A 483,112-nucleotide genomic window follows, 5' to 3' on the forward strand; every position below is an offset into this window, starting at 1 on the left:
AAAAAATCACCGGGCCCCCCCTCAACATTTTTCACAATTATTCTATTTAAATGGCAATGTTTAAATATTTCTAGACTTATTTAAACATTGCAGCTAAGTTCTGTCACTGTTTTAGAAATGCAAACAAATACAGGATTTCCAAACATACGATTCTGGTGAGGGAGGCCTTACTAATGTGTAATAGTATTCACAGTGTGATTATTCGAAATGGTATTGGGGTTTTGGAGAAAATTTGGAGTCCCATCCTTCTTGACGCCTTCTCCCTGCCAGGATTTAAATGACAAAGGATGTTAATGATGGCCCATTACAGACAAGCTTATTGCCGCTCATATTTTTTTGGTTGAAAACAAAGCATAATGTTTCTTCTGGCCAGAGACTGGCGCCCCCCCTGGGATCACTTGAGGCCCCCCTAGGGGGGCCCGCCCCCCAGTTTGAAGACCTCTGATCTAAAGTATCCAATGTGAGATGGAGTAAAACAGAATTGATTGGAGGGTTGTTTTGTTTCTAACGGGTAAAATAATTCAATAGCCTTTCTAGTGTGCTCTGTATTAAACTAAGTATATTTATTTTTGTCTTACTATGTCTTGAAGAACCAAGCAAATGTCATATTTGTGATGACCTCGAAACCCGAACTTTAATTTCACCATTTTTTGGAGGTATTTAAAATGGTTGTATGTATGTAAAACATTGATGAAGTTCCTTTGTTGTAATTGATAATAAATTGCTCTCAAGCAAAGACAAATGTGTATATCTGTTCCAATTCCTCTCAAGCAAAGAAAAATGTGTATATCCGTTTTCTCGAAACTAATTGGTGTAAAACTCATGTTGTAATAGTTTATCATGACATAACAAGAGGTGCAGTTACATAGCTCGTGCTGTAGCTTGCCTGTCATGTTTACTCTGCTTTCGAATGAGAGGACCATTAACCTGGAATGTCCCTTAACACCTTTTAAAAAAAAAAATTATTTACGGAGGGGACAAATTTCACCATCTTCCTTATGCTTTTGCTTTATTACATTCCCTGCCTCCAAGCACCTGTGTACCCTTACCTTAGCACCATTTTCTTTAACTTTAAATGGCTAGTTGACCTAATGGGATTTTTTTTTTAAATTTAAATATGAGTGAAAATGGTATTTAATTATATTTTGGGCACCCGGTTTTATGGTATGTATCTTTTTAACATTTCCGTCTGCATTTATGCATATTTCTTTTTTAGCCGTCTCATATGTATTTATCCATATGTATTTTGTGTTTTTGGAGAATAAATGAAGTCATAAAATGGTACATTTCCGCATATATTTAATTGATAAACATGCACTCCTACTTTGATGACTCATTTCTTTTAGTAAATTAAGCATCCAAATATAAAACCACACTACACCCACAGGTACATATATAAATTATATACACATGTATGCTAACATACTCCCATGCTGTCTATCTGCACTGTTTTTGGCCTGGAATTCATGAAGGACAGCATTGAGAGTCACTCACAAGAAACACAATTTTCTGTATTTTCCATTTTTAATACAAATACTGACCGGAAGCACATTTGTTTTTATCTGTAAAAATCAGTGAAAACAGAAAACTGGGAGCCTTAATTATATGAAAAATTACAATATATAATTTTTGGGGTTTCACTGGAATGGAGTTAGATGTGTTTGTCTTTAGTCAGTTTGGGTACCTATAAAATGTCTTACTATACCATTTTGTTTTTAATGATAAATTGTATTTAAATCTCAAAACGTCATGGTCCAGAAGACAGTCACCTAACATGGAACGTTAGGTTTGAATACAAATGACCACCTACTCCTTCTTTGCATATCAAATAAGGAAAGTGTTACTTACCTAGAACAGCAAATTTGCAGCTTATGGCACTGCAAGTTGTTTTTCTTTGAAGAAGAGTTTTGCTTTTTAGGAGATGTGTAGTACTTCCCTCAGAGCCCACAATGCACTAGGACACAGACACTCTCTTAGATTGAGGTTTTTCCTTATGGAAAAATAGTAGATTTAGAGACTGAATGCAGTGATGTTTATTTGGACTGGCAGAAGAATTTAGAAAGGTAGTGTTTACTGTGCTAGTTAGATGCCGTACTGTGAGCTTGAAAGCAGGGAAGTGGGAGACCTAATGTAAATTTACTGCATTTCCAGGTCCGAACCACTGCCTTGAAACCTCGCTCATCTCTGCCACAGATCTGCACGGCTCTGGACAGAGGAGACACGGCAGCTCTCATCCTCTTGGACTTCTTTGCATCATTTTACAGTTTCCCACGCCATCTTCATCCAATGCCTACACTACATCATAATCTAAGGACTGCACTTCGATAGATCTGTTCCTTCCTGATTGAAAGGACGCCTGCGACCATATCTGCGCCGTTCCGGAAGTATCATCCCTGAGTCTGGCCCTCTTCAATGCATATATGATCCCTCTAGCCAGCATTATATGATCTCACAACACCAACATCCTCTCCCTCGCCAACGACACACAACTCATTCTCTCCCTCACAGACAAGACACCCGGTACACGGATCTAGTTCATTGCCTGCATGATTGAATTCGCCCAGTGAATAAAGATCAGCTGTCTAAAGCTGAACACCAAAAGGGAAGAGCACATCACCATGGGACTCCACCTGATAGGCAGAAGAGTTAAGACCGACACTTACCCCCACCACCCGCCCCAAGAACCTCTTGATCATCATTGATAGCAAACTCAACAAGTCAGTGCCGCCACCATCTCATATTTCCAGACCCTGAAGATGCTGCGGAAGATTTTTAAATGGCTCCCAATTAGCATCAGGAATACGTTCAGACACACCCTGGTCACAAACAAGATGGACTTCGGGGACACCCTCTATGCCTGGATCAACAAAAAGTAACCAGAAGACTGCAGACCATTCAGAACGTAGCTGCCAGAATCGCTCTCAACCTCACATGCAGCACTCCGATTACACTACATTTCCAGGAGCTCCACTGGCTACCCATTCACAAACTAACACACTTCAAACTCTTCACCCACACTTTCATAGGACTACGTAACACTGGCCCAGCATATCTCAACAATTGCATCTGCTTTCACAAACCTTCCAGATACCTCCTCTCGTCCGGACTCCTACTTGTACAAATTCCACGCATACGGAAATCCAGATTCATCGGTCAAGCCTTCCTCTGCATCACTCTTAAAGTGTTCAACAACCTGCCGCTAGACTTAAGATCCTCCTCACTTGAATTCCTCAAGAAGTTAAAAACGTGGTATTCCGAGTATTCTTATTAGGCCCTAGTTGTGTCTAGACTCACACCAGCTCAGTGCCAGGATACCCTTTCGGTTGATACCGCGCTCTACAAATCTGCATAACTTGTAATTTATCTTGTTGCCTATGGTACATTCCTCCTCCTCCTCCCCCCCCCCCCCCCCCCCTTTCCTCCCCTGCCCTTGGTTTCTCCCGCCGGGAGAATGTGGACACCTGTGTTAGATGTGGAGAGCCAAATAAACAGGACTTCTACTTACTGCTGGTTCCTGTCATTTTTACTTCTTAACACTGGCGACACTACACTGCAAATGGGGGCAGTTTTGGCCATCTCCACTCTCTGTGCTCTCTCCAAGTACAAGAATAATTTATAGAAGAATTGTGAAAAACAAGTCAGGAGCTCACCTGAAATCTGATGCTTGTGCCACTACTTGATCACAAGACGAACACAGATTGTGGAGGAAGTGAGTGGGTTGAAGGTGATTTCAGTGGTATTCATGGGAGTTGGACAAGAATTCATCTTTGTAGGACATTAAAGTGGTGAAGGACCGGACGAGCTTGAGCGCTCGGTTCTCTCCTGGAAAGCTTCTTTGAGGAGAAGATTCATGGACAGGCGAGTGAAATATCCTTGACGCCAAGGTACAGGCAATCAAGCTGTGTGAGCTGCTGTGAGCTGACACCTGTGCTGGACATCGAGTTGGGTGCATGCCTGCTTGACGTGGCAGAGTTCCTTTGATAACATTGAGGAGCATTCAGACAGTATTTTCGTTAAGATCGTGGGGGGAACAGCATCTCTTCTTCGCGTTAAATGTAAAGGAGGTGAACGTCGTTCGTTTGAGGAGTGATTGAGTGTCGCTCTGTGTAAGGCGGCACATATCCCTCGTTCCCTCACTCACCAGTGTTTTCTGAGGGAAGCCGGCAGTCCGGTGAGTGCCGCTCATGGAGGAGTGATCGAGTGTTTCTTTGTAGAAGACGGCGCTTATCCTTCGTTTCTTCACTCACCAGCGTTCTGAGTGAAGCTAGCGTATTCCTTATATTCTTCACACCAGTGTCTGGTGAGCGCCGGTCGTGGAGGAGTGATCGTGTGTTCCTCTGTGGAAGGCGGCGAATATCCTTCGGTTCTTCACTCACCCAGCAGTCCCCTTGCCTTTCCCTTGGTGCAGTGTTCTGTCCGCCCCATTTGGTCAACGTTTCCGGGGCGTGAGGATCCGAGACACTGCTCTCCTGAGCGTGCACTTTTTTGCTGTCAGAGTGTGTGCGCTCCATAGGCCTGCCTGCGTGTCAATTTCCTGCTGTATCGAGCGTGCTCTTTCCAGTCCGAGCGCCGAAGATACAGCTGATCTGCTGGCGTGTCACTTTCTGAGGTACTTTCAGTCAATTTCTTCTAGTCGGAACGCTGAACGTTACAGCTGCCTGCCTGCGTGTCAGTCCTGAGGTAAAGTGTCATAGGAGTTCAGCCATGCCAGCCTCTTAACTCTAGCTGCTCTGTAAGATGGGGGTGGGGGGGGCATCTTGCTTCGTTTCTCTGCTGGCATCCTCAGTTTCCATTCATGCAGAACTATTTTTGCTGGTTCTTGTTGCAAATCTTACCTCTATAGCCACACTGTCTCCATTTTTTCAAACTTGAGGGTTGTTTTCCCTTACCTCTTACGCAAATATAATATCTTTCCTTAGATTTAGGGCAGTCTGTGCACCCTATCTCCTCTATTGTATAATTATAACAGTTCCTGGCAACACATTTACCCACTATGATGGCTGCAGCCAGCATGAGCCAACCCCCATCTTTTTTAAACAAGGTGGGAGAGCCGGAGATAAGCTGGAAAGAGTGGGTCAAATTGTTTGAGTCATATCTCATTGCCATAGGGGAGAGCGTTTCACTTCCATGCATAAGCAGCACATCCTTCTTCATAATTTGGGGGTGTATGGGCGCAAAATATACGAGACATTGCCCGAACCTGTTGGCGAGGGAGGTGAAGCAGTTGAAGGTATAGATATTTTTGAGAGCACCATGATCAAACTGGAGACAGAATAAACGTGGTTCTGGAACGACACACATTTTTTGGCAGAGCACAAGGGAAACAGGAATCTGTGACCAACTATATTGCAGCGTTAGGAGGTCTCACCCAATTGTGCGAGTTTGGAAACCTCACAGATTCACTTATAAGGGACCAGTTGGTGCGATGTACTAACAATGTGCGCATCCAAGAAAAACTGTTGGCAAAGAACCCGAATTTAAGAGAGGCCGTTGCCATAGCTAAGTCAGTGGAACATACCGCGAAGTGTATTAAGGAAATGAAGAGCTCAACTGATGTAGTGGCCAATATTTAGGGAGAGGTAGAGAACAGTGAAGTTTTAAAAGTAAAAAGCAAAGAAAAAGTTATCAATAAAAATCGTAGTGGTGAGAGAAACCTAAGGTCTACAGATGTGGCAGTAGCAACCATCTTGCTAATAACTTTCATTGCCCTGCTAAGAGTGTTACTTGTAAAAAATGTAACCTTAGGGGACATTTTGCCAGGGTGAGCAGAGGTGAACACCAAGACAATGAGGGTGGGGGTGTAGAAGGAGCTGGATACAGAGAAGTAAAATGTGTACTGCCTATGGGATGTAAGTATGTATTGCAGGTTAAAGATTGTTCTGGTAGGGTCAACATTATTTATCCTGAATGTGATGTTTCTTTGAATGATACTACTGTAACTATGTTTGCAGATTCATGTTCTCCTTTTACGTTGTTGAACAAGAATGATTTTGAGTGCCTTGATAAATTAAGTAGGAACACATTACTGGAAGCAGACATCTCACCCACAGGCTATAACAAGGAGCCCATACCTCTGTTGGGAATTAAGGAAATGCGCATTGAATTCAAAGACCGGAATACTTATGGGAAGGTATACATTGTGGAGTCGGGGTCCAACCGGTTAGGCTGGCAACAACAGAAGGCATCATCCTGGATCCCAACAAGGAAGAACAACTTCTACTAACTGCAGAAAACTGGGAAGGAGGTGGCATTTGCGCATTAATTATGTGCATCTTCTGGAAGCGCAGCAGACGAGCGCAGCGGGCGCGCCGTTGGCGTGCCAAAGGAAGGCCCGTCTGCGCCCTCTGCGGCCGGCCGGGCCTAGGGGCTCCCCACCATGCCCAACTTGTACAATACTCTTCTGTGCAGCTCTGCAACCTCCAAGGCCTGTGGCCTTTGGCTGATTCTGCGATTTTGCACATCGCTAGACTGGGATTGACAGCTCCTTGTCCACTCCCTTATCTCCCGTCCTTACCCCCCCTTCCTTCCCCCCTCCCTGGTTCATCTTCCGATGTCCCTGCTCCTCCCTTGCCAGCTACCCTATCCGTTTACTATCTTAATACTAGGTCAGCAGTAAAGCACTGTCACAAACTTTTCATCTTATTGGACTCGCACAAGCCGGATCTCCTATTTCTCACGGAGACCTGGTTTTGTGACAACTCCCTTCCTTCTCTGTTAGCTGCCCTTCCTGCCTCATATTATGCTCTGCGCGCCGACCGACCCTCCGGCAAGTCTGGCGGCGCTCTGATTGCCCGTATAGAATTCTCCTTTCAGCCTCTAACTTTTTCCCCTATTGGTTCATCAGACTTTTTAGTTTTCCGTTCACCGTCTTTCAGAGTCCCACTCACCTGCTTGCTTATGTATCGGCCCCCTCAACCTTCTCAACATTTTCTCTCCGAATTCCAAGATTCGGTGGCCACTTTAGCAGTCAACAACTCCTCCATCTTCGTATTAGGAGATTTTAATTTTTGGCCCTCAGACCCCGCAGAATTCTCGACTTCTAAAGAATTCTCGGATACTCTTCGTTCCCTCAATTTTGACTCCCACGTTCATTCCCCCACTCACATTCAGGGCCACATCCTTGATCAGATTTGGTGCCTTAATTGTCCAATAGCCTCCTTGTCCATCTCCCCCTGCACTTGGTCCGATCACTTCTTGATTTCCTTTTCCCTTCACCTTAGTCCAGTCACCAAGACCCCCCTCTCAAAAACATCTGGGCGCGCTCTTGGAACCAGGTGGATGTGGCCTCTCTGTCTGCCACACTCTCTGCATCTAGTCCTGATCTACACGGTCTGTCGTCCTCCGCACAAGCTGATTCTATTAATTCCTGGCTCCTGACAGGCTGCGATTCGGTCGCTCCCCTCAGGCGGGTGTCCTCCAGGCGTGTGAACGACACGAACCGTTGGTTCAATGAGGAATTGAAGGCCATAAAACTAACTGTGCGCCATGCTGAGCGGGCCTGGAGGCGAGATTACTGCCCCAACCTTAAAACCCAGTATGTCATCCTCCTTTCCCAGTACAAAAAATCTATTTTGGGTGCTAAGACTGCTTATTTCTCCTCAAAAATCCTGGCTGCCGAAAATCAGCCTAGAGAAATTTTTTCCATATTACACAATCTCGCCTTCTCCGATAGAGCTACCCTCAAACCCTCCCCTTCCCAGGACCTATGCGACTCCCTCAACACTTATTTTCTGGACAAAATTTCTAACATTAAAGCCAATATCCCTCCCCCCCCCTCTTTCCTTTGTTGACCCCCAGTGTCCGTCAGTCGGGGCACGTCTTGATTCGTTCCCCCTCTTGACAGAAGAGTCTTTCCTCTCCCTTTTTTATATGGTTAAATCAGGTTCCCCTTTAGACCTCTGTCCTGCCCACATCCTCAAGTACATCTACTCTGTTTGTGTGCAGCCCCCTCTCAAATTTCTCAATAGTTCACTGTCCCAGGGCATTGTTATTCAACCACTTAAATCGGCCATCATCGTCCCTATCCTCAAAAAACCTGGCGCGGACCCCTCCGCTCTTGTCAACTACCGCCCCATTTCATTGTTGCCCTTACTGGGGAAGGTATTGGAGCGCCATGTGACCAGAGCGATCAGTACCTTTGTGGAGGAGAACGGCATTTTAGCCCCCCGTCAGGCTGGTTTTCGCCCCGCACACTCTACGGAGTCCGTGGTGCTATCGGTCCTCGACAACCTCAGGGAGGGCATGGACACTAACCATCCCCAGGCCCTGGTCCTCCTCGACCTCTCCGCCGCCTTCGACACGGTTGACTATTCCATCTTACTTTCCCGTGTCAGGGCGGCGGGGGTTGGAGGCTCGGCCTTGGTCTGGCTGTCCTCCTTCTTGAGGGACTGCACCCAGGCAGTGCGCCTGGGTGACTTTTCGGCGGACTTCCGGAACGTACAATGCGGGGTTCCTCAGGGCTCCTCCCTTTCCCCTCTTCTATTTAACTTGTACATTGCCCCTCTTATTTTTGCCCTTCAGCAAATGGAGGTCTCCGTCTACAATTATGCGGACGACCTTCAGCTTATTTTTAATTTGTCCCCTTCCCCTGAGTCCATGGTTAAGTTCCAGTCTGTTATGATTTTTATCTGGGACTGGATGAATTACAACCACCTGAAGTTAAACCCAGACAAAACTGAGCTGGTTTTGACAGGTGGTTGCTCCAGTCCCTGGACTTCTCTTTTTTGGCCCCCCCTCCCTGGGTCCCCCACCTTCTCCATCTTCCTCTGTGAAAACTCTTGGGATTAAGTTGAATGACCACCTCACTCTGCACTCCCAGGTTAGTTTAGTGGTGTCCTCTTCCTTTCTTTCACTCCGCACCATTCGTAAAGTTTCCCGTTTCTTTTCTTTTTCTGCCTTAAAACTCATAGTCCTGGCGATGGTTATCTCTCGCCTCGATTATGGCAACGCACTATATTGTGGCATGCCCGCTTACAGTCTGCGGCGATTACAGTTGGTTCGAAACCAGGCTACCCGCCTGGTTTACAATCTGGCTAAGTTCCACCATGTCACCCCTCTCCTCAAGTCCTTGCACTGGCTCCCTATCCGAGAACGAGCTCAGTTCAAGATGGGCTGTATTACTTTTCAGGCTCGGATTGGCGCAGCCCCTGCTTTCATTTCTTCGGAAATTAAAGTCTACGCCCCCGTTAGGGAGCTGTGCTCATCCTCCCAACATTTGTTGGTAGTTCCCCGCTTTAGGCGTAAAAAGTGGGGGGCACGAAATTTTCCACACTTGCCCCCGCTTTTTGGAATTCTCTCCCCGCCCACCTCAGATCTTCTACTCAATACTCACTCTTCCGAAAGGCGCTAAAAACTTTTCTCTTCGCACAAGCCTTCCCACTGTAACTGTCTTGTTCTGCCTCCCCCCTGATGATCTTGTTCTCTGGGTTCTGTGCACTACAGCGCCATGAAACCGCCAGGTGAACGTGCGCTCTATAAATGCTTTAAACTCAAACTCATTTGTGACGAATTCCCAGGGTTGTTTAGGGAAGAGCTGGGCCTTTTACCAACATAGGATAAAACTCAAGTCAAACGCCAAACCGGTAGTACACAAACTACGCCCTGAACAACAACAAATGAGAGAGCCATTGGAGAAAGAGCTTAAACTGTGCAACATGGGAAGCATACAGCCTGTGTAATGCTCTGAATGGTTGGCGCCGGTGGTGATCGCAGCCAAGGCCAGTGGAGAAGGCATCCGTCTATGTGTTGATTTGAGGAGCCTCAGCGAGAGTATATTGATAGAGAGACACCCCCTGCCCAACATAAATGAGATGCTCAGCACCATGTCACAAGCGAAAAACTTTAGCGTCATCAACCTGTCAATGTCATACCACCAAGTGGACCTACACCCAGAATCTAGACCACTCACCGCATTCATAACCCCACATGGTGTGTACATGTTCAAAAGGATGCATTTCGGACTAGCCTCCGCTGCAGTGGTTTTCCAAAAGATCATGCAGCAAGTTTTGATGGGGTAAACAGCTCTATGTGTTTTCAAGACGATATCTTGGTGTATGGTTGCAACGTAGAGGACCATGACAACGCCCTAAGGCTTGTTTTCAAGAGGCTCATGGACGCAGGGTTGACAGTTCAGAAGTTTAAGTGCAAAATAAGGGTGATGTCCGTCGACTACCTAGGACATTCAATTTCTGAAGAAGCATTCAGACCTAAAAGCAACCTTCTCGGCACGGTGAGAGATGCACCTTACCCAAAAAACAAGGAGGAGCTTAAGTCCTTCTTAGGATTGATGGAGTATTTGGCCAAGTACATTAAAAACTTTTCATCCAAATGTGAACCAGTGCGAGAACTATTAAAGAGAAACAAGGAGTTCGAATGGAATGAGCAACATAAGAGTGTGGTGGATACTCTCAAAGAGGCGATCTTAAGCTCACCAGCGTTAGGGGTATTTGATCCTCATAAGAAGACCATCCTCACCACAGATGCATCCAACAAGGGTTTATGGGCCACCCTGTCCCAAAGAAATGGGAAGGAAGAAACGATAAATGCATTTGCATCCCGTTGCCTTACAAATGCAGAAAAGAATTACTCCGTAAATGAAAAGGAGGCCCTGGCATGTTTCTGGGCAGTGAAGCATTTTAAATTCTTCCTGTGGGGGCTGAACTTCACCATTCGTATGGACCACAAGCCTCTCACTTTCATTTTCACTGTGAAGGGTATGGAAAATTGTACTCCTCGCATTGGGAAATGGATCCTGGGTCTAGAGAACTTTAATTTCAAGGTGGAGTACGTATCTGGCAAAGATAACAAAATTGCAGACTTCTTATCCAGAACAGCCTTAGAAGTGGAACAACCTGAGGAAGTGCTTGACAGCCCCATCATGGTTGTAAACAACCCCGCCATCACCGAAGAAGAATGGAAGAAGTACATGGAAGAAGACAAGGATGTGAACAGGCTGAAAGCTGTGTTGAAAGAGGGGTGGCCTGGCAAATGCAGTGATCTGGAGGCAGAACTTAAGGACTTCTGGGAAGTCAGGAACAAATTGAGCATCATGAAGGACAGAATATATTGTCAGAAAAAAGTTGTACCACCGGTAGGCCTCAGAAGAAGAATAAAGGATCTGGCACACAAAGGGCACTTAGGACGTAACATAACCAAGAACTTAGTCCGAGCCAAATTTTTGGTTCCCCAGGATGGATGCAATGGCAGAATAGCTAGTGAAAGACTGCGTTAGCTGTGCCGGAAGTGATAAATCAAAGTCTTTACGCAAGGCCCCTCTGTCCCCTGTTGCTGTGCCCCTTAAACCATGGAGTAAGTTAGCAATGGACATAATTGGACCCATGAAAATCATGGGTGTCCAAAAGAGATTCATGTTGTTCCTAGTGGACTACACCTCCCATTGGATCAATCAGAAATTTGTACATCTGGTAAACACCAATACAGTCCTGGAATTCCTCAAAGATTTATTTTCAAAGGAGGGCATACCCTCATTCCTGGTCACCGACAACGGTGTGCAATTTACGTCTCAACCTATGAAGGAGTTCTTGGAGAACTTGAACATAAAGCATGAGTTGACGGCCCTATATTGTATAAAAGCCAATAGCCTAGTTGAAAGGACAAATAGAATAATCAAAGAGCACATCCAACTCGCCATTTCCAACGGCCACGACATGGAGACATCCCTATGGGACTGCTTGTGGGCATACCACGTCACGCCCAACCTAGTAACAGGGGTCTCCCCATTCGTCTCGATTAGGGGTAGAGAACCATGCACCAAAGTTAACCCTGGTTGGCTGGGTGGAGGTAGGGTTGTGAACACTAACCCTCAGGAGGTGGGGAGGAAGGTTGACATACACCAAGCTAAGTACAAGTAATGGTACGACAAAGGGAATAGGGTCAAAGCTCCTATCTGTAGAGTAGGTGATGTGGTGCAGGTCAAGAGGAGTGTGAAAGAACCCCACAGCCTAAGCAAATTCTACCCTCATTGTCACATTGTAAAGGCATTCAACAATTTTGTTCGACTTGACCTTGGGCAATGGTGGAGTTGTGACAAAGTTGTTAAGTCCCAAATATTTCTGTGAAATGTATCATACTTTGCTGCTGTTCATCATATAGGAAGGGAGGTGTGTTGTAATTTATCTTGTTGCCTATGGTACGTTCCTCCCCCCCCCCCCCTCTTTCCTCCCCTTGGTTTCTCCCACCGGGAGCTCAGACTAGAATGTTGACACCTGTGTTTGATGTGGAGAGTGGAAGGCCAAATAAACAGGACTTCTACTTACTGCTGGTTCCTGTCATTTTTACTTCTTAACAATAACATTACAATCGATTGTTACAGACAAGTAAGGTTTTCAGTTTGCAGGCGTATGCAGCTGTAAATCACTTGCTGTGCATAGATTGAAAAGCAGTATCCATCTCCCTAAAGCGTGCCTTTCGAGCAGCAGTTGAAAACATTTAGAAGAGTTTTAATTACAGTTGTCGAACTTAAACTTCTTGGCAGGCATGAATGTTCACATAGTAATGCTTCGTGAATATGTGGGTGGTAGACCATCTAGCAGCTTTACAGAGGTCTGCAAGTGGAATGCTTAGGAAGGCCATAGTGGCTACTTTTTTATGACTGACCTGTGGCATAGTGTAAGAAATGTGGTTACTGGTTGAGGGGGGTGAAACCATTCTCAAACAGCAATCACAAACATTGTCGGGGTGAAGTCACAAGCAAATCCTAAATTAACCTGTGCTCAACCCTCGGTTAGCTTGGCACAGAACAGTTAGGCTTACCTCGGAGGCAATGTGTAAAGTATTTGTTACTATTTAAAATGTTGCACATCGTGAAAATAACACCACAAAAATCCCACACCAATGTAGAAAAAAAGAGTACATTTTAATGAATAAAACATGACCATAACCACAAAAATCAAATTGGTAGAACCATGATCTTTAAAACTCTTAGGGTAAAATAGCGCCAAAAAGCGCAAAGTGCCAAACGCAGCTATCTGGTCATGTGAGACCAGGAGGAAGTCACAAGTTCAGGCCAACCTAGATGGATCTTTTGAAAAGTTACCCTCTCAGTCCAGCACCAAGAGTCCTGTTCGCGGTGGATGGGGCCACTAGGAGCAGGGAAGTGTCGTAGATGGTTGTTGGTGTAGCACAGAGGGCAGGCCGGGTGGTTGTTGCTGTAGCTCGAAGATCCTGATGTCGCCGACAGTTGGACCAGTGCTTTGTGATGTCGCTCCACACGAGCAGTCGATGCTCTAGCGTGAAGAGTGGGGCTGACCAAACTTCACGTTCTGCACCACCGGGCCTGTTTGTGGTCACAAAGAGCCCAAAAACTTCAATTCAGCCTCACTGAGGCCACTCCAATGGTCCAGGACCTGAGAGGCACCACTTGGGGGTCAGAAGCTTGCTCCAGCTGTATCAGAGTGCTGGTGCAGGCGGTTGGAGAGCCTGTCATGTTCCCAATGCACGGAACAGGCCAGCAGAATAGCATTTGGAGTGACTCTGGGTGTCCTGGGTTCAAGAGGTGAGGTGCAGATCCAGTTCTTATCACCCAGGAAAAATGGCAGAAGGCAGTTGGTCAGCACAGCAAGGCAGTAGTCCAACTGAGCAGCAGTCCAGCAGCGTAACTGTCCTTCAGCAGCACAGCAGTCCTTCCTGGTAGAGCATCCAGAGTTCCAGAAGTATACTGAAGGGTTGGTGTCGGATGTCCAATATTTATACCCAGTTGAGCCTCTGAAGTGGGGGAGAAGCATCTAGAGGTTCCCCTTTGAAATCCCCAGGCATCATGCCTTTCCTGCCTCCAGACTAACTATAAAAGGTAAGCAGCCCTTTGTTTTGAGTCAGAACACAGCTTATTCAAGTATGAGTGGGACTGTGACCAGCTCCTCCCTCCCATCCAGCCAGTGATGCCCATCCAGGCACACCTATGCTTCATATTATGTATGAATGTCTAGGAGGAGTACATAAAAGCTTAACTTTGAACGACGCTGAGTCATGTGACCCAGGTACAAACAAAAGACACTAAATGGCTAAGGCAGGAAAACTTTCATTGACATTTTCAAAATTGTAATTTAAAATTTGACTTCACCATAAGTTAGGATTTCAAATTATCATTCCAAAGACACCAAACATGAAGGGATATTAATACGGTAACTCCAGTTTCAGGAGAGGTAGGCCTTGCAGCAGTGAAAAACTAATTTATGAATTTTTCACTACCAGAAAATGTAAAACTAAATAGTGCATGTCCTACCTTTAGAATACACTCCACCATGCCCTCTGAGTTGCCCAGAGCCTACCTTTGGGGTGACTTGTATGTATAAAAATAAATGATTTGGGCCTGGCAAAAGGTTTATTATGCCAGGTCGACATGGCCGTACAAAACTGGAAAACACAAGACTGCAATGGCAGACCTGTGACCTGTTTAAAAGGCTACTTAAGTGAGCGGCGCAATCAGTTCTACAGGCCCACTAGTACCATTTAATCTACAGTCCCAGGGTACATGTAGTACCACTTTACTAGGGACTTATAAGAACATGAATTCTGGCAATTGGGTATAAGCTAATGTTTAATGTTTTAAGTAGAGAGCACTAGATCACTGGTTAGCTTGGGTAAAGGGCGTAGAGTCCTAAAGCCAGCAATAACAAATTAAGCAAAGAGTGTAGGGTAAAGGCAAGAGGTCTTGGGGGTGACCCTGCAGAGAGGGCCAGCACCAACACAGGCACAGAGAGTAGTGTATGTCTGGCTTGGGCATTGGACAGTTGGAAGCATTTGATGATCCACCTGGCATGGTCTGCTTTAGAAACTGGTTTTCCGCGGTCAAATGCTACAAAGAACTACTTGGTTTTTCTAAAGGATTTGATGCCGTCACTGTAGTACATGAGGACTCTTTTAACATCAAAAGTGTGTAAAGCCCATTTAGAAACCGACTGTGTAAGGTAAAGTAAGCTGGTAAATCAACCGTTCAATTGATGAGGAAAGGGAAGTTGACTTTTGGTAGAAACCCAGAGTCTGTTCTAAGGACAACCTGAGCTTTGCCTCGATTGTTAAGGCTTGCAGTTCACACACCCTGCAGAGGGAAAGGATGGCAATGCAGAGGGCCAGTTTCCAGAAAATTAACTACAAAGAAAGAGTGTAATGCTTCAGATGGAGTCCCCATAAGACAGGAAAAGAAAATGTTAAGGTCCCATGAAGGGATTGGTGGTGTTTGATGTGGGATTACTCCTTTTGAAACCTTCGATAGTCTTTAACAATAGGAATTGTGAAGATGGACTGGTGTTCTCTGTTAGGCAGGTAAATCGCTACAGCGTTTAGGTGTACCCTTATATAAAAATATGCTTGTCCTTAATCATGTTTGAAGAGGTTTTGAAATGGCAGTATTTATAAGCATTCATACTGATAGAGGGAACGTAGTTCCTTTTGAGGGTCTTGAGCAAGGTGAGGGAGGCAGCAAAACTATTACTACGGGGGTAGTCCAACCAATGTAATAAGAGGGAGGGGAATTCCTCCCTTTGGAACTAGACACCTCACACACACACACACACACACCCAGCCAGCTAGGTGTCATGCTTCATCATTGGGTTTGCTCCTCGTCGGGTCGGCGCTGCAATACCTGACGGGCACCCAATGCGGGGCTCTTTGGCAGAGATCTTTTGTTCCATGCCGTATGGTGTCGTGGGGGTGAGGGGCCTAATAGGAGTAGATGTGGTGAATACGTGAGTGCAGTGATTAAAGCAGGTAAGGGAGTCCAATAAGAGACCTTTATTCTGGTAGGTTCCCTGCCTGATTAAAATAAAGATAGAGTGGCAAATATGTGACTGTGATAAATCAGGATATTTACGCTCTACTCGTAATTATACAGGTCAACATGTTTCTTGCCTCGCTCGTCAGGAGGATCGAATGGCAATTCTTTAGGACCAAATAAAATGCATCTACACATCGTGGCGAGGTGGGAACACCTACCTCCCAAATAATTAAACTGCGGGAAAAGTGCCCACAGAGGTGGAGGACGACCTGTGGAAGAGAGATAATTCATACTCAAAAACAAATTTGTCTATATCTGTGTAGACATAGTAACAGTAACAGCTCTCTCAACACTAAAATTATTTAATATTAATAATAATGACCCTTGATATGAGCAATCGTGCTTCACATTGTCGCACAACTCAAGTGCTGATGTTTACTGAAAGGCTTACAATAAACTCATGGTAAAAAGTCTAAAACCAGGACTCGCAATAGTCATAAAGATAGTGGCAAATTGACTCACCTACTATTGCAACAAGCATTTGCAATGCAATAGGTTTCGAATTTACGCAAGTTTGAGCTATTGACATTGCAAATGGCAATGCCTATTATACTTTTTTTCGTTTTAAAAACATAAATAAAAGGCATTGTCATTTACAATGCCAATAGCTTTAACTTGTGTAACTGCGAGACCTATTGCATTGCAAATGCTTGTTTAGGACTGTTGCCCTGGCTGCAGCCTTGAAGTGTGCAGACATAACAGGATAGATTAAGAACTGTGCTGTCCACCACCACCTCTTTCTGCGCCCCTGAATTCCACCCTCAGCTCCTCCCCTGCTGGAGAATTAACGAACGTGAGTGCCCTGTGGTTTTGTATTTTTCTTCCAAGGCTATCAAGTCTGTAACTGTTGCACAGGACCAAGGCGCTGGATGGTCTCAAGTTGCATAAACTTAAACAAGTTGCCGACATAATGTATATAAAATGGAAGAATGACAGCTCGTGATTTAAGGTATTCCTGAGGGCTGTAAACTGCAGAGTATGTGAAGCCAATGGCCCCTGACGATAACAGTAAATTACCTTGTAATCCAGGCGGGGACATATACAACTCGGACCGAGGGCTTTATTTCTTTCCACAGGCCTGGCCTTGTGTAAATACACTTTATGAGGAAATGTGAAACACATTGAGGGTTGCTCTGTTTCTCGTCCATCGTGCTCGTTGTCAGGCCGTGTCCCTTTGTTAGACGGATGGGCGCGTGCTTCAATCAGGCGGATTCCTTCGGTTTACAAGGGGAAAGTTTGTTTGTGTGCGTGAGTGTGTGCGCGCGCGCGAGCGTGCACAGACGTGAGTGTGTGTGTGCGTGTATATTGTTGTTCTTTTTAATGTCCATGACTTCTGGTGTGAAACAAAAAGTGAACACCATCCATTTAAAAGATATGCCAGCTAGACACACAAGCATTTGCAATGCAATAGGTCTCTCATTTACGCGAGTTTGAGCTATTGACATTGCAAATGACAATGCCTTTTATTTTTTAACATAAATAAAAGGCATTGTCATTTACAATGCCAATATCTTAAACTCGTGTAAATGCGAGACCTATTTCATTAAAAATGCTTGTTACATCCTGCTCCGAGACCATTCCTGTATGCCCGTTGTCTTTGTAAATAATGGAAAGAAGGTATTGGAACACGCGCTTAGGATCACATGTCATGATAAGTGGGGGAGCTGGGATTCTCTGTGTTTGTAAGTAATTAAAAGTGAAACATACCAATGTCACTGGAAGGCGTACAGAAGTAGAGCAGCTGCAACCCTTACATGCCGTGCATTTATTAATATGTGCTGGAAGGCTTAAGTGGGTGGCCGCCATGAACAAGCTGTGGTTGTTTGTAGCTACACTAATCGTGGAGCAGGCGCTGTGCGTCTGAAGTAAGGCGGAAACAAATTGTGAAAACAAGCCCGGCGGAGCGTGGTGCCCGCGTGCTTGGGGGCGGGGGAGCGGACCCTTTGAAGTGCTCCCAAAAGGCGGATTGCATGGCGGCACGATGCGCGTGGTTGTGCGCGTGCTAGCCATGCAGTCCACTTTTTGGGAGCACTTTTCAAACCCGCTGCCGAGACCTAAAAATCATGCCTCAGCAGTTGCCGGCGAGTCTTAGAACACCTATCATGTAGTGTCCTATGGGGACAGAATGGTTGAAGGAATCTCCAATTAGTTGCAAACACATACAGAGTCAGGTAAAACCCTGTAGTAAAAGACTGACTGTTGGTAGGTGGCGGGGAGGGCAGTGTATTAGAAGTAGCGCATATCATCCCTCGGAGAGTTAGACAAGGGCCCCCAACTGAGTCGAAACAACGGAGAGCCACCACAACACCCGTCAGCTCATCGCTAGGAACCATCACTATGTAGGGTCCAAACCTAGAGGGTGCGGGAGGATCGTGTTCACGGCTCACTCCGTGGATGGCCAACTCATGGGAAAAGCACTTGCCTGCTACCAGTATTTATAAGCAAACATTTACATGTAATTATTGAAGATTTAACGTATAACTAAGAGATTAGGAAGAAAGCACAAATACAGCAAAGCAATGAGTAATGCTTTATTTTCGTTGGGTATCTCATAGTGCACAGTCGGCACGTTTTTCCTCTCCCCACACGACCCACCCCCATGGTGTGCTCCGCCCATGATCTTTTTCAAGCCTGCAATTGGTACACAGTAATGCACGCGGTAGCTTAGTTTCATATCACTTTGTATAAGAAGAGTCACTTTAACCATGAGCACACATGTGATTTCCACTCTGTGGAGAACAGCAAACGTGAGTTTTTGTAGGATAAATCCCTTTTTTGGAGGGGCGGGGGGGGGGGGGGCTGTAGGATGCATCTCCATTTACATGGTCACTATTGTTACTTTTATTCCTACCATTGCTTGTACAACCCAGGTTTGCTGTGCTCCACCACAGAAGCCTAAAATTCTGTTGGATAAATCGTGTCTCCCCTAGGTTAGAAGCAGTGAGACAAATGTGCTTTACTAGTAACAGCGCTGCAGTCATAACCCAAAAGCAGAGATCGCCACGCCCAGGATTAGGATTTTGAAAAGACTGTGAAAAGGTGGGTAGAATATCTTGTGTAATACCTGTAATTCCTTACTGTTTGCTCAGCCAATGCAAGTACATAAGATGCACAATATGAATTTCAATATATTCTGTCTGGCGAAAAGACCAGCTCCGAGTAAAAATAGTCCGGGCTTCATTTTTCGAGTCGACACGTTTTGGCTCCATGATCTTGCTGCATCATTGATGTACACAATATTTCTTAACCCCACACCAATTTATATTAGAGCAAAATAATGTACTGGGCTTCAGATCTCTTCAGTTATGGCTGAAGCTCACCTTTCGAAGACCAATGTGTAGAAATGTGACTCTTTCAAAGCGTAAATGACTGACTGCAGGCATCGCAAGAGCGTGATACCCGAAGCGATAGTCACACTGCTGTATATTATGCAAGGATGGTACAATCATTCTTATTTAGTTATAGGTGATTATTCGTGATTTGAAGTACAGTATCATTCATTCTTACCTTGACATCTCGTGTCATCCTGGATTGTTTGGGAGGTTGGTTAGTACTTTCAGGTGTAAAATAAAAAGCCATGAATTCATTGTGCTCCTCCTGAATTTGTAGTTTCTCTCAATGGCATATGACTTTGCCAGAAACGAATTCCATAAGTTGGCTTCAAGGACCGAGAAGGATGAACCTCTGTCATGTTGTGTGTCAGGGCTTTTGTAGGATAATTCATGTTCTGTACAAGACGGGTCTGATTGTTTGTAAACATGACCACTTCATTTTAGAGATGGTGTGTAATAGGCATAGGACCTTTAAAGCATGTTTAGCCTCTTTGCTCCTACTGCGTTCCTACTATCTTAACAGTGCCGCAGTTGGATACATGTCGATGGGCACACAAGAAAGAATGCTTCTGGGGAGAGCACAAAAAGCATTTTTTTCCTTCAAAAATCCAAGTCATGATTTGAGGGAAACACTTCCTTGCATACATTTCATGAAAAATATTTTCGGAGGACGATGATAGATCTCCTTTATATATATGATGTGCGCTCCTCTTACTAAACCAATAGGCCACTTTCTATATTTCGACTCCAGGTTAAAGGCTGTGTGCGGCGTGGTGTTGTCTGCCTGCAAGCTGGCAGCCACCCCACCGCAGCCATGTGCGACAGGCGTTGGCTGCCTGCGGGGGATTGGATGCGGGGCCTGGCCACAGGTAGCCATGCACTGCTTGCAGTTTGCTTTACATATGGTAATAAAATATTACTTTATGTTAAACCCTAGAAAGTCACTGAAAAAAACAAAGGTTAAAGTGATTTTATAATTAGGTATTGTAATGATATATTACTTTACATTGTAAAAGAAACCTTAGAAATTCAATGAAAAATCATAGGTTAAAGTAACATTATAGTGAATATGTCAGTTACATTGTGTTTTAAACAACAAAAAACCACTGACATTCACCAGTTATAGTTACCTCCAGTGCCTATAACTCATGTTCTAAAGTATTTATAACTGGCGCCCTCGGCATGCACTGCTAATTACCCCACATATTACATCATTAATGACATGATTTATGACATCACTGATAATATCACTGCCTTATCTGAAATTACATAATTGATGCCAACACTGTACATGACAGGGGAGCGATTTATAGCTACTGGAGGTAAAAATAACTAGAGAATTTCAGGGTTTTTTTTTGTTTAAAACATATTGTCACTGAAGTGTGCACCTGAAAATTTTACTTTAACCTTATTTGTTTGCAGTGGATATATATATATTAGTTTTTTTTTTTAAACAAGATGTGTAGCTGCGAATTTTATGCCACCACCCAGGAAAACATACCAAACCTGGACATTGTTTTTTAACACAAAACACCCTGGAGAGTCTAGGGTGGTGTGACTTGTGTGGGTCTTACTTTGGTTAAAATCACTAATTTCCTCATATTTCTGTGAGGGGATACTGTGGAATCTGCATGGAGGCACAAATTCACTACTCCCCTGCGCTGCCCCATGTCTCTCAATAAAAACGACCCGCCTGCAATAGGAAAGGACCCAAAATGCAACCTAGACAGATCAAAGTTGTTCACTAAAAACCAATCCTTTTATTGCATTGTGGGTAACTGTGGATTTTGGGTCCCAGCTCAGCAGACACCCCAGGAAACCTATCAAACTTGGACATTTTTGAAAACTAGACATCCAGGGTGGTGTGAGAGTAGGTCACAGACGCATAAGAGGGTGCACTTGTGTACGCAGGAGACACCCCAAGAAGAGGAGCGTGTGGGGTTTGAGGGACGGAAATTTTAAAATGGCACCCATGTCTAGTGTTGCCAGTGCCACCTGGCCGACACAAAGGTAAACACAATCACCAAAAGCAAGCTTTTAGTCTCTAGCTGTACATACTTCAAACTGAAAATATTAATAAGAAGCACTTTTAAATCTGTCCTAGAGCTGAATTAATCAACCTTGACAAATAATGAAAGTAAAGAAAGACAGAAAAGTAATGTTGCGAATTAATACATACCAGTGCTTCGTTTGTAAAATAATAAGTGCCGGGGCCCTCGTCAGAAGGCCACCACAGTTTGCACTACACATTGCCACTGTACTTACACAGCTACTAACCACTACACTGCTATAAGTGTGACAATTCAGACTGTTCAAGGCCAGCAAAGCTTTAAGAATGTTTTGGGTGGCAGGAATTAGTTGTTTTTAATGTATATTGAATTTACAAACAACTGTTTTACGGCTCATCTTTAAATTACACAAACAGCGCCACCATGTGGCATCTGTCATAAGTGTAGGTTCCTGCAATTAAGTGCTGGTGCCGAGCACGGGAAACCACCGGCTCAAATTAAGCACCGATACATACAATTTTATTTACAGTCCTATTTAGTAACACATCTAGGCCTTTACAGACTCTTAAAACAACAAATGGCCGGTATGTTTCTCTTGGAAAGGTGGCAACCCTGCCCATGACACCTTTGACTTGTTTGTGTGTAATTCCTCTGCGTGTAAACTCCGATCAGTATTGCTGCGGTCTGTTAATGCAGCCTGAAATGTAACAGTGCAACGATTGTCTGGACCCCGTTGTTTGACTAACATCATGTATCAAATGTTTTGTTTGCTAAAAAAATCAAAAATAAATGTTAACATCTAGTTTAATCCCAATCTGTCATGGGGTTGGTGTGTATACCATGCAACCACATTAAACAGGTAAAGAGTGTGCCACCCAAGTCTGAAAAAAGGCTAGCAGGGAGGAAACCAGCAGAGGGTGAAATAAAACATGCGCTGCACCCCATCAAAACGCACAAACCATTTTACGAAAGTGTGTATAATGGGAAGCTTTTGTGTTCCATTTTAGCTACCACGTACTTTTAAAGTGACGATAGTGAAACGTGCACTGTATCCTTCACACAGTAGTCTACACTGTTCTGCTTCCACAACACTGCTCTGTCTGAATGAGGATCTAAATTCAGATTGTTGCTTCTTTAGGTTGAGCCTGGGTAGCGCATGCGCTGTCTGGGAGGCATGCTGTATTTGAGTATGGACTTGTAGCCCCGCCCACTCTCCGTCTATATTTGTCAATGGCTTGTGCCATTGTCCTTCTTAAATACTGGCATCTGATTTGTTAATAGGCTTGTTAGTCCCTCCTTAGTACCGCCTTGTCTTCATTTGTAACCTGCCATGAGGACTGGCCCTTTTACGTCTGTTGTTACACGGTATGTCTTATTTAGTCTGTAAGCACTATTTTCCTTAATGAGTTTCTCCTTCATGCACACTTTCAAAGCAGCCCAGGACAATGGCGGCCCCTTCTTTGAGATGAAATAGGTTTTGCATTACCAAGAGTTTGAGCTATTGGCATTGTAAAAGACAATGCCTTTTATGTATGTGTTAATTATCAAAACAGATACATAAAAGGCATTGTCATTTACAATGCCAATAGCTCAAACTATTGCAAAAGCTTGTTTCATAGCTGGTCTCTGGTATCTTGACGCAGATAAGAACTGTAATCATTGTTAACACTGTAAATCTGCAGTGGCTCCTCGCCCCTCAGGGGCGGTAGGACTGGTACCTGAGGCATTGGTCTGGGAAAGGCTCCACCTAGGAGGTATCTGTGTATGATTTTGCATAACGGAAGTGGAACAGGAAGCCAGCTCTGATTGGCTCTTGTTACCCTCTGAGGTAACCAGAAAGATCTAGACCACACACCCTATTAATGATGCTCCCTCACAGGAGTTCAGTAGTGATTTATGCCAGCAGGTTGGCCTCCTGAGTACATTTTCTGCCACTAGTGGCAGACACATTGGAGGGGAGAGGGCTCTTACAGTGCTGCAGAGTTCAGAGCTGCCCTCTGAGGTATTCACCAGAGAAGCTGTGCTTCTCTGCCCACCTTGTGTGTCGATTCATGCTGTAGGACAGAAGCCTGATTGTTGCCTAAGGAAGACAGGGCCTCCCTAGGACTGTGGGTGGGATTTCAGCCGAAACTCCCAGAGCATGCAGGCTGTGTTAGTCAGCACATACTTTTTAATAAACATTTTTATTAGATTTTGAAAAAACAATACAAACGGGCACAGGCATGTGTCCTCGATGGAAAAAACATAGCAGGTGAGAATATTCCAGGCAACAGTCATCACTTTTTACCACAGTAATACAATAATCACAAATATAAATTGGAAAGGCGATAAGACAGTAGCATCAGTATGTGGTAACCAAACATTAGACATATACAACTGGGGACCCAGACTCGTCCTCTGAGTCATCAAGTGAAAGTACTCAATCCACCCTCCCCAGACCTTATGCAATTTACAAGGGCACCCTCTAGTCTTATAAGTGACCTTCTCAGCAGCCATATATAGGTCAATTCCATTCCTCCATTTCAACATTGTTGGCGACTCAGGGACCCCCACTATTTTACCACATCCATCTTGGCGACTATGAGACCCAAGTTACAGAAGAGTAGCTTCACCCGGGGATGCCCAAAAGAACATAGTTAGGATCTTCGGGGAGTGTTTCCCTCATCACACCACTCAACTCATGCAGCACCTTTCCCCGGTATGCCTGTATAACTGGGCAAGTCCACAAGGCATGGAAAAAGTCTCCTCTCAGCCCTCGACATCTCGAACACTCGGGGCATACAGTCCTCCCAATTCTATGAAGCTGTGAGCGATCAAAGTATACACAGGGCACAATTTTAAATTGAATAAGTTGCAATTGAGATGTTAATGCTACTTCTCTCGGGTGCATTAGGGCTGCCTCCCAATCAAGATCATCCAAATCTCCCAGTTCTGTTTCCCTTCTAGCCCTCCGTGTCTTTAGACCATTGAGTACATTATTGTTGATTGTCTTCTAGACCCCGGAGATGGCTTCTTCCGTCAGTTTGCCCATCAGGAGCCTAGCCTCGAAGGGAGCGGGTTCTGGCACATCTAAATCTATACCTTCGGGGGGGCGTGGCCAAGATGGCGGTGTAGGAGGACGCAACCTCGGCGAGCTCCTCCGGCCCAGGCCCCTGAGCACCTTATTCACTGCTGATCTCCCCCCATCGTCGCTGGCCGGCGACGGCGGGTGCAGTGGAGAACTAGCGGACCTGGCTGGGAGGAACATCGGTGCGCCAGACGGCATCGTTGGTGGACAGTGGAAGCCTAGCCGCGACCTTCGAAGGCAGCGGCCCGACCGGAAGTGCCGTTGGGTCCGCCCTGCGCGTATACTCGAGCCTGAGGCGCCGCGCGGAAGCCGCCGGCGCAGCCTGGAGGGGAGGCGCTGATTGGGGCGCGGAGCGAAAGCGAACGAGGTGGCGAGAAGTTGGGGCCCCGCCAAGAAGAACGGCCGCCTACAGCCGTGGGTGGGACTGGGGCGGTGCCGAGGACCTCAGGGGGCGCTGACGTCCCACCCGTTGACGCCAAACAGGAGGTGGGGTGTGCCAGGTGGTGCAACTCGGGCCTAGTGGGGTCTCAGAAGCCATTGAAGCGGCTGACCGCGGTGGCAGCGGTGACTTGTCGGCTCCCTGGTTGTGGGCGAGTTGGGGCCCGCTCGGGGAGCTACTTGCGAGGCAGCGTGCAACGGACTGTGGATGCCATTTGGTCTGGATGCTACGCCCCACCGGCCTAGCACTGCGGTGGAGCAGGCAGGAGCTGACGCTCGAGGGGCACGAGGAGGTGGAGACCGGGTGTTGGACTGCGCCACAGGAGTGGACGGACGGCCTACCCAGCTGGGGCGGTCACCTAGCGGGTAGCTAGGCAGTGTAGTGTATGCTACTGTCGCTGGTGGGGATTGCGCACTTCCATTCGGCGCCCAAGATGGCCGGCCACAAGGGGAACAGGAAGGGTGATCGCACCCTACCGTAAATGTTGAACAGGAGCACTGCACGGCAAGACTGCGGACAACCCTCCCCGAGCCGGGCTAGCAGTTCACAGGGGGCGAACGGAGGGGAGCCGCCAGTTACCAGGTCATTCCTTGAGTCGCTTTTTAGCTCCCTACGAGAGGACTTCCAAACTCTCAAGCAGGAAGTGGCGGGGGAGGTGCGGGAGGTCCGGAGAGAGGTGGATGGCCTCGGAGAGAGGGTCTCATCTGTGGAAGAAGCGGGACATGCCCGGGACGAGGAGCTCGCCCAGCTCCAGCAGGAGGTGGTCAGGCTCCGGGACCAGCAGATTGATCTACAATCCCATGCGGAAGACCTTGAAAACCGTTCCCGGAGGAACAACATCAGGGTCCGGGGCGTCCCGCTCGGAGACGAGGGGGAGGATGCGGCCTCCTACCTGCAGGATCTGTTCCGGGAAGTCCTGGGTGAGCCGACAGACTTTACTCTCAGGATCGATAGGGCACACAGAGTGGGCCCATGACGCAGAGCCCCGGCGCCTCCACCCGATCTCCTGGCCTACCTGCCGGACTATCCCCTGAAGGAACGGATTCTAAGGGTGGCTCGCACTAAGCCCTCCTTAAAGGTGTGAGGGGGCATAGTAGGATATGTGTGGAAAGGCACATAGGGTAGCCCTCTTTCAGGATCTCTCAGTGGTCACCCTACAGAAACGCAAGTCCTTTAAAATTGTGACTGACTTCTTGCGGGAGCATGACATTCAATATTCTTGGGGCCACCCTTTTCGTATTATCTTCCGCTGGAACGGAATACTGCATCAGCTGCGCTCCCTTCAGGACACATGTACTGTATTTGGCATCACGGCGACTGAAGAAGATGCCCCCACTCCACGTCATCGCCGGATTACCAGGGAGGGCTGGCAGTCGGTCCCTGGCCGCAGGTCTTCGACTTCATCAGTGCGACCGGACTCGCCTACTATCTGGGCTGACATGGATAATGCCGTGCGTGAGGTCGCTAGAGAAACGGCGACAAGAGAGGTTGCTTTGACCGCCTAGGACTTCTCCGGGGGGAGATCGACATCGCTTCTTCTTTTCTGAGCTACAGGTTTGGGGGCCTGGGGGGGGGGGGGGAGCTGGGGTGGTGTAGTGGCTGGACGTCCACTTTCGAGACTTTCCCATAGACTTGCCTTTTTGGGCCGGCCTTGGACAATGGTTTCCTTGACTCCTTTTTTGGGGGGACGGGGACAGTGTTTTGGGGTTGGAAGGGGTTGTTTTGGGGTGTTGGGGTACCGGGAAGGGTCGCGGGAGTTGGGTGGGGGGGAAGGAGTTGTCCAGTGCGCTGTGCTAGGGTTGGTTGCTTTGCCTGAGTTTTTCCACTTTGTCCTGCTCGGTGACGATGGGGGGGGCGCATGGGGAGGTGGAGTGTGGGGTTGGCGGGGGTGTGATGGAAGACCTGGTCACATTGGGGCTGGCGGTTGGTGCTAGGCTGCGCCGCGCAGGAGGGAGCGGCTTTGTATACTGTTTTTGGGAGACTGTCTTGCGGTTAGAGTTGGGGGGAGAGTGCCCGACTACTATGATCACCACGCAGGACACTTGTGCCTTTCCACACATATCCTACTATGCCCCCTCACACCTTTAAGATCGTGACCTTGAATGTCAGGGGTCTGAACAATCCCGTTAAGCGGCGAGCGGTGCTTTCCCTGTTAGAAAACACCCATGCGGACATATGCCTCCTTCAGGAAACCCACCTGTTACCACAGGACACACATAGGCTACGCTCTTGTAAATTTCCGACGCAGTTCTTCTCTTCCGTTACTACCAAGACGGCCGGGGTGGGGATCCTAGTGGCTCGACATTTCAGGGGGGAGCACATCCACAAATTTGCAGAAATTAAGGGGAGGATGTTGGCACATAGGTTTCGGGTGGGGGGCATTACGTTCACGATAGGCTCCCTTTATAGTCACAATGATAAACAGGAGCGGTTCTTGCAGTCCGCGGTGGAAGAGATCCCGGCCTCGCCGGATAGACATGTTATCCTCGGGGGCGACCTTAACATGGTCTTTGATTCGGTTGTTGACAGGTCGGCGCAGCGCTCCCCGCAGGTCGGGGAATTCTCGGCTGGTTGTAAGGCCAGACTTGCGGAGGTGGACCTCCAGGACCTCTGGCGTCATACGCACCCCGTAGACAGGGATTACTCCTACTACTCCCACGCGCACAAGACGTACGTGAGGCTTGATCACCTCCTGGTCACCTCACCGGTGCAGGCCCTGGCGTTTGGCGTGGACATAGGGGTTATTTCCTTGTCGGATCATGCCCCTGTTGCGGCCTCCTTTTGCGTGCCACCGTCTGCTGGTCCGGCGAGGGTCTGGCGCCTCCGGGATACTCTGCTTCATAGGAAGACGGTGACGGACCGTATTGAGCAGATAGTGATTATCTGGCACACAATGATAACGCAGACACCACCAGAGCCACTCAGTGGGCGGCTCTGAAGGCGGTCCTCCGGGGAGAGTTCTTGTCAATCTCCGCGGCCGAAAATAGGGAGCGCAAGATAAAGAGGGATGAGCTTACTGACAAAGTCCGGGAACTGGAGTTGATCCACCGCAGAACTGGGGCTCCGAGGATTTGGCGGCAGCTTAAGAAAGCAAGGAAAGTTCTTGCCGCCTTAGATGTGGACCGGGCGGAATATGCGGCCCTCCGACTGCGCCACGCTTGTTATACTGGGGGGGGATCGCTGTGGCAAACTTTTGGCCAATAGACTCCGGGCCACTAGGCAGAGCCAGTTGGTCAAGGAACTCTCTGACCCCACGGGCGGTGCAGTAACAGACGATGCCTGCATCTCGGCCGCGTTCCGAGGGTTCTACGGAAACCTCTACGCGGGTGACCCGCCGGATGTACCGGCTATAACCTCCTACCTGGACTCAGTCACTCTGCCCTCCTTGGACCCCCTAGAGGCGGACCATCTGGACAGGGCCATTAGCATAGAGGAAGTAGTGACAGCCATTGCCAGACTTAAGCACGGCAAAGCTCCAGGCCCCGATGGCTACTCGGCCCTCTTCTATAAGACGTTCTGCGGGTCGTTAGCCCCAATCCTCACTCGCCTCTTCAACTCTTTCGCGGAACCTGGGGCCATCTCGCCTGACCTCCTGCGGGCTTCTGTCACGGTCATCCCCAAACCGGGGAAAGACCCTAAACACTGTGGATCTTATAGGCCGATATCTCTCCTGAATGTCGACCTGAAACTCTATACTGGGATTTTGGCACGCCGCCTGGCGCTCCATCTGCCCGGCCTTGTCGACCCGGATCAGGCGGGTTTCGTTCCGGGGCGGCAGACGGTGGATAATACAAAACGGGTGGTCCACCTGCTGGAAAAGGCCTCCCGGATTCCGGGTGAGAGAATGATGCTTGCGGTTGACGCAGAAAAGGCGTTTGATCGCGTGCATTGGCCCTTCTTGGAACAAGTGTTGGTGAAGGAGGGTATTGGAGAACGGTTTCGCACGATGATACTCAACTGCTATAAGGAGCCCTCCGCGGTGGTCCGGGTTAACGGCCACACCTCTGCGGCCTACCCCATCGAGAGAGGCACCAGGCAGGGCTGTCCACTTTCGCCCTTGCTCTTTGCCCTCTACATGGAGCCGCTCGCTCAAAGGGTGCGGACGCGGCCGGCGGTGGAGGGGATACGGATGGGGGGCTTTACCCATGCGGTCAGTCTCTACGCTGATGATGTCATCTTCACATTGGCTATACCCCGGACATCACTTCCGGCCTGTATGGAAGAGCTGGCAGCGTTCGGCACGGTATCGGGCTTTAAAGTAAATATGGGGAAGTCGGTGGCTTTGGATATCTCCATGGCGCCTGATACTAAGGCATATTTGCAGAACAGGTTCCCGCTACTTTGGTCCTCAGAGGCGATACCATATTTAGGGATTCAGATTGCCCCTACGTTGCCAGCCATGGTCTCAGCCAACTACTTGGCCTTGGGTGCCAAGATCAAGGACGAGCTAGGTCGCTGGAATCGCGGCACTCTTGCCTGGTTGGGTAGGATTGCGTCCGTCAAGATGACGATTTAGCCACAAGTGCTCTACTTATTCAGGGCCCTGCCGCTGCTGCCGCCGAAGGGGTGGATACAGCAGTTGCAGTCGGACGTAGCCCTTTTCATTTGGCAGGGGAAAAAGCCCAGGTTACGCAGGGCCCTCTCCCATTTGTCTCCTGACGCTGGAGGCCTAGGTATCCCCGACTTCCGTAGATACTTTTAGGCGACGCAATTGCGGTACTTGGTCGAATGGTGCAGGTGGGAGTCGGATAAGCATTGGCTTTTCCAGGACCAAACGGTGGCGGGGCGGCCTCTGCAGGAGATACCGTTCCTGCACCGGTCCCACCGGCCTAAGAATCTCTATGCCTCGTTCATTACTAGGGTACCCTTGCGGGTCTGGGATGCGACCTCCCTTAGATATGACCTTACCACATTTCCTTCGCCGCTTTCGCCGCTAGTGGATAATCCTGCCTTCACCCCTGGGATGGAGAAGGGGGCCTTCACCCATTGGCGGCAGGCAGGATGCAGAGCATTATGTCACCTGTATGGCCCTGAGGGTGTTATCCCGTTCACACAATTTCGGCTGGAATTCTCACTCCCCGAAACGGAGAGACACCGTTATATGCAGGTTCGGCATTGGGCCCTCCAGCCACAGGTGAGGGATGTGGCGGATAGGAGGCTCTCACCGTGTGAGAGATGGCTGTTGACCCGCACATCGGACTCGAAGTTAATCTCGGACCTGTATAAGTTTTTGCAACTACCTTCCACACACTTCCACAATCCGGGGAGGGTTCGATGGGAACGGGAGCTTGGGAGGACACTGAGCCCCAAGGACTGGGACCACATATCTTATAGGGCGCGCCACTCAGCATATCATATGGGCCTCACTGATACTTTTACTAAAGTGTCCACTTACTGGTATTATACGCCTGAGCGGATCCATGAGTTCGACCATAGTAAGACAGACACATGCTGGCGGGGGTGCGGACAACGGGGTACACTCACGCACATTCTCTGGGACTGTCCTCTCTTAACTGGCTACTGGAAGGAAGTACTGGATGGAATCGATTCTCATTTCGGCATAGAGCTCCCGCGCTTCCCGGCATATACCCTGCTAGGACTCCCAAACGATCTAATGTATCCCCTTAAGTCCAGAAGAGGCAGGCAGATCGCCATTGCACTCGGCTCTGCCGTTCAGTATTTCTTGATATATTGGCGTACTGACACAGTACCCACGATTACGGGCTGGCTCCACAGACTTTGGCACGTGCTGGGTATGGAGAAATTGTCTTTGGTGGTGGCTGGGGATGTAACGCAATTTAATGAGCTGTGGCAACCATTCCACTCTCTGCTGCTCACAGAGTTCCGGGAGCTCACCTGCCCGAGGTACCTTCGCCTCCTGCGGCTTACGAGCCCGCTAGCGCCAGATCAGTGAGAGGGATGAGAGCCTCCTCCCCAATTATCTATAGCTATGGGAGATGGGCGGTATGCAAGGAGCGCACTGGACTGGGGGTGGGGTGGGGGGGGGGTGGGAGTTGGGTGGGGCATTGGGACGTTGGGGTGGCGGGGGACGTTGGTACCAAAATGTTGTGTCATGCCGGACTTCCGCTCCTTTTCATTTGCCTATCTTATACTGCTGTATAGGTGTCTGGATGTGTCACGCTGAATAAAATACTTTAAACATAAATCTATACCTTCCGCCCGCCATGTGTGCCTGAGCTGCATGTATCGGAAGTGCTGCGTATCGTGTTGCTTATATTCTCTATGGAGAGAATGAAAGGAGATAAAGTCTCCTTCCTCAATGAGGTCGCGCAGTTTCCAGGGTGACTCTGTAGGCCCATCCAATAAACCTATTTGTTCTAGCCCAGTAGTCAAATACTACCCAGGTCACAGGAAGCAACCAACTCGCCTCCTTCCACCCATTGAGGTAGTGCTGAAAGGGCCACCGGTGGAACTGGATTTGCTCCAGCGCATAAGTGGGGTGATCCCCTGGGGCATGGCTCCAGTCATTAAGTACGAGGACACCCAGTAGCAGGCTTGAACATCTGGGAGAGAAATACCTCCATTGTATCAATTCCTTTCTAGTGCCCTAGGAGCTATCCTGGGGCAACAGTCATTCCACAGCAACTTCCTGAGCTCCTCGTCAATCCTCATGAAAAGCTCCTCCGGGTAGCATGATATGTGTTCTGGAGGACATATAGGAATTTTGGGAGCGTGACCATCTTGAACACGGCTGCTCTTCCCAGTATTGTTAGGGGGAGTGTTAGACCTGGCACCATTGGCGTGAGTCTCCCTTCCATTTTTTCGCTGTGCCTCCTCTGTTTTTTCTGGTGATAGATGCTCTGGGCGCTGCGCCACTGCCATTCAGTGCCGCAGCGCGGATGCTCCCTGTGTAAAGATGACATATGAATTGATGTATCCCTGATTGGCTTATTTGGTCTACCTGTTAGTCCCTAGTAATGTGGCCTGTGTGTGCCCAGGGCTGGTAAACCACATGCTGCTGGTGGGCCTGCAGCGCTAGTTTGCGCCACCCACTGAAACAGCTTGTAAAGTGTGTCTCAGACCTGCCACTGCAGGGTCTGTGTGCAGTCCAGCACTGCCATCTTGGCTGTGAAGTGCACCCACTTCCCAGACCCTGAATCTTCCCTTGGCATCATGCAAGCCACCCCTATGGTAGGGTGCATTGTATGTGTAAGGTAGGACTTGCTCTGATGTGTGTAGCATGTCCTCGTAGTGAATTACACCCAATTTCGCTTTTCACTTCTGTAAGGCTACCTGTTCTCCATAGGCCAGAATGGGAGGTTTGGCCATTACATTCTATAGTCCTAACTGACCCATAGAACATGGTAGAAAAATGAACTTAATATGCCTGAGCTCAGAATATTAAAATACATCTTTTAGTGAAGTTTATTTTTATATCCTGTGTTTGAAAATACCACTTTTAGAAAGCAGGTATTTTCTTGCCTAAGCCTTCCAGTGTGCTCTGCTGTTATGTGTATTGGCTGTCTGGTTTTGGAGGGACAGGGCAGGCTGAGTCAGACCTGGGTTGAATAGAGAGATCTGCATTGGAGTATGGGGAGGGGTAGCTCCTGGACCTGAATATGGCTGTGCCTGGCAAGGTGAATGCTGGCTCCACCTCCCACTGTGCGTCTGATGGCAGACCCCCTCTTTCTGAAAGGCAGGATGCAGCCTGGTAAACCAAGTGCTCCAGGGCTGGGCAGAACTGGTTCTGGCTGGGTTCAGTGACTTGTAGCTTCTGAGAACAAAGACTTTTGGGGTATAAATATCTGTGCTGAAACCCCTACAAATGGTTTTGCCCCTGGATCTCAAGACCAACCTCTGTCCGTGGGACTGAAGGAAAACTGCAGGAGAGGACTGTCCTTGTGCTGGGTGCTGTTCCCTGGATTGGCCTGCAGTAGTTGTCATTGGACTGGAAAGAAGAGGGCTTTCTCTTTATTTGGTCTTGTGATAAGCCTATATATAAAGATAAATATTTTTTGATAACCACCTGTGTTGTGTCCCTTTGTAGTGTTCCTCACTGTATTACTGTGTATAGTCATAGATGCTTAACACACTGCCTCTGAGATTAGCCTAACTACTCGTGCTACGTTACCACAGGGTGGAGCAGGGGTTCTCAAAGGGGTGCAGCCCTTCACTCTGACTTAGAAAGAAGGGTCCCTGCTTGGACAGTGGCCATCCACTGCCAACCAGAGACCCCCATTTCTAACAGGGAGTTTCCTCCAGCGCCCTGCATCTGCCTGGAAGGTTGCCTGTATGGTAAGAAGATTCTGTTACCCAAATATTGGAAACCCTCTGAACCGCGCTGAAAGGTCTAGATGCCGGCCGGTTGGAAATATAACATATTTGTCCCCATTAATCTTATAGTCTGAGTGGGCACCATGGTTATCAAATGTCTGAAATGTCATGGGGATCGACTTCTCTGGACAAGTAAGGTACAAGAAGATATTATCTGCGTTTAAGAGATTTTCCCCACATCAATTGGTGACCCAATGGCTCAAAATCCTGAAATATTTGGATGTGCCTGATCTAGGCAAGCCAGTGGTTCCAGTACTAGAGCAAATGATAAGGGCGCTAGTCCCCCTCCGCACAGGAAAGTCTGCAGCGAGAACCCCATTCACGCAGACGTCAGCCACAGGGGCTTGATACAAGAGACTTACCCATTTCAAAAATTGGGGACCAAATGTCCGCAGGGTCTGCATCATGAAGGGCCAAGGAACAGCATCAAATGCTTTATCTGCCTCCAATAAGAGACAAGCATTTGCAATGCAATAGGTCTCGCATTTACACGAGACCTATTGCATTGCAAATGGTAAGCATCACGATAACGGGGGGCAGAAGGCATGGACAACGGGAGGGAGGGCAGGGTGGAGAAGGCACGGACAACGGGAGGGCGGGGGGGGAGAAGGCACGGACAACGGGAGGGCGGGGGGTGGGAGAAGGCACGGACAACGGGAGGGCGGGGGGGAGAAGGCACGGTCAACGGGAGGGTGGGGGGAGTAAATAAGGCACCAAAGCACGGTTTGCCTGCAGTAGGAGAACCTCATTAAAGAAAATAGTGCTCACAGTCTAAATTACACGTACCATGTAACAACCGAGGGAAAGGGGCCAGTCGCCATGGGAGCTGACAAATGAAGAGGAGGCTGTACTAAGGAGGGATTAACAAGCCAATAGACGAATCAGAAGCAGAACAGACAATGACACACGCCAATGGCAAATATGGGCGGAGAGAGGGCAGAGCTTCTATTCATCTACTCCTCTACAATAAGTCTCACAGAGCAGCGCATGCGCACTGGCTCTAGGCTCGACCTAAAAAGGGAAAAATGCGCCCACAAATCTTTCCGTGAAGCATCTAGTTCCATTACTTTCTAAGACATATTTAGTTACATCTGTTATAATCCCACATCCAATGACGTCCCTTACCAGGACATGTCAAATAAAATCTCTTAATGCCTCACATCAAAGGTTCAATCTTACCAAGGTAATAGCAATCGTATATGTTTCCATGACACATCCAAACAAGTTTCTTCACAAGAATATTCAATCGAATTTCTCTCGAAAATGCATCCATTTACATCTCTTTTCAAGCCACAATCTATTGCAACCGTGCACAAGAGGCATCAAATTCTCTCAGATATTTTTCTAACACAGAAACTGCCAGATTCCGTCCTAAGAAACAATCGATCACATACCCTCACATAGGCATTTTATTTTTAAATCGTCCTTAAATATAAACTCTTCTCAAAACAAACCCAGTGACATCTCATCTTCAAACCTGTGCCACTCATACCCTGACTAAAAATGCAAACACATTCCTTTGCAATGCACTTTTCACTCACACAACTCCCGAAAAGTAAACTATAACCATTCCCAACACCTCCAAAAGCTCAATACATATCTAGAGATGTTATTAATCAAGAGAGCTCTGCAGAACACAACCTGCTCAAGATGTATACTTTCATACCGCTTAACAAGATGCATTCAGTCACAACCATTTCTCAAACAATACAATCCCAACCTGTCCAAGACCCAGTGATAACCACTCCCAACACCTATTGTTGCATCTCTTCCCTATTCCACAATCAATCACAAAGCTTAGCCAGGAAACAGCTAACTGTAGACCGTTTAAGTACACCATCATATCCCTTCGAAACACAAATCACTGCCCCTTCTCTTACAAAATAACTCTCAATCACATTCCACATAATAAAACCAAATCAATAACTTCCTCAATACAACCAATCACCTGCCTCTCCAACACACAACTAAACGTATCTCTCCTCCAAACAATCAATGAACTCTCTCTTTAACCAACAACCGCTCCTTTCCCTAGAATACAGCCAACGGGCTCCTCCAAAACACAGAGCCCAAAACCTACACGTTTCACTTCCCTTTCTCTTTACATTATGCAACTAATAATATCCTTCTCAGGGCACAAGTCCTAAAAAAAGAAGTGGGGGGACGTTGACGTCACAACAGGAAGTGACGTCACGAAAGGTGGCTTGCACCATCAGACTCATTGCCTTCCCTCGCCCACCCCTTAGATGCGATTGCATCAGAGAAGCCAGCGCGTGAGCAGCGTTCTGAATGAGCTCCGATCTCGCCCCAGAGAGGCCAAAGCGTGAATGTGTGGCTCCATTTGCTCCAGTTATCGAGCTCCCAGTAAAATAAGTGGGGGGACGCCGTCCACCCGCGTGGTACCCCGACTCGAGCCCTGATCCTTCTCCTTCATGTAAATATTTACTTCCCTCCCCAAACCTACATCCAAGCGTATCCCTGTCCAGGAAACACCCAATTGCATCCCTCCCCATAAATACTCCTGACTAGAGGACTCTTCTAGTATGGTGCATACCCTGTAGCGTTGGCGATCTGCTCCAGTTGGTGCTGTGCATGGAGGGGCTGCCGGCCCGCTCCATCATAAGACTGGTCACTGTCCGCGGGGGGTCTGTAAGGCACTGTCCCAAACGGCTGGGGCTCCTGGAAATGAAGACAGTACTATTTTTAAAGAGGCAGGCAGGGGCATGTTGCAGGAGCCTTAATACAACATAATATAGCGAATGAGTATACTCAGGCAGCAGATCCATCCCCCACGGTTACCCAGATTTACTAAATGCGCTGAGTTAAATAAAAAGGTCTGGTCAATGTGGAGCAGCTGATGTTTTTCAGTCAGGTGAATATGTATGTCTGCATAATCTCATTTTTAATAGGTCATATATTAAATTAAGTGAATACTATTGATTCTAAAAGGATACCAAAAAACATTTCGGTATCTGGGCCCTGTGGGGCTGCTCGGGACTGTAGCTCGTTTGTCTAAGATTCAGTGGGGGTGAGGTCAAAGGAACCCTGCTTTCACCATAGATCTCTCCCTTCTCTCTGGAGACCACATGATTAATGTTTAACTGGAAAGTGTGATCAGAATTAATGTATACCTGGAGGTAGAGAGAAACTGCACGGTGCATGAAAACTGTAAATGAAAATATATTCTTCTAAACAACTTAGTATCATCATAACAAACCAACATATGTGTGTGTTCATTTGTGACTTTTCCATACAGATATCGAAATTTAACATTTTAACCCTCTCAAAAGCGTTTTGTTATTCTGATTCCCACAAAAGGTTGGTCTTTCCTCCGTAAAATACATAAATCCTCAGTCCAGTCCGCAAAAATTAGTATTCTATCAATCTCATAATAGACCTGAGCTGGTCTTTATTCTCTGGAATTGCTCCATTGACTATTTGTTTGCAAAGTCATCCTTTTTTGCTGACTGGTACTGGTGGTAACAGACCCTGACTGTCCCTGGGCTCAGCCTAACCAGGCCCAGGGCCAGTGCTATGCTGAAAAGACACATAGAATAAAGTGAAAACACCTACACACACTAGGGTACACTATGGGTTACGGTACCCCGATGATTGGCAGGACCTCCCCTATAAGGCCCTTGCACGTAATAGGGCAAGGGGATTACAGCTACCTTAAGTATATAATAGGGCATGGCAGTTTAGAGTCCAGCAGCCCTTTCTGCACTTGCATGTGTGCACTGCTGAGAGCCTGAGGTCATTTTAAAAGGAGCCCTGTGTTGCAGAACTGTTTTTAAATGTAAATTGTGCCACACTCGACTTTGGTGTTAAGGGGCTCTTAAAATTTGATAAACTCAATTTTTGGGCATATTAGTGATGCCCAGAGTCTCCCCCGGGTGTCCCAGGGGTGGGGTTGGGGTCACATATTTATAAGGAGAACCCTTATAAAAGATGGTTTATATGCCCTGGGGATAGAGAAATTGCACATTTCACTCCACTCATTGTGGTAAAGAGCTTCCCTAAATCGACTTTTGTGCTAGGAGCACTGTGGAGTGAGGATCTGCATTATATTTGTATTTTTAGGACCCCTAATGTCTCCCCTAGGTGTCCCAGGGGTGGGGTGTCATGTAGCTATAAGCAGGATTCCTATAAAAGTAGTTTTATATGCTCTGGTGTTGGAGGAGTTGGAAATTTCGGGGCATATGTACAAGGAAGTGACGGAGCGTGGTGATAGCCTTCTTGCCTTAACTCCGCGCTCCGCCTCTTCTGAAACGCAGGGCTGCACCGCATTTACAACAATATGGTGCAGCCCTGCGTTTTCCCCCGCACTGGTGCTAAATGTAGCTGCCTACCGCCAATGCAGACTTTAACAATTCCACTATGCTTGAAATACTTGACTCTACAGCTCCCCTCCAAAAAAAAAAACTTTTTCACCAAAATCTCCAAACCATGGTTCAATGAGAACCTGAACTCTGATCGGCACAAGCTAATATCAGCTGAACGAATATGGAAATAGGAACCCTCCATTAAACACCTAAATCACCTTAGTGCGCTGAAGAATACATACAACAGGAAAATCTTAAAGGCTAAGGCGGACTTCTTTAGAACCCAGCTGAACCAAGCCATTAATTGTTCCCAAAAATTATTTGAAATAGTCAAACAACAATCGTGCAACACTCCTAACACTACGGATCTAAGCGAATCGGCTACCCCTAATTGCGACGAGCTTGCCAATTTCTTCCTAGAAAAGACAAAAACCATTGAATACGACATTCAATCTAAGAATGCCCTTCCACAAGCTACTGCTCATGAGTCTACATTTTACTCACAGATCAAGAACCAATTTAGTATACCGATGGAAATTCCAAAAATCAATGCCTCTTGGCACACCTTCACGCCCATCCCTGAATACGAAATCTATAACACTCTTCTAGCAATTAACCCCTCCAATCACTTCACTGATCCCTTACCTCCTTCATTATTCAAAATGATAAAAACTTCTATACTACCCTTATGGTCAAAGATTTTAAACGCCTCTCTTAGACAAGGCACCATACCTGACTGTCTCAAAGTAGGGCAGGTAACACCCATACTAAAGAAAGTCAACTCCCTCTCCCCAGATCTCAACAACTACCGTCCTATATCCAACATCCCCACTCTGGCAAAACTGCTGGAAAAATCTGTACAAATTCAATTATGCAAACACTTTGAGAACTACAACCTCCTAGACTAACACCAATCTGGCTTCCGTTAAGGTCACAGCACTGAATCAGCACTCACCTACATAATGGACGACATATTAACCCCTTCTATGCTCATGGCGGAATGGTTCCGTCATGAGCACAAGTTCTAGTGTGCTCATGACGGAACTATTCCGTCATGAGCAGATGCTCAGGAAATCCCTCTGCTGCAGACAGCAGAGGGATTTCCCTTCTTTTTTTGCCTTGGGAGGTGGGGAAGAGCTTCCCCAACCTCCCCAGGCCTATTTATGTATTTCATTGAAATGACGATCGCGCGCATGGCGCTCTATCGTCATTTCAATGAAATCAAAACTGAAACTGAAACTTAGTTTCAGTTTCTCAGTTTCGGTGCTTGTGGAGCTATCTCAGCCCCCCCGAGCACAGAAAAAGATGGGGGAGGTATCGTTGGAAAGGGGAGAATCCCCCCTTTCCAATGGTACCCTTCCCTAGTGGATCCCTGTTTGGGGATCACCCCAGGAGGGTGATCCCCAAGCAGGGATCCACCCACTAGCACCAGGGAGGGGGGATCAGCCCCTTGGGCAAGGGCCTGTGCGCCCCCATTTTCTTTTGGGCATAACAGTCTTTCTGCCCCCCCTGAGGGACAGATGGGGGCAGTAGCCCCCAATCTGTACCCCCGGGGGAAAGCCCACTAGACAACAGGGATTTTTTTTTTATTGACGTTGGAGTGGGGGCTGCCGAAAAAGGCCTTAGTAATGTCCAACCCCCCACCCCCACATAAATGTCAGTCTTTCTGCCCCTCCTGGGGGGGTGGGGGGGCAGAAAGCCCACTAAAAACCAGGGATCTTTTTTTTATTGACGTCGGGGTGCGGGCTGCCCCCCAGAGAAAGGTCAGTCTTTCTGTCCCCCAGGGGTCAGACGGGGCAGTAGCCCCCATTCTGCCCCCCGCGGGGGCAGAAAGCCGACTAGACACCACGGATTTCTTATTGTTTTATAATGTAGGTGTGGGGGCTGCCCAGAATGGGCATGATAATGCCCCCACCCCAAAAACAATTACCAGAGTCTTTCTGCCCTTCCCCGGAGGCATATTGGGGCAACAGCCCCTTATCTGCCCCCCTTAACCCATCCACGCGAGTGAGGTATCATTTTTATAGGGAGACCTGGGTGAAGGCTGGGTGGGAGGAAATTTGTGGATCCACGCAGATTCCAGAACTTTGCCACACAGATATTTGAGAAAAAAGTGTTTTTCAGCGAAATTTGAGGTTTACAGGGGACTCTGGGTAGGAAAATGTTGGGGGACCCATGCAAGCTATACCTCGCTGAACTCCCCCGGGTGTCTAGTTTCCAGAAATGTGTGGGTTTGGTAGGTTTCCCTAGATGGCTGCCGAGCCCTGGCCCAAAAACTCATGGGACCCCCCTTGCAAAACCAGGTTGGTTTGTTATAGGTAATTTTAATGTCGCCTCAATAGGTTTTGGACCCTTGCCTGTCGCTGGTACTTGACCCACTACGCAAGGAAGGTACCATTTTTCTCGAAACACTTAGGGGAATGTGGAGTGGGTGCAATGTTGTGGATCCACACAGATTCCAGAACTTTCCACCACAGAAATGTGAGGAAAATTTGTTTTTTTTTTACATGTTTTAGGTTTGTAAGGGATTCTGGGTAACAGAACCTAGTGAGAGGCAGTCAAGTCACCCCATCCTGGATTCCCCTGGGTGTCTAGCTTTCAAAAATGTATAGGTTTGCTAAGTTTCCCTAGGTGCCGGCAGAGCTAGGGTTAAAAAACTATAGCTAGGTATTTTGCAAAAAAAAGGTTAATTTTTCACTGGGAAAATGTGGTGTGTCCACGTTGCGTTTTGTGCCGTTTCCTGTCGCAGGCACTAGGCCTACCCACACAAGTGAGGTACCATTTGTTTCGGAAGACTTTGAGGAATGCGGGGGTTGGTGGAAGTTTGTGGATCCACACAGATTCCAGAACTTTCCACCACAGAAATGTGAGGAAAATGTGTTTTTGTTTTTACAATTTTTTTAGGTTTGCAATGGATTGTGGGTAACAGAACCTGGTGAGAGCCAGTCCAGTCATCCCATCCTGGATTGCCCTGGGTGTCTAGTTTTAAAAAATGTATAGGTTTTCTAGGTTTCTCTAGGTGCCGGCAAAGCTAGGGTTAAAAAACTACAGCTAGGCACTTTGCAAAAAAAGGTAATTTTTCATTGTGAAAATGTGGTGTGTCCACGTTGTGTTTTGTGCCGTTTCCTGTCGTGGGCACTAGGCCTACCCACACAAGTGAGGTACCATTTTTATCGGGAGACTTAGGGTAACACAGAATTGTACAGCAACTGTTATTACCTATTGACTTTCCATGCATTTCTGCCTTCCAAATGAAAGACAATGTGCAAAAAATAAGTCAGTTTGAAAAATGACCTATAATTCTCATGCTAGTATGGGTATTCCCAATTTCGGAAATGTCCAAATAGCTACTGTTTCTAAAGTATATTTTGTTCCCATTTCAGAAATACATAGGTGCCTTTCATACCGATTTTTTCATGTATACATTTTGCCAGAATAATTGCTATATACCCGGTACATCATAAAAAACCATTGCAAGTCGCTGCTCAGTTATTGCCTTTGGGTTCGTCGGGTTCTTGGTGAACCTACAAGTCCTATATATCCCCACAACCAGAAAGGTCGAGCAGATGTAACGGTATATTGCTTTGAAACAGATGTCACAATTAGAAGAAGTTACAGGTGAAAACGTTGACACAAATTGCTGTTTTTTTCAATTAATTTTCAATTTTTCCTATATTTAACAGTTAGTTTCTATAAAGAAACCTTGAAGGATCTACACAAATGACCCCTTGCTGAATTCAAAATATTGTCTACTTTTCTAAAATGTATTGCTTTCCAGGATCCATTATTGCTTTCCTATCCATTTGTACCATTAACTGGATAGAGGTTGTAAGCACAAAAAATAGCAAAAATGGGCTATGTCCCAGAAAAATGCCAAAACTGTGTAAAATATTTTGGTTTTCTGACAAAAGTCTGCTTGTCCCTGAAAGCTGGGAAGATGGTGATTTCAGCACCACAACCCCTTTTTTGATACCATTTGCAGGGGAAAAAACAGACGCTTTCATCTGGAGCCCTTTTTTACAATGTTTCCCAAAAAAAAAATATGTAGCTGTATTTTGGCTAATTTCTGGGTCCCCTCCAGGGGAATCCACAAACCCTGAAAACCTTTCGAATCCACATAATGTTGGAAAAAAAGGACGCAAAGGGGTTAAAAGTGTTAGACCACAACGAATCACCTCTTTTGATACTTCTTGATTTATCCTCTGCTTTCGGCACGGTTAAGCATGACAACTTACTGTCCCTACTGGAACGAAGGATGGGCCTATATGGCCCGTGCTACAATGGTTTACCTCCTTCCCAAACGACAGAACCCAAAGAATCAAGATGAAGCAATCACTTTCTCAACCCTCCATGGTACCCCTCCAAGGGGCTCCACAGGGCTCAGCACTATCACCCATTCTTTTTAATCTAATCATGGAACCCCTGGCAAACGCGCTGAACTCTGCGAACATTCGATATCACCTGTATGCAGATGACACACAACTGTATATGAAATTCTCCTCCCCAGAAGACTTCATCTCCCTCAACGCTATTCTACATAATACTCAAAGTTGGCTCACTAGCAACCACCTCATGCTTAACACCAAAAAATCGGAATTCCTCCTCATCTTTCCGCTCCAATCACACACCCAAGATAGACCTGTGGCTGAAGCATCTAACATCCTTTGACTGTGCTCCCCACAACATCGACTCTGCGAAATCCTTGGGCATAACCTTAGACAAACACTTAAATATTCAGACGTATATCAGTAATGCCACCAAGGGAGCTAATCAGATAAGTATCCTAAGGAAACTTAAATCCTTCCTCCCACAGGCCGACTTAAAAATGGCGGTACAAGCCCTAGTGTTACCAAGATTGGATTATAGAAGCACCACTCTTTTCGGACTTCCCAAATACAAGCTGGCCCCGCTGAGGGCATCTCTTAACGCTGCGTCCAGGCTGGTCTCTTGAACAAAAAGAAATAACCACATTTCTGGGACCTTGAAAGATCTGAACTGGCTACCCTACGAGGCAAGAATACATCTAGAGATCGCCTGCATGACCCATAAAGCCCTGTGTAGCAAAACCCCCAGTTACTTAGCACAAAAGCTAGAGCGGTCGGGAGGTTGCAGACATTCGCGAAGAGCGAGTTCACTACTACTGAAACCACAATCCTTCCACAAAAAGAGAACGGGTTGCAGAGCATTCTCGGGGATCGCTCCGAAGATTTGGAACTCCTTACCTGCAGATGTACGCAAGTAAAAATGCTTTTAATGAACAAATGCACATTCTAAGACTTTAATTCATACGTGACTGTTAGCCACATATGTTATCCTATATACCACTGTCTACCTCTTTTGTGTTGACTGTTGAATATTGAATGTATGTATATTACCCCAATCATCTAATGTTTCCAAACGGTGTAATGTAATGGGCTCTGATACCCTCTAGGGTCATGTTCGCGCTATATAAAACTTTATAAATAAATAAATGCAGGCACCCTTGTACTTTAGTGTAAGGGTGCTTACGTTGTGGGGGATGATTGTTTATGTACAGGAAGCAATCTTAAATGGCAATTTCTAACTTCTATGTGTGCTGCTTTGTGCAGCACACAGAAGTTGCAACTCATTATTCTTAAAATTAATGTTTATGCCCAATGAAAGGACACCTTCCTGCACATAAACAATCATGCATGGCGTTTTGTGTGAAAGGGGGCCTTATTTACAAGGCAGCTTTCAGCCACGTTAAGTGGCTTAATGCTACCTTGCAAATAAGGCAAAGCCCCCAGCACCACCACATCAAAAAAATGATGTTATGGTGGCTATAGGGGCTTGTAAATATTCCTCTTAATTTCCTCCTTTGTGGATCCCCAGCCACAAAGGTCAACATGGCAATAGTTTATGAATCCATAACTACTGCAAGGGACAACCGAAAAATATTATTCAAGGACTTAGGAGAATGGTATTGAAAAATCCAACAATATGCTGTTGTTGAATTCATCCTAAAAGGTAAGGAAAAGAAGTTATAAGACTTTCCTCTCAGTAAACCAAAATTCGGCCTCCCGGTGGTCAGCTCTGGTTGGTCAGAGTTAAGTGGATTAGCCAGGCTGCTTTGATGAAGTGATAGGTGGCACCAAGGGAGAAAAGGCTATCTCTTGTAAGAGGACCCTGCTCCACAGAAATGCCAGATCAGTGGGAAGGGGGCGTACAGCATCAGCTTCAAAGGTAGCAGGGGACAGGCAGAGACAGCCAGGTACATCTACCCCTTTCCACTCTGAACCCAGCCAGATGGTAGGCTTAAGGAAGGAATTTGCAGATGTAGGAAGGAGGGGAGCTATGGAAATGAGCCATCCTGGAGGTTGGTTTAGCTAGCTCTTGCCTCTCTGCTGAGACTTCAGCCATATTGAAATTTGGAGAATGGTGCTTTCTGGGAGACCATTGTTCCACACTTTGGAGGAAATGATAATGCTTTGGGGTGTTGGCCTGCACCTCATTGGACATGAGTTCCCTCCTGCTTGACCCCAGAGAACACTGAATAAGTATCTGAGAGGGGCAGAGCCTCTCAGCTATGCTGTTTGAAACTGAGAGAAGAAGGAGCGCCAAGCTGGAAACTTAATTTGCACCATCAGGCCCTGCATTCTGACTGACTGCACACACACAAGGAGATGATGGACGGCGCACTGAAACTTTTCAGACACTCACCCCCAGTCACAGATCTGGGTTGAATCCATCATGGTTCTTTAGCTCACTTCCCCACCCCAGTTCAAACTCAGCCATTTGCAAATCAGTCTTGGCCCTGTTCCTCATGGGAACAGTCCAGTCCAGGATGCTAAGGTACGGGGTCTGCCACTAATCCCAGAGATCTTTGATATATAATCATCTAGCTTCAGTAGAAGGGACGGGGTTTAGGATATTCTGTCTTATAACATTACAGGGCTTTTTATGATATATGGTTTATTGGCCATGCTAACAGTATTTTTAGTATGCATTTACTTTCTAATGGTGGCAGAAATACTGCATTTTAGGACACAATACTCTGAATAAATATTCTAAATTTCCTTCTTTTCTCTTGTTTATTTTGCTGTGGACGAGTACGAATGATAGAGTAAATGGGTGGTTCCTCTTACCGCGATCACTGAGAAGGTCGAGGGTGTTGTGTTCTGGGAGGCGAATTCACTTGTTCCTCTGGTAAGGTTAGGAAAGCAAGTGAGGCACTATAGCTAGTTGGATTCGGGTTCATGGGTACTGAGGTGGTATGGTGGCTCAGTCCCTACACGCCGATGTTCTATGATCCCAAGCATAGTTTTGTTTCTGAGCAGAAACCCTGCAACACTAAAAGCTATTTTCTTTTTGGAAGATTCTGGATGTCCTATGAGGGAAACTACAGTACAGATTACAACATTAATTCTGCTATCTTGGGTTTGGGACCAGTTAGAAAATTATTCAACCTCTATTTTCAAAATGTATCAAAAATCCAATTTTCTAGTAAAGTTAAATGTTTAATAAATATTTAGGAAAAGTAAATTTTTTAATAAAGTTACCTTTTCGCTACTTAAAGCTCTTTGAGGGTAATTTGTTTTAACTTACTAGCGGCTACCCAGCCAGTGATTGACCTTAACAAAGTGTGAAACAAAGGCCTGGATGTAGTGGTTTGTTTTTCTGTGCCTTGCAAGAAGACCGGTTAGGGTGGACACAGGAACTGTATTAACTTGTAAAGGGTCTGCCCTTTCACAAGTAAATGTAAGGTGAGACCTGGGGAAGGTGGACTTTGTTCCCTCAGGCAGGCTGGCTCCAAACCCAGTTGGGGAGGTGTGGAGGGAATTACCCCCAGAACCAGTTTGAGTGAGCACAAAAGAAGGGGCTACACATTTACCCGGGTACACCTCTGGCAGGCACACAGGCACTACAAATGGGAGAAAGGGTTTCCCCTTCTTGGAATTTAGGAGTAAGTTGCATTGGGGGATTGTTTGCAGTAGGGTAAACAGGAACTGTTGAAAAGGGTAGCCCCCCACCCCCAGAAATAGAACACCATCATTGATTAGAAAGGAGCCAGGAATACTCCTGCCCACTAGCTAGTGCCAACCATATATGTGGTACCCCAAAGGACCCTCCTCAGAACTCTCTCTGGACCCGAACAGAGGAGGCCTGTACCTCCTGCTTGAATCCTGTGAGGAGGCCTGAAGGACTGGATCTGCTCTCACTTGTACCCAGGACAAAGAAGTGGAATGCAAAGGTCAATTGGCTGACCTCCTCTGTATCTACAGAAACACAGCATGCTGCAAGAGGCCTTTTTCCTGATTTACTCACCTGACCAGTTGCAACCGGACTTCGACTGAACACTCCTGGTGGAGTCTGGTTGAGTAAGTGCTTAGCCGTATATGCTGTCCCTGAGGTCCTGGGACCCTTGGCTGTGTCTAACTTGACTTCTACTCCAATCTCTGAAAAGTTATGGGACTTTGAAAAACTGTGACTTCTAGCGACTGAGGACTGGGACCAACTACCTGAGCCCATCCAGACAAGACGAGTCTTCGCTGGGATAAAGAAACAGTGTTCTCCTGCTTGGAGCTTCTCTGCAGCAGCAAACCAGGCCCTCAGCAACAAGGTATCCGGCCTTGTGGAACTCATCATCAGCTGCAGTCTTCATTCTTGCCCCGCAGGAGGATTCTGAGCTCTGAAAGAGTCCAAGTCCTAAAGTAAAATCTTTGACCAGGACGAACCTGTTTAAAAGTACCAGAGCCAAGCTCCATCGTGGTTGGACAGTAATCACACCTAGGTCCCAGTTACTCACAAACAGTGATTTCTGATTGGCAGTTTACGTTTTCTTGATGCTTTTCTTAGAAATTTTTAACATTTCATATCTCTGATTCCCCTTATTAGATTTTTGTAATTTTATTTATTACATTTTCTTTAACTTTTATAAATTGGAGTGGGATTTTAATGTGTTGTCTCTAACTTTTTTATTGTTTTGGTACTTCTAAATTATTGACACATTTTCTGTAAGTTAAGCCAGTCTGTTGTGTGCCATGGTCACCAGGGGTTGAGCTCTGGTTTAAATTGCTACAACCTTTGCCAGCACCTAACAGGTTAGTGCCTTTATTACTTGTGGTGGGCTAGCATCCCTCTCAGTGCATAAGTCTTGTTCTCAAAATACTTAAAAAGTAATATGCCATCAATACCGCCACCCTTTTCACAAACTAGCTTCACCTTCCAAAAATATATTTCTAAGATCATCCTCTTAAACACATGTATTCAACAACTTTCAATGCAAATGAAAACATTAAAATAATTTTTAGGCAACTATGTTACGTCCTTTCTTTAGGTTTAAATATTTTTATTGGTTTCAATAATTAAGTGAACAATACACAAAAAAAACTCACCTAAATCCACCGGCCAGTGAGGAACTGCAGTTAAGGAGGAGAGGAACTAGAAAGGGATAGGCAAAGAGTAAAGGATACTTAGGGTAAGGGGAGGATAGATTATCTATTTAGTTGTGATGTGGACTTCAAGGGATGGACAAATTGTGCCGCCTACACATATAGTGATAATGGATGAAATGTCAGTGCCAGGGTGATTCAGTCGCTGAGTTGATCAGTGGGCATGAGGTGTAGAATGGGTAGATAGACATGGGATGTCAACTCTAGAAACTCTCGTGACAGGAACTGTAGCCAAGGTCCCCACGTCTTATCAGATTGGGGCAATTTGTGCACTATTGAAGCCATTAGCTTTTCCATACTTAGGAGATCCCAGATTTTATAACGCCAATATATGTGAGTGGGTATTTTGGTAGTACCCCAGTGGGACAGCAAACCTTGCTTGGCAGTGCATAAGGCTAGAGTGATGGCTCGCCCCGCGTTGATTTCAAGGGATATGTCAGTGCATTTGGGAGGCCCAGTAGTATGTATCTTGAGAATTTGGAAAGATGAGTTTTGTACATTTGGTAAGTGGAGTTGAGGACTCCATCCCTCCAGCAGTGTGCGTCCCCATCCCGTTTCCACTGATCTGTTCGTGCAGCAGTATAATACCAGTAATGAGCTATTTTGAGGAGCGTTTCTGTAGTAATGGACATGGAATCTTAAAGGGTGGGGATTCCAACTATCATAGGTCATCTTGGAATGACTACATGTAAGGTTTCTAAGGTGACAGTTGGAGCAGGAGACCTGGAGGGTGAGGCTGCTTTCCGTGGTTGGTGCCTAATTGGAATAAAGATCTTCTTCCACCCTGGACAGGACTTGTGGATTATTACCCGATCGTAATACTGGCGATGTGTGCCTGAGCGGAGACAGGCATCCTTTGGCACCAACCTCTCCTGAACCCATTGCACATACCGAACTTACCGTGCTGGGTAAGACTAGTTTATTGGCTTTTACAGACGATTTACCCCCACAATTCTGGCACTTCTGCGGTTTACCCCCGGACTTGTCAGTGGCTACTGTGATTTTTTTGGACTACTGTGTGTTACCTTATAATGGTAGCTGTAGCTCTTGCATGGCAGCAGGAACGGCTCTAGAATTGGAAACATGGGACCTCTGAGGTGCGTGTCCGTCACAAACAGGAGTAACTATTGTGTAGCAGTAGAAGTGGCTCGAGACTCGCAGATGTGGAATATCTGTGTCACATTTCTGTTCTATACAGGAGAAATTGTCTGCAAATAGTGGACACGAGCGACGTACATCACGCTGAGGAACCAAGCTCAATTTCTTCTAAAGAGCTTCACAAAACGATGCATTGGCAGCCATATTGAAGGACTGGGCTCTTTCCCATTGTCTATAAGGAGAATGTGCTGCATTGGCAGCGCTTTGACGAAGGTGATCATATTGTCTGGACATTTCGGTTGGTCAGTTAATACTTCTCCAGCATTGAACTCTAACATTGTGGCATTATTGGTGTTCCAAGTTCTTAAGGAAGGGTTCTACAATGATTGCCACACCTAATTGTACCTACTCACTGTAAATTGGCACCGTATGGATGTATGGTAATAGGCACACTTGGAGGCAGAGTGCCTTACATAGTGTCTTATTATACAAGTGTTGTTCCTTGTGTGGTGATTGTCACACCTGGGAATTGTGTGTCTCTTACATTGCATTGGGACCCTTGTCAACACCATGAAAGGCACAACAATATCTTTGTGCCTTCTTGGTGTGTGTCTTCCAGGCGCCTGTAGGCATACCAGATTACAGTCCTTATTCTGTGAGGCATATTTACTGTGCACAGTGTTGGACTTATACTCTGGAAATTTCCATATATTAAACTGTTGTCATCATGACCTCGACAAACATCCCTTGTCCCCCAGTTTTCTTGTCGGATAGGGGTGAGCAGACTATTCCATGGAAAAGGGTGAAGAGCCTTTTCAATTCATATTTGTTTGCTATTGGAGGGACGAAGTTCTCTGCGGCAAGGAATCAAGCTGTGTTGCTCCACTATTTGGGGGTGGAGGGTGGGAATGTTTATGACAGTTTAGAAACCATTACCGTTGGCAATGCAGAGGGAGATGCAGACGATGTATTTGATATGTCAGTCCTAATGTTGGAGAAGCCTTTTGAGGCGATGATCAATGTAGTGTTGGAGTGCTATCAGGGGCGGTGCGTCCATTAGGGCGCTGGGGCGTTGCCCCACCAGCCGCCTGCGCCCGCAGCTCCCTCGGCGTCTCTGAACTTAAGTAAACTCTCAGTTTACTTAAGTTCAGGGACGCCGAGGGAGAACTGACAATGCATGTCAGTCAGGCTCAGCATGACGTCGGACTCATTCTCGGAGGATGTGAGTGAAATGGTGCCTACCATAAAACCTGATCCGAGTGTAGTGGATGTTGGTTCTTTCAAGATGCCAGAGTATCAAATCAAATTGGATTATAGAGATGTGTTGGCAGATTCAGGTTCACCATATACAATGGTGGGTGATAAGAATTGAGACTGGGAATTTGGTGGTGAAGCGGTAAGCCTGTTTCCGTCAGATATTAACCCTGTGAGTTATGGGGGGTCCAAGATTGATTTGTAGGGTTATGGTGTTATAAGGATCTCCTTTGTGGATAAAGAAACTGTTGGTAAGGTTTATATTGCAAAACATGGGAACAATTTGTTGGAGCGGCAACACCAGCGTGACATGGGAATAACGCTTAAACCCAATGCTGCACATCTGGTTATGTCGGTGTCGCTGGAACAGGGCAATAAAGACATTGTTTTGAAGTTTCCCGAAGTGTTTAATACTAAGTTGGGCCTCCTTAAGAACTTCAAATACAAGATCATTTTGACGGAAAACGCAGTTCCATGTGTTCCTGAAGTGAGGAAGGTCCCTAATGCTTGAGCCTTTGAAACTTGAAATTGACAGATTGATGAAAGATGAGATAACTGAGGAGATTGAATCTTCTGAGTGGCTTGCTCCGGTTGTTTTGGTGCCTAAGGATGGAGGGAAACACATTTGTATGTGTGTTGATCTTCACGATCTTAACAAACATATATGGTTTGATCGCCAGCCGCTTCCAAATATTTCTGAGGCTCAGGCCATGCTTTTGGCGTGGTGGATCTTCCATCTGCCTATCATCTGGAAAAATTACACGAGGAGTCTAGGCACTTAACCTCCTTTGTAACACCTCTGGGAGCTTATCATTTCGTGAGGATGCCTTTTGGCTTGGCGTCCGCATGTTTCCAGAGGATTATGAAGAAGGTGCAGGAGGAAGTCAAAAATACACTCTTCTTCCAGGATGATATCCTGATTTACGGGAAGGATTTGAGGAACATTATGGAATCTTAATGGAAGTGTTAAGGAGGTTGGCTGGAGTGGGTTTGACGTTGAAAAAAGAAAACCGAGGACCTGACCACCTATACCTGCAAGGTGAAGTCTGTCAAGAAGTAGACCATGAGAGACTGTGTTAAAGGCGGCGCTTAGGTCAAGAATGATTAAGTCCGCTGTTTGACCATCGTCAGCAAATTGGCGTAATGAATCTGAAGCTAGGAGTAACGCTGATTCTGTGCTAAATAAGGGTCTGAAACCACACTGTGTCTCATGGAGGAGATCGTGTTCCTCTGCACACTGCCTTATTTGTTGGTTGACAAATTTCCCCGCTACTTGTGGGAAGTAAGGAAGTAGTGTGATAGGTCTTAAGTTCTCAGGCTGCAAAAGGTCTAGGGTAGGCTTTTTGAGCAGAAGAATAACCATGGCGTGCTTCCACTCTTTCGGGACTAAGCCAGAACAGAATGACAGGTTAAGCAGTTCCGTTAGTACTGAAGCAATATAGCTGGGGATTGGGTTGAAAAAAACAGCCTGGGTACGCTAAAAAAAAGTGGCCCACATTTGCATACTACCTTTCCGCAAAACACTGTTTCGGCAAAGTTTTATAAACACCTGAAAACAAGTGAGGACACTTCTGCTCAGGCCCCCTGCCCCTGCTCAGTATGCACACATTAGCCGGCCCAGCAAGAGCAAGGGAGTGACACCTCTGCCCGTTGATAAAAGGGAGGTAATGGACGCCCATCTGCCTCCAGAAAGGACACTCAGGGCCCCACTGGGCCGCTGGTGACATCTAAACACACCAGACACAGCCCAAATCGCCCCCCATCTCCCTCAGGCTGCCAAAAAAGCAACCCATAGCTGGAACTTCGTTACCAGCCCCATGGCCATTGCCCGACCTGCCCGCCTTACCAATTCGACCCTGCATCTGAACTGCTCACCAAGGCAACGTTCTGGAGAACCTGAGAATAAGTTACATCCTTTCTTTAGATTGGAAAAACATGGACTTGTATTCATTTTCAGACACATTCGATGTGCTTTCACTAATTAAGACACGTTTATCGGTTTTTCAAGAGATTAGATGTACTTATATTATTTTTCTAGCAATTTTGCGTACTAGTATTCCTTTTAAGATTAAGTGGAAGCACCCTTGTGCTATTCATCAGTGAAATTTTTAGCACTGGCGTTCCTCTTCGGTACAATGTTAACTTCATCACTATTCGGTGTGTGTAGTAAGCGCTATAAAAACTTTCATTTAAGAGGATGCGTGGAAGGAGTGGTCACGAACTTACAACCCAATTTGGAAAGCTGTTACGTATTATCCAAAACATGTCTGCAGATAGAGACAGAGGGGCTCCCACCTGCATTCCTTCCACTCGGGGAATACCCAACAAAGCCCTACGTCCGACCACATCTCGTCCACAACAGCCCAATGCAGCTGAAGACCAACTCAGCATCAGAAAACTGTGCAAGAAGGCATTCTGAACCCACCAATCAACGCCGAGCTGGAGGAGACGCCTCTTCTATGACTGGTTGAAGTGGCGGTGTAGGCGTGGCCAGTTAGCCGGGGCGCGAGCGCATGGCCCGGAACCTTCGTCCTTCACTGAGAGAGATCGCGGAAGAGCAGCAGCGGGTAAGAGACTTGCAGGGTCGGATGGGGTGCGCAGCGCGTGACGGTTCAAACGTACCTTTGCACAGGCTCCGCCCACTGTAGGCGGTGTGCGCGCATGCGCGAGCCTCGTGGTCCTCCTATCAAAGTGCTGTTTGGTGCTCAGCTCGGAAAAGGCTAGAGGGTTGCGCGATCTCCCCGAGAGGGCACAGGATGTAGTGCCTCACTTGGTAGCACCGTTGGGGGACAAATGGTAATTACGGGGGCACAAGTCCTATAAAAAGAAGTGAGGGGGGAACTTGCCAACTTAGACAATATGCAAGTGACATCATGACGTCCTGGCATAGCACATGACGCCACGACGCGTGACATTCCACGTGGCATCACAGTAAGTGACCTCACTGGAAGTATCAAAACAAGAAGTGACATCAGATACCAAGATCTCACACGTATGTTTATCAGGTGTATAATGAGTAAATTTAAGTGCATTATGAAATTTAACATGAGATTTGGAGTTGGGGTTGTGCCAGAAAAGTTGCGCAATCCTGACGCAAAAACTGGGCCTCAACTAATACATTTTTTTAACAATGCCACAAAGAAATTGGCAACAAGGAAAAGCATGGTGGTAGATCTGTTCTGCTTAATTGGTTAGAAAGTCTGCATTTTTTAATATTTTATGGGGTTAAGGCATCTTCTGCAGAGGTGCCCTGTAAATATCAGGGAATAATAATGCTGAGATAACTCTGGAGGTTAACGCATTTGTTGGAGAGATCTGTGTTTTGTGTAGTCCCAAATTTGAATCAAAGTATAGAAGATTAAGTTGTCTCCTGCATAACATAATCATCCACTGTTCTTGGTGGGAGGGGGGGTCAGAGGGGGGACGGGCGTTTGGGGATTGTTGAACCCTATTTTGTTGCTACCTTCGGGTTTGTTATTCATGATACCGCAACACGCATTGGGGGCATCTTATACAAAGTTGTGAGCATAATCACTTAATTATGCAATAGTGCTCTGATATGTGTATGATATAACATTTGGCAACTGAAAATGCAATAAAATATGTTTTCAAAAAAGTTGTCTCCTGCAAAGCACATGTAAAATGCAGATCACAGATTTGTATTTTATGTAGATAGGTAAGTGGATTACTGCTTTGAACACAGATCTTTTTGTTACTTACAATTCACAAATTGTAATCCTTCTAGTAGACCACAGCGAGCTATGAAGGGCATTTGACTCCTACATCTTGTAACCCGGACTGTCTCATGTAACACATCTTGTACATTGATTTGCACACTTGCGTGATTTATTTTGAATGGATAAAGCGCTCTAACATTCTACATTGGGATGAGTAGCGCTATAAAAGAAATAAAATAGTACTAAATTATTATTTGTGTAAATACTGGGACAGACAAACCCATCTGACATTCTTACAGTGCATGCACTTATGTACAGGGACTAAACAAAGTAAAAACCATGCATCTCTCAAGTACCTGTGAAGAGATAACAAGCTGTGTGCTTTTGTTTCCTCTCCATTGCATTTGCATGAAAGTGTGAGGTTCCCAGGCTGCCTCCAGTCTGATACTCGATTAAAAGGAGACCTGATGGCCCCTTAACTTCTGCCTTTATCTTTAGCACAGCTGGAGGTGAACACCCCCCCTGCCTGCACGTTGCTGCAGGGAATGGAAAGCAGACAAAGTGCAGGAGAAGCTGAACGTGTACCGGTGCCCGGAAAATGACATTGCGACAAGTTCAACATATTTCTGTGGGGCCCAACAGCTTGGGAGGGTGGACGGCGTCCACCCAGTGAAAACAGTGGGTGGACGCCATGTACCCGCGTGTACCCCCGACTCGTGCCCTGGCAATTACAATGGGAAACTTTACTGCTCCAACCCACATGTTAGGAAGGTGGGATTAAGAACCGGTGGAGGCAGGTGAGGCTCCGTAAATGACTCTGGCTGTGGTTTACCAACAGAACATATACGATACTCATTTAAGTGCTAGCAAAACAACAGACACGTAGGAAAAAGCAACACTGAGGCCAGCCCTGTTTATGACAGCACACAACAGGTCAAGATTTATCTCCCTCTGAGGTGCCTGCTGCATACGTTTGTGTAATGTAACTGGTGCTCATGTAAAGCGCTCCAATATCTTCGGGTCGAGTTCGCGCTATATACATCTACAAAAAAAATGGCAGCCAGGTTGACTGGACTTGGCCCATCACCATGTCATACGAGTGGATCCACTAGGGTGGGATGACAAGCGTAGCCCGTGGGATGATCTTCCTTGTTTGCTTTTGCCTGTTGGTTCGTGGAATAGACCCAGAAATTGGTGCACATATAAGAACCATGAATAAGCCCAGTGCTTAATTTGTAAAAAATAACCGACAGAGCCCTCTTCAGGGGGCCACTCTGCTTGCACCGCCCATTGCCGTTGTCAGTTCTTCCAATCACAGTAACAAAACTACTAACCATCACACTTGTACAAGTGTGACAATTCTGACTATTCCAGGCCCCAAAATCTATGAGAATGATTTTGGTGGCAGGTACAAGTCATATTTAATGTAAATTGAATTAATAAACAACTGTTATTGTTTGCTTTGAAAACTTGACCAGCATCTGCTTTTCCTGCTTCTCCTGCCTGGGAGCATCCCCAGCAGCGGACCTAGTGCTGAGAGGGAGAGCTCGCGGGAGTCTTGGCAGGCGCCATCGGCCACGCTGAAGTGAGGGACACGCCCCCCTCGAGGCCACACCCCCTCCCTGCCTTGTAATAATGTGCATGCACCGGAAGCGTAGCGGACGAGCGCAGCGGGCGCGACGAATGCGCGCCGAAGGCTCGCATAAGGCAAGCTCGTCTGCGCTCGTCCGCCCCGAGTCAGGGCCTAGGGCCAGTCCCCCTGCATCCCAGTCCTCAGACCCTATACACTACAGTGCTGAAACCCTCCATAGTCTCAGGACACCCACCAGCAACTGTAGTCGACACAGCTATCAAGCTGACACTCTGCCGCCTACCTGTCCCAAATGCCATAACTCCCTCAAACCCAAAATAATTATTGAACCGCTACACGACTTCCGCATGTTCTTACTGAACTGCCGCTCTCTCCCCAAACATACGGTTGAAATTGCGCTTTTAATAGAGGAACACACACCAGACATACTGTTCCTAACAGAAACCTGGTTATCCCCTGACGCCGATCCAGCGGTCATAGAAGCCCTCCCACCAGGCTTCCAAATCTCCCGCCAAGACCGGCCTAAAGGGAGAGGAGGATGCTTGGCGATAATTCATAAAGAACAACTTCACTGCCGAGTGGTTTCCGAAACCATCACGGACTGTGAAAGTCTTACTTTTAACATTGAATTATCACCTAACAGTTGCCTTTCTGGCACTCTTATCTATCGCCCTCCCGGCCCCCCGAAGCAGTTCCACGTCAGTCTACCTTCAAGCGTGGCTGAACGTCTCAATACCACATCCAACTTCATCCTGCTAGGTGACTTTAATTTTCATTTCGAGTCATCTTCAGACCACATAGCCGTGACCTTAGCAGAGGATCTAGCAGCTCTGCAACTTTCCCAACGGGTCACTTCTCCCACCCACGTGAAGGGCCATTTGCTGGACCCGGTTTTCAGCAACTGCCCTGGTCTTCTAACCAGTCCACCTATTCCCCTGCCCTGGACGGATCATTTCTTGATCCCCATCAACTGGACTGCGTTTAAAACCCCTGAACCAACACCTACCACGAGACTCACGAGAGCCTGGTCCCACCTAGCAGTTGATAATTGGACTAGCAAACTTGCTGAGAATCCACCTATGATTAATGACAACCCCGGCCTAGCTAACCAGGCATATGTCAACTGGATCACTCAATCTCTTGACGTTGTTCTTCCCAAAAAGAAAATCACGCTCAAACGTTCCCACAAAACTGCCCCGTGGTATACGGAGACTCTTAGAGACAAGAAACGACTCTGCAGGAAATCGGAAAGACGTTGGCGATCTGATTACTCTATAGACAATTAAACCCTTTCTCGAGAAGCCATCAGTGAATATAAAACGCTGATAAAAGCGGCTCAGGCCTCATACTTCTCCGAGAAAATTTTGCTTGCTAAATCCAAACCCAAGGAAATTTTCCAAATTATTAAAAAACTAACTAAACAGCCCCCTAGCCTGCAGGCGGACAAGTCCACCACCCACTGCAATAATGTCGCCGAATTTTTGCATCAGAAAATAAGCTCTATCTACTCTGCCTTTCCCCCGAAAAACCCTACTCCCTCAGCCCCCCCTCTCCATCTCGCGGCCCCCCCCTCCAGTCAACATCTACCCACGCTGACTCACTTCCTCCCTTTGGATCTCGCTACTCTTGAACCCTTAGCACGGAAAGTAAAATCCGGATCCCCTGATGACCCTGCCCCACCAGACATAATAATGGCAGCCTCGCAGACCACCCTGCCTATTATTAGGGAGGTTTTAAATGCCTCCATCTCTTCTGGCACGGTCCCGACCGTATGGAAGCAGGCTATGGTCAGAGCCTTATTGAAAAAGCCTAATTTGGACTCTACCAACCTGAGCAACTACCGCCCCATATCCCTGCTCCCATGGGCAAGCAAGATCCTGGAGAAATATATAAATCAACAACTAATAAACTTCCTGGAAGATCACCACCTACTGGACCCCACCCAGACGGGCTTTAGACCAAAACATGGGACCGAGACCGCCCTCCTCATGGTTACCGAGGAAGCCAGAAAAATCCTGGATCAAGGAGGATCAGTGGCAGTGATTCTCCTTGATCTGAGCGCGGCCTTTGACACGGTCAGCCATGACACTCTGCTGTACCGCATGTCCCAGGCCGGGATTAAGGATAAAGCCTGGTCTTGGTTCCAGGCCTTCTTAGAGGACAGATCCTTCCGTGTGTTCGAAGGCGAGTCTGTGTCCACCAGCAGACCTTTGAATTGCGGAGTCCCCCAGGGCTCTTCTCTAAGCCCTGCACTTTTTAACCTGTACATGAGGCCACTGGCTGATGTCGTCCGCCCATTTGGGATTAAGACAATCTCCTATGCGGACGACACGCAGCTGGTGGTCTCCCTGACGCAGGAAGCCAATCCACCTGCTCGGGCCGGGCTTAGAGAGTGCCTGGAGGAAGTGAAGACCTGGATGTCCCTATCGTCCTTAAAATTGAATGGGGACAAAACTGAGCTTATGCTCCTAGGCCCCTCGGACCTCAGCCTCCCCGCTTCCCTGTGGCCGCCTAGTTTGGGTTCCCCCCCTACTCCCAAAAACAGTATCAAGAGTCTCGGAGTCTGGCTGGACAGATCTCTGTCCTTTAATGTACAAGCCACAAAACTCTCAGCCACATGCTTTGGCATCATGAGGATGCTAAAGAAAATTCTCCCTCTCCTCCCCCTGGAAGCCTAACAAGCAGCCGTACAAGGTCTAATTCAGTCACGCCTTGATTTTAATAACGCACTCTATCTTGGTGCTCCTGAATCCACTCTGAGAAGGCTTCAGACAGTCCAGAACTGCGCAGCACGCATTTTACTCGACCTCCCCCGCAGACAGTCAGTGAGGGCCGGACTGGTAACCCTTCACTGGCTACCGGTGCGCCAGAGAGTTATGTTTAAAGCTATGTGCATAGCACACCAGGCCTTCTGGAACACTGGCCCCAGGATTACGCAGGACCTAATTACCCACTACATGCCCAACAGAAGCCTACGCTCTAGTCAGACTTTGCTTGCAATGGCTCCCAGAATTAAAAGATCCAGATCCGGAGGTAGGGCATTTTCTTATAATGCTGCCAAGGCCTGGAACGCCCTCCCGTTGCATCTCAGAGCCAACCCCAATCTCACGGCCTTCCGCAAACAGCTGAAAACCTTTTTATTTCATCCAGTCTAATTAACCCCCATTCTCTCCCCTCCTGGGCCACTGTGCGGATCCATGGTATTCCCAGCGCTTGGACGCCTCCGGGCAGCAATTCGCGCTCTACAAATGCACATCCAATCCAATCCAATCTCCAAAGTAGATAAACAGTGCCACCATGTGGCAGACTGTCATAAGTGCCGGCGCCGAGCACCAGAAACCACAAGCTCAAATTAAGCACCGGATAAGCCACTCATTTGTTCATTTTGAATAGCGCCCACCAACCAAAGCTACGCGCTCAGAGCGCCCTCCCTCAAACCCGGAAAGCCACCCAAGCACTAAAAACAAGAGACTGAGGTCTAAGTGGCATCAACAGTGATGCTGCTTCATCTTAGAAAGAATTGAAACCGGCATACCCTACTCTCCCTTGTAATCATAGCCGAGACACGCACCTTGTGAAGTATATGCAAATATGCCATTACAAGCCACATGAGCGTAGTTCCGCCTCAAAGTATTTAAGACATAGACTGCTGTTGTGTGTGAAGCCAATGGTAAAATGTCCAATAACTTTTTAAAAGTTCGACGCAATGCGCATGTGCCGACAAATAACATCACTTGAAGCCGTAAAGACAGACTACAGTCAAATTCCACTCCCAGTTTCTAGCCACCTTGAAGGACTGAGGGGGGGAGGGGGGGGGGGGGAGTGATTCGAGAACCTATTCTCCTTCTTCTGACCCAAAATGATTATGTAAGTTTTAATAAAGATGCCCGGCAGCAGCTCTCTCTCATCCACTCAAAGACCCTGGATACTGTAGAAAGTGCCTGTGTGCATGCTAGCTGACTGCGAAGAGAGTAATAGAGCCAAAGGGCTCCATCAGTGCAGCTAACAGGGCCTCCTGGAAGTCAAATATCAGTACCATGTGTTCCAGAATGCAAGGAAACCTGCACTGGATGAGCCACTCACTCATAGACCTGGGACATTGGAGAGCTGTTGCACAGCCTGCTGCAGACCTGACTGCTAGCCTGTGCTGCTCGCCAGTGCTGTCACTGCTAGCCTGTGCTGCTCTCCAGTGCTGTCACTGCTAGCCTGTGCTGCTCGCCAGTGCGGTCACTGCTAGCCTGTGCTGCTCGCCAGTGCTGTCACTGCTAGCCTGTGCTGCTCGCCAGTGCTGTCACTGCTAGCCTGTGCTGCTCGCCAGTGCTGTCACTGCTAGTCTGTGCTGCTCGCCAGTGCTGTCACTGCTAGCCTGTGCTGCTCGCCAGTGCGGTCACTGCTAGCCTGTGCTGCTCGCCAGTGCTGTCACTGCTAGCCTGTGCTGCTCGCCAGTGCTGTCACTGCTAGCCTGTGCTGCTCGACAGTGCTGTCACTGCTAGCCTGTGCTGCTCGCCAGTGCTGTCACTGCTAGTCTGTGCTGCTCGCCAGTGCTGTCACTGGTAGCCTGTGCTGCTCGCCAGTGCTGTCACTGCTAGCCAGTGCTGTCACTGCTAGTCTGTGCTGCTCGCCAGTGCTGTCACTGCTAGTCTGTGCTGCTCGCCAGTGCTGTCACTGCTAGCCTGTGCTGCTCGCCAGTGCTGTCACCTGTGGCGCTTCACATTGCTTTCCTTTTACACGCAGTGTGTATTTTCAGAGCAGAACTTTCATCCTGTGTACCTTGCAGCTGTTCACACTATGTGCAATGCCCCCCCTGCAGCTGTGCATGCCTATGTCCCCTGGGTCCTAGTGCAGTCTACTTTGTGGAACTTCACTTCACAAAGTGACCCTTTACTCTTTCCATTCTTCCGTCAAATGACTCAGAAGAAGGTAGGATGTATGCCCCTGCAAACCGTATTAGACCATCAAAGACTACAATGTGATAACAAGTATATTTTGTAAAGTTGTGCAGTTTGTTTTCTGTATAGGAAGGCTTTGGTCATTTCCTATGTCATGCTGAATTACTGTAAAAGCAGAAAGTGTACATTTACAAATGACCCATTAGAACATGTAATCAGTCATTTAAAACTCTTACATTGCACGTGTTTCTAAATATGGTGTTTAGAGAGCGCTCAACTTTCCCAGGTCCGTGTGTGAGCAGTTTGTTAACCTCCCACCGCAAAAATAAAAAGTACTATGGGGTCCTACATGGTTCAATTCTGTTGCATTCTCTTTTTAATATGCATATGCAGCCAGTGGCTAAAATACTTCATGGAGAAGAAGCTACATGTTATTTGAGTGCTAACATACCTAGGTGGAGTTTGGCCTATCTAAACATCAGGCTGAGGGAAATGGATCCTGCTGGAATCCCTGCCTGGCCTTCGAGAGTGCAAACCCATGTCTTGAGTTCCTCGTAGCAAGGTGTAGTACCTCCACCAGCACTAAAATCATGCTTGCGTTCTAAGGCTTTACTGTGATATGATATTAGACCGAGAGTAGGGGTCAGTGGTCAGAAGTGCACACCCTGGTCACCTTCACTTTTAAGAGAGTGACTACTGTCAACTCACCAGACTGTAGATTGCAAACAGTGGTGGCTGTGAAATGATTATAGTGGCAAGGCGAACCTCACCTGCCTGAGAGAGTAGCCTACCTGCCTCACCTGTGTTTAAGTTGTTCTGCGTGTCCATCCTCTAACCCATCTGTGGGGGATGTGGATGTTGCAAGCTTCGATTTTAACTTGCGTGTGTAGAGGATGCATGTGGACAGTGTCTGCAAGTGGCTATGGCCACACTGGTTTGCCTTTCTTATTTGGCTTTACTTTAGTGGTACCTACGATGGATCATTTATGGGAGAGCCCAGACAGCTGTTGTGAATTTCAGGTTGCCCCCTCAGAACATTCCATGGATCCTGTGTAGTGGTTCAGGCAGAGGAGTGTTAACGAAGGAGACCGAGGACTCTTTGAAGGCAGGAAGTTCCCCCTGTCTTCTTTTATTTAAACACTGTCCCCTGGAAGAGGTTACCCACAACAGGATAACAAGTATTGAAGTGGGACAGCATCCATTGTCTTTGTGCTAGAGTTTTGGGTTGCCTTACTGCTAACATTTGTCACAGACACTATGGCTGGGTCTGTCTGTGCAGAAATAACAAAAGTGGAGAGCTGTCCAGGACCAGTCTCAGAACTGCCAGAGTGCCCGCACACTGTCTGCGACCTGGACATAAGGATGGGGCAGAGACTTCCAATAGACGTTCCAAGGTTTCCTGGCCAGATGACAGGAACATCCCTCAAAGCGCTAGGGTGGGGTATCCACTGCCAACTCCCCTTGCTAGGTTAGTGACCAGTAACTTGGGGAAAATCAAGAAGTCTGCCAGGAAAGGCTTTGAAGACCTGTTTTGTGCACGATATCTGACTGATTGCTCAGGAGTTGCCCGGAAGCGCCCTGGCAAAAAGTATACAAAAAAAGTGATGGATGGAATGCTTGAATTAATCTCAGCAACTGGTATTACTCAGGCCCGAATCCCAGTCCATCGTTAGGTTGCTCACCGTGCCACATCAGTTTGGACCTAGCCATATGCAATCCAGTCTTTTTTAATGTTTTTATTAGCATTTTTCATTAATTGGTACATATTACTGCATACTGCAAAAGATAGATACAGCACGATTCTGTGATTAGTCATATACTGATTGATTTCATCTATATGCTCTTTTTCACAGTCTCCCCCCACAATCATTTCAACGTAGTTCTGTAGAGTATTGAAAGCGTCATTATGCCCCCGGTCTATACAATTAGTCGCTGACATCTGAGCTGACATCTGACCCTGACTCAACTATAGGCGGATCACAAATGTTACTCCTGAAAGCATTCCACTTTACCCACACCCGGGTCCATTTCTTAGGGCACCCCTATGTACATATACCACTCTCATGCAAGCCAGTCTTGACCCTGCTTCAATGGGAACAGTCCAGCCCGAGCTGCCAGGCAGGGTCCTGAGTTGCTTTGTTCCGGTTCATGGAGGACCAGTATCAGCATTCAATCATCACTTTTTTTGTATACTTTAGTGTGTCACCCTAAGTAGAACGGGTATACCCAGATGTGGGTCTCGTGCACACACTGTTACTGGACCCAAGCTACACCTGGCTGATCAGACCTAAATCAGAACTAGGGCAAAACCCAGTCCTAGGTTGCTTGTGTTCCGGTTTATGCACTTAGGTGTACATTTATATAGCGCAGCTTATCACCCGTGAGGGTATCCAGGTGCTGTCCATAGGCATGGGGAGATTGGGTGATTTGCCCAGAAATACAGCATGTTGCGCTGACACAGAGACTCGAACCCGGATCCCCAGCTCCCGAGTTGGCAGCTCTGGCTGATGCACCACATCCTCTCAGCACCTGGCCTGGCAGTTTGGGCTGGGCTGTTCCCATTAGAGCAGAGTCAAGACTGGTTTGCATATAACAGGGTCCAAACATGCTAGCTCCTGCATCCCACAAATGAAAACTATAAAAAGTTGCTTTCATTTATTAATTCTAAATGTTAGATGCTCTAATTCATTCAGAGCTAGAATACAAGAACACCAAAGAAGCTCCAGCCAATTGTTTACACGGGCTTCAGTTTGTGAAAAACAGGACAGCCAGGTTGAAATTAAGATATCTTTTAAAGATGTAACTTTTTAATAGACGGTCGTACCATTGTTTAATGCTTTTTTTTATTCTCGGTTCTTGTTGATTATGAAAATATCCTCAATTCCAAGAACTTTGCAATTACAAGCTGAACAAATAAAATAAAATAACTCTGGCTGCTGAATGTATAATGGAATACATGAGACTACGAGTACCAGAATGCAAAGGGAAAACCTTGACTGGACGAACTACTGATAACCCTGTGAAACTTGGGAAGCTCTGTGTTTACTTTTAACTTTTTTGAAAAGTGAATTTGTTAGTCACTTATTCCCTTTAATAAATTGGGTTAATCCCGTCACCTTTTTCATCCAAACTTTCTTTTTAGAGTGTGTGTAGTGCTTATCAGCCCTGTGTGGGGCGCAGAAGGGCTGATCCACGTGTATGACACGAACGAGCGAAGCCTTCCTGCTCGGGTGAAGGATGCGGTGATTGTCCCCACAATGCCCCTGGAATGGAGCCGCTGTCGTTGCCTGTGACGTGCACTGATGGCTGTCCATCCTACTGTCGTCTGCTAACTTGGTATATGTTAACAAGGATCCCATGCCCCGCCTGGCATGTTTAGTCAGTCCTAGGTTTGTAATCAGCAGCGAACAAACATTGACAAAGCCAATAGGCCTCGCCTTCGAGACTGTTGGCTCTGCCATTCCCTTTTGTTCATATTGTACAGCAAGGGCATGGCTGAGTTTGGCAATGATTTGTGGCCATGCTGTGTAGCAGTGTGACTGTTGTGCTGCATGGCTGGAAGTAATAATTCAAACAAACCTATGAAGCAATCAGGGCATTAGCCCTGGCTGCGTCACAGCGCTTTCGTAAATTAGTTTTAGGCACACTACAAAGCATCCATACTGCTGTACAGCATGACTACAAAACCAATGTAGAGCACCAACGCCGGTAGATCTCATGGGCGAGGCCGACTGCCTTTGCCAAGGCTTGTTCTAGTTTGCACCAGGTCATGCAGCAGCACCCTTCCTGTTTTCGTCGGTTTTCACGGATAGCTGGGCTGGGAGGCGTTATTGTACAGCTAGAAATGCTGTGTTACACTCGCCTGTATTCATTTTTGCTGTGCTCCTGTCTGCCGATGAAAGGCGTGCTGTGTAGCCAATGGCGTGTTAAAGACATACCTGGAGGTAGCTCAGCTGGTTTACGCAGGTTGCAAGTTCAAATTCCATCCTTCTGTTATGGGCTACTGGTTCCTAGCGTGCTTTAAAAACACCAGACCTAGAAGAATAAACGCATAGGCCGCTCCCCCTTGGCAGTGTTCAAATACGTCCCCGCACGAGTTAATAATCCCTGCGCGGCGGCTTTGTTTCTGCTCTTAGCTGACAGGAGCAGTGACTTCTCGGGAGCGCTGCAGGTGAACCAGCCTGGAGGCACCGGGGCGGGGTCCGCGTCATCGCACGGGGTTGGGATTTATTAAAGGGAGGCCCGAAGGAAATGGTGTCAGTGTCAGAAGTGATTTCAGAAAGCTGTAGGAACAGGTTTGTTTTCTTCCAGCCTCTGTCCCACTGGGGTGCTCGAGGTGTCTTGGCAAGGCCAGCCCGCTGCTCTGCACCTTTCCAAGGCGAGTTTTCGGTTTGTGAATTGTGAGTATAATTTAAGCTGTTTGTGTAGAGGAGGGTTCACACTGCTGTTGCCATGCTGTACCTGTACTGCTGCTAGGGAAGCTTTCACTGCTGCTACAGTGCTATACCTGTACTGTGGGTGCCGAAGCTTGCATAGCTGCTGCCATGCTGTACCTGTACTGTGGGTACCGAAGCTTGCACAGCTGCTGCCATGCTGCACCTATACTGTGGGTCCCGAAGCTTGCACAGCTGCTGCCATGCTGTACCTGTACTGTGGGTACCGAAGCTTGCACAGCTGCTACCGTGCTGTACCTGTACTGCTGCTAGGGAAGGTTTCACTGAGCTGCAGTGCTGTACCTGTACTGTGGGTGCCGAAGCTTGCACAGCTGCTGCCATGCTGTACCTGTACTGTGGGTACCGAAGCTTGCACAGCTGCTGCCGTGCTGTACCTGTACTGCTGCTAGGGAAGCTTTCACTGCTGCTACAGTGCTATACCTGTACTGTGGGTGCCGAAACTTGCATAGCTGCTGCCATGCTGTAGCTGTACTGTGGGTACCGAAGCTTGCACAGCTGCTGCCATGCTGTACCTGTACTGTGGGTACCGAAGCTTGCACAGCTGCTGCCATGCTGTACCTGTACTGTGGGTACCGAAGCTTGTACAGGTGCTGCCATGCTGTACCTGTACTGCTGCTAGGGAAGCTTTCACTGCTGGTGCAGTGCTGTACCTGTACTGTGGGTGCCGAAGCTTGCATAGCTGCTGCCATGCTGTACCTGTACTGCGGGTACCGAAGCTTGCACAGCTGCTGCCATGCTGTACCTGTACTGCTGCTAGGGTAGCTTTCACTGCTGCTGCAGTGCTGTACCTGTACTGTGGGTGCCGAAGCTTGCACAGCTGCTGCCATGCTGTACTTGTACCGTGGGTACTGATGCTTGCACAGCTGCTGCCATGCTGTACCTGTACTGTGTGTACCAAAGCTTTCACAGCTGCTGCCATGCTGTACCTGTACTGTGGGTACCGAAGCTTGCACAGCTGCTGCCATGCTGTACCTGTACTGTGGGTACCGAAGCTTGCACAGCTGCTGCCATGCTGTACCTGTACTGCTGCTAGGGTAGCTGTTACTGCTGCTGCCGCCGTGTTGTACCTGTGCTGTGGGTACCAAAGCTTGCACAGCTGCTGCCATGCTGTACCTGTACCATGGGTACTGATGCTTGCGCAGCTGCTGCCATGCTGTACCTGTATCGTGGGTACTGAAGCTCGCCCAGGTGATGCCATGCTGTACCAGTACTCTGGGTAGGGAGGCTTGCACTGCTGCTGCCATGGTGTGCCTATACTGTGGGTACTGAAGCTTGCACTGCTGCTGCCATGCGCTACCAGTACTCTGGGTAGGGAAGCTTGCTCTGCTGCTGCGGTGCTGTACCTGTACTGTGGGTATCGAAGCTTGCACAGCTACTTCCATGCTGTACCTGAACTGCTGCTAGGGTAGCTTTCGCTGCTGCTGCAGTGCTGTACCTGTACTGTGGGTGCTGAAGCTTGCACAGCTGCTGCCATGCTGTAGCTGTACTGTAGGTACCAAAGCTTGCACTGCTGCTGCCATGCTTTACCTGTACTGTGGGTACCGAAGCTTGCACAGCTGCTGCCATGCTGTACCTGTACTGTGGGTGCCGAAGCTTGCACAGCTGCTGCCATGCTTTACCTGTACTGCTGCTAGGGTAGCTGTTACTGCTGCTGCCGCCGTGTTGTACCTGTGCTGTGGGTACCAAAGCTTGCACAGCTGCTGCCATGCTGTACCTGTACCATGGGTACTGATGCTTGCGCAGCTGCTGCCATGCTGTACCTGTATCGTGGGTACTGAAGCTCGCCCAGGTGATGCCATGCTGTACCAGTACTCTGGGTAGGGAGGCTTGCACTGCTGCTGCCATGGTGTGCCTATACTGTGGATACTGAAGCTTGCACTGCTGCTGCCATGCGCTACCAGTACTCTGGGTAGGGAAGCTTGCTCTGCTGCTGCGGTGCTGTACCTGTACTGTGGGTATCGAAGCTTGCACAGCTGCTTCCATGCTGTACCTGAACTGCTGCTAGGGTAGCTTTCACTGCTGCTGCAGTGCTGTACCTGTACTGTGGGTGCTGAAGCTTGCACAGCTGCTGCCATGCTGTAGCTGTACTGTAGGTACCAAAGCTTGCACTGCTGCTGCCATGCTGTACCTGTACTGTGGGTACCGAAGCTTGCACAGCCACTGTCATGCTGTACCTGTACTGTGGGTATCGAAGCTTGCACAGCTGCTGCCATGCTGTACCTGTACTGCTGCTAGGGTAGCTTTTACTGCTGCTGCCGCCGTGTTGTAGCTGTGCTGTGGGTACCGAAGCTTGCACAGCTGCTGCCATGCTGTACCTGTACCGTGGGTACTGATGCTTGCGTAGCTGCTATCGTTCTGTACCTGTACTGTGGGTACTGAAGCTTGCACAGCTGCTGCAGTGCTGTCCTGGTACTGTGGGTACTGATGCTTGCACTGCTGTTGCCATGCTGTACCTGTACTGCTGCTAGGGAAGCTTTTACTGCTGCTGCCGTGTTGTACCTGTACTGTGGGTACCAAAGCTTGCACAGCTGCTGCCATGCTGTACTTGTACCGTGGGTACTGATGCTTGCGCAGCTGCTGCCATGCTGTACCTGTACTGTGGGTACTGAAGCTTGCCCAGGTGATGCCATGCTGTACCTGTGCTGTGGGTACTGATGCTTGTGCAGCTGCTATCGTTATGTACCTGTACTGTGGGTACTGAAGCTTGCACAGCTGCTACAGTGCTTTACTGGTACTGTGGGTACTGATGCTTGCACTGCTGTTGCCATGCTGTGCCTGTGCTGTGGGTACCAAAGCTTGCACTGCTGCTGCCGTGCTGTACCAGTACTGTGAATTGGGGAGCTTGCACTGCTGCTGCCATGCTGTACCCGTACTCTGGGTAGGGAAGCTTGTACAGCTGCTGCCGTGCTGTACCTGTACTGTGGGTACTGAAGCTTGCGCTGCTGCTGCCGTGCTGTACCAGTAATGTGAATAGGGGAGCTTGCACTGCTGCTGCCATGCTGTACCTGTACTGTGTCTAGGGAAGCTTGCACTGCTGCTGCCATGCTGTACCTGTACTGTGGGTACCGAAGCTTGCACTGCTGCTGCCATGATGTACCTGTACTGTGTCTGGGTAAGTATGCACTGCTGCTGCCATGCTGTACCTGTACTGTGGGTACTGAAGCTTGCACTTCTGCTGCCGTGCTGTACTAGTACAGTGAATAGGGGAGCTTGCACTGCTGCTGCCATGCTGTACATGTACTGTGTCTAGGAAAGTTTGCACTGCTGCTTCCATGCTGTGCCTATACTGTGGGTACCGAAGCTTGCACTGCTGCTGCCATGCTGTACATGTACTGTGTCTAGGGAAGCTTGCACTGCTTCTGCCATGCTGTACATGTACAGTGTATAGGGAAGCTTGCACTGCTGCTTCCATGCTGTACCTGTACAGTGTCGAGGGAAGCTTGCACTGCTGCTGCCATGCTGTACCTGTGCAGTGTCTAGGGAAGCTTGCACTGCTGCTGTCATGCTGTACCTGTACTGTCTATGGAAGCTTGCACAGCTGCTGCCATGCTGTACCTGTACAGTGTCTAGGGAAGCTTGCACTGCTGCTGCCATGCTGTACCTGTACAATGTCTAGGGAAGCTTGCGCTGCTGCTGCCATGCTGTACCTGTACTGTGGGTACTGAAACTTGCGCTGCTGCTGCCGTGCTGTACCAGTACTGTGAACAGGGGAGCTTGCACTGCTGCTGCCATGCTGTACCTGTACTGTGTCTAGGGAAGCTTGCACTGCTGCTGCCATTCTGTACCTGTACTGTGGGTACCGAAGCTTGCACTGCTGCTGCCATGCTGTACCTGTACTGTGTCTAGGGAAGTTTGCACTGCTGCTGCTATGCTGTACCTGTACTGTGGGTACTGAAGCTTGCACTTCTGCTGCCGTGCTGTACTAGTACAGTGAATAGGGGAACTATTCAGCGCTTTGCATCGCGCACTCTACTCAAGTGGTTTTAATGCGCCTGTAAGAACCTTTTTTAACGTATCTCCCTGGTTTTCTATTTAAGTTGTGTTGCTTAATTTTTCCCCTGTTTTTAACCTAACAGGCCTCGTACTCGCACTCTAATTTGGTTATTCCACCGCTCTTTTAGCGGGTCCTTGCCCATTTCTTGTTACGTGGGGGACATATTGGATTGGGGAGTAGGATGCCGGGCGGCGCCATCTTTGTCTACGCTCTAGTGTTCACTAGGATGCTAGTGGTGCATTTAAGGCGATCATGCAGACGCGCAGCGGGCACGCGCAGCGGGTTCGCCGGATTTCCGCCGGAGTTACGCCTGAGTTCAGCCCGTCTGCGCCCGTCCGCACTCGACCGAGCTCAGGTCAGGAGACTACCACTTTCCGCCATTCTTATTCTGGCAGTGTTCTTCGCCACTTAGATAGTGGTGGGACGAAACTAGATATCACTACTATGGGGAGGATTGGGGATATGAATTTATTGAGAACCCCCAGCGGGAGATCGGGGACTACTGCACGTACGCTAAAACTAACGTGTCTAAACACTAGGTCGCTCCATAAACACCACCTAGCGATCTTCACACTGTTGCAGGATGAGGACATTGACGTCCTAACCCTTACCGAGACATGGTTGGGTGACGACTCCTTACCTGATATTATAGCGGCCCTCCCCTCTGGATATGATGTGGTCTGGCAAAATCGAGCCCATAATGCTAGGGGGGGAGGGGTAGCAATTTTGTATAAAAAACACCTGAAGATTGTTAAAATAGCGGCTGAATCGCTGGATATATCTGATGTTCTGGGTGTGAAGATCACGTTGGACAACTCATGTCTTGCAATCTTTACTGTTTACCGTCCGCCAAACTCAACGGCAGTGTTCAACGACTTATTTGCCTCTTTGATATCTGATCTTTGTACCCGGTACCAAAAGATCGTGATAACCGGAGACTTTAATATGCACTGGGATAAAAGTCATGATGACTCGATATCTTGTCATCTGGAGAGCATTATGTCATCTCTTGGAATGAGACAGCTGGTAAATGCCCCCACGCATATTAAAGGGAATATCTTAGATCTTATCTGGAGCTCAGATCCTGAGGTAGTTGTCATTGATATTCTTCCATGTATTTGGTCCGACCATTATTTGGTAAACTGTGAGATCCCCATTACAGGATATCCAGCTCAAAAGCCTTCAAAAACGAAAGCAGTCCATCAGTGGAAAGGAGTCGATTTACAATCCTTGTCCACTACCCTTCCTGGGTATGTTCAATCATTGATACCTAGTGAGGATCTAGATCTAGACTATAAATACCTAACACGAACCTTGAGTCTGGCAATGGATGAAATAGCACCTGTGAAAACCCATAAAGTTAAAAGAGCAGGTAAAGGGGCTCCATGGTTCACCGCGGCCTTGAGGGATCATAAAAAGGAGCTTCGTTCTCTGGAAAGGAATTGGAGGAGAACAAAGGATGGCACGGATAGGGAACGATATAAAATATGTCTTAATAGATATAAAAAGCTGATTATGGCTACAAAAGTAGCCTTTTATGAAGCTCGCATTAGTCAGGCTGAAAATATCCAGAAGGAAACATTTAACATCTTGACGGAGCTGAGGAAAAAACCTGAAACGTCGGAAACCACAATAAATGTGGACACGTTTCAACGCTTCTTCCTGGAGAAGGTGGAGACCATTCTCTTAGAGATTAAGAATGGCACGTTGTATGGCCCACCTCCGCTACAGGAGCCTCTTTTTCCTCTGGAAATTTCTCTTTCAAGGTTCCCTGTGATAGATCATCAAAGCTTTGGAAAGCTTATGAATAGAACCAAGTCCGGTTCTCCGGCGGACCCATGCCCTCCGAAGGTTTTTCGTTTGGCGTGCTCCTTGTTAGGAGATTATATTATTCCTCTCCTTAACAGTTCACTGGAGACCGGCTTTCTACCATCCAGCTTTAAGGAAGCTCGTATTAGACCTCTTTTGAAGAAGCCGGGAGCCGACGCGACCATTCTGAAAAATTATAGACCGATTTCTCAGTTGCCTTTTTTGGCTAAGGTTTTGGAGCAACATGTTCTGAAGTCTCTTTCCGGTTTCCTGGAGTCACACCACATACTCCAGGAGCGTCAGGCAGGCTTCCGTGCACATCACAGCACTGAGCTGGTGATGCTTGCAGTGCTGGATGAGCTTAGAGGTATGGCTGACAGTAAGAAGCCAAGCGCCCTGATACTGTTAGATCTATCAGCGGCGTTCGACACTGTCAGCCATTCCCTACTACTGGATAGACTAGCCCGTTTTGGGATAAAAGACCTGGCCCTTAAATGGCTGCAGTCTTTTTTAAACGGTAGGACACAGAGAATCCAGTTTGGGGATTGTATATCGGAGGTCGGAGTGTTAGAGTGCAGCGTCCCGCAGGGCTCCGCTCTCTCTCCGCTATTATTTAATCTCTATCTGCAACCTCTGATTAACTCTTTAGCCAAAATGGGTTGTCATGTATTTAATTACGCTGATGACACCCAGTTACTTTTGAGTATCGATAATACGATGTCAGCTCAATCCAATGCCCAAGATATCCTCAGACATACGGTCAGTTGGATGACGGTAAATTTGCTGAAAATAAATCCAGACAAGACCGAGATACTGGTGGTTTCAACTACAGCTTCACCTTGGGGTGACCTTTATTGGCCCCAGGACTTGGGCCCCACACCGATCCCAAGCAAGCAAGTAAAAACTCTTGGGATAAAGATTGACAACGAGTTGTCAATGGCCAATCAGATCTCTGCGGTTGTAGGGACTTGCACCGGCATGATTAGACAACTGCGCAAGCTTGTCCCTTTTTTTTCCTTCTCCATGCTACGTACAGTTGTTTCTGCCACAATATTATCTAGGCTGGACTATGGAAACGTCCTGTACCTAGGCCTACCAAAGTCTTTGACTAAGAGATTGCAGGTTGTGTTAAATGATGCTGCACGACTGATTCTCAGACTCCCTAGAAGAGCCCAGGCTTCTCCCCTACTGCACAAATTACATTGGCTCCCCATTGTGCAGAGAGTGGAGTTTAAGAGCCTCTGTACGGCCCACAAGGCGATCTATGGACAGGCCCCTGTTTACATCAAGGAACGTTTAGAGCTTTATCAGCCTAAACGAGCGCTTAGATCGGGGAATGCCCAGCTGCTAGCCTGCCCGCGATACAGGTTGTCAACAAAAGGAGGTAGATCTTTCTCAGTGCTGGTCCCACAACTTTGGAATAGATTACCGGAATCACTCCGGAGAGAGGGTAACCTTCTATGCTTTAGGAAGCAGCTGAAGACGCTCCTCTTCAAAGAGGCTTTTTGCCACTTAAAATAGCTTCGCGTAGGGCATCTCCTCTTCTCGCGTCCAGGGCCTGATCTATAGTTGTTAGTCATTGGTTCAAAGCGCCTAGAGACCTGCAGGTGAGTTGGCGCTATATAAGCCTAATATAACATAACATATCTTGCACTGCCGCTGCCATGCTGTACATGTACTGTGTCTAGGGAAGCTTGCACTGCTGCTGCCTTGCTGTGCCTATACTGTGGGTACCGAAGCTTGCACAGCTGCTGCCATGCTGTACACGTACTGTGTCTAGGGAAGCTTGCACTGCTGCTGCCATGCTGTACCTATACTATGGGTACCGAAGCTTGCACTGCTGCTGCCATGCTGTACATGTACTGTGTCTAGGGAAGCTTGCACTGCTGCTGCCATGCTGTACCTGTACGGTGGGTACCAAAGCTTGCACTGCTGCTGCCGCTCTGTACCTGTACTGTGGGTACCAAAGCTTGTACTGCTGCTGCCATGCTGTACCTGTACGGTGGGTACATAAGCTTGCACTGCTGATGCCGTGCTGTACTTGTAGTGTGGGCAGGGAAGCTTGCACTGCTTATGCCGTGCTGTACTTGTAGTGTGACCAGGTATTGACAGGTTGAGAACCTGTATGCAACTGAGCACTGTTCACAAAGTGTCCTTCCTGACACTGGTTTGTATGAAACTTTTGTTTTTAATTTTCAACGTTAAATCATAGTTTACTTTGCACTTTTGTACGTGGTTATTAGGTATAACAGTTTTCAAACATATGACAGTTTATCCCAATACAAATTAATGTCATTTGTACAAGAATAGCGTGGTTACTCTCAATTATAACTTTGATACAATCAATTATGCATTTGTTACCAAATCATGTGTATTAGACATGTTGCATTAACATAAGAGTTTATACACAGCAGAAAAATTTAATAAATGCCCAATGCATTTCGGAACCAGCCGGTTCCTTCGTCAGGGGCCAATCTGAAAAATAAAGCGAACCATATTTCTAGTTAGGATCATGTGTTGAAGGCTCGGTCTCAATAACTCTGATACTGGACAGACGTATTTTACAACAAGTTACCTGTTTGGCTGTGTAATTGGATGTTCACTGGATGTGAAAAGCGTATGTGTCTTGAGTGAGTTCATCAACTGTGTAGCTGTAGAGAAAATGACAGTACCATATTTAAACTGATAACGAGTTGAATAAACACAACTCTACGTGCATGCTGTGTAGAATAACACGCAAGTGAATTTGCCTATATACGAGTTTTGTTCGTACCTTAATGGCGATATTCGGCTGAGAAACTGTTGGAAAAATAAATAATGATGCCGCGTGTGAGTTTACAAGCAAAATATAGCGTGCATATCATTCAGATTTGTACGCACAAGGACATTGCCATTAGATTTTAGAACTGGTGTCTTACCTTCGTGGATACGATGGTAGACTGCATGTAAAAAAGAGAGAGAAAAGAGAAGATCGAATATAATGAGTACGTAAGCGGGGACGTTAACACGCTGCAACAATAGTCTAAAGGTTCCGAAAATGCATCGTGGAAGTCTCACCTGAGAATGTTTCATGAAAGGAATAACAATCGTCTCGGGATTGCCAGTGAACACGTTGAGAACGCCTGGGTGACAAGCATTTATATAGGTGGAGTTTAATCAGAGACTAACACCGGAAGACGCCGGTACTGACAACGGACTCGATGTGCTCAGGTGAAATCTGAGAGGCGGATGTTCTATACGTTTGTGCGGGGGCCATGTTGGAACGGAGACATAACGTGGTGAAAGAAACAACAATGTGGGAGAAATCGTGAGAAACGCAGAATATATCAAAACTAAAATCAGTCGGCAAAGTAATGCAAGATACAAATGGAGAAGTCCATTAAGGTGGAAAGAGGCGCGTGAAGTATATATGCAATGTTTTCCTCAAAACCGAAGGGGTAGATCTTACGGACTCATGATCTCATGACACAAATCTAAACAAGGGAATAATCTACGATGGAGATTACACGCGGGTAATGAGGTGCGCATCGAACTGCGTTTTAGGAAAATATGATCAATGTCTACAGCTACTACGTGGTGTTTGAAATGTTCTGTGGGGTAATCTGACACAAAATCAAAGATTATGGTTGCAAAGTTTAAAAACGGATATAGTGAATAAAATGTTCAATCTTAGGGAATGTTAATTGGTGCAAGGGATGTTTTTGCAGTCAAAGAAAACATGACATATCCATCCGGTCGTTAAGACCGGTCGGGGCCAGAGTGTGCAGATTTTTAATCCAGAAGACTTCCCTTTGGAGAAGTCTAAGGTGGTTATTGGTGCCTTGTTGTAGCTCCACATGTTCAATGATCTGGAATCTTAATTGAGATATGGAGTGATTAGCTTCAAGCCAGTGGGTTGCCAGAGGAGAGTTTTTGCTTTGAGTTCTAATGCGACTTTTGTGTTCCGTTAGACGTATTTTCATTTTGCGTTCAGTTTTTCCAATATATAACTTGCCACAGGGGCATTTGATCCCGTAAATGATGTTGGAAGTATTGCAATCACTTGTGTGTCGTAGTACAATGTCCTTACCAGTAGTGGGATGTTTTAGAACGTTACCTGTAATGATGTTATTGCAGTGTTGGCAGTTGTGGCATTTCATGGTACCTTTCTGAATTCGAGCAGGTTGAGATTGAGGCTTAGTGGATGATAGTATTTCACGGAGGTTTTGACCTCTAGTGTATGCATGCATAGGTGGTTCACTGAAGATGTTGTTAAATTCAGCTTCATTTGCTAATAGTTCCCAACGCTTATTAATGATCTTCTTAATGGTTGTGGAGCAGGTAGAGTATCTGGATATAAAGACCAACTTCTTTTTGTTGTCACGATTTGATGGTGTCAGTACGTCTTCCCGTGTTTTGGTAAATGCTCGTTGTGCACAAGAGTCAATGATGGTTGAAGGATACCCACGCTCATGGTATTTTACTTTTTGTTCATCAATCTTCATCATGCTATCGCCCGTGTTAGAGCAGATCCGTTTAATACGGATGAACTGTGAGTAAGGTAAGTTGTGAATGAGGTTGCTGGGATGAAAACTTGAGAAATGTAGGGCATTGTTGCGGTCAGTGGGTTTAGTGTAGATCGTAGTTGTGAGCCCTGGACCATCAAGGTTTTTGTTGATAGTAACATCAAGAAATTGGATGGTTTGAGTTTCAATCCTGTACGTGAATTGTATCCTCGGATTATGAGAATTCAAAGTCAATATCATGTCTTCCAAGCGTTGTTGGGAATTAGTCCATACCAAAAAGATGTCATCAATGTATCGGTTGTAGGTGTAAATATTTGTCCAGCATTGTGGTGTATCCATGATGTGTTCTTGTTCAAACATTGCCATGAAAATATTAGCATAGGAAGGAGCTCCTGGAAAGCCCATAGAAGTTCCCGACAGTTGGGCATAAAATTGATCATTCCATTTGAAATAACTGTGGTGAAGACAAAAGTGTAATAGTTGCAAGATGAACACCTTCTCTGTGGTAATGTCTTCACGTTGGAGTAAGGCCCATTCTACTGCCTCCAAACCCAAAGAGTGGGGGATAGAGGTGTAGAGAGCCACCACATCAATGGTACACAGTAGCCAAGTAGGTTGAATGTTGAGTTGAATTTGCTGTAGTTTTTTAAGAAACTCTGTCGTGTCCTTGGTGTATGACCACCAGTTTTGTACAAATCTCTGTAAATGATAGTCCAAGTATTTACCTACGGCATCAAAAATAGAACCGCATCCAGAGACGATGGGTCTGAAGGGAGGCTGATGTAGATTTTTGTGTATCTTCGGTAACATGTAAAGATGTGGTCTACGGGGATTTGGTGTGGTAAGGTACTGTTTTGTGTGTTCATCGATCCATCCAAGATCGTAGGCTTTTTGCAATATTCCTTGCAAGATGATTTCCAGTTGAGATGTAGGGTCAGTTTGTAGGAGTAAGTATGTGGATTCATCATTCACGTGAATGTTAACCTGTGTTGAGTAAAATTCAGTATCCATAATGACTATTGCTCCCCCTTTGTCCGCGGGCTGAATGATGATGTCTGGATTTTTAGCAAGAGTTCTCAACGTGATCCTTTCATTGTTAGTTAAGTTCCAGTGTGTTTTGGGACGTAATCTTAGGTTATTGATGTCTTTCTTAATGAGAATCTCGAAAGTATCCAACATCTTGTGTGACACAGGCGCTTGAAACGTGCTTCGTGGTTTGAATTGCGTGACCTGGTCGGTAGATGGAATTAAGTCAGAGATTACTACATTCGAGAAGTAGTGGCGTAGACGTAGTGTTCGCATGAATTTGTATAATGCGACGTCAATGTCCAGTTGGTTAGCATGCGAGGTAGGAACAAAGGACAAGCCTTTGTTTAGGACAGCTTTTTGGTGAGGTGTGATGTTGACAGAAGAGATGTTTATAATCAGGGAATGTTCTTCCCGCTGCGTAGCGATTTGCCTCCCCTTTCCTCGCCTGATCTTATGGCTGCGCTTTGAGTTTCTGGTTGTAATACTGGCGGTGTTCCCTGGTCCGGGACCTGGGACAAAAAAGACACAGTGTTGGTTCTAACTGCTTGTTCCGTAGTGTCCTTGGTTGAAGGTGCTAAGTTAGATGAGGTCGCGGACTGTACAGGTACTCTGGACGTAGAGATGTCTTTGTCAGAGACCAGGCTTTCCTCGGATGAATGGGTTGTTTGCTTGCGAGGTTCAAATCTCTTTCGTGCGTATATTTCGGCCCAGGTGTAAACCTCATTTAACTTGTAGTCAATGGTGTCTCTTTTGTACTTCCTGAGTTTGCCTTCTTGTAGTTCTCGGCTGTATTTGTCTAATTTGATGTTGAGTCCTTCTAGATTTATTTTCCAGGTGTCTTGTTCTAACCTGTTTTGGAGTTCATTTTTCAATGTATAGATTTCTTGTTCCAGGTCTTTTATGGTTTTAGAAAGTTCCTCAATGATTAGCAAGATTAAATCCAAAGAGCACTTATTCAGGATTGAGAACCATTTGTCCATGAAAGTGGGATTTAGATGAAAACGGAATAGCATTGGTCTGATGGAGAGCCTTAATCCTCTGGGAATCCGTTTGGCCTTATGATATTGTACGAGCGTGGAAGCGTGAAGTTGTTGGTTTAACTGACGTCTGGTTAGATATTCGAGTTGTTTGAGTTGTTGCGAGATCGAGCCACTGTGTGTGTCCATGTTTCTTACTTCCTGTATTAAAGAATAAATTTCCGATGCTTGATCTGTAGTGTAGACCAACGTAGTGGCTCTGTTTTCTGTGATGTTCGTGATTGAGTCGAACGACATTTTCAGATTAAATTGGGTGCTTTCTCCTCGATGGACAAATAGGTCTGGTGAAACAGTTTTTGTGTGGGGAGAGCACTCCTTAGTTGTGAACAGATAAACGGTAATTATCAATCGTAAGAAGACAGTGGTGCACCACTGTCTTCTTACGATTGATAATTACCGTTTATCTGTTCACAACTAAGGAGTGCTCTCCCCACACAAAAACTGTTTCACCAGTACTTGTAGTGTGGGCAGGGAAGCTTGCCTTGCTGCTGCGGTGCTGTACCTGTACTGTGTCTAGGGAAGCTTGCACTGCTGATGCCGTGCTGTACCTGTACTGTGGGTACTGAAGCTTGTGCTGCTGCTGCCGTGCTGTACCAGTAATGTGAATAGAGGAGCTTGCACTGCTGCTGCCATGCTGTACCTGTACTGTGTCTAGGGACGCTTGCACTGCTGCTGCCATGCTGTACCTGTACTGTGGGTACCGAAGCTTGCACTGCTGCTGCCATGCTGTACCTGTACTGTGTCTGGGGAAGTTTGCACTACTGCTGCCATGCTGTACCTGTACGGTGGGTACTGAAGCTTTCACTTCTGCTGCCGTGCTGTACTAGTACAGTGAATAGGGGAGCTTGCACTGCTGCTGCCATGCTGTACATGTACTGTGTCTAGGGAAGCTTGTACTGCTGCTGCCATGCTGTTTATACTGTGGGTACCGAAGCTTGCACTGCTGCTGCCATGCTGTACATGTACTGTGTCTAGGGAAGCTTGCACTGCTTCTGCCATGCTGTACATGTACAGTGTATAGGGAAGCTTGCCCTGCTGCTTCCATGCTGTACCTGTACAGTGTCGAGGGAAGCTTGCACTGCTGCTGCCATGCTGTACCTGTGCAGTGTCTAGGGAAGCTTGCACTGCTGCTGTCATGCTGTACCTGTACTGTCTATGGAAGCTTGCACTGCTGCTGCCATGCTGTACCTATACTGTGGGTACCGAATCTTGCACTGCTGCTGCCATGCTGTACATGTACAGTGTATAGGGAAGCTTGCACTGCTGCTTCCATGCTGTACCTGTACAGTGTCTAGGGAAGCTTGCACTGCTGCTGCCATGCTGTACCTGTGCAGTGTCTAGGGAAGCTTGCATTGCTGCTGCCATGCTGTACCTGTGCTGTGTCTAGGGAAGCTTGCACTGCTGCTGCCATGCTGTACCTGTACAGTGTCTAGGGAAGCTTGCACTGCTGCTGCCATGCTGTACCTGTACAGTGTCTAGGGAAGCTTGCACTGTTGCTGCCATGCTGTACATGTACGGTGGGTACCAAAGCTTGCACTGCTGCTGCCGTGCTGTACCTGTACTGTGGGTACATAAGCTTGCGCTGCTGATGCCGTGCTGTACTTGTTGTGTGGGCAGGGATGCTTGCACTGCTTATGCCGTGCTGTACTTGTAGTGTGGGCAGGGAAGCTTGCCTTGCTGCTGCGGTGCTGTACCTGTAGTGTGGGTGCTGAAGCTTGCACTGCTGCTGCTATTCTGTACCTGTAGTGTGGGTGCTGTAGCTTGCACTGCTGCTGCCATGCTGTACCTGTACTGTGAATACATAAGCTTGGACTGCTGCTGCTGTGCTGTACTTGTAGTGTGGGCAGGGAAGCTTGCACTGCTGCTGCCATGCTGTACCTGTACTGTGGGTACCAAAGCTTGCACTGCTGCTGCGGTGCTGTACCTGTACTCTGGGTAGGGAAGCTTGCACTGCTCCTGCCATGCTGTACCTGCATTCTGGGTAGGGAAGCTTGCACTGCTGCTGCCATGCTCTATCAGTACTCTGGGTAGGGGAGCTTGCACTGCTGCTGCCATGCTCTACCAGTACTCTGGGTAGGGAGGCTTGTACTGCTGCTACTATGGTGAGCCTATACTGTGGGTACTGAAGCTTGCACTGCTGCTGCCATGCTGTACGAGTACTCTGGGCAGGGAGGCTTTCACTGCTGCTGCAATGGTATGCCTATACTGTTGGTACTGAAGCTTGCACTGATGGTGCCATGCTTTACCAATACTTTGAGTAGAGGAGCTTGCACTGCTGCTGCCACGCTGTTCCTGTACTCTGGGTACCAAAGCTTGCACTGCTGCTGCCATGCTGTACCAGTACCGGTCCTAGGAAGCTTGTTTCCGGTCCAGGGATGGCATGGCTTGGCAGTTCGGGCTGGACTGTTCCCATGAGGCACAGGGTCAGACTGATTTGCATATGGCCATGTCTGAACTGGGGTGACAGAGTGGGCTAAAGAACGGTGATGGATCAAACCCAGATCTGTTGACTGGGTGTGAGTGTTTGATTGGTTCTGATGCTCCGTCCATCACCACCCCCTTTTGTACCGCTTTGTTAGCCCTAAGTTGGCAGGGTATGCTCAGACGTGAGTCCCTTGCTCACTTTGCCACTGGATTCAAGCAAGCCTGGCTGAAGACGGCTGAAATGCCAGAAACCGGTCCTAGGAAGCTTGTTTCCGGTCCAGGGATGGCATGGCTTGGCAGTTCGGGCTGGACTGTTCCCATGAGGCACAGGGTCAGACTGATTTGCATATGGCCATGTCTGAACTGGGGTGACAGAGTGGGCTAAAGAACGGTGATGGATCAAACCCAGATCTGTTGACTGGGTGTGAGTGTTTGATTGGTTCTGATGCTCCGTCCATCACCACCCCCTTTTGTACCGCTTTGTTAGCCCTAAGTTGGCAGGGTATGCTCAGACGTGAGTCCCTTGCTCACTTTGCCACTGGATTCAAGCAAGCCTGGCTGAAGACGGCTGAAATGCCAGAAACCGGTCCTAGGAAGCTTGTTTCCGGTCCAGGGATGGCATGGCTTGGCAGTTCGGGCTGGACTGTTCCCATGAGGCACAGGGTCAGACTGATTTGCATATGGCCATGTCTGAACTGGGGTGACAGAGTGGGCTAAAGAACGGTGATGGATCAAACCCAGATCTGTTGACTGGGTGTGAGTGTTTGATTGGTTCTGATGCTCCGTCCATCACCACCCCCTTTTGTACCAGTACTTTGAGCAGGGGAGCTTGCACTGCTGCTGCCACGCTGTACCTGTACTGTGGGTACCAAAGCTTGCACTGCTGCTGCCGTACTGTACCCGTACTCTCGGGTAGGGAAGCTTGCACTGCTGCTGCCGTGCTGTACCTGTACTGTGGGTACTGAAGCTTGCACTGCTGCTGCCATGCTGTGCCTGTACTGTGGGTACCAAAGCTTGCACTGCTGCTGCGGTGCTGTACCAGTACTGTGGGTGCTGAAGCTTGCTCTGTTGCTGCCACGCTTTACCTGTAGTGTGGGTGCTGAAGCTTGCACTGTTGCTGCCACGCTGTACCTGTACTTTGGGTACCGATGCTTGCATTTAAGTGTGAATTTGCAAACCAGCTTACCAGCACTTCGCCGTCCGAGCCGTTGGAGTGTGAAGTGTGAAGTGCTTCACTTCAGTTTCACACATCATTTATACATTTACTCTAATACAGCAAGCAGAGGATTGTGCACATGAAGCTATACAAAAGACTAGATAGCAGCTAATGAGCAGACGCCTCTCTATTCTCCTTGGAGAACTTGAGAAAACCTTGATACAGTGGGGTACGGTAGAAAGCTGCCTGATTCTGCAGTTTTTGGTTGTCTGTGCCAACCTCAAAATTAGGCTATGTTTATGTGGTCAGTGTGGACAGGCATCGGCCCAGCAATCCTGAGCGATTTGTGCGCCCATTATTCACCTCCATGAACGCTGCGCTCGGCGAACTTGCTTCTTGCAAGAATTCCACGCATACGAAGGTCCAGATCTGGCGGTCGCTCCTTCAGGCGACTGTCCCCTGCCTTATGGAATTCTCTCCCTCTACACATCCGCAGCAATTCTGACCACCAGGCCTTCAGAAGGCTTGTGAAGACCTGGCTCTTCTCTCAATGCTAACTCCTCGCCTGCTCCCCACTCCGTCCTGCTTCAGCGCTGGAACACCTCATTGCTGAGGCAGCCATGCGCTCTACAAGTATTCTAATCTAATCTAATCAGTCTGGCTAAATGTCAGGTACATATCATGACAATTGAGAATGGCAGTACTTTTAAAATGTATGTTAATGTCAATACTGCAAAGGCTTTGGTAGTACTTTAAGCACGGCCGGATTTAGGACGATGTGGCCGGTGCCACCGCACCGGGTGCTGAGTCAGGGTTTTGAAATATCTTATGGGTTTAATAGCACCTGCTGCAGAGTTCTTTGTGCGTTCAGCAATATTCAGGCAACAATAATAATGTCAAGATGACTCATGATTAATGCAAGTGCTGGAGGAAGATCAGAGTTTTATCTAGTGGCAGTTTTAACTCATCACAGAGTGTTCCAGAGGTATAACATGCTTGCTGCAGGTTATGTGTACCAGGCTGATCACAGAGTTGTGTTTTGTAGATGGCTCAGTGGGTTACTGCTTTTTTCAGAGTGAGCCTTTTGTTGCTTGTATTTCATAAGTTTCACTCATTATGCTGCAAGAAAAGGCAAATTATGCTGCATAATGCGACACATTTTTCAATAGTATTACTTAATTTCTTTGTATTTATTTCTCTAATTAACACTGCAGCACGAGGATGTATGCAAATTGCAAGGTATGGGTTGGAACATTGTTTTTCCCCAGTCTTAGGCTGTCCTAATGTTGCTGGGTAATTCGTTTGGGTGGAAATAAATTCTTGTTGGTGTGGTCAGTCCCAGCCGCTGCATTTCGTTTCAGATCCTGAGTTTGTGGTTCTCCAGATCAAGAGCCCTTGAAATGTACTGCCGGCCAGTATAGATGGCGTGTGGCTCCTGCACCTTGTGCTACTCTTTGTCTTGTGTAGCATTTCCGGTGCACTGATTTGCACACGTGTGATTTATTGTCTCCAGTAGCGGCTGGCAGGGAATGAGGGTGGAGGGGCGGGGAAAATGGGGGGAAAGAGGAAGGGTAGCAGGGAGGGGACATAAAAAAAATACCACTTACCTCTTCCGCCGGCCGTCTCGCCTCGCTTCACCGGAGTCCGGGAACCAGGAAGCACCCAGGCGAGGAGCCTTGTGCAGCATTGTGATTGGTCTGAGCGCCGTGGATCGACGCTCAGATGAGGACTGGGGGTCTGGGAATATTTCCCACCTGGCTGTGTACTGCAGCGTGGTGGGGAAAATGCTATGTGCGCATGACTGTTTGGCCGGGCCCATGCAGCCGGACAAGCAGTCATGTGCACTTAATGTGCACAAACCACTCCTCCACCCGTGCCTCCAGTCAACGCCCGCCCTAACCCAGCCCCAAACCTGTGAAAAATAAAATGATATTATCATTGTATTTTTCCTGCTCAAAGAGCAGTGGGGCGACGCTCTTTCGCCTTAGCGGAGGAACCTCCCCTGATTGTCTCTGTATACGATTGTCTCTGTATAATCTGTGTGTGATGTGGGCTGCTCTTTTACCCTACATTGGTATGAGCGGGGCTGTAAGGCGAATTAAATATATGTGAGAGAGGGACGGGGGCACTATTTGAGGGTGGGGAAGTGTTTAGAGAGGGAGTTTGTTAGAGGCGCCACCGGGAACTTTAGCACAGAGTGCCAATGGCGGTAACTGGCTTTAAGCACATATAAAAGTGGTTTCAGACTACTTTATATATTGGCATCTGAAGGACAGTCCTATGCTAGTTCAGTAGACACTTTTTCTTGACTGCATGAATTTGGTTCTTGCGTTTCGAAATTTGAAAACAATGGTCTAGAATGTGGCCCGAGCTGAAATAAATTCAAGTATTCCTTCCATCGCCTAGTATTTTTGTAGTTGCCACCCTAAGTGAGATAGGTATGACCAGACATGGGTCTCTTGCTCATTGTGCCTTAGGGCTCAAGCTAAACCTAACAGATGATACCCAAGTAGCTCAAAACCAGTTTGGGGTTTCTTGTGTTCCCACCTGGAAGGGACGTGGTCTGGCAGGACAGAACTGTTCCTACTGGAGCAGACAGAGAATTATCTGCATAAAGCAGGCCTCTGTCTAGAATACCACAGTGGGTGAAAAGCGATGGCCTTAATGCTGCGCTGAGCAATTGACAGTGGTTGGGATTCACTCAAGCATTCCTTCTATCACCGTAGGTGCCATAAGTACGGCAGGTATGCCCAGACACGGGTACTGTGCTCTTTGTTCTGTAGGTCGCAAGCTACACCTCACTGAGGAATTCTAAGTAGGCCGAAACCTGTCTAGGGTTGCTTGTGTTCCCATCTGAAGGAGACCTGGCCTGGCATTTCGGGCTGGAGTGTTCCTATTAGAGCAGTTCCAAGACTGTTTTGCATAAGACAGATCTCTGTCTAGAATGGCACAGAAGGCAAAAAACGATGGTGTTGAATGCGGCTCCAATTGATCGCCAGTGGCTGGAATTAATTCAAGCATTCCCTCCATCCCCTTGTTGTTTTTGCAATGTGCCTATTTGAAGCAAAGCATTCAGTTGCCCCTTTACCTAAATTGCTTTATTGCTTCTGTCTGATGAAAGTGTTCATTGCAGGCTAAATGTGCTAACATCTTACGCTGGACTATGAAGTTATGGATACTGGAAGTAATGGCATGGTTGATGTGGTAAATTAATTTTTTGTGGAATTAACAAATGTTATTCCTGTTATGTATATCGTATTAGTAGCTAGTTCCTTTTCCAGGATTGTTACCATCAATATTAGAAGGGAGACTTTTACATGTTTGTGCTCCATCGTACTGCTTTTGATACCTCCAATTTTAGTTTTCTTAGTGTATTGTTATTTAAATTAATTTAGGAAAATAAATATGCATTTTGAAATGGTTGAATATTGTTTTGGAGAATACATTTTCAGGTTTGACAATTTTCAGGCTTTTCAGTGGCCTGAAGAGACTTACCAGTTTTCTGGGTGGAGATGGGGTGGCACAATCTTGACCCAAAGGTATGAGAGTGCTCAATTTCATTACACAAGGACACTGTTAGACTTCTTTTGGCGTGTTTCCTCTGTCTTTTTGCTTTCTGACCTCCCGGTTTTGACTCTGTTTTTGCTGGCTTAGTGTCTCCCTGCACTTTCTCACTGCTGTTCAGTGTTAAAGTGCAAGTGCTCCTGTTGTAAATTATGTTATGGATTGGTGTTTCCATGATTGGCATATTTGATTTACTGGTGAGGCCCTAGTAAAGTGCACTGAGAGTGCCAGGGCTGGTAAATCAAATGCTACTAGTGGGCTTGCAGCACTGGTTGTGCCACCCACAGAAGTAACCCTGAAAAGGTAACTCAGACCTGCCACCCCAGAGTCTGTGCGCAGTTGGTAACTGCCATGTCGACTTGGCAAGTGCACCCACTTGCAAGGCCCCAACCTTCCCTTTTTCTACATGTTAGTCACCCCTAAGGTAGGCCCAAGGTACCCCTGTGGGCAGGGTGCTGTGTATGTTAGAGGTAGGACATGCACTGATGTGTGTGACATGTCCTGGAGATGAATTATAGTGTATTTCGTTTTTCACCATTGCAAGGCTGCCTGTTCCCATAGGGTAGATGGGGAGTTTGATTATACCATCTTATAAACATAACCAGCCCGGGGAACAAGGTAGAAAAATAAAGTTTAGAATGTCTGGACTCAGAATGTTAAAATGCATCTTTTAGTGAAGATGTTTTTTACATTCTGTGTTGGAAAATACCACTTTTAGAAAGTAGGTATTTTCTTGCCTAGCCATCCTGTGTGCCTCTGCTGGGGTTGTGGATTGACTGTCTGGCTTTGGGATCACAGGGGCTGGAGAGGGGCAGTGGCTCCAGAGAGCCTGATGGGTCAGGGCTGGGCTGAATAGATCTGTGCTGCATTTCGAGTAGAGGGAGGAGATTTCCTTGCACATGAATGGGCCTGGTCTACCTTGCACAATTCTGTCTCCACCCCCTGTCAGGAAGCTGCACCAATGAGGACAAAACTGGTTTAGGCTGGGTACAGACACTCTCTGCCTTCAGAAACAAAGGATCTGGTGGTATAAATATTTGGGCCCAGACCCCAGAACTTTAGAACTCTTTTGAACCAAGAAAATTGCCAAGAAGAAGAGCTGGAGAAGCTGTGAAGAGGAACTACCACTTTGCTGTGTGCTTTGCTGTGTTGGCCTGCAGTGGCTGCTTCTGTCTTGGGCAGTGAAATGACTGGACTTGAACTTTCTGCAATCTCTTTTTGTGAGTTTCTCCAAGGGCTTGCTTGAGGTAGAGCTTGCCCTCTGTTCAAGAAGTCTCAGGAACAGCAAAGACTTCAAGTTCTTCTGCCCTCAGCACTGGGGACGGTGTGTTTTGTGCTACAACAGAAGAAAAAGCAACCTGACACCATCTACGACGCGGCTGCCGACTCTGTGTCCTGAAGGCACCGCAGAGGGCTCCGCCGCAATGCCGCACCGCAACCCTGGTCTCACCGACTATGCCTGCTGATGCCGCCACTGAGCCACTGCTTGCACCGCGACCTGTGGGCAACGCACTCTGCACCGTCTCGCTTCACATCGTTGCCTTGGTATCCCTGATGCCGCCGATTCACGGCGATCTCGACGCCGCTGCTTGCACCGTGGTTCGAGGGCACCACTCGTAAAGTTACATGACGCACTGTCCTCATCCCGCACTGCAGCCTTGGCCTACCGACATATGCGCCATCGACTCCAGTTCATCAGCCGACGCCAGCGCTTCAGCAATGATGAGGCTGCTGCTTGCAACATGACCTGCCAGCACCGCGACGAGCACCGCAGCACCCGACACCTGCCGATGCCAGCACTCCTGACTTCAACCGCCCGACAACTCCTGCACCGACCTCCGGAACCGACGCCTGCGGACACCGTGCTTTCGGAGCTCAACGAGAGGTCACCAACGCCCTGCATCTTTAAAGGTACTGTTTTGCGGGTCTTCTCCACACCGTAGCTGGCCCGCGATGCCACGGTCAGCTGGAACTGTTTGGAATATGTTGTTTATGACACCGTGATAGCCCCAGATGGAGCAATCGACTTTAAGGAACTGTATTTCAAGTTTATTTTGATAACTGAAGATTTCTAAGTACAGTATTGTAGATTTTTATCGTTTTTGGTCTTGTCTTAAGTATATAAAAATATTGGATATTTTTCTAAACTGCTGTGGTGTCCTTTTGTAGTGCTTACACAGTGTTACTTTTGGTTATGTGCAAATGCTTTACACACTGCCTCTAAGATAAGCTTGACTGCTCGTGCCAAGCTACCAAGGGGGTGAGCAGGGGTTATTTTAGGAGTGTAGCTCCCTTATCCTGACTACAAGGAAGGGTCCCTACTTGGACAAAGGTGCAAGCCCTTGCCAATTGGAGACCCCCATCTCTTACAGACACTCTCATTTTTGTTAGGCACGGGGAGATTAAGTGATTTGCCCAGAATCACAGGATGTTGAGCGTCATTGTTGAGACTCAAACCAGGTTCCCCAGATTCGAGATCGATCGCCCTAGCCATTAGTCTTCATCCACTGTTCTACAGTGTTTTGTATTTATGCAGCATCCTTAGATTGAGAGAGTTGGGCTGGACATATGCTAGATGCACACGGAATGAGTTAGGTTTGAAGACAGTGAGAGACATGCATGGGCCCTCAGCACTTTCGAAGCAGTAAAGGAAGCATGTGATGTAGTGTCCGGACACCTTATGGCCAGGGCCACTGGAATTATGCGGCAGGAGAGGGACAATTTATGCAGCAGAATTGAGTAAATTATGCAGCACGAAAAGGCAAATTATGCGGCATAATGCCGAACATTTCTCAATAGCATTACTGCATTATTTTGTACTTTTTTCACTTGTTTAGACTGTCTGGACATTGGGTGCACCTCGTTCGTACCAGTTTAATATCCAAATATAGCAAAAAGCAACAGAACGGTGACCAGTCAGCCTTTGCAAAAGGACTTCCACTACGCGACAACACGGGCCACTGAGTTTTTAGTAACTTTTGAACCATATGGGCAAGAAACACATTTCTTTTTTTAGTTAAAATCTGCATATTATGCAGCAGATGATGGATTATGTGGCAGATGCAACAAATCTATAATTATACTAAAATCGTAGTGGCCGCACAATTGCATAATTCCAGTGTTCCTGCTTATGACTAACAGGCAGCAGGGCCAGCTTTAGGGCAGTGCGACTGGTACGGCCACTCTGGGTGCTGACCTGTGGAGGGGGCGCTGTGACCTCATGGGGCGCTGTGCTTAGCAATATCTTATGATAGGAGAGATGAGGGGCACTTTTGTGAGAGAATCCAAGGAGGCGGTCAAGGGACGCGGGGTGCAAAAAGTGATTGTCGCATAGGGCGACACCAGTGCTAAAGCCAGCCCTGATGGGCAGTGTAAGGGCAGCAAGACTGGCATGGCGAGGGGTGAATGAGTCACCTAACTGCCACGTTACATATCATTCTGACACGTGGGATTGGTAGACTTGCGATAAGTGCATTATAAAGTGCAGTATCGTCTGCATTTCACACAGATGTCACCATGCTAAGGACTAAAAGGGAGGAGAAACTGGATGAACTGGACTAGTATTTTGGCATATACAAAGAAGACATTTGGAAACCTGCACTTTTAATTCATACAAGCTAACTATCTACACCAGTGACTGGAGCTGTGCGGAAAAATCTAATACATAATATGCTGACTACAAAGCAGTGGAACTCAGATCTTATACAAGCTGGAAAATATAAACATATGGATTTAGTAATAGATACATATACTATACAGGCTCAAGAATACTTAGGATAGAATATACTTAGTTACATAAAATGGAAATACTTAAGGTTTAGACAATTTTACATACCGATTGGGGAGTTTGAAGGGAAATGGGACCAGGCACTTAAAGGTATACAAGTATGTCGGCTTTGTGGAACTTGTAAGGAAACTCTTGAATATTTAATATGGATCTGCCCTAAACTGCTGCCCATACGGAGGACTTATTTACGCCTCTTGTTTAATAATGCTAAAATAAGAACAACTGCATAGGCCGTACAATACTGTTTCAGGCTCAAAGAGAACAGTGCAATAATAAGGACGGTACTGTTTTTAAGAGCATGCCTATAAAGCATTAATCATTTAGACGGTTTTCTTATATATATCATAAAAACATTATGTCCGGTAGTGCGGGGCTTCAAAATTGCGGCAGTCCTGCGCGGGTACCGGAAACCCACAAAATACGAATCCAACTTTCCGTCTCTGGAAAAGACAACGCAGGACACCCCAGGATGCTTAGTTCCTTTTATTGCAGAATCGAAAGCTTCCTACCGACGCGTTTCACCAGTTACGGCTTGGTCGCGGTAAAGCAAGTATTATTTTACTTCCGCTTACATACTATCTATAATTGACATAGAAAGTGGACCATGTTGCTTAGCCATCTTGTAATGTAATGATAAATTTACGAATATTTTATAAAATACTGCATGAGACATTTTGTCAAAACTAATACAGATACCCAATAAATATATAGATATCAAAGAAAACACAAACAACACTATAATGAAATCTAATAAAATGCATAGTGCAATGTTAATGGCAGATCACTGTCATTATATCAGAACACATTGGTGATGTTCATAGTATATGTATATACATTGCTGCTGATTTGGCACATACAATAATGTCCATCAATTAATATCGCCAAATTGTAATGTATACATTGCCATATATTGATCTATACGAGTTGTCCCCCTATCAGAGTCTAGCCCCAGTGGGCTCATTAACCACCTGGTGACAAAGTGAAGGTTCCAAAACAAGTCCCGCCCAAGTGGGCAACTGAGTATCTTGATTGAGAAAACTCACGGCTCTTTGACAATTGTCTCCCCAACAGTCTATCTACATCTTTGCGCCTGACCGTCAGTGAAACCGATGTCTTCAGTCTATACATGGTCCTATTTACAACGAAGAAAAAAAGAAAACAATAATCCTATTTAAACAAACAATAATCCAAGTTAAAATCATTCTCTATACAGATAAGATATTCTTATATCTTTGTTCATCATTTTGAAAGAATACCTTTTTATCTGCACCTTATACAATTTTTACCCCCCTCAGATAGTTCAGGTTTGAATTTAACCTATGTGCACAGCTAATTCTTCACTGGAGTTTAAACCAACAGGGTATAATATACAGTGTTTCGAAATCTATACTGTACTTCGATTCCAAAACTCTTAGTTGGTGTTCTCTGTCGCCTCCCCTCTCCTGGGGTTTTACCGCATCTAAAATTACAAATGATAAAATGTTCTCATTCTGGCCATGGCAAGCTCGAAAGTGGCGAGCCACCGGATATTGCTCATTATTATGGCGAATTGCTCTTTTGTGCTCTAGCACTCTCTTTCTTGCCTTATGTATAGTACTGCCTATATACAGTTTCTTACATGGGCATATCAGGCAGTATACACAATATTCAGTATTGCAATCAAAGATCCCCCTGATTACAAAATCTCTATTGCTGTTTGGAAGTTGTATTTTATTGCAATTACTGCTACCTATACAGGCTTTGCAGCGCATACAACATGCAAATCCATACTCTGACGTGGGTTATTGGAAGTTATAGATGTTACAACATTCCGGCTTAATTCATCTTTCAAGGATCTCCCTTTTCTGAAAGTTTTCTGCGGAGTCTCAAAATGGCATCAGTTTTCAGAATGTGCCAATTCTGATTCAATATCTTCCTAACTTTATATGCTTTGTTGGAATAGGTAGTTATGAATCTAATTGGATTTACTCCCCCTTGATGTTCTTTGGGTTTAGGAATAAGTAGTTCTGATTTTACTAGTTTCTCCACTTTTTCACAGGCTACTTTATTGTATTAATCATTTGATTACAATAAAAAAAATGCAAGCATTTAGGAGATGAAATGATTTCCATAATTAAAACTTCCTATAAAAGGTCATACACATTTCATAATACCGTATATATATATATTTATATATACAGTATTATGAAATGTGTATGACCTTACCCTAATACAATAAAGTATTTTACTACTACTACACCAGTCCTACTCATCACCGGAAATAAGAAAGATGTCCCCTAGTGGCAAAGGGTAATTTTCCATGTTATCACACAGCGCAAGTGAACATTTATCATATGGTACGGGCATGTACCCCAGTATTAATCAAAGGTAGTTACACACATAATATAATTAACCAGCAGGCGCCTAGAAAATACGCCATTAGCGTGCTTACTTTGATACATACACCACACCAAGAAATAAACAACATGCAGATGTACTTACTCGGCACTTGTATTAGCCAATCACAGAATCGCAATAAACTGGAAATTGCAGGTAGCGCCACCAATTAAAAACCTGGCCTGGCCACTTACCAGGCCATAAGCCATTAGTGGCAAATGCAGAGAGTGTTACTAGTCACTGTCCTAGCAAAATGTTGGGATTTGAAATTGAAATTGAAACATTGCACAGCAAGCAAATATGGTTTGAGCCTTCCACCAATGCGGAGATATCGCTATCGAACAAAGGCTGTGAAGTCGCATTCGCCATTAAGAGCAGAGAGCGCGGAATCTGTTTTACGATTCATTCTCTTCTGACATTAATAATGACAGTACACAGTGTGTGGGAAAATAATTTGTAGCGTTCTCAAAACCGAGAAGCAAAATATGTGAAAGAATGTCAAAAATATAATAACTGCTGTGCCTGCGGGATAGTTTAAGAAAATCCAGCTTAGTGTTTAGAGGTGATTGACTTGCGACATTTACGATGTTGAAAGCAAAGAATAAGTGAGGCCTAAGGCAAGGGGTGACGAGAAGCAAACAGCAAAAATGGCAAAAGAGTAAAAAAAAAACTCATAGTGGAGTGATTTTTTCATCAAGATGCTGGAAGAAGCTCCAATTTAGTGTTCTGAGTTTGGTATTAGATTTTACACCAACCCTACTGTAGCATAATAATTAATTTCATAGCGTTGCACAGCAACCATTTTTAGGAGGCTGGCTGGGTCTTTAGCTGATGTGTAATTGTTGGGTAATGGCCCTTTTTGAAGTGCCATCCCAAACGTTTTGCCTTCTTCCTTCTATTTTTTCTGACCTTTTTGTTGGCCTTTGGACTCTGAGCACTTCACCACTGCTAACCATTGGTAAAGTTCTCCCCTAAATATAGCAACGTTGATATATACTCAACATATTCAGTTTACTTGTAATACCCTTGTAAAGTGGTATACGATATACCCAGGACCTGTAAATTAAATGCTTCTAGTGTGCCTGCAGCTCTGATTGTGCCACCTGTATAAGTAGCCTTTCAAAACGGTCTCAGGCCTGCCACAGCAAGGCCTATGTGTGTAGTTTACTACCACTTCGACTTAGCATTTAAAACCACTTGCCAAGCCTTAAATCCCCTTTTATTATACATAAGTCACCCCTAGGGTAAGCGCTAGCTACCCCTAAGTGACAAACACCCAAATTTGTTATTCAATACTATGAGGCCTACTTCTCTCATAGGTTAGTATTGGGAATTCCTTAATATACTTTTAAGCTGTAATTCCTGATTAGAAAGTAGAAGCTGCCTCGTGTTTTATATCATTGGGATGGTCATGATAAATCCTCTTTACTGATAAAGTTGGATTTAACACTACTGTAGGAAAGTAGGATCTGATTTTATGGTTACCCCTACATTTTGCCTGGTGCTATGCTGTTTCTGACTAGTCTGACTGGGACCCTGATAATCAGGAACCCAGTCTCTGTGCTTTCTCCCCTAAATTGGTTATGGTGAGTACTTAGGGGCATCCCAGATTGGCTGCTGGTGTACCATTATAAGCCCCTAGTATATGGTACTGAGGTAACCAGGGCTGCAGCATGTATTATGCCACCCATGGGGGATAACTCAAACTGTAACTACAGGCCAGCTATTGCAGCCTGTGTAAGCTGGTGCTAGCATCACTTACAACAGATATAGTTCTCCCTATATATGAGGTCACTGCACTTAACAGACCCCCCAGGATTTCGCGATTTCGCGATTTGCAAAAAAATCGCGAAATCGGCACTTTTGTAAAAATGCCGCGATTTTTACAAAAGTGCCCGCGAAATCCTGGCATCCTGGCGGCATCCCACCCCCATCCAGCAGCAGACAGCAGATCACGCGCCTCTCTTCCTCTTCTATTGTTCTATTGGGCCAGTGGCTCTTGCCACGGGTCCAATAGACCAATAGAAGGGGGTTAAGGGGGGGTCCTCACAGCAGGCAGTGCTGACGACTCGATGACGACGCGACTCACCTGGTCTGGAGCGGCGCTGCTGGTCTGGATCGTCATTGTATCGTTGTCTGGCTGGTGGTGGATCGTCGGATCGTCGTCGTCGTCGTCGTCGTCTCGAGAGGCCCAGAGGCCCAGGTAAGCTGCTGGGAGGCGTCTCTCGCCCTTAACATTTGCTTCCACAGGCAATAAAAGTGAAGGATCGACCCGTGCTGGCCGCCGCAGCAGAAGGGCTGTAGATTGTATATAGTTATACGTTGCACTCTGATTCAGGGCCGGCTTTAGGGTGCTGGCTTCCTGGGGGCTCCGTCAATTAAAGTTTACTAGGCTTTTGAAGCACTTGCCGCAGCGTTTCTTTCCGCGAGCAATGGCCAGGCCTCACATAAATGTCAAGATAACTCCTGTGATTAATTATCTTCCTGGATAGAGATCAGCATTTTGTGTAGTTCAGGGTTTGACTTGGGTGAAGTTAGTGCAGAGGGTTCTGTGCCTGCTGCAAAGAACGTGTACCAAGTAGATTACAGAATGCGTAGGATGTAAACAGATCAGCAGGTTACTGCTTTCAAAAGCGACATCCTTTTGTTACTTGCAATTTATAACTTAAAGTCCTAATATAGAACAGCGAGCTATTACCTTTCATCCCAGAACTGCATACACACCGCAAAGTATACATTATTAGAACATTGATTGATCCACTTATTTTAACTTTACAAATATCTTTAAAATATCTGTGTGTATATAAACATGGACCTGACCCATTAAGGCTACCTGACCAGCATGTAAACCCCCCACTTTTAATCAGCATCACCACAAAAGGCCCTAAGCCATGCCCATTTCTTATAGCCATTTACAAAAACATAAGGCCTACCAACAGGTCTGGCTCGCTACCCACCTTTCGCTGAAGAGGCCCTATATCCTCTTGGCCTAGCCCTAAATGTCACTTTACCCTGCCCCGTCTTAAACCACAACCAATCAAACCCTGTTTTAATCTGGCACCCAGGGCCGGCTCTAGGGCGGTGCGAGCGGTGCTACCGCACCGGGTGCTGGCTTCCTGGGGGCACCATACTTGCAAGTTTATTATGTTTTTAAAGCACCTGCTGCCGGGTTCCTTTTCTCCGGCAATTACCAGGCCTCACAAAAATGTAAAGTTAACTCTTGTGATTAATGTTCTTCGTGGAGAGAGATTAAAGTTTTGTATAGTTAATGTTTTGACTTATGTGACGGTAGTGCAGAGTGTTAATATGCCTGCTGCAGAAACGTGTACCATGTAGATTACAGAGTGCATATAATGTAAATAGATCAGCAGGTTTTCTGCTTTTAAAAGAGATGTCCTTTTGTTCTTTGCAATTGATAACTTAAAGTCCTAATATAGAACAACGAGGTATTAACTTTCATCAAAGAGCTGCATACACACTGCAAAGCAAACATTAGAGCATAGATTAATGTTGCAAAAAGGGTTTCTTTGGGTAGAAATCGATTCTTTTTATTAAACAAAACTCCCAACTATGCTGTTTATGTCCTATTTTTAGTCTTGAAGACAAACAAAGTCTCTACATTGTAAATAAACCAAATATACATAGCTTCATGGTGTTAAATAACTCAAAAAACAAAGAGATCTGTGTTTGTTGTAGGATAAACTGCCAAAGAAAACGCCGCTAAATTGCCGCTAAATTCCCATATTTGTGCCGCTAAATTTCCATATTTGTGCCGCTAAATTTGCTAATCCATGCCGCTATATCCTGGGGGGTCTGACTTAAGATCTATAAGTCACCCCTAAGGCAGGCCTTTCAATCCTGAAGGCAGGGTGCTCGGTTTTAAGTGTGAGGGTGCCCCTGCATGAGCAACCTTCGGAGTCCTTTCTCCTGGGTTGTAAGTGCATCAGCCATTACGATATATAGAGTGGCCATGCGTCATTACGCGATGGCTAACTCTAAACTGGCATGTAATGAACCCCGTCATGTTTGGTATCAAACATGTTGGGAATCATACCCCCACACTGTAAATGGTGTGGGAGGTATGATTCCATGCACTGTAAAGCTCCTCCGGGAGGCCCTCAGTGCTCCTGGTACCAGTCTTTTAGACCCAGACAGCACAACATGGTTGCTGCTGACTAGAGACACGATTCTGCCCGCCTGCTGCTGAGCCAAGCTCGAGCAGGGGAAGGCAGACCAATAGGTATCCTGTCACAGGGAGATGTGACTACCTCCCAGACAGAGTTTAGTGTATTGGGATTGCATTGCCAGCTCCACTCAGTGTGCTTGAAGGGCAAATGTGGTGCCTTTCTTGCATAGTCCAGTTCAAACCAGCTCATGGAGCCGTTGGCTCCCCCTCTGGCATGAAACTGGGCAAAGGACATGGGAGTTTCATCCCCATTGTCTGACCCCTCCCCGGGGAGGGAACCCTGAATCGTCCCAACCCTTTCCTTAGGGTACTTAAGGGATTACCTGTAGGTGGGTCCCTAGATTCGTCGTGGGACAAGATTCATATCAAAACACCACTTCTTTGACCATCTGGGCACTCTGGACTTCGCTTGACCTTGCTCTGGTCACTTGAGAATGCAACTGGGAAGACTCCTGCTGCTCCGGGTCTCGTCGTCCTGCAAGTCTGCCGCAACATCTGTGCCCGTGCTCCATACTGGAACCTTCCAAGGCCTGTGGACATCCAAGACACCTGAAGGAATCTCCCTTGAAGTGAAGGAGTCACTTCCCTGCATCTACAGGCATCTCAATGAAGCTGACCGGTCTGCTGATCCTGAGCTCCCACGGACTCCGAAAGGCTCAGCAACACAGGTGGTAGTTCTTCACATCCCTCGAGGCCTGCCCTGTCCTCTCACCAAGTTTGAGGCCAGTATCCCTCATCAGATCCGCAGGTACCGGACCCCTGTGCACTGCATCGACTTGCCATTGCAAAGGCTTGTTGGCTTCCTTCCTCCAAGATCTTCGGGCTCCAAGTAGCCCTAACGTCAAGCATCTCCTGTGATCAAGATCTTCGTCCTCACCACATCACTTGCACTGTGGGCTTGCATATTTGGTGAGCTGCTCGAGGTCCTCTTGTGACTTCATTGCCTCCGGCCTGTGGGTCCTCTTTAGGGTCTTCTTTGACTTCAGCAGGCTCCCCTGAATGCTCGCGGCCTGCTCTGACTCCCCTGCTTGTGGCGAGTCACTTGGACCTTGCTGGCTCCAACACTCACTCTTTCGCTTTCCACGTTGGTTGCAATTGCCAAGGCTTGTTGGTGCTCCCGACGGACACCGACCCCTCAACTCTCGACATGGGACAGCTCGTACCTGCCTCCTGGTTACCCTCAGCATCGCCTGGTCCGCACAGCTGCAGCTCCAAGGTCACCGGCAGCTCTTCTGCAACACCCGACATCGGTGGACATTCGTCTTCAATTCCTCCTGGTCACTCCTTAGTGGCATAGACTCTGTCCCCTCTGCTTGCAGGTACTTCTCATCTTGAATCTACCTTTGGGTTCCACCGGACATTTTCACCTTCTCCAGCAGTGGCATCTTCCTGAAGTCCTCCATTGAGTTTGACCGTGGTTTCCGATGCCACTTCACACCTATGTACCCGGATTCCCTGGTGTAGGTATCCTGGTTCCTAAGGTATCCACGGGTGAGGTGGCTCTCCAACCTTCTGTCTTTCACAGGATTTCTTCAGGGTCCACTGGGAAGGGTCCTTCTTCTTTAAAATTGCAACCGCGGCTTACCCATTGACATGTATTAAGCCCGCGGTCATGTTCCCACTCTGCACACGGCTTCCCTGGGGTACCTGGTTACTTACTTCGGGTGGTTCCTTGGGTCCCCGCACTTGTACGCCTTCTGGGTATAGTCTTGACTTGAGTTGCGTTTTGCAACCCACTATTTTAGTATATGGTTTGGTCCCCCCTTGCGACTACTTTGTATTTGTGCTACTTACCCGTTTTATTTGCAAAGTATTGTGGGCATTCTGTATATCTCCGATTGGGAGATATTTGTATGTGTTAGTGAGTGTCTTATAATAAATACATATTTTTAGAAATACACTGTGTGGTTCTTTTTCACTTAATCCATACCAATAAGATTATGCTTTGGTCAAACTAGCTGCTTTACACTCCTTCGGGACTAAGCCTAAAAGCTGCTCTCCACAGCTACCACTTAGAGAGATTTCTAAGGTTGTCTAAGACCACTAAAATCACCATAAGGGTTGTTTGGATTAGCGCAGGGTTCCCACTTACATAAGTGTGCACTATATACTAAGCCAACTTCTCACCTCACTGTTTTAGAAAAGCCTCTTTAAGAAAGTGGTCATGTCTTTGCTCTTACTGCTCTGTGTGCCTGCGCTCGTCTCCAATACACATCTGGCGTGGGTGACAGCTAGACTTTGTGCATTCCCTCTAGACACCCACAAACACAGGAAGTGTAGGTGTGACAGAGAACTCATCTACATTCATCTGCATTCTGGTAGCTCTTCCTGGGCAGAAAGGCGGGGAGGGAGCTGACACTCACACCTGAATAGACAGTGTCCTGCTTCCCACACAAAGGGCTGATTACCCCCTACTGAATCCATGGCCGGGAAGAAAGGGCCTGTGTGCATTTCAAAGACCCTTCTTTGAAGTCACCCCCACTTCAAAGGCACAGCTGGGTATAAGTACTGGGACTCTGACCCTACCAATACACTACACTACTGGACCTGTGAAGGACTCTGCCAGGAGTAAAGACTGCTCTGCTACAAGGATTTCTTCTCTGCTTGACTGCTGCTCTGGAAGAACAGCTTTTCTGCTTTACTGTGCTGCCCTGCTGCCTGCTGATATCTGCCCTGCTGAAGACATGTACTAGACCCTTCTCATTTGAACCCAGTGACTCCAAAGGCTTGCTGGCTTGTCCCCTGTTCTGAAGTCACAGGGCCATCAAAGACTTCCCACAACTCTGCAACCGCACCTGGACTCTGCCATCTGTGAGTCCTGCCTTGCCACACTGTGCAAATCCAGTTATTGGCCCTTGAAAGGGAGCTTCTGCTCGGCAGAATCATCAAAATCGACTCAGTGATGAGATTGCATTGATCAGAACCAATGTATTGCCCTTCGACGTAGGAGCCAACCAACGACATCGCTTCAACAGACTTGCACGACTCGACCACGATGGACAGCGTGGCTCGACGACGACGCAGCGCCTGCATTGCAAAGGGTTTAATTGACGCTGCCTTAATCGTCATGGATCGGAACCGACACATCGAGCCCCCAAAGCTGACACTTCTTCCACCTAAGGTACTGTTTCAGCAGAAACTGTGCAAGTCCTGTAGCCGTCCTGCCCTCCATTGCGGTTGGCCTGAACTTTGTATTTACCCAGGTCCAGCAAGACCTCAAGTAACTCCTAAGCGCTATTTGCTTCTAAGCACTACATTTTGATTTAATCTTTCAAAATTCTTAACCCTGAGTCTACTTATTGGATTTTTGTCTTTTTGGTCTTTTTTTTACTAATTAAAATGTCATCTATTTTCCTAACCCTGTGTGGAATATTGTTGTGGGGTTTTCAGTGTGGTACTGTGTGTGAGTAATGGCTTATGGCCTGGGAAGTGGCCAGGCCAGGTTTTTAATTGGCGGCGCTACCTGCAATTTCACAGCGCAAGTGAATATTTATCATATGGTACGGGGATATACCCCAGTATTAATCAAAGGTAGTTACACAAATAACCTAATTAACCAGCAGGCGCCTAGAAAATACGCCATTAGCGTGCTTACTTTGATACATACACCACACCAAGAAATAAACAACATGCAGATGTACTTACTCTGCACTTGTATTAGCCAATCACAGAATCGCAATAAACTGGAAATTGCAGGTAGCGCCACCAATTAAAAACCTGGCCTGGCCACTTACCAGGCCATAAGCCATTAGTGGCAAATGCAGAGAGTGTTACTAGTCACTGTCCTAGCAAAATGTTGGGATTTGAAATTGAAATTGAAACATTGCACAGCAAGCAAATATGGTTTGAGCCTTCCACCAATGCGGAGATATCGCTATCCAACAAAGGCTGTGAAGTCGCATTCGCCATTAAGAGCAGAGAGCGCAGAATCTGTTTTACGATTCATTCTCTTCTGACATTAATAATGACAGTAAACAGTGTGTGGGAAAATAATTTGTAGTGTTCTCAAAACCGAGAAGCAAAATATGAGAAAGAATGTCAAAAATATAATAACTGCTGTGCCTGCGGGATAGTTTAAGAAAATCCAGCTTAGTGTTTAGAGGTGATTGACTTGCGACATTTACGATGTTGAAAGCAAAGAATAAGCGAGGCCTAAGGCAAGGGGTGACGAGAAGCGAACAACAAAAATGGCAAAAGAGTAAAAAAAAAACTCCTAGTGGAGTGATTTTTTCATCAAGATGCTAGAAGAAGCTCTAATTTAGTGTTCCGAGTTTGGTATAAGATTTTACACCAACCCTACTGTAGCATAATAATTAATTTCATAGCGTTGCACAGCAACCATTTTTAGGAGGCTGGCTGGGTCTTTAGCTGATGTGTAATTGTTGGGTAATGGCCCTTTTTGAAGTGCCATCCCAAACGTTTTGCCTTCTTCCTTCTATTTTTTCTGACCTTTTTGTTGGCCTTTGGACTCTGAGCACTTCACCACTGCTAACCATTGGTAAAGTTCTCCCCTAAATATAGCAACGTTGATATATACTCAACATATTCAGTTTACTTGTAATACCCTTGTAAAGTGATATACGATATACCCAGGACCTGTAAATTAAATGCTTCTAGTGTGCCTGCAGCTCTGATTGTGCCACCTGTATAAGTAGCCTTTCAAAACGGTCTCAGGCCTGCCACAGCAAGGCCTATGTGTGTAGTTTACTACCACTTCGACTTAGCATTTAAAACCACTTGCCAAGCCTTAAATCCCCTTTTATTATACATAAGTCACCCCTAGGGTACGCGCTAGCTACCCCTAAGTGACAAACACCCAAATTTGTTATTCAATACTATGAGGCCTACTTCTCTCATAGGTTAGTATTGGGAATTCCTTAATATACTTTTAAGCTGTAATTCCTGATTAGAAAGTAGAAGCTGCCTCGTGTTTTATATCATTGGGATGGTCATGATAAATCCTCTTTACTGATAAAGTTGGATTTAACACTACTGTAGGAAAGTAGGATCTGATTTTATGGTTACCCCTACATTTTGCCTGGTGCTATGCTGTTTCTGACTAGTCTGACTGGGACCCTGATAATCAGGAACCCAGTCTCTGTGCTTTCTCCCCTAAATTGGTTATGGTGAGTACTTAGGGGCATCCCAGATTGGCTGCTGGTGTACCATTATAAGCCCCTAGTATATGGTACTGAGGTAACCAGGGATGCAGCATGTATTATGCCACCCATGGGGGATCACTCAAACTGTAACTACAGGCCAGCTATTGCAGCCTGTGTAAGCTGGTGCTAGCATCACTTACAACAGATATAGTTTTCCCTATATATGAGGTCACTGCACTTAAGATCTATAAGTCACCCCTAAGGCAGGCCTTTCAATCCTGAAGGCAGGGTGCTCGGTTTTAAGTGTGAGGGTGCCCCTGCATGAGCAACCTTCGGAGTCCTTTCTCCTGGGTTGTAAGTGCATCAGCCATTACGATATATAGAGTGGCCATGCGTCATTACGCGATGGCTAACTCTAAACTGGCATGTAATGAACCCCGTCATGTTTGGTATCAAACATGTTGGGAATCATACCCCCACACTGTAAATGGTGTGGGAGGTATGATTCCATGCACTGTAAAGCTCCTCCGGGAGGCCCTCAGTGCTCCTGGTACCAGTCTTTTAGACCCAGACAGCACAACATGGTTGCTGCTGACTAGAGACACGATTCTGCCCGCCTGCTGCTGAGCCAAGCTCGAGCAGGGGAAGGCAGACCAATAGGTATCCTGTCACAGGGAGATGTGACTACCTCCCAGACAGAGTTTAGTGTATTGGGATTGCATTGCCAGCTCCACTCAGTCTGCTTGAAGGGCAAATTTGGTGCCTTTCTTGCATAGTCCAGTTCAAACCAGCTCATGGAGCCGTTGGCTCCCCCTCTGGCATGAAACTGGGCAAAGGACATGGGAGTTTCATCCCCATTGTCTGACCCCTCCCCGGGGAGGGAACCCTGAATCGTCCCAACACTTTCCTTAGGGTACTTAAGGGATTACCTGTAGGTGGGTCCCTAGATTCGTCGTGGGACAAGATTCATATCAAGACACCACTTCTTTGACCATCTGGGCACTCTGGACTTCGCTTGACCTTGCTCTGGTCACTTGAGACTGCAACTGGGAAGACTCCTGCTGCTCCGGGTCTCGTCGTCCTGCAAGTCTGCCGCAACATCTGTGCCCGTGCTCCATACTGGAACCTTCCAAGACCTGTGGACATCCAAGACACCTGAAGGAATCTCCCTTGAAGTGAAGGAGTCACTTCCCTGCATTTACAGGCATCTCAATGAAGCTGACCGGTCTGCTGATCCTGAGCTCCCACGGACTCCGAAAGGCTCAGCAACACAGGTGGTAGTTCTTCACATCCCTCGAGGCCTGCCCTGTCCTCTCACCAAGTTTGAGGCCAGTATCCCTCATCAGATCCGCAGGTACCGGACCCCTGTGCACTGCATCGACTTGCCATTGCAAAGGCTTGTTGGCTTCCTTCCTCCAAGATCTTCGGGCTCCAAGTAGCCCCAACGTCAAGCATCTCCTGTGATCAAGATCTTCGTCCTCACCACATCACTTGCACTGTGGGCTTGCATATTTGGTGAGCTGCTCGAGGTCCTCTTGTGACTTCATTGCCTCCGGCCTGTGGGTCCTCTTTAGGGTCTTCTTTGACTTCAGCAGGCTCCCCTGAATGCTCGCGGCCTGCTCTGACTCCCCTGCTTGTGGCGAGTCACTTGGACCTTGCTGGCTCCAACACTCACTTTTTCGCTTTCCACGTTGGTTGCAATTGCCAAGGCTTGTTGGTGCTCCCGACGGACACCGACCCCTCAACTCTCGACATCCGACATGGGACAGCTCGTACCTGCCTCCTGGTTACCCTCAGCATCGCCTGCTCCACACAGCTGCAGCTCCAAGGTCACCGTCAGCTCTTCTGCAACACCCGACATCGGTGGACATTCGTCTTCCATTCCTCCTGGTCACTCCTTAGTGGCATAGACTCGGTCCCCTCTGCTTGCAGGTACTTCTCATCTTGAATCTACCTTTGGGTTCCACCGGACATTTTCACCTTCTCCAGCAGCGGCATCTTCCTGAAGTCCTCCATTGAGTTTGACCGTGGTTTCCGATGCCACTTCACACCTATGTACCCGGATTCCCTGGTGTAGGTATCCTGGTTCCTAAGGTATCCACGGGTGAGGTGGCTCTCCAACCTTCTGTCTTTCACAGGAATTCTTCAGGGTCCACTGGGAAGGGTCCTTCTTCTTTAAAATTGCAACCGCGGCTTACCCATTGATATGTATTAAGCCCGCGGTCATGTTCCCACTCTGCACACGGCTTCCCTGGGGTACCTGGTTACTTACTTCGGGTGGTTCCTTGGGTCCCCGCACTTGTACGCCTTCTGGGTATAGTCTTGACTTGAGTTGCGTTTTGCAACCCACTATTTTAGTATATGGTTTGGTCCCCCCTTGCGACTACTTTGTATTTGTGCTACTTACCCGTTTTATTTGCAAAGTATTGTGGGCATTCTGTATATCTCCGATTGGGAGATATTTGTATGTGTTAGTGAGTGTCTTATAATAAATACATATTTTTAGAAATACACTGTGTGGTTCTTTTTCACTTAATCCATACCAATAAGATTATGCTCTGGTCAAACTAGCTGCTTTACACTCCTTCGGGACTAAGCCTAAAAGCTGCTCTCCACAGCTACCACTTAGAGAGATTTCTAAGGTTGTCTAAGACCACTAAAATCACCATAAGGGTTGTCTGGATTAGCGCAGGGTTCCCACTTACATAAGTGTGCACTATATACTAAGCCAACTTCTCACCTCACTGTTTTAGAAAAGCCTCTTTAAGAAAGTGGACATGTCTTTGCTCTTACTGCTCTGTATGCCTGCGCTCGTCTCCAATACACATCTGGCGTGGGTGACAGCTAGACTTTGTGCATTCCCTCTAGACACCCACAAACACAGGAAGTGTAGGTGTGACAGAGAACTCATCTACATTCATCTGCATTCTGGTAGCTCTTCCTGGGCAGAAAGGCGGGGAGGGAGCTGACACTCACACCTGAATAGACAGTGTCCTGCTTCCCACACAAAGGGCTGATTACCCCCTACTGAATCCATGGCCGGGAAGAAAGGGCCTGTGTGCATTTCAAAGACCCTTCTTTGAAGTCACCCCCACTTCAAAGGCACAGCTGGGTATAAGTACTGGGACTCTGACCCTACCAATACACTACACTACTGGACCTGTGAAGGACTCTGCCAGGAGTAAAGACTGCTCTGCTACAAGGATTTCTTCTCTGCTTGACTGCTGCTCTGGAAGAACAGCTTTTCTGCTTTACTGTGCTGCCCTGCTGCCTGCTGATATCTGCCCTGCTGAAGACATGTACTAGACCCTTCTCATTTGAACCCAGTGACTCCAAAGGCTTGCTGGCTTGTCCCCTGTTCTGAAGTCTCAGAGCCATCAAAGACTTCCCACAACTCTGCAACTGGACTCTGCCATCTGTGAGTCCTGCCTTGCCACACTGTGCAAATCCAGTTATTGGCCCTTGAAAGTGAGCTTCTGCTCGGCAGAATCATCAAAATCGACTCAGTGATGAGATTGCATTGATCAGAACCAATGTATTGCCCTTCGACGTAGGAGCCAACCAACGACATCGCTTCAACAGACTTGCACGACTCGACCACGATGGACAGCGTGGCTCGACGACGACGCAGCGCCTGCATTGCAAAGGGTTTAATTGACGCTGCCTTAATCGTCATAGATCGGAACCGACACATCGAGCCCCCAAAGCTGACACTTCTTCCACCTAAGGTACTGTTTCAGCAGAAACTGTGCAAGTCCTGTAGCCGTCCTGCCCTCCATCGCGGTTGGCCTGAACTTTGTATTTACCCAGGTCCAGCAGGACCTCAAGTAACTCCTAAGCGCTATTTGCTTCTAAGCACTACATTTTGATTTAATCTTTCAAAATTCTTAACCCTGAGTCTACTTATTGGATTTTTGTCTTTTTTGTCTTTTTTTTACTAATTAAAATGTCATCTATTTTCCTAACCCTGTGTGGAATATTTTTGTGGTGTTTTCAGTGTGGTACTGTGTGTGAGTAATGGCTTATGGCCTGGGAAGTGGCCAGGCCAGGTTTTTAATTGGTGGCGCTACCTGCAATTTCACAGCGCAAGTGAACATTTATCATATGGTACGGGGATATACCCCAGTATTAATCAAAGGTAGTTACACAAATAACCTAATTAACCAGCAGGCGCCTAGAAAATACGCCATTAGCGTGCTTACTTTGATACATACACCACACCAAGAAATAAACAACATGCAGATGTACTTACTCGGCACTTGTATTAGCCAATCACAGAATCGCAATAAACTGGAAATTGCAGGTAGCGCCACCAATTAAAAACCTGGCCTGGCCACTTACCAGGCCATAAGCCATTAGTGGCAAATGCAGAGAGTGTTACTAGTCACTGTCCTAGCAAAATGTTGGGATTTGTAATTGAAATTGAAACATTGCACAGCAAGCAAATATGGTTTGAGCCTTCCACCAATGCGGAGATATCGCTATCGAACAAAGGCTGTGAAGTCGCATTCGCCATTAAGAGCAGAGAGCGCGGAATCTGTTTTACGATTCATTCTCTTATGACATTAATAATGACAGTAAACAGTGTGTGGGAAAATAATTTGTAGCGTTCTCAAAACCGAGAAGCAAAATATGAGAAAGAATGTCAAAAATATAATAACTGCTGTGCCTGCGGGATAGTTTAAGAAAATCCAGCTTAGTGTTTAGAGGTGATTGACTTGCGACATTTACGATGTTGAAAGCAAAGAATAAGCGAGGCCTAAGGCAAGGGGTGACGAGAAGCAAACAGCAAAAATGGCAAAAGAGTAAAAAAAAAACTCATAGTGGAGTGATTTTTTCATCAAGATGCTAGAAGAAGCTCCAATTTAGTGTTCCGAGTTTGGTATAAGATTTTACACCAACCCTACTGTAGCATAATAATTAATTTCATAGCGTTGCACAGCAACCATTTTTAGGAGGCGGGCTGGGTCTTTAGCTGATGTGTACTTGTTGGGTAGTGGCCCTTTTTGAAGTGCCATCCCAAACGTTTTGCCTTCTTCCTTCTATTTTTTCTGACCTTTTTGTTGGCCTTTGGACTCTGAGCACTTCACCACTGCTAACCATTGGTAAAGTTCTCCCCTAAATATAGCAACATTGATATATACTCAACGTATTCAGTTTACTTATAATACCCTTGTAAAGTGGTATACGATATACCCAGGACCTGTAAATTAAATGCTTCTAGTGTGCCTGCAGCTCTGATTGTGCCACCTGTATAAGTAGCCTTTCAAAACGGTCTCAGGCCTGCCACAGCAAGGCCTATGTGTGTAGTTTACTACCACTTCGACTTAGCATTTAAAACCACTTGCCAAGCCTTAAATCCCCTTTTATTATATATAAGTCACCCCTAGGGAAAGCCCTAGCTACCCCTAAGTTACAAACACCCAAATTTGTTATTCAATACTATGAGGCCTACTTCTCTCATAGGTTAGTATTGGGAATTCCTCAATATACTTTTAAGCTGTAATTCCTGATTAGAAAGTAGTAGCTGCATCGTGTTTTATATCATTGGGATGGTCATGATAAATCCTCTTTACTGATAAAGTTGGATTTAACACTACTGTAGGAAAGTAGGATCTGATTTTAAGGTTACCCCTACATTTTGCCTGCTGCTATGCTGTTTCTGACTAGTCTGACTGGGACCCTGATAATCAGGAACCCAGTCTCTGTGCTTTCTCCCCTAAATTGGTTATGGTGAGTACTTAGGTGCATCCCAGATTGGCTGCTGGTGTACCATTATAAGCCCCTAGTATATGGTACTGAGGTAACCAGGACTGCAGCATGTATTATGCCACCCATGGGGGATCACTCAAACTGTAACTACAGGCCAGCTATTGCAGCCTGTGTAAGCTGGTGCTAGCATCACTTACAACAGATATAGTTTTCTGTATATATGAGGTCACTGCACTTAAGATCTATAAGTCACCCCTAAGGCAGGCCTTTCAATCCTGAAGGCAGGGTGCTCGGTTTTAAGTGTGAGGGTGCCCCTGCATGAGCAACCTTCGGAGTCCTTTCTCCTGGGTTGTAAGTGCATCAGCCATTACGATATATAGAGTGGCCATGCGTCATTACGCGATGGCTAACTCTAAACTGGCATGTAATGAACCCCGTCATGTTTGGTATCAAACATGTTGGGAATCATACCCCCACACTGTAAATGGTGTGGGAGGTATGATTCCATGCACTGTAAAGCTCCTCCGGGAGGCCCTCAGTGCTCCTGGTACCAGTCTTTTAGACCCAGACAGCACAACATGGTTGCTGCTGACTAGAGACACGATTCTGCCCTCCTGCTGCTGAGCCAAGCTCGAGCAGGGGAAGACAGACCAATAGGTATCCTGTCACAGGGAGATGTGACTACCTCCCAGACAGAGTTTAGTTTATTGGGATTGCATTGCCAGCGCCACTCAGTCTGCTTGAAGGGCAAATTTGGTGCCTTTCTTGCATAGTCCAGTTCAAACCAGCTCATGGAGCCGTTGGCTCCCCCTCTGGCATGAAACTGGGCAAAGGACATGAGAGTTTCCTCCCCATTGTCTGCCCCCTCCCCGGGGAGGGAACCCTGAATCGTCCCAACCCTTTCGTTAGGGTACTTAAGGGATTACCTGTACGTGGGTCCCTAGATTCGTCGTGGGACAAGATTCATATCAAGACACCACTTCTTTGACCATCTGGGCACTCTGGACTTCGCTTGACCTTGCTCTGGTCACTTGAGACTGCAACTGGGAAGACTCCTGCTGCTCCGGGTCTCGTCGTCCTGCAAGTCTGCCGCAACATCTGTGCCCGTGCTCCATACTGGAACCTTCCAAGGCCTGTGGACTTCCAAGACACCTGAAGGAATCTCCCTTGAAGTGAAGGAGTCACTTCCCTGCATCTACAGGCATCTCAATGAAGCTGACCGGTCTGCTGATCCTGAGCTCCCACGGACTCCGAAAGGCTCAGCAACACAGGTGGTAGTTCTTCACATCCCTCGAGGCCTGCCCTGTCCTCTGACCAAGTTTGAGGCCAGTATCCCTCATCAGATCCGCAGGTACCGAACCCCTGTGCACTGCATCGACTTGCCATTGCAAAGGCTTGTTGGCTTCCTTCCTCCAAGATCTTCGGGCTCCAAGTAGCCCCAACGTCAGGCATCTCCTGTGATCAAGATCTTCGTCCTCACCACATTACTTGCACTGTGGGCTTGCATATTTGGTGAGCTGCTAGAGGTCCTCTTGTGACTTCATTGCCTCCGGCCTGTGGGTCCTCTTTAGAGTCTTCTTTTACTTCAGCAGGCTCCCCTGAATGCTCGCGGCCTGCTCTGACTCCCCTACTTGTGGCGAGTCACTTGGACCTTGCTGGCTCCAACACTCACTTTTTCGCTTTCCACGTTGGTTGCAATTGCCAAGGCTTGTTGGTGCTCCCGACGGACACCGACCCCTCAACTCTCGACATCCGACATGGGACAGCTCGTACCTGGCTCCTGGTTACCCTCAGCATCGCCTGGTCCGCACAGCTGCAGCTCCAAGGTCACCGTCAGCTCTTCTGCAACACCCGACATCGGTGGACATTCGTCTTCCATTCCTCCTGGTCACTCCTTAGTGGCATATACTCTGTCCCCTCTGCTTGCAGGTACTTCTCATCTTGAATCTACCTTTGGGTTCCACCGGACATTTTCACCTTCTCCAGCAGCGGCATCTTCCTGAAGTCCTCCATTGAGTTTGACCGTGGTTTCCGATGCCACTTCACACCTATGTACCCGGATTCCCTGGTGTAGGTATCCTGGTTCCTAAGGTATCCACGGGTGAGGTGGCTCTCCAACCTTCTGTCTTTCACAGGATTTCTTCAGGGTCCACTGGGAAGGGTCCTTCTTCTTTAAAATTGCAACCGCGGCTTACCCATTGACCTGTATTAAGCCCGCGGTCATGTTCCCACTCTGCACACGGCTTCCCTGGGGTACCTGGTTACTTACTTCGGGTGGTTCCTTGGGTCCCCGCACTTGCACGCCTTCTGGGTATAGTCTTGACTTGAGTTGCGTGTTGCATCCCACTATTTTAGTATATGGTTTGGTCCCCCCTTGCGACTACTTTGTATTTGTGCTACTTACCCGTTTTATTTGCAAAGTATTGTGGGCATTCTGTATATCTCCGATTGGGAGATATTTGTATGTGTTAGTGAGTGTCTTATAATAAATCCATATTTTTAGAAATACACTGTGTGGTTCTTTTTCACTTAATCCATACCAATAAGATTATGCTCTGGTCAAACTAGCTGCTTTACACTCCTTCGGGACTAAGCCTAAAAACTGCTCTCCACAGCTACCACTTAGAGAGATTTCTAAGGTTGTCTAAGACCACTAAAATCACCATAAGGGTTGTCTGGATTAGCGCAGGGTTCCCACTTACATAAGTGTGAACTATATACTAAGCCAACTTCTCACCTCACTGTTTTAGAAAAGCCTCTTTAAGAAAGTGGACATGTCTTTGCTCTTACTGCTCTGTGTGCCTGCGCTTGTCTCCAATACACATCTGGCGTGGGTGACAGCTAGACTTTGTGCATTCCCTCTAGACACCCACAAACACAGGAAGTGTAGGTGTGACAGAGAACTCATCTACATTCATCTGCATTCTGGTAGCTCTTCCTGGGCAGAAAGGCGGGGAGGGAGCTGACACTCACACCTGAATAGACAGTGTCCTGCTTCCCACACAAAGGGCTGATTACCCCCTACTGAATCCAGGGCCGGGAAGAAAGGGCCTGTGTGCATTTTGAAGACCCTTCTTTGAAGTCACCCCCACTTCAAAGGCACAGCTGGGTATAAGTACTGGGACTCTGACCCTACCAATACACTACACTACTGGACCTGTGAAGGACTCTGCCAGGAGTAAAGACTGCTCTGCTACAAGGATTTCTTCTCTGCTTGACTGCTGCTCTGGAAGAACAGCTTTTCTGCTTTACTGTGCTGCCCTGCTGCCTGCTGATATCTGCCCTGCTGAAGACATGTACTAGACCCTTCTCATTTGAACCCAGTGACTCCAAAGGCTTGCTGGCTTGTCCCCTGTTCTGAAGTCTCAGGGCCATCAAAGACTTCCCACAACTCTGCAACTGGACTCTGCCATCTGTGAGTCCTGCCTTGCCACACTGTGCAAATCCAGTTATTGGCCCTTGAAAGTGAGCTTCTGCTTGGCAGAATCATCAAAATCGACTCAGTGATGAGATTGCATTGATCAGAACCAATGTATTGCCCTTCGACGTAGGAGCCAACCAACGACATCGCTTCAACAGACTTGCACGACTCGACCATGATGGACAGCGTGGCTCGACGACGACGCAGCGCCTGCATTGCAAAGGGTTTAATTGACGCTGCCTTTATCGTCATGGATCGGAACCGACACATCGAGCCCCCAAAGCCGACACTTCTTCCACCTAAGGTACTGTTTCAGCAGAAACTGTGCAAGTCCTGTAGCCGTCCTGCCCTCCATCGCGGTTGGCCTGAACTTTGTATTTACCCAGGTCCAGCAAGACCTCAAGTAACTCCTAAGCGCTATTTGCTTCTAAGCACTACATTTTGATTTAATCTTTCAAAATTCTTAACCCTGAGTCTACTTATTGGATTTTTGTCTTTTTGGTCTTTTTTTTACTAATTAAAATGTCATCTATTTTCCTAACCCTGTGTGGAATATTTTTGTGGTGTTTTCAGTGTGGTACTGTGTGTGAGTAATGGCTTATGGCCTGGGAAGTGGCCAGGCCAGGTTTTTAATTGGTGGCGCTACCTGCAATTTCACAGCGCAAGTGAACATTTATCATATGGTACGGGGATATACCCCAGTATTAATCAAAGGTAGTTACACAAATAACCTAATTAACCAGCAGGCGCCTAGAAAATACGCCATTAGCGTGCTTACTTTGATACATACACCACACCAAGAAATAAACAACATGCAGATGTACTTACTCGGCACTTGTATTAGCCAATCACAGAATCGCAATAAACTGGAAATTGCAGGTAGCGCCACCAATTAAAAACCTGGCCTGGCCACTTACCAGGCCATAAGCCATTAGTGGCAAATGCAGAGAGTGTTACTAGTCACTGTCCTAGCAAAATGTTGGGATTTGAAATTGAAATTGAAACATTGCACAAGAAGCAAATATGGTTTGAGCCTTCCACCAATGCGGAGATATCGCTATCGAACAAAGGCTGTGAAGTCGCAATCGCCATTAAGAGCAGAGAGCGCGGAATCTGTTTTACGATTCATTCTCTTCTGACATTAATAATGACAGTAAACAGTGTGTGGGAAAATAATTTGTAGCGTTCTCAAAACCGAGAAGCAAAATATGAGAAAGAATGTCAAAAATATAATAACTGCTGTGCCTGCGGGATAGTTTAAGAAAATCCAGCTTAGTGTTTAGAGGGGATTGACTTGCGACATTTACGATGTTGAAAACAAAGAATAAGCGAGGCCTAAGGCAAGGGGTGACGAGAAGCGAACAGCAAAAATGGCAAAAGAGTAAAAAAAAAACTCATAGTGGAGTGATTTTTTCATCAAGATGCTGGAAGAAGCTCCAATTTAGTGTTCCGAGTTTGGTATAAGATTTTACACCAACCCTACTGTAGCATAATAATTAATTTCATAGCGTTGCACAGCAACCATTTTTAGGAGGCGGGCTGGGTCTTTAGCTGATGTGTAATTGTTGGGTAATGGCCCTTTTTGAAGTGCCATCCCAAACGTTTTGCCTTCTTCCTTCTATTTTTTCTGACCTTTTTGTTGGCCTTTGGACTCTGAGCACTTCACCACTGCTAACCATTGGTAAAGTTCTCCCCTAAACATAGCAACGTTGATATATACTCAACATATTCAGTTTACTTGTAATACCCTTGTAAAGTGGTATACGATATACCCAGGACCTGTAAATTAAATGCTTCTAGTGTGCCTGCAGCTCTGATTGTGCCACCTGTATAAGTAGCCTTTCAAAACGGTCTCAGGCCTGCCACAGCAAGGCCTATGTGTGTAGTTTACTACCACTTCGACTTAGCATTTAAAACCACTTGCCAAGCCTTAAATCCCCTTTTATTATACATAAGTCACCCCTAGGGTAAGCGCTAGCTACCCCTAAGTGACAAACACCCAAATTTGTTATTCAATACAATGAGGCCTACTTCTCTCATAGGTTAGTATTGGGAATTCCTTAATATACTTTTAAGCTGTAATTCCTGATTAGAAAGTAGAAGCTGCCTCGTGTTTTATATCATTGGGATGGTCATGATAAATCCTCTTTACTGATAAAGTTGGATTTAACACTACTGTAGGAAAGTTGGATCTGATTTTATGGTTACCCCCTACATTTTGCCTGGTGCTATGCTGTTTCTGACTAGTCTGACTGGGACCCTGATAATCAGGAACCCAGTCTCTGTGCTTTCTCCCCTAAATTGGTTATGGTGAGTACTTAGGGGCATCCCAGATTGGCTGCTGGTGTACCATTATAAGCCCCTAGTATATGGTACTGAGGTAACCAGGGCTGCAGCATGTATTATGCCACCCATGGGGGATCACTCAAACTGTAACTACAGGCCAGCTATTGCAGCCTGTGTAAGCTGGTGCTAGCATCACTTACAACAGATATAGTTTTCCCTATATATGAGGTCACTGCACTTAAGATCTATAAGTCACCCCTAAGGCAGGCCTTTCAATCCTGAAGGCAGGGTGCTCGGTTTTAAGTGTGAGGGTGCCCCTGCATGAGCAACCTTCGGAGTCCTTTCTCCTGGGTTGTAAGTGCATCAGCCATTACGATATATAGAGTGGCCATGCGTCATTACGGGATGGCTAACTCTAAACTGGCATGTAATGAACCCTGTCATGTTTGGTATCAAACATGTTGGGAATCATACCCCCACACTGTAAATGGTGTGGGAGGTATGATTCCTTGCACTGTAAAGCTCCTCTGGGAGGCCCTCAGTGCTCCTGGTACCAGTCTTTTAGACCCAGACAGCACAACATGGTTGCTGCTGACTAGAGACACAATTCTGCCCTCCTGCTGCTGAGCCAAGCTCGAGCAGGGGAAGGCAGACCAATAGGTATCCTGTCACAGGGAGATGTGACTACCTCCCAGACAGAGTTTAGTGTATTGGGATTGCATTGCCAGCGCCACTCAGTCTGCTTGAAGGGCAAATTTGGTGCCTTTCTTGCATAGTCCATTTGCAACCAGCTCATGGAGCCGTTGGCTCCCCCTCTGGCATGAAACTGGAAAAGGACATGGGAGTTTCCTTCCCATTGTCTGACCCCTCCCCGGGGAGGGAACCCTGAATCGTCCCAACCCTTTCCTTAGGGTACTTAAGGGATTACCTGTAGGTGGGTCCCTAGATTCGTTGTGGGACAAGATTCATATCAAGACACCACTTCTTTGACCATCTGGGCTCTCTGGACTTCGCTTGACCTTGCTCTGGTCACTTGAGACTGCAACTGGGAAGACTCCTGCTGCTCCCGGTCTCGTCGTCCTGCAAGTCTGCCGCAACATCTGTGCCCGTGCTCCATACTGGAACCTTCCAAGGCCTGTGGACATCCAAGACACCTGAAGGAATCTCTTTCCATCAAAAAGAGGACACTGTTCCAGGGCAGGGTCCAAAAGGTAACCCATGTGCCTTGTAAAAAGAAGAAAGAATCATAAAAAGACGTCCTAAGTAGGATAGGCCTATAAGACAGGGGAAAGAGCATGTTTTGCCTCTTGTTGCCCTCACACCCCCCGAAAGATGTCATGCTTCATCATCGGGCATGTGCTCCTCGTTGGGCCGGCGCTGCAATTCCCAACGGGTCCCCCGAAGGGTCACTTTGTCGGAGATCTTTTGAGGCATGCCGGATGGTGCATGAGGGTGTGTGGGGTGGGTCCTATCTAAGGGTAACAAAAAATGCGTACATAGTGAGTTAAAACTGACAAGGGGTAACCTACAAGAGGTTGTAATGATCTGAAGACCCTCTTGGCAGTATAAAAACTCTATATAAGAGTATCATCCCAAGTGGCACAATATGCCTAAGTATCATGAAAACGGCCAACATGTTTCGCGCCTTTGTTGCTGCTATGGTCATTGGCGCTTCTTCAGGACCAGGATATAGAAAAAATCTAGTGAAGAGCACGTGAATACAAGGAATAAAAAATAAATACCCAGAATGCATGTCAGGGCGGGCCATTATGCTGCTCCTGATCAATACCTAGGACAAGAAAGGAAATAAACAATCAAAAGAAAGTACATAGGACGAGTATTAGACTAACTTAATACAACGTAGTGTGCCACAATCGTGTGCACAACATACCTATGTTAGAGAGAAAGAGGAAAAAGAGCGAGACCAGGTAAAGAATAGGAAACTCCCTCATTAAACTTAGCCCAAAGAGGCAAATCGTGGCGGATCTACTCATCATGGACATCATCTTGCAGAAAGGGTGTAATACATCCCTGTTTATAAAAATGCTGCACAACCATATATGAGAGACCCCTGTACATTCTGTAAATCAGAAAGAACAAAGTCCATCATATTAAATGTTAAGGTGGACTTCCATCGTGATATTCTTACCTCCCGTGAATACGAGAGTGGCTCCAGTGGCTATCAGCGTTAGACGCCCGCACCTTTATCGGGTTAGCAGAAAAGCACAGACATTACAAAGGTGAACAAAATTTAAACACTGGAAGCAGTCATCACATACGCAGGAGAAAGGAGAGAGGTTCCGAGACCTACTCCCCATAATCTATGAAATACTCACTCCTAAAGGAGGTACCAGTGCCCTTCCACCTTCCGCGTCCACCCGCCAGCCAGGACTGTAATGAAGGCAGCAGGACGGGGGCTTAAAATACTCGTACTCATAGGTGCCTAGGGCAATTCTCCTTCCGGGGCGTGTCATACGATCCAATCCAACAGCGCATGCGTGCAAAATGAAGCTACAAACACGCATGCGCAAACGGGGACAACTAATCCCCTACGCATGGGCGTCCCGTATGGAGTCTAAAGTAACTGGTACTCTGTAGAGTGAAACCAAACCCCTGTCCAAATAGGCATCCACCAATTAAAATCAGGATGACGTGTTCTATTTAAAGACGAGATCGCTGATCTACATCGAGAAACCCCTCTATTACCAGCTACCTCTCAACTGGTACTCTGTAGAGTGAAACCAAACCCCTGTCCAAATAGGCATCCACCAATTAAAATCAGGATGACGTGTTCTATTTAAAGACGAGATCGCTGATCTACATCGAGAAACCCCTCTATTACCAGCTACCTCTCAACTTGTAATAACAAGCAACAAAAGCAAAACACATGTGTCACATTAATCAGAATCAAGGTATTATTCCTATATCACACATATATATATAAAGCTATGTTCAGTTGTGATTAAAGGGGGGGTAATAAAGAACAGAGAAACGGGGGGCCGTCACCACTTAAACCCCAAGCACAGGAGAGGGAGAGGAAAGGGGGTAAATAACCCTAATACATATTCTTAAAAACATCCCATGGTGGACAGGTATAGGTCTCGTGAAAGAAAGGAAAATGGAAATAAGTAGGGATAGAAAATACTATAGGTCCCTTGGCTAAGCCGCCGTGCTACTACTCTATCAAAAACAGAAGAAGGGGGACCAGAGAGCCAATTAATGGTCCAGTGTCCATGCTCCCAAAATTACATTCCATCAAAAAGAGGACACTGTTCCAGGGCAGGGTCCAAAAGGTAACCCATGTGCCTTGTAAAAAGAAGAAAGAATCATAAAAAGACGTCCTAAGTAGGATAGGCCTATAAGGCAGGGGAAAGAGCATGTTTTGCCTCTTGTTGCCCTCACACACCCCGAAAGATGTCATGCTTCATCATCGGGCATGTGCTCCTCGTTGGGCCGGCGCTGCAATTCCCAACGGGTCCCCCGAAGGGTCACTTTGTCGGAGATCTTTTGAGGCATGCCGGATGGTGCATGAGGGTGTGTGGGGTGGGTCCCAAGTGGCACAATATGCCTAAGTATCATGAAAACGGCCAACATGTTTCGTGCCTCTGTTGCCGCTATGGTCATTGGCGCTTCTTCGGGACCAGGATATAGAAAAAATCTAGTGAAGTGCACGTGAATACAAGGAATAAAAAATAAATACCCAGAATGTATGTCAGGGCGGGCCATTATGCTGCTCCTGATCAATACCTAGGACAAGAAAGGAAATAAACAATCAAAAGAAAGTACATAGGACGAGTATTAGACTAACTTAATACAACGTAGTGTGCCACAATCGTGTGCACAACATACCTATGTTAGAGAGAAAGAGGAAAAAGAGCGAGACCAGGTAAAGAATAGGAAACTCCCTCATTAAACTTAGCCCAAAGAGGCAAATCGTGGCGGATCTACTCATCATGGACATCATCTTGCAGAAAGGGTGTAATACATCCCTGTTTATAAAAATGCTGCACAACCATATATGAGAAACCCCTGTACATTCTGTAAATCAGAAATACTCACTCCTAAAGGAGGTACCAGTGCCCTTCCACCTTCCGCCGGCCCAACGAGGAGCACATGCCCGATGATGAAGCATGACATCTTTCGGGTTGTGTGAGGGCAACAAGAGGCAAAACATGCTCTTTCCCCTGCCTTATAGGCCTATCCTACTTAGGACGTCTTTTTATAATTCTTTCTTCTTTTTACAAGGCACATGGGTTACCTTTTGGACCCTGCCCTGGAACAGTGTCCTCTTTTTGATGGAATGTAATTTTGGGAGCATGGACACTGGACCATTAATTGGCTCTCTGGTCCCCCTTCTTCTGTTTTTGATAGGGACCTGAAGGAATCTCCCTTGAAGTGAAGGAGTCACTTCCCTGCATCTACAGGCATCTCAATGAAGCTGACCGGTCTGCTGATTCTGAGCTCCCACGGACTCCGAAAGGCTCAGCAACACAGGTGGTAGTTCTTCACATCCCTCGAGGCCTGCCCTGTCCTCTCACCAAGTTTGAGGCCAGTATCCCTCATCAGATCCGCAGGTACCGAACCCCTGTGCACTGCATCGACTTGCCATTGCAAAGGCTTGTTGGCTTCCTTCCTCCAAGATCTTCGGGCTCCAAGTAGCCCCAACATCAAGCATCTCCTGTGATCAAGATCTTCGTCCTCACCACATCACTTGCACTGTGGGCTTGCATATTTGGTGAGCTGCTCGAGGTCCTCTTGTGACTTCATTGCCTCCGGCCTGTGGGTCCTCTTTAGGGTCTTCTTTGACGTCAGCAGGCTCCCCTGAATGCTCGCGGCCTGCTCTGACTCCCCTGCTTGTGGCGAGTCACTTGGACCTTGCTGGCTCCAACACTCACTTTTTCGCTTCCCACGTTGTTTGCAATTGCCAAGGCTTGTTGGTGCTCCCGACGGACACCGACCCCTCAACTCTCGACATCTGACATGGGACAGCTCGTACCTGGCTCCTGGTTGCCCACAGCATCGCCTGGTCCGCACAGCTGCAGCTCCAAAGTCACCGTCAGCTCTTCTGCAACACCCGACATCGGTGGACATTCGTCTTCCATTCCTCCTGGTCACTCCTTAGTGGCATAGACTCTGTCCCCTCTGCTTGCAGGTACTTCTCATCTTGAATCTACCTTTGGGTTCCACCGGACATTTTCACCTTCTCCTGCAGCGGCATCTTCCTGAAGTCCTCCATTGAGTTTGACCGTGGTTTCCGATGCCACTTCACACCTATGTACCCGGATTCCCTGGTGTAGGTATCCTGGTTCCTAGGGTATCCACGGGTGAGGTGGCTCTCCAACCTTCTGTCTTTCACAGAATTTCTTCAGGGTCCACTGGGAAGGGTCCTTCTTCTTTAAAATTGCAACCGCGGCTTACCCATTGACATGTATTAAGCCCGCGGTCATGTTCTCACTCTGCACACGGCTTCCCTGGGGTACCTGGTTACTTACTTCGGGTGGTTCCATGGGTCCCCGCACTTGTACGCCTTCTGGGTATAGTCTTGACTTGAGTTGCGTTTCGCATCCCACTATTTTAGTATATGGTTTGGTCCCCCCTTGCGACTACTTTGTATTTGTGCTACTTACCCGTTTTATTTGCAAAGTATTGTGGGCATTCTGTATATCTCCGATTGGGAGATATTTGTATGTGTTAGTGAGTGTCTTATAATAAATACATATTTTTAGAAATACACTGTGTGGTTCTTTTTCACTTAATCCATACCAATAAGATTATGCTCTGGTCAAACTAGCTGCTTTACACTCCTTCGGGACTAAGCCTAAAAGCTGCTCTCCACAGCTACCACTTAGAGAGATTTCTAAGGTTGTCTAAGATCACTAAAATCACCATAAGGGTTGTCTGGATTAGCGCAAGGTGCCCACTTACATAAGTGTGCACTATATACTAAGCCAACTTCTCACCTCACTGTTTTAGAAAAGCCTCTTTAAGAAAGTGGACATGTCTTTGCTCTTACTGCTCTGTGTGCCTGCGCTCGTCTCCAATACACATCTGGTGTGGGTGACAGCTAGACTTTGTGCATTCCCTCTAGACACCCACAAACACAGGACGTGTAGGTGTGACAGAGAACTCATCTACATTCATCTGCATTCTGGTAGCTCTTCCGGGGCAGAAAGGCGGGGAGGGAGCTGACACTCACACCTGAATAGACAGTGTCCTGCTTCCCACACAAAGGGCTGATTACCCCCTACTGAATCCAGGGCCGGGAAGAAAGGGCCTGTGTGCACTTCAAAGACCCTTCTTTGTAGTCACCCCCACTTCAAAGGCACAGCTGGGTATAAGTACCGGGACTCCGACCCTACCAATACACTACACTACTTGACCTGTGAAGGACTCTGCCAGGAGTAAAGACTGCTCTGCTACAAGGATTTCTTCTCTGCTTGACTGCTGCTCTGGAAGAACAGCTTTTCTGCTTTACTGTGCTGCCCTGCTGCCTGCTGATATCTGCCCTGCTGAAGACATGTACTAGACCCTTCTCATTAGAACCCAGTGACTCCAAAGGCTTGCTGGCTTGTCCCCTGTTCTGAAGTCTCAGGGTCATCAAAGACTTCCCACAACTCTGCAACCGCACGTGGACTCTGCCATCTGTGAGTCCTGCCTTGCCACACTGTGCAAATCCAGTTATTGGCCCTTGAAAGTGAGCTTCTGCTCGGCAGAATCATCAAAATCGACTCAGTGATGAGATTGTTTTGATCAGAACCAATGTATTGCCCTTCGACGTAGGAGCCAACCAATGACATCGCTGCAACAGACTCGCACGACTCGACCACGATGGACAGCGTGGCTCGACGACGACGCAGCGCCTGCATTGCAAAGGGTTTAATTGACGGTGCCTTTATCGTCATGGATCGGAACCGACACATCGAGCCCCCAAAGCCGACACTTCTTCCACCTAAGGTACTGTTTCAGCAGAAACTGTGCAAGTCCTGTAGCGTGCTGCCCTCCATCGCGGTTGGCCTGAACTTTGTATTTACCCAGGTCCAGCATGACCTCAAGTAACTCCTAAGCGCTATTTGCTTCTAAGCACTACATTTTGATTTAATCTTTCAAAATTCTTAACCCTGAGTCTACTTATTGGATTTTTGTATTTTTGGTCTGATTTTTTACTAATTAAAATGTCATCTATTTTCCTAACCCTGTGTGGAATATTTTTGTGGTGTTTTCAGTGTGGTACTGTGTTTGAGTGTGGCACAAATACTTTACATATTGCATCTTTTGGTGGTTTATGTTTGAAAAGGGTGCAGACTGTAGGAGAGTAGGATCTGTTTCTTATGGTTACCCCCACTTTTTGCTAATGTATCACTGTTTTCGACTTAGTATGACTGGAATCCGGCTATCCAGGACCCCAGTCTTGCTGCTTTCTCCTCTAAATTGATTGCATGTACTTTAAGTACACTCCAGATTGGATTCTGGGGTACTCGTATAGGACCCTAGTATATGGTATACTATGTGCCCAGGGCATAGGCACCCCAGAGGCCTCTCAGGGGCTGCAGCATGTATTATGCCACCCCTGAGAGACCATTCAAACTGACATCACAGGTCTGCTACTGCAGCCTGTGTAAGGTGGTGATGCACCCCTTACTTAGATATAGGTACACTATATCTATTCTAAATTACTGCACATATAAACCTATCAGTCACCCCTATGGCAGGCCTTATCAATCCTGAAGGCAGGTTGCTGGGTTTTATTTGAGAGGGTGCCCCTGCATCAGCAGAGCCCCTCTGCTGCCTTCGGAACTTATTTTTCGGGGTTTGTTTGTGATGCAGCCAACCATATATATTTAATTGCATTATAACCTTGCGGTAAATGCTACCTTTAAAACGGCTGCTTAGAAACATGTCGTGTTTGGTGTCAAACACCTTGGAATCATACCTCCATACCAGTAACTGGTGTGGGAGGTATGATTTCTCCCTTGTAGAACCACTACTGTGGGTCACCGGTCTACCCGGTACCAGCTTTCTCAACCTGGGCATCACAGAATGGATGCTGCCAGCCACAGACACAAGTCTGCCCTCCTGCTGCTGAGCCAAGCTTGAGCAGGGGAAGGCTTGACAATAGGTTTCCTTTCACAGCGAGGTGGGACCACCTCCCAGACAGGCTTTAGTGTATTGGGGCTGGGTGGGTGCACTCTGAGAGTGCTTTGAAGTCTGCACTGGGGGCACATTTGGTGTCTGTGCATAGTCCAGCTCAAACCGGTTGCAGGAGCCATTTGCTCCTGCTCTGGCACAAAACTGGACAAAGGACATGGGTGTAACCACCCCTCTGTCCTGACCCTCCCATAGGTGGGTCCCCAGAGTTTGTCCCACCCCTTCCTTGGGTATAAAGTCGGAACCCCTGACTACAGGACTTTAGATTTTACATGGACTAAAATCTGCTACAGAAACCAAGTACTTTGACGATCTACACTACCCTGGATGACTGAAGAATCTCCCTTGGAGTAAAGAGTTACTCCCCTGCAAGGCAGGCAGCTTTAACACATCTGACCGGTTTGCATCTCCCGAGCTCCTGAGGACTCCGAAGATTTCTGCAACACAGGAGGTGGGTTCCCGAGGTCTCTAAGGTCGATCTGCGCTCTCAGTAATTCTGAGCCCAGTATCCCTCATGGGAACCGTGCAACCCGAACCCCTGTGCACCGCGTACTTTTGCAGCAGCATATGCTTTTTGGCGACCCCTGAGGCTGTGCTTTGGGCTACGTGTAGTCCTGACCCCGAGCAGTATTTGCAGTGAAGATTTCCGGCCTATACTCCATGAGTTCCGTGGGCTGGTATTTTGTGATTCAGCTCGAGGTCCCTTCGCTATCCCAGGTCCGTTGGCCTGTGGGTCCCTGTGAAGGTAACTTTGACTTTCCATGGACCTTCCTGGGGTCTCAGATGTGCCCTGACTCTCCATAGCTTGGAGAGTCCCCAAGACCTTGCTGGTCCTCACCAAAGCTGATTTCCTCTGCCCGAGTGGGTTGCAGTTGCCAAGGCTTGTTGGTGTTCGACCCAGACACTGACCCCCAGCACTCGACATCCTTCGGGGGACAGCTCACCTCCGCACTTTGGTCGTCGCAGACGTCTCCTGGTCCCCGTGGCTGCAGAGTCAAGCATCGCGTCATCTCACCTGAAGCACACGAAATCGGTGGGCATTCATTTATCGTGCCCCTGGTCCCCCTGAAGTGACCCAGACTCTTTCCCCTCTGCTTTCAGGTTCTGCTCACCTCGGTTCCAGCGTTACAACAAACAAATGATGGACGGAATGCTGACAATGCAGACATTCTCCCCCAGTCAAGAGATCTGGGTTAAATCCATCGTTCTTTTGCCCACTACGCCACCCCAGTTTAGACATGGCCATATGCAAATCAGTCTTGACCCTGTGCCTCATGGGAACAGTCCAGCCCGAAGTGCCAAGCCATGTCTTCCCTGGACCGGAATCAAGCATTCTAGGACCGGTTTCTGGCTATCAGCCGTCATCAGCCAGGATAGCTTGACTCCAGTGGCGTAGTGAGCACGGGTCCCACGTCTGGGAATACCCATCCCACTTAGGGCGAAAAGCGTTACAACAATGCTTGTTTCCAGTCCAGGGAGGACCTGGCTTGGCAGTTCGGTCTGGACTGTTCCCATGAGGCACAGGGTCAAGACTGATCTGCATATGGCTGGGTTCAAACTGGAACGGCATGGTGAGCAAAAAAACGATGGATTTAGGCCCAGATCTCTGTACTGGGGTGAATGTATGACATTGTTCTACATTCTGTCCATCAATTGTTGTTTTTGCATTTGTCACCCCGAGTGGAAAGGGTATGCCCAGACGTGGGTCCCTTGCTCTCCATGCCACTGAAAATCAAGCAAGCCTGGCTGAAGACGGCTGAAATGCCAGAAACCGGTCCTAGGATGCTTGTTTCCAGTCCAGGGAGGACCTGGCTTGGCAGTTCGGTCTGGACTGTTCCCATGAGGCACAGGGTCAAGACTGATTTGCATATGGCTGGGTTCAAACTGGAACGGCATGGTGAGCAAAAAAACGATGGATTTAGGCCCAGATCTCTGTACTGGGGTGAATGTATGACATTGTTCTACATTCTGTCCATCAATTGTTGTTTTTGCATTTGTCACCCCGAGTGGAAAGGGTATGCCCAGACGTGGGTCCCTTGCTCTCCATGCCACTGAAAATCAAGCAAGCCTGGCTGAAGACGGCTGAAATGCCAGAAACCGGTCCTAGGATGCTTGTTTCCAGTCCAGGGAGGACCTGGCTTGGCAGTTCGGTCTGGACTGTTCCCATGAGGCACAGGGTCAAGACTGATTTGCATATGGCTGGGTTCAAACTGGAACGGCATGGTGAGCAAAAAAACGATGGATTTAGGCCCAGATCTCTGTACTGGGGTGAATGTATGACATTGTTCTACATTCTGTCCATCAATTGTTGTTTTTGCATTTGTCACCCCGAGTGGAAAGGGTATGCCCAGACGTGGGTCCCTTGCTCTCCATGCCACTGAAAATCAAGCAAGCCTGGCTGAAGACGGCTGAAATGCCAGAAACCGGTCCTAGGATGCTTGTATCCAGTCCAGGGAGGACCTGGCTTGGCAGTTCGGTCTGGACTGTTCCCATGAGGCACAGGGTCAAGACTGATTTGCATATGGCTGGGTTCAAACTGGAACGGCATGGTGAGCAAAAAAACGATGGATTTAGGCCCAGATCTCTGTACTGGGGTGAATGTATGACATTGTTCTACATTCTGTCCATCAATTGTTGTTTTTGCATTTGTCACCCCGAGTGGAAAGGGTATGCCCAGACGTGGGTCCCTTGCTCTCCATGCCACTGAAAATCAAGCAAGCCTGGCTGAAGACGGCTGAAATGCCAGAAACCGGTCCTAGGATACTTGTTTCCAGTCCAGGGAGGACCTGGCTTGGCAGTTCGGTCTGGACTGTTCCCATGAGGCACAGGGTCAAGACTGATTTGCATATGGCTGGGTTCAAACTGGAACGGCATGGTGAGCAAAAAAACGATGGATTTAGGCCCAGATCTCTGTACTGGGGTGAATGTATGACATTGTTCTACATTCTGTCCATCAATTGTTGTTTTTGCATTTGTCACCTCGGTTCCAGGCCTGGATCCCACCGGACACTTCATCTTCCCGGCAGCAGCACTTTTCCGTATCACGCCATTGAAAACGAAGGTTTCCGGCATCACTTGACCCCTATGCACCCGTGTCATCTGGGATAGGTAACACGAGTATCTTGGCACTTTCAAGGGTGCTGGCCTTGCTTCTATGTTCAACAGGGTTTGCTGAAAGTCCTCTCCGAAGTGTCCTTAATCTTTAAAATTCCAACCGCGTCTTTCCCATAGGATTGTACGGAGTTCGTGCCTGTGTTCACTCACTGCACCCGTCCTCCGTAGGTCCCCTGTGTTACTACTTTGGGTGGTTCCTTGGGGTCCCAGCGATTCTACGTGCTCTAGGCACTGTGTCTTGTTAAGTCGTGGTTGTTATACCACTTTCTTAGTATATGGTTTGGTCTCCCCCTGGAGCCCGCTGTGTATTGTGCTATTTACTGTCGTTCTAGTGATTTAATATTTTGTGCTTTGTGCTCTAATCTCCTAAAGAGGTTAGTAGAGAGTGTTTAGCAATCAATACATATATTTTATATATCTCTTGTGTGGTTCTCCTTTCATTTGGTCATTCAGGAGGTTCTGATCTGGTAAGACAAGCTGCTTTACATTCCTTCGAGATTTAGCCTGAAGGCTGCTCTCCATAGCTACCACTAGGATAGCTTTCAATAAAGGTTGTCTTTAACCTAATCATCAATAAGGGTCGTTTGGATTGATGCAAGGTGCCCACTTTAATTAGTGTAAGCATATACCAGGCCAACTTCTCACATTGGTGTGCAGCGGTAGGGATTCAAGCTTGCTATTGTTTTACCAGATAAATCTCATTGAGTGATTGACTGAAAACCACTAAAGGTATTAGGTACATATAAATCAAGACTAGAATAAGTAAGTTCTACTGAACTTGGAGTTGGGTAGCCAAGGTTCTAGCACACCCTTTCTCCAACTCAAGAGAGTTTAGCTCCCACTAGGTTAGGTAGGTGCCTACACCACATAACTCTAGTATGTCTTCTAGGCCAGAAGCCAGTGGCTCCTTGCCAACTAAGTATGACCATCTCTCATTACAGGAATTGAGAAATATGTGCACATCTAGGAAACTGAAGACAGGGAAACATGCAAGCACCCAACGTCTCATAGAGACTTTGCTTTTAGATTACCTCATCAGACCCCAGGATCCGATGAGGCAGGCAAGTTGGGTGGGGCAACAGATGAGGACAGACCAGGAAGTGAAAACTTGTATGACCTGGACTCAAATGCTTACCAGGAGGATCAAGATGATTCTACCCTGGACAATCCAATTCTTCCTTCAGGTGGGGAGAAGGCCCCAGCGGCCCTCTCTTTACTCCACCAGGGAGAGTTAACAGTATACCAAGAAGATCAAGATCTCCTTCTCAGGAATCTAATCATTCTGGTACTTCTGTAGGGATCTCCGCTTCTCATAAAAGGGACTCCTCTTGGTGAGATGTACCAAGTGACCAATGCAAGCAATGTCAGGACAGACCATTCCTTGGCAGTTGTTAATTTTACCTGGGTAGGGGTAACTGGCCCTAAGAAGGTTGTGGTGAGTGCAGACCTCCCTGTTGAATGCTTATTGTGCCATGATTGGGAAACTTCAGCGTGGGCTGAGGTGGAACTCAGGACACATGCAGAAATGTTGGGCATCCCTGCAGATGTGTTTGCTACGACTAGGTCACAGGCAAAAATGCCTTTCACTGAACAGGCCCTGGATCCTGGAATAATGGACCAGGCGCCTTCCAAGAGAAGGAGCAGAAGGGGTAAGGCATTGTCTTCCCCCCTGCCTCAGAATGCAGATCAGTCTCTTGAGGGAGCTGATCTTAGTCCTGAAGAAAGAACTGTCCCAGAGGAGCTTGAACCTGATCAGGTTGAGTTTTTGGGGACAGGGGGCTCTTCTAGGGCAGATCGGAGCCAGGAGCAGCTGAGCTGCCCCTCTCTTGAACTCCTCAGACAGCAAGCTGCTGCTGAGGCTGCTGGGAGTGCCAGTGGGTCCCATAGGATCAACTGGGATGATAAACTCCTTTACTCAGAGAATAGAGACCCCAAGCCTGGTGCTACCAGGAGGTTGGTTATACCTCTGAAGCTTAGGGGCTTCCTATTGACACTGGCACATGATATCCCATGTATCCTTGTGTAATGCAACTGGTGCTATGTAAAGCGCTCTGATACCTGATTCGGGTCAAGTTCGCGCTATATAAAACTCTGTTAAAAAAAAGAAAAGAAAAGCAGGTTACCTAGGCCAAAACAAGACTTGGGAGAGGCTTGTCCCTCACTTTCATTGGCCACACATGTCAGAGAACACACAGGACTGTTGTTGCTCCTGTATCACCTGTCAAGCCAGTGGTAAGGCAGGTGGTACTACAAAGGCCCCACTGATACCACTACCTGTGGTGGAGGTTCCCTTTGAGAGGGTTGGGATTGACATTGTTGGTCCCATGGATCCTCAAACTGCATCTGGGCACAGATTCATACTAGTGGTGGTGGACCATGCCACTAGGTATCCAGAGGCAATTCCCCTTAGAACTACCACAGCTCCCGTTGTGGCTAGAGCCCTCCTGGGAATCTTTTCCAGGGTGGGTTTTCCTAAGGAGGTAGTATCAGACAGAGATGCAAACTTCATGTCTAGTTACTGGACTGCTATGTGGAAGGAGTGTGGAGTAAATTACAAATTTACCACCCCGTATCCCCCACAATGCAATGGGTTAGTTGAAAGGTTCAACAAAACCCTCAAGAGCATGATTACATGTCTCCCTGAAAAGCTCAGGCGTAGATGGGACATACTTTTGCCCTGCCTTCTCTTTGCCTACAGAGAGGTTCCTCAGAGGGGGTTGAGTTACAGCCCTTTGGAACTTCTGTTTGGACATCCAGTTAGGGATCCTTTATGTCTAGTGAAGGAGGGATGGGAGTTACCTCTCAAACCCCCTAAACAGAATATTGTGGACTATGTACTTGGTCTCCGCCCCCGGATGGCTGAGTACATGAAGAAGGCACCAAAAACCTTGAGGGTAGCCAGGAATTGCAAAAGGCCTGGCATGACCAAAAGGCTGTGTAGTGAGGATATGGGATTCACTGCGTACATTGCTAAGTTAGCATAAGTTAGTATTGGTAGCCATGATGCCGCTTTTGCACTCGTTTCTACATGATTTTGTTTTCTCGAATCCTCTGCTTGTGCCTGCTCACATGGGAGCTGTCTGCCTTTCACGTTTCTTGCTGAACTCTGTGGTCATCGTCTGCACAGCGTGTTCAAGGTAAAAAAAACAATGTGCTCTGTTAATCTGCCTTGCTCAGTCCCACACATGTTAGACATAATACAATCACAGCTGTATTACTGAAAATCAAGTGCTTTTAATATGACTTGGAAGGCATGTTAGACACTCGCAGAAAACCTTTCCGAGGAGAAGAGCTGTGTTTGTCCGGAGATGTAAATCTTTGCATCTAAACCTGGAGGTATGGGGTCCTCCTGACAAAGCCCAGAGGTCTTCTATAAGTATTATAAACTAGTTCCTAGCACGGGGAGGGTGGCAATGCTCATTAGCCCTTTTTTCCACTAGCTTTATAAAATGATCTCCCGGTTCATATTTTATGGAATTGTAACAATGCTCACTTTATTGAGTTTATGAATTTTGCTGCTAGTATTGGCTTGTGTACTGCATTATAGAGCACGTTAGTTAAAATAAACATTTTAAAGTATATTGTGTCTCTGGTTACTTATGTTGTAGACAAGTATAAGTGAGTTGGTGAAAGAGTGTTCTTGCTCCCGCGATTACTGAGAGAGTCTTGAGTTACGTGTTCTAGGATATCTAATCATTGGTAGCTTCGCTGTAGTATGGAGAACGAATGAGACATTATAGCTAGTCGGTTTGGGGTTCCGTGCACTAAGGTGGGCGGTTGGTACACCACTGTACACCGCGGTCCTGGTTTCTTGCACGTAGTTCTGTATATGTGCAGATTTCCTGCAACAGCTGTGCTGACAGTTTACCACCCAGGACAGAAAGTATGGGTGTTGGAGCCTGTGGCCCCAGCAGCCCTCCAAGACAAGTGGAGTGGCCCTCATACAATCATTGAGCAAAAGTAAGAGGTTACCTACCTGGTGGAACTTGGAACTCCCAGGAGCCCCCATAGGGTGCTCCATGTGAACAGACTCAAACCATATGTTGACAGGGCAGACATGGGCTTGCTCATGGCTACTGATGAGGGACAGGAAGAAGAGAGTGATCCACTCCCTGACCTGCTCTCACAGAACCCTGATGATGGTTCAGTTGATGGTGTAGCATTGGCAGGCAACCTCACTGACCAGCAGCAAACTGATTGCAGGAGAGTTCTGAATCAGTTTAGACATATGTTCTCACTGACTCCAAGTCAGACTACCTGGTGCACTCATGAAGTGGACACAGGTGACAGTCTGCCCATTAAAAATAAGATTTACAGGCAACCTGACCATGTCAGGGACTGCATCAGGACTGAAGTCCAGAAAATGTTGGATTTGGGAGTAATTGAACCCTTAGATAGCTCTTGGGCTAGTCCAGTAGTCGTGGTACCAAAACCCCACACCCAGAATGGCAAGAGAGAGATGAAGTTCTGTGTTGACTACAGGGGTCTCAATGCAGTCACTAGGACCGATGCCCATCCAATACCCAGGGCAGATGAGCTTATAGATACTTTGGACTCAGCCAAGTTTCTGAGCACATTTGACCTGACAGCTGGCTACTGGCAAATTAGATTAACTGAGGATGCAAAGCCAAAAACAGCATTCTCAACTCCTAGTGTGCACTACCAATTTGTGGTGATGCCCTTTGGTTTGAAGAATGCACCTGCCACTTTTCAAAGGTTGGTGAATAAAGTCCTTACAGAGCTGGAAGCCTATAGTGCAGCTTATCTAGATGATATTGCTGTCTTTAGCTCCACCTGGCAGGATCACCTGGTCCACCTGAGAAATGTTTTGGAGGCCCTGCAGAAAGCAGGCCTCACTATCAAGGCCACCAAGTACCAGATAGGGCAGAGTCCGGTTGTATACCTACGTCACCTTGTGGGTGGAGGTTAGGTTCGACCATTGCAGAGCAAAATCCAGACCATCGTGGACTGGGTTGCTTCAACCACCCAGACTCAGGTCAGAGCTTTCTTGGGCCTGATTTTGTACTATAGGAGGTTTGTCAAAGGATATGGATCCATAGTGACCCCTTTGAATGACTTAACTTCCAAGAAAATGCCTAAGAAAGTTCAGTGGACAGTTAGCTGTCAAAAGGCATTTGATGACCTGAAGCAGGCCATGTGCACTGCTCCCATTCTACAAAGTCCTAACTATGCCAAACATTTAACTGTTCAAACTGATGCATCTGAGTTGGTGGTAGGGGCTGTGTTAGCACAACTGAATGATGAGGGTCAGGATCAGCCAGTAGCTTCTATTAGCAGAAGGCTGGCCCCCAGAGAGAAACGTTGGTCAGCTATTGAGAGGGAAGCCTTTGCTGTGGTTTGGGCTCTGAAGAAGCTGAGGCCATACTTGTTTGGCACTCACTTCATTGTTCAGACAGACCATACGCCCCTTTTATGGCTAAAACAGATGAAGGGTGAAACACCCAAACATTGGAGGTGGTCCATTTCCCTACAGGGAATGGACTATGCAGTGGAACATAGACCTGGGCGTAACCATGCCAATGCAGATGGACTCTCCAAATATTTCCACTTAGAACATGATGACTCAACTGGTCAAGGTTAGTTTAATGTCCCTGCGTTTGGGTGTGTGTGTGTGTGTGTGTGTGTGTGTGTGTGTGTGTGTGTGTGTAGGAGAGTAGGATCTGCTTCTTATGGTTACCCCCACTTTTTGCTAATGTATCACTGTTTTCAACGTTTTCTGACTGGGATCCTGCTATCCAGGACCTGCTATCCAGGACCCCAGTCTTGCTACTTTCTCCTCTAAATTGATTGCATGTACTTTAGGTACACTCCAGATTGGATTCTGGGGTACCCTTATAGATGGTATACTATGTACCCAGGGCATAGGCAACCCAGAGGCCTCTCAGGGGCTGCAACATGTATTATGCCACCCCCGAGAGACCATGCAAACTGACACCACAAGTCTGCTACTGCAGCCTATTTAAGGTGGTGCTATATCTATTCTAAATCACTGCACTTATATAAGCCTATCAGTCACCCCTATGGCAGGCCTTATCAATCCTGAAGGCAGGGTGCTGGGTTTTATTTGAGAGGGTGCACCTGCATGAGCAGAGCCCCTCTGCAACCTTCGGAACCTATTTTCCGGGGTTGTTTGTGATGCAGCCAACCATATATATTTGAGTGCATTATAACCTCGCGGTAAATTATAACTTTAAAACGGCTGCTTAGAAACATGTTGTGTTTGGTATCAAACACCTTGGAATCATACCTCCACACCAGTAACTGGTGTGGGAGGTATGATTCCTCCCTTGTAGAACCACTACTGTGGGTCACCGGTCTGCCTGGTACCAGCTTTCTCGACCTGGCCAGGGGCGTAACACAGGCCCCCGCAGCCCCCGCGGTGTGGGAGGGCCCCAGTGCTCCAGGGGCCCCTCCGCAGCCGTCAGCCTCTCTTTCTTCTCGCTCCTCCTCATTTCGTGAAAAAACCTAGGCTTCAAGAAACAGATATTACCTTCTCTTTCCTCCTTTCGTTTATTTGCTCCCTTGTGAAATGGATCTAAAAAAGAAAAACTGTTTTGCTGGAAACTGTGTCTTTTACTGTCATTTTTCAATTTCTACGTGCAGCCTCGGGGTGGCGAGAAATAAAACATTCCGAATATGAAAAATAAGCAACTAACTAAGGAAAGCAAGACAGAGTGGTTGCAAGGTGGCCACATTGATTTTTTCACACTTAAACACATTAGCGCCACTTTATAGTGTTTGCCAGAGAAGCGCTACTTTTGTTTTCTCCTCTCTTTGAACAACATTGTTTTCCCTGGGTGGGAAAGTGCACCTTTCCTGGAGGTACTGAAATACCTGCTTGATGTGTGAATTGGAAAAAAATGTGTGCAGCGGCCGTGTGTTCACAAATGTGGTCTTTTCAAAGCAGACTGCCTGTGTTTTGTAAGGATATAAAAAATGGACACTGAAACGGGTCCTTTCCGGGCCCTTTAGTCATTGCCTTAACGTTTTAGGCAAAAGCAATCACTAATTTCTGAATAATTAGTGTAAAAGGAAAATGGTAACCATGTTGTTCCTGCTTACATTTCACATGCTTGACTTAATCTTGCATTCCCTATGAGTGTTTGCTTTTTCTAGGATGTTATTTTTTTTAGGCAGCATATTGCTCTTGTCTATTGCGTAATTTTAATTGAGTCACATCCAGGTGTTTATAGCGGGTCAGTGCAGTGCCAGTTTATATCAGTGGGGCAGTATGGTGTTCAGTGGGGGAGAGGATGTGGCGCTATGGCTAGAGCTACTGAATTTGGAACTGGGAAACCAGGTTCAGCCTTTATGACCAGTCTCCCAGACCGCTCTCCTGAGGGAGCACATTCCCATGCTAGACCTTAGAAGGCTTCGCAAGACCTTAGAAGCCCTGGTATCTTAGCACCAGCAGGTGAACCCTAGCGGTGACAAATGCGGGTTAACCTTCTAGGCCCGTCCACCATGATCCAAGAAGTTCACCTCCAGTCTTGGGGGCAGGCCTATGAAGCAGCACACCCTAGAGTGACAGTGACTCTGTCACTGAGGTCACAGGACCCTGGAGCAGGGTGGCTCTAGGGCAGTGCGACTGCACCGGGCACTAACTTCGGGTGGGGGCGTCGTGTTTATAAGTATAATATGGTTTTTAAAGCACTTGCTGCCTCCTTCCTGGCCTCCAACAATTTTCGGCTTCAATAAAAATGTCATGATAACTCCAGTGATTAATGTTCTTAGTAGAGAGAGATGGTGTTTTGTCTAGTGGAAGTTTTGTCTCATAAAAAGGAAGTGCAGAGGGTTAATGTGCCTGCTGCTAAGAACATGTACCATGCAGATCACAAAGTGCACATAATGTAAATAGGTCAGTCAGAGAGACCCTATTGTTACTTGGAGTTAATAAGTTAAAATCCTAACATAGAACCGTGAGCTATTAACTGTCATGTAAGAGCTGCATGCAAACTGCAAGGTATAAATTAGAGCGTTATGGGTTTTTCCCCAGTCTATGATTTTCCTAATGTTGCAAAAAAGGGTTCATTTGGCTAGAAATCAATTCTGATTATTAAAGAGAACGCCCAACCATGGAATTACATTATGAATTCTGAGTTTGTGTTTCTCCAGACCAATCACTATTAAACTATGCTGCCTACTAGTATGGTTGTCATGTGACTCCTACACCTTGTAGTCCTTAGTCTTATGCAACATTTCCTATACAGTGATTTACACACGTATGAATGATTGTCTCTGTGTAATATGTATGATGAAAGTGCTCTGACCCCCTACACTGGTATTAGTGGTGCTGTACATTTTCTGATACTTTGTTATTTTGACATTTTTACACATGCTAACAGTCTCTGCAAAGATTTTTCCTTATTAGTATCAGTGGAACATACAACTGCAGCAGTGAGAAAGGTGATCAGTCAACCTTTGCAAAGGGCCCTCCACTTCACAGCAGCACAAGTCACATTTTTTGTAACCTTTGATCTGTTTGAGCTATAAACAATTTATTAGTTAAATCGTCAGATTATGCAGCAGCTGATGTATTATGTGGCAAATATGGCAGAGCCATAATTATGTGCAAAACATTTGCAAACTAGGATATTTTGCCATTCATGTTTGAACTGCTCTTGTGGAAAAAGGGAGGAGAAGTGCTGATGACAAAAACTCCATGTCTGGGAGAGAAATGGCTTGTGATTCCACTTTTAAGGATATTTGGGACATTCTGTGATTGGAAACATATCCCACTTTGTGAATGTATTTTAATGTCAAAAACTCTTATTAAACCTTAAATAAACATGTGTATCTATTGGTTAAATTAAATAACATAATAAGCTGTAACCGTTAGTGAAATGGGAAACAAATACTAAAAATTGGGATATTTTGCTCTTTCTGCCACACCTCTGACTCCGCCCACTGACCCAATCTAAGAGTTACTCCCGCCCTCTGATTCTCCACCCACAGTTCCTCTACTCCCCCCCCGCCCCCACTTCGACCACCGCTTCCATTGTATTTCCTATTACGGGAGGGGCCGCTATCTCATTCTTGTAAAATGGAGTGCGCGGGGATCTGCTCATTTCTGGAATGGTACAAACTCATTAACATAGCGCCAGGGGCCACACAGACGAGAGAACCCTTTATAGGCTCAGGCAGTGGCGCAACTAGAGAGAGACACATTTCGGGGGGGGGCTACCATCAATTTCGGGGGAGGGGGCCACCATCAATTTCGGGGGGGGGGGGGCTAATTCTTCCAGTGATAGCCAGAGTGGAGATGCAGGGGCTCTAAGAAGGGGTGAAAGAACAACAAAGCCTCGTTAGCAAGTAAATGGTCTTTTAAAGACTTGTGAAGTACTCGGGTGAGGCTGTGTGTGTGCCCGGGAAGCCGTCTCAACCCAGACTGACACACACGACGGGGGGGGGGGGGGGGGTGAGATTTGAAGCCCTTACAGCCCAATGGGGGTTGCACACCTGGGCTCAGGTGCATGTTTTCATTGTGTGTAGGGGTCAATGCAGGAGAGGGAGTTTTGGGAAGATGAAAGTGAAGGGTGGAGCTGCGGTTGAGTGGGGGATGGTGCCATTGGGGGCTATGGTGACTGAGGCAGATGGATAGCAGCAATATTTAGATGTAGGGGACACCCATCTGATACCGCTGTAACTGGGAGGTCAGTCACACTGTGAGACATAAGCACTGCCCATGAGGTGGAACATTGTTTTACTCCTTGCGGAGGTGGGCTGCATAGAAGGGAGGTGAGATCTTACAAAGCGTTTGTAGCACAAATTGTGGAAACACGTTTTGCACTTTAATTTCCAGCCTCTGGGATTCCTCTCTTCACCTTCACCCCACCCTTCCTTCTCCCAGTCCCACTGGCAACCATTAACCTATTCAGAGTCGTCACTAGCTTGGGCAGAAAGCACACTGGGTGCATTCAGCTGCGGCACATTCCACACTCCATTCCATTCATTTTAGGCCTTGCTACCGAGAGTCCTTGCTGATAGCTAAGGTTCACGTCACCGATAAACAAAAATCCACAGAGTGGGCTTTGGGTCAGCTGCCTCCAGCCACTGAATTGTTTGGGTCGGCCCCCTTCAGCATTGCTTACTTAAAGAGTATTTCCAATTTGTATAAAGCCATATGTGTATTGCGCTGCTTTACATTTTAGAGTGATGATTGGAAAAGTCTATCTCCACCATCTCATGTGTACAGTTAATGTAACTTCTTATAACCATATTTTCTCTCTGTATTCGATGACTTTGCACCTCAAAATGGTACCACCCTCCTGCTGACTTTGTGCCTAGAGTAATTTTGCACCTAAATGTTTTTTTGCCCCAAAACAATTTTTTGTCTTAATTTTATTTTTCCACCCGAAAGCGTCTCATCAGACCCAGCTCTTTTTTCATCCAAATCTGATTTTGCAACTAAATTCAATTTTGTTGAAATGTGTTTTTGCTTCTAAAAGGGATTTGTACTCCTAAATGTGTTTCCACACGCCTGCGAAATTTGCACTCCATGTATTTTTGCACCCATAAGATTTAGATCCAGAAGGTGATAGTGCACCCTGCGTCATTTACACAGAGAGTGAATTTACTCATAAATGTGATGCTGCACATTTGTGTTTATAAACGGTTTGCAAACCTATGCTATTGTTGCACCAATGGTGCTTTTTCATGTGAATGAGCTGCCATCCTATCACGTTCATGCACACCAATTACCCTCATGTGACAACTTTCTACGGCAGTTTCTGTCTTTTTTTAGCGATTTTGCAACTTCATATTACACTATTGCCACACTGCTATGATATCCAGATCGTGCGACCCAAAAACTGGGACATTTTGCAAAAATAGAGGAAGGACTACAAATTTACAACAATAAAGTGGCAAAGAATGACAGTCCTCATCCCCATAGACACACATAAGAGGCACTAGGAAAATAAATAAAATGTAATTTTTAAAACCAGCATCATACCTGTTAATTAAATTGCTTACTCATAACAGCTGCTCACTAGCCATGCTTTGGAATACCTAAAAAAGAGCCTCACACTGTTTCCAGTTTACCCTCTCAAAAAACCAGGACATGAGGCACTTTTACCGCAATCTGCCTGGACAACTGTTGAAAAACCGGGACCATCCGGGTAAATCCGGGACGCCTGGTCACCCTAGTGTCACACTACTCCTGTTTATGTTGTATCAAATGTGATTTTGCACCTCATTGAATGGGCGTAACATAGGCCCCACAGCTCCTGCGGTGAGGGGGAGCCCCCAAGCTCCAGAGGGCCCCCTCAGCACAGCACCCAGAGCTCCTGATTGAGTCGGAGGGGGCCCCTCCACATACCTTGCAGGGGGGCCCCCTCAAGTTTCGTTACGCCACTGGACCTGGACATCACAAAATGGATGCTGCCAGCCACAGACATGAGTCTGCCCTTCTGCTGCTGAGTCAAGCTCGAGCAGGGGAAGGCTTGACAATAGGTTTCCTGTCACAGGGAGGTGTGACCACCTCCCAGACAGGCTTTAGTGTATTGGGGCTGGGTGGGTGCACTCTGAGAGTGCTTTGAAGTCTGCACTGGGGGCACATTTGGTGTCCCTGTGCATAGCCCAGCTCAAACCGGTTGCAGGAGCCATTTGCTCCTGCTCTGGCGCGAAACTGGACAAAGGACATGGGTGTAACCATCCCTCTGTCCTGACCCTCCCATAGGTGGGTCCTCAGAGTTTGTCCCACCCCTTCCTTTTTTTTTTTTTTTTTTTAAATAACGTTTTTTATTATATAGCACACAAAATCTGCAGGTACAGTCCTTACAAAGGATATGACGGTTGTACACAGTCCATCAGTGAACTTTACACACAGTAATATAACAATTTTGCTATCAACAGTAGTGTTACACCTCATCATCTGAGTCACGATCCAGTACAGGAGGGGTACATATATTCCCTCTATAGGCATTCGATTTGCCCCACACTCTTCCCCATTTCTTTGGGCACCCTCTGTCTGCCAGACCACCCGGAGTTGTATGAGGGGGTCCGTTTGATTATTAATCATTTTCCTGTAGGTAAGTGAAGTTGCTTTCTTGTCTAAGTAGTAAGTTAACAGTCGGTCCTCTAAAGGGGATGATTCAGGGAGTATCTCCGCTGCCGGAAGGGCTGCGTCTATCGCATGTTTAATCTGCATATATCGAAACTGTTCACCGGGAGCCATTTCGTAGTGTTCCTGCAGGTTCACAAAGCTGATGACGTTTCCATCTTTCCAGAAATCTCCCAGCCGGGAGATCCCTATCAAGTCCCATTTTTGGAACCCCTTGCTCTTTCCCAGGGTGCCCAGTCTGCCTGTGTCCCACAGTGGAGTGTGTTACGTTAGCCTGTCCGCCCATGCCAGGTGCCGTGTTACCGCAGGCCAAACATGAATCATGTGTGCCGTCGGTCCCATGAAGCCAGGCGCTTTCCGTTTGTTATAGACTGCCCTAATAACTCCCCCCGTCCCCAGAGCCACTCTGTCCAGGCGGTATGCAGGGTCAGTGTCGGGTGTGTGAATCCACTGATTGATAACTGTCAGCTGTGAAGGCCAGTAGTATGCCCGGATGTCGGGTATAGCAATCCCCCCCATCGTAACAGCTTCTATTCAATTTACACGCAGCCACTCTTTCCGGTTTGCTATCCTAAAGGAGAGTAGTAACCTCTGAGTTTATAGCTCTAAAGTAAGAATCGGGAACTCGGCAGGGCATGGTGTGCAGGGCATATAAGAATCTGGGTAAGGCCATCATTTTAAAAAGTGCTGCTCTGCCCAGTAGGGTGAGCAGCAACGCTCTCCAGTGCTTAATATCTCGCTTCAGCCTTTGTAACGGTGCTTGCAGATTAAGTGCTAGGAATTCATCTGGGTCGGACGTTACATAGATCCCGAGGTATTTAAAACTATCTGTTACTATCTGGACCGTATAACCCCTAGGCAGTCTTGGAGGTAACCCACATAGAATATATAGTACGGAATTGTCCCAATTGATTGTGTACCCCGACACCGACCCGAACACCTCACAGATGTTAAGTAATGCGTGAAGGGACCGCGTGGGAGAGGCTATGTATATAAGGACGTCATCGGCGTAGAGGGAGATACGATCTTCCCATCCCTCCGTCCATTTTGACCCCAGATTACTGGGTCCCACCTAATCCAGACAGCCAACGGCTTCAGGACCAGTGCGAACAGAAATGGCAACAGCGGGCAACCTTGACACGTCCCTCGCCCCAGAGCGATCTCCCGTGATATGTATCCATTGGCAACTATATGCGCGATAGGATTAGCATACAGTAGGCGTATCCAGGAAAAGAATTTCGGTCCAAACCCCAAGTGTTGGAGGACGCAAACAGAAAACGCCCATTCTACCGAGTCAAAGGCCAGTTTTGCGTCAAGCGATAGGACCGTTGCGTCCTCCCGTATCGTATGTTTTCGTCCCAGGACGCTATGTAGGCGCCTGAGATTCAAAGCAGTATTCCTGCCAGGCATGAATCCAGATTGGTCCGGGTGGATCAGTTTAGTGAGATGAGGTGTCAATCTGAGGGCCAACGTTTTGGCCAGAATCTTGGCTCTGCGTTAATCAATGAGATTGGTCGGTACGATGCGCACTCCACAGTAGGTTTGCCAGGTTTATGGATGGCCACTATGATAGCCAACCGTTGATCTCTAGGGAGCTCGCCTTGGGCCCGGCTTGCCTCATACATTTTTGGTTTAATATCTGTTTATTGAGCAACACCAAATAGAAAACAATATTTGTCGCACAGCTCAAAAGGAAGGGGTAAGGAGGAACTATATGATAATCAGAAAAAGCGTATCCCATAGAGAAAAATACAGATATTGAATATGGAGACCAATAAAGGCTATTTGGATGGGCAGCAGTACCCCTGAAGTCGGGCTAAGGCAGCAGTCCTGGACAGAAAAGAAATGTACCGGGGAGATAAGTCCCTTGTACAGACCCATGGGGGGGGGGGGGTAAATGGAGCCCACAATTAACAGAACAGCATACAAGGGATAAACAGTCCCAGAGGAGTCCTTGTTATTCAGCGGGGAGCAAACCAAGACAAAGCAGCAACCATGGGAAACAAAACAGGGCTCCCACCCAATCTGGAAGCACATATCACTGTGCGACAGCACTCAGCGATTTTATAGCAATCAACATGTGAAGTTATACAAAAAGAGAGGAGAGAGAAAAAAAAGAAAAATTTCCAGAAGAAAGGACAAAGAAAGAAGAAGAATCAAGGGATAGAGGAAGCACTAATGAACAAGAAAGGGAGAGAGGAGGAGGAGTGGATGCGCCAGGGCAAAGCGTAGGGGAATGCCAGCAGCAAATTCCAGGTTGGAGCGCCGGAGAACTCCAGACTCAATGCGGGCATCCTGCGGGCGGCGTCATCTACTCCAGGAAGTCCGGTTGCCCACCTCTAGAGTAAGGCTCCACAGGACTATCAAACAATTGCAAGGCCCTCAATCTAGGAGGCATTAGGCGTGAATGTTCCATTTTAGTAAGGTGATGCACTAGGGGGCGCCAGATGTGGTCAAAGCGGGTGTCAGCATGGGCAAGACGGGCTGTAAGCAACTCAAGGGTAAGGACATCCCATAGGCGGAGGCACCATGCAGCAATGGGCAGGGGATGGGGGCGCTTCCAGCAGGAGGCAATGGTCTGACGCGCTGCTCCCAGTAAGTGTAGGATAAAATGCCAGTGGGCCGAGGTCATGGCTCGCAACGTACTGGGCCAAATGCCTAATAGCACAAGGGATGGGGCAGAAGGGACTGGGAAACCTACAACGTCTTTAATATGGCTGAGCACCTCCTTCCAGAACATCATGAGTTCTGAGGAAGACCACCAGATATGCAGAAAATCCCCCCGAGCAGCCTGACACCTCCAACAGAGCGGGGAGGAGTTTGGGAACATCTGGTGAAGAGGAACCAGGGTATAGTACCACCCGGTCATCAATTTATAGGCAGATTCAAGATGCAGCATACTACAATATGTCTCAGGAATGTCCTTCCATTAGCGATTCCAGTCTTCCGGAGAGACCGAGTTGTTAAATCAGCGACCCAGCGAGTCTGGTAGCCATGCCTCGGTAAATACCCAGAATGCTGAAGAACCGAGTAAGTCTTAGAGATGAGGCCTTTAGATCCGTCAAAGCGACGAACCAGGGTTTTAAAGGGGGTAAGACGCTGAGTTACCTCCTGGGAGTATTCGGGGGCGGAGAGACAATGACGTACTTGGTAGTACTGTAGACGTTCCTTGTCTGACAGGCGAAAAAACTGTTTACACTGGTCAAACGACTGAAGGGTGGAGCCATGAAAGAAATCCTGGAGGACTCGGCGACCCTCTACAGTCCAGGCTTCGAAAGCGCGAGGCTGGAGCGCAGGGGGAAAGGCTGGATTGTGTGTAAATGGCGTATTAGGAGAGGGGAAAGTCATGAGCCACGAGAGAGCGCCAATCCATCCCACACCTCCAAGACCGTTCTCGTCGGTGTCGCCAAGTAAGCACTTCGTGGGCGTGCAGAACGTGGGAGCCAAGCGAGATCCCAGAGTGGTCTACAAGCCACCGCCTTGTCCATGTGACACCAGTGTTTTTCAATTTCAGGGACAATCCATTCTGAAATAAAGCGGAGGTGGCAGGACCAATAATATTGCATCCGATTAGGACACGCCAGTCCCCCCACGATCTGGGAAGCAAGAGTATCTTGTGAGAGAAGCGGGCGCAATTTCCCCCATATGAATTTGGTAAATTCACACTGCAAGGCCTGGATATCCACGCGCGGGATGGAGTTGGGGAGTGACTGAAATAAATAGAGGATTTTAGGGAGAAGGGACATCCTAACAGCTGAAGGCGGCCCAACCAGGCCAAGGGAAGCCCCTCCCATCGTCGCATCTCGTCTCAGAGTTGCGAAAACAAGACCAATTCGAGGTGGTCCAGGACGCAAGTGTAGGGGTTAAGTCAAGGCCCAAGTACCATATGGACTCATCAGTCCACTGCACAGGGAGAAGGCATCGAAGGCGCTGGATTTCCAGCACTGGAAGTGTAAGGTTGAGGGCGTGGGATTTCTCCAGATTAATACGGTAGCCCGAAGCCGCTTCAAAGGAGGCTAAGAGGGTAGCCACCGCAGGCAAGGAGGACGATGGAGAGGAGAAGTATAGCAACAGTTCATCAGCGAAGAGGGATGCCTTTTGTTCAGTAGCGCCCATACGGATGCCCTGGATATCATGATGGCAGCGGATGGCGATGGCCAGGGGTTCGACCACAAGCACAAAAAGAAGGGGGGTAAGCAGGCACCTGTGCCGCGTGGCCTGATGAATAGATATAGGGGTAGTGGTAGAGCCATTAAAGCGTGTACGGGTGGTGGGTTTAGCATAGGGGGCCATCAATTTGGATGTAAAGCCTGGTCCCAAGCCAATCTTCAGAAGGAGCGCCCGCAAGAAGCCCCAGTACACGCGATCGAACGCTTTCTCGGCATCGAGGCAGACCAAGCAGGCGGGGATAGCTCTAATGCGCGCTTTTTCCACTAGGTGGGCAAAACGTTGGATGTTATCAGCTCCCTGACGGTGCTGAATAAAGCCCACTTGATCGGGGTCAATAAGTCCCGAGAGATAAAGTTCCAGTCTGTTCACTAGGATTTTTGTAAAAAGTTTAGCATCAGTGTTTAACAGAGCAATGGGGCGAAAGGAAGCCGCCAGAGTCGGGGCTTTCCCAGTCTTAGGGTTCAGGACAATCTCAGCCTCATCCATCGTAGGTGTAAGCCCCGTAGTAGCCGTAAAGCCATTAAAAGGATGGCAGGTGTTCCCATAGCTGAGGATAGAAAACTCGATAAAAAGAAAGCGGAAGGCCGTCAGGTCCTGGCGTCTTGCCCGTCGGGAGTTGCTTCAAGACTTTAGCAAGCTTCTCATAGGAGATAGGTTCGTCAAGCAACCCTTTAAAATAAGGGTCAATCGGGTCCCAGGGGCAGGCGTCCAGAAACATCTCAATCGCCTCCGGGGAGCAAGGAGCCTGAGCGTAAAGCTCCTTATGGAAGGCCATGAGAGTATTGCCCTTGTCTGTCTCCGAGGTGGCCCAAGAGCCATCAGGGCCTCTGAGCCTGTGAATTTGAGCGCGAGCAGTCTGGGCTCGTAAACGCCGAGCCAGGCACGCCTTGTCACCCTCGACATAGAATTTCTGTTGAAGGTTGACAAGCAGTCGTTCAACCTTGTTAGTGCGTTGAAGGTGGAGTTGGCCACGCAGGGCCGTTAGACGACGTTTATTAGCAAGGGATGGAGAGGCATGATCTACTCGTTCCAGATTTTTAATATCGCGAGATTGGGCATCTTCGGCCAAACGGGCCTCGCGGGTCCACGCAATAGATATAGAGGTGATAAACCCACGAATAGTAGCCTTAAAGGCATCCCATCGAACATCCTCAGGCGTATCGTTGAGGGTGTTAGTCGCAAAGAAAGATTTGATCTCCTTGCGAATATCCGCCACGTCAACCGGGTCGCAGAGGGTTTGAAGAGGCATTCGCCATTGCGGTAGGGGATCGTGTCGAAGTGCGGGGAGTTGTAGCATAAGCAAGACATTCGCATGATCAGAAATAGGGCTGTCTGAGATGACTGCCGTGCAGAGATCCAGCACCAGGGGGAGCGAAAGAAAAAAGTGATCGATCCGCGAATATGAACGGTGGACGTGGGAATAGAAGAAATAATCTCTGGAGTCCGGGTGTAGGTACCTCCATGCGTCGACCAAGCCGAGGTCCGTAATGGCATTTTTCAAGTGCGCCGACATTGCCCCCGAAACCTGAAGCGCCTGAGCTGTACGAACCCATTCGGGGTCCCAAACTAGATTAAAGACGCCTCCAAGAACAATAGGAGTAGAGACTGCACACAGTCACATCCCCAATTGCTTCCGCAAATAGGCGTCCTGCTTCTGATTGAGGGCATAGATATTAACAAAAGTACAGGAGCTACGGCCCCAAACCATATCAACCTTTAAGTATCTCCCCTCGTCATCAGCATTGCATTGGGAGGAGGTCGCTCGCCAGCCGGACTTAAAGAAAAGTGCCACCCCTCCAGTCGTGGTTTGAGAACTTGCCCAATATTGGGTAGGGTATTTGCGATGAGACATGAGGTGGGTGTCAGAGGAAAGCAGATGGGTCTCCTGAAGAAAAATCACATCAGGGTCATGTTGGGATAAATAGCGCCACACTTGGCGGCGTTTGGACGGTGAGTTGAGGCCCTTGACGTTAAGGGAAAGGAAAGTGACAGTATGGGTCATCGTGTAGAAGAGAGGGCGTAGCGCACTGAGAGACAGCTACCAGCAGGAAGAGGCAGCATTGGGAGCCAACTCGGGGGAAACTTGGGCACGTGGCAGGATCCTTAGCAGGCAGGGAAAGGCAGCTCTGAGAGCTGGCTAGGAGGAGGCATAGAAAAGGAGGAAAGATGGAGCCCACTCCCAAAAGGGCCAAACGCCCCGCCAAGTCCACATAGGTGACAGGATGACAGAGAGGCAGGGGTAGTCGCAGCACCCACTGTGCGAGCAAGGGAATAAGGACCCAACCATTCCGGTTCACCAGCCGACCAGAACCACCCACCAACCAAACCTGATGATTTTTTTTTTTTGAAACATGTTTTTTTATTGCAGCATTGTAAGCAAAACAACCATCGGGGCAACCGGCACCCACGTACAATCTCCGATCACACCCAACGGTTGAGCAATGCACACAGCCATTTAGCCCACATCCCGGGGGCCGGGCGGCATATTTAGACAATTAAGCAATTAACACAACTATCGCCTCCTAGCGATGCCCGGTCAATGCCCCATGAGAGCCTCTGCTTTCTGTCCAATCAGATTCTCTCCCCAAGTCCAACTCGATATAACACTACCCTCCTACCTCAGGAACTCCCGCCAACCAAACCTGATGATGCCGACAAAAGAGCAAGCCCGACGCATCCGACAAGGACAGAGGGAGAGGAGGGGAAGGAAAGAGCCAACGAAAGAAAAAAAAGGCAAGACAAAGAGAACAAATAGGCCAACGGGGCCTCAATATTGCAGAGTCTAGACAGGGCAATCCGGAATCCCGAAGGCGGATCATCCCAGAGAAGTCACTCCCTGATGGGACTCCAACAAGGGAGGGTGGTGGACACACATGAGGCCCAGAGCCTCCGTCGGCAGCATCCCGTGCAGTTCTGAGAGGAAGGCACACTGAGGCTCAGTCTCTGAGTCCCAGTGAAGGGGCCCTACTCGAATGGGCCAGGTCAAAGGCAAAGCCAAGAGCATCCTAGCGTCAGAAAGGATTAATTCGTAAGGGAAGGAGAAGCGCTCAAGGACCGCACCTGGTTAATTGCTTCCTGTTTAGCCTGTGCAGAGTCAAGTTCCCTGGATAGCGTCGAGAACGAGGTGGCAGCACAGTGGGCCACTCCAGACGTAGGGAGCACCCAGGGCGAGTACCGGAGGGTGGAGGAACATCGCCATCAGGGTCAAGAGGAAGATGAAGAAGGCGCTGCGCCTCCTGCAAGGAGCGGACATTCCGACGTCGGCCCTCCCAAGAAAAGAGTAAGGCGAAGGGGTGGCCCCATTGGTATTTGAGTCCAAGGTCTCTCAGCTTATCGGTCGCGGGTTTGAAGCTCTTCCTGCGGCGGTGAGTAGAAGGTGCGAGGTCCTGAAAGATCTGGACTGAGAGGCCATTGTACATGAACGTTTACACTCCCGGCACTTTGCGGAGGATGGCTTCCTTGTCGGCGTAGAAGTGGACCCGCGTAATGATGTCGAGTATCAAGTGAGGGCGATTGCGAGGGGCAGGCAACCGGTGGGCCCTGTCGAGCATAGGCAGAGAGGTGCCCTCTCCCTCTCGGATGGCATGAAGAAGATCTGCAGTGTACATGGGGATATCCGACCCTTCCATTCCCAATGGCACGCCTCTAATGCGGAGGTTGTTCCACCTACTACGGTTCTCCAGGTCTTCCTGCTTTAGCTGAAGGGTGATATTCTGGTCCTCGAGCTCAGCTACCTTTTTCCATAGGCCATCAATGTCCTCTGTCCGAGTGTCCATTGTGCGCTCAAGGCCGTCCACCCTATCCCCAAGGTCAGACACCTCTCTGCGCATGTCCTGTAACCCAGTCTTGAAGTCCTGACGAAGGGATCCAATCTCAGTCTTAATCTCTTGTAGCAATGCCAACAAATGTGCCTGAGTAATAGGCACTCCAGAGGCCGACACCCCAGACGGCGGCAGGGAAGAGGCAGGGTCATCTTGCATGCTGGGGCGATTTGGACCATAGGGAGGTCACCGGGTTTTCCCGGGAGGCCACAGCATCTGGTTCCTTAGCCCCTCTATGCTTGAGAGGCATGGCTGTGATATGCAGGGGCGGTGCGGAGGCTGCCTTGGGGGGCCACCCACCACCGGAACGAAGAGTGCGTAGGCAATGCCCCGCGGAAGGGCAAGCAGGTCAGAGGGAATGCGAACAATTCAAGTTCCAATGTGTCAGGCGCTAGCAGGGGCCCCCAGCTCCCAATCATGCAGGTTTGAGTCCAGGAAGTCCAGACAGGGGCAACGGCGCTGCAGGGGCAACCACCAAAGAGCACCAGTCCAGGGCACCCCCCTATAGCAGGCTGTGGACCTCAGAAAGGCGACAGGGCCAAATAGGGCGAGGCGGGCCAAGCAAGACGCACCTGCGAGCTGGGAGGATGGAGACAGACCAACTCTGGGTCCGAGGCTGTCCCGCTCTAGGCTCCAGGTGTCTCCAGTAGTTATAGGCAGCCACGCAGGGTCATAGCGGGGCCCCAGGTGCCCACAGAGTCAGGGCAGCCAGAGAATGCGAGGAGCGCCACAGGGGGGGGCCCCAGGAGGCCGATCCGCGTGGCTAAGGGCTGGGCAGCAGCAGGAGCGCCAACCGCAGATTCAGGGCCGCAAGGGCCGCACAGGGAGGCAAAATGGCGGTGGGGCCGGGAGGCACCCCGGGGCCCATCGTGGCACTTGCACCTGCAGCAGCACCACCCCCGCCCTGGTACCTCTAGCCTCCTCGTGACTCTGCTGTATCCGCTGTCAGGAAAAGCAGCCCACAGGATCCACGGGGCTCAGCAGGCCTCAGGAGGCTCCCCGGTCTCCACTCGCACTCGGCAGCAATCCGCAGCAGCGACGGCCACCAGCGGATCTAGAGGCGATGTTCGGGCTTCACAGCGGCTCCGTCACCCCCAGGTGCCGCACCTCAGTGCCTCCGAGGAGGGTGATCGCCGCCTTGCAAGGCTCCCCCACAGCAAGCGGGGAAAATAGCGGCGAGTGCCGGCTGGGCCTCCGGCGGTTGAAGATGGCCGGTATCAGGGCCCCCTGGTTGCGGTCAGAGCAGAGAGTAGTTGCAGCAGAGAGCCCCAGGGCTCATAGGGGTCACCAGCGCTGGAGGAGGACAGCAGAGACCGAGTAACGGGCAAAAGCGGGAAGCGCCGGAGTGGAGACTCGATGGAAGATGTCTCACTCCATGCGCACCCAAGCCACGCCCCACCGCATACATTTTTAACATATAGGGGGCCACCTTATCCGCCGCATGTTTATATAATTTTATTGAGATGCCATTGGGGCCGCTGGCTTTATCCGATTGTATCTTGTAAATGGCCACCTTGAGCTCATCCACTGTAATATCCGCATCAAGCCCTTCGGCCTCCTCTGGCGTAAGCACCGGCATACGTATGTCTCTAAGGAATTCAAGCACTTCCTACACTGTGGTTGTGTTTGTGGATGTGTACACCCCGTTCATAGTGTGCTGCCAGTGCAGTCACTATCTCCTATGGGTCTGATGTTATTTCACCGTTCTTCGACCTGAGCTGCACTATCGATCTATTCGCTCGCTCCCTCCCATCTAACCAGGCAAGAAGTTTGCCGGCTTTTCCCCCTGATTCGTAGACCCTATGCTGAACTGTCGTTATGCGGGTTTTGGCATCTGCCCAAAGGTATTCTCCATATTCCTGTTTTACGCGCAACCCATGTGCTTTGGTGTCTGAGGGATCCCTAGCATGTTAAGACTCCAAATGATGCACCTCCTGTTCTAAGGCTTCTATCTCCTTTTTCTTATCTTTTTTATGACCTCCACGTACAACTGGTTTGTACGCCTCCCACAAAATTAGCGGAGAAGAGACCGAGGCCTCATTTTCTTGGAAGTAATGCATTGTTGTAGTTAGTTAACATTTCTTAATCTTAGGATTAAGTAGGAATCCCTGGTATATGGGGTATATACGACGCTGAGTGGGGTCGTGTGATCGAAACTCAGCCAGCACCGGGGAGTGATCAGAGATCCCCCTGGGCAGATGTGAGACCGCCCCAAACCTTCCCATATTGTCTGTTGCTGTGAGAATGTAGTCAATGTGTGAAAGGCTGTTGTGAGCCACTGAGTGAAAAGTATATTGCCTCTTGTGTGGATTTTGAAACCGCCAAATATCCAGTAAACCATGTGCTTCTAGGAATTCAGCCAGGGGTGATCGGAGACGCTGTTGAGGTCAGGCGGGTGTACGGTCCACTGCATCATTTATCGTCATATTAAAGTCGCCCCCTAATGTTAAGTCCCCCTCCGGCAGCGTAAGTAGGAACTTTCCCAAGGCCTGAAGGGCCGATGAGTGAAGGGCGGGTGGGATATAGACAGTCACTAGATTAAGTAAACGACCTTCCCATTGAATCGAAGTCGCGGCAAATCGGCCCTGGTCATCTTTAAAAGTGCGGTGAACAATGAGAGGAAATTGCTTTCAAACTAGGATTCCCACCCCTCGGGACCCTGAAGTAAATTCCAAATGTACTAGAAGCTGGAACCCCCATCAATCCAGTGCTTTACATGTGGACCCTATGTGGTTCCCACAACAGTGTGACTGCTGGGGCCTTGCGTTTCAGATATCGCAGCACTAACCCTCGCTTTATCTTGTCCCACAGACCATTGATATTCCACGAGAGCAGCGACAGAGTTGGTGTTGAAGTGCGTTGTGTCTTTGGGTCAGGCAAGGTAATACAGAGTGTGGGTCTCTGTCGCAGACCGGATATCTGAGGTCAAGTGTAAATATGCTCCCGTAGTGACTATGTCTTAGTGTTTGCAGATCTTCAACCGTCATAACACTAGTAACAAAAGAAACTTCATAACCCAAACGTGCGATATCCCTTGGAGAATATCCTACTCCCCAGTCCCCGTCCGCACGAATCAGCGATGTGAGCATACAAGCACATCTCCCAACCCTGTTGGGACAAAGCAATTGTTCTGAAGCCACAACAACCCAAGAAAACAAAAAACAACCCACCAACACCAGTAACAACAACCCCCCCCACATCCCCAACAGCAGAGCGCCTGTCGTCCCAATAACTAGAAACCAAATTTAGGGTTGCCTTGTACCGCCACCCAGCAGCATCCTCCCTCCAGGCCCGCAGCTCTGCCCTACCAGTATTGAGGGTTAATACTACACTTGGAAGTCCATAGTCCACCTGGCCCTAGGCCAGTCCATTGTGCTGAATAGCAGAGAGGAGCACATTGTGACAATGAAAGAAACCCCCGTACCCTGAGGAATGGCAAGAAGATAATAACAGACCAGTAAAGTATATGAAGTCTTTTCACTTCCCAGCACGCGCAGGGGCTCGCGGAGCGGGAGCTTCTGGATCTTGATGCAGATCACATCCTCTCTCCACGCCAATTCGAGGAGTCCTTGGAACGTTGGCCGGCAGTCCTCCGGTCCGTCTCCTCCCGCCGGCGATGCACTCGGGAAGGGCCCTCATCCAGCCACAGCTGGGCCTCCTCTGGTGTCATGAAGAACCAAGACTTGTCGCCGTCCACAACCTTGAGCTTGGCGGGGGAAAAAATCATGTACTTGAGTCCCCTGTCTCTAAGAGCTCGTTTCACCCCTTCAAAGGAACGTCTCCCTCGCTGCACCTTCAAAGTAAAGTCCGGGGAAAATTGGATCGTCACATTCTCATAGGGAAGGTCGCAACTGACCCTGGCTGCTTGTAAAATTGCGTCTCGATCACAAAAATTCAGAATACGCACAATGATTGTCTGATAGGGTGCCCCAGGTTTCGGTTTGGGGATCGGGGCTCTGTGCGCCCTCTCCACGGAGAACAACGGTGACCGTCTCTTGGGCTTGAGGTGATGCAGGACAAGGTCTTCAAGGAAGAGGCCCACGCTGGGGCCCTCCACCCCTTCAGGCACCCCCACCACCCGAATGTTGTTGCGGCGTGCCCTCCCTTCCTGATCGTCTAGGTGCAACACCTTTGCCTTGTGTTGGTGGACCAATTTTTGAACCCCCTCCTCCAATTTACGCGTCGTGGACTGCAGCTCCCCTATGCGTTCCTCCATCGCTGTGACTCTGTCAGACGTTTTCCGCATGTCGGTTCTTATGAGGTTCATCTCGATTGTGACCTTGTCAATTTTAGTTTCTAGATTTGTCCCCACTGCCAGTATCGCCGCCATGATTGAGCGAAGCGACAGTTCTTCTCTGTTCAAGTCTTCGTCCCGCGCCCTCTCCTCCGAGGGCAACTGACGCGGAACCGCATATTTATCCATTTCATTAACCTGGACAGAGTCTGTGGCCCCTTTCATTTTCGTCATGGTTTGACTCATCTCCGGGTACAGTTGTCGGGAGGTGTTCGGAAATCCCCACCACACACCATCCAGCGCCCACTCCCATCCGATGGGCCTCAATCTCCCAGCACTGTGGGACGACTCGGCTCAGAACAGATATGGTGCAGGCCGTCCCCCAGAAAGTGAGTTGTGGCTTCACAGGCCGCGTCAGTCGGGGCAGCGTGCAAGGAGGGGGCATCTAGGTATGCAGCCGTTCTGCTCCGGTGCTCCACGGCAGGTCTGTGCTCACCGATCGATGTCTCTCTGCTGCTCCCCAGCACTCATCCACAGCGACCCTTAGAGGTCTCTGCCCAGGGGCCCAAGTCCAGGCCGTGCTGTAGTGACTGCTGGCAGACCTCCGTTAGGGCGGCCGCCCCTCACGTTCCAGCCTCAGCGGCGTCGTGGAGACAGGCAGGTGTCCACAGCGGCGGTCAGCAATATGGTCTCCTGCAGCGGCCAAACTTTTCTCCCTCCCGCCTCCGGAGTGATCACAGACTCACGATTGTGGCTCCGAGGGAAAAAAAGAGGGGGTCCTCCCTTGGAGTAATGGAGTTACTCCCCTGCAAGGCAGGCACCTTTAACGCATCCGACCGGTTTGCATCTCCTGAGCTCCTGAGATTTCTGCAACACAGGAGGTGGGTTCCTGAGGTCTCTGAGGTCGATCTGCGCTCTCAGCAATTCTGAGCCCAGTATCCCTCGTGGGGACCGTGCTACCCGAACCCCTGTGCACCGTGTACTTTTGCAGCAGCATATGCTTTTTGGCGACCCCTGAGGCTGTGCTTTGGGCTACGTGTATTCCTGACCCTGAGCAGTATTTGCACCAAAGATTTCCGGCCTACACTCCACGAGTGTTCCGTGGGCTGGTATTTTGTGATTCAGCTCGAGGTCCCTTCACGATCCCTGGTCCTTTGGCCTGTGGGTCCCTGTGAAGGTAACTTTGACTTTCCGTGGGCTTCCTGGTTGCTCCAGATGGGCCCTGACTCTCCATAGCTTGGAGAGTCCCCAAGAACTTGCTGGTCCTCACCAAAGCTGATTTCCTCTGCCCACGTGGGTTGCAGTTGCCAAGGTTTGTTGGTAGTCGAGTTGGACACTGACCCCCCCAGCACTCGACATCCTTTGTGGGACAGCTCACCTCCGGACTTTGGTCGTCGCAGACGTCTCCTGGTCCCCGTGGCTGCAGAGTCCAGCATCGCGCCATATCACCTTAAGCACCCGACATCGGTGGGCATTTGTCTATCGTGCCCCTGGTCACCCTGAAGTGACCCAGACTCTCTCCCCTCTGCTTTCAGGTACTTCTCACCTCTGAGCCAGGCCTGGATCCCACCGGACTCTTTTGATCTTCCCGGCAGCAGCACTTTTCCGCATCACACCATTGAAAATGACAAAGGTTTCCGACATCACTTGACCCCTATGCACCCGGCTCCTCTAGGATAGGTAACATGAGTATCTTGGTACTTTCAAGGGTGCTGAGCTCGCGCCTGTGTTCACTCACTGCACCTGTCCTCCGTAGGTCCCCTGTGTTACTACTTTGGGTGGTTCCTTGGGGTCCCAGCGATTCTACGTGCTCTAGGCACTGTGTCTAGTTAAGTCGTGGTTGTTATACCACTTTCTTTTTTTTCTTTTTTTTTTTTTTTTTAAAACCTTTATTCATATAATTCAGATACACTGCTATTTAGCCGACAACCCGGAGGTTCGGCAGCTCCTCAATCGACACGTGCAGTCATCTACAGCTATCATACAGGGTAAAAACAAAGGTTTCAATTTTTAAAAATGAACACAACAAGCAAGGCAATATACATCATAAGTTCGCGTCAGCTCCCAGCGAGGGGGCGGCCCCATTTCCAACATCAGTTCGAGCCACCGATTGAGAGGAGGAGGGAGAGGCAGAGGCGCTAACATTCTAGCAGCGGTGCATCAGAAATACCCAAGTCGGACGCGAGACTAGGGGGAAAGTTGCTCCTCTAGTGGTTCAGTGGCAGGAGGCAAACATATGTACCCCCTATACTGGTTCCAACCTCCCCATACCTTATGCCATTTCTTGGGCCTCCCCCGCGCACTATACACCGTTTTCTCTCGGAACATGCACCAGTCCATGTTGTCCTTCCAAGCATCCAGGGTGGGAGGGCTAGGGGATCCCCACAATCTTGCAATATCTCGCTTAGCCACCATATTACCTAGGGTCACCCATTGAGTCTGCGCCGCGTCGTAGTCTGTAGGACCCCACACATTCAAGAGACAGCGCCGCGCCTCTGGGTGCAATACAATTCCCGTGACCTCCTGCATAACCGCGTGAATCCGCTTCCATAGTTCCGCAATCACACCACACTCCCATATAATGTGCAGAAAGGTGCCCACCATCCCGCAGCCCCTCTTACACAGCCCGTCCTCGGAAAAACCCATATGGACCAATCGGGGCCCAGTGACATAGACTCTGTGGAGTATCTTAAGCTGGACAAGCCGCAACCTGGCGGGGATTGCGACCTCCTTAGGAGAGGAGACCGCGTACTGCCAATCCTCATCGTCCAGCTCAAGGCCGTCTCTAGTCCACTGGTCCCGCACCCCCAGGAGGAGATCGGTCCGAACGTTCACAAGTTTTTTGTAAATTAGGGAGATTGTGCTCTCCGGCATATGGCCGTCCAGGATCCGGTCCTCCAATGGAGAGGACTCAGGCACCTTTTCCCCCTGAACGAGGACCGACTGCAGCACATGGCGCACCTGCGCATACCGAAAGTATTCCGTGCCCTCAAGCGCATATTCCGACCGCAGCTCATCGAACGACTTAATCCGCCCCTTGGTCAGCATGTCCCCCACCCTGGAGATGCCAATCAGATCCCATTTGTCGAATCCCTTAGAGTGCCAGAGGTTCCCCAACATGTCCGAGTCGTACAACGGAGTGGCGAGGGTGAGCCTATCCTTCCATCCCAGGGAGTTCGTGACTGTCTTCCACACGTGCACCGCCACCCCGGTCGGCCCTGTGAGGGACCCAGCCGGTGGCTTCGAATAAAGTGCTCTATGATAGCCACCACCCCGCAGCAGCCACCGGTCCATAGCAAAGCCGGGGCCGAGCGCCGGACCGTAGACTCCATGATTGATCGCGCTCAGTTGGGAGGCCCAATAGTATCTACGGATGTCGGGAAGCGCGATACCCCCGTCGTACCAAGGGAGAGTTAATTTTGCTATCGCTATACGCGGGCGGCCGTCCCACAGCAGCGAACGCTGCAGACTCTCAACCTCCCGAAAGTAGCTGGCCGGAACCAGCTCCTGGGTGTTCTGCAGGACATAGAGAAAACGGGGAAGAGACATCATTTTGAATAGCACCGCACGGCCAAGGAGGGAAAGCGGCAGCCGCCGCCAGCCCGCCACGTCCCGCCGCAGGCGCGCCAACGGAGGGAGCAGGTTCCTCTCATACCGCACCGTTGGGTCGGCAGAGATATAAATCCCAAGATACAGGAAACCCTCCCGGGCAATCTGGATCGGGCAATTCCGCGGGGGAACCGGGACGTCCCCACACAGGGCATACAGATATGACTTACCCCAATTAATGGTTAGCCCCGAGTTCCTCCCGAAGGAAGTCAATATGTCGCAAACAACTATAAGGGACTTCCGGGGTGAAGTAAGATAGAGCAGAATATCGTCGGCATAGAGGGAAATGCGGTCTTCGTGCTCAGGGGACCATCGAATCCCCCTCACGTCTGGGTGCCATCGTATCCAGGCTGCCAGCGGCTCAAGGGCGAGAGCGAACAACAGCGGCGATAGAGGACAACCCTGCCTGGTACCCCTCCCCAGATCGAAGGGACGGGACGCCCTACCGTTAACTGCGACTTTGGCGAGAGGTCCTTCGTATAGTAGCCTTACCCAGCCCACAAATCCGGGCCCGAAACCGAATTTCGCAAGCGCAGCCCACAGGTACGCCCACTCCACCGTGTCAAATGCCATTGTGGCGTCGAGCGCAGCCACCATGGCCGGCTCCCGCATCGTCCCCACCCTTGCGATCACTCCATGGATGCGCCGAAGATTCAACGCGGTATTACGATGCGGGATGAAGCCAGATTGGTCAGGGTGGATCAGATCCCCGACCACCCTGACCAGCCGGTTTGCGAGGATTTTGGCAAGGATCTTCGGCTCAGCATTAAGGAGCGAGATCGGCCTGTATGAGCTGCACCGGTTCCTGGGCTTGCCATCTTTATGGATGACCACGATCGTTGCCAGACACTGGTCAAGTGGGAGGCAGCCCGTCTCCCGCGCCTCCACAAACATAGCCCGCAAATACGGAGCGATCTTGTCCGGTCGGAGTTTGTAAAGCTCAATTGGCAGGCCATTCGGACCCGAGGCCTTGCCCGGGCGCAAAGAGCGGATAGCCCCCGCAATCTCGTCGACTGTGATGTCGCCATCAAGATCGTCTCTGTCTATGTCGGAGAGGCAAGGCAGGGCAAGATCGCGCAGGAGCTCACATGAATCCTCCACTGGCCTGTCAGACACGGAGGTATAGACCGTGTGGAAGTACTCCGCAAAGCACTGGACTATGCCGTCCGGCTCCGTGACCATGACGCCATCCTCCATCACAAGGTCCGGCACAACACGATTGGCCCGCTCCTTTTTATCTAGCCACGCGATCAATTTCCCGGCCTTGTCCCCGACGTCGTACAGACGGCCCCGCTGTTCCCTACTCAGGGCTTTGGCCGCATCCGTCACGAGGGCCCTGTACTCCGATTGTTTAAGGCTCAACTTGTGCAGCGCCTCCGACGTGACCTCCCCTTCCAGAGCCAACTCTAGATCCGCGATCTCCGCCTCAAGCTGGGCGACCTCCGCGTCTCTACGACGCTTGGCCGCTGTTATCAAGGAGAGGGCCTCACCCCTAATCACTGTTTTGAACGCTTCCCACAAGGACACCGCCGAGGTGACCGAACCAAGGTTTTCTTGAAAGTAACGGTCGACCGCCTTCAGTACCGCACTACGAGTCGCAGGGTCCCTGAAGTACCACGGGTTAATTGGGGCCACCCTACCACCCACTCCTCTGCCAACATCCATACAGATCCACACCGGGGAATGGTCAGAAATACCTCGTGCCATGTGCCTGGCCTCAGAGACCAATGAGGCGTGTGCCGCTAGGGTAAGGACATAGTCAATTCTGGAGAGACTGCCATGCGCCCCTGAGTGGAAAGTATATTGTCGTTGTGTGGGATGCAACAGTCGCCAACAATCAGCCAGCCCAAGGTTATCTATAAAATCAGGAAGCCACTTCTGAGCCCCCCCCGAACTCCTCTGCGGGTGTCTGTCGAGCAGGCCAGAGCCGACCGCATTGAAGTCGCCACCCACCACCAGCATTCCTTCTGGGAGATCCAACAATGTCCTCTCTAAGTCCGCTAGTGTAGAGGGCTGCAATGCAGGGGGGACGTAAACCGACACCAGGACCAGGGTCCTGCCCTCCCACCGCCCCGCTACTGCCGCAAAGCGCCCCCTATCGTCAACGGTAATGGAGTCAACCTCGAATGGCAGAGAGGACCTGACTAGTATTCCCGCCCCTCTAGAACCCGAGGAAAACCCAGAATGTGCAACAAATTTATAGCCTTTACGATTGAGTGCATAGCACGTGTTACCAATCAAGTGCGTCTCTTGCAATAAGACAATATCAGGGGTACATCTCTTCAGAAATTGCAGGACAATCCCACGCTTTATACGATCCCCCAAGCCATTTACATTCCAACTGAGTATTTTTAGGCCCCTACCCCCCATCCCAACATGTAAGGAGACCACCACCCCCCGCGTGGAACCAGACCCGAGTCACAGAAGCTTGCATCTTTACGCCTTGCATAACAAAAAACAACAACAACCCCAACAACAACCCACATCCACCCCCCACCCTGCACCCCTGCGTAAGCTCTAAAGTGCCCCCCAACTTGCAGTGTGCCTGTCGCCCCTTAAAACTACTAATCTACGAAAAGAACCCCAGAGGAGGAAAAGGCTCCCATACTGCCCCCGCTACCCCCCGGATTATCCACCTCCCGGAGAAACCGGAGTCCTAGTACTTAAGTCCTGGCTCAGTGTTCATCCCCACCACCATCTGCGCCACCGGAGCGTTCCACACCAGACTGTCCTTGGGGCAATGTGTCCAGCCAGTCTCCGACCATGTCAGGAGATTCAAAAAAGAAAGTCCGCTCTTCGAACACCACCCGCAGCCTGGCCGGGAAGAGCATGGCATATTTTAGTCCCATCTCACGTAATCTTCTCTTGACCGCCAGGAAGCCTTGCCGTTGCTTCTGCACCATCTGGGTAAAGTCTGGATAGAAACTTACAGTGGTGTTCTGGAATGGCAGCGGGCCGGCCACCCGCGATGCTTGCAGAATGGCATCTCGGTCCCTGAAGTTAAAAATCCTGGCGACAATCGGCCTCGGAGGGGCCCACACCTTGGGCCTCCCGCCAGGGACTCTGTGGGCCCGTTCGACAGCAAAGAACCTACTGAGGCCTTTGGGCGCCAGATGGTTCACCACCAGGTCCTCCACGAACAGGTCCACCGACTGCTCCTCCGAATTTTCCGGGACCCCAATGATGCGCACGTTATTGCGCCTTGCACGGCCTTCGAACTCTTCCAACCGTCGGGCGAAGTGATCATTTGCCGTCCGCAGGGTACGGACTTCCTGCTGAAGGCCGGAGACGTCGCCCAGGAGGCCGGCAGTCTTGAGGTCCAAGGACTGAACCCGCTCATTAGTTTTCCCCAGGTCTGCCCGAACCAGATTGACGTCAATCGATATGGCATCCACTTTTTGTGCCAGGGTCTCAAATTGTTGTCCAATCGAGGACTTCATCCCTTCGATGGCCCCCATAATATCTTGCAGGGTCGGTTCTGTGGGGGGAGGTGTCGCGTCCTTCGAGGCGTCCAGTATCGGGCCCGATCCGCCCGGAGACCCCTTCTGGTGGGCATACCGGTCCATGTTGTTAGTCTGGGTGTAACTGCCCCGCCTGGTACTCTTGGGCTTCTGTTTGTCGACGTCCGATTTGGTCGACATCGCAATCTGCCTTGTAGACACTCTCCTTGCCCATACAGAGTAATCAACCATGCGACCAGTGGCTGGCACTACGCACGCCCCGTCCCGGGCGCTGTGGAGACTGGAAGGCGAAAGTGAAAGTGAAAGTGGAAACACCTCCCCTCCGCCGACCCGTCCACAGCCCGGCCGCTGTTGTTCAATTAGTGCACGGGCACCGTGCCAACGCAAGGCCCGGGCACCGTGCGGGGAGTAGGCCACAAACTTCCAGTCAGTAGATCTTCGGTCTCCGGTGGACGATTTCGATCCGGACAGCGACTCTCGCCTCAGCAACAGCTCCCCTCCAATATTCCGGGCATCAAAAGCAGGATAATAGACAGGATAGCTGCCGGAGGGAGCGAGGGTCTCGGGAGCTCTAGGCTCACGCGGCCATCTTGATCACGCGCTAAGCTCCTCCTCCCTATACCACTTTCTTAGTATATGGTTCGGTCTCCCCCTGGAGCCCGCTTTGTATTGTGCTATTTACTGTCATTCTAGTGATTTAATATTGTGTGCTTTGTGCTCTAATCTCATAAAGAGCTTAGTAGCGAATGTTTAGTAATAAATACATATATTTTATATATACCTCGTGTGGTTCTCCTTTCAATTGGTCATTCAGGAGGTTCTGATCTGGTAAGACAAGCTGCTTTACATTCCTTCCTTTGAGACTTAGCCTGAAGGCTGCTCTCCATAGCTACCACTAGGATAGCTTTCAATAAAGGTGGTATTTAACCTAATCATCAATAAGGGTCGTTTGGACTGGTGCAAGGTGCCCACTTTAATTAGTGGACAGCATATACCAGGCCAACTTCTCACACAGACTCTGACCACCAGAAACCTCAGTTCTAACAATAATGCAGAAGAATTTGGCAAAAGTGACATCTTCTAACTACCCGCATTTCTTACTGACAGCGACAGCAGAGAATGTGTGGGTCCCTCAGGCGTAGAGTGCTGGGAACCAAGCAGTAAATATGCCAAACAAAAAGCAAAATATGTATTTACTACGGGCGGCAGCTAAGCCTACAGGAGGATTATAGCCAAGCCTGTTACTAAATGTGGTCGGGCCACATTCTTCTGCAGGAAATGGCACCGCAACAAAGGTCACTCTTGACGCTGCTTTCTGAGGTTCAGGACAGTGTGTTTTGCATTTCTGCCTCAGAATGAAAAGGATTTACCTAAAGTCCATTCTCATTCTACATGTCTATTTTGGCAAAGCAGTCCATAAAAATGCCGTCACTGTGACCTGATTTCCAATGCAGTTGTACATCTGCATGATAAAGGTTCCTGTTGTGCTGTCTTGTTTATGTTACACCGTGTAACACATCTCTAACCAGCGGATAGAAGCCTACAGAAGCATTCAAGTGCTTTAAGTTTCATGGGATCGCTGGAGGAGAGACCATTTTTAGAAACCTGACCTCGTGATAGGAACCTATGACTCTCTCTGCGTTCCTCAGTGGAACTGTGTTTGGATTGGAACCTGAGAAGCTATCTGGGTGCTTCAGTGGCGCTGAGTTTGGATGGGAACCCAAGAGGCTCTAGGGGGCCTCAATGGTGCTGATTTTGGATGGAAACCTGAGAAACTGTCGGTGCCTCAGTGGTGCTGTGTTTGGACAGGAACCGGAGAAGCTCTTTAGGGGTGGCCTCAGTGTTGCTGAGTTCGGAGTGGAACCTGAGAAGCTGTCTGGTTGCCTCAGTGGTGCTGAGTTTTGAATGGAACAGGAGGGTGCCTCAGTGGTGCTGAGTTTGGATGCGGACAGGGGAAGCTTTAGGGTGCCTCAGTGGTGCTAAGTTAGGATGGGAACCTGAGAAGCTGTAGGGTCCCACAGAAGTGCTGAGCTTAGATGGGAACCTGAGAAGCTGTATGGTCCCACAGAAGTGCTGAGCTTAGATGGGATCATAAGCCGCTGTAACGTTCTTCTGTGGTGCTGATTTTGCTTGAGCTCCTAAGAGCTGTAGGTTTGTCTCAGTGGTGCAGAGTTTGGAAGGGAGCCTAAGAAGCTCTCTGGGTGCCTCTGTGGTGCTGGGTTTTGATGAGAACAGGAAAAGGTGTCAGGGTGCCTCAGTGGTGCCATGTTTTGATTGGAACCAGAGACGCTGTCTGGGTGCCTCAGTGGTGCAGAGTTTGTTTGGGAACCTAAGAAGCTGTGTGGGTCCCTCAGTGGTGTTGAGATTGGATGGGAACAGTAGGGTGCCTCAGTGGTACTGAGTTTGGATGGGATCATAAGCCGCTGTAACGTTCTTCTGTGGTGCAGAGTCTGGATGGGAACCTAAGAAGCTGTGTGGGTGCCTCAGTTGTGCAGAGTTTGGATGGGAACAATAGGGTGCCTCAGTGGTACTGAGTTTGGATGCGGACAGAGCTTTAGGGGGCCTCAGTAACGCTGAGTTTGAATGGGAACCTAAGAGCTGTAGGGTGCCTCTGTGGTGCTAAGTTTGGATGGGAACCCGAGAAGCTCTAGGGTGCCTAAGTGGTGCGGAGTTTGGAAGGGAGCCTGAGAAGCAGTCTGGCTGCCTGAGTGGTACTGAGTTTGGATGGAAACTAGAGAAGCTGTCCAAGTGCCTCAATGGTGCTGAGTTTGGATAGGAACCTAAGAGCTGTAGGGTGACTCAGTGGTGCTGCGTTTGGATGGGATCCTGAGAATCTGTCAGGGTGCCTCCGTGGTACTGAGTTTGGATGCAAAAAGGAGAAGTAGTAGGGTGCCTCATCAGTGCTGAGTTTGGATGGGAACCTAAGAGCTGTAGGGTGCCTCAGTCGTGCAAAACCCTCTGAACATTCATTTCAACCGTGACCATATACTGCAACCTTCTATGTCAGGCACGCCACGCAAACCACACTGTTTTTGCTGACGTGAAGGTTCATGGTATATTCCTGGTAGGTCGGGAAGGATGCTTTTCGGGACTGCCACTCTCTTTTGTTGTCCCTCCACACCCCATCAGGATCTTTTTTTGTTTGTTTAATCCTTGCCCGTTTCATGACATTTGGGCAATATAGACACATCTTGGCCTGCTGGTACAGAAGATGCATAGGTTTGGTACATTTCCATGGTCACACTTCATGCTAAATACAGAGCATTATTTCTAGCAGACACATCAGCCAATGCCTTTCCTTTAGCTACTTCATTCATCCTGAAACGGACTCGTGTGAAATACATTTCAAAGTAGCCATTTTTACAGGTAACTAAAGTGCATGAAGCAAATTATTAACATCAATCTCATTAGGTCTCACCTGACCCAGCGCATGCGCTGGTCTGGCGAGACTTATTGAGAGGGCTCCAGAAAGTGCTACCAGGTCAGCATAGAGCTACAGTGCATGTGCGCGGGCTCGTGCGCCGCGCTTTACCGCGATTACTTTCACTTTTGCGGCCGCATGGCCGCTTTGCTTAGGCAATAGGTCTCGCTTTTGGGACCTTATAAGTATTTAGTTATGCAACTGTTGCATAGCTAAACACTTATAAGGTTCCAAACGCGAGACCTATTGGCTATGCCAATGCTTGTTTTTAATATGGGGTTCCATAGAGGCGAGGATGCCACGCTGCATTCAACTCCATCTGGAATCATGCTTAACAGCCAAAGGCATCTCTTGAGTCAGTAAATAATGTAAGAGTCTTTTGTGAGGCTAGTATACAAGCTGTAGTCAATAAAATCAGTTCTATGACCTGTGCAGTTGTGGCGCCCTTGCGGTTGTGATGTACATACAGCATAACCAGTCACTAAAGTACCTTGATGATTGGAAGATATGAACAATCCACATAGTTGGGTATTGGTGCCTCAGAGGGGTAACATATTGAACTTATCAGATGGGCTGTGGTTATGATATAGTCCTGAGGCCCGTCTTCCTTGGTTGGCGAGAGAAAACTAGATTCAGGGTAGGGCACCATGCTAGAGTGATATGAGCAGCAGGCAGTGAAAGTATTTCATGAAGGGACAATCTTGTCAGGGGTAAGTGCAGCATTTTCGAAGTGAGTAATAAACAGCATGAGGAACTGCAACTATAAGCGTTGACTCAAGGACGATATACTTCGATGCTTCTACTAGTTGGGTTTCAGCAGCCTGAACTGCAAGCATGGAGGAGGGCGGCTGCTACTGAATCTAGCACTGCTGCATAGTAAGCTACTGGTCTCTTTTTATCTCCACGATTCTGCACCAATGCACCACATAATATAGTCTGGCAGTCCCAAGCTGGTGTGGGCGACACATATCGCTTGAGCTCAGTGAAGGCTAGCCCCTCCTCCCTAGTCCAGTGGAAGTGTTTGGGGGAATCTTTCTTAATATAACCTTGAAGCAGTTTTACCAGCGAGGCGTATTTTTGAAACCACTGACAATGGTAACCGGTTCCCTGAAAAATGGTTCATCTGTGAGATAGGTGATGGATCTTCTCTGTCTCATGCAGAAATTTCATCACCTAACTGAGGCGAGGGAGACAAAACTGTATTTTTTTCACAAAGCTGTATGCCCATTCTTAGGCAACTCTGTAATCAATCCTGCACTGGGCTCTATGTTGTTTAAAGACCATTGGTCTAAATAAACATTCCTTTTGACTTGACAATCCTGCACTGTTTGGTTTCAAGGATTTGGAAGCGAATAACAATTCATCACCATGTTGAACCAGTGTAGATCCTCCAGGGAAGAACAGCGTATCCAAGTCTTTCTTCAGAGCCTGCACGAAAATGAAGGGCGACCCTTTTACCCATAAGGACGTCATCCCCCATGCCATTTGCACCAGAAAATTGAGAATGCAAAGAGAAAACTGCTCTCTTCATGTGAAACATTAGAGGACAAAAGCAGAACACACATCTACAACAGTAACCCTTGTGGCATCAACTGGATTGCATTATGAAATAGTTGCCAGCTAGATACAACAGGAAACTTTGGCCCTAAGATCGTCCTCAAATCTGTATGCTTCCTGAGCCTGGTCCACAGGCTGCGATATACCCGGGTACCTCTGGAATCCATCCCTAAGCCTTCTCAAATAATCTTCAGATGATCCACCCTTCATGTCTTGATCAAGCCTTATCAACCTAGCAGGTGTCTCAGATCTGCAGAAGCTGGGTCACGGCAGTCCCAAGGGTGAAAAGAGCACGTATGGGCAGTCACTCTTTTACCCTCCTGACCTCCAAACTTTGGAATACCCTTCCGCTAGATCTGAGGGAAGAAAGTTCAATACTGATTTTTTGGGGAAAAACTTAAGACCTGTTTTATGTTAGACAAATTTAATTAGCTCTTCTTTGTTTCGGCCCCTATGGTTGATTTCCTACTGCGGGGACACACCACATAGAGTAACCAGGCACTCTACAAATTTCTTTAATAATGCTTATTATTATATCAATGGTATGTCCTTTGGCACAGCACTCTTCATGGTATTTGCTCTGATAGTCAGATAGATGTGTTAATAGCCGAGTGCTAGAAGCTGTATTCTTTGGTCACGAAACCTTGGATAGTAAACTAGGGAATTATTCATTCTAAGACTGATATGAGACTGTGTCCACTGGCACTGGTATCGAGGCGTGTGTTATTGGCACAGTCAACTGAAGGAATTATTTCACTAATCTGTAATTCTAGGACATTGTTTACTTTCACAGTATTCTAAGAAGCATTTATCCATGCATTGTTTCATGCCACAAACTTCTTAGAGGTACTATTCTATTGCACAATATCTGATAAAGCATTGTTTCACTCGATGGCATTCTGAGGGGTATAACTCTAGAGTGCAGTAACATTATTTCACACCACAATTTTCTTTGGGATGTTATTCTACATGACACTGTCGGGTAAAGCATTGCTTCATGCAGTGATCATCTTGGTATTATGCTGTGGCACACTGCCCTACAAAGCATTGCTTCACTCCACAACCTTCTCGATATTACTCTTTGGCACACTGCCCTACAACGCATTGATTCACTCCACAACACTCTTGGGTCTTACTCTATGGTACACTGCCCTACAAAGCATTGTTTCACTCCACAACATTCTTGGGTCTTACTCTATGGTACACTGCCCTACAAAGTATTGTTTCACGCCACAACATTATTGGGTATCACTCTATGGTACACTGCCCTACAAAGCATTGATTAATGCCACAACATTATCGGGTATCACTCTATGGTACACTGCCCTACAAAGCATTGTTTCACTCCACAACATTCTTGGGTATTACTCTATGGTACACTGCCCTACAAAGCATTGTTTCACTCCACAACGTTCTCGATATTACTCTTTGGCACACTGCCCTACAAAGCATTGATTCATGCCACTACATTCTTGGGTATTACTCTATGGTATACTGACCTACAAAGCATTGTTTCACTCCACAACATTCTCGATATTACTCTTTGGCCCACTGCCCTACAAAGCATTGTTTCACTCTACAGCATTCTCGATATTACTCTGTGGCACACTGCCCTACAAAGCATTGTTTCACGCCACAACATTCTCGATATTACTCTGTGGCACACTGCCCTACAAAGCATTGTTTCACGCCACAGCATTCTCGATATTACTCTGTGGCACACTGCCCTACAAAGCATTGTTTCACGCCACAACATTCTCGATATTACTCTGTGGCACACTGCCCTACAAAGCATTGTTTCACTCCACAACATTCTCGATATTACTCTTTGGCACACTGCCCTACAAAGCATTGATTCATGCCACTACATTCTTGGGTATTACTCTATGGTACACTGCCCTACAAAGCATTGTTTCACTCCACAACATTCTCGATATTACTCTTTGGCACACTGCCCTACAAAGCATTGTTTCACTCTACAGCATTCTCGATATTACTCTGTGGTACACTGCTCTACAAAGCATTGTTTAACGCCACAACATTCTCGATATTACTCTGTGGCACACTGCCCTACAAAGCATTGTTTCACGCCACAGCATTCTCGATATTACTCTGTGGCACACTGCCCTACAAAGCATTGTTTCACGCCACAACATTCTCGATATTACTCTGTGGCACACTGCCCTACAAAGCATTGTTTCACTCCTCAACATTCTTGGGGTATTACTCTATGGTACACTGCCCTACAAAGCATTGTTTCACTACACAACATTCTCAATACTACTCTTTGGCACACTGCCCTACAAAGCATTGTTTTACGCCACAACATTCTCGATATTACTCTGTGGCACACTGCCCTACAAAGCATTGTTTCACTCCATAACATTCTCGATATTACTCTGTGGCACACTGCCCTACAAAGCATTGTTTCACGCCACAACATTCTCGATATTACTCTGTGGCACACTGCCCTACAAAGTATTGTTTCACGCCACAACATTCTCGATATTACTCTGTGGCACACTGCCCTACAAAGCATTGTTTCATGCCACCACATTCTCGGGTATTACGCTATGGTACACTGCTATGTAAAGCATTGTTTCACTCCACAACATTCTTGGGTATTACTGCATGGCACACTGCCCCACAAAGCATTGTTTCACTCCACAACATTCTCGATATTACTCTGTGGTACATTGCCCTACAAAGCATTGTTTCACTCCATAACATTCTCGATATTACTCTGTGGCACACTGCCCTACAAAGCATTGTTTCACGCCACAACATTCTCGATATTACTCTGTGGCACACTGCCCTACAAAGTATTGTTTCACGCCACAACATTCTCGATATTACTCTGTGGCACACTGCCCTACAAAGCATTGATTCATGCCACTACATTCTTGGGTATTACTCTATGGTATACTGACCTACAAAGCATTGTTTCACTCCACAACATTCTCGATATTACTCTTTGGCACACTGCCCTACAAAGCATTGTTTCACTCTACAGCATTCTCGATATTACTCTGTGGCACACTGCCCTACAAAGCATTGTTTCACGCCACAGCATTCTCGATATTACTCTGTGGCACACTGCCCTACAAAGCATTGTTTCACGCCACAGCATTCTCGATATTACTCTGTGGCACACTGCCCTACAAAGCATTGTTTCACGCCACAACATTCTCGATATTACTCTGTGGCACACTGCCCTACAAAGCATTGTTTCACTCCTCAACATTCTTGGGGTATTACTCTATGGTACACTGCCCTACAAAGCATTGTTTCACTACACAACATTCTCAATACTACTCTTTGGCACACTGCCCTACAAAGCATTGTTTTACGCCACAACATTCTCGATATTACTCTGTGGCACACTGCCCTACAAAGCATTGTTTCACTGCTATGTAAAGCATTGTTTCACTCCACAACATTCTTGGGTATTACTGCATGGCACACTGCCCCACAAAGCATTGTTTCACTCCATAACATTCTCGATATTACTCTGTGGCACACTGCCCTACAAAGCATTGTTTCACGCCACAACATTCTCGATATTACTCTGTGGCACACTGCCCTACAAAGTATTGTTTCACGCCACAACATTCTCGATATTACTCTGTGGCACACTGCCCTACAAAGCATTGTTTCATGCCACCACATTCTCGGGTATTACGCTATGGTACACTGCTATGTAAAGCATTGTTTCACTCCACAACATTCTTGGGTATTACTGCATGGCACACTGCCCCACAAAGCATTGTTTCACTCCACAACATTCTCGATATTACTCTGTGGTACATTGCCCTACAAAGCATTGTTTCACTCCACAACATTCTCGATATTACTCTGTGGCACACTGCACTACAAAGCATTGTTTCATGCCACCACATTCTCAGGTATTACGCTATGGTACACTGCTATATAAAGCATTGTTTCACTCCACAACATTCTTGGGTATTACTGCATGGCACACTGCCCTACAAAGCATTGTTTCACTCCACAACATTCTCGATATTACTCTGTGGTACATTGCCCTACAAAGCATTGTTTCACTCCACAACATTCTTGGGTTTTTTACGCTATGGTACACTGCCCTACAAAGCATTGTTTCATGCCACAACATTTTCAGGTATTGCTCTTTGGTGCACTGCCCTACAAAGCATTGTTTCACTCCACAACATTCTCGATATTACTCTGTGGCACACTGCCCTACAAAGCATTATTTCACTCCACAACATTTTTGGGTATTACTCTTTGTCACACTGCCCTACAAAGCATTGTTTCATGCCACAACATTCTCGATATTACTCTGTGGCACACTGCCCTACAAAGCATTGTTTCATGCCACAACATTCTCGATATTACTCTGTGGCACACTGCCCTACAAAGCATTGTTTCACGCCACAGCATTCTCGATATTACTCTATGGTACACTGCCCTACAAAGCATTGTTTCACTCCACAACATTATTGGGTATTACTCTATGGTACACTGCCCTACAAAGAACTGATTCATGCCACAGTAATCTTGGGTATTACTCAAAGGAACACTGTTCTACAAAGCATTGTTTCATGTCTCAGCATTCTTAGGTATTATTATATGCTATAGTTTTAATTTAGGAATGTATGCATCTCCAGGGCACATATATTTCCTCAAGCTTGTCTACTATATTCCTGAGCACTAGTTTTCATTCTCTTATATTGATGGCATTATTTCTTATACAATAATAGGATAGCTGGGCAATGTTTTCAGTTGCACATCATAGCAGTGTATCCCGCTGTAGAGGGCTATAACCGTTTTTAAAAGCCCTATTCACGTTTAGTCAGGGATAGGGCTTTTAACAACTGGATTACCCCGAGGTAGAATGTGCGATAATGCTATTAGAACATTCCACCCAGTAATGGTAGAATACTCTAAAACAGAGGAGAAGCAGAAAATTAAGTTTTCGAATGTTGAAGCAGTGGGTCTGTGAGAATAATTGGGCTGTTGGCTGACGGCAGTATGAGCCCTGTTCAATCTTTGTGAGGGTGAACCTCCAACAGTCACTAAAGTAACCTGTGCTTAAACCTCTGGTAGCTTGGTACAAAAACTGCTAGGCTTAACATAGAGGCAATGTTTAAAGTATTTATGCAGCACACAAACAGCAATAATGTTAAAACACAAGACAATAAAAATCCCACACCAATTTAGGAAAATAGAGTGAAATGTAATAAATGATTTGACACCAAAACCACAAAAATCCAATCAGTAGAACCTGAGAAATGCAATTTCTAGTTTTTAAGGTAAATTTAGCGCCTAAAACCACAAAGCAGCAACTGTGGTTACCTGATCGCGCTGGACTGGGGCAAAGTTACAATTTCAGGCCGACCGCGATGGAGTGTGGCCCTGGTGTCAATCTGGTGGTTCTGGGTTCAAGGAGCAGGTCCAATTTTCCTTTCTCAGTCAGCAGGGCAGTTCCTCTTGTAGCAGGGCAGCAGGTCAGCAGAACAGTCCCTCTTCTGAGTCCTCCCCAGGTCCAGAAGAGATCTGAAGACTGAGTCTGAGGGTCCTACTTTAACCCTGGTGCTAGCTTTGAAATGGGAGAAGCTTCTGGCGTCCACCCCCAATGTGTTTAGAATTGCATGACTCCCTGTCCTGGTCCCAGTCTGTCTACAGTCACAAGAGGGCGGTGTGAAGCTCTTTGTGTGTGTCTTTGAAGTGCAAGTGTGACAGATGACAGCTCCGTCCCCTCATTAACTTAGGATGGACTATCCTGCCAACATCCAGGCCCTCTATTGTGATACACGAAGGCCAACTGCCATCTACCCTAAGCTTAATAGGAAACTGGTGCTGACTGGAAAGTCACACACTATCTTATCTAGCATGGTCTCTCAACCGCTGTGAATGAATGAATTTTAATTTATTTGCATAAGTTAATTAAAACCATTGCATTACAATAAAAACATTAAAGGAAAAAGACAACACAATTCATAGAAGTTAAAAACTCTGGTAAGGTGCGATAGTTGAGTCCTAACGTTTGACTCGGTGCTTCTTCACATGTTTGCTGTTGGCCGTTGTCCTTTGTTCGTTCCCCTGTGAAAGTAACAGCCGTCTGGCTCCTCAAGTCTCCAGGACTTATTTTGTTACCATTCCGCACGCTGATACTCTTTCTCTTATAGAGTGCTTGTGCTTTTCGACTGTGTTGGAGAGTGTTCTTTCACAGTCCTGTGTTTTTTAACATAGTCCAGTATCAGCGTTTGGACCTTACGAGGGCTGGGGTGGGGGCAGTTCCGGGGTACATAGCACCCCTGATAGAGTGTACAAATCTTCCGCAGCGGGCCAGGATGTGAGGTTCTTTTTGAGCGAAACATACTGCAGAGGCCTCATGGCAGGTGGTTACTTTTTCTCTCAGGCATAGTTCTCTGAGAAGGATCCTCCTCTCTGTGGCTAAGGTCGGGCAACAGCATAGGAGGTGTAGCCATGATTCACATTTGTAGTCACACAGTCGACATGCTCCTTCAGTGTTCTGGTTTGCCCAGGCCCTGCCGAAATCCGATTTCCGCATGTTGGATTAAGTTTGAGCAGGCGCATTTTCTTCCTCAAGTTCTTCCATGTGAGGTTAATGCTCCGTTCCGGCAAAAGTTTGTTTGTGTATTTTGGGAGTTGTTGGAATCGCTTTGGGAGACCCCTATGGCCCTGAAGAAATGCTCCCAACTCTCTGATCATCAGATCCTAGTTTAATAGGAGAGGACTCCCTGGATGATCCTGTAGTTGAGAATTTATGTCGTCAAGCCATTTAGCCACCAGGAGCCAGTGGTAAGGTTGCCACTTGATTCGCTTTACCACTTTCATTGGTTCATCTTCTATGGGATAGCCTAGCTCCTGGCCTTTGTCAGCTATCTGGTGGTTTAAATTCAGATTTATTGCCAGCGGGTTGTGATCGCTTTCTGTGTGGTTTATGATGTTGAAACTCTGAAGATGATTAATTAAGCCACTGGACATGAAGATGTAATCGATTGTGGAGATTTTCTTAAACGTGGGGCGGGCATCCGTAGGGGACCGATCTGCCGATTTTAGACCAAATATGGTAAGTAGATTGTTAAATTGGTCGTGTTTGCTATTCCTCTGTCTGTCATTGTGACGGTGTCCCAGGAATTTGGTGTTGAAGTCGCCTACCAATACAATTTCATGTGTGGAATGAGATTTGATGATTGTTTTGATGGTCGAACACAGGGTCCCTATGGCGCGTGCTTTTGATAATTTGCGGGGGTTCAGGTAGCAATTTATGTTGATCAGAGAGAAAGTCTTCTGGCTGGTTTTTAGGCCTTCGGTGGCTAAGGCTTGGACGTTCTTGTGGGTCTGGCTGGGTAAGGAGATCAAAACTATGAGAGATTGTTTTAAGAAGATCGAAAGGCCCCCTGATGGCCTTCCAAATAGACTTGTTTGTGTTGCTGATTGAAAAATTTCATAAAACCCGTAGATTGTCGTGGGGATCAGTAACCAGGTTTCCTGGAGGCATATGATGTCTTTGCTGTTTAAAAGTCGCACCCTTGTTTGGAACGAAGGGGAAAGATTCACCCAACTCTCCCAGATTCAATCACAGGATTGCAGAAATATTCATATAGCCTTAAGCACCAGAATTATTAAAAGATGGTAAAATGTATAGACATCAACAACAGTTTTAATTTGCTGGTTTTATTTTTGTCCACCTGGCACTTTCTTATGTTTTTAAATGTGCCTACTTGTGAGCCTCAGGTATCAGATGGTTAGAACAAGAAAATGCCAACATTCAAAAGTTTCGTTTTTAGAATTGTGACTTAAAATCTGACTTTACCATCAAAGAGGGGTTGAAACTACAATCCATCAGAGTGTGAACATGCTAGTTCTACCTGTTCTCAATCAAAGGTTATCACTTATTAATTGTAATAAGTTAACCCAATGTTATCCTATGGGAGAGGTAGGCCTCGCAACAGGTAAAAACACATTTGGGAGTTTTTCACTGCTGGGACCTGTAAAACTTAAAAGTACATGTCCACCTTTTTAGAATACTACACCTTGCCCTGTGGGCTGTTTAGGGCCTAGTCTAGGGGTGATTTGTATGTATTAAAAAGGAAAAGTTAGGCCTGGTCTAAATGGCAGTTTAAACTGCACACACAGGCTGCAATTGCAGGCCTAAGATATGTTTTCAAAGGCTACTACTTAAGTGGGTATCACAATAAGTGCTGCAGGCCCCACAAGTAGCATTTAATTTACAGGCCCTGGTACATGTAGTACCATTTTGGTAGGGGCTTACAAGCAATTTAAATAAGCCAATTGAGGATAAACCAATGTTATCATGTTTAACGGAGAGAGCACAAGCACATTAACACTGATTAGGAGAGGTCAAGTGCGCAGAGTCCTAAAAGCCAACAAAAACGGGTTCAGAAGGTAGGAAGGTGAAGATAAAAAGTTTGGGGGACTGCCACCCAAGGGTGTCACGTCTAATAGTCTGTAGCAGCCATTCTTGGCACTGGGCCACTTTCGTGTCTTCAATTGAGCTTTCAGCATCCCAAAGTTCTAATATTCAATCAACATGAACTCTTAGTTAGTGATGTTTACTTCTCGTTGGCACAACGCGTCTGATGGCAGTTCTGTGAAATGGGCGCTATTCACTGAATGCGCATAATTGTCACTGCAGCACATTGTGTCAGAAGGGCACTAGTCCTCTGTTGGAAGGCGGACCCCGAGGAGTCGGTGAGACCACCAAGGGGGGGGGGGGCCCTCTCACTGCACGAAGTAGCCGAGCGCTGCCGAGAAGTCTCCTGCGAGATCCTTCTCCTATCACGTACTAGCACAGTAACACCACCACACCGGACTCAAGGAGGTTGTCTCAAGACAAGCAATTCTTTATCATCAATAAAAGGTTACGAGTTCAATATTTACACGAAGGGATCGAGGGATCCACCAAAAGTCTCAATGTCTCTTTGGAAGGGTAGGGGTAGCGGGACAGTCTTTGGCAGGAATGTGGTACGAGGGTACCTGGGGCCCAGTTCTTATCCTCAAGCTGGAGGACCTCCGATCTCGGAGGGGTCGAGCCGCGACGGCGTCAGCAGGGCTCTGGCGTACAGTTCGTGGAGAGCCGCGATTCAATCAGCAGGGCTCTCAAGATGGTTTCTGCTTAGCTCGAGCCGCGACGTCGTCAGCAGGGCTCCGAGGGAGGTTTCAGCGGGGTTGGGCCGCGACAGCGTCTGCAGGGCTCCGATGTTCCAGGTGGTTCAGAAAGGGTTCACAAGAGGGAGCCGCGACGCAGTCAGCAGGGCTCGTGATGGTTCCGGCAAGAGTTCTTCTCCGTAGGGTCAGCCGCGATTCGATCAGCAGGGCTCTCGACTCCGGGATACAACTGCCGAGCTGTGGTGGGGTCGCCCCAGATATAGGTCTGGAGCCCTTTGATGTCCGGACCTATGCGCCCGAGGGGGCGGAGTGGCCGGGTGGAGGTGGCCAGACGCCCAGCAGGAGAGGCGCCAGGCCCATGGGAGTTGCAGGGTGATCACACCTCGAGAGGGGAGGACAGTTGGGGGTCCCATCGATACTGTCCTCCGCCGGGGGCGATGAATGGTTCCTGCGGCACCCCCTGGCCAGTTCGTGGTGCCTCGATGTCGGGGCTTCGCTGGGGTCGAGGCCGGGTTGAGCGGGGTCGCGCCGGCTGGGGCACGGTGTGACGTGGATGCCAACAAGATGGCGGAGCCACGAGGAGTATGCGACCACGTGCAGCTCCGGGTGAAGGGCCTTGGTGCAGTCCAGACGGGTGGCCCGTGACGGCCGGGGCGGGGAACGGCCACAATCCAGGGGGTCAAGGACCACGCCACGAGGCCGGGTCCAACATCCTCCAATGGCTCAAACATTAGTTATAGGTGACCCTACTGATATCACTGGGCCCGGCGTGCTTTTAAAGAAGTATTGATGGACAGAATGCAGAACAATGTCATACATTCACTCCAGCACAGAGATCTGGGCCTAAATCCATCGTTTTTTTGCTCACCATGCCATACCAGTTTGACCCAGCTATATGCAAATCAGTCTTGACCCTGAGCCCATGGGAACAGTCCAGCCCGAACTGCCAAGCCAGGTCCTCCCTGGACTGGAAACAAGCATCCTGGGACCGGCTTCGGGGTTTCACTCCTCTTCAGCCAGAATAGCTTGATTCCAGTGGCATAGAGAGCATGGGACTCGCGTCTGAGCATACCCGTCCCACTCTGGGTGACAAATGCAAAAAGAAGTATTGTTGGACAGAATACAGAACAATGTCATACATTCACCCCAGTACAGAGATCTGGGCCTAAATCCATCGTTTTTTTGCTCACCGTGCCATTCCAGTGTGGACCCAGCCATATGCAAATCAGGCTTGACCCTGAGCCCATGGGAACAGTCCAGCCCGAACTGCCAAGCCAGGTCCTCCCTGGACTGGAAACAAGCATCCTGGGACCGGCTTTGGGGTTTCACTCCTCTTCAGCCAGGATAGCTTGATTCCAGTGGCATAGAGAGCATGGGACTCACGTCTGAGCATACCCGTCCAACTCTGGGTGACAAATGCAAAAAGAAGAATTGTTGGACAGAATGCAGAACAATGTCATACATTCACCCCAGTACAGAGATCTGGGCCTAAATCCATCGTTTTTTGCTCACCACGCCATTCCGGTTTGGACCCTGCGGCGTGCTTTTAAAGGCACATCATGGAGCGAGGTGTGCACACTGCATGCCTGAGGTGTATTTGTAAGCCGGGGGTGTAGATTCCCCGCTACCAGGCATGCTAGTGCCTTGAAGTCGGTGTACCCGTGTGCGTTTGTGACGTCATAATCACTGTTCCTACGTAACAGGCTCCTATGTGCTGCTCAGATTAGGAATGTCCAAAGTAGACCAAGGAGGCGGTGCCAGATTTATAGGATATGCACGTGAGGAAAATGAGCACAAAACTAGCCTAAGTGGAGCAAATTTTTTTGTCGGTTATCCTAAAAGTCTGTCCTGGATCCAGCATAGCTGGATTTACAGTCGGCCCTGCTCCTTAAGACTGAGCTACGACTCTTGTCACGTTATTCCAAACCGCCAAAAAGACTATAGTACCCCCAGGGGCACCCCGCTGTCCCCCCTCCCCCATAGTAGGTTACCCAAATGACACACACAAGACAGTTGGTGTTGGGTAACAATGCTGCAGGTTTATTACATAATTCCAGAATATGTAATGGGTGGGTTATCTTACGGGCGATCCAAGGGCAGGCAACCAACTGGGTCGCCTGCCCGCCTGATGAGCCGGGCAGCGCGGGAGCGATGCCCGCCGTTGCTGCCATCCAGGTGATTCTTTCTACGATCACGTGCCGTTGGTAACTTCTACTCACGCCCCCCCTCTCGGGGCGGAGCATCGCTTAGCAAGCCCCCGGTTGTTCAGGCCCACAACCGCCCGCAGGATTAGCGGGGCGCCGACGCGGCTTCCGGGACCTCCCCTGAGGCTCCTCGGTTTTGGCTCAGGCACCCCCTATGGTGCCGCGCAGAGGTACACTTTGTACCGGCCTGCTTCCAGATCGCCATGTAACTCCGCCTGCAACGAAAAAGGAAACATTACAACGCTCAGAAACCCCCCCCCACCCAACGCCTACGCCGGGTAAGCGGTAGGGAGGGAAATGGCGAGGTGGGCGACAAAGAGGTCGCCAGGAGGGTGGGGGAAGGCTAAATAGCCTCCCCCTCACACCAGGGCCAGGAAGTGACACGCATTGCGCGTCACTTCCGGCCAGCCCGAGGAGGGGGGCTCCGGTCGGCGGGGGCCGCGGTCAGCGGCATAGCACCCCCAGGGGCACCCCGCTGTCCCCCCTCCCCCATAGTAGGTTACCCAAATGACACACACAAGACAGTTGGTGTTGAGTAACAATGCTGCAGGTTTATTACATAATTCCAGAATATGTAATGGGTGGGTTATCTTACGGGCGATCCAAGGGCAGGCAACCAACTTGGTCGCCTGCCCGCCTGATGAGCCGGGCAGCGCGGGAGCGATGCCCGCCGTTGCTGCCATCCAGGTGATTCTTTCTACGATCACGTGCCGTTGGTAACTTCTACTCATGCCCCCCCTCTCGGGGCGGAGCGTCGCTTAGCAAGCCCCCGGTTGTTCAGGCCCACAACCGCCCGCAGGACTAGCGGGGCGCCGACACGGCTTCCGGGACCTCCCCAAGGCTCCTCGGTTTTGGCTCAGGCACCCCCTATGGTGCCGCGCAGAGGTACCCTTTGTACCGGCCTGCTTCCAGATCGCCCTGTAACTGCGCCACAGCCCTGGAGGCGGCTCACCGTCGCAACCAGGGCCCCCCACCAACCCGCTATAGTCTTACCTGCAACCTCTCCTATCTAGGGCTTCCTGCAACTAGCTGGAAGGGAACCATCCTAGTAGAAAGAAGAGTTTGAAATTCTGCCACCTCATGACAGTGTGACAGCGCTAGCGGGACTCAAACCCTGTGAGATCCCTTATATCCACAGGCCCAAGACTTACCAGTGAGCTATAGCTCCTGGTGTTGTAGATGGCCCCATCTATGTCCCCAAATCCCGAGACGCCATCCCAATCGGATAGGGTCTGCTGAAATAAAGGACCCGTTGGGCCTGCGAAGATGAGCCAAGAACTATTCGCCCCCCTGCGGGAAGGTTACACCTCTTCACAATTCTGGGCCTGCCCTCTTTGGCTATTAAGGCGAGAAGGGTTTTACTTAACCTTTGGCCAGTCCCCTCTGATTGGTAAACCTGGAGCACAGGAGTGCTCCTAGCTGCCCGCGCGTGACCATGGGCAAGGGGCGACTCTTGCCCCTGCCCACCATCCCTTATTCCTTATGGGAGTTATGCCCCTACAGATCCCTCAGTGATGAAACCCCCTAGGCATACCAGCTTCGGGAATCTGTCTGGCTTAAGCATTGCGCTAGGCATACCAGCTTCGGGAATCTGTCTGGCTTAAGCATTGCGCGCAGTGATTTTGGCCCTAGTGAGGCGCTATGTGGTGACCACTTATTCTTTTGCGCTATGTCAGTGCGTCCCCGTATTCAATGCGATTGGGCCACTGAGCTACACCCATATCTACACCCATCTAGTGGCTTAATCCAGGCTTCCCTTAGCATTAGATAATAACTACCATTCTATCTCGGTTGCGTTGCCCTTCCCGACTAGGCACCCACCTGGGTGGCTAGGTTACAGTTAGATATGTGTGATTTCCCCCATATCTGTGCCACTATGAGTGACAGGTGAAGGCGGCCTACATAAGCATGTTGGCGGGGCAGAGTTGCGGGCATAAGCATACCTCTTTTAGACTGTCGGCAGCGACCCGTGTTTAACTGTTACTAACATGGCAATGACCGTTCTACGTTAGGACTGTCCCCACTCTGGTCCGCCCTGCCCAAGGACTGATGCACTTGGGAGCGCGAGGCCGTAAGCAATGGGGGTGGGTGTCAAGACAACAACAACAATGACAAACGACCCAAGCCCCCTTTCAGCAAAAGGTTGGGGTCGAGGGACACGTGATGCAATCTGTCAGTATGGTTCGAATCCTCTCGATGGCTCCAACAGTTAACCCCTAATTGGGACGCACCTCCCCTTGGCATGTGTGGGGGCATCCGCGAAGTCTGAATCCTATCGTGGCTGCTCAACACATGCAGTAAAATGTGCTGAAAACAATCTTGTGGGACTGCTGTTACTAGACATGCTCATCTATGCATTAATGTTAGTCAACCGTGCCGCATGTGGCAACGAAAATTAATTCCATCCTATCTCCTCCCTATACCACTACTTTCAGGCTTAGTGCTGGTACAGCATCGCCACAGTACCAACCGGTGGCGTACCATTTGCAACATGGGCAATCCTGAAACTAGTGTCTGTCATGTGTACTAGGAGCGACACCTTCTAGATTCGACATTCAGTCCGCAAAGCATGCGGACTCGACCCGAAGGTATTAGAGAGCTGTACATGAGAACTGCCTTTACATTGCATACTCAGGCACAGGGGGAGATTAAGTGATTCGCCCAAAATCACAGGACACGACCTCGAGGCTCGAACCCTGGTTTCTTGCGCCAGAGTAGACGGGTGCACATGAGTACCGTATTTATAATACATATGCAGGCACGGGAAGATAAGAGTTTTCCCCAGGATCACAGGACGCGACCTCGAGGTCCTAACCCTGGTTTCCTGCACTAAAGTCGGCGACTGCACATGGTCAGTATTTTCATTTCCTATCCATGCACGGGGAGATTAAGCGATTTTCTCAAAATCACAGGACGCTACCCCGAGGCTCTACCCTGGTTACCAGCACCAAAGCCGCGCTTGCTAGGCAAAGATGTGGCGGTGGCGCGAATATATAATGAATATAGATTTGTTATTTTCTTGGCGCACAATCGGCCGGGATATTTCGCATAAGCACCAGTTCAATTCCTCCCACATAATTATCTCCCAGCCGCCAAGCATCCTCGGGCTCTGCCTGCACATGCCACTCGAGGAGACATGCAGGCGTGCCGCCCCGGGCCTCGAGTCGGCTGAGCGAGGGGGGGGGGGTGAGGGCAAAATAAATAAGGACGAGGCTTAACACATGTGCTTGCTTACTTAGTTTAGAGTGGTGGGCCTCCTGACCTGTATGTCGCTGTTCCTTCCGACCTCCGGATAGAACCAGTAACATGCCTACGCGCTTTTCCCACTACCCCATTAGGCCCAAACCATAAGGGGCCGGCCGCCTTGCATAATGCTGTTTCTGACATTGCATCCAGCCATATGAAAAACGTAACGTCGGACCTACGTCAATTAGCACTATTGGATTGTCAATGGTTGTATGTTGCATGAGCTGAAAAGGCAAAAACTATGCATGCGTTCGAGGCATGTAGGCTGCTGAATTCATATCTGTGCATAGATCGCCGCCTAGTGTTGGGTCCGGATGATTGCACATTGTTGTCCTGGAAGAGTCTTCGAAGTATCACGAGATAGGTGGCTTCTCCCCTGGACTACAGTGCGCATGGGCATCCCCTCCATCCTTAGATTGTTTTTTTCCGCCATTGGGTTCGGATGTCCTAATCTTAGCTCTTTGAGTATTTAGGCCTTTACATTCGTCGGTATTGTTTTCGTTTGAGCCAAGTATATTTGTCGAGGGCGTTCTCGAGTAGATCATCAACGATGGAACCAAAGACATCGAATAGCCCCTTTAAGCGTTGCCCTCTTTGCAACGCTAAGTATGCTCGCTTCGACGTGCACCCGGTGTGCAACAAGTGCCTCTCTCCAAACCACGACGAAGCCACCTGTATGGCGTGTTCCAGGTTTCGATCGAAGAAGACCCTTCGCATTCGTCGAGCAGCTCGGCTCGAGGCGCAGAAAGCGACGCCAAACCCGGACAACATCTTCGGGACAGAAGATGAGGAGGTCGTGGACCTTGAAGTTCGGGGGGAGCTCTCGGATCCGGCTTCGGAGCGAGAATCCGACTATGATGCCGAAGACGAGCGTATAGTAGACGAACAGGAAGATGGTGTCGTCGAAGAGGTAGGAGACGACGAGGAGGCCCTTGGGGCCGAGGAAGATGGCTCAGAAGATGAGCTAGGCCCACATGTCGGTACAGGGCCCAGAGAGGCACTCGATAAGGCTCAGGTCGAGGGATCGCCACAAGGCCTTACCTAAGATCATTCCTCTCGTTCTACAGCCCCGCATAAAGGCCCGGCTACGAACTACCCTAAAGAGCCATCGGTATCGAAAGCGCCATCATTCGATCAAACGAAATCGAAACTGAAGGCACAGGCACCTACCTCGAAACCGAAAGTGAAAGAGTCTCTCATCGGCAACAAGGCCTCGAAGCCCTCGGAGCCGAACAAACAAAAGAAGGCCGTAGACGCACTGAGACTTCATGGGGACGTCGAGCCGAAGGCGGCCCCAACAACCAAGGTCAAGGTTGCCGACCCGAAAAAATCGGCGCCGAGGATCGTCGACACAAAAATACAGAGCGCCTCGCGACGGCCGACCCATCCCGGTCCTCGTGTCGAGAACACGGCGTCTGGTTCGGGGTTAGATGCCACGTCCAAAAGGGTATCGATGGAACGTGTCGACTCAACAACACCGTCTCCCTTCCTAAAGAAGAAGGTGTCGGAGTCGTTACTCCGCATCCACGACACGGCTTCCATGCTCGGCGCAAAAGCACCCCCGCAGCCGAAGACAGTCAGCACAGTTCACATCGCGTCGACGCACATAAAATTCGGACTACCACCGGCGGTACGACCGAAGATGTTCGACGCAAAGAAGGGTCTCGAGCCGCAAAAAGGGGTCGACCCGAAGAAACCTGTCGAAGCACCAACAGGAATGCCAATGGGACAGAGAGCTGTCGAAGTACCTCAGGAAGATGAGGAGCCAAGGCAGTTTATCGATGCGGAGACTGGTAGACTGTCAATATATAAAAGAAAGATACTGCCAGAGAAATCAATGGAGCCATACAAAATTCCATTGAAAAAGAAGAGGACCACTTCACCAGTTCTAGTAGAACATTTTCAATATTATGACCAGGAGCCTCAGTCATTCTCACCCACACAATTTGAGGTGGATGCAGGGGATGCTGGTGATGTTGAGGACACTTATCCTGTGGACACTGACCCTGAAGATCAAAACCAACCTTGGGTGGACGATATTGGTACAGGGGACCCACATACTGCTCCAGACACACAGGCATATGTGGTAAAATCATCTCCTACTGAGGATACTGCTGCTTTCAATGCCTTGATTGAGAGAGCAGCTAAAAATCATGATGTAAAGCTCCACACTGATCCTATTGAGGATGATTTTCTGATGGATACCTTCTCTACCTCAGAAAGATCTGTTAAGACTCTGCCCATGCTGAAGGGGGTCCTAAAACCGGCTAATGACATTTTTAAGGAGACCACAAGGGCGAGAGTACTAAACCCTAGGATTGACAAAAAATATAGGCCAGCTCCTGTGGACCCTACCTACATAAGAGGCCAGTTGCCTTTGGTGGTGTCCAATGCTCGGAAGAGAGCCAATTCACAGACAACGGGTGATGCTCCTCCCCCTGACAAGGAGTCTAAGGTCTTGGAAACTTCAGGAAAAAGAGTTGCTGCACAGGCAGCTAACATCTGGAGAATTGCCAAAACTCAGGCACTTCTGGCTCGATACGACAGGGCGCATTATGATACCCTAGAGACACTGCTACAGCACCTCCCAGATCAGTTTAAGGAAGGAGCAGAGTCGCTTATTACAGAAGGGAAGCTCATAAGCAACGCTTCCATTAAGTGCGCTCTTGACGTAGCGGACACTGCAGCTAGGGCTATTAACACCAGCGTCATGCTAAGAAGGCATGCTTGGTTGAGAATCTCAGGATTCAAACCAGAGATACAGACAACGATACTCAATCAACCTGTCAACCCTGACTCCCTTTTTGGCCCCGAAGTTGACACCACCCTAGAAAAGATCAAAAAAGATACAGAGACTGCAAAGTCTATGGGGGCTCTGCAATCACAGCAGTTTAGGAGTGGGTCTTTTCGTCGCTCTACCAACAGAGGACCATCTAGAGGCCAGAACTCCCAACAGTCGCATTACACTAAACAAGGTACACAGACCACCTATAATAAGAATAACAGAGGTGGATACCGTGGAAACAACGTCATGGGCAGAGGCCGAGGAAACAACAGCTCCAGGTCCTCCGCCACCAACAAACAGTTACGCCTTGTCACTGCCCCCCGACCACGTAACACCTGTCGGGGGGAGACTCCAGGAGTTCCTGCCGGTCTGGAAGTCCATCACTACAGACAGGTGGGTGAGAGACATTGTCCAGTACGGTTATTGTCTGGAGCTCACATCCACTCCACCAAACATACCACCAAGACACCGTCCTATGTCCGCAGAGCACTTGCACTTATTCCACCAGGAAGTTCTCAGTATGCTCCAAAAAGGAGCCATAGAACTCGTGCCAGCAGAAGAACAGGGATCAGGAGTGTACTCACTGTATTTTCTGATCCCCAAAAAGGACGGGTCTCTCAGACCCATACTGGATTTAAGACCTCTAAACCGTTACATTCTGTCAGCATTTTCACATGCTCACCTTGCAACAGGTGCTGCCGTTGCTCAAACAGGAAGACTTTCTCGCGACATTAGACCTCAAGGATGCGTATTTCCATATACCCATACACCCATCACACAGAAAATATCTCAGGTTCACTGTTCTCAACCAACATTACCAGTTCAAAGTCCTCCCTTTCGGAGTAACAACGGCACCCAGAGTGTTCACCAAGTGCCTGGCAACAGTGGCGGCGCACTTAAGGAGACAGCACATACATGTCTATCCTTATCTGGACGAATGGCTTATCCAGGGAAGGTCGGCCCAGCAGTGTGCCAACCACGTAACCCACACCATTCACCTTCTTCACAGTCTTGGCTTCTCCCTGAATTATCCAAAGTCCCACCTTCAACCCACCCACGTACAGCAGTACCTAGGCGCGACCATAGACCCACCCACGTACAGCAGTACCTAGGCGCGACCATAGACACAGCATGCAGTTGCTCATAACAAAGTTCAAACCTCAACACTCACTACCGGCACGAGTGTTTATGCAGTTGATAGGCATGATGGCCTCCTGCATCTTCATAGTCCCGCACGCGAGGTTACATATGCGCACGCTTCAGGAGTGCTTGGCACGTCAGTGGAATCAGGCTCACGGACAATTGAAGGACCTAGTGTTGGTGAGCGGTCGGGCATACAACTCTCTGCATTGGTGGAATCCACAAAACATTTGCAAGGGCCGACCGTTCCGAGAGCCTGTCCCACAAACCGTACTGACGGCGGACGCATCGCTCCAGGGATGGGGAGCTCATGTACTCAATTACACAGTGCAGGGACTATGGACGACACAGCAAAGGAGGATGCACATCAACCTTCTGGAACTCATGGCAATCTTCCTTGCAATGAAGGCATTCAAAGTACACTTGTGCAACAAAGTCGTGTTGATCCGGACGGACAACATGACCGCCATGTACTGCATACAAAAACAGGGAGGGACACACTCCCCACAGTTGTCTCATCTGGCTCAGAGCATGTGGAAGTGGGCCATTCAGAGGAACATCTTCCTCATGGCGGAACACCTCCCGGGCAAGGACAACCAGATGGCGGATCTGCTCAGCAGACACAGCCACCAAATACACGAGTGGGAGATACATCCATCAGTACTCCAACCGTACTTCCAACGGTGGGGTCATCCAGAGATAGACCTATTCGCCACAAGGGAAAACGCAAAATGCCAAAGCTTTGCCGCCAGGTTCCCACATCCACAGTCGCAGGGCAATGCAATATGGATAAACTGGTCAGGCAGATTTGCGTACGCTTTTCCCCCAGCACCATTAATACCGCTGGTGGCACGCAAACTGAGGCAACACTCAATGATGCTCATCCTGGTTGCTCCAACGTGGGCACGCCAACCATGGTACACCACGTTTCTGGAACTCTCCGTGGTACCGCATCAACGACTACGGCTAACACCCACGCTTTTAACGCAGAGCCATGGCGAGATTCAGCACCCAGATCCGCAACAGCTGAACCTGGCGATCTGGCTCCTGAGATCTTAGAATTTGGCTACCTAAACTTGCCTCCAGAATGTATGAATATCATCAAGGAGGCACGGAGACCCACTACCAGAGCCTGCTACGCGGCTAAGTGGAAAAGATTTGTCATTTATTGTAAAAATAATGACATCAATCCGCTGGATGCATCAACGCAAAACATTATCTGTTATCTATTACACTTATACCGATGCAATCTAGCATACAATTCCATCCGTATACATTTAACCGCACTGGCAGCTTACCTTCAGAACAGGCAGCACCTCTCACTGTTCAAAGTGCCTGACATCAGAGCTTTCTTGGAGGGACTCAAACGTGTGATTCCTCCAAGACACCCTCCTTCACCAGTCTGGAACCTGAATGTGGTCCTCACCAGACTGATGGGACCACCTTTTGAACCTCTACACTCTTGTGAGATTCAATTTCTAACATGGAAAGTAGCTTTCCTAGTTGCCATTACTTCCCTAAGAAGAGTTAGTGAACTTGAGGCACTAACCATTCAAGAGCCATTTATACAGGTTCATGCTAACAGGGTCGTACTACGCACCAACCCTACTTTCATGCCCAAGGTAATTTCGCAGTTCCATACGAACCAATCCATAGAACTACCAGTGTTTTATCCTAATCCTGAGAATGTAGCAGAGAGAATGCTCCACACACTTGATATCAAAAGAGCTCTCCTGTACTATATTGACAGAACACAAAATTTCAGGAAAACAAAACAACTGTTTGTTGCCTTTTCTCCACAGTACAAAGGCAACCCCATTTCCAAAGCAGGAATAGCTAGGTGGATCGTTAAGTGTATACAGATTTGCTATGAAAAAGCTAAGCGCACACTAACAATTCCTCCAAAAGCCCACTCCACACGGAAGTTAGGGGCCTCCATGGCTTTCCTGGGAAATATTCCTTTAGAGGAGATATGTAGAGCAGCCACATGGTCCACTATACATACATTTACCAAGCACTACTGTGTAGATGTACACTCAAGGCAGCAGGCAGCTGTAGGACAGGCTGTTCTCAAAACTCTTTTTCAGACTGCTGCAGCTGGCACGGGAAGCCGCCGCTAAATGGAGGGACTGCTATATAATCTATGCACAGATATGAATTCAGCAGCCCACATGCCTCGAACCGAATATGCTACTTACCAGTATGCATCTGTCCTTGGCATGTAGGGCTGCTGACATTCATATCGCCCACCCTCCTCCCCGGCGCCTGTAGCAGCTGTAGCATTCAGTAATTACTAGTTAGCATGGTCATCATTCACTGTATTACACTCCATCTATGCCACAATGGCGAAAAACAATCTAAGGATGGAGGGGATGCCCATGCGCACTGTAGTCCAGGGGAGGAGCCACCTATCTCGTGATACTTCGAAGACTCTTCCAGGACAACAATGTGCAATCATCCGGACCCAACACTAGGCGGCGATCTATGCACAGATATGAATGTCAGCAGCCCTACATGCCAAGAACAGATGCATACTGGTAAGTAGCATATTCGACACACTCACCGAATGCAGTTCCTGAGGTGGGGGGGATCGGGATGCAGGTTACAAAGCGTCACGTGTGGTCAGTACCGGACTGCGCGACCATTGCTGTAAATAGCACTTCTATATCGCGCGAACTCGACCCGAAGGTATAGCAGCGCTGTGCATGAGCACCATATTTACACACATATTCAGGCACGGGAGTGAGATCATGAGCCGCCAGGTCCGCGACCCTCGGGAACCCGTGTGTGCACACCGGCGATGCCTTCTTGAGACACCGGTTGAGGGGGGAAGAAGCATCTGTCCATAGCGCAACTGTGCGCCAAAGTAACTGAGCACCGGACACGAGCACCGTACCACATTAACCAGTTCAGGTGCGGGAGATGTAGGTATGCCCGGGATCACGTAATGAGCGCGCATGCATTGGAGCGCCGGACACGAGCAACGTGTCACACATTCATGCGCATGGAATGCCGAAATTCCTTTAAACCGTAATGCGCGCAAAAGTATTAGAGCGCCGGACACGAGCACCGACCAAATAACCCATTCAGGTGCAAGGGGTGCCGTAATGCCCAGAATCACATAATGCGCGCGAATGTGGGCACAAGCAAATTCCTGTATCATGTGTCTGCATTATAGGAAGCCAGCCAATACATGTTGCATAATTATCTAGTGTGAACTCGACCCGAAGGTATTGGAGCAAAATCTTGTGAACAATGCCCCCGCCCCCCAGTGCCCACGATGGTCGCACTCGCTCAACCAGTAACCCTGTGCTACAGGTAGCCAGCGGTGATGCCCGACAAGGATTACACGCCTAGCCCTAAATAGCTGGACACTTATCACCTACCCCTAGCATTGCCCGCCGGGGGCCTTGTCCGCTAACCGTGGCGGCTCTATCGCATGGCAGCATGGCCCGGGCTCACGTCACCACGCCGGCCTGGCAGCCCAGCCCATTGGTTACTATACAAGGCGATGGCTGCATGTCGCCGTCATGCATGTGTCGCTAGGGAACTACCTGGTTGCGATCCGACCCCACCGGTCTATTCAAGCACTATGCCCCGCGGGACGTCGGCCCCATGGCGGTCCTGCCCCCCCCCCGCGATCGCGCACCACACTTCCGGTGCCGCTACACAGCAAGTCATGAGCGGTAAAGCCCCCCCTCCCCCCCATCAAGGCACACCGGCACCCAGACGGTAACGGGGGGTGTGAGCAAGCAGTCCGTCATCACCATGACCCCCCCACACAGGGTAATCGGGCGGTGGGCTCTCCCTACCCAGCTGCCCTCGCAAACACTGCTAGCGTGCGTCTGGCCACGATACGGGGGGGGGGGTTAAAACCCGGGGCCTCGCACCATGCCCCGTCTAGCTGCAAAAGCCCCGGCGAGATTCGGACCACCGGCCCCTGGGTTACCCGCCCATTGCGAATCGAGCAGCATCGATTTAAATTATGTGTGCCTCTACAAACGGAAACGCTTGGAGGGGGTTGAGTCTTGCCCCCCTGGACTGTCCGAGCACGCGGGTGGGTGATACACCCAGAAAATAGCATGCGCAGGGTGTCGCGGCTCGGTGATCAAACCGCGAGGCTCAGCCCACTCACCGGGAACGTCGCACCATGCTGGTCGACCGGGGGGCATTAGATAGAGATGCCGTGTGGCGGGAGGCCTGCCTAGTTGCGGCCACAGATCAAGAGTGAGGCTGACCGCAGGGGGACCCAAGACTAACAACTCATTTAGCCTATGTAGGATCGAAGCCGATCGGGAGCTGCTTCTAGGCCCCCCTCACTCAGACCCCTGGCCGATCCAACGCTGCACCCGGCCGACGGCCCTAGCCACCCAGCTGGCCGGACTAAGGCACCAGAGGCGGAGGAAAACCACCGCTGGGACAGGGATACAACTGGATGGCCTGCGACTGCGATCAGGGGTGAAGGGGGGCGGGGGGGACTCACCTCGCAACCAATGACCGACGATGAGTCCAACGACCAGCGACCGACGATGGGTCAAACGAACGACGGCGTATCACGGCGTATACAAACGGCATCGGGAGGGTGGGCTCCCGCTACCTTTCGCGCACCCTCCGATGCTTTACCAATCGGGCTATGGCCCTTTCAACACTGATCGGTGCCCCTATTCGGCAGCGTTGCCGGCAGACTCTATTAAATCGCCTCCCTCGCCCTAATCTTGCGCCCCCCTCCGCCCGTGGCCATCCGCGCCACAGGGCCTTGTCGACCTGGTACTGCCCAGGGACAGGGCCGGGGCGGAGTGGGTGCAGCAAGACTCACCGCATCTGGAGACGACGACGACTGATCATGTGGCGAGGTGGGCGACAAAGAGGTCGCCAGGAGGGTGGGGGAAGGCTAAATAGCCTCCCCCTCACATCAGGGCCAGGAAGTGACACGCATTGGCCACCCAGCCTCCCAGCCTCCCTCCCGGCTCACTACTTATGACGCCCCCTCAGCGACCGCGCAGCGGACGCGCGCAGCGGGAGCGCCGACTGAGCGCCGAAGGTGCGCCAAAGGTAAGCACGTCTGCGCCCGTCCGCGCCTGGACCGCGCCCAGCGCCAGACCCCCTGGCCCCCGCGCCCACCAGCCCCCCCGCAGGACCTACGATGCCGCCACACTCATCGCACTCAACACCGCCCGAACCCCAGGGTGCCACCAAGCATCCCCGCGACACACCCATGGACCCTTCGCCTGCATATCCTGCAAATTCTCCTGCCTCCGCACCGGCACCGCACCCACCAAGACGGACAACAGCAACCACCTGAAGTGCATCCTGCTCAACGCCCGCTCCGTCCACAGACACGCCGTGGAACTCTGGGACCTCCTCGACACCGCATCTCCTGACGTTGCCTTCCTCACGGAAACCTGGATGAACGCCTCCTCAGCCCCCGACATCGCCATCCCGGACGGCTACAAGATCATCAGGAAAGATCGCGTCAACCAGACCGGAGGAGGCATCGCCATCGTCCACAAAAGCACCATTCGCATCTCGACTGACTCCACCGACACTCTCAACGCCGCCGAACACCTGCATTTCCAGATCCACCTCAACCCCAAGACCACCCTCAGAGGCACCCTCATCTACAGACCCCCGGGACCACGCACACAATTCAGCGAAGACATCGCCGACTTCATCAGCCCGCACGCCCTCCCCTCCGCCGACTACATCCTCCTCGGGGACCTCAACTTCCACCTGGAGAACAACAACGACCGCAACACCACCAGCCTGCTGGACAACCTGGCCAACCTCGGGCTGAAGCAACTGGTCAACACCCCCACCCACTACGCCGGCCACACGCTCGACCCCGTCTTCTCATCCAGCAAGCACGTCACCTTCAGCCACTCCACCGGACTTCACTGGACTGACCACAGCTGACCACAGCTTCAAAAAGAACACGGTCCACCACCACCCGAAGCGGGTTCCCCACAGGAACTGGAGCAAGATCACCGTCGCCCAGCTCGCCACCTCCCTCAGCCAGAACCCACCTGTCAGGACAACGGACCCTAACACAGCAGCCCTCAACCTCACTCAGTGGCTGACCTCCTGTGCCGACGACCTCGCCCCACTAAAGCACCCACTCACCAGGCACAGAAGCAAGAAGGCCCCCTGGTTCACCGACGAACTCAAGAACTCCAAGAAGGCCTGCCGCACCCTCGAGAAGGCCTGGCTCCTCGACAAGACCGCCGACAACATGACTGCCCTCAAACTCGCTACCCGCAGACACCACCAGCTCATCCGCACCACCAAGAAGAAATCTCTGAAGGAACGACTGGACAAGAACGCCCATGACAGCAAGGAGCTCTTCAACATCGTCAAGGAGTTCTCTAACCCCAGCACCGGCAACAACGACATCACTCCCTCACAGGAGCTCTGCGACTCCCTCGCCTCGAACTTCCACTGCAAGATCGCCAACATCCACAACAGCTTCGGCGTTTCACCCCCGCACCCATCGGTCGAACCTACGCACCCCGCCGCCATCCTCCAGACATGGACCAAGGTGACCCCCGAAGACACAACAGGCATGATGAACACCATCAACTCCGGATCGCCGACAGACCCGTGCCCCCACCATGTCTTCAACAAGGCCGCCTCTACCATCGCACCCCACCTCCGAGACATCATCAACACCTCCTTCGACACAGCCACCTTCCCGGAAAGCTGGAAGCACGCCGAGCTCAGCGCTCTGCTGAAGAAACCAACAGCGGACCCGACCGACCTCAAGAACTTCCGCCCCATCTCGCTCCTTCCCTTCCCCGCCAAAGTCATCGAGAAGGTAGTCAACAAGCAACTGGCCGCCTTCCTCGAGTCGAACGGATCCCTCGACCCATCACAGTCCGGATTCAGAGCCAACCACAGCACCGAGACCGCCCTCATCGCAGCCACCGACGACATCCGAGCCCTGCTGGACAACGGTGAAACAGCGGCACTCATCCTCCTAGACCTCTCCGCAGCATTTGACACTGTCTGCCACCGCACCCTAGTCCAACGCCTCAACGACACCGGCATCCAAGGGACGGCCCTGGAATGGATCACCTCATACCTCTCCGGCAGAACACAGAGAGTACGCCTCCCTCCTTTCCTCTCTGAGGCCACCGGAGTCATCTGCGGCGTCCCGCAAGGATCATCGCTCAGCCCCACTCTCTTCAACATCTACATGAAACCCCTCACTGCCATCGCACGCCAACACAACCTCAACATCATCTCCTACGCCGATGACACCCAGCTGATTCTCTCCCTCACCAGAGACCCCGACACCGCCAAAACCAGCCTACACGAAGGGATGAAAGACGTCGCCAAATGGATGGACATCAGCCGCCTGAAATTGAACACGGACAAGACAGAAGTCCTCATCCTGGGACCATCGCCCTCTGCATGGGACGACTCCTGGTGGCCCCCGGCCCTAGGCACCGCACCCAAGCCTACGGACCACGCACGCAACTTGGGCGTCATCCTGGACTCCTCCCTATCTATGACCAGACAAGTCAACGCCGTATCCTAAGCCTGCTTCCACAACCTTCGCATGCTCCGTAAGATCTTCCGCTGGATCCCGACCGAGACCAGGAAGACGGTCACCCAGGCCCTCGTCACCAGCAGACTAGACTACGGAAACACCCTCTACGCCGGTACAACAGCCAAGCTTCAGAAAAGACTTCAACGTATCCAGAACGCCTCCGCCCGACTCATCCTGGACGTCCCCCGACGCAGCCACATCTCGAGCCATCTGAGGGACCTGCACTGGCTCCCCGTCAACAAGAGGATCACGTTCAGACTCCTCACCCACGCACACAAATCCCTCCACGACCTTGGTCCAAGATACCTCAACGACCGCCTGACCTTCTACACGCCCACCCGCCAGCTACGATCCGCAAACCTCGCCCTCGCCGTCGTCCCTCGCATCCAGAGAACCACCGCCGGAGGAAGATCCTTCTCCTACCTGGCGGCTCAGACATGGAACTCCCTGCCCATCCACCTGCGACTGACCCCGGACCACCTCGCCTTCAGGAGACAGCTCAAGACCTGGCTGTTCGAGCAGTAGCAGACCCCCTCCCTCATGCGCCTTGAGACCCTTCCGGGTGAGTAGTGCGCAATACAAATTTCTTAATTGATTGATTGATTGCATTGCGCGTCACTTCCGGCCAGCCCGAGGAGGGGGGCTCCGGTCGGCGTCCCCGCCCCCCCCCCCCCCCTGTGGGAGGGGGTGGGGAGGGGGCCGCGGTCAGCGGCATTTACCTAATACACATATGTTGTGATGACTTTCCTATACGTCACGCTGGATGCAGACAAGACTGTTCCACTGCAGGATTGTAATCACTGCAATGTCCTGTTTCCTGCTCGTGTACCTACCTCCTTTTATCGTTCTATTTTCTGCAAGCTTTCATATACCTAACGCTGTTTATATCCTGTGCACGAAGCGCGTGTGCACAGGGAGAAGACTGCACTACATAAACTGAGCAGACTCCGCTAACCTTCTCGGAGGGCGGTACCATTCAAGCCTCAGGGGCTCGTAGGACGGTACTATTCAAGCCACAGGGGGTGCGTCAACCTGGTGAGCTGGCAGATGGGCTTTAATATGGACTTCTACAGCGGGCCATCAGGGCAGCGCATGTGGCAATAATTACTCATGCCAGCCAGGTCTGGTAGGCGAGCAACAGCGTGGGCGAGGAGTAGATGTATTGGAATGTTCTAGATTCTTATTATAGTCGCAGCAGCATTATATTGCATTACATCAAACATAAGTACAGCGCATCCTCAAATATTTAAACGTGCTTTCATATGTTACAATAAAGAAAAAGGATGGTTTTTGAAATAAAATATTTGCCTAGGATCACACAGTTTGGTCAAGCAGGGACGCTGGTACTGATCAATCTGGAGTCACATACATCAGAAGATAAGGATCTCCACTATTATCAGTAAATATCTCTATGAAAATAAGCTTTGTGGCTTCGCCCTTCTGCCCCTGGGCAGCCTTGCTTTCACTAAGGGTGCCTTGTTCTCGTCTTGCCCCTTGGCGAGGTGGACACACCTGTGGTAGATTTGTTTATTCACTCCTGTGAGACATGGAAGGCGGCTTATCAGCTCACTGCTTACAGAGCCTCGCAGGGCACCAGACCAGAGTTTGGAACTGAAGAGCATGTCCTCATCATCTCAGTGTACCTGCCTCCTACTAAGAGGCGGCAGGGCTCTCCCATTGTGCCCTTGCTGAGCAGTGCAGGCACCATCTTTGAAAATCAAAGAAGTGCAGGCACTGGTTACCTGACAATTGTAAGCACTGCCTCAGGCCAGGAACCCTGGTGGTCAATTCTCTGCTCTGATGAGGACCAGTGAGGAGGACCAGGCAGGGACCTCTTGCATCGCGATGTGCCAACAATGCGCGCTGTGGTAGCATCCCATGGCAATGGAACGATTTTAAGCGGCCAGCAGGTTAGGGTCAGGTGTTGGGCTACCAGGAGCTGGCGGATATCTTTTCTTAATCATCGACATTCCTACTAAGCTAAAGTGATGAGATGGAACACAGCACACAGGAGCTGGGCTTCAAAGCGCTGTGGAGTGCCACAAATGCCACCACACGATTGTATTCTTTTTGTTTTGGACAGACAGCTTGCAGGCTGTTTTAGCACTGTGTCTCATGTTTTATTGAATTTTATTTGTAAAGTGTCACATTGTCCCCACTTTTTGGAGCAGCCTTAAATCTATTGTACATAGATATCTTCCTTACCTGCGCTGTAAAAATACATGCATTTTGCAAGGAAATCATTTTCCCTGGTTGTGTTTTCTTGTGTTGTTGTTGATCAGTTCTTCATTTGACCGTTAATTCATTTTGGTCTTGTATGGAATTGATTTCTGACAGGATTTTTGTTGTTTATACTAACTGTTACCCAGAATCCTGAGGTTTACTGGTTCACCCCATTAGAAAGTAATGGACCACACAATCATACTCAGACCTCACTGATCATATGCTTGAATAAATGCGCAGTCATCCTGTCCCTGATAGCTCTTACAGACCTGGCAGATGCAACCTATGCTGTGTATTGATTGACACCCTTCTGAGCTGCAGCATGTCGTTGGCATGCTCTCACACTCCACGCGACATGCGCCCTTTGCCTTTGCTCAGCATCTCTGCTTACTCTCCTGCAGGTTCTAGGTTCTGAAGATGGCCGACCCAGGAAAGTTCCAGTTCGCCATTGACCGGGGCGGCACCTTCACAGACGTGTTTTCGAGGTGTCCTGGGGGTAAAGTGCGAGTAATGAAGCTGTTGTCGGAGGATCCTGCCAACTACAGAGATGCCCCCACAGAGGGAATCCGGCGCATCCTGGAGGAGGTGTGTGTCTGCAAAGGGTGTACTTATTTTGAATTTCAATTTCAGTAAATGTAGTTTTGAGTGGGCATTTCATGGCCCTGTAGCTATGTGTGTACTTATGCTGTGGTTTGCATATGTGTGCTGGTGTTAAGACAATAAGTTGTAGGATTGGTGCATGTATGTGGGTAGATCTGCACGTCCAACACACAGAAAACTATGGTTACCCCACCCGCTAACTTACTCAGGATACAGTACACATCACTAGTTGGTTGACTGTTCGTTATACCCTACTTCCCTACCCCGGGTCATAGTCTACCGGGGCCTTTAGTGGCATAAACCAGATGCCATGGCCACCAATGTAATCAATAAAGGGCTCAGAAGTTGATGCCCACTTTCAATCTTTTTTTTTTTTTTACAGAGTTTTATGTAGCACAAACTTGACCCGAATCAGGTATCCGAGCGCTTTACATAGCACCAGTTGCATTACATGAGGACACATTCATGTTTGTTAGGCACAGAGAGATAAAGTGATTTGCCCAGAATCACAGGATGTTCAGCATCATTGCTGAGACTCCAACCCAGTTCGCCAGATTCGAGGTCGACCGCCCTAGCCGTTAAGCCAACTCCTCTCTCAATCAGCACCTGTTAAGGAACCACTAAATACCACGGATGCCTACTAAATTGAAGAGAGACCCACAAAGTGCCAGGGGTAGCCACATGTATGTCATGAACACCACATGCCAGTGATGGCCACCAACATTTAGGAATAGCAAAAACACCAGGTTTGGCTATAAGACAGGGGAGGAGTATTGTATTCCAGGGTCAGGATCATATTCCAGGATTGCGTACCTCATGCCATGGGTAGCTATTAGATGCAAAGGATGACTGCCAGTGTGAACCAAGGCTACCATATGTTAATGATGCTCACCATACATATGCGTAGATAGAATTGCCACATGTGCACACACAAACGCACTGGACCCCAGTCCAACTGCACCATTTGCACTAATGAAAGCTATGTCCCGCGCAGACCCAGAGGTGAAAGAATCTGTACCCTTATACTACACATTGAACCTTCCGGGTGCCTTACAGAGGAACCCATTACTGGGTGCTACAGCTCCTTGATTAATGTCAAACTCAGGAACTGTGCATTCATGTTTATGTTGTAAGGCAGCTATGGGCAGGTTCTGTTGCTTTTTATGCATCTGCAAAATCCTTTCAGTCTGTGACAGTTGACCTAGATGTAGAAGGAAAGTTATTAAAGTACAGTTGATGTTTGTTAATTGAGTTGATTCTCCCTAGGAGTGTGGAATACCCTTCCCAAGGGACCATGCCATTGACACATCAAGAATTGACTGGATCCGAATGGGTACGACAGTGGCCACCAATGCCCTGCTGGAACGGAAGGGGGAGCGGATCGCCCTGGTCATTACCAAAGGATTTAAAGACCTGCTGCACATCGGCAACCAGTCACGGCCGAAGATCTTTGACCTCGTAAGTGGACACTGGCATGATGTTTGACCCCTCTGCAATATCGCATATCAGCCCGCTAGAGGTTTTTGGAAGTGTCAGCGGATCATGCTACTTGCTGCTGCTCTAAAATGCTGGGGTTATGGAGTAACAACAGTAAAACACAGTGGGCTTTCTTGAGTGTTATTAGGTAGCCCTTTGAACTTTGTATTAGGTAGCCTTCTAAACCTCTGTAGTCTCATTTGAATTTCTAGCTCATCTCGTGTCATTGCTTCTCAGTCTCATCTCATAGCAATCACATCTCATGTAATCTCAATCTCATCTCATCAAATCTCACTTTCATCTCAGCTAAATCTCATCTAAGTCTCAATATCATGTCAATGATCGTCTCATCTAAGTCACCTCTCAACCTCAATTTCATCTCATCTATTTTACCTCCATCCCATCCCATCTCAGTCTCTACTCAATCTAAATCTCAATCTCATCTCATCACTCCCATCTCAATCTTATTTCAATCTCATCTCATGTCATACATCCTAATGTTGGAGCACTGCTGCCAGTTCTCCCCAGCTAAGGGGTCTATAAGCTATGGGCATATGGGCATGAAGGCCAGAGAGAGCTAGGGTGACTTCCACTTCTGCCTCCCCACCAGGGCCCTTCTCTGTACCTTTGCATTCTCCAGAACAGGCTTGAGACACAAGGACAGAGTGTGAGATGCACAATTGGTCACCTTTCATGAGGCCCAACACCCAAGCGCTGAGGTGAAAATCTCAGTGTTTGCAATCAGGGGGTGTAACATAGGCCCCTAGAGCATTTGCAGAGTATGGGTCCCCGTTTGGCCTCAGATCTTTGTAAATCTGGGAGATGGACAGAGTGGGTGACATTTTAGGGGACCCTCATCAAATTTTCTGAAGTCAAACAAATAATGTGATTCTTTTTGCAAATGTCTGAAGATTCTGGCCTTACATTTTATTATTTATCCTCCAGCCAGTGCCAAGAGGCCCTTCAACTGTTCCTAGGACGTAGAAAAACTGATTTACATGACATAAACATTGTTGAACAAATTATCAGTAGGTATCATGAGCTGAACACATATGCTGGATGAGGAAGCAGACTGGCCAGTGGCCTCTCAACTAAAGGTGTGCACCGTAGTAAGCCCCCACCAAAGGCTGAAAGGGAGTTGGGTCTTCCAGAGTAGCAGCAGATTGAGAGGTATTTAGGCCTGACCTGGAAACCTCAACAGTATTTCCTTCCTTCTTACAAGTGTCCCTAGAAAAGCAACACAGATCTAAGCAATCTCCTATGCATTTCCCCTCCTTGGACGGACTGTCAAGTGTACTCAGCCAATTCCTGAAGGGAACGTGCAATGCAATTAATGTACATTTTGATTGCCCCAGAGAGCATCTACTCCACTCCTGGAGTGCCAGGGTGATTCTACCCATATCACCGCGCCTTAGGGAATCAATGGTAGGTGAGTACCTGTCCATTCTTTGCAACTTGTGCAGTTGCACTGTTGTGAAGTGAGGCCCATCTGAGGTGTACCCAAGGCTCGCGCGGTATAATGCTCAGTATGTCTCACGTGCTCCCACGGATTGCTCCTTGAGGCTTGTGTTGTGATCTTGCTCCTTGTATCACAAGCTGTGTATCTTTCCTTTCAAACATATATTTACATCTTATTGTGGAATGCTGGTTAGGCATTGGTCCTGTTGTCCTGGGGCTTCTTGGAAGTTCCAGGCAGTGGCAGTCTCCTCTGGCTATAAGTGGGAGCACCACGCATGGAGAACTGTATCTTCAATAAAAAAAATTACTACAGATTTGTGTGAGAAGACCCTGTGGTTACGACATAATATTGATAACGAGGAGCCAGCCAAGTGGCATGTACCGCTCCATGTGTAGGTGTGGACCGATGTGTGTTACCAACGTCGTGTGTGCTCATCAAGATATAGATAAGTGGCGCTTTGATTTGCGGACACTGAACATCAAGCTAAGTGTCAGGGCAGGTGGCCACCGAAGGGCATTGATAGCCGAGGGCAGACACAGTCACTCTGAGTTTGCGTGCTATCTTAAGCAACCAGCGAAGGACAGAAGCAGCCGCTCTGTGTTCAACTCATATATATGCAGTGACAGCCGCTGTGTGCATGGCACACGTTGATTTATTGAAGTGTGTGTAAAATATATGATTAAACAGTGAAAGCCTCTCTCAACACCGGCCCATGATCCTAACGTGATCGACCTCTTAAGGCCATGGTGAGCGCGAGCAGTGGGTCACACGCTAAAGGCAAGGGCAGTGGCAGCTCCTCTAAGCACGTGCCACTCCCGCGTGGCCGGTCTAGGTCGTGGTGAACGCAAACAGCAAGTCACACGCGTGAAATAGCACAGCTTGGCAAACTCAAGAAAGGAACCAACAAGAGTTCAGAGCCGAGAAGAGTTCAGCGCGTCAGTGAACTCACCGCTTTAGGTGATATTGTTCCCCCAAATACCATGAACCGTTCGAAGAGCATACTCCCGTTGACGCTCTTCAATATGGTTTGCCGACACTCTTCTATACAGTGAAGGCTTGAGGAAATACCTTAGGGACGGTCAAGCCTCGAGCTACGCCAACCTTAAAACAAGCATTTGCAATGCATCGGTCTCGCCTTTGGGACCTTGTATGTATTTTGCCATGCAGCACATGAGCCTGGGTGCTGAAACATCTACTGTTCTTTAACATGGAGGGAAAGTAAGCACCAAACTGCGTGACACGCCAGGTATGGGAACACATGGAGAGAAACATTGCCTTCCAGCGGGAAATGTCCAAATCTCTGTTTTTAATATAAAAGCAGGTCCTTCGGTGGTCATATCACTGAAAATACAAGATTTGAAAAACATATTATTGTCTACGGGTGCTTGTGGAAGACAATTAATATGGACTGGAAACTAGAGATTGCTAAAGTGATTCTGGTATTTTACTGACCTCTGCTAAAGTATATATTAAAGTATATACAACATATCTCAAATGCTAGACCTAAAAATGTTTTTTATTTGCTGGAGTTGCCTGAACTTTTTGATTTACTGACAGCGAGGGGCCCACACTACCTTCCTATGGTTTTAAAGCCTCAACACAGATTTTTAAGGCGTTTTACAATAAATACTGTGCACTTCATGTTTGCGTCCCTAACTGTGGTACTTGGTTTGAAAATGTAGTTGAATGCCCCAGCACAATTCTGATTCTAATGCACAGAGCACTTTGCACTTTGCAACGCGAGGCGAGACCTAAAAAGTGAACAACGTAAGCGATATGGCATTCCGCTGCTACTACTGGGGTCTTGAAGTAATGGTTAACTTCTCTCTGAAAGTGTTCAGGGGCACATATTTATAGATATGAAAAACGTGAATTGTCAGGATCTGAATCTAGAGTTGGGATGGGAGGTGAAAAGGAACACGCATTGGCAGAGCCAACGGATCGTTGAAAAGACTGAGGAAGCCAAATAGTAGAGCTTTCTGGCTCTGTCCGTTTTTTGCTATCTTGTACATATCATGTACATAGAATTGTGCAGACCGGTGCAGCATGGCGAAAAGTGAAAAAAAGCGATATGATACGACCAGTGTTGAGTACACTATAACACTTTTTTTTTAACTTTCATCCATGTTGCACAGCAGATGCGCTGCTGTAAAACAGCTCTAAAAACAAATATTGACAAAGCCAACAGATCTCAAATAGCTGAGTGCTAACTTTGCATATGCTTGTTTTACTGGTGATGGAAGCTGAAGCGGGTGTGCATGTTCTGATGAGGGGACTGCTTTCCTCGCAGACTCACACAGCAAGGGCTTGGGGACTTTAAACACATTAACCCGGACATGGCAAAGAAAGTCCATCATTATATAATGTTGAGCTGTGACACTCGCACCACAGCGACTAAGCAAGTTGTACCTGTGCTGGGGAAGGGGTCTCATTGTGCAGAGCCTACCTAACGTATGTAAATGTTGTTATTGAGGTAGTCTTCAGCTGCCTCACATGATTCTTAGCTTTTAGGCGTTTAATACGACCTGTAGCACCCGTAACCAGCACTGTGAAGCTTGCATCTCAGAGAGAGTTAATGTGCCCTGCACCACAGATACCAATTGCCCCTTTGTTAGCGAGCATGTACCTGGACAAGAGTCAGTCTGAACATCAGAGAGTGAGTCTGAATCCTGCACCGGAGGTGCAGCCTGTCCATCGGGAGAAGGATTCTGCACCTTAGAGACATAGCATGCGCCCTGCACATTAGAGAGGGATTCTACACCCAGAACTTCAGTGAAGAAGATTACAACTCAGAGAAGGAGCCTGTGGCCTGCATTTGAAGGAACGATGTGGCACTTGCACATCACACAGGAAGCATGGGTCCTGTGCCCGCAAATATTTTGAGGAACGTGTCACACACAATATAGATGCAGAGTGTGCCCTAAGAGACAGGTCGCACTTTAGAGAGAGAAAACAAGTGCCCTGCAGTTCCGTAAGGAAGACCTGTATCCTGCAGCCCAGAGACACCAGCATTTCAGAGAGGCAAAAGAGGGAGCCTGTGGCTTGCACCTCTGAGAGAGAACATGAGCTTTGCTCCTAAAAGATAACCTGTAGCTCAAAGAGGAATCATACATCCTAGAGAGAAAAGACAGGCTTTTGACGCTAAAACACAACTTGCACCTCAAGCGAGAAAGAAACTGGCAGTGGCTCTGTACCGGAAGGAGAGAGATAGAGTTTGTGTGAGAGAGAGGAAAGACAAAAAGAGTGCATGGGAGAAAACAGTGTGTGCGAGAGAGAGACTTTCCTCTGCATAGCTTTGGGACAGGTTGCAGCTTGGCGAGGGAAGGTGGTCAGTAAGCAAGAGTCTGTTTGTTGTTTTACAAGGGTACTTAAAACAGCCCTGCGCAGGCCTGTCTCGATGCAACTGCCAGCACACTTTTTTCCTTAACTTAAATGCTTGTTATTTGTTTATTTATTTATTTGTTTTTATTGAGATCACAAATAGCGCGGCAGGGACACGCCTACTGTCCGTGTTAAACCCAACATATTAAATCTTTTGAAATATGCTATAAATGTGACCAATTAGTGTGTTTTCTTTTAATTTACCCTCAAGAAATTCAGCCTATATTTAAAGACGTTGTTAGCGTCTTTACGACTTTAGCAACTGTGTTACAGAGTAAGCATAGGTTGGTTGGTACACAGGGGGGAGGGGTCAATATAGGCTGAAAGACAGTCAGATACTGAGTGACCAGAATTGGCGGCCGAGAAATTCGTCTTCAACCTTGCATATTGTATCTGGAAGCAAGCGATGGAAAACAGCGTCATGGACATAGAAAGGGGACTATTTATTAACTAATGAATAAACAAGAGATTGCAAGTATCCCGGCAGTATCGAAAGTGAAAGCGCGTGCACAGCGCACTGAATATAAACAAAGCACGTTGCACTTTTGACGTGCACGCGTACTATGTAAGGCACTACTTTAAAAATAAGCAATAGCAATGCAATAGAAATCTCATTTACGCGAGTCCTATTGCATTTTAAAAGGGAGTGTGGGTGGGCAAAAAGGCACGAACGGGAGTGCGGGGGGGTTTTTCGGAAAAATCGAGGACTGCCGGAGGGGATGGGGGGGAGGCACGGGAACCAAATAGTGTTGACAGTAAAGGGGCCAGTAGCCATGGAAGGACACAAATGATGACATGGCCGTCAGGAGGAGGGACTAACAAGCCTAAAACCAATGGGAAGGCTGCATTTAGGACCTAAGCCAATACAAAAGATGGGCGGAGAGTGGGCGGGGCTTCCACGGAGCTTCCACGCTATAGTATATACTGCATGCCTTGCAAACCGAGCAGCTAGCTAGACCTAAACACAGTGTACCAAGGCAATAGTTATCAAGTCTTGATCTTCTGGCTTATTCCAAGCTAGTAATTCTAGGCAAGGTTTTAATAAATAAAGGAACTTACCTCAACCACAACTCAACCACCTTTCATAGCGCAACCTGGAGTCCCGTCTAAAGAGTAGAAGGAATGGGTTGACATCTTTTATAATTATTTGGAAGCTCTATATGGACAAGATTTCAGGGCAAGTCGTAAAAAAGCCATCCTGTTAAGTACTCTAGGGAAGGAAGGGTAGCATGTTTTTAAATACCTGGCGCTGAATAATGACGGACAACCCATAGAGGATGTGTACTGTGAGGCCAGGAAAAGATTGGAGTTCAGATTTGCAAAGGGAGCCAATGTTGTGATGAGAAGATATACATTTTATACTCGGAGAATAGGGCTCTCAGTCAAGTGCAAATTTGGAATGACAGAAAAGAAGATTAGGGACCACCTTATTGTACAATGCAGGAGCAGAATAATTCAGAAACGACTATGGGCTGCCAAGGACCCATCTCTAAAAGAAGCTATAGATATTGCTAAGATTGTGGAACAATCCAGTATGGTATGAAGGAGATGGAGCAAAGAGATAACAAGGGGGCAGTGAGGAGGCGGCGGTGTACAGAGTGGATTAGGAAGCGGTGACAACTTCCAAGTGGAGTGCCACGGGGGAAAGAGTGCCCCTGGAAACAGAAATGTTCACAGGATTTGCAATATATGTGGCCAGGATGTGTAAGGAGAGCAATAAAGGCAAGATGCATTGTTCATGGAAGGAACACCTACTGAAGAAAGTAATACCAGACCTGACAGAGTATTGTGTCTACGGGTAAGGAAGGTTGAGGAGCAAAGGAAGACTGGACCCAAGGCCGAATTTACCATCAGGGAGAGAAAGGTGGAACTGATGGTGGATTCTGGCTCATTGTATGTACTATCATTCCTAAAAGTATGTTCCTTCCAGAATGGCCTTGTGTGCGGTTGTTACTGAAGGGTATCAGGGTGAGCAGATAGACATCATAGGGTATAGGTATACGGACGTGGAGTTTAAGAATAGGAACGTCAACGGCAAGGTTTATACAGCTGAGTCGGGACCCCCTATTTTAGGGTGGTATCGCCAACTTGATCTTCATATTAGGATAAACCTGCATGCACCTGTCCAGGTAATGCTAGTGGAGGACTCGACAGTGAGTGACATACTAGAGAGCGCAAAAGAAGTGTTCAGAGAAGAAATGGGGCAGTTGAAGGGGTATGTGCATGAAATAAAGCTTAAACAAGATGCCATACTGGTGTAGCATAAGGTCAGGAGGGTCCCGATCATAGTGAGGGAGGAAGTAAGGAAAATGTTAGATAAGATGTTGAGCAAAGGCATTACCGAACCTGTAGAAACGTCTGCTTGCATCTCTCCGGTAGTCAGCACGGAGGAGGCAAATGGTAAACTGCATTATTGTTTGGACCTTTAGAGTCTAAATATAGTTACAGACAATTTCTCTGCCGAATATCAATGAGCTCCTTTTATTGCTGCAAGGGAGGAAATATGTTTCTAAATGTAACCTAAAGCATGCATACCATCAGATTCAGCTTCATGAGTCATTGAAACCCTTGACAGCCTTCATAACACTGGAAGACACTGATCAGTACACGAGCATGCCGTGCAGGCTGTCCTCAGCCGCGAGCGTCTCTCAGAGAATGGTAAATATGGCGTTAAGAGTTTGAAAAATGTCATCTTTTTCCAAGATGACATATTGGTGTATGGGGACGGTGTGGCGCGCCCTGACCGGGCTTTGAAGGGGGCGCTAGGCAGACTCTCGGACTCCGGTCTGACATTGCGCAAAGAGAAGTGTGCATTCCTGGAAACGGAGATTGAATACTTAGGACGCACCTCATCTTTGCATGGGGTTAGACCTAAGAAAGATGGGCTTGCAGCAATGAAATGAACACCCATGCCTCAGGACAAGGACCAATGGCGGTCATTCCTGGGATTGATCGAATACTTTCAAAGTTTGGCCAGACTTTTGCTACCAAGACCGAATGTTTAAAGTGTTGATGAGGAAAGGAACCAACAACTTGTGGGGCAGAGAGCAACAAACCTTTTTGAAAACCTTAAACCAGAGGTCTGCAGTGCAGGAGTTATTGTTCCCTTTGACACTAAGAAAAGGCCAACCATCACAATGGATGCTAGTGCCGCAGGCATCGGCGCTGTGATTTCCCGAAAACATGGCCCAACGGAGAAAACGATTGCGCGTGCTTCACTTTCACCCACCACTGTTACATTTCACTGCTCTGTGCTTGTGTACTAGAGTGATGCGGAGTTGTTGTGGTGAGGTAATGCTGAAGTGGTGCTGCGTTGGTGCTGAAGTGTGCTGAGGTGGTGCTGAAGTGTGCTGAGGTGGGGTTGTGCTGAGGTGGCGCGTTGGTGCTGAGGTGGTGCTGTGCTGTGCTGGTGTAGGAGAAGGTGAGGGGTTGTGTGCGCTTTTAACTAGTGACGGAGAGGGCCAGGGGAGGAAGCTTACACTACTTTGCAGATTGCTGTATATTAATGCTTTGGAAAATGTTCGATGGGCTGGGGAGAGGTCACTTTGCCTTAGACCTGCACATCATCAAATACACTCATTGTGTGCACTTGTAACAATCTATAGGCAAAGGTGAGGGAAGGAAGCTTGCAGTACAATACGATTGTTGGGGATCCAGAGTTTAAATATGTTAGCTGAGTTGGGGAGAGGTCACCCTTCAGTAGTAATCTGCAGTGGAATTGATAGGGAGAGCTCACCCCTCAGTAGTAGTCTGGCGTGGAATTAACAAAACCTGTGGGTATTTATGTGTGAAATATTTACATCCACACAGTAAAGTGGTGTTCTGGTGCTAAGTATGAACACTGGAAAGCTTGCAACCTTGCACGCTCCAAACTGCAAAGTCTTAAATTGTAAAGTCTGAAAGTGCACAATGGGTTAGGGCGCTGTTTAGCTACCTTGAATGTAACACCCAAGCGATCCCTAAAAGAAATAAAACTTGAGGTGGGCTGGGGAGAGGCCACTATAAGTAAAACATCCTTGATGAAAATGTTAGCGATGCTCTGGAACATGAAAGCAATGCCTACATTAATACCCATGAATGCAAAACCTCTCCAAACTGTGCAGCTCTGGGTGCACAAAGCAGGGGTGGACAGTATAATTAAAATACTTTCGGAGGCCAGAACGCTCCGAAGTGGATAGGTTGATTACTTAGAAAAAGGGAGCAATTTAGGGTGCATTTACAAATGGTTACTTAAAAAAAACCCACGTACAATGGACTGGGGAAAGGTCAGCTTGCAGAGGAGCTCTAACCCTAAACAATGTGTATTGTCTCTGCTTCTAACTTTTTATAGGAGAGGGCCATAGAGGAAGCTTGAACTCCTTTGTAGATTGCTGCATATTAAAGCTTTAGATATGTTAGATGGGCTGGGGAGAGGTCACCTTGCTTTCGACCTGTACGTGGTGTGTGCCTCTGACGATCTGTAGGAGAAGGTGAGGGAAGGAAGCTTGCAATACGATTGGTTCGTGGGTGATCCACGCTTTAAACATGTTAACTGAGTTGGGGACAGGTAACAATGCAGTAGTAGAAATAACACTAACTGTGTTTATTCTTTAGTTACATATTTACTACCATAGAATATTTGTATTTATTATAAGACACCGCAGGGTAATAGTTCCCAAGTGACCACACACCGAACTGCAGTGAGAAAACAAAACTGTGAGCTGATAATAACTGAATAGCAGCGCCTCTGGTGGTAAGTTTAGACACTGTAGCGCTCCTTTGTAGATTAATGTTTATGAAGGTGTGATGGAAAAAGGCACCTAGAAATAAAACGTAAGCCTAATAAAAAAAATATAACAAGTGTGCAGTTGGAAGAAAAAATGCGAAACCCTTGATAACATCAAAACTTTAGTTATATAATAAACAAAATTAGTAATAAGGAAATGTTTGCAAATAACCACAACTGTTTATTAATGTAAAAACATCTGAAAATGCCATGGTGCCTTTACGCTAGCTGTAACAGAAAAGCTGCTCACAATACACTCTTACCTTACTTTCAAATAAACAAAGAGCCTGGGTTGGTGTGAGCCTTTTAATTGCACTTCTCCTCAAAGCAGACACCAAGAGTACAAGTGACCTGAGAGTAAAGATTGTTAACTTTATTACAGTGACGTGCTGAATAGAGAGTAAATACTGTACCTTTAATAGCTGGATGTGAAATTCCCAATAAAATTGTAGTCATTAAGCTGAGAAACCATTTATAGGGAAGAGAAAAACTACTCAGCCCTACAATCATAAATACATTTAAAATGCACACCAAGCACGATAGAATAAACTGTGAGGAAATGTTAGGGGCGGTTTGTGTTCATAAACACAAGGGAAACGCAGCATCCAAAGAGGCATAACTAAAGATGCCCCGGTTGAAAATATTAGCAATGAGACCGGGAGGCATCAAAGCACGCAGTTGTGCGCATTATAAGTAAAAGTTCCTCGGAGTTAAAAAGAACCGGAGTGATTGTAACTGGCCAGGTTTGTTTGTAAAAGGGGAGTAATTTGCTAACATTTATATCATTGCTTTGGATAACCAAGCCGACTGGAAGCCAGAGACAGCATTGCAACTGTGCGTCTAGTCTCCACAGGTCTGTCTCCATTTAGTCGCACCATTCCAAAGCCAACAAAGTTTGAACCCTCCATAGTAAAGTGCGTTTAACATAACTACGAGGCTGGCTGACATAGAATGTTTGAATGCAAACTCCTACTCCATCACTAATGGGCCATTAGCATTTACAAAAAGTTTGGTTTGATGAGATGATTTCAGAACAAACTGTGGGGAAAGCTCGGAAGGCTATTTGTCAACACAAAAAAGACGCTGCGTCCAAAGAGGCATAAGTCAACATAGAAAACATAGAATAAAGATACCGAGTGGACTAAGTTTAAGCGCATTTTTTAATTTTAACCTTTGAAAAACAACACTTAAGCTTGGCTTGGAGAAAGGTAACCTTGCAGCCCTGCTTTAACCCTTTAACAACGCGTATTGTGTATATGTTTAACTACTAGGGAGGGGGTGGGGGAGTGATTAATGTGGGGGCCACGCTGTATAGCTAGCTGGGATACAAACGGGAGTGCACCTAAAAATAATAAAACATGTGAAGTTGTCTGGGGAGAGGTCTGTATAATTAAAACATCTTCGAAGGAAAATGTTAAAACCGCTCCGCAAAACACTTGGTAAGAGCTCGATTTTATTATTTATATTGCTACAAAAGACCATTACATGCTAGTACTAAAACAGAAAACACACTGGTGCACATTATATTAACAAACAAAGACGCACTGTAAAATGTAAAGGCGACCACCTTTAAACCAAAAAAGCATACTTGTGCGCATTATATTTGCAAACAGAAGCAGACTGCAAAATGTAAACACAGCGTCAGCAAGTCTTAGCCATTACCAAAACGAACAAAAGAACACTTGTGCGCATTACATGTATACCAAAGGCTCACTGCAAATGTGCAAAGGCAGCCTTCTTTAACAAACCATCACCGAGAGAAAAAAGTAGTGCGCACAAATCCACATTAGTTAAAGAACGTGGAAAACTACCAGTAGCTGGGGCAGTCGCAGGGAGGATAAAAAAACAACAAAAGGTGGGAGGAATTAGGCATGCTAACCAAACAGAAGCATGCATTTCTGAAAGGCAGGAATGTGAACCACTTAAGAAAAAGGAAGGGCTTTAAACCACAGTAAACATTACAACAGGCATCGCAGAGTAGCGCATGCGCGCTGCCCCTAGGCTCGACCTAAAAGGGGGACAGTCAAAGCCCTATTATGGTGCTAGTGTTCTCTAATGGTCAGGTCGACTTGTTTTAGCCCTTCGTTGGCCCCAACGGAGTCCGAGGCTTTCTTCATTACCAGGTTGTACCCTATTTGACCCTACTATACTTCCCTACATATATTATCCATGTGTTCAAATTCTACGCATATGATACCAGATTGCTACTCTGTTCAATCTGAGTCCTTCTCTTCTAGGAAGTTACTCCTAGGAGTGAACATATAAGCATATAGAATGAAAACAAATGTGTCAGTTACCAACAATACATATAACATGGTCATACACTTATACAGTGACATAGGTGACATGAGTCTTTATGTGAATAAAGTTTGCATGCAAAATTACTTCAATTTGCCACTGTAGTTGCATCATATAAAAGCGTGTGAGTATCGCACACATTATTATAAATACTGAGCATGTGCAGGCCCAACATCTGAATCATATTCCACTCGTTACATACAAAAAACACTCGCAGTTTTAGCTCAGTCAGGCACATGCAACACTCATACAGTTTAAAATATCCTTACCCTAATTTTGGGGATTGTTCGCATCATGGAGGAGCGGAGAGGGAGTCTTATAGTCTACAATAGTGCGGGTAATAAAACAAATATGCATACATGCCTAAAAATCACACATGCATACATGGTTAAGAAATCCATAGTTAGTGGGAGGGGTAGTCACGTAGTTGGAAGAGAAAGGGTCAGTATCCGCACTCGCTGCATCTCCTACGGTGTATTTTCAAGCCTCCTCCCGACGTTATCACAATTGCGGCGGGTCAACGTTCGAAAGGGGAAACACGGCGTCCAGTTGGGTATGTCTGTCCGAGCCCACCTGCAAAATGTAGTCCAGGGCAGCCGTACAAGCTCACAACGATACTCCGAGGGCCATTAGTCAGTGGTACAATATTTCCGTGGCCGGTCAAAAAGTGTGTGCAAATTGTTACCACCATCACTGTGTGCCCAACAACCGGAGCACCCTGCAGCGTGCAGCTTGGTTTTTTAATCATGTCTGAGAATCCATATATATAAAAAAAGAAGCGATTGCCATAGCTTGAAGGGTATCCAGTTTCTCCACATCCCCATGCTCTATTTTTCTTACTCCCAAAACTCTTCTAAAAGCTAAATCAGTCATGCCAATGTGTATATCAGTAGGGGTGCAATGGAGTGATGGAGCGCAATATAAACAAAATGTTACTCCTTTACTATGTCTAAGATTCTTAATCACAACAACTCATTCTTTCATAACACCAACACACGTTTATGCATTCAATAAGTTTCACACAAATCTGTACACAGGTGAAAAGCGTCGGACATGGGGGATACTTTATTATCTATCAGGATTGATTTGTTTTACATTATATACATATTATACATTTTTCATAAACGTCTTCAGAATCCTGACCTTAACATCAAGGCACTCCACCACGTGGTCGATGGACCAATTAGTTGGACTGGTTGATGGTGAATTAGAACCTGCTAAAACACAATTAAAGCCTAGGAGTCATTTATTTAATTCTTGTAATTCATTAAAAGAACCACAAACTCATTTCCTATTAGTTCAATTTTTGTTTATCAACTAATAAATTCCTTCATGTTGCATTCATTCTCTACAGCTTATAATATAAATCTAGTTTTATTTCAAGAGAAAGCAAACATTTAGTAATAAGCATGAATTCAGGAAAATACAGTCAATTAATTACCAGTTTGCCGAAAATGACGAATTCTGATCAAACAGAGAGTTATCCGCATTCCCAGGTACAAATTCCCAGAACAGGCTGCCTGACCCACGGCAAAGGATCAAACTGTCAGATGAAATATAGAATGCACGGCAAGTTTCTTCCCGTATGCAAAATAAACCCAAGGCAAACCAATAAATTGCAAACAGCTCACACAAACTAACACCATGAACGATCAGAAGCTATTGACGACCCCAATAGTGGATGAGGGCATTATATACCCTTTCTCCCTCTTACTTCATACTAACATGAAACATTTGGTGACAGAAGAAAATGTTCTGATTGGGCAGTTTGGGGTTATCTGTCGGTTAATAAAAGTTTCCCAGGGCAAGACTGGTTCTTCATGATGACTTGGCATAGGAAGGCACACATTTATTAAGTTTCATTTTCTTGCTTCCAGGCAAAAGCAGCGAATGTAACGCTTCCAAGGTAAAAGTTGCATTACACGGGTTCTTTATTGTCCTTTCCGCTGTTCCCACCAACTCATCTGTTGGCAGACGAACAAGTCACTAACCTTGACAGGGAACATGGTGTCAAAGCTTGGGTCATCTGGTGATCTCCAGAGCCTTCCGGACATGCGCAGAAAGTATCGCGCTCACATGGTGGCATATGCTTTTATAGGACTCCATCTTGGGTACTGCGGCCTAGTAGGCCCGAATGCCAACTTAAGCAAAAACAAACATAATAGTAATTAAGATATAGAAATGAAGATTATAATGTTTAAACCCACACTAATTTCATTATAAATTAGTATTTACCTAGCTGTAGCAACATTTAAAGCAATAATACTTATCACTTAATAACCCTTTATGCACAAATGATCACAAAGCAACATACATCATGCAATTTTACTATTTCACCACAATCTAAGGTTAGTTTGAGTACTATAGTTAACTAATTAATTGTTCTGCCATGCAATTAGCATTTTAGTCCCTCATGTATCTCGTGTTTATCAAGGTGCAAATTTGATAAATGAGTTTTCACTGCAAACAGGTTATTGGGATTAAAGTTAGAATGATTACGTAATTAATTTCACGCAAATTAGAGGAGGTATACAAAATTTTATTTTACCTTCTCCATCAGGAGCAAGCATATTAATATTATTATCATTAATAACCCACTGGCATCTGCACTTCCACATTGCTCATTGGTATAGATATAGGGGGTAGAATATTTTGCCACGTATTATATTGAACATTATAAGTACTTTAGGGGGAACTGGACCACGAGTAGAACTTGGCCAGAATTCAGGGCATCTTTCTACAAGGATCATGTAATCAAGCTGACCCATTCCGATATTCATTATTAGGTGGGGTAATCTGCACTCGTGGTACTCGCTCAGTGTAAAGGGGACTTATATTTGTAGCCATGGAATATCAGCGTTCAGGCCATCTAAATGTATCTTCAACGGGTACACCCACCGCTGTTCCCTCTCAAGTAATATCCTGCTTATGGTAGTCCCTGGTTTATGTCCTAACACTTCCAGTATGACACACTGCAGTTCAGTCTCCATATGATGTTTATTAAGGTAATGTTTCGTTAGGCAAGTAGATGTCTTTCTACATCAAATGGTGCTCTGATGTTCATTCATTCTTAATCAAATCTTACGAGTTGTCATGTCAATGTACTTCTTATCACACTGGCAGGTGATCATATAAACCACATTTTCAGTGTTGCAGTTAGTATGATGTCCAGGAACGGTCAGTCCCGATGTTCACTTCTTTTTTGTTGTTTCGTAAAAGGACATGCCCAACAACAGGGGGCAAGTCCCAGAGTGTTCTTGGGGTCTTCTGTATGATCATCTAATTAGGAATGGATGTGTGTATCAGCCTGTTCCTCAGGCTCATTCTTCTTTTTCAAAGAAAATATTGGCAAGTTCCAGTCGACACCTGCTCTTTTAAGTATTGTCCAATTCTTGGAGATTATCCACTTCACTGCATTGGATTCTGGTGTGAATGTTGTGACACAAGTTATTCTTTTCTCTACCTCTCATGGGTAGGTTTCCAGTATGGCCTCTGTTATTACGACAGGCTAGTTGTTTTGCTTTGTTAACTGCCCTAGATGGGTATCTGTGTGCCTTCAATTACTTGGTCAGCCTGTCTGCTTGTTCATCATAGGTAGCAGTATCCGAGCAATTGCGTCTAATCCACAAAAAGTGTTGTCCCCGAAAAACTCCCATGCCCACGGAACCAGCACCTGTGGGGTTCAATGTGGTTAATATGTATGTGGAATAAGGCATTTGCGCACTGCCTTTGTATAACCCCCAGGCTAACGGTATGGTTGAGAGGGTAAATCGCATGATTAAAGGTGCTTTGGAATTAGCTTTAGCAAGTAAGCTAGATATTGAGGAGGTAGTCTCTGATTTGCTGTGGGCGTATCGCACCACAGAGAATGCAGCCACCAAACATATTCTCTTTTATGATATAAGAGGGAGAACACCTGGGTAAAGGAATTTGATGGAAGGAAAAGGCCTGACAACGAGTGATGATTATTCCCGGTGAATGGGTCAAAGTGCGTTCTGGTCACATTAAGAGGGATATGAGTAAGTTTCGAAGGCACCTTTCAAGTTAAAGAGGTAGCATGTAGTCTTAGTCGATGGCGAGAAGTGGAGCCTCCGTAGAGTGGCAAAGTATTGTCCTTGTGAAAGTGAGGTTGTTAAACAAAGGGAAGAGGAAGGTGTTGATGATGAGGATGAGTGCAGTGGGTACATGTTGGTGCAACATCACCAGCTGGTGGGTGGTGTGAGATCAAGTGACAGTGATTGGGCCCAGACGTGGCAATTTGGATGCTGGTGATGTAATAGGAAATTCAAAGTTTTTAGAGACCCTCAAGACTCTGGAGACCCCTGACTTATTTAACAGAATATGTAAATGGATTGTGGTCATGGTTTTATGACATTGTTTATCTCTCAGTATGTTTAAGGTATTCTCACCTTTTCATTTCAAAAGCAACTACAATGTGATTGCTTGTAAGTGTTAGAAACTTTCACCTTATTTTTATCTTTTTGTCTTTAGGTTTCAAAAAAGAAATATTGTTGTGCAAACTTTGTAACCTACTTTTACATTATCCTTTAGCTTGTGGTGTGAAAGAAGGGAGATATGTCGTAACCTTGCTCCTTGTTATCACAAGCTCTGTACCTTTCATTTCGCACACGTATTTACCACCTAGTGTGGAATGTTAGTTAAGCATTGGTTCTTTTGTCATGGGGCATTCTTTTAAGTTCCAAGCAGAGGCAGTTATAGCTGGCTGGAAGTGGAAGCATCACACATGGAGGACTGTATCTTCAATGAAGAACTTTACTACAGCTCTGAGTGGAGGACCATGCATCATAACAGCTTGCCTAGGAGTCAGAGTGACGAAGACTAGGGTGGATGGATGCTCCACCCTCCCGCCTTGGATTCATAATTGCTATCTGGGGATTCATTGATTTTGTTTTATGTGCCTCATAATGACCAGGAAAAAATCATGCAATTACACAGTCCAACTTAAATAGGGTTAGCGGTGTAGGGTACTTTACTGACGGCCCCTGCTCTGTCAAGCTGTCAGAAGAAGTTTTCAGTCGACTGAGCCAATGAGGCTCGTGTGATGGAAAACTTATCTGCCCAACTTTAAATGAAGCAGGCGGATTGAGAATTTGGTGGATAGCGTGCTCCATCGCATTTGCGACGGAGAACCCTGTCTGCCAAACACGAAATCAGGCCCCAAGTCTGTAAGAGATGGACCCCCACAAATAGTTCATTAATTTTGATAGTCTTCAGGTTTCAGTCTGTACTGTTTTATTCCATCAGACTTTAAATGTATCATCTGTTTTTCTGGTGATTATTTGTCAAATCCAAAGTGCTGCCAGCCAATCAGATTCAGCTCGGACAGGTCATTGGTAACAAAGGTATAAGTTATTACAACTCTTAAGCTGTTAGCACTTACATTTTGGGAGGAAGAAAGTCTGATTTGTGGGTGACTATGGAATTCTTTACCAGAGGACTCTATGTTTTTTGGTGGTATCACAAACCTGTGGAAGTATCTGATATTTTTTTTAAAACAGGTAGCTGTAAGGTCTGAATAATGATCTCTGAGGTCTGTGAAAGCACTAAACGTCCTGAAAATGTGCTGCAATAATATGTCCTAGTTTGTAGAAAGAGGTATGCATGTGGCAGCCCAACATAGTACTATATCATACAAGAGAAAATGTGGAAACCAGCAACACTTAATGACAAACTCCTTAGCATTGTGTCTTATCTGACCTCATGGCGTCACTACTGGGGATGTATCCTTAATCCAGACTACGTAATTTCGCAAGAAGAGTCTCCATGCAGACTCCCTTCCCTCCCTGCAAGATATGTGTTTGTCAAAAACCACTGTGGACCAGATTTACAAAAACGTCATGGAACACAGCGCAGCAGCCAAAAATGCTGCGCTGCATTGTGTGACAGGGAGGGAGAACGGAGAGCGCCATATCTACGAAGTACTATACGTAGACACACTTTAAAGCTTTTCCTACTTTGCATGGGCTCTGCACAGTGCAGCACACATGCAAAGTCAGAATAGAAAAGAGAAATTAAAACATTTCTCCTCTTAATGCCTTCTTTTAAATGGCGTTAACTCTTGGCGCTAAACCCTGTCAACTATTGTTTGTAGATATGGTTTTGCGTCAAAAGGCATGGGTGGTAGCAATGGAATGCCCATGTACCACCCATGTCATTCTCCCTTAGAGCTAAGTAGCACAAAGCAATGCTTTGCGCTTCTTCTAGGGTACTTTCCAGCCCAAAACAAGTTTTGCACTGGAAAGTAAATTAAGAAAAAAACATTTTGTGCTGGTTATGGTCACTTTTGTGGCGCTAACTCAGTGCAAAATGTTAGTCAATCTAGGTACCTTGTGTTACACTGCGCTGACCCCACCCTTCAGATAGGATCCCTCTACAGTCCTTCGGGCCTGTGACGGGAAAATAGTCCAGCTGATGCAGAAGTGTTAGCTGTAGGAAGCCTCGGTGGGTGTACTTGTGGCCTGCAATGACCTCCTAGGTTGTGGCAATTTCAGGGGCATTCTAGGAAGTGATCCCACAACTGGGGCCAGTAGGGGAAAGTGGTGTTCCTTAATGCCTTTTGGTATCAGCGTACTTTCCAAAAGGTGGTGAGCAAGTTACTTGATTGCAAAGGTGCTGATTCAAAGTTTGGGGGCAGTTTTGACCCCCATGCTTTCAGGAGTTTGCGCAGGGATCAAAATTTTGAGTTTTGCCGTAACAACTGCTCCCTGATAATTTTCCTCTGATAAATTTTGGCAGGTCACACCAATATATCAGGGGAGAAATGTGAGCAAACCTTCAATACACGCAGAAATAGGAGCAACAAAGACCTCCTACCTTATATAATTTCCCCGTTTCCCCCATCTCACCCCCACCTTGCCAACAAACTTCAATTAATCAATCATAGCATTTATAATCATAGCATTTATAAAGCGCACTACTTACCCGTGAGGGTCTCAAGGCGCTGGGGGGTGAGGAATGCCGCTACTGCTCGAAAAGTCAGGCATTGAGGAGTCTTCTGAAGGTCAGCAGGTCTTGGGTCTGCCGTAGGTGGGTGTTCCAGGTCTTGGCGGCGAGGTGGGAGAATGATCTGCCGCCGGAGGTTGCTATTCGGATGTGGGGGACTGTGGCGAGGTCGGCGGAGCGGAGCTGGCGGGTGTAGAAGCTGAGTCGTCTGTTGAGGTACTCTAGTCCGGTTTTGTGGAGTGCCTTGTGTGCGTGGGTGAGGAGCTTGAAGGTTATCCTCTTGTTGACGAGGAGCCAGTGCAGGTCTCTCAGGTGGGGAGGGATGTCAAGGATCAGGCGTGCAGAGGCGTTCTGGATGCGTTGAAGCCGTTTCAGGAGTTTGGCCGAGGCTCCTGTGTAGAGGGCGTTTCCGTAGTCCAACCTGCTGCTGACGAGGGCCTGGGGGACCGTTCTTCTCGTTTCGGTGGGGATCCACTTGTAGATCCTGCGGAGCATGCGGAGGGTGTTGAAGCAGGAGGAAGAGACGGCGTTGACCTGCTTCGTCATGGAGAGGGTGGAGTCGAGGATGACCCCTAGGTTGCGTGCATGGTCGGTGGGTGTTGGAGCGGTTCCCAATGCGGTCGGCCACCAGGAGTCGTCCCAGGCCGAGGGGGTAGATCCGAGGATGAGAACCTCCGTCTTGTCTGAGTTCAGCTTCAGCCGGCTGTTCCTCATCCATTTGGCGACGGCCTTCATTCCTTCGTGGAGGTTGGTTTTGGCGGTGTGGGGGTCCTTGGTGAGGGAGAGGATCAGCTGGGTGTCATCGGCGTAAGAGATGATGTTGAGGTCGTGCAGTCGGGCGACGTGGGCGAGAGGTGCCATGTAGATGTTAAATAGCGTTAGGTTGAGGGATGAGCCCTGGGGAATGCCGCAGATGATCTCGGTGGCTTCGGAGCAGAAGGGGGGGAGGCGGACGCTCTGTGTGCCAGAGAAGAAGGAGGTGGTCCAGTCCAGGGCCTTCTCTTGGATCCCGGCGTCGTGGAGACGTGTGAGTAGTGTGCGGTCGCAGACTGTTTCGAAGGCGGCTGACAGGTCCAGGAGGATGAGGGCCGCGGTTTCTCTGTTGTCTAGCAGAGTCCTGATGTCATCGGTGGCGGCAATAAGGGTGGTTTTGGTGCTGTGGTTGTTGCGGAACCCGGACTGGGACGGGTCCAGGATGCTGTTTTCCTCGAGGTAGCGGGTCAGTTGTTTGTTGGAATCATCGGTATCTGATGCACCCCTTAAATACCTCAAACCTGGGATTTGATGTTTACTGGGTGCGGTAAGACCCCCAGGGTGTCCCCACACTGATAACTGTGCTTCCATAGTTACAATTTGCAGGTTTCGGATCCTGGGGCATGCGCTTTTGGACATGTTCTTTTACTCTACCACCCTGAGAAATAAATTACTCTGCGCCCTATGGAATTATGGAAGTATTTTGGGAACTTTCTTCACTTAGACTACATAAGTAGCAAAAATAGTGCAAAATCAGTTTTCGGCTTATTTCTTTTTCAAACAAAAAATATTTGCGTTTCAAGTTGTTACATATCTGGGATTCTTCCAATGTTTATTCGAAGGAATGATCATAAAACAATTCATAACAAAAAGTACATGATAAAAAAAGGAAAAAAAACGGTATGTACAAATATACAAAATTATACAACAGACTTCAATAAAAGTGCAACATTTTATAATATATGTTAAAAAGTAACAAACTACAAGTTCTACAGAACTCAGCTGCTAGGTTACTGCTAGGCCTTCCCAAACATCAGTCTGTTTCTCTTGCCATAAAAGATCTTCACTAGCTGACTTTTAATAAAAGGATAACATTCAAATCCCTCTGACTTACTACAAGGCCCTGCATGATTCGGGGCCAGTTTTTCTGAGGAAAGCCATTTCATGGTACGTAGCCAATAGAAATCTTAGATCAATGGAAACCTTCAAAATAAACACCTATAGATACAAAATATCTAAATGGGGTGGAAGCAGTTTTGTAGCTGGAGCAACCAAACAGTGGAATCTCCTTCCTATTCACATTAGATCAGCTCCCTCCCTTCTAAAGTTCAGGAAGTCCCTTAAAACCTGGCTCTTTAACTAGTAGTTTCTTCTCTTACATTTTCTCATTACTCTGACTAGCGCCAAGACACCCTCGGGTATATGTGCGCGCTCCAATTTTTTTTAACATCACATAACACGTCATATTTTAATTCTTTTATAAATCTCTGCTACAGATAGTGCATCATATGTGTAAATAATCAGTAAAATTTCGTGCAAACTCCCAAACTTTTTGTCTTTATTTTAGCAGTGTTCTTACAACATGTTTAGTTTTCGTTCTGTTGCAGATATCTTTATGAAATACAGACTGGTGGAAATCTCCTTCTGTGCAGAAAAAACTGGTGAAACAATGGATTTGCCCGCGTTTTTACACTGGTGAAATGTTTAAATGTGATGGCTCATATGCTCTCACTTTAGCAGTCAATATAATCTAGTTTGTGTCAAGTGACTGTGAAAGTTTCTCTGCCCACCAAATTGTGAAAGAGGGGCTTCCACCCAGACCCCACCCCAGGTGAGCCTCTTAGGCTGTGAGTGGCTGGGAGAGGGGCTTCCAAGCAGACCCCACCCCCAGGCGAGCCTCTTAGGCTGTGGGTGGCTGGGAGAGGGGCTTCCAAGCAGACCCCACGCCCAGGGGAGCCTCTGAGGCTGTGAGTGGCTGGGAGAGGGGCTTCCAGACCCACCCCACCCCCAGGGGAGCCTCCTTGGCTGCGGTTGGGTGGCTGGGAGAGGGGCTTCCAGACCCACCCCACCCTCAGGGGAGCCTCTTTGGCTGTGGGTGGCTGGGAGAGGGGCTTCCAAGCAGACCCCACCCCATGGGAGCCTCTTGGGCTGTGGGTGGGTGGGAGAGGGGCTTCCAAACAGACCCCACCCCCAGGCGAGCCTCTTTGGCTGTGGGTGGGTGGCAGAAGGGCTTCCAAGAAGACCCCACCCCCAGGGGAGCCTCTTGGGCTGTGGGTGGGTGGCAGAAGGGCTTCCAAGCAGACCCCACCCCCAGGCGAGCCTCTTTGGCTGTGGGTGGGTGGCAAAGGGGTTTCCAAACAGATACCACCCCCAGGGGAGCCTCTTGGGCTGTGGGTGGGTGGCAGAAGGGCTTCCAAGCAGACCCCACCCCCAGGCGAGCCTCTTTGGCTGTGGGTGGGTGTCAAAGGGGTTTCCAAATAGATCCCACCCCCAGGGGATCCTCTTAGGCTGTGGGTGGGTGGCAGAGGGGCTTCCAGACCCACCCCACCCCAGGGGAGCCTCTTTGGCTGTGGGTGGGTGACAGAGGGGCTTCTACCCAGACCCCACCCCCAGGGGAGCCTCTTTGGCTGTGGGTGGGTGACAGAGGGGCTTCCAAACAGACCCCACCCTCAGGGGAGCCTCTTTGGCTGTGGGTGGCTGGGAGAGGGGCTTCCAAGCAGACCCCACCCCATGGGAGCCTCTTGGGCTGTGGGTGGCTGGGAGGGAGAGGGGATTCCAAACAGACCCCACCCCAGGGGAGCCTCTTTGGCTGTGGGTGGGTGACAGAGGGGCTTCCACCCAGACCCCACCCCAGGGGAGCCTCTTTGGCTGTGGGTGGGTGACAGAGGGGCTTCCACCCAGACCCCATCCCCAGGGGAGCCTCTTTGGCTGTGGGTGGGTGACAGAGGGGCTTCCAAGCAGACCCCACCCCCAGGGGAGACTCTTAGGCTGTGGGTGGCTGGGAGGGAGAGGGGATTCCAAACAGACCCCACCCCCAGGCGAGCCTCTTAGGCCGTGGGTGGGTGGGTGGGGAGTGTGAAGTTGATAATTCTGTGGTTCCCACTGGACTGAGGAATGTGAAGGCTCGGCTGATGCTGCATTGTTCCAAGAGCCTTTGATCCTTGGATGAAGCTTTAACTGGTCACGCGGCCTCTTTTGGAATGTGCCGAGGGCGGGGGCTGGACACGGGTCACCAGGCCTCAGGGAGGACAGAAACTCAGGACTGGTGTGAAACCATCCTAAGGGTTTTGTAGGGCCTGGGCAAGACGTACTTTAGGGCCACCTAATTATTATTGTCAGCAATTTTAGACCCCTTTTAGTTTGTCTTTTTGTGCGTCAATGTACATCCATTGTCATGCACCAGCAATACTTAACGTAGAATTCAATGTCCTTTCAGCCTGTTCTCCAATTGTAGGAAGGGGTCGGTGACCTGGAAGTGTAATGAACTGATGCACAATATTAAAGTGGGAGCTGTGCACACAGCACGCGAGGGTGTAGCTTTATTTGCCATCACAATAACACACATATCCCCTTGCACAAGGGACATTCTGGCTGCAACAATAAAAAGTAAAGGACTACTCTAAGTATTTTCATCCCGTGATATCTGAAAATATTCGCCTTAATTCTCTTTCCCTACCGTGTCCCTTTTCTGCTCTTAGTATGTATGCACTTGTCTGGCCAGGCAGAGACCTCTGCCTCCGCTGAGCAAGAGAAATAGAGGCAGGAGAAAAAGAATGATGTAGCGAGAGAGGGCAGGTAGAAGAAGAAGGGAGGCATAGAGCTTTGTAGACCTGACTCTAGAAGGCGATAGTAGGCAGCGGTGTACACTAATGGTTCGTGGTAGAAAGACGAGTGGGTACAAAAAGGTGTGTTAGAGAGTGGCAGAGGGAAAGGGAGGTAGGTGTAGAGATGCAGAGAGAGCCAGAGGGGGTGTGTGGAGAGGAGCACGGTGCGAAGAGGTACAGAAAGACAGATGAGGAAATGAGACTAGTGAGGCAGAGAGAAAAAGAGAGACAAAGAGTAGAAAGAAAAGAGGTGAAGTAGAGAGACACACGTAAGACAGAAAGAGAGCGGAGGCTTAAGTTACACAGGTGTGAGGTAAAAAGAGAGGTGGAGACAGATGTATCTTAAAGAGAGTTTAAAGAGCAAGGTTCAAACGGAGAAGTGTGGGGAAATTGATCAGTTGAATTAGGAAAGGAAGTGTAGAGGAGGGGTTACTAATAGAGAAAGAGGTAGAGAAAGTGAGCCAGCAAGAAGGAGTAAGGCAGTGAGAAAGGTGAGGTAGAGCGCTCAGATAACGAATTACCAGGGAGTGAGCTAGATTACAAGATTAGGTCATAAAATAGAGTGAGAGAGAAAGGTGCTAGAGAGGTTGGCTAGAGTGATGAGGTAGACAGAGGTGAGGTGTAGAGAGATGGACATAGAGTTTGGGAGGTGAGGGACAGAGAAGGATGAGGCTGAGAGCTGGTTAAGTGGATGGAGGAGATGTTCAGGGAGGTCAGAGCAGCAGCGAGGTGAGTGAGAAGGACATAAATGAAGTAGAAAGAGATGGGATAGAGAAACAGAGACAAGCTGAGAGGCAGAGGGAAAGAGGAGTGAGGTAGGAAAGGTGAGTTGAAATAATGAGGAGAGATGAGACAGAAGTATTCCAGCAGCTGCTTGTGAGCGCAGGGGATACGGTTGGCTTGGTCGGGCATGCGCACAAGGCTTCTGCGAAGAAGTCTGAATCTTTTCTATGCACCCCATGACTTCTGACTATCCTGATCACTGTACGGGGGGGGACTGGAAGATGGCGGCCATGAGCAATTACCCGCTGTGTTCTTGCCTTGAAACGCCTCGGACACTTGTAGCTATGTATCCCCAATGTCATGTGTCACACTGTATTTGACAACTCACCCATCACTGGAACCTTTGGGAGGAAGAGCCTAAAGCTTCTGTCAATATAATGAGACATGACTATGACTGTGGTTACCAGGAGATGAGCATCAACTTCCTTCGTACATTGGGAAACCATGCTTGTTAACTCTTTATCTTCTAGCTGTTCATCGCAGAAGGCCTTACTTAGAGTTTTGGTGAATGCCAAAAACCGGTAGATGTCCCATCAGCTTCATTTTGAGTGTATACGGATTCTGTGCACACTAAATAGGGAAGACGGGACATCCACTTCTTTTAGCGGATGTCTAGCATCCACTAAACTTTAGATAAGACCCGTAATTATAAAAGAAGATGGCCTAGTGCCAACTAGGGCTGGCACAAGAGAAGGGCAGAGGTGATTTTATGCCCCAGGCCCTGCACTAATTCAGGTCTCCACATTCACACTAAAAATCAATTTATAGACTTTAAATCCAGCCTTTCTTTTGACTAATGATAAGGCAACTAAACCCAACTATACCACTGGATGGCACCAGGGGCTGGTGCTTGCATGTATAGTGTTTCCCTGGAGGATCCTTTTTTATGACCCAGACTCTGTTTGAGAGTCCAGCTGCCAACCCAAGAAGGGAAACATCCTTTACTCCGCTTGCAGAAACACGCGCTGCCTTTTCTTCTCAGTCACTACCCCGACTGCGATGTTACCATGCGCTCCTTTACCTACCAAGTCGTTACAACGACTTGCTTTAGGGGGCATGTTGTAGGACTGCTGTTTGATTTTAAGTTCAATACCTTCTCTACTGATACACTGACTGGAGATGGAATAGTAATTTATACTATTCCAAAGTCCAGCTACCCCCGAAGGCAAGTCATTGCAATGAGTTGCCTGGTAAAGGAATGCGTGGTAATGCCGCCGTCGGGGTAGTGACTGTGGAGTAAAGACATGCGTGGGAAATGCATGCGGAGTTATGGCATACATCCACATGAGAAGGACATTGTCCCTTCGTAAATGCTGGCCCCTTGGGAGAGTCCCATCCTTTGCCTCTAATACTTAATTTTTTACTAAAGTACTAAATGAAGTACTAAAGTAAGACAATGCCGATTCGAATTAAAAAACACAAATCACAGTACTGGTGGCCAAGATGGCGGAGTGAGCGGAGGACACTTAGGATATCGGCATAGCTATTGCTTTCCGAGCCTACTACTCCGAGTTGTATACGTCCGACTCCTCGGTTGCGTTGGATCGGCACACCTATGTAAACACCGCAGCAGTCACTCCCCTCCCTGTTAATGAAGCCGAGGGCTTTGACACGCCTATCTGTATTGAGGAAGGCGCCCAGCCCAGATGGGTTCAGCGCGGCCTCCTACTAGACCTTTTGCCCAGAGTTAGCGCCCATACTCACTCGCTTTTTTAACTCCTTTGCCGATATGGGCATGCTCACAGAAACGATGCTTGAAGCTTCGATCACAGTGATTCCAAAGCCTGGCAAAGACCCTAAGCTCTGCAGCTCATATCGCCCGATCTCCCTGCTGAATATAGATGCGAAAGTATTTGCTAGCATATTAGCCAAGCGCCTAAATCCCCTGATGCCTAGACTGGTGGATCCGGACCAGTCTGGGTTTATCCTCGGTTGACAGTGTGGGGACAATACCAAACGCCTTTGTCATCTGATTGATAAGGTTCAGTTTTCCGGTAAGAGGCTTTGTTGTTGGCAGTCGACGCAGAAAAGGCCTTTGACAGGGTACACTGGCCTTACTTGTTCTCAATCTCTTGAATGATTCGGTCTGGGCACCCGCTTTCAGAATTGGGTTGGGAGCATTTAAAGATCCCCCAGTGCGTCGGTCAAGGTGAACGGAACCAGACTCGTGATTCCCCTATCGGTTGGGGCACCAGGCAGGGATGTCCTCTATCCCCGCTGCTTTTTGCCTTATACATGGAGCCTATCGCTCAGCGACTCCCGGACAACCCTAATGCCAAGGGCATTCCCTTTGGGGCGGACCAGCACCTGATCAGTCACTATACCGACAACGTTATTTTCTCTATTACCTACCATGAGACCTCGTTACCGGCTATTATGACAGACGTACACACATTTGGGCAGATCTCAGGATTCCGGGTCACTATGTCGGAGTCACAAATATTGAACTTGACTTCTACCCCACAGACGGTGGGCTCTCTGTGCAATCAGCTTGATTTCGAATGGGTCACCATATCTCGGTCTGGTACTTGGTAGGAGTTTTTGTAAAGACTGCCGAAGCCAAATATTCCATGCTGATTGCATTCGTACGCAAGGACCTGACACACTGGCAGCAGTTCCCGCCGTCCTGGTTTGGTAGGCTTGCATCTGTGAAGATGAACATCCTTCCCAGAGCTGTATACATCTTCCAGACTCTCCCGTTGCAACCTCACCCTGGGTCTGCTCCCTAAACTCCGACGGGAGATCGATCGTTTCATCTGGGGGAACGTGAAACCCAGGTTGCAGAAACATCACTTGTAACGCCCGAAACGGGACGGTGGCCTTGCGATACCCAAGATGACCCACTACTATCAAGCTGCATTGCTTCGTTACTTGGTGGAATGGAATCGCCCGTATATGGAGAAAAATTGTGTCTTTATGGACCAGACGGTTGTGGGAAGGCATAAATGGTGGAAAGTATGGATGACTAAGCCCTCCCGAGCATGGGGGCTTCTTCCACGGTGACTCGCCCGACTCTTCAGGTCTGGGATAAGGTGGCAATCACTGCGAGCCTCACCACGTTCCTCTCACCTCTGACCCCTCTATTCTCGAACCTGGATTTTCCCCCAGGTATGGCTAAGGGTGTTGACACTAGTTGGGTAAAGGGTGGATGTAAGCGGCTGGGATGTCTCTTTGATCATAACAGCCATATCCCATTCACACAACTTGAGGAAGACTACGATTTATCTGAGGTAGACCGCTTTCTCCACTCGCAAATGTTGCATTGGGCGCTTGGCGCGTCCGTCCGTCCCCAGGCGGGCAGACCTATGTCTCCCTTCGAAAAATGGCTGTTCCTTAAGAAAGATGATAAAAAAACTCATCTCCGAAATGAATTCATTTTTATTCATGAACTTGCACAAAGACAGATCTTCCAGCCAGAAGCGGTGGGAGGAGGAGCCTGGCCGATCATTGTGGGACAAGGAATGGGAGGACATTTTTTATAGAACTTACCACACAGCACACTCTACTAGTCACACTGAGACGTCCTATAAAATCGCTTCATATTGGTATTATACTCCCTCCCGGGTAATGAAGTGAAACTCTCAATGCAACAACCAGTGCTGACGGGGCTGTGGCAATCCTGGCACAATACTCCACCTACTATGGAACTGCCAAAAGCTTTCTAGATACAGGGAGCGACTTTTGGATGAGATTGACCGGGCTTTTGACACTACCATTCCCAGATTTCCCTTGCACTTAACGCCGCCCATCGAGGTCTTTGGTCGTGCTGGAAATCTGACAGAATCCCAGATCACATGCAGTGGCTTCACCAACTGTGGTCTCTACTTGGCATGGAAAGATTGTCAATGGCAACTTTGGAGGACAAGTCTGATTATACTAAGATTTGGGCCCCCTTTATATCTTTCCTCTCCTGTGAGTTTAGAGAACTGACTTACCCTAAATAGCTACGCATTTTGAGATTGATCCCAGACTCTCAGGTAGAGAGTGACGCCAACGACACTGCTTTGCGGCCACCATAGCCCTGCTTTTTATCAGTGGGCAATATTTCTAGGTTCTTGGCTCGTTAGGAAGGGGCTGGGGTGGGGAGGGTGAGGGCTTGTCCTTTCTTAGGGTTTCTTTTGTTGGTTTCAGTTTTTGTAATGGCAAGATATAAGGCTCCGCAGCTATCCCTTGACGTGAGTAGCAATTGGAGGACTTAAGAAATGTATAATGACTTTCTCTTCTATTGCATGTATGCAGGCTGTTGTTCAGCCCCCTAGTTCCTCTGTTGGCACGGCGGGCCCAAGATGGTTTGTAGGCGGCTTGCTGTGTAACCTCTATTTAGTACTGTGCTCTCAATTGTTTCTTGCACTGTCTTTTCTGTTAACGCTGATCGCGGCCGGCCGGTGGGGGGATTGCTGTGTATAACTATTATTAAGCGTTCTGCTAATAAAAATTAATTTAATCCTAAAAAAACAAATCACAGAGACAACCACATAAACCCCAGAAGGATTCTGGGTAATACTATAATCTAAAGAAGACAAAATGGCTCCCTGAAGATCACTATTAATAGTGATATCCATTGGGTAGGAGGAATCCCTCATAGGTCTGCCTATAATCATTATACAGAAGAAGACAAATTGTTCTGGTTTTGAACATCATAAAATTTTTTTGGTATCTGCTGCATTTAGGAATCGAAAATAGTGCAGATGGGACATTCCAAAGTGAAATCATGATAACAGAATACATCAGTGAGTCAATTTACTGCAGTCCCAACATGGAAAGCTTAACAGACTTTTCAAGTAATCTAATTTGGGGAAAGTAGTGGTGTTTCAACCCTAAATGGAATGAATCCCCATCTCAGGTCAGAAGCTGTCTGCCTGTAGCCTATATCAAGGAAACAGAAAGTAGGGGGCATCAGTGCCAAAACCTGTTAGTAATGCAAAGTGAGTGTTTTTGGTGCTCACAACAAGCCGGGAGTTGGAAGCCTCCTCTGTGGAGTATTTACAATATTATGTGATGAAGGGGCCAATAGCTTATCTCCCAGCGAAGATCATTTCAAATTGCTTGTGTACATAAGCAAATCAGTAAAGCAGATCAGAATGAGACAAATATACGTAAATGCGAATTCACCTAAACTTGATTATAGCCTCACCACATCAATTCTATTGTAATTAATCCCAATCGGATTATCTGCAGTGAAGGGAATAATTAATGAGGATGCATAGACATATGGTTCATGCTATAACGTCTGTGAATGTGAAACAGGCACTTATACAGTCTTCAATGAATACATCGTAGCATGCAATTATCAGCAGTACATTGGGGTGTACAACGGCCCGGCGACTAAAGCGCAGAGAGCAGTTTTGTTTTGTTTGCATTTCCATATCAGCCTGAAGTGCATCAACAATAGCCACCAAAGCGGGAGACTAGAAAAGAGAGGTCATATCCTTATGAGTGCCATCTTGGATTGGCCAAAGGATCAGAGCATCCACCCTTATCTCCATAATCTCATATGGTTTGAACAGGGGAGACGACCAGTCAAATTGTAACAAACAACAAACAAAGCTATCCTATATTTTGGGAAACCACCAGAAAGTACATGTTAGTATGTGCTAAGGTGAATCACAAAAATAAAAAAAGGTGAATTAAAATTGTGGTTATATATGCATGATTTGTTTCACAAAAATGGATCACAAATGGGGCAATTTAATACAAATGACAGACCCTTACAAATCGAACCAGGCCAAAAGGATTTTGCATATTTCTCAAATTGAAAAGCAATAACGATCATATGAATAAAGCCTGTAATCAGGGAATAACTGGGAATCTCACCCTAAAAGCATGATCTGTGTGATAAATTAGTTCACCTTATCTTGTAAATGATACACATGTCTATATACATATTCATACTCAAAATAGATCAGGATGTATGATACAAATACATCAATCAATATACAAATGTACTGGTACATTCATGATCTCTTGCTATCTGATGTCTTCAACTCTATGCTCATGGTGAAATGTTTGGCAAGAGGTGCATTCATGATTCCAAATCAAATACGGCTTTGGTGTTGAAAAGTGCGTTGTTTAGTCATGTGCATTGTTTGTCCGATACATAGATGTGGGCAGGGCCAGGTGATTGCATATATCACATTTTTCTAGTTGCAATTTGGTAAAGTAATCAAGTCAACTTACAATTCTGTAAAATGAAAACTTTTGTGTAATTACATGGCTGACAGTTCCCGCGGTTATAGTGTCCTACACTTGGCACCACACCCTCACAGTAAGTTCATTAAATTCATGCAGGGGGTTTCTATATGTGCAACCACAACATAATCACAAATATCTCTACTTTGTTTTTGTGCAAATAGTGCATAAAATGGTTCAACTCCTTCCTTCCATAATTGCAAATTTGAACAAAAGATCTCCTGTATTTTATTGCTTAATGTGGAAGTAGTACACTAAGAAATGATTCTGTCAGAAGTGGGATATCTATGTCTTGGTTGGAGAAGTGTATCATGTGGGCAAAGCAAAGCTTTTTCATACCCTGGCACCCTAGTCATTTATGAGATCCCTTCCCAATCAATTTAATAGTTAAAATATTTGTCCCATTGAAGAAATCTGATTTAGACTTGCAGTTTTGTGATTCTTAAAAACTGACCATACAGAAGATTACCCTGTAGGGCACATGGATGGTGGCTATCGTATTGCAACATGGGGTTTCTCTCCATCGGTTTTCTAAAAAGTGTGGTGTATAGTTTGTCAGATTCATGTTTGATCAAAAGATCCACATACCTAATCTCCACCTGATGAGAATGGGATGTAAACCTGAAACCAGGACTCCAACTATTGAGCTGTATCGGAAATTCTTTTAGGTTCATATACCAGTGATACTCAAAGTACGGCCCTGGGGCCACTTGTGGCCCTCTCTACCTTTACATGCAGCCCCCCTGGTGAACAGCAGAACAAGCTGCTGTTTAGTTGCACTATTCAGAAATAAATGTTAAATAAACGGGCAAGCATTTATTAACCTTCAAATAAATGCCTTCCCGTCTATTTAACATTTTTTTTAGCCCTCCTTACATAAGCCCAGCCAGACCTCCTACCGCCACCGTGCTGGTATCCATGCGTGGCCCTAGACCACACCACAGACTGTACTTCGTGGCTACTGGGCAAATGTTTTTGAGTACCCAGGTTATATACCAACACATGCCTTACCATTAACACATCACCAATATATCTGTTTGACCTAGAAATCAGTAAGCATTTAGCTACAGAACCAGAATTTCTTTACAGGAAATTCAGGCAGAATGCATAGACAAATATCACAAATAACAAACATGAAAACAAGTGCTCAGTGTGTAACGTTAACCTGATCCCAGTGATATCAAAGATATGGAGCCTACTATGTAATCAGAAAGAACACGACGGCGGACTTAACATAAAAAATTGCAGTGTTCATTTGAAAATAATCATAAAATTCAAATTATACTCCCTGCATTAATCACAATGAAGTTAATCTTCGTTGCTGTTTAGATCAATGGTGTTTCGACCCAGGTAAGGAGTAGCAGGCCATTATCAGGAAGAATTAATAGTTTGCTGATCACAGGACATGTCTATGAAATTTACAGTGTAATCCAGTGTCATCAATAGGAGGCAGGTACGGAGATCTGAAGGAACTAAAGTTATATAACAGATATCAAAAAGTTAAACTGAATATGAGGCACATATGTTTTTAATAAAGACATAAGAATATCAGGGTACAAAACTCAAGGGGTAGAGGGGTTTTGCAAACAAATCTCCTGAGCACAATGTGCCATTTGTGCTGTGAATCATAATGTCAGGTCACAAAGATCCAGGATAGTGTGAAGGATGGGAGTAAATCTCCCCTCTGCATGCACTGGGATTAAGCCCGGAGATCCATGACTTCTAAAGGGGTTCCTGTTGAGCCGTATCAGGAATTCTTAAAGGTCCTGTACTAACCTGTTCCATATCATCAACACATCATCAATATATTTAGGCCACATATAAATGTTGTGCAGAAATTGATACTATTGTGGAAGGTATTTCTTTCAAAATCACCAGCATATATATTTGCTATGCTCTCGGAGCTTGCTTTGCTCTAGATCTAGCAAATACAGGGAAATCTATCTCCCCAAGAACATCACGGCTGAGCAAGCCCACAATCAGAGATGTCAATCTGCCTGAGAATAGTAAATATCTCCTCTTGAATTAAGCACTTTTCCCGATGTTTGTAGAGACTGGAGTTAGAGTAGAAAATCTCACCCCTTCTATTTGTGCATTTTCCCCCAACTTTATTTGAATAGGAATTAGAATAGTAATAGTAAAACTCACTATTTCCAGTTTTTGTAAGATTGGAGATAAAATAGTCAAATCCAGCCCCCTTCATATTTATGCATTTTCCACAAGACTGGAGTTAGAATAGTATATTTGATTTCTTTATTATTATCAAATTTTTCACAATGTTTGTTGGTCTTGAGTTACTTTAGTGAATCTCCCTTGCATCAAACTATGTGTTTTTAATGTTTGTAGGATTGTAATTAATTAACAAGTTACATTTTCACATTTTCTTTTACTTTCTTTTGTGTTATTTTGAGTTTATAATTATTTTATATATGTTTGTTATTTACTCATTTAGAAACTATTTTCATATTTATTAAATTAACATATACATTATTTAAAATGTGAATACCTAATTTATGATTTGAAACATATGACAGACTTTTGGTTTGTTCTTGAGACACTAGCTCACTCTATACACACGCACACACATAATACACACACACACACACATGCGCACACACACAAGCACACGCACACACAAAACACAATTAAATATTTTCATATTGGTGCTTTTATTTCAGATAAATGAATACACTTCAATGTAGAAATTTTTAATATTTTTACAATCATGTAAATGTATTCAAAACTACTTGATGAAATTTATATTGATAATATAAACTTGTATTAAAATTATTACTCTTATTTTTTTAATGAAATAACTTTTTTTAATTTGAAACATTTTATTTTTTTAATTTACAAAAAATTAAAATTGTTTATATTTATATAATTACACTGTTATTTGAAGTTTAAGCAGCATTCATTGTATTTTTACGTTATTTGTGTAATATTTTTGTATACTATATTCTTGAACTAGATTTTTTGGTAGCAGAAACTATTATATGTACTATATTTTTTATTATATATATTTTTGTGGTCAAAATGTTTGTCATTTACATTGTAGGTATGTTAAGCCAATGTTTTGACTATACATATTTGTACATCCACCTATTTGCACCTCAGTATTTTTATGGTCGATATTGTAACATTCATCCGATTCAGTCAACGACCAACTGAGAATTGCAGATAATGCACCAATATTTTCTTGACTCTCATGCTGATCATTCCAAGCATTCCATCCAGTCAGCTTTCACATTTTTTTTAATTTCAATAAAAGGTTTATTGAAAAGATTAATAGGATCATAAAAACAATACTTCGTATAGACAATCATTTATCAATGCATAAATACAAGAAAGAGCGGTAAAGAATGATAATGATATACAATAACCGCTGAAGTAATAAAAAGATAACATAGAAACTGATATGAATACGGTCAAAGGTTCACAAGAATCGCAAATAACAGTACATGTCAAAAATACACAATTTAAAAGATATTATGGGAAATGATAAGTTAAGCAGGGTGATATACAAACAATTGGAAGTCAAGGAGGCTTCGTAACTTCTTGTAGTGAGGGCGCAAGGTAAGAAGTTTTCTTCACGATATCATTTAGAAATTGTGTGAGGGGGCACCAAAGGTGTAATCGTTTTGTTGCAAGAGAGATAGGATGAACGTGTGCTGTATCCAGGCAATGATTGTGACACACAGCTTACCAGCAAGCTAAATAAGACAATTTAGAGGAATCTTTCCAATTTTTTTTATATCTGCTGAAAAGCTATAGCTAGTAACAAATCAATAAGTTGTAGCTGGGATTATCCTCTTTTCCATTCCGGAGTTAAGCTGCCTAAGAAAATGTTCGTAAGGGAGAGGGGAGCTGTGGTGTGAAAAATAGTGTTAATTTGATGCCAAACTTGATCCCAAAATTTAAAAACGTGTGTACAAGTGAATAGCATGTGTTTGAGATCAGCGTCATCCTGGGAGCACGTCCAGCAGGTATTGGGATATGTGCTATGTATATTATTTAGGTAGGCAGGGGTAAGAAACAATCGATTATAAATAAAAAAAGTGTTTGTGTTGTGCTGGCCGCTCTGGAGGATTTCCTGAGTTTCGTCCAAATTCTGTTCCATAGAGAACTAGGCCAATCCGTTCCCAGATCAGATTCCCATGAGAGTTCCACTTTGGTTTTGTCCCGATTCTCAGGAGGTGTCATTATACGGGAGTAGACAGTGGAAGTTTTGGGGTTTATGAGCAAGAGATTATGCCATGGGAAAATGGGTTGGGAGGGCAAGGAAGGCGACGTTTTGAGTTTAGGGTATGCATCGAGTATTGCCTTCTGCAAGACGAAAAATGTAGGTTTAAAGGAAAAAGGCAGATGATAAAGAGTTTGTAATTGTGTAAATTGAATGGGTGAGCCTTGATCGAAAAATTGATGAACCCAGAGCAGACCTTTGTTTCTCCAGACCTTCCTATAGGTTTCCTGTTAAGAAGGATTTGTTTACTATGCCAAATTGTGGAATTGAGAAAAGTGTCTGAGCCATGTAGAGCTAAATGGGGTGCAATGGATAATAATTTACAGGATTGCTTAATTATCGGAGTAGAGAGTTTTTGTGGCTTGCAGGTAAAGGAGAGATATTCCTGAAATGAGAAGGAAGTTAAGAAGGAGGTCTCAAGATCCACCCAGAGAGACTTATCTTCAGGCTGGTTAGTGATAATTGTCTTAACTGAAAGGCTTTGTGATAATTGGAAAAGTGGGAGAAATTGACACCCTCCTCAGATTTTGGTCTTGTTAATTTCTGTATTGCCATTCTTGATTTTTTAGCATTCCATAAAAAGGAAATTAAAATGGAATTCATTTTTTGAAAAAATTTAGATGGAATGGATAGTGGTATGTTAGAAAGGATATACGAAACTATAGGAGTTAACATAATTTTAATTGTGTCAAGACAACCCCACCAAGAGAGAGGAAGGGGATGCCATCTTGCAGTCAGTGTTTTAAGTTTGGCAGAACATTTGTGCATATTTAGAGAGATGGATTTCTTTATAGAGGGAGAGAACCAAATTCCAAGATATTTTATATGTTTAGAGTTCCAAGTGAAATTAGAGATCTTAAAATCATCTTTGAAGGTGTATTTGGTTAAGGGTAGTATCTCATATTTTCCTCTGTTCAGTTAATAGCCAGACACCGGTACGTAGGCTTCCACCTCTCCCAAGAAAGCTGTGAGTGAAGATTGTGGTTGGGAAAGAAAAACTAAAATGTCGTCAGCGTATGCTGCCAATGTAATTTGTTGAGGGTCCGGCACAAAATCTGTGATTAAGTGATTCTGGCGAATTCTTGACAAAAAGGGTTCCAAGGCCAAATTAAAAAGAAATGGGGACAAGGGACAGCCTTGACGAACTCCTCGTTTAAGATTGAAGTAGGGGGAAGTGAGACAGTTGGTAGATATTGCAGCTTTGGGTTCAGAGTAAAGTAGGGCAGTTAAAGAAGTGATTCTCGGTCCAAACCTGAACCATTTGAGAGCGTGGAAGATGAATGGCCAATATACTCTGTCAAAGGCTTTTTCCGCATCTAACGCAATTGCTGCCAAAGAACCTGGATAGTGTGATGATTTGGATAAAATGTCAAAGAATAAGCGTGTGTTGTCAGTGATGTTGCGTCTTTTGACGAAACCTAATTGTTCTTTGCCAAGCAACAAGGGAAGATGTGGTTCTAATCTTAGTGCTAAAGCTTTCGATAAAATTTTATAATCTACATTGACTAAGGATATAGGTCTATAGTTCTTACATAAACGTAGGTCCTTATCAGCCTTCGGTATTAGACAGATCAAGTCTTCGGAAAAGGAGCCAGTGTAATTACCGGAGGTGATGAAGGAAGAAATAAGAGTGTGTAAGTGTGGGAGTAGTAGATGAGTGAAGTGTAGATAAAATTCCACTGTGAAGCCGTCAGGGCCAGGGGCCTTGTCTTTTTTAAGGGTTTTTAAAGCGTTTAACAATTCTGTTTGCGTAAGGTCAGCTTCCAAAGGAGCTAGATCCAATTGGGGATTAGTATGCTTTTGAATTGTGGAGAAATATTGGGAAAGGTCTGTATCTGAGGGTGTGTTTTCTGGTATGTAGAGGGTTTTATAAAAGTGTACGAATTCTTGGGAGTATTTCAGAGTCTTTGAGTTTTGGTGTTTGGTCGTCATCTATAATGGAATCAATACAGAGTTTTTGTTGTTTAATCTGTAGGTAATTGGATAGAAGTTTGCCCGATATATTTTGGCCACCATTGTACTTCGCGGAGGATTTTAGTAAGTATAGGGAGGCCTGTTCAGTAGTGAATTCATTAAAGGCAATCTTTGCATTGATGAGATCTTTAAGGGATTCCTTTGATTTGGAGGTATGAAAGGAGTGTTCAAGTTGTGTAATCTTAGCAAGAAGTGTGTTATGTAGTATTCGAGAAGCTTTATGTTTATTTGACACAAATCTAATGATGACATCTCGGGCAGTGGCCTTAAAGGCATCCCATACTGTATGAAAGGAGACATCATTAGTTAGATTAATGGAAAAAAATTATTGAGAGCAAGAGACAAATGACGAATTAAAACTTGGGTCGAGGTGTAAGGAATTGTTGAAGCGCCATTTTTTTGGTGATATGGATTGGTTCAAAATGTCCAGCTCAATCGAGATAGGTGCATGATCTAAAATGAGAATAGGGCCTATGTCAGCAGAACGTAGGGATTGGGAGATGTATCGTGAAATAAAAATATGGTCAAATCGAGATTGTGTTTGATGTGGAGGGTAGAAAAAGGAGTGTTCTCTTGTGGATGGGTTACGGAGGCGCCATGAGTCCAATAGATTTCTCTGTTGAATAGTTTGTGTAAAAGCTTTATGTGACGCGTTCGGGTTAAAGGGGGATTTAGAATTTCTATCAATAAACGGGTCCATCACTTGATTGCAGTCACCTGCGAGAATGAAGTTTTCTGACGGGGAATTTGAGCAATAACTGAGAAATACGAGACCAGAACATGGCGTCACCGTTGGTAGGGGCGTAAATGTTAAGCAAGGACAAGGAGGTCTTTCCCAGCAGGAGGTTAGTGAAAACCCATCTACCCTCTGTGTCGGATTCCTGAAACAAGCTTGGCATTCAATGCTTTGTGGCAGAGAGTTATAACCCCATTCCTTTTACCATCTCCTGGCGAGAAAAAGACTTCACCAACCCAATTTCTTTTGAGTTTTAGTGATTCGCTTTCAGTAAGATGTGTTTCTTGTAGTAACGCAATGTTAGCGTCTAGTTTGGAACGGTGGGATAAGACTCTCTGCCATTTAATGGGGTAATTCAAGCCTCTGACGTTCCATGTGACAATTTTCAAAAACGTGTTAAGTAGAAGTAATAAAAACATAAGTGAACCAGTAAAATTCTGTACATTGTGAACATTAATACTTGCGAAAAATTCAACAGCAATAGCTATATAAAACATTGGAAAAAACCTTATATTAGGTGCGAAGATATAGAAAGTCAAAACCAATTGAGAGAAGTGAAAAGGGTAGGGCAGATAAAGAAAAAGGAATGGAAGAAAAGAAACATGAAGGAGTGATGCATAAGAATGAAATAGATGATAGAATAGCACACAAGGAAAGGGAGTGAGAAAGAATACAAGAAAGGAAATGAGTACTGTGAAAATTAGTAAAGGTAAATAGGACATACCTACAAGGAGTTCAAAACAATGAAGCGGTGGGTGGATGAGACCACATGGAACGATGGCACATCCAGACTCCATGAGGTGAGGCAAGGTAGACATCAGGATGAAGACAAACATATAGGACAGACTTGATGGATACACTGAGATGGATCCTGTGAAGAGAAAAAGAACGATTAGTACTATCAAACATATTACGATAAAACGCACTATAAAGCATGGATTTCAAAGTAACGGCCTGGAATCAAAAGGTTGATTAAGACAAGCAGACCAAAATATTTTTTTAGAAATTAACTTAGGTATCCTCAAAAGAAATGATACAATAGTTTAGGAAACTACATAATGTTAGATAACATAAGCAAGATCACTTAAAGCGTGCATTAGATGTGTCCATCCGATCTGGGCTTTGCGCATTAAGGAAACTTCGCAGTTTAGTTGAGTCCTCGTAAGTCGTGGTATTATTGTTGAGGGTAACCTTGAACAGGCAGGGGTGGAATAATCCAAACCTAGCTCCAATAGATCGCAGTTCTGGTCTCATAGTAAGAAATTCTCTGCATCGATCTGCCGTTAATTTAGCGTAGTCCTGCGAAAAGAAAAGTTGGTTGCCTGAGAATGGTATCCGTTTCATGAGCTTGGCTGCCTGCAAAACTTTGAGGAGATCTGTGTATTCCAAAAAGTATAGTATGCAGCCTCTTGGTTTCTTCGTACTCGAGGATGATGAATGCATCAGGCCCAATCGATGAGCCCTTTGAATGTTAAGGATGGTGCCCTCAAGCAAGTTGAGGATTGATGGCAGGAATGTTTGAAAGAAAGAAATGGGGTCAGGCCCCTCTGAACCTTCTGCCAGATCATTTATGTGGAGGTTGTTTCTCCTATTTCTGTTCTCAAGACTTTCAACTTTTTTTTGGAAGACTGTGACTTGGGTTTGAAGAGCCACTGTTTTGGCAGTGGAAAAGTTTATCGTCTCGACTTAATGCTCAACTTTGGTGACTCTTTCTTCTAGTTTCTCCCATCCGTCTGTAAGAACTTGGATTTTAGAGTTAGTTTCACAACAAATGGTCTCAGGGCGCGAATCTCCTCCAAAAGAAGATCCATAGACACTGATGAGGATTGCTTCGGTGGATAAGGAGGGTCTTTTTTCAACCGCTGTTTTTTTAGCTTTGTTACCTGCCGCTGAACCATTAGCGACAGTTGGAGCTGCCATTTTAGGGGATGAACTCAGGGTTAGTTCCATTTGGGCGGGATGGGCTCGAGATTTGGAGTGTACCAGAAGTGTGCGCCTTGAAGCAGCTTGTAGAGAAAAAACTTTTTTCAATATGCCCATAGAAGGAAGTAAAGTCGATAGCAATGTTGATAAAAGCACAACAAATCACTTCAATTGAAAGTATGCAGGCTGAGAAGTGGCGCAGTAGTAATAATGAAGTATCATAAAGTGGAACGACAGTAGTGGCTACAAGCGTGTATGGAAACCCAAAGCATAATGAAATATCAGGTAGAGTTGTTAAAACAAACAAAATGATAATGCCAGTGTCCTGGGATAAGAAGAAAGCAAAGAGAGTTTGAAGAGACGCATGAGGTGAGGAGAAATAGGACTTTGCTAATACCTTAACCAAGGTGGTGAGCGGTACAAAGAAGGGCCTTAAAATATGCCGAAAACATAATGCGCTGCATTATTTTTCCGCACTTTCTTATGACGTGAGGTAAGAAATATGGAACAGTTCGTGAACACGGTCTACGTAGACGATTCCCTTCAGTTCGCGTGAAGCGCTAAGATGGCGGACGTCCAAGCGGCCGTAACAAGGATAACAATTAAAAGGTTCAGAAACGCCTGATAAGAGTTGGTAAGAGTTGAAGCTCGTTTCACCTGATAGAGAACAGGTTCCGACGACCCCAGAATTACCAATTTCTGTGATTTGAACCTCAAAACATTACACCAAGATATAGAAACAAGTTCAGATAGAAAAAATACACACATTTTCAAATATGTTATTTAATTCAAATTAAAAAAACAATATGTACAAATCAGAATTTTGATTTTAATGGGAATGTAGGAGCTTTCGAAAAATGTTATTTCGAAAAGACAAAGCAATATGGTAGACTCCAGCAGATCCCTTTTCGGGCAAGCCTACTACACAGCACATGTGCTGTTTGTGGTGATGCATGTTGTGATTAACCAAGAACATAGAGGGGCTTGGAGCCCGGCCATTGAATACCATTTTTTGGCTTTCCTTGTTACTCTTGTTTGCCTGGTTCTGATTTATGTCCCAGCTTCCCAATCTTGAATTGGTCCCTCCCATTCAGCATTGTCTCTTTACAGTCTCTTTGATTGGGGGCCATCGCTGCTTCCACTGCTTGCTTTTGAAGCACTACTTCTTTCTTTTATGTGATGCACACCAACAGTGTGTGTTTATGTCTTGTTTCCTTTGTGCATGTCTCTCATTCTGCACTTCGTGTTACTCTGTTGCTTGACTGCTTCCCCTCTTGTGGTCAGCCGTGTGCTTCTCCACATTGCATCCTCCCACCAACCTCACTCCCTCTGTGTGGCTCTCCTCCAATCCCATGCTTTTGCTTCCCTTCATGGGTTGCCTCTGCATTCCTTCCCACACTTCCCTGTGTTGGTTCACCATTTCCACAACCTCCCTTGTTACCTCCGCTAACCCCCACCATACCCCATGCTGCTTCACCATTCGCTCACACCAAGCCCGTGTTGCTTCTCTGTTGCCCCACCCTCCCAGTGTTGCTTCAGTTCCCCCTGCCTGGCCACCCACTTTAAAAAAAATCTTTTTGCACATGTTATTTTATTTTTCCACGTTCAATCGGTAACTAAAAATGTAACAAAACATCACCTGTGTCAAAGTCTTTTTTTGAAAAAACTTTAGCCATGTTGCACAGCATCACGGATGCTGTGCAGCGTGGCTAAGAACCATCTATAAAGTCAATATGTCTGAAAGACGAGACCTATTGGCAGGGAATATCAATGCTTTATTTGAGGCACTAATTGTTCATTCTATATTCTATTTAGTGTACTTGGCTACTCCCACAAATCAAGTTAAAGATGCCAACTCAATTTTTAGCCTTCAATTCCAAATTCATTTATATATACAGATTGCTTTAAAAGTTATAGTTTTGCATTCTGCTTTTGTATGTATATATACTTTTAATTTTGTAAACAGTTGCGGACCCCCCTGAGTAAGCTTTGTAGGCACCAAGGGTCTGCTTACCACGTGTCAAGAACCACAGCGGGTGAAGAAGCAGGGCTACAACAGGAGTGTAACAAATTGGACAGATTCATTTATTTTATCAAGAATTTTTGTGGCACACTCATGTCACCGGCTGGGCAATTTCAAGCTCGAAGGAAAGCTGGAGAATGGTTAGATGAGAGCGCCATTTAGAAAATTCAGCAGCCTAGGGTCCATACTATGCAAACCCGGAGAGACAACCATTTTACTTTGAGTTGCATGTTATGTGTATTGATCTTAATAAGACAATGACCTCTTTCCCTTTGAGCAGTGGGCAGAAAACATCTAAGGTCATGCGTATTTCACTGGAAGAGTCACCCAGTTGTTTATGGTCCTGGTCTTGCAGTGAAAATTCAAATTTGTTTCAGCACAGACCCCCAGTGTGGGTGGGCACATTCGAGGGAAGGCGGCCAGCAAAGGGTGCTTGATGTCTTATACCTGATGACACCTAATACAGATGTTTACATCATCCAGTCTGCTCTAGAAGTTTCTCCTTCATTGATGCAGAGCATAAGACACATTTGTGTCTTTCTGGTGGTTTGGTTTTATTTCTTTGACTTCATTTCTGGTGTAAGTGAGATAGAGGGTGTCATTGTTTCTTTTCTCAAAAATGTGGTGTTAATTTAGAGAAGTTGTCCAAGAATCCTGGTATCCAACTCTTACACTAATTAAGGAGGTTAATTAAGGAGTTCAGTAGATTTTCTGGATGCGCATGATGTGCGGTGGCAGCTTAAACGGGGTCCAGCTGGTCTGCTCTGACCATTTTAGGCAATCTAGTAAGGATCCCAGAAGACTGGGAAATAATGCAAGCTGAAGACCAGACATTGAAAAAGGTAGCTGCATCCCCCGATCATGTTGACAGAAAGGGGGAGCAATGGAAACTAAATATTAATCAGCAAAAACTTTCTCTGACCCGGTTCCTATACCCCATAGAAGACAATGTACATAATTTGTTATCGAGTCATGGTTTGCAAAGGAAGCCAGTGGTGGGTTCCATGGCCCGATATGCGCTATACCATCAACAACAGATGTCGGGGTTCCGAATGCTTACGTCTTGCAATACTTTAATTGAATGACCCAGGTTCTACCAGACCTGGATAGGTTGTTTTTTTGTTATGTATACATTCTTATTATTGTTCTTCCGGCTGTGTCTAAGCACCCCTCGTCTGGTAGATTTTGAAGTTGTATGCTTATAAGAGTGCATGTACAATATATAAGGTAAGTGAGGCACTGTGGAAGAAAGTGGATTTCCCAACCTGTTGCGGTGTTCTCAAGCTAGTAAAGTAGGACCAAAGTCAGGACGAATTTCTCAACAAAGTAATGGTAAGGACTCATCACGATCTCAGAAAGCTTACCGTAGAACATTCCATAAACGTAAGAGAAAGTATTTTTTTAATTTGCTCTTCCATCTCATGAAATGTGCTATCAGGTGTGTCATTTTATTTGAGGGGTGGGATGTTAATGGTAAGTACAGTTTGAGAATGCCCGCCCTCATGCTTTTTCACTTACATCTCTTCCAGGAGATCGTCATGCCCAGAGTTCTCTATGAGGAGGTGATTGAGGTGGATGAGCGGGTGACCCTTCACCGCGATGGCTGCCAACTCCAAAAGAAGGACTCCATCAAAACGTTTCTAGGTGAGCCCATGTTTTGGCTGGGGCTGAAAGGTAGTCCCTGGCATCCTGTTGACTTGTTCATAATCACATTCATGATACTAAACTATTTATGTTATGTTAGTAGAATTATAAGAGCGCTCGATTGCCCAGAGGCGTCTTGGCGCTAGCTTTGACACTATCAAGAAGAACCGAGAAAGGGGGAATGAAGCTCATTCTGCATTAAACAACAAGGTTTTCAAAGCCACCCTAAACATCAGTAGATTGGGCATGGCTCTAATTTTCATGGGAAGAGAGCTCCAAGCCTTTGCTACTCCAATTACAAAACTTATTTCAGCCCCAGAAGATCTTTTAAACTTGGAGACTGACGTACATTTGACTGTTGCGGACCACAGTGTTCTACCTGGGGCATACCAGCTGAAACTATTTTTCAGAAAAACTGGACCTTGGTTGAGTAGTGCTTTATAGGGGGTACATATAGCCTTGAAAGTAATTCTCACTCTTACTTGCAGCCAGTTTAATCTCCTGATAGATTTAGACACTGACTGATATTTTGGGATCTTTGACAATAGTCGTGCTATGGCCTTTTCAGCCTGGTTAGTAAGTACTGATGCAGATGTAGATACAGTCCATTACAGTAGACTATTTTAGTAAGTACTAGCGAGCTGTGTACCGTACTTCGGAGATCTGAAGGGATAAAAGGTAGGGTCATTTGTATGGTCCTTAAGGTATGAAAGGAAGACGATGTCACTGCATTGACTTGATCCGTAAAAATGAGTTATTGTCTTTCTCATTCTGGGAAGATTGGGCTTGAAGAGTCTTAGGGACTGCATGATAAGCTAGTTTAACATTAGAGGCGCGCAAAGTTACGTCTGCACCCACAAATCCCAGCCCTTGATTTAGTGACTTCTAAGGTCTAAGAGGGTACTTAAATTGTCCAGTCGGCCAAATCTACCTCAGTTGTTAGTGTGGGATGAGGTGGGAACATGTTCCCATGCAACTGCCATGGCAGGTGGAATTTATGTTATACTATATAGTTGTTTTATTGAAAACATGAAATTAACAAGTCAAAAAATGCAAACAGAAAAATAATTATGGCTGACAATAAATCTAAAACCTCTGTCATACTATATACATCTGTGGAAGATGAATGAATACCAGAACTACTAGCCTAAACCTAAGAGAGGCAGTGTTCAAACAAAACATTTTCAGTTCTTTCCCAAAAACAGAAAATGGTGGCCCAAGGTTTAGGAGTAGCGTAAAAAGAATTCCGGAGCTGCGAGTGAAAGCGCTTGACTGGCAGTACAGGGAGAATATCAAGTCGAGTTATGGCTAGTGAGGCAGGGTCCTTAGTCTTCAGTTGAGGAATGAAGGAGGGGTCACTTTATACGATCATTCAGTGCAACTAAGGCATGAGTCTGTCTGCTTCGGGTGAGGGCCAGCCATTAAATCAGGGGTCTTTTCTCTTGTGTTGATTGACAGCCTTCGAAATGTGGGTTTTACCTCCTCCTGTTCAGAGGCGTCCTTTGTGCTAGTGAAAAAGACTCTTTTCTTTTGAAGACTGACCAGGACTAGTCTTAATCCTGGGTCTTTCCCCTTTTGTTGAGTCATAGCAGGTGTGGCATTGAAGGTGAATTTTCTCCTTTTCTCTTGATTGAAAACCAGAGATAGATGAATCCCTTTTCTTCTTTTGAGTGACTTCCAGCGAGCCATTGAAGAATGTGTCTCTCCTATTATGTTTATTGACAGTCTCTGATGTAGAGGCCTCTCCTCTTCTGTTGAAGGATTGCCAGTGAGGCAGGGAAGAAAGGGTCTCCCCTTGTTTTGAGTGATAGATGTGTCTCTTGTCTTCTGGAGTGAGTGAAAGACACTGATAGGACTTCTTTGCTCCTTAATGGCAGGTGACTAGGATATTTCGCTGCTGTGAATAGCCAGCAGGGCATTGCTTCTTACTTTCTCAGTGTTTGCCAATGACTATCAAAAGCAAATTGTTCATCATGAGTGACATCTGCTGATTAGTGTCTCTCGTTGGTACTATTTTATGCTGAGTTGCAGTCCAAAAGAGCTGGTTAAAAATTAAAAGGCACAGTAAATATGTCACTTACTCCTATTGTGAGAACGTCGGATGATGTTCATAAACAACCCTGATTTTGTTCGTTGTCTTCTTTGTGAAATGATCTAATGCTGTTTTCAATATTATGTTTGTACAAATATATAACTGTATCTTCTTTAGGGTTTTAACCACATACAATGCTTCTTTTTTTTACTGTTACATTTTATTTTGAACTCTTTTTTTTTTATGACATATATATCACTTCCCTCCCTTCCCCTCTTTTTCTTTTTTATTCTTTTTTTTTTATTCTAGGATATAATGTTTATTGTAACCAGTATGCTTTTTTATCTCTTGCTGTATATATTACGATTACTTGTGTTCTTTTAATGGTTTTTTGATTGCATATTGTAATATCTTTTAGGTTTCAATAAACTCAAACTTAAAAAGGCACAGTAAGTGTTGTTTGTCCTGTGTCTATACGATTGCTTTTATTCCACTTGTTTTCCTACCCAGGTTCAACAGGGGAGTCCATTGAGCTGTGTCAACCGATAGATCTCACTCAGCTGAAGGCGGACCTCGAAGGGGTGTTGGCCAAAGGGATTCGCAGCCTGGCCGTAGTTCTCATGCACTCCTACACGTGAGTCACACTCTCTTCCCCCTCTTGGACTGAATAGGAATCTTATACTGAAATGGAAATGTTGTTTGGTACTCATTAAAAGCCTATTTGCATGTATAAGTCAAACTTACATAGGCAGATTCCTTTGCGGTAAGGCCCTGCGTATCGAGTCATGGACTTTGACTGTACAAATCATTGTTATTACATATGATAGTTAATTGAAACATAGGAATCCTACAGCAGGGTAAGCAAGTTAAAAATGTACTTAGTTTCATATGCCTGCTTTCAAGTTAAATGTGGGTTGGCATTTCACAACCTGAAAAATGGAAGAAAATACACATTCAAGTACTTTTAGTGTGATGAGCATGCATGTCCATGATAGCTTCATTTTGTGTGCACAATTTAAATGTTGTTGTTATTTACAATGCCAACCAAGTTCTTTTAAATTCATTCATTCTTATACAACACCCGGCTATCTGTCTCTATTACGTTTACCCACTGACATTTGTTTTCATGTGATCAATCATTGTAAAAAGAGGCGCTGCTTTGAAAACATGTCATCAAGTCATCTGCCATTTAGAAACATTGAAATGCCTTTCTGCATTCTCCATTTCTCTTCCTACTTGCACCTGAATGCTCTCAAGTGTGATGTTATTATTAGCCATGCATTGATATGGGTCGCAAAGCTATTTCAAGAAAAGTGCTTTCTGAAGAAATGCATTTTTTTCTAATAGTACCAGTGGGCCACCAATTAAAACATAGATATTTATTAAAATGTGAAGCTGTTTCTGAGCCATGATACGTCTCTACTAGCAAATCTCAAAGCGTATCTGCAGATGAGCCGTCCAAGTTTCTTCTTGATTTATATTTTATGTAATAGTTTGCCGTGAATGGCGCATGCACCTCTGCATCAAATTTAAATGCATATATGTTTAATATCAAGCCATTGAGGATCAGTAGTGCCTTCTTATTTTCTTGCTGCAAGAAATTGTACTACAAGGTTTTTTAAAACTCTTAGAGAGAGGCATGAGTCTGAATGACTGGTTGCAGTGAGTTCCAGGGGCGGGCAAAAAGACTAGAGCATGGACGCAGCGCAGAGTGGTTTGGGAGTTAGATCAGAAGGTTCGGGATGGCAGATTTAAAGTTTGGGTGGCAGTATTGTTAGGGGATATGCCATGGACCACCTTGAATACGAGTGTCAGTGACTTTAACAAAGCCAAGCCTTTTAGTGACAAAAGGTTGATTTGGGAGCATATCTGGAGAGGTTGTATAAAGTTATAGTGGGAAAGTTAGGAACCTTATAAAATTCTGGCAAAGAATATTGATGGAGGGTTATTTTGGGCTGTTGCAGTATTCCAGTTTCCTAAGAGCTAACAAATAGATCTGTGCTTTGGCTATGTAGATTGGGAAAAAGTGTGTATTTTGTTAAATTTTTTGTACTTGATATGCTGATGTGGCAGCATTATTAATGAAAGATTTCATTCAGATCGATAGGCTGAATAGGAAATTATGACTTCTAGCAGAAGTTGAAACTCCAGCTACCATGGGCTCTACATAGAGCTGCTTTGAACTCTGGTCACCAACAAAAGCACTGAAATTCTCGGATACACTAATGGCTCACAACTCTCCCTAAAAATGTCCTTCTCCCACGACATCCACCATCACTGGTACTACCTGCACCTCAACCAGGGATGGGTGTCCAACAACCACCTGAAACTCCACCCCACCAAGACCAAGTTTCTTCTCTTCAACAACATCCATAATCATCAACTAGTCCAAATCTGGACATAAAGCTGCAGAGAATCAACCACCAATGCCAAGTAACTCAGATTCAACCTGGAAAGACATTGCCAAAAAGACAAGACAGCCTGGCAGGCAACAGTTCTCTCCATTAAAGGAAATGAAAGGCTGCTGTCTAAGCCTTCATCCTGCAGCAAGCCTTTTGAAAAGCCAGAGAACATTATCCCCACCCTGATGGAAATCCAATGGCTCCCTTAACTGGTCTCACCACCTTCAAGACCAACTCCATTGTCTACATAGCCATCATCATCAAGACACTTGCCAATCTGGTTGACAGCTGATCATACGTTTGGCCCTGTACGGTGCTTTGCTGCTTCAAGCTAGTTTCATGCATACATACATATCTACAAGTGGATTTGGCTAGGTGAAAGGAAAGGTGCAGATGAAGAAGAAAGTTAAAGGATCTCAGATTTGGAAGGGTTTAATAAGAGAGACCATAAAGCCATCCAGTGATGAATGACAATGAAACAATCAGAAATACATCAATAGAGGAGAACAGAGAATATTTGAAAGCAAAAGATACCTATATGATTAACAAAAAGATGATTATTAAAGCCAAAAGAGGAGATTGTCAGCAATAAAGTTAGTGTAGAGATGTAGAGAGACATAAGGAGTGGACCTAGAGCTGAGCCACTAGCTGTTAGTGATTTGGGTGGAAATAACTTGGAGTCCAAGCAAGTGGAAAGGAACAGCCAAAGAGGCAAGAAGAAACCCATTTTGGCCTTAAGTAGGCGATACATAGGGTGTTGAGGGAGGTTTGCAATACAGTGTGATCTTGTCAAAACTAGAGGGACCCCACATACCAAGGGGACAGGGTAGCACTTAACAGTAAATTTGACAGAATTCCCCTTAGGATGAATGTCTAAACCGACTTCAGATCTCCAACAATCCAAACTACATTTCGGATGCCTTTTTCGCCATAAACGGGTACCGCACGAGATTGTGAAAAATACACAAAGTTTTAATCATGCAATTCTGACTAATACAAAAATATTTATTTCTTCTATATATGTTAAATCCTAAAATCCCATAAAAACAAGTACATCGCACGAAGTGAAACAATATTCAAAACAACATTTCCCTCAAAAACAAAAGACAAGTGAGAACAATTAAGACACAACAATTTGTCTATTTTACTTCTGCAAATCTGCTTCTAGTATCAACAGGGATCCATGATTCACACAATTCTTCTTGTAGGGTTTCCTAGTGTATGGCAGATTCTGCATATGTATACGTCGATGCGTTTCAATGAAAATATTAATATTGATAACAACCACCTTCTTCAGGACAGCGCAAATGATTCGATCTCCCACAAGTTTTATTTAAAAATCATCTATAAAAACAATATGGACTGTTTAATATAAATCCCGTACATAAATAATAAAAACATTCAAGCACAAAACCTCTTCTTTAAACCAAGTGTATCACCGAACCCCAGTGGTACTTGTATAGGTTCACCCTCACAACAAGCTAATCCATCAACAACTACTCGTCATTCAGGATAACACGCAATGGACCAATCCAGGCCCCACATCAATGGGCCACTGCGAGATAACACGATGAATGGGTGAAGAGTGCCCTTTATGGATATCTTAGATGTGCTGGTGAATTTATATGAATACATGAGAGTATAGTATTTAAACTTTATGGTGTGGGACATGGATTGGTTCATTGGTTGGATTTACGGTTTTCCTTAATATTGCCGAACAAGGGAGTGCTTTAAGAGCTAATTCCTTTCCAGAACTAATTCCATTCCTGGCTTCACAGCTAAGCCCTTGAACACTTGTTCCAGAGCTTAGCTGTGAAGCCAGGAATGGAAAGGACCAGCAACCCATGCAGGCCTCGATAATGTGGGAGACATGACACAAGCAAGCCGTTGACCTCCTAGTAGCAAGAGATTTGAAAAGTGATCACTTTTTCAAGGATACTAGCAGGATAGGGAGGAGGGAAAAAAGGACAGTAATTCCTGAGGTTTTTGGGGAAAAATGGAAATTCCTCAAAGAGGAGGAACCAACTGAGCTTGCTTCAAGCTATCTGGAACAGTAGCTGATGTTTTGGAGATATTGCAAAAGTCCATGAGGACAGGACCCAGCACTGTGTGGACTAGGACTGTTATGCTAGGAGGTTAAGGGTCAAAAGAGGACCCTGAGTTGGTAGCTCTTAGAAGGGTAAGCACCTCCTCATTAGAGAGAGTTGAACTCTGACAATGAAATGTCACAAGAAGATTGTACCTCGTCAAGAGTAGCAAACACAGAGTCCAAGGTTGGCTGGGTGGAGAAGAAAATTTGCCTAGATAAAAGAGATTTTACAGGAAGAGAAGGAAATGAGGTCATGTCACAATTCCTCTGAGGGTGAGACAGAAGTGCTGCACACCTAAGGCAAGAGGAACTCTTTCACAAAAGAAAATATTGGCATTACAGGGATTTACAGTGGCGCTTACTGATTTTGAGTTCATCAGAATATCAAGGAGCAGAGGGTGATGGGCTCTTGAATTTTTAAGGGGATCTCTGCATCAAGGGTAACTGTGATACAGTAGTCAAAGGACTCAATGGGAAAGTAATGCAAGCGTAGGTAGGGAGAGCTGAGTTTCGAAGGGTGCAAGATAAATTGTTAGCTGTCACTTTGGTCTGATGAGATGAGGCAAAGGTTTAGAGTCAGAAGGGATTTCATGTGCAGGAATGGGAGTGGGAGATGGCCAGCTAAATGGTCAGAGCAAATTAATGGAAATGGAGTGTGACGACCTTGTCAATACTGGTGAAGATAGGGCTCAGCATGTGACCAGCTGCACGGGTGGGTGCCTTTAAATCAATGAGAGGTTGACCCCAGCAGGCGCCTCAATCGATTAGGAAGCCATATATGTTTTGGGGGTGCAGGTTAAGGTGTCCCAGGATAATAAAGTTAGAAGATTTTAAAATAAAAGGGGCAGAAATTCAGAAAGGGCACTAGAGAATTGAGCTTTGGGTTCCATTGACCAATTAGTAAGAGGGCTTTAATAACTGATAGTAGAGGTAAAGGTATGTTAAATGAACATAACCTATGCTAAAAGCTAGTAGTGTCCATTACAGAAAAATTTAAAATGGATCCATAGGAAATGACCGTTCCACACCACTTTTATCTTGACGGTCAAGATGCAGAATGGAATAATTAGGGGGAATAGCAGCAGTGAGATCAGTGGCAGAGCCTTGTGCAGCCAGGCCTCCATGGGGAAGATGGTGCCCAGCTAATAGGTAGAGATAAAATCAAATATATCCATTTGTTTTTTTTTAGAGACCTAACCTTGATTAGATAGCAGTTAGGTGCAGTCACAGTTGCAGGGTCAAATGGTCGTCGCAACCTATCAGAGGAGTATGGTAAGGCAACAGAGGCGCGAGGTAGGCATTTAGAGTTGGAGGCTAGCATAGAGAATCGCCAGGATGTACAAGATAAAAACCATTGTATGCAGGCAAATGGCAGGGGGCAGTTCAAGTACAACTTAGCTGTGGGTCTAAGGGCATACAGGTCCATGGAAGGAAGTGTAGATCACAGGAGTAGTAGAGCAAGGGCCTGGGTCCTTGGTACTAAGCGTGGTTGGGACGTGGATGGGTAAAGACTTGCTTGCCTTCGGCGCAGATGAGAACCCTGTAAGCTAGAGAAAGAGATTTGAAAGTTTGTGGGGGGGTGGGGGGTGTTTGAAGCACATGAAGTTTTTCAGATTTGAGGTTAAGTTAAGCTATCTAGGAGGAGATGTGGTAGAGTCAGAGAGAAGAGCAGAGTGAGCGTGTGGGATTCATGGTGAGGAAGGAGGGAAAGGGGGGTCAGTAGGGGCAGATGCAAAGGGTTCTCTAATGGAGGGGATTTTACTGGCTTGCCTCATGTTACTTAGAAATAAGGTCATGCAGCCTGAGTAAGTAATTGAAGGGGTTTTCCTATATTGTACACATTATGAACTGACTGTCATGAAGGTGGTTGTATGAATGAGGGTGCCCTTTTGCAAGCAGAGTTCCCCAAGTGTTTCTCAGTCGAGACCAGTCGCTCCTCTTTCCTCTGCTGAGCCATGTCCTACCTCCTACGCTCAACCTGTTTCTCTACCCTCTCTGACAGATGGTCCAAACATGAGCTCCAGATTGGGGAGCTGGCTCGGACAATGGGCTTCCATCATGTGTCGCTATCCTCAGAGGTGATGCCCATGATCCGTATTGTGCCCCGAGGTTACACGGCCTGCGCGGACGCCTACCTCACCCCTTGCATCCGTAGATATCTCGATGGATTCTGTACTGGATTTAAGGATCAGCTACAGGTGAGGTGTCTCTCTATGCTGTACCAGAGTATATGGATGAATTAATTATTTTGCTGGACCTTTAGTTCTATCTCTTTTTTGAAATGTGATATCACTGATAAGTGACCATGCAGATATGCATAGACTAGTGTAATTAAACACACAGTTACAAAGATGCAAACAAAGAGAGAAAGGTCACATGCACAGCATCCTCACAGAAGGTCTCTCTGTTTATTCTAATATTCACTGGTTGCCACTGCAGTATCTCTCTGTGGTATTTTACAGCACATGTCCCTCCTGGTGAAGGATCCGCAGATCGAAGGATCTGACCACATACCCCCTGCTCTAAAACCACTGCTCTAGCTTCCATAAAGCCCATGGTGATCATGTACCTATGGAAACAAGATGCTTATAACACCCACTTAGACCCATGCACTCCTTATCGATCCACAGACCTGATTTTAGAAGGTGCATTCCGGGGTGAGAGACGTCAAACAGTATGGCAATTACTTGTTGAATTACCTGATTGTGGAACTCACAGGATGGCTCAAGCTGCCATAATTCAAGACAAATCTAAAAACATGGTTCTTCAGAGGAAGACCCTCTTGAACTGGTCATAATGGAAGTGAGCCATCTCCCCCTGGAGGGCCAGGGACACACCGAACATCCAATGCCGGCCACTCTAACCTGTGTTAGACATTGAAGCCCCCAGCCAACTATCCCTGAGAATTTCTTCTCTACCAGTTTTTGCGAAGTTGGATTTAAACACTATCATTAATTGATATATTGCACAAGAGTGTGGTAGAACCATCAGGGAGTGTGTACTCCTGCTCCCTAACATCAAGACAACCTCCACCCGGCAAAGGGTGGAAACGACCATAGAACTGATTAAATTAAGGAAAGCTGAAGAAGAAGTTACAGGTTATGTATCCTTCCAGTTACTGAGGCTGAAGAAGGTTTTGACTCAGTCACACACTGACTTGAGTGAACTCAGGACCAAAAAGTTCCATTGAAACAAAAGACTGCCTGGTCTCTGGGAAAGAGTGATTAATGGTGCTGTGAGAAAAGCAAAGCATCAAATGCTTGATCACATGATAAGCTGACAGATTTAACTAATTTTCATAACTATTTAGGGTTCTATAAATCCTTGGTTAATAAAGAAAGAAGTATCATCATCACAAACTGATGATGAGAAAATTGTCAATGAATTAAGCAATATAGAACCTATAAAGCCTAAGTTTGTATACTTCCTGTATTTTTTCTTTTCTTTAAAAAAATAATATTTATTGACATTTTATTCAAACATATGGACCTTTATATATACCGTGTACATTTAAATAATCACAGCAACTTTCCAATCGTAATATATCCTTGAACATCCTCTACATCAATATTTTCTACTGTATTTCGTTGCCTGGTCCCCTTTGTCAACTGTATCAACCCAGAATTATTCCCTAGTTAACTTATTCCCCCCTCCCTACCCACCCAGCTCAGCACCGCCGACGTTTCGTCATCTCTTACATAGGATCCTGGTGTAACTCATGATATGTCAACTGTCCATTATCTGAGTTCTGATTCATAGTTTCTTCTCTCACTTTTGGAATGTTATTACTATTGGGTATTCGTATTATGTGTTGTTAATGCTGTATGCATGTCTTTAATATCAGCGAGCATTGCCATCCAGGCACTTCTATCGTCTTCCAGTTTCTTACTTAATTATTCACAACGTTTAGGAAATATGTGTTGGAATTAAAATCATGCATACAACACGCTACACAAAACAAATCACGGCAGCCAACACAAAAGAACACTGATCACAACACAGACGGATACCAATCACAATATCGAACACACCTCCACACAGAAGAAAAAACACACCACACCACCAAACAGAACTCCAGCACAGCACCAAGCACACAACACAACAACAAAGGTACAACACAAAGAGAAGCTGTGATTCAGAGAATGTTTCCTAGTTTGTATCCCTTGTGACAATCATGAAGGCCATGGGACAACAGTGGTGTGCATTTGTTGTACATGCTGTACACTACTTCGTTTCTCATCCACTTCGAGACTTCACTTTCTCATGATAATGCTTTCACCGACATCACTGACCTTCAAATGGAACAGACGGACTCAGAAAGTCCCTTTTCTTTCAATAAATATCAATACACATTCGTAGATTGTAAGTAAGTAAATAAGTACGTTTTTATTGTTTGGTCAATTAAAACCTTAACAATATAATGGACATATAAAAATAAAAAAAACATTAAAAGAGGAGTCAACTTTACATCAATAAGAAACTCATAAAATATCATTGTTAAAAATTATTTGCCAATTTATTGTCCAATTTTTCACTGCCAGAGTTCCAGCCCTGTTAACAAACTTTTTTTTTATTTTTTCAGTCGTTACCACCTTCGATGTCGCTTTTTTTATAGTCAATTTTATCGGCCTGGTCAAAAACTTTAGGGAATTTGATCAATTTACAGTTCAATTATGGGTCCGATGGATATAGACACGCAATTATTGCGGCTCTACAGGTCCTGATGCCTCTAACGTTACAAATTTGTCTGAATAAGGTGGCTCGTGCATTGTAGAGTTTGTTGCATATGCAGATTACATGAATAAAGTCTTCTTTGTGATAGCCGCAGAGTCTACATGATTTTGGGCCTATGTGCACCCAGATCGGCTGATCCGCTGTTGATGGTAATTTTCCGAAGCGTATTGCCATTAATTGTTTTTTCAAATTAATTGAGAATGTCATGTTCAAGTAAGGGGCTGGTGCAAGTGACTTGTAATTATTAATCACCGTCCAAGCGTGCGACCTTAACCTGAAGATATTTTTATCGACTTTTAATGAATGAATTTTTGCTGCTTTTTTTATTGCTTGTTTGAAGGACTGATAGGGTAGGTTTTGTTCCATAAGTCATTTGTACAGGTTATTGACAAAGATTTGTATAGGTATTGATTATAAGGTGATTTTCTGTCATCTTCTACTTCGGTCCAAAGGGCTTTATTAATTGGTGATGTGGCCGCATTCTGTTTTAACCGATACCAAAGCTTTACTGTGGTATACATTCATCTTATAAAGTCATTTGTTAGGCCGAATTCAAGACGAACCTGTGCCGGAGAAGCTGATCGTTGTAGCTGAAAAACTTTTTTATAGGTAGAAACTATTAGTTGGTTTAAAAGCTCCGAATCTTTGCCATGAAAAGCGGCACTGGCTTATGTTATCGTAGGAAGGATTTTCGCCGCCATCACCGCTAGCAGTGGTTTATATGAAGGACCATTCAACTTTTTTGCCAGTTGACTGAAGGCGAATGTGAGAGCGCTGGTTCTCTGAGTCATGTACTTTTTTGCTCTATGTGATTTTGTAAATTGTCTATATAAAATCCCAGGTATTTATAATTTTTTACTTCCTCTAATTTGTTGCCATTGAGCCAGATGTTCTGCATGCTTCTCCGGTGACTGCCAATCACCATTGTTTAAAATTTTTTTTTTTATTAACAATTGTTTTGGTTTTTGATGTATTTATTTCTAGATTGTTCTCTGAGATGTAATCTGACATTTCATTTAAAACTCTTTGAAGACCGATCTTTGTTAGACTCATTAACACCACATTGTCAACGTACGAGAGGTGTGTGAGTGCTAGCTTACCAAGTTTCAGCAAATGAGAATTAGTGCAGTCTAGCCTCTGTGCAAGATCGGACATGAACAAATTAAAAAGATGTGGGGCCAATACGCAACCTTGTTTGAGGTCTTTAGTCGTAATCAGCTTTCTTGATAATCTGGTGCCGTCTCCTTTCTTAATTCTTATCCATGTATTGGAGTAGAATTGCAGTATTCCATGTAGTAATCTTTCAGGTATGTTCCAGGCTCGCAGTTTTTTCCAAAGGAGGCGATGGTCTACACTGTCGAATGCTGCCTTTAGGTCTATGAAGCAGAGGTAAAGTTGTTGTTTCCTCTGCTTGCATTTGTTTGCTATTAGCTAAGATGTTCGATATCGTCCCTATTCCTTGCCTGAAACCTGTCTGATTAACTGGAATAAGATTGAGGTTATCTGACCATTCCTTCAGGTCTTCCAAAATGACTGTGGCGTGGTATTTGGCTTCAACATCCAGGAGGGCGATTAGCCTGTAATTCAATGGATTAGTTCTATTTCCTCCTTTAAAAATGGGTGTCAGTATCGAGCCTTGCCAATTCGGTGCAATACAGTTTAGGAGCTCTATTTCTTTGTATAACTTGAATAAATGCTTGCTCCGGAAAGATGGATCATTCTTAAAAATGGCTTGTGGAATTCCATTAGGTCCTGGAGCGCCGTCTCCTCTACCTTTCTTAATTATGCGTATTACTCCATCAGCTAGCACGGAGGACTGGCTTGTCTTTACATTTGGGGAACTGGTGCCATTTGTCCTCTACGTTTTGGTTTTTGCCTCCGTTGGCTTAGCTCCGGAGACCTTTTTTCTCTTGTATGACGCGTGCTGACCTCTCCTGAGTTGTTTGTGTCACTGACCCATTGTATGATAATTTCAGATGTATTTTTGTCCCAGGGTGTTCACTTCTAGCATGTCATGAGTTACGATTTCTGTAAACTTTGTGGTTAGAGATTTTGCCCACTCATGTTCTTGAATATTTGAGGATGACGTGTTCACCGGCCTATATAATTTATTTATGATTTCCCAAAATGTGTTCAAGTTGGTTTTCTTAGCACTGCAAAGCAATTCAGCCCAAAATTTGTCATTGCCAGTTCTTAATTCTTCCCATAGCATTTTTTCCTCAGCTGACGTACATTGTCCCAGGCTACTTGGTCATGGGAAGTTGTTTTTAGCCTCCTAATAGCTTTTTTGAGTTCGCATTTCATGGCTCTCAGCCCAACTGTTGATTTTTGATTAATTTAATTTTTGTTTTTGGGATTTTTAGTCTGATGTTGTCTGCTCAGCATTAATGTTTTGAGATCCGAGGTGAATTTTATCCAGGCTTGGATTTTGTTTGGGGCCTCAAGTTCGCTAGCCGTTATCATCATCTTTAATTTAGTCTGGAGTGTATCTATTGTTTCATTTGACCATTTTAGGTCAAATGTATGGATGCCTCCTTCTATTATCATGTTTGCTTGATGTTTTGCGATTTTTAGCCTGAAATGTATGTGCTGGTAGGAATGGTCACTCCTGGTTGTATACTCTATGGAGAAATGAGAGAGAAATGGCATCAGTGCTACTGAGATGGCTGTATAATCCAGTCTTGATCGTGTCTTTCCTCCGTGGAATGTGTGTTTTGGTGGGAAATCATCTGTTGTTCTACCGTTTATTACTCTCAGACCAAGAAATTTTAGGGCATTTACCAGTCGTTGACCTTCGGCGTCCGGTGTAGATCTCTTTAGCTGATATTCCTGTGGAATATTCCAGTATATATTGTCGGCTACTAACTTCTCATCTTCATCCGGGGTATATATTAAGTTAGAATTAAAATCCCCTGTCAGTATCATGTCCCATGAGGGGTATGAACTCCTTATATCTGTAATTATGGTGATCAACTGAGCATTGTGGACTGTTTTTTTCCTTGCTAGCGGATGTGCATATGTATTGATCAACAGGACAGTTTTTGTTCTGCCGACGGTCCCAGAGGTAAGCTTTATCAATTGGATATTTGGACCTGAAGAGACTATCTGTTCCGTTTCAATATTTAGTGCTGTGGATATATATACTGCCAGTCCCCCTTTTTGGCCGTCCATAAATGTTGGTTTTTGTTGCAGGGACTGTGTAGTGTATGTAATTTGCCAGGGGAAAATCTTCCAGTGCCCATGTCTCCTGAAGCGCTATTATATCACAGTTTTCCCTGTTATTAGGTTGACAGCCATTTTCTAGCCATTTTTTTGACCCTGCAATGTTCCATGAGAGCAGCTGTACGTTTCCCTAGTCTTGCTTGACTGATGTCTTTTCCAATGATCAGTGGCCCTTATCTGAGCTTAGCGCTCCTGTCAGCCAGCTCCATCTGTCCTGGACTGGATCATTTTCAATTGTCTGATCGTTCTGCAGTTCTCTCCTCAGCAAGGTTGGAAGGTTGCTGCCTTTAGCTCCATTAAGGACTCTATATTTGTGCTGGTTGTTTTCTATTTGACTTTGTCCATAACTCTTGTTGTGGTTAGAATTTACAGTCAAAGGGCCAGGATAGCGTGGTATAGTTAGCCTTGCCAGTTTAATTCCCCAAGCTTCGAATTGCAGATTGGAATTCATGATGTGCTGGGCGTCGTCTTCTTCTGACTGCCATGTATTCAGCGTTTGTAGTATATTTTTTTTATTTCAATTTAAATTCTACTGCCAATAAGTTCGACGAGTTCAAATATTTTAAAGCTGGAATGTTAGCTGTTATTAATTTCAATATGTTACCCCTATTCAGCGTGTCTTGTGGCCCTTTTGAGTCATATTCCGGAATTAAAAGTATTTGCTGTTTCGGAAGTTGATGCCATTGCTCTATTTGTAACATTGTATCCTCATTCTTGTTGTCGGCTGTAATTTGTTTCTTTTCATCTTCTATTTGGACTCTTAGGTTTACATATTGGGTCATATTTCCCATTCTGGTGTTTTGAGCTGGGGTTTCTAATGGTGCCATGTTCTCTTGATTGATCTCTTTGTTATGGTTAATTGCTAATTCCTGCCCTGAGTTTCCTTGGTTGTTCTCACGTCTATGTACCAATTGAGGTTTCGGTCAAGTTTTCTCCCTTGGGCTAACTTCTCCATCACCGAGATCATGGGCCGTAGGATTTTCCGTTATCGGTCCTACAGAGGTGCTAATTCTATAATTGAGAGCCCCTGGGTTTAAGTTCTCTATTTTTTCGTATTCCATTTTAGGCTCTCGCCATCCAGCCTCAAGAGTTTCTGTGGATCCGTGTCCATTTTTGGGGCCTCTTTGTCTATTTGTGGCCTTATTGCCAGTGCTTTTTCGAGCGAGGGCATTGTTATCCGGTGGTTTTGCTCTCTGCTTTTTCTAACTGTTTGTGGATCTTCCGGTCTTCATCGTTGGGGTCAATGCCTTGCCTACTTTTATTCTGTGGCTGTGCCCTGCTAACTTCCTTTATCTGTGTCAGTTGCTTGTTTCCTGTTTTGTTCCTGGCTGCTATGTATTTTTTCTCCTGTCCATATGTTTTGTCTCCTTTTCTTTTTATAGTCTCCTGAGTTGCCCCACGGTCTATACCTGATATTGGGTTTGTGTCTGCTCCTCTTCCTGGTGTCTGTTTAGCTTCTGCTGTTTTGTCCTTGTCTGCCTTTTCAAACCTTTTAATGCTACTCGACTCTTCTGTTCTTGTTGTGAGACTAGCCTGGCCTGTTGCTAGCCTTATTCGTCCTGGCCGAGCAGAAAATTGGATATACCTTGGTGTTCTGCTGTTTCGTTAATGAAGCCATTTTGTTTCTTGCTTTCCTGGCACGTTTTTTTGTTTCCGTGACAACTTTGGTACTTTGTGATTTTTATCCAGGTTTGTTACTTCATCGCTTTCCGATGTCTGGTCTTGAATTTCGGCTTTTCGATGAGCCGGACTTGGTTGAACTTGCATATCTTCTGATTTAAGTTCAGTTTTGGTTTGTTTGAGCTCTTCTTTTGATGGAGGCTTACAGAGTTGCAAGGTATTAACTATATACTTTTTTTTAACTTCAGCTTTATTGTCTATCGCTTCCATATTTGATTTATTGAATGATATTATCTGTTCTAATAGTATTGGTAAAAGACTAAATTTGTCAATAATTGGGCTGCAAGCACACTGGACTGAGTATTTGGATTGAACTCTTGAAATAAGGTTATTCATGTTGTCCAGTTTTGTGTTAATTCCTGCTGTTAGACCTGTCAGCCCTTTGGGTGGTCCCTCCTCATCATTATTTATTTTGTCCCCCTTTTGCCTCAAACCCTGTTGCGAAGCAGCTTACCTGGCTGAAGGACGCTCCGCTGCGCACTCTGCATCACCCGGGGGCCCGAGGACGCTGAGATCTTCATCTGGGCCGCCATTGACCGCGCTGGACGCCGCGTAGGGGACTACAGCCCCCAGAGTCCCTAGCGGCATTTCCCGCTTCCGCTTCCCTGCGCGCCCTGAGGCGCTTAAAACTGTCAGGCTCCCTCGGTGGAGCGGGGGACATTGCGAAGCAGCTTACCTGGCTGAAGGACGCTCCGCTGCGCACTCTGCATCACCCGGGGGCCCGAGGACGCTGAGATCTTCATCTGGGCCGCCATTGACCGCGCTGGACGCCGCGTAGGGGACTACAGCCCCCAGAATCCCTAGCGGCATTTCCCGCTTCCGCTTCCCTGCGCGCCCTGAGGCGCTTAAAACTGTCAGGCTCCCTCGGTGGAGCGGGGGACATTGCGAAGCAGCTTACCTGGCTGAAGGACGCTCCGCTGCGCACTCTGCATCACCCGGGGGCCCGAGGACGCTGAGATCTTCATCTGGGCCGCCATTGACCGCGCTGGACGCCGCGTAGGGGACTACAGCCCCCAGAGTCCCTAGCGGCATTTCCCGCTTCCGCTTCCCTGCGCGCCCTGAGGCGCTTAAAACTGTCAGGCTCCCTCGGTGGAGCGGGGGACATTGCGAAGCAGCTTACCTGGCTGAAGGACGCTCCGCTGCGCACTCTGCATCACCCGGGGGCCCGAGGACGCTGAGATCTTCATCTGGGCCGCCATTGACCGCGCTGGACGCCGCGTAGGGGACTACAGCCCCCAGAGTCCCTAGCGGCATTTCCCGCTTCCGCTTCCCTGCGCGCCCTGAGGCGCTTAAAACTGTCAGGCTCCCTCCGCGTCGCGGGACGCGCGCGGGCGGCGCCGGGCTAAGCCCGGGCAAAGGGCGGGCCCTCTGTGGCCCTCAGAGGCCTGAGGAGACTGGACTGGGCCAGGGACGCTGGTTCTGTATATAGGAGTCACACGAAGCAGTGGGGGTGATATGAGTATTCTGCTAGCTGTAGCCAAGGTATTTTAAAATTTTAAATTTATGTGAATTATTAACGGACTGAACGTTAGATCAATTCAGTAAGCTTTTGACGGGGGTGTGACGATTTATACTTCACAATATGTCTAAATCTAAACCCTCTATGGGGCCACGTACAATGGATAATTACTTGGTCCAGAAGGTCAATAAGATTAATTCGGAAAGACGACAGTCGCTGGGGAAAAGTAGTACTCCGCATCTAGAGAACCCTGTAGGAGGTCTATCATCCCCATCATAAAGGGAATGATAGTGCTATCTTGGTAACACCCCAAACGAGCACGCGTTCAATTAGCAATACTCCGCCTGCTATAGATAACATAAATGGGTGGAAGGAAAATAACGTTAAGGGCGCTGTTAATCTCCCACCTGAGTGTGCCCCTTATGTGGTGGTACTTACTAATGTGCCACCGCTAGATAACAGGGGTTTTCAAGAAACCCATGATTCCCTAAAAAACAAATGCCTGTCGTGGCTAAATAGACAATGTGGTTTCCCATTGAACTTTTCTGATAATATTTTGACAACCAGGAGAGCCAACTGGATTGGGAGCGATAGGAAAAGATTAAAGGGGGACTGTGTAATTATTAACTTTAAATACCCACAGCATGTTACTACAGTCCTCCTAAGAGCGGCATCCCTCCCATTCTCAGATGGCAATGTATGTGCCCGAGCACTAGGATACTTTTATAATCACCTTAATGATAATCGGAGGGACAATACTAGAAGTTCTACTTATCCGCACACTTGCAAACCTTATATTGATATTCCTACACAGAATAGATTTCTTGCACTTAGTACTCTGGACTCTAACGATTGACGCACAAAAGAGACGGGGATATGTACAGGAAGGAAAGAAGGTCCCAATTTGGAGGACTGTAGAGAGGAGTGTACATCTGTAATATCTGTAATAACAACTTTGGTCACTGAACTTTTTTGTCTAATCAGAATGAGGCTGAGATCACACAAGAGGGTAGTATGAATACAGGTGAACTGGGTCAAACTTATGAGGCTGGCACAACGGAGGGAAACGCCCGAGGTCCCACTAGTGGGATTACCACCAGAACAGGTATATGCTCCAGGTTGGTGTGCTGGAACGTAGCTGGTTTGAAATCCAAAAGCAGAGACCCGGGTTGGAATTCCTTCATTAATAGGTATGATATCCTATGTTTTCAGGAAACCTGGTGCAAAGATAATATTGATTTTGAGGGGTTTGTTTCATATAACCTACCAGCATATGGAGAGGGTCCCGGAAGAGCTAAGGGGGGTCTACTCACCCTTGTATCGGTCCACCGCCAGATGATTGTGATAAAGTATGTGCCGGTAGGTGATCTAATACAGATGATTTGGATCCGAGAAGGCAAAAGCCGTAACATCCTTCTGATCAATTATTATAACAACATTTTTGATAGCACCAGGGGCAGAATTGTAACCGAATTGGCCAATGCTATTGAGAACCTAAGTTTGAATTCCAACGAAGTATTTGATATTATCTGGTGTGGGGATTTCAATGTCTCATTATGTGAATTATTATCCACAAAGGCGTGTGGGGTTACAAATAATGCTGGATGGGAGGTCCCACACTTTGGGCATGATATGTATGGGGAAAATCTGAATACATTAATGGGGTGCCTTGACCTGGAAATTTTGGATTGTTGCAGGGATAGTAATGGTTCACCTATCCCCACATTTAGGAATTGGCGTGCCAATTCTGTAATTGATCATGTGTTGGTATCCTCCAGTATTGTTGACTGTTTTGCCCCACTGGAAATGGAGATAATGGGCACTAGTGACCACAATTGTATTATTGTGCCCATGACTTTGTGGGAAGGGAATGATAGAGAGACAGGGACTATGGTTGGAAATATTGAAGCACACCGGGTTAATGGGGTAAGGTTGAGGTGGATAGGTGCAAAAGCATCTGAATTAACTGAATCTATTATTATGAAGAATTTAGCAGACATTGTCTTTATTTTAGAAAATAGATTAGATCATGAGCGGGTCTTATCTAGTTTTAAGGAAATCAACAATGCCATTAACGCTAAGTTTACAAGTGGTAGTAGGGGTAGTAAAAAACCTGGTTTGGTCTGGTTTGACAAAACCTGTTCCACTGCCCTGACCAATCTTAAACAGGCCCTAGCAATAAGACCAAGGGAGAAAAAACTAGTAACTACTCTGAGGCTAGAATATAAAAGTGCTATTAAAGCAAGGAAGAAGGTTCTACAGCTTCAGGCATGGGACTCTCTTAACCAGGCGGCAGAACTTTCTAATTCTGTATTATTTTGGGCAACAGTCAACTCCCCATTCCTTAAGGAGACAAATATGCCTGAGTTAACATCAAATGTCTCCTGCGAAGGCTGGATTACCCACTTCTCAAGTATTTTTGATTCAGATAAAAACAGTAACGTCGGGTCAGATAGCTGGCCGATTATACGACTCGATATTACTGTGGAAGAAGTGGAAATGGGGATTAGGGCAAGCAAGGGAGGGAAGGCCCAAGGTCCAGATGGGGTCCCTAGTGATGTATATAAGGATGCCCCAGAAATATGGGGTCCACTGTTGGCTGTTGTTTTTAACGCCGCGGTTTGTACAGACCCTCCGTTAACATGGGAGGAGTCTATAATTGTACCAATATATAAGAAAGGATCCAGGTCAGATGCAAAAAACTACAGACCAGTTTCATTATTGGATGCTTCGGTAAAAGTTATGAGTAGGATTATGCTAGTTAGACTGGAAGAATGGGTAGAACAGGATTGTATTTTGTCAGATAGCCAATATGGTTTTAGGAAAGGTAGGGGTACACTCGATCAATGCATTAATTTAGAATTATTGATCGGGAAATATAGCGAAGCCAAATCTGGCCATATTTATATGTGCTTTGCAGATTCAAGCAGCGCTTTCGACATGGTCGATCACTCTATTTTGTGGTCAACCTTGTTGGAAATAGGGGCGCCAAAGGGCATAATTTATTTTCTTGCCAGGATGTATGAGAGATTAAAAACATGTGTACGTTTTGGTAGGAAGGGCGAATGTACCCGGAACTTTAGCGTTAAACGAGGTATAAGGCAGGGTTGTGTTTTAGCACCGCTTTTATTTATTTTATTTATAAATAACATTGATGCAATTTTAAAAGAAGTACCCGCAGATGCTCCCATGATTAACGGTGTCCCAGTACCGGTGTTATTATACGCCGACGATGCTGTATTGTTATCAAGAACCCCGATAGGGTTACAACGATTAATGGATAGTTTTGCTTCTTTTATTAATGATAAAAAATTAGTTATCAATAAAAGCAAAACATATACAATGATCTGTGGCCCAAAGAAATGTAAACATATAGCAAAAGGGTTTTTTATTGACAAGTTAAAAGTACAGCAGGTGGACAAATTCTGTTATTTAGGTATAACTTTCTCTGAAGATAAAAAGTGGACACACGAATTTAATAACATACGCAATAAAATGGCTAGAAATGCACATGGAATTTTTAGATTTGCCCAGAAAATTGGGGATCGTAGGACCAGAGATATGACAAAAATTTATCAGGCTAGATGTGTTTCGATTGCATTATATGGGGCAGGAATTTGGGGTTACAGTGGCGTACATGAATTGCAACTGGAACAGAATTCTTTCCTTAAAAAAGTTTTGTGTTTACCCACTTCGGCCTCTAATGCATTATGTCACCAAGAATTAAATGTGAACTATCTATCCGATCTTTTGTCACTTAGACCTCTGATGGTTTGGCGGTCTATTTGGCTGAATGAAGAAAAATCCTTTACTAGGGCTATTATCCAGGATTGTATGCGACTAGATAAAGCTACAGCAATACCCTGGATTAAATACATTATTATGTGTTTTTCGGATATTTTTAACCTGAATATTGTAACTGATCCGAATGCTGTTATATTGATCCCTAAGATCGAGTTAAAAAGGGTTTTTCTAGCCTTTGCTGAGAGGAAAAGAACAGTTATTGCTGGTACTTTGTCCACTGTTATGTTTTATAACAGATACTTGTCCATGGATGGATTTCCTGTCTATTTAACTCTTGTCACCAGGCCGACACATAAATTTGTGCTGACCAGATTGAGATTTGGAACAGTGCATCATCTGGTGGCACAACCTGTAATGAGGAAATACCCCGTAGGTCCTTGTAGTTGTGACGGGATTTCTAAGCAGAGCACAATGCACTTTATATTATTTTGCAAGCTCTACTCTAACTTCCGTATTATCCTGCTAAAACCCATGTTTGTTAAATATGGTACACGTACGGTTGAGCAAGCTATGAAACTGATTTTTAATTTACAATCTGCTGACATTTGTTTTTATACTGCTACTTTTTTAAACAAATGCATCAATTTGAGGAAAAGCATGTGTTTTTAGATGTAGTCATGTAATTTTAAAGGTGTAAATTATTGTTTTTTAACTAATAATACTGTTTTATGATGTGTGATTATGTCTGCTATAAGTTGTTCATACTTTGTATTTGTGACTGTGATTGTGTATGCTCTTATGGTCATTAATTTGTACCGAATAAAGCTGAATTGAATTGAATTGACTGAGTATTTGGATTGAACTCTTGAAATAAGGTTATTCATGTTGTCCAGTTTTGTGTTAATTCCTGCTGTTAGACCTGTCAGCCCTTTGGGTGGTCCCTCCTCATCATTATTTATTTTGTCCCCCTTTTGCCTCAAACCCTGTTAGAATTTTTCCTTTTTGGGAACCACCAGACTTTTTAGTATTGATGCAGATTCAGGGAGCCATTTTATCTACCCCTGGAACTTCTGTCTGAGGGCCTGGAGCACAAAATGGTGGCCACCCATTGTCACCTGTGACATCACTGGAACCTACTAGAACCTTCTGCAACATTCTGGAACCCTGTGACAGTTGGAGGCGGTTTAGAATGTTGGGAAGCTAACTCAGAGTTGACAGTTGGAGTTGGCAGTTGGCACCTGACTGGTGAAGAGAGAGCAGCAGAAACCTGAAGGAGGAAGGAGTGAGGCAGCAGGGGTGGAAACTTGTGCCTGGAGTGGGGTCCATAAACCCACCCTTGATACTAGTCCCTACTGACTGAGCCCAGCCTGGAGCCCTCTGTGGGAGAAAGCAAGAAAAACCATCTTAAGGACCTGGACAGCAGGAACAGGCCTTAAAAGTAAAGAACAGCAAGTTCCTGACCTGGTTACTGGTAACTTCCTGAAGTCCGACGTCGAGAAGCCTGGAGACCTGGAGCCCGAGGTGGAGAAGCGGCGCTGACTGGAAAGCAGACGTCGTACCCGGAGCCGCCAGAGGTCGAGAGAGGGCGCCGACGGAGGTCGTGGAGAGTACCAGAGGTCGAGGAGGAAGTCACCCAAGGTCGAGTGTGCGGCGTCGACGGGGGAGTGAAGTCCGCCCTCCGGAGTCGCCGGAGACCGAGGTGGAGCGTGCCGGAGGTCGGGAGTGGAGATCGCACTCCGGAGTCGCCGGAACCTGAAGAGAGTCGTGCCGGAGGTCGGGAGTGGAGGTCGCACTCCGGAGTCGCCGGAACCTGAGGAAAGGAGCACCGGAGGTCGGGAGTGGAGATCGCACTCCGGAGCCGCCGGAAGTCGACATCGAGCCAAGGCCGGCCGACGTCATCGAACCGGCGCCGCCCGAAGTCGACATCGAGCCAAGACTGCCCGACGTCATCGAACCGGAGGCCGACATCGAGCCGAGGCCGCCGACATCGAACCGGAACCGCCTACCGGCGTCGTCAAGAACTGTCATTGCGCCGAGGCCGCCGACATCGAACCGGAACCGCCTCACGGCGTCGACACGACTCCAGCGGCGTCGGAGCTTCATAAAAAGGGCAGTAAGTGGAATAGAGGGCGCCTAAGGCCCTGTGGAGCCCTAAGAGACCATCCTAGGGGCTAGAGAGGTGCTGGAACCAGCTTGGTTGTGCCAGGGGTGAGCTGAGACTAATACAGAGGGGTTGTGTAGTGTGGGAGAGCCAGATCTCTAGATTCCCCCTTGATCTACCTCAGTTTAGGCCTCAGCCTTGTCCAAGCCAGGGAGTATACCCCTCAGGCCATCCAAATCTCTACAAGCTGGGATTGGGTCAAATCATCCCATAGTACCTCAGGAATGTGAACTGATTTTCAAGTGTCACTGTTGGCTTTTATTATTTATTGAGAGCACTGTATTTATTGTATTCATTCTATTTATTGCCTCACAGTATTTATTGTCGCACAATATTTATTGTCTATCAGTATTTATTGCCTCATAATATTTAATTGCCTGTTATGTAATGCACTCATATTTATGCCTTGATTATTTATGATCTACCTAATTTATTGAATCGTTGAAATATTATTTATTTGACGTACCCTTCCACAGGAAAAGCCTTGTCTACTGTGATTGTATTATTATTTATTTAATCAGCAACTAAGAGAAAAGAAGATAAAGAGATATATTTTCAGTATACTTTTTAAGGTGTAGTGTCGTTTTTGGAACGGATGAACGCATGGTTATTGTGAGGGTGTGACGTATGCTTAACATGGTGCCTTCCTTCCCGCTCGAGCCAAGCTACCACAGCGTGTCTGGGAGAACACCACCACCCTTCCGGTGTGGGAGTGTGTTTTTCTAACACCTGCAATTTGTAGTACTATGATATTCATTAAGTCAATTTGAATGTCCATTTTGTCTGTTTGCATATTGAATGCCTTTGTTGTTGTCTGTAACGTTTGTAATAAAGATTTGAAAAGCTCTAAAAGGCTACTTTGATCACTCAGTGTCTCTCCTTGTAGAAGCTGTGTTTTTGTTTCTTGATTGAACATTTGATTTTGATTAAATGAATAGCTAGTATCATGAGTCAACCTAAAGGCGTTATTCTTGTTGTTTGTTTGAGTGGTTTTTAAGCCTTGTAGGTCCGTATTATCTTGTATATTTTCATTGTGCATTTCCCCCGTCAGGGTGCTTGGTTCGATGACGGACATTTGAATAGAGTCTTTGGTTGATACAGACCTAGGAGCAATCTGCCATGGGTCAATCAGACCTTTGAGGTCATCTTGGTCCTCCTGATGGACCTGTGCTGCTAATTTTAGCCTTGATTTCGTCTCGTTGTTTTTTGCAAACTTAGGGGTGGAGGACGTCAAGTTTTCCTGAGGTATTTTAAAGTTTCTTGTAGGGGAGTCGGGTTTTTTCCCATGTCCGAGCTCTTTTAGGCCGTACTGTTGTGGGCCAACTGATTTGTTCATGTGGTCTGTTCTTCCTTCCTTGTTGTCTTTTATGTTGTCTGAACTGTTTGTCCTTTCGTCTAAGAACAGTTCCATGCTTAGGAGCGTTTTCTCCTTGTTTATCTTATCAGTGCTGACTTCCTTATCCACCTCTTCTGGATCGGCCGCATTGGTACCTGACTTATCCATATCCTGGTTCAGTTTTTGCATGCTCCATGGATTGGTTGAATTGATTATGTCTTGTATGGCATCGTTTTGTATATTTTTTGGGGGGGATTGAAACTGAGGTAGCTTTCTGAGGAGCTAATGGTGTCATGAGGCCTGGTAGCTCAGCTGATGTAGAGTAAATGACTGAACCGGGATCTTTGAGGAGTGAGAATCTAGCACTCAAAGCTGACTTTCTTTTAACATCTTCCTCTATATTTCTGAACATTGTGATTATTGGGGATATTTATGGGCTTTTTTGCTTAAAATCCAAACCTTCAGTTTTGGTTAGTTGTTTTGCGAGCTTTTTTTTAAACTTTGCTTTTCACTCTTGGCCTTCTGGGTTGGAGTCTGTCTGAGTCTGCCTGAGCTCATTTCTCTCCGCGCAATTATATCCTCTTTGTGGTTTCTAGTGGTTTTGTGGTTCAATGCGGTTCAGTGCGGCTATGCTGTTTAGCGTTTATCTTCACCAGCCCCCTTTCCCCGCTTTCCCCCGCTTTTCTCTGCTCTTTTCCGTGCCCCCCCCCATGCGAAGCGCAGTTCTCTCTTAGTGAGACCTACCGAATCCCCTTCTTGCAGGAAGCTCGATGAAATAAAATCCAGAAATCCTGAGCAAAAGCTTGTTTGTGCCTTTACCTTTGCCTTTAACTTTGCTTTTGCTGCTTTTGCTTTAGCGGCTAGAACTCCCAGCTGCTATGGAGAGAGCCGTGGTTACTCAAGCGGCTCCTGCCACTGTTGCCGCCGCCACTCCCTCTCAGCTTTCTCAGCAAGGTCTAAAGCCAGCCACAGCAGCGACGGCAGGTGGCAAGGACCACAAGCACGGGCGCCACGGGCACCGCCGCCACCACCACCGCCGTAGATTGAGAAAGAGCTCTTGAAAATAGTTAAGCAAATCTGTCTCTTTATCCATTATGGCCCAAGAGAAAAAAATGTACTTTTAAAGACTCTCTAGATCATGCCTGACTCCTTTATTAGTGGTTTCTGGACAATCGCCTTCGCTTAGTTAGTGGATAGTCACATGTCCTTTGGACATTAGTTGTTTAATCTTGTTGCTTACTGTATGGTGAGCTTCGGGAACTATCATTTTGAATCCATTCACACACACACACACACCTGCACACCCACACACACCCAAGCACACACACACCTACACGCACACTCAAACATACACACACACACATACACAGACACCTACACCCCCCCATAGACACACAAACACACAGTACCTTGGACGTTGCTTTGGACAAGCATTTAAATAATTCTGTGCCTTGTAATAACCCATGTGTTTTGTTCCCTTATCTCTACTGTAGGGTGTGCGGGTGCTATTCATGCGGTCTGATGGTGGGCTGACGCCCATGGAGAACTTCAGCGGCTCCCGTGCGGTACTCTCTGGTCCGGCAGGGGGTGTGGTGGGATATGCCGTCACCACGTACTGCCCGGAGGATGGGAAGCCTGTGATTGGGTTTGATATGGGAGGTGAGATACCAAGATCTAGCTCACTGCAATAAATGAGGGCTCACTGCTTTGGTCGAGGGAGCTCTGATGGCTACGGGAATGCCCAACACTTACTCTACTGCCTTTGAGATGTAATTTATGTATTTATTTGTGGGTTTACTTTGCGAGAACCAGGCCAATGGGCCATCACAGCACTTTAAATAGCAGTACGTAAACCGAAGAAACTTGAGATCCAAGTTTTACCAAAATAAATAGAGAAACAATCAATCTTATGTAAATAGCTGAACCCCAACAAAATGCAAGGGCAAATTAAGCCCTAATGACATATATTCTGTTTACAGATGATTTTTTTAATATATCGCCTTGATAGTTTAGAAATAAAACAAGTGTTTACAAACCAACAGTCGAGTTTGCAATGCATTGATCACATGATCTCAAAAGTAATGTGTGCGTGACACCGAAAAGGAAAAGGACTCTATGCATGTTAAATTGTGAAGTAGAAAATTACTGTAGGAACAAGATTATCCATGCACATCACCAACAACATAAGGTAAAGTCAATAGCAGAGTGTAAAAATCAGCTATACGCTGCAGCTCTAGATTATCCATGCACATCACCAACAACATAAGGTAAAGTCAATAGCAGATTGTAAACATCAGCGATACGCTGCGGCTCTAGATTATCCATGCACATCACCAACTACATAAGGTAAAGTTAATAGCAGAGTGTAAACATTAGCACTATGCTGCTGCTCTAGATTATGCATGCAAATCACCAACTACATAAGGTAAAGTCAGTAGCAGAGTGTAAACATCAGCGCTATGCTGAGGCTCTAGATTATCCATGCACATCACCAGCAACATAGGGTAAAGTCAATAGCAGAGTGTAAACATCAGCGATACGCTGCGGCTCTAAATTATCCATGCACATCACCAACAACATAAGGTAAAGTCAATAGCAGAGTGTAAACATCAGCGATACGCTGCGGCTCTAGATTATCCATGTACATCACCAACAACATAAGGTAAAGTCAATAGCTGAGAGTAAACATCAGTGTTGTGCTGTGGCTCTAGATTATCCATGCACATCACCAACTACATACGGTAAAGTCAATAGCAGAGTGTAAACATAGGCAATATCCTTCCCTCTGTATTGTGCATGCACATCACCAACTACATAAGGTATAGTCAGTAGCATGGTGTAAACATCAGTGATATGCTGCTGAGGATCTAGATTATCCATGCATATCACCAGCAACATAAGGTAAAGTCAATAGCAGAGTGTAAACATCAGCGATACGGTGCGGCTCTAGATTATCCATGCACACTAAGGTAAAGTCATTAGCAGAGTGTAAACATCAGTGATATGCTGAGGCTCTAGATTATCCATGCACATCACCAACAACATACGGTAAAGTCAATAGCAGAGTGTAAACATCAGCGATACGCTGCGGCTCTAGATTATCCATGCACATCACCAGCAACATAAGGTAAAGTCAATAGCAGAGTGTTAACATTAGCACTATGCTGCTGCTCTAGATTATGCATGCAAATCACCAACTACATAAGGTAAAGTCATTAGCAGAGTGTAAACATCAGCGATATGCTGAGGCTCTAGATTACCCATGCACATCACCAGCAAGATAAGGTAAAGTCAATAGCAGAGTGTAAACATAGGCAATATGCTACGGCTCTGTATTGGTCTCTCTAACACTTGCAAAAAACACTGTTGATGCTAAAAATGATAAAAAAAAGAGTCTTTACCTGGCGTATTCTGAACTAAGAACCTGGAATGCAGTCTTAGTCTGTGAAATCAGAATATTATGGAGTGGTGATCCGTAACCTAAACAATAAGGATTGAGATTCTGATTATGGGATTTTGTGGACTGAAAGTCGGTACCAAGGTTCACATAGATAGTGTGCCTAGCACCCGGTTTTCATGGGCGTTGAGCTGTGTGTGTCTTGCATGCATCATTGTGAATAGGCATACAGTACTAGACACCGTCCCGCATTACGGTCACCCTTGCTAGATAAACCTATTCATTTGCTATCGGTGAAGGTGACAGCACGGGTTTAGAAAACCATTTCCTCCCTGGTACCTATTGTTTTTAAAAATAATATGTGAATGTATATGTAAAGGGCTGTCACCTACATGCATTCTTGCACTAGAACTGCAAATAATAAACAACATAGAAGGAAGGAGAACATGGAATGGAAGGAAAGAGAACCTCAACAGAATAAGAAGGTTTTTGAGAGGGTGACAGATGTAGATGAAGGTCATTTCAAAGTTTGGTCCTTAAAGTAACATCATCAACACTAGGCCTTACAGAAGCGCTGGATTGAAAGCAGTGAGCATGATCTAGATCCAAGAGATGTTAGAGCGGTACGGCGAGAGGAGCATAGGGTCTTCCTAATAGTAGGCACAGTGGCCCCGGCAGAGGCCCTGGGTATGTTGTTTAACTGTTCGCCAGTGCATGGGCCGGCAGGCACCAGATACCCGATCAAACTGCTGTAGACTGCCGCTTGGCAATCTGAAAATCTGGAAGGCCGACATTGAGGGCATTACGATACTCCAGTCGCGATAGGATGGCAGAACTAATCACTGGCACCCACTTGTCACAAGGGAGAAAAGGCAGGATTTTTCTGAGAGTTTTGAGAGACAGAAAACAGAATCTCCAGGTTGTATGGATTTGAGTATTGAAATCCGGGTCATAGTCAAATAAAGATCCAGGGTGTTTTGCCATCGCAACAGGCCGGAGAGTGAACCCAAAGAGGAGCACCAAAGTGTCTCAGACCAGACTTGCTGGCTGCCACTAAAAATCTGAATTTCCGTTTTGTCTCCACTGAGCCTCAGAAATTTGCTGCAATCAGATCTGGCATGGCTTTCATGCAGTCTCTAAGGGCCAGGGAGTCTGGGGTTGTTGAGTTACTAAATTTGAAAAGGATCCGCATGTCATCTGCCTAGGACCACACATGAAGTCCAAAAGCTCCTGATCAGCTCAAGTATCCAGTGAGCCTGTGGACTCTCTGTTTGATCTTGCCTCTCCTTAGAAATGGCAAGTTTTCACCGTTCTTTACCACCAAGTAAAACCTGGTTGGAGGGGGCAGTGAAAACTGAAACGTGACCCTCACGCTTGGGAGAAAATATACCATGGCGAGGGTTTTGTTTAAATATTTATTTGCTGATTTCTTTTTAAAAATAAACAAATCAAGTTTGCCGTACGGCTCTGTCATGTCAATGGAGCCATCCGTCAAACTTTAAGGGGCATATTTACAAGCCCCTATTGCCATGGGAACACCACTTTTTTCGACGTTCCTGTGGCGATAGGGGCTTCGCCATATTTGCAAGGCAGCGTTAAGCCACTTAATGTGGCTTAACGCTGCCTTGCAAATAAGGCCCCCTTTCAAGCTGTACTTAGCTTGAAAGGAGGAGGGCAATGGGTGCTGCGCTGGGCGTTCCACCGCAGCACCCATTGATTCTGCCGCTGCCTCCTGGGAAAACCTGGTCTTAACCTGGTGAAGCGAGGAGAAATGTTTCATTTCTCCTCGTTTTTGCTGTTTTCATGTGTGCTGCGTTGTGCAGACCACATGAAAACAGCAAAAAGCCAATGATTGTTTACATACAGGAAGGTCCCCCTTCCTGCACATAAATAGTCAGTTTTTGAAAATGCCATTCAGCATCTTCTATGTGTGCTGCATTAAGCAGCACACATAGAAGTTACAAATTGGCATTTAAAGATTGTTTATGTGCAGAAAGGGGGACCTTCCCGTACATAAACAATCTTCCCCTGCTCGCAGGCAGCCTTGAACTATGGTGCAAGGGTGCCTGCGTTGGCGCTAGGCTGCTAAATTTAGCGCCAGCGCAGGGGGAAACTCAGGACTGCACCATAGTTTTGTAAATGTGGTGCAGTCCAGTGTTTCTGAAGTGGCGGAGTGAGGCGTTAAGCCAGGAAGGCTAACGCCTCACCCCGCTACTTCCCTTGTAAATATGCCCCTAAGTGCATTGGCAGAAACTGCCATAATGGAGGTTCCTGCTAATGCAAGAGATGCCCACAGGACCAAAGGACATTCCTACACTTACTGGGTGCCCTGATGGAGCAAATCCCATCTGCCAATATCTGAATCAAGCCTTAAATGCTTCTACTTTCTTTCCATTCACAGACACAGAAAATAATACATTTTTGTTGAACAGAAAGACTGTTTTTAAGTCATTATAGTCTAATGACAAATAGAAGTGAATTTTAAGTTAAAGACTTTTTTAAAGATTCTTTGAAAAGATATGAGAAGCATTGATAGGAAAAAGTGGGAATGGAATCCAGTGGATCATGTTTTTGATCACACCTCTTCACTCGCCTAAATCAGGTACATCGACAGATGTCAGCCGCTATGCTGGTGAGTACGAGCATGTCTTCGAAGCCACAACTGCTGGAATCAGCATCCAGGCACCACAGCTGGATGTGAACACTGTTGCAGCAGGAGGAGGGTCCATGCTCTTCTTCAGGTAGGTGTTCGTTTTATGTAGACCACCCAAAGAAATGTGTATCTGATCATAGAGAAGTGTGCACTAGAACTGTCCGTAATTTCAGAGAATAGAGTCTGTAGCATCCACTTCCACCACTGTGCTTGTGATCACAGGGACCTTGTAGTGATAGAAGGTTCCAAAACCATCATAGCAGTCACATTCACTTGTGAGTTCACAAGTATGGTGACCTGCACAATAGAAGAGTGCTCAACCATTGGAAATTTCAGTCTTTAACATCAACCATCAAAATGTGGCCAGGAGGAATACATATAGAAGGTCTGCGAATTCAACTCATACCATCCATCATCATAATCTGAATATATGGGGCAGAGAGGTGTACACAGGTAGAAGCATCTAGAACGGTCCGAGAATCGGCCATTAAAAGTAATATTTCTGTCCATTTCCTAAAATAGCAAACACAAGGAGATGATGGACGGAGCGCTGAAACTTTTCAGACACTCACCCCAGTCACAGATCTGGGTTGAATCCATCATCATTCTTTAGCTCACTCCGCCACCCCAGTTCAGACACAGCTATATGCAAATCAGTCTTGACCCTGTGCCTCATGGGAACAGTCCAGCCCAAACTGCCAAGCCAGGTCTTCCCTGAACCGGAAACAAGCATCCTGGGACCGGTTTTGGGGTAACACCCCTCATGAGCCAGGCTAGCTTGAATCCAGTGTCAAAGTGAGCAAGGGAACCACGTCTGGGCATACCCTGTCACCCCTAGTGGGACGGGTATGCCCAGTTGTGGGTCACGTGCTCTCCATGTCACTAAAGACAAGCTATCCTAGCTGAAGAGGGGTGAAACCCCGAAACCGGTCCTAGGATGCTTGTTTCCAGTCCAGGGAGGACCTGGCTTGGCAGTTCGGGCTGGACTGTTCCCATTGGGCACAGGGTCAAGACTGATTTGCATATGGCTGGGTTCAAACTGGAATGGCATGGTGAACAAATAAATGATGGATTTAGGCCCAGATCTCTGTACTGGGGTGAATGTATGACATTGTTCTACATTCTGTCCATCAATTGTTGTTTTTGAATTTCCTAACATAGCCACTTATGTACAGAAAAGGGTTATATAAAGCGCCCGCACTGTATAAATGTTAGGATGTTTACAATCTCAACAGCACACACTTCCATCGTACCAGAACTCTAGGATGAGAGAAGGCTCAGTGTTGGGTAGGAGAGGCCCAATAGAAGCCCTTTTCTTATTCCCACTGACCCAGAATAAGTGAGCTTTTAAATGTCATTTGAATGCAGTCAGATCATATAGGACATATGGCTCACTCAAAGACGGGACAGTACTGGGAGCTAACAATCACCGAAGAACATATTTTAAATCTAACTATGTATTTTACCCTGGACATCAAAGAAGGTCTCCAAAGGCAGTTGGGATAGATTTGTCCCAACAAGGTTTTGGGTGATAAATGAGGCCAAATGATTACTTTTAGAGCGCATTACAAGTATCTTGGCAAAAATTGATAGGTTTTAAAATATATTTCTGGACCGTTGTTTCCCTCCCGCAGTAAATAATATATGCGGTGCTCTCCTAGGTTTTCTTTCAGGGGCATATATAAAGGGGGATCCCTGAACCCAATGCAGTTTGAAATCAGCCCCCAAGAAACCCAACCTGCTGTGGGTTTCCTTTTGACCAGTCCAACCTTGGTAAGCTCTAACAAGCATTGGTAAATGTCAGAAACATCTCTTGTGGTGGTCTGTGGAGAGCGCTCTTTTGTTATGTGAATTAGTTACATATCGCACAAACCTAAACCCGATACCCTTTCTTTTCTTTTTTGAAGTTCTGTTAAAAATTTTATTGTAGCTGATTTGAAGCCACATCGGGGATGGATTGCCTACATTGTATCAATTTCATTGGAATTTGAAACTGTTACATCAAGTTTTTAGGGAAACAGTATCCATTTCAGTAGGTCTGAGGTTAATTTGAGGATCAGCAAGATTCTCAACCAATCCGAGAACCGATTAAGAATTTGTAGGGATTCAAACTGTCTACATCGACACCTGCTTTTTCAATGTTATGTGAAATAGGTGCCCGCCTTTTCCTTGCTTTGTGTTGTTTTAACTCCGCTTCCCTTTCCTTGTTCCAACCAGAGAGTCAAGAAACCTTAATATGAGGGGGTCAGATGTAGGCTCTTTCCGCTCAACCCTTGTATCTTTACTACAGGTAGCATTGTCTGTCCTGGGTAAGGCCGAAACGACTCCGGAGTGAATGCTGACATGCGTGTTGTGAGCCAGAATCTATCTCTGGGCAGAGGTAATTCAAGGAGTATAGACTTTCTGTGTTGGTGGTAAGTACTTTTTGTCTTTTCCTTTACAGATCTGGTTTATTTGTGGTTGGTCCGGAGTCGGCTGGTGCTCATCCTGGCCCGACCTGCTACAGAAAGGGTAAGGACACACTTATTCTTCATGTATTTATATGAGTGCCAGTGTTTGTAAAGCTGAACGCTGGACTGGGGCAGGAGCCCCGAGTTACAATTCAGAACCACTCACAATGAAACAGGTTCAAGAGGAGAACATTGTGAACAGATTGCAGGGCCAAAGGGCCGTGCCGGGAGTTCTGTGATGGAGGATTTTCAAATAATTGTTAGATCAAGGAATAATGTAGGGAGAAGCAATAAACAAATTACTATAAATGCTTCAAAAAGTGTAGTTCTCCAGGATGAACCAGGCATATTGGGTGGTGCATGAATTGAGTGAGAGATCTGATTACGGTGCTGTTTGTTGATCACCAGGCAGAGTGGAGGGTCTGTGCAGTACTTTGTAAGAAAAAACCTTCAAGACTATCCTGTGTCTTCTGTACGCATTTACGTCATTTGGCGGCAAGATCGTGCAGGTGTGTCCTGGTGGGAAGCTATCTTTCCTCCTCATTACGCAAGCCAATGTCTCCATCTAAAGTGCCCCCTTTATGAGCTGGACTAGACCTCTTGAAATGGCAGCAGTGTCTTACACACGTCTCCCTTCACTTGGACGGGACACGATATCACTATATAGCGTACAAACTATAATATGTGGACATTGGGTTTCAGCAAGTATTTGTTATTTGGACCAGGTAAAGTGTTCTGATTTGTTTTGATCCAATTAAAATCTTTGTTTCCATCACACACCTGAATTACAAAAAAATGTCCTTTTCTAACCACCGAAATATATTTTAAAATATTTGCACAGTTCAAGCTATTTAAATATTGTGTCTTTGAAAAAACTGACAAAACTGACACCCTACGGCTTCCTCAGTGTCTGAGCATTTTATGTGTCCCAAATCTGAAACAAGATGCTTGGAGCTAACCACCACACCCTGATCACCGGGCCGTGATTGGTCCCTCTTAAGAAGCAGCATCCCAGACTCACTTGCTCTTTTATTGACCCTAAAGTGTATAATGGCCATCACAGGTCCCCATGCGCCTCCTATGCATTGGTACAGGCAATTTTGGAACCCTTTAGACTGTGTTGAGACCACTCTGGCTGACCTAGGACCATTCCATGGTTCATGATACAAGTGAGCAAGGATTTGGGGGAAGGTTTTCTAGCAGTATACACATGCACTTACACGGGCTTCACAATATTGAATAACAACATATTGTCAAGGGATGTAAACAAGAGTTTAGGAATAGTAAATCTGTACTATCCTTATGTATGCGTAAGTTAACGACAATACTTGCAGTCAATAAGTGCTGGTCGATAAAGTGCCGGTTGATATTGTTGACATTGTTTTTTGAAATGTAACCATAGGGAGGCCATTAGAAGTGGGTGCACCTCTTTCCCTGCTCCCCGAGGATGCTGGAACCCTGTTTCTAAGGTGGATTTGAATGCAAGAGAAGCAAACCAGCGTGGAATACATTACTACTGAAACATAATGTATTTTTTGCAGTATGCAGGAAAACAAACAAACAATATTTACATTAGAAAATCTATTCACAAACAATTCATGTCAAAATTTACAGAAAATGAAGGCCTAAGATGAATCCATATGTATAAGGTTATTTCTTTAGTTATAAGTTCACAATGTGGTGGTGGCAAGATACATAAAGTTGTGCAGTGAACAAAAGGAGTGTAAACAAATATGTCCAATAAACACACTGAATCACAACAGTGATACACTGACACAGTGGTATCCAAGTAATCCTTTATATACAATATGTGTTCAGTTTGTCAACATTGAGACCACAAAGCAAAATAGGCGGACACTTCCTTGTGGCAAACAATTTGTCAGGCAGGGGTAGGAGGCTTTCAAATTCTAGAGAATCAGGCAGGAGCAGTATTGGACTAGTCAAGGTACGATATTGTATTAGAACGGAAACAAATGCAGGAGTAAGAGCTTGCAAGGCCACAGTGCTGCACCCGTTCATGCCAATGCCACAACTAGGCTTAGCACCAGTTGTCATGGTTCGTGGGTAGGGGGAGGGTGCGGCGGTGGGTTGCAGGTGGGGGGTTTGTGCAGGAGCATAAATCATTAAAAAAAAAAAAAAGACTTTCCTTTGGAGAAGTGTGGAGAGGTGTGGCTCACTGGTTAGAGGCGGCAGACCCGTAAGCAGAGAATCGGCCAGGGACCAGGGTTCAATTCCCGACGCGGCAGGGTCGTGGACCAGGATCAAAACGGACTCGATATTTCTCGCCTCGGTACCTACTCTAACCATGAACACACTCGGCAACTCTGGGCATTAAGCTTGCCTCATCTCTACAACGGCCCCCCACAGACGCCAGGGATGCCTGGTTTCACCTTGGAGATACCCAGAAAGGGACCATCTCACAGGGATAGCCAGGACGGGTTCCCCAGCGGTCTACAGCGCCGGGACGCCCCGTTGCTGGGGCAGCTGTGCGCTTTACAAGTCTACAACATTTACATTTACATTTACATTCAGGCCGGGTCCCACGTCTTCTCTGCTCCTGTTCTCCTGCCTCCGACTCTGGCAGGAACAGGAAGCTGCAGCTAGGCTCCCTCCCCTAAGCCAATCACAACGCTACAATGCAGAGTTGTGATTGGTCTGTGCGCCGTGAGACGGCGCTCAGCCAGGGGCTGGAGGGGCAGGCATGTTCTCCATGCAGGCTGTGATGCTGCGTGCATGGAGAAGTGGAAAGTGCGCATGACTGGTTTGGGCAGGCCGAGAGGGCCGACCAAAGGGTCACTGCGCACTAAGGAGTGGGCAAACCACTCCTCCTCTGCTCCAGAGGAGCCTCGCCCACTGCAAGAAAGCAGTGGGGCGATACTCCTCCGCCATAGCAGAGGAGCCGCCACTGCTTAGAACACAACCGGCTGCGACGATACATCGCACCTTGAGTTCTCCAATATTGCTCCAGTCCAATACTAATTGTATGAAGGACTAGTCACGATGATCCCCACCCCATAAAATGTTTGAAACCTTTGGGATCTAAAATTCATGCCTCTAAAAATATAAAACTGTTACCAGACCTGCAGGTCTAGTGACTTCAATAATCTACTTGACCGAACTGTAATGTACTTGACCCGTGCACTGGTCTCAAATTGTACAATCCTAGGCAACTAGTTTATTCAAATAAGTCGCCTTTTTCTTCAATATTCCATATCAGCGCACATTCAGATATGCGAGTTCAACATGTCTGCTGTACAAAGGCTCTTCTTTTTGAATTTAATAGACAAAACGTTTGGGCCACGTATAATTAAACTATAGCCCTCATGAAGGGCACGCATGACCCCTAACTTGCCTATTAGTTCACTAACAGCATTGTCATCACATGGAGGGCTGGAATATTTTTCAGTTCATGTTTAAAACTGTAACTTTAAAAAAAATATTACTAAAACATGACGTGGTAGCGCACTGTAATTTACAGGCAGCACATTTCCATTAAAATGGCCACAAAAGTTCTACTGACATGCAGTCTTACTGATGAAACTATATAGCGTACAAACTGTAATGTGTGGACATTGGGTGTCAGCAGATATTTGTAATTTGCACATCACCAATTAAAATGTTCTGATTTGTTTTGATCCAATTAAAATCTGTTTCCATTCATACATCTGAATTACACAAAAAGTCCTTTCCTAACTATTTAAATATATATTTGAACAGTTCATTCACAAGCTATTTAAATGTTGTGTCTTTGAAAAATACTGACACCCTACAGCCTTCCATTTCACACTCCTGTACCTCAGCACGATTGTTTGATAGTTCACTTTACTTTTCTTTATCTAACTGAAGCGTTTGAGGATTTTGTAAACATCAGTCTCCAGTTAAAATAAGCAGCAATTTATAGATTTAGAAGACATAAACTGACATTCAACATCTATCTTTGAACGTTTAGCAAATGTGACAAGATAAAACCGAGATTTAAAGACATCTTTATTGTTCATTCGCTTTCTGAATAAATAGAAAACTTGCTCTTTCCCAGCTCCAGCTCTCTCACCAGACAGGGCCAATTGGCCCTAACAGTATCTCGCCCTGATGAAATCTCCCTCACCATAGTATGTGTGTGAGTAGATTTCTTGAGGCCTGAATAAGCTTCCCATTTATTTTTCTAGTTTTGACAGGTTAACTCCAAAAAATGTTCCTCTGGGAGCGTGAGCAGCACATTGTGACCACCCTCTATAGGGTTAGATTGTGATATCTCACCTCTACAGTTTTTCATTTTAGGGGGTCCTCTTACTGTCACGGATGCCAATCTCTGCCTTGGCCGCCTGCTGCCAGAATTCTTCCCAAAGATCTTTGGCCCCTCGGAAGACCAGCCACTGTCCAAGGAAGATACCATGAAGGCCTTCAGCCAGCTCACAGAGAAGGTGAACTCTTTCCTAGATGGACAAGAACAAGACACCCCTAGCCCGGCTCACAGGCACAAGCTGACAGCAGAGGAAGTGGCAATGGGCTTTATTCGGGTGGCCAACGAGGCGATGTGCCGCCCTATCAGGTCCCTAACTCAGGTAAGGAGCTGTAGCTGGCATATTTCTGGCAGCTCTTGGGTTGCTTTCTCTTAGATACTTGAAGCTATAGTTTAGTGGTTGGCTATAGAACTAGAAACTCCTGATGTAAACATGAACAAAACTGTGTAGATTTAGGATCACAAGGCAAAGTATTTCCACTTTTGAAGCAGTGTTTGCCGTAAGCATGGTGAAGTCACAGGACCGTGTTGAAGCCACAGCAGATCTGTCACTCCACTATCTTCAAACTCTAAGAAGAACAGACCCACTTCTTACCTTCAAGTATAAACCCTAGATAGGCTCTCGTTGTCACCTGTGTGACTGTACCGCAGGGAAGGTACCCTGACCCAGCATCACTAAGGCCTATGATGGTGGGGCTTGTGGACAGATGAGGTACCGCCCATCTTTCCCAGGATTCCCTATCTAAGCATAAAGAGGGGGGTAAGAGGAGCAGTCTTTCCATAAACATCTTACCTGCCCTGCTAAGTCTTCTGTTCCCGCAAGCAAAGGTGGGTCTCAGACCCTGAAAGTGATCAGGTTTAGAACCTGAACACAATAAGATTCATGAGGTTACAACTGGCTTACCCGGATGAAACACACACTGGACAAGCATCATGCCACCATGCACAGATAACAGCACCTGAAGGAACCTACCAGCTGTGGTTAACTGACTTTTATGCATGACTCTGACACGGTCAACATCCCTAGTTGCTGTCCCCCTACATACGACAAATCTACCACACAGTACGTCCTAGCAACCAGCTTATGTCTCAGGTAAAAATAGAGCCAGTAAAACATAAGACTGCTAAAATGAGTGAAAGACAAAAGGGTCCGCCTTCATTTACGAACATGACAGCTCCATCGTCCTACTCAGTCGTCCTTTTCTTCCACCTAGTGACACCAGGAGGGTCTGTCATTCAGCTCTCTTTATCAGGCATCCCTTGAGCACATGGAGAGATTATTCTCTCTATGCGGGCCCTTCACTGGCATGTTAGTCCTGTACATCGAATATACGTTATGGCAGTGTTGGGCAGGGAAAGCAAAACACAGCTAGGGAGAGAACTGGAAGTAAAAAGGGGCTCCCCTTTAAAAAAGCAAAGGGAAGCAGGGACATCACCTGTAAAAAAGAAAACACACACAGGATGTGCAAAGAGCAAGACCTCCCTCAAAAATTAAAAACACAAAGAGCTTGGGAAACAGGGTGGTTGGGGGGAACCTTCTTACTGCATAGCAAAGTAGGAGGGAAAAGCTGGCCCAGAAAGATGATCGAGGGCTGTGGGAGCAGCACTGTGGGCATGAGCCGTAAAGCCAATCCTGCCCCTACTCCACTTCTCCCAGATGAGGTTGCTGGAAGATCTGCAGAAAGGGACTGGAGTTTCCAGTTTATCCCGATGCCAGGTATGTCAGACTCCTAAATTCTCGGATCCTCTAAAAATTTCTGGGTTGTCAAGCAAGTCTGACTTCCGAAGGGGGCTAGGGTACTAAGGAAGACTTCTTTTGCTCTACCCTTTCCAATATAAAACACATAACATAGGTTCATAAACCTCCACAAAGAAACACACTTGTAAATTTGTTTCTCCCAGTAATGCAGGCTGGCCACTTCCTTTTCTGCATCAACTTTTAAGTATTGATTGCCCAGTAATCGTCATGACATATTAAATAGCTACAAGTATAAGAAATATCCATTTGAAACAAACATTTAATTTTTAGGACGTCAGGAAAAGCTTTGTATTTATTAGCAAGTCAATTTTTTTTTTTTTTAAAATGCAGTAAATGTTATACGTAAAATATACATCGTTCTGAAGCCCTTGGGTCCATCAGTACTTTAGAAAACCTTTAGATAAAAATAAATTATTAAATGACTATGTATGAGGTACACTTAAATTCTATGAATTTCAGTAGAGATTAGAGAGCCCAGCAGAGCAGAGAGTGCAGGGCCAGATTTGACAGTCTTGTGAAGGTTTCTGTCGGGGGCCTTGTTTGTTCTGCAGGCCCACTCTGATTTTGTCTTCTGAAGTATGGCTTTTGGCTACATTTTGTTTTCTTGTAATGAAGTGACACATTGACTCTTGTCTCCTTCAGGCTAAAGGCCATGACACTTCCCAGCACATTCTGGCCTGCTTCGGCGGAGCGGGAGGGCAGCACGCATGCGCAATAGCTCGCTCCTTGGGCATGAAGGCTGTCTTCATTCACAAGTATGTATCACTTGAAGGTTCATGGCAGACTAAGGGGCTGATTCACAGAGGCATTTAGGAGTGCGTAAAGTAGTACTTTTGTAGTACTCTTTTACATACACCTACATGCCTTGGTGAATTGGCCCCAAAACCTCTAAAATGGAAATAAAATGTGAATATTCAGCCAATAGCCATATGCAGTCAGTGCATTCATAGGTATGTGGTTTTTTCGATCCCAATTTGAAAGGCTTGTACAGTCCTCCTGTAGTACTCTTTCCCACACTCTGAAATGCTTTTGTGACCCGGTCTCAAGGTGTCTTTCTTAATTATGTTGCCTGTGAGTCTCAGTGACAAAAATCTGAGACATATGCTATAAAGGTACATCTACAGATAGCATAGACTTTGGTTCATTTGGGAATTCATTATGATAGTTAACAACTGTCCCTCTCAGAATTTCTTGGCAAAGAGCAGGAATAAACATGAAAGTCTACACAAATCGAAGTTTTGCTTGCGTAGTTAATTTCCCCTACATTTACCCCTGCGGAGTATGTAATGCAGAAATTTGGATCGATTACGCTTTATGTTTTTGTGTCCGTTTAACACAAGTTTTTCTATGTGGGGCAATCCTTTGCTCCGCAGAATATGTAGGGGTGTTCCTTGCACTTATTTCTGCCTTCATTGGTACCCAAGTGTGGGTGGTTGTTCATAGGCGCTGGATGAAGGGGTTCCGGAGCTACTGCTGCACCCCCAAAATAACCCTGCAGGAGTCCAGAGGGTGAAAGAGAAAAAAATGTCTTTACATTTGGTTGTTATTTATCTTGTCAGAGAGGTCAAATGTCAGGCAATATCTTCTGCAAAATTGCTGCTTATTCTTTTAACATAGAGATTGATATTTACTTTTCTTTCTCTTGTTGTAGAGTGAGAGGATTTTGGGAAGTGGACTCAATCACATTCTTATTGGTGGGAATTGAAAGCTGTAGGATGTTAATTATCTTTCTAACACGCAGCAAAAATTAAATACCTGACCTGCAAATTGACTGTACTAATAATTAAAAGACCATCTCCCAGGGGGACCTGATATCCTTTGTGGCTTGATCGTGTCAGCATAAGTTCCTGATAAATTCCACAGCTGCACCTGGCAATATGCCCTGTCCGAAAGCCAACCATCCCTCTGAGGCCTGGGGCGCCTCCCCCAATGCCTTGCAAACTGATGGACATGCAGGATGGCCGTCAGCTTACGCACCTCTGTCGGGGCATCCTTTAGCTAGCCAAGAATGGCTAGCCTCGCGGAGCGCTCAGAAGCAAGCCCCATAATTTCCCTGATATCATCAAGGATCATGTCCTAGAAGCGCCGCACTCCTGGACAATCCCAGGCCAAGTACAGAAAGCCGGCACTCGGCGCCGTGCAGCGCACGCAGCTCGCATCCTAATCAGACCCAGTACAGCCCATGCAGGTATTTAAAACGGACTAAGCACAGCCTGTAATTCGGGGAAAAGGCTCTAGGTTGACTAAAGCAATATTCCCACTGTCCTTGTCCCACGCCTGCTGAGCCCTGGGTATCCACACTGGTGCATTTGTCTGCTCTTCTGCATACAGTCTCGCGACTAGCTTGTGCGGCGAGTGCCTAATGAGAGTCGTCTCCAAAACCTGAAACGTGGGAGGTCCCAACCTTGAAGGTATCATGGACTTCGCACAGGGCGGCCCATAGCTGATAGTAAGTGAATTTATCTAACATTGTGACTGCAGGTCCCTGAAGAGCCTGTTGGGGGATAACAAAGGTTCCATCTGGGTAAACTGCCCCACAGGTCATCAGCTGTAGTCGACAGCGCCTGCATGTGCTAGCGTCCATAGCGATAGGGAGTGAAGGGTGGCCTATGATCGACAATGATGCTGCAAACTAATAGTGCAGTCACAGCATCTGCTGTAATTCATTCCACGCCCAAACTGTGCACGCCACTGGGTCTATCCGGGTGCCCGGTCTCCTAGATGGGAGATATGAAGCCATTTACAATGGGCAAGGGACAGCGTGGGCATGTTCAGGCGCTGTGTGTGGTTAAAATTGTGTAGGAAAAAGACAATAGTAAGCAAATTGCCCTTCCGGACTAAAATAAATCCATGTCTGCGGCTCCCAGCCGCCGTTACGCGAAGGGGAGTGTCAATGTTTCCCATGCTACCCACACCAGTGTTATGAGGTGAGATCTGAGCCGCCTGTGAAAATAAGCCAGAAGTGAAAGGGGCAGGTTAATAAACAGGTACAAAAAATTAGGAAAAAACCACAATTTTCACAATGCCAGTCTCCCCTTCAACAACAGCAGGATCTTCATCCATCCCTCCTCCTGCTCTCCTAGCCTGGCCATCAATCTGCCATATTGGCTCTCCAAAGCTCATTCAGGTCCCAGCTAAGCCAGATCCCCAAATATTTAACTGGTTCCCACAACCATTGCAAGGGGAATTCAGAAACAAACTCCTGGGTCGCTGTCGCAAGAGGGAATATGATAGCCTTGCCCCAGTTGATATTGACCCCTGTGATGTCCCCAAATCTGGTGAACTCTCTGATAAGTGGGTCCAAGTTGGCCTGTAGGTCCCTGACATACAGGGTAACATCATCCGTTTACATAGGTGATAGGATTCTGCACAGGATGAATGCCAGTCAGCTGTGAGCGTGGTGCTGCCTTCGGCGTGCTGAGAAGGGCTCCTTCGCAATCATGAATAGTATGGGTGATAAGGAGCAACCCTTTTGGGTGTCCAGAGATAACGCAAATGGATGAGTAATGGACCCATTGACCCACAGTTTAGCAACTGACTGGGCATACTATAGTTCAATCAATCAAATGAACTTGTCTCCCACCCCAGGACACACAAGACCCCTAAACAGATAGGGCTTTAGAGTGAATCGAATACAGTGGTGGTATCTAAACGCACCGCAGCAGCGCCAAGGCTATAGTCAAATGTATGCAAGAGGGCCACAAAGGTGTGCAGGTTATGGGCTGCAGAATGGCCCGGTACAAACCCGGACTGGTCAGGGTGTGCCATGCTCGTCAGGAGCGGCAGGAACCACAAGGCTGTCAATTTCACTATGATTTTATTATTCGTGTTTATCATGGATACGGGCCTGTACAAATTACAGCGCGGGGGTCTCCGGACGGATGGGGGAGCACGCCGAACACCAGTGACTCTTCAAACATTTTTAGTAGGTGTGGAATCAGCAGCGGGGCGTACTCTTTATAGTAAGCGGCCTTAAGGCCATCCAGTCCGGGGGCCTTGTCTTCAGGCTGATCATGAAACCACCGTGTCCCTCCTCAAGCCCAAGCAGCTGCATTGAGGCCAAGTAGTTATCAAGGTCAGGGTGAGGCGAGGGCTGCATGGAAGTGTATTGGTCGAAGTAGAAGGCGATCATCATGCGCTGTATAGCCTTCATCCCGCCATGGACAGTTTTCTGCTCATCTACCAGTTCAACGATATAATCGCTAGCCCAGGGCTTGCACCGCAAATTAGTGAGGGACTTGCCTGCCCTCTCGCCCTCTCCGTAACACCACGCTCGGGCTTCCCTTCCCAAATAGTGTATTTCTCTATGTGCAGCTTCTTCATTATCTGTGAGTTTTCTGTGTATGGACACTAAGGTGGTTTCACTGCAAGTGTTAATGTACAGGAGTTCTAAAGTCCTAAGCATGCCCGCCTGCTTTACTATGCAAACCCCTCGTATCTCCCCTTAAAGGCCTCCCATACTGTAGATGGAGATGAGACAGTCTATGCGTCATGCTCAAAGTATTCATTGATAGCTGTTCGCACCTCACTATTGAACACCTGATCGGGCAGGGTGCCAGCTGGTAAATGCTAAGAGAATGCACGTGTGACCTACTCCGGGGGAGGGGTGGCATTTCTAATACAACTGGGGCATGACCGGACAGTGTCCCCTGGAGATGCAGGACCCTGGAGGTCCAAACATCTCCAGTCACCAGCCAATAGTCCATTCTCAACCACCTGTTGTGTGTGGACGCTCTACAAGTACCCTCAACGCAGTCTGCATGGTTAGACCGCCGTAGATCAGTGAGGTCATTGTCCGTAATAATAACTTGCTGTTGTGCAGCAGCATTCGGGTGTGAGCAACGTGAGTCACTAGATCTGTACTTGCATGCGTCCAAAACAACATTGAAATCTCCATCCCAGATAACTACCCAACGTCCCCGCCAACCTCCAGACCTCTGCAAAAAACATGAGGGACATCAATATTGAGGCTGTACACTGAAAATATTGGTTCGAGGCATGTGTGCTGTAGATACACATGCTTTGTATTCTCCTGCCATCTAGTGTTGAGTCTGGATGTTTGCAAGTTGTTTTTCTTCAAAGAAGGTTTTCCAGTCACGAGGTAAGGTGACTCTTCCTTTCGGTGATAGTGCGCATGGGCCTCGACTCCATTGTTAGATTGTTTTTTTCCGCCATCGGGTTCGGACGTGTATTGCAGCGCTATGGTTCAAAACCGTTCTTCGGGTTCCCTTCGGTGCGCAATCCACTCTACCCTCTACAGTATTGTTTCGTACGCGTTTCTCACTACTCCGCTTATCGATTCGGTCAACAAAATCTCCAATTTAGATTGGAAAGTTTTGTGGGCGGCCTTTGGGCCTAACCTTGACAGTCCAGCTTTTTGTCGCTGCAACGGACTCCGTTCAAATTCTGTCCTCTGTGCCACGCCAAGTACCCGTGCACTGACTCGCATCAGGTGTGTAACTTGTGCTTGTCTCCAGAGCACAGAAAAGAAAAACTCTCCACGATCGTCGGGCTCGATGTCAAGAGATGCAGCGCCAACACCTCGACGACACGCCGTATATCTTCGGTGAAGACTTCGAGCAAGAAAAGCCCTCAGCTGCTGAGGAAGAACAGGCCTTTTCCATGTCGGACTCCGATACAGAGTTGAAAATAGACGTCGACGATGTGCCGCCAGGGACAGGGTGATGTGAGTACAGAAGACCCCTTGCCCCGTCCACCCACCCCAAAAAAATCTAAGGCTTCGGCACCACCTCTGGCTTCTGGCCAAGGCTGGCACCAAGACGATGTTTCTGACGCTCCGCCACCCGGCTCGGCTCCGAAACATGTCGTCAAGCCTTCCGGCTCTGGCCTCGAGTCGGCCGAGACTACCTCGGAGCCGAAACCTTCCAGTTCCAAGCACAAAGTCGGTTCGGAGCCCAAACCCTCTACGCTGTAAAAGAAACAGCCTTCGGAGCCAAAACTTACATGCCGAAAGGCCATTCCATCTCGACCCCGAAACCGTTGGTGCCGAAAACCAAAGATGTCCCTTCAGCACCTTCGGATCCGAAAATAGATATTGCACCATCTAAATCGGAAACCAAACAAAAAAAACTATACATTAATCCTGATACCGGACATATTCACGCCAAGCTGCCTTCTAAGCCAAAGCTTCCTGATGACGACAGTCATTGCAAAATCCCTTTGAAGAAGAAAAATGTTGGTATCAGCCCTTTTCATCCACCACCGCTATCTCCTCCACCTCCACCCTCCTCTCCACTATTAGATCCTGTGCACATCACACCTCACGACTCTCCACTATCTCACCATGAGGGAGACGATATTGATGAGGGAGACACACACTTACCAGGTGATCAATGGACGAATTATACAATTGACTCTCCATTGGCTATTGATCCAGACCTTTACCCTGGCAAGCCATCTCCACCTGATGACAATGTATCCTATCAGGAACTTATTGCCAGGGCAGCGCAACACCATGGAGTGGTACTCCACAAAGAATCCTTCGAAGAGGATTTTTTATTTAAGACACTAGGATCCACACACTGGTCGAGCCAAACACTCCCTATGCTCAAAGGAATGATGAGGCACTCAGATGAAATTTTTAAAGACCGTGTACGTGCACGAATCATGACTCCTGGAGTCGACAAAAAATACAAACCTTCCCCAACAGATCCGGTATTTATTAAAGGCCAGTTAACACTTGACTCCTTCGTAGGATCCAATGCTCGCAAGCGAGCTAACTTCCAAACCTCGGGGACGCTCCTCCCCCAGATAAGGTATCAAAACACATTGACGGTTCTGGCAAACACATAGCTGTTCAAGCTGGCAATCACTGGCGTATTGCCAATACGCTGCGACTTCTAGCCAGATACGACAGGGCGCACTGGGACGAAATGGCGCAATTGCTACAATATCTCCCAGATGAGCATAAAGCTAGAGCCCAAGAATTGGTCCAAGAAGGAAAATTAATGTTCGAGGCATATGAGCTGCAGATCACACACTAAGGATAAGATCGCCATCTGGTGTTGGGCTCGGATGATTGCAGGTTGTTGTTGTCTTCGGAAGAAGTCTTTGGTCACGAGATTGGTGACTCCTCCTCTGGACAACAGTGCGCATGGGCATCCACTCCATCCTCAGATTGTTTTTTTCCGCCATTGGGTTCGGATTAACTTTTTTCCGCTCCAGCAGAAAACTTATAGCAATCACTACAACTCTCAAAATTTAAAAACTCGACGTCGAAAACCATATCGGAACGACTCCGGACGCGGCTGATGGAAAGGACACCTTTTAAAAAATGCCCCCAATGTGGAGCAAAGTTCCCTCATAGCGATCACCACGAGGTCTGTAATTTGTGCCTTTCACCAGACCACAACGAATCCAGCTGTCCAGCCTGCGCCGCATTCCGTTCGAAGAAAACTATACGGGATCGAAGAGCTCGACGCCATATCATGGCCAAGCCGGTTCCGGAACCAGAAGACATCTTTGCACAGGATGTCCCTGACGATGACTCTGAAGATCTCCAGATTGTGTCCGAGGCCGATGATTCAGATCCGGGGCAGCCTGTGAGTACCAGCCCCCCTACCCCAACACCACCCAAAAAGACATTGGTCAAGACTCTGCCAGCTGGGCCCAGTCGCGATCCAAAAACATCTTCTGAAGCCCCGCCCTCGGGCCCGGCTCCAGAGAAAAGTGAGCCTGCAGGTGGCTCGGGCTCGAGCAAACCTCATGTCATCGTGCCTATAATACCTTCGGCACCAAAGCAGGCTCCGAGACTGAAATCTCCATTGGCCCCGAAACGTCACTCGGCACCGACAGCTCCACCGGCACCGAAACGTTCTTCGGCGCCGAGGTCTCCACCGACACCAAAAGGCTCGTCGGCACCGAAAGGCTCGTCGGCACCGAAAGGCTCATCGGCACCGAAAGGTCCTTCGGCACCGAAAGGTTCTTCGGCACGACAAATACACCGGAACCGAAAAGTTCTTCGGCACCCAAAACATCCTCGGTGCCAAAACAAGTCCATAAAGAACCAAAAAAGTCGTCGCCAAAGCCGCCTTCGGACAGTGAGGAACTCTTTCAGCCTGATCCAAAGCAAAAACGGGATTTACATAAATCCGAAAACTGGACATGTCACAGCGGTGCTCTACAAGAAAAGGAAGCTGGACACAACACCTCCTCCAGCACCTCCAAAGAAGAAGGACTGTGCCACTTCACCCATACGTCCTTCCTCTCCTACATTACCTCCTATTCCATCCCCCCACCGCCTTCACCTCTACCATCTCCTTCTCACACACCACCTCCACAGGATGATGATGATTTAGGGGGAGGGGGAGACCCAGATTTCTTTAATGATCCCACTGATCCTACTGATCCCTTTACACTCCCAGACACAGCACCAGTAGATGACTGAACTTACCCTATGCCTGATATGCCTGACCCCGCTCCATACCCCTCAAAACCCTCCCCTCCTGATGACCATTTAGGGTTCGGTCAGCTTATAAACAGAGCAGCATCGTTTCATGGTGTCACAATGCACACCGACACTCCTGAGGAGGATTTTCTACTCGACACTTTTGAGCAGTCCCAGAAAACAGTCCACATTCTACCCATGATTAAGGGAGTGATAAAGCATGCCAATGAGGTTTTTAAAGACCCTGTCAGGGCCAGGGTTCTCAACCCCAGAATAGAAAAAAAATATAGACCGGCGCCACAAGATCCTGCGTACATCAAGGCGCAACTCCCCCTAGACTCACTAGTCGTATCAAATGCCAGAAAACGGGCGAACTCCCAAACAACCGGAGACACGCCACCCCCAGACAAAGAGTCTAAACTCCTGGAGGCTTCCGGCAAAAGGGTTGCCGCTCAAGCGGCTAACCACTGGCGTATCGCAAATACACAAGCCCTATTGGCTCGTTATGATAGAGCCCATTATGATCAACTAGAGGATCTCTTGCAACACCTGCCTGAACCTTTCAAAACACAGGCCACTGACCTCATCCAAGAGGGCAAACTAATATCCAATGCCTCCATTAAATGTGCATTAGACGCAGCGGACACCGCCTCTAGGGCAGTCAACACAAGCGTATTGCTTAGACGCCACACATGGCTGCGCATTTCCGGCTTCAAGCCGGAAGTTCAAACCACCGTTCTTGAACCCTTTAATCAGGAGCAACTATTCGGCCCTGCAGTAGACACTGCGCTAGAAAAAATTAAGAAAGATAATGAGACTGCCAAATCTATGGGAGCATTGCAGTCTACTCAACCCAGAGGCTCCTTTCGTCGCTCCTTTTATAGAGGAGCTTCCAAAAATGTGGGAACAGACAACTCTTCCACCTTCAAAGCATCAGGTCAAACATCCCCTAACAGAGGATATTTTAGTGGAGGTTATCGGGGAAACAATACTAAAGGCCGAGGACGGGGCAACAACAACAACACCCGCACCTCTACAGCCACCAAACAGTGACTTGCCACCACTCCCCCCAGACCATTCCACTCCGGTCGGGGGCAGACTTCAACAGTCCCTACCTGTCTGGAATACCATCACTACAGACAGGTGGGTAAGACAAATTATCCAATCTGGCTACTGCCTCGAACTCATAAACCCACCCCCAAACATACCACCCAGGCACCGTCCCATGACGTCTCACCACCTCACACTCCTCAAACAAGAAATACAGTCTTTGCTTCAAAAACACGCAATAGAACCTGTTCCACTACAACATCAGGGCACAGGAGTATATTCCCTATACTTCCTCATTCCCAAAAAGGACAAAACCTTAAGACCCATACTGGACCTCAGACTACTAAACCAGTACATACAATCGGATCATTTCCACATGATCACTCTCCAACAGGTCCTTCCATTACTTCAACAAGGAGACTTCCTTGCCACATTAGACTTCAAGGACGCATATTTTCACATCCCTATGCATCCCGCTCACAGGAAGTATCTACGATTCGTGGTAGACAGTCAGCACTATCAGTTTACAGTTCTCCCATTCGGAGTAACAACTGCACCCAGGGTGTTCACCAAATGCTTGGCAGTTGTGGCAGCATATCTCAGGAGACAAGAAATCCATGTCTTCCCCTATCTGGACGATTGGCTCATAAAAGCCAATACTCTAGACAAATGCGTTTGCCACACCCACTGCACTATTCAAACCCTACACAACTTGGGATTTACCATCAACTATCCCAAATCTCAACTACAACCCTCCCAAGTACAACAATACCTGGGAGCCACCATAGACACAGCCAAAGCCGTAGCTTATCCCAGCATAGCCAGGATAACCAACATACAAAGTCGCATCAAAACATTTCAAACACAACACTCTCTCCCCGCAAGAGTGTTCATGCAACTCTAGGCATGATGGCGTCATGCATCTCCATAGTACCCTACGCACGCCTTCAAATGCGTCCCTTACAGGAATGTCTAGCACAACAGTGGAATCAGGCCCACAGACAACTTACCGATCTGGTGTTGGTGGACAGCCGCTCACTTCGCTCACTGAAATGGTGGAACACCATCAACCTGTCCAAAGGGCGGCCGTTCTTGGAGCCCCTTTCACAAGTTGTGCTGACCACCGATGCATCTCTCACGGGGTGGGGAGCCCACCTCCTTCAACACACCACTCAGGGAAGGTGGACCACTCAACAAAAACAGCTCCACATCAATCACCTAGAACTTCTTGCGGTGTTCCTAGCACTGAAATCCTTCCAAGTGCATCTACAGAACAAAACTGTCCTCATCCGCACGGACAACATGACCACAATGTATTACATACAGAAACAAGGAGGGACACATTCTCTACAACTGTCCCAACTGGCGCAACAAATTTGGAGATGGGCAATTCCCCGAAACATCTACCTGCTAGCAGAACACCTCCCAGGGGTTCAGAACCAGGTGGCCGACCTCTTAAGTCGCCACACACAGCAGATACACGAATGGGAACTACACCCCAAAGTCTTACTCCCATTGTTCCAAAAGTGGGGACAACCAGACATAGACCTGTTCGCCACACAAGAAAACGCAAAATGCCCAACCTTCGCCGCCAGGTTCCCACACCCACGGTCAAAGGGCAATGCAATATGGATGAACTGGTCAGGCAGATTTGCGTACGCTTTTCCGCCTCTCCCACTCATTCCATTTGTGGTACACAAACTGAAACAACAGTCGCTGACACTCATCCTAGTGGCTCCCACTTGGGCACGTCAACCCTGGTTCACCACACTTTTGGAACTATCGCTAGTTCCACATCAAAAACTGCATCTCTCCCCGGATCTCTTAACCCAGAACCATGGAGAAATCAGACACCCAGATCCTCAAACACTGAACTTGGCAATCTGGCTCCTGAAGTCTTAGAGTTCGGGTACCTCAACCTTCCTCCAGACTGTATGAATATCATTAAAGAAGCCAGGAGACCTACTACTAGGGCATGATATGCTGCAAAATGGAAACGATTTGCCATTTACTGCGCTAACAATGAGATACAACCACTGGATGCTTCCATCCAAAACATCATTTGCTATTTATTACACTTGCAAAGATGCAATTTAGCGTATTCCTCTATACGTCTACATCTAGCGGCATTAGCAGCCTATTTGCAAAATAGACAACACCTGTCCCTCTTTAAGGTACCAGCCATTAAAGCATTTATGGAGGGTCTTAAAAGAATTATTCCTCCAAGGTTGCCACCTTCCCCGGTGTGGAACCTTAATATTGTTCTAACAAGGCTCATGGGTCCCCCATTTGAACCAATGCACAAATGCGAACTGCAGTTCCTAACATGGAAAGTGGCTTTCCTCATCACAATCACATCCCTGGGAAGAGTAAGTGAAATACAAGCCTTAACTCTCGAAGAACCCTTCCTACAACTACATCGGAACAAAGTGGTTCTTAGGACGAATCCAAAATTCCTCCCTAAAGTCATTTCCCCTTTCCATCTAAACCAGTCAGTGGAACTGCCAGTCTTCTTCCCTAATCCAGACTCAGTAGCCGAGAGGGCACTTCATACCTTAGATGTTAAAAGAGCCTTGCTGTATTACATCGACAGAACCAAACCTTTTCGGAAAACCAAGCAACTGTTTGTTGCTTTCGCTCCACCACATAAAGGCAACCCCATTTCCAAATCGGGTATCGCCAGATGGATAGTCAAATGTATCCAAATATGTTACCAAAAAGCTAAACGTACTCTTACCGTTCCCCCTAGGGCGCACTCCACGCGTAAAATAGGGGCCTCTATGGCATTCTTAGGGAACATCCCCTTAGAAGACATTTGCAAAGCAGCCACATGGTCTACTACACACACCTTCACTAAGCATTACTGTGTTGATGTGCAATCCAAACAACAAGCTTCAGTAGGCCAAGCTGTCCTAAAAACTCTATTCCAAACTGCTGCAACTGATACATGTGACCACCGCTAGGGGAGACACTGCTATATAGTCTATCCTTAGTGTGTGATCTGCAGCTCATATGCCTCGAACGGAATATGCTACTTACCAGTATGCATCTGTTCTTGGCATGTAGAGCTGCAGAGCCACCCACGCCCACCCGCCTCACCGGGACCTGTATCCGTTCCAGCTTTGTCTTAATTAGACACTACACATGGACATCCTTTCTCTTTACTTCTTACACACTCCATCATTTCCCATCATGGCGAAAAACAATCTGAGGATGGAGTGGATGCCCATGCGCACTGTTGTCCAGAGGAGGAGTCACCAATCTCGTGACCAAAGACTTCTTCCGAAGACAACAACAACCTGCAATCATCCGAGCCCAACACCAGATGGCGATCTTATCCTTAGTGTGTGGCTCTGCAGCTCTACATGCCAAGAACAGATGCATAATGGTAAGTAGCATATTCCTTCCAACTCTTCCATAAGGTGTGCTCTAGGTGCGGCTGACAGCGCAGCTAGAGAGGTCAACACTAGCGTCCTACTCAGAAGCCATGCTTGGTTGAGGATCTCCGGTTTTAAGGCCGAAGTCCAACAATTGATTTTAAAAACACCTTTGGGCAAAGAACATCTTTTTGGCCCTGATGTAGATCAAGCGCTTGAAAAAACGAAAAAGGACACTGAGGTAGCAAAGTCCATGGGAGCACTTCAGTCCCCTTCAAATAGGGGCTCCTTTTGGCGCTCCTTTTACTGGGGAAGGTCCAAGTCGACACCCTCAGACCAAAACACTTCCTCATAGAAGGGTCACAACCAATCTTCTTCCTCAAGAGGCTTTTTTAGAGGAGGGTATAGAGGAAACAACTCTAAGGGCCGGTGTAAGGGCACCACACCCCGTAATAAACAGTGACTTCCCCACGCTTCCCTCCAAATATTCCACACCTGTCGGGGGAAGACTTCAACAATTTCTCCCCATTTGGCAATCTATAACAACCGACAAATGGGTGCTTGGAATTATCCAACATGGTTATTGCCTGAAGCTTACCGCCAATCCTCCAAATATTCCACCTCGCTCTCACAAATTGCCTATTCCTCTGAAATCCCACTCTACATGGAAGAAGGGAGACTCTATGGCCTTCCTTGGGAAACATTTCCATAGCTGACATGTGTAAGGCAGCTAAATGGTCTACACTACACACCTTCACAAAACACTACTGTGTGGATGTGCTGTGTGTGGATGTGCTGGCCAGCCAACAAGCCAACGTTGATCAGGCAGTACTCGGTACAGTGTTTCAATTCTGTTCAACACCCTCAGACTAACCACTGCGTTTTTGGGGAGGACTGCTTTACAGTCTATGCAGAGCATATGTATTTACAGCCATACATGCCTCAGACAGAAAATGTTACTTACCATGTAAGCATCGGTTTGAGGCATGTAGTGCTGTAGATTCACATTCGCCCACCCTCATCCCCGGAGACCTATACATCGCATCACTCCACCTTCATCCTCACCCTCTGTGCGGGAAAACAATCAAACAATGGAGTCGATGTCCATGCACATTACCAAAAAGAGGAGGAGTCACAATACCTCTTGACACAAAAGACTTCTTTGAAGAAAAACAACTTGCACACATCCAAGCCCAACACTAGATGGCAGGAGTATGCAGAGCAAGTGAATCTACGAGACAGATGCGTACAGGGGAAGTAAAATTTTCTTTTTTAATGTGAACCATATCTGGCCTGAAACTTAAAAAACTAGTGGATTTTTTTTTTTTTAAACAGGATATTTCCAGGTAAATGAAATAAAACACGTTCTGCCTCAAATGCACTTGAATTAGCCAACAATAAAGCCAGTTGGCAGAGGCTTGTACAGCTCTTTGATATGTCTTGCACTGATAGCTCGATTAAATAAATGTCTTAGTTAAATTATCTTTTAAATATTAGACATACACCCTTTTCAACCTAAAATTGTTAAGTCATACATGTCTTTTTGGGCATAGTTGTGAGTTAAGGCTAAAAATAACTCATTGCCTTCTCTGTGAGTTTGCTCGCTCAATCTGCACCCTTCTGATGAGGTCAAACAAGGCAAAACTGGTCTGGGGCTGATCGTTTACAAATTCATAGGGATCCTGGCCTGTAGTCTTTGCTAGATTGTTCCTATTGGAGCAGGACCAGCGCTGATTACATGAAACTGTGTGGCATGGTGGGCAATATAAATGATGGACTGAATTGTGGCCCATAGTGGCTGAGATTAATTCAAACTATTTCTCATCATTTTTTTGTTTGCTCCATTGTGATTCCCTAAGTATAACAGCTATACCCAGACACGGTCTCTGGCTCATTGAGCCGTACGACTCTAGCTGACCTGGCATTTCGGGCTCGGCTTATTGGAGCAGGACTAATGCTGATTTGCATATGGCTGGTTCTTGACAACCGTGGCATGGTGGGTAAAAGACAATGGACTGGATTGCATACTGGAGTAATTACCAGTGCCTGAGATGAATTCAAGCAATCCCCCTATCACTATTCTGTTTCCCTCAGTACTTTTGCGTGAAGTGGGCTGGGCATGGAACCAAAGTCACAGTTTTTAAAAAGCTGCATAATTTGATGTATATTAGAATACTAAGGGCCGTATGTATGAACACATTTTCCCATAGACACAGAATGAGTAAAATGCTTTGATACATCTGGCCCTTAAGCTTTATACCACAACAGGAAAATAAAAGTAATCAGTGTACACAGACCCAGAACCCTTTACTTTTAAGGCAGTCCACAGGGGAAAGAGGGTAAGGTTGCTGACGGTGCTCTCACTTTTGGCGCATACAGGTATGGTGGGATCCTCTCCGCATTTGGCATGGCATTAGCAGATGTGGTGCATGAGGCGCAGGAGCCCTGCTCTATGGCGTACAGCAAGGAATCGTACATGCTGCTCGATGAACGGATTGCTGCGCTGGGGCGCGAGTGCGTCGAAGAGCTGGAGGCACAAGGATTTCAGAGGTATGCACCCCTGCCCTTGGACTCAATCATGGTGCATCATTTGGGAAGTCACACATTGCACTCTTTAGGTGAGAGTGTAGAAGCTTGTGGCATAATCTACTCTAGGGGGAGTTGTTTAAATCTGTGAGAGGTAATATTGACTAAATGTCTTGAGTTAAGGAAGCAACTGAAGGATGTTAGCATTTAGCATTTTCCTCTTATCCTCTATTGGATTTTTAGTAGAGTAGTGTGGTCTATGGTGCTGAACGCTGGTAACAGGTCGAGTAACTCCGAAAGGCAGGCGGGTCCTTCATAAGAGACATGGAGGTACATGGAGGATGCTCTTTCAGTACTACTACATGTGGGGTCAGATCCTGATTGAAAGTATTAAGCAGGTTATTATTTGAGATGCGTTAATAATTTGGTAGATGTTACTTTCTTAATAAATGTCATCAGGAAGGGATGTTCCCATCCTGGTCACAGGTTCTGGGAGTTGCTTGGATCAATTATTTCCTTGTCTGGAGAGGGATGATTAGTCTTTAGAGCGAGGGGAAATTTGCTTTCTAGGATAAGAGGCTGTGGTGAAGGCGAGGGAGATGACTACTTCTTGGGTTAGGGAGTACATTTGCCTCTCTGGTGTCCTGCTGTTTTTAATGCCTGCACCTCTCTGCCCAGGTCTCAGATTGACACTGAAGCCTTCCTGCACCTGCGTTATGAACGCACAGACTGCGCCCTCATGTGCTCCTCCAAGGGGTACCCGGCATCGCAGGACTCCTGCCGGTCCGGCGACTTCAAGGCTGCGTTCACCGCCAGGTGAGTCACCCAGAGGAACCTGCATTCTCGTTTAATTGTTTCCATTGGAATTCTCAGTTACTGTGCGGAATTTTTTCTGTCGTTTTCGAATAAACCTTTTGTACAATTTCATTAATAATGTACACTTCTTGAGAAATACAGTAAAATAAAAGAAATAGGATAACAGAAAAACAGGATTATATGTTTTTTACCATGTAAATTGTTTTGTAGGCCACATTTGCTTTACATAGCAATACATAATACATTTATTTTTTTGCCACAATAATATTTTACAAATAGGCTGCACATGTTATTAGGTTCTTCTTTTGGGATTCAGTCTGAAGATTTCGTACAAGGTCAAACAACATTGTGCCCTGTTTTTCTGTGCTCGGCAAAGCAACATCTCCTACCGTTTACTCACAACACAATGAGCAGCTGCTGTTTTCCAACACAGCACTTCTTATCATATAAACCGATATGTGCCCTTTGCAAAACAGAGAGGAGGAGTCTAGTGGAGGGAAAGGCCTTGGAATGGGCACACCAGCCTTGCACAACTGACATGCAGACCACCTAACTACACATGCCAGGTATGGGGTCCGTCCGGTTCTAATTCCACAGGTTACTGATATATACCTATGCTCACATGGTAGGCTCAGTCAGATATATCATTTACCATGGAAGGGCTTTTAATAGTATACAGTTTACTTGTAATGCTAATTACTCTGATCAGTTGCAGCACAGTTGCTTCATAATAGAGCATGATAGTTACAATAAATATTGTAAACTTCCTCATGTCTTCCTTTTGTTTATTATGGACATGCATGAGGGAGAAAGCGAAAGGTGGTGATCGGTTTCCACGGGTCCCCTGGGAACCAGAGAGTTGGGTTCTATGATGCCAGTTTACTCTGGAAGGGTTAGGAGGGCAGGTAAGACACCGTGAGCTAGTCAGATTTCGGCCCATAGCTACTTATGTGGTACTGTTATGCACTCCCTATATTCTAACGATCTGTGGCACCAGGCACTGTTCTCTTTCCAAACAGAATCCCTGCAACAAATAGTACAGTTTTTCTTTACTAAACAATGAAATATGAAATACTAAAAAGTAAGTAAATAATATTATGTTATATCGGTCCTACTAATCTAGTAGGAGAGTATATTTAGAGCAACACAACTTCATAATGCAGAGACTGAGTCTTCCTATATAATCAATACATCTTTTTCTATCTGGCTAGCTCACAGTACCACATCCAAACTCCTAAACCCCCATAATTATGGATCTTGGTAGTAATCTAGAACATGACTCTCACATTCCGAAGGAAATCGTGGAAACAGATCTAACCCTTTTGATTATCACTCATGCATGCCCAAAGTGTTACAAATAAAACATTCAGTCTTGCATTTTCAAAACATTTATTGAAAATCTTTGATCTTTGCAAATAAAACATGAACTGTGTTTGTAAGAAATATGAGCCATGTTATTTCAATAAGCATTATTAGAATATTGAGGAATACAAACAATTCAGTCATAACTGTTCATAACGTTACTAGTGTTACCAATAGTATTAATGTTACTCTAAAGAGAGCATGTCAGGATATTAATCTGCATGATCTGTTGGAATGATCTAACCCCGTACCTTGATAGTGTATATCAGGATGACAGGATCAGTGCATCCACAGACGCACCTCCGATGGTACAGCTATGTTCCTTCTCAGGATGAAGGTTGGGGACAGCTGGTCTGCATTCTCTCAGCAGCTCTCAGCAGTGATCCGAGATGACTTTGGGCAGAAGTGAACCTCTCACCAAGTTCAGCATAGATGTGATTTAAATAATAAGACAGAAGGCTAAGCAAACTGTGTCAAAGGTGTAGGACAACATTTTAATTAGACTGAGCTGAAGTGTCATCTCTTACGAGCACAGAAAATATAACAATGCCTCATGTCCTGAATTTGTGCGTCCCTGGAACTAACTGTGCAGACTACTGGGCGTCAATGCCTATCTGAAAGAAATGTGTGCAAGGCCGTTCTTGCAGTAGAAAAACATGTACAACGCACCATTAGAAAATGAGGCTAAGTTAACACAAAAACTAAAGAAGCAAAATGCAAACCATATAACAAATAGACATTAATACGGTTGACTAAGAGCTGGTGATTTTTGATTGTTGTGGTGAAAATGTTTTGCTGTTGTGCCACTGACCCTCATAATACTCGAAATTGAGTACAGCGAATAGATAGTCATAAAGCGGGCTGCATATATCTATTGCGACTCTAGTCCATAGCACTTTCCATAAGCGAAAAAACACCTGGCCTCCTTATTATCCTCCGGCACTGACACATGTTTCACTCTGTACTTATCTTAGGTACTTCAAAGAGTTCGGCTTCACAATCCCTGAGCGGATGATCATGGTCGATGACATAAGAGTGAGAGGCACCGGCAGCACCGGAATACGCTGCGAAACCAAAATGGAGCCCAGCGGGAAACCTGCTAAAGTTGAGACAGTAAGAAGCATTAACCTTGATACATGCTCCCTCCGACTGTCTCTCGTACCTCTCTTTTAGCCCTTCATTGTCAGTTTCATCACATTATTAACTACTCTTTTGGTGCATCCATCTTCCCTCCTCTTTGGCATCAGTCCATATTCCAGCATGGTTTCCCTTGCCATTTCCCACTTTTTGCCAAAATTACAAAGTCAGTAAACGTGGTCGCAAATAGAGTTCCGACTTTAAGTGAATCCATTCTGTTTTAGCGAACTGACCTATATACGTATAAATAGATTGGCAATAAAATCTATTTGTAGTGGATCACAATTCACCTTCCATCTTTAATATTAATGAGGTAGGTCGCAAATTGCAACCCAATATGAATCTCTGCCATAACAGGAATGGTGGCCTTCTGGGGCTTTTAATTAAAGTGGTCATTTTGTAAATTTTTTCCTTGATGGAGATCAGGCCGCAGTGAACACGTTACTGTGTTCTCTGGAGCCAACATCGTTGACACCGGGTTGGGCTGGCCTTTTGAGAGGCACCAACTCTTGACCAGAGTAAGGCACTGTACCTTCATTACTGTGCTTTCAGGAGCAGCCACAGTTGGACCTGGGTCAAACACGGTTAATTCACTACTTTTTGGAGCCACCACCATTGGCACTAGAGCACAACGGTGTTCTTTCTCTACTAGTTCATCAGAAGGCACCTTTGCTCCTTCATTACTGCACTCTCAGAAGCCATCATCGTTGGCACTGAAGTTGGGCATTTGTTCCTTCATGATTGACCTCTCGGGAGTCACATTGTTGGCACCAGAGCCGGACTCTGATCCTTTCATTATTATGCTCACAGAAACCACCATCATTAGCACATGAGACGAGGACTGTTCTTCATTACTCAGCTCTTGGGAGGAACAATCGTTGGACTAGAGTCAGGTACTGTTGTCAGGAGCCACCATTGTTGGTGACACAGTAAAATTTGTTTTATTTTCTTACTGGACTCTCAGGAGACATCGTCATTGAAAAAGAGTCTGGCACTGTTTCTTCATTACTGTGCTCTCAGGACCCACCATCACTGTAACTTGTCTCCGGCCCTGTTCCTTGATTACTGAGTTCTTGGAAGGCACTTCCACTTGTTATTGTCAGTATGTTTCCTTCCTCACTTTGATCTCAGGAGCCACCATCGTTGGCACGGGACACAGGCACTCATCCTTAATTACTTCACTCAGGATCCACCATTGTTGAAGAAAGTTGGTATGAGAAATTGGGTTTTTGGATTAGAGGGGGTGAGCCCTACTCAAGCATCAACCACACTCCTTGTTCAGGGTGAACCACAGCAATTACTAAAATAGCTTGTACTTAACCCTCTGGTAGCTTGGCACAAAAGCAGTGAGATTTAACATAGAGGCAATATGTAAAGTATTTATGCAGCACTAAAACAGTAATGAAGCTAAAACACAACACAAGAAAAATCCCACATCAATCTAGGAAAATAGAGTAAATTGTAATTAAAAACAGTGATATTAGAATGACAAAAATCCAGTCAGTAGTACTGGAGATAGATAGGTAGAAGTAGCACCAAAATTCGCAAAACTCCAATTGTGGGTATCTAGTTGCACCAGACCAAGACAAAGTCATAAGTTCAAGTTGACTACAACGGAGTGTGGGCTGGGTACAGGAGTGAGTTTGGTCTGCTGGACAGTGTACCTGGTTGTACTCGACTGAGATGTGAGGTCCTTGATCGAGATGTGTCGCGCTGCGTTGGTTCTAAGGAGGTCTCTGGTCAGGAACATCAAGGTGGTGCGATGGGAGGTCATGCGTCGAGCTGCATCATGCTGCGTCGGTACTGATGAGGCCACCGAATCAGAAAAAATGTACGAGGGAGACAGAAATCATGGATGTAAAGGAAAGTTTAGAAGCGTCTATAACTGATGGCATGCAGGATGAAGCTAATGCTGTGGGAAGGAAAATGGCTATGTTTAATTCTAGTATGAATTATAAGATAATGTCCCCAGAATCATAAAAGCCTGCATGGGTGGTCGCCCGTTCTCATACTTAGACCCCAAGCTCTGTAATACGGCATTTCCAAATTCTCTAAGAAGCTGCCAATCGCTAGCGGCCGTTCGTAAATATCTTAAAACGTGGCTGTTTTGATTCCCCTGTGTGACTTGATGAGCTCCCCACCCTCCCCACCTTTGTTCAGCGCTGGGAAACCCTATTTGCGTAGTTATGTGCTATAGAAGACCTTTATGTTAATAGTAATAATAAGATTAGACCAGGTATGACCTCCTACGCTATTTAAGGGCATGAATTAAGCACTGTCACAGATGTGGAAGCATGTTTCACAAAGGATACTGAAAAAACTGTTTTGCCGGAGGAAAGGAGTGTTGGCATAGTAAAACAGGAAATGTTCAGGACAATGCAGAGGAAGCCATACCAAGACTACTGAGTCTGAAGTGAGGTGAGAGCAATCAAGGAAGAAGAAACAGACTGAATGACTTGTTCTGATGCAGAGAAAACGTATTCTTGTTGATGGTTGGTCCTGGTTCTTTATGTATGATTGAGCCCATAAGTTGTTTGAGAATACATTGCTAGATGTGAAATTAAATCCAAAAGATATTAACCCCAAAGGCTATCAAGACTCAAAGATAGTTGTGGTGAAATGCATGTGGGCTCAGACTAAGTGTCAAGATCGTGAAGTGAAGGGAAAATCTTGTGAAGAGAAAATCTTGCCATAAGTCCTAGGTTGGATACATTAGTATTACCTGTAGATCATCATACATCCTAGAGGAATGGATCATGTGATGCAGGCTTGTTAGGAGTCTTAGAAAAAACATAAGAAAGTGTTTGAAGACATTTTGGGATTGCTCAAAGATGTTCACAAATTTGTGAGGAAAAAGGCCAGAAGAATTTCAGTCACCATTAGAGTGATGTGAATATCTTGTTGTACCAGGTGATTGCCGATGGAGTTCTAGAAGTAGTACAGGCTGTGGAATAGCTCTCTCCTGTAGTCATCATGAAGAATTCAGATTGGAGCTTGAGGTTCTGTGTGGCCCTTTGCATCATCAGTGACAACATAATAACAGATTGTTTCCAACATCCTAATATCAATTAAGTGCTTTTAATATTACCTTGTGGTAAGTACTTCTCAGAGTTAAATTTGAGAAGTGCTTACCATCAAAATAAATCACAACTGGAATTAAATTAAAGGTGTTAACTACATTTGCCACTACTGAAGGGGTGTATCAATTCATATTAGTGAGTGATATTCAAAGAGCGATGACACATTTTCTTACCAATCTGAATAATATCATATTTTTTCAAGACTGCATGTTAATCTGTGGTGCTGTGGTCAAAAACACAATTAGGTTCTTGAACATGTTTTAGGAAGACTTTCTGCCTCATAGGTATGATGCTTTGTAAAATAAAATGGAAATGTTTAGAATAGGAGGTAGAATAACTGGGATATTTGATTTCCACGGTTGATCTCATAAGTGCTATTGTCAATGCAGAGATTCCAAATAACTATGATAAGCCTAGATCTTTCATGGATCTTGTTGGACATTATGTTTGCCTTGAATTTGCAGATAGGACTTAGAAGTTGAGAGTGCTCTTAACAAAAGATAAACTGTATATGTGGAGTGAAAATCAACAAAAAGGATGTGAAAGCAGCTGTTCCTGGTGCAGGTGTACTGTCCCCATTTGACGTGGGTCTATGAACCATAGCCACTGTGGACATTAGTGCTGGGGGCCTCAGGTCTCTACTTTTACAAATACATGATGGCAAAGGTAAAGCAGTGGTGTTTGCCTCTCACGCTTTGTGTGTAGCACAGAAGGGATTTAATAATAGAACATGGGGCATTAGCAGCTGCATGAATCACTGACTATTTCCTCATCTATAGTTGGGGCCTTAAAGTCATTTTGAGAGCAGACCCCAACCCGTTGCTCAAGGCTGTAAAGCCAGGAGAAGCGGGCAATTGCTTGGCCAGGCTTGCAAGATTAGCATGGTAATCACTAGGGGGTTACTGTTCCTAATGGAGAAAGAAGGCGAGCAGCCTAATCTGGTTGCTGAAAAAGGATTCGTGAGTGAATGTAACTCACAGTGAAGGTTGGATACCAGTGAAGGTGAGGGAAATTCCTCCTTTCGGAAAAAGTGCCCTCACACACCCATGCGGGTGTCATGCTTCATCATCTGGCGTGTGCTCCTTGTGGGGGTGGCGCTGCTGTCCCCCACGGGCCCCGCAAGAGGGCTCTTTGTCGGAGATCTTTTCAGGAGGGACGCCGCAATTGTGCGAGCGGGTCTAAAAGCTGTGTGAGTGAGTTAAAATGACCCCCTCGGTACCCAGAAATTGAACTTTATTCAAGGGGCCGGGTGGTAGGAATAAAAGCAAGGGATACGGAGGCCCTCCTTTAAACAAATATTGTAGAGGAGTGAGTATTATCTTTCTGCTCTCTTATCCGTGAGTGTAACTGCAGGTGATAGTGAGGTTATGTCAACATGGTTGCGCTAAAACTTGTTACCTAGTCCCTGAAGAAGCGCAACGGAATCCACTAGCACACGCCCAATGATGAAGCATGACACCCGCATGGGTGTTTGAGGGCACTTTTTCTGAAAGGAGGAATTCCCCCACCTCAATTGGTATCCAACCTTCACTGTAAGTTACATTCACTCACTAATCCTTTTTCAGCAACCAGATTAGGCTGCTCACCTTCTTTTTCCACTAGGAACAGTAACCCCCTAGTGATTACCACGTTATTCATTGGGAGCATTGGTACTGGACCTTCCTTTTCCAATTAGCTCCCGGTCCCCCCTTCTACATTGTATTGTGTTGCAAGACTAGCAGCCATGTTAGAGTCTTGCAGTTATGGACTGAAATATGTACCAGTTTGGAAGAATAGTGTTGCTGCTTTCCATGGTGTTTGCCTGATGTGTTTAGAGGTGATTGTGAATTTGAGACTGAGAATGTAAGTGGTGGCAAATGTCATTGATGCTCTGGGAGCAATATCTTCTAGGAGATTGGATGTTAGCGATGGAGAATGATAATGTTTTGAAAGCTGTCAATCAATCAATCAGGGGCATTGTAAGCGCGCTACTCACCCGTGAGGGTCTCAAGGCACTGGGTGGGTGAGGGGGGGTCCGCAGATATGTTAGCCGAAGAGCCAGGTCTTGAGAGTGTTCCTGAAGGTGTTCAGGGAGGGGGCGCGTCTGGTCCTGCCGGTAGCTGGTTTCAGGTCTTGGCTGCAATGTGAGAGAAAGATCTTCCACCTGCTCTGACTGTGTGGATGCGCGGGGTTTCGGCTAGTGCGAGGTTGGAAGATCAGAGGTTTCTTTTGGGTACGTGGAAGTTGATTCTGTCGTTGAGGTATATGGGTCCGTTGTTGTGTAGGCATTTGTAGGTGTGAGTGGGGATTTTGAAGGTGATTCTTTTCTCTACGGGGAGCCAGTGGAGGCTTCGTAGGTGTTGGCTGATGTGTTCGTGCCGGTTGATGCCGAGGACGAGTCTAGCGGCGGTGTTCTGTATTGTCTGGAGTTTGCAGAGTAGGGACTTGTTGATACCGGTGTAGAGTGCGTTTCCATAGTCCAGTCTGCTGGTGATGAGTGCATGGGTGACTGTCTTCCTTGACTCAGGGGGGACCCATTTGAAGGTCTTGCGAAGGATGCGGAGGGTGTTAAAGCAGCTGGATGTGACGGCGGTGACCTGTTGGTTCATGGTGAGTAATAAGTCGAATACAATGCCGAGATTTTTGGCGGGACTTTTATAATACAAGGTTTGTGTCAATTTTCAACATTTTGGTTGAATTAACGATGTGTGATGCAAGGGAAGAGATTTGTTCCTCCACATGATGTCAGGTCTAAGCTTTAGCCCATAAAGGACACCTTGGTCAGACTGTGACATTAAAGCAAATTAAAAAGATGTTTTGGTGGCTGGCTGTGGATGACCAAGTGAAGAAATTGGTGTCCGAGTGTCACATCTGTAAGGAGGCTGTGAAGCAGTTGAAGATTGGTGTGGGAACCACAAGTCAAAACTAGCACGTAGTTGATCCTCAATTAGTTTGGGACAAAATTTGACTTGCTTTGATTGACCCCTTTTTGTTACTACCAGAACATGTGAGAGGCGCAGCAGGAGTTGTAAATGTACTTTCTAAATTAATAGAACATATGTTCATGTGGAATGTGACCCCTCAATTGACAATTGCGATTTTGAAGGAAATTTAAGTAGTGGGGGAATTGCTTCTTGTATGGTAGCAGACAAAATAACTCAGTTGTCTTCTCTGGATCTAAAGAACTTTTTGGAAGTATGTGAAGTAAAACATACATGCACTCAATTTTACAATCCTCAGGGAAAAGACTAGGTGAGGAGGATAAACCAGTTGACTAAAGTGACTACAGATATGGCAGTAAAGTAATCTCTAAATCTAGAGTTGGTAGTGAGAGAAATGTGGGCACACTTTACACAATCAGTTATACAACACATAAATCCCCTTTTGAAACAATGAGGGGCAGGTCAGTCTGCCACCGGCCAAATGCTCTAAACAAGATATTCATGGTGAGCTAGTGCCCCATTACACCTCCCTCTATCAATCAGTCGTTACGGCTCCCTAGGAGGACATTGTCTTTTTCCTGACCGCTGTGTCCCTGCCTTGTATCACACTCGCCTCTAACAAAGAGAGAGGGACCCCTACACCAAGGGAGAGGGGTGCCAAGCAAGACCGTAGTCAAAAAAGAAGAACCTCCCTTGGATATGTATATACCTGTCAATCATACAACACACAAAACTTTACTTTAAAAAGTAGCAGGGTAAGAACCGGCATCAACGAAGCAAACAAACAAGCTACTAGATCATTGGTTTATTAAAATTAGTCACATAAGTCTCACAAAAAAGCGAGCAGTTGTACACATCCGTTAAGAAACAATTGTTAGACAATTTATCAAAATACACAAAAAGATAAAAAAAATCAATAAAAATTGTACATATAATTCAATGACATATAGTGTAATGACACCACAACAATAATCCTCACTGTCAATATACAATAAAGAATTGATAAAAACAAGAAAATTGGGAAAAGGGAGAAGAACAGGAAACTTATTCCTACTTCCAAAGGGAGAATCACTTCATCAAGGACTGAGTAGTTGTGACCCTGGTAGCATTTGATTACATTATACATTTCGCACAACCCTTATTGTCACAGATTATATCCGATTTCCCTTTAATTGAGCATCGACGCGTTTCGGTAGGCCACAAGTAACGGCCAACACCTTCCTCAGGATTGTTTGCTGATCCCAATATTAATAATTAGAAAATCTGAAAAAAATGTACAACAAAAATAACATAAGTGACTACCCATATTGCACACCTGAGACATTTTTTGATATACTTCATTGACCACGATTCAGCCCATGCTAATAAGACAGTTCTATTTCAAAACATACATACACTCTTTCACACCGCACTATGTAGGTACATAGTGCTTGTTGACAATTGAAAAAAGTTTATTCCCCATAAATGGAGTCATAAAGCCAATCGTTCATAATATTTAGAACTGAATCGCTATGGGAGGATAACCTCTCTCACTCAGAGGTTATTTGTGTATAGTATTGTATACATAATGGCATTACGAAATCGAAATTTCGCCATTACGTAGGTCATTAGACCTCAGTTCTTATCATCCTATTTCGTCCCCTGCGCGACATAAAGGCTACAGCAGCACTACAATTTTGCTCAGTAGCCAAGGGACTTCATCACACCAAGTACATCTCATTTGAAGGGTTTAAGAAGTTACCTTAAGGTTTTCTGTGCTTAGCATAAATCAAGGCCCCGCAAGCTGGTGATCCATAGATAAATTCATGGACATTAATCACATGAAATTCTGTTACCTAGCATAGATAAAAAACAGATATATGTTTTTAATTCAACCCTAACAAAAAGGCATGGCTCCCTATCTATTAGGTCCAACTACAGATATAGCACACCCTAGGTCCTATATTTACCATTCAATTCTTTTAATACAGCCAGGTGGTATATACACACTTCCTAGGCTGTAAGTATTCTAATTATGGAAAGTCTTCGGTTTCTCTCCAATGAGATATCTGAAACAGAGCAAAAATATCTATTACTAGCCATAATGCCCCACACATCTTAGCTGTTTCTAACTAAATCTATGTCCCGATCGGCTAGACACGCCCAATTTGCCATTTACACGGAGCTATACTTACGAGAATTACTACTGCTATTGGCTTCACTCAACCCCGTGAGACTGCATCCAAACCATACTGTTCTTGGCTATATATAAGGAAACAATCATGCATTACTAATAGCTCAACCGAGAATAACTTATTGAGACTACACTGTAGCACTGCCTGCATTAAAATTGCGGCTCTGAATAACGACGGCTCCCGGTATACGAGCATCCTCCAAACCTGCCACTGATAAGTTCCCTCGATAATGATAGGTACCTTATTGTTCGTTCTCTAGCACTCTCAAAGCGTGGTGAGGATAGCGGGTTCCAAAGGCACTAAGATCCTGTACGTCCCTATGGCGAAAAAACAAGGAGCAAAGATCGAGTAGCAAGCCCCAAAATAACCAAAGACGCGATCTACTCTTTGCCGCTATCTATTTACGTACCTTAATAGGGCTCGGTACTGACAGCAACGGGGGATTCCTTCAAATGTGTTGAACATAGAGTCCAACAAATAACCGGCTTAAGTATCACCTAGTAATTGCCGGCACCGGAACTAGAAATTATCCTTCCGGGGCAGGAAAAAGGCCAAATAGAACCTGATATAACAAATCAACACAGTGGCCGCCATCTTAACACTGTTACATTAGTACTGAAGTTAAGCAGTTTAACTTGTTATTTCTTTATATTAACGGAACACTGCTCTCTCAAAGTAATTGTGAGATACTACCAGAGATATGTTTAATAAGAACGGATACGTTTTCAAGGAAGGAAGAGATTTCACCATAATGGTCACGTAAATACATCTATATTGCAGCCGAACAGAAATGAAGATGTGACGACGGAAGAAACGTCACAGGTGTTATTGTAGGAACAAATGCAACACATATCTTAATTCTTTATAGGTCTCTCGTTGAATTTATTGCTTAATTGCATTAAGTCATTCCTTATGGGCAAAAACACAATCTATGGTAGGTAAAATTTGAATTGATAATCATCGCCAGGGTGACATTCTCCGCACATATATTTGTTCTATGCATTAGTTTACATTCGCAAATGCGAAAATAAGTATTAGGATGATTGTCATTAAAAAAGACTCTTCCTTAGTTGAAGTCATAATTCAAGCTTATGCCCCTCAGAGACGGCTGTACTTAAGTAGTCATTATACCTAGGACACATAAATTAAAGAAACAAGCGGTATCAAAGACAGGTGGTAAGTAAAACGACTATTAAGTTCCAGACTCGAATATAGGAATTTACATTGTTAACAGAGCTTCCCACTCCTCACGTGAATTAAGGCCTTTCCGTGTGGTATTAAGATGAGAGATAAACCATTGTTCACGGGCCTTACGTTTACAGGTAATGTTGCCACCTCTTTTGTCAAGCTTAACTTTTTCTAAGATGAACCAAGAAAAATCATTTTCACCATGTCCTACTTCAAGAAAGTGCGAAACAAGTGGTGCTGTTAATTTCTTCATTTTAATGGCTGACCTATGTTCTTGCATTCTCACTCGAACCTCTCTACCTGTTTCCCCAACGTAACCAAGATCACAGGGGCATCGTAGGAAGTAGATTACATTTTTACTTCTACAATTGTTGAGTGTTGTAGATCGAATATTCACGCCATTATAGGAGATTTCTTTTGCTTGCATACATAAAGGGCACACATTACAAGTACCGCATCTCACATTGCCAACTGCTGGAGTGTTAGTAATCGTTCTTTGTGTCCAGTTATTTTCCTCACGGTATGTGTGCACAAGCATGTCTCTTAGATTGCTGTTTCTCTTGAAGGCAAATAACGGTTTTTCCAGTTTCGCTTCTTCATCGTGATTAATAATATGCCAGTTTTTATTGACTACATTTTTAATCTGGTTGCTGAGGTGAGAAAATTTGCTAACAAAAACGACTTTGTTGGGAGGTTCTTTTTTACCTACCGATTTTTCAACCAGTGCTTCACGGTCATAGAACCTAGCACGTTTGAGGGAGTGTGAGAGGAGTTTGTTAGGATAGCCTCTATCTCTAAACTTATGTTTAAGATCATCTGCATGTCTATAAAAGTCTTGTAGGTCAGAACAATTCCTTCGTAAACGAAGGAATTGACTGAACGGAATGCTTTCTCTTTGGGACTTCGGATGGAAGCTGGAGAAATGGAGGAGAGTGTTTTTTGCCATTGGTTTTGTGAACAGCTCAACCTCCAGACTTCCATTCGAGTCCTTTATGGTGATATCAAGAAAATCTACCTTGCTTTTACTGTGGTACGATGTGAACCTCAAGTTAGGATCACCCTGATTTAACCAATCGAGGAATTCATTTAGTTTCTCAGTGTCACCCTCCCAAATGAAAAAAATATCGTCAATGTAGCGGTACCAGCCCGCTACATTTTCGAAAAAGGGGGCCACCTCGTTATATATGTGTTTGACCTCGAACTGGCCAACATAGAGACAGGCCAGACTAGGAGCACAGGTGGCCCCCATGCTGGTCCCTTTAAGTTGTTTAAAATATTCTTCCTTGAATAAGAAGACATTATTTTTCAAGATCATATTGACACAGCTCACAATAAATTCTGCATTGGCTCCACCTAAGTCCTGATCTCTTAGAATCTCACGAATGACTACAACCGTGTCATTTTGTGGGATATTCGTATAGAGAGACTCAATGTCGAGGGTGACCAGACACTGAGTCTCTCCACAGAAGGGGAGTCCCTCAACAAGAGAAATGATGTGGGCAGAATCTCTCAAATATGATCTTAAATTGCAAACGATAGGACGTAGGAAGTGATCAACGTACTTGCTTACGGGTTCTAACAAGGAGTTAATACTACTCACAATAGGTCTCATTGGTGGATCAGTGGCATTTTTATGACACTCGAACAGAGGGTGGAATTAGATGACCTTATCACACCGTTTGAGATACTGGAAGCTACACGTGCACTGGTGACCGCCAGGTTCCCCGGCCTTGACAGCTTGCCAGGGAATTCTATAAGGCCTATGCCTCACAACTGACCTCCCCCCAATTGCAAACTATCTGCAGAAGCATTGGCGACCCCTAGCCTCCCAGCCTGTCTCCGTGAAGCACTCCTCATCTCACTGCATAAACTGGGCAAAGACCCAGAGGCCTTGGGGTCGTCCCGCCCGCTGGGGCTGTTGAACATGGACTACAAGATTCTGGCGAAAATTCTAGCAGACCGACCGGCTCAGCTGGTTCAGAATCTAGTGCACCCAGACCAAAATTGGTTTCAGCCGGCTCGTACAACCTCTTCCGTATTATGGACCAAGCCCCTGTCAAATGGCCTCATGCAGGCTGTCGGGTCTTTGACCTGAAAAGGGATTTCGATTCGTTAGAGTGGCCTTTTCTATTTTGTTTTGGCGACAGGTTTCTGAGACTCATCCGCTTACTGTACACAATACCATTGACCCAGGTGAAGACTGGCTCCCTCATTTCTGACGTCATCCTTATAGGCAGGGGCACTCGCAATGGATGCCCGCTCTCCCCACTGCTCTTCTCCCAAGCAGTGGAGCTGCTGGCAGCACACGTGCGTGCGCAAGGTGCAGAGTAGGGTATACTCATAGGCGATGGCATACACTCGATCTCCTTCTCTGTGGATGACCTTCTCATTTATTTGGGTGACATCTCTTCTAGCCCTGATGGGATCACTTGCACTCTCTGAAACTTCGCCACGCTTTCAGTCCTAAAAGTCAACTAAATGATATCTTTTCTCACTTGCTCCAACCTCTCTTGGTCCAAACACTGACTTGTTTGTTACCTCCCTAGTTTGGCAACCCAGCACATTTCAATATTTAGGCATCCATATTTATCATTCATCTGTCGATCTCCTCGACGGTAACCTGATACGTGCTGTCACTTCGCTGAGGACCCAGATGACATTCTGGAGGACTTTACCTCTATCCGTTGCAGGCAGAGTAGCTCTGCTCAAGATAGTCACGCTCCCCGGACTTCTTACTATTTTGTCAACTTGCCTTTCTACATACACGCCTCCTCTTTCAGCTCCTTTGAGAAAGAGGTCCGAATCTTCATTCGGAAAACTTCCAGGTGCCGCATACTATAAACTTTATCAACCCACAGCCTTTGGGGGTTTGGCGGACCCCAACTTTGAGCAATATTATTTAGCATCCCAATTACAATGGGTTTAGAGATGGCACGCTGCTTTACTGCCACGGTGCCACACTGTTGCCCGCCTGGACCTTGGCCAGCATCTCTCAGCTGTTCCACCCTTGTGTCCGACCACTACCGTCCAAGCCAGGACTTTTATTGGTGGCGCATCATTGCTTCAGACGAAATCTCTGCCTTACTCAGCAGACTACGCCATATGCATCAGCCTTGACACTCTTGGGCACACCTTGTGACCAACGCTGCACTTCTACGTCAGTGCTGACCGTTTGGACTGCAGCGGGGGTCTAGATGATGAGAGATCTCTATAGAGACAGTGAGCTTCTGCCCTATGAGCTGCTCGTGGAGGAGGACAGTCTAGATCCTAGTCAGTTTCTTCTCCGCGTGTCATTATTAAGGGCATTAGGGCAGAAATGGGGAGCTATGACTAGTGAGCCACCTATGCATCTAACTATACAGTACATACATGTCATGGGCCGGGGCAGGTGCTTAGTGCGCTGGGTGCCACCTCTCTGCGCTTGCACACAGCTCCACCGCTTGCATCCTTGTGCCCAAAATGGGAGGCTTACCTTTCCCATCCCTGTATGGATGGGGAGTGGTCCACCATATTGGAGGATCCTACTTGCATACCTCACAATGCCCGCTTTGCTTGATTCAGCTATAAATCGTACACAGGGCCTACCTTACTCAGGCCAACATCAACAGATACTTTAATTGCACAGGCACCGCATGGCCTCATTGTGGGCTGGTGAATGCAGATATCAAACATATGCTCTGGGCCTGCCCACCTCTACAGCGCTATTGGCATGGGGTCTTAGCCCATTTGGTGCATTGTACTGAGAGAGCTCTCTCTCAACATGGGAGGTGTGCATACTCGGCCTACATCAGTGAAGTCAAAAGCACAAAGTCATGTCTCGCTTCATAGATCTAGGTCTAATCGTAGCCAAGCGGCTGATCACATGCAAATGGAAGTCAGCTGACCCTCCACACCCCACAGCTTGGATGTGGTCGCTTATCAACTTGGGCCAAGCAGTGAGCGTTGTACTACATAGGAAGGATGCCATGAGTCTCCGCAAATATCCATTGACTTGTAGTTAGGACACAGTCATGGCTGACCTCCTCATGGATATACCAAATGATCCCCCATCACCGCAGACCTACTACCCTACGAAGGCAAATCGGGAGGCGACACATGTGTGTCCCTGCCCCTTGTTATCACTTCCAATGGCGGGTTTGACATGGACAACGAGCACCCATTGCCCGATAATGGCCTCACTGATGAGATACCTAGGGACAGACATGAGTAATTCACTTAGTAAGTAGACGGGGGTAGATTGCGTTGGTGGCGAGGGGGGAAGTTAGGGCTGGCATGAGTTACTACTAAGGTTCTTTCTCCACATACGTTCTCATAGTTGTTTGAATGAGACCCTCAACTGTTTATTTCTGTCGTTTCGCACTATTGCTTGTTGCGAACATTAAATGCCCATTTGATGTAAGGAGCAGCTGGTTGCAATACCACTTCTTATGATTCTTATATACGTCTCCTGTCAGACTGCCTTCCATTAACATTACAGGTACCCGGAGGGCAATGTCTTGTTCAGTTTCCTTTAAATATTGGCAACAATGTAATTTATCACATTTCTATTGCTATTGTAAGGTAATAGCATGCCATTGTTAACTGACGTCATAATTGTAAACTGTGTTCCTGAAATCCTTTTTTTTGTTACTGTAACCATAAAAGAAAAAACAATAAACAGATTCAAACAAAATAAAAGAGGGGCAGGTCAGTGGACCTAAAATGTTAATTTGTGGTTGTCTACATAAGACTGGTGATTTGGAGATTGGACCAAGTTTAAATGAAAACCTAAGCACAAGATTGTTACGGGTGACTGGGTAAAAATTAAGCCAGGTTGAGAATGGAGTGGTCTAAATTTAAAGGTCCTTACAAGTTTGCTGTTTTATCAAGAAGGAGGTGAGGTAACAAGAGTGTAAGAACAAGAGAAATGCAGTGGGTGGACGTTCATGTCAGTTGCTCATCTCTATGACAATGTAAGATGAGATGTGGATGTCTGCGAGTGTAATTCAGTGTCAAGTGTTTCTCAATATTCTTCTCGAGCTGCAGGTGATAATAGTTCTGGTTTAGATGTACCTCATAGTGAGACTCCCCATAGGTAACTGGACAATTACATATGTGGTTAAGTCCTGCTGTTAGGAATATAGGTCCTGGTTCACAAGCTGCATCTTGTAGTATGTAAAGTAGTGCCACAGTGCTGATGCTTATTTACCTATTACAAAATGCAGTTCACAAGTCTACAAGTGTAAATATCCACCTCCACCTCTCCTGTTGTATCTTTGGGGGATCCTCACACTTGTAAGTTTACTACTTAGTACTAAATGTCGGTGGGACAGTAAGAGTGGCTGGAAAAAAGGGCCTATTTATGATTAAATGGTAGGGGTTTGGAAGGAACACGGAGGGGGTTAGGGAAGATTTGCACCCACCCCCAAAAGAGTAAGCCAATTGCCATTCACAAACTGCACTTCTAAATAACTTTAAAGCCAAAAAGGACGGTAGTAAATGTACTGCTTCTCGGAGCTGAAGTAAATCCAGCACAACCACTGGTACTGCAACGCCTCCATCATAAGAAATAATGGAACTCATGATTAAAATAAAATCCCATCGGAAATAATGGCACCTTACATTAAACTAGTTGAAAAATGTAATATTTAATTGCATGTTGAAAAAAATCTGAATACAAACACATGTATTATTTTATTTTAAAATACTTTAATAGCCTTTTTTAATTCAAAAATTAATGCACCAACTTTTTAAACTTAAAATATAAATTAATTACTTTTAACTAATTCAATACATCACTTTTATTACTTCTTAAGACATCAACTTTTTTTTTAACTTTAGGAGGGATTTTTGTAATTTAATCCATGGAAAAATAATTTTTTAATGAATTTAATGTATTTTCAAAATTATATTTTAATTTAAAATTAAGTTAATAGTGCTGTAGCATTTGTTTGATTTTGTGCTGTATTTGCAAGAAAGATCTTAAATGAATTTATATTAATATTCAACATCAAACTATTTTTACAGTTTTTTCCAAGTTTACCAAACGTTTTACTTTTCCCTATAGCCTATACGGAGATCTCCGCCATCTCTTGTCTATTTCGAGCACGCTGCAGTTGTCTAGGGTTAGTTCTGCACTATATAAATAATCCCAGTAAAATAAAATAAAACCACCTTACTATGTGGTATGCCCTGAGGTTCAATCTTGCACCATCCTTTGTCACATTTGTGAAAGGACACCATTTAAGCAACACATGCAGGCCTTCAAAGCCATTGTGATGGGGAAGCTGCCTTCGCAATCTGTTGTAACTTCAGCTTTCCTTAGTGAAGCCACCAAGCCTGCAGATGCTTCTTCTGGACCCATTGACATGGAAGCTAAAACTCTGAAGGAGGGTGTGCATCAGTGTGGAGGCTTGGCTCTTTGTGGGGCTAACCTTACCGCAGTGAAGTCTAGCTACAGTTCCTATACATGGGCCAAGATGGACAACTTGCCCAAGAGGCACGCCACTCTGTTCTTTGAGAGGGCAGGAGGCATCATAGAGGCGGCTGTTTATAAAGCAGGTGCAGATTGTCACGTTCACCAGGACCATGGTTTTAATTTGACTGATTTGGGTCATTGGTGGCTTGGATACATATATTATTTTTGGCATTTATCTCTTTGTATCTCAGATACTGCACTGTGTTCCTGGATTCCGCCGCTGTGCGTGTCTCCTTTCCAACGGTGCCTCATATCTATTTCCTGTATATCAGCCCTGAGTTGTGTCAAAATCCTGCTGCACATTGAACAGTTTTTCTATGTTAGGGTGACCATTAAGTATCACTGCTCTCTGCTGAGGGTTTTATCAGTGGATAATGGCCTCTGCACATGACTGTTGTTAATTCCATGATATGTAATGATAGGCTCGATTCAAAGCAGAGGATCCATAATGGCATGAAGAACAATAAACAGCTGCTGAAACTTTTCAGCATGTGGGTAAATAAAGCTTGTATTACACATCCACTAATCCCACCCAGCACAGGCTGAGAAACAGGCTACCTGTCTCCATCCACTTCACACTCTCAGTGTATGTACAATACAGAACAAAATAAGTAGTTAGTGTTCTGATTGCCTGCACTATTCTCAGCAGTCCATACCAGATGCTCATATATCATACTTATGTTATGAGTGGGTTGCATCACAATGAGACAATAAAACTTTGAAAACAAGTCAGCCACTGAGATTAGAGCTCAATATCCTCAGCTCTGTGTTCTCTTCTGTCTTGCAGGCAGCAACAGTCGGATAGGATTACAGACCCCCCCCAGTCTCAGATCTGGGGTCTCAGGTCTGAGACTGGGGGGTCTGTAATCCTATCCTATCCTATCAGACTGTTGCTGCCTTCAAGGCAGAAGAGAACACAGAGCTGAGGATATTGAGTCAGGGATGGACTCAACTAACTCCATGCTGATAAAACAAACAGAGCACTCAAAGGACAGGGGCATAGTAGAAGGTTGAAAAGCCAAGATAGATAGTAAGGTAAATGCCCATATAAATGTGATAGCTGTCGGCAGAAAGGCACAGAGACCTGGAACCGTATGAGGAGTGCCGTGGCAAGCGAAATCTGAGGGTTTCAGTCCTGTCTCTACATCAACCTGCTCAAACTGGAGTGTGATGTCTGACAGCAAGCATGGCCCATTGATCCTGGAAATGAGTTTCTTTGGTAGTTGGAATAAGCAGTGAGCCTTCAGCAGGAGGCACCAAGGGTCAGTGTACCAACATTGCCAAGAGTCATGTGAGTGGAGCTGGTTTTCTCCCTATGAAACTGGTTAAATGGCTGGCTGTGAATATTGCAAGATATGCAGTTTAGAAATAATAGAGTCCTTGTTATAGAGACCAACTTAGTAGTTTGAAGACACATTTGGTGCCAAGTCATCTGATGTGTGCTTAGTACTGATAGTTTTGTCAGTCTTGGTAATGGGGAAAAAACAGGAGCGTAAGAAAGACCCAAGACAGTTTCATGTAGGGGGTGGGCGCGGATAGGAGAATTAAGGCTTCAAAATCCAACACTAAGACACAGTATTGTGAATCTTGGTTTTCTTCTACACGTCATTGCAAATTGTTGTTTTGTCAGTTGGTTCAATTCAAATGAACTGCAATTAAAACTTCCAGAATGCATTAGTTTGGTAGCTGAAGACATGGCCGTTCAGGGAACAATATTTGCTGGTAACAAGCATTCTTCAGGTGATGCTGCTTTAGCTTGCATAGAGGGGATAGATAGATAGATAGACAGATAGACAGACAGACAGACAGACAGACAGACAGACAGACAGACAGACAGACAGACAGACAGACAGACAGACAGACAGATAGATAGAAGCACTGGACTGCTGCAGACATGGCATCCCTGTGATACTCATGTGATCTCCCGTGCCTTTGTCCATCCACTGCGTTTCCGGCTACCTCCATTTATGTTCTCTCTTTTCCTTATGTGACACATATCTTCATTACTTTTTTTTGCCTTTTGTACTAATTCAGATCTTACCTGCAAGACTATCTTTCCTGCATCCCGTTTTTCACTTCACCGCTCTTACTTTATATCCTAATCCTTCCCTCGCCTTTAGCTAGGAAGGTTATTCTAGCCTTCAGTCCTACAACGCCAGGGGGCAGGACTTCTGCAGAAGTGAAGATCTTCCACCATTTCCTCCTGAGCCTACTCCTTAGAGCCAGAAGAGAAGACTGACACCTACGACCGACCAAGGGGGGAAGTGGGCTGAGAGAGAGAGCGATGGTTCTGGTGTACCAGAAGATCCAGTGGGAAGAATGATGGGTGTGTTTTGGGATTTTTGAGCGGGGCCATTCAAGTTCTGGTGGTAAGGTGCATTCTTTCTGCCAGGAGAGGTACTCTGTGACAAAAGAACACCATCACTTTAGGCAACCATACATGAATGCTTTACAATCAGCTTATATATAAAAAGTGATGGATGGAATGCTTGAATTAATCTCAGCCACTGTTAATTACTCGTGTTGCATCCCAGTCCATCCTTATCTTGCACACCATACCACCTAAGGTTGGACCCAGCTGTATGCAAATCAGTCTCGACTCTGCTCCAATGGGAACAGTCCAGCCCAAACTGTCAAGCCAGATTCTCCTTGAACCGGAACACAAGCAACCCAGAACCGGTTTGCCCTAGTTAGGGCGCAACAGCTAGGTACAGCTTAGTTCCAGTAACACAGAGTGCACCAGACTCACGTCTGAGCATACCTGTCCAACTCAAGGCAACACACTGAAAAATACACAAAGAGAGGATGGAATGCTTGAATTAATCTCAGCCACTGCTATTAGCTTGGGGACGCAACCCAGTCAGCTGCAATCAGCTTGAGTATGCTTTTCTTGCCCCCACGTCTAATTATTTGTGGCTTACCTCCACAATCCATACACCCACTCGTGGAGACCACCATCGAGTTTACCCTTCTACTCTCCGTAAGGTAAGATTAAACTCAAGCAAAAACGTGCTCGTGTCCGAAAAGGATCCTTGAGAAAATATCAAACAGGAATCACTGAAAGAAATCAGAGTCCACCTCTGGGTCTTAGTAACTGCTTTTTATGTGGTGTTATTTCACAGAACTCACACAATTCCTCCTTTTTTCTTTTTCCTCTACTAAAAGTTATTCATTTAAATTCAAACTTGGGGTGTCCTTGGAGAAAAGACAAACCAAAAGCGAGAAGTGCCTGGCTAATGCTCTCACCTTTGGTCTGTGTAATGAGCAGAAATAACTGGGATGTTTAGCAGCGGTGAGAGAATGATGGTCATAATCAAGGCGAGAGAAGCTTGACGGCGCAGGCTAAAAGACCAGGATCTAGGGTTCAAGATTTAAAAAAGTCATTTTGAAGGGAAGGGCTTCAAAAAGAGGTTTCAAGACCCCAGCCTCCAGGTCACAGTGTCCAGGTTGCTCTCTGTTCTCAGGCGTCTGAGGTCTTTAATTGCTTAGCAGTTTGAAAATAATCAGTATCTGCTGTACAACAAAAATACCAGGCACTTCGCCAGGAGCCAAGGACAGCAGGAAATGGAGGCCTTTAACTGATTTCTCAGCTGTGTCATAGTTTTAACAAAAAATCAGGTACTTCATTAAACATAGCTATTTACAGTGCACTCAGACTAAAGTGCGAATGGGCGTCACGCGACCCCAGATATCCAGGCTTACCATGCAGCGTCCCATCTCCCCATCTTTAAACGATTGGTGATATGGCGATAGACGTGATCCTGCCTATGCGGTTGAGCGTTGGCTAATGGATTCTAAATCTTTACACATGATTCTACACTCTCGCGCGACACTCCAGCCGTTACCACTCAATACCTGGACTGTTTTTGTAATCCTGCAACAAACACTGCGCAGGATCGGGTGGTGGGGCAGACTCGCTAAGGAGACTCCTCTTTGGCGCACTGGCCACCTACCGCAATTGCTTGAACTCCCGGACTTTGAAGGCTGGGACACTATTGGAATCTCAACGGTTGGTGATGTTCTTCATGGTCAGTCCCTTAAGTCTTTCCAACAACTACAATCTGACTTTCAAATGCCCCAATCCCAATTCTATAAATATCTTCAATTTCGCCATGCATTCTCCCTGTACCTTGTACCGCAAGACACCATTCCCGACTTTAACCCTATTGAGGCCAAGATGTTTTTGGTGAGATGGGTGCACACAAAATCTCAGCACTATACCGCACCTTAGTCACTAATAGCCGCAACACTCTCCACAAGACCAGGGAGGCCTGGCAGGACGACTTGGGTCAACTTGACGAGGACGACTGGGTTGAGGCTCTTGAATCCCCGTGCGGTGCGGCAACTGCTGTGCGCCTTCGACGTATACAGTTCAAATACCTCTACCTGGTATACTTTACTCGCTACAGGCTTTGGCGCGCTTGGAGGATTGCGTCCCCCTTATACCTGCACTGCTGCTTGGCTGAGGATACCTTCCTCCACACATGCAAAAATAACAGTTGATGGACAGAATGCAGAACAATGTCATATATTCACCCCAGTACAGAGATCTGGGCCTAAATCCATCGTTTTTTTGCTCACCATTCCAGTTTGAACCCAGCCATATGCAAATCAGTCTTGACCCTGTGCCTCATGGGAACAGTCCAGCCCGAATTGCCAAGCCAGGTCCTCCCTGGACTGGAACCAAGCATACTAGGACCGGTTTCGGGGTTTCACCTCTCTTCAGCCAGGATAGCTTGATTCCAGTGGCATGGAGAGCACAGGACTCACGTCTGAGCATACCCGTCCCACTCGGGGTGACAAATGCAAAAACAACAGTTGATGGACAGAATGCAGAACAATGTCATACATTCACCCCAGTACAGAGATCTGGGCCTAAATCCATCGTTTTTTTGCTCACCATGCCATTCCAGTTTGAACCCAGCCATATGCAAATCAGTCTTGACCCTGTGCCTCATGGGAACAGTCCAGCCCGAACGGACCAGGGAAGACATCGCTTGGCAGTTCGGGCTGGACTGTTCCCATGAGGCACAGAGTCAAGACTGATTTGCATATGGCCATGTCTGAACTGGGGTGGCGTGGTGAGCAAAATAACGATGGATTAAACCCAGATCTGTGACTGGGGGTGAATGTTTTGCCATTGTGCAACATTCCGTCCATCATCTTGTGTGTTTTGCTGTTCGCCCTATGTGGGAAGGGTATGCCCAGTCGTGGGTCCCGTGCTCACTATGCCACTGGAGTCAAACTATCCTGGCTGAAGAGGGGTGAAACCCCGAAACCGGTCCTAGAATGCTTGATTCCGGACCAGGGAAGACATGGCTTGGCAGTTCGGGCTGGACTGTTCCCATGAGGCACAGGGTCAAGACTGATTTGCATATGGCCATGTCTGAACTGGGGTGGCGTGGTGAGCAAAATAACGATGGATTAAACCCAGATCTGTGATTGGGGATGAATGTTTTGCCATTGTGCAACATTCCGTCCATCATCTTGTGTGTTTTACCTTCCTCCACACAACATGGGACAGTATTGCTTTATTGCAGTTTTGGCGTGGGGTGCTATCCTGTCTCTCCAAGGTTTTGGGGTAGGATGTTTCACGATCTCCGTGCTTAACTATGCTTTACATTACCGACGAGATCAGAGGTAATAGATACAAAAGGCACTTGCTATTTCTAGGGCTTACCCTGGCTAAGCACGACATCGCAAAGGCTTGGAAAGCTACTTCCCCGCCCTCTATTGGGGCATGGAAACAGGGCCTTGATTTCTCCATGGGGCTGGAAATTCCGATTTTTAAGGCACGGGATGCCCCCAGAAGCACCCAAAAATATGGAAGCGGTGGGCCGATTATAGAGGTCTATATCTTGAACCTATCTTCCCGGCAATATGTATTGATGATTTGTCATGAAGATCCAAAGTTGGTTATGCGCACTGTGACCAAGTCTATTTATACTAATTTACAACGATTGGAGTAAATATCTGATAATGATTACATGGACATTGCGACACTGTTGTTCTTTGTTTGTAATGTTCACCTTTGTTTGATTCAGTCCTGTATATCCTAATTTTCTCGAAGACTGTATTTGAAAACGTTGACATCTCTACCAATGCCATGTTATACATATGATGTTTTGGCCTGGGTCCGCCTGTGCTCATTTTGCCTGCCAACAATAAAATCTGTTGTGAAAAAAAAAAACTAAAGTGCGTAGTGATGCAGCGCTAAAACCCAGGTAACGGGGAAACAACCCGTACCAGTATCTTCCCTGCGTCACAGACCTAACATCACACTAACTCATTCACACATGCAGTCATTGGTGGGGCCCATAACACCAACACTCACACGTTACTTCCACAAAATATACATTAACGCCCTTTCGCCTACAGATCTTTAATCCTAAACATCAAGGCACTCCTCCCACTTCGGTCAATGGACCAAATAAGTTGTATTGGTTGATGGTGATTTAGAACCAGCTGAAACACATTTAGGACTCCAGAATCTGCCCCTTAAATGAAACTCACAACTCCTGAATTCTCGTTAATCAATAATTGTTTATCTAAATTTCATAATGATTGAAATCGCATTTGTCTAATCAAAGTATTGAAAAGTTTATCAAATTTTTAGTAAAACGCAGAACGTCATATTTACCTAATCTGGCTATTTGGAGTCCTCTAATTCATTAGCTCTGCATAATCAAATTTGCAGTCAATCGTCCAAAAGCAGGCCAAATCTCAAAAGTTCTCTGCTCAGCACGCTATAGTCCCAGAGATAGGCAAAGGACCAAAGACGTGCAAGCATCTATCATTGTCCATAGACTTAAGAAAGGTTTGCAGCATCCGGACCCTCTAAGATTCAGGAAAACGCAGCGCCCTCTCTATTCTACTACGCATTTTGATAATAAAATGAAGCAAAGATTATACAAATTAAAAATTTAGGACAGTCATGATTGGCTGGTTGAGATCGTCCGATGTCAGATTGTTAGGTTTTCAGTTCAGTTCGAGGGGTGAGGTCACAAGTTGGTTCAGAAGTCAGCTCGTTCCGGTTTATTGTGAGGTCGATTGTTCTCGGTCTTGGCTGATTTCCCACTGTCCTTGTTCGGGTACATGGTGAACATAGGTCATGACGAGGTTTAGGAGATTTCTTTGCGCAAGCGCAGTTCACTCCGCGCCTCGTGGGACAGTGGCCACTTCGTCGTGTAGCGTCAGTGGCCATCTTTGATTTAGGCCCAAACGCCAACTTAAGCGAAACAAACACAAAAGAGTAATTAATACATAGAAATAATAAATCTAATGTTATCCCTTACTAATCCCTCTATGTGCTTGTATTTATCTAGCGTATAGCAACATTTAAAACAATTATATTCACCCTTTTGGTCCTCCTCCTGGGCAACATTACAAAACATTACAAAAGCAACATATATCATGCAGTATTCTATTTACTACATATACTACTGTTAGTATGCGTACCGATTTTAGTCATAAAGGTTATTTAGCCATGCAAAATGCAAATCCCACGTGTAATTCGAACATTAATAATGTTGGTTAATAAACATGCAAACTCATTTAATAATATTATAGTTAATAGATTATATAATTAGTATTATCATGCAGAATGGGGGAGGTATACAACATTTTGTACTACTCGCTCCATTAATACCCCCTTTGGCGATTTTATCACCACACCATTAAAATTTTGTATCAATTTGTCAAGAAAGCTAAATGAATTCTTTGTTTTGATTCACATCTCTGTTTCCCCAATTTCTTCTCTTTTTACTGTTCTATACATACTGTCTTTCATTTCTTCTAATTCTACTTCTTCAATTCCCAATTTCTTCTCTTTTTGCTGTTCTATACATACTGTCTTTCATTTCTTCTAATTCTACTTCTTCAAACTCTCTCTCTTGTTTCTTATTCTGTCTTCTTTTCAACTTTTCTCTTTTTAACTTTTTCTGTATTTTCTTTCTTTTATGACATAAACATCCTAATCTTAAAATTAATACTATAAAAATCACACATGTTAATGGAAATAGGATTCTACCTATAAATGTACCACCTAAATTCAACAGGAAATCTTTAATAGAAGAAAGTTTCTTCCCAATCCTTTCCCAAACACTTTCAACCTCCATTGGTGTTCATGCAATTCAGTTATATTTCTGATGTAGATCTTTAGATCTTTACTTTCGTCCGGAATGTAAGTACAACAATGTTGAACTTTCAGCATTCCACAGACTCCACCCTCTTTTGCCAATATTATATCAAGGGCAAGTTGATTTTGCATTACCATGGCACGCATGGCAACCATTTCAGTATTTACCAATAAAAATCCTCCAGCGGTGCTTGTTGACAAGCGATCCACTACTGTCGATAGTTTTCTAATTTTGTGTGCATTCAGAGATATTCCCACTGCTGGTATCAATGCTCCAAAAATGTCTCCCACAATTTCTGACCAAGATTCTCTTTTTCTACGTGTTAGTAGACTACCTAACTTATGTACACCATCTTTTCCTCTTCCCATGTGGAATATCTTTGGGAAAACTAGACCTACATAACATGTGCCATACCAATGATCTGGCAATCGATAATATGCCTTGTTCCCGCAGATAAAATATAACCCAGGAAAAACTGGATCATTTCCTCCTTTAAATCCCCATCCACCCATGATTTGGTATGTATCATGGCACTCACTGTTACCTGCAAAGTAATTATCATATGCAGTTTGATTCATTCTAATACACAACTTCCCTTTCTGAGGCCAATCTAAAGCCATAGTTGGACTAGCTTCTCCCTTCAAGTGTTTTTCCATCACAACATCCCAGACTGTCTTTTCCTCTTTTCCCTCAGATGTTTTCTTTTGCTTTTTCAATCTCCTTTCTTCAACTATATCCAAGAACGTCCTTTCCTCTTTCTTTAAACTGCAAGTCAAATTATTTCTAAATATATATTCTAATGTTAGTTCTTTAGTTTCTAAGAAAAATTCACCTAACACCTTTGCAGACTTTACTTTATTCAATTTGTTAATTGCAGGTACTTGTGAAAATATATTATCTACATCTGAAAAATAATATTCTAATTTCCCTATTTTGTAAAACAGACTAGCTATTAGACTACATGTTATTCTATAGGTTACTGGAAGGTGATGGTAGGTCACTCCCTCCGATACAGATGTAGGTAGCTGCATGCACACGTAGCAGTCCCTCACATCCATTATCTTTACATATTCATACAGTAGTTTCGAAAACACATTGTTAGAGAAGTCATTTATGGACCTATCTTTATGTAGATAATTCCTATCTATTTTAGTCGGATATACTTTCTGAATCTTTTCTATATTAGTTTTATTCTCACTATGTCCTTCTATTGTTTCTATGGCAATCTTAAATGATATCATCAAAGCTAATACACTCCATAGAAGCATTAATAATCCTGTACAACAACAACACATTTTAAACCATCGTTTTAGAAATACACATTTAGCTTTTCTACTTTCTATGTTTGCCATTTTCGTAAAATTATCAGTGTCTTTTGACTTAGCATCTTCTACTTCACAACTAGTTTTGTCTAACCCAAGGCTCTAAGCATCTACTTGGATCTATCAGTTATGTCTTTTCCTGTATTCTATTTTCTTTCCATTAGCAGCACTTTTTGTCTTGTTCAGTTTGGCATTTGATCCTCTTTCACTTTTCTCTCATAATCTTGATACGGAACTTCCTGAACATCCGTCTCTTCTCCAATATCGGACAAGATAACTCTCAGGATTTCCGATTCTTCGTCTTCCTCAACCACTTCCGGTACAGTCACCTCTGGATTTTCTTGGCTATCCGCCTCTTCTTTTATTTCAGGCAGGGCCACATACGACCATTCTGGCGACTTATACTTCTGGTTGGGCTTTCTCGTTCTTCTGTATTCCTCTGCAGTAGTTATTTTCTCATTTTTCCTGACTTGATACTTCATTCACCTGCTCTGCTCTTGGTGAATTCACTCATGTCAGTCGATATCTTAATCTCTTTATCTTGTTTGGCCAGATTTCATCTCTCGCTGATCTTTTCGATTTATTTCTTTTATCATTCTTTTCAGCTCTCCATGCTCTTTTTCTCAAGACTCGACCTTCTGGTACTTCTTCATCACTTTCCTCTGATTCTGTTTCAACTTGCTTTTTGCTTTCAGCTGTTCTTCTTTCCACCACTTCTTTTATTTTCCCTACTTCTGTCCCTCCTCGTGGTTCTTGCTCACAATCTTCCTGCTGACTAATTGTCCCTTCCTCTAACTGGATGTTCGAATTCCCTACAACTCCTCAGGGGTCTTCCGCAAGAATCTTTCCCTCTCTTTCTATATCTGGCACCTGTTCATCTACTTTTGTTATTTCAGGTGGAATTTCTCTCAGCTTTTCATCAGGAACTTCCTTATCAACAATTTCTTTGATTGTCTCTTCACTGCTTTTCTCTTTTCTCCAATGTACCTGTGTTTGTTCAGTCTCTGAGTCTGAGCTGGTATCAGAAATCTGTAATTTTCTTCTCAATGAATATTTTCTGGGGCAACGATCAAACTTGGTTCTGACTCCCCCCTTTCAGGATTTTCTCTTGTTCTTGTTTCTTCAGCATCCGATTCAGAACTAGTCTCTGACTCCTCAAAATATTCTCCTTCTTTGTTATCCACTGGATTTGGGATTCTCAGTGTGTAACTAGCATGAATCCAGTTCTTGATCCCAGCACACTTCACAGCTGTTGTTGTAGCCAAAATCACTTGCCGTGGTTTTCCCCAACGTGGGACCAGACAGTTCCTTCTTCTGTGTACTTTGATTCTCACCCAGTCTCCTGGGCTCAGAGCATGAGCTTGCTTCTTTTCAAGGGTGGTGGCATCCGATCCAACCTGATGAAACACAGAATGAAGTGCGTCAGCCAGCCCCTTACAGTAATCCAACACTAAGTCATCAGTTATAGGCAACAGCTTGTTGACTGGTATGAATACATGACGCATTGCTCTTCCCATGATAATTTCATGGGGGCTCAAACCTGTGTTCCTATCTGGAATAGATCTAATAGTCATGAGTACTAGAGGCAAGACATCCGGCCATTTCAAACCTGTGGCTAAACACATTTATCCCAATCGGTTTTTAATGGTGCCATTCATTTGTTCCACCACACCAGAAGCCTCTGGGCGATAGGCACAATGTAGTTTCTGTTGTACATTCAATGCTTCACAAATCAATTTCATGATCTCATTATGGAAATGCTTTCCTCTATCTGACTCAATAGTAACTGGGAACCCGAATCTAGGGATGAATTCCCTCAAAAGCAGTTTTGCTACTGTGATTCCATCACTCCTTCTTATGGGGTATGCTTCTACCCATCTAGAAAACAATCAGACCATTACTAGAACATACCTCAACCTGTTACAGGGAGGCATTTTAATGAAATCAATCTGTATTCTGGTGAAAGGCCCTCCTTCTCTACCTATCGTTCCTAGACTTACCACTGTTTTCCTTCCAGGATTGAACTGCTGACATATAAGGCATCTTTGACAAAGGCTCTCAGCTACAAGTCTAAATTTTGCATTGTACCATGTTTGCTTGAAGGACCTAATCATCGCGTCTCTCCCTATGTGTCCTTGTCCATGATACATCCGTGCCATGGCAGACACCATGCTATCAGGCATGACTGGTCTTCCATCTCGATAAACCCACACATGATCTGTTTCTCTTGGTGCACATCCTGCTTTTACCCACTGTCTCATTTCCTCATCTCCTGCTTCTTCCTGCAATTGCCTTACTTCTTCCCAGGTACTCATAATGTTAGTAAACAGTAGGGGGCAAGAATTAATTTCCCTTTCTTTCGCCCTGTTGATCGAGTTCTGATTGCGAGAACAATATTGAGCCATATCGTTGGCATACTTATTACCAACTGCGACATAATCTCCTATCTGAACGTGGGCAGCACACTTCACAACGGCCAATTGCTTAGGCAGCTGTATCGCCTCAAGCAACTTCCCAACCACTTCAGCATTCTTTATAAGAGTTCCACTTGAAGTCAGAAATCCTCTCTGCAGCCATATCTGGCCGAAATCATGCACAACACCAAAGCCATACTGACTATCAGTTATTACAGTCACTCTCACATTCTTTCCCAACTTGCATGCTCTAGTTAAGGCTACAAGTTCAGCAACCTGGGCTGATTTTACTCCCTTCAGGTAAGATGCTTCCATTACTGCTGCAACCGTACATACTGCATAAGCTGCACTTAGAATTCCTTTGTCTGTTCTCAAGCATGACCCGTCCACAAACATCACAAAGTCGCTTTCTGACAAAGGTACATCTTTTATATCAGGACGTGGTTTGGTACAAAAATCGAGTACATCCAAACAATCATGATCCACTTCGTCCCTGACTTCAACATTCTCAGCATCAGGCAGTAATGTTGAAGGATTCACATTCAAGCATCTCACAAGGCTCACATTCATTGCACCTAATATGACCTATTCATATTTAGTCAGCGGACTATGTGTCATGAACCGAGTGTGGCTCCTGGTTAAAAGGATTGCCACATCAAGAGGTACAAACACTCGCACAGGATATCCCATCACAATTCCTTCACTCTGTTTCAGACTCTTACAAGTAGCAGCTACTGCTTTCAAACAACCTGGCAACGCTACAGCTACACGGTCTAGCATAGCTGAAAAGTATGCAATTGGTCTTCTCAATTTTCCATGTTTCTGTATTAATACCGAGAGTGCACATCCATTCCTCTCTGCAATACAGCTCGAACTCCCTCTCATAATTATGCATTCCTAATGCTGGCGCTTCACACAAACTGTGTCTCAATTTTTTAAAAGCTGCTAGTTCTTCCCTATTTAAGTCAATGGGGTCTTTTACATCACTTCTCGTCAGTCGTACCAAAGGTTTTGCGATCAGGGAAAAGTTACTTATCCACTGACGACAATATCCAACCATGCCAAGAAACATTCTCACCTCTCTTTGCGTCATTGAAGGTCTCATTCCTTTTATTATCTTGATCCTGTCTGTAGTTATCTTTCTTAGTCCTTTTTCAATTTTGTGTCCTAAATATTGTACTTCTTTCTGACAAAATTGCAATTTCGATGGAGATACCATAAGTCCTCCATCTGCCAAGTGATTTAGCAATGCTATGGTGTCCATTACACAAGTTTCTCGATTCTTTGACGCCACAAGTAGGTCGTCAATATATTGTATTAACACTGAATTCTCAGGCATTTCTAAGTCTTCTAGCGATTTTTTTCAATATCTGATTAAATATCGAGGGGCTTTCTGTATACCCCTGTGGGACTCGGCACCAAGCCAAAGTTTGCCAAAATGGAACGCAAAAATTTGTTGGCTATCATGATGCAACGAGATGGAAAAGAAAGCATGGCATAGATCAATCACTGTATACCATTCTGCATCATGTGGAATCTGATACAAAATCACAGATGGATTTGGTACAATAGGACAACATGACACAACAATTTTGTTTATCTTTCTCAAATCTTGCACTATCCTGAACTTTCCATTGGGCTTTTTCAGTCCCATAATTGGTGAATTACATGGGCTACTCATTATTTCTCTCAAGATACCTTGTTTCACCATTTTCTCGATTATGGGAGTAACTCCTTCAATTATCTCGGGTGTCAATTTATATTGAGGAACATTTGGGTAACTTATTCCTTCCTTCTCTGTTATTTTTACTGGATCCACATTTCTCATTAGTCCTACGTCTTCTCCCGTGAAATCCCAGACTTCTGCTTTCACTGTCTGTTTCAATTCTTTTGGTAGTTCGTCAGGGTTGAATACAGCAAAGGCTTCAGTAATCTCAGTTTCCATATTAGCCATAGTCATTTTATACAGTATGTCTTCATCAGGGGTCTCAAATGCTATACCATCAGGGGTACAAAATATGGTGCAATTCATTTTGCACAGTAAGTCTCTACCTAACAAATTTACAGGACTTGAATCACATACAGTGCATTTTAGAAAATTTCCCTATATTAACTTTTACTGGTTCTGTGAGATACGTTTTGATCTGTCTGTTGGATACTCCAACCACTTGGATTGTTTCATCCGAGAGAGGAAGATTCTTAACATCAGCTGATCTAACAGTTGATCGAGTAGCACCAGTATCTACTAGGAAAGTAATATTGTCATCATTTACCTTTCCATCCACAAAAGGGCCGGTCTGGTCTACTTCTAGAGTTGCGCCAAGTACGCACTCTTCTCCCTCCCTTTGGCACCGTCAATAACCTTCCTCTGACTCACTCTCATCGCGTTGTAGCCAATACTGCGAAACAGCGCTGGCGCGCGGCAGCTTTGTTTGCTGTTCTTCGTTGTAGAATCCTGTCTCATTACTGTATTTCCGTGAATTTACGCTCTGTGGACAAGGCGGTTTTGGCACCTGATTCTGTTGGGTAACAACCTGCTGCTGTCGCTGCGGTTGACCACTCACCTCTTTCTGCACCTGCGGATTCAATGATGCATTATCATTATTAGTATTAGGGGGAAACTTACACTTGGATTTCCAGTGCCCTATTCTTCCGCAATTATGACATGGCCATTTCTTTTTGGCTTCTTCTATATTGAATTGTCCCTTTCCTTTTCCTACATTATATTTAGGTTTTGGTCCTGCACTATTTGCTTGTTCAATCAACTGAGCTTCCTGTCTTTCTGCCACTTTTACTTTTGCCCACATAGCCTTTTCTTTTAATTTATGCTGCTTGGCCTCAATTTCATCACTAAAATACTTTGCATGTCTTAGTACTTCATCTGTTTTCTTATTTTGCCAATCCACTGTATGCTGTTTTATCATCTCACTAATTTCAGGATGTAGACCATATACAAATCTGTATACAAAATGACTCAAATCTTTTTCACTCAAACTTTCGTCACCACTAAACTGTTTAAAGGCAAGGATTAACCTTTCGTAGTACGCATGCACTGACTCCTTAGTTTCCTGATGAGTTCGGTCTATTTTTACCCAATCAGTCTCTTTGGGAGGTACTTTGTTTTTCAGAAAGGTGATTACTTGTTCATATTTTTTCATCACCTCCGGATCAGGGGCACCTGTCTTTGGATCTCTAGGGTATTCTTGTGTAGGCCAATTGATCATAATTTTACACTCTGTCCATAAATCTGCTGGTACTATTATGTCAAATAGACTATTTAGATCAATCCACAAAACTTTCAATAATTTTACAAACCTGTCCACTTGCCTATACCACTCGACTGGCTTTTCGCGTAGTCGAGGGAAATCATTTGTAAATAACAAAATATCTTGCCTAGTCCAAGGGACATGTACATATCCTCCTCCTGGAATTTCTCTCATAGGGCATTCTGTCACTATCTTTTCTTTTTCTCTTACGGGGAAAGCTGCAAACGTTCTCTCTGAGGCATCATCTCGTTTTCGGTACCACCTACTTCTCCATTTATCCACATCTCCCCATTTTCTTAACAAAATGATTATGTCTTTAATCTGGATTATACGTCCTGTGGTGTTCAGATTTTCAATATCTTTCTCAGTAAAGTCTACTTAATATGATGGTTGTAAAGCTTTTACCTTTTTAATGTCTATACCCTTTTCATTCGCCGTTTCCTCTAGTCTTTTGTCTAGATTCTTTGCTCTCCAAGTTATACTTTTGCACAAAAATAATAATTCTTCATCCTGATATGTTTTTAACTTCTCTGTGGGGATAGTCCCTACTATTAACTCTTCCAAATCTCTGTAAGCTCCTCAACCATTCGCTTAATTCTTCTGAAGTAGGACCTACTGGTTTTTCCTCATCACCTCGTTCTGAGTCTCTTGGAGTTTCTGATATGGAATCTGTAGTCATTATCAGTCTTTCAACTAAACCTGGATTTGCTGTCAAATTTTTAGGCGTACTCTGTTCTGATGTACTTACTGTTTGTCTCCATGGATTTTCTTCTGAATTTATCCTTGGCCTCTCTGTCTGTTTATTACTGTTATAAGGGACTGTTAGACCATGCTCATTATCCTTTTGTTTATCAAAAATAGGCATTACAGGACCTATGGCTACGGGAACAGTCATGGTTTCTACGTTTTTAGTCAATTCCCTAATCTTTTCAGTTAACTCTAAAGTGTTTTTTGCTAATTCTGCTGAATTTTCACTACTCACCTTACTATCCTGTTTCCTCTCTATTTCTCTGAAGGAATTATTTCTCCCTAACTCTTGGGGTACTGGTTCAATCTTAATGTTTCGCAAAGTCTCTCTCATTGGGGCACTTGGTGTCAACATGTCAGAATCTGGTTGATACGGGGATGGATTTTTATAAAACATGTCGTCAAGAACATCATCCTCTGATTCATGCACTCCATACCCACCTGACTCTATATTATGTCTCTTTTCTGTACATTTTCTTCCACTAACTTCTTCAACATGTCTCACAGGAAACAACCAGCAGTCATATTTGCGTTTCGCCATCTCCTCATTCTATCATCATGATTCTCCTGTCCATGTGATCTACCAAACATGTATCTATACCTTCCGCCACTCCTCTGTTGTTCTCTCTCATGCATCTCATCTTCCCATTCTGTCAGTGCTTCAAACTGTGTTGGTCTAGGTCTCGGTTCTCGATTCATCATTCTTTCTCTCAAATTTCTCAAAACCGCTAAATTAAATGAACCATGTTCTGGAAATGCCAAAACTCCCATCATCTTTTGTATATTGTGCCCAATTGTCCAACCAAATACAAGTATGGTATCCGTATTTCGCAACCATAAAGGATGCGGGCGATTTCGGTGGAGGAAGCAACTGTCCCTCTCTAGTCACAATTGGTTTGTCCTTTTTAAATAAACTCTTGATTTTTCCAAACCAGGACTTTTTCTCCTTTTCTGATGGATTGTAATACATAATTTTGTCTTCCGTGTATCGCTAGATTTTCCCTACAACTATTCTCCTGTTCTTAGCCAATCGTAGCGCGACTCACACTAACGCACCAATCAGGAGCGTCTATGTCACTTCTGTAATTCTCTAATCCCAGTGCGACTCACACTAACGCACCAATCAGGAGCGTCTACGTCACCCTGTAATTCTCCACTCCTAGCGCGGCGTACACTAACGCACCAATCAGGAGCGTCTATGTTTCTTACTGACTAGCCAATCCCAGCGCGGTCTTTCTGACGTCAGCTTTTCTTGCTACTCCTGCTTCTGCTGACCCCTCCTTTACAAAAAATTTCTCGGTAACCTCTTTACGTTCTTTTAACTTACAAATCTGTTAGCAACGACATAAAAACACCACCATTATCTGTTTCGCTAACCAAAGTATAGTTAATACCCTTTCTTACAAGAATTCCGTCTTTCCCGAGAGCAGCGCTTACCTCTGCCCTACTACGGAATCGTTACTTCCGTTGATAAAGTAGCACATCCCTCTACTTCACCCTTCTGGCAAGCATCAGCTAACCGTTTCTCCAGAATTAGGACACCTAGTTAGAGACCCAATGCTCCTGAGAAATAAAACCAGAGTTTCACAATTAACCTGAATGCCTTTTCATTCACGCACTTTCACACGGAAAATATAGTACATTCACACAGAATTCTGTCTTTCCTGAGAGCAGCGAACAGTCTGCCCTACTACAGAATTATAACACTCGTTAATAAAGTAGCACTTCCCTCTACTTTATCCTTCTATCAAGCTTAGGGAACACCTATTACCTTTCCAGTGATAAGCGTAATCAGAGTGCCTTTTGGACTCCTGGTACCTAAGACCAAAATTTCACGGGTGACCTTCGCTACCATACATTTCTCTCATACAGAAAATGTCTCTAGTGGCAACACACGACGATGCTACCAAATCGAACCCAGAAAATGCGTCGTGCAACTCCAATCAACACACGTTTTCCATGTGTACCTACAGGGCAACAACAATTTCGTCTTTCCCGAGAGCAGCGCTTACCTCTGCTCAACTACGGAACCATTACAAACTTCCGACTTCCTACATCCCAGAAGCCGTCAAACATAGAACTCAACGCAACTCAACATAGAGTGTTAATACATAAACCAATACTTTCCCACAATCAATCAATAAGCAATTTACAAGCAATTATCACCAAACCAAAACAATAAAAACCATCATCTTGCTACCAGAAAAACTGATGCAGCGCTAAAACCCAGGTGACGGGGACACAACCCGTACTAGTATCTTCCCTGCATCACAGACCTAACATCGCACTAACTCATTCACACATGCAGTCATTGGTGGGGCCCATAACACCAACACTCACATGTTACTTCCACACCGGTCTGTACACAGAGGAGGAATGAATGATTCAAGCGCCAGACATGTGAGGGGAACACCTTATAACCTGGAAGAAAAAGTCATTTACACAATATACATTAACGCCCTTTCGCCTACAGATCCTTAATCCTAAACATCAAGGCACTCCTCCCACTTCGGTCAATGGACCAAATTATTTGGATTGGTTGATGGTGATTTAGAACCAGCTAAAACACATTTAAGACTCCAGAATCTGCCCCTTAAATGAAACTCACAACTCCTGAATTCTCGTAAATCAATAATTGTTTATCTAAATTTCATAATGATTGAATTCGCATTTGTCTCATCAAAGTATTGGAAAGTTTATCAAATTTTTAGTAAAACGCAGACCGTCATATTTACCTATTCTGGCTATTTGGATTCCTCTAATTCATTGGCTCTGCATAATCAAATTTGCAGTCAATCGTCCAAAAGCAGGCCAAATCTCAAAAGTTCTCTGCTCAGCACGCTATATTCCCAAAGATAGGCAAAGGACCAAACACGTGCAAGCATCTATCATTGTCCATAGACTTAAGAAAGGTTTGCAGTCATCAGATGATCGAGCAGCATCCGGACCCTCTAAGATTCAGGAAAACGCAGCGCCCTCTCTATTCTACTACGCATTTTTATAATAAAATTGTTCTCGGTCTTGGCTGATTTCCCACTGTGTCCTTGTTCGGGTACATTGTGAACATAGGTCATGATGAGGTTTAGGAGATTTCTTTGCGCAAGTGCATTTTACCCCACGCCTCGTGGGACAGTGGCCACTTCGTCGTGTAGCTTCAGTGGCCATCTTTGATTTAAGCCCAAACGCCAACTTAAGCGAAACAAACACAAAAGAGTAATTAATACATAGAAATAATAAATCTAATGTTAACCCCTTACTAATCCCCCTATCTGCTTATATTTATCTAGCGTATAGCAACATTTAAAACAATGATATTCACCCTTTTGGTCCTCCTCCTGGGCAACATTACAAACATTACAAAAGCAACATATATCATGCAGTATTCTATTTACTACATATACTACTGTTAGTGTGCGTACGGATTTTAGTCATAAAGGTTATTTAGCCATGCAAAATGCAAATCCCACGTGTAATTCGAACATTAATAATGTTGGTTATTAAACATGCAAACTCATTTAATAATATTATAGTTAATAGATTATATAATTAGCATTTTCATGCAGAATGGGGGAGGTATACAAAATGTTGTACTACCCGCTCCATCAGTAGCATGCCTTTAAAATTAAACACAGCAGAGCAGGCAAAATAAAGTACATAGCAGAGTACATGACACCTGTCTAACTGGAAAATAGTGGTGACATTAGGAGAAGCAGGCGCAGGCAGACCGTGTATGACAATTCCAAAGATATTTTTGCCCCTTTCTGCTTCTACTCACATGCTCAATTCCAATCTATTGGTCACATGTGTCTCTCCTGCTGGCATTATTTTGTTTGTTAACCAGTGTCATTTCCAAACATTCCCATCCTTCCAAGCAGCCTTTGCAGTTTGTTTGTTCTCTAAAAAGATAATACAAACAGTGTCTGATTCTTATGTAGAAGTCACTATGCACTGTATATCATTATCTCAGTATTTTGGGTTCTTGTTGGATCTGAATATCATTGACAGAAAGCTTCTATAAGATCTGTTTATCCAAGTCCTATCCTTCCTTAGGTCACAAAATGTTATTTTGAAGATGGATACCTGGACTCCAAGGTATACCTTCTGGAGGACCTGTCGTGTGACCACACCATTCACGGGCCTGCCATAATCATCGACAAGAACAGGTAATATGAATCTTTTGAGGCATCGGGATCTCTAGACCCCAGAGATGGGCGTGAAACACATTTCATAGATAAAGTAGAATCTTTAGAACCTTTGCTCTAACATCCCATTCATCTGTATTCACCTAATCTATTCATATCCGAGTCATGCGACTCCTCTCGATGACAGTTTGAGGAGTTACGGGCATATCACCTTGAGCCAGCCCTGCAAGCTTTCTCCCGTCAGTCTTTCATGTGTGGTATGTGGGAGAGATTTACTCATCATCATGAAACTTTAAGTTTGTGAAAATTCAGAACTTTCTGAACTTGGCTAAGATGAACTGCTCTCCTAATACCAGGGCTTCAATAAAAGGTTGAGTATGAGGTTCGCCTTCCCCTGACAGGGGTGCCATAAAGACTTATTAGAAGTAATTGACGGTCACCAAAGCTGGGATGACAAATGACAGACAGGAAATTGAAATAGGATGAAAACCAGTGCATAGAGCAGGAGTGTCCAGCGTAGGTGCTGCAGGCCCAGAGCCATGTTATATTACCAGGATATTCAAATAAGATACATTTACATACAGTTTATCTAAATGGAATGTAGTTATATAATTAGTGGCCTTTCTGAATGTCTAGCTTGGATCAGGTCCTCCTGGATAGACATTGCTGACCTTGAATAGAGCTGTTCAGAAGCCCCTAGCTAGGTACTATGGGAATTTGTTTTCAATTTTTAGATCTGTTACGCTTCATCACCGCGACCAGTGGAAATTCAGTTTTTTACGAAGGGTAGAATCCTAGGTGGTATACCTGATAGTTTTCCTGGCCCTGAAAATGGGTTTTGCCTGGAAAGGGCTGTGTGCCCGTTCTAGTACATGTTCTGTTTACATACTGGTGAAAAAGAAAAACGAAAAATCGGTTCAGAAATATATTTTTTCCAACTGTACTAAGAAAGGTGGGTCCCCGTAACAACACAGTGCTGGGTGTGGATGGCTAAGTGCATATGAAATATATTCTGTTGCATGTTCAGGCTTCTTACTTCGACTGGGTTTACTGAGATCGCTGAATATAAACATGAAACATAAACATGAATAATTCATAATAAGCCATGTGAAGAAAAGGAGGTTCACCTGAGACGGGCTGGACTGTCACTATAGGATGGATGCAACAGTTTTTGTAGGCCAGCTCCTTCTCCCAGACTTCTCGAACAATAAGAGGATATTCCTATTCCTGCCCCCCTGAAAAAGCATTCCAAACGAAAGCAGGGCTTTAGTGGCCGGTAGAGCCAGCTATGGAGGGCTCTAAAGCTATTAAAACATTCCGCTCCCAGAAAGTTCTAATTTGTAAAACAAAGGCCTCACGGAGCTTAAGGGGTTAAAATCCCCTCGGGCTCTGTAAGGCCTTTGTTCACAGCAACAGCTGTGAAGAAACATTGGAATGTTGGCGCTCCGGGCTTCTAGCGTGCATTATAAGCCTGGAACACTCTATTGTTTTCAATGGAGCGCTAAACATTCCAGTGTTCTAATATGGATTACAATGTTGTCTTTGCCTTCCATAAGGGCTGCCGTGAAGCTGAGTCAAAACCATTCAGCTCTGTCTATTACCAGCCAGTAATTACTAGAGAAAACCTTGTCTCAAAACGCCACCTCCTAAAACAATCCATGTGCAATTGTCATATTGATCTGAAGACTTTGCACAATCGATCAACGTCAGGCAGGGCCTGCTAATACTCAGAGGGTGTCTTTCCCTTCAGAGGCCCTGACTGCACTATCATGCCAAACCAGCTGCCTGCTCCGGACATCATTCACATAGGCAAACTTTCCTTTATCTGGCCATTTGTGAGAGAACATGGTGGGAGAAACCCCCTGTGTGGAACCGATGGATGAATAATCTAACTGGGGCTTCGTCAGCCACTTCTCCCGCCTTCAGTTTTTTCTGGTTTCAAAATTGCTTCATTGAGAGCTGCCATAAAGCGGAAATCAGATTGTTGAGCACACTTCACAATACCCAAGACCAATTCCCGGAATTCACTTCTAAATTTCTAAAATTATGATGATAACTTCAGTTGTCAAGCCTTTGGCCACAAGCTGACCAGGACCACTCTAAGCCTTTATTTTGAACTTGTTCTACCTCCATTAAGCTCTCATGGACAACATAGTGCATTACATACCTTAATCCTATAAGTATATTAGGTCTTTTTTTAATCTCCTTTGCTTCTGATGTCACCCTTACACCTTTTAGCTGTTGTTACATTTTCCTTTGTCTGTATTTTAAGGGTTTTAGCTATTGACTCTATCGCAATCTGCTTCTTCATTCCTGTACTGCTAGGGCATGCCAGCCAATAGAAAGTCAAATAGTCCCTTAGGAGGAATTTGCTGCGCTTCTTGTGAGTAGCAGGGTTTCAGCGCACTGGCACTTGAGTGCAATTCCTCTTACCTGGACGCTACGCTGCTGAACGGGGGCAGGCTGCAGAACCCTACACCCACGGGACTGCGAGGACCACGGAGCACTGCGCCCCTTTGATTGTGCTCACCTGGCTCCTCTTCCCGCCTTGGATTCCACTTCGCAAGCAGCGCCTCGCGGCCCCCGCTGCGCGGGGGGCGCTTGCCGGCCTCAACCTTTAAATCTCGGCTGGTGCTCATTGTGTGTGCGACTCTTGGGTGCTCCCCCTCTTACCTGGACGCTACGCTGCTGAACGGGGGCAGGCTGCAGAACCCTACACCCACGGGACTGCGAGGACCACGGAGCACTGCGCCCCTTTGATTGTGCTCACCTGGCTCCTCTTCCCGCCTTGGATTCCACTTCGCACGCAGCGCCTCGCGGCCCCCGCTGCGCGGGGGCCGCTCGCCGGCCTCAACCTTTAAATCTCGGCTCGTGCTCATTGTGTGTGCGACTCTTGGGTGCTCCCCCTCTTACCTGGACGCTACGCTGCTGAACGGGGGCAGGCTGCAGAACCCTACACCCACGGGACTGCGAGGACCACGGAGCACTGCGCTCCTTTGATTGTACTCACCTGGCTCCTCTTCCCGCCTTGGATTCCACTTCGCACGCAGCGCCTCGCGGCCCCCGCTGCGCGGGGGCCGCTCGCCGGCCTCAACCTTTAAATCTCGGCTGGTGCTCATTGTGTGTGCGTCTCTTGGGTGCTCCCCCTCTTACCTGGACGCTACGCTGCTGAACGTGGGCAGGCTGCAGAACCCTACACCAACGGGACTGCGAGGACCACGGAGCACTGCGCTCCTTTGATTGTGCTCACCTGTCTCCTCTTCCCGCTCACGCCCCGACTCCGCCCCACACTTAAATTCGAACAGGGCCAAGCGCGCTAGCGGTACGCGCGCGGTACGAAGCTCGGGGCGAAGACCGGGCCGTTTGTGGCCGTTCGTGGACGGAGGCGGACGGGACAGGCCAGTATCCTTAATTGGGGCTATTGTTCTCACAACATAAACTTTAGTCCTACATCAGGTTATCTGTCTCGGAATCGACATCCACACCCTACCTGTTGAATATAGAGATGTCGTCCTTGAGGTCTGGCAGGAAGTTAGTGCGGAATAGCACTGGGGGTTGTGTTTCGGGAACTTTGGATAATTTTATCACTAGAGCTGCCCGGGTCCTTGAGCATGAAATAGTTTTAACCGAAAAAAGATTGTCTTTGGAATTGTCTTCTAAAAGATCATCTTTGGGCAACCTTATGACAGTTTCTTCCCCTGATTTTAGGTTACCCCAACCTACCCCTGACCATTATGATAGCACTGAGCTAGGTTTAGAGGCATGCTCAGCAACTGGTTTACCGGATAACTCTCTAGTTACATTAAATGGCTCTGTTCCTCCTGGGTTGCCTTCAACTGTTTTAGATACCCATTTACAGCCCCCTACTGTCTCGACTGGCACCATTAATTCGACACTGGGTGCCACGCCACAGCCAACCCAGGGGATGAACATACGCAGGGGTGTGCATTCTAAGGGTAATTGTGTCAAAGACACCAAAACGTCCAAAATCACCAATCCCTGTCTTGTTTCCCACTCCCTCACGTCACACAATACCCCTGTTGTTGATGTGAGTCCTGTGTCTATCCCCCTCCCTGCATCCTTGTCTATTTCACCCCCTTCGTCTGCTGATCACGTTGAGCCTTTGGAACAGTTACTCAAGTCCTTTTTCCTACCATTATATGAGAAAGTCAATCGACTTTCCCACTCACTTGAAAAACTAGAGGCAATGATGCATACCAACTTGGCTATAATAGAGAAGCACTCTGCGTCTCTACCGACATCCGGGATCACACTAACTCCTGATACAGCTGCTGTGGTCGAGGTCGCTCCCAATGGTACTATCCCAACGATTGGAGTTCTCTCTGACCCTCCAGCCCCCAATGCCCTTATCTCGAACATCCCCCACCAGTCACCTTGTACCACTTCCCATCACGTCTCAGATAGTAATGTAAACATCAATAGAAACAATTCCATCATTAGGCATTCTATTGTTGAGGGTGCTGGTTCTTTACTAAAACTTCCTCGTATCAACCTTCCGCCTGAGTCTCACCCATACACTGCTATTCTGGTGGGTGTTCCAAGTCTCCCGCAGGATAAGACTGAGTCTCACTGCGAGCTAAAAAATAAGGTCATTTACTGGTTAAATCGTAATAGGCCATTGCCTGCCTCATCCTGCGCAGAAATTCTGACTGTTCGCAGGGTGTGTTGGCTGGGCAGCGGGGTTAAGAGAGTAGATGGGGACTGTGTGCTTGTCAACTTCAGAGACCCTAGGGTGGTGAGTTATTTATGTTCCCATCCTAACACCACGGGTGCCTCTGGAATTTTTGCCACGGATTTGTCTTATTTTTACCCCCCCGCCCCATTTTCGCAGTTTAATGCTTGGCCATCTGGCTGGGAGAGGGTAACTAGGGGACCTCGCAGAGCGCAGGGTTTGGATTTTCATCTTCCTCTATTCAACCCATATGCCCCACTGAGTAATTTGGATGGGGTTGATTGACCATCTTGCATCCCCCGCCGGGTGGGCCTTGAATCTGGGGCCCTTGGTGGCCCCGTTCTTCATAGGCCCATCGGCCGGGGTAAACCTGCAAGTAACTACACGGACTCGGGCCTCCATTCCCTAGTTTTTCTTGTGTTTTTCACCTTGTCCCTCTCAACAAATCCCACGTTCTACCCGCAGACTTGGAGAGTTCCCACGCACTCTCGCCTTGCGCCCCTACCATCACTAACCCTTTAGGTACCGAGCTGGTTCTTGATGGCGGTGAGTTGCCTACAGTCCCTCCTTCTCCTGCATGTATCACTCCAAGCACCCCTGTGATTAAGACTGTGGTTTCTGATAGCGTTGAATCTCTTTCTGTGGATCCTACCTCTCCTCGTACCGTGACGCCCTTGGTTTCCCCCTGTTCCCATGTCCTTACCTTGGCTTCCTGGAATATTGCGGGACTTCGTGGCAGGCTAGCCAGTGAGGACTGGTCTGCCTGGGTGTCTTCTCACGATATCCTGGCTTTCCAGGAAACATGGACTGTCGACCCCATTTTTTATCCTGGGTATGTGAATTTTTATAAGGGGGCTATTAGCAACCAAAGAGGCCGCCCCTTCGGAGGTCTCTGCTTTTGGGTTAGGCAAACCCTGAAGTACAGCTTAACTGAAACGCCCATTGACAATCCCGATCTCTTGATTATTTCCCTGTATTGTACTGATGAACCCCCTACCCTGTTAATAAATGTATATAATCGGGGTCTTCCAGGAGGTCGTGGAACTAACACTTTCTTACAATTGGATGAGTTTCTGGAGACCGTTGACCCTAGTACCAATGTCGTAATTATAGGTGATCTTAACTGTTGTTTTGAGCCATTGTACCCCGAATGCGATTCCCTGACCATTGAAGTTGATAATACTTGGAATATTCCCCCCCTTGCCCTCACACCCATCAAACGATGGAGTGAATCCGCTGTCCAGTGGACGAGTTTATGCCTGGAACGTGGATTTAGGGCTGCTAATGGTCGAACCCTTTCGGATATGTCTGGTAATGTGACTTTTTCCGATGGTCGAGGCCGTAGTAGCCGAATCGACTACGCCCTATTAAAAGTGGAGTATTGGCATACCTTGGGCGATATGTTGGTCTCTGAGCGTATCGAGAGTGACCACAACCCCCTGGTTCTGACACTCCTGCTCTCTCCCCAGCTCAGAAGCACTCAATCTGAGATACTGACTGCTAATGCCATCTTAACTAATAATCACCGCAGAGTGCGCTGGGAAAAGGTTGCCCTCGATAGCGCATTACTTTCAGAGATTGCTCTTAACCCCTTCAGTGCCCATGACGAGCTGGACTCGTCATGGGCCGCGGTTGCGCTGTGCCCATGACGAGTCCAGCTCGTCATAGACCCCGCCCGCTAATGCAACGGCCGGCACAGGGCGGGGAAAGGGGCGGGCACTGAAGGGGTTAAAGTCTCCTCAGCGTTGGTAGATTTACAGTCCCTTAGGCTCGACAACGCTGATGTTGTCGATTCCACTAATATACACGTTAATTTATTCTCGGACTTAAAGTCCCTTTTTTCTAAACCTCGTAGGGCCACGACATCTAAGTTCCCCAAACAAAGCTCCTGGTGTAATAAGAACTGCCGAGATTCTTATAATAATCTGAAAGCAGCTATTGTCACTAAGGATCAGGCCATTATTAGATCTGCGAGAAAACTCTACACCAGGGCTAAAGTCCAGGCGAAGCGTGACTGGGATAACGACCATTGGAGTGACTTACTGGCAGCCAGTAAACTTAGGAATTCAACCTTGTTCTGGCATACCTTGAAGTGGGGTAATACATCTAACTCACAGCTCCCCTCCAACAATGTCTCTCCGGATAACTGGGTATCCCATTATGAATCCCAGTTTTCTGATGCTAACTTGGCTATTACACCTATCCAACCACCTAGTTGGGACTCGCCTACGCCTTCTAACCTCGAGTTTGACATCAAAGAGGTTAAGATGGCATTATCAAAGGTCCCTAGTGGTAAGGCACCAGGTATCGATTGTGTCCCTGCGGACCTTTTTAAATCCGATCCTGGTAACTGGGCTCCTTACATCGCCCTCCTGGCCAATGCACTAGTTAAGGGGGCTTCCATCCCTGACTCATGGAAGGGCGCAGAGATCCTGCCCATTTTTAAAAAAGGCGACCGCTCGTGCCCGGGCAACTATCGCCCCATTAGTCTTATTGACTCTGTCCAAAAAATCGTTGCAAGAATGATTTTGGCAAGGATCCAGCTATGGGCCGAGCAGGATGATATTATCTCGCCCTTACAGGCCGGTTTTAGATCCTGCATTAGTACCATTGACCAGGCATTTAAATTCCAACTAATTGTCTGGAAAACGGTCTATCTCTGCAGTGGTTCAATTTATGCAGCTTTCGTAGACCTTCGGTCGGCATTTGATTTGGTCAATAGGACCAAACTTTGGGGCGAATTAGCGGAGCTTGGGTTGTCCCCGGACCTCTTAAACATCATAATCAGGTTACATGAAAATAACTTCGCCCAAGTTCGATGGGGTAATCAAGGGCAGGTGACCGATAAATTTAATGTTAACAGAGGTGTCAGACAAGGGTGCGTCCTCGCACCTACATTATTCCTACTATTTATCAATAGAGTTGTCCAATATTTCTCTAATAAACCTACTGATGCCCCTATGTTAGGCGGTTCCAAAATACCGCTCCTTATGTTTGCTGATGACACCCTACTCCTTTCACAAACTTTGTCCGGGCTGCAGTCGGCCTTGAATGTATTTTCTTCTTTTTGTTCCGACTATGACCTGTCAGTTAACATCTCAAAAACCAAATATATGGTTTTTAACAAAGGGAAACCTGTGAAGGGCCAGGTGTCTATGAACAACGACGTTTTGGAACGTACAAATGTCATGACCTACTTGGGTGTTGTATTTGAAAATAAGTTGAACTGGAGGCCCCAAATCGACGTTCTTTCTCTTAAATTTGCCCAACTATCGGGTAGCTTGATCAAGGAACAAAAACAATCCCAGTCGAAAATGATAGGTCCACCCATCAAAATTTTCGAAGCTAGGATCACTTCGGCAGTTTTGTATGGTGCTGAACTCTGGGGTTTCACTGACCTTTCTCCCCTGGTCAAAGCTCAAAGCTAATTTTTTAGAAAGTTAACGGGACTCCCCAGCTCAACCCCAGTGAAACCGCTTTTGTTAGACCTTGGACGTCATTCCTTTGACGACATTGCCAGGTTTAAACCTCTGGCCTTCTGGAGGAGATTATGAACAGTCCCCGAATTGGGTTCTTATGCTAAAGCTTTTATGGATGTTCGCTGCATTTTGGGGGCGGGTGACATCCCTTGGTGTAAGCATGTTAGATTATTATTGGACTCAATGGGTTTAGGCATACTGTGGACTGACCCAGTTAACTCTTTTCCACCCAAAAAATGCTTCAAAATCCTTTACTGGTCTATGATTTCCCAAAAACACATCTTATCTGTCTCCCCTGAGTCATTGTCTGGCAGGTTTTTTGGATATAAACAAGCCCCTGCTTTTGAAGAATATTGGGACACAATCTCCAGGCCTAGCGATAGGAAACTTTACCACCAATTCAGGGTGGGTTCTTTACCTACCAATTCATTCACAAAAAAATGGAAGGCTGGTTCATGTGATACCTGTAGGTGGTGTTCCGATTGTGTCGACTCAGTTGGTCACATATTTTTTGCCTGCCCGGCATACGTTGCTCCTCGGGCCAAATGGCTTAAACCTTTATGTCAAAATATGGGTACCCGGCAGAGTTTTGTAGCCCTTAACATTTTGCGCTTCGACACTAGTGAATGTGTTGTAATCGCTGTGGCAAAATTCCTAGGCTGGGTATGGATGATCCGAAATAGGAATTAACAGTTTACTTGAGTGATGTTGTGATTACCATCCCTACCTCTGTGTTTCAAGGTATTTGTCTCTTCTTCTGTATTGCTGAAACTGTATTTTTTAATTATGACTGTAAAATGTCTTTCATGATGAAATTTTATCGAAATAAAGACCAAATGAAATGAAATGAGTGCAATTCATAAACCCTCTAAATTCTCTTTCACTTCTTTCCTGCCCTTTATTGTTGTATTCTGGTACCAGCAAAGTCAGTTCCCCCAATTCTACTTCCTGCTTCTCACCTAGTGTCACTTCCTCCCTCTCCACTTCCTGTCTCTGTTCAGGTGCCATGTCACGCTCCTGTGCCTCATTCTGTCCAGATCCATCTCACACCCATAAGCTTGATGTTACTCTCTGCAGCACCACTTCATAAATGTGGCATCAGTGTGTTGCGGTGCACCTCACGCCTTTCATCTTTCTCTTACCCTCTCCAGCTTTACGCTCTACCTCTAATTTTAATGTAATTCTCTCCTACTCCTCTTAAAGCCTGTAATCTGTTGTCACAGCCTCACATTTTTCATGACTGCCTCTTTTACTGTGTTCCTGGGTATTGCTCTTTAGCAAAAGCACCTAATGATGTCAATGTTGGTGTCTCACCTGCTCCACTTAACATTTCTGCACTTGATCCCCATTCAGGGCCGAGGCCTCACATTCCTCTTTTTAATGTTGATGTCTCCATTTGGGCCTCTCCCTGCAAGGGATCTGATCTGGCACTCCTACCTTCATGCACTCCTCTTGTTGCACTCCTATGTGCTGAAATTCTCCCTTCCACTAAATTTCTCATCCATCAGCACGATACTCGTGGAGCCAGACTGCACAGCTGCAGTGACAGAGTTCGGCGATATCAAGATTTCCATTGGGAGTGGAAGGAGTCGGGTGATCGGCACGGAACTGGACGCCATCCAGCTGTCGATCTTCTCCCACCGTTTCATGAGCATTGCAGGTGAGAGAGAAGGCAGAGCATGATTGATTAGATGCCTGCCAATAGACTGGAGAATCCTTCATCTGACTTTGGGTTGATGGGTTATAGCTTTTTACTCCCTCTCGGTGTACTGGGTGGAAGTCTTTCATCGACATACCCATGCCTCAACTTGATCATTTACTCATGTTCCCGCTGCTTCCCACTGGTCAGTTTGGTGACATGTGGCAAGAGTGGGTTGATGCTAAAGTCTTTATTCACGCACACCATGGATGCTTATTGGCCGTCTGTGCTTTCAGTCCTAAGACATTCTCCTGTTAGTTGTATGAGTTGTAAAAGCCATTACAAACCCTCTCAAGAGATAAACGATGCACCTGTTGGATTTCAGATGCTGGTCTTTTTTTTCAAGATCTAATGTAGATTTACTTAATAGTTGCACTGATCACACTTGTTTCGGTTGTGAATATTTTTAGTGAATAATAATGGTCTAATTACTTCTGATACAAACCGTTAGTGTTTTTTACCATAAAGGTATTCTTTACGTGACTCACTGCACTTGCTTAAAATGTGTTGATCAGGCATATCTTATCCTAAGTATAGTAAACATTTCCCAATCAGTATTTTAGTGTTAGACAAACAACTATGATGATGTTGAAAGATCTGGAGCCAGGATTGTAGCCCCTAATCCGGGCATAGTAGATGTCATCAGTCCCATAATGTACAATTCAATATTATGGTTTGTTATTAATACTTTGATATTTTTAATACAATATCACAAACAGTTTCAACTCTTTGAAAAAACTCTGCCAAATTGCTTTTTTACAACATTCTTTCAAAGTCAGTTTCTTTTTGTACCACAACATCTAATCATTTTCAGTTTGCACTGCCTTATCCTTAACTGTGCAAATGCACACATTTTACAAAATGCTGTGCCTATTTGATGTACTTGCAGAATAGGTGCGTTGTGCAAAAAAGGGAGTGGAATTGCAGCTGACTAAGGTTGTGGATATGGGCAATGTGATTCGCTGAGGGATGCACCTGTGAACTAGGCATTTGGCAGTGGAATCACTGATGCCATCTCAGCCAGGTGGCAGCGTCGTGTGCACAGTACTAAGAGTGTCACCCTGATCTCTACGAAGTAGCCCCACACATATTGTCCTAGGTAAGAGCTAAACCGATATGGATGATCAGTTAACTAATCTAGTGCCTAGATACCTCATCCAAACATCTAAACAGAGTTCACCCTGGATAGAAGTGTGGCGGGGAGGCTCCAGGATACCAGCAAGTCCATAATCAGGAGCCTTCGCCTAGCTATACACACCATTAGGTGGCCTAGCTTGTGTGAAAATAGAGTTGCCTCTTTAGGGCCACTGGGTGTCCAGCACCTAGTTGTGTGGCAGGGACTAAATTACATTGCCTTTGTGAATGGGAATTTATTCCTTTAGCCTGATGAAATGCCACAAGGGCAAAAAGGCCTGTCTGGGAGACCGATTCTTTTTATGAGTATGTCAGATTGAGAGACTCAGACTTAATCCAGAGTGTTGAAGAGGGATGGGTCCACCTGAAATAGATCCCCTATAACAAAGTCATCACTCTGGATGTTATTGGGTGTGAAGAGCTGTTCTGCACCTGTTACAGACAAAGTGGAGGCATTGAGCTGGTATATTTCTGTAACATAAGGACATAAGACTAGAGTGTGCACTTGACATACAATTTAAACGATAAGTTACATTCTTTGGCCCTTACGCTTGTATGCATGTAAAGCTGTGTATGTTACACACATTTACATGGAAGTAAAATGTGCAGTGTTGGGAGCTTCCTATAAAAGAAAAATCAATAAAGAACGGGCATCCATGAAAACGTTTAATGCTGGATAACCTATGTTACAGGTACATAACATTCTTCACTATTTCAAGATTGTGAAATGCTTATTCAAAGTACTGGTGAACCTAGGTGTCCTCTCTTGTTTACTGACACACGTGCATTTATTTTTAATGTTGTCCTTTCTTTAAAGTTTGGATTGCAAGTAAAAATGACTGCCGCCCAAAAAATAGTAACAGGTCTTCGTCAAGAGACTCGTATTATCAAAGCGAGCAAGAGATTTTGGGGAAGAAGGCTCTGATATATCCTCCGCAAATCGTTTGATCTCAGCCGTGCTAACTATTTGTATGAATCAATTAATATAAGTCGCAGTTGGCAGGCCCCTCTGTTGGAACTTGTGGCATGACGGGGATGGTACTCCTCCACATAATTCACAGTATGACTACCAATAGACCCTGAGGAACAAAAAAAAGACCCTTTGTCTTAATCTGACAAGTTTGTACTCACATGCAGGTCTATGTAACCTGGTGTTATAATACAAAAACAGACATCAAGTGAAAATTGAGAACTCACAAGCAGACTCATTCTTGGGAAGATGAAGCCTCTTGAGAGCAATATGGATCCGTGACTTTATGTGGGACTCCGGCGGCCACAGGTCATCTACCACGATCCCACGAGACACCACCACAACCTATTGTGGTTCACTAATGACTCCTGGGATCTGCTAATGGTGTCTGAAGCTCACAAGAGGAGCTAAAATTGTTCTCCTTCTTCTTAAATGTATCCTTCATTGCGCCTCTGTAGTCGTGGTCCACTCTGACCACACCACTGTGTAATACAAACTGACTGAACAAGGGGGCTCCCACTTTGGTTACACTGGTTGGATGTGGTGCATTCAGGCTTGATTCTGAAACTCCTCCCTTGCCAAAATGCTTTGTGTGGGAGCTGAGGCTGTGGAGGCAGGCACACTCTGCACACTCCCAAAGGTCTAACACTATAAAAAGCCAACATCTCCAGTGTCAGGCTGTGTCTTACAGGGAGATGTGCCACGGTTCACCTAAGAGAAGCACTCCTACCGATGGTATATCCAGGGTACACTGTGCAAGGCTTCATCAGTAAGATTCACTTCAAGTATGTTCATTGACATTTGGAGTGGATCCAACCCTGAAGGACCTACTTTAGACACCACAGAATTAGTCTTAAAGAGTAACTTTCTTTTTCAATCTGCGTGCTCTTCTTGTTTCTTTATTGAGCTGAACAGTTGCTATATTGGAAGAAGCTACTTTTTTCAGATCCCAAGAAGCTTAGCAACAGTTTGGAACTAATCTCTATACCTTCCATAGGTGTTACAACAAACAGTGTGTGTGTTTTTATGCCAACATCTGGCAGAAATCTGTTGAAAGAGTGCAACTCTAGATATTCTTGAGTCACTGTTACCCTGTAAAAGAGAGATGCAATTATAAATATACCAGGTATTTCTGCTCCCTTCACCTTTTAGAACTGTCCACTGGACCTCTGGCAGATATAAGCTCAAAATACCGGATATCCAACAAAGATGAATGAAAGTTCCCCATAGAATGAAGGAGGACCAAAAAAGGGCTAACATAAGTCACCTGAAATATAGTGAGACTATATGGAAAGAAAGGGTGCAGGGTACAAACGCAGATACTGTGAGTTTTCCCTAAACAATCTGTACTGTTGCCAGGCAAGGAATACCTGGTTCAACTAGCATTCCCTCCGTAAGTATTTACTTCTGATCCGTGTTTTGTGGTATCACAGGCACCATGCTACAATTGTGTCCTCCATCTTGGATTGGGATAACCTGAATACTCCCTATTTATGTTATGTTAACGGGTTTTATAGAGCGCGACAGCTGCCTCGGCTAAGAGGCGTCCCGGCGCTATTTGTTTCCAGCATGGTGTCTTGGGCACATTTCAGTAAACACCTGAGGGAGGGTGGGTATGGTTGCTTCCATGCCCATCCTGACACTGTGATATGGACAACAAGTAGTCCAATCCCAAATTGCGCTTGCCCAGTCACCCAACAATCAAACCAACCAGCCTGCAGAACTGAGAAAGAGAGGAAGGCATCAGACTCGCTGCCATTGAACCCTGCTGATAAAGAACCTTATGGGAAACACACACATGCATGACAGTTTTGAAAACTGGTATTATCTGGTTACCTGTAGAATAACTTGTTTAGTCATTATCACATTGGAATGCCATGGATGTAACAAATCAGTCCACCTTCTGGGCTGTACATAGTGTCTTTCAAGAACAAAGTGGCTGGTGTCTACAGGAGTTTAATATTTTTCCATAGCACAAGGACCTACCCTCTATCTGCCCACATTCATCCATTCAAAAATAGTATTTGGGTTCCTTTGAACTCTAATAGGATGTAAAACTGGAAGAAAGTGTTTGTGTATCTGTTCATGCAGCAAATTCTGATGGCCTATCGCCTGAGTACGAGCACTGATCCAACTTGGCTTGGCACCATCTTGAAACTCTTGTCTGAATAGATCTTCTGGTCTTTGTTGGGGGTAGAGTATGTCATCCTTTTGATGGTGGACTTTGGGGTACAGCTCTTGGTGAGTTTGAAGAGATGGGATTTCAGCTCCACAAACTTAATTTCATCCTGCGTCTGTACACCAGAGACAAGAACTCCAACCGTAATATGTCTGAGGACTCAATGGCCTCTCTGCTGCTGCTGCTTTCAAGTGCAGTCCAGGCTGGAGCCTCAGGGCTTAACTTCTACGTTTAGGTCGTGTGAACAGGATGCCTAACTGCTTGTAAGAATATGTCTTTGTCCCCGTTCTTGAGAAAAGGATTACACATGTACCAGCACATTTTTGTTAAATTGCCTAGCCTGACATAAGTGGTCAAATATTTGCCTCCAGATATTCTTGACAGCGAGCAGTTTAAGGATATATCTTACAGTTCTTGTGACAGGCTTCCGACAAAGCTTTCTCCAGTTTGAGGAGCTCTTTTGCTTTGACACTCTTGGCCAAGCATGGACAGAAACAATCCTATACCAGCATTTTGCGTGTTTATTAATTTTATTTATCAGAATGTGACTTTGGGCCAAGCTAGCCAAGTGGACAATGCAGTTTAGATGGCTAAGCATTATTATCGAGGTTGAAATGTACTCTTTGGCTACAAATATATGGGTAGGTATGGAAATTACGGTTTATTGTCTCCACATCCAACTCCTTTAGTGTCAGACAGGACCGTGTGTTGGTTCCACTTCTATTTAATATGTTCTCAGCAGATCTGATTTAAATTTTGTATAGGGAGTTAATTCCCTTGGTATTTCCAGCCACCACTTGCAATGATAAACAAAACTATAAGTTTCAGAGGAATCGTTAACTTGATGACGGAAAGCCTTTGACAGCTTTGAGGTAACAGTGAGTTTCAAATCCTATTTTACAGAGAACAGTTTAAACTGAAATCTCTTTTAAAAAACACCACCAACGTCTTCTTGTTTTGAAGTTGTGATCAGATTGTACCCCTCAACTTACAACATCAGTGGAATTTTGGGACAAACTCCTTGTCACTTATGTTTTTTAGGCTGGAAGCACAAAGCAATAAAAAGTTCCAGTTTGTCACCTCACTCAGCGCAGTTATGGTTAATGTTTAGCGGCAGTCAAGCCACAAAACAACTGGAAACAAAAACACTACAGAGATGAGAGGACTCACCTTCAGCTACCTCTGTGCTTCGTTAAAGGCTAGCTCGCAGTTTTCCGTGGGGCTGTATCTGCACTCCATAGCCGGCGGGGATGGTGGCGGCATGGCTAAGGATGGTCAGAGAGTGTGCCGAGATGTTTTGCTAATGTGGAGCTGAGCTTGAGTTCCCGCTGCCTCAACAGTCAGTCCTGCAGCTTCAATGAATTGAACGAGGAAGTGGCGGGTCACACGCCCCTTCCCTGCTGCTACCACTGTCTGGGACTAAATAGCATCGAACAGAGCCTCAGAGCTTCAGGAAGGCCTAGCACAGGGCCCCCTGAGGACTAGCGCAGGGCCCCCTGAGGACTAGCGCAGGGCCCCCTGAGGACTAGCGCAGGGCCCCCTGAGGACTAGCGCAGGGCCCCCTGAGGACTAGCGCAGGGCCCCCTGAACACTAGCGCAGGGCCCCCTGAACACTAGCGCAGGGCACCCCGAGGACTGGGTACAATCACAGAGCATGAGCTCACCATGCGGAGGACTGGACACGGCGAGAAAAACATAATGGCCAAGTGGTCTCAAGTCATGTGTTCCAAGTGTGGGAATTGTTGTTACTCGCAGTCATTTTGCCAGGGTCAGTAACGCTGTGAAGCTGGATGGAGAAGTCAGGAACACAAGGGGCGTGTGCATCAACATTGGAATACTTTGTTAGAGAGCAGTTGAGCTCGAGGGCAAAGTGGGAGCCCGCTGTGTCCCTCATGTGTCCAAACACCCCCCCCCCTCCGTACAACGGAAGGGAAGTGCTGCGTTGGTGCATGGAGGGTGGGGGAAGGCCTCATATTGCGAAGCGTGAGTGGGTAATAAAAAATAACAAGCATGGATGGTGTGAAGAGGTGCTACAAGGCAAGCAAAACAAAACAAGCCGAGTGCATGTGCACTCTGCAACATCAAAAAACGAAATGCACAAACACAAAGGCAAAAGCATTACAGTGCGAGGATACACGTAATAGGCTAATACTCCAGGGAAGGAGCAAGACACAAGAAGTTGGGACATGTAACGCTAAGCAACCATACAGAAACAAACTTTTCAAAAGGACACACACTTTAACCAATCGGCACTGAGGGCGTGGCCAAAGCCCGTAGAAGTGAATACACAATACCTCACAGAGCAGCGCATGTGCGCGGCTAGGTTCGACCTAAAAACTAACGTTATGTTTTAGGAATGTAGCAAAACATTTTGCAATGAAATGCAGGGCAATACGGCCTTGAGGTAGTGAGTTTTTACACCGTTAGGGCTTGCCAGTTGACAGTAGACTAAAGTGAACAGTACATTGAATCAGAAGTGCGTTATGATGCCTCCTACTTTGCAATATGAAGGCCTTTCATGAGAGTCATTTCAGCACTCATTAAAAGGTAACGTTATCGACTCTTCTTGTATGGCACTCCCATTTGATTCTGGCAAATTCGCTTTACCTTCAATGCTCTGGAAACCTTTTCTAAAGTAGAATGTAAGTGATAACATTATTTTATATTCACAGTGGTATGGGATTAGCTGCAATGGTTCATTACTGGTCCAGAGGTCATCAGTCTCCCAGTTTTATTTTTAGCATAGGCCAACATATTATTGATTCGCCTATGTATCCAGAATGCAGGACTGGTATCATACTTCTCAAAGCCTGGTCTAAAGCTCTCCGCCTATCTGCCTGACAAGCTCACCCTCTCTGAATGAGAGAGCTTGAGCGTTGTTAAGAAACGTCAGCATTTGCATTGTTTTTGCAGTAAGATCACGACTCACGCTATGTAGGAATTAAACCTACCTAGACTCACTTATCTGAAGGAGCACATACATCCAAAACCTTTGGCTCTTTGTTAAAAGATATTTTCTAACTTAAATTGTATTTTCTTTTTTTTTAATGTCATCAAATTTATTAATTGAATTAGTGAGAAAGGTTGGGGACTTGGGTAACTGAATTGCATATAATTGATATTGTATTTTGTTTTAATCATAAGCTACGTTTGTAGTTTATGTGTAATACATTTTAACTTTATTATTGTTACCTCCCAATTTAACCGTAATCCATGATATCTGTTATTTTTACTTTAGTAAAACAACAACTGTCCTGGCACAGCGAATAGTGCTCATTTATTCTACTCAGTATGGAATTAGGAAAGAACATGACGCAAAAGGGGATTTATACCAATATATTCAGCAAACCTGCACCCTGACATAAGACATATGCAGAGGTGGGCAGGCAAGGAAGTCAAATCCAGGGAAGCTCTCCTCTTGAAAAACCACCCTCAACTGTTGCAAGAAATGCTCTGATGAAGGACACGCCTGATGCAGCCTAATCCACCACATAGAATAAATGACTTTTCCTCGGGAACTGCAGCCATGGGTACCAGGGATGTTTGCCGGGAGGAGGGGTAATTCTTTTTGACAGCGTAGTTCCATTTAATATTGTGTTACGCTGTGATTTTACTCCCCACTGAGAACCTAAATACTAAATGGACCATAACTATAACTGGATCCCCTTTTTTTCAGAGGCTTCTCTGATGATGTGGACGGGAGGCCCATTTCAGGGGATGTTCAACCTGCAATGTATATTGTCAACTATTCATTATGCTTTACCATGGATACTGCGGAAAACCATGTAGTACAAATTTACTGCCACATTTCTTCTTTTTGGCCCTTATTGGGTCTATAGCAGTGTTTTGACTCCTTCGGGTCTCTTTGGAAATGGTACCACTCAGGATATTGCATTAATAGTGTTTTATTTTGCCAAACTCTGGTCTTTTTTTTTGTCTAGAGCAAATGGGTCGAATTCTACAGCGAACTGCCATTTCCACCAACATCAAAGAGAGGCTAGACTTCTCTTGTGCGCTCTTTGGTCCGGATGGGGGGCTGGTGTCCAATGCGCCCCATATACCTGTGCACCTGGGGGCCATGCAAGAGACCGTCCAGTTCCAGGTAAGGCACTAGAGAACAGTACTAAGCGACTAGTGTATGGTAGACCAATGAAAGGCACCGCTATACTTTGCCGATTTTTAAAGGTATCCCCTGCGTAATATGATACAACTGGTATAATGCATATCACAAAACTGTAATTTGCTGCATGGAATGCCGTTTATAGTTTGTGCATAAAGTGCTGACAAAACAGGTGCTATTACACAAATAAATGGTACTCAATACAGCTGCGGCCAAGACATCCTAATGGTTACTCATGTATACAGGAGGTGTCTCTGTGGGAGCTCATAGTCTGTTGTGATCTCATGAGGACTTTGCATGAAGTTTCCTTGCAACTTCAGAAGTGCTTCAGCAGTGTACATCAGGTGATCAAAAATCAGCACTTATGATACTAAATTCCATTTGCTGATTTATAGCACTTATGATGGAAGAAAATCTACCACTATGCTGAAATTTCCACTGTATACGTAAGCTTGCACAAACTCACTGAGCACCCACAAACTCACAGGCTTGGGGGATTTAGAATCATTTTTCTGATTGTCCCACCCTGGAAATGCACACAAATACAGGAGTAAATGTCTTTCCAATGTGAGATAGGGCAGGGTTGTGTAGAATAAGAGACTTTTTCCACAAGGGAAAATATTTTTGGTGAAATAATAAAAAATGTAAACATATCCACATGATTTACTCGTTTAGATTTCCTTTTATCTGGAAAATCTGCAAAAGGAAATTTAGTCTAGTATGTGCACTCATGGATAATGACAGTTCATGTGCATTTCTCCCAAAAGTTGGAACTGTATACAAGGAGTAGGCATAGTCTCACATGAAACTGAACACTTATTTTGGTATACAATATTGGAATTTCACAATTGAACCAAATAATCTCCAGATCTGGAACCTCCTAATGTTATTTCCTGTGACCCAAGATCTATTCAGATAATTCACTGAGCAAACTCCACAGATGCCCCTCACAAGGCACTCAAACATGAGCGCACAGCAAATTTTACTAAGGGATCTGTAATTTCGCTTGTTCCATTTGTTGTACCTTCATGTACAGAAGTGTTGATTAAATATCTGATACAAGCACATTAATCTATGCTTTAAAGTGTGAGTTTGTTAATTCATTGATCTGTTCATTCATTAATGTACTCTTACATTGGTCATTTTGTTTACTTGGTCTATAAATTTATGAGTTATTTCCTTTATTTATTGACTAACCTTATTTGTTTTTGTATCCATCTACTTGTTAATTCATATTTTTGGTTATTTATATTTATGTGAATTTATTGGTCTATTCCTTTACCAATAGCTCACCTTTCTTCTATTATTGCAGATCAGCAACCTCGGTGGTGACATTAAAGAGGGGGATGTGATCCTGAGTAACCACCCCAGCGCTGGTGGAAGTCATCTTCCCGATCTGACCGTCATCACACCTGTGAGTACGAGCTACATACATTGATCAAGACAATCTGTAAATGCTCTGCAGTGCTTACCTCCAGTGTTCCTTCAGAATCACAGGGCAGGCGGAATCACAGGGCTGGCTAGTGGTCCTACAGCTAAATATGGGATCCTAGGTGGAAGATGTTTATATGCCCTCAATTGGGTTTATACAAAATGCTAAGTCGTGAAGGCCCAGCTCACAAGCAAGTCCTAGGACAGTAATGCTTAACTTAATTCAGATCACTTGGTTTCTCGCATTCTCAGAAGGCTGGCACTAATGTGAGGACTCCTCTCTCAAATGTATGCACTTACACCAATGTTTGTGTGATTGGCGTTAGAGTAGTTAATCTGAAACCCCAATCGAATCAATTTTCCCCATTATATACAGGGCTAAAGTTAGAAATGTGAGCATGCCCCCCCCCCCCACACACAAATACATGCACTTTCTTCATTATTTGTGGGACTGGAGTTAGAATAGTACATCTCACCCTCCCAGTTATATACACTGTCCTCAATGTTGTAGGACTGGAAATAGAACAATTGATCTACCAGCCAAATATATGCACTGTCCCAATTATTTGTGGGACCAGAGTTAGAATAGTAACTCTGTTCTCCAATATAATCACTTAGACCAATGTTTGCAGGAATAGTGTAATAGTAAATCTGACCCCCTTAGGTTTGTGTACTTTCCCCAATATATATGGGACTAAAATTAGAACAGTTAATCTGCTCACACAAAATGTATGCACTTTCCACAATATTTGTGGAACCATAATTAGAAAAGGTCATCTGCCCCTCCCCCCAGAAATATGTATTTTTATTCAATGTTAGTGAGACTGGAGTTACATAGGTTAAAATACCAAATCTGCCTCATCCCCCAAAAATAAATATACACATTTTCTCCAATGTTAGTGGGATTGGAATTCAAATAGTAGATCAGACCCCTTCCCACCCATATATGCGCTCTTTCCCCAATATTTCTGGGATGAAATTAGAATAGTGAATCCGACTACACACACCCCTCCCCCAAACCTTGCCCAATGTTTGTGGGTATGGAGTTATTTTTTTTATTATTTGTTTTTATGTACCTTATACAATCATAAGTAATGTTACAGGGTTAGCCACGAGTGGTGGCGATCATTCTTACAGAGCTGCTTATGTAGCTACCCCTTACTTTTATCTTTTGAGAGTGAAAGAAGTGTAAGGAGGAAAGGATAGGAAAATTAAGTGGTGAAGCCATAGAGGGATAGGACAGGCATGTAGAGAGGTACAGAAGTTTGGTATTACATTGGTGGCAGCTATACATACTGCATTACGACTTTTCAGATATACAGTGACTGTGAGTCCACCTGCGAGCCCGCGCAAGCTCTGTTACAGTCTGCGGCTTTGGCTCGAGGATCGGCCATCTAAGTGTGGATGCCAGATGTTTAAGGGGGTTTATAGGGTCTAGGTATGTGTCCAGCGCTTCCCACAGCCCTCTTGAGGACGCTTTCCATGGTGAGTGCTGTAGCGCGATGCTGTCCGCTTCTCTGAGGTGTGTGATCCAGTTGATCCATCCTTTGTAGTTTGTTTTGCTTATTTCTTTCCAGTTGGTTAGTACCATTTTAACCGCTGCTGTCAGTAAAAGGTCTATTAGGTCTTTATCCTTCTCAGAGCTAAGATTCGTGCGTACAACCGCCGTTGTGAGGGACGAGAATTCCATCGCTAAATTACAGCTAAAAACATTGTTGATGAAGTCAAAAACCTTTCCCCAGAATACCTCGAGTGTTGGGCATTGGAAGATAAGGTGTGCTAGATCCCCCTTCACTTTGTTGCAGCTCCAGCAGAAGGGGTCCTCCCTGAGTCCTAGTGTGTGTAGTCTGGTTGGGGTCCAGAACGCTTTGTGGAGCAGCCAGAGTTTAGTTTGCGCTAGCACTGGGGTGATCTTATTACGTGAGGCCGAGGCCCACAGCGTTGCCCATTCCTGTTCATTTAGCGGGGTGGGTCTGGAGTTATAAAAGTACATTTTACCTACTTTAGCTATATGATTTAATCAATGTTTGTGTAGGTGGGGTTAATTTAATAAATATGATTTTCCAAAAAGTTATTTTAAAATGTTAGCAGTATTTGTGGTATATTCATATTTGTGAGTGTTCTGTATTTTTTCATATTTTGAAATCTCTGTAGAATTCTAGATAATATATTTAAATTAACATATTTTCATTTCTGAAAGGAGTTTCAGGTTTTTTTGTTTTTTTTAACTTTTATTTATTGGTTTTAAATACAGCCATACACACATGATTGGACGACAAGTTCAAGATAATAAACATATTAATTGAGTAGACATTGGTTTACATTGTACCTCAGACAGTATTCTCCCGTTCCGCATGTCTATGCATCTCCATTTCAACAGTAGGCGACACACATGGATCCCCTCTATATTTATTCCATTGCAACCACTTCCTATCCCATTTCTTGGGGCACCCCGAGCCTTAAAAACCTCATTTTCAGCCAGCATGCATCTATCCAGTTCTTTTGCCAATAGGGTAACGAGCGGAGGGTCCGCTCCCCCCCAACCCTCCGCCAGCTCTCGTTTCACCAATGTGTACCCCAGTGTTGTGAATTGCTGTTCGACTTGCGTGAGGTCAGTCGCCTCCCAAATGTTCAACAGACACAGTTGTGGCTTCGATACTATTTCCTTTCTCAAGGCCGCCTGCATGTGTTCTGAGGCTTCCTCCCATAGGGCACATATCTTTGGGCAGCTCCACAGCGTATGATAAAATGTGACCTGTTGTCCGCATCCCCTCAGACAAAGATCATCAGGCCTGGCTCATATTTCCGCCAGCACTTTCCCTGTTATGTATGATCGGTGGAGTATATGAAGCTGTATCAGCCTGAATCTGAGAGTGATGGTCGCTTCTCCGGGGGACATAAGAGCCGTTTGCCAATCCTCATCGTCTATCGGACCTAAGTCGTCCTGCCACCGCTCTCTGAGCTTTGGAAAGGTGTCTGGTAGGTTATTACTCAACTTCTTGTATGTTAGAGATATTGCCTTTAAAGTGAGAGGCCCATCTAGTAAACGGTCCTCCAGTGGTGACGACTCTGGTAATTCTTTGAGAGACGGAAAAGCCGCCCGTATCGCGTGCCTAATCTGTAAGTACCTGTATATTTCTCCTTGAGCCAAATGGTATTGGTTTTGAAGGTCACCGAATGTTAGTACAGCTCCCTTCTTCACCAGGTCTTTCACCGCGGAGATACCTATGCGGTCCCACTTGTCAAACCCGGGCTGCTGGCACAACATTTCTGTTTCTGGGTGTACCACAGCGGTGTCGCCTGTGAGAGGACTTCCGCCCACCCGGGAATAGACTATGCGCCATATCTCTAATGTATGCTGGGTAGGTCCAAAAAATCTCCCCTTATTTTTCCTATCACTGGTGTACAGGGCCCCCAGATACCCGGAGCGATGAGTTTGGTAACGATCAAGAGCATACGCTGGATCGTCAGGTGGGTGATACATCCAGTGATTAACCGTCACCAGATGCGCCGCCCAGTAATAAAGCTGCAGGTCAGGGAGTGCTATGCCTCCGTCGTACCAGCCTTTAGTCAATTTCTTTAGTGCTATCCTGGGTGCCTTCCCATCCCACAAGAGCGTACGGATTTCACCTTCGACTGCTCTAAAATATAAGTCTGGGACTCTGTGGACAATTATGGAGAATGTAAAGGAAACGAGGGACGGCCAGCATTTTGAAAAGTGCAGCCCGCCCCAACAGTGTTAGAGGCAGAGTCCTCCAATGCTTCACATCTGCTCGTAACCGAGCCAAAGGGGGGGCCAGATTGGAGCTGTAAAAACATGCTGGATCTGATGTAACGAGTTTCAGGTTTTTTAAAGAAATATTTTATGATTGTGTTTATATTTGTGAAATTATAAAAATTATAGTGAAAGAAATAAGAATGTAATATTAAGGTAATATAACTTATAAAATGCAATTGGAACTCTATTGTAGTTAAAAATATATAAAAGTGTAGATGCATTTTAAAACGTATTCTTAAAAGTGAATAATATTTACAATTGTATATTATTTTGTAATTTATTTATACATTATGTAATCATTTTAAAGTATAATACATAGTTACAAAACATTCAACATTTTACTTAAAATTTAAAAACTGCATTAAATTATATTTTATTAGATAAAAATACATCATGAAAATTTTTTATATAGTTAGCTATATTTTTAAAACATATAAATATATGTACTGTTCTTATAATATTATATTTTTGTAGATTTTTTTTTTACTTGCTTTATTTAAAAGCAGCCCCAGACATGGAGGTCTGCTGACACCAGCAGGCCACCATCTCTGGGAGTGGAAGCCATTCCCAATGGGGTCGCAAATTGTGACAGCCTCATTAATATGCATGAGGAATGCAATTTGCGACCCCATTGGGAATCCCAAACAGAGTCTCAGACACTGTTGTGCATCCCAATTAGCGAGTCGCAAATGCCACGCAATTTGCGACTCACCAATTGGAGGGTCGTACATCTGGCACTATGTCCTATCAATGCTATCATGGGGAAAGTACCCACGAAGCATGAGGAAATGGCTTTCTGGATTGCTCATATGACCAACCAATTGGAAGCAGTGTATCCGTACACTACGCCCCAAGATAAACACAGAATACTGACTATGTGTCTCCTTCTTGGAATGGTGCCTTCTGTTGAGGAGTGCAAAACCTGGGGTAGCATGCATTTACACTAGTATGCATGGCGACACACCTTCATTGGCATTCCCCCTGATGTACTTAGTTAGGTACAAAATGAGCACGGAGCTGCACCAGCTTTGCTCTTAGCAATGGAATTTACAGGGAACTTCTCTACAATGTCCTCTATCATCTTAAGCAATATCAAGGGAGAAGCTTCAGTTCTGGCTATACGTCAGAGACTGGAAGCAGTTCCAGTTCAAGACCGTGAACAGGATCTACCAAAAATAATCACAGAAATGTATACGTCTGTAGGTAGTGTGTCCTCGACCTGTTAAGCCACATTTAAAACCTAAAGGTGACACTAATTGTTTAGTTAAAGAGAAATCTGCAATGGAAGGAAGGGAAAAACAGAAAGATAAAGATAAAAGACGGACTGGAACATCCGCTTCATAGAATCCGACAGAGGTGGTTATAACTACACGCGAGGGAGCCAGACACCTCCAAATACAAAAAAAATAAATGTGGGTTACAACAGTAAAATTCTAAAGTGCTACCTTGGTCAAGGCATCGCGGATGCGTTGTGGACTTGTTTTTGAAGTGCTGCATCTGGTAGAACGCTCAACCTAATGAGGGGGGGAAGTAAAATATATCACAACAGGGGTCCAGCAACCCTTTGTTGCCTACCGCAGGCTCCCCTGCAATGCAAGTTAAAATAAACAGCATTTAAAAGGAACAAATAAAATTAAATATAAAGCCGAGAAGTGAGGGAAGAGCCCTTACAGGAAAGCGCCGCTATGCGCTTGGGAGCCAGGCACCTCCAAATATAAGGAAAAGAAATGTGGGTCACAACAATAAAACTCAAAAGCACTACCTTAGTCCAGTCAAAAGCGCTACCATAGACACCTGTATTACTTGACTAAAGCACATTTTGCTTCCATTGGAAAAATCTTTATGGCTGTTTCTCCCATACCAGCACTAGAAGCGGCTACCAAGGCAAACATTCCTAATGCTGAAGCCCTACAACTGAGATGGGTAAAATGGGCCTCGTCTCTTAAGTCCAGTGGAAATAAAGTTTCAGTATGATCCTTCTCTTTGTACACAAGCTTTTCTCCAATATGCAAAAGGGAGTTGCTCCGACTTCATCCGGCTGCCGCAGTCCCATAGCGTGGAGATACCCCTTGGAGGGGTGATTTAGACGCTTTATAAACCAATAAATATCAAATATCAGGCACTCTACCCATTAAGTCTTATCAGAGTATCTTCTATACCGATCGCTGTGTACCAACCTACAGTAACAACTAAATACAAATATTCCGCAGCCTGCGCAGCAGTACAAGGCATAGTGAAGAATGTTGAATTTAATCCCACTGCGCACTCACATGAAAATCTTAGGTGACAGTACTGCACAACATGCAGAATTACATGCCCTGCTACTTGCATTACAAAAGTCTGACTCGTCAGTTTACACACTTATTGTGTCCGACTCATCCTTCTGTGTGCAAGGTTACAATGTTGATTTGCATCATTGTCGGTTGAATACATTCAAGGATTCAAAGCGAAAACCTTTAAAGAATAAACAGCTTTGGGGAAAGGTGTCTGTCTTACAAGACAAGCTTCCATTGTTCCACGTGAGGCATACTTTGGGTCATCAGCATGCTGGTATTCATGCTGAAGGGAACTGTGCAGCTGAACTAGAGGCAAAGGCTGCAATTCAGACTGTTAGAGTACCAGTCCTTACTAGATCTTAAACGGAAGATCGACACAGATATCTTAACAGCCATAAATGCAACCAAATAAGCTGGGAAACCTCCTGCAGATTTTCCTCCCAAATACTCCTACACCCTTAATTTAGATAACATTCCTTTAGTCACGTTACCACCATTAGGAGACAGAATAATACCCAATAGTGTGTCCCAATTAGATTCAATCAAAGAAGCCCGTGAGGGGTTGACATCTGCTCAATGCCCTCAATAATTTGCCCAAACCATCTCCCGGTCTACAACATGGCCACCTCTGATTCCTGTCACATCTGTATTCTTTCCACCTTCCTCTCCTCTCTTGCCCATGTATTAGTAAGATTCTGACCCTTTTCGATCATTTTCAGAATTTTGCAGCTTATGGACTTAATGCTTTTGTCCTTCATACCATTATTTGCAGTCATAAAACTCGGCGGACATGTTTCATATTGGCATGTGGCTTCCAAAAACAAAATCACACGGAACCGTTTGTCATGACTGGTTCTACCCATCACCACATCTGATACAGCCTTGTGGACTGTGCACTTCTCAAGTACCTGTGTTGTCTGACACTTCTTTTTTGGGGCAGGTATTTCGTAAAGAAGTGCCGAGGCCAGTGTTCTTTGTGGCTAGCCGTGGACACCATGCTGATATTGGAGGCATAACTCCTGGATCAATGCCCCCACACTCAAAATCCCTGAAGGAGGAGGGCGCTGTCTTCATGTCCTTCAAGCTGGTGAAGGATGGCATCTTCCAGGAAGAAGGTAAGCTGTTCTATCTTGTGTTTTCACATAGAGAGCATCATCTTTATCATGAGAAGTTTTCAACAGAAAGTTGTGAAACTTAACTTTTTATCCTTATGTATACTTTCAAAAAAAGAGTGGTCCTTTGTTTTTCAGGACAATGGGGTTCCAGGATTGCCAGCAAGGTGTTTTCATGTCCCTCACCTCTTTCGAAGGCCCTTAAACTTCCTTCACTTATTGATGCTTCTGACACTCACAACTGTTGAACTCCTCCATTTTTCTTTGCATAGTCATCTAAGAACAAGAATGCACACATTTTCCTGTTCAAGATATTGTTACTGTTGAGAATGAAAACACTGAGTAGCATTGATGCTTTGTATGCAAATTCAATCTATGGTTGCTGGTATAAAAGCTCCCACTCTGGAAATACCATATTGCCAGTTGGGATTGTCAAACCTAGGAGATTCACCAACTCTCTGAATGATCTAACATCTTCCTGTATGTACATCAATGTATATCTCTCTTGCTGGCTGCTCACCATTCTCTGTTTACATTTCTTCACCTCTATTAGCTGTGACAGAAGCTTTGATGTCCCCCGGCCGTATACCAGGAAGCAGTGGCACCCGCAATCTCCATGACAACCTGTCTGATCTGCGGGCACAAGTAGCAGCCAATCAGAAGGGCATCCAGCTGGTGAACGAGCTGATTGACGTTTATGGATTGGATGTGGTGCAAGCGTACATGACTTATATTCAGGTAAGAAGATTAGACTGCAAAGGGGGACACCCAGCTTCATCTCTTTACCTGCACAAGTCACATTCAAGAAACGGATTAGTTCTACACTTCCAGGCCTTAATGATGTATCAAGAGAATTATATCAGGACAATGAAACACAAGGCCTGCGTCTCAGAAAACAAATGCAGGTAATGGGCGTGTGCACCAAGCCTTTGGCCCAGGATGAAGAGTGGATTATTAATACCCTCATGAGACCCTTGATTGTGTTTTGCTTGACTTGCAAGTCAGTCTGCCTGACTTAAAAGTAGAAAACAAGTTGTGACTTGTAAGTGAAACCCAGCGAGCTATGCTGCAGGTTTGCGATCTGCAAAATGGTGTTGAAATGCAATTTTTACAATACAAGATTTGATTTTCCATTCAGATTTCACATTGTGAGGGGTTAACAGACCAAACTATGCAAGTACCATAAGAAAATCCTAATGGTAATATTTCATAATCCACTAGATAGAGATTTATCATAAATCACACAAGAATCACCCAAAAGGCAGGGTATTCCAAATTTGATCGAAAATTATCCAGCGTTTCTTTTCAGTTACCACTCAGAAAAAATCTCCTATGGAAATCTGAACTGAAAGCCCACATTTGGGTACTACCCTATACAACCCTATAAACCTTAATGAGATTGCACAATCCTCTCAGCGCTTGTCAAATCTTCCAGGTATTAATGATCCATAAAAGCTTTTTGTCACCTAGCGGTCTCCTCCACTATTATGGAGTGACTGCCCCTGACCCAGTGGTATTCTCTAATGTAGGCTTTTGCCTTTTCTGTTTATGCATCACAACGCATGCATCGCTTCTTCAAAGTTATAAAATCATTCAGGCAGACGGAAGAGAAGAGGCTGTGGCAGTGATACTCACAGAGGACTATCCATGCACTGAGATCCAGGTATCATAGATCTGGTGAGTGCATTGGGTCGGAGGCTGATGTGATGTAATTGGATTTGTCCATTAAAGCCATGACACCCCATTCCAGGTGTGAGATGCTTGAGCTGGCTCCACGCCTTCAAGCCGTGGCTCATTGGATATTGCTTTTAACCTCTTCAGTGCCCATGACGAGATAGTCTCGTCATGGAGCACGGTTGCGCTGTGCTCATGACGAGACTATCTCGTCATGAACCCCACCCACTAGTGCAACGCCCGGCACAGGAGGGGGAAAGGGCGTGGCACTGAAGGGGTTAACAAATGGATTCCAAGAATAAACAAGGAGTAGATCTGGTGGTGAACATGGCTGCCAGGGATGAGACCCAAGTAACAACTCAAACACGGCTGGGCACAATCTGAAGCATAGCTTCACGCTTATGGTAGACGAAGACAATCTCTTAGCCCAATCTCAAATATGATCAGATCAATTACTGAGTATTTTCCCTCCTCACTAGCAAACATCCCTATTAACTAACCACAACCCCAGCCGCCTTTGTCAGAGATAAGCCAGACTTTCTGTTGGGTGTTACAGGGGTCCCACTCCCCTCCGAGAGTGGTTAGAGAAGGTCCTATAGCATGCAAAGCACTGTGTAAGAAACTTAATGTCTTGTATATTCCCTCGTTTAGAGTACTTGTATTACGTAGCCACTTGGGTGGGGAGCGCCAGTTTAAGTTTCTTGTGACGCTTTTACAGGGAGAAAAAGGATGAATAATATTGGATTAAATTGTGGAATAATTGAAGAGTTTATTATGAATTTAATTAATTGGACTCGTTTTGAGATTGGCTGTGCAGTTTGATGGGAATCGGAATGTGGTGCCCTCGTGTTCTTACTTGATTGCAGCACAAGTGGGCGGAGCAAGCGAGCACGCCAATAAAGTTCAAACTGGAGAGTACATAAAACAAGGAATACAAGTAGAATAAAAGGAGTACAGAGGTGTGCATCTCACCTCTATCTATTTGCAAATTCCTTCCCCCATACAATGAAGAAGGTTCCTCATGTTGCAAATGCACAGGGTCCCTGGCCTAGTCTGATCTGTAGAGAGCAGCCACTAAGGCACTCTGGGACCAAAGTGTGCCAGATGTCCACACTGCAACATGCAATCACACCAGTAAGAAAAACACAGTTTAATTGACCGGTCAAAATGCTAATATGCTTCACTGAGACGTTCTGAATAATTGTAAGTGCATTAGTTCTGCAAGAATCTCTGTCTCTAGCCAGACCTAAAATGTAAATAAACACACAAACCCAACAGAGTTCACATCAGCCCTAACTCTGACATTTTCTGATACATAACAAATAATTTTAGCTACCAAATATTTCTCTCTGCCTCATTTACATTTGCTACTGTTATATGTTAATATTATCCATAAGACCTGTAGTGAAAATACTATAAGGTATCTTGAGAAAGTACTACTTGTATGCAGTTGTGAGTTTGAGGCACCATGCAGGTAGGTGCATTTAAAAATGGATGTCTCTCCCTGAGGATGCTGCTTCTCTCGCCTGCAGGCCAATGCAGAGGTCGCGGTCCGCGACATGCTGAGACAGTTTGCTACACAATGGCAGCAGCAGACCGGCACCCTGCAGGTGGAGGCCGAAGATCACATGGATGATGGCTCACCAATCAGACTGAAGGTGCAGATTAACAAGGAAGAGGTGAGCATGGTCCTGGTGCAGCTACGCACCAGGGACAGAGTGCCTTACTTACTTGCCAAATACAACAGGGGCACCACAAACTCCTTGGATTTCAATGGTTTGTGTCAACCTTTGTTGTTCTATTTTCTGCGATTTTAAACATTCAGACCAGGCTTCTGACCATACAAGTGTTGTTTACGCCGTCGCCTGTGGAGCAGGGCACAGCCCCAGAGAACAATGATTTTATCTATTTATTTATTTATTGCAATGTCCTGCGGGGGAGGCAGGCTCTTAAGCGTAGTGTGTCATTCACTTTAAGTGCATGGCTGCCAGATGCACTTCTCTGCTCTGTCAGTCTGTGCACTATGCTCATAGTAAGCAACTGAGACAAAATACATGAGCAAATGCAAATGATGGACAATCTAAATAGATGATGGAGGAACTGGATGGGGCAGAGAAGTGACTAGCAGTGGTCAATGATGTTAGGTAACTTTTTTTTAAGGTCTACACTGCCCTCCAGGACCAGCTCTAATCTCAAAGGATTCACCAAAAAGTGCAAATAGCCAGATCTGCTTCCCAATCTTAAACAACTGTAAATCTTTTTATTTGAGTGTTCGTCAGCCCAAGTCTATTCAGGGTCTCTGCAAAGGCTGTGCTTATAAGGAGGCGAGGACGAGTCATAATTTCCTGGTTGTAATATCAACCTGCACTAACGACTCCACAATGTTTACTATCATTGCACAAGCAAGGTAACTGGATGTGGATTCAGAATATTAATTCTAAAGCTTCCTTTATATGCATACTTTGGGGTTATGTTGTTAACCAAGATTGTGGATTCAATGTGTGTACAGGTCTGTATTATTGCCTCCGTATTGTGACATACAACCACAAAGAGCACACTAAAATTCCCCAATACATGCCAAGGTTTAGAGGCTAATGCCAAGTCTTACAGTGCAGATGTGACATTCCTACCATTGAAAGAACCAATAATCAATGCCATCACTTATCCCTTGACATTCTATCTCTACAACATGCATTGTGCCATTCCATTTTAAGTTCACTACCTTCTCCCAATACCAAGCCCCCTTCCCCCTTCTCCTGAGCCATGCAGGCCATCTCATTCAACATACCCCATCCAAGCTAATCTCAGTCCTTGAGCATTACTCATTCACTTCTAGAGGACATCCACAGCTTCGGGAGGCAGATGGTCTCCCTCCTCCTCACTTACAGAATCACAGGCAAATGTGCTTAGGTCCATTTAGTGAGAAGAACAGCTAGCAGGTTTGCAGGAATGGTCTAGACGGGAAGAAGTAAAAAAACGTAACCTTCCAAATTCAGATGCACGCGGAATACCAGTAGCTTATTTTGTTACAAATCGTGCTGCCCACCATCAATGCTATTGCTTTCTTCCTTTCTCCAGCCCTCTCCTTTTATTTCTGGTTCTCTTTCTTTTAAGTCATTAGTGGACTGGCCATAACGCATCTCGTTCCTACAGCTCACACATCTTTGATATTTGATTGATTGGAGCCTGGATTCAGTTTTTTCTGATCTTAGGGGTCAATTGACACATCATCCTTTGTCTTTGATCAGTTTCCTAAGAAAGATCAGAAGAACTTCTTGTGATAACCATTTGCATTGTTTATGTTGCCTGTTCCCCTGATCTTCTGTGATATAAATGAAGTCATCATACTTTTTTGTAAAATATTACAATGGTTCAAGGACTGACCCCCAGCTTCAGTTTCTATTAGAAGGCTCATCCAGTGAGCTTAATCAGTTATTCGATGCTGGATTTCTTAGCTAAGTTAGGATTTTCGACTTAGTGCATTCAGAATTTTTCTCAGTGTACTCTCTGCCTCTGCTGTTAGGGAGACCCACCAACCTAAGGTTTGATCTATGCAGGCAGTTATCATGATTTTCTTCTTATTCTTGGAGTTTCTTGAATGCCTTGCACACTTCGTGATTGTATTTTTGTATGCAGTCTAGGGAGGTTTTTCCACTGCACCAACTTTCATAGTGTAGCCAGTCCATTTTCCTTCAAAAGCATCAATTTTCTTTCTTAACACACTCAAGAGCAGAAGTTTGTGATCAATTTGCTCCCTGCAAGGTTTAAATAAAAGTAGCAACACCAGCCAAAGGAGTGTTCTCAATTTATCAATGACGCAGCTGTTTCATTAAGATATAATACTTGATAGTGGAGTGGATGAATTTGTATACACTGAAGCTGGATTTTCCATTAAACACTTTCTTCTGTGTGTCCACAGTTTACCCATCTTTTCCCACAGCAGCTCAAAGTGCCTTTGGTCCAGTTGCAGGATTGAGCTACCTGTTGCCTCATTTATGTTTGCTACTAAAGCAGGCCCTTGTAGAATTGACAAGTTTGTGTACAGTGTTTGCAGGCTCTTCGGTTTGTACATGACCACAGGTTCACACCAAGTGGCCTGTATTTGTGCTAGGTAACCCTAATGATGATTTGTCCAATTGCGCCATCTAGTTTATTTAAAGACCTTTTTCTGAAAATAACTGACTCCGCATCTTCATGCCACAAACCTTTCAGAAGCCATATAACAACAGACAAGATTACCTTAATCCATGAAGACTTCATCAAAAACCTCATCTAAAAAAGCAGCCTTCATGACTACCCACATCCAAACATTTTGTAGCAAATAATAGATTTAAATAATCTAATTGGGTGTGTGGATGACTGTGAAAGTAGAAATGTGCACTTTTACTTTACAAAAATTACTTTGCCCAAGGACTTCAGAATATTTGTGAAAACTAGATTGCGTGGGCCTACAAAAGTGCTGATAGATGGGTTGTGACACAGTAAATAAAGCTAATGCATTTGTAATTGTGACAAGTGACTGCTAAATAATTATGCTCCGCTTTTCAAATGTGAAATTATAGGACTAAGGGCTTCATTTAAGGTTTGGCGGGAACTGAAAATCTCTATCTGTGGAGGAAACTCAAAGGGGCTGACCCTCAAAAGGATTTATGAGTACAAGAAGTAGTTCTCCTGTAGTATTCATTTACGTACTCTTACCTGCATTTGTGAATGTGCCTCAATTGTCCCCAAAAAGTCCAATTCCCTATAAGTAAAAGTGCTTATAGGACACCCGCCCTTTCCGTTTGTACTAACTGTATATTAATATCCCCTGAATAATTTCATTTTACTATAATTTTAGATTTCTCAATGGCATGTAACAGTATGTAAAAAATACTTCAAGAGGACTACTTTAGGTACTACAAAATGCCTTTGTAAGGATGCCCCAAAATATGAATTGCATCCACTGGCTACATTTCCTTCACATTGATGTCCCTGTGGTGGAGAAAATTCAGCCGGTGATTTCTACTCCCTATTTAGAGCTTCCTCCAGAAATTAGAAGATTTTCAAGTCTGTCTAACTCTCAGTGAAGTCCAAGTTTTGCGCCAAAATCATTATATATTAAATCTTATGATGTGTTCTATTGCATTTCAGGGAAGTGCTGTGTTTGACTTCAGCGGATCTGGTCACGAAGTCTATGGTAACTGCAACGCCCCACGCGCCATCACACTGTCTGCCCTCATCTACTGCTTGCGCTGCATGGTGGGCCAGGATATCCCCCTCAACCAGGTGAGCACCAGATCCCCACTTCCTGCACAAGACAGCTGCTAGGTCCCCTAGCAGAGCTGTGAACTAGGTTGTCATTATGACTGACTTCATGTCTCACTCTTTGCAGGGGTGCCTTGTACCTGTGAGAGTGATCATTCCCAAGGGCTCCATCCTAGACCCATCTCCGGAAGCAGCAGTGGTCGGGGGCAATGTGCTGACATCACAGAGAATTGTGGACGTCATCTTCAGAGCCTTCGGTGTCTGTGCTGCGTCACAGGTAAAACTGGTTGGAGGGTTTGGGAAATATTTATTCCTTCACACTCGTTTTATCTCCTAGCTTCATTGACTTGTGTTGATGGTGGAAGCCAGCTTTGGTGAGGTTAGTAGGTGTGACTTATCGACTGTTGCAGATTTGCATGTAGCGGTGTGTGGGGAATTGGGTTTGTTCTAATGTATATGTTCTGTATGTGACTATTCAAACATGAGTACAGCTTGAAAACTAATTTGAAGAAATCTTGACTTCAGTACCAGCTAACATTTTAGAAAATCTTCAAAAGAAAAATATATGGGAGCTCCTGGGGAAAGCAGGTAACATATCAAGCAGGAACTCTCATAATATTGAAGAGTAAAGGGTGCCCATCACCCGAAGCTCTTTTAGGTGTACGGTGGACTTGGCCATAGATTACATTTTCAAATACAGTTGTTGAACCTACTTACAGTTACTGATGGTATCAGTATGAAAATGAGGTGAGTCATTGACCACCATTAGGACTATGGTATGAGCAAGGTTGGTGCTGGTGAGGGCAGTCTTTTTGTTGTTTCTATGGAACTTACAGGTTGTTTTTATTTTTATTTCTCAGGTGTTCTATGACACTTCCTTCAAGGCAATATCTATAGGGCCTTCCAAAAGGCTATTCTTTAGCTCAGAACACTGTTTTGTATTTAAAACCTTCTTTAAACACAGATGATATGATGTTAGCAAAATATATTTTTTTGTTGTTAAAAGGACCCATCCACGTCCAATGTGAAGAATAAAACAGCAGTTGTTACCCAGTCCTGTCTTGTCAGTAATCCCAACAAAAGGCATGCTAGAATTGTGCTTTGTCTGATGACACCTGTTCATTCACGGATGGCTCCTTTAAGGAATCAGAGTATATTAAGCCATACGCCACATAAATATCTTATAAAGGGCATGAATCTGTTGTCAACGGTTACCGTAAGCATCATGACACAGCATTGGTACAAACATTACGACAGGAAAGAGAAGCAGATACCTATGCTCTGTAAGGATTGTTGAGATTTATGTAACTATTATCTTTACCAATTTGTCTAATTGTGAATTGTTACTGTTTAATCCTAAATGGTCAAACATTGTGAAACAGAACTAGGATTGCTCCATCCCTAATCTTGACAATTGCCTATAGCTTGAATGTCCCCAGGGTGGAAAAGCAGACATATTTTTAGTCCGCTGGGTACCCTCAACCTCATGCAGGTGGTCTAATTCCTCACACATAGTAGAGGTCTTCACTTGTACAGCATCAGAAATAGGTCACTGTCTTTCCAACCAGAGAAACCCATAATTTTGCATGTGCTCAGTCAGTCTGGTCTTCTTCACCCGCTGGTACAGATGCTGCGCTACATAAGTGGTATTCGCCATGCACAGTCTTCTCATTGGTGTGGTCCTCCTTATTCATTCATCTTTGACAGCTCTGCAGATTGCCAATGACCCCCACTGGCCTCCTGTGTTTTCATTGCAGGGCTGTATGAACAACATCACCTTTGGCAATGCAAAGGTTGGTTACTATGAGACGGTGGCTGGCGGTGCCGGAGCAGGGCCACGCTGGCATGGACGTAGCGGCATCCACACTCACATGACCAACACTCGCATCACGGATCCCGAGATACTTGAGAAACGGTAGGCTTGAAACTGTTCGCTTGAGAAAGAACAGGACTAGGACTTGAGAACAAGCTTTTTTGAAAATCATAAATATTGAACATATAAACTGAGGTGTACTTGGGTTTCTGTCTGCCACTTACCCTCCCAGCACTGATAAACACACTGCCCTCCTGCTCGTACTGCAGCTATTTTGAGTAATCTATATAGGTACATATACAGTAATCAAATTAACTAAAGCAGCCAAGGGAATTTAAATCTGCACCACCCTATGCGTCACATCAAAGTACAATCGAATCGTAATTAACAATGTTGCCCACCTCAGTGGTCCGCTGCTCATAGGCCATGCCCTACGATAAACAATTCATAAACAGAGAGACAGAGACATGCATTCTGGCCGAACACGGCCTGGGTTTCAAACCATATCCCTGTAATCTTTGGGATTTTGGGTCCATGTGATTGAACAGATTGGTCCCTATTCTTGTGTGGAACTGCCATAGTGTCTCGGTAATTTAGCACTGTGCCACGTGTGCATCACGTCTGGATGGTAGATGTGACTTCGCTGATTATAAGGCATGATTAGTTATATGTCATTGGTACCTTTTGAATGACAGCTTTGCATATAAAAATAAAGTATATTGAATGTGACTTATTTATGCCTTGATGAAGCACTGTTGATGGTGAAACGCGTTGGCTGTGCCGTTGTATTTTGTTCTCTACATACATAAAGAAACATACATCTTCAATACAGAAGCCTGAAGAATAATTGTTTCATTTACTGTTTCGTTGCTTTTGTTCCCTTTCTGTTTATGAATTGTTTTTTTGTAGGTACTTATGCAATGCATAAGATTTCAAAATGTGTGTACTCAAGGTCTAGTTCACAAACTTTTAAAGTGTAGTGAGTTCTCTGAATTCACTTATCCAAAGCATTCAAATGGGATATGGCACTAAGGGTCTTCTTGAGCATTAGCTGTGATAGTAAGTAGTAGTAGTAACAGTACTAATACTAGTAGTATTAGCAGTAGTAATAGTAATGGTAGTACTACTACTACTAGTAGTAGTATCAGTCTTAGTGGTAGTTGTAGTAATAATAGCAGAAGTAGGTCATGGTGATAATAATATAGGAACAAGGGTATGGCACTAGGTTCTTCTTGAGCATTAGTTGTGGTAGTAAGTAGTAGCAGTACTAATAATACTAGTAGTAGTACTACTAGTGGTAGTAGTAGCAGCAGTACTAGTAGTAAAATATTAGCAGACGTAGGTCATGGTGATAATATAGGAACTGGAGTATGGCCCTAGGTTCTTCTTGATCATTAGTTGAAGTAGTAGCAGTACTACTACTAGTAGTAGTAGTAGTAAGCAGTACTACTAGTAGTAGTAGTAATAATAACTGAAGTAGGTCATGGTGATAATATAGGCGACTATGGTATGGCACTAGGTACTTCTTGAGCAATAGTTGTAGTAGTAAGTAGAAGCAGTACTACTACTAGTGGTAGCAGTACTAGTAGTAGAGGTAGTAATAATAGCAGAAGTAGGTCATGTGATAATGATATAGGAACTATGGTATGACACTAGATTCTTCTTGAGCATTAGTTGTGATAGCAGTAATAATACTACTGGTAGTAGTACTACTAGTGGTAGTAGTAGTAGCAGTACTATTAGTAAACTATTATCAGATGTAGGTCATGGTGATAATAATATAGGACCTGGGGTATGACACTTGGTTCTTCTTGATCATCAGTTAAAGTATTAGCAGTACTATTACTACTACTAGCAGTAGTAGTAGTAGTAGTAAGCAGTATTAGTAGTAGTAGTAATAATAACGGAAGTAGGTCATGGTGATAATAATATAGGCGACTAGGGTATGGCACTAGGTACTTCTTGAGCATTAGTTGTAGTAGTTAGTAGTAGAAGTACTAGTAGTAGAGGTAGTAATAATAATAGCAGAAGTAGGTCATTGCGATAATGATATAGGAACTATGGTATGGCACTAGGTTCTTCTTGAGCATTAGTTGTAGTAGTAAATAGTAATAGTAGTAGCAGTAGTAGTAATAGTAACAATGATAATATCAACAATTAAAAAGAGAATGTTATCAACGACGATAATGGTAATATAACTAATAATAAAAGTATTCATACTTATTTTAATAATATTTTATGATATAAATATGTCATGACATTTATAGTACTATTAGTAATGGTAAGAATAATAACAAAACAACTATTAATAACAAACACAAATTGTATTGACGCTAGGCACTTTAATTATTACGTTTTTCTCTCATAGTTCCTTCACTCCAAATGGACATCTTTTGGTTTGGAATGATTTTCTCTCTGTCACGCGAGGACGGTGCACAGATCTGCGCCAGAGACTCTTAACAGTGGAGTTCATATAGAAACATTTTTGAGCATTATACATCAGTTCTGTAACAGCAGAAGAGATGCCAAAGAGCTGTGATTTATCCCCAGTGAATTAGTTCATAGTTATCTTTGAAAGGTGAGTGCAACTGGTTCTGTATGTGACAAGACCTTCCTTATGTGCATGGAGGCCACAGACACTCCAGCACTCGTAGGAAGAGTCTCAGTTTATACAGCTTGAAGGAAATCTGGTGTGTGGGATGTAATATTTGAGTACTAAGAGAGGTGGCATGCCTCGGTAGGCACTGATGGGTTGACGGAAGAGGTATCCTGATAACTCAAAGGTCTTATCTCATTCTCTGTTGAAATCCTACCTGGGAGTGCCTTCTCCCTCATATTATGAAGGAACATAACAAGCTTTGAGGCCTTGAACCCTGCACCTGGCCTCTGCTGGAGTGAATCCTAACCACTCAAGTGGTGCCCCCAGGTCCTGGGCCTTTGGTAGTGGTGATGGTGATACTCCTCCAAAGTGCTGTGGACTGTTTGGCGTTTGCTTGAACTTTAGCCCCAGATGAAGTGCGAAGAGGAGCACGAAACACGTTGGGCTTTGTGAAATGATGGGAATTGCCTTTGAAAACTGCAGGTGCTACCGATAAACGCTGAATACTTACTTTCTTGTGTGAGACTTCTGTTAAGGGCACAACTTGTGTGTTGGATGTGTTAACGGCCCGTCCTGCCGTGACAAGAAGCCCCTCCGCGTTCTAGCGGACCTATGCAGGCGCCAATTGACGCAAGCATTTATGGGCAGGAATTGCATGGTGGGAGTTCTACGGTGCAGTTTTCAATGTTGCGAGACTTTTCACCGACCCACGGAGGTTTAATATTGCATTCAATTTTGGCAGCGTGCAATCAACTCACAAGAGACTATTGCACAGCACTACGAATACCATCAGGCAGTTCTGCTGCCACGCCCACTTAGGAGAGTGTCACATGTATGTAAAGTGCTGTGGACTGTTTGGCGTTTGCTTGAACTTTAGCCCCAGATGAAGTGCGAAGAGGAGCACGAAATGCGTTGGGCTTTGTGAAACGATGGGAATTGCCTTTGAAAACTGCGGCTGCTACCAATAAACGCTGAATACTTACCTTCCTGTGTGAGGTGTGAGGATTCTGTTAAGGGGACAACTTGTGTGTTGGAGATAGATTTTATATATATATATATATATATATATATCTCCTTTTACAAAGTTGTCCAATGCTCAAGGACTCACTCCACATCAACGGGTTCACAGGACAATTTATTTGGAGGGAACCAGCGTTTACATGCCCGCATTTGCTCATGCCTGACCGGTTTCGGAGCCCCCAAGCTCCTTAATCATAGGCATGCTCTGCAGTTGAACGGCTTTCTCTGTGGCTTGCACTTCAAGACAGCATGCTTATTGTTTCCTGCCCTCCAGTGGGATTTTTATCATCGTTAAAGGCTCTCAGCTGAGTGTTACAAAACCACTTTGCATGCTGAAACTTGTAGTTTCTTTCCGCAGCTGAAACTTGTAGTTTCTTTCCGCAGCATACTTTTCCCTTTCAGTAGGTTCCGTTACAAATACAAAATTTAAAGCAATACGTTTTTGCCCTCCAGTGGGCCACAGGCATGTCTCCGCTGGCCCTTTCAATGTCCGCTGCTGAGCTGCAACGGGACTCGAACCGATGTCGGTCCCGACCGACACATTGTAAAATTGAAAGCGGTGCAATCCTTCGCGGCTTGGACGTGCCGCGTACAAACCCTTTACAAAGTTGTCCAATGCTCAAGTACGCACTCCACAGCAATGGGTCCACAGGACAATTTATTTGGAGGGAGCCTGCATTTACATGCCTGCATTTGCTCATGCCTGACCGGTTTCGGAGCCCTCAAGCTCCTTAATCATAGGCGGGCTCTGCAGTTGAACTGCTTTTTCTGTGCTTTCACTTCAAAACAGCATGCTTATTGTTTCCTGCCCTCCAGTGGGCTTCTTATCATTGGTAATGGCTCTCAGGTGAGTGTTACAAAACCGCTTTGCATGCTGAAACTTGTAGTTTCTTTCCGCAGCATACTTTTCCCTTTCAGTAGGTTCCGCTACAAATACAAAATTTAAAGCATTACTTTTTGCCCTCCAGTGGGCCACAGGCATGTTTCTGCTGGCCCTTTCAATGTCCGCTGCTGAGCTGCATCGGGACTCGAACCAATGTCGGTCCCGACAAACACATTGTGAATTTGAAAGCGGTGCAATCCTTTGCGGCTTGGACGTGCCGCGTACAAACCCTTTACAAAGTTGTCCAATGCTCAAGGAAGCACTCCACAGCAACGGGTCCACAGGACAATTTATTTGGAGGGAGCCAGCGTTTACATGTGCGCATTTGCACATGCCTGACCGGCACATATATATATTGTCTCCTGGCGGTCGATAGTTATAGTTAGGACCTAGTTTCCATAGGAAAATCATTTTTTCTTTTCCCAATTACTTTGGCACTGGATGACGAATCTTTGCGAAATTTTCAAAACTCGTGGGGCGCTCCGGTCAGCTCATGTCTTGAAAGTTTCGGGGTGATTCGTCAAGCGAGGGCCGAGAAAAAAGGGGGGTCCCAAAACGTGTTTTCTCCATGTTATTTTCTATAGGAAACTTTAGACACGGTTACAGCCCGATCTGCTGAACGGAATTACACCAAATTTGGCAAAAAGGTAGCCCTTGGTTCAGAAAGAGACCTTTTTGTTAAATGGTGTAAGTCCATTTAGTAGTTCCTGAGATATTCAAAAAATAAAAAGTTTTGATAGCTGGGCGGAGCCTAACCCTCCGAGCACGAGCTTGGCTCTAATTGGCTGCCAACACTTCAAACTTATTTCCAATTTCCAATACACTCTTATACGGATTCTGCAGCATAGTGGGACATCCAGCTCCACTCCGAGTTTTCGTCCGCGCCCGAGCAGCTTGCAGGCGTGCAGGCGTGCAGCAGTCCACCAGCAGCGGCGGCCGTAGGAGTTTCCCGCAGGAGTTTCCCGGTTACTCGGCTACTTGGTTACCCGGTTGGGTGAGCTGCAAGCTGTGCTGTGACTGCCGCAACTGCGGAAGACTCAACTTGACCGCAGCCCAAGCGAGCAGAGCGGGTAGAGCACAAGGCAGGCTCCGGGCTCCCCGGCAGCCCCACCAGCCTCACCAGCCTATTCGTCACTTGCCAACGATCATTTGCTGACGCCACCAGCCACCTCGAGGATTTCGGAGGATTACGGCGGCCCACCGCGATAAGGTAACACGACATCGCTGGCAACTGCTGGGAGGTCCATTTGTTGGAGCACCTCAGTGGTATTGATAGAACTGGGCTGACCATTTCTTTTGCCTAAACTGGGTCGGTCATTTACCTGGGCTACTCCCTGGGCATTGCTTTGACTTGCCCCGATCTGTTGACTTGCCACCTTGCTACTTGCCATAGTACCACATTGATAGCCCCCCTTCAATCAATAACTAGCCCCCACAGACTGCCCAGCGAAGGAGTAGAGAGAGGCAAAGGAGTATCAGCAGAGGCACTATTACAAACAGGCTACAATCAAGATTGGCCCTCCACTCTGACTTCTCAGCCTGCCCTGGAAATTGTCGACTGGAAAACTACTGAAGCTCATCTGGAGGGGAGCACAGCCGCTCAGCGTGTGATTAAACAGGGCCAATCAGCCCAAATCAGGCAGCTCTAATGCCTTCACCGAGGCCCGGCCTGAGGCCCAGCCCACTCGGAGAAATCGCTATCTCCACAGAGCAGCCAAGGGCCCAACTACGAGGCATCAAGGAGGGCAGTTCCTTTTCTCCAAGGATGGAAGTCGTCTCACAGAGCATTCCACCAACGGCGAGCTAATGCCCTCGAAAAATGGAAGGACCAAAAATCTAAGACACAGAGGTCAACACAAGAAACATCTAAAGTAGCGGAAGTGCTGATGACAGCTCAAGATGGATCATGCGCATCCCTCTCCCTCGGTGGAGTATCCAGCGTTAGTCCCAATCAGACAAACCAACCACCCTTGGAGACCACAGTAGCTACCAAATCCACCAAAGACTGAGATGGCGTAATTCCATTAAAACTCAAATATTCATTATTCGTAAAGGCACGCATGGATAGTAAAAGGGCCAGCTATACTAGTAGCGGAAGCCCCTCAGAAATGAAAAAAAACCTCAATAACGGACTTTTTCTTAAAAAGTCCCCTCATATTACTCAGTCAGCCCAAGTGGTCATCACGGATACCTCAGACATAATTAATGAAAAAGAACCCAACGGGGGCCCAGCAGCTACTCCGGCCCACCCTGTGGGTATAATATCTCTTATAACTCTGTCTCCCACAACAAATAGTAAGCACAACCAGGCGCAACCACATTTATTGACATTTCCTCTGGAAGCCCCTCGGACAGCCTGCTGGCGGACATTGACCTAACAACCAGCACGACGGAGAAAGACACAGGAGCCAAAAAGGGGATTTGCCTCCCAACACTCAAGGATAGTCCGGAGAAAGCATTACCCATTCTAAACTAAATTGTATAACTACGGCTGCACAGATTCACAGCTCCATGGAAATAGGCGCAGGAGTTACAGGACAACAGGCAATCGCAGGCTTCAGCCTTTGGCCTACTGATCAAGCAGCCTATGACATTTTTAAAGGCGGCCAAAGGGGACCTTACACCGGCCTGGACTCGCCCGGGGTCCTCTCTCGAACCATGGGCAAATATACAATAAAATCTACAGAGTCCGGGCAAGCACTCGAGCAGCATGAGCTCCAACCTCGAGTGGTGTGCAGCTCCACGCTAAGCTCGAACATTATGGAAAGCCTAATATTATCTGCTTCTAAAAATATTACAAACAACATGGAACAAGAATCTCTACTGGCTACTATAAATGAAACACTGGTAAACACAGTTAGGGCCCTGACATGCCAGTCCGATAAATTGGAGTTGCAACTAGACCTAATTCAAACCCTGGCCATCTCAATACTAAAGATCGAGGAAAAAATCAGCGCCCTGCAAGAGAAGCAAAAAAAAGCCGCAGGCAAGGAACCTCCTTGTGCTTCTTGTTCATGCCATTTGATTGCGGAAAATTTATGCTCCCTGCCAGATACTTTGAACCTAATGTTAACGGATATAAAGTCGGCTCTACTGCAACAACTAAGTAGTAGCCATAGCAGGCTTGACCAGAAACCAACAGACAAAGAATCTGGCTGCAACATGGAAAGAGAGACTACCATACTGGAGTCAGCTGATGGGGAAACCTCACTACCGGTTGCGATGCTACCAAAGCAAGACCTCGCAAAATTTCCATCACGCACCTTGGAAGTAAATCACAACCAGGTCGCTGATTCGCCCCCCACAGAGCACGAATTGGGCCCGGAAGCGAAGGATAAACAATCGCCAGGTTACCAACATAGAAAATCTCCAACTAATGACAACAAATGGCCCATTGCTCTATCTAAAAGAGCAAAAAAAAAGACAAAAGAAGGCCAGGAACAAAGCAGTAAGAGATCGTCTCTCAAACCAGCCTCCACTCAAGCTAATAAAATTAGGTAACTCGCCTAAAGTATATCCACTGTTTAAAGGTTGTGGCAATTTGAAGAATCCATTACAATCTGCACAACTACCTGCTCTCTTACCCCAGGCACCCTTGGCTTTGTCAATTATACTACCTAACCCAAATACAGCCCCCGCCATGGTACAAAGCATAACATCACAGTCCATTACATCAGGAACATACCTGCCAGGGTACCCACCCTCAATCACAGCAAAACCAGAAGGAACCCCCGCCCAGGAACAATGGTAATACATCAAAAGATCCAGAAGTAGGACAACGGCCGGCACCCTTATCCGAACGCACTGAGATATTAGTGCATTCCACAACCAAGAAAGACCTAGGCTCCATCACCGATCAAAGCCTCCCACTTCGAAATTTAGAGCCCTCAACTCAACCACAAAGGGTGCAGCAACTTCTAGGATGGGTGGTGACTTCAGACCCACAAGAAGTTTTCCCTTCTGCGACAGAAAGTGGAGACCCGCAGAGATCATCGCTAGTGTGCGAATCGATTAGACCAGTGATCAATAATCACTATCCCCTAGCTCACCCTAATAATGAAGGTCATACCAAAAGGTGCCCAGGAGAGGAGCAACCGGCCAAGCTGGCCCCATACCCATACTATCCTTCGAAAGGGAGGCACTATGTACTGAATCGATCCAACATACTAAGATTACTTCAGGCCACTCCTATTCAGTCAAAGCTAACCTCAGATGACATACTGAGTGTGGAATTTAAAATCACCCTGGAGTGCCACAATGGGAGGAAAGCCACTTTTTTAACATTAAAAACAACTGCACTGGCAGAAGAAATACTAGATCGCAAGGACATCCTCGAGGAATGGGGCATAGGAATTTTAAAAATACAAGGACCGAAGTATCCAGCTCCGTTAAGAAAGCCACATGATTCACCCATTCCAAAAGCCCACCCCTACAGTATATTGAGGGGGACTGGGCTCTTCCTCCGCCAGTCACAGATAGATAATATAAATATATCCTGCTTCCACTCTTCATCAAGGGGCATGACCAGGAAAATAGTAACAGGACAAGCAGGGGGTGTCCACCAACCCGACCGAAAACGAGTTCCTCACATTTGGCCGAGCGAAGTCTTGGCCTACTCCTAGCAGTGAGAAGCGTGCACTATTGCCACAACAACTGATAACTTTTCTGTCATGGAATGTAACTGGACTCTCCAGACTTCTTAGCTCAAATACAGCAAAATCACTGCTCCTGGCATCTGATGTTCTCTGTTTCCAAGAAACATGGGCTCTAACACCTTTAACAATTGTTGGCTTCCAAGGGATCCATCACACAGCTAAGAAAAAAAAACATCTTTGGGAGGCCCTCCAGAGGCCTGTCAATATACCTCAACTTGAATATGAAAATAAAAACACACTCAATTTCAATTCAAGATGAGATGCTTCAAGCGCTCGTACTGGAGAGCACCAAGCCTTCGGCGTCCCGCCTTAAAATCCTCCTGATTAACGTCTACTTTAACAGCTTTGGCTCAGATCGAGCAAGACGACTCCGCCAGCTGTGCGACAATTTGGACCAAATCCTTTGTGACCATGTTAATCATGACACAATAATCTGCGGAGACTTTAACCTGAGACAACTAGGATTATTTAACACCACTTCCTTACCTCTAAATCCCTTAAGCACCCAAATAAATAAGATCTTAAGTAAACATAGATTACAATCTTTACAGCTTTTAGCAAACAGCCAAGAATCTTCATCTCAACCCCTGAAGACCTTCAAGGGATTAAGCACCATCGACTAGGTTTTGCCTCAGCAAAACATTAATCACCTTGTGAGCTTTAAAGTGCATTCCGCTAATGATAGTGACCATCTTCCACTTCGCACAACCTTTAACATTAATCTCTCGAAATGCATAGGCCACAAGGTGCTGGGTACTTCCTGCGATGACGAAAGATTACATCTAATTCGGAGGATAAAATGGGGCCATGTCAATTTACGGAACTTAGCATCTTGGAAAGCTGCTACAGGACAGTCCCTGTAAGCCCAAAGTGGCGAATACCTATTATCTCACTGGACTCCCATCACTAGGGGCATCCATAAATTACTTAATCCTCACACAGGCCCCAGGCGACATCAGTTAAAATCAATCAATAAAAATCAAACTACCTTGGCGAGCTCACAGCACATTCGCAAGCTGACAATGGCACGTAAGAAAACTTGTAACGAACAAGTCAAAGTCGACCTGTCATTGGAACTCCAAGGTGCAAGAAAACAGCATAGGCAATTGGTATGGCAGGAAAAAAATCAGCAGAGGGAAAAGGATTGGCAATACGTTCACTCAATCATGAGCAAACATAATCAGGCAGACCTATGGAGATATATCAAAAACAAAACAAGCCAAGATCTTATAAGGAGCAACTCCATCACTGAAGCAATGTGGTCTTAGCATGTAAATAACCTCTATGTAGTTGATCAACCAGGAGTCTCTCAGCTTGAATACTCAGATTCTTCTGATGACTCAGAGACTGTGCCCCCATATTTACGACTAATAGTATTAAAAAAGTACTAAGCAAAATAAGATCTTCAGCTGCACCTGGCCCGAATGGCCTCCCGGCCCAGTTGTTCAAAGTAGACTTGTCACTATGTTCCGCAATACTTTCCTCACTGTTCGCATCCTGCACTAAACTCCATCAAGTGCCCGACAGCTGGAGAGGTTCAATATTGCACCCAATTTTTAAAAAGGGCGACAGACAGAATCCCTGTAATTATCGGCTGATAGCCTTACTGGACATCGAGGCTAAGATCTACGCAGCTGTACTCCTAAAAGATCTAGAGGCTTGGGCAACAACAAACGCAATAATTCCCTTCTGCCAAACTGGCTTTAGACCCAATTTCTCCACACTGGATAACATAATGACCATACCCTACCTTGTCCACCAGGCAAAAAAACAGAATACATCAGCGCTCTACGCATGCTTCGTGGACTATTCATCTGCTTTCGATCTGGTGGACAGAGGTATCCCTTGGAGAAAACTGCAGGCATGGGGCATTCCCAGCAGCCTCCTTAATGCCATCATATCGCTATACACAACTACCTGGGTGAGGGTCGAGCTGTCAGACACTGCGCTAACCAAGAAGATTAACACCACCCAAGAGCTAAATCAAGGGTGCGTCCTTGCTCCAATGTTGTTTAATTTATATACAGCAGATATGTCCCGGGCCCTTACCAACGTTTAGCGGCCCCTCCCCCACCAGCCTGGAACCCCTTTGGCGACACCTCAGCCCCCGCCCGGAATGCGAGGCTCTGTGTCTGCTTCTGTTAAAACTTGTTTCCTCCTCTAATTAAAGCCGCAGTGTGAAACCCGAGCGGGAGGCAGGACTCTCCCTGCGGGGCATGGATTACCCTACTGCCCGGGTACAGCGTGTCTGCTACCCTGGCTCTCTGATCTGCCCCTCTGTCACAAGACTGTGCCCTACAGATACTGGGCATCTAGTGTACAGACCCTACTCACTGCCCCAACCCTCTCTGATCTGTCCCACTGCCATAATAACACTGTCTGATCCTCCCTACAGCCTCAACCCAGGGCTGCGAGTGGACAGACCCCACTCACTCTCCCAGCACTCTCTGGTGTCTCCTGCTACCAAGGCATAGTCTTCCCACTACAATAGCACACTGCCCGGAGCGGACAAAGCCTCGCCCCTGCCCCGGTACTCTGGACAGTCCTAACTCTCGTCTCATTGCCTTGTCTATCCATGAACTGCCCTTGTCCGGAATTTCCTGCTGCCCTAAACGCTGTCTGGCGTTTTCCTACCCGGCACAGCCTTCCTCGGCTGCCCCCTTCCCCCGGCAGGGATTGCCCTCCTGACTCTGCAGTCTGCTGTTCCCTCCACCCGGTCCAGCAGGTCGCTGAGTTTCCATATACTTGGAAAAATCTGTGCCGCCCCGGCACACTGGTGCCGGCTGCCTGAGCAGAGTTTTCACAGTGCCCTGAGTGTGCACAGCTCTGTCCCAGCACAGTTCCCACTGTCCCAGCGCCAGCCAGCGCCCCTCCCCCGCCGGCTGCCGCTGTGTCTTTAAGTGCTGCTCTCTGCAGTGATGTAATGTTAGTTTTTGAGGCTCGGATTAAATACCAGCCTTTTAGCTTTTGGCTCTGGTGATTAGTCTGACGGGGTGGTGTGGGGGCTTCTGGCGAGGTGGGGGCTTTAAAGAGACAGGCCATTAAACAAAGCAAGGGCTCTGGAAAACAAGAGCCCGGCAGTGCCACAGGGGCACCTTTTGGTGGTACAGGTGCCCTGGCAGTGCCACGGGGGCATCTCATGGTGGTAGAAGTGCCCTGGCAGTGCCACAAGTTGCAGGGGCGTCTCTCGGTGGTACAAGTGCTCTAGCAGTGCCACAGGTTGTGGGGGCATCTCTCAGTGGTACAAGTGCCCTGACAGTGCCACAGGGGCATCTCACGGTGGTACATGTGCCCTGGCAGTGCCACAGAGGCACCTCTCGGTGGTACATGTGCCCTTGCAGTGCCACAGGGTCATCTCACGGTGGTACATGTGCCCTAGCAGTGCCACAGGGGCAGCTCTCTATGGTACAAGTGCCCTGGCAGTGCCACGGGGGCATCTCACGGTGGTACAAGTGCCCTGGCAGTGCCACAGGTTGCGAGGGCATCTCTCGGTGGTACAAGTGCTCTGGAAGTGCCACAGGTTGCGGGGGCATCTCTCGGTGGTACAAGTGCCCTGGCAGTGCCACAGGGGCATCTCACAGTGGTACATGTGCCCTGGCAGTGCCACAGGGGCACCTCTTGGTGGTACATGTGCCCTGGCAGTGCCACAGGGTAATTCACGGTGGTACATGTGCCCTAGCAGTGCCACAGGGGCAGCTCTCGGTGGTACAAGTGCCCTGGCAGTGCCAGAGGGGCATCTCACGGTGGTACATATGCCCTGGCAGTGCCATAGGCTGTGTGGGCATCTCGGTGGCACAAGTGCCCTGTGTTAGCAGGGTCACAGGCTGCAGGGGCAGCACCATCTTCCCTCCAGAGTGTTGTACACACTTTAAGATGGCCGCTGGCTCGGAGGGTGCTCCCCGCATCTCGCGCGGTGCACGAGTCGCTCGCCACCGCCGCCTGTGGCATCCACTCTCAGCTGATGCTCGTAACGTGCTTCCTCCCCTTGCTGTAATCAGACACCGAGAGAAGGAACATCTGACTCACAGTGTGAACTCTGCCAATGCCCGACTGGCTCCATCCCTGCCCTGTCGCGAAGTGTGAGTGCGTGGGGACCCAGCCAGCCCTGGGCCCCAGGTGCCTGGAAGGGGGTGCGTGCGTGGGACCTGTGCGGGGCAGAGCCAGTGTGGCTTTCACAGCAGCTCAGGCTGTGGGGGAGCGGTGACAGGCTGTGTGCTTGAGGGGGAGAGACGTGGGATCTCAGAAGACATGGCCGTGGGCGGGCGGGAGGGCGGATTGTGGAACAGTTTCCCACTCGGAACAAATGTTTCTGTAGTAGGGGATCTCTGTGTATAGTCATAATCATGTGATTAGTCCCGCCAATGTGCGTGGACCCCGGAGCACTTCTATAGATATAGTCTCTTAAGTTGTCTTCTTCTGCAGTCCTGCATAGACACTTAAGAGATAAGAAAAGACAATAATGCAGCCTGAAAACACTAGGCTACTCTGGCTATTACTTCATCCTGAATAGAAAAGGATAGCCAGATAACAGTTAAATTTAACTATTTTACTAAGTTTCACACATAGAGAAACTACCCTTCACAAAAATCCCTTTTTCATGATAGAGATGAAGGGTTGGACAGACAAGCCCCATAGTCTGCCATTATATGTCTGTAAATGGATACCGTGCCTTTAAGAATCCTTCCAGAGACCCTCGGTATCCCATGATGCACAGCCAAAGGCCAGTTACTTTCAGTTCTTTTTTCCGGCTCCTGCTAGCAGGACCCTGGATCATCTAGCTCTTCCCTTTTTGTTTTTTCATTCACTTTTAGTGATTAATTCTGGATTTTTGTAGTTTCACTCGACTTCTTTGGCCCTTGTCTACATTCTGCTGTGGTTTTTTGGCAGAATTTCTACAGTTTTCTTGTCAAAATGCTATCTCTATTTGACAAGTGTCTTGACTGCAGTAGGAAAAAGGCCAAGTCTAGAGCTCACAGAGTTTGTTTTCTGTGTTTGCCTGTGTCTTATGTATTTGACACCTGTCTTCTCTGTAACATCTTTTCCAGGCCTTGCGGACAGGGAGAAGATTCGGCTCCTTGAGTTGGAGCTGGGAAGACGGTAGGCATCTTCTTCAGCCTCTGGGAAAGGAGAGGGTAAATACTCTACCAAGTCCCATGCTGCGACCTCTGGGGTGCTCCCCAGCAGGAAAAAGACCGAAAAACGTTGCCGGTCCCGGTCGACGTCATGGAGAGTCGACATCATGGCGAGTCGACGTCATGGAGAGCCGACGTCATGGAGAGTCGACGTTGACGTCATGGATGGTCGACGTCATGGATGGTCGACATCATGGATGGTCGACGTCATAGTTGGTCGACGTCATGGAGAGTCGACGGCATGGAGAGTCGATGTCGACGTCATGGAGAGTCGACGTCGTGGAGTGTCGACGTCATGGAATGTCGACGTCATGGATGGTCGACGTCATGGATGGTCGACGTCATGGATGGTTGACGTCATGGATGGTCGACATCGAGGTGCGCATCAATGAGAAGGTAGACGTCGAGGGGCCAATACCGATGCTCGACGTCTAGGTCTCGTTTCCGGTCCTCGCTCTGTGGGGAATCTATCATCGGCGGCGGGGACTTCGCATTCCAGGCAACGTCGGCTCTCGACGTCGAGCAGAGGATTGACGTCGAGGAGAACTTCTGATGGGGAGTCTGGGGCTACTTTACGTGGTCAGCTCATAAGCGAGAGATTTCTTCACCTAGTTCGGAGTATTCGTGTCCCTACTCATCATCTAGCTCGCCTCCGGCTCCACCTCCACTGGTGGTACGATCTGGGATACCTCAGAATTCTCTACGGCTCCTCTCCCACCCACCGCCTCAGCCTCAGGGGCCCGTGGCTCCGCAGCCTATGACCCCCGTGGAACCTCGATGACCAAGAACAAGGTCTTGTTTGAGACATCGGTCGCATGGGCTCCGCTGTCTTCCAAAAGATCCCGTTGTCACCGTTATGGAAGGTCTCGGTTCTGGCATGCCAGGGATACATCTTCCGCAAGTACGGGGAGGTTCTCTCCTACTCTCACGAATTTCCCCCATAGAGGGTTTTTCACTGGTTGGCGGTATTTCCACCTACCAGGAGGTTCTGGCTTTAAAGCTCCCTGTACAGTCGACATCAGTGATGTTTGAAACTCTACGGAAGAGACAAACATTTCGTCCACTGCTTCCGTTGGTGCCGGGTTTGGACACCTTCCAAGTTATGGGAGTACTATTGCCCCCCGGAGTCGGATGCCTTCCTCCGGGTGGACTTCACTCCTGACTTTGTCATAGGGGTGGCGGCACGAAAACAGCATGTTACGGCTCCGACTTCCCCTGTGCCACGGGATAAGGAGAGCCGTAAGAGGGATTCGGCGGGTAGGAAGATTTGCAAGTGGGAGTTCCTTCAACAATTTTGTGGATCTCCTGCCCCGAGACAGGAGGCAAGACTTCCAGTAGATAGTCAGTGAGGGCCTGATGGTCTCGAATCCAATCGTCGGCGTGGCAGCGGATAATTCGCTCCTGGCGGCCCCGAGTATTGCCATAGTATTACTCTGCGGCAGCATGCTTGGATTTGTCTGACACGTCTGACGCCTGCGACACAGCAGTGTATTTCCAATCTCCCGTTCTCTGGCGCAACACTTTGGCTCCCATGTGGATGACGAGGTAGCCCGCATGAGGACCGAAGTGGAGACTTTGAAGGCTGTAGGTTTGGAGAAACCTAGAGCAGCTTAAGACCTTCAGCCCTTTCCAGCGGCGTTATTCCTCCCGGATTTTTCAGTGGTCTCGGGCCTCCATTCCAAACAGAGGAGGATCCAACCAGCAGCCTGGACAAGAGACCAAGGCCTCTGCTGGTTCCAAGCCCTGAAGGGTTTCCTTCCCCTCGTCCGTTATCCACTCCGCTGGGGGGGCTGTGTCCGAGAACATTTGGCAGAGTGGCAGAAAATAATTCAGGACATTGGGTGCTGAATATTGTGCACAGTGGATACTCGATACGTTTTACAGGTTCTCCTCCATCAATCCCTCCAACTCGATTACGTTACATACGCGAGTTGTAGAGGGAGGCCAACACCCTCTTACAGGAAAGAGCGTTAGAACCGGTTCCTCTGGGGCAGGATGGAACAGGACTGTATTCACTGTTCCTTCTCGTGTGCAAGACAGACATGAACGGGTTTGGACCCATTCTCGACTTGCGACAAGCCGACACAGGGGTTCGAAAGTAAAAAACTCTGGTTGTTGTCCCTGCATCAGATTTACCCTCGACTTCATCAGGGAGACTGGCTATGCGCAATAGATCTGCAGGACGCAGATTTTAACGTACCCATAGTGGGGACAATTTCGCATGTTTCTGCGTTTCACAGTGGACAACAACCATTATCAGTACTTCGTGCTGCCTTTCGGCTTGAAGTCAACACCTCGGACATTTTTCAAACACGAGACCGTAGTGGCTGCGCATCTTAGAAGGATTAGAGTGTTCGTCTACCCTTATCTGGACGACTGGTTGATCAAGGCAGATACTTTCGGAAGCGCACATGCATTTCAATCGGACTTGTAATCTCTTACTTCGTTTGGGACTCCACAGCAACCTCACGAAGTCTGTCTCGGCTCCTGTACCCTGTCTACAGCACTTTGGTGCCACTATTCGACGCACGCACAGCAAATGTGTGTCCTTCGGAGGAGAGATGCTCATCGATCCTTCGGAAGGCTCAAGCTCTCAGGATCATGCCCTCCCCCACGGTGGAGTCGGTATCGTCTCTCCTGAGCTTTATGGCTTTGTGAGTCTTCCCCTCTCCAGATACACGCCTCCATAGGGGACCTTTGCAGGTGCAGGAATGTCTGGAGGATCAGTGGACCAGATGCTGGGGGTTTGAGAAGACAGGATTCAGCTGTCACGAAAAGCTCTACGGCTCATCCGCTGGTGGTGTTCTCCACGAAATCTCCTCCGGGGGATTCCCTTCCAGCACATAGATGCCCACGCATACCATAGTGATGGTAGCTTCTCTACATGGCTGGGGTGTGCATTCTGGCCATCTCCAGATACAGGGCACATGGTTCCCGAAAGAGTCCGGGTACTACATCGTCTTCCTGGATCTTTGAGCTGTCGATGTGGCGCTGAAAGCATTCCAGCCGTCTTTTCACACCTGCTTCATGCTTGTCCAGATGGTCCATACAACGACGGTGTTCTGCGCCAACAAGCTGGGGCATCCAGATCTCGAGTGTTGTCTTTGGGATCCAAGACAATCTGGTTTTGGCTGTTAGCCAGGAACCTGACCAGCATGGCAACTCACCTTCTCAGGTTCAGAATGCTCAGGCAGACGCTCTCTGCAGACTCATTCACGTGCACCACACATGGGTCTTGCCCGACTGAATAGGGAAGATCTATTCGAAAGATGGGGTACTAGGGAAATCGATCGGTTCTCTATCGCAGCAGAGGCCGCAACTTGCCTTCAGGTTCTGCCACCTAGGGACTCTGGGGAAGGCTCTATGGGTCGGTTGGTCAGGCGTTTTTTTTTCTCTATGCTTTTCTGCCAATTTTCCTGATTCCGACGGTGCTGTTCAAGCTCTCTCTCTCTGGCGGGCCTGGATGAGCCTCGTTGCTCCGGAGTGGCCCCGTCAGTGGTGGTTCACAGGCCCACTCCACCGATCTCTTCTGCCACTTTCTCCGTCTTTCTTGCTGGCTGGACCTTCTGAAGAAGTTCCGCAGACAAATAGTGCACTCCAGCCTCTTGTTGCATTTAGCGGCATGGCTCCTGAATTAGTATAGTGCGGATGTTTGAATCTTCGCCAGGACTTCTGGAGGTGTGTATATATATATATAAATAAAAATAAAAAAATAAAAATAAGGTCAAACTTCCATCTACACACAAGTCCTATGCGCATAATAGTCGAGATTTTCCTTCTAGTGTGTTTTTAAGGACTTGGTTCCTACTTCCTGTACGGAAGATGTCCTCCTTCCTTACTTCCTGCTCTTGGCTCGCTCTGGTCTTCGATACCATTCCATCGATGTTCATCTGGCAGCTTTGACTGCTTATAGGGAATGTCCTTCCCAAATTTGTTTTCTTTTAAAAATCCCAGTCATCGGAGATTTTCTTGAGTTTTGGACGTAAGTGTTTCCTTTCATTCGGCGTTTTTCGCCACCCTGGGAGTTGCGTGTAGTCCTGTCACGACTGATGAAGGAACCATTTGAACCCTTCCATAGGGTTTTTCTTTAGCATCTGTCCTAGAAGATGGCGTTCCTTGTGGCCATAACTTCTGCCCATAGGGTCAGCGTTCTTCAGGTCTGTAAAGAACCTTATACGGCATTTCGTTCCTCTACAGTAGTTATGAGAACGCAACAGGTATAGCTATCTCCGAACAAACTATTTCTGGGTGGATTATTTTCCTGCTTTCAGCTGTGTTATCAGAATGCTAACAAGCCTTTGATTAGTAAGCCTAAAGTTCACTTTACCAGAGGTAAAGCAGCTGCTGCAGCTTTACTTCGTGACGTACCTATTTCGGAATTCTGTAAGGCTGCCACTTGGAAGTCAGTCCATACATTTACTGAGCACTACAGCCTAGACGCTGATGCTATGGCGGATGCTCAGGTTGGGCAGGCTTCGCTGAGCAATTTATTTGCACAATAGTGGGTGTGTTGTTTCTTCCACCGCTGGGGTTGTTTTTTGGGCATGGGCTTGCCATTCTATTCACATGATTATGACTATACACAGAGATCCCTACTACAGAAGGAGTAGTTTCCTACCTGTAACTCCAGTTCTGTAGTAGGGGTATCTCTGTGATAGTCATAAGCAACCCGCCCTCCTCCCCGGTGGATGAAACAGTGATATCCTAAGTGCAACAGGCCTACCTTTATATACCTTCAACAAAAACTGAAAGTAACTGGCCTTTGGCTGTGCATCATGGGATACCGAGGGACTCTGGAAGGATTCTTAAAGGCACGGTATCCATTTATAGACATATAATGGCAGCCTATGGGGCTTGTCTGTCCAACCCTTCATCTCTATCATGAAAAAGGGATTTTTGTGAAGGGGAGTTTCTCTAGGTGTGAAACTTAGTAAAATAGTTACATTTAACTGTTACCTGGCTATCCTTTTCTATTCAGGATGAAGTAATGGCCAGAGTAGCCTAGTGTTTTCAGGCTGCATTATTGTCTTTTCTTATCTCTCAAGTGTCTATGCAGGACTGCAGAAGAAGACAACTTAAGAGACTATATCTATTGAAGTGCTCCGGGGTCCACGCACATGGGCGGGACTATTCACATGATTATGACTATCACAGAGATACCCCTACTACAGAACTGGAGTTACAGGTAAGAAACTACTCCATCCGTGGGATTGTCGTGGGGATCGGAGTCAGCATGACACAACAGAGTGCCGCGGGCGTGAGGCGTGCAGGTGGAACAGACAAGTGTGTGGTGCCAGCCTGCGGCCAACTCTTGAAATGTCCACCGCACTCCAGATGCAAGTACACATGCTGGACTCTAGTATTCCTTATCAGATGGCGCGTGGGCTCTAGCCTCCTGGCCCTGCCTCTTCGCTCCGAGACCAGCTTACTTTGTCAAACCTCACTTCATTGGTGTCTTGTGCCCTCTTCGCCACGGATGCCTCTGCGGCCAGCCACCGAGAGCCCGCCAGCTGTACTTCCATCTAATACTGTGGGAGAACCATCAGCAGCCATGGGGGCTGATGATGAGCTCATTGGAAGGGGAGGGCCGGCGGCGAAGATGGTTGTCACTAATGGTGGCGGAGAGATCTTCGGAGGAAAGAGCAGGCGGAAGGTCAGACGGCACCCTTGGCAGAGCCGGCACTGAACACTTTAGGAGCAAGGGGCAGACGGGAGGTCAGATGGCACCCATGGCAGAGCCGGCCCTAAACACTTTAGGAGCAGGGGGCAGGTGGGAGGTCAGATGGCAGCCATGGCAGAGCCGGCACTAAACACTTTAGGAGCAAGGGGCAGGCATGAGGTCAGATGGCACCCTTGGCAGAGTTGGCCCTGACACTTTAGAAGCAGGGGGAAGATGGGCGGTCAGATGGCACCCATGGCAGAGCCGGCACTGAACACTTTAGGAGCAAGAGGCAGGTGGGTGGTCAAATGGCAGCCATGGCTCTGAAATCTTGAACTATCCATGTCACGAAAGGGACTCTGGCACCTTTGGACAATGTTTGCGTTACATAAAAATGCGAACATAAAATGGATAAACTGGGGGTGGCAGGACTTGTCGGGGGACCACGTGGGAGGAAGGGGACATAGTAGGTGTTTTTCCTGGTGAGGACATGTCTAGGCCATCCGAGAAGGCTTGTCTATGTTGATCTTGTCCACGTGGTTCCGTGTCTGGGTTACACACACGCTATTTCCCTCATGTGCAGCACAGTTCATGTATCGGTTGCTTCTGATGTTGGTAGTTAGTTTAGGTATCGGGCTGTAGGGTGGATGTTCTCTTCTGCTCAGAAAGATGCGTTGCAATGAGAGGCTTTCTTTGAGGCAGTCCTATATATTGCTTTTAGTAACGTTTTAGGAGCAAGAGGCAGGTGGGTGGTCAAATGGCAGCCATGGCTCTGAAATCTTGAACTATCCATGTCACGAAAGGGACTCTGGCACCTTTGGACAATGTTTGCGTTACATAAAAATGCGAACATAAAATGGATAAACTGGGGGTGGCAGGACTTGTCGGGACCACGTGGGAGGAAGGGGACATAGTAGGTGTTTTTCCTGGTGAGGACATGTCTAGGCCATCCGAGAAGGCTTGTCTATGTTGATCTTGTCCCCGTGGTTCCGTGTCTGGGTTACACACACGCTATTTCCCTCATGTGCAGCACAGTTCATGTATCGGTTGCTTCTGATGTTGGTAGTTAGTTTAGGTATCGGGCTGTAGGGTGGATGTTCTCTTCTGCTCAGAAAGATGCGTTACAATGAGAGGCTTTCTTTGAGGCAGTCCTATATATTGCTTTTAGTAACGTTAGTCATGATCGAGCAGCACCCTATGAGTAGCAGAGCACGATCAAGAGTTGAGTGGGAATAGCTGTGATCAGGCAGGCATTGGTCGCTTCTTTTGCTGCTGTGGTATCGGCGCTCACAGGTAAACAATTCTTGTCCTTGCGCCCCTTGGTTACTTCCTGCAACCCGGGGTTCGGTGGTCCCCTCTGTCCATAGTCCAGCCACGAGGCTCGTGGACGCGGTGAACGCGCCAGCAGCAGTCCCTAAAGGTGGTGTGCGCCACACACCCGTCCACCACCGACACTTTGCGCTTGTCACCCCAAAGAAACTCAGCAACTGCTTTCAATAGATTGCGCAGAGTGAGGGATCACACCCGTGTTCTGGTGGATATTTGTTTATCTATACCTCCACCGTAAATTCGAGCACCCTACATTTCACTACTCATCTAACGCGTTGGAAGGTTTTGTTTTTGTGTCCACTTTATACCACAGCAATTGGCAAAGCTCTCGTCTTTATACGGGTGCCGAGCTGTTGGCTTTGCCTAAGATCATCTATTGAATATTGCGTGGTGTTTTTTATGTTTTTTTCATCAATTCTTTTGGAGAGAAAGCAAAGACGTTTTATGGTATCTCAACACTGTACATTGAATTCAATGTTTTTAATCTCTATAAGTGGAGTGGTTTACTTCTTCAAATAGTTTCAGCCAGGAAACTAAACAGAATATAAAAAAAAAAGAAATATGAAGTGTCTGAATCTCAAGGGAAAGCCTTGCTGAGGCCTAATTTACTTTCCACAGGATTCACCCATTTGATTCTCTGTAGTAGCCCAGAGAGCTGCAGATGGCCCTTTCTCCAGCAACATATAATCCTTTCTGCAACTAAGTTGATGATTTCATGTAATATGTGGAACGCAGGACATAAAACCATAAACCATTAAAGTTTGCTCTTAAGCCATACCACAGCAAAAATATCCTTGTTGTGTTTTTACAGGCAAGCTTGCATGGGTAGGGAGGAACACAAGTTTGGGAGGGTTATATGAACGATGGATAGGATACAAGAGAGAGAGGTAGAAAACACATGTCCTCATGGAGTGCTGAATGAAAAAGAAGAACATTGTTCCCTCCATGTGAACTGTAGAAAGATACAAGTCAGCCTATCAAAAGATATGTTCCTAGGGAGGACAAACACAAGACAAGTAAGGCAAGGTAAATTAGTGCCAATAAAGCTAAGCAATAAGCAGGCTATAATCCCATTGCAAATTGACTACTTGCACGGTCTTGTAGGCGACGTAAAAAGCAAATGGTTCATATTTTTATAGCTCTTCTTGCATTTGAAGAACTAACCTGTTACAAAAGTGCTTTCACAACCAGCGGTGCAACTGGGCTCAATGTTGGGTCTTACCTGTTAAACACAATGAACTTCACATTCTATATAAATTAGCCATTCTGTCGAGACCTCTGACAATTGTGCTTGACAAGGTTCGGGAAGTCAGTATACTAAGCATGTAGTGCATGAATATATTTGAACTCGCAATTGCAGGTTCGTGTTACCTGTGCGTGCTCAGCTATTTACCCTTCTTAGGTGAATAAAATGAGTTTGCTAGAGATGGAAGCAATAAATATGGTTTACTGTGTCCATTGTTACCTTCTAATCGTCCCCATTACCAGTGCCGATGTGCCACTTATTCCCTTGTAAATGTCTCCGCCACAACTGGAATGCCATCTCTGAAGAAACCTGGTACTCAGAACTGCAAAAGCAAAGTCTGTTGCACCCAGACGACCTTGCCATTCCTATCAACTTCTTTGACCACTGCATCACCTCCAGCGCACTCCTGGCACCTCTGGAAATCCTGACCAGGCCGCAAGCAGCCTTGATTGACTATCTTCGATGCACCACTACAAGCAGCTCCAGTGCCAATGGCGACTTACCCATCACATCACAGACAAATGTTCAAATCAGCCCTCCAGCAATACCACCAGCACCTGAAATCCACCAAGCGCAAATCACTGAATGAGTAGAATAGACAGCAGCACCAAGAACTTAAAGGGAATCTTCTCATTAGTGAATGAATTCATCATGCTCTCTGCCAGCTCCATTACCATCGCTCCTCCCCTCAGGAGCTCTGCTCCTAGCACGTGTTTGCAACAAGATAAGCACAATCTATGACAACTTTGCACACTAACCGAACCCCTCTGCTTTGACAGCCCTCCTTCAAGATGATGACAGTACTTCAGAAACTATCCTAACCCCATCATCATCCACATGGAAGCCCATGTGACCCTTGCCCACACTTCACGCTCGCAAGAGAACTGGAGACCATCTGCACCGTCCTCACCCTGATGCTCAACGGCTTCTTTACCATGGCTACCTTCCTGAGCCACTGGAAACACACCACCATCCTACTACTCCCAAAGGAACCCACAACAACCTGCCACCACCAGCTACCCACAGGCCAATCTATCTGCTACCCTACCCAGCGAAAGTCTTGGAGGAACTCATCAACAAGAGACTGCAAAACCACCTGAACGACAGCCACCTCCTACACTGTTCCCAAGCAGGCACCAAAATCATGTTCGTAGCTGCTTCCAACCACATCAGGACCATCATGGCTCTAGGCAGCCCTCATCCTGCACGTCCATCTGTGGGGCTTTCAGTACTGTCTCCTGCTCGATCGCCATCCAACACCTCAGACTCAAAAATTAGAGGAACATCTCTTCAGTGCACCATCTCCTTCCTCGCATGGTGCACGCAGACCAGCAGCCTAACCTTCTATACCTCCGACCCCACCAAGCTGACACTTGCAGCTCTTCCAGGGATCATCACTCAGCCTCACGCTCCTAAATATCGACATGACCCCAATCGCCAACATTGTGTGAACCCATAGCATCAACTTATCCTCTCCAGCGCAGAAAGAAGCAAGACAAATGCAGAAAGAGGCAGCAGAAGTCCGGAAAGACGAAGAAAAGTGCAGGAATAAGCAAGAGATGTGCAGAAAGAACCAACAGAGGAGCAGAAAGTCCTCCTGTGACCCCAACTTTTTGCTGACGGGTACTGGTGGTAACTGACTCTGATTAACCAGGCATAGAGCCAGTGCTATGCTAAAAGACACTTAGAATACAATGAAAACACCCACATACACTAGGGAACACTATGCGTTGGAGTACCCCTGTTATTAGCATGACCTCCTCTCTATTTGCCATGAGTTAATGCCTGGGTCATTGCAGGAGTACATGAGTAGTGAGTGGATGATTAGAGTGCTGCAAGGAGAGTGCATGGTGATTTTATAAGTGCTTGGATTTTGGCAGAGTGATTAGATAAGTACATGGTGCTGGCTGGGTGATTGGAGGAGTGCATGGGTATTGACAGGGCGATGGTTGGACTACATGGGTACTACCCGGGTAATTTCAGTAGTGAATCAGTACTGTGTAGGTGGTTAGAGGTCTGCATGGGTAGTGCACAGGGGATTGTACCAATGCATGTGTTAGTGCCTGGGTCATTGCATAAGTACATGGGTACTGACTGGATGAAGAGAGTACTGCAAGGAGAGTGCATGGTGGATGAAGAGAGTACTGCAAGGAGAGTGCATGGTGAATTTATAAATGCTTGGGTTTTGGCGGAATGATTGGATAAGGACATGGTGCTGGCAGGGTGATTGGAAGAGTGCTCAGGGAGTGACAGAGGGATTGCTGGACTGCATGGGTAGTTCTCTTGGGATTAAAGCACTGCATGAGTTAGTGCCTGGGCCATTGCATGAGTACATGGATAGTAACTGGATGATTAGAGTGCTGCAAGGAGAGTGCATGGTGAATTTGTAAGTACACATGTACCCATGCAATGTCCCTGGCACTAATACATAAATGATTAGTGGTGAATTACTATAATGGAATATGGAAATTGAGAAGTGAACATGTTAGTCTGTTATTTTGATTGAAAAGGATAGTGGAGGGACAGAAGAGTGAGATTTTTTTGAGGTCATAGCAGTAGAAAGAGGCCTTTGGATGAGTAAAAAGGGTTTTTTGAGGGGAAGAGTCAGAGGGGAGAGTTTATAAAGGTTTGTTTTGGGGGATCGGTATAGTAAAAAAGAGGTGTCAGATGATGCAAAGAGGGGTAGAGTAGGAGAGAGTCTAGAAAGGGTTATTTTGGGGATCATTATAGTGGTATGGGGTTTGGGATAAATGAGAGAGTGGATGTAGAGGATATATTGATAGATGTATAGGGTGAGAGATAGGGTAGTGCATTGGAAAGAGTAGCAGAAAGAAGTTTGAGATGAGTCAAAAAGTTGGGGTAGAAGATATATTGAGAGAAGTATAGGCTGAGAAATAGGGTAGTGCATTTGAAATGCTAAATTAGAAGAAAGTGATAAATATATAGATCCATAAGTACATTGAAAGTATATAGATGCTGGTGTATATGATGTTTTGTTTTTGAGGAGTAGTGAAAAGGAGTGCTGGTGTATTTGTTTCATGCAATGGATTTGGTTGTATAGTATAGTTTGTGAGAGGAGGTTGTATGGTAGAGGAGGTGGTGATGTGTTTATGAGTAGAGTGTATGTTGTGTATAGGAGGGAATGAAGTAGAGGTGAGAGTGTTTGTCTTGGACTGGTTTGTTGCATGAGTTAAAAAGTGTGGTGGTGTGCAGTGTGTGTGTTGTGCGTTAGTGTTATTATGGTAGTAGGGAGAGGAGGGTGTTTGTTGGACAAATGATGGAAGGATGAATATATGTTTGTTAGTGATAAAAGGTGGTCTGTTAGGTGTAATTAGAGCAGGGAGCGTGTGTCTGGATCGAATGTAGTTATGTATGGTGTTGAATGGGGTTGTGTTAGTGATGAGTGGATTGGTTAGTGGTATAGGATAGAGTTGTGTACTGTTTGTAGGTGATGGTGGGTATGTGTGGTAGTTGGGATAGAAGGGTGTATAGATGTGGTTTGGTTAGGTTTGTAGTGCATGCTGGTACATTGGTCCATGCATAGGGTTGTGTGTGGTGTACATTTGGTGTGAATGTGTTACTATGTTTGTGGATGGTGTGGGGTAGCTATTACCGAATGTGAACATGGGCAGCATTTCTGGCCCTAGTCCCGACCAGTCTCGAACAGGCTCAAACAGGTAATTGCTCTTGTCCTCTCTGCCCTTAGCCTCGACGCCCAGGCTGAGACGCCCTAAGCCTCGGCCTTTTATAGCCCTAGTAATCAGGTGACCCCTTCAGCCAATGGGAACCCTAGCGCTAACCCTCTCCAATCACAGCACTAGCCCTAAAATCTAGAACCAATAGAAGAGGACCTTACAGCCAATCTCAGCCCTAGTCCAAGCATCCAATAACTTTAAAAAACCCTGATCTCTACGCCCAATAGAGGCCCTAGCCCTACCAGTAGTCCCAATCCAAGTAACCAATGGCACAGGAAGCCCTAGCCCCTACTTCCAATCGAAAGCCTAACCCTACTCTTATTACCACACCTAGTCCAGCAACCAACTTTATAGTCCGTCTCACCAACAAGAGGCAGTCAGACCTTCTTAATTCCGCAGGAGACGACGGCCGCTCGAGGCCTGCCCAAGGTCACTCCCTCGGACACCATCGTTGGACTCTGATGTACGAGAAGGGGTCGCCTCGCAGCCACCACCTTGGATCTGGCTCAGATGTGCCCATGGGCACGTTGAAAGAGACTGGCTTTACGCACACAAGAGGGTGGCAAACCTCGGGCCTGGAGCATGTCATGAGGGCAGGGAGGAGACACTGCAGGCTTTGTGCCCAAATACATGTGAGGACATTTCTGGGCCCTTCAAGAATACCCAATGGGCATGAGAAGCATCAACACTGGGACCAGGTGAAGGTCGCAGCGTCTCTGTCTGGAGCTGCCACGACGCACCCCGCACAGGTGGAATAAGGCCTAAAGCTCGCGCCTTTTATTTATCCACTGAAAATCGTCAGGTCAATCAATGTGGCACAGGTCAAGAGGCGCACCACGAGCTTAGATAGAAATAAAATAAAAAACACAAGCGCCACGCCACACTGAAAGTAGTGCTTTAGCGCTTCTTATCAACAGGCTGCAAAGCACTGTGAAGACGTCCATGTGGCTGCCTCACAGGACTCTTTTATACTCGGGGCCTCTGGAATTATTCAATTTGCAGCTGTGGTGTTTTCCACATAATGAAGGATTTGTGATTGTGCCACATAATACATCATTTGCTGCATAATCTGCAGATTTCAACAAGTGGTACAAAAATTGTTTAAACAAAAAAAAAAGTAAGGAGTGGAAGAAAGACCCTTCCCAAAAGTGAACTTCACCCGTCAGTTGCTTTTTGCTATGCGTGGGTGTTAAACCGGTACTAATGCGGTGGAGCCCAAGTCCGACAGTGTTAACAAGTATAACAAAGATAAATACTATCACCAAATGTGCCACATATCCCTGCCTAATTGTTTTTTTCTTGCTACATAATTGAGGCAACCCTGCCACGTCATTTGCTCCTCACCCGCTGCACACTTCCAGTGGCCCTGCCCATGCGGAAGGAGAGGACGCTGGATGGCGCCGCAGGAAAGGAAAGGCAAGGACCCGAACCCATCTCCTGCATCAAGTCCTGAACTTGTGCAGGGTCGGCTGCCCCAGCGCAGAGGAGCACAAGGCGCAGCATTTATGCTGCAAGGCCGAAATAAAAAACACTTGTACCGAGGACGGCAAGGAGGCTGCGGTCTGAAGGAGGCTGTCGCCGCTTGGCAGTACCTGCAGGAAACACGTCCACTCAGCCAAAGCTAAGTTTCATCCTTCGGAGGATACTAAATTGGGCAATATTAATATATTATTTATAGTGCCTAGAAGTGGCAGTAAATGTAAAGATGTGCAAAAATCAAGGGAATGCCTATCGCAGTAGCTTATCCAGCAAGGACATAAAGTCCTCACCGACAACTGCCCAGGAGTTCCCAAACGTGAGCCTAATGGCCTCACAAGTGGGGGAAATAAACCGCTCAGACTTCCACAAAATATTTGACACGTCCCAGATTTGTGAGCTGCTGCTGCGGGGGGAGTGGGGGGAGTCAATCTCTCAAACCCACATCTGACTAGCACTCAGAGTAGCACAAACCTGATCGACTTTGAACTCCGTAAGCTTTGCACCAGCGCAAAGTATTAATCAACCTTGCCCTAGAGTCATAAACTGTAAATCAGACATACTAGAAACAGCCACGGTGAGTTTCTGGATGATTGACCATTTCAAGGCCAGCTCTGCCACATTACGAGGCCTTAATGCAACATGTTAAGTTATTGTAAGGGTACATTTAATCCAGGAGGGTATCCTGGCACTGGTACGAAGAGGGGTGGGGGTGCTCTGGATGGGGTCTATGAGAAGAGCCACCAATTTCTTCCTGAATTCGTGGACCGAGTTGGTAGCCCTCATGTGAAGGGGAGTTCTTAGAGCCACGTACAACAACGCAGGGCCACCGACGCATGAGGGGATAGCGGTGATCAGGAGGTTAGCTGAGTGGCGGTGTCTGGGAGAAGATGTACCTGTTCACGTAAGCGAGGCCTAGATTGGGTGGTACTTGGTTATGCGTGTGTGTGAGCAATTTGAACAGTGCCAGCTTGTGCATGTGGAGCCAGAGGTCTTTGGGATAAGTGGAAATGTGGGTGTGTGGAGGGAGGTTGAGTTTCAGTCTAGCTGCTGCATTCTGAAAGATCAGGTGCCATTTGGTGAATTGGCCAAGATTCCAACATAGAGTGTCTTTCTGTAATCTAGCTTGCTGGTGAGAAGTGCCTGGGTGATTGTACGGCAGGGGTTGAAAGGAAGCCACCTGAGTATTTCAGAGTCTTCAGGGTGTGGAAGCAGGAAGAGGCAATTGAGTCGACTTGGGTGGACATCAATAGGTTGTTGTCGATCATGATTCCCAGGGTACTAGCATAACTGGACAGGGCGGGTGTGGGCCAAACTTTGGATGGCCACCAGGCAGAGAAGCAGAGTGACGAGTCATTCCTAAAAGAGTACTACCTCCATCTCACAGTTGACTTTAAGGCAGTTGAATTTCATAAATAAGGCGACTTCTGACATACTTTCATTGAACTTGGCTTGGGTGCCGACTGGTTATATTAGGATATGAGGAGGTGCATCAAATTATCACGTGGATGATGTCATTTGAGATGTCATTTAAGATGTCATCAGTGATGTCACTGACCATGTCATGAATGATGTAATATGTGATATCATCAGCAGTGCATTGCGGGGGAGCGAGTTATAGTTAGCTGAACTAACTATAACGGCCGAATTTCTCTGGTTTTGTACGAGTGAAATGTCCAACTAACTATAACGTCCCTGAAACCTGTGTTTTTTTCAGTGAGTTTCTAAGGTTTTTTAAATGCTAATTTCTAACTAAAACATCCCTGAAACCTATGGTTTTTTCAGTGAAAATATATATATATATATATATATATATATATATATATATATATATATATACATACATATATATACATTCGCAAAACCCCATCCTATAAGAAAAGGTAAGAGGCCACCTCGGGGAAAACCTGGGAATCCTTATATTTCAAACAGCATGGGCATAATGCATTTCGGCAATTGTAGCCTTCCTCAGAAGGCCCTGCTTGCCAGTTTTCTCCACCCCCGCCTTTGAATATCCTATATAGCCCCCATTGGAGAGAGTATTCCGCCCCCAGGTCACATGGTTGCACTGCCACTGCGGTCCAGAATTGACTACAGTTCCCAGAAGACAATATTTCTGGCTAGGTGTTGCGTGGGGAAGGCAACAGGGCAAAGGCGTTGCGTTAGGATGGATAGTCCTGGTAAATGCGATGTCATCAGGCTTCCTTGGGTCCCCTTTGACATTCCAGCCCCGGTGCAGGTTTCAGTTAGATATATATCCCAAAAAGATCACTTCACGAGAAAGTAACCAGAGGACACAGCGGGGACATTAGCAAAGTCCATTTATTGACAATAGATGTGGCATGACTCGTTTCGGCGAGGTTTGCCTTTCTCAAATGCCATAGATACCGGACGTTTGCCTCCTCCCTCTTTTTGAATGTGTTGAAGTACTCCCATTGGTGAGAGTCCAGCTGGCCCCCGTTTATCAATTGAGCATTATTGCAGCCCTGGATGATGGACTACAGTTCCCAGCAGGCAGCAACACTGGGTAAGTATCTCCGGTGGGGCTTGATAGAGCGCTGGTGTTTCTGCCAAAAAGAGTTAGTATCTTTTTGTAGGTCCCAATGAAATCTTTGCCACAGACTAAGCCTGGTTCCCCAGATGCCCTGCCACACTTCAAGCAAAATACGGAGCTGTGAAACGCTGATACAGTGATCGCGATTCTCCGTAAAGTCACGGACTGCACATCGCAGCAGTACCATGCAAACCTTGGTCGCGGCGGTCAAGAGGCTATCCACTCCCATGGGTCTGCTCCTTACAAGCCATATATATAAATCCTTTTGTGTCCATATTCATACTTCTTTTTAGATCGATATCTCTATGGACAGTCATGTTATGCTGCCTCTCTTTGGAGGGAGTGTAATTTTGCTTACATTGCTGTGACTTTCCTTTTGTCCTGATGGACCTTCACTTGTTTGCCGCTTTGCTATTGCTAACCCTTCATCCTCTATGGGTTCTACGTTGCAGGGTCCCCGGGGGCTCACTTCTCTCTTGAAGTGTTCCCTATGGCCACGGATGGCCTTGGGCCGTCCTTGTTGCTATTGTTTACCATACTTTCTGTTGTTATTGTTAACCATGCTTTTTTACAGCATTGGTTGATGCTCTCTTCATCACTTACATCTATGGCAAGAAGCTTTGGCGCAGTGGTATTAGCTGTTGTTCTTGGTCTTCAGCCCCATCTACTGATGTTCCGGTTAACATTGGGGGTGCTCTAGGTGTTATGATTATCTGAAGTTTTCTTTCCAACCCACTTTTATTGTTTTGAAAAGCAAACAGAGTGACAGCACGTACATTGCAAATGGATGCACACCTTGTCCATTAAGGGCAGTATAGACCACAGCTGTAGTGATAATAGCCAAGCGAGTCAGCAAGACTGAAGAGCAATACCTGTATACCTATGAATAATGGTGGGGTGGGGTGGGTTTAATACAATAGATTTAGCCATTTGCCCCAGACCCTATTGAATTTCGCTGGGCATCCGCGTGCCTCGAATAAGGGTTCCTCCTGAGGAGCGTACCAATCTACTCCTCTGTGCCATTTTCTAGGGGGGTTGACCGGTGCCCAGGCCACCGCAATATCTTGTTTGGCCACAGCGACTGCCGTCCCAAGAAATTGTTTATCTGCTCTAGAGCCATCCAGGCCATCTAACACTGCAAGGATCATGGGGGACCTGCCAACCCAGGATCTGTGTGAGTTCAGACTCTATCCCTATCCAGAACGGGGTGAGACTGGGGCACGACCAAACCATATGGTATAAATCTGCCAGAGCGAGTCCACAGCGTGTACTGTCCGGCGAAGGATGCAGCCCTGCTTTATGCAGACGCGCTGGGGTGAGATTGAGTGATAGAGTTGAATGAGGTGAAGTTTGGATGAGGTTGTAAAGGTTTTTAGGAGCCACAAGGGTGTCACACCAATCCTCATCCTCCAGGGGGCCCAGCCATCCCTCCCAGCGGGACCGGAGCGGGCCAGAGTTTTCGTGCCATTGTTTACTAGGGAGCGGTATATCCGGAACACCCCTCCCCTCCCCAAATTCCCCATCCTGACTTGCGCTTCCAACGGGCTAAATTCGGGGAGTGGCTTACCTGTTGAGATGTGTGCGGTGAGGGAGTGGTATGGGGTCACTGCCGGAAGCTCGTGAGGGTCGCCATCTCCCGCAACCATAAGCCTTGCCAGAGAGGTGTGTGCTGTCTGAGTCGTTTGTCCCATCGCGTGGGTCGCAAGGCCGTGCACCAGGCCACCAGGACCGCTCTAGTGATTGGTGGTATTGCCCAGGGTATGGGGGTCCCGTATAAGTACGCTTGGATTTGGGGGAAGTCTAGGTCCCTGAGTTCTGACAGACCACCCCCCAGTGAACCAGTCGTGGATGACAAGGAGCCTGGTGGCTAAATAGTATAGGTGGAGATCGGTCATACCCATGCCTCGGTCAAAGGGTGGAATCCTGCATCGGGCTAGGGCGATACGCGGCCTCACCCATCCCCACAAAAACCTCTTGAGCACCCCGTCAAATTCTCTAAACCAGCTGCTCGGGAAGTGAAAGGTGGTGTTCTGAATGATATATAGAAAGTGGGGGAGGACCAATCTTGAACAGTGCCCCCCTCCTGAGGGGGTTAAGTGGTAAGGTTTGCCAGCGCTTAAGGTTGTCTTTGGCTTTCGTGACCAGGGGGGTGCTATTTAACACCCATTCCAGTTCCGGGAGCAGAGCCACCCAGATCCCAAGGTACTTGAACGATTGTCTTCTGATGGGGATAGTCGATTGCCAATCAAAGCATACCCTAGAGAGATGGAGGAGAACCAGGGTGGATTTAGCCTGGTTAAGTCGCAGACCTGAAACGTTTTCAAAGGCGTGGAGCACCTCAAGGCATCAAGGACCCGAGCTTTCTCGGTCTGCTAAGAAGAGCGAGAGATCGTCTGTGTATAAGGCAATTTTGTCCACATGGTAAGCACCCCAAGTCCAGCCTCGGACTCGGGGGTCATTCTGAATGAGGCAGGCCAGGGGCTCCATCGCCAGCGCGAACAATAGGGGTGAGAGGGGGCACCCCTGACGCGTACCTCTCCGGATTTGGAATGCCTTCGAGAGGGCTCCATTGATAAGGGGCTCTGGGGTTGGAATACAAGACTCGAACAATGCATCAGAAATGGTGGCCGAAACCCATCGTCAAGAGAACGCCATCTAGGTACTTCCAGTCTACCGTATCAAAGGCCTTCTCGAAGTCTACAAGTAAGAGTGTCAGGTATGGTGTAAGGAGCTGGCAGTGGGCGAGGGCGAGGTGAAGGCGCCGTACGCAATGTCTGGGGCCGCGTGCCGGCATGAAGCCTCACTGGTCCTGGACCAGCTTGTGCAGAAGGGGGCGGAGACGCTGGGCTAGGGCTGTAGCGAAAATCTTTATTTCAGTATTGATTAAAGAGATAGGGCGGTAGTCCGCGCAGGGGGCAGAGGGTCTTGGGGATCACATTGATAGTGGCCACGTCAGTCTCGGAGGGGGGGGGGGGGGGGGGGACCCATATCAGCGACGTGCTGGTGGAGCTCTACAAGCTAAGGAACCAACAGGTTTCTGTAGCCGCATAGTATTCTTGCGGGAAGCCGTCCGGCCCGGGCATTTTCCCAGGTTTCAACAAAGAAAGAAATAGCCCCATTTATTTCCTCTGGGGTAAAGGGGAGATCTAGATCTGCTGTTTCCGCCTCAGTAAGACAGGGGATCTGGGTCCCCGCCTGGCCCAGCATCTCTGAGAGAGTAGCCTCGGGGGCGCGAGCGGAGTACAACTGGTTGTAGTATTCTGCAAAGGCCTGCGCAATTGCGTGCGAGGTGTTTTGGTTGACCCCGGCGGCATCACGGATTTCAGGGATTATCCTGTTAGCCAGGGGGTAGGAAATCAAGTTATGTAACAGCTTCCCATTTTTGTCGCCCCAGCTGTAGACTCGGGCCACGGAGGAGCGCCACAGCATCGCGGCCGAGTCGAGGGAGATCTGTCTGATTTCTTCTCGAATGGCCGCAAGCTGCCTGGCGTGTCAGTTTTCGTAAGCGTCAGAAACGGCAGTTTCCAGCCGTGTTGCTTGAGCCTCGAGCTGGGTCAGGCGATCGGACCGCGCCGGCTTTTTTGCGTGCACCAGACCCCTGGCCACTCCCCGGAGAGTGTCTTAATTGGCCTCCCATAGTGTGCTCGGAGATGTGACCAACCCCTTATTAGTGAGAAAATAGTGACGCAATTCCACCTCTATCGCTTCCTTGTCCTCCTTGTCTTGTAAGAACCACGTGTTCAACCTCCAGACCATCCGAGGCCCGGCTGAGGCACAGCCCAGGTGCAATGACATGGCTGAATGGTCTCAGATCCCCGGGGAAGGATGGAAATAATGGAAAGGCTTTGGCAATCGGGAGCAGGTAGAAGGAGTAGGTCAATGCGAGTGTGCGTGTGGTGTGCCGCCGAGGTATGGGTATATTGAGTACCCCGAGGATTCCAGACTTTCCAGACATCACACAAGCTGAGGGCGGCTGACCAATCAGACAGCTTCTTGGCGTGAGCCAGTCTCGTCAGGGAGGGCGTGCCAGGCGCGTCAAGTGCTGGTTGCATAACTGCATTAAAGTCGCCTCCGATTATGGTCTGACCCAGGGGCAGGGTGGAGATTATGTCTGTGAGGCGGTGAGGCGGTGAAGGGTAGAGGTGGTGTTGCAGGTGGGACATAAACAGAGATCAAGTTCAGGGTGTTCCCTTCAAGCTTGCTGGACACGGTCACTTACCGACCCTGCTCGTCAGTCGCTATGTGGTCCGGGGTGAAGGGGAACCCTCTTCGTATTAAGATAGCAGCCCCCCAGGAGCCCCGTGCAAAGCCCGAGTGCCATAGCCTGTCAAATCCATATCTCGCAAGGAAGGGGCAGTGAGCTCCCGTCGAGCCCATGGCGCTGGGCATATTTGAAGACTGCTGTACGTTTAATGTGATCTAGTAATCCGTTCATGTTCCAGGACAGAACGTGAAGGGACCTACCGTTGGCAGACATCCGGGTCGTGAGTGGTGCTTATAAGGAGTGGGCCAAAGGGCTCCGGGCTCCAAGGGGAGCGGTGCTCTGCAGCCTGAATGAGCAGGTGTGGCTCGCACAATGTGCTGTGCTCTCCGACGGTGTGGTGGGCAAGTGTCGAGGTGCTGTGAACGACAAAAAGAAATGGCTCGAAAGGAGCCCGATTGAAAACGTCCCTGAGGACAAGGCCCCCCCCCCAACCCTCCCCTCCCTATACTTACGGAACCGAAGCATCTGTCACCCTGAAACAAAAAGGTACGTTAACAATAACAATGGGCTAAGCTGGAACGCTTAGCTGGGCACTGCATGGTAACTGTGGACCCCTCCACAATGGCGGATATGATAGTGTCATCGGCATTCCTTTGAGTGAGCAATGTTCATGGGGATTCTGCTCCTACAGTAGTCAGTTGGGGTCTCTGCAATTCAGACACCAGTGTCCCCACTGGTTCCTTGAAGCACAGGACTTCTAGAAAGGTCAGAGTCCGAAGCTGCGGACGGAGAACACCGGAGGGATCCGGGCCGTGATGGAGTTTGTCTGCGGAGCTGGCTCAGCATTGGTCTCGGAGGGCTGAAGGGGCCTTACTGGTGTTGGGCCCCCGGGTTCCCAGGTCGGGCGATGCAGATGCCCCCCTTCGCCGACCCCTTCTCCTGCGGGACTGCTTGCGCCTCCTCTGTTCATTGGGAGGGGGCAAGTCTTTTGCCTGAGAAACGGGACGGTTGCGTAATCCAGGAAGAGCATGATGGTGTGGTTCTGGTACCTCTGGGGCCCCTGACCCCGGGCTGCGTTTAAGATGGCGTCCCTGTCCCGGAAGTTGAGGATCCTCACGATGATGGGACGGTGTGGGGCACCAGAAGGCGGCTTAGGGGCCAGGGAGCGGTAAGTGCGCTCAATCACGAACCAAGCTGAAAGCGTGTCTTTGGGCATCCAGGACTTCAGCCACGTCTCCACGAAAGTGTCTGCTCGGCCTTGCTCGACGCCCTCCGGGAAACCCACCAGGTGCAAGTTGTTGCGGCGCAAGCGATTCTCAGCCTCTTCGGCCCTACGGTGCCGCTCCGAAGTGTGAGTTTTCAGGTGAGCTACCTGGTTCTTCAGCTGACCAAGCTCATCCTCGATAGGCGGGACTCCGCTTCTGAGATCCGCGCTGTGGCGTTGCGCAAATCATGGCGAATAAGGGCCACATCCACTCGTACCTCGCCAATCTTGCTCTCCACCGAGGGCTGGGCGGCGCCGATGGCTTGGAGTATAGTCGAGAGATCATTTCCGGGGAGGAAGGGGCCCCCTGGCGTTCCATCTGTTGGATTGCACTCAGTTGTGGTGTACTGGTCCATGTTGGTTTGGGTCTGTGCAGCGGGCATCTTAGGGACGCGGTCCCTTCCCATCGTGGCACCAAGGGGGGGGGGCCACGGCTGCCCAAGGCGATGAGATGTGCACAGGCTCGGGGGATAGGTGGGCCCCTGCGGGGCAAGTCCAGCGCGTAGGTCGTCAGCACCCGAGTGCCTCAATGGAGGGGGGGAGAGAGGAGAGGGAAGGGTGGTGGAAACCTCCCCCCCTCCGGCTCCACCTGCGTGAACAGTGCAGCCGAGATCTTCCGTCGCGACGCTCCTCCGGCTGGGTTAGGGGGAGATACGGCCTTCTCAGCAGCCCACCACTGTGCAAACTCGCAGTCGACTCCACCCCCCTCCAGGGTTCGGGGGGTACATCCACACCTCGGCCACAGCAGTAGACAAATGGGCCCCCTCCAGGTCAGGGTCTCTGCGGTGTGTGGTGCAGCCCACCTATTTAGACATGGAGGTGAGCCTTGGAGATCTCCTGCTCACAGCGTTGAGGCAATAAATCAGGCCTCTGCGGGCCAATGGCGACTCCAGAAGGCCTCAAGCAGGCTGCATGCATTCCCAGGCCGCGGCGTCACTCTCCCTGCCGCCCACCTCTGCGAGGATGGTTGTGTGTCAGGAGAGGGGTCCCCAGGAGGACAGTTGCTGCTAAGCTGGGTGGGAGGAGGCCAGGATGCGCATTCCCTGAGGACCCACCGGCGATCAGTGAGACCGGTAGGGATCAGCGAGGGAGAGTCTCTGGGTTCATGAGGCTAGTCTCTCTCGGCAGTCTGTCGGACCATTGGAGAACAGACAGAGGCGGTTTCCAGGTGTAGGGGGATCACACAGTATTGATTCCGGCCGGTCTCACGGCCCGCCTCATGCATTCGGCGCCGGATCTCTCAGTGGCGGTTGTCAGTGCACCTCCACCTTCAGACACTCCAAGGGGCGCGCACACAGGCCCAGATAGATGTCGCGGGTCGAGCGCCAGGCAGTGAATCGGGGCGCTGGCCCCTTACAGAAGTTCAGATCTGGGCAGGCGGGGAGAGGAGCCGCAGGGCGCCCCGAAGGCACGGGGCAACCCACATCGCAGGGTCTCGGGCCTCAGGCACCTTCAGGACAAGTCGCTCCCAGGCCCGCCACAGGCATGCGGCGCGCTGCAGCATGGGCGTATCCAGGGTCCATCCCGCCGTCAGACTCCCTCAGAGCCTCCGCACCAGGAGGCCCCGACGGGCCCGGATCTTCTCTGCAGCAGCTGAGATGGACTCCTGGCCAGCTGCAACTTTGCAGGGAGTCACCTCAGGGTGGGTGACACTCGCCGTGGCGCAGGCAGCTGGGCTCTCTACAGCCGGCTGGAAAGGGTGAAATCAGCCCGTAAGCTGGGCCGCCAGTCCGATCGTCGCTGGGCAGCCCTCCCAACCCGCAGGGACATCGCAGTTTGCCAGGACACTCACTTCCAGCCCAGGAGGATAGCCCCAGGTTTCGAGGTATGAGTAAAGGCAGCGATGCACAAGGATGGCAGAGCGGATGACGGAGGGGTCCGGAGCACTCTTAGAGTGTGACCGCCATCTTGACACTTCAAGCCACGCCCCTCCAAACCATCTTTATTCTTCCGCGGTGGGTGTCTTGTTCTCATGATTGCCATAATATTTCTGGTGGGGCACTTTCTTCCCTCACCTTCCTTTCCGACAGCTGGTCACTCTCTCTCTTATAAGCCCATCTAGTCCTAGTCAGGGATCTTTTGTGGACCAGTTCGCAGACCCACCTCTTGGGATGCTATTGCTTGGGTATCTAATTCAAAGGTAAAAAATCTGCGGCTAAATGTCTCTATCAGATAAATAAGTTACTTACCTTTGGTAACGCCTTTTTTGGTAGAGACAGGATCAAGCTGTCGAATCCTTACTGACCCGCCGTCCTTTACGCTCTGTGAACTGGTTTGCCCTTTCCTTTCTAAGATCCCTTCTGGCATTCTCGTGTCTTTCGGTTGGGTAAATGGAAAAGATAGAAACAAACGTTTTACAGAAGGAAGGTTCTTTTTGGGCACACTGTTTCCTAGCTGTTTCTATAAGTGGCTGTGAGTTTTAGCGCAGAATGTGATCACGGAAGAAACTGACGTATGCGTGTCAGGGGAGGCCTTATATGGACTCTGTCAACATCATATCTGAAGGACGATGTTGTTACGGAGTCACTCAATGCCCTCTTCCAGCGCGCAGTGGTACTGCTGTAGAAACATTTCAGATCCAGTCTGGTGCCTGGGGATAATTCAAAGGTAAGGAATCTGCGGCTAGATCCTGTCTCTACTAGATAAGGCGTTACCGAAGGTAAGTAATTTATTCATCTGAACTGTTTCCATACTATATGAATGAAGAGCACATAACAGGTTACACGTGAACCAGCACATTACTGTCATTGTTATAACATGGTCTTGTGGCTAGTTGTTGATTATGTAACTTGAAGATGTGGATTCTGATCCTGGTTTAGTTACTTGACCAAATCCTGTTTCATCTTTTTACGCTTCACGTGATAAATATGTGTAAATATGTGATTTTTAAAAAATGTACGTAATGAAAAAATCACCTGTTTATTGTCTTATCTAGTACTGCTCCAATCACATTTTAGCAGTACCTTTCCCCAGCAAGATCTGCTTTCTGAAACACTGTTTCATCCGAGTGCTTTAAGTGTTGTGCTTCCTCTTGAACTTAGATCTGCACCATATCTTTTTTTTATTTGAAAGTTTGTTATGGTACTCTATGGTATGATAGGGCATTGCTTAGTACACATTTGTGTTACTTGGCAAATGTTTCATGTTGCAAGCCCACTCTTAGGGCCTCATGTAGGTAAATAAAATTTACCGATTCTTAAATACCGAACCGTACCGAATCGGTATTTAAGAATCGGTAAGTTATATGTAGGTAATAATTCGGTAACATTTACCGAATCGGTAACATTCGGTATTCAAGAATCGGAATTTACCGAATCGGTAAATACCGCGGTGGTATTTACCGAATCGGTAAATACCGAGGTGGTATTTACCGAATCGGTATTTACCGAATCGGGAATAGAAAATCACATGACTGGATGAAACAGCCAATCCTGTGCAACCACACCCCACCCAACCAGGAAGTGGCCACACCCAGGCAGGTGCACACAAGCAACAGACTCTGGAGAGGCTTGGAGTGCAGAGGAGAGGCAGGGAGCCAGTGCCTGTTTGTGCAGCTCGAAATCATCATGTCCAGCCAGAGGACACAGAGAGATGGAGGGGAAAGGAGGAGGATGATGAAATTCAGCCCCAAGGAACTCCAGGTGCTAGTGGAGGAGGTGGTGAAGCAGCACCAGAAGCTGTTTGGGAGGCAGTCCCTGCAAGTGCCGGAGTCTGAGAAGCGCACTATATGGCTGGGTATCCAGGCGCAGGTCAATGCTGTGGGAGTGACCCACAGGGACATTGAGGTACTCAAAAAGTGCTGGTACGACCTGAGGATTGTGACAAAGAGGAAGATGGGGGAAATCCAGAAGGAGGCCAGCCAGACTGGAGGTGGAATCAACTGGGCACCTGCCCTCACCGAACTGGAGGAGCTGGTGGAGGCCACAATAGAGCACAAGAGCGCCGTGGGGCATGGAGATGCCGACAGCTCTGCCAGAGCCGCCACCCAACAAGGTAAGACGAATGCACAGCAATGTAGCCCCTCCTACCCCTATCCCACATCCCCCATTGTGAAATGAGTATCCCACTCCAGTCCATGTGTTAGTGCAGACAGGCAATGCATTATGGGAGATGTAGTCAGGGAACCCCCAACCATGAAGTGAATAGCACAGGACAACAATGCATGCTACACACATTAGCCAAAAGCAGGCAGAGGACAATGTGAGAGTGTTACATGAATTTATTGTGATGCTTGCAATGCAGCCCTTCAGGGACACTGAGCTGATGTTGCATTTCTGTCCACAGATGTAACATCGCGCAGGACTGCACATGGTACAGGAGAGAGGGCACACCGGCAAGACAGGTCAGCTCTGGCCAGCACGAGTACTGCACAGCCAGCATCACCACCACCACCACAGCCTGCATCACCACCACCACAGCCTGCATCACCACCACCACAGGCCGCATCACCACTCATGCATGAGTCACCGCCCACATCACCACTTGCAATTGCGATGCCGAGGAGGCGTGCTGCTGGCAGGTTGGCAGCGTTAGAGACCTCATCGGACGACAGCAGGGGCCCGGAGCCAAACACAATGCCCCAGGATGGGAGCTATGCCACTGTGCCCACCACCTCACAGGGAGCACACACGGGTGCAAGACGGCGCCGCAGGTCGCGGGTTCAGAGTCCACCAGCAGACGGTGACAGCCATGGTGTCTTTGCGGGACTCGAGGGCAACATGCTCAAGCAGCGGCTCCTACAAACAAAGGCAGTCATATCAGTACAGCGGCATGTGCGGGGACTGAGAACCACATTCAAAAACATGGACAGGAACATCAGCGCAATGGCGGAGGGATTACTGACATGGCAGCGGGCCTGCGGGACGTGTCACAGTCCATGAAGCTGTTGTGCAGCAAGTTAGACGCAGATAGAGCTGCAAGGCGCCGGGAACGCCAGAGGGGAGACAGGCACACCAGGGCACTCAACCGCCTGGCAACTGCAACTTCACTACTCTGCCGGCGCTCAGTGAACATGCAGGAGGGCCTGACACACTGCAGCAGCGACGTTACTAGGGGGACGGTGCAGGTCACCAGTGCCCTGGAGGTGCTATTGACCAGTCAGGCGGCCACAAGCGGTGCAGGGGATGCTGCAGAAAGCATCGACACCAGCAGCAGGAGCAGCATAACACCCCCGGTCCCAGAAACCCGCAGGAGCAGCAGGCGGCTTGGGGTTGTCAGTAGTGTGGAGGCTCAATCCGTGCCATCCCACACTGTAGCGCGTGGACGCAAGCATTAATGCTGCACCGCATAGCCAAATACTACTGGGTGACGTAACCCTGGACTTACTCCTTGTACATACGCAATGTTGCCAGAATGGCATATTTTTGGTGTTGTGGCGTAGTGCCGCATTAAAACTACGTCATGACATACAACAACTGGCTGTGTCCACTTACTTACTCAGAAATAGTTGCATGTGATCTCTGCCCGTCTCTCTCTCCCATCTGTTGCTGTTGACACTCCAGCAGCGTTGTCCTCTGGCTGACCTGAATCATCCTCATTGTCCTCAAAATCGGTTAGTTCCACCTCTGTACCTCTCTTTGTGGCAAGGTTGTGCAGCATTGCACAAGTGGCAATGATCTTGCAACAGATGATGGGTGTGTACTGGCGTGCGCCTCCGCTTTTGTGGAGGCAGCGGAACCTGCTTTTCAATAGTCCAAACGTGCGCTCCACCACGTTGCGTGTAGATTTGTGTGCCACATTATATCGTCTCTCACTCCGGGTTGATGGGTGTAGGTAGGGAGTGAGGATGAATGACCGCACGGCATATGCACTGTCGCCTAGGTGAGTGAAAGTGAACCATCAGTCACATGTCTCAATACACTATGATTTGCAAGTCTCATGGGGCGTCACTGTTACTTACCTAGCAGGTATCCGTCTCCAAATTCTCCAGACAGCAGTCCTGTGTAGATCCCACTGTTCTGGAAGATGTAGGAGTCGTGGGTGCTCCCAGGAAACTTCGCTACAATATCAGTGATGATGTTCCCTGCATCGCAGATTACCTGCACATTGATGGAGTGGGTGGACTTTCTGTTCCTGTAGATGTGCTCAGTGGCAGCTGGTGGGCAGATTGGGATGTGTGTGCCATCAATACAGCCAATGACATGGGGGAACTGTGCCATGTGATAAAAGTCAGTTTTCGTTTTCTGCAGTTCAGCCTGTGTGTTTGGGAAGCTGATGTAGTGGTGCATTCTCTGCATCATGGCATCCAGGAACTTCCTGAAGAAACGGGACAGGCAACTCTGGGATACACCGCCCACCGCAGCTATCACCCCCTGGTAACTGCCAGATGCTAGTAGATGTAGGCTGCAGAGCACCTGCACATGTGGTGGTATGGCATGCGCCCTTCTTGTTGGCTGGTCCAGGAGTGGGTGCAGGTCCCTGATCAGGTCCATGATGGTTTGTGGGTGTAGCCTGTACCTTTCATGTATCTCTGCGTCAGTCTGTTGAAAGAGTGTGATGCGCTGTCTGTAGATGCGTTCCTCCCGTCTCCAAATCCTCAGACCTGCTGCCTGTAGACGTAGGCGCCTTGCAATGACATACAGAGCGGCCATGTTGTCCATGTTGTTGCATTTTGGGATTGCTTATATGCACTGTTGATGCTTACCACCTGCTTTCAATCCATGTTAATTACCGACTCTTAATTACCGATTATCATGGATTTCATAATTACCGTATTGACCTACATGTCTTTTTCTGTTTTACCACTTCATATTTACCACTTCATATTTACCACTTCATATTTACCGATTCGGTAAATCTGTATTCTGTAAATATGAATCGGTATTTACCGCTTCATATTTACCGAAAACTGGTTTTTGGCCTCCTACATCTCACTTGACTAAATACCGGTCGGTAACGGCATGTTTACCGAATTTCGGCCGTTACCGACCGGTATTTAGCTACCTACATATGGCCCGTAATGAGGGGTGTTGTTTCTAAGCTCTGTAAATCTTCCCATGTTCTGATCTTTTCAGTGTTTTCTCTCTGTGTCTACCACTTCAGGTATCCAGTTATTCTCAACCGGTTTGAGTTGAAACCAGGCACAGGGGGTGCAGGGCAGTTCCATGGAGGGGACGGTGTGATCCGGGAGCTGATGTTCAGAGAAGAAGTGGTTCTGTCTGTTTTGACCGAGCGTCGTGCATTTCGACCTTATGGTATCAATGGTGAGTCCTCCTTCCCTCCTTTGTCATCTCTAGTGCTCCACTTCTTTTCTGATTCTCTTTTCTAGATCTTATATTGGCTATTTCATTTCCTTGGGCCTTTCTGATGTTTCTCCTTTTACTTCCTTTTGGTGCCAGCATCATAAGCACAAAAAGAGTTGACCTGCAGCTTTTTGAACCCTTCTTCTAACCTTCTACCAATTGACCGTAGAAATTTGTTGCTGCTTTTTCCTTCAGTGGCCCTTGAATGATGACTGTTGAAATTAGCTGCGCTCTCCTGTCCTAACAAGGACCCTTTCAAAATTATGACAGCGCGGTCAAAACGTTGGGGCTCTTATTCCAATAGATTGTACCAAAAATGTTTTACAAATACGTATTTCAAATTGCAATGTTGTTTTTTTTATAAGCAAATAACTAGTTTGCTTCTAGTGCTTTTTCTTATATTGCAGTAACCACATTATCTCTGGTTATTATGCTTCCTGAATTATTTAATGCATTCACTAATTCTCACTAGTTGTGGTTATCTGCGGGTATTATTGAATTTCTTAGAAATTGAGGGCCCAATTCGCAAGGGTTAGCTTAGACCTGGAGTCTTAGTTTATACCTAAAGTCTAAATTTACACCTGAAGTCTAAGGGCCCAATTCATAAAGGTAAACGTACACTTTTTTGTAAGTTTACTACTTTTCAGTATTCACCAAGGTAAACTTAGACCAAAAGTCTAACTTTACTTCTTCTCGGTATTCACAAAGGTAAGTTACTACTAGTAAAGTTCCATTTTTTGGTTTGAGTTTACCTTTGTGAAGACCAAAAAGAAGTAAAGTTCGACTTTTGGTCTCAGTTTACCTTTGTGAATAACAAAAAGTAGTAAAGTTACACAAAAGTGTAAGTTTACTTCTGTGAATCTGGCTCTAAGTTTAGACCTGAAGTCTAGTTTATACCTAAAATCTAACTTTACACCCAAACTCTCAGTTTAGACATGAAGTCTGAGGACCTGATTCACAAAGGTAAAGTTAGACCAAAAGTCTAACTTTGACCAAAAGTCTAACTTTACTACTTTTCGGTATTCACAAAGGTAGGTTACTACAAGTCAGCTTACTAGTAGTAAAGTGACTAGTAGTAACTTACCATTGTGAATACAAAAAAGTAGTCAAGTCAGACTTTAGTCTAAGTTAGACTTTTGGTCTAACTTTACGTTTGTGAATTAGTTCCCAGTTGTTTATTATTGCAGTTGACCAAACAATAATTTACCTTTATAAACTCTAAATATCTCCATAGAGAACTTCATCTTTGTTAGGCATATGCCTAGGACCCTATGGAACACCAGACCTCACAGCCATTTATTAGATGTTTGCTAATGTTAAGTCCCATTTACATTAAGTCCTTCTACTCCATAGATACCACCACTCACTGTCTTGCCTTCCTGAGCTGGCTATTTCCTTTCCTTTCATACAGCTTGTCTTGATGTCCTCCTCCGTCAGTAGGTGTGCACTCACTTCGAGACATCCTGCTATAATACTGTGTTTACACAGATCACGTGACATGGTCACTGTAAAGCAAGCATGTCCAAATGTGGACCGGAAGGGCTGAAGCCTTGCTAAATTTGGATTATTTTCATTAACAATATATTAGTTTTGGATTAAAGATATACATCCAAAACGTATTAAAAAAAAGAAGATAATGTTTAGAATTATGATATTTGCATATTAATGCCAAGATGTTGTATGTGACAACAGATGTCATTTTAATCAAATGTTTTTGCATTCACATCTATGACATTATCAAAATCGATAGGGATTTCCATTTAACTTTTATCTCAATATCTTGACATTTGCTAGAGCCAGACCTTATGCACAGAAAAATAGGCAACAAGGGCCATATGTAGGTGGCCTAACATTTACCACTTCATAAATACCGAATTTTACCGATTCGGTATTTATGAAGTGGTAAATGCTATGTAGGTAATCCATCGCTAATATTTACCGATTCGGAATGGGTCGGAATTTTAGAATCGGTATTTACCGATTCGGTAATGGTAACTAGCTTCCCATTGATTCCTATGGGCCAGGAGGCCCATAGGAATCAATGGGAAGCCAGTTACCATTACCGAATCGGTAAATACTGATTCGGTAATGGGGGGAGCACAATCAAGGGTGGCAGGGTGTCACAGTGACACCCTGTTGCACCCCTGATTCCTGCATGTGTGCACATGTGGCACACATACATGCCCTAATAAGGGCATGTATGTCTGCCACATTGCACACTTCAAAGTGCAAAAAAATGCTTTTTTCCTGCTATTCATCATTTACCACCAACTTTTAGTTGGTGGTAAATAATGAATCCCCACAACACCCACACACTCCCCCTACATATCATTTCAGGATTCGGTATTTACCGAATCGGTAAAATTACCGAATCGGTAATTTTACCGATTCGGTAATTTACCGAATCCTGAAATATGCCCCCTACATACCAAAAGCCTAAATACCGGTCGGTAACGGGATATTTACCGAAAATCGGCCGTTACCGACCGGTATTAGGCTTCCTACATATGGCCCCAAGTGTTTTAAGTAGGAATTGTGTTTCAGGTTTATCAAATTCTGCACCCAAATTAATTAACATTGAGATGTTTATTAACACCTGAGTTTAATAAGACTCATATAATAGCTGTGATGATTCAATCCCAATTCCACTGTGAGTTGGTAAATATTCTTCCTTTGCCAATAAATCCATGCATTTCCAGAGACTGAGACATGTCCGATTGATGACATAAGGCGCGAGTGTTCTCTCCTGATTCCTATCCATGCTTCTATCTTTCCCAATTAGAAGAATACCCTGAGCTAAAACGCAAGAAGCTGGACCGTCCGTCCATAAACCTGATCTTTTTAATGTACCGCAGGATTTCATCACACCAGGAGTTTGTTATTACATTTCTGTATGACGGTCTTCTCTCAACAGCTATGATGATATAAGACTTCTGCCACCCTCTTATTCTACGCCTTGCTGAATTAGACTAATGTGAAAGTTGCACAGGAGGTTGTTGGGTCAAAAGCAAGTCTTGTTGCTGTAATATCATCAAACATTACCTTAACTCCCCATCAGCGTATATCACCTGTCTGTTTGCTTACTTTGGCAACTAATCAGAGGCTTGTCCTGCAGCGTAATCCCATCAGGACGCAGGTTGGGGTGGGGGGTGGTATAAACTACTAGTGGAAGTGCTGCTGGATTTGCGCAACTCAATGACCACATTATAAATACTAGCTTAAAGAGAAGATTTTCTAGCTAATAGCTTCTGTCCTTACAGAATCCTCAGAATAGTTTAAAGAGGGCAATTGTTGCCCCATCAATTTATATGTGTGATATCATTCAAGCATCCCCTTCTTTGGTGATATCTTCATGCGGGCCAGCGGTGGTGGCAAATACTGATCCTCTTCATCCACTAGTAATGGGATCACAGTTGGCGTGCTAGAGGGTTCCCGCATAGCACTATTTATCCACTAGTACAGATTATGTATGTATGCGTGTGTTGATTATGTATATTGTGTTATCACAACCACAGCTGTGAATCAAGCAAGAAGCCATAGGTACAATTTAAAATAGTTTAACACAAAAGCAGGTAAGTGTTCGGTTTCTTTTGCGTGGCCTTTTAGTGTTCTTCATAGAAATGTGTCTTTAATTCCTGTTGAATGGCAGGAGTGGGGAAGCATTTCTGATGGTGATGGTCAAGGTGCCTGATAGAGAAGGATTGCCTTCTGGTCTTCTGCTTAGATTTCTGTGTCACTAGTCTGGTAATGTCCTGGCTGGTGTTGTGGCCCTGTCCAGGCGAGGTAGTTGGTTTCTTGGCCAGATACAAATGGGGATTGTTGCTAATGATTTTGTAGATGGTGCCGGCGCAGCTGCTCTTCAAAATGAAGGAAAGTTGGTGTTGTTTCTTCGCCATGGGGTGATGTGGTCAAACGTCTTTTGTGAGACATGACACACAGGACAGGGGGTCTTTGAAAGGTGCTAATCGTATGTTGAGAAGCCATTGAGCAAAATCCCATAAGCCACTGGGTGTGGTGACTAGCTTTTGTAAATACCATTAACTTGCATTTTTTACTTATCATTATACTGTTACTATCATAACAACAAAACAAGGCTTTTATGAATCAGATTTCCAACATTATACAAAGCAGTAACATATTACCGGTTCAACCATAGAGGGGGTAGATACTCGGACAGCAACACCTCCTGTAAATTAGATATGTATAGATTAAATAGAGTTGAGTTTAGAACACACCCATGCTTAACACACCCTAGTCAGCTGACCCATTTTGACTGGCCTGACTCTGTTAACATAAACAGCAGCCCAGTTACAGTTATAGAGTCACTCTAGTAGTTTCAGCAATGGCAGTGGGATGACTCAGTTGTTTAATTTTCTCCAAGGCCTTTTTGTGTTAATTGTGTGAGAGTAGTTGCCAGTTCTATAAAAGCACAACATAAAGTTGGTCCCTTCAGCACTAATCTGTCATTGCTTGTAGAAGAATGTTTCCTGAACCCCTACCGTATCATGGGTTTTCGAGCTGGGTCTTTTGTTTTGCACCAGGATAATGCTGAGTTGGAGCAAAACTCAGCAACAATCCTTAGTCGCACAAGCGCTATAGAGATATTGGCTAAAACGTGGGTCCCACACCCTGTGTAGGTGGACGTGGCCACATTTGATCAGCCTTGTGGCCCCACGTCAGTAGAGTCGTAGAGTGTTTCAAACTAAACGTGGTTTTATCACCAGCTTCACCAGCTTATGAAGCAAGAGCAAGGGTCGGATCACAAAACATTTTTGACTGGCGCTTCTTCATGTCCTTGCTAAGTTAAGACAGTGCTTGGTGCTAACACCTTTTACCGCCAGATTATGAAAATAGCTTTCTGTAGGTGGTAATTTGTCACAAGAAAATGTGTGTATATTTGTTGTGAGGCATTTTGTTGTGGTAGTGATTTGTTCTGTTGTTTTTTGTGCTTTGGCACATTCTTATTGCACTTTGATTGTGTGTTGTATCCTGGTTGTAATATGTTCATACTATGCCAGTGGAATTCTCCCTGAATGATGTAAGATATAATGTTGGGAGTGAGAACCTACAGTTGGAGAAAGGCTGAGCGGCATGCTGGCTGCTCATGGTGGGGCTGAACTACCGGATTTGTAACTAAAACAATAAATACTCCTGAAACACTACAATCTGTCTGGGCCAAGTTACTACATTGTGTTGTAATGTACTACTGTAGTTGTGTTGCGTTATATTGGACTGTCTAGTTGTGATTTGCCCTGTTGTGTTATAAAAGTGTTCTTATGTTGCTTTGTGTATGTTATTGTGTTATGTTCTGTTATTTACTTTAAATGTGAATGGTTGTTGCTACATTTTCAGCTAAAAGCAGCATCACTTTAGAGTTCCCACGGCCAGCAACCATTGCTGCCTGCAGTGGTAAAATAGTGCTGCTTATCCTCTCTAACTGCTGTCGGCAGCATTCAACCCAAACTGAGGCAGAGGTGTGTCTTAAATTAGCGCTCACAGTTCTCGCTTTATGTGTTACGGCCCACAGTCACTCATTTTGTGCTTGGTTGTAATATCCATGACCATATAATGAATTTTTAAAAATGTTTTTCTTCTCAGTGGCCTTTAACTTTTTCCCCAGATTTTGTGAAGGATGCAATTCTTGTACACTGGCTTCAGCCTTCCTGCTTCGCTATAACGCATTGTTAAAATCTACAGACCCTGTGCATGGACCTTGCAGTATTTTGCCCGTATTTGCTGTTTAGCCATCAATCCATTCTAGGTTCCTGGTGTTCTATCTCTGCTCAAAGTTTGAAAAGAACCGCTAAGGGGGCGATTCACGAAGGGCCTCCCCATTCAAGGCAGAAACCCCGTAGTTGTGGCAGAGGCCTCGCAGCCGTGAGGGGTGGGCATGCATTCATGGCAGGGGGGGCACGCAGTCATAACGGGGCCTCCGCACTGCAGTTGCTCATTGAGGAGGTCCGCAACGAGTGTGGGCCACCAAGACGATTGCAGGGCCTCTGTCACGAGTGCAGAGGCCCTTTGTGAATCAGCCCCATCATACCTAAATGATTTACATATAGAGTAATAATTGTGTCCAAATCTAGACAGCTTGAACATCTGGCATGGATCAAGCTCGAATGGAGTAGCGATGTACATCCCTAGGTACTCACTCTCCATGGCCTCGATCCCACGGGTATTGGTAATTTGCTGAATTTCAGCATGAAATTGTGGAATGGGAGATAACATGGAAACTGGTGTTAGAGAACTAATTTCCTCAGTTATTCTTTAATGTTAATTTCCCCCCTCCACCCACTTTCACGTGGAAGATTTGTCCTCAGAAACACGTGGAAATTCTGCAATATTATCGCTGTATCTTTATTATGAGTGGAAACTCCTGTTTTTCAACGAGGGCCTTCGCCAGTTTCCCTCCCAGTAGTCAATCTCCTGCTTTGTAGCTTTCTTCGATTGTTGATTCCTTTCAGGCAGTTCTTTTACTCTCACCTTGCTCTTTGTTGTTTATGCTCATGGGGTTTGTTTTTTCAGCCTGTGACTCTCATTCCAGTCTCTGCATCCTCCTGTTCGAGAATGCCTTATAATCCATGCATTTCTTTCTAGGTGGAGATCCTGGTGCACCAGGTGTCAACCTTCTTATTCGAAGAGATGGGCGAACCATTAACTTGGGAGGCAAAACATCCGTACAGATGCAACCTGGGGTAAGAAGCAACCAGTAATAGTCACTGTCCCAAACGCTAGTGTTAATGCATGATTGTGCACAGCATCACAACCACTACTCCCAACATCGACATGACAACTACTTCACTAGGCACTGCGTCACCATCATCAAATAAACTTTAATTCAATTCGGAGAACCATAAAAGTGCACAATATAAAATTCTCAGTACATAAAAGCTTCATCAACCATAGTGACATTCCGTACCAATTTAAATATCATAACCAGTTATTGATAAAGTGCATCTTGTACATAAAATAGGGCCCTAAAGCTGCAATCAAGACCAGGGCGACAAAAACCTGAGAAAGAAGCCCCTGGAAGGGCTTGTAAAGGGTCTGCCAAGTCGCCCAGGTTACTGTATTGTTTCCGCCTTGGCTGGGTTTAACAGATCACTAAAATAGATAAAATAAGTAGATAAAATATCGCACATAAGCCCATTAAGAGACTTTAAGATCATAAATGAATATCATTCAACTAAACTATCCATGTCTCCCCAGCTGTACCTGTGTGTGGTTTGGGACACAATAATTTAAAAAAGCAAGAAGGTATACCCAAGAAAAGGATTAGTTCGAGGCATATGAGCTGCAGATTGCACACTTGTGCATAGATCGCCATCTGGTGTTGGGCCCGGATGTTTGCAGTTGTTTTTCCTCTTGGAAAGTCTTTGGAAGTCACGAGGTCGGTGACTCCTCCTTTGGATCGTATTGCGCATGGGCTTCGGCTCCATCCTCAGATTGTTTTTTTCCTCCATCGGGCTTGGATGTGATCTTCGCGCTCCGGTTCCGAACAGCTTCCAGTTCTCCAATCGACGCGCAATCCTCACCCTAATTCGCGGTATTGTTTCGATCGCGATCTCCACACTCAGCGCAGCTCTCATCGATCAAGACCTTCGATTCCAGTTGTCGACTACAGCCTTCGGGCCTACCCAAGCTCCGGTCCTGGCTAATGGAAAGGACTCCCTTCAAGAAGTGCCCTCGATGTGGGTCCAAATTCCCCCACACCGATCTCCACGAAGTATGTAACCTCTGCCTCTCCCCTGAACACGAGGCTCGAGACTGTCCGGCGTGCAAGTCCTTCCGATCCAAGAAACTCATTCGAGACCGAAGGGCACGAAGAACCATGGCACACTCGTCGACGGCGATTCCAGATGACATCTTCGGAGAAGGCGTCGACGCTCCAGAAGAATACCACACCGATGAGGGCCTCGTCAGCGCCTCCGAAGCCGACAATACAGATATGGAGGACATCACTCCGGCACAGAGGGTTGTGAGTACCAAACTACCCCCCCCCCCACACCCTCGAAGGCACCGAAAAAGGCTTCGGTCACACCTTCGCCTCCGGTCCTAGGTAAGACCAAAGACACTGCTTCCGAGGAGGAGCCTAGCGCGCACCCAAGATGGCCGCGTAGGTGCGAGGCTCCCGAGGACCTCCGCGACCTCCTGCATAAATCCTGACCGAATCCTGTCCTAGATGAGGGGACTGTGTTTGTGAACCCGAACTGAGGTGACGCCCGTTTTCCGTTTTCAATTCGGACTTCGGACACCGGCGGGAGCACCGATTAAGGTTTGCGGCCTTCTCCACACCGGCCCCCCGTACTGGAGTTGTGGGGCGATCCGGCGACAAAGTGAATAACAGCGGCGGGCAAGGCTGGGCGACTCGCGCACCCCGCACTTTCACTTTCGCTTTTGCGCCCTCCTTGCTGCCAGGCGAGGTAGGGTCGCGAAGCGGTGTGCGGTGGTGTGGCCTCGTTGGGGTGCCCTGCCGGCCCGCCGGCTGCGGTCCGTCCTGCGGAGCGGTGGTCGCCCCCCCCCAGAGCCCTTGAACGGGATTGTCTACCCCCTTTTTGAGGAGATTGGCTCGATTTGGGGACCGCGACCATGGCCACAAAACAAGATGGCGACCGGGCTAAGGTGAAGTCGACCCGTCGTGGCGCGGCCCATCAATCCAACAACATGGATCGCTACACCCTCCAGAAGGGGTCTCCAGAGGCGCTGCGTAGGTCCCCTACGGGCCCGACTGATGCTCCTGCTCTGCCCATGGACCTGACCCTCCGAGACGTCATGGGCGCCATCGCCGAGATGAAGGCCTCGGTGGACCAGCGCTTTGACACTCTGGCGCAGAAGATCGACTCGGTCCTCGTGGACGTGGGCCTCGTGAGAGCCGATCTGTCAAAAACAAATGACCGGGTCGATTCTTTGGCCCACTCTACCTCGGGCCTCACATCTGACGTGGCGGCCCTCCAATAGGAGGTGCGCAGGCTTGGCCAGGCGAGCGCCCTGATGCATCGTCGACTGGAGGATTCCGAGGGTCGGGCCCGGAGAAACAACGTCCGCATTATCGGGGTGCCGGAAGGACGCGAGGCAGAGGCAGCGGATCTGTTTGTGGAGGACTTGGTCCTCACCCATCTCCAGCCTCGGGGGCTGAGTAAATTCTTTGCAGTGGAACGTGCCCACAGGGTCCCCGGGGGTAGGCCTAAGGCCGGAGCCCCTCCGAGGCCTCTCATCGCCCGGATTTTCAATTTTCGGGACAGGGACGCTATCCTGCAGACTTCCAGGCTACAAGGGCCGGTCAGACTTGATAATATGGATATAAATTTCTATCCTGACTTTACTCCGGCGGTCCAAAAGCAGAGACTGAGCTTTCTCGGTGTCAAACGTCGCCTACGGGACCTGAATCTCAAATATGCGATGCTTTTTCCGGCTAAGCTGAGGGTGGAGGTGGATGGCCGCACGCACTTTTTTGATCGTCCCGAAGCGGCCGGGGACTGGCTGGACACTTTGCCCGGAGATCGGGGCCGGGGGGGTGGGGGGGGGAGCGGTTGGTGGGGAGGGCCCGCCGGATCAGGACTGAGGGACTAATGGTAGGCCTTGCTCTGGACTGTGTTATTGTCACCATTGACTGTTAGGGTAAGTTCCCCTCCTGTGGAGGTCGTGTGGGGTCTCTTGGGGGATCTCCCTCCTCCTCTGGGGGACTAGTTAGTTTTCTTTCTATGGGGCGACAGGCACACTGCACTTTGGGGGGGCTGTTTGGGCTCATGCAGGGGTGCAGGGTGGGGGGAGTTCTGTTGGGATGGGTGGGTTGGGGTGGGGTGTGGTTCGTTTCTACCGCAAGGCAAACCCTTCATTGTATTGGTGTTTTTGAGATGCTCTCGGGGGGACAAATGATGGCTTCTGTATGTGATGGGGGGTAGGGACCTGACTTTGTTGTCCTGGAACGTTAACGGACTGGGTGATAGGATTAAGCGGGGTGTGGTCCTGCAATATCTGAAACGGATTTCGCCTGATGTGGTCTTTTTGCAGGAGACGCACCTCATTGGTAACTCCTTTTGTGCCATGAATCGGCGTGGCTATCGTTTGGTGGCCCACTCGGGCTTCACATCAGGCTCACGAGGGGTGGGCATTATGGTCAAGACCTCGCTCCCGCTAGAAATAGACGAGGTGCGCCATGATGAGAGGGGACGCTACACTGTCTTGGTGGGGAGAATGGAGGGCAAAGTAGTCGTCTTTGTCTCAGTGTACGTCCCACCGGGGTTACAGTCCACCACCTTTGCGGACCTGGGACGCCTCCTGCTTGACCTTCCGGGGGGGCTTCTGGTGGTTGGGGGGGACTTCAACGCGGTGGCCTCTGGGACTATGGATCGCTATCCCCCTAGGGACCTCCCCCGGGCACAAGCGTGGCTGTCTGGCCTTTTGGACACACTGGGATTGGTGGACTGTTGGCGTCTAAAGCATCCCACTCAGCTGCAATACACCTTCCATTCGGGGGCCCATGGTAGCCTTTCGCGGCTTGATCATGTCCTTGTCCCTGCGGCCTATGCCGGGAGAGTGGGGGAGGTGCGCCATTTGGCGCGGGGTATTTCAGATCATTCCCCACTCCTGTTGCACTTTGATGTCTTCCCGAGGGGGGAGGGCAGGGTAGCTCCAATCAATGCCTGGTACCTGCGCGACCCCACTATTCGTGCGGACTTGATTAAATCCTTGCAACGGTATTTTGAGGAGAATGTGGGGTCTGTCTCGTCGGCCATCTCCCTGTGGGAGGCTTTCAAGACAGTGCTTAGAGGGGAGGCCCTCTCCTTTATTTCCCATGCCCGGAGGCGCGCACAGGAGGAGGTGACCCGGGTGGAGGCTGAAATTACTGAACTGGAGGGTGATCTGGTGAGTGGGGTGACTGACGCTGCGCTGCATGTTCTACACCTTAAGCAGGCGGCCTATAGGTCCCTCGTCACGGAGGCGGCCAGGGGCCTCAGCAGAGAGCAACAGGGGCGATTGTATGATGTGGGTGATAAGGCTGGCAAGTTGATTGCGTGGTTGGATAAGAAGGAGAGAGCTAGTCGTGTGGTCCCGCTGATTGAGAGAATGGATGGTGTACGTGTTACTGAGCCGGAAGGCATTGTCTCTTGCTTCGCAGATTATTTCCGCGAGGTATATTCCCCGGTTTCTCCCTGCCCGGAGGAGGATTCCCATGCCCTGCTGCGTGACATCGCGCTGCCCTCCCTCTCAATGGAGGACAGGGAGTTGATGGATGCCGCCCCCACCTCGGACGAAATTGCCCTCGCCATCCGCTCGGTCGCTTCTGGCAAGGCCATGGGCCCGAACGGCATTCCTATCGAGTTGTATAAACTGCGACCGGATGTACTGGCACCCCACCTCCGCGCAATGTTCCTTGCGGCCCACTCGCGGGGCTCCCTCCCGCCGGACCAGCGTCTGACCACCATCGTGGTTATCCACAAGGAGGGGAGACCGCGAGACCGGGTCACATCCTACCGGCCTATCTCGCTCTTGAACGCGGAGCCTAAAATCCTCGCCAAGGTGCTCGCCAACCGGCTGGTCGGCGTGGTGGGCGATTTGGTCCACCAAGACCAGTCCGGCTTTATTCCCCATCGCAATACGGCCCTTAATCTGCGGCGCTTGCACGGGGTGCTCGCGCGTGTTCCGTTCGTGCGGGAGCCGGCCATCTTGGCGTCCTTGGACGCCACCATGGCGTTCGACACGCTCGAATGGCCCTACATCTGGGCGATGCTGGCGAAATTTGGATTTGGCCCGGGATTCATCAGTTGGGTCAAATTGTTGTACTCGGACCCATTGGCACAGGTGGTGGTGAATGGTCGAGTCTCGGCCCCATTCGTGCTGGGACGGGGCACGCGACAGGGTTGTCCCCTGTCGCCGCTCCTTTTTGCACTGGCCTTGGAACCCCTGGCGGAGTGGCTGCGGTGGCACCCTTCTATCCGTGGTCTCCGTTGGACCCCCGAGTATGAGGACCGCGTGTCCCTCTACGCTGACGATATCCTTTTGTACTTAGCCTCCCCGCGCAAGTCACTGATTGTCCTGGTCGATGTTTTGCGCTCCTTTGGCCGTAATTCAGGCCTTGTCATCAACTGGGCTAAATCCTGTGTCTATGTGCTTTCCGGGGAGGCTCCTGTCCTCCCTCGGGGTTGTCCGATCCAGATTGCCTCGCAGGGATTTCGATACCTGGGGGTCTATATTACGCTGGATCCGGTGGCCCGCTACGAGCGAAATTTGCTTCCCCCCCTCCAGCGCTTGAAGGAGGACGTCGCGCGCTGGCGGCGCTTGCCGCTCTCGCCGCTCGGCCGGGCGGCATTGTTCAAGATGATGTCATTGCCGCGCTTTCTGTACGCTCTCCAGAACACTATGGACTTGGTCCCGGCGCACTACTTCCGTGAGGTGGAAAGCTTGCAGCGCCGTCTGTTTTGGGACGGGAGGCCGCGTATAGCTCTGGCAAAATTGACGCTCCCGTGGTACGACGGAGGGATTGCCCTCCCGGATATTAAGCGGTATTACTGGGCCTCCCAGTTAGCTGCAATTAATCACGGTTTCTATGGGCCCGCCCTAAACCCGGCATTTGAAATGGACAAAATGCTCCTGCCCGGTGGCGACTACAATCGAGCGCTCTACACTAGCGTGCCCGATTCCCGCTTGACGGGACCCACGCGTGTCATGGTGCGAGTATGGCACGCGGCTAATGCAGCTATGGGATGGAAGGACCGTTTGACCCGAGCGTCACCGTTGTATGCGTCGGAGAGGCTGGGCTCTTTGTGGACCTCGAAGGGCTTCGAGAGGTGGGACATGATAGGCATCAGTACAGTGGGAGATCTCTGGACGAGGGGAGGATTCAAAACATTCGAGACGCTGCAGGCGGAGTTTCAGCTGCAGGGCAGTGAATACTTTCGCTACCTGCAGATCCGTCACGCACTGGGTTCCGTCTTCCCAGACGTGGCCTCCATCCCGGAGTCCTCCCCCCTGGAGGATAGAGTGCTAGATGGCCACGTTCCGGACAGCACGATCTCCCTCATTTACAAGAAATTGATAAATGACCGCTCGGGCTTACTGACTGGCCTCCGCGAGGCTTGGGTTGCCGATGGGCTGGAGTTGGACGACGAGGACTGGATTTCCGCGGTGGCCTCTCCGAAGGAGGTGGCCATCCCGGCTCGCCTTCGCTTCGTCCAGCTTAAGATACTCCACCGGGTGTATATGACGGGGCCAAGGCTTCTGCGTATGGGCTATGCCGAGGATGGATTGTGTAAGCGTGGGTGTGGTGCTTTGGCGACTTTTTTGCACATTCTGTGGGAATGTCCGAGGGTGGAGCGATTCTGGCGTGGTGTGCATGAGGTCCTGCGAGCGGTTACGCATGTCGCGCTGTTGCCTGAAGCGAGGAGATGCTTGCTGAATGTGTGGGAACCGACCGATTACTCGGTTCCGCAGACGCGATGGGTGACTCTGGGATATATGATAGCTAAACGTGACATTGCTCAACTGTGGGGATCCCAGAGGCCCCCGGCGGTGTCGGCCTGGAAAGAACACATGGATTGGTGCATGTTCCGAGAAAAGGTGGTGTATGTGGCGCGGGGTAAGCCTGGGGCATGGGTGAAGATATGGGGCCCCTGGAACGCCTACCGCGGGGGTATTTGCGAGCCGCCGTTGTTGCCTCCCACTTCACCAGCTCCATCCCCCTAGTTGACCCCCTCCCTCAGCCCCGGGCACATTGTTCTCCCAGTCCCGGATCTGTTTCCCTTCCCCTCTCTGGATTTCTTTGGATGGTTGGGGTCCCCCACTGGAGGAGCACGTGTCGTCATTTTCGATCGCGGGTTGCCTTGCGGGTGTGGTTTTATGTTGTTGTGTTGTATAAAACGAAACCGTATTGTGGGCTCAGAGTCATGTGGCCCACGTTGTTGATACCTCCTGCTTTATCGTCTCTGCAAAGTCAGGTGCCTTATTGTATGTATGTCATTTGCTTCTGTCACTTTAGCGGCCGGCCGGAAGGTTGTAGGCCCATACTTGTATATATTTGAGATTGCAATAAACGGTTTCAACAAAAAAAAAAAAAAAAAAAGACACTGCTTCCCACACCGCACCTTCGGGATTGGTAAAGAAGCCGATTAAGCCTTCCGACGGCTCGGGCTCAAGCCAGCCCACCGTCGGTGCCGAAAAACACTCCTCCGCACCCACGCTCAAAAAGAAAATGGCCTCCTCGGCACCGAGCTCCATACCGAAACACTCAGCGCCAAAAACCAGCTCCAGCTCCTCGGTACGGACACCATCCCCGGAACCGACCAAAAAACACAAGGCCATCGACACCGATATCTCGAAGCCGAAAACCATCTTGGCACCGAGTAAACAAACAGCCCTTTCCAAGCCGCATAGTTCCAAACAGCGGACTAGCACAGACTCTAAACCCAGAAAAACAACGGCCCGATGCCTTCGGCGCCGACGGACAAACCACCCTCGGAAGAACTCTTTACACTGGATCCATTGCTAAAGACATTGATCACGGACCCCAAAACCGGACACTTGATGCTCAGCATCAAAAAAAAGACAGCTGGAAAAACCTGCCCCAGCTCCACCTCCAAAGAGGAAGGACTCTGCTACCTCCCCTTTCAGAATGCCTTCACCACCTCCTCCACCCCCTCCACCTTCCCCTCCTCCACCTTCTCCTTCTCCACCCCCGCATCATCATTCTCCAACACCCTCTCCGGATGATGATGATGATAATGATAATGTCTATGATGACATAGGGGACATACCCCATGACCTACCTACAGGGGACCCCACTCCCACAGGCTCCCCAGACCCATGGGACGACTATAACATCCCTGACATTCCTAACGTCCCACAAGATGATCTATACCCTTCGAGACCATCCCCACCAGAAGACTCATTAGGGTTCAACCACTTACTCCAGAGGGCTGCACACTGTCACAGGGTGGATCTCCATACCGACCCCATGGAGGAGGACTTCCTCCTTGATACCTTGGACACTACGCACAGGGCCACCTCCATACTGCCCATGCTCAAAGGAGTTATTAAACACGCGCCGGAGGTCTTTAAAGACCCAGTCAGAGCCAGGGTCATTAACCCGCGCATTGATAAAAAATATAAAGCCGCCCCTACAGATCCCTCCTACATCAGCGGGCCAGCACCACTAGATTCCCTGGTAGTGTCTACAGCACGAAAGAGGGCTAACTCCCAAGCATCAGGTGAAGCACCACCACCTGACAAAGAGTCAAAACTCTTGGACGCCTCCGACAAGTGCACTGCATCACAAGCTGCCAACATATGGCGTATCGCTAATACACAATCGCTACTAGCAAGATACAACAGGGCCCATTATGACGAACTAGAAGCCATAATGCAACACCTCCCTGACAAATACAAGAATAGGGCAAACAAGTTCATTCAGGAGGGCAAAACCATCATCAATCCGTTGTGCCCTAGATGCAGCTGACACCGCCTCCAGAGCCATTAATACCAGCACCCTCGCCATGCCTGGCTAAGGATCTCAGGTTTTAAACCAGAAGTACAAGCTTCCATCCTGAACCACCCCGTTGACCAGGAACATCTGTTCGGCCCAAAAGTAGATGAGGCCCTACAAAAAATGAAAGAAGACACTGATACGGCAAAGTCTATGGGAGCCTTACAATCACAACCTCCCAGGCGCTCCTTTTGCCGCTCTTCCTTTCGGAGCACATCCAGAGGCTACTCCTCTGACACTGTCCACTTCATATAAGGCCCCTACCCAATTCACCTTTACAAAGGGTTACCAAAGAGGCGGCTACAGAGGCAACAATAATAAAGGCAGAGGCAAGACAAACACCGCCCGCTCTGCCTCCGCACCTACCCAATGACTTCCCTCCACTCCCTCCAGACCATCCCACTCCGGTCGGGGGCAGACTCCAAAATTTCCTTCCTGTCTGGACTACCATCACCTCAGACAAATGGGTAACACAAATAATTCGGTCAGGCTACTGCCTAGAACTAATATCTACCCCCCCAAACATTCCACCCAGACAACGCCCAATGTCACCGGAACATCTAACACTACTAAAGCAGGAGGTAATCTCCCTCCTACAAAAAGGGGCAATAGAACACGTTCCTACCAACCAACAAAATATAGGGGTCTACTCCCTATATTTTCTCATACCAAAAAGGGACGAGACTCTACGGCCCATCCTAGACCTCAGGCCCCTAAACAGATACATACACTCAGACCATTTTCACATGGTAACACTTCAGCAGGTACTTCCACTGCTTTCCCACAACGATTTCCTGACCACTTTAGACCTAAAAGACGCCTATTTCCACATTCCTGTGCACAAAGCTCACAGGAAGTTCCTCAGATTTGTAGTGGATGGCCAACACTACCAATTCAAAGTACTCCCATTTGGAGTCACAACAGCACCACGAGTATTCACCAAGTGCCTAGCAGTAGTGGCAGCACACCTGCGGAGACAACACATCCATGTCTTCCCATACCTAGATGACTGGCTGATAAAAGCCAGCTCATACAACCAGTGTGTACAACACACGCATGCCACTATACAGCTACTTCACGAACTGGGCTTCACAGTAAACCACGCAAAGTCCCATCTACAACCATCCTACATAAAACAATACCTCGGTACCACCATAGCCACCTCAAGAGCGCTAGCCTACCCCAGTCCTGCCAGGATTACAAGCATTCAGGCTCTACGCGCAAAATTTATGGCACAACACTCCCTTCCAGCTCGAGTGTTTATGCAACTAATCGGGATGATGGCCTCTTGCATATTCATAGGACCTCACGCAAGACTCCAGATGCGTCCTCTCCAAGAGTGCTTAGCGTGCCAATGGAACCAGGCCCAGGGTCAATTAACAGATCTGTTGTTGGTAGACGGTCGTACCCATCGCTCTCTGCAGTGGTGGGCCACCAAAAACCTTTCCAAAGGCCGACCGTTCCTGGACCCGGTTCCTCAGATAGTACTGACAACGGACGCATCGCTCTCCGGCTGGGGAGCTCACCTACTACATCACACCATGCAGGGCAGAAGGACACCTCAACAAAAGTTACTCCACATCAACCATCTGGAGTTACTAGCCATCTTTTTAGCCCTAAAATCTTTTCAAACACAGATTTCAGGCAAGGCATTCCTAGTCCGCACATGACAGCCATGTACTATATACAAAAACAAGGCGGCACACACTCTCCACAGCTCTCTCAGCTAGCACAGAGCATATGGAGATGGGCCATACCCCAGAAAATCTTTCTCCTAGCCCAACATGTCCCAGGAGTTCAAAACACCATAGCTGATCTGCTCAGCAGACAAACACAACAACTCCACGAGTGGGAACTCCACCCACAAGTTCTTCACCCGTACTTTCAAATGTGGGGGCATCCACAGATACACCTCTTCGTCACCCGCGAAAACGCCAAATGCCCAAACTTCGCCGCCAGATATCCACATCCATTGTCCAAAGGCAATGCGATATGGCTCAACTGGTCAGGCAGATTTGCATACGCTTTTCCGCCTCTCCCACTCATTCCACTAGTGGTGCGCAAACTACAACAACACTCCCTCACACTAATCCTAGTAGCTCCAACTTGGGCCAGACAACCGTGGTATACCACACTGCTGGAACTATCCGTAGTACCGCACCAAAAATTACACCTCTCTCCACACCTCTTAACCCAGAACCATGGAGGGATCAGGCACCCGGACCCAGCTCAGCTCAACCTTGCGATCTGGCTCCTCAAATCCTAGAATTCGGTTACCTAAATCCACCCCCTTGGTAGCTTGGCACGAGCAGTCAGGCTTATCCCGGAGGCAATGTGTAAAGCGTTTGCGCGCGCACCCAGCAACAACACCCAAGGCCCACCACAAAAGAAACTCCACACAAGGTATTATATCAAAATAGCCTTTGTATTATACCAAAACACATTAGATAATTTTCACACAATTTACACTGTGCCAACTGGCACTGGGCAGAATTTTACAAGGGACTATTTACACGGGACAGGGCCACATGGGCCACTGTCAGAATTAGCACAAATCACCAAGTGTACATGTAGAACATAACACAAATTAGCACTGTAGAACACAACCAGTGTCTACTGGCGCAATAATGACCTCAGCGTCATCACACTAGCATCAGGTATAACACCTATCCTGTATCCATCACAGGGGCATAACTACATTATGCAATTTCTCATAAGTCTAACGCATTAGACCTTACCTCCTAAGTATAACTACTCTAGGGGCGTACATCGCACAGGTAAGTACAATCTCCCTAACATCACCCTAAACAGGTAAAACAACCTCCTAGGCAGAAATGACCACATTTAGAGGTATAAAACACAGGGTGCGCAAAACATGCTATACACAGTACATTTCCTAGCACCCAATCCCATTAGCATGAATCACAATAACACCTCAATCACATTAGGGTCCAGGTCGCACCAGAACCTAAACGTAGCAGCTGCCCACTACTTGCTGGGCAGCTGGGGACAAGACCAGGGCCTAAACGCTGCAGCTGGCACGAAGTGCTGCGCAGCTGTGGAAGGCACATAGGAGGCATGGGCTCTCAATGGCCCCTGTAACAATATCCAAAACGTTGGAGCCACCTAGGCTCGACACACACCATGTCCCCATGGAGCGCACGGGCTCCTGCAATCGATATGCGCCAACGCAGCAAAAGAAGGACTGGCCCTGAGCACGGGGGCGCACACGGGCGGTTTAAATAAATGAAATGTGCCCTCAAAACGTTGGAACCAACTGTGCCCCGCTTTGGAGCGCACTGGCGCTTTAAATAAACATGCCCCCGTGTTGGAGCGGCCCGCAACGGCGGGTCCGCTCATGGAAAAGAATGGGCACTGGCACCAAGTGTGACGGAGGAGCCCCGTTCACCGGGCTCCTCCTGGGACCAAAACACTCTGTCCCCATCCCGCGTGCAGCCAGTACGAAGCCAAAGGGGGCAGCCCCACTCACCGGGCTGGCTCAGGCCTCCCTCGGCGTCTCTCCTCTCCCGACTTCCTCGGAGGCCCCGACCGGATCTCCGGCGCAGCTCCGCTTCCTGGTCTGAGCGTGGGGAAGCCCTCAAGGCGGGGCCAATCCCAGAGCGGCAGACTGATGACGCCCTAGGAATCCCGTGAGCTGGAACCAATCCCAGCGCGGCACACCAGTGATGCTGCAGGAGAATCTGACGGCTGGGGCCAATCCCGGCGCGGCACTGAGGTGATGTCAGCGCCTCTTCTCTTCTCAGTGTACCCGGCCTCGGGTGCTCACTCGTGGTGCGGCGGTGATCTTTCCAAGGCGGAGAACGCGGGGTGGGCACCCGCTGTCAAATATAATCATAACGCGGCCCCGTTGATCCGCCTAAATATCGGAATAAAGCGGGGTAGGCGCCCGTTATCACAGGCACTATAATGCGGGGTGGGCACCCGCTACGTGAATAACAGAAGCGGAGTGGCACCTGCCAATTTAAATAACAGAAGCGGGGTGGCACCCGCAAATTAAAGACATAAGTGGGGTGGGCACCCGCACCAAAAGCACAATATAAGCGGGATGGGCTCCCGCTAGGCATAATAAGAATGCGGGGTGGGCACCCGCTCTCGGTAGCATCACGGGGGAATCCCTACGATGGGGATTCCCTCTACACAGACGGCAGCGCATCGCTGCGGAGCTCCAGCGCTCCTATGGTGCCACATAAAGCAATATAGCGCTCCCAGGGTGCTAGAAGCCAGGAAAAGGGATAAAGCGCCCCCCAGGCGCTTGGACAGCAACCTAAAGGTCCTGGAGACGTCAGGGGGGCAATGTAGGGCCCAGGGGCCAGCACACAGGGCCCTCCATGGCGGTCCCTCCTGGGGCCCACCAGCAGCTAGCTCCCTCCTGTTAGGATCCAAAGCAGAACCAGGCACTAGAAACAAAGTCCTTGAAGTCCATCAGGCATCCAGGGGCTGGGCAGGGCCTAGGGAGGCAAGCCTTCCCCTGGGCCCCAGCAGCAGCACGCCCCTGGCAGATTCAAGTCAGAACAAGAACATTTTGTAAGTGGACACAGCCCCTTTTTATACACAAATCACCTTTGTTTCAAGGTGCATGGAAGGGGCGAACCAGATGCAACTGGTTCCTGAGCACTTTGTTTTGCTCAGCCCCTCTCCCTATTCACAGAGCAGGCCAGGGTCATCAGTCGCACCACAGGGGGCGGAGCCAGCATGGTGTGGGGAAAGCCCAGCCCTATTCAGGTCCCACGTGTACTCCTCCCACCCATCTAGCTGCTGATCTCCCCATTCACCACTGGGTGACTCCTCCTGACTCTGGGGAGCCCGTCACATGACCTCAACCAGCCAATCGCCAGACAAGGCACTTACCTCACACTGCACACAGAAATGCCCACTTCTAGAAGTGGCACTTCCACACTAGGTACATTGACGCCGCACACATCATCGCGCAGCATTTCATCACACGAGTCCGCACATACCAAACTCGCACCTGCACTCCCCACGCATCAGGAACTACCAGGGACACATACATTCCCCCATGCATTCCTATGGGAGGGTAGGTCAGTCTCACCATACCATACACAGAGCGCACGCGCTTTCCACTGGGACACAGTGTGAAAGCGCCTACAGGCCTAAAACCACTAGTACAACACAGGAAAAAGGCTAGGATACTGCAAAAAGTTCTAGGGGTGAACTTGCCAGAAGGGCCAAGTCCAACAGATTGTCAAATGCATTCAGATTTGCTACCACAAAGCAAACCGAACGCTATCCGTTCCCCCTAAAGCCCACTTTACACGTAAAATAGGGGCTTCAATGGCATTTTTAGGGAACATCCCATTAGATGATATCTGCAGAGCAGCTACATGGTCAACACCGCACACTTTCACTAAACACTATTGTGTAGATGTGCAAACTAAGCAACAGGCTAGTGTGGGCCAGGCTGTACTAAGAACATTATTTCAAACCACTGCAACAGATACGGGTGGTCGCTGCTAAGGATGGGTACTGCTATATAATCTATGCACAAGTGTGTAATCTGCAGCTCATATGCCTCGAACGGAATATGCTATTTACCAGTATGCATCTGTTCTTGGCATGTAGAGCTGCAGATCTACACACGCCCACCCGCCTCCCCGTCTACCTTTATCTGTTCCAGTGTATCTTATTTAGATACAACACACATGGGCATCTTCACTGTTATTACTACGCTCCATCTTTCCCTGCTGGCGAAAAACAATCTGAAGATGGAGCCGAAGCCCATGCGCAATACGATCCAAAGGAGGAGTCACCGACCTCGTGACTTCCAAAGACTTTCCAAGAGGAAAAACAACTGCAAACATCCGGCTAAACACCAGATGGCGATCTATGCACAAGTGTGTAGATCTGCAGCTCTACATGCCAAGAACAGATGCATACTGGTAAGTAGCATATTCCTTATCTAAAAAGTGATCATTGAGTACCTTGTACGGGAAGAATTAAAAGATTAAGATTAGGGCTTCATGGACGCTGCGAGTGGGCCCATTACCAGTTTATTCTAGCATGCTCCCCCTTTAACAGAAAGACAGCATGACTTGACGGTTCCATTGCCTAGCAATCTTCTGCAGGTTTTACTCGTATCGCTTATTGATCACAGCAGCGCGCCTGATACAATTTGCTACCACAATACAAATATCAGTAGAAGCCAGTGAGTGCAGATAACTGGGACCGTCACTATACATATATGGATGAAGCTTTCTCAGTAATGTGAGCAGAAATCTAGCTCTCACTGACTTGTGAAGTGCACAAAATAGTACAAAGTGCAGCATGCTTTGCTTAGATGAATTCTCACATGGGCATTGCGTGAGCTTGTTCGGCCACCCTCCATGACGAGGGAAAGCTACCAAAAAGTGTACAGTGCCTAACCGGAACCTTGTGAGAAACTCTGATTTGGAGAAGTGAAACTATGGGGTGGCCTAAACAAGGGGGGGAAGCTCCAGGATTGCATGACCAGTGACTATTACACATGTTACCCTTGAGAGAGGACTCCAGTTTGATATTGTCTTTGGCGTTTGAGGGCATATTATCGGGGTTTCCATGGAGGTGACCTAGGCCTATCTCATGCAACCTGTCTCTCAGATAGTGAAGCCAATGGATCTTCTCAACACTGTGAGCTGCAAGGCAATCCATAATAATGTCTCTTGAGATACAGATCTTGGCCCATAAACACAATGGGACAAGGCCAATACGGCCCTCTATAAACTCTAGGCTCAATTCTGCATGGCAGTGTATTGTGGAGGCTCTTTTTGGTTCCATGAGCGGAGATCGTGACTTCATTCCACTGACAATACCTGATTCCGCCCTCACATCCGGTCCGGTAGTCGACGGCTAGCGCTCTAGTTCTCAGGCATTCTCGGCTCCATATCAGCCATATGCTGCAGCGGATGTGCAGCGGGCGCGCCAAAGGCAAGCCCCTCTGCACCCGTCCACGCACGATCCGTGCGCAGCGGCAGCCATAATGCCGGTTTTTCACACAACGGCACAATTAGCTCCAGGGAAGCCCTTCTGCACCTTAAAAGCACAGGTAAATGCCACCTGAGCACTCCCCATGATCCGTGCCGGATCCAAAGAGAAACAGCATGCCCCTATTGCACCACTGTGCTCTCCTGCCTCCCTATATCTCAAGTAAGGCGCAGGCTTACCAAGCAAATAGATTTGAACAATAATCAGAAAACAACCTATTGCTTACTAATCAAGACAAGATCTCTTATCAAAAATGCCCTGGAATTTCACAATTTCATGGAGGAACAGGCCATTGACGTAGCCTTTATAACAGAAACCTTGGCCGAGCCCTCATCTGAACCCGACCTCTTGGGAGCCCTCCGTGATAGCTTTAATATTTACAGGACAGACAGAATCGGGAAAAGAAGGGGGCGGGGTGTATCGCACTTATAGCAAGAAATACTCTCAAAACTAAGTTCAACACCTCTCAGACTTCACTGAAGGAAAAGTAGCCAGTTTTAAAATTAAACTTGATGACCGCAACACTTTTAACGGCTCTCTTGTCTACCGCCCACCATCAGCCAAGGCCAACTTTTTAAACTCCATTGGACAGCTCTTAGAACCCAAAGCAAAGCTACCCAATTATACCCTCCTTGGCGATTTTAACTTTCACCTTGAAAACTCCACAGATACAGAGGCCCTCCTAGACTATATGAGCAGTGTAGGGCTCAATCAACTAGTAATGGAAGCGACCCACTCGGCAGGGCACTGCTTGGATGGAATCATTACTGACCATCCTAACCTTCTTTGGATTAAAACAATACCACTTATCTGGTCAGATCACAGAGCAGTGCTGTTTAAAAATCACCACACCTCTTAAGAAGTCCACAGGCCTGTCCAGGGAAACTTTTAGCTTTCGACCATGGCATAAAATTCAGAAAGACAAACTTAGCAAGATACTACTAGGCTCACATAATTCTACCTCAGTAAACCTTGATGAGGCAGTATCAAATTATCACTCCTGGATAAACCATGCGGGACATGAATTGGCTCCCCTAACCACTCAGTACCCAACCAGGGGCTCCGAGCCCTGGTTTAATAAATCACTTAAAGAGCAAAAACAGACTTGCAGAAAACTAGAAAGGAAATGGAGACTAGCCGGCAATGATCAAATAAAATCAGAATATAAACTGGCTATGCAAATCTACAAACAGCTCAATGTTAAAGCCAAATCAGACTTCATCAAAGAAAGTATTGAAGCGTCTAAGGGCTGTGTGTAAAAACTGTTTGCTCCCTGAAATTCAAAGCCAGGGTAATAGCCAGCAATTCTGCAACAGGTTAGCTAATGCTTTTCAATCTAAAGTCAACCAAGTCTTTGACAGCTTTATCCCCCAAGCTAAGTCATCTGCACTAACAGATAAGAATCCCAGTGCAAACACATCCCACTAAATCAACATTGCCAGTCCTCCCATCGCCATACTATCCTCATTTTCATCGATCACTCTTGATCGCACTATTGAGCTGATCTCCCAAGTAAAATCAGGTAAACCCTCTGATCCCTGTCCCCCTAAAATAGTGCATATAGTCCCAGAAATCGTGGGACCGGTCCTTTGGCCCATCTTTAACACCATGATTTCCTCAGGAGCCTTCCCTACTGAATGGGAAAAAAGCATCTATTTTGCCTCTTTTGAAAAAGCCAAAATTGGACCCAGAGGACCCATCCAATTACAGACCGATCTCCAGGATACCGTTCCCAGCCAAAATCATTGAAAAATATCTTAATGAGGAATTGTCCACCTTCCTCTTGGAAGGCAATATCCTAGACCACTCACAATTTGGTTTCCGGGCCCACCACAGTACGTAACTAGCCCTAATCACAGCCACGGAGGAACTCAGAATAACCCTCGACAAAGGTGGAGGTGCTGCCCTAATCAGCGACATTCAACACTGTCAATCATGACGTGCTGGTCGATTGTCTTGCCACACTGGGAATAAGAGATAAAGCAAATCCTTCCTGTCTAATAGGACACAGTCTTACATTGCCTTGTGGAGTGCCTCAGGGCTCGTCGCTGAGCCTCACTCTCTTCAATCTATATGTCACTCCACTGGTCAAATTAAGAAAAACGTTTGGATTTACGCTGGTGTCTTATGCAGACGACACGCAAATCTTAGTGTCTATTAACAGTTCGCACACTGACACAGCATCTCGGTTCAAAGACTGTATAAATCAGATTCGGAACTGGATGCAGACAAATTGTCTTAAGCTCAACACCTTAAAAACAGAGGTCATGCTTTTTGGCAACACACCCATTGTGTGGTCAGACAGTTGGCGGCCAAGTCACATGGGCCCTCTCCCGGTACCAGTTGAGAAAGTTAAGAACCTGGGAGTTCTGTTTTATACCAAGCTCTCTGTAAAGTTCCAAATCAAATGCTGAGAATCCAAGTAATTAAATAGATCCAGTGTAATGTAAGCAGAGCACAGTACTTCCACAGCAGTAGTTCAACCAACATCCAAGGTAGTGACATTCCAAGTGATGTCACTGTAACTGTGAGACATGTGCCATAATTGATAATACACAACCCAATTAAAAGGGCAATATATAATTAAAACAGCAATGACAGGAATGTAACCCACTTTCCCCCTTAAAATCATTTAGAATGGAACATGGTACATTTGGAAACACGTCAAACTTGACCATCTTGAGTGACAACGCTATTGCGATTGACTTTAACAATTTTTACAGGTCTACTGTATTTATCACAACCTTTAGGAAGAATACTAGGTTTGCGTATCCTTACAAATTCCCCAACAACAAATTGTGGTATCTTAACTCTCATGCGAAGGTCATACAGATTTTTACTTTTCTGTTGTTTTTCATCAATTCTACTTGCTAAGATTTCCTTGTCTAATCCAGAGGATTGAACTCTAACAATCTTCTTAAACCACCAAGGACATAGTTTTGATGCAGGTTCCCTACCTCTAAGTAAACAAAAAGGTGAAACTTCTGTTGTCGAATGTGGAGTTATACGGTACAACCATAACTTCTCCCTCAATTTGTCCTTCCAATCAGTACCAAAATTACGTGCCCAAATAATATCCTGCTTGAGAACTCTATTAAACCTTTCTACCTGACCATTCCCTTGAGGTTCATAAAGAGATGTGGTAACATGACGAATATTATGGAACTTTAAAAATTCCAACATCTCATGAGACTTAAACTGTACTCCATTATCTGATATGAGAACTTCAGGACTCCCTTCTCTGGCAAACACTTCCTTTAGGAAAAGAACAACACTACTAGTAGTAACATGTGGAGCTAACTTCACCTCTGGCCATTTAGAGTGGTAATCAACCATTACTAATGCGAATCTGCAATCCTGTGGTAAAAAATTAAATGGACCAGCAATGTCTATTCCAAGCTTTTGCCATGGATGATCAGGCCACTTAACAGGAATAAGAGGAGCAGCATTGCACTTGAGAGATTTCTCACTGTACATACAGTCCGGACACTCTCTCACCATCCTATCAACAAATCTGTCTATACTGGGCCACCAAAATATCGACCTTATAAGCCTTTTCATTGAAGACATTCCTAAATGGCTTTCATGACTCAATGACAAAATTGAATCACGCAACGATACTGGTGGAATACACTTCCCTTGTCTAAAAATGAAATCATTTTCTACAAAAATCTCGTCCGAAACCTTCCAATACGGGAATAACTCATCAGTAATGTCTTTCTTGGAAGGCCAACCAAACTTGTTATACTTAACAACTTGCTGTAAAAGATTATCGTCACTCATGGCCCTTATCCATACTTCCTCTGTAATAGTACTGAATCTTCCTGACAAAACTTCAGGAATGCTAGCAACAATTTCCTCCGCATCTGTATTATCACATGCATCACATGGAAGGCGTGACAAACAGTCAGCAGTGACATTAACTTTTCCCGGAACGTATTCAACAGAAAAGGTATACTCCTGCAGCCTCGACATTAACCTAGCTATTATGGTCAGTTTTCAAAATAAATCATGCGCCCCAGATGTAGTTCCTAAAGTGTTCTACCCCCCAGACACATGCTAGTAATTCTCTCTCAATCACTGCATAACGTCTTTCTGTTTCATTTAACGTCCGAGAGGCGAACGCCACATTCCATTCATCTTTCCCAGCACATTGGGACAACACACAACCAAGTCCGTATAAACTGGCATCAACGGTAAGTACACATGTTTTTCCAACACAATATGGTTTAAGAGTGGGAGCAGTAATCATTTCTGTCTTAATATTTTCAAAAGCTTCTTGTTGCCTTTTTCCCCAAACAAATTCACAATTTTTCCTTGTTAGCTCTCTTAGGGGTTCCATCTTGGAAGCGAAATTTTGTATGAATTTACTATAGTGCTCACACACTCCCATCCTCGTCGCCAGTGTAAAGTTCCAAATCAAATGCTGAGAATCCAAGTAATTAAATAGATCCAGTTTAGTATAAGCAGAGCACAGTACTTCCACAGCAGTAGTTCAACCAACATCCAAGGTAGTGACATTCCAAGTGATGTCACTGTAACTGTGAGACATGTGCCATAATTGAAAATACACAATCCAATTAAAAGGGCAATATATAATTAAAACAGCAATGACAGAAATGTAACACACTCCTTTGAGCCCCAGATTAACCAAACAACTGCAACCTGCTTTTTCATCCTCAAAATCTTAAGGAAGATATTGCCGCTCATCCCGTTTGAGCTCAGGAAAACAGTAGTCACAGCCTTGATTGGTTCCAGACTAGATTACTGCAACGCCCTACTGACCAGTGCAAGCAAACGTAGTCTACAAAAATTGCAGACTACCCAAAACGCCGCTGCTAAAGTTCTGCTTGGGCTTCCTCATCTTGCCTCAGCTTCCAAGGCTCCCACAGAACTACACTGGCTGCCTATTAACAAGCGCATTCAGTTCAAAGCCCTGCTCATCACATTTAAGGCAATACACGGCAAAGGCCCACTACAACTATCCCAACTCCTAAACCCTACATCCCAGGAAGACCACTAAGATCTGCCAGGAGTGGCAATCTCGCCAGCCCCGAGATCTCAAGAGCAAAATGGGGAGGCAAAAGCTTCTCCTATCCTACCACTAAACTTTGGAACTCCTTTCCCACCTCACTGGAAAATGAACATAATCTGCTCAAATTCATCAAGCGCTTAAAAACCTGGCTCTACCAGTAGCATTTCTCTGGGACCAAGTGTTTTCTAATGTTTTAGCGCAGAAATACTTTCGGATCATGTCGCGCTTTAGAAATTCGTCATTTCATTTCATGAGAAGTCTTACAATTAAGTTCCTCGATACTACTTGGAGCTTATGAAATTTGGTGTTCCCCCATGCCCCTGCCTCGTCAGTGATGGTGACAAGGCATTTAGCGCTATAGAGAGTTAGTAGTTCTTTTACTGGTTTCCGGCCCAACTTAGATGCAAACCGCAAAAGCACGCCCACGGCCCTGCTCCAACGGTCGGCAGGGGATCCCATTTCAACTACGTCACCAAAGATAAGTATAATTTAACATACAATGTAACTTAATTTAATGGAAATATTTTAAAGGAAAGTAGCTTATTTCATCGATTCAAATTCAAACAAACAATGCCACCACCATGCAGTATGTGAATAGATAAAGAGGCACCACAGGAGGCACCACATCGAGTCCTCTTTCCATGGAAGTACAAATAATCTTGCACTGGGCCGTAGCCAGGGACCTGACTCTAACAATGGTGCACATCAAAGGGACAACGAATCATCAATCAGACTTCCTCAGACGCTAAAAATGCAGAGACTTTGCGTCCAGGCTGACAAAAATGGGGTCGCAAGGGAATGCCCTTTTGATTGGTTGTTTGTAACCGTTTCTTTTCACCTTTCCGCCGATTCTGTTAATCCCCTCAGTAATGTTAAAACTGCAGAGATATCCATCAGAAATGATATTAATAATGCCATATTAGCCGAGGCAGTGGGGGCAGAAGTGGCTGCTACTGGACAGGGGTGGTGGGCGGGGAGGGCTGGTGGGGAAAATTAGGGGTGAATGAAAAGGACCAAAAAATATCACTTACTTTTGTACGGCCGCCGCCGCCTCTCCTCCGTACTCATCATCTTCTTCCTGAAGTCTGTAGCAGGAAGAACTCAGGCTCCCAGGCTCCCTTAAGCCAATCACAGCTCTGCAATGCAATGTTGTGATTGGTCTGAGTGCCATGGTTCGGCGCTCAGATGGGGAATGGGACCCTGGGAATGTTCCCTGCCCAGGCTGTAATGCAGCCTGGGTGGAGAAGATGCCAAGTTCGCATGACTGTTTCCCGGCCCGTCAGAGTATCATCAATCCATATCCCCAAACTTTATATAGTTAACTTATTATCTGGGGTCAGGTGGTGGGGGTGCCTAGGGAAACTGGCCAGTCCAGGTGGTATCGAGCGGGAGAGATATTCCCAAAAATCATTAGATCTGTTTTCGTTCCATTGAGCTTGAGCCGGGATTGATTCATCCAGCTGCCTAACTGATCCCAACAAAAACAGAGATTAACTGAGGGCAGATCAGAAACAGACGTCAGTGAGAATACCAGCTTGTTTCATCCACGTAGGTGAATATAGACATCCCAAAAGGCACTACCAGGTCCAGTAATGGTTGAAACCTGAAATGTACTCCCTGTAGAAAGGAACCAACCCAGTCCAAGGCTTTCCCAGTGACACCTGCCTTACCCTGTCCAGAAGTTTGCGGGGGTCAACAGTGTCAACGGCCACACTGAGATCCTGGAGTATAGTAACCACTGTTGCCCCTAGCTCCAATCTCTTTTTGGCCTCTTCCACTACTGCCAAAAGGGCAATCTCGGTGCTGTGTCTGGGACCAAAGCCAGTTTGTGTTTGGTAAAAAAACAGAGTTGCTTGAGGGTCCTCGAAATGTTTTATGCCACAGAAATTTCTTTTGTCATCAATGATCTGGCCATTGACCATCGCTCCCTTGTTGAGAAACTCGATCTTGAGTTACCTGTGTACTTATGAATGGATACTTCTAACTGCAGGTTCCTCACCTTGTGAATATTCCCCTCTGCAAACTGGATCAGGAAACTTATCATTAAATACCTCTGTGCTCCGGTAGGTGGCATGATACGGTTCCATGCCAATGTCAATCCACTCTGGAAGGGACATGCAAATCTGCATATAAGCACCACCCTTGTGCGCTGACATCATTTCCTTTCTTTCCATGCATTCAGACGCAGATCCAGAGTTTCTCCCTGGTCTTTCACCTGATTTTTCAACAAAATGAATCCAGTGTCCAAGGGAAATGTCACCACCCCTAAAACAACAAGGCTCAAAGTGATGCACCCACACAAAGTCTATTTGTGGTGCCTGGGGTCCAACCACGGCTCCTGGGCCTGTCGTTACTGCTCCTATATGAACAAGAAGGCTATACTGGAACGTGGAGCCAAACTCTGTCTCCAAGCTCGAGAAGCTTTGTGCTGTGACCAGTCGTAGTCAAAAGGAAGGTCAGTTTTCTGCTTTGGAAGTCATTTCCGTGGCACGCACTTGTGTTAATCGAAGTCTTCGGTTAAGTCAAAGAAAAAACATAAGACATCCAAGCTGGCAATGGCCTCTTTTTGCCACACACCCGAGAGGGTGTGAGGGCATTAGCATGCCTCCCTGTCTCGCTTCCAGTCTCCATCAGAGAAGATTGCATCTCTAGTCGCGATGTGCCCTGACTTTCCAGGTCCGTTGGTCACATTAGAAGCCATCAGGAAGGTTATGCTGTGGATCTTCTGCACTTTCCGGCTTCCTCTGGCATGCATTGGGCCCAAGGCACAGCAGGGGCCTCCAGTCGGTTTCTGCCAGCGGGTTCGCCATCAGCACCATGTGAGCCCCTTTGATCCACATTGGGTCCAGCACTGTCTTCGGCGCCCGCTTCGGCACTGGCCCAACCATTGCACCAGTCCTGTTTGTGTTGACTCCAATACAAATGTCATCGATGAGGGATGAGGATGTACAACCTATATTCCTATCAGACTCTAAACTGAATCCAACACAACCTCGATCTAGACCGAAGTTGTGCCTGGGCCCACCCGGCGCACAACCTCTTGGCAATCCCTCAGACAATCTGTCATATTGTATACAGATTTCGGTGGAGACTGCAAAATATCTGCAGTGGTAGATACTGGAACGAGATTGGGTCCGTTACAGGTCCCTCTCTTTACACCACCCAGAGCTGACGTGGTCACAGATGCATTACTACAGGGTTGGGAAGGCCACCTGGGAGAGGTGGAGATCAGAGGACTCTGGTCACTGGCATTCAATCTATTTGTTGGAGTTGAGATCAATTTGCTAAGGGTTGAAGCCACTCCTGCCCACCATCAAAGGAAACTGGTGCAGATGCTCACATACAACACCACATCAGCTGCTACTGGAACAAGCAAGGTAGGATAAGGTCCTGGACCCTGTTCCAAGAGGCCTTGCACCTCTGAAAGTGACTGAACCACCAAGGGATTTCCCTGGTGGTAAACCACCTGGTGGAGTCTTTACACACCAGGGCAAACAAACTCAGTTGCGGGCACCAAGTGGATCACGACTGACAGTTACATCCAAAGGTGGCACAGGCTGCCTTCTAACAATGGGGATAACCCTGGCTCAGTCTTTTTGGTGTTTCTAAAGCCGCTCTTGCTCAGAGATGCCTTCCATCTAGAATGGAGCTCAGGACTCCTGTATGCCTTCCCACCATTGCCTCTCCTGCCCCGAATTCTGAAACGGATCAGGAACGACCGGGCCCAAGTCACCCTAGTGGCACTGGATTGGGTCAAGAGAGCGTGGTGCCCAGAATGCCTGGGCATCTGTCCTCCAATGAAGCTCCCGCTTCGGGAGGATCTTCTGTCACAACAGCAGTGCAGGGTGCTTCACCCACTCAGGCCTGCACACTTTGCATCTTAGTCCTTGGAGACTGAGTGGTGACAATTGACTTCCTTCGATATCCACCCCACGATTGTCGATCTCATCTTGGACGTGAGGTGTCCTCCACTAAATCAATATACGCCACCCATTGGGCGCATTTGTGGATTGGTGCGGCACACGACAAATTGAACCTTTACAGGCAAAATTGCCTGAAGTTGCTGTTTGTTCTGCTCTTAACCTGGCAAGGACTTGCTTTGGGCACTGTTAAGGGCTTCTTATGGCTCTTTCGAACTTCTTGCAGTTGCCAGCCTTTGTTAAATTATTAGCTGTGGTGAGGTTTTGGAAAGATTTGCAAGATTTGTTTCCGCCAAAACCCTTTGTAATACCCTAGTGGGTTCTTGAACTTATTCATCAAATTTTTTGATGTGCACCACTTTTGAGCCATTGCTCAGTTGTCCTTTAAGACTTCTGACTTGCCACCATAATATCAGCTAGACATTTGGGTGAGCTTCTGGCTCTGGCTAAATCAATCTTACTTCACCTTCTTCCCTGACAAGTTGGTTTTAATGACCTGAGCTGCTTTCCTACCAAAAGTAGGCGCTGCTTTTCATGTTGGTCATGCTTTAACCCTTCTGGTTTGTTTATGCTCCACCTCATCTCTCGAGGGAGGAAGAAAAACTCCATCATTTGGACCCTAAAGTTTCTATATCAATCTTGCCAAGGAACACCAACTGGATGTTTAGATCTTTGTAGGGTTTTCCAGAGCAAAGAAGGGTAAAACAGTGCACAAATGTCCCATTTCCAGATGTATTGTTCTTTGCATAAAGATGTGCTATGCACTGGTGTAAAAAGCAGATCCAAAAGGCTTGTGGGCTCATTTCACAAGATCAAAAGCTGCTTCCACTGCGTTAGCAGGCAGCGTGCCTGTCCTGGTCATGTGTCAGGCAGCCATGTGCGCTTCAGTACACATGTTCATTGAGCACTAAAGCCTCGATAGTCCGGTCCGTCGAAAGGGGCTTTTTTCCAGCTCAGCCCTACAAGATGTTTTGGTCTAAGCTAGATCACAGACCAACCACCTTGGGAGGTACTGCTTTGGAATCTATTCACAAGGTGAGGAATCTGCAGTTAGATGTATCCTTTAAAAGCACAAAGTACTTAACTTTGGTAACAATCATTCTGGTGGATATTCTAACCACAGGTTCCTCACAAACCCTCTCACCTCCTGTTCTGTAACTGAAACTTTTTCCATCTAAAAATGTCCCTATCTTGAGATCTGCACACTGGTCATACCAATTTGCAGCTGGGCTTTACATCTGAGGACAGGGACAGCCTAGAAAGCAACTGATGTCAGCACGCGTGGTTGGAGCTTATATGTGGTTCGACACGTCTCTTGCAGCAAGGAATGGCATCGGTGTGGAGAAGAACGACATCACCTACTGGTGGACAGAGGTACTACTGAAAAGTTTCTGGATCCAGTCTAACGCCTGGGGAATATTCACAAACTAAAGAATCTGTGGTTAGATAGAGTATCTACCAGAGAGATGGTTACCAAAGGTAAGTAACATGTTTTTCTGCAAACTGTGCACCACATCTAGCGGTGTTGTGAAGTACTGGGTATTTTAGACCCAGCGGTGCAGGGACACACACCCTATGACTTCTGGGTTCACCCTGTTCCAGACCTACAGAAACACAGAGTCTTCTGGGTGAAGTCAAAGATTCATTTATTGGCTGCAGACCAATTACAGGTATCCTAGAAGTACAACAGCGTGTATGTTCTCAGGAGACTGCTGAAAATCATAGGAACGGGCTTCTCCTTAAATACAAAATATCATGCTTCAGGCACACATTCCTTGGTTTACGATATGGCCATATAAAGGTATACATTACAAACGAAAAAAGCAGAGTCAGGATGACCATCCCACATTCCAGTTCGGCCAGCCCACAATGATTTACACAGTAAGGTTCAGATCCCAAATTTGATGTCAATAGACCCCCCAATAAACACGAGCATCTCCTGTTTTGGGAAACAAGTCATAAAGCAGGAACAAGCAGGTGTGAAAGAGATTAGCCGGAGGATTGTGTAGAATGAAAGGGTTTTATGATGGGTCAAGCCCTGATGCTAATCACAGGTGGACGGAGGAAGGGGAGCTCGTGAGACCGGTTTGACCTGGGGCAGCAGAGCCAGCTGCCCAGGTCACAGAGAAGTCAGAGGAGAAGCCCATGTACTGTGAGGCCCGTATTTACTCCATTATAGCCTATGTGAGGGCAATGACAAGATGGCCACTGCTTCCAAAATGGAACCCGCGTAGTGAAGCAGAATAACGTGTACACAGTGCATTTATAGCTAGAACGATATATAAAGCACTTGTACATACCGCATTTACCATTTGCGGTTTGCTAATACCAAGATAGACAGGGGTAGGGCCCTGTCCCCTACGCGGTCCCGAATATTAAAGTACGACAGACCCTCCTTTTGCCCTTACATAGGCAATCACTATACTCATCTTAATCCGAGTCCAGGTCGATGTTCACGAAATCATGGAGATGTTGCTGTAGCATCATTCTATTACTTAGCTCGTCCCTCGATACAGGTTTCCTTACACATAAGGTAGCACAGAGGCCACATATCGCAGGAGCACACTGTATGCACAGACAGAACAGGAAAAGAATGGCTAAGATCATTCCAATGACCATTAGAACTTTCCAACCCCAGGTGGATATCAATTCCCAGAACCACCCCACCAGTGACCAGTCTCCCTTATCCACGTGTATGGATTCAGATATTTTATGGAGTTTGGAGATGGCTTGATACACTGTTGGAGCATTATCTGGTATGAAAATGCAGCAACTGGATTGGATGACCTTGCATACCCCACCGCGGTCTGCAAGAATAACGTCTAGAACCATGCGGTTCTGCAAAGTCATAAGGCGATCCGCTTGGAGCTCAGCTGTCAGATTACCAAGGGCACCAGCCGTTACATTGACAGTGGATTCAACCACACGAGTCAGCTGTCTCAGGTTCCTACTATTGACCATAGGTCCCCAAAACGGCAGGAAACCCAAGAAGAAGTCTCCCGCTTCCTGACCCGCAGTGTCCTCCTTACTAATCACGCCTCTCACAACTCTGGTCTTGTGATAGTCGGAGGCGGCAGTAAATGTTGGCGGTAGCAAGTTCGCAATATAACATGTGCCCGAGAAATCAGGGGGCAACCATGTATATGCTCGATCATTACAGATGAAATATGTGCCCTTGGCAGCCAAAAACGCAGGGGAAAACTGTGACGGGAAAGTGTACGTTTCAGTACAGTCACTTCTTCCCAGTTGAGCTCTAGGATTCTGACCATTACCTTGTAAGCAGAACCGACCCATGTGGGGTACGACCCAGATTGGGGATGAGATTTTTCGCTGTCTTTCACCCAGACTAATACTATACCCCGTCGCGTTCCATCCTACATAAGGTCTCAGCTCTTCTTTGGGAATGGATGAGTATGCATCAATATCCCTACTCATATCGGCAACTCCTTTTATCAAAGCCTTATTATTGGTGATAGGTCTGATGGAACGCGGTTGGCGAGGGGAGTACGTATCTAGAGCATAGAGAAACATGGTCTGGAATGCCCATGACGATCCATTGTAACTATATGGCAGCACTAAATAAGGAATACCCTTGTTAATGGTATGTGGCATTAACCCACACACCCAACAATTGGTCGTATTCATTACCAGTTGGTGCTGATGCAAGAGCTGGATAAACGAGTTATTTACAAACTCTGATCGTCTGGTCTGTTCGTGCTCAGGCAAAGGGTGAAAGGAGTGCGAGGAGGCGGTAGAAAGAGGTATAGGCTGTTCAGTGGGTGTAATGGGCTTTTGAGCGGAGAAAAACACAAATCCTACGATAAACATCATTATGCTACACAGTGTAAAAAGGCACAAAAATACAAAACATTTACTTTTTACAATTTTACACATCCTTGCGTTAAAGTTCATTTCCTCAATCGGTCTCTCCATCTTAAAAAACTCCATCCTCTACTCGGGCCGCTCGCGGCGGATGAGTTTCTTCTGCTAAGGAGTACGCCTGTCAGTCCAGGGAAACGCCCTAGACCAACCAGAACCGTTGACCTAGCGTCTTCGGCCTGTACCCCAAAGTCTTGGCACCGCGACCCTGCGGCAGAACCCGGATGGTGGTTCGAAAAACAAAAATCAAGAAAGTCCTTCAGATGGGAGAGCAAAAATGTCAAAAAGGAAATAGTGAGGAAATCTTTATTTGTCCATGGGCCTTGGTCTCAAATTATAGCGGAGACGGCCAGGTGCTGTTTGGTCTGGAAACAAAAGTTCAGGCTCAGTGGTGTCCAGTCGATTTGATGGTGGCACAGCTTCCTGCAGAATATTGTCACTCTCTTGGTTTGAAACTGTGTCTCTTATGCGTGCGTCACTGAATGGTACAAAACGAGGCACAGTGTCTGTCTCAGAGTCAGCGATACCCTCCTTGACCCACTGGTCATATGGCAGAGGCAAAGGGACTACTTTGCAGTGGGTATCATGGATCCAGTGTTTCTTCCCTTTTACTCGCACCGCTGACCTTGTCGACAGAAGTACAAGGTGAGGGCCGATCCAGCGAGGCTCGTCGTTGCTCTTACGCTGGAAATTTCGGATCAGGACCCACGAGCCAGGGTTGATAGGGTGTCCAGGAGGTTCAGAAGCTTGGGGAAGAGTATCATGTACCTGTTGGTGCAAAACACGCAGTTTAACAGTCAAATCATACAGGTAATCGAGTAGTACTGGATGTTCAATCTCACTAAACTTCGTAGGCCTCGGTACACCCCATACGTTGGCCGGACGGCCAAAGACGACCTCGTAAGGGCTAAGTCCCACTCGTGAGTGTATGGTCATTCTGGTGGACAGGAGTGCTAAAGGCAGAGCGTCAGGCCATTTAAGACCGGTGCTCGCCTGAATTTTGGCCAGCTTGAGCTTTAAGGCTCCATTGTAGCGTTCTACTAATCCAGCTGATTGGGGGTGATTTGCAGCATGGAACTTCTGCTTTATGCCTAAACCTTCACATACATTCTTCATCACTTTACCCACGAACTCACTTCCATTATCACACCACACCATTCTTGGCATCCCAAACCTAGGGAAAAATTCCTTCACAAGGGCTTTGGCTGTGGATAGGGCAGTGTTATCTTTCAGAGGATAAGCCTCTATCCATTTTGAGAAAGCACAAACAACCACCAGTACATATTTCAGGTTGTTGCATCTTTCCATGTGAATAAAGTCCAGCTGCAAAACTTCGAATGGACATGATGGGGGTGCAAAGTGACCAGCTGGAGTTGGGGTTCCCCTACCAGGGTTGTACTTCAAGCATACCATGCAATTCTTGACCACATTCTCTGCACACTTGGGAATCCCAGCATTCTGCCATACTGGAGCCAACAACTTGCATATACCTTTCGTACTGATATGTGCCATTCCATGTGCCATAGTAACCACTGGAAGCACATATGCATCAGGCAACAACCATCGCTTATGTTCTGTCAGATCAATCCAACAACCATTCTCATCCAACTTACCCATACTTTCTCTCCACTTGCTTAACTCTTCCTCTGTGGCTTCAGCTTGAAGCGACTTCACACTCTCTATTGTGTTCTCACACATTCCCACATCATTAACCCATCTTGCGGGGCCTGCAACATACATTCTAGTCTTCACACTCTGTGCTGTTTCTTTCGCGGTCTCATCAGCAAACGCATTCCCACGTCCAACATCATCTGTGACTTTCCTGTGCGCACTGCATTTCATGATCGCAACTTGCAACGGTAGGGTCAGTGACTCAAGGAGATCATTCACCAACTTGCCATTCTGAATTTTAGCTCCATGCGACGTCAGGAACCCACGCTCCTTCCACAGTCGCCCAAAATTATGAGCCACGCCAAAAGCGTACTGGCTATCTGTGTATATATTCACTCTCATTCCTTCAGATAACACACACGCTCTCGTGAGGGCGATTAATTCTGCTGCTTGGGCCGAATTATGTGGCACTCGTGCAGTTTCCACGACCGTGTGTAAAGTTGTGATAGCATATGCAGCAGTCGTGTCACCATTAGGGAGTTTGAAACATGAACCATCCACCCATAAAGTGCCATCACACTCAGTCAGGGGAGTATCTTTTAGATCTACTCTCCCTTTCGTCTCTTCTTCTGTTCTGAACAGACAGTCATGTTGCTCAATCTCATCTGAGTCTGCTGGGACTGGCAATAATGTAGCTGGATTCAGCGTATTGCATCTCTTTATGTGTATGTGATTTGCTAACAGTGTGAGCTCATAGCCTGATAATCGCGCACTAGTCAAGTGTTGTGTCTTGGTTCTATTCAATAATGTGTCTACTGCGTGTGGAACCATAACAATCAATGTGTTGTCCATTACCAAACCAGCAGATTGTCGGATAGACATTGCTGCAGCAGCTGTCGCTCTCAGACAGCTTGGCAATGCCCTCGCTACAGGGTCCAAGGTTGATGAAAAATATGCGCATGGGCGCGGTCTGTCGCCAAAAGGCTGTGTTAACACTGACAACGCACAACCATCTTTCTCGTGAACATACAATGTAAAAGGCTTGCTGTAGTCAGGAGTGCCCAACACAGGTGCTGAACATAATGCATTGCGCAATTCCACAAAACTTTTCTGGCACTCTTCAGACCATGGGATAGGATTCGGTGTGTCTTTGCATGTTAAGGCTACTAAAGGTTTTGCCAGCAAGGAAAAACTTGGTATCCAATGCCTACAGTATGAAGTGATGCCCAAGAAAGCACGCACTTCTCTCTGTGTTTTTGGCACACTCAACTGTGCAATGGCTTGAATTCTTTCGGGGTCAGTTTCCTTCCCTCCTTCGATAAGAGATGACCTAAGTAGGTCACTTCTTGTCGACAATATTGCAGCTTAGAGAGAGACACCTTGTGATGGAAAGCGGATAAATGGCGCAACAGTGACAATGTGGCTTCTTTACAGATCTTCTCAGTATCCGCGGCAATTAGTAAATCGTCCACGTACTGAATCAGGATAGCGCCACTAGGTAAAACAAGTGCATCAAGCTGCGCTTTCAAAGCTTGACTGTATATTGATGGACTTTCACAGTAGCCCTGGGGAGCGCGTTTGAAGCGGAAGCTTCGGCCCCCCAGACTAAAACCAAAAATGTCTCTGCTCTCTTCTGCAATTGGGATGCTAAAGAAAGCATTCTTTAAATCAATCACTGAAAACCATGCAGCAGAGGCTGGAATCATCGTTAACAAGGCAGTTATATCAGGGACAACCGGAAACTGTGGCACAACAATCTTATTAACCTCTCTAAGATCAATCACAAATCTGTAGACAGGTGGCTGTGAAGGGTCCGTTCGTTTTAAGACAGGTAAAATCGGACTATTGCAAACGTTGCCTCTTGTCTCCTCAATCACACCCTTATTAATCAAGTCGCTGACAATGTCTAACAATGCTTTCTGCCCTTCATTAGAGATCTTGTACTGGGGAATACGTGGCAGTCTGACATTAGCCTTTAAAGTCACCACATATGGTGGTATCTCCAAGAGGCCCACATCATTGGGACCAGTAGCCCAAAGGGCATCCGGAAGGGATGATAATTCAGGTGGCATTGTATTTTTAGACAAATACATTGGGGAAATCACTTTCTTGCCTAATGTAAGTTGTACTCCTGAAGGAGAACAATACAGTGTAGCGTGCAATCTTTTCAACAAATCTAATCCCAGTAAATTCTCACCACAACCTGTTGTCAGAATCAGGGGTGCTTTCAGCTCGCAAGGTCCAACAGAAAGTGACATGGGACTAGAAATCGGGTTCCTAACTGGGGCGCCAGAAAAACCTACTGAAACATTTATATCGCCAGACAAAGGTGCGCCAGGGAGTTTTGAATGCATGATTGAACTCTTTGCAGCACCAGTGTCTAGCAGAAAAGGCTCCGTTACATTTGCTGTAGTTACCTCAACATACGGTCCACTCTGATCCACTGGCACTGAAACAACTCCCTCTCTCTGTCTATGGCTGTCCTAGTAATCATTACTTTCTGCATCACCATCCTCTGCATAATAATCATTATTATAATACTGGGCCGTATTACTAGTCGCGTTAGCTTGCTGATCAAAGCTATTGATGGTACTTTGAGGCGGCAGAGGACGCGCGTTCTGGGGAGCATTTCCACGCCCTCTGCCTCTAGGAGCTTGCTGACCACCCCTACCTCTTGCGCCATACGCATTACCGTTCCGCTGCATTAATTTAGGGCAACTATATTTATAATGACCTTCCTCTTTGCAGTATGAACATTGGTTGGGACCTACAGGGACACGTGGTTGATAATACCCGTTCATTTGCTGATTGTTCTGAAACTGTTGGGGTTGGTGATAGACACCTTGGGGTTGCCTATAATTATTCTGACCTCCACGTGGCGGATAGGCCTGCTGTAAAAGGACCTTTGTCTTTAATTCCTTCGTTTTCTTCTCTGTTCTATCTTTCTCATCTTTATCTCTATTTTCATAATACTGTGCAGTAGCCAGTATTTGCGCTGAAGAAGAAACAGCCCAAGAACTCTCTGAGTCTTTCAACTTTTTACACAGGTCAGGAAGTAAATTCTGCACAAACTTATCCACAAACAACCGTTGGCCACCCTCAGTACTCATATCTTGCCCACTGTGATCAATAAACGTTTCTTCAAACCTAGTAAAGAAGTCTGACACTGTCTCATCTTTCTTCTGCCTACATGCAGATAGCTTGTCCCAATTTACGCGCATCGCAGGCATTATTGTCTTCATATACGTGATGATTCTACCAGGCAGTTCAGCTACTAAAGGTTCTGGTTTCGCGCCACCAGTTTGTCTAGCATCAGCAGCAATAATGTTAGCTCATGTATCCCCTAGTTCTGCATCGTGGCCTACATTACGGATTGATCCCCATAGAGGCTGTGGAACTACATTACCAAACAACATGTCTATGTCGGCCAGATTCATAACGCATGACCCTGCCGTCTGTGACAACTCTTTATAATAACCTGCTGGGTTTTTACGGGGATCAGGTAAGGACTGCTTAAGTGCTAACACCTCAGAGCGCTTCCATGGAACATGCACCCAAACACGCTGGAAATGCGCTGGCACAGCGGCGATACCGGCACCAGCTGCAACTGCTTCCTTCCATACCGGGGGAACTTCTCTCATGGGGTATTGTCGCGCTTTTACCTTTTTCCCCACAAGGACATCTTGTTCAAACAATGACTGTTGACAATCATCATTCCTGAAGGACAATACAACCGCAACTGCTTTATCTACTTCGCGGTCCACAATTATACCAGTTCCAAAATCAAACCTCACTCTACACAATTCCTGCGGGCTCGGATTTTTACCACTATCCTCCAATTCTTCACAGAGAATTTCGCACATTTTCTCAAACACATATCTCTGTTTTGGGGCATCCCATTGATGGAAAACGTTGACAACTGATTCCACATCATACAATGAAGGGAAAACAATCCATCTACGCGCCATGCTGTCTATTACCTTTTTCTCATCAGGGTTAGGCAATTGACTGCGCAGTTGCTTACGCTGTAAACCAGGAGTCGCACCAGACGAATCAAAGAGAGGCGACATTAATGTAGTAACCACATTAGCTAAGCGCTGTCGCGCTGAAGGAGAAGCTGAGGCGAAAACAGGGGGATAAACAGAGGGGAGAAAAGAGGATGTAGAAACAGGTACTGGAGTGGTGCAAGGAAGAGTGTCAGAAGAGGCAGCTGCTGTATTAGGCAAAGTCGCAGGAAGTGCGGGGGCAGTTGGAAGCACAACTGGCGGCCCTTGAGAGGGCTGCGCTACATGGATAAGAGCCGGCTGCAAAGCAGCTGGCGGTTGCGGCAAGGCTTGCAATATATTCACTGGAGGTGGCATATTCACAAGCTGGGGAGGTGCCGTGGCATTTTGAGCATACGGGGGTGGCGAACTCAACAAATGTGACATCAGGGGATCTTTCTCCTTTTCTTCTAACTCATTCTGCTTAGAATGTGGTAAAGCTGGGTAACATTTGTCAATCCCTAACTTGCGCTGCCTGTGCAATTGCTCACTCATCTGCTCCTCCTCATTGTCTTTAAATTGTACAGCTGCTTGCATTACTGTCATACCTTTCTCTCTCTTATTCTTTTTCGCTAGCTTAATTTCCTTTTGTTTGGCTTCCTTTCGCCATAAGCGGAAAGAGTCAAACATCGCCGGCCGGGCTTTCTTCTTAAACAATTTAATTTCCAAATTATCTAAAATATCGGTATCAAAACTACCATTTTGGGGCCATTTTAAAACACCGTCTTTCCTAGTGTAGTGGATCCACACTTCGTTATATGCAATGGGGCCTACGCCATGTTTTACATAGAGCTCATAAGTTGGAGTTCCAACCGGAGGAACCGGACATGATTCCTCTAGCTGGAAATCTTTTCCACAACCCAAACAGAATAATCTACCAAATATTCCAGAACCAGGCATCTTCGCTCACTAGTCTAGATCCAAACGTCAAAGGATTATCGATTACGATATTCTCGTGAATACACGAGTCCTCTGGTTTTGGCGTTTGCAAACTCCAAAGTACCAATTCAAACGATCCCGAAGGATACCAGAACAAATGGGAGACGCTCCACTTATACTTAACTGAATATTGCTGATCGATGGCGTCACCAGAAGACTCTCTCGATTGTTTCGCTCTCTCAAATTCGTCAAGGGTCCAAAACAGGTCGATTAATCAGGGCAGCAGTCCTTCGTAGCCGTCGGGACGCGGAGAACCTCGCAGAAAAGACTTTCGGACCACGTCGACATGCAGGGGTCGATGAAGTGGCGGCCTTCCTCCGGAATTTCCACACGAAGCTCCTCACGAACCTCTGGCTTGGACTGGTACCGCTGAAATCGTCCCGAGTTGGGCGCCAAACTGAAGTACTGGGTATTTTAGACCCAGCGGTGCAGGGACACACACCCTATGACTTCTGGGTTCACCCTGTTCCAGACCTACAGAAACACAGAGTCTTCTGGGTGAAGTCAAAGATTCATTTATTGGCTGCAGACCAATTACAGGTATCCTAGAAGTACAACAGCGTGTATGTTCTCAGGAGACTGCCGAAAATCATAGGAACGGGCTTCTCCTTAAATACAAAATATCATGCTTCAGGCACACATTCCTTGGTTTACGATATGGTCATATAAAGGTATACATTACAAACGAAAAAAGCAGAGTCATGATGACCATCCCACATTCCAGTTCGGCCAGCCCACAATGATTTACACAGTGAGGTTCAGATCCCACATTTGATGTCAATAGACCCCCCAATAAACACGAGCATCTCCTGTTTTGGGAAACAAGTCATAAAGCAGGAACAAGCAGGTGTGAAAGAGATTAGCCGGAGGATTGTGTAGAATGAAAGGGTTTTATGATGGGTCAAGCCCTGATGCTAATCACAGGTGGACGGAGGAAGGGGAGCTCGTGAGACCGGTTTGACCTGGGGCAGCAGAGCCAGCTGCCCAGGTCACAGAGAAGTCAGAGGAGAAGCCCATGTACTGTGAGGCCCGTATTTACTCCATTATAGCCTATGTGAGGGCAATGACAAGATGGCCACTGCTTCCAAAATGGAACCCGCGTAGTGAAGCAGAATAACGTGTACACAGTGCATTTATAGCTAGAACGATATATAAAGCACTTGTACATACCGCATTTACCATTTGCGGTTTGCTAATACCAAGATAGACAGGGGTAGGGCCCTGTCCCCTACGCGGTCCCGAATATTAAAGTACGACAGTTGGAGAGTTTTCACATACACTCACACATATTCCATCTTGTCTGTTGTTCTACTTAGTAACTATGTGTTGTAAAAATGTTTAAGCTGAGTCTATCAGTAGTTATTTACTTCATGTTGAAGACATTGGTTGCACGTGTAGATTTCAAGGCAAATTAAAATGGATTGTTTGTTGCCAAATCTTCTCAGTCAGGTTTTTCTTTTACTTGAAATGAATATGTTATTAAAAAGATGCAAAGCCAGAAATCATTTCAAAATTGTTTTGAGGTGCAGCTCAAACATGATTTATTCTGAACTTAAGGATCTCTTGGAAGCATGCCCTAGCTGATGAAACATTATGTGTGACTATTTTAATCTTCATCTGCTAAAATAGAGAGATTTTAGTATCCTATCAAAATCATGAATATGATAAATACTGCAAAGATAGTCTCCTCTTCCCTGAGCCGTCTGGGTGTGTGAGGGGGGGGGGGTGTCCTTATTTACTTTCTATTGTCTCTCTCCCATCTTTCTCTCTAATTAGGACACATTCCGTCTGCAGACGCCTGGAGGAGGTGGTTTTGGAAAAAGTGATGGTTCCGATGAAAGCAGGGAGCCTGCAGCTGCACAGAAGCAGTCTGAAAGGCCCTTCGCAGAGAGGGGCAGTGTCTATGAATATCGGATGGCTCAGGAGACTGTCTGATGGGCTTAGAGGCAGTCTGTATGGACCACAAGCTGAACTACTCCATGTCTCCCAACCTAAGGATGCAAGATCCCTGATCCCAGGGGGTCTGCTGTCACACTCGGGACCATCAAGCGCAATTGAGAGGAATCCGCCGAGGGTCACAAGGAATCTTTCAGGCTGGAGAATATTCTTAAAGCTTCACAATCAGTTGGATGGAATGTTCCCAAGCTACAAACTACTGCATTGAAGTGCTCTTGTCTCCTTTTTATGACTTCTGCCTTATTCCCTCCTGCTCCTTAAACCGTGTTCACCTATCCATGTACTGTTTCCATTCTTACCCTATCTTCAAAGACTTCCAGTGAAATAACATTCTTTTGCTGGAGCTGCATGATATCTGGATGTAAAACCTTCACATTTTTGTGGCTTTCGAACAAGGCTCCAGAATCTTGCTCTTCCAGCTGTGGCAAAAAGAATGTTTTTTAAAAAAAATTAATGATGCTGTGTCCGTTGTCTGAAAACTTGTGGTATTAGGTTAAGTGCCTTTTTCCATTCATTTGTTCACATAACACTGCAAGGCAAATGACATGTCATGTCCAGGACAACTGTTGATTAAACGTGAATGGCAAACAAGAATGAGCTTGTGTTTCTTTGTTTTATGTCTAATTAATACTTCTGTGTCAAAAGATCTCTTTTCTAACTTCTCCTGACTTCTTCCTCTGACAGTCATATCAGTGGTTGAAAAGGCGAGGACCATGCCACTGCAAACAGTCCCCATGGCCTTCAATCACTGCAGTAGTCTCCACAGAATAGCAAGAGGTAACAATAGCACAGTGAGGAGGCATCCCTACCTAGAGATATCACACGAGTGCATTTTTCAAATCTGTTGTCAAAAACATATCACATGCTTAGTACATTTTTAAAGGGGGCTTTTTGAAAAACAAAACAGTATTTAGGGCATCGCACAGCATTATTCCTCTTCAGCTGCAAAGACAAGTGTGCAACAGAAGATCCTGTGCCTGGTGGACATTGGGTGTGCAAAAGACTCAAGTCTTTATGGCATATTCTGCTCCATCAGGGAAATACGTTCACTATAATTCATGTACCTAATGAAATGGCCTCATATTTGACTACAGTGCTAGGAGATGCCCGATGTATGGGTCACTTACAATCCCGCATGAATGTCTGTTGGCAGAAAATTGAAATCCTTCCGAATTGCTGTTCTGCCTTCCTGTCTTTCCTGCCATATGCCTGTCCACCCCTTCATCTCAGATTTGTTTTCTAACACACCTCACTTCTCAACAATACCTGGTCCACTGATCATACTGAGCCGCAGATGATAATAAGCCACTAATGAGGCTATGGACCTGATTAAGAGTTTCTCGTAATTTTACGACACATGTGTAAACCCCTGTTTACTCATGGGTCACAATTAGGAGTGTGAAGTTGTTTAATACATCTTATAATTATCGGTTGTGTTAAATAGCTCATTAAATTTCGGCAAGTCAAACCTACCTATATTGAGCAGGGTAAAACATGCGGGATTTACCTTATCATGCAGGTTTTGGTGCATTAAACCAAAATCTGCATGTTATTCACTTAAAAAAAATTCCACATAAGGTATCCATGGCAAATTTGTATCCTTTTCTTTACAACATCCTGGGGATTAGAGTTTTGGGGAAAAAATAGCAAAAAAGGGCTTCTGATAAAAGTGTCATTTTTTCTCCTACAAATGGCACCAACCAACGATTTTCTGTGCTAAAGTTGCTTTCCTGTGCTAAAGTCACTATCTTCCCAGCTTCCCAACTTGCAGAGTCACTATCCTCCTATCTTCAAAGCTTCCTGAGCTGAATACAAAATTTAAAAAATCCACAGTTTTGGAATTTTTCAAAGTGGTAGCCCATTTTCGTGTTTTTTGTGCTCTCAACCTACTTTCAGTTGGTGGTGGAAATTAGTATGAAGCCCACTAGTGATTCTGGAAAGCCAAAGATTAATAAAATGTATGCAAAATTTTGAATTCAGGTATTTGTGTAGATTCCTCAAGGGTTTCCCAAAAAAACGAAATGTTGAAATAAAGAAATATTGAAAATTAGTAGGAAAAAGTGGCCATTTGTGATAACGTTTTAATCTGTAACTTTTTGTCACAATGGCCAATTCACAAAAGCAATATACCATTTTGTCTTCTAGACCCATCTGCTTGCAATTTACGTAAGGTTTGTATGTTCTCTAAGAACCCAAAGTACCCAGAGCCAACAATTGAGCTGCGCCGTACAATGGTTTTTCATTGTGTACCGAGTATAGACCAATTCATATGGCAAAATATGTAGAGTGAAAAATTTGTATCAAGGAAACCCTTTGTATTCCTGAAATGGGCATAAAATATGGAGTTTAGGAGCAGGGGTTATTTGTACATCTCTGAATTTGTGGTACCCGTACAAGCATATGATTCAGGGGCTATTTTTCAAAATGTCTTCTTTCTCTTACATTTGGAAAGTACAATTGCAGCGAAATCAAATTGATAATAAAAAATGTTCCACTATTTTATGCTCCCACATGTCTTCTGATAAAAACAGTACCTCACCTGTGTGCATAGGCTTAGTGCCCGCGTCGAGAAACGGGCCAAAATACAACATGGCCCCATCACATTTTTCCACTGAAAACTGACTCTTTTTTCCAATATGGGTGTCTGTGGATTTTGGACACTAGCTCAGGCGACCCCTAGGGAAAACTAGCAAACCTGTACATTTTAGAAAACTAGACACCTAGGGGAATCCAGGATGGCGTGAATTGCACCATTTACCCAGAATCCCTTGCAAACCCCAAACTTTGACTAAAAAACAACATTTTCTCACATTTCTGCAATGGAAAGTTCAGGAATCTGTATGAAGCCACAAACTTTCTCCAATCCAGCATTCCCCTAAGTCTCCCGATAAAAATGGTCCCTCACTTGTGTGGGTAGGCAGAGCGGCCGCAACCGAAAGGGGCCCAAAACGTAACATAGATACATCATATTTTGGCACTGAAAACTGACCCTTTTTTTGCAATGTGAGAGGCTGTGGGTTTTGGGTCCTAGCTTAACCGGCACCTATAGAAACCTAACAAACTTCATCAAACCTAAGCAGGACAGTGGGACCACACAGTAGAGCTCGCACCTATCCTGATATCCACAGTTCAAGCACCCACTGCCAAGGTGAGGTCCTAACAGGACTATAGAGATTCAGACAAGGTAAAAAGGTGCACCATGCAACAATTATATTCAAGATATCCAAACAATTCTCCCAGACGTGGCCGCCATCCCGGAGTCCTCCCCACTGGAGGATAGAGTGCTAGATGACCACGTTCCGGACAGCACGATCTCCCTCATCTACAAGAAGTTGATTAATGACCGCTCGGGCTTACTGACTGGGCTCCGCGAGGCTTGGGTTGCCGATGGGTTGGAGCTGGACGACGAGGACTGGATTTCCGCGGTGGCCTCCCCGAAGGAGGTGGCCATCCCGGCTCGCCTTCGCTTCGTCCAGCTTAAGATACTTCACCGGGTGTACATGACGGGGCCAGGGCTTCTGCGTATGGGCTATGCCGAGGATGGACTGTGTAAGCGTGGGTGCGGTGCATTGGCGACTTTTTTACATATTCTGTGGGAATGTCCGAGGGTGGAGCGATTCTGGCGTGGTGTGCATGAGGTCCTGCGAGCGGTTACGCATGTCGTGCTGGTGCCTGAAGCGAGGAGATGCCTGCTGAATGTGTGGGAACCGACCGACTACTCGGTTCCGCAGACGCGATGGGTGACGCTGGGTTATATGATTGCTAAACGTGACATCGCTCAACTGTGGGGATCCCAGAGGCCCCCGGCAGTGTCGGCCTGGAAAGAACACATGGATTGGTGCATGTTCCGAGAGAAGGTGGTGTATGTGGCGCGGGGTAAGCCTGGGGCGTGGCTGAAGGTGTGGGGCCCCTGGAACGCCTACCGCGGGGGTATTTGCGAGCCGCCATTGTTGCCTCCCGCTTCACCAGCTCCGTCCCCCTAGATGACCCCCTCCCTCAATCCCGGGCACAGTGTTTTCCCAGTCCCGGACCTATTCCCCTTCCCCTCCTTCGATTTTAGTGTATGGTTGGGGTCCCCCCATTTGAGGAGCATATGTTGTCATTTTCGCTCTCGGGTTGCCTTGCGGGTGTGGTTTTATGTTGTTGTGTTGTATAAAACGAAACCGTATTGTGGGCTCAGAGTCATGTGGCCCACGTTGTTGATACCTCCTGCTTTAGCGTCTCTGTAATGCCAAGTGCCTTATTGTATATATGTCATTTATTTCTGTCACTTTAGCGGCCGGCCGGAAGGTTGTAGGCCCATACCTGTATATATTTGAGATTGTAATAAACGGTTTCAAAAAAAAAAAAAAGATATCCAAACAATTCAATGTGATTTCAAGAGATGCGTTCAAATCTTCTTTTTATTCAGTCATATGATAATATAAGAGGTATGTACAGCAGAAAACAGCCAACGTGTTTCGTCCAGAACATTGGACTTCTTCAGGGCAAGAGTCAGGAGTGGACTCACTCTGACTACCCATTTCATATTATCCCTTACTGAATGGGTCTTTTATTTAGAACTCGGTTATTAAGACGCGCCAAGACCACACACTGCTCTTACATTTGGATGGGTGAATCTGAGGCATCACCATCATATACATCTTTTTGATCTTGCCCTGAAGAAGTCCAATGACCTGGACGAAACGTGTTGGCCGTTTTCTGCTGTACATACCTCTTATATGTGAATATGACTGAATAAAAACCTAACAAACTTGCACATTTTTTAGAACTACACAACAAGGGAATTCCAGGGGTGTGTGACTTGTGTGGCTCTTGCTAGCTAATTTTACCCAGAAGCCCTTGCAAACATCCAACTTTGGTAAAACACAAACATTTTTCTCAGAATTCTGTGACAGATAGTTCTGTAATCTCTGGGGACCTGCAACTTTCCTACCACTCTGAGTTCCCACATGTTGCCAGATAAGAACAGTCCCTCACTTGTGTGGGTGGGCCAAGAGACTACAACACAAACGGCACTAAAGTGCTACATTGATAGCAATAGGGGTAGCTGCAGTATTTGGGGCAGTACTGTGGCACCATCCATGCAAACCTATGTACCACAGACATTTTTGAAAACCAGAGGATTCCAGGGTGATGTGCCTTGCGTGGATCCCATGAGGTTTTCTTACCCACAATACCCTGCAAACCTCAAGCTTTGCCTGAAATCACACATTTTCCTTACATTTCTGCAATGGAAACTTCCATAATCAGCAAGAATACACAAAATTGCTACCACCCAGCATTACCCCACTTGTGCCAGTAAAAATGTGGGGCCACTTGTGTGGCTGGGCCTAGTGCCCGCAACAGTAACTTATTAAACCAAGGTCAACGGGAGCCCTGGCGAGGGGACTCCCATAGCTTCCACTGTCACTGATCTCTTCACTTAGGGGCCTTTTGTGTCAGGGCCTTTTGGCACACCCACACAAGTGAGGTACCGTTTTTATCCGGAGACCTGCAGGAATGCTGGATAGTAGGAAATGTGTGGCTCCCTGCAGGTTTCAGTCATTTTTTCATAGAAATGTGAGGATAATGTGTGGCTTTAGTACAAGTTTAGGGAGTTGCAAGGCATTGCGAGTAAGAAAATGTGAGGAGATGCATGTGAAGCAGACCACCCTGTACTTCCACGGGTGTCTAGTTTTTAGTGCCCAAAAAGTGCAGCCATTCACCTTTGCAAGTGGGACGATGCTGGGAGTTAGTCACACTCTCCTGGCCCATATGTAAAAACAACACCCAAAAGAATCGTCCTCTTGCTTGCCACTGGGATGTAATTTTATTGTCTGCAGGAGAGCTGAAAGACTGTTGCGGGTTTAGGGGTCAGGCTGGAGCCTGATGTTAGAATGGGCCAGACCCACCCCATTATTTCATTACAAAAATATTTTCCTGCCATACAGTGGGGTTTCTACCCCCCAGACAAATTGGGGAAAACCTCCTATCTGCCCCAGTGGGGGCAAAAATACTGGTTTGTCCCTTTTGGGGGGCGTGACCGGTGCCCGTGCCAGCGTGCAATACCCACATCACTTTCTTTTTCCCCAAAGGCAAAATCCCTGGTGCCATGTGGACTTTCTACTCCTTCAGGGGGCGGACTTTGGGCATTTTCACTAATTGGGGCAAACCTCCGATCTGCAACCAGGGGGCAGAAAGACACTATTGCCCCTTCTCGGTTGGGGGTATGGCTCGATGCCACAGTAGGCTGGCCCCTTCTTTCGCTTATTTTGGCTCTGTTTTGAAATCACCGGTGTTTGGTGGGCCACGGAGTGTGTAAGAGCAACGGACCATGCACCCCCATCCCCAAGCCCCCCGTCCCTCCAAAAACATACTGCATAAATGCAGTTCCTTGTGTCTACTGGGCTTTCTGTCCCCCCGGGGGTCAGGTTGGGGGAAATCACCCTCATCTACCACACGGGGTCAGAAAGACTGCCTTGCAGTTGGGGTTGGGGCATGTTGGGCAGCTCCCATCCCTAGATTTTTTTAAAACAAATTCCCAGGTGTCCAGAGGGCTTTCTGCCTTCCCTGTAGGGGAATTTGGTGTAACCACTGGCAGCACATTTTTTGGGGTCGGGGCATGGCCATGCCCATAGTGGGCAGTCCCCAACCCAATATTGTTTTTATAATGTGCCCTGGTGCCTAGTGGGCCCCCATCTAACCTCCGTGGGGAGCTGAAAGACAGTATGCCTTGTAATTGGGGTGGGGGCTTGGCAATGGAGATTCTTCCCTTTCCAACGATACCTCTCCCAGGGAATTAGTGCTCACGGGTGCTGAGCTATGACCACGAGCACTGGCTCAGCTCGACCGAAAAAGGAACTGCAGGTGATGCAACTACAAATATGAATCATGGCTACATCTGGTATTTTGCTTCCAACCCTAGTTCACCAATGGAGACTACTGCTCAAACCGGTCTTACTGGCTTTTGGGGCGCGCACATGCCAGGAAGCATCTTCTACCTGCTTCAAGAGCATTGTTCCCTCAGCACTGGCGAAATTTGCCAAATTTGTCAAAATACTTAGGGGCAGATTCACAAGAAACTGACGCATCTCTGCATCATAGCAGAGGTGCGTCGGTTTACTTGCGTCACACAAAAAAAACCTTGCGCCACCATGGATGCATTGCATTTGCAATGCGGCACACCATGGCGCAAGGATAGACAGATGCGTCATGCATCTGTTGACACAAAGGTCACGCATTGCTGGAGTCATGTCGCAAGCATGACACAAGTCCAGCAATGCTCAGGAAGGCCTATACCAAGCATGCTGCGTCACTCCTTACACCTACTTCAAGCAGACGTAAGGTTTTGACGCAGTGGCGTTGTAAAAGAGGCGCAGTGAAATCATGTAGATTTCACTGCGTCAATTTTACTAGCCTTTCCTGCGTGGGATGCCCACCCTGCATTCATTATACCTGACTGTTAGAAATGGGGGTCTCTAGTTGGCAATGGCTGGCCACTGTCCAAGTAGGGTTCCCTTCTTCCTAAGTCAGAGTAAGAGGGCTACACCCTTTGATAAACCCTGCTCAACCCTGTGGTAACGTAGCACGAGCAGCTAGGCTTATCTCAGAGGCAGTGTGTGAAGCATTTATGACCATACACAGTAACACAGTGAGGAACACTACAAAGGGACACCACACAAGTAGTTATAAAAAATAAGTATCTTTATATATAGACTTAACACAAGACCAATAACGGTAAAAAGCCACAATACTGTAAAATAGAATTACTCTTGAAATGCTGCAAAAATAGTTCAAAGTGTGCAATGAGGAGTTCAGTTCAAAGTAGTGGTCTCTGCGACCCTTTTACTTACAAAGTACCTGGATTTCATAGCAAAACCAACAAAATGTCTCAAAGGAGCTGTAGCGATGATTTTCCACACGCGAGGCCGGCGATGCGTTAAATTCTTGCCGCAAGGGAGGATGATGCGCCGATCTGCGGAAGCGTGCGGGGACAAGGCAACAAACTTCTGGACGAGACGCCGTTGATGGGATGACTCCTTGCCGCGAGGGTGGAGACAAAGTACCTGGATTTCATAGTAAAACCAACAAAATGTCTCAAAGGAGCTGTAGCGATGATTTTCCACACGCGAGGCCGGCGATGCGTTAAATTCTTGCCGCAAGGGAGGATGATGCGCCGATCTGCGGAAGCGTGCGGGGACAAGGCAACAAACTTCTGAACGAGACGCCGTTGATGGGATGACTCCTTGCCGCGAGGGTGGAGACGATGCGACGATCGTGTTGCGTGTACCATCAGGTTGTGATGAGAGAAAATGGCGCTCGGCGAGGGAGCGGCAATCCTGATGCGATGAAAATGGCGGATGCCCGGCGTCCACGCTGCGATGTTGTGAAGCGATTAACTCGATGCGATGATCTTTGGTTCGCGAGCACTTGGAGGCCCGCAAACGTGCGATGCGATAATCTTTGGGTTAGCGAGCATTTGGCAGCCCGCAAACGTGCGATGCAATAATCTTTGGGTTAGCGAGCATTTGGCAGCCCGCAAACGTGCGATGTGATGATCTCCGGTAGCAAGCCCTCAGCGGCAGCAGCGCGATGACTTTCCATACACTTTCGGCTGAGACAGCTCGCAAACGGGCGTTAGCGATGATTTCAGCACTCTCTTCTCTGTAGTAGAGCTAGAGGCCCTGGAACTCACAGGAGCCTCACCTGCAGATAGAAATCCTCGCTGGGAGGAAACAGGAGGCTGGTGGTGAAGTCTGATGTGCCTAAGACTTCAACAGGAGGCTAGCTCTTTTCTAGCCCTTGGGTGATTGCTGTAGCAAGATAAATAATAGTTCCTTCAAAGTCCTTTTCCCTCTTCTTCCAAGTCCAATGGTAACCACTGCAGGCCAATCTAAGAAACAGCACACAAGCACAAGGATAGTCACCTCCTGCAGATTCCTTCAGTTACATGGACAGAGGTTCGTCTTGTTGTCCAGGAGCAATACAAATTGTAGGGGTTTCAGCACAGATATTTATACCCCAAAAGTATTTGTTCTCAGAAGCTACAAGTCACTGAACCCAGCCAGAACCAGTTCTGCCCAGTCCTGGAGCACTTTGTTTACCAGGCTGCATCCTTCCTTTCAGAAAGAGGGGGTCTGCCATCAGACGCACAGTAGGAGGTGGAGCCAGCATTCACCTTGCCAGGCACAGCCCTATTCAGATCAAGAAGCTACCCCTCCCCATACTCCAATGCAGATCTCTCTATTCAACCCAGGTCTGTCTCAGCCTGCCCTGTCCCTCCAAAACCAGACAGCCAATACACATAACAGCAGAGCACACTGAAGGCAAGAACATACCTACTTTCTAAAAGTGGTATTTTCAAACACAGAATATAAAAATAAACTTCACTAAAATATGTATTTTAATATTCTGAGCTCAGGCATACTAAATTCGTTTTTCTACCATGTTCCTTGGATCAGTTAGGACTATAGAATGTAATAGTCAAACTGCCCATTCTGGCCTATGGAGAACAGGTACCCTTACAGTAGTGAAAAACGAAATTGGCTGTAATTCACTACCAGTACATGCTACACACACCAAGGCATGTCCTACCTTACGCATACAATGCACCCTACCATAGGGGTGGCTTACATGATGCCAAGGGAAGGTTCAGGGGCTGGGAAGTGGGTGCACTTCACAGCCAAGATGGCAGTTCTGGACTGCACACAGACTCTGCAATGGCAGGTCTGAGACACACTTTACAAGCTGCTTCTGTGGGTGGCGCAAACCAGCACTGCAGGCCCACCAGCAGCATTTGGTTTACCAGCCCTGGGCACACACAGGCCACGCTACTAGGGACCGACAGGTAAACCAAATAAGCCAATCATGGATATACCAATTCACATGTCATATTTACACAAGGAGCATTCGCACTGTGGCACTGAATGGCAGTGGCACAGCACCCAGAGCATCTAATACCAGCAAAAACAGAGGAGGCAACAGTGAAAAATTGAAGGGAGACCCACGCCAATGGTGCCTGGTCTAACATGTGCCCCCTCCAGCTGAAATGTGAGGAGAACTACCCACCCCCTTGGGAGTTCTCATCACTAAGGCAGAAAAATCTGGACAGACCATCAGCATTGGCGTGTTCTGTACCAGGGCGGTGTTCCACCGTGAAGTCCATACCTTGTAGGGAAATGGACCACCTCAACAACTTGAGATTCTCACCCCTCATCTGCATCAGACATCTGAGGGGCCTGTGGTCTGTCTGAACCCGGACGTGAGTCCCAAACAGGTATGGTCTCAGCTTCTTCAGTGCCCAGACCACAGCAAATACCTCACGCTCAATTGCACTCCACCTCTGTTCCCATGGAAATAACCTCCTACTGATGAAGGGTACAGGTTGGTCTAGTCCCTCCTCATTTATCTTTGACAGAACGGCCCCCACCCGATGCTCTGAAACGTCTGTCTGGACAATAAATTCCTTAGCAAAATTGGGCGCCTGGAGTACGGGTGCTGTACACATGGCAGTATTGAGGGCGTCAAAAGCTTTCTGACAGGTGTCAGTCCAGTTCACAATCTTTGGCTGCTTCTTGGAAGTCAGCTCAGTCAAGGGTGCAACAATGTTGCCATACACCTTGACAAACCTCCTGTAGTAACCCGTGAGCCCTAAGAAGACTCTCACCTGGGTCTGGGTCCTTGAGGGCTCCCAAGCCAGGATGGTTTCAATCTTGGGCTGTAGGGGTGCCACCTGGCCACTCCCTACCTGGTGTCCTAAGTACACCACAGAACCCTGCCCAATCTGGCACTTACTGGCCTTGATTGTGAGGCCTGCTCTGCGCAGCACCATCAACACTTCCCAGAGGTGGCGCAAGTGGTCCTCCCAGGAGGAACTAAACACCGCAATGTCATCCAGGTAGGCGGCGCTGAAATCCTCCTGCCCAACCAACACCCGGTTGACCAACCCCTGAAAGGTGGCAGGGGCATTCTTCATTCCAAAGGGCATCACACGGAACTGGTAGTGCCCTTCTGGTGTGGAAAATGCAGACCTCTCCTTTGCCTCATCAGTTAAGGCGATCTGACAGTACCCAGGCGTTAGATCAAACATGCTGAGGTACCGGGCAGCCCCTAACCGATCAATGAGCTCATCAGCTCTGGGGATGGGGTGCGCGTCAGTCTTCGTGACCGAATTGAGACCTTGGTAGTCCACTGTGGAAATATGGATTTTTCTGATCAGTTATGTCCCCTATCTTGGACCCCAACGGTTTCATGTATGAATCACAAGTACATGTATGTTCCCTCCAGTTCCAGTTATGAAGACGCAAACACATGTGCGTCCACCGTCAACATGCCCTCTTTCAGATCCGCCATGAATAGGCCGGATATTCCATTCCTAAGTATGAAAGGCCACCGGCTTTATATGGTTCACTTATGCCATTTTACAGTCCAGGCAAGTAGGCCCTGATTCTGTCATCAAGCTCTTCTTGCCTTCTGCCTCTGAAAGCTCCAGTCTGAACCTGCATCTGTGACCATGAACTTTGTCTCATTCCCTGCGCGGCTCACGAAGTCTGACATCAGCCTGTTGCCTGCCAAAAACTGTATTTCACCTTCGAAATTATCTGCTTCGCTCCCTGCCCAATGCATTCCTGTCTAGTAGTTTAAGTAAACATTCTTCCAGCTACCGAGCAAAGGCCCGGCTTCTCTGTCTTTATGCAAGTAATTCATAGCCCTATTATTATGGAAGATTTCCGCCCTCGCATCTAGTGTAGACACTTAGACGCTTGTACACGCACTAACAGTCAGTATAGTCAGTATAGAATAAGATTCTACTCTAAGAGACCTCTCTTTTGGATAACATAGTTCTTTAAACATAGGATGTTAGATATGATTTGGGATTAGGTTGACTTGACCCTCCAGACTTCTGTCGCCACATGTAGAGCTAAATGTCAAGTCCCCTTCACCCCCTAGTTGCACGTCAATCACACGTCATGTTGCTGCGCGCGCATTTCTGCCAAGTATTTCTGCTGACATTGCGAAATTCTTTCATGGAACCACCCTATTATGACATCACATCTGATGACGTTCTTTAATCACACCCAGTTACGCCTATTTTTGCTACGTGTGTATCTCTTATCTACACTATCAATTGTTACGCCTCTTGCATTTGCTTCACTGTAATGCCTATTGTATAAAAGTGATTAATTATCAATAAAGTATGTACTTCACTTCCTGAACCTTCGTGGTGATGGAACTTGGAGCAACCGATTCGAATCGTCCATTGGAATAAAGCCCATTCCGAACCTCTAATACCACGGATTCTGCCTCTTATTTACTGAGCTATTTTTATTATGTTTCTGTATCAAATTAAGTCCCGGTAATTAAATTATTTACCACATGAATGGCGCCCGAATAGGGACACTTTCTCATCTCACGCGCCGGCGGTGCGTTGCAGGCCCGGTCTCCTGCCACAGCTGGACGGACAATAACGCGTACCAGCAGGATTTCCTGTATCTCCCTCCGGTCAAGCGGGGCCGACTGAGGCTGCGATCAACACCCAGACGAGGCGGTGAGAAGTGCGAAGTATCCCGACCAGAGCCTAGCTGAGAGAGCAAGATCCGAGGTATACAGAGGCCCGCCAGGTGTCCAAAGTGTCCGAAGTTTTCGAGTCGAGTCCAGTCCGGTCCAGTTCAGTTCAGTTCCGAGGCCTTCCGTTCCGAGCTACCCGGTGAGTACCATTACTGGGGAGGCGTTCTGACGTGCACATAGGTTGTGCCGGTCAAGACGGGTTTGGGTACACAAATCCGGTCTGCACTGTTTCAGCAGTGTATCTGTACTGTTTAGCAGTATATCTAGTATATCAAGTATATAAATTCAGAATAATCCAGATAATGCCAAGTATTATGTTTAGTGATTAAGTTTTCCTTAGATCGTCATCATCATTGTTGCTCAGTTAAATGTTAAATGTTAAATGTTTTAAATACGTTCTGCATATTGTGGTATGAATGACTGTTCATTATTGTGTTTATTTGTATTAAGTTTGTTCAAGATCAAGTATCAGATCAGTTCTCAATATGCCGCTCTTTTCGAAATTAAGACAGATCACAACAAGAAAAGGGGTACTCGAAGAAGCTGTTCCTATTCCTCCTAGGGACACTCCAGGGTACTTCATGTATCATAAACATGGCTTAGACGCTATATTATTTCTTGATTTATGGGTAGACTACACCAAGGAATTACCAGAAAGTCAGAGGTGGCCCGCAGCTGGGACCTGGGATGCAGAGTGCATCATGAAAGTAGAGGAAGAGTTATGGAAAAGGAAAGTCAGACAGTCACAGAAAGACGCCGTTGAGTTATGGCGTAAAGAATCTCATAGACGTACAGAAAAAGCACTCCGACAGGAAGAGAAATATAAAGAGAATTCAAATAAAGTCCGAGAAAATCTATTAATTGAAGAAGGTACACGAGTGAAATCAGAACAAGTAGACAGACAAAGAAATGCCCTTATGAATGGTATGTATCCCCTCCTGGCCGAGGGATTACCTAAGGCTACTCCGGAAATACCAAAAGACTTGCCACCCCCATTGTTTCCAATAAAAATACATCCTAAGGGGCATCCTAGAACCGCAGAAGATGTTTTTCTTTCCTCATATTTAGATGACGCAGCTCCCGAGTACGCAAATCCCGCCCCACATAGACCGCCTGCCAGGGAGGTTCAACGCCAAGACCCAGTATCTGTATCTCTACAGCAACAAATCCTGACACAAGTTCCGGCAAGCACATCTGTTTCTACATCTGTTCCTACAGCTACTTCTATAGCTGTGTCCACACCTATAGTTGCTGTATCGCGTTCAACGAATCCTTTCACGCCCGATACCCCAGATGGGGCTACGGGAGGTGCTACCAACATTTTTTCTACGCCACCCAGAGTAAATAAACTTACCTTTCAAGAATCAGCACATTCACGTACCCCCAAACTCATAAATGCCCGCACGCTTAAGGAACTTCTTATAGATTGTAGATATGACCCTGTGCCCGGCAAAGAGGACGAAATGATCATGGCATCATTACGCATCAGACGAGCCGCGGTGTATTTAGGGAAGATACCAGGAATGACTGTGCATCTAGATAATATATATCATTTTGTCCAAACAGGGCGAGATTCTGAATGTATTAACAGAGCTATGGAATACCAGAAAGTGGAGATACAGGGGGAACTGTTACGTTTCCTCATAAATTGTGTGATCAGAAATCAAGACCGACCGGGGGTAGACCCGGAAGCAATGCAAACTCTTACCAGATGGAGCCAGAATATATCAGAAGGGAGACATGATAAACAAAATTGTATAATAGCCATGTGCCGAAAGATCCGTAAAGAAATAGAACGCCTACACGAAGAGAGATTAGCGGTAGACCAGTTCGAACAAAGCGAGGAGGAAGGATCAGGACTGCCCACAGGACAGTCAGACACCATAGCCTATGTAGGAAGAGGAAGATCTTGTAATAGTACTAAATGTTTTATTGACCCGATACGTCCGATATGTTCAGATAATAACAGGAATTTCCAAACACCTATAATAAATATAAGGTCCCCCGAGCATTCGTTCCAAGCCGCTGACAAATTACTCCGAGAACGAAGGGGTTATCATTTTCTCGATTCTATGGATGAACAAGAATTAGCCAGGTCAGCCGTTCATTGGGTTGACAGTCCCGGAAAGTATGGTGATGATACAGTAGCACACACATTTTTGAATCTCACCCCAGATGAACAGCGTTTAGCTGGGATTTATATGATTCAACAACTCCTTATACTATATCAGAGTCAGCATTCAGATCCTGGTCCCTTACCTGATATATTGACTGAATTACTCACAAATAGATGGAGAGGTTCAGGTACTAAATTAATTAAAGAAATACTAGAATCAAGAAAGCAGTACATTCTCTTTGTATGCTCAGAACATGTCTCACTGCCCATCAAGGAAAGAACCACGTATTACATGGACAGACAGAATCCCTTACGAGAAGTACACCCAATAAAAGGCGAGGACAATGAGTTTAAACGTGTATTTGTATATACGCCCATATCGAAAATAGAATTGTTACAAATGAAGAAAGTGGTACCCAGTCATGACAAAGACCCAGCGGGTTTCCACCGAGAAATTAAAGACATGTTACTCATGGGAGAGTATACCTATCCTGACATTATGACAATATTAAAGGTATTGATGCCTGCTGGCATTTATGAAATACTCAAGGAAAAAGAGTGGGAGGTGGGAGACCAAAAGATAGAATGGTCAGCATTAGAAGCAGAAGAAAAGGCCCGAACTGCAGGAGCAGGGCTTGGGGATAAAACTAAAGCACTACCAGGTTTACTAGTACAGGTACTGCCACGTTTATTAACTACGAAAAAGGAAGACTGGGGTACAATTTCAGCCTGTAAACAAAAGCAAGATGAAGACACTAGTGATTTCTATGCCCGATTTGAAAAATGTTTTGGTATAAATAGTGGCATAAAAGCAAGTAGCGAATCATACCCACATCTGTTTGTGACAAAATTAGTTGAAAATTCCTTACCCCAAGTGAAGAATAGAGTATTAAAATTCGAGAGTACCTGGCAAGGCAACACCCCATCACAAATGTTACAAATGTTACAGTATCATCACAATAGAATTAGAGAGGAACAAGAACATGAACAAAGACGCATGAAAGACACGAAAATGAAAATGCTAGTCTCCCAGACAGTTCCAGCTGAAGGACATAAAAAGGGTACGACACAGTCCAGTGTTTCGGCAGGTCCTGTAAAAGGGACATGCAACTATTGTAAACAACCAGGTCATTACGTACACGATTGTCCAGTTTTAAAACATAATATCGCCATAGGTAATACAAAAGAAAGACCACGGCCACCTAGACAGGATCAGAATGAACAAGGAGCCCCGCAGCATGCACAGTCCATGCCAGCTCCACCACAGTCTATACAGTTTGTGCCAGCTGCACCAGCGCTGCCTGTTGCTGCCACACAAACCACGACACGACAGCTGTACCAGACCGCACAGTACGACTATCCTGATTATCAACGATACGCATGAACCAGCCTAGAGAGGGAAGTTGACTTACCCCTTATTGAGGTCCCTGTAGACCAAGAAGGACCTTATGTACATAGTGAATTATTAGGCCAAGATAGAAAATTTTTACTCGATACAGGGGCAAGTCGAACAACCATAAAACGTAGTGAAGTTCCAGGGGCACCCCTCTCAGGCTCACAGAATATTTCCCTTGGTTTTTCAGGAAAACCTATTGTTAATGAAGTATCACAGCCTCTTCCACTTACGATAGGACCTTTGACCCGAACTACAGATTTATTGCTTACTAAATCATGTCCAGAAAACTTGTTAGGTATAAAAACACTGAAAGCTCTAGGAGCTATAATATGTTGTTCTCCGGAAGGAGTAAGATTGTTTTTACGTGATTTCAAAGGTCACTATGTGTCTAGAGACATGGATCCCCGATTGCAGACTTTACCTACACATCTATGGGCACAAGGCCCTACTGATGTTGGTTGCATGAATATTACACCATATCGAGTTACACTAAAGGCAGGAGTGGTACTACCACGAATGCGACAATACAAGTTACCACCAGATGCTGTAGTGGCTTTACTACAAATCATTGACGAGCTCATTACCCAAGGAGTGGTTGTGGAAACAGACTCCAATATATGTAATTCACCGATAATTCCGATTCTTAAACGAACAGATCCGAAGGCCCCGCCAGTATATCGATTGGTTATTGATCTGCGCGAATTAAACAAATGCATTGTGCCACAATTCCCTGTGGTCCCAGATATCTCGTCATTACTGACAGCTATTGATTCCGAAGCAACATTCTTTACTGTAATTGATCTCAAGAATGCCTTTTTCAGCGTCCCAATAGATCCGGAAAGCCAATACTTGTTCGGATTTAGTTTAAATGGACGTAGCTTTAAATTCTCACGCGCACCTCAAGGATTTACAGAAAGCCCCAGCATCTATAGCCAAGCACTGAAACGAGAACTCGACAGTATCCACATGCCAGTTAACACTGCCTTGCTTCAATATGTCGATGATCTGCTGATCACCGCGAGAAGCGAACCAGAATGTGAGAAAGCATCACTGACAGTTTTACAATTTCTAGCCGAAAAGGGGCACAAGGTGTCCCCTTCTAAGCTGCAATTCTGTGTCCAGCGAGTTGTTTATCTTGGACACTCGCTGTCCAAGGAGGGAAGGCAGCTTACACCCGACCGCATTCAGTTAATAGCTAACATGCCAATACCCAAGACACAAAAGGAGGTGCGGGCTTTCATAGGCCTCACTTCATATTGTAGGCAGTGGATCCCTCAGTATGCATTTCTAGCAAAACCACTCATTCAATTGACAACACAGGAGGCAGCCACATCGACTGTTCTCCCTTGGACTCAGGAACATACACAAGCTTTTGAAAGCCTAAAGAAAGCTTTATGCCAAGCACCTGTCTTAGCAACACCATGTTACAATAAACAGTTTACACTCTTCGTTACAGAACGCGAAGGTACTGCCTTGTCAGTACTCACACAGGAACAAGCAGGATCACATAAACCATGTGCTTATTTTTCTAGTACATTAGATCCCGTAGCTCAGGCTTTGCCTGCATGCCTAAAATCAGTGGCAGCAACAGCTTTAGCAATCAGACAAAGCGATGCCATAGTGTTAGGACATCCATTGACAGTTCAAGTACCACATGCAGTAGAGGTTCTCGTGAATCGAACGCAAACACAACACTTAACTATAGCGCGACTTACAGGGTATGAATTAACATTATTTCAGCCACATATAGAAATCAGACGTTGTAACACATTGAATCCTGCCACACTTTTACCTGTAATCGGAACAGACCCACTAGCTCATGATTGTATTGAAGTTATTACAATCACGACGAAACCCAGACAAGACTTGACGGATGTCCCATTGTCAGACCCAGACCTGACGTTGTATGTAGATGGTTCATGTATGAGAACAAGTACAGGAGAGTTAGTGGCCGCTTACGCAGTCACAACAGACACTGAAGTCATCGAAACAAATTGCATAAATACCTTGTCAGCTCAAGCCGCAGAGCTCATCGCTCTGACACAAGCCTGTATTCAAGCCACAAATAAAAAAGTCAACATATATACTGATTCACGTTATGCATTCGGAGTTGTACATGACTTCGGCGTGCTGTGGCGAGAGAGAGGTTATTTAACTTCTCACGGTGCCCACATTCAGCACGGACCCCTCATCCATGCCTTATTAGAGGCAATACATCTACCCACTGCAATATCAATTATGAAATGTAAAGCTCATACGAAAGTTACTGATATCATTTCCCAAGGCAATGATCTAGCTGACAGAACAGCTAAACAGACTGCTCAAACTCAAACATCCGACATGACAAAGACAATAGTCCTGACGCCAACACATTGTATGACGATTAAAGATCCTACTCTTGACGTAATTGATATACAGACACATGCTACACCAGACGAAATAAAGAAATGGACTGAATTAGGAGGGATCCAAACGGATCAGGGATGGATGATGAAGGAAAAGTCTGTGTGGTTCCTTCCTGATTCAATGGTCCAAGTTATAATTAACACTATACATAGTCCAGCGCATCTAGGAGAAAAAGCTATGCTAGACAGCATTCAACACATTTGGTTCAATAAACATTTACGAGCAGCAGCTAAACAAAAAGTTCGTACCTGTATGATCTGTTGTCAGTTCAACCCAGGAAAAAGCGTTCCCGTAGAACAGGGTGGATTTCAGCCTCCTGATCACCCTTTTGAAGTCCTCCAGATGGATTATATCCAGATGGAACGATGTCGAGGATTCAAATATGTTCTCGTAGTTGTCTGTGCTCTTTCCCGTTGGACAGAGGCATACCCGGTTTCAGATTACACTGCCCCGACTACTGCCAAACAGTTGGTTCGAGAATTCTTCCCACGATACGGTTTACCACGTGTTGTCTACTCAGATAACGGCCAGCCGTTCTCACCCGAACTAATGAAACACGTTTCACTTTTGTTAGGCTATCAGTGGAAATTCCACTGTGTCCGACACCCCGAGGCAGCAGGTCTCGTAGAAAGACATAATCAGATCCTGAAAATCAGATTGTCCAAAATATGCAGAGAGAAAGGTGTCGACTGGGTAGTAGCGTTACCAGTTGCACTCTTTTACATGAGAATGGTAGCACACTCTCGAACAGGGCTATCCCCGTATGAGGTGATCTTTGGCAGACCACCAAATATGTGGGGGACGCCCATACCACGCAAAATAACTGATATTGACTGTAATATGCTGACAGATTACTTGGCTTCCTTGATGTCTGCACTACAATCTTGTCGTTCACAGGTAGCTGCAGCTTTTCCTGACAACACTGAGGTGAAACCCCATGATGTAGTCCCGGGGGACCTGGTCTTGGTGAGGAACTTCGATCGGAAGACTCAGCTGGATCCTAGGTGGAAGTCGCCGCAACTTGTCTTGCTCACCACAAGGACAGCCGTGAAGATCGAAGGCAGGAAAGGCTGGGTTCATTCAAGTCATATCAAGAAATTTCATGGACTACCATCGGATGTAAATACCACACCTCGTGTGTCTTCACCCATTGACTCAAAACTTCCTTTGGTTGAAACGAGTAATTCCGAACAATATAAACTAAAACTCAGGTCTAATCAGTCGAGCAATTTGATTGTTTAAGTCCTCTCCAAGGTGAAGCGGTTGAATTGTCTCTGACATGTATCCCTTAGACCTGAATAGAGAACACACCCGAAAAATGTTGAAACGACATGCGTACTGTAAATCACTGCGTAGTCATTGCACAGTGACGTTATTAATTTTGTTTTTCTTAAGTCTTTTAATAATTACTGCAAGTATATTGTTGCACATATATTATCCTATTTCTAGACATGTTTATAATATTACTGCTGAACATTCTTTTAGTGAATTACCTCCGCTTGAGTTGTCTTATAGATTTGCGCTGCGCAATAACACGTTTATTAGTATGTTACATCATTCCCATCAGGTTAGCAATGCTACAAATTGTTGGATATGTGGCCGACTCCCTCCCTATCAGAATTATAAAGGAATTCTACCTCTCTTTCCATACCCGTTCACACACAACGGCTCCTGTGGAGCATGGGTTAGTTTAATTAATTCCCTAGATTCGAATTCTGCAGTTTATCAAGATAACTGGGTATGGGGAAATTTGAACTTAGTTTTACTTAAAGTCTGCTACCATAACAAGGAGGGACTTCCCAGGAGAACAGGAACTGATCTAGAAAATGAAGTGTATGGATTAGGTAATTTTACGCTTAATCTTATGATCCTAAATGTCGAATCCGAAGCTACTCCAATTTTGCCCGCTATGTCAATATTTCCAGTAAAAGGTGAATTATGTGTAAGAAAGAATGGTTCCATACATATGGGCCATAGTAGATGCACCACTGTAGTAGAATTTAGTGATCAAGGCAAGTCTACATTTAGAGCTTCCCGCCATTCCTATTTCATATGTGGTCAGACGGCATATGTACGTTTGCCTCTAGATTGGGATGGTACCTGCTACATTGGATTTCTTTTGCCACCTGTTTTCCTAGCTCCTCCTGACTATCACAGAAATACTCATTTAGTACACAATAGAGAAAGGAGAGATCTCCCAATAGTCGATTACACTGAAACAGCATGGGAAAAATACACAGATTTCAATAAAGGTCTCTTTCCCTATATAGGTACCGTTACTAATAGTAAGCTGATACGTAGATTAACTAGAAACCTTGAAGCAGTAGTGAACGAAACTATTTCCGCCTTAGGCAATTTAACAGAAGAGCAGTCTGCTATGCGGATTGTTGTGCTTCAAAATCGTCTTGTCCTTGACGTCATCCTGGCCGATAGGGGCGGAGCCTGTAGGGTCATCGGATCAAGCTGTTGCATTTTCATACCAGAAAATTCGCCATCTGTATATAAAGCCATAACTCGCCTTCATAAGATTGTAAGCCAGATACACCAGAACCCAGGCACCTGGACTTGGTCCGGTTGGTTTTGGAGCGTATTATCTACCTTTGGATGGAAGGTCCTATCTGTCCTAGGTATTGGCCTTCTCATACTATTCAGTTGCTGTCTATGTCTACAATGTGGACCAGCGATCTGTGGTCTGTGTGCCACATCGTGTATTCCACCACCAAGATTTCATTCATCCCAGAAGAAAAAAAGAAGAACAAATGATGCTATATGAACAGATCAATGGATTGATGAAGATTGATATCTCTTAACGGGCAAGTAGGGGACAAGGAGGGAATGTGGAAATATGGATTTTTCTGATCAGTTATGTCCCCTATCTTGGACCCCAACGGTTTCATGTATGAATCACAAGTACATGTATGTTCCCTCCAGTTCCAGTTATGAAGACGCAAACACATGTGCGTCCACCGTCAACATGTCCTCTTTCAGATCCGCCATGAATAGGCCGGATATTCCATTCCTAAGTATGAAAGGCCACCGGCTTTATATGGTTCACTTATGCCATTTTACAGTCCAGGCAAGTAGGCCCTGATTCTGTCATCAAGCTCTTCTTGCCTTCTGCCTCTGAAAGCTCCAGTCTGAACCTGCATCTGTGACCATGAACTTTGTCTCATTCCCTGCGCGGCTCACGAAGTCTGACATCAGCCTGTTGCCTGCCAAAAACTGTATTTCACCTTCGCTCCCTGCCCAATGCATTCCTGTCTAGTAGTTTAAGTAAACATTCTTCCAGCTACCGAGCAAAGGCCCGGCTTCTCTGTCTTTATGCAAGTAATTCATAGCCCTATTATTATGGAAGATTTCCGCCCTCGCAACTAGTGTAGACACTTAGACGCTTGTACACGCACTAACAGTCAGTATAGTCAGTATAGAATAAGATTCTACTCTAAGAGACCTCTCTTTTGGATAACATAGTTCTTTAAACATAGGATGTTAGATATGATTTGGGATTAGGTTGACTTGACCCTCCAGACTTCTGTCGCCACATGTAGAGCTAAATGTCAAGTCCCCTTCACCCCCTAGTTGCACGTCAATCACACGTCATGTTGCTGCGCGCGCATTTCTGCCAAGTATTTCTGCTGACATTGCAAAATTCTTTCATGGAACCACCCTATTATGACATCACATCTGATGACGTTCTTTAATCACACCCAGTTACGCCTATTTTTGCTACGTGTGTATCTCTTATCTACACTATCAATTGTTACGCCTCTTGCATTTGCTTCACTGTAATGCCTATTGTATAAAAGTGATTAATTATCAATAAAGTATGTACTTCACTTCCTGAACCTTCGTGGTGATGGAACTTGGAGCAACCGATTCGAATCGTCCATTGGAATAAAGCCCATTCCGAACCTCTAATACCACGGATTCTGCCTCTTATTTACTGAGCTATTTTTATTATGTTTCTGTATCAAATTAAGTCCCGGTAATTAAATTATTTACCACACCACACAGAACCTAAGTTCAGGGATGGCACTCGGTGCTGCAGCTTTTGGTACCAAGACCACGGGGCTGGCCCAAGGGCTGCTAGCGGACTCAATCATCCCTAGGGCAAACATTTTGGAGACCTCCTCCTTAATGTAGGCCCTGACCCTGTCAGTCACTCTGTAAGCCATGTGCTTGACAGGAGGACTGTCCCCGGTGTCCACTTCATGGACGCACCACTCAGTGACACCAGGCCCCAGAGAAAACAAATCAGGAAGTTGCCCCAACAGCTGGCGACAATCTCTCTGCTGCTCAGGGGTCAGTGTGGTGGAGAGGACCACACCCTCCACTGACCCATCCTTCTCTCCTGCACACAGGAGGTCAGGAAGAGGCGCACTCTCCTCCTCCATTCCAGCATCTGTGGCAAGAAGCATGCCCACTTCAGACCTCTCAAAGTGGGGCTTCAGGCGGTTCACATGCAGGACCCGCAAGGGGTTCCTGGGAGACTTAAAGTCCATCAAGTAGGTAACTGGACTTTTGCGCTCCACCACCTCAAATGGACCGGTCCACTTATCTTGGAGCGCACAAGGCTCCACTGGGGCCAGTACCCAAACCTTCTGACCTAGTTGAAATTCGACCAGAGTGGTGTTCTGGTCGTACCAACGCTTCATTTCCTCCTGGCTGGCTTCCAGATTTGCCTCAGCAATGTCTCTGAAACGCCAAATCTGATTCCTGAAGGCCAACATGTAGCTAAATACATCTTGGGGAGGTTTCCTGGGAGATTGCTCCCAGCCTTCCTTGACCAGACTCAGAGGTTCTCTTACCGGATGGCCATAGAGCAGTTCAAAGGGACTGAACCCTAGGGACTTCTGTGGCACCTCACGGTAGGCAAACAACAGGCATGGCAAGAGGACGTCCCACTTACGCCTCAGGGGCTCCTCTAGGCCCATGATCATGCCCTTCAACGTCCGGTTGAACCTTTCAACCAGACCATTACCTTGGGGATGGTAAGGAGTGGTGAACTTATAAGTTACCCCACACTCCTTCCACAGAGACTTCATATACTGGTAGATGAAGTTGGTCTCCCTGTCAGACACCACCTCTCTGGGGAAACCCACACGTGAGAAGATCCCCATCAGTGCACGTCCCACCACGGGGGCAGCCACTTTCCTGAGCGGGATGGCTTCAGGGTACCGGGTGGCATGGTCCACCAAGACCAGGATGTACCTGTTGCCCATGGCTGTCTTGGGGTCCAGAGGCCCCAAAATGTCAATGCCCACTCGCTCGAATGGGGTACTGACAACCGGAAAGGGCTGGAGTGGGGCCTTGATCTTCCCCCCACTCTTCCCACTTGCCTGGCAAGTCTCACATGTCCTGCAATGAGCGTCTGAGCTCTTGCACATCTACGGGCCAATAAAAGTGGGTGACCAACCTCTCAAAGGTCTTGGTCTGCCCCAGATGTCCTGCCAATGGAATGTCATGAGCCAACCCCAGTAGGAAGGCTCTGAAGCACTCGGGTACCACCAGCACACGGGCTGACCCCGGCTCAGCAGCCTTAGGCTGGCTATACAAGAGACTGTTCTCCCAATAAATCAGATGTGAACCAGACGTGTCACCTGCTGCCTGGGCTGCAGCCTGTCGCCGCATACCCTAAAGAGAAGGGCAAACTCTTTGCTGCTCACAAAACTCCTCCCTGATGGGCCCCCCTTCCTGCTGCCAATGGGTCAGCTCAGGCAGGTCCCCCAGGTCGGCACTCTGCTCCCCGGTAGGCTCCAGGGCATCCCCCTTAAGGTCTGCTCCCTCCTGGGCCATGGGAACCAAGGGGGCCAGCTTCCCGTGCCACCTGCCCCTTCTCTCTAAGGCAGGGACCTGGGCCATACTCTCAGGCTCCAGGTCTTTCTCAACACCCTCCTTGGCTGCCATGGACCGAGTGGTAGCACATGCCCACTCAGGCAGACCCAACATCTCCAAGTGAGATCTCTTCTCCACCGTAGCCCATGGGGAGTTCTCTAAATCATTGCCCAACAGACAGTCTACAGGCGTGGCGGGCCTCACAGCCACCTGAAGAGTTCCCGAGATACCCCCCCACTCAAAGGGAACCTGAGCCACCTCACATTGGCTCTCAGATGTGTCTGCGGACACTACTGGGTAGAATGCATGGGGGACAACCTGCTCTTTGGACACCAACCGGGAGCTGACAGCAGTTACACTGGCTCCTGTGTCTCTTAGAGCCTCCACTCTATGGCCATTGATGGTCACCCACTGCCTGTACTTTTTAGTGTTATCATGCAGTGTAGGCTTAGGGACCATCTCAAAGTCTCCTAATGAGACAAGGGTCAATTCTACGGGATCCCACCCACCTTGGGCACCCATTCTCCTCCCCTCCCAGGGCTACACTAGCAAGCTGGCGGGGTGGTGCACGGGGTGGTGCAGGAGCATCCCTTTGAGGACACTGGGGATCAAAGTATCTATGGCCCACTTGACCACACTTATAACAAGTATGGGGCCCCCTCTGAACAGTCCTACCTGTCGGGGGCACTGGCTTCTTCTCTTGGGGAGGCTGGGACAACACTGCTTGGTTCCCTTGGGAATTACTTTGGGGGCCTCTCTGGAACTCTCTCAGTTTACCCCTGTCCCCCCACTTCTCTGCTGGGGACCCTGCCCACCTTTGGCGAAGTCTCCCACTGGACCCATGCGAACCTGGGTGCTCACCCAGCGGTCCGCCTCCTCAGCAAGCTTCCTAGGGTTAGTCAGCTTGCAGTCAATCAGGTGCTGGCGTAGCTCAGGAAAACAGTTACTAGATAAATGCTCCCATGCAATCAAATCATAAAGCTGCTCAAAAGTTTCTACTTTGCTACCTTTTACCCAGCGTTCCATTGCTCTGCAAAAAAAACGACACATATTCAACCCACGTTGCACCCTCTAGCTTCTTGCAGGTCCTAAATCTCTGCCTATACATCTCAGGGGTCAAACCATAGCGGGTAATCAAAGCTTCTTTCATGTGGGCATAAACCATCCTACTTTCTGGGGGCAGGTCCAACAAGGTATCCCTCCCCTCACTCACAAAGCGTCCCCACAACCCCGCTCCCCAATCCTTCTCAGGGACCCGGTGGAAAACCATGGATAATTCATAAGCTGCAAACCATTGCCCAAAATCTTCACTTTTATGGAAATCCTTAATAACCTCCTTGGGTATATACAATCTACTCTCAGTATGCACTACAGGTATGCTGCCACCAGAGGGGGAGATCTCTACACTCTTTGCTTTAATCTCCAACTCCCTCAATATTCTCTCATGCTCAAGTTTCACTTTCATAATTTCAAATTCTAACTTCTTGTTCTCTAGGTCCCTCTGACCATCCATTTTAAGCTTAGCCATCTCCATATTATGCCGCCTATCTCTCTCCCTGTCCTCCATCTCTTCTGGAGACAGACCCCTTGAGGACACACTAATGCCCGGGCTGGAAATTGCTTTATCTCCCACCAAATCTACTACTTCATCCTGCTGCTCTCCTGCATTCTATCCCCCCTCCACAGGCTCTCCCGTATTCCATGGGGCAACCAGGCCTTCAGCGCCTTGTAATACTCCTCCCTTCTAGTGAGACCTGTGATAGGGACTGTGAATTGCTTGCAAAAATATTTGAGCTGCTTGGAAGTGTAGGTGTCTCATTTCTCTTCTTCCCAGGGGAGATCCTTAGAGGCATTGGATCTGGGCTTGCCCATTGTAGCAATAACTGGCAATATCAATCAAAAATAGAATCAAAACCTCAAAAACGTATGTGGTTGCGTTATGGTCTGCACTCACTAGTAGTGCACACTAGAATTACTGTATGCGATCACAAATGCAAGTCCAGATCCTCACCGCTGACCGCCAATGTTAGAAATGAGGGTCTCTAGTTGGCAATGGGTGGCCACTGTCCAAGTAAGGACCCTTCTTCCTAAATCAGAGTAAGAGGGCTAAACCCTTTGATAACCCCTGCTCAACCCTGTGGTAACGTAGCACGAGCAGCTAGGCTTATCTCAGAGGCAGTGTGTGAAGCATTTATGACCATACACAGTAACACAGTGAGGAACACTACAAAGGGACACCACACAAGTAGTTATAAAAAATAAGTATCTTTATATATAGACTTAACACAAGACCAATAACGGTAGAAAGCCACAATACTGTAAAATAGAATTACTCTTGAAATGCTGCAAAAATAGTTCAAAGTGTGCAAAGAGGAGTTCAGTTCAAAGCATTGGTCTCTGCGACCCCTTTACTTACAAAGTACCTGGATTTCGTAGCAAAACCAACAAAATGTCTCAAAGGAGCTGTAGGAATGATTTTCCACACACGAGGTGGGAGATGCGTTAAATCCTGGCCGTGAGGGAGGATGATGCGCTGATCTGCGGAAGCGTGCGGGGACAAGGCGACAACCTTCTGCACGCTAGGCCGTTGATGCGATGACTCCTTGCCGCGAGGGTGGAGACAATGCGACGATCCTGTTGCGTGTGCGATCAGGTTGCGGTGAGAGAAAATGGCGCTCCGCGAGGGAGCGATGATCCTGATGCGATGCGATGAAAATGGCGGACACCCGGCGTCCACGCTGCGATGTGGTGAAGCGATGAACTTGATGCAATGATCTTTGGTTAGCGAGCACGTGGAGGCCCGCAAACGTGCGATAATCTTTGGGTTAGCGAGCATTTGGCAGCCCGCAAACGTGCGATGTGATGATCTCCGGTAGCGAGCCCTCAGCGGCAGCAGTGCGATGATTTTCCGTGCGCTTTCGGCTGCGGCGGCTCGCAAACGGGTGTTAGCGACGATTTCAGCACTCTCTTCTCTGTAGTAGAGCTAGAGGCCCTGGAACTCACAGGAGCCTAACCTGCAGATAGAAATCCTCGCTGGGAGGAAACAGGAGGCTGGTGGTGAAGTCTGATGTGCCTGAGACTTCAACAGGAGGCAAGCTCTCTCCTAGCCCTTGGGTGATTGCTGTAGCAAGATAGATAAAAGTTCCTTCAAAGTCCTTTTCCCTCTTCTTCCAAGTCCAATGGTAACCACTGCAGGCCAGTCCAAGAAACAGCACACAAGCACAAAGATAGTCACCTCCTGCAGATTCCTTCAGTTACACGGACAGAGGTTCGTCTTGTTGTCCAGGAGCAATACAAATTGTAGGGGTTTCAGCACCGATATTTATACCCCAAAAGTCTTTGTTCTCAGAAGCTACAAGTCACTGAACACAGCCAGAACCAGTTCTGCCCAGTACTGGAGCACTTTGTTTACCAGGCTGCATCCTTCCTTTCAGACAGAGGGCAGGGGCGGCTCTAGGCTCATGGTGGCCCTGTGCAGGGAGCGCAGGTAGGGGGCCCCGGAAGAGGGGGTCCGGGCGGGGCGGAACTCAGGAAGGTGTTTTAATAAAAAGTCCAGAAAAGGCGTTAGATGACCAGTAACATGGTAACAGAAAAAACGACGTTTACTGTTTGAGTGCTCATCACTTGGATACTTTGTTTTAGAATCTGGGTCTCTGGAGAGACCCCTTTCAACAAGAAAAACACGTTGCGCGTCCGTAAGAGAGTTCGGCCACAAAGCAGGATCCCTCCAATCACATAAATCATATTCAGAACACGGGTCTGTAACATGGTCTTGCTCTTTGGCTTCCTTTTCAATACCAGCATCATCCGTCTGTAAACTCTGAACCTCCTTCAGAATGCCAGATGTTGATGGACCAATGAATGATGTTTCAGTTTCTCTGTCTGAGGTTCTTTTGTAATAATCCTCATCCTGAGTTGGTAATTGCTGCATGTTTGTATCAATTTCAGAGTCACCTTGTTCATTTTCATTGGTCTGCTCATGAGTATCATTCTGCTCATGGATATCATCATTTTTTTGTTCTTTATGGTCGTCAGCACCTGTTTTACCTAGTGTATCAGCAGTACTCTGGCCAGAGGATTCTCCATCTTTAGGTTTCTCTTGGGTGATAAAGTTCAGGATTGCTCCTTCCTGTGACACTACGAAAGCCTGCTGAGCCACCTTTCTCTTTCGTTTCGAATAACCAGATTTGTGTACTCTAATTCTCTTCATTTTGCTTGCAATGCAGCGGGCGAGGCTAGCAGTGGGTAGGGAAAAAAAGAAGACAATCAGCAGTGGCGGCTGCTGAAAGATTTTGATGTGTCATTTTTATTTTCTTGCAAAAACAACAGTTGATGGACAGAATGCAGAACAATGTCATACATTCACCACAGTACAGAGATCTGGGCCTAAATCCATCGTTTTTTTGCTCACCACACCACCCCAGTTCAGACATGGCCATATGCAAATCAGCCTTGACCCTGTGCCTCATGGGAACAGTCCAGCCCGAACTGCCAAGCCATGTCTTCCCCACAATGAAGGACCAGCATACCTTAATGAAGGAGTGAATTTCCACCAACCTACCAGGAAAATATGTTCCAGAACCATCTCCCTAGCAGCCACCCAATGCAGCCGCTGATAAAACAGTGGAGGCCGCTACTTCTCCCACCTGGCAGTGAAGACCTGAAAACGCTCCCCCTGCACCTCAGAGCCTCACCATCGCTCCAGCAGTTCAGGAAGGACCACAAGACCTCGCTGTTCAACCAACAAGCAGCATGATCCAGCAGCATGAATCCCACACCGCCTCGAGACCCTTATGTGTGAAGCAGCTGAGCTTTACAAACCCTGACTGATTAATAGTAATTACCCTTCCCACTACATGTATGACACATTATGAGGACTAGCCACATATGGAAGGTTTATTTGAAGAGTGTTATAAAACTATAGGGTAGATCATGTGACTTTACATACAAGGTCTGTTTTCTCAGTCCACTGAGAACAGTAGAGCCTGGAGAATAGTTCATGATCTATTTGGGAAGTGACCTTAGCAGGAAGAGAGTAAGCTACCTTGAAATCATGGCACACAGAGACCTGTCTCAGTACGTCACTAACTGATCCTGAAGACAGCCTACAGGTAACCAAAGACTTGTCCACTTTACCACATTGTCAAAAGACAAAATACAATATATTTAATGAAGGTTTCTTGTATAGTGCCATATTCCAGCAACCAGTTCTGCTAGCTTTCAGAGCACCTATTAAACAAGGATTAATTACAGTGAGTCCTAAGGGGTGAACAACCTTTACAACGCAACTTTTACACCGCACTACCATTACAACGAAACTATTACAACGCGAAATCTGTTACAACGCATGCCATTACAACGCATGCTATTACAACGAAATGCACTAGATGGCGTGCTAACATTAGAAATAGTGTAGTTTTACTATCCAAACACCTTCCCTACTGCAACGTGGACTGGAGTTAGAATAGTAAATTATACATTTCTAATGTCAGCACTCCATCTAGTGTACGTCGTTGTAAAAGCATGCGTTGTAAAGGCTGGCGTTGTAACAGATCTTGCGGTGTAAAAAATGCGTTGTAACGGCATGCGGTGTAAAAGCATGCGTTGTAACGTCATACATCCGTCCTAAGGCTATGAAAAGGCACTAGAGGTTCACTGAAGCAAAATTAATGTGCAAGGAACATCCAGTCAGGAGACAACTTTCAAGCAGACGTACGAATCACTAGCACAGCGTACCAACGACCCCATGGGCCGTGGCATAAGCAAGGAAAATGGCCCCTTTGGCTGCTGCTCAGGAAGTAAAATATAGCAATTATCAGGGTTCAATGGGCCCCTGAGGGTTTTGGGTCTCAGTACCACTGTACTTGCTGAACCAATGGTAACTATGCCCCTAGTATGGACAGAGAAGGCTGCTTCACCAATTGCAAACTGAGGACTAGTTAAACTAGTTTTCTCTGCTAGTCACATGACAAGCACTGGAATGTAATTAAAGAAATGATCAAGATGCCAGTCTCCTACCAAGGTCTCTGCAAAAGGGCATTAGATTGAGTTAACATGGGTAGGCACTGCCATCCTATTCCAGGCGTCCATCCATAGGTGCTTGCATTTCATGTCTGCCTCAACACCAAATAAACAGACATAACCAAATGCCAAGTACATTCGAACACTCGATGTTTTAAAAGATTTGTGCAGGCAGATCCACTCATTAGATCACAAGTATCAGCTTCATACTCTGTTTTCATGATTGTTGATAAGTTATTGTAATCATTTTAATGAATCCTTAACATTACGTCTAACACCTCGTACCCTGCTCTCCTCTTCCCCCCAATACGACCGTGCCTCCCAAGTTACACCTCCAAAAGTCACCATGCCTCCCCTCAGCCACAAGTAAACACCGCCCCTGCACTCCTGACTCACTCTTCCCTCAACATACAGCGCCGATCTGTACCACTCCCTACCCCTGGCGCACGGTGACCACCTCTCCGACCCGCGCCCTCTCAGAGATGAATCGTGAGAGAGAGGCTCTCTCTCACGATTCATCATGCCCTCCCTTCCCATGACCACCAGAATACCTCCAGCTCGCCACCTCACATGGCTTACCTCCACCCAGACCCAAAGCACACACCATCTACAATAACATCCTCACCCAACCTTCCCCACGCTCCCGGCTCCTCACCCCCACGGGATGGGATACATTCCTACGCCTGATCTGCCCTCCTCCCCAGGGCTCCCCACACCCTCGTCCAATGGCTCACCTTCCCTCGGGTTCACTCTGCAGTGGCACACGCTGACCTCCTCACTCCCCCTCCCCATGCCCTGACCCTCGGGCTGCTCACCTCGCAGCTGGCACCAAAGGTTGCACACTGGCATGCTATCCTCTGCAAGGCGGCCTTTCTTGCCCAGGGTCTCTAGGCGCGCCGGTGCATGGCCTCGGCCGGTCTCGGTGCTGCTCGCTGCACGCCGGGCACGGGTGCTACCACCCCTCCTGCCGCCAGTGATGCGTGGTGCTTCTGTAACCCCTTCGCTGCAGGACTCGCGGTAACTGCGCATGCGCGCGCAGGCGAGCCTCCGGAGGTGCCAGATCTGGACTATTAAAACAAGCTCGATTCTCCTGGAAAAAAGTTCTAAACAAGCACAAGACCTACCAGAAGAGCCCGAAACAAGGCCGACCCCACACAAAGACGAGACTGGGTTAGAAAGGAAAAGAGTATAAGAACAACCATTCAGCGTGCATCACATTGGATTTAGCACGCCTCAGTCGTTCATGCGCCAAATCCCTGCCAGGGGTCGCCACAAATATGTATTGTATCCGATTCCTCGTGGTGGCCCCTGGGGTTTGGTGGCCCTGTGCAGGTGCACAGCTTGCACATGCCTAAGGCCGCCCCTGCAGAGGGGGTCTGCCATCAGACGCACAGTAGGAGGTGGAGCCAGCATTCACCTTGCCAGGCACAGCCCTATTCAGGTCAAGGAGCTACCCCTCCCCATACTCCAATGCAGATCTCTCTATTCAACCCAGGTCTGACTCAGCCTGCCCTGTCCCTCCAAAACCAGACAGCCAATACACATAACAGCAGAGCACACTGAAGGCAAGCAAATACCTACTTTCTAAAAGTGGTATTTTCAAACACAGAATATAAAAATAAACTTCACTAAAATATGTATTTTAATATTCTGAGCTCAGGCATACTAAATTCGTTTTTCTACCATGTTCCTTGGATCAGTTAGGACTATAGAATGTAATAGTCAAACTGCCCATTCTGGCCTATGGAGAACAGGTACCCTTACAGTAGTGAAAAACGAAATTGGGTGTAATTCACTACCAGGACATGCTACACACACCAAGGCATGTCCTACCTTACGCATACAATGCACCCTACCATAGGGGTGGCTTACATGATGCCAAGGGAAGGTTCAGGGGCTGGGAAGTGGGTGCACTTCACAGCCAAGATGGCAGTTCTGGACTGCACACAGACTCTGCAATGGCAGGTCTGAGACACACTTTACAAGCTGCTTCTGTGGGTGGCGCAAACCAGCACTGCAGGCCCACCAGCAGCATTTGGTTTACCAGCCCTGGGCACACACAGGCCACGCTACTAGGGACCGACAGGTAAACCAAATAAGCCAATCATGGATATACCAATTCACATGTCATATTTACACAAGGAGCATTCGCACTGTGGCACTGAATGGCAGTGGCACAGCACCCAGAGCATCTAATACCAGCAAAAACAGAGGAGGCAACAGTGAAAAATTGAAGGGAGACCCACGCCAATGGTGCCTGGTCTAACATGTGCCCCCTCCAGCTGAAATGTGGGGAGAACTACCCACCCCCTTGGGAGTTCTCATCACTAAGGCAGAAAAATCTGGACAGACCATCAGCATTGGCGAGTTCTGTACCAGGGCGGTGTTCCACCATGAAGTCCATACCCTGTAGGGAAATGGACCACCTTAACAACTTAAGATTCTCACCCCTCATCTGCATCAGACATCTGAGGGGCCTGTGGTCTGGCTTACATGATGCCAAGGGAAGGTTCAGGGGCTGGGAAGTGGGTGCACTTCACAGCCAAGATGGCAGGTCTGAGACACACTTTACAAGCTGCTTCTGTGGGTGGCGCAAACCAGCACTGCAGGCCTACCAGCAGCATTTGGTTTACCAGCCCTGGGCACACACAGGCCACGCTACTAGGGACTAACAGGTAAACCAAATAAGCCAATAATGGCTATACCAATTCACATGTCATATTTACACAGGGAGCATTCACGCTGTGGCACTGAATGGCAGTGGCACAGTGCCCAGAGCATCTAATACCAGCAAAAACAGAGGAGGCAACAGTGAAAAATTGAAGGGAGACCCATGCCAATGGTGCCTGGTCTAACATGTGCCCCCTCCAGCTGAAATGTGGGGAGAACTACCCACCCCCTTGGGAGTTCTCATCACTAAGGCAGAAAAATCTGGACAGACCATCAGCATTGGCGAGTTCTGTACCAGGGCGGTGTTCCACCATGAAGTCCATACCCTGTAGGGAAATGGACCACCTTAACAACTTAAGATTCTCACCCCTCATCTGCATCAGACATCTGAGGGGCCTGTGGTCTGGCTTACATGATGCCAAGGGAAGGTTCAGGGGCTGGGAAGTGGGTGCACTTCACAGCCAAGATGGCAGGTCTGAGACACACTTTACAAGCTGCTTCTGTGGGTGGCGCAAACCAGCACTGCAGGCCCACCAGCAGCATTTGGTTTACCAGCCCTGGGCGCCCACAGGCCACGCTACTAGGGACTAACAGGTAAACCAAATAAGCCAATAATGGCTATACCAATTCACATGTCATATTTACACAGGGAGCATTCACGCTGTGGCACTGAATGGCAGTGGCACAGTGCCCAGAGCATCTAATACCAGCAAAAACAGAGGAGGCAACAGTGAAAAATGGAAGGGAGACCCACGCCAATGGTGCCAGGTCTAACACTGACACAAGTGTAATGTGGCGCAGGGCTTTACAACGTGACGCATTTAACAACATGACGCAATGGCGGCGCAAAAGTGTTGCAAGGCAGTGGCGTAACGATAATTGAGGAGGCCCCCCTGCAAGGTACGTGGAGGGGCCCCCTCCGACTCTATCAGGAGCTCCCTGGCTGAAGTGCAGTGCTGAGGGGGCCCCATGGAGCTTGGGGCCCCCCCACTGCAGGGGATGCGGGCGTCTGTTTTATGCCCCTGTTGCAAGGGGCTTGAAAATCTGCCCCTTAGACAACAGCGCTCCCAAACTATTGCAGCAGTACCCAGCCGAAACCAAGGGCAGAACCTAATAACAAAATATGCTGGCCAAGCTCGGAAGGACAGGAAGTAGCAGTGATTCTATGGGGGGGAGCCAAAGGGTGTAATGCAGGTTAAAACGTCCTGGACGATATCTAGTATGACCAGACAGGATGCACAGTACGACTTAGCCTCTGGTGAAGACCACATCACTTTTAGTATTTGTACATTTGTTATTAGCACACCACGCGTTCAACTTTGTAGTTGTTTTTATTTCATTATCGTCAATTGTAATGGTCGGTATCATTTACTAATAAAGCATACTCAGATATTAGCCAACTGCAATGATTTTTATTAACTAAACAATAAACTTTTGAACTGAGCTGAACTGATTTTTGAAAACATGTTGTGAACATCCTTATGAGACTGCACAGTTGATCTTTTTAAAATCTAATTGCAATGTAGAATTCAACACCATCAAGTGTGTGTGTGTTATGCTATTTGTTAACATTGCTTGTTCTTTTATATGCATTATTCCTAGGGATGGCGTAACTCACGGAGTTTCACTCCGCGGAATTCTGCGGAGATGGATATATATATATATATATTAAAATCCGCAAGATTCCGCCCTTGAGGGCACCATTTGGCAGAGCTCTCAAGTTTCACCGTTCCATGCAGAAATAGCTCTCCCACTCTAGGTTTTTGCATTGCATTCTGGGACTCATAGTCCTGATGTCACATTGGGTAAACAGAACTACAAGCCACAGATTGGAATATGAGAAACCTGAACTGGATAGCTACTGTGGCATTATCCTGGAACTGGTCATTTAGCTTCTGAAACCTCCGAAATAAATAAAGGAGTAGCCAACATCTGGGGGCTCGTTACATAGCTGCCGATGTGAACCCCTTGTGGTGCGTGACCCTTCAGCCAGGCTTGTATGCCACCAGCACGAGCGGTTTCAGATTTCCAGTCATAGTTACGGGCCAAAGGCATTAAGTGGCCCAATATTATTACTTTTTATATTTTCATACACACATTAATGATGGCCTCTCTCTCAATCCCCCTTCTCCCCTTCCTTGAATTCGTTTATCTAGTCCAGGAACAAACCTCGATTGAAAGGCTCGGGACTACGAAGTTGTCAGGGGCCTGACTTTCAGCCAGAGCGAGTTTTCCAGCTAGCAGCACGGTGCATGCTGGGAACTCTCACTTGCCTATCACATTATAAACGAATACGACTACACACCCCAGCATGGTTGGAGCTGTAGGCTGAAAAACTAGGACTGGACCACTGATACTCAAAGTACAGCCCGGGTGCCGCTCGCGGCCCTCCTGACCTTGGGGCAAGTCAGTAAATCATCGGGGTCATGTGCACCCCCCTGAGGGGCCTTAGTTGTTGCTGTACAAGGATAACATTATAGTTTATTAAATCAAACACAGGAGAAGGTATTGTAGAGCGTACATCGAGAATTTGAGTATTTTGAAGTACTCATATATGATAATGAAGAAAAAGGAGGCAAAGTGAAATAAAACAGCTGCCCAAGATCACACAATTTGGTCAAGTAGGGAAGCCAGGATCCACCCCAGGTTTTCTGGTTTCCCCTATGCCCAACTTACCCTGTTCCCCACAAAGACTCTACCCTGCTGGCATCGATGCAGTCCTTGGGCACACCACAGACCGTACTTTGTGGCCCCTGAGACAATGTTTGCGCGTACCCATGGACTGGACGAACAGCACTGTCAGGGCGCAAGACCAGATAAACAGCTATGGTAGAAGACACTTATCACGCACTCACACCTTC

General features: G+C 46.5%; 1 protein-coding gene across 5 annotated transcripts; it reads left to right on the forward strand.

Annotated features, from left to right (window-relative positions):
- The first annotated feature begins 4,503 nt into the window (after positions 1–4,503).
- OPLAH (5-oxoprolinase, ATP-hydrolysing) lies at positions 4,504–447,852 on the forward strand. Of its 5 annotated transcripts, none has more exons than XM_085604553.1 (27): positions 4,504–4,609; positions 186,322–186,505; positions 187,787–187,978; positions 230,840–230,954; positions 233,497–233,620; positions 239,480–239,675; positions 257,307–257,472; positions 261,813–261,951; positions 264,307–264,374; positions 268,592–268,875; positions 270,955–271,067; positions 285,526–285,696; positions 286,351–286,488; positions 288,825–288,963; positions 324,745–324,857; positions 334,517–334,668; positions 342,932–343,092; positions 344,423–344,524; positions 351,536–351,710; positions 352,261–352,445; positions 354,914–355,060; positions 358,515–358,649; positions 358,756–358,905; positions 360,386–360,543; positions 403,199–403,359; positions 409,996–410,093; positions 447,079–447,852. In XM_085604553.1, exons 2-27 carry the CDS (start codon positions 186,338–186,340, stop codon positions 447,235–447,237), a joined length of 3,909 nt encoding a protein of 1,302 aa, XP_085460679.1. In that variant the 5' UTR covers positions 4,504–4,609; positions 186,322–186,337; the 3' UTR covers positions 447,238–447,852. The 5 variants fall into 5 exon arrangements, with proteins under 5 accessions (XP_085460679.1, XP_085460676.1, XP_085460678.1 ...); XM_085604550.1 differs by lacking the exon at positions 4,504–4,609 and adding an exon at positions 51,458–51,586; XM_085604552.1 differs by lacking the exon at positions 4,504–4,609 and adding an exon at positions 51,700–51,815.
- The last annotated feature ends 35,260 nt before the right edge of the window (positions 447,853–483,112 follow it).

This window comes from Triturus cristatus, chromosome 5_1 (assembly GCF_964204655.1).
Source record: "Triturus cristatus chromosome 5_1, aTriCri1.1, whole genome shotgun sequence".
In the NCBI taxonomy this organism is placed as follows: Eukaryota; Metazoa; Chordata; class Amphibia; order Caudata; family Salamandridae; genus Triturus; species Triturus cristatus.

Excerpts from the sequence above, each read along its gene's own strand:
- OPLAH (XM_085604553.1), top strand. The coding sequence starts at position 186,338 with ATGGCCGACCCAGGAAAGTTCCAGTTCGCCATTGACCGGGGCGGCACC. Across the intron at positions 186,506-187,786 it reads TCCGGCGCATCCTGGAGGAG|GAGTGTGGAATACCCTTCCC; the intron begins GTGTGTGTCTGC and ends GATTCTCCCTAG. Across the intron at positions 358,650-358,755 it reads AGGATATCCCCCTCAACCAG|GGGTGCCTTGTACCTGTGAG; the intron begins GTGAGCACCAGA and ends CACTCTTTGCAG.